We start from the raw sequence: 576,716 nt of genomic DNA, 5'->3' as shown, positions 1-576,716 counted from the left end.
CAGAGGTGAGACTGGGCATGTCTTGGTTCCCCTACAGCGTCTCCATTAATGCTTTTTTCCCCCCTTTGCAGCGCCTCTCCCATCAGTTCTCCCCTTTCCATTCTCGCCACTGTCCCTCTGGGTTAGGTCTTCATCAGTTCTTGGATGTCCTGTATGTCATTTTCCTGTTTTCCCTCTGCCCTTTTGATCGCACCCTATTTCAACCTCTCCAGTACATTCCTATCAGGTGTAGGGACCCAAACAGAATTCTAATCCTTTCCCCAACCTGCTCAGAAACATTGAGTGGCTCCCCATTGCATTCCAAATAAAAGATAAACATGTCATGTACAAGGCACCCTCACAATCAAATCCTACTTTTTATTTCCAAATTTATCTTTTTCCACTTTCCAACACATAGCTGTGCTCTAGCTGCTACCCCGTTGCTTTCTTCTTTCCTTGTTCTCGCACGTTTAGAGCAGTGTCTTAATCGTCTCTGTATTCCATGTGACACAGAGTGGAATGTCTTGCTTAAAACAGAGAGTTCAAGTAAAAATTGAGGAGTTTTGCTTTCTGTGAATTCAAAACCCATGGAGTACTGCCCTCTTTTGGTTACAGTAGCCCAGATCCAAGCCTCCAAATAGGGAATGATACTGCATGACTCATCTTTTCCTTTTGGTTAGAACCCTCATGGAAACAAACAAGGCAGGGTGAAATAATTCCATCCTCTTTTCTCATTTTATCTGGCTTCAAAGATTGTTTGTTTAAGGATATAGAAAGAAGATAAAATTCTGTATAGAAAACTTGCATCTCTACTGATTCAAATCATCTATTATATGTATACTCAGAGCTGGAGTAAAGCCAATAGTACTTTGAACATTTCCAGAACTCCAGAAATTTTCAGGCCTCAGCGTAGACTTTTAGGTAAAAGCTGGGAGATAGTCAAAGAACACGCATTCCCCAAGGGGTTTGTAAGGTGAAGGACGGAGATCTGATTTGAGGGTTGTTGGAACAAGTAGCAAGGTGGTTTATTCACACGAATCTTGGTGTTTGGTCAGGTAGGAAATAAGGTGGCCTGGCCTAGAAGATAGAGTACTTCTGTAGGACCTTACTGGGTTCCCAGTTGACTGGGACTCCACCTGAGCCCGTCTTGAAGACCCAGCAGACGTAGAAGGGAATGATGACTCGGAGTCCAGGAAGAAGGCTGGTCACGTTTTCAAGAAAGGACGGCAGGATGATAGATGTGTAGGAAAAAGACTCCAAGTGATTATGATATGAATGTCCAGGGTTGTTCATTTTAGAGCTTTTATAACCATGTTTTGGTTATGAATCCCATTGAACCTCACGAGGTATAGAGGTAATAAATCGTAGCTGTGCATGCATTATAAAGAACAGGAAATCTCAATTAAGGCGGGCCCTGAGCTCTATCTCAAATGTCAATGAAACCAAACTTCCTTGGATCTGAAAGCAAGAAGCATTCTAAAACGGAAACTCAGTGGGTGACGGGAGGCTCCACCCCTCTTGCAGGAGGACGGAAAGGTTGTGGGCTGGGGCCTGACGCAATCCTGGCACCACCTTTGATTGGGAGCTAATGTTAGCAGGAAGATCAGGTGTCAGTCATGTTGTTCTCTGCTATCTTGAGAAGGTCACCGGATTGCTGCCCCTTCTTTTTTGAAATCTGATCTGGGGACCACAAACAGCCACAATGAGTTGGGTCACTGCCATGAGCTCTAAACTGGGCTGGCAGGGCTGACTCGGTGCCAGTAGTAGACACAGGATGCTGCTTGAAATATTCAGATGGTGAGAGGGTTGGGTTTCTTTTTCATTTTCAGTAATGCTATTTGAGGAGATAGGATTGTATATGAACATCAAAGAGATTTCTCCTTCTTGGGTAGAGGAGAGACGCGAAAGTCTGTCCCTTTCTGCTGTTAAATATTAAGCTGTGGATGACTTTGCTGTTTTGGGAGGCTGCTGTCCTTTTCCAATGTGGTGGGCCTTCTCTTAAATGTCAGCATTTAAACTTTGTTCAAATATCTGTAAGAAACAATGGAAAATCCCTCTTGTGAGCAAGGATACATACCCATCTATAAATATGGGTTCTTTTATTTCTGTGTGAATTTGCAAGCAGCACCTCACTGGAGCTGAACTTCTGCTATATAAATAAAACCATCTGGTGCATCCAGAGAATTTCAGTCTCTAGAGAACAGGATCATAAACAATCGATCCTCCCCAGAGCTTTCAGTATGTTCGTTTGACTTAAGCTTTCCCACAGCACTACTTCAATTCTTTTATCTGTGTTTAATCTTCCAAGGATTTTATAATTGGTCTCTTTAATTTTTTTTTTTGTGGGTACATAAGGAAAAAGCACCCACCACTTTTGGCAAAGTAAAGAATGATGCATCCTTTAAGGTATTTTGCTGAGTGGATCACAAATAGATATTCAGACAGATTAAGAGAGAGTCTGGAAGAAGGAAGTATGTTATTCCATTTTTCTGATGGGAAAATGAGACATAGAGTGAAAAGTTCAGGGTCCCATGTACCACAACTATTAACTGCTAAACATAATTCAGATTTTGTGACTCCCAGTTGAATCATCTTTTTTTTACTCAACACTGTCTTCAACTTGATGTTTATTTTCTTTGAAGCATGGATAGCAAGCATGTTTTTTCAGTAAAACAAAGAGTAGCCAATATTTGACCAATTGACCAAACAAGACCCACCAGCTGGGAAATTGGTTAAGTCTCATAAGAATGAAATTAGCTTTCTTCTGCTTCCCTCCCTTCCTCCCGCCTTTCCTTTCTTCCTTTCCTCCCTCTCTCTCTCTCTCTCTCTTTCTTTTTCTTTTTCTGCTTTTTAGGGCTGCACCAGTGGCATATGCAAGTTTCCAAGCTAGGGGTTGAATTGGAGCTGTAGTTGCCGGTCTACGCCATAGCAACGCGGGATCTGAACTCTGTCTGCGACCTACACCATAGCTTATGGCAACGCCAGATCCTTAACCCACTGAGTGAGGCCAGGAATCAAACCCTAATGGATCCTCATGGATCCTAGTCGGGTTCGTTAACCCCTGAGCCATGAAGGGAACTCCCTGCTTTTCTTTTCTTTCTTAAAAAACCTCTCCTGCCTCCTTTAGCAGAAATTGTTCAGTGTTAATTTATTTCATGGAAGAAATGAATTTCTAGGAGACTTCTAAAACCAGAATATGTTTGCCTGTAAGACAAAAATATCACAAAAGTCAGACCGTTGAATGCGGGCCAGAGAGTCTTTGTAGCCACAGAGCTGCATTGGAATCACCTGAGGAGCTTTAACATGAAACATTAGTGCCACACATGGAAATTAGCGTCTCATTGCTTGGTTGAGGCTCTCCAAAATAATTCTAGTCTTGCAGGCTGGGTCTGAGAACTAGTATTTGATGCACCTGATTCCACAGGGATCCTAGGCCTGTGGATTCCAGTCGTTCTGCTAGGGTAGTCTTCTTTACTTTGGAAAAATTTTAGGTGAAGCTGAAAAATTAGATAGCAATACAGAAGGAGGCTTGGGAGGGATAGAAAACAGCTAAATGCACTGGGAAGACTCACCGTAAACTCGTTTATTCTTTTCCCCGAGGTTTGATTAGACCTCCGGTAAAGCTTGGGTGGTCAGAAGGACAAACACAGATGGCCAGGGCCTCGTGACCACGGCTCCTGCAAGAGGTGGCCCCAGCTCCTCCGGCACCATTTTCGTAATAGGTTGAAATACTATAGACTCTGCCTTTTAAATTTGGATTACAACAATGCTGTTGTTTTTATGATTTATTGTGGCACATAATAGCATTAATAGCAAGTTCCCTTAGCTGAAATTATATTTGGATATGATTTATTAGGCTGCTCTATGCACTCACCAATATCTGCTTAGTTATTTATTTGGGACTAGGATATGACCTGCATCTTAAGTGACCCACAAAAGAGCCTCCCAAGTCCAGTGAAATATATACTTTTACTAGCATAATTTTAAAATATCTTAATTCTTAGAAATAGTAAAAAGATAGTCAAAGAAGTGTAAAAAATAATTAAAGCCGATGTATACTTTTTCTTCTGGACAGCAAGGTGTCCCTGGCATCAAGTCAGTGTTCACAGTTTGGGAGGAATATATTCATGAGTTTGTCTTTTGCTTGAGCCATAGGCAAAGTGAACCCTCGAGCTCAGTATAAGAAATAATCCAAGTTTTGTTTAGTGTTAGTGTTCTTAGCAGCCCTTTGTTAAAAATAGTTCTTCCTTTATTTTGTAGTTCATGCTTTTCCCAGGCGGGTGCAGAGAAGCCTGGTGAGGCTGCAGCAAACAGGGAAACGACCGCCTCACTTAAGGCGGCCAGTTCTTGGGAAGGGCTTGCCGTTCACGTAAGGGACTGGGCTGGGAGGACACGGGGGCGGTGTCATCTGTGGCTCTGAGGCTACTTTGCTTTCTAGGATGGCTCTGTTCTGATCATAAGCCGCACTTGAAGTTTATTTTTATATTGTGGCTTTCAAAGTATTGGATGCTACCAGATACATACTGTTTTAGGACAAGGTAGAGAAGTCCTAAGTGAATTTTTAAAAACCGCTTAACGTGTCTTCATACATTTAAATTTACTCAAAAGAACCAAATATGGTCATAATTTATGAAGTTTTGTTCTGTTTGTTATTTCTCCTTCCAAATAAGGACACCACACCAAACAGCTGACCTGTTACTGAGATGGGACAGGAAGGATTTTTTGAAAACTGGTTCCTTAAGGCTTTGGGGTTAAATTCGTTGGTGGTGACTGTGCTGTCACAGTGTGTCACGTTGTAATATGTGCCATAGAAGGGTGAGGGCTCAAGGTCCAGCTGCTCCACCACTCACTGGCTTCGTGACCCGGAGCTCATCTTCTTGACCTTTGTTCCCAGGCAGGGAGAGGGCACGGGGACTGGGAGACCCGCGGTCAATACCATGGCACACTTCAACACCAGCTGTTTATATCTTTCTTTCTTTCATTTATTTAAGTTTTGTTGAGGTATAGTTGTATCCCAATGTGTTGATTTGTGCTGTACAACAGTGAGTCTGGATACATATGCACACATACAGTCTTTTTCAGTCTTTGCTCGTACGGATTATGACTGAGTATCGTGTAGAGCGCCTTGTGCTGTAGAACAGGTCCCTGCTGGCTGTCACTTAAACCCCATTTACATTTCAGTGAAGGAATTCGAAAATGAAATTTCGCATAGATGTACTTTCAAGAAACGCAGCTCTGTGTGTTGTTATATTAGCCCTCCCTTCGAAAAACCCCAATTTTTTATACACAAGACTGTGTAGCAGGTTTTTTGTGAAAGACGTCTCAGGCCGGATCCCCACCCAGCCCTGCCCTTGCCTTCTGTGGGAAAAATCTACGTCCGCAGCCTGTGCATCTTGGAAGTTCTGATACACTATTTTCTGTCTCTCGGATGCCCTCAGGTCATACGGTAAACTTTTTGATGAAACAAATGTGACTCGTCGGACTCCCGAGCACACCTTTCTGCGTGATGATTCTATGCGCTCTGCAGACCTCACTGTGCAGCCGGTTTTTCCCTCCAGCGGAGCAGGTGCAGTGAGTGAGGCCTCGGCCTGCGGGTCCAGCCGCGGTCGCTCTCCTGCCTGAACCGAGACGGCTGCAGCCCAGGATCAGCCGGTCACCCCCCACGACCCTCTGAGACCCTTGCTCCCAGTCCCTTCTCCTTGGCTGCACCACATGACCTGACTTTCTCACAGAACTTTATGGGAAAACAGAGACCGTGCGCTCCATTTGGCGAAAAGTGAAGTTCCATGCAGGAGACGCTGCCTGCCTAAAATAAGGTCCTGGCTGTTACGTAAAAAGGAGGTTTCTCCAAGATCCTGCAAAGCATTACTTGACTGAAGCTTTTGTCACCAAAAATAAAGATAGCACATTCTCTTAACAGGCAGGTCTTTTTGAAGGAAGATGCTGTGTGATTCTAATTGAAAAAGGATATGTATATTTTTTTCCTTTTTAGAACCACACCTCTGGCATGTGGGAGTTCCCAGGCTAGGAGTTGAATTGGAGCTACAGATGCCGGCCTACACCACAGCTGCAACAATGCCAGATCCAAGCCACATCTGTGACCTAGACCGCAGTTCAGGGCAACACCGGATCCTTAACCCACTGAGCGAGGCCAGGGATTGAACCTGCATCCTCATGGATGCTAGTTGGATTTGATTCTGCTGAGCCACAAGGGGAACTTCTTTCTTTTTTTTTTAAATTTTAAATGAGGGGTGATAGCTTTCACATTAAAAGCTTCTGATAATTGATGAAAACATGAAAATTTATAAAATCTAGTACGTGGTTGTTAGAAATTATAACAAAAAATTTTAACCATGAAACTCCTAAAAGCAAGCCCAGTGAGTACATTGTATGTATTCAAGTATTTCGTGGATAAAAAAGAAAGTTATTACTTAGCCCGTCAGTTGAAACTGGGGGAAAAAAATATCCTCCTCAGTGGTACACAGCAAGGGCTTATTCAGAATTTTAAAAATACGTATCTGTTGAATTGTAGAAAATTATCGATAGAGTCATCGCAGCAAGATGTGCAGATTGGGCATCTCCGTGGACCCTTTAACCCCCTTAATCTGGAAAATACAAAATGTCCTCTAGATGGAGCACCAGGACTTTTATTTATTAAGATAAATAAGTCTTATTTCTGTGAAAAGAACTTCAGAACTTCGTTTCAAACAAAGTAATTTAAAGAACCTATTCTTAACTTGGGCATGTATTACCCGGAACATCACTTTGATGAAGGAAAAGTTATATTTCAGACAATACCACTTAGCCCTGCATGCGCTGGAGTGAACATGTGTTTGATTTTTAGTTCTCCAGAAAGCCACTGAGTTCTGGAGTCTTGCTGTGGCATGTGCAAGAGCCGGAAAAGCTGCACATGTTCTCTGGAGACTTAGGATAAGTGAGAGGGAGGGATGGTGAAGTCTGAGAGACGCAGGGTTAGGAGAAGTCCCTTTGCCAAACGGAAGCGTTCTCCGAAGGTGGCTTCAATGTCTGCCCAAGAAGTAACTGGGAATGTGTGGGGAGTTCCCTGGTGGTCTAGCGGTTCAGGATCTGGCATTGCCACTGCTATGGCACTCGTTTGATCCTTGGCCCAGGAACTTCCACATGCCAAGGATGTAGCCAAAAATAAAATAAAATAAAATAGTAAAATAAAACCGAAAACTTTTTATTAACAAAGAAAGGAAGTTTGAAGTTATCTAATGCTTTCTTCTTATTTTACAAAAGGAGAAGCAGACACAGAGAAGCAGATGTCTTTCTTTTATACAGATGGAGTTAGTGATGGCACAGACCAAACGGAGTGGGTAGAGTGGTGAAGCTCTGTGTTTGAGGTGATGCCCAGAAGTGTATAGAATCTTGCAGTGGAAGCTGAGGTCCATTGAAATTCCTTCTGAGTACCAAAGGGTTGGGCCTGTGACCCATTCAGCTTTTGAGGGACTTTAAATCTTAAGCAGAGTTTTTGTAAAGAAGTAAGAGATAGCTGAAATTCATTTGTCTTAGGTGGTTACCTAGTATTCATTTTACCAAGCATGGTTCTTTTTCCCTTCAGGCTTTACTGGTATGTAATTGACTTCTAACATTCTCCAAGTTTAAGGTGTGCAAACTAATGACTTCGTGTATCACATGTTGCCAAATCTAGACATAATTTTCAACCTTCCTCTTAGTTCTGTGAGATCTTCAACAACCTTCTGATAATTCCCCTTTTGCTTAGGTTGGTCAGAGTTAGTTCCTGACACTTGCAGCTAAAGAACCTTAAGTGATTCCAGCAGCTGCCATCCACCTGACAATAAAGCAATATTTTCTTACTGGGATTTTTTTTTTTTTGTCTTTTGTCTTTTTAGGGCCGCATCCATGGCATATGTAAGTTCCCAGGCTAGGGGTTGAATTGGAGCTGTAGCCACAGGCCAATGCCACAGCCAGAGCAACACGGGATCTGAACTGTGTCTGTAACCTACACCACAGCTCATGGCAATGTCGGATCCTTAACCCACTGAGCAAGTCCAAGGATTGAAGCTGTGTCCTCATGGATGCTGGTCAGGTTTGTTAACCACTGAGCCACAATGGAAACTCCCTTATTACGAATTTAAATCACCAGAGTCACCTTAAGTCATCAAGAGTAAGTTAAGTTTGATTTATATTAGAAAAATAAAAACTCTCTTTTCTGATTGCCCTGACCGGAAACAAAATCAGAATACTGTGTTCTAGATCTTTTGAACTATGACAAATTTTGAATTCTAGTCAGATTAATCTGACACTATTGTAATGAATATTTGTTGCCTAAATAAGAAAGGTTTCCCTTATATAATATTATATCAGAGAATACTCAAATTATATTTAATGATAGCATTTACATTTTTTCTTTTTCTTTTTTTTTAAATTTATTTTCTCTGTTGACCCTCCTCTGCAGTTAACTTCATTTATTTATTTATTTATTTGCTCTTTAGGGCCACACCCATGGCATATGGAGGTTCCCAAACTAGGGGTCAAATCAGAGCTACAGCTGCTGGCCTACACCACAGACACAGCAACGCAGGATCTGAGCCTCATCTGTGACCTACACCATAGCTCATGGCAACGCCGGATCCTCAGCCTGCTGAGCGAGGCCAGGGATCAAACTCGCCATCTCATGGTTCCTAGTCGGATTCATTAACCACTGAGCCGTGAAGGGAACTCCTACATTTTTTTCTGATGATAAAAGTAATACTGATTTATTTTGCTGATTTTTCCCTAAACTTAAAAATTATATAAAATGAATATAAACTGTTGCTTCTTTTCCTATTAGAAATGAGAAAAAAATTCTCCAAACTGCTAAAAACAGTATAAACAATAAGCTATAGAATTATGTGAGTCAGACTAAAATAATGGTGAAGTAATATGGCTATTGAAATTTTTTTCCTCTTTCAAATTCCTTCTCAAAAACATCTGGCTTAATCCTGCTATGTCAAAAATGTGTTACAAATACCTCATTTTTCTTTTTAATGTAATTTCTTTTAATATACCCAATAAGTAAACACTCACCCCACCCCAGATATCTCAGAGTATAATTTTCAAAAAGGAGTTTGATGTTTATAAAAGTTTCTTGGGCTATTATAACTAGTCTTTGGAATAATGAAGCATGATATGATTTATAAGCTGACAAGTCTCATGTTTTAACAATGAAATCTACTAGAAACAGTTCGGCCATTCTTATCTTAATGACATTTTAAGGCAGAATTTGCTGTTGGGCTCAGCTTGCCAAGGAGAAGAAAAGAATGCTCTAAAGCCTGCGAGCAGACACACTGGCTTTCAAAAGTGAGCCAGCAGAGGGCTTTTCTGTACTTGCTGCAAAAGCCCTGTTAATGACAAATTCATAGAGCTATTGAAGAAAAATTTGTTTATAAAATATATACTCAAATTAAGGGGAAATAAATTTCCTGGATATAAGCTGGGTTATTTAATAAAGTTAGCTGGTTAGTAGATTGAAATTTATATGATTTAATTCAACCTAGTATTAGACTTGTTAGTGTAACATCCTTTTTTAAAAAATTAAATTTATTTTTAGTTGATTTACAGTGTTGAGTCAATTTCTGTTGTACACCGTAGTGGCCCAGTCATACACACACACACACACACACACACACACACACACACACACACACACACACACACACACACACTCGTTCTCATGTTATCTTCCGTCATGGTCTATCCCAAGAGACGAGATATACGTCCCTGTGCTATAGAGTAGGGAACTCATCCACTCTAAAAAATGTAGTGGTTTGCATCTACCAACCCCAAACTCCCTGTCCATCCCGCTTCATCCTCCCTCCCCCTCGGCAACCACAGGTCTGTTTTCTGTGTTAAAGAGACTGTTTCTGTTTTGAGGACAGATTCATTTGGATGTTAACACTGGACAAAACTTTCATGCAAAAAAATGATAGTGTCACATCATTTTGAAGGTCAGAACATGTATCAATCAGGTAGAAGTGTAGATAAAAAAAAAAATCTCTGGACTCTGGAGGGTCTACTTGTATTTGATATAGACAGTGCCCTGCCATGGCTCTTTAACTGGCCTGCAGTGTAGCGGGGCTGAAGCCAGCTCCTACCAGCTCATAAGAGCCAAATATTAACGTTTCAGGAGTTTTATTCACCAGTTGAAATCATCTGGGTAGCTCACAATCGGCTGTGGTGGAAGTATTTAACCACAGAAATCTGCAGATGCTCTAATTCTGGGCTCTTCCCTTCCCCCGAGCCTGATCCAGCACATCCTTGGTTGTAACAGAAAGGGGAGATTTTTCCTGAAAACTGTGCCGTCTCCCGACGTTATCATTCCTGGTCATGCCTGCTCCATCCAGCCTGGTTGAGTGCGCAGAGTCATTCTTGAAGGTTTGCTTCCAGTGTCTCACCTTGGGAGCTCAGTCTGGCTCTTCACCTGCTAACAAGTAGGTGGGATCCAGAGGTGGGATCCGGAGCCACCCCTGGGGTTTGTTGTGCCGGAGGATGTGTGTGGGCCAGACGGTGAGTGCCCACCTTGATGTGTCTGTGAGCACTGGGCTCAGCCCTCTCCCCTCCCAGTGTTTATTTTCTTTCCTCTGGTCTTTCGCAGGATGCAGTAGATGCAGTTGTCTCAGGCAAGGTTAACCCGTGTCTCAGTTCTGTCTTCTAAAATGCTGTACAGTCTTCTAGCCACGTACCTCACATAGCATCTGTTGTTGTCAATGTAATAATATTATTATTGCTAAATATGGTGGGGCCTCAGATTTACAGGCGTCACGCACAGATGCTGAAGGAACAGTTTGCTTATTTATTTTTTCTGTAGCTGACCCTGCTATGACCACCATTCACAGCTCTATTTAGATGGCTTAGGTAAAGGTCCTTCAGATTTCCAGGGCCTTCTCTGGCTGACGTCTAGATGTAGGGGTTGGGTGTGGCCGACTTGTCCTTGTCTGTCTTTGGGACACCGGCTCTGGGGTCTGTACAGAGTTCTCTGAACTAGGGCTAGTCTCTGCTAGGAGTGGCCGATCTGGACTCTTGTGGGCTGGCACCCTGTGCTGTGCAGTCGGTCTTACGCTTAGGGTTGTGCCAGTGTTCACAGCTGCTGATGGAGACTGCTGCGACTCCTGCTTTGTTCTGCTGGCTATTTCCTCTGATGGTTTGGGGCCCCACTGCCGCTCTCACTGGCTTTATGGGCCCCTTTGATGAATCCTTGGCCGTGCAATCCACCCAGCAGACTCTTGCTTCGGAGGTGGTTCTTTCTTAAGACAGTGGCCCTCACGAGCTCTGAAGTCAGACTCTTGAGGACCTTCCAGAGCATTCTTGCGGAGGCTGTGGTCTCACGTCGGAAAGCCTCTGAGGGCTGCCAGGCGGCACTCAGGTCCTCCCTCTGCTTGTGCACTCTTTGCTTCTCCCGGCAGCACGCCCATGGTGGAGCCACTTCTTTCCAGTGTTGACCCTTCCACAGTCTTTCTGGCTGTGTGTGATGGCCTCTCACTCCTTCTTCCTCTTAAATTACCGGAAGCTCTTCCGTATAATACGCTGAAGATCTAATCCCTCATGCCTGCTTCTTAATATATACGAAGGGAAAATAAGTAGCATATAAAACCTTCTTTGTTGGAAAAGCTTGGCTTTTAAATTTGCTGTCTTTTGGTAGACAGGATGTCTTATTGTGCAGGTTTGAAGCTGAACGTTGTATTGTCCCTGTTCCTCTTTCCTTCCTGATGGAAATAATCTGAATTTCCAGGGAGATGATGGCTCGTTCTAACGTGGAAGAGGGTCAGACACATCAGCTTCCAAAAGAGGACAACGTGTGACTGTATTTTTTTTTTTTTTTTTTTTTTTGGTCTTTTGTCTTTCTTTTTGTTGTTGTTATTGTTGCTATTTCTTGGGCCGCTCCCGGCGGCATATGGAGGTTCCCAGGCTAGGGGTCAAATCGGAGCTGTAGCCACCGGCCTACGCCAGAGCCACAGCAACGCGGGATCTGAGCCGCGTCTGCAACCTACACCACAGCTCACGGCAACGCCGGATCGTTAACCCACTGAGCAAGGGCAGGGACCGAACCCGCAACCTCATGGTTCCTAGTCGGATTCATCAACCACTGCGCCACGACGGGAACTCCCGTGTGACTGTATTTAAAACACGATCCCGTTAATCGGTGTAACTTCTCTGCCCTCTGGGCTGTATCCTCCTTGAGGGGAGGCTGTCCTGTGTCTCAAGAACGTTCTCTCTTGAGCAGCCTCTTAGGTCCCTGTTTTAGGAGCTCCCTCTTCATGGTGTCCCATCAGCTGTAAATCGGACCGTATCCCTTTAAGTAACAAATAAGACACCTCCCCACGGACCCCTATTGGTGCCGTCTCACCCTCTCTCTGGTGTTTCCTGTCTCGGTAAACGACGTCGCCACCCACTCAGTTAATTTGTCAGATGACAGCATCCTTCGCCCCTTCTTTTTTCTCACGCGCGCGTCTGATTAACTAGCAAATCCTGTTAACTCTACTTAAAAACACCGCTTCTTGGATTAGTTTCTTTTACAATTCCAGTAGCTTTCACCCTAGTCCTGTCCTCTCTGCACCATCTCTTAACTACAGTTTCCCGCGGCTGTTTACCTACCTTTACCTTCTTCCACCTGAATTCAGAGGGCCTTAAACAGAAAAATTTAAAATATGTCATTTACCATATATGTTTATATTTATGTACATACGTTAATATATCTGTGCATGTATGTGCCTACATATTATATGTGTGTATTTGCACATGTGCTGTGTATATAAAATTCCTGTTTATTTTTCGCCTTTGCTTCACACTCTCCCCTGGTTTCTCTTCTCCTGAAGGTAAAGTCCAAAATTCTTCTCAGCGTCCAGAGCAATTAAATGACCTGACTTTGCTGTCCCACATCCAGCCTTTTACCACTTTCTCCCTGGCTCGCTCTGCTCCAGCTGTACCTTTTATTGTCTTCAAACTCCTGCGTGCCTTCCTTCTTAAGGCGTCCACACAAGCTGTTTTGTCTGCTTGGTAAAATCTTGGTTCTCTCTGGCTGACTCCAGGTCTCAGTTTGAAAGTAACCTTTTTGGAAGTTCTTCCTGGCCCTCCCCTTTCCGACAAGACTCTCTGAAGGCATCTCGTACTGGGCTTAAGGACACATATCACAATCGCTATTAATTAATTTCATAATTGTTTTTAATGTTGTTTACCTCACTGAGGAAAATGACTATCGTATTAATTTCTCTGTTTCCTCTGCCTAGAATTATAGTGTCCATTTGCTTAATTTGAGATAATTTGTATATATTTTATCTTTATATGTTTTATCTTCATGCCACCTAACGTATGGTTTTACCTATCACTAGTATCCTAGAACTTATACCAATAATTAGTTATAATTTTATTATCTTTTATTTTTTTCTCTCTGCCTCCTTCTGGGGGTTTCTGTCTTCTCATACACTGGAAAAGGAGCATTGTGACTTGTGTGAAGACGAAAGCAGTTGATCTCAAAGCAAGAAGTAAGCCAGATACTGGATGCTGAAATGCTGAGTCCAACTTCATGTAGCATTTTGCTATTAGAGTTTTATTTTTTTTTAACAGCCACTGGAACTTCTAATGGGCCTCAGTTGTCTCCAAGAGCAAGTCCATTGTATTTATTTATTTATTTTTAAAGATGTTTATTTTTTTCCATCATAGTTGATTTGCAGTGTTCTGTCAATTTCTACTGTACAGCACAGTGACCCCGTCACACACAGGCATATACATTCTTTTTCTCACATTATCCTCCATCGTGTTCCATCGCAAGTGACTCGATATAGCTCCCTGTGCTGTGCAGCAGGATCTCATTGCTTATCCACGCCAAATGCAAGAGTTTGCATCTTTCAACCCCAAATTCTCAGTCCATCCCACTCCCTCCCCCTTGGATACTTGTGTCTCGTTGTGACTTCCTCACTAGGATACTAGTGATGGGTAAAACTCTACGTTAGGTGGTATGAAGATAAACATATAAAGATAAAAGTAACTAATGTATAAATATATGATACATTCTGCTGAGAGCAGTGGCAGTAGTATGGATAATATGTCCCATGCAAGGCTGAGCACCTTGTTTTGAAGAAAGGCTACCCGGCAGGAGTGTCGTCTAACGTTAATCTGGAAGATGAGCAAGAATTAACTTTGTCCTAGAAAAGAGTGGGTATTAGTTCCTCTCTGTCTGCAGAGATGCTCTAATCCCATGCCCTTCCTCATCTGTGTTCCCAGAAGTAGCAGGACTGAGGCACAACCTGGCAAGAAAAGTAGAACGGGACGCTTTCTTCTAGGCCTCGTGAAAGGTCACCCTGAAGAGAAAGCCCTCCCACGTGCCAGCCAGGGAAAGCCGGTGTCACCACCGCTAATGGCTCTACGGAAGCGCTGAGCTTACTGATTCTTAAAGGACCTAAGGTTGATGCCGCAATAACGTTGCGTATCACTAACAACCCGAAATCTCCATGACACACTCCATGATGATTTTTCTGGACCCCCTGAGTCTGCTCTTTGAGGCTGATTTAAGCTGGAGTCTTCTCCGCGTGTTTCCTCCTTCTCCTTGGACCTGTGGCAATCGAGGACGTGTTCTCCTTCCGAGGGACAGCAGAAGCCGAGAGAAAAATCCCAAACTCTGACGCACATGTGAAGCCTCTGCTGGAGTTTTGTCTGCTGACCTCCCATTGGCCAGAGAGTCGTATGATCAAATCCAGCGTAACGAGGAGGGAAATAGACTTCTCGTGCTCCCGTGGGAGGTATCGCAACCTCACACGGGAAAGGGACGACGTGGCCTTCGATAACGGGGAAAATGCATGAACTGGGCACAGTGACTGCACCTCTCCCAGGCAAACTGTCTGGCCTGTTGTCTAGAGGCCCCGTAATTCTCAGATGAGAGCCTCCATCTCCACGCCACTCAGTGCCAAGAACAGTCTCCCAAACTCCCAGTCTTATCACAGCTTCCCAGTCCTATTGAAGTTGCCCCAACTCCCACCAAAGGAGTGCCGTGGGAGAAGTCTGCCTGAGATGCTCTCCTGGATCTGACTGATACAGAGCAGAACAGTGGCTGTACTCAGCATAGTGCTTGGTGGTAAAGAAACTATTTCTTGGTGCTTCTTTTCTGTTTCTCTGGGGGTTCTCACAATTTGTGTCTCCCATCTTATCTAATAGCTTTCAACAAGGTTTTTCTGGGAAAATGTAGTATCTTTTTGGACACATGCATCCCAGTTCTCCAGTTTGTTCTGTGTCGAAACAGCCTTGGAATAGTAATCCCCATCTAATTTATAGTGTCTCTTACTAGAAGGTCGTTGTCCGAAGATCTGTAGTCCTCAAGCTAGAGAGCCAGGACAGCAAAAGGTATAGTTCTGAGTCTGAGTCTGAAGGCAGAAGACTCTTGTCCTGCTCGGACCGTCAGGCAGAGACAGCGAATCCTTCCTTCCTTGTGTTTTGTTCTGGGCAGTCCTTCAGTGGATTGGGTCGGGCCCACCCAAACTGGGGAGAGCAGTCGGCATTATTCCGTCCAGCAGTCCACATGTGACTCTCATGCAGAAGCACCTTTACAGGCATATTCAGAACACTGTGTAACTAAGTGTCTGCGCACCCTGTGATCCTGTCAAGTTGATGCATAAAATCAACCGTCACGGCGACTCCCCTTTTTCTTTGTTCCTCTGTTTCAGTCATGGGTCGTTGCAAGTCAAGGAATCAAATCTGAGAGGAGGACAAGAAGATGGAGTAGAAGCATTTAAGCTTCTCTCCTCTCAGAAAAACACAATAATCACATCTAACCGATGAACAACTATTGACAAAAGAGACTAGAACCTTCCAAAAAGATATTCTGTGCCCAAAGACTCAGAAGCCGCAGTGAGACGGTAGGAAGGATGCTGTGGTGATAGAATCAAATCCGTGCTTTCTGGGTGAGCCACCCACACTCAAAAATCCTTGTATTGCAGAGCTTCTCCCACAGGAGCCAGGGAGCTGAGGCCCACATCCGGCTCCCCGGCCTGGGGGTCGAGCATCAGGAAAAGGATCCCTAGAGCAGTTGGCTTTGAAGGCCAACAGGGCTTGAGTGCAGGAGCTCCACCGGACTGGGAGAAACAGAGACTCTGCTCCTAAGGACACACACAAGGTCTCACGTGCACTGAGACCCAGGGCAAAGCAGCGACCCTGCAGGTAGGTTTGCAGTCTCCTGGGGTGGTGGGGGTCAGCTTCGGCTCACTGTGGGGACAAGGACGCTGGTGGCAGAGCCGACCAGAATAATCATCCACATGTGCTCCCCGGAAGGTTGCCATTCGGCCCCAGCCAGTGGCCGGCAGCCGCTGACGCTGGTACACTTGAGGGCAAACAACCGTGTGGGAGCAGCCCACCCTCAGCAGACAAGCTGCCTGACGTCCCCCTGAACTCACAGCTGCTCCTCAACATGCCCTTGGCACAGCCTTGCCCATGAGAGGTGCAAGATCTGGTTCCACCCACCAGGGGGCAGGACCAGTCCCTCCCATTCGGAAGCCTGCAAAAGCTCCTAGACCAGAGTCTAAGCCGCCGGCGGGCAGACACCAGAAGCAAGTGAGACTGTGACCCTGCAGGGTGCAGAAAACCATAGGAAGCTAAAATGAGATGCAGAGAAGCATGTTCCAGATGAAGGAACAAGAAGACCCCAGAAGAGCCACTCAGGGAAGTGGAGAGAGGCCTTTACCCGAAAAAGAATTCAGAGTGATGAAAGCAAGGATGATCCCAAATCTCAGAAACACGATGGAGGTGCAGACCGAGAAGGCACAAGGGATGCTTAACCACCCACAGGTGATGTCATTCTCGACGGTGAAGAGCTGAGAGCGTTTCTGTCGAGATCAGGACCAAGACAGTGATATCAGCGCTCACCCCGGTGATTTGACATAGTTTCGGAAGTCCTAGCCGTGGCGGTCAGAGAGGAAAAAAAAGATGTAAAAGGAAATCAAATCGAGAAGAAGACGTGAAACTCTCACGGTTTGCAGATGGCGTGATAGAATACATGGAAAATCCTGAAGATGCTCTGAGAAAAGTGTTAGAGCGCCTCAGTGAATTCCGTTAAGTTTCAGGGTACAATATTAATATGCAGAAATCTATTGCATTTTATATGCTGGCAATGAAAGATCAGAAAAAGAAATTAAAGAAACAACCCCGATTATCATTGCATCAAAAAGAATTACCATTTTGAATAGCCTAGGAATAAACTGCATAAAGAAACAAAAGACCTGTACTATGAAAACTGTAAGACACTGATGAATGAAATCAAACATGACAGAAACAGATGGAAAGATATAATGTTCTCTTGGACTGGAAGAATCAATATTGTCAAAATGATTATACTACCTAAGGCACTCTGCAGATTCAGTGCAATCCCTATCAAGTTACCAATGGCATTCTTCACAGAACTAGAACAAAATTTTTTTTTTTTTTTTTTTTTTGTCTTTTGTCTTTTTGTTGTTGTTGTTGCTATTTCTTGGGCCGCTCCCGCGGCATATGGAGGTTCCCAGGCTAGGGGTTGAATCGGAGCTGTAGCCACCGGCCTACGCCAGAGCCACAGCAACGCGGGATCCGAGCCGCGTCTGCAACCTACACCACAGCTCACAGCAACGCCGGATCGTTAACCCACTGAGCAAGGGCAGGGACCGAACCCTCATCCTCATGGTTCCTAGTCGGATTCGTTAACCACTGCGCCACGACGGGAACTCCTAGAACAAAATATTTTAAAATTTGTGTGGAAACACAAAAGACTGAATAGCCAAAGCAGTATTGAAAAAGCAAAAGCAGAACTGTAGGAATCAGGCCCCCTGACTTCACACTGTACTGCGGAGTTACAGTCATCAAAACTGTATGGTACTGGCACAAAAGCAGAAATATAGATCAGTGGGACAGGAGAGAAAGACCACAAATGAACCCAAACGCCTATGGTCAACTAATCTATGACAAAGGAAGCAAGAACATACAGTGAAGGAAAAATCATCTCTTTAAAAAGTAGTGCTGGGAAAAGTGGAAAGCAACACATAAAAGAATGAAATTAGGAGTTCTTGCTGTGGCACAGCAGAAATGAATCCACCTAGAATGCATGAGATGCAGGTTCAATCGCTGGCCTCACTCAGTGGGTCGGGGATCTGGCGTTGCCGTGAGCTGTGCTGTAGATCACAGAAAGGGCTCAGATCTCGCATTGCTGTGGCTTGTGGTGTCGGCCAGCAGCCGTAGCTCCAATTCGATCCCTGGCTTGGGAACCTCCATATGCCACGAGTACAGCCCTAAGAAGCAATAAATAAATAAAATTAGAACATTCTCTAACACCATACACAAAAATAAACTCAAAATGGATTAAGAGCCTCATTGTAAGGCCAGACACTATGAAATCCTTAGAGGAAAACATAAGCAGAACACTCTTTTACATAAATCACAGCAATGTCTTGTTCAATCCACCTCTGAGAATAATAATAATACAAACAAAAAAAAATGGGACCTAATTAAAATTAAATGATTTTGGAAAGCAAAAGAAACCATTAGAAAAAAAATCCACCAACATAAGGACAACCCACAGAATGGGAGAAAATATTTGCAAATGAAATGACCAACAAGGGAGTAATCCCCCAAATATACAACCATCTCATGGAGCTTTATATCAAAAAAGCAAAAACATATTTAGTTTTCTGAGGTACCTCCATACTGTTTTCTGTAGTGGTTGTACCAGTTTACATTCCCACCAACAGGTTAGAAGTTCTCTTTTCTCACAGCCTCTCCAGCTATCATATGATCCAGCAATCCCACTCCAAGGCATATATCCAGACAAAACTTTCATTCAAAAAGATAATGCACCCCTGTGTTCATTGCAGCACTATTCACAATAGCCAAGACATGGAAACAACCTAAATGTCCATCAACACATGAGTGGATTAAGAAGAGGTGGTACATATACACAGTGGAATACTACTTAGCCATAAAAAAGAGAAAAATAATGCCATTTGCAGCAACATGGATGGAACTAGAGACTCTCATATTAAGTGAGGTAAGTAAGAAAGAGAAAGACCAGTACCATATGATATCACTTACATGTGGAATGTAACATATGGCACAAATGAACCTATCTACAGAAAAGAAATAAACTCATGGACATGGAGAACAGACTTGTGGTTGCCAAGGGGGATAGGGAGGAGGAGGGAGTGGGATGGACTGGGAGTTTGGGATTAGTAGATGCAAACTGTTGCATTTTGCGGGGATAAGCCTTGAGAATCTGCTGTATAGCACAGGAAACTATGATCTCTCATGATGGAACACGATGGGAGATAATATGAGAAAAAGAATGTATGTGTATGTGTGTGTGTATGTGTGTGTGTGTGTGTATGTGTGTGTGTGTATGTATAACTGGGTCACTTTGCTGTACAGCAGAAATTGACAGAACATTGTAAATGAACTATAATAAAAATTTTTTAAAAAGGAAACAAAACCAAACCAAAAAAATGCAATCAAAAAATGGGAAGATTTAAATAGACATTTCTCCAAAGAAGACAGATTGCAAAAAACACATGAAAAGATGCTCAAAATCACTAATTACTAGATAAATGAATATCAAAACAACAATGAACTATCATCTCACACCAGTCAGTGTGGCCATCATCAAAAAGTCTACAAAGAATAAATGCTGGAGAGGGTGAGGAGAAAAGGGAACCCTCCAGCACTATTGGTGGGAATGTAAATTGGTGTAGCCCCTGTGGAGGACAGTATGGAGGTTCCTTAAAATCTAAATATAGAACTATCTGGGGAAATTAAAAAAAATAACAGTAAAATTATGAATTAAAAAAAAGAACTACCATATGATTCAGCAGTCCCACTCCTGGGCATATATCTGGAGAAAACCATAATTCAAAAAGATACATGTACCCCAGCATTCATTGTAGCACTATTTACAATAGCCAAGACATGGAAGCAGCCTGAGTGTCCATCGACCGAGGAATAAAGAAGATGTGGTACATACATACAATGAAATATTTTTCAGCCATAAAATCAAATGAAATAATGCCATCTGCAGCAACATGGATGGACCTAGAGATTATCATACTGAGTGAAGTAAGTCCAACAAAGACAAATACCATACAGTATCACGTGTATGTGGAATCAAAAAAAGGATACAAATGAACTTAAATGCAGAACAGAAATAGACTCAGAGACTTTGAAAACCTTATGGTTACCAAAGGGGACAGATGGGAGGAGAGGGAGGGACCGAGGGTTTGGGATTGGCATATGCACACTGTGGTACATGTAATGACGGGCCAGTAGGGACCTGCTGTGTAGCACAGGGAATCCTACACAGTATTCTGTGAAAATCTGTATGGAAAAAGAATCTGAAAATGAATCGATGTGTGTGTATGTGTAACTGAATCACTTTGCTGTAGAGCAGTAATTATCACAACATCGTAAATCAGTTATACGTCAATGAAACTTTACACAATGAAGAAAACAACAAACTTATGGTTATCAAAGGGGAAAGCCTGGGGGGAGGGATAAATTAGGAGTTTTGTATTCATATATATGCACTACTATATGTAAATGAGTCAATAAAGATCAGCACAGGGAACTCAATATTCTGTACTAACCTTTATGGGAAAAAAATCTGAAAAAGAACAGATATAAGTGCGTGTGTGACTGGATCGCTTTGTTGTACGCTGTGTAAACAATACTGCACAACATTGTAAATCAACTATATTTCAATGAAAGATGAAAGCTAAAAAGAAAAGAATGAAACTTAACCAAGTTAACTCAAGTAAAAAGAAAGTTATTGGATACATGTAGTTATGGAATACAAAATGTCATGAAGTATCTTCTCCATCACTTATTTCTTCTTTCTGAGCATCTGTTCCATTTTCCCCCTTCTCTTCGCAGAATAGCCTTCTTTTCTTGTTTAACAACATGTGCACGACTAGAAAATAGCTTCTATCTCCAGTTCTCTGGGACCACAAAGCTTCAAGACCCAGAGCCTTATGACTGCATGTGATTTTCATTTCTGTGATGTATGGTTCAATACTTGAGAAAGGCAATCAAATCCGTGGTAGGACCACCACATATTACTTTGTTTAGTGTCAGGTGCCTATCCTCAGTGGCCAGAGAATGTAAGTGTATTAGTTTCCTATTGATGCTGTAACAAATTACTACAAACTTAATGGCTTAAAAAACCCCACAAATTCTTATGGTTCTGGAGATCAGAAGCCTGTAATGAGTTTCACTGTGTTAAAATTAAGAAGTTGACATGACTGCATTCCTTCTGGAGACTCTAGGAGAAAATCCATTCCATTGCCTGATTCTAGAACCCCCCTGAAATCCTTGGCTTGTGGCTGCTTCCTCAGTCTTTTAATCTCTCTTCTACTCCAATCCTTCTGACTCCAGTTTTCACTGAAAAGGACTCTGTGGTTACATTGGACCAACGAGAAATTAAGTTAAAGAAATCATTAACTTAATTACATCCATGAGTCTCTTTTTCCATATAAGGCAAAATTTGCACGTTCTGGGAATTATGATGTGGATGTCTTTGGGGAATGTAGTATTCCACCTATCACAGTGGGGTGATAAAGATGTGATGCCATTGGAACTCCTCCTCTGGGAGGAGTTTCTTTGCATAAGAAGTGTGGAAATAGTGGACAAATGAAACAGCTACTTCATCTTCCCAAACAAGGAACTGCTCACTAGTAGGTAGGGAGGCTAGCCCTCAACCTCCACTCAATTTTGCCAGCCTCTGCTTCTTTCTCCTCCAGTGAGTTCTTTCAGTGTTTCCATATTTGTAATTCCCTTGCATTCCTTTTTTTTTAAAAAAAAAAAAAACCAGAATGAACTTGTTTAGTGTTAGTTCACCCAAAGCTAGGTTCTCTATTACAACACAGATGCCTAATCCCTTTAGACTCATGGATCAGAAAAAGCTGGATGTGATGGAGGAGAGGTTGGGAATCTATGCTTCTAATATTCACCCAGGGAGGTGATTCTTGCACACACCATGGTTTGAGAACCACCACTGTATTCTAAAGTGAAGCTGATAAACTAATCTTGCTAGAAGAGAAGACCAAAGAAAACCTTCCATGGGAACTACTGCTTTTGAGAGACGATGAGAACAGTTTTTCACATAATTCAGTCAAACTCTAATGCAGTCTGGCAGCCAGGGAAGAGGTCATGTCAAGATAAGGAGGGAACACTTTTGGGGCTGATCTGATCTTTTTATGATTCTCAAATAACAATGAAGGGCTTCGTTTTTTCTAGGTTATGTTTTCATACTGATTTGTGCTCTGCTGAAAACCACAATGATGCCGTATCTCTAAGGGCAGTTTTTCTGTATTAACCTTGCTTGCCAACTTAAAAAAAGTGAAGAGTGATAATCTGGTGTTTGACACTCCAGCATGGTCTCAGTGGCTCTTGGCACAAATCAGGTTGTCAGGTGTCTGAGTTAGAATCTTGGTGTTATATGAATTGTACCAACTGTGACATTTAGGAATCTGAGAGGTTTTATTTTATATTTTAAATAATTTGATCCACACATGAGATGCTTTCTTTATAAATGCACAGTTTGTTTTGAATAACCTGAATAAAATTCGAAGAGTTTAATTAGGTAAATATTTATCTGTGAGTCATAGATGGCTCCATTGCACAAGTTTTTAATTCAGCTGAGAAAGTATTTTGCAAATACATAAAGTAGTAACCTAGAAAATAGGAGTATATAATTTTTTGACATTTGTTCTGTTTTTGGCATGCTGAATAAAACAGTCATCGTATAAGTTGTAAGGGAACTTGGAAGTAAGGGATATCACACGAGACCAAAAAAACAAAGCAGAAGCTAGACTGGCCTTCCCTCACTTTGAGTTTGGGATTTGAAATCATATTCTATATTCTGGGAACCCTCAAATTGAGAAATTAACGTGGAATTCCTTGGAGCAATTGGCAGAAGTAGATACCAACCGTTTTTTGGAAGGGCATATCTTTAACCCTGGCAGTAAAGAATTAACATAGAAAATAACCTATCAGATGTGGACCCAAAATTCAAAATTACAGACCCCATGAGGTAATCCACCCAAAGTGCAAGAAGCAAATACGACTTTATTTATGTCATGTATATAGTGCATTGCACATTACCCTATATATCATAAATGCACATGTAATGCACTGTAGTATGTAAGCGCCTTAGTAGTTTAGAAAACAAAGAGAACTGCAGAAAGTGTTGGGTTTATATCTTGAACTTGGTGCTAAAATGATGAAGAAACTTTAGTTGTAGAAACATTGCTTCTTTCAAGATAAAAGATACTGCAAATCAGTGGCAGTGTAGCAACTTGAAAAATGAATGTCTCTATAAAATACAACACATTAACTTCCGTGGGTGAGCTTTAAATTGAAATCATGACCGACCTAGATACCAGTAATGACACACAGTCATGTCTGTATTTAGGAAAGCTAAGATGGGTGTCATTTGTAAATTAAATTATATGAAACATTCCAGAAAGAACCAAGCAGCACACCCCGTGAAAGCGTGAAAGCGTACGTGAGAATACTGCCAAACTTTCTTATTACAAGGCGGTTAAATTCAGAGTGGTTAAAATCATATCGAAGATGCAGGATTCGTTTGCTGCTGGATGATAACAAGTTCTGGATAAAATCACTGAACCTGAACCGTGTTAGGTTTAGTAAAGCAAATGAGGAGTAATTGCATTTCACTGGTAGAATGTGATATGATGGGAATCAGATGGTATCTATTTTAGATTTGATCTAAGCGAATGAAAACTGAATGTTGTAAAAATCATCCAAGAACTTAATTCTACTTAAGGATGATGAACTTCATTAAAATAACCCGCTTCTTTATTATTGATGTGTAAACTATACGCCTAACATTTTCCCGTCCCTGCTGGTTGTTTCTAGTGTGGTGTGTTGAGGCCAGTAGGCTGTCAGGTGTCGACTTTCTCCAGATCATATTCCATGTGGGAAAATGCGCAGTGCTCCTGTAGCAGACAGGGAACAGTTTATCCCAGCATTACGTAGCCCCCTCAGCCTGCTTATGAACTTAATAGCTCTTCACAAACTGGTGGCTGACTCGCTTTTTGCCAAAGTTCCTTTGTCAGGGTAGAATGAAATATAAAAGCTGTCAACTAAATTTGACAGTAATAACTACATGTAGTAATAGTCATAAATTCCTTTTTTTGTGGTCCTGAGTCTAATCTTTCATCTAAACTCTCTGTTCTGTCGTAGCTATTCATGGAAATCTATTTTGCCTATTTTCATGCAGCCTACCATTAATGTAATGAATTCATTATGTAGTTAGTTGAAAAAGAACTTGGAGTTTCTGATATTGTTTTCTTTGCCATTATTCATGTTTCTTTACTAATCTCCCACCTGCTCTAAGCCTGGATGGAAGAAAAATACAAAGCAAGCATAGACAAAACGTCTAGTTATAAAAGAATGGTCATCCTGAGACTTCCCATATAATTTCTACTGTGTTCTTTGCTAGACAAAAATAATTTTTAGGTTTTAAATACATAGAGTTAGAAAATAGATTAACAGTAATAAAAGTGCCAAATGACATAGCCTTGGACTTTTCAACTTTAACCAGTGAAAATGGCTCTGATGCTTTTGCATTGAACATTTAAAGATACTGCATGAAATTTGAGATGAAAAGTTTGGAGTTATTACATTTGAATTAAGTACGTAAAATATCCAAATATATATTAGAAGTAAATACTTTTCACATGGTTTTATATCACTGTTTACTAACCCTTTCTAAGTTCTGGTCATTTTTGGAAAAAATAACTATGCACGTTATTAAAATGTTTCTTTTTTGAACCATGAAATTTAACCTTGGTTCCCATTTGGGGATTTTTCCATGAGTATGTCACTTGTAAAAAAATTTTAAGTGCAAAGACAAAAGTCAAGCAAGTACCAGATTGGGAAAAAATTATACTAAAATATAATTTATAGAATTTTAATATTTTAGGTTGACTTATATGGGAAACTATGAAGCCAAGAGAAACTATTGTAAATTTGGGAGGGACTTAGGAATGTACATTCATTACATTTCCATGCTTTTCAGGAAAGTCATTAAGTTTTCCATATAAACAAATATGTTGCCCTTAATGTAAAAAAATTCTTTGGAGAAAAATTACTGTTCCCTAAACAGATTTCAAGCTTATGTTTTAAATTTACTCTGTAGTCACATCTTCTTAAGTATCTAGAATGTTTTAATTTTGATTGTAGTTAAGTAGATACATATTTTTAGACCAAAATTTAGAATGCAATTATAAATAATTTGGCCTCTCTGTTTAGAATTATATTATTGTCTAATTAAAGCATAATGACCAATAACCTTTCAATAAATATTTACTAAACATATACTATCCTTAAGTTATTTAAACTTGTCCATCAAAACTTTTAAATGAGTGTACGTGTGTGTGTGTGTGTGTGTAGCACATACATACTTATATTTGGGGGGCGTTTGTATTTTCATGCCTCAAACATGAATTTATAAACAAACATCTCTTGGCTCATAGAATTAGCAATTATATAGGCAGTAGAAAAGAATTAAAATCATGTAAAGCCATAGTAAAAGGTTATTGAGTTTGAGACATGGACAAGAAACTATTTAGGTAATAGATGTTGGTCATGCAATATATCAGAATGTCAAGGCTATTTTCACAGAAAAGACCAGGCAGTTATTGCACAAAAAGTGTCTTGAGGGCAGTGAGATTTAGGAACTGCTGTGTGTTTTTGTCTAATAATGTGCTTTCTGTGTAGTTAGGTGTTCCTTACTACCGTGCCCCCCATCTGTTAAGCACATCTGGTGCAAGTGCCAGTAACTGGTGGGATCTGCCGTAGGACATGTGCACCTGTTATGTAAGCCTGGAGTTCACTCATCTGGGGGTCTCCGACCGTCTCTGTGGAGTTCATTGTGAAAGATTAGAGCTGTTCTCCGAGGCCAGTCCAGTCCGTCACTTCCAGAGAAAAGTGCACTCACTGCTGGACTAAGAAGTCCTTCTTTGTTGTCTAACAGGTGCTGGTCACAGAGGATGGAAGAGCAGGGTGTGGAGGAAGCTTTTCAGGACGAGGTGAGTTACGCTATTGTCTGGTAAAGTCAAATCTTAGAATATCATCTTTTTACGTTATTTTCTGCGTGAATATGCCAACTTACAGTAAGTACACTGTCCTAGGGACTCGAGTCGAAAATATATGCACATCCAATTAGACCCCTAGCCTGGGAGCCTCCATATGCCACGGGTGCGGCCCTAGAAAAGACAAAAAAAAGAAAGAAAAGAGAATATTTGCACGTAATTTCACTTTACTTTTAGTGCTTAAAAATTATGACAACATCTAGACATTCTAGGGATGAGTGACGGGATTTTATTTCATTTTCTGTCAAAGGACAGTCATTATTTTATGAATAAAACATGGAAAAGCTCAACAATTAGGGATAACGATCTCTTCTGACATCAAGAAATAATGGGGGTTTTGTTTGCTTGTTTGTTTTGATTCCACTGTTCCCGGAAGTCGCAAAAGGCTAATATAGGCTAAAAACGTGTGCGATGTGCAAGAGCGGGTAGGGCGTGACTAATACGGGCTCAGATCAGGTGCTGCCTTGCATTTCTAATGAGGGGCTCCGCCAAAGGGTTGCCTGCAAGTTCTAAGGCTTCAGATGCTGTACGTGATTAGAAAGCCTGGCATTCCTTTTTGAATTACTTTATTACAAAGCTGTATTTATAATAATTTGAGCTCTCTACAAATACTCATACTTCTAAGATGCCATCGTAATAAAGACCAACAATTTGGTTACGTTTCAGGGAGAAAGGCTACACTGAAATGAACATTGTGAGAAAAGTCAATTTGATGATACCTTGGAGTATATGCTGGGTTCACATACTGCTGTTTTCATTACAAGGTAAGAACTCATATTAAGTATTTACCTTTTTACTGTGTTTTAGTCTGTCTTGTAACTGGTAGGACCTGTTTCCCTTTATGTTGTAAAGCCCATAAGTCATTAGCATGGGTATATACTGAATGACACCCAGATCATTTTTTTTGGGAAATTTTTAAATAATGTATCAGAGAATTTGGCACATGTAGTGTTCATTTTCGGCATCTCTTTTTTAAATGTTAAAACCATGCTTTTATCATGACATGCAGCTGTGCTGGAAGAAGCTTTAACTCTTTCTCTTCTCAACAGTATTTTAAACTAGTTGTGTAATTTAAGCAACTGAAATTTTATAAGGAGACATTGAGTACTTAAACTTTCTTGATGCCATCAACCCGAAGAATGGTAAAAGAATGTTTTAAGAAGGACTTTAACTTGTGGGACTAATAATGGATTTTCCACTATATTATAGTGATCATATTTATAAATACATTTTTATAAAATATTTTCATGGCAGAAAGCATGTATTCACATTCAGTTGTCAGTTTTTCTTCTCTGAAAAGGGCTTGTAGAGGAAGTGGGAGAAATTACTGAAGTGTGAAAGGCTAGCGAGGTCAGAGACACTCTCCTCCAGTCCTCGGAGCGCCTGAACTTCCAGGGAGAAGGCATTTCCGAGCACTGGGAGCTGGCGCGGACTTCGAAGATCCCTTTGGCGGTGTGCTCGCCAGCTGCTGCAGCTTGGCACTTACTAAGGGCTAGGACCAGGACTAAAACTTGGAACTCTGACTCTCAGACCCGTGCTTGTTCCACTGCGACATGCCTCTGTCGGGCCCACTGGGCCCGCTCCTTCTGGATTTCCACTCGCCCTCATGACTCGCAGGGAATTTGCTGGTCAAAATCCCCTAGAAAATGCAAAGTAACTAGTAGCAAAACTCGGTCTAAATTTTAGATGTTAGGTTAAAATGATCGGTTTTATAATCAAAATGTGTGACCAAGGTATTTGGGTAATGTCTTCATTCTTACATATATATTTATCTCTGGCAGGATCTATTTGTTCATCATCCGTCTTGACAAGAACATCAAAGTGAGTAAGTCTTGTCTCTAAAGCATAAAGATAATGGGAATGAGCAAAACCAAGCCCGTCGCCATGTCTGCTTTTGAAAAGGAGGAAGGGCTTATAAAATCAGGGCATGAGATGTAGTCTTTAACACATGTCCACAAATTAAGTTATTAGGCATTCAGGAGTTCCTGTTGTGGCTCGGGGGAAGTGAATCTGACGTGTATCTGTGAGGACGCAGGTTCAATCCCTGGCCTCGCTCAGTGGGTTATGGATTCCACGTTGCCGTGATCTGTGACATGGGTCGCAGGCATGGTTCGGATCTGGCATTGCTGTGGCTGTGGTGTAGACTGACCACTCCAGCTCCGATTCAGCCCCTAGCCTGGGAACGTCCATGTGCTGCGGGTGTGGCCCTAAAAAGACAAAAGAATTAAAAAAAATTACTAGGCATTCAGCTCCTTATTTATGAAGCAAAAATATTTCCTGTCGTTTTCACTACAAGAGGAGTTTTGGGTGGTGTCCAATACTATAGATACCACAGAGAGTATTTACACTTCAATGATGCATCGGTAAAGAAGTTGTATTCAGTAATTTCCTCTTTCAATACTGTTATTATTAATGTACGCTATTAATTAGAAGTGTGCTGTATTCTTAACATAGAGTAAAACAGTTTTTAATGGTAAAGGGAAGAAAACAGTTTTAGCAGTAAGTAATGAAAATCATTTTTGGGTGAAACTGATCTGCTTAATGAAAAGCAGAATTCTGCTCACTGTTTGGTTTTGACACCCACGGTGTGACTGATGTGCTTCCTCACGTTCACATTACTTGGAGACGTGGAAAGGGGGAGAAGTGAGTATCATGTTTGAACAAAGGGAACCTGCACTTGTCAAATAGGTTTCTCACCAGTTTTCTGCAGGCCTGGGGAGAAATGGCCGTGTGTGTTGGCGCTACAATGTTGCACGATTTTGTTTATTTCTCTATCTCAAAGTTCCTTCCTAAACTACAGTTTACAGCAGAACCTGGAGCGATGTGGGGACGTTCCTGAATTTTGTAAAATGAGACCGCACCACCACCCACATCCAACCCCTCCAGAAGCGGGAGGGGGCCGTTTTCAAATGCTGCACCAAGAAAGACCTCTTTGATAACGCGATGGAAATCGGGAGGGAAACACCGGCTCCCTCTTGGGAAAGGCTTGTTCAGGTTTTGCCCAAAGGGCCTTTGACTATACAAGTTCTTTCTGTTTTCTTCCAGAAACGGCTTTCATGAAAATCCGCAGAAAAGAGCTCTTTTAGCGGCCCAGGTAGGTTGTGCCCCAGGTGGAGAGAGAGGCCGAGAAATAATCCCTTCTGCTTCGGGCCTCTGCTGTCACTTCAACAATGAGAGCTTTGTGGAGGCGAATAAAATGCTAAAAACCAGATAGGAAGGCGGAGGAAGAGGCATAGTCACCTCTCTACTGCTGTTTTTCGAAGCCTCCAGTTCTGACCTAGTTCACATTTACTCGTTTGTGGTCAAATGCTTTTTTCCTACTGATAGGCTACCAGGATTTGTGGAAGATTTAATCTCATCTACTTGCTAGAAAAATTTAATTGGTTTAAAAAATCAGCACAGCATCTGTTAGGACAGTGATAATGGGACAAATACAAGCAAACAGCGTCCGAAGAAGGAGCGCGAGGTCTGAGTTCAGAACCGCAGAAGGGCCTCAGAGATATCCCGGTGTCCTGACACGGGCTTTATGTGAGCAAATAAATTTAAATTGCAGACCCTGATGAAGAGGTGACCTTTCTTTTTCAGGAGGGTGGTTGTAGCACTGAATTTGAGAAGGTCTTTTTGCTTGGGTCCCTTTATATAAAGGATATTGGAAAATATAATTACATTATCTTAAAGCTATGGGTGGGATGTTTAAATGGGTGGGTTTAAAAAAGTATTTCTCTGCTAAAGACGGATGGTAGGCTAATGTGAACTTAATAAAGACATTTCTCTGGAAAGCAATATGATTTGAGTGTTTATGTAGCAAACAGCGTATATATTCAAGGAGGGCTTTGTCAAATACTGAATTGCATTGGATTTCCATGAGCATTTTCTGATGGTTGCCTTATTGTTTTATATTTTATGAACTTGATTAAAGAGAATTGAAGACAGATTTGATATGCTGATGTGACAATTTAGAAGTCAGAACCCATTTATTCTTATCAAGAGTAGAGATCTTTCTTTGTACTAAAATGGGCAAAAGCAGGGAACACTTTTTTCCCCTAAAAAGAGTGTTTTGTGTACTTAAGTACTTATGTGTTATGTAAAATGGTTAAAATAATTTTTCTTTGAGAAATGTCCAATATATGTTGTCGGTAGATCATATTAACTATAAAAAAAAATCAGCATGTCTCAGGAGAAAGTCCAGTTTTGGGAAAAACTGCACTTTTCTATCATTTCTATGATTTTTCCATCTAGTAGCATCCACTCGATTGAAGAACCTGTGAAATACACCCCCACAGTTGTCGTATGATGCAGCCTAGGGATGACGGGCTTTTATTACTGTTGCCGCTGGGTTGTTTTCAGCATTTGTATAATTTGCCCCCCAGGGTCGTATTAATACCTCCCTTTTGTTACCAAGTTAGAAATAAGTTACCTTGATTGCTCTTCTAGAGAGAAGAGCAGATTGCTTGCGCTTCTGTGCCCTGCAGCTAGAGAGCATGCGCCCACGTTCGTTAGCGTCTGAACAGATTCTAGGAGAGGCGATGCTAAGGAAGGGCTGTGAGGTCACGAGCATGTGTTGCCCCGTCTAGGCTTGGAATTTCCTCTGTCACAAGGCCACTCGTGTCTGCAGACTCGTTCCCCTGCTCTAGGAAGGTAGCGCACGGATGGACAGATATCTGTGCTGAGGGATGTGTTGGCAGTGAGATGCACAATGAGCAAAGAAAGAATGGGCAGAAACTTCCGTCAGTGGTGTATTTGTGCACTGCACTGCACGAGTCTCATCGAAAGACTATTTCTCGGTGCTTTGCACGCGTCTGTGGAGCTACAGTCAGCGCCGATGAAGCATGGGCTGTCTTCTTTCACCAGTGATGTGACTATACACACTCACTGCTGGAATTTTTTTGCATTTGCATCACATTTCAAAATTCTTTTCCTGAAAGCAAGGGCGGACAATGTATTTATTAGAAGGTGCTCACAATTAATGTGTGCAGGAGCAAGGGAGAAAGGAAAGGGAGACTGGGAAGGGAGAAAATCTAACAGCTCTGTTAACACAGGGCTTCTTGCTTTAGCGATTTAGGACTCAGTCTTGCTGGATCCCTATGAGGAGCTGTGTAGACTGCTTTAGAGTTGTTTTCCCAAGGGATGGGGGAGCTGGGGTACTTATCCACCGTCACCTGCCTCTCACTGGCTGAGGATGGCTTCTGGGGGAGCTTAAATACCTGAAAGGCATTTCTCTGGTCTGTCCTCCTTGAACTCCGCCCTCAGGCAGAGAAACAGGGAAGCCAGTGCTTGAGAGTCTCAATGTGCACAGAAGAGCAGATGCAGGTGAAGTGCGGGGTGGGCTGACAGCCTATGGGGAGAGGCGGCAATAGAACATTTTACAGTCATGGGTCTAAACAGCTCTGGGAGGCAGATCATGTGCCTTTGGATCCGGTTGGTGTTGGTGAAAACATGCAATGACCCATGCTGGAGACATAACCGTTAATAGTAGTGCTTGTTCTCTAGAAACTTAATGTCCGCTGGAGGCAGACCTGTAAAGAAGTCCTTTCTGTGTAATGTGTTCATTGAATCTAAGACGCCACCAATTATTTGCCATTATTTTTATGACGTAAAAAATAAAAGGGCCTATATTAGATTCCAGATATAAGTGATATCATATGGTATTTGTCTATATGGCACAAATGAACCTTTCCACAGAAAAGAAAATCATGGACTTGGAGACTAGACTTGTGGGGGCCAAGGGGAAGGGGGAGGGAGTGGGAGGGATGGGGGGGAGCGTGGGGTTAATAGATGCAGACTCTTGCCTTGGGAATGGATGAGCAATGAGACCCTGCTGTGTAGCACTGGGAACTATGTCTGGTCACTTATGATGGAGCATGATAATGGGAGAAAATAGAATGTATACATGTATATGTAACTGGGTCACCCTGCTGTACAGTTAAAAAAAATCGTTTTGGGGAAATAACAATTAAAAATAAGTAAATAATTAAACCAAATGGCAATGGTAAGATATGCCATTCTGTGTTCAGATCTGTTGTAAAAATAAAAGCTGCGTGTCACGTCTTAGCATTAGTGAAATATTGTAGTATGATGCATGGAATGCTTTGGTGAGGAGGGTGCTGGGTGACCAGGAGGCTGGTGTGCTGGGGAGTCATTGCGATTTCCATGGAGAAGGTTTAGCCTGAGTTGGGTGAGAGGATATGGAGTACAAAACAAATTATATGTTTTTAATTTGGTCTAGTGTTATCCAGTGTATTGTTTTTGCTTAATAATAAAAGTAGGTAACATGTTCGCCTATTTTATTATGTGCCTGGAGCTATTCTTGGTGCTTAACTTACCCCATTTCATTTAATCCTCACAATTCTGTGAGGCAATTATTTTTATTCCATTGTGTAGACTGGGAAGCTGAGGCTGAGCAGGTTAAGTAATTTGTTCTAGCTTATAAGCCTGTATGAGACAGAGCTGAAGTCCCGACACACTTTTAGTGAGCATCAGAGTTGCTCCGTTAGAGCCAAAGTAAGGAGAATTTGGTGCCCAGGAGTGATGGTGGTTGTGTCAGATTTAGGCAGTTGGAGACACTGTGTCTGTAGAGAGTAAGACCTGTCTTGAGGGAATCAAGGTCATAGACTGTTGTGAGTCTGACTTTGTTTGAAGAGAGATGTAAGAACAAAAGAATAGGTTGACAGAGTTCCCTGGTGGCTCAGTGAGTTAAGGCTGCTGTGGCTTGGGTTGCTGTGGCACAGGTTTGATCCCTGGCCCCAGAACTTCTGCATGTTGTAGGTGTGGCAAAAAAAAAAGAATAGATTGAACAATGAGGATAAACCCTTGGAAGAATGAGAGCAGGGAACCATGAACTTGGGGCTATGATAAGGGCCAAGGACTTTAGAAAAGCGCCTTGAAGTGGTGAGAGAGTAGATGTCCTTTTTTTCCGACATGGGGCAGATTTGCCTGTTAAAAGAAAAAGTATTCCCGTGGAAAATGCCAGAATAAACCTGCAGCCTGTGGGTAGAGAAGGGCAGCTGTTGAGAAAGTGCTTTGTGCCTGAAGTTACATCCTTGACCCCTTTCCTGTCGCCCTTCACTCTTCCCAGGGTTCCTGACATTCTCCGGTCTCACATTGACCGTCATGTGGCGTATTTCTTCCGGTGGATGTAAAATGCTATTGAAAAGGACATTGCCCTGGACTATGCACTAAGTTGGCACTGAGTTGGAATAAAAATCTGTAATTAATTAGGTTAATAATCCACAAGTTATTTGCTACTAAAACGCATTAACCTCTAAAAATCTTACAGGTTTATATGGGTTGTTTAGATTAATACAAATCTTTTACTTGCTGGTTTTCTATGTGTAAGACATTATGCTGGAATCTTTTTTTTGTCTTTTGTCTTTTGTCTTTTTAGGGCCACACCCACGGCATATGGAGGTTCCCAGACTAGGGGTCGAATTGGAGCTGTGGCCACCGACCTATGCCACAGCCACAGCCACGCCAGATCCGAACCGCATCTGTGACCTACACCGCAGCTCATGGCAACGCCGGATCCTTAACCCACTGAGCGAGGCCAGGGATCGAATCCACAACCTCGTGGTTCCTAGTCGGATCTGTTACCCACCGAGCCATAATGGGAACTCCTGGAATCTTTATATGCATTGCTTTATTTTTTGGTTATAACTACATGGTGAAGTACGCACATTATTCCGGTTTTACAAATGAGTAAAACGTGGTTAACTAAGAGGTTAAGTCATTTGCCTTAGAGTAAGTAATGGCAGAATCAAAACTCTAATCCAGATCTGTTAGAGTCTGTATTTTATGCTCTGAAAGTCTACCCCGAAGTGCCATGGGCTCTCTAAGAAGATACATTTAAATGTCCTGTGAACTTTAACAGCGTCCGCGCTGTGGAGACGGAGGGCACCTGCTCCTGCTTGAGCCGTGGAGGCTTCCGTGGTGGCATCTGTCAGGCGGGTCTCCAGGAAGATGCGCTTCACTGTCTGTTGGTCCATCGGCCACAGGCCTTTTCCCCAGACCCATCTGCTCTTGGAAACAGCAGAAAACTGCTCCTTCTGCAGGCAAAGCATTCAACTATTTTAAATGTTAGACTCCAGGCTCTGTCTGGAGAGGGAAGGAGGCAGAACCGAGGTCAGAAAGAATAAAGGACTTGTCACATACACTGAAGAAACACAACCAAACCTGGAAGTCAGATCTTCTAACTATAGCCCGTGAGGAGCCCTTTCTGCCTCTCCAGGATTTTGCTGTCATAACCCAAGAAACTACAAAATCAGCACTTGATAATTTCTGTGTTTGTAGCTATTGTCCGGGTTTTCCAATTTGCATGTTTGGCTTAAATTAAATAATACAATTCTCTTGAATTCTTATTTCTTTTGTTTAAAGATTGAAGCAACTTCTCCAAGATATTTCTTCCATGAAGCTTTTAACTGGGGTGAGAGCAAAATAAAAGGTCAGTGCTACATCTGTGATTTTGTATTTGGTTTCTCCAAAGACTCCTTTGGGGGATATGTTAAATCATCTGCCTATGACTTCCACATAATGTAAGGAACAAACTGAGTCAGGGTGGTAATGGTGCTTAGTAATATTTAAGTTCACTTTGTGTAGAAATTTGAATTAAACTTGACAATATGGACAGTTAAACAGTTTGACAAAGCTGATAACTACATTCCCCAGAAAGATGTCACTGGGTATTGCGAACTTTTTTTTTCTGAATCAATTACTTGCTCCTTGATTCTTTGGCATTGCTATTTTTGCTTACCAATTTCCCATTTCCATTAAGTAGAATACTAATGATAGTTTGAAATTTCACTTGCATTTTTTTTTGCATTTAAAATAACAAGGATTCCAGACTAGTTTTAGCTTGTTATTTTGTTTTCAGGAGAATAAGCAGGGCTGTAAATAAGTTTTTGAAAGAGATACCTTTGCTTATGTCATTACTTTGACATTTATTGATTGGAAAAATGCAAGATTGGGATCTAAGATAAAACTTAAAGGTAGATTTGCCCCTTAGGAAAAAGAAAAGTGCATTTAAGTTTATGGAAAACATCATTTTTTACCTATATGATCAAAGTTGAAAACAGCTCATTTGTCCTCAGTAAAGATGTACTTAGAGGGAGTTCCTGTTGTGGTTCGGCAGGTTACAGACCTGACTGGATTCTGACTAGTAACCATGGATACTGACGAGCATCCATGAGGATGCAGGGTCGATCCCTGGTCTGGAACAGTGGGTTAAGCATCTGGCATTGCCTGAGCTAGGGCGTACGTTGCCGATGCAGCTTGGATATGGGTTGCCACGGCTGTGGAGTAGGGTGACAGCTGCAGCTCTGATGTGACCCTGTAGCCTGGGAACTTCCATATGCCGCAGGTGAAGATATACTTAGAGAGCTGAATGTCTTTAAACAGAGTCATTTTAGAGCAATGGATCTTAAGGTGCAAGGATAATAGAGTATTGAAACTCTTGCCTTTGGCAGAACTGAGGTTTAAAGTAGCTCACTTAGCAAAGTGCCTTGCATGACCTTACCGAATTACAGAGAGGTCCAGGCTCTAATGCCCTGCCGTCCCTTGGAGACGCTCTCTGGTTCCCTTGGTGGGTTATGTAAATCCTTCCTGCTTGAGTTTTGCCAGTTGTCTCTTGTCCTGTCCTTATTAGAGGAAAAATTTTCACCGTGATTCATTTGTGTTTTTAAAACTCACTCAGGAGCTCATAGTTTCTTTCTTCTTTTTTTCATAATAATCCCTTGGGGCAGTTTTTCTTTCCGTGAAAGAATATTTTTGGTGACAACCAGCAGCGACATTGGCTTCTGCCCCATTAAAATTAACTATGGGTCAGAAAGAATGTGTCACTTGTAATTAAGCCTGAGGAGTAATACACAAACTTCAAATGCAAGGTTTAATCATTCTCTTAAAAAAGTGGGAGCTTCCTTTTGAGCTTTACACTGTGCCGGACTCCTCCAGCCAATGTTGGACGTTTTTCTTTAATCCAGCGCTTGCTCCTGCAGAAGTAGCCGATCGGACGTGCAGCCAGTGCCAGACTGTCAAGGGAATCATCTGCAGCTTGTGTATTTCTGGTTCCCATCATCTGGACAGGGATTCCTTACATGGGAACTTGACCTTTCAATTGCTTGAAGGAGGCTAACCTTTGCTCTCAGGGTAGTTTGAGATGTGAAAGCCTGTCTTTCTTGTTTCACAGCACACATAATGAAATGCGCTGGAGAGAGACTGGAGGGGCTTAAGTCTTCAGCTCATCAAGGCAATAGGCCCAGGGTTCTGTTTGAGCTAATAGAGGTTACAGTTAGTCCAGGCTCAGTCTTGACAGATTATGTTTAGAAGAACTAAGGCACACCAGAGCATAACTTTTTGTCTGCCCTCCAGGTTCTTGTCCTCATGAATGCCTTAACGGAGCTTTCTGTTCTAAGGCTGGGACATGTGACTGTCAAATATTTCAGGCGCTTGGGACACGGTGCCAGATTGGTGAGTTTCAGAGATACTTACGAGAGATTTATGAGATGCTGCGGAGAACATGATGGCATAATTTGCTGTATGAGTGTTCATCCCTTGGGAGACGGGACAGTTATAGTGTGTATTAACTAGAGTACGCACAATTTATTCCCAGCGATTTTGAAACAATGAAAAAGAAAATAGGTGTCCCCCTTTCACTTCTCACTGATCTCTGCTATTTCCACAAGTGTTTTTTCCATTGTAGATGGTACTGGCCATTCAAACCAATTTTTTTTTTTTCTTTTTAGGGCCGCACCTGCAGCGTATGGAGGTTGCCGGGCCAGGTGTTGAGTGGGGGCTGCAGCTGCCATGCCCATGCCACAGCCATAGCAACGCGGGGTCTGAGTCACTTGGTGACTCACACCACAGCGAGAGGTCAGGGATCGGACCCACATCCTCATGGGTACCAGCCAGGTTTATTACCACTAAGCCACAGTGAGAACTCCCAAACCAAGTGTTCATTCATCTCGCTCTTGCTTTATAAATTAGTCTTTATTTGGAGCCACTCATTCTTTTTGACTCTGAATGGAACAATCTGGACATAAAAAAGAAATATTATTGAGGGCTCTTCAAAGGCAGAAGATTCTTAAAAAACACTTTTATCTGCAGGGTCTAGGATGGGAGCCTATATCAATAATAACCAAACCCCCCATCTGTTTAACGAATATCATTGAGCATTTACTAGAACACAGGCTGAGCACTGCAGATACAATGGTGAATAAAACAGACATATCCTGCCCTCTTGGAGGTCACAGTCTGGAGGAGGGGACCAACACAACAGGTGCGCAGTAATTACACTCGAGACGTGTTCTAAAGGAAAGCGCAGGGTTTTATCAAAATATGCAGCAAAAGTAAGTCATGCTGCCATGAATCACTCTTTGTTTTCTCATGAAAAGGCCAAAGTTGGCCATGGTGAACACATGTGGGTAAAAATGACAAAAAGAAAGTGTGCAATGGTTGTGCCCTATCTTTATGCTCCCCCTAGAGTGTATTAACACACTGTCTTATTTTTTTTTAACTTCTTAATTTTTTTTTGCTTTTTAGGGCTGCGCCCTTGGCACATGGAGGTTCCCAGACTAGGGGTCAAATCGGAGCTGTGGCTGCTGGCCTATGCCACAGCCACAGCAATGCCAGATCCAAGCTGCATCTGTGACCTACACCACAGCTCACAGCAACAGCAGATTCTTAACCCACTGAGCGGGGCCAGGGTTCGAACCTGCGACCTCATAAATGCCGGTCAGATTCATTTCCACTGAGTCATGACGGGAACTCCAACATACTCTGTCTTCGTATGTATTACACATATTGAGTGCTTAGTAAATGTCACATATTAGTCTATTAAATGTCCGTATTAATCTAGAAGGAAGGGTCTAGAAACCAAAATAGAGTGGAGAGCTATCCACAAAAGTATAAAGGCAAATAGGCATGAAGGCCGCAGGAGATGAAGTTGTGTGATTTAAAACAAACCCTGCTTACAGTGAGACCAGTTTGAGGCCAGCGTACTGGAATACTGTGGGTGCTATTAGGTTATTTTTGAAAGAATTGCAGCGATTAGAACACTCTAGTGCTGCCAGTGTTAATTTTTAGGACCCTAAAGGGTGACCTTTCTTTCTGAGCCATTACATTCGCTCTGTCCTATCACCTGCTTTTACTACATCATTCTCCCCTCTCTTCCTCTCTTCTAGAGTCTTTCTTTGGGGGCACAAATTAAACAAGTTTGTAACATAAATCCTTTCTTCCAAACAACTTGGAGACCATATTTTTCTTTAGGGGAACTTGATAGTTTTGAGAACAATTTATAATTTTATGCTAGCCATTTTTCCCTGTGACGTTGTCCACCAAAGGAGAAAGAGTTTATTTTAATGCAAATTAGAATCACCTACCATAAAAGAGCCTTGTCAGACACAAGTATAATTTGTTTTATTCTGCTAAACATTATCCTGTTTGTTTTCAGTGCCAAACATGGGCAGTGGCAGAGATGGGGTTTGCAAAACCTGGGGACAGTACCACTTTGAAACTTTCGATGGCATCTACTATTATTTCCCAGGAAACTGCTCTTACATTTTCGCAAAGGACTGTGGTAATTTGGAGCCTCGGTACACTGTATGGGTAGGTGATTCTAGGACATGATTAGCTTAAAGATTGTTTCTGGCTAAGTCTGTATTTTTAAAGTACTGGGTACATGATGGAAAATATGTAAAAATCATAGCATGAATACATAGAGCCTTGACTGGGGAAGCAGAGGGCCTAGTTCTGAATGGAATGGATCACATTTGCACCTATTTTGAGTATAGTTCCATCAAAGTGGGGCCGAGGACTGGGAGAAGAGGGGTTTGGATCCATATAGTGGGGACATGTAGGCCTTGCAAAACTGTCCATATCATGAATGTCGTAATATCAGCTCCAGCGGACAGACTCATTCTACAGGTTTTATTTAATCGTTTCGAGGTAAGTTCAGGCACCGATCATATTACTCATTTATGTTTTCTTCTTGACACTCTCAGTGTGATGGCCATCTAGATTTTTTAAATGAACTACCTCAGTATGAACGGGGAGCTGGAATTTGTGTAATGGAGTGTTTGAATTACTTAAACACAGGCTAGAGGATAAGGAGTCAGGCAGCTAATTTCTAGGTAGATTGATACCATGTGATTGAGCCCAGGGAGTCAGTTCTTAGTAGCAGAATCCTCACTTCAAAGGAATTCATCGGAGAGATTTCAGCATGTGCTCTATGGAGTGGCTCTGGCTGAAGTAAGGAAGTCAGGGCCTCCTTCCCTGCCTGTTGTCTTGCTCTGAATTTTCTAGTATTTCAAAGCACAGCCAGCAAACAGCAGTGCTGTCCTTTCGAAAGCTAAGACCCTCCATAACCATCATTTCTTTGAATCTCTGTTGCATTATGTTGGAGTTGCCTAAATTTTCCTCCTCTCCTCGACAAGGTAAATATTAAAAAGTAGGCCCTGAACCTTTTCAAGAGCATCAAATCCATGTGAACTTGAAAGGAAATGAAGCCTATTGAAAATGAACTTGGGGAGCAAAGGGTGAAATGTTGGAAGTCTCTTAAGATAGGGTGGTTAATGGCATACATCTTCAGTTCATACAGGGCTCTAGTTCTCAATCCTTTATTTAGTTATTTTTTTTGTCTTTTCTAGGGCTGCACCCGTGGCATGTGGAGGTTTCCAGGCTAGGGGTCCCATCGGAGCTGTAGCCACCGGCCTCCGCCACAGCAACGCGGGATCCGAGCCGCGTCTGCGACCTACACCACAGCTCACGGCAACGCCCGATCCTCAACCCACTGAGCGAGGCCAGGGATCGAACCCGCAACCTCACGGTTCCTAGTCGGATTCGTTAACCACTGAGCCACGACGGTAACTCCGTCAATCCTCTCTTGTCTAGGTAGGAGTGCTGGGTTTATCACTCAAACACCTCTGACTTTCCTTGAAATGTCCTTGTCCAGTGTCTGCCCCTACTGAGGACTGTGATTGTCAGCCAGAGAACTGTGTGATAATAACACACAATGCTGAACTGTGCTTTCAGAATTCACAGATACTGTTTCTATTTGGCCCTGCTCGTTGGTGGCATATGCTCTCACATCAGCATATCCATGTATTTTAAATACCATCTGTCCCTTGATTGTAAGATTTTTTCACTTCTTTTACAGATAATTTGAAAAAATTCAAAGACATCTAGGGGTTCCCATTGTGGCTTAGCACTAATGAACCCGACTAGTATCCATGAGGACGTGGGTTTGATCCCTGTCCTCACTCAGTGGGTTAAGGATCTGGCATTGTCGTGAGCTGTGGTGTAGGTTGCAGACCTGGCTCAGATCCTGCATTGCTGTAGCTGTGGTGTAGGCCGGTAGCTGCAGCTCTGATTCAGTCCCTAGCCTGGGAACTTCCACATGCTGCAGGTGCAGCCCTTAAAAAAAAAACACCAAAAAAAAAAAAAATCAAAGTCTAAAAAATATTATTAGAATTATTGTTAAGATTTACCAGTTCTAATGGCTTTACATATTTCCTTCTAATTTTTTTCCTCTGGATTTTATACACATTTATAAAATAGATAGTTTACTATGCATGATTTTCTGCTTCCCATTTCACCTAATATTATATCAAGAACTTTTTTACATGTCAAATGTTTTTAACAAACATAAATTATATAAGATGTATTTGTTACAAATATGGAATATTGCAATTAATTATACCCTGTTTTAGAAATTTAGATTTTAAAATATTTTTAGTATTTTAAAAGATGCGTATTGATAAATATCTTTACGCATGTATCTTTTTTATACTCATGTTCTTTTCTTTTTCTTCTTTGAATTCAATTTTATTTTTATGAAATTAATGCACGTACTTAGTTTAAAGATTTCATCAGGGAGTCCCCGTCATGGCGCAGTGGTTAATGAATCTGACTAAGAACTATGAGGTTGCGAGTTCCATCCCTGGCCTTGCTCAGTGGGTTGAGGATCTGACGTTGAGCTGTGGTGAAGGTCGCAGACACGGCTCGGATCCCTCGTTGCTGTGGCTGTGGTGTAGGCCGGTGGCTACAGCTCCGATTCAACCCCTAGCCTGGGAATCTCCGTATGCCGCAGGTGCGGCCTTAGAAAAGACAAAAAGACAAAAAAAAAAAAAAAAAAAAGATTTCATGACTATGAAGCAAAAGGATATATGCAGCAAAAGATAAAGATAGCCCCTCTTTCCTTCACTCCTTGACCCCAGCTGAAGTCTGGCTCCCCAAAGCAATTACTTCACAAATTTTAGCTGTTTCTTCTAGCTTTTATCTAACATATCAAAAGGTGATATTATTTTTTTATTTTTCAAAGTTAGGACTTGTTTCTTATTATCGAAAATGGGAAGTTATCTGTTACATCATCCTTCTCACCCCTAACATGCACCCCCCCCACACATGCACCCACACACGCACCCCCCCCCACACACACACCCACACACACACACACACACACACGCACCCACCCCCACATGCATGCACACGTGCTTTCCTTTCTTTCTTCCAATAGAGTTATGTCACTGTTATTAGTTAGGTCACATGTGGTTTTTATATTGTTATTTACATCTTATATAAATATGAACAACATTTATATGAATATTGTTGAGTGCTGATCCTAATAGGTTATGATTTTATTTCTCTTTCTGTATCTTTATAGGATTAATAGTTTTCCATTTTTTTGGTTTGCTGTATTTTCTATGCTTCAATCATTGTGTTTTTCCTCCAGACTCTCTCTCTACAGCTCTTTTCAATATGGTCAGATGCATCAGACAGCCTCTCAGTTTTCCTTTCCCTCCCATGAGGTGTTCATCATTCTTCTGCTGCAGCTGAGACTGGTTGCTTTTAGCCTAGTGTACACTTAGCTCTTGGGATTTATTTTCACCATCTTCCTGGAGAATTCCATTCTTCACTCTCCTGTATTGGTTTCCCTCCTTTTTGGGTCCCATGAGATGTCAAGCAGTTCTTGAACTTTGTTTATACTTGAGAGGTAACCTCCGAAAGGCTCTTTACGTGCTTTGATCATGTGGACAGAGCTTGTTTGTAGAGCTTTCTGGAAATGGAAAATATTTTCCTGCAAAGAGTTTTACCAATCCAGGTTCACTTTGCCCACCTTGCAGCAATCCAAAACACTAAGATGCTGGGGCTTTGCAGTAAAGAGAGAGTTTATTAGCTAGGTAGCCAAGCAGGGATGCAATAAATCCCAGATGCGCCTCCCTGAAAGCAGTGGTCTTGGGGTATTTACAGGATAGAGAATAAAGACTAGCCAGAGGTTTGGGAACCTGGAGAAAGGTGATTGGAAAAAGGCATGGGAACCATTCTTCCAAGATGGAGGCACTTAGCACTATCTGAGGGTAGAATTGTCAGCCCTCTGATGTCAAAAGCTCCCAGACACTCACACATGCTCAGTCGGAGGCAGGAGTTCTCTGCAGTCTTAACTCAGGCATACGTCTTACTGCTGAGGCTATGTGCTGCTTGGAAGACATGCAAATCATTTGTAACAACAATTAAAATGACCTTGATTAGAGAAGGCATGTGAAATGGATTTGATGGCTTCAAGGCACATGGGCAGGAAAATTTTGAAATCTTGATTATAATTTGGAAACCACTTTCAGAATTTTCAAATTCAGTCTATTCTGATTTCTGATCATTTTGCATATGGTATTTTAGTTTGCCCGCTTTATGGAAATTTTTAGTTCTTTTTATCTTCAGTGTTCTGAGGTTTCATGATAGCGTAAGGGTTGTTTCATTTTTATTTTTTCCATTGATTGTGCTAGGTACTTGATGGGCCCTTTCTAGCATTTCAAACCCTTCAGTTTTAGAATAATTATTCTTTTTGATTTCCTCTCTTTTTCACTTTCAAAAATTCTTATTCATATATTGGAGCTCCTGAACTGAGTGCCTGCGTATTTTCCTCATTGATTCATTTCTCTTTTCCATCTTTTTGCCTTTTTTGTTCTACATTTGGGGAGATTTCTTTTCAACTCTTAGATATTTATCTTCCAGCAGGTCTGTTTCAGTGATGTTTCTCCTACCATATTGTTAATATTCAGTCGCTTAATTTTATGCCTTGAATTTAACTTTTTACATCATTTGATTCCTGTTTCATTAAATGGCATTCTCTTACTTTCCTTCCGGAAGATATCAGTTACGGATTTTTGGAAGTATATTTTTCTGAATTGTTTTGTATTCCTTTGATCTCCTTTATTTTGTTTATTTGGTGTCTTCTTTTCACATTGCAGGTTTTTATCAAATGATCCATGAATGTTTATTCACATTTGAGAACTAGGCTCTAAAAGCTGATGGGACCTGTGAATATATGGATGGGGCCTGCCTGCCTGGCAGGAGACTGAGCGGGCGCCTCTGGTTTCATTAAATAAGCCCCAAATATTAGTATCTGTATGTCTTTTTCTATTTTGTTTCTTCAAGGAAAACTCCTCCAGGATCCTGCCTTGACTCAGATAGCTGAATTCCTGGAGACTGAAAACAGTTTAGGTGGCTCCCTCCTTCCTACGTTAGGCTTTTGCATTTGCCCTTCCCTTTGCCGAGAGTGATCTAAATCTCCATGTGGCTTGATCTTACGTCTCCTTCATCTTTGCTAGAATTTCCCCTTCTTAGTGAGGCTTTCACTGGCCCCTCAATCTATAGTTGCCCTCCTGCCCCCATCAACCCTTGGCAGACACGCTCTCTATCCCTCTTCTCTGCTTAGTATTTCTCCTTCGTGTCATCTGGCATAGTACCTGTTTTAGTGACATGTAGTTATGGTTTTATTAGCTTTTTTCCCCCTAGAGGAGTGTAAGTTTCATGAGGGCAGGTATTTTTGTCTATTTTGTTCACTGCTACATCCCTAGAATCTAGAACAGTGGTCAGTAAATCCCTAGAATCTATTAAGTGGTCAATAAAATTTGCTGATTAATCATTAAATTAACATATATTGCATTCTTGCAGTATTAAATTTTATCTTATCATTGGTGATTTTTCTTATCACTTTTATGCTTTGAAAATTCTCTCCCATCTATATTTATCTATATTTTCTTTCAGTTATTTTCGGTGTCATTATTTGGACCTTTTGAAATTAATTTTGGTGTAGAGAAGAGAATCTCACATCCTCTGTCTCATTTTTTTCCTTTCCTCATCTTCTCTCTTTTCTTTCTTTCTTTTTTATTTTTATAGTAAATAATTTTCCCATCAATTTTTTTGAGAAATAATCTCTCTTTCCTAAAGTGTCTGGACAATTTTATTTTTAGACAATTATAGTCACTTTTGCAGCCTTTAAATATTATTTTTGTTTAGAATTCCATTTGAAACTCTATTTCACGAATATGTAAACATTAGGGACACGAAAATTACAAATCTGTTTCTTTGTGGTGCTCTCCTGTCTTCCTATCAGAACTATTTTTTTCTAGTACATACCTTGTAGTTTTAGAATATTAACATCCTACGTGTAAAGCTATGCTGAATTAACTTCTATTTTATGAGGTTAATTCTGTTGTTCAAGTTCTGAGGTAAATGTCTTTTTTTTCCTCTTGCAAATCCTAACTGTTTATAATTTTGTAAAGCCATATGTGACTGGTGGTGTTATACACGTGTAGATTCAGTGGGTTTAGTAACTCAGATGAAGGAATATGTGTGCATGTTGTCAGTTCCTGTGCTTTCTCTTGTTTTTCTTCCTTTAAGGTTCATAATAGTCCGAAGTGCCTTGGTTCGGTGTATTACTGTTATCGGTCAATCAGCTTGTTCTTTTCAGACCAAGAGGAAATTCAGATTTATGGGCATGAAATAAAAAAGAATGGAATCAGGTAAGAGATGATAAATGGTACCATGCAAATAACACCATGGATTAACAGGATTCCTCAGCCTCTCACACTGGAAGCGAGGGCAGAGAGCAGGAAGAGAGATTTCTTCTTCAGCAGCAACCTCTAGGTTACAGCAGGTAGACAGTAAGACTTCCTCAGGCTTCGGGGCCAGCCACGCGGTCAGGCATCGGGTAGTTTAGCCTCCCTCATGTTTGTGCAGGATCCAAATACATTTATGTAGAGAGAGAGAGAAGATTATTAGACCTGAAACTTTAGGGAAGTGGAAGTTTATTTATTAGCTGGGAGGTTTTGTACATTGTAAACTAGGAGTACTGTGAGATAACCTTCCAGTTTAAATATGTATAGAAATACTCAATTTTAAATTGCCCCCCATGCTTGATGCACTCTTTTTCTCCACGTAATATTTCTCTTTCAGGTCATCTAGCATAGTATGCATTTCAGTTATATTTAGTCATTTTTTTATTAATTGTTTTCCTCTAATGGAATATATTTCATGAGGGCAAGTATTTTTGTCTGTTTTGGCTAAAGTATACTAAGAAAAGTAAATTGTGTGATAGAACAGTTTTATCTGTTATTCAGAATTCGCCAGCAAGTGTTTGCGCCACGGGGATTCTTTCCAGGGCAATGGCTTTACCAACCTATGCGCTTTTTTTTTCTCAGTTTAGATTCCTCAAGAGGCAGTAGGTTATAGCAGAGAGGGCTTTAAATGAAGCACCAGGGAAGCCAGGCTTTTTAATAGTCAGAAAGCCCCAACAACTCCTCTGCTTCTCTCAGACTTATTTTCTTGATCAATTAGATTCTGTAACTTGTAATTTTCTTATGAAAGAAAGCTTAGCCATTTAGATGAGAAGGTCATATATTTGCATATATATTTCCTGGAGTTGAATTTATTTGTTTTTTAAATTGAAGTAGAGTTAATTTACAATGTTGTGTTAGTTTCAAGTGTACAGCAAAATGATAGGGGACACACGCCAATTCTTGGTTTCATATTCTTTTCCATTGTAGGTTATTATAAGATATCAAGTATATTCCCTGTGCTATGCAGTAGGTCTTTGTTGTTTACCTATTTTATATATGGTAACGTGTATATGTTAGTCTCAAACTCTTGATTTATCTCTGTCCCCCTGCCCCCTGCTATCTACTTTGGTAGCCATAAGTTTGTTTTCAAAATCTGTGAGTCTGTTTCTGTTTTGTAAATAAGCTCATTTGTATCTTTTTTTCGGTTCTACATGTAAGTGATATCATATGGTATTTGTCTTTCTCTATATGATTTACTTCACTCTATGTGATAATCTCTCCGTCTATCCATATTTCTGCAAATGGCATTATTTCATTCTTTTTCATAGCTAAGTAACATTCCATTGTGTATGTGTGTATACGCACACGCACACACACATGTATGTACAATATCTTCTTTCTTCATCTGTCAGGGGACATTTAGGTTGCTTTGATGGCTTGGCTGTTGTAAATGGTGCTATAATGAACATTGTGGTACCTGTATCTTTTTTTTTTTTTTTTTTTTTTTTTGTCTTTTTTTTTGTTGTTGTTGTTGCTATTTCTTGGGCCGCTCCCTCGGCATTATTGTTGTTGTTGTTGTTGTTGTCATTTCTTGGGTCGCTCCCGCGGCATATGGAGGTTCCCAGGCTAGGGGTCAAATCGGAGCTGTAGCCACCGGCCTACGCCAGAGCCACAGCAACGCGGGATTCGAGCCGCGTCTGCAACCTACACCACAGCTCACGGCAACGCCGGATCCTTAACCCACTGAGCAAGGGCAGGGACCGAACCCGCAACCTCATGGTTCCTAGTCGGATTCGTTAACCACTGTGCCACAACGGGAACTCCCTGTATCTTTTTGAGTTAGAGTTTTTTCGGGATATATGTCCAAGAGTCGGATTTCTGCATCATATGATAACTATTTCTAGTTTTTTAGGAAAACCTCCACACCGTTTTCCATAGAGGCTGCACCCGTTTACACTCGCACCAGCAGTGTAGGAGGGTTTTCTTTGTTCCACAGCCTCGCCAGCATTTAGTTTTTATAGACTTTTTAATCATGGCCATTCTGCCTGGTGTGAGGTAATGTCTCTTTAAAGGTTTGATTTGCATTTCTCAAGTAACAGGAGATATTGAGCATTTTTTCATGTGCCTACTGGCCATCTGTATTTCTTCTTTGGAGGAATGTCTGTTTAGGTCTTCTGCCCATGTTTTGATTGGCTTGTTGGTTTATATTAAGCTATATGAACTGTTTGTATATTTTGGAAATGAACCCCTTGTCAGTAGCATTGTTTACAAATGTTTTCTCCCAGTCTATAGTTTGTCTTTTCGTTTTGTTTATGGTTTCCTTTGAGCTGATGTTAAATAGCAGTTTAGGATTTTTTTATATGGATTTGGGGTAACAATGGGTACCTTAAAAAGTATTATGTTTTACAAAAAAAAATGCCATTTAAGTAGATTTTCAAGAATCCTAATGCTTTGGAGTTCCCTTGTGGTTCAGTGGGTTAAGGATCCAGCATTGTAACCACAGTGGCTTGGGTTGCTGCTGTGGCATGAATTCCATCCCAGGCCTGGGAACTACTGCCATGCTGCAGGCATGGCTGAAAAAAAAAAAAAATAATAACCCTTTGTTACATCTAGGACATGATATTTAAATTTTAACTCAGAGAAAATATTTCTTCAAAGGTTTCCATTTGTGTGACAGAAGAAAGATGATTTTTTTATTCTTCAGCTAAATTGCTTGTAATGATGCTGTACCTGGGCTAGGGCCTATCTCATAGCAGGTGCTGGAGAGGTATTTGCCAAAATGAAATCAATTGTGTGAGGCTCTGCATATCATACCTTGCCTTTCTGGATTTCAGTTATCTCCCCTGTGAAACGAAGATTTTGGCACATAGGAACCTATGAATAATTTTCAGTCTTAATCTGCAGTTCATTTTAGTTTCTTTTCTTAATGTTTCCTACCTAGCGGTTTTCTTAAATTTATGGGAGATTATCTAATTTTTAGTACAATCTCCCATCTCTAGTAGCAACTTTTTGCAATGTAGACATTTGGATAATCACAGTTATGAACTTTTTGTTTTAAAAAATTGTGTATTTAATCACATTTGCTGTGAAAGAGATCAAATGACCAAACCAAAGAATACCCACATCAGAAAATCCTGCTGCTATGGAATATCTTTATAAAACATGATTTTTTTTTCAAGCATAGCTTTTATAAGCTTTTACCAACTTCATACTATCATGCTTTTACTACAAATTTAAAATGTTTTCCTTGTGTTTATAATTTTTAATAAAACTAGATTATGACAGCCTTTTAAAATTTAATGTAAATTTTAGTTTTCCTATTTTTATAACTAGAGCTTATAACTAAAAAATTATCCACAAATGCACTTATGTAAATGATTTTGATATCAACATTTTGAATTATTACTTTGGGTATTATCCATTTGTTAATGAGTGTAATTTAGTTTTATAGTTTCCATTTCATGTAGCTGTATTCTTTTTTTTATTATATATATATATTTTATTACTCAAATGAATTTATCACGTCTGTAGTTGTATAATCATCATAAAAATCTGATTTCACAGGATTTCCATATTCTTCCTGGAGAGGAACTCACTAATTTGAAGTTTTTGAGAGAAATGTATGAATGTACTCCCTTACCTCTCACCTCACTCACTTACTATAGTTGATATTTTTCAGTTAGCATGGCTATTTTAGTAAAAATGATTTTTTCCCCCTCTCATTTCTTTAATTACTAATACCAACTCTTTTCTGTCATACTTTTGGATGGAAGGAGATCAGTGCCTTTTCAAAAGCATTCTAGGTGACTTCCTGTGCTTTTAAGATGCTCAATGGTTTAGTTTTCTTCAGTTCTCTTATGTCTCTCACTGCCTTTGTATGTGTACGTGCTTGTGAAAAATAGGACAACTAGACATTGGATGCGGAGTTTAACTATGGACTGTGGCCCTTGCTTAAATAGACCAAATTGTATGCAACTTAAAAATTATGAATATAATCCCTATGCAATACTGTTTGAGAAAGTGTTTTTTATTCCTAATGATATACTTTGTAGCATTAAAAATGTAAATGATAATTCATCATGCCTAAATGTTTTTCTTTGGGAAAATAATGACTTGTATCAAGGTGACATTTTGGGGATAGAGGCTCTTATATCCTTGCAGCCAAGTTTAAAACAAAATTAAATAAAATCCGCACTCAAGCAGTATGTTTACATACTTTGACCATTGTTTGTTCTTTTACCTCAAAATTGTTGAGCAGCATTTTTAGGGTATCTTGAACTCTCTAGATAAAAATATAAATCTATTTAGCTCTCTTTGTTCTAAATAGACAAGGTTATTTTCCACATTAAAAAAATCACTGATATTTATCAAAAGTGTGTTTTTGGTTGGTTGAAAGAAGCCTCCGATTATAAGTATAAAATCTTAACCAGTATGTGGAAAGAGGTATCGTTTGCTGTTTTTGAATTTCCGTATTAAAATTTCGAATATATTGAAATTTCCTGTAGGATGGTTGCTTTGGAAATCTAACTGCATAGTTCACTCAATAATTGCGAATAATAATTATCTCATGTAATTCTCAGTCACTTTGAGAAAGAAATAGATCATCTGCAATCGATGCTTCCTCATAATTCTTAGATTGCCTTTGTTCTGTTTTTCAAGTTTAACATTGCCTCAGACAATTGGACAGGTTTTCATTGAGAAACTAGCTGACTATATCCTGGTGAAAACGACCTTTGGTGTTTCACTGGCTTGGGATGGAATATCTGGCATTTACCTCAAGCTGTCTGAGGAGCATAGAGGGAAATCATGTGGCCTTTGTGCAAACTACAACGGCCTTCAATCCGATGATTTCATCGTCCAGCAAGGTGAGTACGTAGAGCAGCAGCGAGCGGGCACTACTGAGATCTTCCTTCTCTGGTAATCCCGCTCTCCGTACCCAGAGTAGTACACCTTACCCTAGGTTGGATAAAATGGTGGCTATTATTTGTCTGGTGAAGTGACTGTAAGTGAAGCTTGAATGGGTGGATATTTTTGTGTTTTTCTTGAAGCCCCGAGTTTGTTTGCATTTGCTAAATCAATAGAAGTCAAGTCTTACTCATGTAACAAATACTAATGGGACATTTACTTTGTGTCTAGCATTGTGGTAGGAGCTTGGGATATACCAGGAAACAAAACAAAAACACCTCTCTTCTTGGGGTTTGTATTTTAGTGATGCAAACCCATCTGGGGCAAATTTATCTACTTTTGGACAAAAGGTATTTTGTATCTGGTCTTGAAAGGAATAAATTAAATTACTTCCACATAATAGTTTTGTAAGTGTCATAAAATGTGTGTAGAATTTATAGAAGTTGAATAGCTTGGAAGGGTTTTCATCATGTATAATGGTATGTGTGTCATTTGTTCATCTGTTCATCCCAAGTTATAAAACTAATCTCAGTGAGCTATTAAAAATGGGTTCTGTTTCAATATGCATACTGGTGTGCAGTGGCAACAGAATAAGAGAATTACAGAATACAATGATTTAGTTCCACATATTGGAGTGCAGTAAAAAAGAATACTGTTCTTAGTACCAGCATACCTGGTTTTGGATCTTGCTCCAAAGATCCAAGGTTTATAACTTGGGGCATCTCATTTAATCTCTCTGTTACTAAGTTTCTTCAGCTATAAACTAAGGATTAAAATAATTCTGAAAAAGAAAAAAAAAAAAAAGAAAAAAAAAAGTCGTTCCCATTGTGGCGCAGCGGAAATGAATCCAACTAGGAACCATGAGGTTGAGGGTTCGATCCCTGGCCTTGCTTAGTGGGTTAAGGATCTGGCATTGCTGTGAGCTGTGGTGTAGGGTGCAGACGCGGCTCGGATCCTGAGTTGCTGTGGCTGTGGTGTAGGCCGGTGGCTACGGCTCCGATTGGACCCCTAGTCTGGGAACCTCCATATGCCGTGGGAGCGGCCCAAGAAATGGCAAAAAGACAAAAAAAAAAAAAAAATCTGAACTCGCAGCACTGTTAATAACAATAATATACTTTGATAGTTTTATGATAGTTAAGATGAGCACATGGCTGTATTATTCCCAGCTCTTATGACATCAACATCCTTTAAGGTGGGCGGTATTTGTTTAATTTTACAATGAGGACGCAAGGTGCCCAATACATAGCTGAGTTACGGATCCAATTTGCTCCCCATCCTACGCTTAGATATATGTGAAAGAAGTTAACTTGTATCTGTAAAGTGCATATATGTGTTGCTTTTTGTTTTATATTATGAAATTAATAAAGTTGCCCATATGTTATGTTTTAAAGTAATGAAAGTCCTGCTTAGAGTGTGGGCTCTGGAGTCAGATTGTGGGACTCCAATTCTGTTTTGCCACTTATCAAACTTTCTAAATTTAATGATATTCTAGTAGTATATACTTCACAGAGTTGCAAGGATTCAAAGAGGTAATCCCTGTAAAATACTTAATATGGTGCCTGGCTTGGCACAGAGTTAATACTGAATGCATTTGAGCTAATTTATAATTATATCGCGGTGCTCTCAATAAGAGTGTGATGGAGCTGACAGGAACATGTTTGATTAAAGGCAGTACTCTAAGAGGCCCTTGTCAAATGCAGACATTTTCCAAGGATGGGCAATACTTCATCAGGATTCGTTTCCTAGTAGCTGAGGAACAGGGCTATAAGGAGGCAATTTTTTTATGTGCAAAATGGAGGTAATAGTAGAAGTGACCCCGAGAGCATCCCAGCCTGTGAGGCTCTAATGAGAAAACGTAGGTCAAAATGTTCAAGAGTCTGCGAGCACAATGCACATGCTGAGTGTGGGGGTCATTGTGAAATGGTGTCTTGCATGCAGTTGGGTAGTCAGAACGAGAGAGTTGAAAAAATTGGGAATCTTAAGACTGTATGAGGGTTTTGGACTCAGGCAGAACCAGTCAGATGGTGATGATTGATTTCTTTTTCTTCGGCATCAGAGCTTCGTGAAAAAAATAACAATCAGTTCTCACTGTTAGAGTCAGAGAAGAGAGATGTGGGCAGCCTCCCTGGAGACACCTGCGGAACGTGGTGTAGAAGTTGGGATAGAAAATGGCATCGGCTCATCTTAGAGACAGAGGGACTCAGATTAGGATTTGACTCAAGAGTCAGACGGACTTTGATAACCGAGCACGTAGCATGGTTGCTCACACTGAGACAATGTAGCCGCGTGCAAAAACTATTCGATTATTTGTGGGGAAGACCAGGAGGAGGCAAATGGACTGAATTATGGCTGAACGGGCAGAAAGCAAGACTGACTCTGGAAAGTATATGGGAGCAGCCTGAAGAGAGATTTCAGCTTTCTCACAGTTTTATTTAGTGTACCATGTAAAGCAGAATACAGAAAAAAATCTAACTTAAAATAATTTATGAGGACGGGATTAGAATTTGTCCTCTGATTTTCTCCTATACCGCAATGACACACAAATACATCTGCAGAGGAGCTCTGTTACTTTAGGTTTTAGGATGCCTAGTATTTTCTTGAAGCTCAGCCTGTACTTGGTTGATCAGATAAATCTTTAGAGGCAAAGAGGTAGTTTGATTGGATGCATGGTTTCTTAACAGCGATTAAAATTGTTTTTCTCTCTGCATTCCCATGCATTCATTCTTCAGGGACGACTTCACATAGGAATGAGCCTCTTCAGAATTTCCATGGATATAGAAAGATGAGAATTTGTTGTCTAGTTGAAATTCTGTTTCCATAGTTCTTGTCTATAGCCTGCTATGCATCAGCATAGAAACCCTGATTTACTCTTGTCTTTTCCAGCATAATTATTAATACTGCCTCTCTGTCACTCTCAAAAGTGTCCCAGTGTGGACAATAAATTATTCTACTTGTATCATATTTTATAGGAAACAGTTTAATTTTAGTTTTGCAGGCTCTCAGGCCATCAACTGACGTAGATTTAAAGCCTCATAGTAACTACCACTTGTGACTCTCCTACTAAAGCAATACGGTGAAAATAGCTAAATATATGATTAGAAGCTGGAATTAAAGTAAACTCGAAGGGAATGCTCAGGTTGTTTAGTTATATTAAAATCTGTGCATAAATATGGAAATAAATGGGCCTTTAGGAAATGTTTTGGATTCTGCAAGCCTTTAAAAAAATGATGATGCTTTGAAATGAAGTATAAGTTTACTTGAAAGGGACCTCAGTTTTTCCTTTTTAAAATCACTATGTTAGACCAGACCCATGCTTGGGGGTTTAGCGTGTGACATTTCCAACAATAGCAGAGATCATAGAGTGGACCAGACAAATTTGAAAGCTCTAGGATTCCAGTAACTTATGTAATGAATATGGCCAACTCCCTTGTATTTATTCTTTCCCTTACCTAGCCAAGGTATTTGGAGCACTTATTCGCTACCAGATACTAAATTAGGGATCCAGCATTAGGCCAGCTTACACGAGCTCTATCCCTTCATGCAGTGGAAGGCAAAAGACATAAAGGGACATGCTAAAATACACTTTTTGTGAGTGACGGTAGCCATAGAAAAAGGTGGAAAAGGGAGACCCAGAGGGATAGAACAGGGTGCATTTGACAGTCTGGAAGGCTTCTCTGAGGAGGTGATATTAAACCGACGCCTACACGCAGGGAGAGAGCAGAGGGAAGACTGGGGAGAAGCCGAGCCGCATCTACGACCTACACCACAGCCCAGGGCAACGCTGGATCCTTAACCCACTGAGAGAGAGGCCAGGGATCGAACCCGAAACCTCGTGGTTCCTAGTCGGATTTGCTTCCGTTGCGCCACGGTGGGAACTCTGGTGTCAGGAGTCTCAATGTGTTCTGAGCATAATTAGGAACTCTCATCATGTTTGGACGAAAGGGGTTTACTTCTTAGTCCCCTCTTCTCCGGGTATCTTTTCCAGTCTTTAACTGTCTAGGAGACTTTCCTGCAATCTCCACACGGGCTTAAGACTTTTTTCATGTTGTGTAACCCCAAAGCAGAAGTATAATTTTAGTGGGGTGCTGACTGAGCTCAAACAGTAAAGAGCTGTCTGAAAATTTTCGTACCACACTTTGACTTGTGGTTCTTAGTTTTACGTGTATTTTTCCTTCTCTCTAGAGCACCAGCTGCAGGCCAGTTAGTGTTCTGCTGGGGTGTGTGTTGTACCGTTTACTTTCAACTCTTCCCCACGTTGCTTCAGCGAAGTTGCTCTTTCTGCCAATGGTTTTAACTTTTATTTGGTATTGACACTTTGTCCAATTTATTTTTATTATTTCAAAGCAACATTATAGTTTAATATCCTTGGTAATTATAAAATTATGGAGCTTAACTTTTTGACTCGGAAGTTTTTGTTGATGAACTGTGTGTTTTTAGAAACTGATGCTATTACACATATTTTTTGTGCGTGTGTGTTTGTGAAATAGAGGACTACACAGAAGACATTGCTATGTTTGCAAACAGTTGGTTGGTGCAAACTGCAGATGACACCAAATGTATACCCACACCCTCAGATTTTCCAAATCCGTGCTCCAGTGGAATACCTGCGTTCGAGGTAAGTGTGCTGTGAACGATGGGGCATGTTGGATGTTGCACACATACATTGTGTTTGTATATGTGACACGAAGCAGTTTTAGTGCACACACTACGTAATTACGCACTATTGAATTCAGTAAATGTAACTGCAGCAGGAATAACTTCAGGATTCTTTCAGAAGTGGTAAAGGTAAGGAGTTTCATAAAAGTAGTACTCATGAAAATATGTAGGTGAAAAAAAAAAACAATTGTTTAAAATTTATGAGGATAAATTACTTTCTCTTTCCTGGTAAGAACAGAGAGTCTTGCAAACACATCAGAGAAGTGAAAATGCACGTGTATCATCCAGTGTGTTCTAGTAACTGCTGTCTCTTTCTGCACAGGCAATCTTCTTCAAGTGTCAGATACTGTTGCAGTTCCCTTTTTTGAGCTGCCATGAATACATTGATCCATATTTATATATTGCCAGCTGTGTTAACGATCTGTGCAAGTAAGTGAAGCGATTAGTATTTGCAATAAAAGTTTCTTTCTCCAACAAGAAGAGCAAACACCACTTATATAACTTAACCATGTTAGCAGTTCACAAAATGTAATGGGAAATATGAAACATAAACTGTGCTAACTGCTCTTAAAAGCTCCATGGATAACAGGTACCGTCTGAGTGTGTGATTTAAACACAGATAGAATACAGCACTTCTTTTACATTTTTTGTGCCCCTGATTGCTTTTGGGAATCTAGAGATGTCTATACACACTTTCGAAAATAATGTTTTGAAATGCACAGAATAAAGCATATATAATTACAAAGTAAACTGTGTTGAAATAGAGTTACCAGAATCATAGAACAAATGAATTTCTGATCTGTGTCCTTTTTAATATGCACTTCCGGTCTAATAACTACTGTAGCTTGACATAGTAATGAACATGAACAATATTTTGAGATATCTACAACAGTGATAATTGGAAATGAAAATAATGAAAAAATTAGATATGAATTATTTACATCACAGAGTCACAGGTTCTGCTAGGAACATCGTGGTATGTTGTCTATGTGTATAAATGAAAGAAATGCTAAATATTAGCGGGAGATTAGTGAAAATAAACTATAGTACTTTTCTCACCCAAGGTCGCAGACTCCGCATTCATTTTGCTGGTTAAGAACCTGTAGATTAGGGTAGATACCCAGGAGACAAATCCAGTGAGATCATAATATGTATTCATCAGTTGTACAACTTATTATAAATTACCTGTTGTTGACGTGAAGCCCTTTCTATTAATATTTTTTCAAACATTTACCAGGTAGATGTGATTATCTTGAATGTTCAAGAACATCTTAAGACATTTGAGCATGTTTGCATATTTTAAGTATCCCAAGAAATTAAATGATATGTAAGAATATTGTTGTACAAGACCAGGCTAATTTTTGTTTGAGTAAAACCCCTGGATTGGTATCTTGGGTAGCTTGTTAAGAGATTTAAGTTTATCAAAGGTGAAAAGAAAGAGGAAAGCTTGAAATGAAGTTATTGATGATTACTCTGCTTTGATTAAATTAAGAGTATTATACACACACAAATGTAATAATATTTTCCAGATATTAAAATGAGCTTGTTTGGGATTCCTGCTAATGTCAGTAGGGGTGCAATTATGCCTTTACTTGCATGTATAGTCCCTGAATTTCAGGAATTTTTGGACTGCAGTAGGAGCTTTGAAAGCGTACTCCCTCTGCCTAAAACATGGAATACTGACGGAGTCTATGTCTTACAATGTCTGTACTCTAACTGATTTTATTTTTCATTTAAGTGTTATTTTGTTCCGTCACCCAGTCTCTTTTTTGGGAATCTCTGTAGATAGTCCATTGTCCTTATTTAGCTTTATGTATGGATTAAAAGTTGTTCCTATTCCATGGTGACTCTTTCTTGGCCTGCTCTCCAGTAGTCTTTTCATTTGTCTTATCGTTATCATCCTTAGCGCCCATTTCTCTAGTAGGCTGGGGTGAAGGATCACTTGGCAGATATGTGGAAGCCATTCTCTCTTTATTAGTTGCCCTGTTGCTTGGATGCTTCAGATGCCAAAGTATCAGCGGTTTCAATTAAATTGAATGCTTATGTTTCTCTCATGCAAAGTCCAGGCTGGCAAGTGGTCCTGGGTTTGCAGCACATGTCTGCTCCATGAGTTTTCCGTTGGCTCAGTGACGTGATTGCCGTTTCATCCCCCGAGGCCCATGGTATTATTCTCAATGGCACGGCCAAGACTAGATCACAACTGCCATGTCCAGAGTTCAGCTCTTAGGAAGGGAGAAAAGAAAATAGAGGGCTGGCAGCCTCTTTAAGGAAGTGACCTGTAAGTTTCAGGCACATTCTCACTTCAAATACTTTGTCTAGAGGTTAGAAACATAGGCATAGCTGAAGCAAGGACAGCTGGGAAATGTCTCTGGCTGGGCAGTCGTACTCCCAGCAAAAACTTGTGGGTTCTAATACAAAAAGAAGAAGAAGGACCTGGGCACAGAAAAATAGCCTGCTGCGCTCACTTTCTCTGAAATTTTGTCATTAAGAAGTCTTTCGAAATTTTGATGTATTTAGGCTTTGAATTTTGAGGCCTCATTGCTTTCTTTAGGGTGAATGAAAATAGCAGGATGTTTTTACTAGTTGAGATCAGCTGACAACTAAAGATGTGTGTTTGAGGTGAAGAGTCCAGGCAGAGCAGTCCTGTAATACTAAAGAAAAGGCATTATAATTGAGTAAGTGGGCTGACAAGGGGAGCGAGAAGGTACCAGACTTGCCCTCCAGTATTTCACCTGGGATGACACATACTGGCATTCTTTCCCCTAAAGTAGATTCTCTTCACTTTGTATATTAAAGGACTGTATCTCCAGGATCCTATATCATGAGAATAGACTTGTGAATTCACTGAACACAGATTAATTTCCTGCTTGGATTATAGTAATATGTTTTTATACTATCATAGTATATTTATTTGTTTATACCATATTTACTTAATTGAAGTATATGTTGATTTTTAAAGTTATGTTAGTTTCAGGTGTATGACATGGTGGCTCATTATTTTTATAGATTATACTCCGTTTAAAGTTACTAGGAAATATTGGCTCTGTCTCGTGTGTTGTACATTACATTTGTATCTCATTTTATACCTAGCAGTTTGCAAGGACGCATGCTTTCTTTGCAAAGTGCCTTGAATGTGAAGGAGAGAACTGCTCATTTTATCAGGGAGGGCCTACCAAGGCTCCATAGAGGAGGTGACATCTAGGTTAGAATTTGAAGGAAGATGGAGTAATCGTCCTTGAACTGGTGTCCTCCTGTTTCTGCTTTTGGGATGCGAAACCTAGCAGCAAAGAGATGCCACACCCAAGTCAACTGATTTAAAACAACCATTATTTAATGCTCGATTTCCTTATTAAAGTTAACACAAAGTGGAAAAATAAGCTCATTTCCCCCCTCGGTAAACTGGGATGATAATTTCCTTCTTGCCTGATTGTTGTGTTTTCATACAATGCCATATGCAATGTCCCTAGAATGTTCCTAGAGTAGCATAGACAATGCAGATTTTATTAATAAATGGTAACTATTTGAATAATAGTTACATTGGGTTGGAAAACCAATATTCAGTTACTTTGTTAATTTTCAAAGCCTCCATTAGTTGTAGGAAACAATGCACATATGTAAAGTAATCATAAATTTATGATTTTGTAGGAATTAAACAAGTTTAGCTTACCATATTTCTCAGAGACTTCTTGGAGGTTTAGAATATTTTCTGAGCTTCTGAGGGTCATACACTCAGTCCTTACTTGCTTTTAAAGCTCCGTTAATTGAACTAGATAAGCGCGCATGACTCCAATTACAGTAGCTCAGGATAAGTGCGATTTGAGACAAGCGGCTTTTACAATAGACACTGAAAAAGCCAAGGTTCACAAAATACAACATTCTTAAGGTCATTATCTTGTGAGATATTTAACTATTTAATTTTGATTTTCAGTTGGGTTGAATAACAAGGCTACTACCGTATAAACCCTGTTTATTTTGTATATGCCTTGTTAATCCGCTTTGAGAATTGGCAGAGCTTTTGTATTTGTTTGGAGGAGTTTCTAGGGTGATGATAAGAAAATACTTAGAGATTATTCAGTCTTGGCAATAAACGTAACTAGCTTTGGTAATTTAATCTTGAATTAAGAATCTTCTTCTACATCTTAAATTAAATGTGATCTAATCTTTCACAAGTGCTGCAGATGATTACTGTTGGTTTTATTCCAGTGTGTCGGCTATCAAGAGTGTGGTATCTTGGAAATAATTTTCGTATTGGATGTTTTTGTTGTGATAGAACTTTATCTGCTCTACTAGGATTTATTGAATTCTGAGAGGCTTGGGACGCTTTAGGTGGAACCAAAAAAAAAAAAAAATGTATACAAGGATTCTGGGAAGAATGTCGTAATTAAAATAGAAATCTTTTTCAGTGTCGGTATTCCCCTTGCATCCAAAGAAAAGTGGTGGAGTTCCCGTCGTGGCGCAGTGGTTAACGAATCCGACTAGGAACCATGAGGTTGCGGGTTCGGTCCCTGCCCTTGCTCAGTGGGTTAACGATCCGGCGTTGCCGTGAGCTGTGGTGTAGGTCGCAGACGCGGCTCGGATCTCGCGCTGCTGTGGCTCTGGCGTAGGCTGGTGGCTACAGCTCCGATTCGACCCCTAGCCTGGGAACCTCCATATGCCGCGGAAGCGGCCCAAGAAATAGCAACAACAACAACAACAACAACAACAAAAAAGACAAAAGACAAAGAAAAGTGGCCAAGTTACTGAAAGACTTAGATGAAAACGATTTACCTAGGCTTAAAAGCTGGGATCCCATGGTGATGTGGTTTTTTCATCATCGTACGTGATGTATTATGTATATAACGTGTTACGTATAAACGGATGTCAGGTACTATTGGAATATCCCCCACACACTCTGCGTTTCTTGGGATCAGGAGCTCAGCGGTGTGGTTTCTGTCAATACTTCCTGTGCGATTCTGGATGTGTTTTTTCCTCTCCAGAACTCATGATGATGACACCTATTGCCGAGCAGCCACCGAGTATGCCAGAGCCTGTTCCCATGCTGGCTACCCTATTCAGGACTGGCGAGATGACTTTCCCGCATGCAGTACGTTCTTATTTCCCAAGCCTTGTGTGCTTCTGTTGATTTTAGGCTTATTCTAGTACTCAAAACTTACCCTAGTACTCAAAAGTAGTGAATTGCAAGGACGTGTTGTTGATACAATAACATTGGTCAACCTGCATGCTTTCAAAACCCTGTAATCTTTTCGAGAGAGAGTGAATAAAGCTGACTTACAGCTCTCCTCTCCACCCGTTTTAGTTGATAAGTGTGATGATAGCTTTGTCCACCGGGACTGCATCAGTTGTTGCCCACCAACCTGCACATTCGAGAAACAGTGTCTTGGGAGCAATCTCCGCTGTCTTGATGGATGTTACTGCCCAGATGGTAGGTGCTTCATGAAAGAAACCATGTCTGCACTCGTAGAAGCTAGGACCTGTAATCTGAGAGTCACGGGTTAATGTCTTCTCTTAGGACGTTGGGGCTCTTGCGATTTTCTTCCGTTGCAGGATTTGATCTTGGAGGAATGGCGGCTTTTCTTTAATAAAAAGCCTTGTTTCTGGCATTCTGCTGTGGCACAGTGGGTTCATGATCCAACACTGCTGCAGCTGTGGGTGCATGGGTGCCACCTCTGGCCGGCACAGCGGGTTAAAGATCCAATGTTGCTGTAGCTGTGGCACAGGTCATGTGCCATGGGTGTGGCTGAAAAAGAAAAGTAAAAGGCTATTCCTTTGTTAAACCTGGAAGTTAGAGTTTTGAAGTTACCTATGGCAGATCCTTTGTTCTCTTAAATATTCAAAGATATTTAATTATTTATATTTTTTCGTTTTTAAAGATGAAATCAAATTTAGGAAAAAAGAAGCATTCGCATTTTGGCAGTCCTAGATTTTAGTCCTGTAGTAGTTTTGATATTTGAAATTAGAATTAACATATCAGGACTTCCCGTCGTGGCTCAGCAGAAGTGAATCTGACTAGCATCCGTGAGGATGCAGGTTCGATCCCTGGCCTCGCTCATTGGGTTAAGGATCCAGTGTTGCCATGAGCTGTGGTGTAGGTTGCAGACACGGCTTGGATCTGCCGTTGCTGTAGCTGTAGTGTAGGCCAGTGGCTACAGCTCTGATTCAACCCCTAGCCTGGGAACCTCCACATGCTGCTGGTGTGGCCCTAAAAAGACCAAAAAAAAAAAAAAAATTAACATAGCAAGTGATAGAGGTGGGATTTGAATCTGCTATTCTGATTACCGCGTATAAGAACACTGAGGGTTTACTCAAACCCTTTTATTTCTACAGATTAAAGAAACAGAATCTCAGAGATCTTAAGTGATTTTCTTCCAGTCATGTACTTAATGGAGTGAGGACTACTTGGAAGCAGATCCGTTGACCTCAGTCCATTGTTCTGGCAGTACTAGTCAAAATATTTTGGATCCGTGCCAGGCCTGAACTGTTCGTTACCAGCCAATGATGAGATGAGGAGTGTACACTGACTATGAACCCACATACCAAAATATAAGTCAGTGCTTCCTTCATCTAGAAAGTCTTGCTCTGAAAAAATCAAATAGTAGTGCCCAGTAACTGTCACTTGTTCAACCACCTTTACTCATTAGAGAGAAGCCACAAATGCAGCTCTACTGTACTAGCCCTTTGAATAGCACTGCCTGGCTCTTTATTATCTGTGTGAAAATAGTGTAAAATTTCACTTTTGAGCTAAATACAGATTATACTTTCCCTTCTGTCATCTTCCCTCAAAAGCAAAGAGACATTCGTTGCCCTACTTCTGTACTGTGAATCTTGAATTTTTGATGACAAGTTATGAGGAAGTAGAAAACCATTGAAATAGACCCTTAGAAGGTAGCTACCGACTGAGACAGGGCCAGGCGATTGGTTCCCGCCTTGAAAGTAAAGAAATTTGTGTTTCCGGCACCTAGTGTAAGCAAGTGTTCAATAACAAAAACTGGTTGAATTATTGTATTCAAGGAATATAATCTTTATTATTTCCTTTGAGAATTTGATATGTACTTTTCTTAAATAGGCCTCGTAATGGAAAATGGGACATGCATCTCCTTGGAAAATTGCCCGTGTAATTTTCATGGATTGGCTTATTCAGTTGGTTCAAAAATTGAACAAGAATGTACTGAATGGTATGTGATCAGTGTACAGCCAGTTATTTCACAACTTTACGATGGCATATGTGTAAAGAAATATACTTATTACTTATGTTTGTTCTAAAAACTTCAAGACATAGCCTTAATTTTATTTAAGGTCTGGAGAGGGACAGAGTGGTGGAGGGACCATTTATATTTTCTATTATGATGTAATTCTTCTCATCTCCCTTGGAAACCCTATCAAATCTTATATCCATGTGATGAACTATTGAATTCTCTTGCTATTGGTCATTGCTACTTGGTACATACTCTTTAGAACTTGACGGTTCTCTCGGCCTTCTTTATTCAGTCCTTTAAAAAGTAACTGTCTGTATCACCAATTTTTAGCCATGATGAAAGACTTTCAGAAATTCTTCTTAAATTAGCTCACTAAGATTATTATGGCCAAAAATTAATCCCTCCAGGGTATTCTAAAAAGAACTCTTTTCCCTTTGGTGTCAGTGTGTGTAACTGAAATGCAGTTGAAAACTAAACCTGTTCTTGACAATGATTTGAATTCCCGCCTTTCAGAGAGTGCCTCTGTCCTCCAAAATTCGTATCAGTTTGATGATGGAAGGCGGAATTTATCTTACAAAGGGGACGTCTTTTCTCTCTTTAATGTCTGATGACCCTCAAGGCCACCTTTTAAAATTTTTAGTAGATGAATTAACTTATTAATCTTAATTCTGTATATATATATTTCTCTAGTGATACAGGGAAATATTATGTGTGATCTTTTTTGGTTCAAGCACGGAGAGGACAGAAACGCAAATTCTCTGTGTAATATTTTTGTTCTTGACTAATCTGTACTCCCTTTGTATCATCTTTATTGATTTTTAAGTATGGCATGGAATAAATAATAATTTATCTGCTTATTAGTCCAAATTTATTAGTTAATTGAATTTTGGAGAAATATTTTTCAAGTCAGATCATTCTGAACCTAAAAAAACATGATACATTTTGGTACATTAACCAATATGTTATTGCCAACATTAATACAATTTACTATACATTTAAATCAATATTTTTATCATTTAATTTAGTGTCTGTGTTGGTGGAGTTTGGAACTGCACTGAGCATGACTGCCCAGGTAAATCTTTTAAAATGATTTTAAAGAAAATGTCTTGATTTTCTTGAAATCGAGAAGGAAGTCAGCACTGAATTTTATAAGGTCGTCTCAGAATAAGAGATATAAAGATCTATAAATTCAGAGAGAGGATAAGTGAAAAACTGGGTTTATGATAGCCCTGAGCAGACAACTTTGGTAAAAATTTATTAAAATAGTATGGATCTTAAGAAATAAAAAAATATGTGAAACAGCTATCATTTAATAAATTTTAAATTGAATAAGATAATTTAGTGGGTTTGTCAAACTAATACATTTTAAACACTTTTGTTATTCTCTTTGATGCATGAATATTTACCCTACGTTAACCTCCTACCTTTTAAAGAAAAAACATAATTTCTTCCTTGTTCTCCTCCTTTTTTTTTTTTTTTCTTTCTTCTTTTTTTGGGGTAGTTCAATGCTCTGTTGTGGGCGATTCTCATTTTACTACTTTTGATGGTCGGCATTATTCATTCATCGGAATGTGCCAGTACATCCTTGTAAAAGGAACTGGAAAAGACAAATTCACGATTACTTTACAGAAAGCTCACTGTGAGCAGGTAAGAACATTTCAGTACAATCAGAGGAATATTTGCTTTTTTTTAACTAACTTATCTAGGTTAAGAATGATGATAGAAATGGTATAGTTATTTTCTTCAAAAATAAGACACCAGTGGTTGTTAAGATTCATCATTATTCTATATACCAAAGAAGGAAAACATGTTGATTAATTTATGTTGTACTATTAATTATATCATGCATCCTGATTTCAGAGATATTAATTAAAATATGACGACAGGGAGTTCCCGTTGTGGCTTGGTGGTTAACGAACCTGACTAGCATCCATGAGGATTCAGGTTCAAGCCCCGGCCTCGGTCAGTGGATTAAGGATCTGGTGTTGCTGTGAGCTGTGGTGTAGGTTGTAGATGTGGCTTGGATCTGGCGTTGCTGTGGCTGTGGCGCAGGCTGGCAGCTATAGCTCTGATTTGACCCCTGGCCTGGGAACCTCCATATGCTATAGGAGCTGCCCTAAAAAAAAAAGCAAAAAAAAAAAAAATGACAACAAATATGTCATATTAAAAACTACATACTCATTGCATTTTCTTTCTTAATAATGGTATTTGTATATATAGTTTTTTGGGACATTTCATGCATGACTGCCCAATAGACGGTAAGTTTTTTATTACCGTCAAAACTGCTAACTTAAGGGTTTTTGTCAGAATTTAGCAAGTTTCACATCATTCTGGAATATTTATTTTAGATCTTCAGTCTCTCCCTCTCTTCCCTTTAATTGATAGTTTGATTTTTATGCAGAACCTTGGTTTGGTCTGCCTTCAGTCTATAACACTCATTCTGGAGGATGATTTTAACAAACAAGTGACCCTTAGCCGGGGAGGACAAATCCTCACCAGCCCTAAGCAAGGCTTCCATCTGAATGGTAAGAAGCAAGGCTAATGGTGTGTTTATCCTACGTGGTAACAGCAACAACAACGCAACCTCATGCCGTCTCTCCCGCTGGCTGACCAAGCTGACAGTCACGAGGGCCTGTGTGCTGCCAGGTCCTCGGACAGGTTTAGCGGAGACCACTGTGTTTATGAGACCCGTGTTTATCTCAGGTGGCCTAGAATTTGGAAGAAGAGGGATGCAGGCAAACAGCCAAATTGGCCAACGCAGGGAGCTCTACCGAATATTCTGTGATAATGTGTATGGGAAAAGCATCTGAAAAAGAATGATGCGTGTGTGTGTAAAACTTTGTTGTGCAGAAATTATCACAACATTGTAAATCAATACAACTTTAAAAATATGATGAACTCAAAGATACACGTTGGGACTCTGGGGGGCTAAATGATTAGGCGCAGCTCACCCGCCCTAGTGAAATGGTCAGGAGAGGTTTCTGAAGGAAGGCGTAGCTCCTTGAGCATTTACAGCCGAGGAACTGCCAGGATGAAGGAGACGGGGAGAGTGTTCCAGGCATAACAAGGACAACGGAGTAGTATGTTTAGGGGGAGCTCTAACTAGTTGGCATTGCTGCACCGTGAAGGGGGTACGTGCAGAATATGCAGAGATGAAAATAGGGAAAGAGATGGGGATGAGAAGGGGGAAGACCTTTTTATTTTTTTAAATTGAGGTATAGTTGACTTACAATATTAGTTAGTTTCAGGTGTACAACATAGTGATTCAGTGCTTTTACAGATTATAGTCCATTTAAAGATACTAGAAAACAATGGCTTTTTTCCCCTGTGCCGTGCAGTATGTCCTTGTTGCTTATCTATTTTATACACAGTCGTCTGGATCTCTTAATCCCATGGTGAAGGCTGTGTAGACCGGGCATAGCACTTTGTGGTTTTCCTGGGAGGACCTGTTCATGCCTGTGTTCCAGTATGTTTACTAATGACAGTCTCCTTCGCTTCCATAAATGTCTTGACTTGTATTATAAATTACATGCTTACAGTCAGTGTCATGACAAGGATATTGATTGAACTTGGTATGAAATTGAACGTGTAATTATTACTACTTGGCCGTGTTTGTGTGCGATGATGACAATCTCATGTGTCAGCCAAGTAAGCAATGAGTTTTAATGGGAAGACGGACCTTGTCTTTTTTTATTTTCTTGATAGACTACTGTAACAACAGCACAGGAACGGCTTTGAGACATGTTAGGCAGGAGACACGAGACTGGTTAGAATGTTAGCAGAGCAGGGCACACAGGAATGAGGAGGAACTGATCCAGGCAGTGACAGCAGGGGCGGAAAGAAGAAATAGATGGAAATTTTATTTCAAAAAAAAATGTTGTCAGCTTGGTGATGGGTTGGATTGGGGTTTGTTGGGGGAGGGCAACAAGGGAGTGCAGTGATGGATCGAAGAAAGACTCTCCGATTTCCGGGTTTGGCGACAAGATTGATCGGCAGACGTTGTGGGAGGGATACAGGAGCAACTCTTCTGGTGACGAAGGTCAAGTGGAGTCTTGAATACAAGTTTCTCTTCTGTACGATGTCTCCTAAGATGGTACTTATTTATGCTACGCTCCCCTTTCTGTTGACTCTCTCAAGGGAATGGGGAAATTTTGAAAAAGTGCTGCTTCCTTATTGAATCATGACCAATTTGGGGGAAGTACACACACACACACACACACACACACACACACACACACACACACACATACACACACGTTAAGGAAAAGAGATCCAATTTCAAATGTCTAAGGACTGTCCACCCTGCGAGATGCTTGCCAACTAAAATTACATGTGGTTCTGACAGTCTATTACAAATATCTGCTAAAGTACAACTATAAATGTAATAAATTCATTGAGTAATAAAAATAATAAGAAAGTTAAAAACTAACACAAATAAAAAAAAATCTGCTAGAGACCCAGAAAGGAGGACAGAAGGGAAGTGGAAGAAAAGAAAGCAGGCCCAAGGTTCAAAAACTGGCCCTGGAGCACGGAGGCGGGAACTGAGGAAAAGTCTCTTAGAAGAAAAATCCCGGTGTTGTTCACTAGCATTTCAGAACATTGCCTGTGAATCTCAAAGCTGATTTGTGTATATTCTTTTCCTGCAGGAATCGTTGAAATTCAAACTCTGTCATCATTATTTATTCTTCTAAAAACCACGTTTGGTTTAAAGATTCTCTTTGCTGTAGATGGGGAAAGAATTTATATTCAACTCACTAGTGCGTGGAAAAGAAGAACCTTAGGTCTGTGTGGCACTTTTAATGGGAACATAAGGGATGATTTTCTGTAAGTATAATCTCTGTAGACGAACATGATTTAATGACTGGTAATTTAGAGGGTATAAATTCTTGCATTAAAAATGTTTATTTAATAATAGCTTAGTTATCATTGTTCCAGGCGCTCTACATGAATCATCATATTTAAATTTTGTGGCAATCCCCTGGCTAGTATTTCTGTTTTATAGATAACTAACGAACTGAAGCCCCAGAGTGACAAATGAATACCTCAAAGTCACTTGGCTCAAATACAGTGGAGGTGGACTTTGATTTTAGGGTGTGAGGCTGAGGGCTACCCACAGAGTAACTTTCCGTTATTCTCTCTCTGGCATCTATCAAGCTTAACAATGTTTTATTTTAAGAAAAGTCACTGCATTAAAAACTCTTGATATCATTTGGTATGAATGATAGTAAATCATACTTTTAAAATATTGCTGTCATCTGGTATGAATACTATCTCTAAAGCAACACTTGTAGCACCTGAGTTAATTGAATGTTGTTACAGTTGGTGTTTCATTAGGAGAAAAAGCAGTAAAATGCATTTATACCCCTTGTATTGACGGAGCACTTTCACCTACATGTAAAAAGACAGAGTGTATAATTAAGTGTAAATTTTCTGTGCACCTGTTGCCGGTGCTAAGCGCTGTGGGGTAATTATAGCAATAAGATGTGGTTCCCATCCTCAAGGCGCTTGTGTTGCCGATTGGGAGGGCACAACTGTCTTTAAGAAAGACTTGGTTTTAGGCAAGTTATTAATCAGCAATATGTATAAAAATGTTGAGTTAAATTCCGAAAGCTAAGTGTTGAGCTGTGGGGTCATGGATAGAAGCACGGCTGAATTTTGAGTCGGCGAGTGTGGGCTGAGGAGGCATGGAGAAGCCATTCTCCAAATGCCATTAAAAAAAGGCTTATTCTTCCTGCCTGCAGTTCTTTCCCCTTCTTAACCTTCCGTATGAACTCCTACCATTTTCCAAACCAGCTTGGCCACTCTTTGCTTCGAAAAGTGAGTTACTATGCCACCAAAGTTAATTTTGACTCTGTTACCTGTGACAATCTGTCATTTATCTGTCCGGTTTCCACTTAAAACTGCAAGGACTTTTAGAATAAATACCATGTCCTTAATCTTTACTTTCTTAAGAACTAGTATAGAGCCTCACACGCAGCAGACGGTTGAACTGAAAGGAGGTAGGACTTTCGATGCAGCACCAAGAGGAGACTTTGAATGGACAAGACGAAAGGGCATTTAAAATGTTTAATTTCGAAAGAGAATTTCTTTAATCTTGTCTCTTGTGTGATTACTTTGTCTTTTGGTCATTTAGGTTTTTTGTTTGTTTGTTTCACTTATTACAAGGTCAGAGTATTGATATTCTTCGTCACGTTAAGTGACTGGTTAAGATGCTCAGAGAAGGCATTAAGCCTTCTTTCTCTCCCCTGTTTGTTGGAATGGGTTAGTAGGCAATGTTTGACAAATGACAGATGTGTATTCCTCTTTCTAAGGCCCTCGTCTCCTTCACGTATAAACATTGAGGCCTGATAACAGTGCAAGAGAATGTTTTAAAGTCAGAGATATCTTTCAAAGATTGTTTAGCTTTCTAGCATAAGCAGTTAAAATTCTTTGCATCACAAAATTTAATATGAATCTGCAAACATAGTGGAATGGCAAATATTAGTTACTTGAAAATTTATTTTGTGCGCCTTGTTTTACTAAGTTAACTGTGGTGAGCTGAAAGGCTATGTTATGCAATGAAATGCGGTAAATAAGTGGTTCTATATTTTGGTTCCTGTGGTTTTTGTTTATTGTTTTGAGTGAACTAAATGAAATAAGAGAGCCAAGCTCTGAATCAGCTCCTCCTGGGAATCCCGAGTCCATCCATCACCTTGACCTGTTTTATTGTGCTTTGTGGGGGTGAAGCGGGAAGGAGAGGGAAGGGGGGCGAAGAGCTGGTGCAAGTTCTGCAATTTCTTGGAGTCTTCGTGTTCTCTTCATAATAAAGTGGCATTTTTGATTAGGTGTTTTTTATAATTCGTTACAGTCCTAGAATGGTTTCATCTTGAGGAATAGGAAAAGGAAGGAAAGGGGGAAAGGTGGATTCAAGGTAGGGGCGGTGTGGAGTGGCTTGTGGGGCTCCCTTTTTTTCTCCTGCCTCCGTCACTGTGATGAGTCTCCAAAATGGGGAGAGTGGTGTTTACTTCACCCCCATCTGAAATGGTAATTGCATAAAACCACGTGTGTCTACAATTTGACACTCACTTCAAAGTCTTAATAATGGGCAGCCAATACAGTGTATATTTTAAAATATAGTAAAATATTTCAAGCTTTAGGATTCCTTTGTAAATTAAAAAAATAACATTCTCTTCTTTCCATATTGGAAGACTGAAAAGAATGGAATCAATGGGAGACTAAGAGTGTTATCTTTGCTTTCTAGTTCTCCAGCAGGCATGATAGAAGGTACCCCGCAACTTCACGCCAATGCCTGGAGAGTCTCCTCCACTTGTTTTGCACCTGTCCATGTTCCTGTGGTAGACCCCTGCAACATTAACCAACAAAACAGTAAGTCCTTCTGCACGGAAACTTGGGGAAAAGTTCTGTGTGTTATTATTATCTTGTAAGGTTAGTGGTTTTACTTTCTAATTTCCTTCATTATGAGAAAGTTAATGTAATTCCTTATGTATTTTTGTTTAATGCATATGCCCCTATGTAATCTAGGTTATTTTGAAAAAGAACTCCAGAAAATGACTTTTGTTGACAGGTCTGCATTCATTAATTTGCTTATTTTAGATTGCTCAGAAACCCCTCAGTTTTCCTGCAATGTGAGCTAGCATTTTAGATATTTCAGATTCCTTAAATGCTAAAGAAAAATCTTTGAAGGTATTCCAGTAACACTGTTAATAGGCTTGGGATATCCAACCGTAGTGTGTTGGCATGTGTGAGTTGTCCTGTTTATTACTGTGACATGACGAGTTCCTACGCGCAGAACATGTTACAGTTTTGTAAGCAGGAAGCCAGGGATCTATAGAAGCTTCGAGCCATCCAGTGTGCAACAATTTGAGATGGTCATGCTCTAGCGTTCCGATTTGTAGTGACAGCACAGCTCACAATCCAACAATTTTCAGCTGTATTTTTTTTAACTAAAGCCACAGCAGGCCAGGTGAAAGGCTATTTTACTGCTCAATAAAAGAACACATACTGTATTTTTAAATAAAATCACTTTGTGAAAAAATGAATGTGCATGCTTAAATAGATTTTTTATAATTTAGTCCCTTTAATTATATTGGCTAGTTTACTGTTTTATGTAGTTTTTAAAATTCGTTGTTAACATTGATTGAGTACCCATGAGCAGTTCCTAGAGGTTTTGGATTTTGTAATGATTGCTTGGAGGGATGCCATTGATTGTTCTATGTCATTATCACCAGCTTATGGTTTTGGTTTACTTTCCCTGGAAAAAACATGAGACAATCTTGCTTTTAGTGCTGTCTTTTTTTGATTTTTTAAAAATAGCCACACTTGCAGCCTGTGGAAGTTCCTGGGCTAGGGGTCGAATTGGAGCCACAGCTGCGGCCTATGCCACCATCACAGCAACACCAGATCTGAGATGCATCTGTGACCTACGCTGCAGCTCACTGCAGCACTGGACCCTTAACCCACTGAAGTCAGGGATCAAACCCCCATTTTCACAGAGACAACCTCAGGTCCTTAACCCACTGAGCCACAATGGGAACACCTTGTGTTGGCTTTTTATCCAAGTCCGCTTCTAAACCTGAAGAAGATTGCTAACCTCGTTGTCGTTCCTCTTCTCTGTAGTAAGACGACTAGGCTAGAGTCTTGGTCTCCATGACTCAGTGCTTTTCACCTCACTCCCATTGAACAGTCCCTGCCCCATTCTGTCCTCACCTTTTACTCATAACTCTAGTCCTTCAGTTTCCATTCTTCTTGCTCAAGTTTTTTCTAATTTTCTCATTTCCTTCCTTGATATTCCAGTAAGCTTATTTTTTATGTTTTTAATAACATGTATATGTTGGAAAGAGTCCAGTTGATAAATTCTGGGAGTTCCCATTGTGACTTAGTGGTTAACGAACCTGACTAGTATCTATGAAGACACCAGTTCAATCCCTGGTCTTGCTCAGTGGGTTAAGGATCTGCCATTGCCATGAGCTGTGGAGTAGGTTGCAAACGCAGCTCAGATCGTGTGTTGCTGTGGCTGTGTAGGCTGGCTGCAGCTGCAATTTGACCCCTAGCCTGGGAACCTCCATGTGCCCAGGGTGCAGCCCTAAAAAGACAAAAGACGAAAAAAACAAAGATAAATTCTGTTTCCCTTTGGTCATTTCTTCATGACCTCCTTGATTCTTATGCCATGTTTTGATCACTTTGGCCCCGTGTCTCATGTCTTCTATGACATATATTTTCGATATTATTCTTCTTCACCTTTGCCACAAATTATTTTTTAAAAAAATTCAAATAGGTACATTCAAAAAGATCCCCAAAGAAAGGAAAGTAAATAGATATAAATGAACTCTAATGTAGATTTTGAAGGATATTTTTAAACAAGGATTTTCTAAGTCACTTTTGACTTCGTGTTATTCGGAGTGTGTGTTTGATGTACAAGTCCTGAGGGTACACAATAAAAGCCCCTGCTTGGAGATCCTGGAAATGAGAAATACATTTGTAATGATTATGCTGTTATATAGTCCAAGTCATTTGTTTTCATATACGTGTGCCTAACAATGCAAAAATGTAATACTAAGGTAATTACCATGTGTTTCCAATAATACATGTATTTAAAATACTCAACAAAATAAGTTTAGTATAATCCCTACCCGAATAGTGAAAAATTCGGATCTCTAGTGTCTCATCTTGTGTTTTAAAGACAATGACCACCCGAAGATTAATTTTAGCTGTAAGGAAATCTGTGTAACTGAGGTTTATTGCACCAAGAAATCATAGGACTAGGATTTTTCAGAAAGGTGAAATCTAGATTGTTTTGTTAAATGTGTTTACTCCCATAAAGAATTATTATACCTGATCAGTCATTCTCAGTGGGAAAGTCAACAAATTTCAGGAAGTGATTATACAGATCTCCCTAAATGGCTTGGTAGTTACATTTCATAGCCTTTAGCATATGTTCCATTCCCAATTTCTCTTCATTATGCATTTGTTTATGCATTCATACATTCGTTTATCAAACATCATTGAGCTCCTTATGTTTACCAGACACCGCGCTGTGCCTTGTGCAGAGACTGTGTCCACTGACTGTGCGATATCTGCCTCATTACCATTCACCTGAGATTCCACTGCAGTGAGGCCGTACCCACTCCTTTCTGGATAATTATGTATTCCAAGGAGCTGCCACAACGTCCGCCATCTGACCCTAGTTTTCTTGTGTGTGGATGTCCGGAGATGACTCTGCTAATCCTCATCGATTCTTTTTAGCAGATTTGGGATGATTTCCTAAGACGATCTTCAGGCAGTGGGGTAATCGAAGCCACTTCTATCAATTAACCCTTCTATTCCTCAAACTATTCAGCTACGACACAGTATTTTTCTTAGAGAATATTAAATATGGCTTAAGTGGTGTCAGCAATATTACCATCAGTAAAAACACCCCCCCCAAGTGTAAATATTGGAAATATTGGCTTTTATTGGAAGTCATATTCAACACATATTTCTAGGAAAGCAGGATGCTTGAATGATGCTGGACTTTGATGCTTAGGGATGAGGGCTAGACGAGTGAGTGAATGCTGATGGGCTTCTCTGTCCGCCAGTTGGCTATGCGGCGCACTGCGATGCCATCCACCAAGAGCTCTTTGCTCCTTGCCACATCTACATTAGCCCCGGGCTCTACTACCAGCTGTGCCGCCATGATGCATGCAAGTGTGGGAGCCCCTGCCTGTGCAATGCCCTTGCCCACTATGCCTACCTCTGTGGCCAACGTGGTGTGCCCATCAACTTCAGAGCTCAGGTTTCATTCTGTGGTGAGTATGATGGCACTGGCCCTGCTAAAGGTGATCCGATAACGCTCCAGAGATGCTTGCGTTTGTAACTGCTGCTTTTATTTTGTAATGAAAAGTCAATATTGCTCCAGTTATTTGAAGTAGTGTTATCATGTGCAAACATGAAAAAAGATGAACTACTTTCTTAAAACTGGAGCTCTGTTGGATAAGACGAATAGATTTTGACTTTCTTTACGATAAGTAAAGTTAGAGTGTCAGTCTTATAGTTTGAAACGTGCAGCAGAAATAATTTGAAAAACCTGAGAAAATTCTTATAGAAATATCATATCTAAGTATTGAAAAGTATGGGAAAGCGTCTTCCATTGTGACACAGGTGATTTGTAGTGAAACAGGTAAATTACACAACAGGCAATTATTACCTCAATTTCTCAGTTATTATCGAATTTCTCAAGACGTCTTAGGGCTTGAATCCTCCTGATTGTGCTGTCTGTTGCTCTCATGCATGGCAGATCGTTTCCTGTCCTTATTGTTCTGTAATTTCTTTTATGGGCTCATCGTTGTTAAGGCTGCTCACCCCACCAATTAGAAGCTTTCGTAACCTGGTTTCAGGAGCATCGTTCTCTCCACCTCTTCATTCCTCAGAGGTTTCACAAAACTCTTTCCTTAATCCCCGGAGTGAAGTAATTACTGGCCAGATTTGACGATAATTTCTCATCTTGGGCTTTCTAGGACAAAAGTAATGTAAATTCATACACCAAACATGTGCAGGATGTAAATCTGGAATTTGTTTCCTCAGAGGATACTTTATTTTATCAGAGACCCCACAGAGTTAGATAAACTTCCTTGGCATCTCCCTGTGCTATAAGCAGATTTCTTCTAGTCCAGGACTTGGCAAATTACGTGCTTGGCCTTCCTGTGTTTTTGTGAATAAAGTTGACTGCCCATATATTTGCGTATTGTCTATAACTGCTTTTGAGCTACAAGGGCACGGTTGAGTGGTTGGGACAGAAACGGTGTGGCTTGCAGAGTTGAAACGATCCACCACTTATTTCTGTCCAAAAAAAGTTGGCTGACCCCTGCTGTAGTCCATCTTTTCAGCTGAGGATGGAGATATTTTTGCAGGTCCGAGTTAAGGCTCTCCTGGTTCCTTGCCTTGTGAAGGACCAGCTTTCATTGTCCATTCCCGCAAGAGTTAAATATAAAGTCTAAGATTACTGGGACTCACCTTACCTTACTCCTTAAAGTTCTGGATTTTATTTCCCTCTTTACTTCTGGCACCTGGGGAGGTGGCCCTTCACCCCCTTTTACTTCCCACAAGGTCAATTCCATGTTTAACACAGTTTAAATTATGTTTATCTGGCATTTTTGAGGTATTGGTACAAGCGTGTGTTTTTTGTTTTTTTGTTTTTTGTTTGTCTTTTTTGCTATTTCTTGGGCCGCTCCTGCGGCACATGGAGGTTCCCAGGCTAGGGGTGGAATCGGAGCTGCATCCGCGGGCCTGCGCCAGAGCCACAGCAACGCGGGATCCGAGCCCCGTCTGCGACCCACACCACAGCTCACGGCAACGCCGGATGGTTAACCCACTGAACAAAGGCAGGGACCAAACCTGCAACCTCATGGTTCCTAGTCGGATTCGCCAACCACTGCACCACGACGGGAACTCCCAAGCGTGTTTTTAGATGATTTCAGTTTGCCTACTGAATCTGTTCTGTTGGTTTTAAAAAGAACTTGGAAGGGTTTAGAAAAAGTATAAACATGATTAAAAGGGCGAAAAACAGGACCTATGAGTATGGATCAGTAAAGTCAAGCTTTGTCTTATTCGTAGAAGACCAAGCGTTTCCCTAGGAGTCCGTAAGGCCATAAAGAAGACAGTGTCAAGGGCAGCGGCAAATAGATTTAAAACGTAAGGACGGGAGGTTTATTTAGACGCGTAAAATACCTTAAATGTTTTTTGTTAAATTATGGCACCGGCTAGTTAAGAGTGTTGTGGCATGTCACACTCAAAAATACTTCACAGAGAAATTCTCCACTTCTGTTACACCTCTTTTGAGGCCAAGAATTGTTCTCTTGTTTGTTTATTTGGGTTATAGGATTCTCTAATAGTCTAGGTCTATTGCAAGACATTTTTTTTTGTTTTTTCGTGATGTATATCTGCTGTAGACTGATAACCCAGCACAGAAGGCCTCTGTGCCCTGCGGAGATCTTTCTCATCGGTGCTTCCTCATCCCCAGGGGTGGTGTGCCAGAAGGGCATGCTGTACCATCACTGCGCCTCCTTCTGCCGCCGCTCCTGCGTCTCTCTCTCTTCTCTGGAGCAGTGTCCCGAGGACTGTGCTGAAGGCTGCAGCTGTCCTGAAGGCAAATACTATGAAGACACACTTAGCTTTTGTGTGCCCATGTAAGTAACAGAAACGGGCCGACAGCATCCAGCTTTTGTCTCTTTTCTCTCTTAAAGGATAAGCGGCCTTTCATGCTTGCTGCATTTCTTTCTTTTTTTGAAAAAATCTGATTGATTCAGCCAAATTTATTGGAAATATAAATTTCCTCCATTATCAAATAGTCACTTTCCCATAAAATGACCATGCATGTATTCAAAGATCTGCTGGTAAGTTGTTTCTTTTCTCTTTCTTAATGTCTCCACCGTTGTTTATTTATTGTTTACCTGTACATGTTCACACATCGCTGCAGAAAGAGCTAAGGAATCTCATGGTCAGTCCTGAGGTTTATTCCCACCTGCACGCACCGTATCAAAAATAATAGCATGTTATGTTTCTCTGTCGTGTGGCAGATTTTAGGAGCGGGATTGTAGCATCTCTCCGTACTCAGAAATGTCTCAAATCTCACAGGAGATAAAGACTTGTCCCCTACCTCAGGCGAAGTGCTGTATTGGTTGTGTTTCTGTGAAGTGCCTTTAGGAACTTTTTTGGCGACAAAACCAACATAGTTTGTATTGTGACTAAAACAACGCAGCGTTTGAATTTTAGAAAACCAAACCTGAATCTGCACAAGACGTCACCTTTAAGCGGCTCCTGCCGTTTGCGTAACAGCATTGCCGAGTCTCAAAGAATAATGTCTTTGTTGGAGTTTGCCTTAAAATTGCTGGCACAGATGGCACCGTAAGCTCGAACTTCAAAGTTGTGTGTGTGTTTTTAACTACATCCTATTTTGTTAATTTAATCTCTTTTTCTTACAGCTCTCACTGCCGGTGTCATTACAGAGGCAGCGTTTACCAACCTGGAGAGCTCATTCCAACACCCTCAGGCTTATGGTAGATTTCGGTTATTTGGTAGATGGTGATTGCTCCTGACCAATAACGTAGACTCATAACTTCTTAACCCAAACCGTAATTGAAATATGGCTTCTGTTATTTGAAAAATATAATCTGAACGTAAACTTTTAAACCATGTACGAATGTATGTATGTATATAGCATTTATGTGGGTAAGCTCTTTTACATACATGCAAATGCACAAGTAGTGTATTGCAAGTGGAATGCCTACGTCTTGTGTTCATAACAACGGAAAAGAGCTATGAATTGAAGTGTTAGGCAGCGAAATGGAAGGATTTGATCCGTCTGGTTCTCAGATAAGAGTTCGAACTGAGATGAGCGTTCAAATACTGTAAGTTATTGAGTCTTATGGCTCATTCACTGGCTCAGAAAAAGCAAGTCCAAAATGGAATTAACTAGGTCCCACTCTGGAGTCACAGTACTGCCTCCCCACAATGGTCCTGGGGAGAAAACTCTCACTCATAGGATAACACTCATTCGAGCTGTAGCCTGTGAAAAAACGCAGGCCCGTCTGTGCAACAGCCCTCATCCATCTGTATTCACCTTAACCTCCCTCTGTTAGTTGCAGCACAGATGCCCACAGGTGGAAACATAGGTCAAGTAACATAACAGTGATCCTGACAACGTGATGTCTAACCATTGCTGCGAACCTTCTGCAATCTCGGCACTGCTCTAAGTGTTTTATGTCTATTATTAAACCACTCATCCCTGTGATGCTGAGATGTAGGTACTCTTGCTGCAGCCCCAGTTTACAGGTGAGGCAAATGAGGCACAGGCAGTGTAGCAACCTGGTCACAAAGCTGGACTCATTCTCAGACCAGCCTGGCTCCACAGCGCTTCCTCTATTGCCTGTTTGCTCAGTGCCTGATTTCATATTCAAGGCAGAATATGGCTTAGGCACAATTTATATTCATTTTTATTTTTATCTTCCTTCCTTCCACCGCTCCATCGAGATGCAAAGACCGTCTTGGATCTGTCTGTAGTAGGCTGTACTCTGAGCCACAGTTTCCCAATCCAGAAGTCTGGGAGTCATCCTTGATGCCTTCCTCCTGTTCAACACCCCGATCCAATAAACCCCCAATGGCTGTGGATTTTGTTTTCTACTTACAATTGAAATCCGTTCCCTCCTTTCCATAGCCGCTGCCTTAGAAATATCCTCCCCGTCTCGTCTCTGGGCCTTTCTACCCGGCCTTCTTTAGTCTTGTCTCCTTCCATTCTATCAAGACGTTGTCTCTCTCTTGAAGTTACCATAATTTAATCTATTTGAGTAAACCTGGCAAAAACAAGTGAATCTCCCCAGCTCATTGAGAAAAAAAATTCCTTTAGTATCGTGACTTTATTTGCCGTCCCTATCAAAGCGCCTGTGTTCCCGAAGAAGTAGGATCTGAAAGGCCTAAGTCTGTGACCTGAGACCTCACGGTCTTAGCTCCTCGCCGCCGTACACAGCGCGAGTGACTCACATTTCCGAGGGTCAGCCTAGTGTTAGAATGAGACAGAAGCATATTTTTCATGTGACAAGGCTCTTCTGTGTTAGTCAGCTTCTTCCGCTGGGCTCAAATATAGAAAACACCATCCAGTCCAGAGCCGGAGGAAATACTGTTCGTGGTGGGCTTATTGAGAACTTGTTTTTTTTTATCATGATATCCTTCTGAGGCATTTTCAAGATTCCCATTGCCTTTTTTTTTTTTTTTTTTTTTTTTTTTTTTGTTTTCGCCGTATGTGCTGACATTGGAACTCAAGTTGCAAAGTGTGACTCCACTGCATCCTTCACGCTGCTGCCAGTGTAACTTTTATAGAATTCAGACCAACCATATCACTTCTCTGGTTAATGTCTTTAGTGACTCACTTTAGTGACTCAGTCTTAGTAGGGCTTGTCCTTTGACCCTTTGCCCTCTGCATCTCCTGTCACTCCCATGTGACCCTCTATTGCAGAGAAAGCTGTCCTGCTCCTGTGTGGCTTTGTACTGTCTCTGATGAGTGAGAGCCTTCCTACTTTATCTGTATCTTAACCTCCATCCCTTCTTCAAAAATGTCCAGACTTTATCTTCTTTGTCCTGAGGACAGTTGGCCAACAGATTTTTACATATTTTCGGTGTTTTACTTCTAGATCTTACAGAGGAAAAAGCACTCCCAAACTCGTCCTTTCTGAAACATTTCCATGTTGCATGCATATCACAGTGGGTGATTACTTATTTGTGTGTCTTTATCTCCTCCTAGAAGGTAATAGGCACTTGAGCGAAGTCTATGAATTTTGGTCTTTGAATGTCTCGTGCCCACTGTAGTGTTGTACACATGGGAGTCTATGATAAAAAGGTGTTGAACTAAAGTGGCTCTCTTCAAATTGGACCTAAACCAGTAACTTATTTGTAACCAATTCTGTGGAGAAAATCATATTTGTATACGTATCAGCCTATTATTATTATTGCATGTTACATTGTTTTGGAAATACAGGAAGCAACATTATTGCATGTTACATTGCATGTTACATTGTTTTGGAAATACAGGAAGCAACAACAACAGAGGTTTGGGTTCAGGAATTAACTCTTTGTTTACTTCCACCAGCCAGTGTTCCAATGGGACTGTGAAATGTGATGAATTAGCAACGCCCTCTACTGGTAAGATCTAGATAGATGTTTTCCTTAAAGAGAATGTAGCTCTGGCACTGCCTCTGCTCTTAGGGCAGAAATTTTTAATCCATCGAAGCCCTCCTCGCCAATGTGCAGGGAAGAATAGCCTTGGGAATGTTTCTCAACATGGTGCTCAGATACTTCCTAACGTCTTTAGTGTTCAGAATTATAGTATTTGTAGGACAGTGTTGGGTGAACACGTAAGGCTGCTGAGCAGAGCCGATCAGCCCAGGGCTGCTGTTTTGATGCCGTGTGCCCCGCACCACCCCAGCTGCTCCAGGCTTTAGGGACCTGTATCCAGGCCCTTCGTGGAACTCACCTGTGCCACAGCATTTGGGAAACCCTACTGCAGACCAGCATTTCTCAGTTCTAATGTGCCCACCATCACCTGGGGATCTTTTAAAATGCTGATTCTGACTCAGTAGGTCAGCAGTGATGCCCGGGACATTGCTATTAATGGCCGAAGAGAGGCTGGGACCACTGGTTTCTGGGCTACGTTACGAGCAGCAAAGCTCTAGGAGTGACACCCTCAGTTCCGACTGGTTCGTAAAGCGACATCAGCTGCCATCTCTCCTGAGCATGCCATTTTACAGTTGCACATCAGTCCCGAAGATCCTATAAATTAGGGGGCCCTTTCTATTATTTATTTTCACCACACAAAAGAACCTCACGTTTTTGGTCACTGTGGAGAAATTCTAGGCAAATAATAATCAAAACTACCTTTTGCTGATTTTAACGGACAGGAAAAGTATAGGCTGATAAAACGAATTGTGAGCTATTGCTTTGTTATTTATTTGCACAGTTAAGTATATATTTTATAAATGAGCTTTATGCACTGGGTTTAATTTATGAGGATTCAGGCTGGCTGGGGCTTCTTTACAGCATGTGTTCATGGACCCCACGCATAGTCAGTAGCTTCTGCCTTTGCCGCATTTGGTTCAGGGTGGCTCAGAATTGGAGAAGAGGAATCCCCGGTGCCAGACTTATCATGGAGGAGTCTCCACGATGCCTTTTGCCCCCAGATAAGGGGCATTATTTAATCCCCCTGAGCCTCAAAGCCTTTTGGAGAGATATGTAGCCCCTAGTCTGCCTCGAATCATGCCCCTTTTCTGCACGTTTGCATTCCAGTGAGGACTGATGTGAGTAATGACTCAGAGGTTGGAAAGTATCCTGTGCTCATTATGAACACGTAGCTTTGCGAGAGTTTAAATGTGCTGTATTGTTAGTCCTCAAAAAAGGTAAGGTGAGTTTGGATTAATCCAAGTCTCCTGTTTCTTCATCTCAGAAAACGATGTGCTAGTTGCTTAGTTAGTGGTAGTTATGGAAGGCAGCTAAGGTTTTCAAATGCAAAATAGATTTTTGGAAATTTTGTTGATTGAAGGCGAGGGAATGTTCGTAAGATCATGAACTAAAAATCACAGAGTAAGGTCAGTTATTACTGGTAAAATGCATTGTATTTTATGGTGAATTGTTTTGATGACACATGCATGTAAATGTGTCGGTCTTTATGGGTCAAATACAAAGTTAAGGGTCTTAATCTGTGCCTTGTCCCTCAAGTTCACGTCTGCCCCGAGGGAAAACAGTATTTCGACTGCAGGTTTCCTGACCCCGAACTACCAGCTGGTGGTGTAAATTGTGAAACTACGTGTGCAAACCTGGCGATGAACTTCACGTGTGCCCCATCGTCACCGTGCATAAGTGGCTGTGTTTGTGCTCCAGGGTAAGCCTCTCTTTTTTTTTTTTTTTTTTTTTTGATAATGCAGAATATTTAGGATTTGATAGAAAACACAAGCGTGCTTAAAAACATTCTTTACAGAAATAGCTAAAAGCACTGTTCTGATTGGTAGTTAATTTTGAGTTGGTAACTAGAAGACATAATATTGTCATTATTTTTCTATGCTTATGTAACACATTCCATGTTATATGTGAGATACTACATATCACATAGAACACATGATTAAATAATGTCGGAATATGTTATATATACAGTAGAATTAAAGTAATGCAGTACCTTGAGGGGAGAACTCATTTCAGGTTGGACTGGCACTTACCTCCCTGATTCACCGCAATTTTGGGAAGGTGATGGTGAGCCACCTGCATTCAAAACTCTTGAAGTGCCTGGTTTTGGTATATTGCCCCGTTACTGCCATTGATGTTAAGTTATATGATTGATGCCAACTGCTTCATCTAATGGATGTTACAGAAAATGGTACGTCAAGACTACTTAGGGCAGTAGGTGGGTAACAGTGGGAGCTCTGGCTTCAGATACACTTATTTCAAATCCCAGCCTTGCTGATATTAGCTGAGTGATTTTTCTGCAAATTCCTTTAAAGCCTCAGTTAGGCATTGTGGGATGTGGTGTGTGAGTACATTCAATAAATGTAGGTCACCACTTTATGGCAGCATCATCTGCTCTTAGCTTTATAAGTTTCCTTTAGTAGCAGGAGTGCCTAGTATACCTAGAAGGCAAATACAGGATCTCGTGGCTGTTGGCTTCCTTGCAGGCACACATAGAATCTGGCCTCGCTGGCCTTACCTCTTCTGGTAATGAAGAGAGGCAGTGCACAGAGGGAAGGACACCCAAGGCAAACAGGTCACCCATTCTTCCTCAATAAACTTATTCACACAAAGTGATTCCTGGGCTCAGTTCACATAAACCAGGAACAAAGAAGAGAGAGGTTTTGTGGTCTGTTTCCCAGGAGAGTCACGTTTGTCTAAATGGCCCCATCTGGACTAGGCCGAGGAGCTAAGTGACTTGGGACTGGCCCAATCTCCTTAGAAAGGGAGGACAGAGAAGGGAAAGACCGAGGCCTTGTGTGGGAAGATAAGGGCAGGTAGAAATCAGGCCATAGAGCAGATGAGCACAGAAGACATTTTAGTAAAAAGTACAAGGGAAGTAAAACCTTTATTATGGTAAAATAATTGAACCCTGCAACATTGCTGGATTTATTTGATTTGATTATAACTCAGGGATGCATGGCTGATTAGATAAAACTACATCCTAATTTTGTTTCATATACTTGTGGTTGATGCTATTATTCAAAAAATATCTATTTGCTGTCACCTTTGACTTTTAGTTCAACAATGATTTATTAACTTGCTAGTCAAATTTCATTACAAAAACTTAAAGTAATTTTCTCCCACCTTCTCTTATTTTATTGAAATATAGTTGGAATTGACTAAGAGGCCTCTGACTGATTTAATTTTGTTATACAAAATTTTCTGTTATAAAGTTGTTTGTGGAGATATTATTTGAATTGCCTTCCATGTGACCTTGGCTGGCTTACTTTAGGACAAGCCAAGTGTCACTGGTTTTCCTGGGGCTTCTCATAGTGCCAGCAATCCGTTGAGTATAAATGGGCCACATATCTTAGTTTAGAAATCATTATGGATTAAAGAAATGAAAAATAACATAGTGGAAAGAATCATATGGAAATGGGTTCAAACACTGGCCCTCTTTCTTAGCTAAAGTACCTCCGGGGAAATTTAAACACTTGGAGTCTCAACATCCTCTTTTTAAAATGCGTTTAATAATTTAATAATATCTACTTCATAGATGTTTGAATATATACAGCACTCAGTCATAGGGTAGGCGCTCAGTAATGTTTATTTTATTACTTACTTACCCTGCGTCTCAAACCTACTTAAAGCAGACAGTTCACAGTGATTTATAGTTTTCTTCTTCCTTCTTCCAGTTTTAATTAGTTATTAAAATCTTATCAGTCATCAGCATAATTGTTTAAAACCACTGCTTTGGGGAGTTCCCGTCGTGGCTCAGTGGTTAATAAATCCGACTAGGAACCATGAGGTTTCAGGTTCGATCCCTGGTCTCGCTCAGTGGGTTAAGGATCTGGCGTTGCCGGGAGCTGTGGTGTAGGACACAGACGTGGCTCGGATCCCGCATTGCTGTGGCTGTGGTGTAGACCGGTGGCTACAGCTCCAATTAGACCCCTGGCCTGGGAACCTCCATATGCTGAGGGTCCAGCCTTAGAAAAGGCAAAAAAACAAAAAAACAAAAAACAAACCCACTGCTTTGGTTGGTTATATGAGAATTGTGGTTGGAGTTCCTTTCGTGGTGCTGTGGAAACAAATCTGAGTAGAATCCTCAAGGATGTGGGTTCGATCCCTGGCCTCGTTCAGTGGGTCGGGGATCCCGTGTTGCTGTGAGCCTTGGTGTAGGTTGCAGACGCAGCTGTTGCTATGACTGTGGCTATGGCTGGCAGGTGTAGCTCAGATTCCACCCCTAGCCTGGAAACTTCCATATACCGTGAGTGCGGCCCTAAAAAGCAAAAAAAAAAAGAAAAAAGAAAATTAAAAAATTGTGGTTATAAACATTTAGTAGAGTAAAATCTGTAAAAATATTAAATCACTATGCTGTACTCTTGAAGCTAATATAATGTTACAAATCAAGTACAATTAAAAAATTACAAATGTGTATAATATTTTAAAAGAAAAATGAGAATTGAAAAAAATGAATTGTGGTTCATTTAGGCGAGCCGTTGTTTATCTAAACAACGAATCATCCAGTGTTTATGAAACACCTGGTGTTTGGAACATTGGGTTAAGATACAGAGATAATGGTACTAAAATGCATGTAAACGGTAACAATAGAATCTACCTTATGGAATTGTCATTAGATGAGTCAATGATGTATTAAAGTGCATAGAACACGTCTGGCCCATTGCAAACACTCAAAAATACTCGTTTTTGTTACTGTTTTTATTTTCTCGGTAAGACATCAAATGATGTATTTGCAGTTCATTTGATGAATCATCCAAAAAAGGTTTGTACGAATTGCTCTGAATAGGGAGTATGGTACATATGAGATTGTACTGAAAAGGTTGCACTAAATTGAGTCTTAAGTGATGAGTAAAAATCTTTTAGTTTTCCAGGCAGAAGAGAGGTTGCAGTGCCCAGGGAACACTGCTAGACTGGGAAGGTTGAGAGGAGAAATTATGGACTCTAGGGCACTGGTGTCTGAAAGAAAGAAATCCGAATGAGATTATGCATCGTTTGTATAGATATGTTCGTTTCTTCAACTTTATTCAACAGTCGAGTGCCTGGCACGTGCGAGGCACTGGAACACAGCCATTAGCAAGTCATGCGTGGTCTTTTGGATGGAACTTGAAGGGGACCATGTGTGTATTGAATAAGGAATTACTGTTCTGTGTTAGATGAGCCACGCGTGAGGAAGCGGAGCACAAAAGGAATACACATGATCATTTCTACTTGAGAGAAGGGGCGGGAGTTCAGGATTCCTGACCTCTGTGTTAATTTTTTTGTTTCTGTTTTTGTCTTTTAGGGCCACACCTGTGGCATGTGGAGGTTCCCAGGCTAGGGGTCTAATAGGAACTGTAGCTGCCGGCCTACACCACAGCCACAGCATCGTCAGATTGGAGCTGCGTTTGTGACCTACACCACAGCTCACGGCAACACCGGATCCCTAACCCACTGAGCGAGGCCAGGGATCGAACCCGCCACCTCATGGTTCCTAGTCGGGTTCCTAGTCTTTTCCCCTGTACCAGGAGGGGAACTCCCTATGTTAATTTTGATGGCAATGAATTCTCACATTTTAAAGCAAATTTGGGAAAAACTTTATCTACTTCTATTAGCTAGGTTTGAATGTTACTATACTATTTTATTTATCATTTTAATTAATTATGATTGTATTATTATTTAAATTATTACATGTATTATTAGTTTTTATTATTATTTAGGAAAGCCATTTTTAAGAAAGGATTTAAAGAATATTGAAAAATATATATGTGTATATTTATATTATGGGTATTGAAATATATATTACATGTATTATGTATTTAATTTTCATATCAAAATATTTTGATAACCTGCAAAATTGATTTTCCTTGACAATATGAGTAATGCTTTTATTTTAATTTTTATATTCATAGATATTTTAAGATATTTTCTTATGGGGTAGTTTATCATGAGGAAAATAACACTTTGAAGGAAACTAACATTCAAAAGTTGATATGTCAGTAACAGTAAAATGCGAACTATTTGAAGTAACGGTGTGTTATTCATGACGCCTCCCATCTAAGCTCCCGTGATTTTCACCCTGAACACTCACACAAGAAGCTTTTGATGATGCTCTCTGTCCTGTCACAGAAAGCATTGTCCGTTGTTTTCTCAGAGTATTTTTAGACTCACAGACGCTTCTCCTAAGTAGCAATATTGAAGAAAGGGAGCCTCCCTTGCTCTTTAGTTGTTTTTCAGAATGTCTCCCTTTACCCAGAAATTTAGGCCTCTGTCTCCCTTTTATTACACAGAGGGATAACGAAAGTTTAAGCTCTTCCGTCTTGGAGTTCCCGCTGTGGTGCAGCCTGTTAATGACCCAGCACATCTCTGGTGTTGCCAGTTGATCCCCGCTGGACGCCGGGGTTAAGGCTCCAGTGTTGCCGTAGCAGTGGCATAGGTCACTGGTGCGACTTGGATTAGATCCCTGGCCTGGAAACTTCCACATGCTGCCGGTGCAGCTGAGAAAGGAAAAAACCCATCTCGTATCCAATAATTTGCCTGACCTTTATTTATTACTGCGATGTGCACGGTACTGTGTGGAAAAATAGGGAGAAAGACTGAATTCACCTCCCCCACAGGCCAGAGAGAACATGCTCAGGACAGTGTGATACACAGAGACGGCTCTGAGTTTGAAAACCCTGAAATTCGTGGTTAATATTAAACAGCATTTCCTTCTTGTTTGAAAGCATGGCGGAGCACAAAGGCAAGTGCTACGTTCCCGAGAGCTGTCCGTGTGTCTGGAAAGACTGGGAGCGCCTCGCGGGGGAAGCGGTTGCCACACCGTGTTACACGTGGTAATGAGATGCGTCTGTTTCCCCGGGAGGTTTCCTCGGCGACGCTGTGGCTTCCCTCGGCTTGTGTTGGCTTAATGGGCTTGACTTCAGCCAAAAGCAAACCGAGTCGGCGGAAAGAAGGTGTTAAAGACTTTGAGGAGTTGCCGGGAGCCCTTACCCTCCGTGGGGAGGTACCATTAGCTTTTAGGCCTGCTTGTTCAGCCCAGGAAAAGAATGAAATATGACAATTTGAAAATGTTATACCTTGGAGTTCCCGTCGTGGCGCAGTGGAAACGAACCCGACTAGGAACCATGAGGTTGCAGGTTCGATCCCTGGCCTTGCTCAGTGGGTTAGGGATCCGGTGTTGCCATGAGCTGTGGTGTAGGTCGCAGACACGACTCGGATCCTGCATTGCTATGGCTGTGGCGTAGGCCGGCAGCTACAGTTCCTATTAGACCCCTAGCCCGGGAACCTCCATAGGCCTTGGGTGTGGCCCTAAAAAGGCCAAAAAAAAAAAAAAAAAAAAAAAGTAATAGCTCAGGTTTATAAGAATGCATAAATGTTCCAAAGAAAAGTCACAGTTGGCAGAAAGTCTTCTGTTTGGAACTAAGCCAGAAGAATCCCGTAAAGTAAAACTGAATATAATTTTCTCGAATTGTGGATTCAAGTTCTGACATCATGAGTGTCATGTCTGAGTTATTTAAAGGGACTCAAGGAGAGGAGATAGCAGTGTCATCTACACCAGCAGGCCCATGTTTAGTTTTTCATTCCACTACTTTTTCCGGTGTGACCCAGGCACGATTTCTAGAATTCGCTGTGATGTCTGATGATTTAAACACAGTGGTAAATAGATAGCTGATCTATCACTGTAATAAAATGTACAGTTAGAATGAATGGGCTGTGTTTAAAAGCGCTCTTGGCTCAGTGAATGCTCTTGATTACAAACCTTCCAGTATTTATGGTGCTCGAAAAATACCAGTTGGAATGAAGTTTCTTAGAAAGGTGAGAGTGTTCGTATCGTTTTCTCACAGTGTCTGTCGACGAGGCATGTTCAATTGCACGTATTATCCGTGCCCAGCCGTGTGCACAGTGTATGGGGACCGGCATTATCATTCCTTTGATGGGCTGGAATATGATTACATCAGTGACTGCCAGGTATTTTTGATAAAGGTATGTCACAGTTACTTACTTTTATTTATAATTATGTAAAGACAGTGTAAAATACAAGTATGGTAGATCATGGCATATCAAATCCATATGTCATTAATAGAACCTATAAACGTTATAGCAGTTTTCAGGAGTTCCCATTGTGGCTCAGCAGGTTACGAACCCAACTAGTATCCACGAGGATGTGGGTTCAATCCCTTGCCTCTCTCAGTGAGTTAAGGATCTGATGTTGCCATGAGCTGTGATGTAGGTTCCTGGTGCAGCTCAGATCTGGCATGGCTGTGACTGTGGCAAAGGCTAGAAGCTGCAGCTCCAGTTTAACCCCTAGCCTAGAAACTTTAATATGCTGCAGGTGCAGCACTAAAAAAAGCAACAACAGCAACAAAAAATTATGGTAGTTTTAGGTTAATTTTCTTGACTCATTTTATTATTATTATTATTATTATTATTATTATTTTGTCTTTTTAGGGCCGCAGCTGTGGCATATGGATGTTCCCAGGCTAGGGGTCTAATAGGAGCTGTAGCTGCCAGGCCTGCACCAGAGCCACAGCATCGCCAGATTGGAGCTGCGTCTGTGACCTACACCACAGCTCACGGCAACAGCTGGATGCCTAACGCACTGAGCAAGGCCAGGGATCGAATCCGTGTCCTCATGGATACTAGTCAGGTTCGTTAACTACTGAGCCACAACGAGAACACCTCTTGATTCATTTTAAAGTTTGATGATTTGTAAGTAATAGGCTAATTCATTAACTTTCTGTGCCTTTGTTTTCTCATTTGTAAAATGGGGATAATAATTGTACCTATTTCCTGGGGTAGTTCTTAAGATTGAATGACATAAATATGTGCAAAACTCTCAGACAGTGATTTCTATTTAATAACTGCTCAGTAAATGTCAGCCATTTTTATTTTTTATTGGCTTAGTTTGGTAGCAGTCAAAAAGATATTATTCTCAATTCTAGACTTGTTATTTTGATGATATGCTTTGGTAAATCCTGAGCTTAGTATATCTGATAAAATCCTTAAAACTTCTCATATCTAGGAGTGCCCCTCGTGGCTCAGTGGTTAACAAATCCGACTAGGAACCATGAGGTTTCAGGTTCGATCCCTGGCCTCGGTCAGTGGGTTGAGGATCTGGTGTTGCTGTGGTGTAGGTCGCAGATGCGGCTTGGATGCTGCGTGGCTGTGGCTGTGGTGTCGGCCGGCGGCTATAGCTCCAATTAGACCCCTAGCCTGGGAACCTCCATATGCTGTGGGTGCAGCCATAGAAAAGACCAAAAAAAAAAAAAATTCTCATATCTATAACACATTTGGATTTTTTGTATCCCTGAATTTTATTTGGACATCATTGATCCGGTATTAAATTTCTAAATGAAAAACGTAAGCTTTAGGAAGAATCTGCATAAGAATAAGCAAAATAATGTCTTTTCCTCCAACAAGGTAACCTGTGATTCTCTTGAATGCATGTTTTTTTTTTTTTTTTTTTTTTTTTTTTTTTTTTTTTCCGTGTAAGGCTTTTACGTGATTAGAGGTTTGGGTACCATCCTGTTCTTTAAGCCTAGTCAAGAGAGTAGACATATTCCCATTTTGTATTAGTTATATTAAATAAAAATCAAATAGTAAAATTTATAGCCTGCCAAACTGAAACAAAGCTTCTGCTTATGTTTCACTAGAGAAACGACTGAATTTCCTTTCCAGTACTATTCCTAGTCCCCTTTATGAATGATTTTCAGTTTCATAAAGGATAAATCCCTGGGAATGGGTTTGGCAGACCGTTACAGGAGATGACAAGTTGCCTCTAGGGTTTTTTTTTGTGTGTGCGTGTTGATAATTTGGGGAGCACAGGAAAGGCACAGTGATACATCTGCATCCTATGAGTGTTTGTCCTCTTAGAACAAGTCTTACTGTGCAGACATTTTTGTTAGAATTTTATCATCCCCTGCGGTTTGGGTTGTAAACTGAGAGGCTTAGAAAAGTAAATAATAATTTATAGATTTGAACACATAAACGGAAGCTTTTTCTCTCAGCATGTGTCAGACTGATTTTACCAAACCCTTATTTCCCTTGCTCTTTAGGCTCCCTCTTCCTTCGATTTTCTGGATATCATGCTCTCAGAGCCCCTCGGTAGCTCTTCTGGTTGCTCGTTGGTCTCTTTGTTGCCTTTCCTTTTTGCGTCAGTCCCAGACCACAGATGACTGCGGTGACTCCTGCAGGGCGAGGACCAAACCGTAATCACCATTGTGCCACCAGCGCGCGGCCCTGTGCCGGGAACAGCTGTGTGTTCATTGAAGGTTGACGGAATTGCACGTCCGTTCCTGGCTTTCTGCTCTTCCCCGATGCCCGCTGTGTTCCCCCACCGCCCCTCCGGGCGGATGAGTTCCCAACCGGCAGGAACAGCTCCGACCTTCCATTTCTAGGCCGTCTTTCTGATGAACAGCTCATCCCTATAATAATACATCTTTTTTCGTTCTGTTACTCTTTCTAAGACTCGCATTGCTCTCATGTCATTGCTTTTTAAGAACTACGGTTGACTCCCAATTACCAGCCTCCATAAAACCAAACTTCCCGTGATTTTCTTTCAAGGGTCTCAGCTCCTCCCTCCAAGTCTTTCTCGGGGAGATTTGTGAACCTGATTTGCCTCTGCTCCCTCACAGTGACTCTCCCAGTTCAGATGTAGCTGCCCTGTTCTTCCGTCCTCTTGTATTTACTAGTCCTCACATCAAAAGTAAGCAGCTCATTGTGCCCTGAGTATTTTACATGTGCTCAGCTAGTTCGCGCATCATTTTGTGTCAGAGCTCCGTCTTACAGTTTTTGGGGTTCCTCATAAGGAACATGTGTAGTGTAAGAGCTGAAAAACTGCCCGTTCAGTTTTTCCAACAGTCTCTCTTAGAGGGTAGAAATCACAAGCTAACAATTAGTTAGTAATCTAATGTTTGTTGTAAGTGCATATTCATGCCTTCAACATGAAATTTGTCGAACAGAGCTTCTTCGGCTTTCGTATGTTTGTACATCAGCTGGAAGTTTTTTACAGATAGAGGTTCTTATTTTGTGGTTTGGAGCAGGATTTTGGATTCTGCCGTTTTTAATATGCTACCACAGTGTTTCATGTTCATAACTCTTTGAATAGCAAGGATGTAAAGCATTTTATTCTTTTAAGAACTAGTTTTAAAATAATTTCAACTATTTTTAAAATTCTCCTCTTCTTCCGAATAGTAAACTTTGAGTCATATCTAGAAAAAACGAAGTATCATGGGTGATAGTATATCAAACAAATGACATGTTCCCATTGGATATATCATTGAGGTTAGTGGTGCTTTTTATGGTTTAATTTCAAGCAAAACAAAAATTCTGCCCAACTTTAATTTTATGTATGAAAAATTATTTAGAATTATTTATTAAAACATTTTAAGAGTTTATCCATGTATTATAATCTTTGCAAACATTTTCCAGTGTGTCACAATGGCTTTCCTTCATGTATTATCATTTCATTCATTTAATAAACAATTTTTAGGTCTTCTTAAATGTAAACTGTGTTAACAAAGACGTACCGTCTCTATTTATTAGGATTGATTTCTCCAAGAATATTCTCAAGTTTTGAAAACAGAGAATACCCTACGTTTCTTTTTTCCTCCCCTAAGTCATTTTGCAAAACACTGGGCATTTGGTCAACTCTTAAGAACCACTTTTTGATCTGTATGCTCTACCTGGCTTTTTCTCAACTCCTCATTTGCCACTGTAGTAGAGAAATCATGGTGTTGACTGCTGTATTTTCAAACAAGGATTTTTTAAAAAAATTGAAGTGCAGTCAACTTGCAACATTTATGTTCGTTTTAAGTGTACAGCCATGTGATTATGCAAAAAGTAAAATATTTGGCTCAACTTTGATTCCTGGCAGAATACAAGCATCTTCTTGTGTTTGATACTGAATGATGGTAGCAGTCTTTTTTTTTTTTTTTTTTTTTGATGTTACAATGTAACAGTGACATTTTATTTAGCAGGCAAGGACCATTAAGGTTTGGCTTTTGAGCTTTGTAAGCCTGATTTCCTATCATCACTTTAATTTGCTACTATATCCTTCAGTACAAATGCATAAATCATGTTCATTCTCAAGTTTTAGCAAGACATGTCTATGTAAGTCAAGTCATGGGAAATGTTATTTAAGAATTTGGGTAAGTAATTAAATATCTGAGTTAAGATCTGTCATTAAAGTTTATGTGGTAAAAATAAGATATAAAGAATATTAAAAGTCTAAATTTTCAAGTTTTAGAACTATATATGCCTTTTTTTCTGTCAAAGTAGATTGTTCTTTTTTCTTTAATAATGCTCTTTTAAAAAGAAAGTGTTTTTGCAAAAAATAATCTTCAAAACTAAACTTTTGCAGAATTTAGGTAATTAAAAAACTTACTATTAATAATTAATTAGAATTATACTAGTGAGTTATCGATTTATTATAATAGGCATTTTTTTTTTTACTGAAATTAATAAAACCAGAACTAGGACCCAACAATTGTTAGGATAGTTTGACCAACATGTACTTGATATGACAAGAAATATTTTGACTGTGGAGCAGATAATTATTTCATGTCAAAACAAATTAGTGATTAACCAGTGCAATCTAATTGTCATGGTCTTAAAATGTTATCATGCTAGTTAGTCAATCTCTCAACCCTTGGATATTGTTTGCTGCAATATTTTTTCCAGCAATATTTTTCTTCTTGCTTACTCCATCTGCTTGCTTCTCTTTTTCCTGGCAAAGTCTTTTTTTTTCTTTCTTTTTTCTTAATGCCTCAGCATTTGCTTTGAGAATTCATTTAGCTGCTTTTTCAGAGGCAGGAATCACCTCTGTGAGTAGCATATTTAATTCTTCCTTCCTGGTCAAGTCTTTCTTTCCTCCTTTCCTTGATTACAAATTCCAGGCTCTATCTATGTAATGCATTTTTTATCTGGTAAAACGTATCATTTGGGGGGAGCGGAGAATCTAGTGATCTAACTCATAAAAAGGTCCCTTTTATTTGCCAGTTGGAATTTTACAAATTATACTTACTCAGCTTTATCTTAAAAGTATAATGATACTTGACCCTGATACTTGAAGGGATGTTAAAGTTTTTTTTTTTCAATCTCTGGATTGTGGAGGTTTTAATATGTAGGAGTTCCCACTATGATGCAACAGGATCGGCAGCATCTCTGTAGCACCAAGATGCAGGTTTGAACCCCGGCCAAGCACGCCATAATGGCAGCTTGGATCTGAACTCTGGCTGGGGAGCTCCATATGCTGAGCAGCAGCCAAAAATAAAAAAAAAAAAATGTAACCTTGTCCTAGTGAATACTTAAGTACTTCGTTGATATTATTGAACCTTGAAAATTCAAGTTTTCTGATATTTTATTCATTTTGGAAGTTGTGCTGTACTGTAAATACCACATGGAATATAGTACATTATTTTTTAAGTGTGTGGAAGCAAATCTAGGACAAAGTTCACAACTGTATTTCCTCAGGTAAGACTTTTTTAAGCATTAAAAGAGTTGAAAAACCAAACGACAGCTTGACCTGTGCTATAAATCATAGAAAGAGAGAACACTGGATGTTTTCAGCAAACATGAGAAATTTAATATTCCAGGTCTCAGATTTCAGAGCCAAACTCTCCTTCCATGGCCTCTGACAGTGCCCAGTCGGTACTAGGTTTCTTCTGTAACTTGTTCTAGATTAGGTTCTTCAATGTTCTGTTCAGTTGCTATCTTAAAAGTTTGCTGCTCTCCTTAAGTTGTGGAAAACTCTTTTAATCCAATCGCTCTCGAATTTCTATACCTTGCATCATTTTTCACGTCAGTATTTTTTGTGTGAGTTCTGTGTGTCAGGCCCTGTACCAAGACGTGAATGTGCAGGAATGTGCAAACATAGAGATCTTGCCTCCCTAATCACAAAATTCATGTAACATCGCAACTGTAAAAGTAAGTGATGACCTACGCAAAATCTAAATGAACTTTCTTAATGCTTCTCTTCCTTTCTTTGAAGTAACTCTCGCTATCTTCTCTGAGGTAATTCTATTGCTTCTGCTAGTCTTTGTCGCTGACCGCTTCTCAGTCTCTTTTTATGGCTTTTTCCTCCAGGAGTTTCTTAAAACACTGGGTCTCACAAGTTCCATATTTTCATGTATTTTTCCTCTATAAAACTCTTAGTGGCTTGTAATCGCATCATATCTTGAAGGATAGATACCGAAGGACAGATATGTATCCATCTATCCATCTATCCATCATCCATCCATCATCCATCCATCTATCCATCCATCCATCCATCCATCATCCATCCATCTATCCATCCATCTATCCATCCATCTATCCATCCATCTATCCATCCATCATCCATCCATCATCCATCCATCATCCATCCATCATCCATCCATCTATCCATCCATCATCCATCCATCTATCCATCCATCTATCCATCCATCCATCCATCATCCATCCATCTATCCATCCATCTATCCATCCATCTATCCATCCATCATCCATCCATCATCCATCCATCATCCATCCATCATCCATCCATCATCCATCCATCATCCATCCATCTATCCATCCATCATCCATCCATCTATCCATCCATCTATCCATCATCCATCCATCATCCATCCATCTATCCATCCATCATCCATCCATCATCCATCCATCCATCCGTCATCCATCCATCATCCATCCATCATCCATCCATCCATCCATCATCCATCCATCTCTCCATCCATCATCCATCCATCTATCCATCATCCATCCATCTCTCCATCCATCATCCATCCATCTATCCATCCATCATCCATTCACAGAAAATGAAAACTGAGAGCAACAGAAGTCAAGAGAAATCATTACACTATTTAGGCAAATATAAAGATCTAGATAGAACAAGATATAGCTTTCTCTATAAGAATAAAATGCAAATTAATGTCACAGTAATTATACAGTAGTGTGGCACTTTAGCAAAAGAATAAAGAACGAGCATATAAAAATTAGATGATGATTTCATGCTGAATTAAATTAACCTCCATAAAATAAAAATATTCTCCACATTATAGAAGTTATTAAGAGAATTATGGAATTAACTAAATAAAAATTTAAATGTATATGAAGAGAATATAAGTGGAAAAGGAAAAATGGTAAGATACGGAACAAGTTAAAGCCTCAAAATTAAAGAGTTGTGATATAAATATTTCTTTTAAATATAAGATATATACTATCTTTGGCTTCCCTTCCCTTCCTTTTGATTCAAATGTGAGAGAGAATCTAATTGACTAGAATTGTCTTTTTTTTTTTTTTTTTTTTTTTTGGCTTCATTAGAGTTGCTTCACCCATCAACGAATGGACTGCTTCGTGTCCATTCAGCTGTGGAACATAAACTGTGGCTGCCTGAGGCTACTGTATCAACAGGGACTTCCCATGGGATAGTTATCCTTAAAAGGAACTGGAGCTATAGTAGATTTTAGGCTGATTAATGAGTAAAATAATGTGCCATCTTGAGAGGTGCTGACATTTTATGTTTTGGAATCATTTAAGATAATATTCTCTATCAGTGTTTTCAGTCCCTGAGCATAAAGGGTTTGAGGAATCCATGTAGCGCATGGCTGTTGACCTTTATCTTCTAGTTTTGTAATCAGTACTTAGTGTTGTTGCTTAGCAACTCTGTAGCATTATCTTCAAACCTAATATTAACTTGAAATATGTTAGAAATGAAAATTGGAGAAACGTGACTCTGAGGAATTGATATTGTTTCAAGTTACTGTCAGTATAACATGATATTACCAGGCAGACCATACAATATAGAATATTTCTTGGCATTTCTGAGTTATTCTAAAGACTAAAGCTAATATTGAGGCACTTTAATTAATAGTAATAGAAATGTAATGTAATGGCAATAGAAATCTTTTCAGCCAGCTTTTCACATCCCTTAATCTCAATAATTCTTCCCAAGAGGAAGAGCAAAACAAAACCCTGAATTATATTTTCTTTCTTCTTTGAAAATTATTCATAAAAGCAGAAAACTGTGACATTATTTTTTGAGTAGTACAATGCCATAATCATCTTAATGATCCTTATTGTTCTCCTTTTCAGAATTTAGGCATTGCTTGGCAAAAATAATTGTTTAAGAAAAAGCAAAAGCTCTCCATTCCTATGAAGTAAGGAAAATTGTGTCATAGAGGGACACATTAATTACTGTCAACAGCATTCATTGAAAACCTATCCTCTAGGCTCTGTGCTGTAGTAATTACTAATAAGACAGGACAAATTTGGCCAAGCCAAGATACATATTGAGCTGGTGTTCATATTGTTGGTGATTAAAAAAAAAAACTACATTTGGAGAATTTACATCAAGATCGATCCGATTCCAAACACTTAAGGACTTTTTTCACTTTGGAAATAAACACTGATCCATATGTCTAAAATCGAAAAGGATTCAGGAAATGTATGTGAGCCTTTGAAAAATAGAATTGAAGTCTAGGGAGTTTCCATCGTGGATCAGTGGTAATGAATCCAGCTAGTATCTGTAAGGACACAGGTTCAATCCCTGGCCTTGCTCAGTGGGTTTAGGATCCAGTGTTGTTGTGATCTGCTGTGTAGGTTGCAGATGTGGCTCAGATATAATGCTGCTGCGGCTATGGTGTAGGCTGGCAGCTATAGCTTTGATTCAACCCCTAGCCTGGGAACTTCCATATGCCATGCATGTGGCCCTAAAAAGACAAAAAAAAAGAAGAAAAAAAAAAGAAAGAAAGAAAGAAAAGAAAAGAAAAATAATTTAAGTCAAAAGAGAACTGTCACTTTCCTTTTGATGAAGTGTCACCTTCCACAGGTTAGTGGAAGGACTGTTAGAGCAGTGTGGCTTTAACTTTGGAGGGATAAGGAAACTTCAAAAGTTTCATGTGAACCATGAACCTGAACTTCCATATGACCCTGCAATCCCACTCTTGGGCATCTATCCGGACAAAGCTCTACTTAAAAGAGACACATGCACCCGCATGTTCATTGCAGCCCTATTCACAATAGCCAGGACATGGAAACAACCCAAATGTCCATCGACAGATGATTGGATTCGGAAGATGTGGTATATATACACAATGGAATACTACTCAGCCATAAAAAAGGATGACATAATGCCATTTGCAGCAACATGGATGGAACTAGAGAATCTCATACTGAGTGAAATGAGCCAGAAAGACAAAGACAAATACCATATGATATCACTTATAACTGGAATCTAATATCCAGCACAAATGAACATCTCCTCAGAAAAGAAAATCATGGACTTGGAGAAGAGACTTGTGGTTGCCTGATGGGAGGGGGAGGGAGTGGGAGGGATCAGGAGCTTGGGCTTATCAGACACAACCTAGAATAGATTTATAAGGAGATCCTGCTGAATAGCATTGAGAACTATGTCTAGATACTCATGTCGCAACAGAAGAAAGGGTGGGGGAAAAAACTGTAACTGCAATGTATACATCTAAGGATAACCTGACCCCCTTGCTGTACAGTGGGAAAATAATAAAAAAAAAAAAAAAAAAGAAAACAACATAAATGAACTTCAGGGTCTGTAGCATTATTGAAACTCATCCATGAAACTGGGATACAAAATTCCTGATTCCAGGGAGCAAGGTCTTAGTGGATGGAGGGGGAATGGCTGAAGAAAGGTGAGTGTGAGGAGACAGGTGAGTGAGTTAGATTTATAGTGTGTAGGACTAAATAATACCCTTTGAAACTAAGGATTTCTTATAACCTACAATTAACTTTTCTCCTCACCCATTACTAAACCCTTCCTAATTTCTCTACAAGTGGCATGTAATGCATCACTTTAACAAAAGAAAAGTAAAAAACCATGTGATCATTTCAATAATGCAGAAAAGCATTTGACAGAATTCAACATCCATTCATGATAAAAACTCTTTGCAAAGTGGTTATAGAGGGAACATATCTCAACATAATAAAAGCCCATTTATGACAAACCCACAGCCAATATAATTCTCAACAGAGAAGAGCTAAAAGCGTTCCCACTAAAATCTGGAAAAACGCAAGGATACCCACTCTCATCACTTTTGTTCAACATAGTATTGGAAGTCCTAGCCACAGCAATCAGATAGAAAGGAAGGAAGGAAGGAAAGAAAGAAAGAAAGAAAGAAAGAAAGAAGAAAGAAAGAAAGAAAGAAGAAAGAAAGAAAGAAAAGAAAGAAAGAAAGAAAGAAAGAAAGAAAGAAAGAAAGAAAGAAAGAAAGAAAGAAAGAAAGAAAAAGAGGGAGGGAAGAGGTAAAATTGTCGCTATATGCAGATGAGATAATACTATATAGAGAAAACACTAAGGAATCCACACAAAAGCTACTAGATCTGATCAGTGAATTCAGCAAAGTAGGAGAATACCTTTTAAGATCTCACTCCAGTAATAAAATACCTAGGAATAAACCTGACCAAGGTGGTGAAAGAGTTATATGCTGAGAATTATAAAACATGAACCAAGGAAATTAAAGAGGATTCAAAGAAATGGAAAGATATCCCATGTTCCTGGATTGGAAGAATTAATATTGTTAAAATGGCCATACTACCCAAACCAAGGTATGAATTTAATGTGATCCCTATCAAATTACTCATGATATTTTTCACAGCACTAGAACAAATAATCCAAGAATTTATATGGAACCATAAAAGACCCAGAATTGCCAAAGCAATCCTGAGGAAAAAAACCCAAGCATCCCACAACTCTCCCAGACTTCAAACAATATTACAAAGCTATGGTGATCAAGATAGTATGGTACTGGTCTTGACATATGGATCAGTGGAATAGAATAGAAGGCTCAGAAGTAAACCCACATACCTATGGTCAGTTAATCTACAGAGGAGGCAAGAATATAAAATGGGAAAAAGACAGTCTTTCAGCAAGGGGTTCTGGGAAAACTGGACAGCATCTCTATGTTATAGCACGACTAGTTACAATAGCCAAGCCATGGAAACAACCTAAATGTCCATCAATAGATGCATGGATAAAGGAGATATGGTACATATATATTCAATGGAATACTACTGCAGCAACATGAAGGCAACTAGAAATTCTCATATGATGTGAAGTAAGTCTGAAGGAGAAAGCCAAGTACCACATGATATCACTTGTATGTGGAATCTAAAATGTGGTACAACTGACCTCCCTACAAAACAGAAACAGACTCACAGACATAGAGAACAGATTTGTGGTTGCTGAGTGTGTGTGTGGGGGTGGTGTGGACTGGGAGTTTGGGATTAGTTGATGCCAACCGCTACATTTAGAAAGGATAAGTAATGAGGTCCTACTATATCCAGTCTCTTAGGATAGACCGTGATGGAAGATGATAGAAGAAAAGGAATATACGTGTATGACTGGGTCACTTTTCTGTACATCATAGATTGGCACAACATTGTAAATTGGCTATACTTTAATTTTAAAAAAAAGCTGAAAAAAAAAGGTTTTATTTCTGCTCTTATTTAGCTAAGTGACTAAGTGACTTTGGATGATCATTTAATCCTTCTTAACCTCTGTTTTTTGATCTGTAAAATGGAGATAAAACATAATTCAAAAATTATCATACAAAGTAAATGAGGTAATATATGCAATGTTCAAAGGAAGCCTTCAAGTGATATGCATTATTTTATTTACTAACACAGTACCAAAATTTTACATTTATTTCAGTTTTATCTTGTAGGTGAATAACTATTGAGCTAGAAAACTCCTTAAAATAAAACAAGAGATGTTGTCTAAAATGAAAATATTTATTTTAAAATTCCCCTAAGTGACATGTCTTTTTGGGTATTTGATGACAAGAAACTGGTTGATAAATTTGAGCTGTAATAATGAAATGGAAAATCCTGGGAACAAAAAAGCTTTGTTGGAACAACTTTTTTTTTTCTTTTTTCTTTTTTTTGGTCTTTTTGCCTTTTACGGCTGTACCTGTGCCATGTGGAGATTCCCAGGCTAGGAGTTCAGTCAGAGCTGTAGCTGCCGGCCTATGCCATAGCCACAGCAGCTCAGGATCTGAGCTGCATCTGTGACCTACACCACAGCTCACAGCAATGCCGGATCCTTAACCCACTGAGTGAGGCCAGGGATTGAACCTGCGTCCTCATTGAACCTGCTGAGCCACAATGGGAACTCCTGGAACAACATTTTTAAAGGAGATTTTTAAAAAAATAAATGTTTAAAAATTGAGATATGTTTGTATATTTTTATTAAACTTTTTATTAGACCAAAATGTGTGTGTGTGTGTGTGTGTGTGTGTGTGTGTGTGTGTGTTTGTTGTTTTTTTGTTTTTTCTTTTTGGGACCACACCTTTGGCACATGGAAGTTCCTAGACTAGGGATCAAATTGGAGCTGCAGCTGCTGGCCTACATCACAGCCACAGCAATGCCAGATCTGAGCCACATCTGAGAGCTATACCACAGCTCACGGCAGTACGAGATCCTGAACCTACTGAGAGAGGCCAGGGATTGAACCTGCGTTCTCAGGGATGTTAGTCAGATTCATTACTGCTGAGCCACAACAGGAATTCCTAGGCCAAAATGATTTTTATTTTAGAGGTAGGTTGTATTTCAATTTCAGTACAATTCATTGTAAGTCTTAGACTTCTTTAGAATTTGTTAATGAAAAATAAATAAAAATTATATATAGTATACATTTGTATTAATATAACATTTTTGATATTTCAGAGTACAGATGATTCAGATATATCTGTCACTGCCCAGAACAAGAAATGCTTTGACAACGATATTGTTTGTTCTAAAAGTGTTTTGATTTCAGTTGGCGACACCGAAATTTACTTGAATGATACTCCTTATAAACAGGTTAGTTACTTATTTATTTTAAAATCATTTTAACTTGTCCTGAGATACTGAACATGAAATAGAAACAGTTTGGAGTACTTTTCTCTGAGTGGTTACTAGATGTGAATTTTTTCTTTGTCGTTTTATGTGGCTTCAGTAAATTATGCTTGGTTTATCTCTTTTGTTTATACGCCACTTCTCCATTTGCCACTTCTTTCCTCTTTTCTTCATTCCCATGGTCATCATTCTGGTCCTAGCAACTGTCGCCTGTTACCTGGACGACTTCAGATCCCCCAAGCTAGACTCCTCGTGCTCAGTCTTAGAGTTTCCCCTTCTGATCCATCCTACCACACTGCGGCCAGGGTGGTTTTTCTAAAATCAAAATATTGTCTCCTGTTGTTCTAGTTCTTCAGAACTTTCAAATGACTTGCCGCTGCCCTTAAAGGCCTCAGCAGTCTGGTCATGGACAGCTCTCCTGCCACACCTCTCATCACTTTCTGCTCCAAGCCCATGACCCAGAAGTTAGAACCGGTGTCAGTTCTTCATATGCTCTGTTTTGTTTCTCTCACCTCTGGTTCTTCGTCGGTGTCATTGCTCTCACCTGGGTCAACTTTTCCATTTCAGTTACTCTTTTGTAGGAAGTCTCATCTCCTTCAAGGAGCTCCTCCTCATGCCCTCAAGTTCACTGTCAGGACATGCATCCCATTTTAGTGAAATTCCTTGTGTGATGGTTTGTCTCCTTCATTTGTCTGTGAATTCTGTGAGAATTGAGACCACTGTCTTTGTTCATTCTTGTGTCATTGGAGCCTGCCAAGGACAGGCTCGGAATTCAGTCATTTATTCATTTAGTCAGTCGCTCATTTATTCATAATGTCCACTTTGTACCAAAATAAGTGTAAATTATCGGGACCACAACAGTGAAAAGACACCGTGCTTGCCTTTAAGGAGCTTATCCTCAAGGGAGGGGCACACTCAAGTAAATGAGGCTGCGCAAGAGCTTCCCTTGTCTGGAAGCAAGCAAATCCCTAAGAGGAAGACCTCGGCCGGCCTTGGATGTTCAGGGTAGTTGCCAAGAGCGTAGTCTTGGAGTGAGTTAATACTCACTTAGAATCCCTATTCTGTCGCCTGCTAACTGTGTCACTGGGGGAAACCTTATTTAACCTCTCCGACCTGCAGCTTTTCTCATTGGTGAATTTGGGACGATCGGGAATCTACCTAAGTTTATATGAGGATTAAATGAAGTAGCGAATTCTGAGAAATGGCTCTCCTCCTGTCCCTCACCCGCCTTAATTTGAAGGCTCAGAAGACATGCTTTCGGAGAATTGATTTGAGCTTAGTATTAAAGTGTGAGTATGTATTAGCCGGGTGAAGAGCTGAAGTAGAAATCCAGTCCATGGAGTTCCCATCGCGGCGCAGTGGTTAACAAATCCGACTAGGAACCATGAGGTTGCAGGTTCGATCCCTGGCCTCTCTCAGTGGGTTAAGGATCCGGCATTGCCATGAGCTGTGGTGTAGATCGCAGATGCGGCTTGGATACTGCGTGGCTGTGGCTGTGGTGTCGGCCGGTGGCCATAGCTCCGATTAGACCCCTAGCCTGGGAACCTCCATATGCTGCAGGTGCAGCCCTAGAAGAGGCAAAAAAACAAAAAAACAAAAAAAAAAAAAGAGAGAGAGTCTAGTACAGTCCAGTACAGAGTCAAGTTGAAAGGAACAGAGCTGCAAGATGAAATGGCGTTGGGAGACCTGCAGGCAGCTTAGCTTGGTTGAAATAGACGAGGATCGTGGAGGAAGCGTGAGGCCAAGAGATTCGGGGAGGAGTGTCCAGATTAACGCGAAAGTTCGGGTCAAGGGCAGCAGGCAAGGAGATGGTTCCAGACTGTGCAGGCTTTTGAATGATGATGTGCTTGAACATATTTTACAAGGAAGACATTTGGGAGTTAAGCCTTTAAAAACTGACCTCTTTTTAGGTTTTTAGCATAGTGTCTCAGTTTGGACTGCACAACTTCTGCATTAAAATCATTCAGAATATGTATTATAAGAGCTGGTTCCTGGGCTCCACCTCAAGAATTAGAATGCCTGAAGTTGAGGACAATCAATATTTTAACGGTACCCCGAATTCCTCTGCAAACTAAAGTTTGAGAGTCGGTACCTTAGATCATAGCTCTTGTCTCAGAAATATTGAGACCAACCAGGCAGCAACTAAGCTTTGAGCAAAACAGAGTTTGTGTAAGTCATGTTGACATCTCTTTAAACTAATCACTGCCGTTTGGTGTAGCCATCAGCTGGATATTCATTGATAGCTGAAGGCTGTCTCTAAGAAAAAGGATATATTTTTAAAAAAGACAAACTGAAGAGAAAATAGTAAATGCTCTTATAAAGACTGTTTGGCACATTTTAAAGTGGTAATTGCAGCTCTGTGTGCCTTTCCTTTTCCAATTTTCACCTGGATGCCTGTGTTGATACATTTCCTTCATATTGATTATGAAGTATGAGCTTAAGATGAAGAAAAATAATGAAAAAATTGACCCTAACAAATCCCCTGCTAGTAGTTTTTATTGAGCATCAAAAGTGAAAACAAGTACCATTTATTTTATGACAGATGGATTGCTCATTCAGGGGAAGGGGAAAAACCCTGTTGTTTTCAATAAATGTACACTTCTAATTTTATCAACTACGTAGGCTATAAACATTTTATGCATTTATTTAAGCTATACTTTTAAGGTTTTCTTTTTTTTTCTTTCTTTCTCTTTTTTTAATTTTAATTTTTTTTCTTTTTAGGGCCACACTCATGGCATATGGACATTCCCAGGCTGGGGGTCAAATCGGAGCTATAGATGCCAGCCTACCCCACAGCCACAGCACCGCCAGATCTGAGCCACGTCTTTGGCCTACACTGCAGCTCACAGCAACGTTGGATCCTTTAACCCACTGAGCGAGGTCAGGGATTGAACCTGTATCCTCATAGGTACTAGTCAGATTCTTAATCCGCTGAGCCACGGGAACTCCCTATTTTTAAAGTTTTCATTCTCTTTCATAACATTTTTCTAATATCAATAGAGTTTTGTTTAAAGTGCTATAATTGTTTTCTGAAGTGGAAAATTATTAATTTTGGGCAATTCATAATTCCTCACTCTTAGTAGGAGAAACATCTTCACTTCTTAATCTGAAAAGAAAGGAGTGCAGTGTCTCCCTTTGACCAAAGAGGATTCTTTTCCTTGTAGCCAACAGCCTGTCCAATAGAAATGAAGGATTTAGCTCTACAGGCAAATAAAGAGGATGTGCTTTCACATCAGGATAAGTGGTACAAGATCAACCTGCAGGAAGTCAACAATCTGCCTTACCCAAAGATTTATTTTATGGTCCAGTGACGTGTCAACCCGTCCGAGGGATGTTTATTAAGGAAATAGGTGAAAAAGCTTTTCATGGATTGAAAAGGAGATATAAGCCACAAATATTTCACTCACTTGCTTAGATTGTTGCTCTTCAGGCTGGAAGCTGAGACTTGTGAATAGGCCAGTGTAGGAAGGTATTAAAAATATATGAGTCATCCTTGATCTCGAAGCTGCAGATCCTGCCATAAACTTGACAAAGCACATCTTTCTAGAAACTAACATTCTTGTGTGTGGGGGGAGACAGATAATAAAGCCAAAAAGAAATCAGATATGAGAAAGGTTCTGAAAACTGTCATCAAAATGATAAAAATAGGAACTATGGTAGAGAGTGACACGGAGGCCTGGCAGGCACGCATTTTATGGACCCAGTGAAAAATGAGATGTAGAGCCCCTTGTTTCAAACAGGAAAGCTTTTTTCCTGTTCTTTTATAGTCTCTCTTACCTGCCGTGGGTTTTTTCTTTATTATGTAACACCTTGCGCACTTGGGCACAAGAATACTCCCAGACAGAGTGCAGGCCCTCCCTGGCACTGAGGCCTTGCCACACGACTCCAGCTTGGCACTTGGAAGTAGGAGGGAATGAGGTTCGGTGGAGAACGTTAGTAATATACACAGTCCTGCACCTTATACTGAGCACTCATAGATATGACCTTGATTTAGGAGCCTGAAACTCATTATTAATACGACAGAGCTTATTTATTTTCCCCATGAAATATTTATAAAAATGTACAGTCTAGAACTGTCTTTCCAAACTATGTTTTTATTATTACTTGGGGGAGAAAAATAACCATAGGATTTCATATCTCCTTCACAATTTTTATTTTGCTTCTGGTTAAATTTATTTGACTTTGACTTAACCATATATTTTTAAAGTTAATATATTAGTTAATTTCAGTGTCAGATTGAACGCACTCTTTTATAGGGTGTAGTCCTTGCTCATAAAGGAACATTGCATATTCTCACTTTAGGTTAAAGGTGCTCTGAATTTTCCCATTTGGTTCCATCTGTAGTTTCTCCCTACTAGTATCCTTTTTAGCACAAACAGTATTTTCTTTTAATATGCAAACATAGCCTGTCACTTTCATATTCAAAAGCCTTATCGAGTCTGTTTTGCACATGGAATAACCATCATTGACTGTAATGGGTAATTTGATGGCAGAGGGCCTCAGACTCTGCTTGTCATGGAATCGGTGCCCTGGCTCTTTGGTGCTGTCCTTAGTCCTGAACAGATCTTGGAACTTTCCTGCCTCTTCGAAGCCTTTACTCAACTGATTCCCTTTGCTTGGAATGACTTCCTCATTCTCATTTCCAGTCCTTTATATCTTCCTTTGAGTGGAAGTAACATATGACCCACCTCTTGCAAGAAGTCTTCCTAACTTCCAGCGGTGGAAATTCATCTCCCTGTCCTCCACACCTCTCTCTTTCTACATACTTCACACACGTGCACGCGCACACACACACACACGCACGCACACACACACGCACGCACACACACATGCACACACACACACACACGGTCCTTTCGTTTTTCAGTATGCAGTTAAAGTCATACATTTTTAGTACTCAGTCAAATTATTTATTCACCGTCAATATAGAATTGCTGACTTAGCAGGTATATATGTACTCTATGTCTATGCCTGGTTTATGCTCTTCTCTATAACTGAAAAGCCTTTTTCTCTTTGCTAATTTATCCATGTTGAGTCTATCTACCAGTTTGTGTCTTATTACCAATTTTATGTTTTTCTGATTTTATGCAGAGCCAAGCAAAAATTACGTAGGTACTTATTGATGGGTATTAACTTAATTACTATATATGTTATGGTGAGAAAAGAAGGCGTTCACTTTTTTTCTCTATTATGTTGTTTCTTTTTTTGAAGAAACGATCAGGTTTTTTTCTGGAAAATAAACCTACATACCAGCTTTGGAAGGCAGGTCTCTATATGGTAGTATACTTTCCAGAGAAAGATATCACTATTCTTTGGGATAAAAAGACAACCATCCATATCAAAGTTGGACCACAGTGGAAGGTAAGTCAACCCATTTGGTCGATCAATCCAAAAGAGATGCAAAAAGTGAAATTGTATTTACCTACCTTTTGCATTGTTTTACAGGAATAAAATGATTGAGGTTTTCCTTTATGAAATAGGTTGTATTTTCAGAATTACTAACTCATATCCCAGAGAATAACAACTTTACCAAGTGTTGTGTATAGTTCTTTTTGACTTCAACCTCACTGTATCTAGTTTTCCAAAGTTTCTTAGGTCTGCTTCTTATTTCCCACCTTCCGCATCATGGTTATGTGATATGCTTGCAATATAGTTGGATTCTTTCTTATACTTTGCATTCCATCTTTTACTCCACATTCCGGATATTTTAAAAGTTTACATATTATAAAATTCTATAAAAATATAAAATAATTTGCTTTTATGGTTTACAGTTCTATGAATTTAGACAAATGCCTTGAGTTTTGTATCCACCTCCACAGTTCTGTTCAGAACAGATCCATCAACTCCAAAATTTCTCTCATTTTGCCCCTTTATTGTCAACTCCTACTTCTAATCCCACACCCTTGGCAACTGCTGATTATTTTCCATCTGAATAGTTTTTCTTCTTCTGGATACAGTAGAAACGAAATAATGCAATGTGTAGCTTTTTGGGTCTTGCTGCTTTGACTTGTCAAAATACTTTCAAGATTCATCTGTATTGTTGAATGAATGAATTGTTTGAGTAGTATTCTTTTTATGGTTGTAATAGTTTGTTTTATTCCTTAATGGTTGAAGATTCAATCTTGCTTAATTATAATTTTTGGCATTTATATTATAAATTTTAAAATTATTATTTACTATTAAATATTGTATTAAATATTTTAATTATTTTAGCTATTTAGAATTTTATTGAATGTTTTAACTTTATATGTTAAAAGTTGTTTGTGAAATATTGATGTAGTTTTAAAAACCCAGTTTATCTGAAATTGAAGTTGAGAGATATGGATTTAATCTGTGGCAAGTTAAGGGAAAATGGGAATAGGTAATGATAAATTTTCATAATACTATGGAAAGTATGCAAGTTTAAATATTTTTTAATGTTATACATTTAAGCTATGATTGTTTATTGAGGTCATTTTCTTTCAACCCTAACCAAGATAAAGCCCAAAAATCTATTCCTAGATGCTAGCTGGCATTTCTTTTTCTTTTGTTTTTTAGGGCCACACCCACGGCATGTAGAGGTTCCCGGGCTGTAGCTGCTGGCCAATACTACAGCCACAGCAATGCCAGATCCCGAGCTGCATCTGTGACCTCCAGCACAGTTCACGGCAATGCCAGAAGGCCAGGGGTTGAACCTGGCCTCATGGATACCAGTCAGGTTCGTTTCTGCTGAGCCATAATGGGAACTCTCGCTGGCATTTCTTTGATGAAGGTGAAATAATTTTGTCATTACTATACTTCTTCAACTATGTTTTCTGCCATTTTCTATCATATATCCTCCCTTCCTTCCTTTTTGAGGACGGATTAATCATTTATGCTTCTACATCTTCCCTTACTTTTACTGCTGCCTTAAATTTGCGGGTGACCAATAGCAAAAGTGGCCACTGTCTTCGAATAGATATTGTGGCTTCTGAGAGCAGACGCTCCCTGGTAAGCAAGTGGCAATGGGAGTTACGACTCCAGGGTTGCTGTCAGCTTTGCTGGAGATCTGGGCATCCTTCTTTACTAAGTGCTGCCTACGATCCTTCAGCACATGAAGAGAAAGTTCCATTTGGTTAATTTCAAAGTTTTAAGGAGGATTTTCATCGTTTTTGGTAGATTATTCTTGCCTGTACTCCTAGTCCGTTTCCTACCCCAAGAGTAAAGGTTTTCATATTTGGAGAAAATGCAGCACATGTTGATTATTCATAATCTGTATGGCACTGAAGTAACCATTGCATAATCCACACAAACTTTATACAAATTAGATTAAATATAGATTTCCTTTATTGTGTTTCAGGACAGCATGATATATGAATACAAAGTTAACTTTTTCTTTAAAACTTTTGTTCTGAATGTTTTGGCATTTCAAAGTATCACCTAGAGAAAGAAATTTTTTAATGTTTTCGACATTTTTAGTGTTACAGACCTTAAACATATCAGGAGGTGGGTCTCTCAAAATTGAAATGAATGTATATACACACACACATATAATATATACAAATATAATATACACACACATACATACTGTAGTGTTTGTGTTATGCTTTTCCAAGTTACTTATGTTAGTAGCTGTATCAATGCTAAGATAATGTTAAGATAAAATTTGGGGGGATGGTAAAACATTTTTAAGCATCTGAAATAACTGTTAAATGTAATTAAATAGATAGAAATTCCCCATTCTTGAAAAATTTTTTAAAATATTTATTGTGGAAATTCTTAAAAATGTCTATTTAAATCCCTACAAATTTTTAATGACTATTAGTCATTAAACATTGAATTGAATATAGAATATTTCATGGTAATTTTCTTTTACTGTAGAGCAAATTATCGGGATTATGTGGAAACTTTGACAAATGTACTTCAAATGATATGACCACATCCAATAACTTAGAAGTGAGAAATGCCCAGGTGTTTGGAGATAGTTGGGCATTAGGGCAGGTAAGTGGACTATGTTATTTTAGAACTAAACAAATAGTTTTTGGTGTATTTATCCACCAAAATATTTTACTCTTACAGGAAAATTTATTTAGGTAATACTACTTTATGTAAAATTTGTGTAGTAATTCATAGTTGACAGACTGCTTTCACATTTAACTTCTCATGTAATTGTGACAATCTTGTAATGAGAACAGTGTTGTCTGCATATTACAGATGAAGAAATTGAAGCTAAACAAGGTTAAATGACTTATTTAATATATATCTGGAAAGCAGCAGGGGTGATTTCAAATTCATATCTTCTAATTCCTTTCATAGAAAAATGCTTTTTCAATGTATTTGAATTTCTTTCTTTTTTTAAAAAAATTTTATTTTATTTTCCCACTGTACAGCAAGGGGATCAAGTTATCCTTACATGTATACATTACAATTACCTTTTTTTCCCCCACCCTTTGTTCTGTTGCAACATGAGTATCTAGATAAAGTTCTCAATGCTATTCAGCAGGATCTCCTTGTAAATCTATTCTAAGTTGTGTCTGATAAGCCCAAGCTCCCGATCCCTCCCACTCCCTCCCCCTCCTATCAGGCAACCACAAGTCTCTTCTCCAAGTCCATGATTTTCTTTTCTGAGGAGATGTTCATTTGTGCTGGATATTAGATTCCAGTTATAAGTGATATCATATGGTATTTGTCTTTGTCTTTCTGGCTCATTTCCCTCAGTATGAGATTCTCTAGTTCCATCCATGTTGCTGCAAATGGCATGATGTCATCCTTTTTTTATGGCTGAGTAGTATTCCATTGTGTATATATACCACCTCTTCCGAATCCAATCCTCTGTCGATGGACATTTGGGTTGTTTCCATGTCCTGGCTATTGTGAATAGGGCTGCAATGAACATGCGGGTGCATGTGTCTCTTTTAAGTAGAGTTTTGTCCGGATAGATGCCCAAGAGTGGGATTGCAGGGTCATATGGAAGTTCTATGTATAGATTTCTAAGGTATCTCCAGACTGTTCTCCATAGTGGCTGTACCAGTTGACATTCCCACCAGCAGTGCAGGAGGGTTCCCTTTTCTCTACAACCCCTCCAACACTTGTTATTTTTGGACTTATTAATGGTGGCCATTCTGGCTGGTGTGAGGTGGTATCTCATAGTTGTTTTGATTTGCATTTCTCTTATGATCAGCGATGTTGAGCATTTTGTCATGTGTTTTGTCAACTCAAGATAAATGAATACATTAAGGCAGAATTTCTTAACATTTGTTCTCCAGACATGGTTGTGTGTGAGCTGGGAGGGGCAGGGAGTGCATTTACGGCCAACTACCTTTGGGAGCAGTTAGAATTAATTGTCAGACATATTGCTTTTTTGAAGGATTTATTAAGGCATTATAAGCCTCTAAGGGAGGGATGTGTTTGAAGGGATTCCCAAACTTACTACTGTAGAACTTATATTTTTGCATGTTAGTTCTCAGGGAAATAGTTTTCTATGGGACACAATCTGAGAAATGCTGACCTCAGAAAATATAGTCAAATTGGAAATTTGTTCTCCTCTTTTCTTCTGCAATTTTTTAACCTGTTTTTCTTTCTAACTGAAAGGAGTGTCGACAAATATAATTTCCTGGTTGGTTACTATTTGGTTAGTTGCTTTCCTGTTTTGCCTGATACTAATATATCTAAATCTCTTTAAAAGACAAAGGGGGGATGGGGTTAAACATTCACCCAATTCAGTAAAATTTTAACAGTATCTTCCACTGTGGTCTATGTTGAAGAGTATAAAGATTTTATTTCTTAAATATAAAATGAATTAAGGAATAACTAATTTATAAAAATACCTAAATGTTTGGACTAATCAAAGAATTTTAGACTCACTGTACTCATTTATACCTAATGGGCAATCCTGAAAATCAATTTTTTTTTTCATTCAGTAAGTTCTATTTAGCACTTAATGTTGTGGACTTAATGATTGAATGATTAAAACACAGTCACTGCTCTTAGGAATTTAGAGTCTAGGTTAGCAGATGAGGTAGAAAAATTAACAAGGAAAATATGAGACAGGTGCTTTGATAGAGATGTTACTGCATGGAGTTCATGCTGGTCAAAGGACGGTTCCTGGAGAAGGTGCCATGGAGCTGAGTCCTACAAGCCCAACAGGAGCTACAAAAGGGAGGATGATGAGAGAGAGTGGCAGCAGGGAGGGGGCAGCCTTTTAGAGGGTGTCAGGAAGACTGGCAAGAGGATGCTGTCCAAAGAGGAATTTCAGAACGTTTCGTATGGCTGTGGGAGAGGGTTTGAAGTAGGGAATGGCTGGAATGCAAAACAGAGAGCTGCGAGATATGACTGCTGGAATCTGGACTCTCAAGTCATAAACCAGTCAAGAGGCTCTTACAATAATCCAGCTAGAAATACTCAGACCATGAAGATTTAGAAAACAGTCCAAAGTCAAGAGACCTTGCAGATTTGAAACATCAGCTTCTGGAGAACTGAAGAAAATCTCCTGCCTTCCTGGCTTACTGAGTGGACGCCGGTGCTCTTCCAGGGGGCAGAGCAGAGAGGAGTGTGGTGGGCGGGGACAGTGGGGACAGGACAATGGCGTAAAAGTAAGCACAGGACTGTTTAAGATGGGTTTAGAGAGATGCGACAGAGATATTTATGGGGAAATGTCCAAGTTTTGAGGTTTCGGACAAGAGATCTGGGCTGGAAATATGGATTTGGCAGTTACAAGTATATTCAGGTTGCTGAAGGCGTGAGAAGTGTATAGAATGGAAAAAATAGAGATTGGGAGATTGAGCTTTGCAAAGAAGGGAGATGGAAGGGGAATGGGCAGCAGCAGCAAATGAATTGGGAGGAAACCCAGCAGAAAATGAAACACCAGAAACAAATGAGAGACCTGTAAGAGGGGCACACTATTAAACGGCATCAAAGACAGTGAAAGGTCCCGTGAGATGCAGACTGAAAACTTGTCTTTCTACTTAGTAATGAAGAGATCAGTGCTGGTCTTTCCTAGACCAGTTTTAGGGAAGTGGATTAGGTAAAGAGACAGAGAACACATCAGTGAGTATCTGGGAGGTGAGCCTGTGGACCCTGAGTATATTCGACTCCTCCGGGGAGGGCTTGTGACGGAAACGAAAGAGGTGAAACTTAAAGGAAAGAGAATCATTTGCTTAAGGCCTTTGTTGGTCTTGTAATGCTGCATCAACAATTGAAAACTTATTTACCTTCACTCTAATATTGCCATGATTTTAGTGGTAAATGTCGTTTCTTTCAAAAATCATACATGCTTTTCCGACTGAACTGGCGAAGCTCATGTGCTTTAGGTGAAGTCTGTCTAAAGGATGAGACTGCATTCGAAGCAGTTGTTATGGAGGAGGTCAGATTAGGTTACTCTGGGTTCACCTTCAGAAAACTTCCCTTTAAAAATGTCTTTTATCCCTTGCCTTTTTTCCACAGTGTGAAGCCCCAAGTGAACCACTGAAACCCTGTGAAGCACATCAAAACAAATTCCCTTATGCCAAGAGAGAATGCTCTATTTTGTACAGTGATGTTTTTGCTCCTTGTCGCAACGTGGTAAGCGAATGCTTTACTGAACTTTCCAGTTTAAACAGTTACTGCCGTGTCTATGCTATTGAGACAAACAGGACAAAAAATTTAGCTGCCTGTTAGCTGTGCAGGTGTGCTACCCGACCTTCGTTAGCAAGATGAATCTGGTAGTTGGTTTTCCCGTGGAACCGACAAATTTAGTTGATTTATAATCACCCTCACTCCGTCTTATTTAACAGCATACATTTGTACGTAATATGTGTAATGATCTATTTCAGTTTATGAAACATTTTCATTTTCAAACATCAAGATACTTGATGATGGATGTAAATTTACTTTGATCAGTAAATGACTGATCATAGCCATAAGTGTCTATTTTTCTTCAGAGGACACTGCCAAATGGGCATTCCTCTCCTTAACCCAAAGAATAAAGTATTATTAGTGAGACATTTAAAACGGTTTTAGAAGCACATACCAGGATGGAGTGTAATTTATTTAGAAATATAATTTCTTTCTTTCTGTCTGTCTGTCTTTTTATGGCTGCACCTGCGGCATAGGAGGTTCCCAGCCTAGGGGTCAGATTGGAGCTGTAGCTGCTGGCCTATGCCACAGCCACAGCAGCGCCAGATCCGAGCCATGTTTGCGACCTACACCACATCTCACCTACTAAGCAAGGCCAGGATTGAGCTGTGTCCTCATGAATCCTAGTCGGGTTCGTTTCCATTGAGCTACAATGGGAACTCCTAGAAATTTAACTTTCTTAATACCTTTTCAACATAATTATTTTAGGTCCCAACAGAAGTTTAAAAAATTGTTTAAGATATTATGGAAAACTAAATAAAAGTATATTTGGAAACAGAACATTCTTTTAATACCGTGGGAATATGCCAATAATGAAACAAACATATCAATCTGTGAAGATAATTGAAATTATATTTGTTAATCCATTACCTGTTTTGTTAGTTCTTTGATCTTCATTTGCCTAATAAATTTCTTTCTCCTTTACGGAAATAGAGGTTTGAGATGTTGAGAACTCTCTAGGTGGCAGTGTTAAGCTGATAATGGCAGGTTATGAAAATCTACGAGTTAGTTTTCTTGTATGAGGCTGAATTTTAATCAGTTGTAGTCGGTGATTTTTGAAATTAATTTATCTTTCACTTGGTTTTCAGATTGACGTTACTTCTTTTGCCAAAAATTGCCATGAAGACACGTGTAACTGCAATCTTGGTGGGGACTGTGAGTGCTTGTGCACAAGCGTGGCAGCCTATGCACACAAGTGCTGTCAGGAAGGGGTACCGGTTCGCTGGAGATCATCCTCTGTCTGCTGTGAGTGCCTCTTAGAGCATCAGCGCCACGAGGTGGGACCCTCCCAAAGACATCCATGCTGTCCTCTCTTAGAGCTGATACCAGGGAGCTTGTGGAAATAGGACCTCTTCAAGAGGAGTACATTTTACATTCTTTAGACAAAGAAGATACATCGTATCGATAAAAGATTTATCAAAGAAACTTTGACGTACCTTTTCCTGTTCTGTGTTTGACTGTTATCCCTGTAGCATTTAAACTATAAATTATTTATAGTTCCTTCCTTGGAGAAATTGTTTATGACACCATTTCTCTTGTGGTTGTGACATCCTACTGTTAAGAAACATAGTTTTAAAAACATCATTTTTGAATTTGCTTTCAGATTTGACCTCTTTAAACTTTTCATATACTTGTATAGATAGTAAGTCATGTGATGAACAGCTTATGCTTTTAACACTTTTAGTGGACATTCCTAAATTGTCAGAATATTTGTCTACCTAAAAAATAATAATAGGAAATTTAATGAATTATAATACCTCACTCTTAAAAAAATCCTCTTTGCTCAGAGAAAATTCCCAAGTAATGACCTCATTCTGTGTTATTGATAAGCCATATATTACACATATTCAGATAAGTTGTCAGATTCTTATGTAGTTTAATATTTTTTCTTTTTTTCTTTTAGCCCTTGACTGTGAATATTATAATGAAGGTATGTCACATTTAAAGAATATCATTATAGTATTCTATTAAATGTATCTTCAGATTCAAAGTTTTTGAATGACTTTGCTGGAAACAAAGTATGAGTAGTTCATAATTTGGCATACAGTTCACCACTGAACAAGGCTGGGCTTAGGGGGACCACCCCTCTGCTGGGGTTGGGGGACCAACCCATCTGGGCATGATTTATCACTCCCTTCCGTATCCACGGTTCTGCATTCTCAGATTCAGCCAGCTGTGGCTTGTGTGGTGTTGTGGTATTTACTATTAAAACAGTTCTGCTAATAAGTGGACTTGCACAGTTCAAGCCATGTTGTCCAAGTGTCAACCCTATGACTCAGTGAAAGCCGTCGCCTCCTAAAATATTCCTAAATTCCTAAGTATTTGTGTTCGTATTTATTCCCTGGAAAATGAGAGTGTGTAAATAAATTCTTGGCACCTAGGACACTGTCAGTAGCTTTTGAATAACATGAATGAATGAGTGAAATGAGCTAATTTTTTTAGGTAAAGAGAATGAAAGATACACATCAGATGTACACCTTTTAGTATTATGAACAAGTATACATATTTTTCAAACTGTAATTATGTTGTGGAAATCAAAGAAACTATAATATTGGAGTTTGTTTAGCTATCATTGTAGACAAAGTCATTATCTATATATTATCTGAATGAGGACTTATTGATTTAGTAATAATAAAAATCTCCTAGTCCCCCAGGCATGCAGATTTGCAATGGCAAGTCAGAGAGGAGGTGCTGCCTAAAACTACGGCATACATGTAAGAGGCAGAGACTAAAATCCTCAGTGAAAACGCCAGATGTTAGCAGAACTGAAGCCTGCTTTTTGTCAAACCTATTTAATGAGGAAGGCTCAGCTACTTCAACTGGATTCAGACTAATGAGATGATCTAGGGAGGCGTTCATTTTGTCAGTAACTGGAAAAACTCTGGATCCGTGATAGACAGGTTAGAGCAATGATTATAGGAAAGCAACCAATCCGAAGTATTTTTGGTGACTTGAACCAGGGAGAAATCTGTCAGCTGTAAAAGTTCAAAGCAAGCCAGAAAATTTTAGTGAAATAGAGATAACAAATTCAAAAGAAAATGGACATTTTAGTCTTTGGTTGTTTTTGTTATGGCTATGGAAGTTTGAGGAGGAAAAAATCCAATATTAAAAAAAAATTCCTTGTTAGTTAAAGAAAAAATAAACCAAACATATTTCCTCTTCAGAATTTTAAACACACACCTCCCCCTCGATGCACACCTGCAGCCACTCCACATCAATCCTTTGGATTCCCTGCTTCAAAATGAGACTGACTGACTAATATTAAGTACATAATAATAACAATAGCTTTTGTTGTATTAATTATACCTATACCCTATAATTTAAGCTTCAGAATATGCCTGAAAGATATTACTTCTTCTTCCTATCTTGCTCCTCCTTCTTCTCTTTCTCATCCTTAGGCTCTTTGTCCTTCTTCTTCCTCTCACTTTACAAAGGAGGACGTCGAGGCACAGAGGAATTAAATAACCTGGATTTATAAACAATCTAAGTTGGGAACCAATAAGCTTGACCTCCGTGCTACACCGCCTCGTTGCGGTTGGCACATCCTGGTCTAGGAAGGACCACCACACATTGTTACCCTGTGCTCTACGCAGCACACACAGAGCTCGTTGGAGAAGACGCTCCAGTAACTTCCTCACTTAGGAAGTCCCGCCTCACACAGTTCTGCTGTGAAAATCTCCATCTGTGCTGTTGTGCTTTCTGGCATTGCTTGGGCAGCCCCTTGCAAACAGAAGCAGAATTTTCTATGAATATTGAATTTCTCCTTCTTGCTGCTTGGTACGTTTTGCTTTGTGTCAGTAAGTCTGCTCCGCTGCCAGAGATGGTTCTTCTTTCTAACGCGTTGCAAGATTCTTCAAACCTGTTCTTGTGGTTTCGTTTGTAATACTGTATTGGTAGAGTCTTCAGAGGGTGAACACGAGGCATTTGGCATTCACGAGACCCATGAGCGACAAGAGAGTCTGTTTCCCAAGATCCAAGTATTAGGGAGCGTGGTCAACCCGCCCGGGAGAGGAAGAGACTGCAGAGTGATGTGGTAAAGGCAGGTAATTGAAGGGGAAGTTGTTGATGGGAATAAGAAAGTCATTTGAAATGATCACTCTAAATTTGTTTCCTCTCAATTTCACAACCGTTGCAAACTTACCCAGTCTTCTTTGGACATTCATAGCTGGCCTGCTTCTCTGGACACTGTATTATTCAGGGTCATTTTCAGTTATTTAAAGTGAATGCAGGAGAAGGATCAAGACGGCGGAGGAGTAAGACGTGGTGCTCACCGTCTCCCACAAACACGTCAAAAAAGCGTCTACATGTAGAACGATTCTCACAGAACATCTACTGAATGCTGGCAGAAGGTCTTAAACCTCCAAAAATGGCAAAAAAACACAAAAAACAAAAAAACTTCTGCATTACTGGGTGGAACAAAAGGAAAAAAGAGAGAGAGAGAGAAAAGGAATTGGGATGAAACTAGCACTCCTGAGAGGGAGCCGTGGAAGAGGGAAGGAACCCACACGCTGGGAAGCCACCTAAGGGAGGGGAGATCAGCCAAGACCGAGAGACCTCAAGGTCGTGGAGAAAGTGCAGCAGCTGGACTGAGGAGGGCAAAGCAGCATGAGAGCCACACAGACCTTGGTACCACCTCCCCTGGACACCACAGCCTGAGATGCTTGGGCGGGGGCTGGGCCCTCAGGACTCTGAGGCTCAGGCTCTGGAGGTCAGTTAAGGGGAGAGGGCTGGGGTTGGCTGTGTGTGGAGACAGCCCGAGGGACTCGGGGGCAGTGAACCACATTGGGCAGCAGAGCACCAGAGCCAAGGGAACCCGGGAGGAGGCCTGGGCCTGGAGGAGAAGCAAGGTTCCATTGCTGGGGAAGGGGGAAGAGGAGTGGCAGACCACCATAGGAATAGCTTTCCCTGCCCACGCGTGGACTCTCAGAGGGTGGGGAGCCTCTGGCACAGGCTGTGGGTAGCAAGGTGCCTCTTGCATGGGCTGTGGTTGATGGGGTGCCTCTTGGGCATGGCTGGGCACCTCTTGTGTGGGCTAATGGCAACGGGGAGCTAAGCGTGACATGGTGCCTGTTGCAAGATCTGCAGGCAGCAGGGGAAAACCACATCAGTCATCTCAGATGCCAGAGGTGGACGTGGCCTGCCACCACTAGGGGTCTGTGAACGTGCACCACCAGTGGGCCTAGTCACCTCAGAGACTGGCAAAGAAGAGGGCACTGCAACCAAGCACCACCCATTGTTGCTCTCACTCCCCTGGGAACACCCCCACCCTGCTGGTGCCAATGCCGAACACTCAGGGTGCCATCTACAACTGCCTGATCACTGTCACTTGCCAGAGAAGGCTGCTCCACCTTCCCGTGGGTCCTTGCCACTGTCAAGGGCCCAGGAAGCAGGAACAGCTACTAACCCTGCCCATTGCCTCCATCTCCCTGGAAGCACACACAGCACCCTAAAAATAAGTGGGAAGCCTTCACTAAGTACCACTTGCACATATAAAGAGCCCTTCAAGACTGCAGTAGTTGTTTTTCCTAAACTCACAGAATAAGAAAAATATAAGCAAGATGAACAAACTCAGGAACCATTCGCAGTTAAAAGAACAGAATTCACCTGAAGAAGCAAACAATGAAACAGACCTCAGCAGCCTAATAGACACTGGGCCAGTGAAAATGCTGAAGGAATTAAGAGTGAATATGAACAGTAATGAAGATTACTTTAGAAAGGGACTAGAAAATATAAGAAGGAGCCAAGAAAAATTAGAAAATTCATTTGTGGAGATGCAAGTCGAGTTAAAGGCACTGAAGAGCAGAATGAACAATGCAGAGGAACAAATAAGTGACTTGGAAGATAGAATAACGGAAATCACCCAGTCAGGACAGCAGACAGAAAGCCAAATGAAAAAACATGACAGCAATATAAGAAATATGTGGGATAATATAGAGCAGGCCAATCTATGTATAATAGGGATTCCAGAAGGAGACGAAAAAGAAAAGGGGATTGAAAGTATATTTGAAGAAACTATGGCTGCAAACTTCCCAAATCTAAAGGAAACAGTTACAAGATACAAGAAGCACAAACGGCCCCAACCAAGTTGAACCCAGACAGGCCCGCACCAAGACATATGCTTAGAAAAATGGAAGAAGTTAACAATAAAAAGATGATTCTAAAGGCAGCAAGAACAAAACAAAGAGTTAATTATAAGGACACCCCCATAAAGCTATCAGCTGATTTCTCTACAGAAACACCACAGGCCAGAAGAGAGTGGCAGAGAAAAATTAGCCGCTTTGGATACTCTACCCAGCAAGAATATCATTTAAAATAGTAGGAGAAATAAAGAATTATTCCAACAAACAAAAACAAGAAGAATACTGCAATACTAAGATCATTCTAAAAGAAACACTGAAAGGGCTTCTCTAAATAAAAAGAAGTAAGAAAAAATAAGAGGAAATCACAATTGGAAAGTAATCACTTAAAAAAGCCAGTATACAGATCTGAAAGGAAAAAAAAACTCTATTGTAAAAGTGACAATAAACACAAAGAAGAGCAAAAGATAAACATGAAGATATTAAAAAAGGACATCAGAATCATAAAATGTGGGGAAAGTAAGAAAATCTAGACTTTTGTTTGTTTTTTAGAATGTGTTTGAGCTTATGTGACTAAAGCACATGAGATGCAGGAGATACGTAAAGCAAGCAGATACAGGAAGTGGTTAACAGACTTGAGAAACAGGGCAACCACAAGTCAAAACCAAACAATACGATCACTAATTTTTAGAGAAATGCAAATCGAACTACAATGAGGTACCACTTCATACCCGTCAGAATGGCCATGATTAACAGGTGAACAGATAACAAATGCTGGAGAGAGTGTGGAGAAAAGGGTACCCTCCTACACTGTTGGTGGGAAGGTAAATTGCTACAACCACTGAGGAAAACAGTATGGAGGCACCTCAGAAAACTAGATACAGAATTTCCATATGATCTAGCAATCCCACTCTTGGGCATATACCCGGACAAAACCTTCTGAAAAATGTACATGCACCCCTGTGTTCACTGCAGCAGTATGCACAATAGCCAAGACAAAGAAACAACCTGAATGTCCATTGACAGATGAATGGATTAAGAAGATGTGGTACATTTATGCAATGGAATACTCCTCAGCCATAAAAAGAAGAAAAATAATGCCATTTGCAACAATGTGGGTGGAACTAGAGACTCTCATGCTAAGTGAAGTAAGAAAAAGCAAAAACCATGTGATATCACTTATATGTGGAATCTAATATATGGTACAAATGAACCTATCTGTAGAAAAGAAACAGACGCATGTACTTGGAGAACAGACTTATGGCTGCCAAGAGGGAGGGGGAGGGGGTGGAATGGTCTGGGGGTTGGGGTTCATAGATACAAATTATTGTATTTATAGTAGATAAGCAACGATATCCTGACTGATAGTACAGGGAACCATATCTAGTCACTTGTGATGGAACATGATGGAGGATAATGTGAGAAAAATAATATATGTATGTATATGTATATATCTCTATCTATCTATCTATCTATCTATCTATCTATCTATCTATCATCTATCTATCTATCTTTGGGTCACTTTGCTGTAGCAAAGAAATTCACAGAACATTGTAATTCAACTATAATAGAAAAATAAAAATCTTATTAAAAAAACAAAGTGAATGCAGGAGTTCCTGTTGTTTCTCAGAGGTTTGCAAACCTGACTAGTATCCATGAGGATGCGGGTTCCACTCAGTGGGTTAACTGGTATTGCCATGAGCCGTAGTGTAGGTTGCGGACGTGGCTTGGATCTGGCGTTGTTGTGGCTGTAGCTCTGATTCGTCCCCTAGCCTGAGAACTTCTGTATGTCATGGGTGTGACCCTAAAGAGAAAAAAATAAAGATAAAAAAATGAAATGAATGCAGAGAATAAATAATTGTGATTTTGTAGGAGGAAATTTTTGTTAAACTAGGAAAATTCAGGGGTTACTGCTGAGCTAAGTTCAACAATCCTTCACACAATGACTGTCTATAGTATCTTCATGTTCAGTTTGGTAGCATTTGCTACACATTTTAAGGTTTTATGCTATAGGGAGCAAGGCCTTCAAAATTCCACTCAAAATTGTTAGGAGGGTTTTAAGTTCAGAGGGATTTTATTAGATATGCTTACTTACTGTGCTTAAATAATCACGACAGGAAATGATTGCTTTTAGTAGACAGTGCAATTATACTTCTCCCTGCAGAAAATTAATGAGGAAGTCAGTGACTTTTGTCCCTTAATTGGTGGTAAAAATTCAGGAAAACGACCCAGACACAAGATATCTATCAACTGGGCGTCAATTCAGAAGCTTTAAATTTTTATACAAATGGGTTTCTTAGATGGCAGTTGTGTCTTCAGGTTGCTGTAGTGAGGCGCTTGTGCAGTGGGAAGGGAATGTTTTGCTTGGTGGTCTGCCTCCCTTCTCCTGTTCTGCTGGACCTCTGGAGGTACGCCAAGCCCCCAGACTCTAGCCCCCAAGCTCTGGTTGTATGCCTCATCTTCATTTTGATGGCATCTCGTAAGTTACATGTTGGCCTATTTGTACATGGTTTACACGGTCACACAAATCTATATGTTTATAAGTTGCTATATATATTTATTTACTTATTTATTATTATTACTTTTTAAAGGGCCACATGTGCGCCAAATGAAAGTCCCCAGGCCAGGAGTCGAATCTGAGCTATCGTGGCCGGCTTAGCCACACAGCAATGCAGGATCCACGTCGTGTCTCTGACCTACACCACAGCTCATGGCAACACCAGATACCCGACCCCCTCAGCGAGGCCGGGGATCAAACGCACATCCTCATAGATGCTAGTCGGGTTTGAAACCCACTGAGCCACAGCAGGAACTCCTATACTTTCATCTTGGAATTTTATGTTGCTCTTGTCTCTCCTGGAGAATAGCCAGTAGGTGGTGGAGGCTAATGGTATGGTTGTCTTTGGTTGTGGTACACTGTGGCTTGGAGAGAAACACTGTGCATGGCATATATTTGTAACCTATCTGTGAGTCCACTGCTGCCAGGCTGATAGAGAAATTCTCCACTGTATCTGCTCAGTCCCGTCTTGGTATGGAAGCAGTTTTTCAAATTTCCGTCTGTATTCAAGGTGTCTGAGTCCCCAGTAAAGCCCTTTCCCTCATGGCTTCAAAGTGTCCCCACCTTCTCAAGGGGGAGTCAGTGGATTGGACGGTGCTTGGAGATAACTTGTCTTATGAATCCCTGCCCCTTCTCCTGGTCTTCATGATGGAAATTTTGGTTCTCACTCTCTTTTCTGTTTGGGAGACTTGATTTTAAGCCTCTAATGCAATTTCCTTCTCCCCTTCTCTTCTCTTCATCCCGAAAGGAACAAAACCCATGTTGTAGATTTCTTTGGATTTTTTTTCTCCTTAGTCTTCAGAGAGGGCTGGGAAAGGAAGACTGTCCTTGAGATAAAAATTGGAGAATAGAAGAAAACTGACCAGAAGAGAGTGACCAGTATGGTCTTTTATGATACCGCCTGGCACACCTATATATTAGCATTTTATGTAACCTATAACAAATATCTACATATATCTGTAGGGAGTTCCCTGGTGGCTCAGTGGGTTAAGGATTCAGCATTGTCACTGCTGTGGCTCTGGTTACTGCTGTGGCACAGATTCGGTCCCTAGCCCAGGAACTTCCGCATGTGTGAGTATGGCCAAAAACAAAAAGACAAACAAAAAATACATATATTTGTAAAAAGTATGCGGCTAATAATTATGTAGTTTAATTTTGATAATTTAGAAGAAACCTAAAGTTTTATATTACCTCTCTTATTTTAAAACATTAAACGTCGTAGAGATTGGGCTGAAAAACTGACCTTGTGATCTTACATAGCACAGAAATTTTATTTTTAATATCAGTGAACTTTGAAATACTTTATGTACTTTTTTAATAAGATGAAATTTGTAAAAATATTATTTTGAGTTTCATATTTAGTTCTACATTAACTAGTGTTTTACTGTGTCATTTTCCACTTTACATGGAACCATTTAAATGCATGAAAATGATAGCGTAATAAAATGACATTTGCCCTCTCCGTTCAGCAGCATCTTCTTTTCTTTTTTAAAGTAGACATACCTCACTGATGCAATTTAGTAATTTCCAAATCGGTAAAATATTTTATCTCATACCTGTGAACTCTGTTTGAATACAGTACAACCTGTTAGGGAGAGATGATATTTAGAAGACTATCAAAACACCTGACTATTGATGGAACTAAATTTAAGTTTATTGAGAGTAGATTAGACTCTTGGAATATTAGAGAGGAAGGTTACCCAGACAAACATCTTCATGTAGGTGAGAAAATCTGAGGTCTAGAAAGCTTAAGGCAATCTATCCATCACTGCTACACATACACACACACACACACACACACACACACACACACACACATATACACACATATACATATATATAGTTGTGTACAAACATATATACATATACACACATTCATACACTCTTAATTACATATTCTAAGTCTGTATATATAGGAGATCTCTTCTGGCACAGCTGGTTAGGATCTGGTGTTGCCACTGCAGTGGCTCAGGTTGCTGCTGTGGCATGGGTTTGATCTCTGCCCTAGGAACTTCCACATGCTGCAGGTGTGACCTAAATAAATAAATAACTATGTGTGTATATATTCCAAATCAATATAATATATCTTTTGAAAAGAGTTCCCTTAGTTTGTTGGTGATAAATGTTTAAATAAATGCTCAGTAGGAGTTCCCTTTGTGGCTAAGCAGTTAACAAACCCTATTAGGATCCATGAGGACACGGGTTCTATCCCTGGCCTCCCTCAGTGGGTTAAGGATTTGGCATTGCCATTAGCTGTGGTGTAGGTTGCAGATGTGGCTCAGATCCCACATTGCTGTGGCTGTGGTGGAGGCCAGCGGCTGTAGCTCTGATTTGACCCCTAGCCAGGGAACTTCCATGTGCCACAGGTGTAGCCCTAAAAAAGCAAAAAAATAAATGCCCCCAAAATTTTAGGGTATTTTTTGTTATTAAATTTTTTAAATTTAAATGGCAGCTTGAAATGTAAAAATCCTATGCCAACTTATATAATTCTCTCATTTGTATTTAACTAGGGCTTGGAGAAGGACCATATATGCTGGCAAGTTATGGGCACAGTGGCTTTATTCTGGGGGCCAATATGACCAGTGGAAGCATTTTCTCTCTGTCAAGGAGTAGTATTCATGGCAATTTATTTTTTAATTTTATGATCACTCCAGGCCTTTTCAAAGAGAAGGCATCAAGTAAGTATAATTTCCAATTGAAAATAAGAATTAAGTTTCCCTTGTACATTTTTCCATGCAGGAGATAAATATTAATTGGGAAATCTAATATGTTTATGACATTTTTCTAGGTCCCTAAAGGACACAAAATAAGACACTGGTAAATGAACTAGCTCTGTCCTGTGTATATAAAATCATTTCTTTGTTCATCTATTGGCATATAGTTGCAGTTAGAATTGCAATCATTTGGTTGAGGTTTTGATACCAAATAAAGCACAGCTTAAATTTTCATAGTATTAATCACAGACCTTAAATTTGAAATTTTTGAAAAATAGTCTTCTGGTAATTAACATGTGAAGGGTTTTAATGTCGGATTAAAGTAAGAGAAAGAGGTGGTGATTTGACATCAAAGAAGTTACATATTAAGACTGTAAATCAAAGTCTGGATGGTCATTGAGACCGTCTGTTATCCTTATGTGGCCTCGTCTGTCTGTCTTGATACCTGGCCCCCCCATTTACTCATTTGCCCTTTTATCTATACTGCTTGGCACCTGTTCTGACTGGCGGTTGGTGTCCCCTTCTGATCCTGATGTTCAGGCTACATTGTTACCGTTCTAGCTCCACTTCAGAACCATGCACGATGTGTGCTTTAAACTCAGGAAATACTGCTTGTATGATCCAAGTTAACTTTCACTTATTCAGAGAACTCTCCCGACTTTCCAGTTAAAATAAATTGCTTCATTCTCATAAAAAAGAACTCTCTTACTTCTTTTTAATCTGTGAGAACATCTATTACAATCTGAAGTTCTAATTTATATGTTAGTTATATTTTTTCTCATAAAAATTTATTTTATTCTTCTATATCTCCCAGTGTTCAGCAGAGGGACGTAACAGTTTTTAGGATGCAATAAATGTCTTTGAAACTATTTATTGGATTTGAGAGAGCTCTTCATTGTATGATTTACAATAATTAATGTTTTTAATAAAAATCCTAAGAGATTTAAATTAAGCAATTGAGAACTAAAGAAGTTAAGGTTTAAGAAATTAAACCTAAAATCTCAATTAAGAAACTTATAATGTGAGTTTTATAAATATAAGGGAATCTTTTAAAGCAGATAACAAAAAAGGATGACACTTCTCAAAAGCTTTGTAGTTGTTCATCAGCTATTTGATCATTTCTTGGGAAACAGAAATTAATATTGAGCAAATAGGCTTTTCCTGATGTAGTAAAATCACTTGCAAGAACATGTGCTCATTAAGAATCCAGTGATATTGAAATGCAGTGACATTCTAAATTGAGCTGTTTCTCTATTCTCATTTTATCATTCAATTAGCTGTTTGTAGATTTTGTACATTTGAAAATGTTGAAGCTTTCAAGTACAAATATGTGTCCAATTAATTGTTCAATTATTGGTATAGAATTGTGCATTCTGGGTTCCTAAATGGATTTTTTTCCCAAGGACGTGATCAATTATATTAAAACATTAGAACTTATAGAAGACTGATTTTTTTGGAGCTGTCACCATTAGGCATTGCATTAAAATTCTGTTTTTTCCTTTAGAGGTTTTATCATTCGTTTCTGGTCTTTGAGATTGGCATTAACTATGTATGACAATTGTGCAGTTCTATTTTTGTCAGCATTGTAAGTGAATTTTATGCCTGTGCTAATGATCCGCCTTCTCCAGAGCACCCAGGAACGTTGTCAATTGATTGCTCTGCTTTGCAGCATTGGTACTTGTTTCCCTGGAGTCCGCGGAGAGGCCGAACTACTTTCTCTCCGTCCAAGACGATGACAGCCTTAGACTGAAACTCTGGGAGGCCAGTTCAGCCTTTCATCGGAGAGCCACATTTTTTCACCACCAGGGCCTTTGGATTCCTAGTTACAGTGCCTTTGAGTTATACAGCAAGAAAGGCTTTTTCATCATATTGACAGATTCTAGTGCCAGAGCATCAAAATATGATGATTCGGAAGAATTTAAACATTTAAGTAGCTTCAGAATAGAAGGTATGTTTCCTGAGATCTTCAAATACAGATTAAGTGGATAATTTATATACTGGCAAAATATTTATCAGGTTTTAATTTTAAAGTCATTTTAATGTGTATGTTAATTGTATGACTTTTTATGATCTTACTGAGTTTCTTAACCACTCTGTCTCTCAGTTTACACATCTTTAAAATGGAAGAAATAGTAATACCTTTATAGAGTTGTTGTATTACGTAAGTTGATGTGGTATATTGTTTATCCTTAAATATTGTTATTTTTATGATTATCTCAATTATTACTTCCAGTGTTGTCTGGACTTTGGAAATAGAGCTTACTCATGTCTCTTTGTTGTCGAGTTTTGTATCTCCTTTTTCTTTTGAAGAAGGCGACTTTTCATCAGGTCTGATTCTTATTGATAAAGACTTTTTTTTTTTTTTTTGCTATTTCTTGGGCCGCTCCCGCGGCATATGGACATTCCCAGGCTAGGGGTCGAATTGGAGCTATAGCCACCAGCCTACACCACAGCCACAGCAACGCAGGATCTGAGCTGTGTCTGCGACCTACACCACAGCTCATGGCAACACCGGATCCTTAACGCACTGAACAAGGCCAGGGACCAAACCCTCAACCTCATGGTTCCTAGTCGGATTCATTAACCACTGTGCCACGACGGGAACTCCGATAAAGACATGTTTATCCTTGAATACCACCGAGTCTGGTTCTACTGACCTCTAGAAGATTTTTCTGGCTTAGAAGAATCCTGGTCTTATTTCTAGAGATCCTTTAACTTCTGTAGATAGTGAATTTTCTAAATTTCAGAGAGGAATCCTCATTGCCTCATCCATTGTTTAAAAATCATGCTTTATTTTCAAAACCTAAGAACTCAAAAATCTGCCTTGGATCTCCTAAACTAATGGCTTTATTCTAACCAGTATTTCTAAGTCTGTCGAAGAGATAGTCATTCACCTTTTTTATGGGTAAATTTCTATAAATCTGTATGGTCTTTGGATTTTAGAAAATTCAGATTGAGTTTCAAATTTTTGCCCATTAAATGGGGTTCGTAGATGCATGAGAAAAAGTCACTGAGGTGCCTGTACAACGTTCTGTAGAGTGAATGTAATGTTTTCACTTGAATTCACCTGCAAGTTGAATTTTGCTTGCCTCTCTTTCCCTTCCAATACACACACCTGCTCCATCAGAACCAGACCCCGTGACTTTACCTGAGATTTGGACAACTGCAGCCAGTGGCATCATCAAAATCTCAAAAACTCATCTTGTGAGCTTGCCAAACCTAGGAGACTCCAGGAATCTCTTCTAGTCTTGGAACCAATTCTCTGTCAGGACTCATGATCTTAGTAACCCCGGTCTAATGATTATTTTAATATTTAGATGCATAAAGGCCTTCCAAAAGCCCTTTTTTCCTTCCCATACCTTGGAATTCAATTTTGTCTCCAAAGTCCAAGATGCATAACTTGTTTCCTGAACTTTCTTCCTTATGGAGCTCTTTCCTTCAGAGATAATTTTGGACTGCTGTAGAAAGACTGGCCTATGACGTGGGAAGGGGGAAATATTAGCAGAATTTTAAGGAGGAAAAATCTTCAATCAAGCGCGGTTTTATAACTGCATGCATTATTAAAACCGATTCATTCATTTTTGTCGTCAGATAATACGTATCATGTACAAGGAGATGAGCTGAATTCTGTGAGAAGAACAAAGACGGAGTGTTCTCCGTAGGTTTGATGTCAGGCAGTGTGCCTTTGACCTTGCCATGTTTCTCATTGTTTGAACTTGGCAAGTCATTTGGCGCCTCTGAGCCTCAATGTCTTCATTTTTAAAATGGAGACAGTATCCATTCAACAGGGTTGTTGCAAGGATAAAATAGAAAAATGGACCAAAACTATTTTGCAAAAGATGAAATTCCAAGCAAGAGTATGCCATTACCATGATACATAGATCAATGAAAACCCACTAAGCATGAAGAAAGGGAGAAGATTTAGAACTTTCCTTGGCCTCCTCCCAGCTTTTGCTTTTTAAAACCATTGGAAGATGGACTAACACTTCGATGTTCAACCTGAGCGTGAAATGCTTTGATCACCATTACCATGCTTTTCTCCCCTAACCCTGTCGTTTCCACAGCATTTTAGTAAAAAAAACAAACTCTGAAGGGTTTACTGTCGTGAATCGTTATTTTTCAAGCTGTCTGTTAAAAATATACACAATCTGTACTTCATGTTCCCCCAGAAACCCAGGCAGCAGTGCCTTACAGGAGGATGTGTGAATGGAGATATGAACCTTGCGCCACGCCCTGTTTCAAGACGTGCAGTGACCCCGAAGCACTAGCGTGTAAATTTCTTCCACCGTAAGTCATGCGTAACCATTAAGTAGATTCTAGCATTAGCAGATTCTGCTCTCGATGAGTTTTTTAGATTAAAAAATTCTCCAGAATAATTTTTGATGCTCATTCATGAATTTATTTCATTTTATCCAGGCAGTAGATACCGAGGGTCTGCTATATGCCAGCAGTTCATCCAGCTGCTAGGGATACAGCATTGAGCAAAGTTCCCACCTTTCTGTTGTTGTACATATGTTGTTACATCGAGGCAGAGAATAAGAAATAAAAATGTATGGAGTTCCCTTCGGGGCTGGAAACGAATCTGACTAGGAACCATGAGGTTGCAGGTTTGATCCCTGGCCTTGCTCAGTGGGTTAAGGATCTGGCGTTGCCGTGAGCTGTGGTGTAGGTTGCAGACACAGCTCGGATGTGGTGTTGTGGCTCTGGTGTGGGCCCATGGCTACAGCTCCATTTAGACCCCTAGCCTGGGAACCTCCATGTGCCGCGGGTGTGGCCCTCAAAAAGACAAAAAAGAAAAAAAAAAAAAAGAAAAGAAATAAAAATGTAAATCTAGGAGTTCCCATCATGGCTCAGTGATGAATGAACCCGTCTAGTATCCATTGGGATGTGGGTTCGATCCTTGGCCTTGCTCAGTGGATTGAGGATCCAGCATTGCCATGAGCTGTGGTGTGTGTTACAGATGCAGCGGTGCTGTGGCTGTGGTGTAGGCCAGTAGCTACAGCTCTGATTGGACCCCTAGCCTTGGAACCTCCATATGCTGCAGGTGCAGCCCTAAAAATGTAAATGTATAATGCAGTATATTGATAGAAGGCGATATATATTATGGAGAAAAATAAAGAAAGGTAAGGGAAACAGAGAGCCTGAAGCACGTGTGCTTTTGCTCATGACTCTGCGGGTGGTCAGGGCAGAACAGGCTGACGAGGGGCATCTCGTCAGGATGGGAAGGAGGGGAGGGACGAGCCATGCGGATGTCTGGGGAAGAGCCTTTCAAGCTGAGAAGAGTTCAAACGTCCGCGGGTGTAAATGTGGCTGGTGTATCGAGACGAGCAGAGGCCAGTTAGTTGGAGCAGAATGAGCAAAATCCGGAGGCAGGAGGAGAGACCAGAGAATCGTGGTGATGTGCGAATCGTCTAGGGCCTGGGAGCCTTGCGAGGACTTGTCTTTTTCTCTGAGTCACGTCCTGGTGTATTTGGGGCGGAGGATCCTTTGAAGCATTTACAGTGGCTATTGCTCTAACTTTTGGGGAGGAGAAGAACAGAGGCAGGGCTGGACAGTAATACAGACAAGCCACGAAGGGGATTTGACTAGGTTGGTGGCCCTGAAGGTTATGGAAAGTGAACAGATTCTGGATGTATTTTGAACTTAGGGCCTAGGGGATACTGACAGGTTTAGTCATTTACCAGAGAAAGAGGAGGCAAGGACTCCACTTTAGGTCTCAACGTTTTGTGGTTTTCAGAACCATAGGAAATTGCCATTTTTGTGGTCAAAAATGGTCAACTACCAACAAGCTCACATGACCCAATGTAATGGAACGGCTGAGTTGCCATTTTACTGAGGTAAGTGTGGTGTCAGGAGGAGTAGCTTGGAGGAAGAGTCAGGAATTTGGCTTCGAGGATTTAAAATTCCAGACTGAAAATTATTCATTGGATTTGGTAATCTGGAGAATTGGAAGAGGCAAAACGGAACTAGCCAGTGTAACAGCCTTTTTTTTTTTTTTTTTTTGAGGAATTTTGCTGTAAAGGAGAACAGAGAAATGCAAGAGCAGTAGGAAGGAAGATTTTTGAAAGAATTACTTTCCGTTAGTCGTGAGCTTCTATTATATAACAAACACTGGCATGTGAGTACATGAGATGCAGCCCTGCTTTCAGGGAGCTCATGGGCTTTGGGAAGAAGACAAACAAAAGCAGATAATTGACCATACGGTGGAAAGAGGGCTAGAGGAATAACCACTATAACAACGAGCCCACTGAAATGTTTACTGCACGACCCACTGCGCTACGTGCTGTAAAGTCGGTCATCTCATTACTCCCATTTTCAGGAGAGAAAAAGAACTGAGGCACAGAGAGGTTAAGCGCTTTGCCCGAGACCACACAGTTTGCAGGCAGCAGAGTCAGAGCCTGAGCAACTAGACCCTGCTGGGCGCCAAGCGCTGTGGGAGCAGAGAGAAGGAAGTGGTATTTCTGTTTATTTTCTTAAAAATAAGAGCAAAGAAGTATCCGAGAAGAAGTCTTGAGCTTTCCCTTGGACCCCTTCCGTTCACAAGCCTGTCTCCTGTCTCTTCGGGAGCCCTCAGGGGGAGGGTTCGCAGCAGGGGCCCCCGAGGCAGGAGAGCACATGGGAGGGGAAGGAAGGAAGAGTGAGGGCAGAGCCGGCCCTGGCCCTGGCACCCGGGAGGACATGGGGCTCTATTCGGAAGTGGCATCTGGCCCGTTTATTTCCCGTGGGGCACCCAGTCTCCAGGCTGTTGAACCGGATCCGCAGTGCTCCCACTGTGTGCTCCGTAGCTCCGCCAGAGTTTCTTTCTTGCTCTGTTTGGCCAGGAGGCAGAGAAGAGACTCAGGATGGAACCCCCCCCCCCCCCCCCCCCCCCGCCGCCACGCTGTTGCCTACCTCTGTCTGCATCACTGTGTCCTGCCTACTTCTTCCCTTTCCCCGGCTGAGGCCCTCATGCTGGCTCCTCCTGCACGTGCACTCCTCAGGGGAGACTCGACTGCTGAGCTGAGGGCTCGGCTGAGCCCTGCGGCCCTCCCCCAAGTCCTCAACAAAACCACCAGGCTTGTTCTGGATGATTTCAGATTCTGGCACCTAGCAAGTGTTGAAAATAAAAATATCTCGTGGAAATGAGAACTTTTATGAGCAGAGATGCTAACTAGCATACCATGGAGCTCATCTGTAAATAAAGTTATTCCTGTTATGTAATATAGCTATTATAGGACCTGTTCTGCATCTGAGGCATCTTTAAGCAGTCAGAAGCTGATTAGATCACCAGCTACATGACAAAATAAAGAGGACCCTGCGATGTGTAACCATGAAGACGTTTTAAAGAGACAAGTTACTGGGTTTTGGAAGAAATTTTAAGAGGATAGCTGTCGTTTTGACTTGCATAAAACAATCACAACATAATCGAGTTGCATGAAAAACGATGTTTATTTAATTTAAGGATAACTACAGGTATCTCATTAACTAGTGACTTTACTTTTTTCTTTTTTGCTTGACAGAGTTTATAGGAGGATAGGAATATCATATGCTGGTTAAAGTTTTATTAATTAAGTTCATTTTTTTTTGTCTTTTTTGTCTTTTTAGGGCCTGGGGCATATGGAAGTTCCCAGGCTAGGGGTCTAATTGGAGCTGTAGCCACTGACCTACGCCACAGCCACAGGAACGTGGGATCCAAGCTGTGTCTGCGACCTACACCACAGCTCACGGCAACGCCGGATCCTTAACCCACTGAGCAAGGCCAGGGCTCAAACCCGCAACCTCATTGTTCCTAGTCGGATTCATTTCTGCTGCGCCACGATGGGAACTCCTATTTAAGTTCATTCTTGAAATAAATACTTGATCTTATAAGCTGAGCTGTTAATTTCATTTATTCATTTGTTTTTTAATATTATGGAGGTAGCCAAGAGATGGCCAAAATGTCTCCTGTTAAAAGAGAAATTAGCTTTTCTTTGTTCTGGATTTCCTTCCTCTAACAAGTGCCTTCTGGTGGCAAGTTAATTTTATTTCCACACTGAATTGGAAGGGGGCTGTGAAAATTTTGGTCCAAATTTTTACTTTACAAACGAGGCTCCTGGAAATGTTTTAAAATATTGAAAATACTATTATTACCTGCTTGTGCATTCGAGTGGCTGACAAGCAAGCCTTTTTATAGCTGTATGTACATTAATTCTCTCCAGTATGTATGAATCTAATAATTGGTTGTACATGAAGGATACATTTATTTCCTTTAAACCAGAATAAATTGCACTCTGAGCCCCAACTGGATGAGAAGATGTGATCCTGGTCCTTGGCTTCATTCCCTTAGAGAAGAAGCATCCAGAATAGTCCTTCCTGTCTTTGGCCCACAGTTTTCAAGCCCATGGATTCTTGAAATTTGCTTTGCTTCTGTGTTGCACGCAGGAGCTGGGGATCTTTACAAAGACAAGACATCGTGGGGCTTGCAATTCAGTTCCTTAGGCTTATTTTCAGCCATCTCCTCCGAGAGCACCGCCACCGCTTTGGGCACATGTGCTGAGGCTCTTGAGCATTGCAGCCCCTGCCTCTCCCCTTCTTGGTTCTCAAAGAACAACCATGTCCCACCTCCATCTCTGCTACCCAGAGATTCCGAATATGTCTTCAGGGACTTTGGAGCTTGATAAGAGGCAGGGAAAGCCACTAAACATTCAGGTTTTGTTCTGCCGACATCCTTACGGCGAGGCTGTTCAGAGCGTTTGTCTATCTGCTTGGATATGGGGGCGTCTAGGAAAGTGCCATGAGATGAATATAGAGTAAAATTACAGTAAAGGAGTCCTCTGTGCTTCCACGGATTAGAACATGCCCTTAGAGTGTCCCAAATGTAAGAGTACACCTTGAATGTTCTGGGTTCCAATTCTGCCTTAACGGCGAATGACACTTCGTTGTCACCCATTGGCTTCCACTTCATACAGTGAAGCACGATGGAGTGGCAGCCAACAGAGCACTCCTTTAATCCTTGACAGGGAGAATAAAAGGCTTTTGGGAAAAATGTATCTCAGTTGCATATATTAACTGTAATGTAGTTTTTATATTTAAAATTGTTTTCACTTTAATTTTTTTTCGTGTGAAGGGTTGAAGGATGCTTGCCCTACTGCCCTAAAAATATGATCCTTGATGAAGTCACCCTCAAATGTGTTTATCCAGAAGACTGTAAGTGTGAACCTTACATAATTTATTCTGAAAAGTGAAATACTTGAATTTTTTTTCTATGATGGCAAGGGGTTATAAACAGAAATGTTAGGCAGACAATAAAGTAACCTTCGTAAGATTCTTCTTCGTGTCTTTTGCAAAGTGGTGTTGTTCTAAGTTACGCTCTAAGCCATGTTACTCTTCCCTCTAACATTCCTCCTGCATTTTCTCTCTCAAAACGTTTTACTAGAAGCTAAACATCCCTATATCAACTATGTGGGCCTTGCTTTAAGCAAAACAGATTAAGGAAGAGTCCTTTGTTTCTTTGCAGGCATACCTCTGATGCCCACAGAACCAGCATTAATTTCACCAGGTGAGCCATCTCTACCCGGGTTTACAGCTCTTCTTAGAATTTTAGACGCTACACTCGGCTTCGCGTAGTTGAAATCTCGGCGTTCTTGTGACGGTTGCTGGTGTTCCTACCATCCCCTTGACTAGAGGACCCAGAAGTCACTGTCATTTCACTGAAGAGGTGTTCACTGGATCAGCAAGCCACATCCTCAGATGGTTTCTGCATTTGGTCCACCTCTGTCTGCATTTCAGAGATAACGAGAACATCCCTAACATTTTTGCCTCAATTTTAGCTTTTACGAAATCCTGATTAAAATTTTGCAGTGATTAACACGAAAGAGACATTTAAGGCAAATGAAGTCACCCGTTAAGCACTTTTATGTCCATCCCTGTGTTCTCTCCCAGGCTCTGGAGGAGGCGTTCTGGGGTCAAACCCTCTCCTCTCTCTCTCCCTGTGAAACTTGCCTCAGGAAAGGATTGAATAAATCCACTCACAGTGAGGCTTGACAAACAATGTATTATTTCTCTTGGGATTATAATTTAGAGCAGTTCAGATATTTATTCTTTTAATTTATTTGACACGTTTAATTGTCACCTCTGTCAAGGCACTGTCCTCACACAGAGGCTGGGGAGGGGAGAGGAAGGGAGAATGTGAACAGGTCACAGCCCCCACCCTAAAACAGCTAGTAGTCCCTAGGCTATTGTGATAGTACTATAGAAGTTAGCACAAGCAGTGGGCAGGAGGGATCTTAGACTTATTTCAGAGGGGTGGACTCAGTAGTGTAACAGAAGACCAGGGTAGGATAACTGGAAGGAGGAATTGTGTGCCTGTGCAGAGGCCTGGAACTGAGAAGGAACGTGTCACACAGGGGCTTCAAGCAGCTCCTTGTATGTTGAGTGTGTAGTGTTAGGGGAATTTTGCCAAGAGATGAGGTAGAAGAGATTTTCAGGGGCCAGATCACAAACGGTCCATTGTAAGAAACTCTGGATTTTTTTTTTTTTTTCTGAGAGCCATGGGGAATCACTGGAGGATTTTATAAAGGCCTGTGACATCCTCCAAATAATAGTCATACTCTTCTTAATGCCTGGCATTTATGGGGTACTTACTATGTGTCAGGCATTGGACTGAAGACTCTACATATCTTCAATCTCAGTGAGGATGCTGTGAGAGAAGTCTTGTTACTTTCATTGCAGAGATGAAGAATTACTCTACTGCTGTGAAATTTTGAGCATCAGTGAATTTAGTACAGTTTAAAGCATATTTTGAGGGGTGTGCTTTCCATACATTGTTTAATTTATGGAGGGAATAAGTCTAGGATAACACTGCATGTGCTAAATCTGAGACACACACTGTTGTGGATTCTATGCACTTTGCACTCTCTAATATCTCCCCCAAATCAGTATCATTGTACATGTTAAACATCTAAAACTATGTAAACTGCCATGGTCAATATGTAAGGGAGATGCATTTTATTCCATGACCCTGAAGAGTAAGAAAAGTTCCTGTAAAATTATTTTTATTTGTAGATGATATGATCTTGTATGCAGCTTATTCTAAAGAATCCACTAAAACCTAGCAGCACTAATTAATGAGCAAATAATTATAAATCATCAGACTTGCAGAGTACGAGACCAGTGTGCTAAAATCAAATAGGTTTTGATGTACCAGCAATGAACAATCTGGAAGTAAAGAAAGCAATTCTGTTTATAGTAGCATTGAAAAATACATCAGAATACATTTAGCAAAAGGAGTATAATACTTGCACAATGAAAACTACAAAATATTGTTGAAAGAATTAAGAAGAAAATAGAAAGCCATATGATGTTTGTAGAAGACTTAATATGACTAAAATGGTAATGCTCCCAAATTTGATATACAGATTTAATGTAATCTCTATCAAAATCCAGTTACTTCTTTGCAGAAATTGACAAACTGACCCTACATTTGTGTGGAAATGCAAGGAGCCCAGTATACCCCAAATAGTCTTGAGAATGGACAAAATTAGAGCACTCACACTTTCCAATTTAAAACTTACTACAAAGCTGCAGTTATTAAGACATCTGGATTATTACAATTCTACCTCCAGACAGTGCTTATCACCCTTTGATGATTTTCAAATTTTTTTTTAGATTTCTTTTTAAATTACTCAGTGAATTTTATTACATTTACAGTTGTGCAACAAAAATCATAACAACCCAATTTTATAGCATTTCCATCCCAAAGCCCCAACGCATCCCCCTGCCTCCCAACCTGTCTCATTTGGAAACCTGTCTCATTTTTCAAAGACTGTGAGTCAGTTTCTCTTCTGCAAAGAAGTTTATTGTGTCCTTTTTTTTAGATTCCACATGTAAATGATCATATATGATGTTGGTGCCTCACTATCTGACTGACTTCACTTAGCATGGTAATTTCTAGGTCCATCCATGTTGCTGCAAATGCTATTATTTCTTTCCTTTTCATGGCTGAGTAATATTCCATTGTGTATATGTACCACATCTTCTTTATCTACTCCTCTGTCGATAGACGTTTAGGTTGTTTCCATGTCGTGGCTATTGCAAATGGTGCTACAGTGAACATTGGAGTACATGCGTCTTTTCGAGTCATGGTTTTCTCTGGATAGATGCCCAGGAGTGGGATTGCTGGATCAAATGGGAGTTCTATGTTTAGTTTTCTGAGGAATCTCCATATTGTTTTCCACAGTGATTGGACCAATTTACATTCCCACCAAGAGTGTCATAGGGTTCCCCCTTCTCCACACCCTCTCCAGCACTTACTGTTTGTAAACTTTTGGATGATGGCCATTCTGGCTGGTGTAAGGTGGTACCTCATAGTGGTTTTGATTTGCATTTCTCTAATAATGAGTGATGTTGAACATCTTTTCATGTGTTTTTTGGCCACCTATATGTCTTCTTTGGAGAATTGTCTATTTATATCTTCTGCCCATTTTTTTAATGGTTTTTTTTTTTTTTTGGTATTGAGCTTCAGAAGGTGTGTTTATAAATTTTGGAGATTAATCCCTTGTCAGTCAATTCATTTGCAAATATTTTCTCCCATTCCGTGGGTTGTCTTTTTGACTTGTTTAGGGTTTCCTTTGCTGTGCAGAAACTTTTAAGTTTAATTAAGTTCCATTTGTTTATTTTTGTTTTTACTGTCATTACTCTAAGAGATGGATCTGAGAAGATATTGTCAGAGATTGTCCTGTGTTTTCCTCTAAGGGTTTTGTAAGACCTATCCAGTCTTATATTTAGGGCTTTAATCCATTTTGAGTTGGTTGTTGTGGATGGTGTTAGGAAGTGTTCTAGTTTCATTCTTTTGCATGTAGCTGTCCAGTTTTCCCAGTACCACTTATTGAAGGGGCTATCTTTTATCCATTATATATTCCTGCCTCCTTTATCATAGATTAGTTGACTGTACATGTGTGGGTTTAATTCTGGACTTTCTATCCTGTTCCATTGATCTATATGTCTGTCTGTGTGCCAGTACCATACGGTTTTGATGTCTGTAGCTTTGTAGTATAGTCTGAGGTCAGGGAGCCTAATTCCTCTAGCTTATTTTTCTTTTTCAGGATGTCTTTGGCTATTCTGGGTCTTTTGTGCTTGCAAACACACTTTACAGTATTTTGTTTGAGTTCTGTGAAAAATGTCCTTGGTAATTCAATTGATGATTTTAGAAGACAATGGACTATTTTATACTGCTGAGACCAGTCACACTTACAGTCATCAGAGTTTTCCAGGACACTGTGCTTGCTCTGGGCCAGAACTTTTTCTCCGTCACTTTGCTTAAGCATTTATGTTGATGTAAATGTAGATATTTCAGTCTGTAAAAATATCATATTCTCTAGAATATACAACATCTAATATATCGTGAACACTGCTTATAGGACCAAAGGATGGGAATTTTTGTTCTACTTTATTCTGAAAGTTTGAAACTGTAAAAGAAGTACAAAATGAAGGCTATTTATAGAATTTATTTAACACAATTAAAAGTTTTTTCTGATGTCATCATGGCAGGCTTGATAATGGCCCTGCAAAGATGCTCATGTCTTAATCCCCAGAATTTGCGAATATGGGACCTTACAGAGAAGAGAACACATGTCAGCATCAACAGAGAGGGAGAAAGAGGGGGTGGGAAGGGGAGAGATTGAGACTTAAGGATGTTACTCTGCGGCTGTGGAGATGCAGGAAGGGACCATGATCCTTAGATCCAGGCAATACATAGGTGGAAAAGGCAAGGAAACAAATTCCTCCATAGAGCCTCCGGAAGGAGCACAGCCCTTGCTTATACCTTGATTTTAGAACTTATACTTTCTAGAACCATAAGATAATAAGTGGATGATATTTTAAGCCACTAAATTTGTAATAACTTATTTACAGTAGCCATAGGAAACTATATATTGACATTTTTAGGTGGCGTCAAAAGTGGTGGCCCTGCAAGCTAGTCTAGTTAGACAGTCCAGCAAGACAGTTTCAGCTACACAGTTTCAGCCATTCATTTTGGCTCTTCCTTAGCCCCTCAGACTTTGAATATTTTAGAGATACGTTTAGAACTAACAAAAAAACTTTGGAAGGTACTTCAAAGGTGTTTAGCAGTCACATTTTCCCTTTCCACGGATGGCTCCTTCACCACAGCCATTGCATGGGGTCTCCACGTGGTCCATAGCACCACCTACTCTGCTTGCAAAGAATGCATTCTGGAGATTCACCAAGAAAATGAATCAACCTTGCTACTGATTTTAAAAATGCAATAAAATTTGTCACTCCTCAGCCATCTTCACTGATCCCATTGCTATTTCTATCTGTTCAAACAACTGTGTTGATACCATCAAGGCAGTGAAGATGTTTATGCAGTGGTGCTTAAACTCAGGCTCTGAAATCAATCCCAAGTTAGAATTCTGCCTCTGACACTTACCAGCTCACTTCTCTGCACCTTCGTCTCCTTATCTATAAAGTGGCAGTCTTGTTGTCTACTTCACGGGGTCTCGTGAGAATTAAATGAAATGATCTGTATGAAATTTTTAGTGTGGTTCCTGTCACAAGTTAACTTCATGGATGGTCATTTCCGTTGTACTAATGGAGAGGGTGTCTTCATTTCCAGCAGGTCCAGAAATGGTAACTCCCTCAGTCTTCACTGTGTTTGACATGCTGACACCAACCACAGGTTTGGAATGTGAGGTATGACTGGTTGATCTCGTCAGTCATTCGTCATTTCCGTATCATGTTTCCGCACTGCTATCCAAATGCTGCTAAGCTTTTCATACGCTCTCTTGTCTTCCTTTGCTAAGAGGAAATAAGCATTACCTTTGACCCATTGTATTTCCTTACATGTCAGGTATTTCTTATTAATAAGATTCTGGACACCCTAAGGAAAGCAAATAAAATGCAAATGAAGTCTTAAGGATGACTCCTTAATAATAATAATTATATGATATTAGGTGTAAAAACAATTATGTGATAATTTAATACTTTTATCTATTTATTAATTAGGTAATTTATTAATTTAATAGTAGTAATTGAGTGTGATTTTTTAGTAATTACTTAGTGATAATTCTTTATAATAATGAAGAGTTCAAAGTAGGCTTTTTTGTTAGGCATTTAAAAATATTTATTAAGCAGCTACAATATGTGAGACACTGTTGGCAGATATATTAGAAAGCAAAAAAAGATAAGGCCATTGAATCCCAGAGCTAGTTATTGTCTTGACTGAGACTTGAGAAATTATCTCTTTACTCCAAATATGCTACTTGTTCTGATAAACAATTATTTATTCAACCAATATTTATTTCACACTATTTCTGGCCAGGAACTATTCAGGCACCATGGATAAAACAATATAGTAGCAGGAAAAAAACTCCTGCTCCTATGGAGTTTATGTTTTACTGGGTTCTCAAACAGCCAATAAACAAGATAATTTGTCACGGTATGTAAGATATTCGAGACTGGTGCTTGGGAGAAAAATAAAACTCTTTCCAATGAAGCGATCCTCACTGATCCTTGCTGGTAAAGTGCCTGCTACTTTAGAGTAAAAACGTCTAAAGAAGTTGAGAGCGTGAACCACGCAAAGGCATTCCAGGCAGAAGGGCCAGCAGGTGCAAAGGCCCTGAGTTGAGAATGTACCTAACGTCTCAAAACAGTGAAAGAATGGCAGGGAAGCTCTTCATAAGTATAAAATGACAGGATGCAAATTTGGTTTTGTCAGGCCTTGTGTAAAGACTGGTTTTCATTCTGAATGACGTAGGAAGAGAAGAGAGATTTTTGAGTAGAGGAATTTTATGATCTGATTTGTTTCAAGAACATTTTAGGTGCTTTGTTGAGGGTAGGTACCAAGAGAACATAGAACCAGTCAGGAGGCGACAGCAGTGGAGACGGTGAAAAGTCCCTGGATTCTTTTGATCTGTTTTGAAGATTGAGGCTCTGGAAACTGCTGAAGGATTAGAGGTGGGGTATGAATGAGAAACAGGCGTTAAAGATTCTAAGAGTTTTGCCTTGAACAAATGAAAGGTAAGGTTGGCATTCATCAAGATGGGAAGTTAGGGGACCTAAAGATCTGGCGTGGGAATAGGCCAGACTTCAGTTTTGCCACACAAAGAAAGAGTCCTCTCCGATATAGCAAAGCTGTGGATTTATAGATCTGCTGCACACACGTGGAGTTCAGGGCAGAGTTCAAGTTAGGATGAAATGTGTGTGATTCTCAGGATATAAATGGTGTGTAAAAGCATGCGCTTAGACGAGAGCACACAAGGGTTGAGGGCAGACGGGGGAGAAGGGCCGCTGCAACTTGAGCAGATTGAGAAACAATGACAAACATGCCAAGGGTGTTAACCGCGATACAGGAGAAAACGGAGGCGGTTGTGGGTGACCTGGCACCAAAGAAAGAAAATGCTGAGGAAGACGGAGGAATAGCCTATGCTGAGTGTGTTACTGGGTCAGCTGGATGACGTCTGAGAGCTGGTTGCTGAATTTGGCAATGTAGCACTCACTGGCGGCCTCATTAGATGGTTTCTCAGTGGAGTGGAAGGTACGGATTCCTTGGTGGTTTCGGTGTTTAGGGTTTTAGTTTTCTTCTAAGCGCTTGCATTTTCTTGGTTAAATGGAAAGCGAGATCAATACCTAGAACTTAATATAACTTATATACAGAAAATTTTGCAAAATTGAACTTGATTATTTGTCTACCTTTGGCTTTTAAATTGATAAGTCCTCACTTTATCCTATTTAGAAAATTATTTACCCTTTCTCATTCCCGTTTTTTTTTTTTTTTTTTTTTTTTTAGCATGTGTAACATTGGAATGATAGAAAATGACCCACAACATTTAGGAATAATTAAATGAAATAAGCTACTTTATGAGTGCATCATATAAAATAGGTATAAATAGATTTTTCTTCATCCAGTCCCTGAAATGCAGCATAGAGCAGCAGTTAAGAGCACTGGTTTCAGAGCAACAGTGTCTGAACTTAAGTTCTGATTCTATTATCTGTTAGCTTTAAAACTCTGGGCAAGTTAATATGAACTTCATTCTGATATTCTCAGCTGTGAAATAGGGAAAATATTAGTACCTACATCAGAGGGAATAAATTGAGCTAATGAGAGCAATGGAGGCATATAATAAGTGGTATGATATAATTTCTATAGTTATTACTATAATTTTTATAGAAGGTAATTTGGAAACTTAGTTTATAATGATACTATCCAGGTGCTGTAAAACTGATATCACAGTTGCTTTGTTAGTGAAACATCTGAATAGTGTTTGTTATGTTGTAATTTTTTAAAACTGACATTAACAGAAGTATTGATTATATACTAGCTTTTCTAGCTTCACCATTCCTTTATTTCATAGACACACACACACATTCTATTTTCCAACATGGTCTGTCCCAGGAGATTGGATATCATTCCCTGTGTAGGACCTTATTGTTTATCCATCCTAAATGTCATAGTTTGCATCTACTCACCCCAAACACTAGTCCCCCCCGCCGCTGGAAACCACAAGTCTGCCCTCTACATCTGTATGTTTCTCGTCAAGTACCAGCTTCATACAGTGTAACGTGAAAGGCTGACTGCCACTGTATCCATGTTTGCAAAACGCTGATCTAGGTGGTTTAGAACAAGACTTCAGTTTGCTCAGAAGTTGGGTCTGTGGGATGGTCTTACGTCCAATCAATATTAAAGTAGAGTTTAAATGAAGTTCCCACTGAACATAGATGACCTCGACAAAAATCTACAGTAAATTTTTAATTGTTCATCTTTCAAAAGCCTTTACATTTAAGAAGTGTACACTATAGGCAACATGAATGGGAAATTTAAAAATTAATTGAAAACATTAGTTGAAATGGAAAAAATGCATTCATTTTCTTTTTTTTCGTTAACAGCCTCAAAAATTTGATCCTGTTTATAACTGTAGCCAATACATATGCCTTAATACGGAATGGAAGTTGTACAACTGGTCCCTGCATTGCCCAAAGGGCTTGGAAACGCCTGACTGTGGTTTCCGGGGAAGACCGGTTCAAGTGAACAGAGACGTCTGCTGCCCTGAGTGGGAATGTCCCTGTGAGTCTGCTGCGTTTTCCATGGCAATCAGGCTGTAATCGGGGAGATCGTATTTTTTTGAACCAATCAAGCCAAAGTTATGGTTGAACTTTCTTCATTTGATATATGAATTTGCTTCCCAGTATGTACCTTTTAGAGTTGCTTTTTGCCAAACATAGTAAGACTAATCGAAAAGATGTTTTTCAAAGAGCAGTTCTGACTTGCAGTGACTAATTAGAAATAATTAGTTAACAGACGAAATCCACTCTCTACCACCTTTTAGGCCGGTGCTCCATGTTGTCAGAACTCAGCATCGTTACATTCGATGGCAACAATGCGGCATTGTACAGCATGGCTTCTTATATCTTAGTAAGAGTTCCTGGTGAAGTTCTAGTTGCTCATATTGAAAAGTGTTCCATGAATCAGGTAAGTCATAATCTAGTCTTTGTCATTCCTTCATAAATCTAGTAGCTGAAGTATGTTGCATTATTAGGTGTTCCCAGAATAAAGAGGGCTCAAGAATTCACTGAGATTTATCTTCTGGTACTTAAAGCAAAATGTGTTTCAAGTGGATGTATTTAGAAACATATAATATTAATCCAAATAATGTTTTTCAAAGTCAGATAATTTTTTCTATTAAAGCTTTTTTCTTTATACTTTTTTTTTTCCAGAATGGAAACTCATTTAAAAAGCTAGTGAGTATTTGCAAAGTGTTTATTAATTTCCTTCTGTTTAGTGCTAAAATTAGCTTCAGAGAGTTTAAAAATTTTGTTTTCAAATTAAGGCTTCCTCTGGAAGAATCTCTGGACTTTGTTTTAAGAAGTTAAATTTGACCACATCTCTGCATGAAATACTTGTCAATCGGGCAGAAAGAAAGGTAAGAACACGAAGTTAAAACATATGCTCATGTTAGTTGAAATTTAGAAATTACATAAGCAAAGTTCTTTCCAAAAAGGGAAATTTAAATATGTCAGTAGAGTTTCATTGCTATGATGTCTCATCATTCTTTTCATGGGAAGTCTAAAAATGTGTTCCATAACATTGTATGTCTCCTACCATAACATGCCAACGGCTGTAAAGATTTTTCCCCTTGTGAGACTACCTGAAATGGCCATGTTGACTACGCTGCAGCTTTATTGCGTAATGTGAGTGCGAGCTGAGCTTCTTAGTGTCGGGGTTCATGTTTGTGTTTCAAGGGAGACAAGCGATAATGAGGTGAAAAAGAGGATCCTAAGGTGGCAAAGAGGGGCAGCCAGGGGTGCCAGGACGAAGACCACTGAGAGGAGAAGAGATGGAAAAGCATGGTTTTGAAACATTGGTGCCATTGCTTTTTCAGTGAATAAATGATAACGAAGAAAAAATGAAGGGATATTCACAGTAGAACAGCAAGGCATCATACAGAAGTGGGAAAGGAGCCTTTTTATTTTACAGGAAAAACCTTTATCCTAAGAAATTGTGTTTACTAAATAGGCATGATTTCTGAGCCAGATGCTTCACTCAGACCTAAATGGGTCTCTCAAAAACATAAGAACATAATATATACGGGTTTTGCTCAGAATAGCAAAGATAGTATATGCTTTCTGGAAATAATTATGTTTGTTAGCACAGGCCATACATTCTGGACTGGAAACAGTGTTAAAGTGAGTGTGTTACTTTTTTAGACAATGGAACTTCTATGTATACCTTTTATTTTAATTCGATTGGTACATTAACAGGAAGGAGGTGGAAAAGAAACTCAAACCTGGTCAGGGGCGCTGTTGTCAGCATTTGGGTGGAAGGGCTTTTTTCGGCCTCAGCTGAACTCATGGCTGGTCACGCATTCATTTGAAAACTTAGTTACTTAAAAGTCATATAGGGAGTTCCCATCGTGGCTCAGCAGTTAACGAACCCAACTAGTATCCATAAGGACGCAGGTTTGATCCCTGGCCTTGCTCAGTGGGTTAAGGATCTGTCATTGCTGGGAGCTGTGGTGTACGTCACAGATGTGCCTGGGATCTCACGTTGCTGTGGCTGTGGTGGAGGCTGGCAGTTACAGCTCCAATTTGACCCCTAACCTGGGAACCTCCATATGCCGTGGGCGCGGCCCTAAAAAGACAAAAAAAAAAAAAAAAAAATCATGTAGTGAGTTTATGGGATAAAATAGCACAGGTCCTGCTCTCAATTAACGTGCAGTTGTATTGGGGGGGGGGGTTGCTTAAATGTAGTTATCTGCCAGTTAAAAGGCAAAGGGAAGAATATGGTAGAGTGATGGCCAAGATACGGACAGAGGTAAGGGTCATTTAAATGCAGTTTATAGGAGAGTCAAATAGACATTTTTGGAGGAGATGACACCTAAGGTAAATCTTAAAGAAAATGAGTAGAAATTAGCCAGGCAAAGAAGAATATTTCAGCTTGAGTGTGGCTGTATGAGGAAGGTATAAAGATGAGAAATTGGATGGTTTGTAAGCTGAAACTGAGAAATTTACTTACTGCTAATTATGTAACTTTGAGAAATTTACTTACTGCTTATTACAGCTTACGGTTCCATGTCATTGTTATTTAAAGCACTGAGTTAAGTCCTTGGATTGTTTATATTAGTATAACCAAGAAAATATGTTAAGATTATAAAATATAGGAGTTCCTGTTGTGGCTGAGCGGTAAGAAACCCGACTGGTATCCATGAAGATGCAGGTTTGATCCCTGGACCCCCTCAGTGGGTTAAGGATCGGGCGTTGCTGCGAGCTGCAGTGTAAGTCACAAACGTGGCTCGGATCTGGCATTACTGTGGCTGTGGTGTAGGCCACCAGCTGTAGCTCCGATTTGACCCCTAGCCTCAGAACCTCCATGTGCCGCAGGTGTGGCCCTAAAACAAAAACGATAATGAAATAATACAGTATCTAGTCCAAACATTGGAAGTAGACTATCTGGGACTTTTCATCTTTACCAGGACTCAAAATTGGTTATTATGAACATTGCAATTAAATAAACACTAATTTAGAAGATCAAAGAGAGAACCCAGATTAAAGAAAACCTCCCGAAAAAAACTTTATTATCTTAAGTTTTTATTGGGGGTAATGGTGTAATCAACATATATTGGGAAAAACAGGGAAAAAAGCATATAAAACTTAGAGGAATGTTATGTTTTAAAGAAAATAAAGGGCAATGAGTTTACAACAAATATTGAATCCAGAAAAATACAGCAAAAAGGATAAAAGAAATTAGGAGTTATGAGAACCTGGTAGCCACGGAAAAGTAAATTTTTAAGCACTTAAAATTAGTTTATATTAAATCAGAAGAAATGGCAAAATCTGAGTTCTCCTCTTTTTTAATGAATGTATGTTTAGGCATAAACATTCTTCTGGTGAGTGTAAACGCATTATGTCATTTCAGGTCCACGTGGATTCTGCTGCTGTGCCTTTACCCTTTGCAAAGCAAGACCTGTCCATAGAGGATTCTGGCTCAATGTACGTGATTGCTACTCCGGCCGGACTAATGGTGAAGTGGGCTCACCTCACGGGGATTGTAGACGTTCATTTCGGCTCTCAGTTTAACCTGTCATCCCACACAGAAGGCCTTTGTGGTGAGCACTGCTTTTCAGTCTCTCTTTCTTCCCCTGGTTTTCATTCACATTGCACTGTTTCGGCCCCTCTTGCTCCATTTCTCGGGCTGGAGAAGTGGTGTTCGCTTTCAGTTCCGCGTGTTCCCAAGTCAATACGGAAGGAAGCAGTGTCTTTCCATGAATGGGCTGAGAAGCAAGAAGGAACAGTCAGCCTGGGTATTTTGTGGAAATGTTTGCTTACCGCTATTACTACAGTACCGTTTGTATTCCTACTAGCTCATCTTTATTAAACATTAAAGAAGTATTAAACATTTTTTTTTGGTCTTTTTTGCCATTTCTTTGGGCCACTCCCGTGGCATATGGAGGTTCCCAGGCTAGGGGTGGAATTGGAGCTGCAGCCGCCGGTCTACACCAGAGCCACAGCAACGTGGGATCCGAGCCGTGTCTGCAACCTACACCACAGCTCACGGCAATGCCAGATCCTTACCCACTGAGCAAGGGCAGGGATTGAACCCACAACCTCATGGTTCCTAGTTGGATTCGTTAACCACTGAGCCACAATGGGAACTCCTGAAGTATTAAACATTTTACATATTTTAACTCATTTAATTCTAGCAGTAACCCTAATAAGTAGGCACCAGCGTTAATTTATAAGTGATAAAAATGAGGCATAGAATGATAAAGACTTAGCTTTGTTTCTTTTTTTTTTTTTTAAGTTTGCAATCAAAGAATACTTGGTGAAGTCCCATCTTGGCAGTTACATACAGGAAACAAAATGTTCTGAATATTAGTCCCAGTTTTATTATAAAGTGTTACTCCTAAATGTACCTTTACGCTTAGGTTTAATATCACAATATATTACATAGATACTTAGTTATAAGCCAAAGGAAACAAATTAGAAATATCTCTAGGTACATAAGAAAATAAAAAGAACATTACTGGCTTTGGTGTCTGTCAGAAAGTTAAACAGAGCTATCCCCTTCAGAAATATTTAACTAAACATCAGTTTTCTTAACTTTCAAATGGGAATAACCATAAACTGCCTTCAAGATTGTTGTTAGAATTGAATGTGAAAGTTAATTAAAACACTTAATGCATTGCTCAATACAGTCACTAAATTTTAGTTTAGTACAAATATGTCCATTTTAAGCTCACTAAGTATTAATTGAGTAAAAGTTTGTGCATCAGCTTCTGCATGTCTGACACTACTCATGGTGCTGGCAACTCAAAACAAATAGACCAAGTCCTTGCTCTCAACAAATTACATGAAATACCCAAATTTCTGCTTGAAAAAAGTAAACTACTTGGTTGAAATTTTGGCTAAAATGGCTTCAGTGTCCTTGCCTGTTTAGACCATGCTCAACTAAACATAGCACAGATTTCTGCGGAGGCTTAGGGTTATCAGTGTGGAACTAGGCCTTGTCATGGTATTGGGTATACGTAATAACTCAGTAGATATTAACTGAGCAGTCACCCAGAGACTTTGGGAATGTATATTTTCTCTTCTGATTTATCACCTATGATTTGTTTGACTTCCATGTTTGTTTTTTTCCTCCTTCAGTGTCAGCTCATGCTTTTACGGAGACAGTCTGCTAACTGGATTCTTACGTAATCCTTATAGTAAAGGGCTAGGTCACCTTTTTGCTAACAGGGGTCACCCCTGAACTTCATGACCTCTGCAGTGGGAGAGGGCCAGCTGTTGAAGGCAAAGCCGGCTGCTGGCCGACAGAGTCGTAGTGGACAAGAGTGTGACCTCCTCCCAGACCAGAACGGGAGCTCCTGTTCTGCGGGAGAGGTGGCTGGAGTCGCAAGGAAAACGTATTTTTACCAGCCATTGCCTTTCCCCAGAAGAGTTTAGACTGAAAACATAGCTGCTTTACAGTGTGGTCCACTTAGCGTGAGTTCTGTTGTTGTTTTGTTTTGTTTTTGCGCTGTAGCAGTCTCCTGCATAGGTCTAAGTGTAGGGCAACTACAGCAGCAGAACTTTATTGAGCTTGATGTAACTACTTGAGATTAAGATTTGATACCTAAAAATGTTTAAAAAATCTTTCATTGCTAGAAGCCTTGGGAATTAAGAAAAATTTGTCGTAAAGTAGGGTATGATTCAGATAAGGTATGGTCAGCTCTGATGTTTGTACTTTCCTTGGCTTTGCCTCTAATAGATAAAAAGCAAGCTCTCTTCTCAGTCTGACTTCCCTCAAGGAAGCCAGAGGCTATAGCAGGTCGTAACATCACAGTCATAAATAGCCCATGTCACCCCAAGGGGGAGAGATTGTTCATGCCCCAGAATTCCCAGGTCAAATTCTGAGCTTAACAGTGGTTGTCCTAACTTTGAACAAATCTCTGTGTCTCAGTGACCGCCACGAGCTGACTGGTTTCTGCCTGGATTACCTGTAATGGTTGTTACTGAAAGGGAGTAAGAAATACTTTGATGCCAGTCAGGTCCCTCTGCTGAAGTGGTTCATGTTCCAGGTAGTGGGCAGAGATAGTTTTGAAAGGAAAAGGTAATGTTTTCAGACAGGATTTTCCTGGAGGAATGGACGCCAAAGGTCCAGTCTTCCAGGGAACACCTTGACAGATTTAAGAACGAGTTCTTAAATTAGGAGACAGTGGTAATAAAAGAGTGTAGGGACAGAATCAATCTCTTCCTTCTAATTCTATGATCTTTTCAGAAAGCTTGGCGTCTCCGACCATGATTTTGTTCTTATCTGGTTAAGACCATTCCACACTATTTTATCCAAGAATCAGCTACACAATTAAAAAAAAGAAAATCCGTCAATGTTAAAGACAAGACGTCAACTTGGAACCTGATTCCATAAATTATCTATTCCTTTTAAATACATTATTAAGATGATTTTATTTCTCCTGCCTGTATTTGGTTTAAGTGAATTTTTTCCTTCCAAATGTCACACATCTCTTAAGGCATTTGCAACGAAGATCCAGATGATGACCTAAGGATGCAAAATGGCACAATCATTACGAATATGGAAGACATAGAATTATTTATTGAGAGCTGGGAAATTGAGAAATCCTTCAAAGTAACCACGAGAAGGCCCGTTAGAAATTGCACTGAGCACGACTGCAGTCACTGCATCGAGTTACTAAATAGGAAAGCTTTCATCCCATGCCATGATAAAGTAAGTTGGAAGCAACCATCGCTAAGAACTGTCATGTTAGACATGTTGAGGGGAAAAGCCAGTGTATTCTTGTTCTTGCCGTGATGTTCTCCTACTGGAAACAGTTTATCCCTAGACCTTCTGCCACTTTGCTTCGGGATTCAAAATAATGTATTGTTTATAGACTTACAGAACAGGAAAGATAATTATCTATTTTCTCTCCATGTTTGTTTTTCTGAACTATAGCTACAGTTTTCAAGAAAAATGAAATTTCATGCTATGAATAAATGCTTCTAGGAGAAAGAGATCAATGCCGCTTAACCCAGTCTAGAAACCACGACTGGGAGACTTTGATCAATTTCTGGCTGCTGTAGTATATACTTGTAATAGAACCTGTCACATATTGAATGTAATTGTTCTGTACTGGTTTCTAACTTTCTGACTTCAGGTAGCTAGTAGCTGTTTTAAATATTTGAATAAGAAGATCTGTTGTTAGAGACAAAAGACAGAAAAATATAGCATTTCAGGAATCGTTAAATGAAAAGTCCGTGAGCATCCAGTAGTAGGCACTCTGTTAAACTCGTGTTACAAAGCCAAGTTCAGATCTCTCCTTGCTCCCCAGGAGTCTGGAAGGCAGGCAAGCCGGTGAACAGATTTTTCCCAGTATATAGTACAGAAGTGCATAGGGGCCCAAGTTGGGAGAAGACTTCCCAGAGTTTCCGATACATGAATTATTTGGAAGAATGAGTTTTCCAGGAGAGATGAGGGAAGAAGGGAGCCGAGGCAAAGAAAACAAATCTTTGTGACTCTGATTTAACCCCTAGCCTGGGAACTTCTACAGGCCACAGGAGCAAACCTAAAAAGACCAGGGGAAAAAAAAAAAAAAAAAAACCTTAAAGGAAACCCTATGGTAAGAGCAAGGTTGCTAGAAAGGGCCACGTTAGGCAAAAGTTGAGGCGGCTAGTGCAACACTTTGGGAAGCAGAGTGTCTGGGAAGTAGAGCGAGGGAATTGTCAGGGCAGAGGGAGTTTGCCCTGAAGCAACGTCCATGCTGGGCCACCCGCTGTGGACTCTGCAGCTCTCGGCCGCCTGTGAGTGCTCTGAGGGAAACGGCAGAGGATACGAAGTCATGGGACCTCTCTGGCGCTTCAGTTTCAATTAGAGATTTGCAGGCACATACGTTTTAAATATTTACATTTTTAAATGCATGCATATAAAAATGAAAAAAATAGCAAATACTTTTTAACTCATTTCAGCATAACAGCGTTCAAAAGTTCCATTTCTGACTGGGAACTTCGACGTTTGATTAAATTAGGGAACGTCCAGCCTGACGATTCAAGGCCTAGCGAGGCCACACAGTGTACACCATTTAGCCTGTAACCGTCCCAGCTTTCCCATAGGATCTTGCCAGTGAGTTTGATGACGAAAGAAGGGCATGCTCGTCCTTCAGTTTCCCCACTTCTCCTCTTCATTCTCATTTGCAAATCCCCACACAGCAGACAGGTTGTCTTTTGAAAATGGAAGCAGGATTAGATTGTTTCTTTACCTAAAATCCTTCGGGGTCTTTCACTGCCTCTTAGACCATATTCTAAACTTCTATTCAGGGCTCCTCGGGTCCTCTCTGCTTTGTCCCGCCTACTTTTCCAGCTCCTTCTTGCGCTACACTCTTATTGCTGGCGAAGGGCCAGGCGTTCCAGCCTCCTTTAAACTCTTTCACGATTTCAAGGTTTTTCCTGTGAATAAGCTTTTATGCCTGCAGTGCCCCAAGCTGGAACACTTCCCTCCTCTGCTCTGTTTTAGCATGGTGACAAAGGCTTTAGCTATGAGATCCACAGGAATAGGACAGGCCTGTTTTATTTACCTTTACATTCCTCATGTATAATACAGTGACTGATATGCAGTTAGGTGCTCAGCAAATTATGGGAGGATGCATAATTGAATGGATGAATGGAGGTTACAGGAGAATCCGCTTTTGTGGGTTAAATAGAGAAGGGATATGATTTTTTTAAAACATTGAATAAGTTAAGTCATATGGAACTTCCAAGCCTAAAATACATGGAAAAAACTTGGAAACATGTTTTAGATCTCACAGAAGACCTGTCGAAACCAGGGATCAGGTTTGGGAATTTACCAGTATATGGAGTTTTTAAAATAACGGTAACTCCTGTTGCACGTGCTCGAGTCTGCTCTGTACACTCTCCATGTGTTAGCTCACAGCAATCTCAGCAGTAGTAGGTTGATTATTAACTCTGTTTAACTTATGAAGAAACGGAGGCAGAGAGGTACACGCCCAGGATGGTGGTAGAAGCTGCGGGAATGGGTGAGCTGAGGAGGAGCATTCGTAGTGAGTAGACGGGACCCCTCAGGGATGGAGTCTAGACAGACCCTCGGAATGAGAAGCAGGAGGAGATGACAGTGAACAGACGGAACGTCACCGCAGCGTGAGTCTCTCCAAGCCGGAGGAGAGGCTTTAAGAAATGGGGGGTGTGCCTGGCACCGCAGGCCTCCGAGGGGGTGAGGAGGTGAATACCAGTGGTCTCCGAATTTGGCAAACAGGAGGCTCTCGATGGTCATGGTAAATATTCCACGCGTTGTGACATGGTTGGCAACCGAGGAGATTCAACAAAGGAGACGAAGCAGAAAGTAGAATCTTGGTTTTTTGTTTTTTTTTGTCTTTTTTTGTCTTTTGTTGTTGTTGTTGTTGTTGCTATTTCTTGGGCCGCTCCCACGGCATATGGAGGTTCCCAGGCCAGGGGTTGAATCAGAGCTGTAGCCACCCGCCTACGCCAGAGCCACAGCAACGCGGGATCCGAGCCGCGTCTGCAACCTACACCACAGCTCATGGCAACGCCGGATCCTTAACCCACTGAGCAAGGGCAGGGACCGAACCCACAACCTCATGGTTCCTAGTCGGATTCGTTAACCACTGCGCCACGACGGGAACTCCAGAATCTTGGTTTTTATAGATGGAGACCTGGAAGAAGAAATGGTGGGAGATGAAAAACATTAAGTATTTTTGCCTGACACTTTGACCTGTGTTCCAGTTCCACATCTGATTCTAGAAGCTTAGTGTATTTGCTGAATAAATGAATGGAGAAAAACTCAAGTAAATGTTGTTATAAGTTAAATTATTTAGATTTCAGATATCTCTAGATAAAAATCAAACAATCTGTAGAAAAAAGTGAGTCTAACTAAATCGAGCCTTGGCAAATTATGTAAATTATTTGACAATGTTCAATATTAGTACATACTTTTTGAGAAGTATTTATAACCTCATTTAATAAGCAGTGCCATGTATCATTAAAGAAAGCTTTTGGAGCTTCCAATTTTATCCGTAGTAAATCAAAATCTTTATATATATATATATGCGAAGATTGTGATCCCAAAATGTAATATCAGAAATAGATTTTTACTAGGTCCATATACTGTCTTTCTTTTCCATCTTTAGAAGCTAGGTTTATATAGATGAATACATACGGTATTTATTTTATCTAAAACATGTGTTTAAAAATTATAAATTCAGTGATGACATCTAATATTATGAAACTTCGAAACTCTAGGGCCGAAGAGGAACTGTAATGAATAATAATTTGCTCCCTTTTGATTCTCTAAATAGTTTTAGTCTAGCTTAGGGCCTTTAGAGAATTAAAACAATGTAACTTACCTCAAGGCACGATGTATCTCCAGGTTTCACCACAGGATTTTTGTGAAAAGATGTGGATCAATTACACCTATTTTTGGAACTATGAATGTGATGCCCTTTCTGCATACGTGGCGCTATGCAACAAGTTTGACGTTTGTATTCGGTGGAGAACACCTGATTACTGCCGTAAGTAGCACTGTTCAAGTAATATTTTCTAACAATCAAATACCATTCCATTTTTTTTTTTTGGTATTTCTTCCTTTGTTGTTCATTGAAAAATCATTTTGGAGGAATAAAATGAATGTCAATGTAACCTATAGTTCAAGCTCAGTTCTCCCACTTAAACGACTTCTGTTTTCATTCTGGTCTAAATTTAAAGGGAGGTGGTCAAGGAAGCAGAGAAGGAAGGCCCTGAGCTCCCCTCCTCCAACAGATACACCAAAATCACATTTATTTACAGGGAAGCCAACTCCAAGAAAGACCTGAAGACTAGCAGAAAAGATTTTTCCTGTCCTAAAGAAGGAACAACAGCAAGATGGTTAGGAGGGTGGTGATGCTGTGTAGCTGGGACACACACTCCTTGGTCAGTGACCCACAAACGGGACACATACTCCTTGGTCAGTGACCCACAAACGGGAGGTGTATCACAATTACCGATCTTTCCTGAGGTCCATGTCGACTTCCCCAGCCTACAAGTGCTGCATGAGGAAGACGCGTCCCAGCAGTTCTCCCTTTGAAACCCAGCGGGGCTTATATTTAGGAGAGCTGGAGGGCCGTGGGAAACAGCTACTCTGCTCTTGAAGAGTGTGCACAAAGTCTCCCACGCTCCACTTGGCGGAGCAGAGGAAATAGTTTGAAGGGACCCTGGGTCAGAACCCCTTGCTGATCTCGGAGAGCCTTCTGGAGAGGCAGGAGGCAACTAGACTCTTGTTGGGTATGAAGACACTGGCCACAGGCATTTTTGGGAGCCCATTCTACTGTGATAACACCGGCACTGGCAAAACCCATTTTGGAATCCTCTCTCTAGCCTGTTAGTTCCAGGGGGCTTATCTGCCCTTTGGTGGCCCCGCACTGGCCCGTAGTCCTCCAGGCTGTGCAGAGAGCCATGCAGAATCCCTTCCCTACCCTGCAGTGGCCCCCAGCCACTGTGGCCAAGTAAACTGGGCCAAGGGCCAGCCCTGCCTAGCAGTGCACCCACAGTAGTTGTATCTGCCACAACAGAAGGGTGCACACAGCCTGCATAGGAGGTTGATCCTAGAGCATATACCTCTGGTGACTGGGGAGGGTGCGCCCTGCTGAAAAAAAAACAACAGAAAAAGACATCAAAGAAAAGAAAACTACAGGCCAGTATCGCTGATTAACATAGATATAAAAGTTATCCACAAAACATTAGCAAACTGAATTCAACAAAACATTCAAAGAATCATACACCACAGTCAAGTGGGATTTACCCCAGGGATGCCAAGGATGGTTCAGTATCTACAAACCCATCAGTGTGATAAGCCACATTACCAAACTGAAGAATAAAAAAATCATCTCAATAGGTGCAAAAACGTTTTTTACAAAATTCCACATCCACTTATTACAAAAATCTCTCAACAAAGTGAGTATAGAGGGAACATATTATACTAAAGACTGTGTGTGAGAAAGCAACAGCCAACATCATGCTCAACAGTGAAAAGCTAAAAGCATTTCCTCTAAGGTCAGGAGTAAAACAAGGACACCCACTCTTACCACTTTTATTCAGTGTAGCATCAGAAGTCCAAGACACAGCAGTTAGATAAGAAAAAGAAATTAAAGGTACCCAGATTGGAAAGGAACAAGTAAAACTGTCACTGTTCATAGATTACACAATGCTGTTCACACATCACATAATACTAAAAAGAAAATTCTAAAGACACCACCAAAATAGATTATAGCTAATAAATGAATTCAGTAAAGTTACAGGGTACAAAATTAATATACAGAAATCTGTACACAAATGACACACTAGCAAAAAGAGAAATTAAGAAAACAAGTCCATTTACATATTGCATCAAAAATAATAAATACAGAAGAATAAATCTAACCAAATGAAGTAAAAGATTTTTACTTGGAAAACTCTAAGACATTGACGAAGGAACCTGAGGATGACCAAAACAAGTGCTCATGACTGAAAAAAATTACCATTGTTAAAATTATCATTACCAAAAATTATCATTACCTGGAGAGTCAATGGTATCCCTGTCAAAATACCAAAGGAATTTTTTACAGAACTAGAACAAATAATAATAATAATTTAAATATTAAAAATTTGTTCAGTAGCTCAAAACACCCCCAAATAGCCAAAGTAATCTTGAGAAAGAAAAAAAGGAAAAGAAGTAACTTCATCATAGTTGACTTCATAGTACAGGTATCACCCTCCCTGATCTCAAACTACATTTCAAAGCTATGATAGTCAAAACGGTATGCTACTGGCACAAAAGAAGGCACAAAAAATGGAACAGAATAAAGAGCCCAGAAATAAGCCCACACTTATATGGTCAATTAATCTATGACAGAGGAAGCAAGACGTACAATAGGGAGAAAGATAGCCTCTTCAATAAATGGTTTTTGTAAAACTGGACAACTACATGCAAAAGAATAACTACTTTCTCACGCCATACACAAAAACACACTCATAATGGACAGAAGGCGTAAACGTAAGACCTGAATACATAAAACTCCTAGGAGAAAACACAGATGATGTTCCTTTTGACATGAGTCTTAGCAATAGTTTTCAAATATGCCTCCTCAGGCAAGGGGAACAAAAGCAAACATAAATAAATGGGACTGCATTAAACGAAACTGTTTCTGCACAGTAAAGGAAACTATCAACAAAATGGAAATGGGTCTTAGCGAATGGATAAGATGTTTGCAAACTCTATGTCTGCTAGGGGGTTAATGTCAAAAATATGCAAAACACTCACACAACTCAACATCAGAAAACAAAAAACCCAATTAAAAAATGTGCAGAGGATATGAATAGACATTTTTCCAAAGAAGGCATACTCGTGACCAGCAGACACGTGAAAAGGTGCCCAGTATCACTAATCATCGGTGACCTTAAATTAAAAGCACAATGAGATATCACCTCACACCTGTCAATGTCTGTCACCAAAAAGACAAAGGAGTTCCTGTTGTGGCTCAGTGGTTAGTGAACCCAACTAGCATCCATGAGGATGCGGGTTTGATCCCTGGTCTTGCTCAGTCAGTTAAGGATCCGGCATTGCAATGAGTTGTGGTGTAGGTCACGGACATGGCTTGGATCAAACGTTGCTGTGGCATAGGCCAGCAGCTGCAGCTCTAATTGGACCCCCAGCCTGGGAACCTCCATATGTTGCAGGTGCAGCCCTAAAGAGACCAAAAAAAAAAAAAAAAAGACAAAAAAGGAAAATAGTATGGAATTTTCTCAAAAAACTTAGAAATAGAAGTACCATATGGTCCATAAGTTTCACACCTGAATATTTACCTGAAGAGAACAGAAACACTAACTCAAAAGGAATACGCAACCCCGTCTTCATTGTAGAGTTATTTACATAGCCATAAAATGGAAGCAACCTAAGTGCCATCAGTAGAAGAATGGATAAAGAAGTTATGGTGCACATTATATAGCCATAAAAAATAAAATATGGCTATTTGCAACAACATGGATGAATTTAGAGGGAATTAGGCTAAGTGAAAGATGTGAGACAAAGACAGACACATGACCTCCCTTATACATGGAATCTAAACAAACAAAACAAAACCAGACTCATAGATAAGAGAGAACACATGACTGGTTGCTGGCGGAAGGGGTGAAATGGGTGATGGGAATTAAGAAGTACAAACTTCCAGTTATAAAGTAAGTAAACCTCAGTGATTCGCATTCCAGCATAAGGAATATAGTCAGTAATATTGTAATAACTTTGTATGTGGACAGTTGGTTGCTAGATTAACACCTAGGCTTTTTTCATACACATTTTATTAAACATTTCACCAATCCTGGGCACATTTTATAGAAACTATATTTTTTATTTTATGGAAATATACTGGATTTATAGTGTGTGTGGTTGTACATACTCACACATTCACATTCTTTTCCATGATTATCACAGTGTATTGGAGGTGGTTCCCCGCGCTGTGCACGTAGGGTGTTGGAGGTGGTTCCCCGCGCTGTGCATTTAGGGTGTTGGAGATGGTTCCCCGCGCTGTGCAGCAGGACCTTGTTGTTTACCCATCCTGCGTGTGCTCGTCGGCCTCTGCTGGTCCCAAAGGCCCAGTCCTGCTCCCTCCCTCTCCACCCCCTTGGCAATCGCTAGTCTCTTCTCTCTATGTAGAAAATATCGTCCAATAAATTAGAGTCATTCAGGGGATTAAATGGTAAAATAAATTCAATAGAAGAGCTACTAAAATACTCAAGCAAAAGTTTTCATCCCTCCCCAAAGAAGAATAAAATGCATAGTGAAAGAATAGTATGTCAGAAACACTAGATTGCACTTCAGAAATAAAAGCAGCTTCTGGTGCCTGTCCTATGCCTTTCTGCTCCTTGCCCCTCCAAGGGAATCACTATTTAAGAGCTGGGTTGCTTGATTCACTGGCAACAGAGGGCCTCTTCAGTTTTCCTGGAGTCCATGAAATTGCTCTCCACTGGGATTTTACCAGTTTACACTCTGTCTCCCAGCTGAGTGTTTATTTTTTAACAGTATCCCTTTTTATGATCACTGAAAATCAAGAATTTTTCTGAAACATCATTTAGAAACTGCTTAGTTTCTTTTGACAGTGAGGGATTAAGCCTAAACACACAGAATTTTTCTTTTTTATGACTTCGTTGGGTTGCATACTTAGAACATTTTCTGTTATTTATTCTCAGTAGACTGTTCTATCTCCTTCCACTGTGTAGACAAGTAACTTCCTCATAGTTGACTTCATGCTTAGGCAACTACATTCGGGCTGCCTGTTGGTCATACGTATTAGATAAAAATCCGTTGAACTTTTCCTGCTGTAGCATAGTACTAGCAGAACACCTAAAAGATGCTCAGAAATACCTGTTGATTGTTTGTGTCTGATTTATGGTTACACAGTAAATGAAAAATGGACGTCAAAGAGACTGAAAATGTGCTAAATGAATTTTAAGAAAGAAAACTGATGTCTGCCTTTTACTAGAACACAAGGGGGTCACTTTTATCATTAGCAAAAATTCCTGTATTTTTTCATAGCTCTGAGTTGCCCTGAGGGGAAAGAATATCAACCCTGTGTGCAGCCTTGTGAAGCAAGGACATGTCTGAACAGATGGTTCTATGGATACTCTTCGTGTCTGAAATTAAGGGAAGACTGTGTGTGCAAAAATGGGACGATTCTTCACAGGCCAGATTCAACTCAGTGCATTCCTGAGAAAGAATGTGGTAAGCAGAAAACACAAAGCAGCATCTTCGGGACCCAGCAAATAAGACTTTTTTAGATCTTAGCTGTGCTGAGAAATGCTGATTGGAGGTGGCCTACGTGTTGGAAAGGAAGTGAATATGTAGCTTGGTTTTAATATGATTTCAGTTGACCTCACCAAAGTTAGCAGCTCCAGTGGTGGTATGTTTTAATCTCTACTTCTGCCTATAAAAGCTGAGAAGGGATATTTCAAACTAAGCATGAAGGAAATACTATTTGGGCTGAATTGAAATTTCGGTGATTTCGTATATTAATGATTCGTCTTTATTTCTGCAAGCCTAAGGTTGCGTGTCTGTAAAGTGAAGAAAATAACAGCACTTATCCCACAAGGTTCGTGTGGGATACCTGAAATAATAGAAAGAATTTTGCAATAGTGTCTAGAGAAAAATAAGCACTCAATAAATGTCAGAAAGGGTTATTATCTGGAAGAAAACACTGAATATTTCTGCTTTCATTTTCAAATCGTTTTATTCTCACACATTGTCTCTGTGGTGGCTGCAGATGAAAAGAAGTTCAAAACTGAGAAAATTGCAGTACAGTATTTTATCAATCATAGGACTCATTGTTATAGTCAAAAGTAAAGCTAATAATTAAAGAGAAAGGCAAGTAGAAGTGAAATGCATATATAGTTCCAGAAACAAGTTTGTGTTTGCCATTGAAGAGAGTATTTATGGAAGAATTTGAGGATACACAGGCATGCTCAGATTTGTTTTTAGGGACCTTTGAGTTTGTGTTGATAGTAAATAAAATAAGTTCAGGAAAGCTGGGAATATAGTTGTCACTACATTTATCTTTATAATTTCCTAAAGAACTACTAAAGGGCCATATTTATCATTCAGTAAAACTTTCATGATAAAACTGAGTCACCAAATAATATTTTGCTTGGTTGCCTACTTTTCACGTTTAGATTTTGAAGCAAAAATGTTTTGAACTTTGATAGGACAAACCTGTTAATGTGGGGTAGAGACTGCCATATTTTAACAGTTATAAAGCAGTTTAAACTGTGTTTAAAACACAACTTTAACAGTTAATATTTTAAAAATAATTTAAATTTATGTTACTGGGTTTGTTCAAGCTAAATGAATTGTATTAACAAGACTTAAATGAATAAAACAAATAACAAATCATCTTATTTATAGAAGAGGACATGCAAATTTGCAGATAGTTGTAAAAGAGAAAGTGCTTTCCGTGAACCACATCAAAAATTTCATGAAAGGCGTTCTCTTCATGGCTCAGCGGAAACGAATCTGACCAGCATCCATGAGGACTCAGGTTCGGTCTCTGGCCTCGCTCAGTGCGTTAAGGATCCGTGTTGCCATGAGCTGTGGTGTAGGTCACAGATGCAGCTCGGATCTGGCGTGGCTGTGGCTGTGGCGTAGGCCAGTGGCCACAGCTCTGATTTGACCCTTGGCCATAGCATACCCCTCCCTGTGGTATGGGTATGGCCCTAAGAATGCATAAAAAATTACATTAAAGAAAAACATAAGCTAGTAGCTGATGAAGAAAGGAGGAAGTTGAGAAAGTGACGTGTCATCTTTGTCACTGGGCCAAGTCACGGTCTGCAAGCCAAACCTCACATCCTGGTTTATTTTAATGACCAGCGCTAAGCGATACACCGTGGTCTGTCTTTTTCAGCTTGCACGGATAGTGAAGACCGGCCTCGAACTGCTGGGGAGGTTTGGAATGGGGGCATTGACGAGTGCGCCCTGTACAGATGTTTGGAGAACGGCAGCATCATCCCCATAGAACCTGACTGTGATGAGGCGCCCTCACCAGTTTGTGAGCGAGAAGCTCAAGTCGTCCTGAGCTTTGTTGATAAGTGGACCTGCTGTTCAAAGGAAGTTTGTAGTATGTATACAGGCTGAAGCCTTACGGTTTGTTAATGCCACAAAATACCTTGATTGTGTGTGTGTGAAAAAGCAGGGTATACCTGATTCTTGGGATTAAAAAAAAGTTGCAGGTTGAAGTAGCAATGCAAGTATTGCCATAAATCACTTAACACCTTCTCAAAGCAAGTTTTGCCTCGTTATAGTTCTGTGGATTTTGCAGACAGACATGAAAAACGCTGGCTATTGTCGGTTAGTAATATTCAGAAATATGTGACAAGATAAAGAATCTGGGAATATTTGACTTATGACCATTGAGGGTCACAGACAATAATAGACAAACCTCAAGTCTGCTGACTTTTCACGTGTGACGATTCTATGAGCTGAAGGGGTTAGTGGCAGCATAAAAACATGCATATTGAGACGCCTAGTTCTGCTTTGAGTTAGAACCACAGGATTTTTGTTGTGTTCAAAAGTTTTTTAATGCTTCTGTCTATTTCCAGGTTGTGACATGACCTTGTGTGAAACTGCCATTCCAACATGTACAGATAGTCAAAAATTGATCATTGGCCACAGCCCTTTTTCTTGTTGTCCACAATATCTGTGTGGTGAGTAATTAATTGGAAAAAGTAGGAGTGAGGTTTTTCTTCCTGCAGATTAGTGGATTAGATTCTCGTTCTTTGTGTCTATAAGGAAATGGTTTATTATAAAGGATTGTTTGCTCACCTGTCTTGCTAAGGATAGGTTTTTTTTTGGCCAGGTTTTTTTAAAGTATATATTTTTCTCAGTTATTAATCTTTATAATCATGAGTATCTTGATTTGCTTGTTTTATAGATGTGTAGTTTGCTGCTCAGAGAGGTTAATAACCTTTAGTAGGATCATTAAGAGAAAAGCGGCAGAGTTTACTTAGAATCAGGGTCTGTCTTATTCCAAAGCTTCAATTCTTTTTGGCTTTTCCATCTAATATTTGTTTAATGGGGCTCTGGCTAGCTGTAGGTGTGCTTCCTCACCAGGCACTTCTTTTTCCCTGTTTAAAAGGGTTGACATCATATATGTAGAAAGTCTAGTAAGGAGAAAAATGAGTAGAAAATACATTTCAGGTTTTTTTTTTTTTAAACGGTGGAGCGACAAGAATATTTTTCTCCCAAGTTAATACATTTTAAATTAGTTTGAGAATGCTCCAGGCAACTACTGTAATAAATTGTAATTTCTTTTCAAGAGACCCATATGCAGGGGACTTCCCAAAACTTCTGTAGACAGCCTCCTCCTATCCGTTAACACAAACACACACTCACATGCTTCTTAAAGTAGGTTTGAAATGCTCACCACCTCTGATTTGTGAATTACTTAACTTTGCTAAACTCACGAGGAACAGTAATAATTCCTTCCCGACAGGGTTATTGCAAGTACTAAGTTCACGAGGATAAGACTGTAGACCAGAATCAGGACTTGGTGGTGATTTTTTTCTCAGCGCTTCAGAGGGGACCGGGGCTCTGGGTTTCCTGTAGTAGCCTCTTGGGGTTACGTGTGAAGATAGCTTTGGCAGCAGTCCATTGGCCCATCATTCTGGTGGATGTACAAGAAACCTCTTCAGATTAGTTCGTTGTCAACGAAGGAGTTGAGCCAAAATGATTCTCCCCCCATCCAACCACCTGGAAATCATCCTTAAGTGACTCTAGAACAGTTTGAAGCTGCATATTAGCATGACTAGTCTCAGGACCCACCAATCGCTGGTGAAAATAGAATGAAATGTAAATTCTGCGGGCCCTCTGAAACAATGAACATTTATCATTTAGGTGTGAAAATAAATAAAATAAATGCATAATTAATTCACTTAATAATTTAATTTTTGTGGAAATATGTATTTTAAATGTCCACATATATTTTAAATATTACCTGCCATTTACTATATATTTCTGCTAAGATTTTATAACAGAAGATAGCTATATATCTATTGCTATGTCTATATCTATATATCAGTATCTCTATGAGATTAATAGAAAGTTGTATATATTTTTAAAATATATATTTACATGTATTTTATATTTTGTATGTAATATATATAAGCAACCTGTTGTTTCCTATGTGTTTGTGCTAAGATTAAGATTTTTAAAATGCGCTAATTACCACTAAATTCAGAGAACTGCGCCACACTCTTTCATTTAGTTACATCTCACTCTGTACACATTTCCAAATATCTCTGTGTTTGGACAGAATGTGACCCATCCAAATGCCCCGTAATTTCGATACCAGAATGCAGAGAAGACCAATTCATGATTCAAGTTCAGCAGGAAGAGCCTTGCTGTTTTTCTCCCCTCTGTGGTGAGTTTCCTGTGAGATAATTTCCTCAAAGTGGAGGAAGGGACTGGGGAAATGGCTTGTTTGATGTGAATTTCATGGCACTCATGGGAACCAATATTCTGCTGAGATACTCAAAAATTCAACTGAATAATATGGTAGAAAAGAACGTACAGCATTTCAGATGATTCTTGACAGTTATTACACGCAGTGCTACTTCCTGTTGACAACGTCTATTCATATCAGTCGACATACAATCAAGATTATATAATCAATTTTTAAAAATAAGGCTGGCACCTAGTTCTTCTTATTTTCTTGTAGCCGTGGCTCTCCTTGAAAAAAACGACTAAAGGACTCCGCTAAGCAGAGTGCTTCTTTTGTGTGTGTGTGTGTGTGTGTGTTTAGGGCTGCACTCCCAGCAAAGGGAGGTTCCCAGGCCAGGGGGCGAGTCAGTGCTGCAGCTGTGACCTACGCCACAGCCACAGCCACGCCAGATCCTAGCCATGTCTGTGACCTACACCACAGCTCATGGCAACTCTGGATCCTTATCCGACTGAGCAAGGCCAGGGATCGAACCCGTGTCCTCATGGATGCTCGTCAGATTCGTTTCCACTGTGCCACGAAGGGAACCCCCAGAATACTTCTTTAAAACTTCATCTCCTGTGTCTCCTGTGTGAGTCTGATGATCTCAAAGAGAATGGTAGCCATGAAAGGTGCCTGGGAAGTGACTGGGTTTGGTGATATGTGTATTGTCTGATGAACTGGACTTTGAAAAAGAAAGAATTTTCTCTTTTCGGTTTCCTTGAAGAATGATCATATCAAAGACTGCTGATTGATGTAGGTTTCTGATGAACCTGTGAAGATCAATGGACGTCTTTTTGTCCCATTTAAGGTTCTTTGACTGCGAAGGGCACTAAGTGATTGATTCTGGCCAGCTTGGGCACAGACCAGCGGCTGGGCAGACTGAGGGGGATTAAGCTTTTCTGTGACCGAGATGAAGCAGAACAGTCAGGCTCTGGCAAAGAGAGAAACCAGCTTCTCCAGGTGGCAGTTACTAGTGATTGAGTCAGCAACCTCCATTTCCTGACTTGATGTCCTTCTGTTCATGATTCGAATGCTGTAGAACGAGATTCCGATTCATCTATAGTGGAGTTTTTCCTGCACAGAGACCTGGTGAGAAGGAGGCACCTTTGTTTAGAGTCACTCTAGGACGGCCTGGGCAGGACACTTCCTCGCGTTCTTTCACAGGCTTGCTCTCCAAGTTGGGAGAGGGATGCTGAAGCGATCAGAAGAGCAGGCGCCTGCTACGATGTTCCTCCATAAATTGGAGGAATCAAAAGTAGTGAATTAGAAAAACCTAAAGTCAATCAATGGCATTTTGATCCTAGCAAGAACAGGTTACTGCTGAACTCCTGATGTCCTGTGATTCTGGTAAGATGGTTCTTCAGTGTCCCTGCGCTTAGGAAAGTGTAAAGCAATATCCTCAGACGGTGCCGCTGCTTTTATGACCAAATAGGGAGATTTGTTAGCGCCTTGTCTTCCTTATTTTCTGTTTTGTTAAACATAATGTATTTTATTTTGACTTTATGTGCGCAGTAATCTCAACTGATAGTTTGTGTTTTGCTCAGCTGTGACTTCTGCCTTTTTGGTTTATCTTTAGTTTGCAAACCTTGCACTCAGCCTATTCCGCTATGTGCCGATGGGGAATTTCTCACTTTGGATCTTAACACTATGCACGTCTGTTGCCCTCAGTATTACTGTGGTAAGTACATGTTAACTAACGGAAAATATCTGGGTGTGTCCGAGGTTGAAGGCCAGTGCACCTTGGTGGTACTGTTCCCTCACACCTCAGTTTAGGTCTAGCCTGTTCAATAGCCTGTTAATGTTTTCAAACATCAAAGAGCACTTCCTAGAGAATGACATTACCGCTCCAAAACAGATTAGCTGTGACGTCTCCTCCTCCTGGACTTTCTAGTGATCCAGGTGATTCTAGACCTTCTGAACTCCACTCTCTTCTTGCCCCCCTGCCATTTCTCGGGGCTCTTGACCTAATGAGTGTGTCCTAGTCTACTGATGTTGTTATACCTGCTTGTAAGTCATTTGTCTGTCCTCGCTGACACAGGGCAGTCTGGGTGGTGGGAGAGAGCTCTGGGGAGAGCTGAGTCCTCTCAAGTCCGTGCACTACATCAGCAATGGCAGTCAGCTAAATGGTCGCTAGTGAAAACCAGCAATTACATGAAGTAACTTTTTACCCATGTAATTTTTCTGTTTAGTGTGTGAGCCAAACCTTTGTCCTATGCCGCTGCTCAACTGTGCAGAAGATATGAAACTTGTGAAAGAAAATGTATCGGGTCAATGTTGTCCAACATGGCATTGTGGTAACTAATTTTCGGATTTTAAAGTCTTACTGCACTGTGTTAATATGTTCTGATCAATATAAATATGTTGATTTTTGTCTTTTAGAATGCAGCTGTGAAAATCTTGTTATGCCAACTTGTAAAGTGGTAAGAACACATATTTTGATTGAATTTTAATATAATTTAAATCAGTTTATTCTTCCTTGGTCGCTTTCATTTCTGATTGCTTCTCAGTTAATGGAATTGTGCTTGTTCAGTTGTATTGAAGTAGATTAAAATAATCTGCTCTGATTGTAGGGAACAGTCAATATTTCATATTTTGCTTGAGAAGGGAAAGTGCAATACATTATTTTTTTCCACCGGTGACTGAAACTACTAGTCTTACATATAGTTAAGTTCACTGGTCTTAAAATGAATCACAATATAAAAATATATTCTCTCAATATTGAAGGGTTTCCCCAGTGATTCTTCAAGAAAGTGCACTAATAATGCAGAGTTTTAGAGGAGGAGGGTGGTATAAACATGTATCTGTCTGTACTTTTTTAGGAGTTATCTGTGAACATGGAACCATATATGAATTCCAAAGGTTTAATTTTTAGAAATAATAATTATGATCTGGTGTCACTTCTTCAATCATTAGGTGGAGCCTGTGGTGCTTTACAAGTCTTTTTTTTCTTTAACTATTTACCTTCATGATATGCCTCTTAAACTTAAGGAAGATGATATATTCCTGGCCCTGTTTATCAAGGAAGAGATGTTTTCTCTGGCAAAGATTTTCTTTTTCTTTTCCTTCTCAAATAAGGTGTATCATTAGACACTCATTCAGATGTTCCATGTCAAAGCTATCTTCTGGGGAATAAATGAGGCATTTTTACAGTAACAGAACCTCTCGTAGGATGCCACTGTTTCATTTAAAAAGCAGGGTGCCGAGTTTCAACCCTGAGGGATAAATGATGCTAGAGAATGGCTGTACTTTCTTAACAGTGCTGTCTTAGAGACTTAAAAATTTAAGACGGTAGCTCTCAGGTTAGATGGTCTTATCGCAATGTAATAATAAAGAAGAGAGTGGGAGGAAACTTTTAGAGTCAATGGATAGGTCTATGGTGGGGTGATGCTTTCATGATATGTATTTCTCTCCAAATTTGTCAAGTTATACGCATCAATTATGTACAGATTTTTTATGTCAAATAAATTAATTAAATTAACTTTAAAAAGCATTAACCTAACAGTTACTCTCATGATGAGTTACCATCTGTGATTCGCACAACCTGTTTAAACTTTACAAATAGCTTTCATAAAAATTATCTCATTGGATTATTTTGTGTATGCACCATATACATACCTACAGAAAAGAGTGGAATTATATTGTATTTTTCTGCAGTTCCTCATAACTGATATAAAAAGTTTTCTGTATTATCTCATTGCATCTTCACAAAGTAGGTGTTTTTAGCTCATTTTATAAATGAGAAAACAAAGGTCTAGAGAGAGTAAGTGATAGACTGAGATCTTCAACCCAAACCAAGGTTGGGTCGAAATACACACAAATGCTTACGCAAGACAGTTTGTTTTTAACATTCCTGCTTCTGCATGTGTTCACCTGACCCATTGTGCCCGAGTGGTTACTCTCAATGATTGCTAAATACTTATTTCAGTGTTTAAGATGATGTATTTTGCAAAATCACATTAGTTTATTCACATAGACAGTAAATGCATTTCAACCTAAACAGTCTCTGTTAGGTTTTGCAGTATTTATTAAATACCAGCTTTATGGAAATATAATCCACACACCATACAATTCAGCCATTTAAAGTGTACAGTTATTTTTATTATGTTCACGGAATTGTGCAACCATCAAAAGAATCAACTTTTGAACAATTTTATTACCCCCCCAAAAGGCTCTGAACCTTTTGGCAGCCACTTCTTATTTCCCTCCAAGCTTCCTAGCCCTAGGAAATCACAGTTATACTTCCTGTCTCTATAGATTTTCCTATTCTTAGTATTTCATACATGGAATCATGTAACATGTGGCTTTTGTGTCACCTTTCACTTAGCGTAAGGTTTTCAAGGCTCAGCTGTGTTGTGGCATGTATCAGTACTTCATCCTTTTACTGCTAACTAACATTCCATTTTATGGATATACCCAGACATTTGTCCAAATGAACGTATTCATTGGCCAATAGTACATGAAAAGTTCCTTAATATCCGAGACATAGTCCCCAGTGCTACATGGCAGGATCTCATTGCCATCACTGAAGTGAAAATCAGAGCTACAGTGAGATACCGCTCCACACCAGCTAAAATGATAGATAATAATGCATGTTGGCAAGGATGTGGAGAAATTGGAACCCTCATATGCTGCTGGTGGGAATATAAAATGGCACAGCTGCTTTGGAAGACAGCTTGGTCGTGACTCGGAAGGTTAAATACATAGTTACCATATGACCCAGGAATTCCATTCCTAGTTATATATCCACAGGAAATGAAAACATATGCCCAGGGAGTTCCCATTATGGCGCAGTGGAAACGAATCCAAATAGTGTCCATAAGCACGCAGGTTCAGTCCCTGGCCTCACTCCGTGGGTTAAGGATCCGGCATTGCCGTGGGCTGTGGTGTAAGTCACAGATGCTGCGTGGATCTGGCATTGCTGTGGCTGTGGCGTAGGCCTGCAGCTGGAGCTCTGATTCTTCCCCTAGCCTGGGAACTTCCATATGCCATGCCCAAAAAAGAAAAAAAAGAAAAGAAAAGAAAAATAAACATACATCCACATAAAAGCTTGTACATGAATGTCCATGGCAGCACTTTCGTAAAAGCTAAAAAGTGGAAACAGCTGACTTTAAAGGAGAGGGGTATTTGCTTGAGAATAAAAAATACCATCATATTTGACGTAATATTAAGTATTGTTAGAACATTCAAGGAGTTATTTCAAATTGGGTACTTATGAGAATAAGTATATCTAGAATATGAATAAGATCTCAAAGGAAACAGCTTTGGAAGGAAGAAAAATTTATACCTAAGCTTGAGAAGACACAGTGAACATTGTGGCTCTAACTTGAAAAACAGGTGAGTAAGTGACTTAAAAGAGTTAATGATATCTCTTTGCCTATATATACACAATGGAATACTATTCAGCCATAAAAAGAATAAAAGAATGCCATTTGCAGCAACATGGATGGAACTAGAGACTCTCATACTGAGTGAAGTAAGTCAGAAAGAGAAAGACAAATACCATATGCTATCACTTATATCTGGAATCTGATATATAGCACAAGTGAGTCTTTCCACAGAAAAGAAAATCATGGACTTGGAGAATAGACTTGTGGTTGCCAAGGGGGAGGGGGAGGGAGTGGATGGATTGGAAGCTTGGGGTTAATAGACGCAGACTCTTGCCTTTGGAATGGATGAGCAGTGAGATCCTGCTGTATAGCACTGGGAACTATGTCTAGTCACTTATGATGGAGCATGATAATGTGAGAAAATAGAATGTGTACATGTATGTGTAACTGGGTCACCCTGCTGTACAGTAGAAAAAAAATAATGCATTAGGGAAATTAAAAAAAAAAAGAGTAAGAGCCTAATACTTCCTTATCTAATCTTTTAGAGTAGTTTATACAGTGGGAGAATTAGATTTATTATTATCTTTAACTCTGAATTTCTAATATTTTATTTCCAATCCCATTGAAATTGTATAATGACTAAAAGCCATAAAATGTCAACACATTAATGTTTATGAAACTGCTTTACAACTTGTAAAACACCATAAAAAGTAAGATATTATTAGCTCATGGGCAAAAGTTCCTTTTTTACATTACTAGAGATTTATTTGAGTTATTTTTATATCAAGAATCAAATTAGTTTTTTATTACTGATGTCATATGAAAATTAAACACACCAGGAAAAGTTGATGTCTAAAATATTACTTTCTGTATGTCAGCTTATTTTTAGCTCTTGACATGTATTGATCCATTTATTTCTTTCAACAATTTTAAGAGGCAGGCAGTGCTATTATTCCCATTTTACAGATGGGGAAGGGAGGAGCAGACTAAGTAACCCACCCTTGATCACACAGCTAGAAAGTAGCAGAGCACGATTGGCATAAGGGCAGTCTTGTTCCTGGGTCTGTGCTCTCAGTCACTGTGCTATACTTTTTCACCTGCTATAGCAGCCTTGCTCTGATGCAGACATCCGAGATCTGGCCACCTCTGAACATTTTCCATCCAGAAATGTTTCTACGATTCACAAACACTCTCTTATCTTCAGTTGCCCAGTAGAAGTTCAGAATCAAACAATGTAATTTTAATGTTGGGACAAACCATAAAGATAAATCTTATGCACTTTCATTCATATAATGGATATGGAAATTAAACTTTAGAGAGATTGAGTGGTCTGTGATCACATTGTTTCTTGTAAATGTTTTCCATAGGCTACTAATTAAATGACCAGAAGGTTAATCAAAGCTTGTTTACTGTCGTGTATTTATTGTGCACTTGCTGTGTGGCTGTGGAGTAGGAAACAAATTGGATGTTATATTTTGTATTCTTTTTACAATGGTAACATAATGAGCCATGTGGTATGTCATATAATAATAATAATAATAATATCTTCCTAATAGGGAGAATTTGCTGCAATAGATCGTAGCTTTCAGAGTGACTGTGGATGCGTACAGTATCTCTGTGGTAACTAAATTTTTTGTAACTTTTAAATGATCATGAATTTTATTGATATTTGTGTTCACTGTAAATAAATTAAAAATAATTTTTGAGATATATTGCACATTTTAAGCTATTTGCCAGTTTTTGAGCATAAAAGTATACTTTTTCCTTTTTAGTTTCTCCTTTTGTAATATTCCTAAATATTCTGAGACACTTGATAACAAGACATTAAAATGATTCTTTTTCAGAGGCTCGCAGTATTTATAAGTTGATGCCACAGTTCTTAGTGTGTATATATATATAAAATTTAATTTAAAAATTGACAACATCTAAAAGTCAGAGATTTTTGCTCACTATTTTGTAATTATTGATGTTAATGTTGCAAAGCATAAAGTTGATTTTTCTATGAAATAAATCTTCATATTAAGTATTAGTTTGTTAGTATAAAATATGACTTTAGTTCAATAGCTTGAAACTTCAGTATTTTTATATGCGAAATGAGTTAAATTTAGTGTTGGCAAGACACAAAGACTTCCAAGCTGAATTCTTTATCCCTATTCTAGGCTACTCTAAGGCACTTTTTAAAGATGTGATTGCACATTACATCAGCTGCTTTCATTGTAAAATATGATTTATAGGACTATTTTGCAGCAAAGTAAAATTGGAAAATTTCTCTAAAAACAACAAAAATATGAACTGTTTTACAAGGCTGTCATGAAGAGACCTATGATTACTGATTTAGATTTTGCCCCGTTTATATCCACTCCCCCAAAGTGTCATGTTGTTTCCAGGAGAGGGAACAGCAAGTAGCTTGATGATCACTTTGGGCTAAAATTCTGGAATCTGCTACAAAGTATGTAGCTTTTAGAGGAAAATCAAACAGCAAATAGCAGTTGGGTTTAGAGATCAATTTCTTATTGTATATTAAGGAATGCTACATGCTGCATTCATTATTAAGTAAACTCTTAAAATATTAACAATGCATAAAGGTAAACATCTTGATTGGTTTTGAAAAAATTGCACATCACGATAAAAACTTAGATTTAAATAAAAGTTCCACTGATTGATTAATAAAAAAAATTGAGTATAGTGCTTTTTGTTGACTCTTTTCTTAGAAAAGGATGATGTGTGTGTGTTTCAAGAAGTATCAGTACTGAATCCCGGCCAATCTATGATAAAGTACTTGGAAGGGGATTTTTGTTACACGGCAGAGTGTCTGGAAGAAAAAGATAACCATACAGGCTTCCACACTTTGAACATTACAGTGGTGAATTGCTCAAAGGAATGCGATGTTGTAAGTATTCTTTATAAGTCATTCTAGTGAGAGTTAATCTTGAAATGACAGCTATAAAATTCAAACAAGTCAGTACTCCATAAGTTAAAAATATACACCTGAATAGTTCTTCAACAATCTCTTAATGTGTAATATATCTTTATAATGTGGTTTCCTTTTCCTATGTATAACCTTGAGCTTCAGGAGTCTTATTATCTATACACCTTGCTTGACCCACGCTTGTTACATCTACTTGGCGAATCTTGGCTGCTAGATGTAAAAGTTAGCTTCTAATACAGCTATGTAAAGCCAGTTCTTATTTGAAGTGCCTCAAAATCAGTCTTAGAAATGCTTACAGGTGTTCCGAGAGAGCATGCAGTTATACTGGGAAGCACTTTCGGAACTAATTCATTAATAATATCAGTATTGCTGGCTAATTAAACTTTTTTATTATTATAATGCACAGCACCAGGTATACACTCCATCTCCAAGTGATTATGATTGTTGTGGTACCTGCAAAAATGTATCCTGCAAATTTCAAATGGACAATGGAACATTGGTTGTATATGAGGTATGAATTCTTTAGTTCCCACAATGTGCTCTATGGAGGGTGGCTTTCTATGCTGTTTTCTGAAGATGTTCAAATAAATTTGACAAATTTGATCACACATACACACACACGTTCTACGTACAACAAGCACACCCATCTACAGCACACTTACAACACAAGAGACATAGTTACATTTTAAAGTATTTGATTCCTGCTGTAAAGGAACATGTTTACCTGTTTCTCAAGCTTATTTTATAATAGATCCTCACTTTCCCCCCACATGTTAGGAACGGGCTTCGATGAATGTTGGTCTCTAGTCATTAGAGCCAAGGAAAAGAACAACATTCTTTTATTCACTCATTTGAAATGAAGCCTTTTGATAAAAATCTGAAACAAGATGTTTGTACTTCATTATTTAAGGAATTGAAGGTTTTAGTGGGTAAATATAAGAAAAGATTTAGAATACTTGAAAAAATTTTAAAAAAAGATCCCAAGACTAGCGAATCCTATACCATATCTTTCCACCAAAAACAATAAAATAATTATTCTGAATTCTTCCATCATCTCATAGTAACTCTGTGGAAGTTTTCAGACTGACTTACCCTTTCCTTTTTGAGAACAGGAGAATGGAACCATATAATTTTAGTACAGGTGTTAGTGATGTCATCAGATTTAGGGAGGTCACAAATTCTCTTTATAATTTACAATATACGAAGGCAGTTCCAGTTTATTATTACCATCCTCAAGTTCTTTTCCGCTAACGGTTTGATTATATGGAGGTGTTATTTCTGGTGTTCTTAATTGCATGGGATTACCCACATACACAAAAGAAAAACAGATTTCTCCAAACCTGTCAATTTTATTAAATAAGAAAAGGAAATAATGATGTTATTGTCCCATAGAGTATTATTTTACAGTATGTAGTGTTATTGATTTAAATAATGTTGATATTATCTGTTTAATTATAGCAATATTTCTGTCTTATATATTTTTTAAGTGGGAGCCTTGAAAAAAGAAGCTTGAAAATGCTGAGGAGACATAGGTGTCAGTGAGAGAAAAGGAATCAGGCTGCTTGAAGATACACAGTAAAGAGGGGATTTTAGGAAGAGAGCAACATAAACTCATAAATGTCAATAATCCAGGAACCACTGGTGTATATAATCAGTAAGCACAGTGATAGCCTTGAAATTTAAATAAAAGACTAGATTATGTCTAAAATATTTTTGCAAACACAGCAAGTAATGCAATGTAGGTAAATATACATCAAGATTGTTAACTCTTGGCTCTTTCAAAGATAAGCTTTCTTTACCTTGAAATCTAATTTCTGTGGAACGACTAAATATTGACTTCAGATAAATGATATAGTATTATCTGAATTTAATATTGGAATTAATATTTGCATTTGAATGTTTTATCTTCTTTTAGACCTGGGCTTATAAGTCTTTTCCAATTGAGGTTCAAGAGGATCTGAAGATATTTATAAATTAAAATAGAATCTACAGAAAAAGAAGTTTGTCAGAATTCTTTGCTGGTCCATAAGGAATCTTCAAGACAGAGTTTGACTACCATTTTAAAATGAAGTTATAAAATAAAAATATAGATCAGTAATTACAGAATTATAATTATGTAATAATTATTTTTAGCTTATTTTATTTCTAAATAGGAACTCTGAAATGGAGAATGAAAACAGTTACTGTGTTTGAAAATTTGTTAAAATAATAGCGATAGGTTTTCAAATAACCAGAAGATATAGAAAAATAGAACAATAGTTGAGTAATCACTATCATCCAAAGATTTTTTAAATTTTTTTGTGATAAGGGAGTGGAAGGAAAAATAAACAAACCTCAAGAGAGGGGGTGTACTAAGTAATATGATTTGTTGTTTTATAATTAGTGAGGGAATATTAGAGCAAGACCTTTGACACTTGGCCAAATGAGTTAATTAATTTTGTAGTAGAAAAAATACCCACTTGCTTCTTGCTTCTTTATTGCTTTATTTCACATTTACATCTCAGTTCCAGTCTGAAACCACAGCCACCCACATGTTGTATCATTTTAGGTAAGTTTGGGGACATTCCCAGAAGGACATTTTATGTCACAGTAAGCTCTCTGAATGCTGACGTTGGATTCAGTAGGATAGGAAACATTTCACTTAAGAAACAGAGCAGATTGTAATAACTTTCTCTTCTGTTTTAGGAGGGGAGTACTTGGCACTATAATTGCACTACATTTGAATGTGTGAAGACTGACGAAGGGGCAATGATTCTGAACTACAGTGTGGTCTGTCCCCCTTTTAATGAAACTGAATGCAAAATGGTTTGTGTTTTGTTATAGCTAAGAAAAATTAACATTAAATCTATTTTAGAAAATACACATGCATGTGTTTTCCAAGATCATACTTACATACATTGTGGCTTATTTATTTGCGTAAATATTTTATTTTCATGTATACGTAAAAGCTCTGTGACATTCCCTCAGTTTGATCTTTTGAATGACACATGGCATTCCAAGTAATTTTGACTGTGTCTGAATGGTTTTTAATATGTAGAAGAGTGAAGTATTGAAAATCTTTTGATCAGCCGCCTTTGCCTCTCTTTCAGTATGGATTAATAAGTGAACTGATGAGAATTTGGTCAAATTTCTCCTTCTTAAACACATAGCAGATTTATGGCACCATTCACTTCTTAAAGTACACTGGCAGGAGGGAAATCTGCCATAGCTTTTCGGAGCGTGGACCCCTGTGAAACTCAGCACAGGCCAGAGCATTGCTGAGCCTTTAGCTTTGCTCTTCCAATTCCCTGTTCTCTTCGAGAAGAGCCCAATAAGAATAGATTTGGAAGTCATGCAATTTTTTGGGGGAAGATCTTTGTAGCCTTAATTATTTAGGAGCTAGTAATCCCTAATGAAAAGTAAGCTTTATTCTGTTGTGTGAGGCAACATTTTTTTAATGTAGAGAAATAGCCTAGTTTCACTGATCTTTTTTTTTCAAGATGTGCCATTTTAGTGATGATGGTTAACTAGCTGGCTGGCAAATGACATATGACATATATGCACTCAAATAATAGAATTTCAGCCCTTGAAAGAATCTTAGGCATCATCTTTTTTTTCAGATTCCTTTTTGGAGAGTGAATTACTCTTACTTGAATTACAATTAGCAAGTTACTAAAAGCAGTTAGTAACTCTAAGAATTCCAAAAGATAATCAATGATATTTTTTTAATTTAGCCTTTGGCAAGAGACATACTAAAGTGGGGAATATTTTTGAAGAATAAAATATTAAAGAAAAAGAGACATCATTTTAACATTCATTATATATTCAATAACTCAGTTTAGTCTCAAAAACTAGATTATTTCAAGAAGTTTAAAAATATAATGGCCTCTATCTAGAGTACCTATTAATACTTTGATTTGGTTAAGAATTTTTTTGTGGTATTTAAAGTATGTTCTTTTAAGTAGGTTAATCTTTTTGCATTCTTATTCATGTTACTAATGAATAAAAAAATTTCAAGCAAAATATCTGCTCTTAATTAAAAAAATTAAAATTATTAACAGTAATAGCTAAATTCCTGGAGATTCACTCGTGGCTCAGTGGTTAATGAATCCGACTAGGAACCGTGAGGTTGCAGGTTCGATCCCTGGCCTCGCTCAGTGGGTTAAGGATCCGGCATTACCATGAGCTGTGGTGTAGGTCGCAGACGCGGCTCGGATCCCGCGTTGTAGGTGTAGGCCGGCAGCTGTAGCTCCAGTTAGACCCCTAGCCTGGGAACCTCCATATGCAGCGGGTGCAGCCCTAGAAAAGACAACAGAAAGAAAGAAAGAAAGAGTTAAATTCCAATCATTTTCCTATGAAGTATTTGTGGTATTTAGTAAAAATATTGAGAAAGTTAGTTTCCTACTTCTCGTCTGAAGAAATGAACAAACATTGAGTTTTAACATTGTTCTTTCTGTCTTCCTAGAATGAAGGAGTTATAAAGCTGTACAATGAAGGCTGTTGCAAGATCTGTAAGTCAGGACAAATTACATTAGTTTGATTGATTTTAATTGTTCATGATTAGGACTTTTCTTATAAAATTCAGTTCCCATGTTGCAGTGAGGGAAACAAATTTTATAGTGTATATTATTTAAATGTTTTATGTCATGTGGTTGATTATTTTGTAATTTAATGTTTCTCTTCTGGAGTATAAGTAAGCTTTTAAATTAAATGAATTTTAATTTAAATATTAGAAATTCCTTTATTGTTGCACTTCTCAAAAGGTATGGCACGTGATTTTAATAGGTTTTACGTTTAAAAGTGCCCTGCGGTCAGACGGGTTTTGAGCAGCTGGACTACGCAGAGTGGGTTATGATGAGACCCCAATAAGGACAGGGAGTATGTTTTACAAACCTCTGTGAACAAATCTCTGGTTCTTTATAATACGTTTGGGAAATACCAATTTAGTGAATTATATTTAAATCGTATGCATGAAATTTCCCATAATTATTTTGACAAATTGTATGTGCATACAATATATATTATATTTATTTGAATGATGAGTTTTACTTCATGGTGCTTTTTAATAATTTTAAGGCCTGAAATAAAGTAGAGGGGTGTTCATGAAACCATTTTTCATTATGTGTTTATGAATTTATGTCAGGATAAAAATAGAAGTTTTAGGAGACCCGGCATAAACAGTAATTTTAATATTGTTTAGAGAAGCTTTGGCAAAAATGGCTACAACACAATTCAGGTTAATAATGCCATTGTGTGGGCTGTATTCTTAGATACAAATTATCATGCCTCTCAAGGGAGATTTCTGAACTTCTTTCATGAAGGGCTAAATCCCAGAAATATATAAGAATAGTGTTATCTATTTAAAGCTGTTAATCATATGGAAAAGAATGTTACAATGTATTAAAATTTTGATGAAACGTAATTATAATATGTACTATGAAACATAATAACAACTTATAAGTCAGTAACTCTCCTATTTTCTATACTGTTTATTTCTCACAAAATTCCAGTGGTAAGTTCTGCATTTATCCTGATGTTCAGCTTAGGGAGGTGAAGTAACTCACCGCGGTCATACATCTTCTGAGGTGTAGGAGTCCACTCCAGGCCGAAGCGCACAGCCTCCTTCGTGACCACCAGTGACATTCTAGAACATCGCCAGTACAGGTTTTAGGAGCGGGCAAAGGCTGACTAATGATGCCTGCTCATCAGTGCAGGGACAGATGACAGAGGCTTTATTTATGTGACACATGAAAAGTCACATCCAACACAAGCATACCCCCCACAGCAAACAAAAAAGTTCAACGCGACAGCCTGATATCTAGTTATTATGTTGGTTTGCTGTGGCCATTGTTAACAGAATGCCACAAACCAAGTGACAGCAGAAACTGATGGTCTCTTAGTTCTGGAGATTAGAAGTCTGAAACCAGGGTGTCAGCAGGGTGGGTGGCCTCTGGAGCCAAGAGGGAAGGGGCTGCTGCAGGCCTCTCTCCTTGGCTCGTAGTCGGCCATCTCTCGTTCCCGTGTGAGCAGGTTGTTTCCAAATTTTCAGTCATGAGGACACCAGCTGTATGGATTAGGTCTCATCCTAAGGGCCTCTTTTCACCTGGCTACCTCTGCAAAGACCCTGTCTCCCAAACTGTCAAACTCTGAGGCACAAAGGACTCTCGGAAGATACAATTCAACCTGGAACATTATATTGCCAGAAATTTTGGGGTCACAGAATGCCACTTATGCCTAATAGAATACCACCACTGCCAGTACATGGCCACCCAGTGGTTTTTAATTGCTGGGACTCCTAGTCACACCCTGCTTAAAAATGTCTGCTTATGGGAAGTAAGCAATTTTTCATTCAGTATTACATCTCTGAGTCAAATGTAAATTAATGTGTATCAAATAGTCATTGTATAAGGAACTCAAGGAGTGAAATTTAGGCTCCAGAATCAAGTGAGGTTTATATTTTTGTGCTCTCTTATCTTTTTTCCTCTGCCTCTTTAGACTCTAGACTCTTCTGTAGGTATGAGATTTGGGAATAGAATTGTACTGTATGGTTAAGACCTTGAATTATGTAAACCCATGCTAACTCTTGGGAAAGTGAGTACCTTTATGTTATCTGAGAGCAGATGGGAAGGTCTGTTTATCAGCATTGATCGCCACATGTCAGCACCATTAAACCCATTGCAGGCAGCACCGCAACGAATCTTTGCTGCAGTTCTGGGAAGTAGGTGGGGAGGCAGGTCTAGTTTCCCCCATTGATGAGGAAATGACAGTTCAGAAAAGTGGCTCACACTAATCAGTAATAGATTTAGGGCTCTCCAGTGCCTGGCCCCAGGATCTTTCAATTTTGCCAAACTCTGAAGTTGCGAAATAATGACATGCCACCTCATCTTTCATCTGGCGTGTAAGGACTTGTGAAGTAGTTTCTGCTTTGGTATCAGAGAACCCCTGTCTGTAGTCGTTGCTTTCGGGTAATCAGCCTTTACCGGAGAGACTATGGATGGTGGATAGTAATCGCAGGTGCTGTGCTAAACCAAATGTGTTGCCGTAAAGTCTCTGAGTAATAAATAGGAAGTGCCTCTTGACACAGCAAAATCACTCAACTAACAATAAATTTGTGCCATCCCAGTTTCACTCATGTACGAATTAACGTGAACAGATTTTTGAGTGCCTTCCATGTACCAGACCTCCCTTTAGGCACAATGATAGAGAGTGAAACAGTATCTGCATGCATGGTGCGCGCAGAAGGGGAATGAACAGTGACAGGGAAATACACACTGTTTTGTCGGGTAGTGATGAGAGGTTAAGAACACAACCGTGCAGAATCAGAGGGACGGAGAAGGAGGGAACTGGGTTGCTAATTTAAGTGGGTGGTTAGAGAACGCCTGTGTGACAAGGGGTCATTTGAGTGGAGACTGAATGTCCTTAGGAAGCCAGCCGGGAAGAGTGAAGCGTGTTCAAAGCAGGGGGTGGCAGAGTGCAGCCACTGCACAGGGACGGAGGTGACAGGAGATGATAAGGACCTTAAGGTCATGTTAAAGACGGCTTCTTTCCGACTCTTCTTTCTTTTTGAACTTAGGTGAGAATAGAAGGGCTAATAGAAGTGGTTGCTTCAAACCACTGGTGGAGGGATGGGAAGGGACAAAACAGCCTTGGGTCGGTCTCCCACCAACCCTGAGCCTCAGGCCCTGCCGTCGTGGGAGGGCGGGGAAAGGGTTAAGGACAAGCAAGGGAGACTGAGGATGAGCCCCACAAAGAGATGAGCGGAAAACCAGAGTGTGCTCGGGAAGCCAAGTACAGAAAGTCTGTCCAGGAGGAAGGAGTGATGAACTGGATCAAACGCTGCTGAGAAATCCTCAGACTGAGATGTGACCTTTGGCTACGGCAGTGGAAGGTCACGGATGACCTTGACGAGAACAGTTTAATTTCAGGCAGTCGCCATTGCACATCTCTGCCTCAACCAGAGTAGCTTAACTTTGTGTACTTTGCATGTGGGGATTTCATACAAGCATTTATTTTAAGCAAAGATTTTGTGACTAAATTCATTTGAAGATTGGAGCTCTAGTTCCAGTCTTTTGTAAACAAGGAAATTCGGGAGGATGATTCAGTGGTTTCCTAAAGCGACAAAGCAAGTCAGCGACAGAGCGAAGTGAGAACCTGGTTATTTTCAAGGATTACATCCACTAGCATACAGCATTAGATACATATTGCTGGATTATTGCACACAGAGGCCTACTAATATGTCATTAATTAATACAAAGTGTTTTCATTAGAAATTATGAGATCATTTCAGAGCTCTAAAATCAGGTGATAAGACTAATACATACATTTCAACAAGGTTGATAATTATTCATTTACCTTCAGGCATAATTTTATATTAATTTCCACTAAAATAATGTGATTTAAAATCTATCAGGTTATAGTCTAAAGTGGATTATATATGCATGTATGCATATGTACATGTATATTTATATATACATGCAATGGTGTATTTTTATATATATTATGTTAAAACTAATAATATATATACCACACATAGGTTGATGTTAGGGTTACTGCCTGTGCGGGATATGTTTGATTTATGATTATGATAATTATTCTAAGACAAGATAAAGAGCTAAGTATAAAGCTTAGAAAATATATGAGAAAATATGTTTGCAAGTTGAAAATAAATATTGAACATAGACTATGTAAGAGTGAAATTTTAACTCTTATTATAGAAATATATATCAGTTTTCAATTTTAAGTATATCTATATGTTTGATTGAGAAACAATTTGACATGGACTTTTTGATGAATAAATACATTCAATATTTTATCAGGCAAACGAGAAGAAAGATTATGCCAGAAAGTGATTATTAAGTCAGTCATAAGGAAACAGGACTGTGTAAGTCAAAGCTCGGTAAGTGAAAAATACAGTTTGTTACATAAAGAGTATGTCTCTTTCCAGAAGCACGTGTGTCACAGCACCAATAAGTTCTAAGCCAACAAAATGCCAACACGTAAAATATTTAACTTTGAGATTATTCCTACATTCTAATATTAAAATATTCTTTGTGAAGAAATGGGAAGTATTTTTGGCATAAATAATCAACAGTTCTGAATGAGAATTGCAGTCCAGAGAGGTGGAAATTGAGCCAAAATATATTTGACCATACATTGTCTTCGTGTGGTTTTAATCAGCGAAAATAGTCCTAGTCCTAACTTTGCCCATTTTAGCAAGACTAGTCTGATGCTCTGAACTACTTGATTATGATGTAACACAGGCTACAATAAAATCATTAGATTACGATTAATGTATTCCATAGATCTGTCTAGTTATGTGCACATTTCGCAGTTTATGTCAGATTGCCATCTTGGGCAATCCGTTTTTAAACTTTTAAGGCATTTTTCTCATTGTCTCTCCTTACAGATAAACGTTGCATCTTGTGAAGGGAAATGCCCCTCAGCTACCATATATAACATCAACGTTGAGAGCCATCTAAGATTCTGCAAGTGCTGTCGTGAAAATGGGGTGCGCAATCTGACTGTGCCACTGTACTGCTCCGGCAATGGCACCCAAGTCCTGCACACCCTCCAGGAGCCTATAGACTGCACATGCCAGTGGAGTTAACCCGTGGGTGCCAAGAACGCTCTGCAGCATCGGAGTGTCAGATGTCGTTAACTTTTATCCCTATTTTTTAAGGCACTTGGCAGATTTATAGTGTACAATAGTAATGGGATATGGCCATTTAACACTTGCTATGACATATATACAGTTTCCATGGGAAAATTAGATTTATTGACATAGTCTGTTTTAGAGAATCAAGGGATTTTAGGGTGTTCCGCTGAGATGCTGTTACATATATAAATGCAACATACGATTCCATTCTTACCTATTAAAAGGTCGTTTGCAGGATTCACTCAATAGTTTTATTTTTGGTCTGCAACGTCTGCCGTGGCTATTCAAATTAAGATACTCTTTCATCACTATTGTTTACCTGGTAAATGTAATCAGTTAGTGCTGGTATCTGGGCAGCCAAAGAGTGGCATGCTTAGAGGCAGGTCATAGAACTATAGCATTTTGTATTATTTAAGTTTGAATAGATATTAGGGATGTTATTGCAAATTCTACCCTGCTCTTTTTTGACCACACCCATGGAATATGGACGTTCTGGGCAAGGATCAAACCTATGCCACCGCAGTGACCTGAGCCAGATCTTTAACCCACTAAGCCACCAGGGAACTCTGCAAATTCTCCTTATTTTGCAAGTGTATCCAACAGCCAGAGAAGCTGTGTGACTTTCTTTGAAGTCATTTGATACAACAATGTGGTGAAGTGATATTAACAGTTGGATTAAGTCTACATCTTTTATGTTCTAGTCATTTGTTCTTTTCTTTTGAACAGTATAGTGAGGTGTGTATCATAGAACCTTTTATTCTTAAAGAGTTTGCTTTGCCTAGAATTAAGAATTTTAACATCAGTGATTTTAAAAAGAAGAAAAAAAATGCCACCCGTACATATGTATATACATTCGTATAATAGTTATCCCAATAATAAGGAATGGGGAAATGCAGCATCAGTTGCTAAATAGAGGAGGGAGATCTTGGGCTTTTATTTTTTATGTCATTCAAACTGTTTTAAAATATGTTACTATTATTTAACATTTAGTAGCTATTTACTGCCTCATGGACATCTGGTTTTTGAGATGTACTTGTGTAGCTATTGAAGTTGCATGCTATTTTGCTGTTCATGCTGCTGTTTTGCCAGTGAAAAATAAAATAAAATTATTTGAAAATATTAATAATTCTACACTGGAACACTGCACTCTTTAAATACAGTAGATTGTTGACATTATATCCTGGGAGTATATATCCTGAGGTCTTTGCGAGTCCCCCAATTCTTTGCCACTTATAGTTTGTAATGATCTGATTTTCCTCATCTGTAAAAAGTAGAGGATGCTTCACTTGTTATGGCTGTTGTGAGGATCAAATGAAGTCAAACATCCATGAGTCAAGCAGTAAAGTTGCATTGAAATGCGGATGCGAGAGCATAATGGGCTGGGCTGGGCTAAAATGATGTGCTTTCATTTCAAAATCATGCTGCTTAGAAAAATTACGACAGATTAGATATTTGGGGATCTTGAGTTACCTAGAAATGGATGAAAGAATGAGAGAACATTGCATTTGCAAAGTCCCAGGATCCACTGTATGTAACAGTTGATTTTATCTTATTTGTGCTTAATAGCACAGGTGTTCTGTCTAAATATTCACATTTTTTTCCTTTTTAAAATTTAATTTTAATTTTTTATTACTTAATGAATTTTATTACATTTATAGGTGTACAACAGTCATCACAACCAAATGGTATAGCATTTCAATATTGTTTGATTCCTATTAACATATAAATTGAATGAAATGCTTTTGGATAAAATAAATTACCATTTTGCTTAAGAGAAACTGTATGTACCTCGAATGAAGCACATAATATTGAATGCCATCTACCAATCATTTCTCTATTTTCATGCTCTGTTAAAAATGTTAATTATATTAAAAATATTAAATCATCTTTTTTTTTTTTTTTTTGTCTTTTTGCTATTTCTTGGGCCGCTCCCACGGCATATGGAGGTTCCCAGGCTAGGGGTCGAATCAGAGCCGTAGCCACCGGCCTACACCAGAGCCACAGCAACGCGGGATCCGAGCCACGTCTGCAACCTACACCACAGCTCACGGCAACGCCGGATGGTTAACCCACTGAGCAAGGGCAGGGATTGAACCCGCAACCTCATGGTTCCTAGTTGGATTCGTTAACCACTGCACCACGACGGGAACTCCTAAGTCATCTTTAAATACATTTTGGGGAAAAAGGAAAACATTTTCCTAAAACTTCATAATCATTCCCAAATACAACGGACAGGTACTGAGTGCCTCATATGTGCCAGGCACTGTTCTAAGCCCTGTGAACACAGGCAATAAAAAGCAGACAGTGCTCACTCTCATGCAACTTAGCGTCTAGTGAGAAAGTAGGCATTGGATAAATACAGACACCTTGAGAAAGTTGAGAAGCAGAACTCAAAATTTTTTGGAATGTAATTAAAAGTGACCATCAAACTAGCAGAGGGGTACAAATGACTTTCCATAAATAGTGTTGGGACAACTATATGGTAACCTGAATAAAGCGATATTTGAATTCATATATCCATTGACCTCAAAATAAATTCTAGATGAATCAGATATTTAAATGTTAAAAAAAAAATACACAAAACAAAACCCAAACAGGGTAGAAGTTCTAAAAGAAAATGCGAAATTCATTAGAGCCGTAGAGGAGGGAGAGCCATTCTAATTCAGACTCAATATCCAGAAGCCCAGAGAAAAGACTGATAAATTTAACGAGAAAACTGAAGACGAGTTCTGCAAGACAAAAACTGTCATAGGTCCAAAGAAAGATGTGAAGCCAAAGCAAAGTATTTGCAGTATTTCACCGGTAAAGGTTTGTAGTCCTACAGATAAGGAGTTCCTGGGAAAAATCACAAAAGAAAAATATTAGCAAATTTATAGAAGAATGGGCTAACAACGTGTACTGATAGTTGAAAGAAAAAGAAATAATACTAGCGGCCCCTTTAAAAATGAAAAGGTAACTAAGCATACTTTTAATAAAAGACTTTCGCATTCAGTCTACACTGAATGCAATTTCTTACCTACCAGATTGATGAAAATTCAGAAGTTTAATTACATATTTATTTTTTAAGGCTCTGGGGAAACAGGCACTTTCATATATAATTGGTGATACAAAATAGAAATCCTGAGAATTTATCAATGTCAACTAAAATTTAGAAGTGATATTTGGTTTGACCACGTTATCTAGGATATGTATACCCTGGAGAAACAACTATACAAACCCCAAAAGCACTCATATAATATTCATTACAGCGCAGCTTGTAACACAAAAAACTGGAACCAACAAGAACTGAGTATATTAATCTATATAATGTGATACCATGAAGCTGTAAAAGGAGAATGAAAAATATATAAGTATGGAATGAGTTCTAGAGTGTATTTTATTTTTCAATTTTAATTTTATTATTTACTTATTTTTTTGCTTTTTAGAGCTGCCCCTGTGACACATGGAAGTTTCCAGGCTAGGGGTCCAATCTGAGCTGCAGCTGCCAGCCTATGCCACAGCCACAGCAACACGGATCCAAGCCATGTCTGCGACCAACACCACAGCTTACTGGCAACGCCAGATCCCCAACCCACAGAGTGAGGCCAGGGATCAAACCCATATCCTCATGGGTATTACGCAGATTCATTTCTTCTGCACCACAACGGGAACTCCCTAGAATGTATTTTTAAATGAAATAAGGTGTAGAATAGCGTGCATAGAATGTTAGGTTTTGTAAGAAATGGGTAAAATAATATAGTTATATTTACTTTTATTTATGTTAGGGAGACGAAACCATAAAGTAGAAAAAATGGTGGAGATACATCAGGGTAGTTGGAGACTGGGATACGAACTTCTCAATGTATAACAATCTATTTTTTTTTATTTTTGAGCTGTGTATGTATCACATATTCCTCATACTTAAATTAGGTATGAGTATATAGTAATATAAATAAATGAGCAATTCTAAGTTCTAAATCTAAAAAGGAAATGTTAGATGCTGCTATGAGAAAGTGACACAGAAAAATCTACCTTGGGTTGGGTTTAAAGTAAGGGAAGATCCCGGAGGTAGGAATGCGTGGGTGAGACCTGAAGGGCAAGTGTGAGTTAAACAATTAAACATTCCCAAGCAGAGGGACACCGTGTACTGAGGAGTTGTGGGAGGAAAGAATCAGAACAGGTCAGGGAATGTTTTTTGTGCATTTTGAAAAATGAATGTGGGACAGGATGACACTGATGAAATGGGCTGGGGAGACAAATAATAAGCAAGGAGACTGGTTAGATGCTATTGTGGTACAATAGGTAAGACATGGTGGTTGTGTTATACAATGTATGTTGTGGGTAAAGTCAAGAAGAACTGGTATTCACTATAGTACAGAAACTGTGTTGAGAATGCCTCTGAGTTTGATGAGCAACTGGGTCAATTGATGAGCATTTTCCAGGGATGGGGAAAACTTAGAACCTCATTCTGGGCATGTTGACATGGCCAGTTAGACAACGAAGTAAATTTATTAGGATGTGGCTATTCCTATTGTTCTGGTTCCAAGAAGAGAAATCTCTGTTGGAAATATTTTTAGGATTTGGTAACATTTAAACTTTGTAATGCTGTAAGAATGAGCTAAGTTAGCAAGGGTGAGAGTATAGTGAGAAGAAAAGAGGGTCTGAGCTGAAGTCCTGCAGAGTTCTAGCATTTAGGGATGTTAGAAAAGAAAGGTCAGAAAAGAAGCTGAGAGGGAATAGTCAGAGTTTGGAGTGAAGCCCAGAGCCTTAATGGAGGGCATAGAAGTCAAGGAAATAGAAGGTTATACAAAGAATCGGAGTTATGATCTGTCAAAGGCTGATGAAGAGTCATTTGACTTATAGAAATGGAGTGCATTGGTATTTATTATTATGAACAAAAGCCATAATGAAATGATATTTAAGTTGGGCTGTTATAACCAAATAGTATAAACTGAGCCACTTATAAACAACAGACACTTATTTCTTACAGTCCTAGAGGCTAAGAAGTCCAAGATCAAGATGCCAGAAGATTTGGTGCCTGGTAAGGGTCTGCTTCCTGCTTCAAATACAGCAGACTTCTTGCTGTATCCTATCATGACAGAAGGGATGAGGGAGCTCTCTGGGGTCTCCTCTAAAAGGGCACTAATCCCATTTACAGGGACTCTAGCCCTCATGTTCTACTCACTGCCGAAAGGGCCCACCTCCTAATACCAGCATATAAAAGGTTAGGATTTCAGGATATGAATTTCGAGGGGACATAAACATTCACAACATTGCAAATGAGTTGAAAGGTAGTTAGTAGATGAAGTATTGGACTCAGTATGTACACTGCTCCTGATGTTCTCATGCCAAGATTTCTGCAGCTAAATCTGCTTCCACCTTCGTGGTAGCTTCTTCTCCCAGGCAGCCTGAAGCCGCTAGGCAGAAACAGCACATGGGCAGCAGGCCCAGACCAAACCATTGGTCTCCTTACTCTGACCACTGTCTCATCTTCTGGGGAGAAGGGCAGCATCCCTCCCCCATGCCTGCCACAGGGACTCTTGTTTCTGAAACCACTTCTCAGCCTGGAAGAAGCACCACGCCCCCGGATTACACCTGATCAACCAAGTAACGCAACCTGGAAAAAGGCAAGAATTAATAGCCTGTGAGGTGAACACTGAGCAGTGAAGGATGGGTCCAGAAACCAGCAGGTAAGTTGCTCCCTTTCATTCCTCATCCTTATTGACTATTCCAAGATGCAGTAGTTCCATTTGGCTTTTCCCAATGGAACCACCGTGTTTTGTGTTTTGTGTATTTGTGTTTTATGTAACCTGTGGCCTGCTCTCTGTCAATTTGAGTTGTATTCGTTTGGTTCCTCTCCTGCCTTACTGTCCTTAAATCAGTTCCTTGAAGCCTTCTCTACCTCAGTAAATGACAACTGTCAAGTTTAGAATTTGCGTGTGTTGGGTACACATATAATTATATACATATATATATAAATAATGTATATATATGTGTTCATATTTCCTGAAAGGGTCATAAATTTACATTAAAAATACAAGATGTGATTTTTAACTTATTAAAGCAACACAGAGTGTTAGCTGTTTACTGTCATGTTGGAAGGGAGGAGAGTAAAAAACTCTTTTAAGTATTGTTTGTAGGAGAAAAGTAATACCAAAAATATGCGTAACTAATTTCTATTCTCATTTTATTTTGTTTTCTCCCTGCCTCTCTGATCTAGTATTAAATTGAAGATAATTTTCAGTTTCTTTAAGAATTTTTAGTGAAAGAATCTTGAGAAAAAAAGGACAAAGCTGGAATTATCACCACACTCTTTTTATTTCAGACTATACTGTATAGCTACAGTAATCAAAACAGTATGAGAGTTTCTGTTGTGGCTCATTGCTAATGAATCCGATTAATAGCCATGAGGACACAGGTTCAGTCTCTGGCCTTGCTCCGTGGGTTAAGTATCCAATATAACCATGAGTTGTAGTGTAGGTTACAGATGCCACTCAGATATGGCATTGCTGTGGCTATAGCATAGGCTGGCAGCTACGGCTTCAATTTGACTCCTAACCTGAGAACTTCCATATGCCATGGGCGCAGCCCTAACCCCCCCCCCCCCCCACACACACAAAGCATGGTAGTGGCACAAAAACAGACACGTTTTATATCAATTGAATAGCATAGTGAGCCTAGAAATAAACCTGTGTACCTATGGTCAACTCATTTACAACAAAGGAGGCAAAAGTAAACAATGCAATGGGGAAAAGGTAGATTCTTTGTTAAGTGGTGCTAGGAAAACTGGACAGCCACCTGTAAAAGAAAAAAATCAGAACATTCTCTAACACCATACACAAAAATAAACTCAAAATGGATTAGAGGCATAAATGTAAGACCAGAAACTACAAAACTCCTAGAAGAGAACATAAGCAGAACACTCTTTGATATAAATTGTAGCAACATTTTTAAAAATATGTCTCCTAAGGCAAAGGAAACAAAAGCGAAAATAAACAAGTGGGACTTAAATGCTTTTTCACAGCAAAGGAAACTATCAACAAAACAAAAAGAGAGTCTACTGAATGGGAGAAAATATTTGTAAATGATATAACCAATAAGATGTCACTATCCAAAATATATAAATAGCTCATGCAGCTCAATATCAAAACAAGCAAACAACCCAATTTAAAATGGGCAGAAGACCTGAATAGATACTTTTTCCAGAGAAGATATACAGAAGGCTAATAAGAACATGGGAAAAGGCTCAACATCACCAATTAATAGAGAAATGCAAATCAGAACCCCAATTAGATACTATCTCACACCTATCAAAAAGTCTTCAAACAACAAATGTTGGCAAAGATGTGGAGGAAAGGAGTACTAGTACACTTTTGTTGGGAATGTAAATTGGTGCAATCACTATGGAAAACAATTTGGATGTTCTTCAAAAAACTAAAAATAGAATACCTTACCTACCATATGATCCAGCAATTCCACAGTTGGCTATACATCTGATGAAAATGAAAACACTAATTTGAAAAGATACATGCATCCCAGTGTTCATAGTATTATTTACAATAGCCAAGATTTGGAAACAACCTATTTCCATCAACAGATGGGTAGACAAAGAAGAAGTGGTACATACATTCAATGGAATATTATTCAGCCATTAAAAAGAATGAAATTCTGCCATTTGCAACAGTATAGGTGGACCTGGAGGGTACTATGCTTATTGAAACAAGTAAGAGAAATGCAATACTGTATGTTATCACTTATTTGAGGAATCTAAAACATAGAATGAACAAATATAACAAAACAGAGACAGACGCATACATAAAGAGAGCAAACTCATACTTACCAGTGGGGAAGGTAAAGGGGGAAGGGGCAAGATAGTGGGAAGGGATTAAGAGGTACAAACTACTATGTATGAGATAAATAAGCCACAAGGATATATTGTGTACCACAGGGAATATAGCCAATATTTTAAAATTTTTAATTAAGTATAAACTATAAAAATATTGAATCACTATGTTGTAGATCTAAAACTAATATAATATTGTAAATAAACTATACTTCAATTTAAAAAGAATTTTTATTTTCTTAAAAGTTTTTCTCTGTATATGTATAAATGAATCACTTTGTTGCACAGTAAGAATTATCACAGAAGTGTAAATCAACTACATTTCAATAAAACTTTTAAAAATGAGAAAAAGGTTTTCTGCAGTTGAAATTATATATGCTACATAGTATAGTGTCTCATTATATCAATATCATAATTTATTTAACCAGTCTGTAATTGATGTTAAATTTGTTCCTAATTTTCTTTATTATAAATCTGTTTGCATGAAGTGGAGTTGAAGGATAAAATGGCATCAACATGCTGAAGAACTTCTATATGTATTGTCTAACTTGTCTTCTGCAACTGCTGAATCAAAGTTTTCCTCCCACAAGAAGCTTAAAAGATTCTGTTTTTTAATCCTTTATCCTCATCAACACTAGATAGAAACAGAAAAATGTCCTTGTTGACACAGCGGAAAATGTCAGTTCACATTAGTATATACGTCTGAGTGTGCTGCTGTTTTAAAATCTTTTTATATTGCTATTTTATCTCTTATTCTATTTATTCTTTGTTCATTTTTTAAGTGGTATTTTCACACCGTGCCCTAATAGGGCACGTAAGTTGGTAACCTGTCCCCTACCTTTCAGGTTGTATTATAGTTAATATTCTGTGGGATTTTTGGTTCCATTTTTAAAACTTAAGTTGTTATTATTAATAAAATAAAACCTCTTATTCATGTCAGTTTTAAGAGATGAATCTGAATAGATTACTGATAAATTCCGTTCATTTAGTTCCAAAGAAGAAGCAGACCTGGTACCTTGAAGTTCTGATGCCTAAAAGTAGAACAGAGTTTCTTCATGGGAGTTGGAAGGTTTCTGAGCTTTTTCTAGGCAATTAATTACCATGCAGTGGTTCAAGATTAACCTTCACATCGTACAGAAGACAGCACTATTGAAATCCAGATGGCACAACAGTTTTAAAGTATTCATCTTCTGAAAACATATCTGGATATGACACAGAGGTTCAGAAAATTTCAAGATATAGGATAAATATGACTTTCTTATAAACCCAAGTGGATTAGGATTCACATTTGTGCTAATATTCCTGGACAGAGTCGCTGTGAGTGGTCATACATTTCAGTCCCTGTGCCAAAGTGCTCCTCTGGGGGTGAGTGAATGCCCAAATCTGACTCAGGTTCCTCAAGCCAGGTCATAAACCCTGACTAGAAGCTCTTCTACCCAGAAGATGAAGTTCCTTCTTTGCACAAAGGCAGTGGCCTCTGGCCAAGCAAACACCCAGAGGGAGGAGCCTGTGTCTAATAACTCCTGAAGCAGGAAGGGGAAGGCATTTTCTAACTCATCCATCAGATACTGTATCTTTTCCTAATATATCTGCCATGAGGAGATACTTTTTTTTTTTTTTCTGATTTGCACAAAAGTTTGCAACTATCTATTTCCAGGCTTCATTTCTTCCTAATGACCATAGTGCTTGAAATCTTGCCTTTACACTGCATCTTTGGGGGAATAAAAACCCTTTCGTTTTTCAGTTTTTTCAGAAAGCTTGACATTCTAACAAAAATTATATTTACTAAAGAGTATGGGATTTCAGTTTTCTGCCTTCTCATTTATTTTGTGTCAAAATTATCTTAAGTTATATCTATGTTTTCTATTAAGAGCTATATATGCACACTTATAAATTAATTTTGTAAGGAAATCTAACCCATTTAATATGAATTATCTATAATTCTTACTCTCATTGCTGGTGTCTCCATTATTTAATTGTTATGTTTGATTTATTTCTTGATTTAAATCTCCAAGTAATTTTTCTCTGGAAAAGTACCTGGATTTTATATTTTCTAAGGTTTTATTCACAGTGTATCATAACAGCTAAGATCTGAGGCTTTCAGACTTAAGTGGGCATGAATTCAAGTCCCAATGTCATTTTTTCTTTGTGACTCTCAGTAAATTTAATGATTTTGCACTTCATATTTTTCAAATTTTTCATTGGATTAGTGGGAGGCTAATGGAATTAATGCCTGGGAAACACTAGCGTGTGTGACATGTAAAAAGGACTTGATTATATTATCCAAGCGTGGAAATTCGGCATCATCAGTTTCTCGTGAAACTGTAGACCTTGCTTCCCTGTATTTGGACATTTAGCGCTGCAAAAGAAAAGTTTGGTTCTAGCTAATATTTGATTCCATTGTAGATATATTTATTTTCTTTTTTTTTTTTGAATGGTTGCTTATTAACATTTCCTTCAAGTTTTGAGTTTAATAACGTGATAATTTGCATGGTCCTGTTTCTTTACTCATTGATATTATTTTGGATGTTCTGAAATCCTCCAATCTTCACACAATCCTTTTCTAAGTATGCAAGAAGCACTTCTTCTGTTGTTGGTATATTTTTATATGCTATGCTTAGTTTTAGATGATCTGGTTTTATATTCAGGAATATTAATTATGTATATATTTCTCTTTTATACTTGTGACATTTCTCTCATATTTTGTCATCTCTTTGTCTTTTTGTTTGGCATAGTTGGAGAGGTTTTCAGGTTTTTCGTCCATGGAAGTTATTCATACTTGCTCTACTTCCGTCATTGTGGATTATAGTTCTGTGAATGCATGTTTAGTTTCCTTACTTCTTATCTAATTCCCTTTTTATATACCATGTTTAAAACTCAGGCTGCTTTCTATTTATGCTATTTTCCCTTCTCAATGCTTTTCTGTAGTTTTGTAAAAATCCTGTCTTTTTGCACACTTCAGAGAAAACAAAAACTTTCCTAATATTTTTTCCTGAATTTTGCAATAGGGTGATACACTAATTGATCACTTCTTCTCCTCATTTTTTATAATGATACCCTTTGCAGTATTTTCATAGGTCTCATGTCATTTTTCTGTTTATTAATGAATAGAGTATATGGATTACTCATGGTTATACTCTATTACTATTTGAGGAATGGTGAGACTTTTCTTCTCATTTCCAGCTAAAGTCAATTCCTATTTTACTTCCCATATTCTATCTGGCATTTCCTAATATTTTCAAATATACAAAGGTGACAGCTCCTTCTGACATCCTTTCATGCTTTTCTGATTATGCAAATTGTCAAAATTCATTAACATCTATGATTTCCTTCTTTCACAGCTGCTGTTTTTATTGTTGGTCATCTTCCTTTAGCTATAACGTCTGTCTTGGCTACTTAGAAAGTATCGTGGGAGACTGCTAAAACCTGCTCTTTCCTGGGAGCTGCTATGTCTGAACAGATAGGGAAAGACCCTGAAGGCAGTTGGATTGAAAGGAACCTTAGCTACCTTTGAAGTATGTAGCTTTGTAGTAATATGGCTCCTGATCAGTTTCTGGTACATACAGATCCACAAACTCCAAGTTAAGAAATTGGAAATGGGTGAGAGAGAAGTTATTTCCTTTCTCTTTTCCTGGTAGACTTTGATCTATTATAAATAACAGAATTCCCTCTGAAATCAGTTTTGTACTGTAAAGCAATTTTAGTTTGTGAATATTTAAATTTTTCTATCTCTTTAGTGTTTAAAGAAACATTATACCAGGATATATTAAAGTGCTGGTGATACATCATTTTAAACTTGAAGACCCATCTAAACATTTTTTTATAGTACCAAAAATTTGGAAACAAATTATCCATAATTCTACAGTTTGATTATTATTATATAAATTATGTGATATTTAGAACTTGGATTATTATGCATAATTCAAAACTATATTTTCAAAGATTCTTTACTGAAGCAACATGTTTTATAAAAAAGCAAGATATAAAAGAAGATCATTTCAATCTTGCTTAAATGATATATATACATTGCACAGTATCTTGGGACAAAACAGATAGATATGGTTCATGCTTACTATCTTGGGATAATGGGTTGTAGGTAAAATACGGTAAATTTTCTATATATACAAAAATGTATACACCTTTTGTATACATCTGTGTACAAAAATGTGTATAAAATGTATGTATCTTTTTAATAGTCAAGTGTTTCTTTTGGAATTTTAAAAAACAGGATTTTTTTTTTTTTTCAGGAGAGTAAAGTCTTAGAGAAACAATTTTGGCAAGTGAAATTAGAAAATTAAGATTACCCCAAAGTATGAATTTTATTACTTAAGTAATGCATAAACAATTCTATTAATTCTCTGCTTTTTTTTTTTTTTGGGTTAGCCACTTTGAATTATATCAACCTCAAACAAATATTGTAACATTTACTAGAAGGGAAAAATAGAAAACTGGCTAGTTTAAGTAAAGGAGTTTCTACTATAATTCACATGGAATTCATGGCCCATATTTTAAAAGAATGATATTTGTTTGTATTTAAAAGAGAAAATTCCACTGGCCTTTTAAAATTTACTAACATGATAATTGTTTCTCTCCACTTAAGAATTAGAAAATATTGAAAAGGAACACTGCTAATATCTATCATTGTCAAAAATGACCACATCAGCTGCTTGATTTTGCCTAAAATAATACTTATATACTGAGTGTTTATGTGGCACATATAATTGAAATAGAGCACTGTATTTTCTCATCTGTGAGAAACTTTTTTTTTTTTTTGCGTGTCTGTGCACAATTTTCTCTCCTGGATTAGAACTATTAATTTTGTAATCCATATAAGATTTTGCACCCAAATCTTATCACTGATTTTATTTTAGAACAATGCAAACTCTGAGACTCATATATCAACTTTATACAAAATGTCCATAAAATTTTGCAAAAGGAGTCAAAGAAATAAACTGACTGTATATTAGGATAATCAGTGTTTAACAAAATATATGCGAATTATTCAGTGTTGAGAACCGTGCAATGAAATCAACATGTAGACAATGATTTCTTAAGTTTAGAAAAAAATACACAGGATGTAAATATAATAGACCTTTTACTAAAAGTAGTACCTACAAACTAACTTTTGTAGTTACAGTCATCTCATGAATCCAGCTGTGGCTACTCTAAATTATATCAAATAAAACAAGATTAATTACTTAATCAATGGGGAAGGAGATTCTATAGCTCTTTATGTGATTAGTAGCTAGGAGGAGAGAGACTAGCACTAGACTGGGTTCAAATTACGATGCTGTTATTTCTAATCTGGGGGAGGACCTGCAGCATGAGTACCAGTCCAATAGATGTCCTTCAGAAAATCTGATCTACTCTAACTATGAGATGGGCAGCAGAGAATGAAATGCTGGGATTTGAACGCCCTAATCTCTGCTTCCCTTGCTCTGCCAGCTTCATGTCTTCCACTGCATCCCAGGTTGTTCCATGTACAATTTTGGTCACTGCAACTTTGCCTATGGCCTGGCAGCTTTGGTAAAACCACCTTTTAATGCTTATCAGCAAAGAGGAGAGGGCATCTATCTCAGGTCTAGTCAGGACATCCTGTTCCATGACTGGCTAGGCTTGCTTATCACCCAACCAATCACATTGACTGTGGGTCTGTATATAGCTTTCTAATGCCATGAAAAAAGTGACCACTAATTTGGTAGTGTGAAATGAAATGTTTATTATATGACAGTTTCTGTGGGTCAGGAGTCTGGACAGAGGTTAGCTGGGCTTTCTACTCAGGATCTCACCAGGGTGAAATTAAGTTGTTGGTTGGGACTGTGTTGAGGTTTGGGGACCTCTTATTCCAGGCTCATTCAGGTTGTTGGCAAAACTAAGTTCCTTGTGATGGTAGAAAACTGAGGCCTGTCTTCTTGTTGGATGCAGGCTGGGACACCCTCCGCCTCTGGGGGTAACACTTATGTTCACTTGGCCTCCCATATCATGGCAGCGGACTTCTTAAGAGCCAGCAGGAGAATGAAGCCTTACATAAGGTAACACGGCCATGCAAGTGGTGATTACTTTCACAGGTCCCGTTAACCACGGGGGCAGGGGGCTGTACAGGAGGTGAATACCTGGCGGTGAGAATACAGGTCTCCTAGGACTCTGCCTACAGTTTAGAGTAACGTGCTTGGACTAGCTAGGATCGTTGGCCATACCCACCAGCTTAGAGCGCTCCATCACCCTCCTCTCTCCTATAAAGAGGGGCAGAAACACTACCGCTCATTTGTCCAGCTTCGAAGACTTGAGAAAGAATGTTTTTATGGTGGTCATTAATTTTTTTCTCTAATTTTTTAAGGTAATGATAATGGACCTTCCCCTTTCCAAAGCCCTGCAGTTCAGTCCAGGTTTCACTCTGTCTCTCCTTTCCTTCCATCCAGGATTCTTTCTTCATCAAAGTTTCTCAGTAGAGTTTACTGAACAGAATTTATTACATGTGTTAAATGTGCTGATAATCTTACTGAGAAATAAATTCCCACCCATCCTGGCATAGTTGTCAACAAATCCAGCAAGGAAGAACTTAATGGACCAGACCTCTGAACTGCCTCACACCTACACCCATTCTGGAGCTGAAGACCCTTCTGGTTTAGTCCCAGTTCTCAACATGACATTTGCATTTGAATCCATACCAATGACTATAGATAAACCCAGATTTTAATCTTGGATTCTGAAGTGCAGCTGCCAATAACACTTTATTAAACATAACATTTCCACTCAAAGTCAATTAATTTGGGAGTTCCCATTGTGGCTCCCTGAAAACGAATCTGACTGGTACCCATGACGTTAGATCCCTGGCCTCACTCAGTGGATTAAAGACCCAGTGTTGCTGTGGCTGTGGTGTAGGTCACAGATGTGACTCAGATCTGGCGTTGCTGTGGCTGTGGTGTAGGCCAGTAGCTGCAGCTCCGATTCGACCCCTAGCCTGGGAACCTCAGAGGTGTGGTCCTAAAAAGACAAAAACAAACAAACAAACCCCCAAAACAAAAAAATCAAAACCAAACCAAACGAAAAAAATGTAAATTAATTTGGATGATTAAATATTTTCATAAAAGATCAAAGTAGCTACTTTTCATATTGTATAAACAAATCTGCTAAAAGATAATAACACGTATTTTTAAGAAGTTTTACATTGTAGAAAAGGCCAGTTCTAGTTATAAAACTAGAAAGCCAATCTTTTTGGCATCACATTTAAGAAACGGGATACAGATGAAAATATGCTGTTAATCCATCTTTAATTTCCTTTCTCTTTTAATTCATGCCAGCAAAATAAAGCTTAGGAATTCTCTCGCAGCCACGGCTTCCTATTAAATACTAACAGAAATATGGCTCCTTTGGATTGCTTGTCAGCTTATAAAAGTGCTACTTTTGTTAGAAATATTTGAGTGAACCATCTTCTTTGAAAGAGGAAATTTAAAAAGATCTATAAGAACAGAAACCATGAGACATGGAAAGACAAAAAAGAGCACTACTGATTTTTCCAGGTCAGAAGATTTAAGGAAGAATGTTTTTATGCTGGTCTTTCATTTTTCAGTACGGTTCCGTTTCATCTTAAAAGAGTATACTTTTTTACGCTTTGGAATGTGATAAATCTTGGCTCCTCTAAAGGTTAACACACAGTTTGAAAAACAAAATTCAACTGCGTAAATTTTAATAATCTTATTGGCTTTATTCCATGATGCCACAGACGGGGCAGCATCCAATCTAGGAAAGGAACTCCAAGGAGTTGCACAAAATGAAAGGCTTTTATTGGCAGGAGGGATCAGGGTTAGGGAAGTTCCACTGTACGAAAAAGCAGGTGGTTATGACACGGTCACTTTCCTTGAGGGCCTGGCGGGGGTCTCTCAGGCAGATCACCGGCCAGTGCTGATCAGCTGATTCCTGACCGACTGGTTTAAGATTCCATTTCTGGGAGAAATGAAACCGTCAGTCTCAGTTCGGTGATGTGTGGCTTAGCGTAAATGGCTCCATTTGGGCCTGTTGTCTTGTTTTTAACAACATTAAAGATTCTCGTGAATATTGCAAAGGACTCGGAAAAAGCCCCTTAGAGTTTAAGACAAACCCAGAAGTTTAGAGGAATATCGTAAATCATGCATGGGTTTTTCCAGAGTGGCATGACTCGTGTTAAAATGTTTGTTCGCTATTTCCAGAAACATTGTTGATTTTTACCATGTGGTACGTTCCAAGTGCTGCCCAGAAAAGGGAGAGAGTACAGTTTTGTAATATTCCCTCAGCGAGAATTTATTAGAAAATGTTTGTGAGTGCCGACTATATAGACAGTATCACCGCTGGTTCCATAGGTGATGCAAACATCAACGGGACAGAAGTTGTACCTTCAGGGAGGTTACGGTTGGACAGAGATACTAAGATGTCTACAGATAATTATATTAAAAACACCAGAATTCAGTGAGCCATCCATTAGAGGAACTATGTGCCACAGAAACACGGAGGAGGGGGAAATGATTTTTGGTAGGAGTAACCCAGGAAAAGTTTCATGGAACAGGGGAAATAGAAGGGAAAATTTAAGGGAAAAAACAGAGAACTGAAAATGTACACAGTGAACTGAAAATGTTTCAGGAAGATTTCAATGAGGAGAGTAAGGAATTAGGAAGGCTGAGGACGTTGTAAGAAGTTAACATCAGAACTGAATTTTAGGAAGATGAATCTACCTTTTTTTTTTTTTTTTTTTTTTTTTTTTTGCCATTTCTTGGGCCGCTCCCGTGGCATATGGAGGTTCCCAGGCTAGGGGTCTAATCGGAGCCGTAGCTGCCGGTCTACACCACAGCCACAGCAACACAGGATCCAAGCCGCGTCTGTGACCTACACCACAGTTCACGGCAACGCCGGATCCTTAACCCACTGAGCGAGGCCAGGGATCGAACCCACCACCTCATGGTTCCTAGTCGGATTCGTTTCTGCTGCACCACGACGGGAACTCCAGGAAGATAAATCTAAAGACAGTTGAAAATGAATTAGAATGGCTCCCTCCAAGAGATTATGGGCACTCCACACCCATTCCACATGCCTTACTCTGTGGGTCTTTTCAGTCTGGCTGTTCCTAAATTATTATTTTATTTTTTAATGGCCACACCCTTGGCATATGGAAGTTCCTGGGCCAGAGATCAAATCCGAGTCACAGCTGTGGCAACACTGGATCCTTTAACCCATGGCACTGTGCCAGGGATCGAACCCATGCCTCCACAGGGACCTGGGCCACTGTAGTTGGATTCTTAGCCCACTGCGTCACAGCAGGAGTTCCAAAATTATATCCTGTTATAATAAACCAGTAACCTAGTGAGTAAATGATTTTCTGGAGTTCTGTGAGCCAGTCCAGCAACTACCTAGAACCTCAGAAAGGGTTCGTGGCAACCTTCCGTCTGTAGCTGGTTGGTCAGAAGCACAGTGAACCTAGGCCAGTGACTGGTGTCTGGGGACAGGGGTCAGTCTTGTAGGACTGAACCCTTAACCTGCGGAATCTGTGGCTGTCTCTGGGGAGAACAGCGTCAGATGGAGCTGAATTGGAGGACATCTGGCTGGTGTCCCAAGCATTGCTTGGTAATGTGGGGCAACTGCCCCCCCACCCCCCAAAAAAACCATACACACCTCACATGTTAGAATTGGATTCAGGAACCCAAAAGATGAGATGACCAGGAAAGAGAGCCTGGGTTTAGACAGAAACCCTGGGAACCAGGAGGAGGAAGTTTACACACAGAGTCGGAGTACTCAGCACTCAGTACCTCCCTCCCTAGAACTGCAGCTCCATGAAGGGAGCACGAATCGCATTTGTTACTAGGTCCTCAGCACTTAGCACTGTGCTTGGCACCAGGGAGGTGGTTAATCAAGCAGGTCCACCACACTCCTGGTGAAGATACGGTTTGTTTTTTAATAACAGGTGCATATGTAAGACCCCAAACAACAGATTTCCCAGTAGGAACTTCACAAGATGTTAACGATCTCCGTTATTGCTGAAATGACTTTCGTTTATGTTTCTCCATCTAAAACGTCAATTAATTTTCTTGAGAATAAATGCCCTGAAAACTGTACTAAGGCTACGCTTTATCTTTTCTCAAAAGACCCATGTTTTTCTTGAATCTTTCAATTGGTTTCTCTATACCTACGTTCCCAGGCCAAATTCAAGGATAAGGCAGGAATAAGGCCGTACTACTTGATGGAATAACCAACCCTTCAGGAAGGAGATATTTTTAGGAAAACCCTATGGATTAACTTGCTACCAAGCTTATTGACTTGGTGGAGAGATGGATGTAAACTCCAGAGGGTTTTGATAGCTGCTTATTTAAAATGCATTTTTTACAAAGCCAATATATGACAACATAGCCACACTGAAGTATATACACTTTATTTAATTCCCTTAAAGATGTGTTAAACTTAGTGTTTAGATCAGCTTGCTGATTTTTCTCCCCCTCTTCCTTTGTAAGCTTCCTGTGTAAGTTTAAGATGTATGGCAGGTGATGTGATATATGCATGTGCTGTGAGGGGATTATTACCGCAATAAGTTTCATTAATGTCCTTGCTGGATTTTTAATTTGGTTCTATTTCTCAGAGACTAAAAGCCGATGCATTGACAGTGAAATTGTTTTGTGATATTTTGCCTTGACACTTGCGACTAAAGATATGTAGGGTCCTCAGGAATTATTACAACATAAATACAGTTTACAACGATAAGTGCTTGAATTTATAGTCTGTGCCATCATGAAATTCCTAATCTGGCTGAGAATATAAATATGTTAAAAGTAAATTTTTGGAGTTCCTTGGTGGCTCAGTAGGTTAAGGATCCAGCATTGTCACTGGCATTGAACCCTGCTGTGGCATGGGTTCAATCCTTGGCCCTGGAACTTCTGCACAATGCAGGTGCAGCCAATAACAACAACAACAAAAAAGTAAATTTGTGTGTTACAATGTAAATAGAGATCTGTATGGAAACAGGTGCAAAAGTTTACGGCCTGTTACTTCACTGAGGGTATAAGTTAGGGTGCCAAGGAGGAGAGGAGAGAGGTGAAGCCGGAAAGCGGATTTGGCCAGAGGTACACTGCCAGCAACCGGAAGTCACAATAGGCTCTTAAGTAGGCACCCAGACGTGAACATGTGTGTATATCAGAAAAAGCGTGCTAGCTAACAATGTAGGAGAGACGGGGGCTATCAGATAAAGAAACGTAGTTCAAGTCTGAGTTTATTTGCAGTAATCACAGGGAACCAATACTAGCTGTCACTCTTTGAAGTATTTTCACTTTGCTAAGCACTCTGCAAGCTTGCTTGCGAAGCTCACAATCAGCCTTTCAGATGAATGCTTGCTAGTACATGGAGCCATAGGATCTGAACTGAGGTTCCAACTCTGAAACATGGCATCTGCCTTCCAGAGAGAAAGGTCATTTGGTTTTCAATTAAGCGCATGGCTGTGGGGAGAGAGAAGAAGCCATCAGCTAAGAGATGCCTTAGGACAAACCAAAGGGTGAGGACAAAGTAGCTTTGGGTCTCGAGGAAAAGGCTCTGAGGATGTCAAATTGGTGACTTCTTTTTGCTTGGCTGGCTGACCCTTTGCTCAGGAAAGGCTGGGAGAGGGAAGAGCATACATTTAGTTTTGGAAAAATGGTTTTGAGTGCCTGCGGGGGACGTCCAGGTGGAAGTGGCCAGTACAGACCTGTCAATACTGTTCTGAAGCCCTGGAAAGAAATGACTCCAAGATGGAGTGATTGGGAGTCTTGAATAGGAGTGAAAAGCATCAAAGTGAAGGAAATAACCCAGACTCAGAGTCAGGCTGTGACCTAGGACGCCTTCCTGGAGGCTTGCACACATGCACCTCCCTCAGCTTCTCCTGGAGCAACAAAATACAAAGCAACTGTAAGGGACTAAAAATAACGGCATGAATGCACAGCTTGGGGCAATTATTAACAATGAGATCCAAAAAGGCCACAAGTCAGCTGTGTTTCTCAGGTGCTGAGAACAAAAGCAGGGTACTGCCCAGGATCTCTGCACTCGGCACCAAGGGGGTGGGCAGATCACCAAAGCCGGCCCTCTGCCCAACCCACCATCCATCCTCTTCCTGTTCAAGGAACCAATTCTCTCCCCCTCCCTTTGGGAGCAGGCACAGGCACCTGTTTCTTGTTCTCCCTCTCTCCCGCCGCAGAGTCCTTATAAAACTTGCCTGAACGCCTCATCTGGCTTCTTATCAGTCATCAAGGCACCATGGGTCAAGTCAGCTTTCAAGTTGCAAATGTCAAGGATGCTGTGGACCAAGAAGAAAGAAGAACCGGGGGTGGGGCGGAGGGGAAGGTGATGTCCCAGGAGCTGAGAGCCCAGGAAGGAGGCAGGGTTCAATCAAGACTGTCCAAGGCTGCAGAAACAAGCAAGTAAAGAAACAGACCACACCACAAGTTAACAAAAGAAAGAGGATGGCTTTATACACGGCCCCATAGACGAACGTGGCTCAACACTGGGCCTAACCAGGATTCTTTCCAGCCACACGGTCGCCTTCTGTTTTTCCTACGAGGCCACTGTTGGCTTCCTGTCCCAACCCTTCCTCCCTTTTTCCACGTAGCGTAACTCCCCTCCGCTGGTCAGTGTTTGGGGACTCGCCTCCCCCCTCCCTCCCTGCCCCTGCGGGACCGTTTCCATGGAGACCGTCCCTTAAAGAACCCGACCCGGAGGGAGGCCTCGGAGGAGGCCCGCCGTCCGCCAGAGGAGCTGCAGGAGCGCCAGAGCGAGCGCGGGCTCGCAGAGAGGGGCCCGGCGGAAAAGCAGCAGGGCGGCCGCGAGGTGGGAGTCATCGGGGCTCCAGGCCTGCGGCCCCAGCCCCGGGCGCAGCACGCGGCGCGGGCAACTTGCAGAGCTCGGTCTGTGCTGGCGGGTCACGGGCCGGGGCCGTCGGCGCGGGTCGCGGGGGCGCTGGGCAGCCCCTGCCCTTTGACCTCCGGGTCTCTGGTCTCTCTTCCTCTCTCCGCCAGCCTACCATTCTTAACCCCCCGTCCTTTCCTTTCAATTCTGTTCTTTTCTCGGTTGGTCAGACGTTTGGGACTGTTTCTAAAACCGCGCGGCGCCTCGGAACACCTGCTCTCCTTCTGCACCGCGAGAGCAGACACTGTGCCTTAGAGCTGGGCTTGAACTTGAGGAACAGGCAGCCGCCAGGGATGTTCCCACTTTGGCGTTCTTATAACTCTCAAACGTTTGAGCTTCTGCTTAACAGCTTAGATTTGGGGAGAACCATTCCTACTACAGCCCTGCGAATGGAACGCTTAACATCAGAATGTTGAGGAAAATGAACTGGGTTAAAACGTTGCGGTTTTGTGGAGAAGTCTGTGGATTGAATGACTAGGTATTTCTTTTTTAACTGGGTTGCATTTTTCTCAGGTGCACACCTGCTTGAAAAGAACTACAGAGGATTTTGTAGGAAGAACCTACTTGAGAGTAGGCTGTAGAGAGCTTTAACGTTGATACTGGGAATTTATTTGCTATTAACATGATCCTTTTCAATTCCAGAAATACACCTTTGAAAATACAAGGTTGCTTTTTTCTTTATGTCTTAAGTTGAATGTGAAAGTTCTTAAGTCTGCAGAGACTCAAGGTTCCTGGGAAAAGTTTCACAAGCTTTTTGGATCAAATGCATTTTGAAAATAAAGTGGAAACAATGTTGAATGTTTTACCATTTACGTTTCAGTTTCATCCCCAGTGTTTGAAATAGGTTTTCATAACTGCAACATCATCTTAAAATGTGAGGAATTACTTCCAACAAAGTAGCAGCGTGTAGGTGTTCTAGATTGTCATCAATTAAGATTAGTTTCACACAATGCAATGTAATTTTACATAATTGACTGATAATTCATTTTATTTCTAACGTCTCCTTTCTCTTTAATTACAGAAGCTCCTAGAAGCAAATTGTTTTGCTATTTTTTATTATTGTTTTCTTTTGAAAACTGCTGATGTTTCCAGTTTTACTGGGTGGACAATTGTGTGAAGCACCTACTTATTACTGCCTTAACATTGGTGGAATGAGCAGTTGGGATTGAAAAGACATGACATTAAAGGGAAATACACATACACAACCTAAAGAATGTCCAGTAGTTTAGTTTTGAAGCTAAGAATATATATGTTTAATGGATCTGAATATACTTTATTTTCCAGATGGAAAAATCAATTATTCTCCTGCTCTGGATGCACTATGCTGTTAAGGTAGGATGTTTTTGAATTTGCCCTTTTCAAAATAGTTAATGGACAAGATGCAATTTCATTGAACTATCCAATTTGGAAAATAAGGGGTACGTTGAAGAGAAGCAACACTAAATATCAGACCTACTTCCTAAGAAGAGTACTACACAAATTGGTGACATCTGTTTTCACTGCATGCAAACCGTTTTGGGGATAATGAGTGGAGAGAGAGATCAGAATTTGGTAAAAGGCATGGTGAAGGGCAGCATTTTAAGGTTGTTTTTGGTGGAGTTATTGATGAATGTATCATTCTCGAGAGTTGAAGTCTTTTTTGTCATCCAGGGAACAGAAAGGGTCTGATCCCTTTATGTTATGATAATGTGTTTTAGCGATTTTGCCTCAATTGCTAACATTTTCTTCAGACATTTTGCCCTCAACTTTTTTTTTCCCTTTTATTTTAAACGGTCACACCTGCAGCATAGGGAAGTTCCAAGGATTGAATCCAAGCTGCAGCTGCAACCTATGCAGCAGCTGTGGTAGCACCAGCTCCTTTAACCCACTGCTCTGGGCTGGGGATTGAATCTGTGCCTCCCCAGTAAACTGAGCTGCTGCAGTCGGATTCTTAACCGCCTGCACCACAGCGGGAACTCCCAAACTTATTTTCATTTTAAGTGTTTTGTCAAGAATCCACTGTCCTCAAGGCGGACAGTTTCGCATGCTCGGAAGGGGTGCTGGGATGGAAGTTTCTTCCTCCTCCCTGACCTCAGGACCACGGCGTTTTCCTCCTTTGAGAAACATGCATCTTAAATGGCCCTGCTCTTATTTTAACTGCCTTTCTTATTTCCCGAGTTATGCTTATAAACAGAATATCTATTGGATGTTATTTAAATTCGTGGGTGGAAATTGATATTGCTGAAATGTTTTCAATTATTATTTGGAATATTTTAGGCTTCGTTTTTGTCAATTTTCTCATAAAATAATAACCAAGAATGCTGTTTTGATTTTTTACTGTTATTTTTCTTTGCCATTTCAGATCTCAAAAAGTTTCCATTATATACCTACGAATAAACAAACAACAGTAATTTTTATTGAATGGGATGAATTTCCTCAGGGAGGAAGTCCTGAATTTTATTTTGTAAAATACCAACTTGTTAATAACTTTGCTCAAAAAGTAAGGCATCTTTTTTTCTCTTGCTCTGATTAAAAAGTGAGCATAGTGTAAATTTTTTTTGTGGCTAAATGCCACATCATAAGTAGGAATTTAATAGTTATTGCAATTTCTTTAATTGTATTAATATATAAAATGTTAGCATTTTATGAAATATCTACAGTAACTAATGGATCAAAATAATATTTGACTTCATCAGAATGATTGTGTATTTTCCTTTTTAGAATTTATGAATGAAACAGAGAGTAACTATATAAAAAGTAATATTTTATGTAAAAATAATTTGTTTGCATTCCATACTGGAAAAACTCCTTCTTATAAGGAGATATACAGAAGCCAAACTTGTAGTTGTAATGCTAATAAACGTTTCAGAGTTAATATTTCCTAAGCAAATGCACCTCTTTATTTACAGAATGTCAAAAGGATTCTTGCAGACCCACCAGAGCTTCCAAAAGCATTAATGACACTAGACGAAAATGAAGACTACCACATCAGTATACAGTCCATCAAATATGGACAAGTGTTAAGTGAAAAGTCATTTCAGACGCGTAAGTAGGATGTGTTGTTCAGCTGCCTTACCGCACTATAAGAGGGAAAAATTTTATTACCAGCTAAGCTGAATTTTATAGTGATTAACAGCTACGTAGTGATGGCCAGAAATCGCATTATGACAGGAGCATTTCGTGGGGCTTTTAAATTATAATTGAAATTTCAGGAGTGCCTGTTGTATCTCAGCAGTTAACGAACCCAACTAGTATCCATGAGGATGGGGGTTCGATCCCTGGCCTCGCTCAGTGGGTTAAAGATCTGGCGTTGCTGTGAGGCGTGGTGTAGGTTGCAGACGAAGCTCAGATCCTGTGTTGCTGCGGCTGTGGTGTAGGCCAGCGGCTGTAGCTCCAATTAGACCCCTCGCCTGAGAACCTCCCTATGCCGCAGGGGCAGCCCTAACAAGACTAAAATAAATAAGTGCATAAATAAATTTCAGAATTGAAAGGACATTGTAAACTAAGCTAAAGATAAGATTTTTAGTTTTGACATTTAATGTGTGCTAATATGAATAAATAGGTGTAGTGGAGATGGTACTTATACTCTAGATTATTCCTTAAAATTCTGTAATGTGGATTGTAATCAGATGCATTCTAAGTCGAGTGTAAGAAACTCCCATATAGTTTAGAAAAAAGTTTATAGTTAGATAAGCTTCTTCCATCTTAGTGAATCGTTTGTAATTCAACATCCTTGGTGTTACACTGTTGCATTTGAAACCATACTAATTATTCTCCCTAATCTTTTAGGTGGAATATCAGCTAGAAATATTAAGACACTAGCAACAAGTACAAGCGTTTCTTTTAACTGGAGTGTGCTGTCTTCCAATGACAGTTTAGTGTCAATATCACTTAATAATTCTTCACAAATTGTGCAAAATAATGTCATGTTTTATGAGTGGGCTGATTTGAAACCTGCCACCTTATATGTTTTTACATTTGAATTTAAACAGTTGCATTTGGATTTTATAAATATATTTCAGAGACTGGATGTTCAGATTGAAACAGGTATGTTGATAGTTGATTATTAATTTATATATTTATTATGTATTTTGTAGCTAATTTGGCAGTTGTATTGTTCTTTTAAAAAGTGTTTCAGGGAGTTCCCGTCATGGCTCAGTGGAAATGAATCTGACTAGCATCCATGAGGACACAGGTTCCATCCCTGGCCTTGCTCGGCGGTTAAGGGATCTGGCATTGCTGTGAGCTTTGGTGTAGGGCGTAGACCCGGTTGAGACCTGGTGTTGCTGTGGCTCTGGTGCAGGCCAGCAGCTGTAGCTCTGATTCAACCCTTTGCCTGGGAACCTCCATATGCCTCGAGTGTGGCCCTAAAAAGCAAAAACAAAAACATTTATGTCAATTATGTGTAGTGTGCCTTCCATTCCAAAACATAAGTGATTCAGCCACGTATTAACCACGGTGAACTACTTGTAAGTGAATAAGCATAGTCCTCTTTTTCTGACTATACTATTCTGATATTTGACTGATACATGGAACAAGCTGAATTTAGCAGAGTAAAGGTATGAACCAACTCTATTTTCTTTTTAGCTCTTTTAAGCTGAACCGAGTGGGTTCTCTTTTCTCTGGCTCTGGCAGCGGTTCATATACGTTCCATAGTTTTTTGGGTGCTTTAAAAGTATCAGTGAACATTTTCAGATATTAAAAGACCATTAAAATCTATATAAAATATAAATCTCAGCACACCCAGAATGCTATATATAGCCATGGACCCTCATATAAAATAAAAGGTGGACTTCGAGACTAACGACCAGCGCCCCTGGTCTCAAATTTATTTTACGGAAACACAGCGTCAAAGTGTTTACACTTGGAATCGAGAGACACTCTATTCCCAACAGTTGGTTGATGATATGGACTGTGGCACCAAAAAAGAAGCTTCTTTGAGGAAACTGAGTCAAATAAATCTATCTTTACCAAAGGAAAAAAAGAATATATAAATCTTTTATCCGATTTAAATCTTCTCCATTACTCATTCCTGGTCAGATCTGACCTAAATCTGGAAGCTGCAAGGGGGAGGTGAATGTGTTCCACTTTTGGGGACTTCCTGTTTCTAATTCCTTTTCCCACATGGTGGGGAAAGACATGATACGAAGGCAGACAGTCCTAGACAGCTAATGGGGGCAGCGCACTTCCTATGATGGGTGGAGTCCCATTTTCATTCCCTCTATAGGAGATCAATGAACCATGATTTTTAAAATTTTTTTATTTTTCATTTATTATTATTTTTGTGCTGCACTTGCGGCATGTGAACTTGCCCAGACCCGGGATGGAATCTGACCAGCTGCGACCTGCCTTAGAGCTGCGGCCACACTGAATCCTTAACTGGCTGCCTCAGGCCAGGAATCAAACCTGGGTCACCCCAGAGACAGTGCTGGATCCTAACCCTCTGCGCCACAGGGGGAACTCCATGAGCCATAACGTTTCTATAATAAAATATTTTTGTCATAAAAGACGTAATTAAAGCACGTCCTCTCCCCAGTTTTCTTCTTCCCCTATTTGGGGGTGGGGGAGAAGACAGCAGTTGAAAACACCCTTCCCACCTCTTCCTAGTGGGTTGGGCCCTGATGGAGCATCGACATGAGCTGAGTGGGTTAAGGATCTGGTGTTGCCGTGGCTGTGACGTAGGCCTGCGGCGGCAGCTCCGATTCAACCCTTAGCCTGAGAATTTCCATGTGCTGTAAGAGTGGCCATGTAAGGGGAAGAAGAAAAAAAAAAAAAAAAAAGAAAAAGAGCTGAAGTAGAACGTGTACTCTAAACAGGCTCTCTTCCTCAGTCTTGGGGTGGTGGGCAGTCTTGGAGAAGAAGGCTAAGTAGCCATTCAGGATTTTTCTGGAAGGCGAACCCATTTGGAACCAAGAAATAGAATTCTTAGCAAGCATGATGTCTAGCTTTCTAAAATAAGATAAAAAGAAATATTTATTCTAAAATAAAAGGAAACACAAAGTATGCTTAAAAAGTTCTCTGCTGTTACAAGGATAAGGGAAAGGAAGGGTCACCTGAAGTAATTTAGAAACAAAAGCATCTGTAGTTTTGTGTTATAATTAGACAATAATTCTGCATAATTAATTCTTACAGCTCTTTAAAAACTACTTTAATTGGTAGTAATTCATTTATTACTTGAATAATACCAGTGTTCGCATTTTACTGGCTTGAGAGAACTATGGGCAAAGTGCACAATTAATACTGTGGGGTTTTTACAATTAACTTCAGTAGCTGCTAAGAAATTTAATTATGAAACACTATATTGCTGAATGCATCTTTAACAGAGCATTTTTCTTTTGGTAGGTTCGTGTTCACAAGGATGGGTGGCATTAAAAAATAACTGTTATAGAATTAGCAAAGAGCATAAGCCATGGAATGTAGCCCAGCAACATTGTAAGTTATCCTTAAATTCTGCACACCTTGTGGATATAAAAAATGAAGAGGAGAAAAATTTCATATGTTCACATCTCAGGTCAAAGAATCAAATAATGGTATGGACTGGTCTTAGCAATTCGAAGGTCAGTAAATGAAAAGAAAGAAGATATCATGAGAAAAGTTTTATCTGTGCTCATTTATTTATTCCTTCTTCCTTCATTTGACAAATATTTATTCGGTACTGCTTATAAGCCAGACTCTCTTTCTCTTTTTATTTTTCCAGTCTCTTTTTGAGAGCAGTTACAGGTTCATGGCAAATCGAGCGAAAGGTGCAGGGATTTCCTATAAACCTCCTGCTTCAAGGCACCCTTCATCTCCCCCATTATCTTCAGTCCCTGCCAGAGTAGTAATTTGGTACAAACCAGGAAACTACACTGATGCACGATAATCCCTCAGAGTCTCAGGTTTAGGCTATGGTTTGCTCTTAGGGCTGTGCATTCTATTAAATATATAAAATGCGTAGCTGTCTCCTTTCGGTATGGTACAGAACAGTTTCACTCTCCTAAAAATCCTCTGACCTCTGCCTGTTTATCCCTTCCCACCTCCTACAATCTCTTTTGTAGGCCTTTATTTCTTTACCTAATTTTGCTTTAATTTTGGTCTTTCCCAGACCCCTCTCAAATTCATTTGCGTGAGCTCATCCATGTCTTAGTTTATCACCTAAACCAATTATCCTCAAATGTTTATCTACCCACTTTCCTCCTATGAGTGCCAGACACCTCTCGAATTTTTCTCTGCTCATCCCTTTTGGAATTTTCCAAGATGCTTCAGTAGTGCTCAGATGGACCTGTCACCTCTTTCCCATCAAGTCCATGTCCAGTAGTTGTCACCTCTGTCAACAATAAATACCATGAACCTGAAAAATGCGGAGGTCTTCCTCTCTTTATGTCTTTCCCAGGACACAGCCAGTTTTAACGAAGTTCAGTCTTGCTACAGGAGACGCACAGTAAGACCTCCAGAGTTTATTCGGTGCCAGTGAAATAAGAGTGTGTGCCCTGTTTATTCAACCCTCCTAACACTATGGAATAAATAACTCATGAAATTGCATTTCTGTCAGTGTTTTGTAAGAAAACCTGAAATCTAACACAATTATCTCTGTCGAGTCTGTTTTATTCTGGATGATCCATTTACTTTTGTTTTCCTGCTACTCAAAGATAAATCTGTTTTCCATGAGATAGCCTGATCTGTAGTGACCCAAGGAAAATTCTGTTGGATACCAATTTTTCTTTAGAACTTTGCATACGCTTGGTAGAAACCATTGACAATCTTTAATTGCATTTTCATCATTATCTTATTGAGCTTCTGTTATCTTTTAATAGGCAGTTAATGGAATTCTAGTAGATTCCTGAAAGCCCTGTTCATCTCAGACATCGTAGAAGTCCCCCTCCCAGAATGCCCGTCTCTTTTCCACGTAGGCTAGTTAGTGTATAGACAGTGTTTCCTGGTGTTAGCATGGTGGTTACAAGCTGTTGAAATTAGAATATTCTCTTCCAATAGTTATAGTTCCCAGTTTCCGCTTAAGGTCAGGTTATAAAGTCGTGATGCCAGAGTGAGGCTCTCAAGGCATCCTGTGGTTGCTATGCATTTTTCTAAGGTGTCTAAGATACAGTCTCTACTTTAAGCTACTTAAAAATAATTTGGGAGGTAAACAAAATATCAAAGTAACTATTAAAAAAGCCCTTCCTTTATAATAATGTCTGAGCCCTATAGTGTGTCCTAAATGCTAAATACAATTCTATGTGACTCACTTGTGTGACACATGAGGAAACTGGGCCACATGTGGACGTGCCTCCGAGTCTGCTCTTAACTTTGTCATCTACAACTTCTGCATTAAGCTGCTCTCTTGAGATTGACATCAGAGCTACCTGCTGCTGCTCATGAGCCTCGTGGTAGATTGAGAATGCAATCACCCCTTGAAGAACCCCCATGCCGAGTGAGTGTGAATTTGCTATTGGACTTCAGAGATAGACTGTCTTACTGATCACTGCATTCTTAGCTTCCAGTTGAGACGTGGCACTCAGCAAGAACTTGGCTGAAAGAGTAATAGTTTCTGTATTCTACTTGAGGAGGTAACATTCTCGTTTAATTCTCATTTAAGTCTCGCAACAACCTTAGGAGGCAGAGTTTATCATTACTCTCATTTTACAGATAAGGAAAACGGACTTGGAAGGCTCCTGGGTCACATAGTCAATAAATGGTCGTACCAGGCCTTGAACCCTATCTGTTTGACCAGTACTTCTGCCCTACTCACTTGAACGTACTACCTCTGAGCCTCTGTCTGTTTTCAAAATGGTAGAACAATATATGCAATAACGAAGACTCTTAGGAAACAGTATTCCTCCATTCTATTTGGGGGAATTGGAATGTGTTGTTTTAAAATCTCTTGGGAATATTTGGAGGGAGCAGGTCCTTTTCGTCCTCATCCATGAACTAGCTCGGCACCGTGCTTGACGCTTGATAGTCATGATATGGGCATACTCTCTGTTTTTCACTGCGCTCTTTATTTTCCATCAGGATTCCCTTTGCTTTTGAGGTCCTTCTCTGTGCCCATTGCTTTGCATACATACTCTGTAAACCTGTGGACAGCCATGCAGTGTCCTCTGATTAACTCTGTTGCACAGGTGAAAACATTCCCTATCTAAGAGGGTAGTAGTTGTCTGAAAATAGACGGTAAGTGGAAGGAATATTGATAGACTCCAAGTGTATCTTTATCAAAGCTTATACTTTTCCTATTCCCCCTTTCACGACTGTCTAGGGATAGAGTCGTTGCTTCTGAGAGGTGAGGTTGGTGATACTCACCAGTGACATCCCTTAGCAAAAAGGTATCAACAACCTTTTCTGATGCATATGATGTATTTGATGACTTGAAATGTAATAACTAACATGCGAGGAATAATGGGCCTGTGCTTGGCATTGTGTTGAGCCCTTTACATGCACTGCCTGGGATCATCATAAAGACTTAAGATATAGGCTCTATTATACCCATTTTACAGATGAGAAAATAGAGGCTTAGTGTGAAATTAAGCAATTCTCCTAAAGACATGACTAATGCGTGAATGAAAATGAACTCTGTCTCCAGCTCAGAATCTTTATTATGAAGGAAATCTACATAAAAATTCTGAAACTGGTTGACGATTTAAGTCTCAGAAAATGTTATAGTATAGGTATGACTAATAAAAGTCTTCAAATATATATATTTGAAGATGTGACATATTTCAAGTTGGTTTAACTTGTACATCTTATTACAGGAAGAAGGTCAACTGACGTTGACAGATGGATCATCTTTTGGCCTTAAGAAAAACGGCATCTTTTCTTTTCCACTGCTACCGAAGAATGAAACAGATTGCTACATTTTACAGCAAAATGCAACTGGATCCAACTATTTTTTTACAAGATTTTTCTGTTATATTCCCTTGCCATATATTTGTGAATATGAATGTAATTATTTTATTAGTATTCTCGTACACATGCATCTTTATTATTTTAAAGATAGAATTATCATTTCTAATGAAATCCGTCTCTTTTATATTTTTTCAGTACCTTTTCTCCAGGAAAACATTTCCTTCTATGTAAAGGAGGTTGGAACAACTCAAGTTGTATTTAGTTGGAATAATTTGAGTGGTTGGAATAAGTTGAATAAGTGGCTGAACCTGGGATATAAAATCATCATTAAATATTATTTAGATTATACAGAAGGACAACATTTTGAAAGCATCCCCCCAAATACCACAGAAAAAGCAATTACCCATCTGTCTCCCGGCCATGTTTACAGATTTTCATTGTTTGCAATAAATGAATGGGAGGCAAAAACTACTTTAAGTCCAATATTCATTGTCGAAACACGTAAGTTACGAGACATCTGAAAGTATCATTTTTCAAATGTTTAATCTCATCATGACTACATAATTTCTGAGGGTCTGCTCTTTTCTCATAACGTTCTGGGTAATCTGTGTCTTGAACCATTTTCAAGGACAGTGAGTCTGTTCATGTGTTTGACTTGTTAAATGACACACCCAGAAGGGCAGGAGCTTCGTCTTACTTGTTTGATGGTGCCAGGTGGACTGGTGCGCAGTTCGCAGCAGGTGACCAGGAAATTTGGGGGGTGCTGACTTTTTGGGAGGTACTAATAGCAGAGGATGAGTGAACGTGCATCCTGGACTGTAAGGGACTTAGAGGGGAGAGAATTAGGAATAAAATTCAATGCAAATGCAACTGTTGCGTAAAATAGAATTACCGCAATTCCCAGTCAGTGGTGCATTGAATAGCTTGTTTTCTAGAATTCGGTGGGTGGGTGACAGGGGAAGACTTGGGGAAAGGAGAGGCTTAGATTCAGACTTGAAGGAAGAAAAGCACGTGGTGAGCAAAAGCGTGGAGACAGGAACCTGCAGGAAAAGAGCAGTGCAGACGGAAGAAGGTTTGCTTGGCCGTGAGGGTAAAATCAGTTTGAGCGGTAGGTGGTGTCAGACCTGGGCAGGCTAGGAGTCCCTGTCTTGGATGGGTGGACCTGACCTTAGAAGCAGAGGACATGCATGAAGATTATCATTTCTAAGACTTTCTTTACCCTTAAAAATGCTTTGAATATATTAGTCTACAGTCTTTATCTGAACCTTGGCAGTAGCTATACAGAAATGAGAAAACTGAGCTTCAGAAAGTTTAAGTAAACTGACGAGACTAACACGCTTTGTTAAGCCAGACATGAACCCAGGAACCCAAATGGTCTGTGGTAACTCCTGAGCTGCTGCTTCTAAAGAAAGAATCAAGGAGAATGTACATATCTGTGTGTTGGAGGGCAGGGAGCGGATATGGACTTAAGGCTGATGTGTACAAGGTGCTGTTTTAAGAAAATTAGTCTGGGAGGATTAACTAGGAAAATCACTGGCACTGGAGGAAACGGTTTGGAGTTGGGGATTATTGCTGTGAGGGGATGAACGCCTGAGTGCTGGCGATGTCGGGAGTGAAGAGAAGTCATGCGAAGTCCCTGGCCTCTCCTTGGACAAGACAGAAGTGACAGGCATATACAGTGTGTGATCCCTGAATGCCGAAAGTGCTGTTTGGACGAGGCTTGTAATAAGGATGATGGAACATTAGTGTCCCGCACCCCGCCAAGTACTCTACACTCGTCGCACGTCATCTTCGGAAGTATTTTGCTGTAATTCCCATTTCACAGTAGGGAAAAAACCCCGAGGCTCAGACAAAGGAAGTTACTCAGGAAGTTGGGGATAGAAATTGGAAGGGCCCGGGCTCAAATCCGGGTTTCCTTTCTCTCCAAACTAGAGGGTCATGGAAGTGCTGAGAAGTGAGAGTTGGCTCTGCCAAACCATGTCACTAGTATCGTGTGTTTTTCTGATTTCTTTTTATCTCTAGGCCCATTATCAGCCAAAAATGTCACAGTTACGCATGTGACCCCAACAGAAATATTTTTGCACTGGGAGGCTCCAGATCCAGTGTCTTTTCACCATTATTTGGTGACTATTTTGGATGTTGAAAACAATGAAACGGAGGAGGTGTTTATTGAAAAGCTCAACACTTCAACAACAATTGGAAATCTCACATCTTTCCATCATTATCTGATAAATCTATTCACGGTAGCAGAAAGGGGAACTTTAAGCGGCTTCAAGAAACCTATTTCAGTGGTTACAGGTAAGTATGGGCACTTTTTTTGCCTTTTGATAAAAAAATACAAACTGCATATTTTGCGGTACTATTTCACTGAACCTTAATTATGTTGCTCCTTCGTCGGTACAAATAATCACAGCTGAACATTTGTTTGGGTGTTGAATCATGATTCTAAGCACGGATTTTAAATACTGAATTCATTTAGATTACACAAACTCTTTAAACAGTTGGCCTGTTCCTGCCAGAGTTACTGAAAGGCTTACTTCTTACAATAGGCTTTTCTGGAAAATCAATTATCCTGAAAGATGAAGATCAGCCCACCTAGTTCGCTTGCACAGCTCTAGAGCCAACACATAGGTCTGCGTGTTTCATGTTTTACTTGGTCCTTCTTTCTTTTGTCATGCAGTGTTATGTGTTGACCTCTAGGGGACAGTGTCATCCCAGAACTTTAAGCAAATGCATTTCTACGCTCCATTCATCTCCGCATAGCAATTTTTGAATCATTGTCTAGAATACAATCATTAAAGTAATCTACCTTTTAATTAAGCATTCTATATACCCCCTTAAGTATAAGTCAATCTTTTTTCAAAAGAGAAAACACTGTTTGTTAAAGTACATAACTAAGCACATTTGGGCAGCGTGTACCTGTGTGAGTGTAACACGTGTATGGCTTGTGCGTGTATAAACATGCCTCTAGGCAAAGTTGTTCGACTGAAACTTCGCTCATTAAAATGTAAACACAGTGGATCCGAGGCAGGAGGAACATAAAACCTGCACATGCACAGCTGTAGATGAATTAATCTTCTCATCCTTGCCAGGAATACCTGGGATTCTGTGAAAATAATGATAATAAATTGTAAAATAAATAGTGAAATATATTATTTCATGCTACTGGATGATAATGCATAAGATGTATGCATTGTGTTGCAAATCCCTATCAAAAGGATTTTTCCAATTGAATACTAGAGAGCAGATGTTTTCCCTGAGCTCGGATAAATGTCTGTCAATTGGTAAATGCTTGAGTGAGTCCCTTATACTTGAGGAAGATGCTTTAATTTTTAACTGACAGGCAGACTTGGAGGAGTTCTCACAGATTGATTAATTTTGAAGCCACCTTAAAACCTTCCCTGGTATGTATGTACCTCTTTGTTTCCTGGAGAGACAGGAGAAAAATACCTGTGAGTCAGCACATGTGATTATGTGTATGTTGACTCTAAACGCTCCCAGCAGTGCATATTTTGGATTTAGTGATCTGGTGTTCTTTTACTCTTCAAAGATTGAGGCAGCATTCATTTTTTTTTTTTTTCATTCGTTGCTTATTCAATAGATTATGTTTCAGGAATTGGGATTGGTACTAGAAATGCAAAGAGGAGTTAAGTCTAGTATCTACCTTCAGTGGGCTTATGTATTTATAGAGCAAGACAGTTTTTAAAAAGTGATGATCCTATATGATAATTGCTATTATAGAACTTATGCTCTGGAGACTGTGGGACATAAAGAGCAATCAGTAACCTAGACTCATTGTGCAAGGATAGCCATGAGAATCTTGCTTGGAGGAGTGATGCAGTGAGTCAGGAAGGAAGAGTAAGGGTGAGCCAGGTGGAAGCGGGGAGGCAGAAGGCTGTTGTGAGTTGGGGGAACGGCATGGGCATAAAGAGAACCAGAGAAGAAACGTCTGTTTGTCCATACCCGGGGAAGCCAGAGAAGGCTTTTTGAAGAATCTGATAGTTGAACATTGGGAAGTGGTGCATAGCTCGCAGGCATTGCAGGCTAGAGTACAGAGAGGTGTGTAGTGAGAGTTGAGAAAATGTAAGCCAGGCACAGAACATGAAGCTCCTTGATACATATTGAGTATACTAAAGTATACTCCATTAAAGTACTCCATTAAAATTTAACTCTTTGGGATTAAGAGAGCCTTTGAGAATGTGGAAAAAATAATGGACTTTCTCCCATAAAAATGCACAGGCATGTACCAAAAATTCTTTGAGGAATGATAGGGCTGTAACAGACTCATAGGGTTTGTAGTCATATAAGAAAACATATCCGAAGTTGTTTCACTGTGGAATCTGTGGACGGTTTCCTGATCGGATTATGCTGGCATTTTCTGAGAATTTTAGGCAAGTAGTTAATTTCAGCCCCTGAAGTCAAGCCAGTTCCAATTTTGAGAAATTAAAGTATGGAATGAACATATACTTCCCTGATAAAATAAAATGTAGTATTTAAGTTTGTTGATATGGAAGTGAACTTCAAAACGGAGAATAGAGAATTCTTTAAAGGTCATTTCAAGCAAAACTATTGAACAGTTTAAAATTGCATAATTATCCTTATAGACGTGAACTAATGATTGGTCATTGTGCCCGAGAACTCTCAAAATGTACGGGAAGCGTGTGACACAAGACAATGAGATTAACAGGAAGGCAGTCCGATTTCCAGAGAACTGTATGGCAGTAAAAATCACCGTGTTTGATGTTCATATAAATTGTGCGAGGAGATGTGCCAAAATATTTTCTTTGGTTATTGCAAGAGACTGTCAAGACAGTTTTCTTTCTTCTTTTCTTTCTTTCTTTTTCTCTTGCTTGCTTGCTTTTGAGGGCCACACCTGGAGCGAATGGAGGTTCCCAGGCTAGGGGTCAAGTCGGAGCTGTAGCTGCTGGCCTACACCACAGACACATCAACTCCGGATCTTTTACCCACTGAGAGTGGCCAGGGATCAAACCCTCATGCTCGTGGATACTCGTTGGTATTGTAACCCACTGAGTCACAACAGGAACTCCCAAGAAAGTTTTCTAATGCTTGCGTTGTGATACCAAGACATATTCCTCTGATATTGTCTATTTCAAGACATGGTGACATAAAGGTTGGTTAATTAAACATTAATTAATATTGGTTGAGGTATTTTTACTAAGTAGCATGAGTAATGCTGACCATAAACGAAAATGTGTGTATCTATTTATCTATTTCTCAAAGGTATTAATCCACCTCAAAACATTTATGTGAAACTTGAAGATGTGAGAGAGGACAGTGTAAATCTTCAGCGGGAACTCCCACAAGACAGCCATGGGGTCTACATTCAAATCACATCCATATCAGATACAAGAGGAGTCAGGAAGCTTTTTGTAAAGGATGCTAATAGAGTCAAGGTTGATAATTTAACCCCTGGGATGACATATGACATTGGACTGGCAACAGTGGTGAATGGGAACTTGAGCACGCTGGTAACTCTTCAACAAACTCTAAGTGAGAATCAAATTCTTTTCATTCTTAACAGATATTTTCTGATTGGGGGGTATGTAAAATAGTCCCTGATGCGCTCCTCTGGTAGCAGATTTTACCTTTTTAAATAGATTGTTGGTGTGCCTCAGGATCTGAATTTTTTTTTTTTTCTTTTTGCTTCCATATACCCTTGGCGTATGGAAGTTCCCAGGCTGGGGGCCAAATCAGAGCTACAGCTGCCGGCCTGTGCCACAGCCTCAGCAATGTGGGATCTGAGCCATGTCTGCGACCTACACTACCTCTCACGCTAACACCGGATTCCCGACCCACTGAGCAAGGGCAGGGATCGAACCCACATCCTCGCGGTTAATAGTTGGATTCATTTCCACTGCGCCACAATGGGAACTCAAGGATCTGAAATATTTTGCCCCTCGTATCCTGAGAGTGTCCTTTGCTTGTATAAAGGCAGCATTATTTATGATTAAGAACTTGATCCTAAAGCTATACTACCTAGGTTTGAATCTGGGTTTAACTATCTGATTAACCCTGGGCCATGTACTCAACGTATTTAAGCTTCAGTTTCCAAATTTGTAAAGTGAGAGAAGGTAATAGTATGGGTTTCATGGGTTGTCCTGAGAATAACTGATTTAATAAATATAGGGACTTAGAACAGTGCCTTAATAAAGCTCTATAAATGTTTATAATTATTTTATCCACACAGGCATGCTGTAGCACGTTGGCAAGAAATATTGACAGTGTATAAAAAGTTCAGGACCAAACTAACAGAAAATTTGTGTTTTCTTTCTCCAAATTAAATGAACTCATAGTAATTATAAAACTCGTAATAATTACAGAAAATTTAATAAGGAGGAAGAAAGAAAAGGAAAAAATGAAAAGTAAAGAAATGAAACTCTATAGCCATTTATAAATTGTGATAAAAATTAAGAGAGAAAACAGCAAAGTAACGTCGTAGGGAGTGCTAACTTGAACGAAAACTGTAAGAGCAGCGAGGTTCAGTTTTATTCCGGGGTCTGGCTGAGGACTGGAGCCTGGGACACAGCCACTCGAGACCTTTGAGAAACGACCCTAAAGAGGTCAGGGGAGAAGCCCGCATCTACATGGGTTTAGGTCGGGAGTGTGTGCAATCGAACATACATCATGGGAGAAAGTTACTGCTAGTCACAAGGAAAAGAGACTGCAGTTAATTGTAGGTTTTTTTTTTCTCTTTCAGTAGATGTTTATATTATTTATTTAATCATAGTTGATTTATAATATTGTTGCAATTTCTGCTATGTGGCCAAGGGACTCAGTCATACCTACATATACTTTCTTTTTTGTATTATTTTCCCTCATATCCTATGCTAGGAGAGTGGATACAGTTCCCTGTGCTATACAGTAGGACCTTATTGCTTATCTATTCTAAATGTAATAGTTGGCATCTATTGACCCAAAACTCCCAGTCCTTCCCAGTCCCTCCCCATGAGCAACCACAAGTCTGTTCTCTATGTCCCAGAGTCTGTTTCTGTTTTGTAGATAGGTTCAATTATGCCATATGTTGTAAGTGATATCATATGGCATTTTTCTTTCTCTTTCTTAGTAGGAGAATCTTTGGTTGCATCCACGTTGCTGCAAATGGCATTATTTCATTTTTTTTTATGCCTGAGTAGTATTCCATTGAGTATATGTACCACATCTTCTTTATCCATTCATCTGTCAATGGACATTTAGGTTGCTTCCATGTCTTGGGTATTGTGAACTATTGTGAATAGCGCTGCAGTGAACATAGGGGTACATGTGCCTTATTGAATAATAGTTTTTGTCTGGATATATGCCCAGGAGTGGGATTGCTGTGTCATATGGTGGTTCTATATTTTGTTTTCTAAGGAACCTCCGTACTGTTTTCCATGGTGATTGTACCAATTTACATTCCTACGAATGGTGTAGAAGGGTTCCCTTTTCTCCATACCCTGTCCAGCATTTTGTATTTGTGTACTTATTAATGATGGTCATTCTGACTGGTGTGAGGTGATAGATCACTGAGTTTTCCTTCTTTCTTTTTCTTTTTAGGGCTGCAACTGAGGCATGTGGAAATTCCCAGGCTAGAGGTAGAATTGGAGCTACAGCTGCCAGCCTATGCCACAGCCACGGCAATGTGGGATTTGAGCCACATCTGTGAACTACACCATAGCTCATGGCAATGCTGGATCCTGGACCCACTGAGTGAGGCCAGGGATTGAAGCCGTATCCTCATGGATACTGATCAGATTTGTATCTGCTGTGCTGCAACAAGGACTCCCAATGAACTTTTGATTTACACTTCGTTTGAACACTTTGAACATTTTTTCTCATACCTATTGGCCATTTGTATTTCTTCTTTGGAGAAATGTCTAAGTCTTCTGCCCATGTTTTGATTGGGTTGTTTGTTTTTTTGTTATCATTGAGTTGTATGAGTTGTTTGTATATTTTGGAGATTAAGCCCTTGTTCATTGCATCATTTGCAACTGTTTTCTCCCAATGCTTAGATTGTCTTTTTATTCCTTTATGGTTTCCTTTGCTGTACAAAAGCTGGTAAGTTTGATTAAGTCCCATTTGTTTATTTTTGCCTTTATTTCTGTAGCCTTGGGATACTGATCTAAGAAAACATTTGTACAGTTTATGTCAGTGAATGTTTTGCCTTTGCTATGTGGTGTCTTGTCATATGTTTAAAGTGTTCAAGTCTTTTTTAGTTTATTTTTGTGCATGGTGTGAGGATGTGTTTTAGTTTCATTGGTTTATATGCAGCTGTCCAGTGTTCCACTGTCCAGCAGCACTTACTGAAGAGACTGTCTTTTTCCCATTTTATATCCTTGCCTCCATTTTTGAAGATTAATTGTCTGTAGGTTTCTGGCTTTATCTCCAGCTCTCTATTCTGTTCCATTGGCACTTATGTCTGTTTTTGTGCTAATACCACACTGTTTTGATTACTGTTGTTTTGTAATATTGTCTGAAGTTTGGGAGAGTTAAGCCTCCTGCTTTGACTTGTTTTCCCCTCAAGGTTTCTTTGGCAATTCTGGGTCTTATATGGTTCCATATAAATCTTTGGATTATTTGTTCTAGTTCTGTAAAAAAAAGATGTCATGGGGTAATTCGATAGGGATCACTTTAAATCTGTAGATTGGTTTGGGTAGTATGGCCACTTTAACAATATTGATTCTTCCAATCCAGGAGCATGGGATATCTTCCTGTTTCTTTGAATCCTCTTTAATTTCCTTGATGAATGTTTTATAGTTCTCAGTATAGAAGTCTTTCACCTCTCTGGTCAGGTTTGTTCCTAAGTATTTTATTATTTTAGGCGGTGCAATTATAAAAGGTATTTTTTTTAACATTACCTTTTCTAATATTTCATTGGTATTATACAGAAATGCAACCTATTTCTGAATGTTAATCTTGAATCCTGTTACCTTGCTCATTTATCAGATTGAACAGTTTTTGTGTGGAGTCCTTAAGGTTTTCCTTTTATAGTATTATGTCATCTGTATATAGGGACAATTTTACCTCTTCTCTTCCAATTTAGATACCTTTTATTTCTTTTGTTTGTCAGATTGCTGTGGCTAGAACTTCCAGTACTGTGTTGGATAAAAGTGGTGGAAGTGGGCATCCTTGCCTTGTTCCCGATTTTAGTAGGAAGGCTTTCACCTTTTCTCCATTTAGTATTATACTGGCTATGGGCTTGTCATAAATGGCTTTGACTATGTTAAGGTATGTTCCTTCTATAACCACTCTGGTAATAGTTTTTACCATGAATGGATGTTAAATTTTGTCAAATGCTTTTTCTGCATCTATTAAGATGATCATGTTTTTTACTTTTGTTAATGTGATGTATTACATTGATTTGTATTTGTCGAACCATCCTTCTGAACTTGGAATGAATCCTGCTTGGTTATAGCGTATGATCATTTTTAGGTGGTGTTGGGTTTGGTTTGCTGAAATTTTGTTGAGAAGTTTTGCATCTATATTCATCAAAGATATTGGCCTATAATTTTATTTTTTGGTGATGTCTTTGTCTGGTTTTGCTATTAGGGTGATGGTGGCTTTTTAGAATGTCTTTAGGAATGTCCTATCTTCATTCTTTTGGAAGCATATAAGAAGGATGAAGTTATATTCTTCTTTGTATGTTTGGTGGAATTTACGTATGAAGACATCTGGTCCTGGACTTTTGTTCTTATGGAGTGTTTTTATTATATACTCAGTTTCATTTCTAGTGATAGTCTGTTCGAATTATCTATTTCTTCTTGGTTCAGTTTCAGTGATCCGTATGTTTCTAGAAAGTTGTCTATTGCTTCTAGGTTGTCAAAATTGTTGGCATATAATTATTCATAGTATTTACTTAAGGTTTTTCGTATCTCTGCAGTATCAGTTGAGATTTCTCCTTTTTCGTATTTTTTTAAGCTTTGAGAATTGAGTATTTGAGTATTTTATTTATTTATTTTGATTTTTATATAATGATTTTTATTTGGGTTCTCTCTCTTTTCTTCTCCATGAGACTGGCCAGAGATTTGTGAATTTTATTTACTGTTTCAAAGAACCAGCTCTTGGTTTTATTGATTCTTCTGTTGTTTTTAATATCTACTTTATTTATTTCCTCTGTGATATTTATGATTTCCTTCCATCTGCTAACTTTAGGTTTTGTTTGTCCTTTTTCTAATTCTTTAAGGTGGTAGTTTAGGTTGTAATTTAAGGTTTGTCTTATTTTTTAAGGAAGGCCTGTATCACTCTGAACTTTCCTCTAAGAACTATTTTTGTGGCATTTCATAGATTTTGTATGCTTGTGTTTTCATTGTCATTTGTCTTAAGGTATTTTTTAATTTCATTTTTGATTTCCTCATTGACTTATTAGTTTTTTAGTAGCATGTTGTTTAGTCTCCATGTAGTTAGTTTTTTCTGATTTCTTTACTTGTGGTTGATTTCTAGTTTAATGCCAGTGTAATCAGAGAAGATGCTTGAGATAATTTCTGTATTCTTAAATTGGTTGAGGTTTGTTTTGTGCCCCAATATGTGGTCAATCCTAGAGAATGTCTCATGTGCGCTTGAAAAGAATGTGTGTGTATGTATGTATGTATGTATGTATATATATATATATATAGTTTTTTTTTTTTTTGGATTCAGCATCCTGAAAATATCATTTAAGTCTAACTGTTCTATTGTGTCAATTGGGATCTCTGTTGCCTTATTGGTTTTCTGCCTAGAAGATCTGTCCACTGGTGTGAGAGTGGTGTTGAAGTTTCCTATTATTATTGTAGTCCATCAATTTCTCCTTATATGTCTTTTAGTATTTTATGTATTTGGGTGCTCTTATATTAGGGGCATATATATCGATGAGAGTAATATCCTCTTCTTGAATTGATCCTTCTATCATTAAATAATTTTCTTCTTCATCTTTATGGCCTTTGTTTAAAGTCTGTCTTGTCTCATTGCAACTCCCACTTTCCTGAAATTTCCATTTGCATGAAATACCATTTTCCATCCCTCACTTTTAATTTATATGTGTCCTTTGCCCTAAGGTGGGTCTCTTGTAGGCAGCATATTATAGACTCCTGTTTTTTAAATCCAGTCTGCCACTCTATTTTTTTGATTGGAACATTCAGTCCATAGTAATTATAACTGTGTTTTTATTGCCATTTTAAACCTTGTTTTATAGTTGATTCTGCTTCTACTTTGTTACCTTCTTTTTTGGTTGAATTATTTCCGTTTATTTTATGATTGTGTCCCTTTCTTTTTGGTTTTTGTGAATGTATTATTTGGTTTTGATTTGTGGTTGCCCTGTTTTCCAAGTATATTAACTCCTTCCTATATTTGCTTGTTTTAGACTCGTAGTCATATAGGCTCAAACACATTCTAAAAAAAAAAAATCTAGATTTTCTTACTTTCCTTCCCCACATTTTGAAGTCCTTTTTCTACATCTTCATGTTTATCCTCTTGCAGCTCCTATGTTTATTGTTGCTTTCACAAATAGTTTTTTTAATTTTGATCTATATATTACTTTTTAAGTGATTGCTTTCAAATTGTGATTTTATCATATATCTTCTTTCCTTTTTAGAGGAGACTCTTCAATATTTCTTTTAGGATAGGTTTAGTATTACTATATTGTTTTAGTTTGTACTTAAGTGGGAAATTGTTTATTTCTCCTTCTATTTTAAATGATAATCTTGCCTGGTAGAATATTCTAGGTTGCACATTTTTCCCTTTTAGAACTTTGACTATATCTGCCACCCTTTTCTGGCCTGTAGCATTTCTGTTGAAAAACAGCTGAATGCTTTATGGGGGTTCCCTTATAATTAACTCTTTGTTTGCTCTGGCTGCCATTGGAATCCTCTTCTTATCTTTAACTTTTGCCATTCTTATTATAATATATCTTGGTGTAGGTCTGTTTGGGTTCAACTTGTTTGAGCCTCTCTATGCTTCCTGTATCTGGATATCTGTTTCCTTCTTTAGACTTGGAAAATTTTCTGCCATAATTTTTTCAAATATATTTTCAATCCCCTTTTCTCTTTCTTCTCCTCCTGGGATCCCTAGTCTATATAGATTGGCATGCTTTATATTATCCCGTAGATCTCTTATATTGCTTTCATTTTTTTTTTTGGTTTGGCTTTCTGTCCATTGTCCTGATTGGGTAATTTCCATTATTCTAGTTTACAAGTCACTTACTCATTTCTTTGCATTATTCATTCTGCTGTTCAATGCCTTTAACTCAGGCAAATGAATTCTCAGCAAATGAATTTTCTAATTTTTGCTGGTTCCTCCTTAGAGTTTCTAGTTCCTTTTTAAAGTAATCTGCATTACTGTTGATCGCTGTTCTTAATTCCCTCTGTATTTTCATTACATTGTTTTTGAATTTGGTGTTGATTAGACTACAGAGGTCTGTTTCCTTGTTTGTGCCTTCAGGGAAATTTTCTTGTTCCTTTAACTGGTAATAGTTCCTGTACTTCTTAATTTTGCTTATCTTTCTTATTCTGTGAGTTTAGGGAAAACAATTATCTCCTGTAGTCTTGGAGGGCTACTTATATGCTGGAGCATCCTTGGTTAACTTATGTTGATTTATTATTATTTTTTTTTGGCATGAATGCTGCTTTTAGATTAGATGCCTACTGTCTCTTTCCTCATCATGTTAGGCTTTTATCTCCTTGATAGGAAGCACCCAGGTGCATGGCCTGCATGTGCTTCCAGGGAGGTGGGGAGCAATGGGCAGTGCTTGCAGACGGTTGGGCCCTTGGCAGCGACAGTGATCCCCAGGAAGGTGAGGGCAGCACCCAGGGCCCTTGCCAGTGATAATGGCAGGGTACGTGCATTCCCGGGCATATGGGGGCAACAAGTAGTGCTCAGTTGCATGTCCCTTCTGACTGCAACCCCAGGGGTGGCGGGTGGTGCCTGGTCATAGGACCCTCAGTTGTGGTGGGCTAGGCCCACTTCTGGAGTCCAGGATGACTACAGTGGTTGCTGTAGCCCAGGCAAGAGGTTTCCTGCCACTCGAGAACCTGCAGGCACAGAGAAAAATTTCCTATAGCAGTCCTGCTGCCCTCCTCTTAATCCCCAACGTGGTCCCTTGCCTCTCGGACAGGCCCAGACCTCCTTCCTCACTCCTGGGCTGTGGCATACCCCTCCCCAGGCCCTCAGGTCACTTGCACACGCCAGCCCTAGTCCTCTACCTGGAACTGACCTCTGAGGCCTGAGTCTCGGCGTCCAGCCCGGGCCCGAGTGTCTCAAGCTGTGGTGTCCTGGGTGGTGCAGCGATGATGTGTGCAGCTCTCTCTCTGCTTTGTCCTCCTCAGATTGGCCGATGTACGTTTCCCCAAGTGTTGAGGCTCCCCCTCTCTTCTGGCTGATCTCACCTGTTAGGTGGCCTCCTGGGGTGCAGATTCCTTTCCTCTTTCTCAGCTCCCTCGCGAGAGTGCTGGTCCCACCCCGCTTCCTTTGTTCCCTTCTCTTTCTTTTTTTGCCTTTTGTTCTACAGGGTTACCTGGAGGTTTTCTTGCCATTTCTGGAAGTTTGAAGTCTTTTGCCAGCATTCAGTAATTGTTCTGTGAGAATCATTCTACATGAAGATTTTTTTTTAAGTATTTGTGGGAGAAGGTGAGCTCCACATCCTACTCCTCTGCCATCTTGATCCTGGATCCCCAGTGCTTTTCTTCTTTTTTTAGTGAAAAAATTTGTTTGTTTGGTTGTTTATGGCAGCAGCATTCAGTGGCTTGATGTAGGATCTCAGTTCCCAGACCAGGGATTGAACCGGGCTGCAGGAGTGAAAGCACCATGTCCTAACCACTAGACCACCAGGGAACTTCCTAGCGCTTTTCTAAGTATGGGAAGATGCAAGAATATGAGTTCATAAAATTTTTTTCCTGAAATATATCTAACTGTTTAAGGGCCTGTTTTGGCTGTTTTCCCAGAGCATGGAGTGCTTTCTCCTGTTCTTTGTCCTGAATTTCTCTCAGGGTGTATTATAGTTCAGTAACTACTGTGGCTAATGACTTAATCCCCGTAGAACACTGTGGCAAGTGACATTTTTTGTTTTTTAAGAGTAACTCGGGAGGGGTTGAGGGTTCTGCTGTAGACAGGCTGTAGCAGAAGCAGTTATCCTCAGAGATAAGAAGGAGCCAGAGCAGAACAAGATGGAGGAAGGGTATCTCAGGTATGAACAGGTGGCATGAAGGCTATAGAGCAGGGAACGGCTTGGTGTGTCTGCGAACAGGAAGGCCAGAATATGTGGTGTCTAAGAAAGAGGGAGAGGGGTTGAAGGCAAGGGAGGCTATTGGAGGAGGTATTCAGGGGACAGATCACATAGAGCTCGTAGGCTGTGCTTTTAAGTTTGTTCTAACGTTTGAGAGTTGCATGCAGGAGAGTGACGAGGTGGCCTGCGTTACAAAAACGTTCCTCTTGGGTTCTGCAGAGTGGTTTGTACACGAATGAGAATGGAAGTAGGAAACTGGGTAAGAGAGTGTTGTAGAATGCCGGTAAAAGCTTATGGGGGTGTGAAGATGCAAAGTAGTAGATACATTTTATGTTACAGAAGTAGGAAGTCAGAGCTTTGCTATTGGAGTACGTGTGATGATTAAAGAAGGGAGAAATTGGGTTTTTGACTTGATTAATTTGGTTGGATAGTGGTGACTCTGAGAAAGGAAGAAGTGTCTTTGGACCTTCTAGCCCTTTTGGCTGACAATAAGGGTAGCCTGATGGAAAAAATAAATTGATCTAAAAAATTTGTATTAGCAGTGTCCACACTCAACCAGCATACAGTCTTCCAGTTCTATCTTCCAGGGACCAAACCTAAATTTATGTATGACTCTTCCATACTGAAATTTTTGAGAAAACCCATTTAAAGGTAAGTATCATAAGAAACAGTTATGAAAAAGAAAACTGAGAAAGATAATAGTGCTAAAAACAAACAAAAAACCCTATTTCATATTCACTAAACAACCCAACAAAAATTTATAGTTAAAACAGTAGTACCAAGTTCCTCTTGTGGTGCAGCGGGTTGAGAATGACTACAGTGGCTTGGGTCACTGCAGAGTTGTGAGTTCAATCCCTGGCCTGATATAGTGGGTTAAGGATCCCACTGTTGCTGCAACTGTAGCATAGGCGGCAGCAGTGGCTTGGTTTCTTCCCCTGGCCTGGGAACTTCTATATGCTGTGGGTGTGGCCATTAAAAAAATAAAAAGAATAGAAGCATTAAAATTAAAATGCATAGGTGGAAATTAAATTGTGGTCTTAGAGCTACCAGTTATTACCAGTGTGAGGGTAGATTTTTCTCATATTATCTTGGAGTCTAATTTTTTAAAGCTCCAAAAAATTTAGATTTTTAAATGATTTTCATCTTAGGTCCTATTCTTCTTTGACTCTAGGGAAGTCTAGTGTATTTCAGTCCATCTACCACCTAAAGCCAGATTTTGCTGTCCTTTCTAGTTAGTGAGCTCTTTTGAAATCTTATTCAACTCTCTGTTTTCAGGTGTATGTATAGTCTTGACTCTGCCTAGTTCAGAAACGTGTTTGTAAAACCCCTCTCCAACATGAATGCTGAAACATAGATTAACATATATAAATCCTAGGAAGAATAATAGAATTTTAGGATTTGAAGCTAGAACAGAGATCTTGCCAGTGGCTCCTGTGATACACAGCTCCTCTGATCATTTTGTAATGCACCCTGGAACTTTCCCCTGTTATGGAGCCATGTCTGTTCTCCACAGAATCACGAAGCAAATACACTCCCTGATTTATAAGAAAGGCCATCAAATGTTTGGAAACATTGATTTATTTTTCTTGGATTGTTGGGTATCTATAGTTTCTTTTCTTCTGGTGAATTTTCTCTAGTTCATTCAAGTATTCCACTATTTCTTATAATCCTATTGGTCTTTCTAGTCAACTCTTAAACTTTATAATCACTTTCAGCATCACTGATTTTTCTATTTTTCATCAGATTTACTTGTTTCAAGATGGCTAAGCAAATATTAACCTATCCCAAGGTAGAACTTAATTTGTTCCATGTATTCATTCAACAAGTATTTGTCAATAGCTGTTATTTACTATGTCCTGCTTCTCTTCCATACACTTTGAGGCAGTCACGTATAGAGATACATTTACCTTTTAATGAATCTCTGCACGTTACAGAAACGTGGGGTAATGTACATAGTCATTTATTTTGCTTTCCTCTTTGAACACCTCCCCCAGTCTCAGTTATCCTGAAAGCAGCTAACGGTTCTCCAGCTATTATTGTGCACCTGAACCATAACACGTGGTCTTTGGGAGAGGGCACTGCTTGTGACAGTGAACCTTGGAGCCAGGCACGTGGGTTAGAATTCCAGCTTCATGATGATCAGTTAGGGTCCTTTGGAAGATCATTCAACCTGTTTGGTCTTGAGTTTTCTTCTCTCTGAAATGGGAATGATACTAATCTTATCTACTTTATGGATTAAGATAATTTTAGGGCTCAGACACCAAGCAAGCCCTATGAGAGTCCTTGTGGTTGTTATTTTTATTTCTCCGTAATAGTGGAGGAATGACGCCGAGGAGCTTTGGCTGTCCAGAGCAGGAAGTAAGGCTGTTTTACCTGTTTATGTGGTCTCTCTTTGTTGGAGGAGTTAATGACTCCCAAGTGTTTTGAGAAAAGGAGAGCTGGTGTTTGAGTTTTCTTTTTTCTACTGGTGCAGAAGAATACATTTTAAGATAGACTTTATCCCTGAGACCTCACTGTAACTTACCTGTAATAAAAACCTTTCATTTGGCCCAGTTCAGTTTATCTCATATTGAAATACCTCCCATAGCCTTCTTCTTTTGAAAAGGCTTTTGTAGGAGAATAGGGAGGACAGAAGTCATGGTCATGGGTGGATACCCCCTGGAATTCACCAGCATATGGCAATACCTTTTTTTTTTTTTTTTCCCTGAGGCGGAATCTTCTCCCACTTGAGTATCCAGAGGTTCAGGGTTTAGTTTTGAAGAGAAGGAATGACTTTGTCCTCTTCTCTGCCTTCCCAGCCTCGGTGCCTGTGCTTTTTCACATGTCCTGTGTTAACACCGTTGGCGACATTTCCCCAGTCAAGTGACAGTGTCGTAAAACTTCACATCTGCCCGCTGGAGGGAATGTCACCAACTCCGTATACTTTTAGAACCTCAAGTAAACCATGCCTATTTAAAGCCTATGTTTTTGGTCTCTCCCTATAAAGTGTTTTCCGCACCCAAGACCATGGAAGTGCACTGGTTCCATGAGTACACTGGTCACTCATTTTCAACCCTCATATCTTTAATTTCTGCTCAGAGTACCTTTAGACGCTTTCACAGATGGTTGCCAGCGGATGCAGATGGATCGAGGGCTTGTGAGACGTCATGCTCGTCTTAGAAAAACCACACTTCCTGTGAAAGCTTGGTAACTAAAGAAGCTTTAAGGAGTCTAAAGCGAAAACTCACAAAAAACATTAGTGATGATAGAAAAAGAAATGTTAATACAACTGGAAAAAGAAAGCACAGTAAAAGTGCTTGAAAACCCAGTGGTGTGCTGTGTGGAGGGTGTCGTGGTTAGTAGGTTAAACACTTCCATGCACCACTGCCATGTGCTAATAACTTCCAAGAACAGAAAATGAAAGAAAGTCAGGTATTATAGCTGGATGAATTGATGGAGATAGGGCACAGATTTTATGTTCCCTAATCCTAATTGTAGATGGGTGTTTAAATCCTTTTAGAAAGTACTGGCTCTGGGTAAAGGGACAGAATCACTTTTTGAAATAGTTAACAGTGACCTAGAACAAGTTCCATTGCATCAAACCAGATGCTCCCCCCAAAAAAAAAATAAAAAGAAAAGAAAAAAAGAAAGCAAATAAAAGGCCACCTAGGTATTCTGTCTGGAGGAAAAAAAAACCAAACTTTTTCAGAATGTCTATTTTAGAAGAAGGTATCTATTGAGAAGAAAGACAGACCTAAGGATACACTGGGTGGTATCCCAATAATCCAAAATTAGACCTGAAATTATAATTGGCCTGAGGAAAAAATAACGTGAATAGAAAGAATCTAACATATAAAATCTGGTCTAATTAGCAGAACAGAGGATTGTGGTACCATAAGGCTCTTTACTAGAGGTCGGGGAGAGGATAAAATGTGAGCCAATAATCCCAGCAAGCTGTTGCCAGAACTCTGTTCCTAAAAACGAAATGAAGTATCTGCTCAGAATCCCTGTACAGACAGGATAAAGTCTGACCAAGAGAGCCGGGCACGCAAAACCTCTCCTAGACAGTGGCCAGCCTCAGAGGTGGCCCTTGCGTGCCTGGTCCCTGTTCCTCACACACGCCCCACGCTCGGACCACCCCAAGGGCCCGCCCGCCTGTGCCCGGAACTGCTCTGAGCACATTATGCATAAATTTGCTCTCTCATTTTTATTGTCGCAAACCCTGCAAAGTAGGTACCAGGGTCCTTCCCATTCTAGGGACTGAAAAGAACCAAGGGACAGAGTGACTCACTTGGCAGACTAGGAGCTAGAACTAGTCACCCAAGAACAGTGAGCAGTAACTTGTCCTGCTAGTAACGCGCGGGAAGAGCATGGTGTTGCCTGAGTAATTTTCTGAGTAATCAGTAATTTTCAATAATTTTAACCTGCTGAGCCAGTGCAGGGATCGAAGCTGCAACCTCATGGTTCCTAGTTGGATATGTTAACCACTGTGGCATGACGGGAACTCCTAGACTTGTATGTTAATCAGCGCTTTCAAATGACTTAATCCAAGAATGAGGATTGTGAGTAATTTTTAGGCACCCGATGAGAACTAGATCTTGTTTTTGGGTCTAGGGCCCTGTTAATGTCTCTCGAGACACATGATCTAGGTGTGTATTTGCTCTCATTTCTCTGGAAAGAACTAGGGCATAGTTTCTTTTGAATGTTTTAATTAATATATGTAGTATTTGTTCATATCAACATTTGCATTGTGAGATTCATATTCATATTGATTTTACCTTTTCTTGAAGTCACTCAAAAATTCTATGAATGCTAACTTTGAACATTTGGGATACTTGAAATTTATCTAAGGTATCCATCCAGTTGACAGACAGAGGAATGGCAAATAGTAATTCATGCTGTATGAAAATGACACGGAGTCCTGAAAGCGTTACATTTCTGACTTTAACTTGTCCCGATTCTTCATGATTTGTATTTCCTGACTAGACATCTTCACATATATAATTATACCACTGTGTGTCTTCTCTCCCCTAAATGGTAATCCTTCCTTACTGTTGAAACTCAATTTTTCTATAAGATGATCTCAAACTGATGTTACAAATCTCTTAATTCCCGTAGCATTTTAACACATTGTTCATCAGCTCAGTATGTTTTATTTTCGCTTTTATTTTTATGTACTTTTTATATCTGTATTCTCTGCCTCTCTGTCTTACATTATGAAGTTTTCATAATATCGGACATTTTTTCACTTTTTCCGAGATAGTTATTTTCTTTTATGGCAGATGAGATCTGTAACTTAGGAAAACCAGGAAGTTCCCTTGTAGTGCAGTGGATTCAGGATCTGCCATCACAGCAGCTGTGTTGCAGGCTGCAATTGCAGCACAGGTTCAGTTCCTGGCTGGGAACTTCCCCATGACGGGAATGAGGCCAAACAAACAAAAAACAGCAACTAGGACAACTAAACACTGAAACACATCAGATAAAATCCGTTTTTAACTTCAGCCAGTATTTGATATAAAGGGATTCTTTAACTTCTTTGTCTACATGTCATATTTCTCTGTTGTTTTTTCAGCTTAAGCTAATAGTTGCAGACAATTTTAATTTCTTTTTCCTCTTCTGGATATCGTGCATTTGCTCCTGTGAATTTGCTCTTCTGTAGCTTTTGTTGCAACATCACAACTAGCGGCGTGCAATGGTATTTACAATGATACAGAGTACTGTAATTGATTATCAGTTTATAAACGATTGTATGTGTAAACAACTAGTTTTAATTAGAATAGAAATAATTCATTAATAAGCTCTGTTCTCTTTTTTTTTTTTATAAAATTTTGCTTTTTATTCCCTTTAAAGGGATGAATAAAAGAAAAACCCAGTTAGAAAATCCATCCAAGAGGAATGTAAGTGTTTTATGTGTTTTGGGTAGGTGCGCAAGTACCGTCAAATATCCATGAAGGCAAAGTTACAGACTCTTCCATAGAAATCCTCTGGAATCGAGCTGATGGGAATTTTCACTCTTATGAAATCACATGCATAAACTGTGCTGCAGCTTTCATGGTACGTTATAAGGGGCTCTCAGAGGAATTCAGCTTTTATGCTGAAGCCAGTATTACTGCATTCTCACATCAGAATGTTATGAAACTAACCTCCAACCTTTTTTTTTGTTTGTTTGTTTGTGTTTGATTGTGGCGCATTTCTTAAATGATCACTTGGCAAATTCTTATTTTGGATTGATAGGTCCAGAAGGTTTTTCAAGAAGCAGCAATGTTCTCTAACCTGGATCCTGCCACCTTATACACCTTTTCCATTCGCACTGAAAAAGAAGGTTTTAAAGACAGTGCTCCCTACATAAAAGAAATACAGACAGGTACAGCCTGTGTAAGCACTTTGCGCATTATTCATTTTTTTAGGTTTCCAATTTTCTAAATATTTCATTGTTAATCAGGATTCCATAAATACGCATTGATTTCATATATTATTTTTGTTCTTTTAAAAAATACTTCTGTATTTATTTCTTGATGTACCATTGTTTGATAACATTACATAAATTTCAAAGTTTAAATATTCATTTGGTTCTTACGGGGAAGACTGAGCATATAGTTCTTTCTCCTAAGATTTCGTTATGGGCAGACAGTATTGCCTCTTGTCTGTTTCTATTTCCTTTTGGATGAATTAGCACAGCCTCTTTTGTGTGTGTATTTCCGGACAATAGAGTTGCTAACTGTCTGGGTTCTGGCCAGATTCTCCATTTGTGGGTTAAGTTTTCCATTGTTGAGTTAAACAGGCCATGAAGTGCCATTTCCCCAGTGTTAGCAACTTACTCCCTGTGGCAGATGGTGATTTATTGCACGGTAGTCATATGAAATAAAGGATTGGGAAGAGTGTATGCAAAATGTGTATGTTATCAAGTCTAGGTGAAGTAAAATTGTCACCTGTTCTACTGAAATAACTGTTTTACCTTTTCTTGACACTGGTGGTATGGGAATATTGATTTATGTATTTAGACACTGGTCATGTCTGGGATTCTTTTGCTGTAATAACAAAGCATGGATTTGAGGGAAACTGTCTTGGCGATTTTATTCCTTTCTTATATGTGGAAGAATTTTAAAGGGGAAACAATAAATGCGTTATACAGTAACATTTTTCTTGAGAAAATAAGGGAAGCATTTCACATTTAGAGCTCAGTTAACTTTCCTGCTGATTGGCATTGTCGCTATTGGGCATTTAATTAGAAGGAGTCCTAAAAATCATTAAATATTTCTGAAGTTGACGGTGGTACAAAACCAAGATATCACCTCTTCCTGCCTTATAGAGGCAAGGGAAATATTGATTATAACACTCCTAGTGTACACACTGGCTTCATTTCAAAGTTTAAAATGACTCTTGCTGATTTTTTTTTTCTCTTGACTTTTTCTTAACTTGTCGTATCTACCAGAAGGCTAAAGGGATGTATGTCTTGGTTACCCTCAGACTTTGCAGAAAGTTAAAAAAATCCCGAGTGTTTCAGGGATGTTTTAAAACAGGTGCTTTGTGTGGTAGAAAATGCTATTTTATGTGTATGTTTTAAATGACACAGCCCCAAGTGCAGTTGAATTTATGAACCATAGCAGAAACTCAAATGCAGTAACAGTTCGCTGGCCTTCAGCCAGAAGTCTTCTGGATGGATACATTATTTCAATATCCAGCGAAAGGGCAGTGAAAGAAGAAATCCTGCCTTCTACAGAAAGGTATGAAAATACTGAAAAGAAATATGCCAGATTCCATGGAACACAAATTTAACATTTTATAGGTGCTTTTAGAAAGCTATGTTAGTGATTTAATATAAATAGAAATTAGAAAACTTTGCAAGACAACATTTGGGACTAGTGTGATTAGAATAACTAAATCTAAATAAAAGAAATAAAAGTATTGAGTTTTTATACAAAAAGAGAGTAATGACTTAATTCAGCATATAATCTTGCTTGTATGTATGACATACACAATTTTTGCCTTACAATTTTCCAGGTAAGAAGCAGTGGTTTCTAAATAACTGTTTGTTTTTAAGCATAGCAAATTGTTTCCATAATAGCCAATAAAGAACCAGAACTATAAAATTCTTTTTGCAGGTAGAGCAAGAAGATGGAGTTTTTGAAATGTTTCTGAGCTAAATGTCGTAATATGTGACTTTTCTTTAATGTGTAGGACATTCACATTTAACTGCATTTCTCTGGGGACTGACTTTTTAATTAGCATTTTCACTACCAAGGGACTAAAGAGAAGCCATCCTACAGTTAGCACTTGTAAGTTCATTTTAGAATTAATTACCTTTTCATGGGTAAAAATAAGGTAAATAGTCGTGTTTAAAGCCAATACCTAATTAACAATGAATTAATGTAGAAGTGGTTTATGACATGCTTGAAGAAAAGGAACACATCGTTTGCGTGGAGAATGCTTGAATTATATTTCTTTCTAACATTGATTTGTTGTGTGACCTTGGGCAGAATTATGAAGTTCTCACCTAAAAGATGAGAATGATTATTCCTGCCTAGGTATAAAATCTTTTTACTAAAGTCAGATGTAAAACTCTTTGTGAAAGTGCAGAGGACTCTAAAACCCTAACTATTTATGTATCGTTATCATGAAATACTCAACATTTTTCTAATATTTTGACTACACCTGTTAACATTTTAAGAAAAAGACTTTGGAATATGAAATCGTAGAGGACCCTGTCTTTCAGTTGCATGACTTGGGTGCAGTTTGCCTCTCTTCATCTTTAGCATCCTCTCTTCATATATGCCCGCCCTGAACACATGCAGAGGTTCCAAAGAGCCCTGTCCCTGTGGGGCACAGTCATGTGAATGCGTGTATGAGTAGCAAGGCCCTATCACCGTGAGAGGAGGCTTCACCTCAGGATGAGCCGTGTGGAGGAAGGGAAAGCCCTGAGAAATGCAGCAACAGTCAAGTCAGTTCCTGGGGAATAAACTAGAAACTGGGAGCGCTTACTATCCATCAGCATGGGACGAGGTGCTTAAGTTATTGCCTTGAGTTTCCCCAGGTTACCTGAAAGGTAGGTTAAGGCTCAGAGGCATTCATAGCTCATTACTGGGGGAGATTTCACCCCGGCATAACTCTAAACTGATACGACACGCTGCTGCCCCTCGTAAAGATCATCCCGAGAAACATCAGCAATAGAGGAGAAAAGGCTTCGTTTTTTAAAAACGAGAGTCCGTTGTTTCGCATCAGCGAAAGCTTCTTAGGTTGCTTCTTGCATTTGGTGGCGTTATTGTCACTGTCGCCATCACCATCTTTATCATCCCTGTTGTTGTTACCACATTGACTGCTTGTTCTCTGTTAGGCCCTTTGCAGTTTCCTTGCTTTATGTTACTTAATTCTTAATGACGACTCTATCAGTCATAATGAGATACATATATATTTTTTTTCTTACAAATGAGGAGACTGAGGCTTAGGGAATTTCAGTAGCATATAAGATGGCAGAGATTTGAACCCGTATTTCCTTGACCTCAAATTCTGACCTTGTAACCACTCTGCTTTAGTAGAAAAGCCACTATGTTATCGGAAGGACTGATTCTATCCATTCTTGGCTCTATGGCTTTGTACAAATCATTATTCTATTTGGACCTTAAGCTCCTAATTTCTACCCTGGGTGTAGTAGTACTTTCTATATTTTAAGAAGTTGCTGCTTCAGCTGTGTTTTCCCTAACAAACCTGGCAACATTTTTTTCCTTACTCTTTCTACTTTACAGTTTGAGTTTTGTCTTCTGCTGCCTATTAATAACTTTTAGTCCTTCTGTACCTTCCTTTCTTGGAAAGCTATCTCAAATCCATTTATAAGTAGATGGAAAAATAGTAAATATACAAAATGTATCTAAAATGTATTATGGGAATATGGGGGAATAGTAAATTAGTTCCAGTTGAAATGGAATATGCATCAAAGGAAAAATAGAATAAAAAGATCTGTGAATCAGTGACCCAGGTTTAAATCTACCACTGGATTGCATTCTAATAAACAGAAATCAATATATATATAAGGACCAAAAGAAATCTCATATAAAAATTGAATTTTAGAGCTGAGATTATTGCAATAAAATTTTAATATTACATTTCTTTTAGTTAAGGAGAAATACATTTCATTTTGAAATATAAATTAGAAATAAAGACATGCTACTGATTTGAACAGTAAGTTTCTAGAATCTTAGATAAAATCTTTAAAGGGGAAAGCCATTTGAAACATAAAGAAGAGAATTAGATTTTTTTAAATTTATGCAGTACACAAAATTTAAGTTAAAATTCTACTATGAGAAAAATAAATATGAAGATACATACTTCATACTTCATATAATTTTATTGTGGAAAAAGAATTTATTCCTTTTTTCCTTCCATGGTGGAGATGAGGAGACTGAGACCCAGGGTTCGTAGAGTGCACAGGATCACGTGGGGCTAAAACTGACTAGAAAAACCTTTGTATCCTGTCTCTCTTCCATAGTGTGACAGTCTAGGTTATCAGTCCAGTATAGATAACATGATAATAGAAAAAAGGTTTAAAGATATAACTTCAGTGTCTTATTTCATTGTCCTAAATGCAGACCCACCATCAGATGTGCTGATTTTAGGACAAGAAGAAGATACAGTATATTTGTCTTGGAAACTCCCACATGGAGGCTTTGAAAAGTTTCAGGTAAAGTTGTTGCCAGGCAACCTTGATGTTTATTGAGGCCTTTATTCCACTCCTTTTTGTCCTTCATTTTATGTTAATAGTTTAAAAAATTATGGAACCATTCCTTTACTCTTAAGTATTTCCTTCAGAGTAATGTTTCTCTTTTTCTCTCTTTGTTTATCTCTCTCTTTCTTTCTTTCTTTCTTTCTTTCTTTCTTTCCTTCCTTCCTTCCTTCCTTCTTTCTTTCTTCTTTTTTCTTTTTTCTTTTTTTGCTATTTTAGAGCTGCACCCACAGCATATGGAGGTTCCCAGGTGCTAGGGGTCAAATTGGAGCTGTAGCTGCTGGCCTACGCCACAGCAAGGTGGGATCTGAGCTGTGTCTGCAACCTATGCCATAGCTCACAGCAACACTGGATCCTTAACCCACTGAGAGAGGTCAGGTATCAAACCCTCATCCCCATGGATCCTAGACAGCTTCATTAACCACTGAGCCGTGCAGGGAACTCATAATGTTTCTATTTGTTACTTTAAAGATACAAATTTGTCATGGGAAGTTGTCAGATTTGAGTAAAAGCTGGTACTTGCCTTTAAATGAGTTTGGGTTGTCAATGGAGTTAGACATGTGCATATGAAACACGTGAAAGTGAAAAAAGGAATGATGGTTTTGGAGTATAGTGCTTCCATGACAGCACTGGCCACAGCAAAGATTCCAGAAGCTAAAGCCAAGCAGTGTGCCACAGGCTACCTTTAAACTCTATCCTATTATTATTATTTTTTTTTTTTGTCTTTTGTCTTTTTGTCTTTTGTTGTTGTTGCTATTTCTTGGGCCACTCCCGCGGCATATAGAGGTTCCCAGGCTAGGGGTTGAATCGGAGCTGTAGCCACCGGCCTACGCCAGAGCCACATCAACGCGGGATCCGAGCCACGTCTGCAACCTACACCACAGCTCACGGCAACGCTGGATCGTTAACCCACTGAGCAAGGGCAGGGACCGAACCCGCAGCCTCATGGTTCCTAGTTGGATTCGTTAACCACTGCGCCACGACGGGAACTCCCTTATTATAGATGTAGCTGAGAGTGGAGACTTGCAGCCTGGAGGGGAGAAGAGAAATGTGTACAGATAAGCCACTTTTCAACTGTGTCTTTGAAGTATATGCATTTGTTTTCATTGCGTTTTGTTGATAATGCAACCTGGCATCACATGAGGACATATACACACCCCACACCCTATATTGTATGGTTTAGAGAAAGAGTAAGTTGCTGGGGATAGCAACTATAGTTTTGTAGTCTACAGGGGCAAACAAGTTTTCTGTACTTCCATAGTGGTAGGGGATGGTAATTTAAGCTGTAAACAACAGAAAACAACCTGAAATAGTTTAAGAAATAAAAATGTATTAATGAAAGGGTGTCTTGAGGAGACCAAGGCAAAGACTATAACTGGGTGTTGGGAAGAGCTGGGATTGGACATTTAAGGCTATTGAGACTCCAGGGATTATTTTCCTTCTGCTCATCAGCCTTGGTTTATTTTGATTTATTTATTTTTCCTGAAGACCACCTTTGCTAAGCAATCTATGTGGTGAGTGGAAGAGTGGCATGCACAACTTCTAAGCACAAATGCTGTATTATCAGCCCCAGAGAAAGGAAGAGACTATGATTATTCCAAATTGTAGACACCCAGTCCGATTCCAGTCAACTGTAGTTATAGGCGTATGTCATGTAAAAATGGTGTCTGCAGGTCTATGCGTGATGGAGGTTATAGAGTAATTAGAATTTGAGCATATATAAAAAAGGCGTTTCCTATAAATAAAAAATATAAAATTAATAATTTATAGAATCAGTATAGTCTAAAACAACTAGAGTAATCAAATTTGCAATGAACTGCAATTAGTTAATTAGTACATCTGGGTTTTATATTTGAGTATGAATTTCTTAATTACAGTTCATAAGAGAAATAAGTTAATAGTCATTATATGATAGACATAAAAATATTCACATTTGTTTGTAACAGCTGCTACTAAAGGCAGAGATGTCCTGGACAGAATAATGGCCTTCCAAAGATCCACAGCCTGATTCACAGAACCTGAAATATGTTATATTACATGGCAAAGGGGGATTGAGATAACAGATGGAATTAAGTTTGCTAATTAGCAGGTTTTAAAATAGGGAGATTTTTAGAGAGTCTGAATCCAGATGGTGGAGTAGGAAGATCCTGAGCTCACTTCCTCCCATAGACACAAGACTATAACCACATATAGAATAACTCTGTTTGAGAATGACCTAAATATAAGCAGAACAGATTTTCTACAACAAGGATTTAAAGAAAAGACCACACTGAGATGGGTAGGAAGCACAGAAATGCAGTCTAGTCAGAACTCACCCCCATAGTGTGGTGATCCAGAAATGGGAGGGCTTCCACAATCGGAGAGGTTCCCTCTGAGGGCTGAGAGGTCCAAGCCCCTGTGGGGCTCCCCAGCCTGAGGGACCTGCACCTGGGTAGAGAGAACATCTGGCTTTGAAAACCAACACGGCTATGTCCGGGAGAACCAGAGGACCATGGGATATCCAAAGTCTGCTCTGGAAGGGCTCACACACAGACTTCCTCACTCTGAGTCCCCTGTACAGAGGAAGCAGCTTGAAAAGCAGCAAGGTCATAAGAAAAGAAGATTCACTGACTGGTGTTAGTATTAGGGTGTGGAATGGAGGGTCAGGGATCTGGTGGAACTTTCTCTGGGGATGACCGTGCTGGCAGGTGCAGTTTTTTAAAAAACTATTCTTCCGCATAGCTGGCCAGGTGCTGGCAGGCACCATTTCTGTCACTCTCAGCCAACCTAACCACCACCACATGCCCTTCCCCAGTATTCTCTGATGGTCAACCCTGCCCAGCCGCCCACCTTGGCTAGATTCTCCAAAAGTCACTTCTAACCTGTTGCATCCAGCATGTGGACTTGGCTGGTGCCAAGGCCCCTCCAAAGCAGCTTCCACTCAGGCAGGGGGCAGTTCTGCGCACCAGTGCGCCTGCAATAGTTGCAGCTGATCCTCTCAGCCAGTCACATTGGGGGCCAGTCCTACTAACAGCGGGCCTGCAGCAATCACGTCCCAGCTACAAAAGGAGGACAGACAGATAGAGCTCACATGGGAGATGCTCCTGGGGTATCTGGCTCTGGTTACTAGGGAGGATTGTGCCACTGGGCATCACAGGACACTTTCTCAATAAGGCCATGTTTAAGACTAGGAGATGTAGCTGATACAACATACATTAAAACAATTACAGAGAGTTAGGCAAATTTAGGAGACAATGGAAAATGTTCCAAACAAGAAAACAAGACAAAATATCAGAAAAAGAGTTAAATGAAATAGAGACGAACAATTTACCAAATAAGGAATTGAAAGTAATAGTCATAAAGGTGCTGACCAAACTAAGAAGAATGGATAACTAAAGTTATAACTTCAACAAAAATATAAATACAGTAAATATAAAAAAGAACTAGTCAGAACTAAATAATGCAGTTACTCAAATTTAAAATACACTAGAGGGAATCAATAGCAGATTAGAAGATGGAGAAAAATGGATCCACAGTCTTGAAGAGAGGGTAGTGGAAATCACCTCATCAGAATGTAAAAAGAGTTTTAAAAAATGACTGTAGTTTAAGGAACCTCTTGGTTAATGTCAAGCATGCCGATATTTACATTTTAGAAGAGAGAAATTTCCAGTAGACATATCTGAAGAAATATGACTGAAAAAAAACTTTAACCCAGTGAAGTGAATAGACAACCAAATTCAGGAAGCACAGACTCCCAAAAAAGATGAGCCAAAAGAGATCCACACCAAGACACATTGTAATTAAAATATCAAAAGTTAAAGAGAAAATTTTAAAAACAGCTAGAAAAATAACTAGTCACAACGGAACCCTCGTCAGATGATATCAGCTGATTTTTTAGCAGAAGCTTTACAGGCCAAAAGGGACGGGCATGATAAAGGAAAAAAAAAGTGTAATCAAGAACACTTACCAAGTTTATCAATCAGAATTTAAGGAGAGAGAAAGTGTTTTGCAGACAAGCAAGAGCTAAAGGAATTCATCACCACTAAAAGCAGCCTTATGAGAATTGTTAAGTGCAGTTCTTTAAATGCAAAAGAAAAGGCCATAACCAGAAACAAAATTATGAAAGGGAAAATTCCATTGGTGAATGCAAACATGTAGTAGATGTAGTGGATCAGCCACATGTGAAATTACTACGAAGTTTTAAAGGCAAAAGTAGTAAAATCAGCTGTATCTAAAATAATTAGGGAAGTGATGCAGAAAAAGATGTAAAATATGACATCAAAAACATTGAATGCTCGTGGGGGCGCTAGTTAAAATGTAGTGTTTTTAGGCCATAAACTTAAGCAACTATCAACTTAAAATTGACTCTTGTATATATGTTGTTAGACATGAACTTCATGCTAACCACAAACCAAAAATATATAACAGGCACACAGAAAATAAAGAGAAAGCAATACAAACATAACACTAAAGAAAGTCAACAAGTTACAAGGGAAGGGAAGAAGAGAAGAAGAAAAGAACTAAGAAGAATTCATAAAAATAGCCAGAAAACAATTTTGCAAATGGCAGTAAATATATACCTATCAATAATTACTTTAAATGCCAATGTACTGAATGCTTCAATAAAAAGACATAGGGTAAATGGATGAAAAAACAAGATCCATGTATATGCTGCCCACAAGAGACCCACTTCAGCTCTAAAGACACACACAGACTGAAAATAAGGGGGTGGAGAAAGATATTCCATGCAAATAAAAAGAAAAGAAACCTAGGGTAGCAATGCTTATATTGGACAAAATAGACTTTATAACAAAGACTGTAATGGAATAAAGTAGGACATTATGTAATGATCAAGGAGTCAATCTAAGAGGAAGATTTAACAATAGTAAATAGCTATGCACCCCACAAAGGAGCACCTAAATATGTAAATATTATCTCAAGTGAGATAGTGATAGTAATATAAAGAATAGTAGGGGACTTTAACATGCTGCTTATATCAATGAATATAGCATCCAGATGGAAAATCAATAAGGAGACATTGGCCTTTAATTGCATATTAGACCAGATGGAATTCATGGATCACTCTACCCCCAAACAACAGAATACACGCTCTTTTTGCACACAGAAACATTTTCCAGGATGGATCACATGTGAATCCACAAAACAAGTCTCAATTAATTAAAGAAGATTGAGATCATAATCAAGCATCTTTTCTGAACGTAACATTACGGAACTAGAAATCAATTACAAGAAGAAAACTGGAAAAAACACAAATCCCTGGAGGTTAAATGAAATGTTGCTGAACAACCAATGGTTCAATGAGAAAAAGAGAAAATTAAAAAATACTTGGAGACAAATGAAAATGGAAATACAACATTGCAAAATCTATGGGACACAGCCGAAGTATTTTTTTAAGGGAAGTTTGTAGCAATATAGGCCTACATCTGGAAACAAGAAAAATCTCAAATAAAGAGTCTAACATTATACCCAAAGGAACTATAAAAAGAAAAGCAAAGCCCAAAGTTAGTAGAAGGAAAGAAATAATAAAGATCAGAGCAGAAATAAGTGAAATAGACTCAAAAACCAACAAAAAAAATCAGTGAAACTAAGAGCTCTTTCATTGAAAAGATAAATAAAATTGATAAACCTTTAGTTAGATTCATCAAGAAAAAAAGTCCAGGTAAAATACGAAGTGAAAAAAGTTACAACCAACCACACTGAAGTACAGAGGATCATGAGAGCTTATGATTCTCTGTATGAATAATTATACATCAACAAACTGAACAACCTATAAAAAATGGATAAATTTCTAGATACATACAATCTTCCAAGACTGAATCAGGAAAAAACAGAAAATATGAATGGACTGATTACAAGTAATAAAAATGAGTCAGTAATAAGAAAACTCAAAAGCCCTGGGCCAGATTTCTTCATACGTGCATTCTACCAAACATTTAAGGAAAAGTTAACACCTACTTTTATCAAACTCTTCAAAAAAAATTAAAGAGGAAGGAATGCTTCCAGACTCATTCTGGGCAGTCAGCATTACTCTGATACCAAAATCTGATAAATACACTACAAAAAAAAAAAGAAAGGCCAATATCACTGATGAACAAAGATGCAAAAATCCTCAACAGAATATTAGTGAACTAAATTCAACAATACGTGAAAAGGATCATATACCATGATCAAATGGAATATGTCCCAGAGATACAAGACTGTTGAATATCTACAAATCAATCAATATGATGCCTCACAATAACAAAATGAAGGCTCAAAATCACATCATCATCTCAATAGATGCAGAAAAAGCATTTGACAAGATTCAAAGTCCATTTCTGATACAAAGTCTGAACAGTGTGAGTGTAGAGGAAACATACCTTCACATCATAAAAGTCCCATTTGATAATCCCACAGCTAATATAACTGAACAGTGAAAAGCTAAAAACATTTCCTTTACCATCAGGAACAAGTCAAGTATGCCCACTTCCACCACTTCTAGCCAACATAGTATTGAAAGTCCTAGCCACAGTATTGGACACATAAATGAGATAAAAGGCATTCAGATTGGAAAAGAAGTAAAATTTTTACTATTTGCTGATGACATGATGTTATATATAGAAAACCCTAATGACTCCACCAAAAAGCTATTATAATTAATCAATGAATTCAGTAAAATTGCAGGATAAAAAGTTGTAATGCATGAATCTGCGGTATTCTATACACTAATACTGGACTCTCAAAAAGAGAAATTAAAACAATTTTACTTAGAATTGTATCAAAAAGAAAAAATAACCTGGGAATAAATTTAACCAAAGAAGTGGAAGACTATTACTATGAAGGCTGTATGACACTGATGAAAGAAAATGAAGATGACACAAATAAATGGAAGGGCATAGCATGTTCATGGATAGGAAGAATTTAATATTGTTAAAATGTTCATACTACCCAAAGTAATCTATAGATTCAATGCAATGCCTATCATAATACTGGTGGCATTTTTCACATAAATGGAACAAATAGTCCTAAAATTTGTATGGAACAACAAAAAACCATGAATGGCCAAGCAGTCTTAAGAAAGAAAAAATTGGAAATTGCATGCTCCCCGATTTCAAACTATACGCAAAGCTACAGTGATCAAAACTGTATGGTACTGGCACAAAAACAAACACAGATCAATGGAAAGAAATAGCCCACCATACATTTATATGGTCAATTAATTTATAGCAAAGGGTTCAAAAGTACACAGTGGGGAAAATATAATCTCTTCAATAAATGGTGCTGGGAAAATTGGACAGCTTCATGCTAAAGAATGAACCCACTTCCCCTTACACCATATACAAACTCAAAATGGATTAAAAACTTAAATGTAAAACCTGACATTATAAGACTTTGAGAAAAAAACATAGGCAGTGTACACTTTGACACTGATCTTGGCAATGTTTTTTTTTATGGATCTATCTCCTCACACAAGTAAAACAAAAACAAAACAAATGGGACAACATCAAATTTAAAAGTTTTTACATAGGCAAAGAAACCATCAATGAAATGGAAAGGCAACCTCCTAAGTGGAAGAAGATATTTGAAATAATATATCTGATAAGGGGTTGATATCTGAAATATGTTAAAAACTCAACAAACAAAAAATCAATTAGAACATGGGCAGAGGACCTGTTTAGGCATTTTTTCCAAGGAACACATACAGATGGCCAAAAGGCACCTGAAATTTGCTCAGCATCACTAATCACCAGGGAAATTCAAAACAAAACCACAATTAGGTACCATCTCACACTTGTCAGGATGACTATCAAAAAGACAACAAATAACAAGTGTTAATGAAGATGTTGAGAAAAGGGAACCCTTGTGTACTATTGGTGGGAATGTAAACTGGTGCAGCCACTAGGGAAAACAGTGTACAGATTCCTCAAAAAATTGAAAATGGAAGTACCATATAATCTGGCAATTTTCTCCTGGGTATTTACCCAAAGAAAATGAAAACACTAATTTGATGCAGCTTTGATACACAGGCCTAGGTTCAGTTTACTGAGATTGTACGTGGTATGATAGGCAGTGAGGTGGAGTAGAAGGATTAAAGCCCTGGAATTCCTTGCTTTGAATCCTAACTTCACCTCTGTCTGGAGACCATGGGCAAATTTTTATCCTCTGTGGTTCTAGTTCCTCATCTGTCAGTGACGATTACTGTTATTACATAGAATTGTTCATTTAGATCGTGTGTTTGGCAAGTGGTCTTCTGCGCAAATTCTGTGAGGGCAGGACTTATCTGCTCTGGTCACCATTTTTTATCATTATTATCTCTCTCTCTTTCTGGTTATTATGTGCAAAGCAGATGTTTGCTGTTATTGAGATTAGTATCTGACATGTAGCGGAAGTCAATAAATATTTTGAGTGAACGAATTATTAGTTTTTCTATTCTTAGTTTTCACAGTTCATATTTCACAATCGAGGAAGCTTCGTTTGATGAGAATCTCTCCTTACTCTTTCCCTTGCCACACAGCCTTCAGAGTGCTCTTTCTTAAATGTAAAATAAAAATGTCATCCTTTTTTTTTTTTTTTAAGATTTCTGTTTGTAACTATATTTTACTTTATTGGTGAGCAAATTCTCAGAATTGAGGCACACTGGAAAAGACCTTTGGTTTGCAAATTCAAAAACATGTTTTTCTCTATTATTTATTATTAAAACACAGTTGATTATACAGTATAGTGACCCAGTCACATATATGTGTGTGACTTCTTCTTTTTTTAATTACTCAAATGAATTTATCACATCTGTAGTTGTATAATGATCATTCACAGGATTTCCATCTGTATGACTTTTTCTTACACTGTCTCCTATCATGTTCGATCCCAAGAAACTGGATATAGTTTCCTGTGCTTTAAGGTAGGATCTCATTGCTTATCCATTCTAAATGTAATAGTTTTCATCAATTAACCCCAAGGTCGCTGTCCATCCCATTCCCTCCCTCTTCTCCTTTCCCCTTGGCAACCACAAGTCTCTTCTCTATGTCTCTGAGTCTGTTTTCATTTTGTAGATAGGTGCATTTGTGCCATATTTTAGATTCCACTAAAATGTCTTTCTTGTGCTTAAAGGATTCCTTACCATGGCTTACAGGGCTCTACCTATTCCTTGTGACTGTAACCCACCTCCTCCCATTTTGGGAAAGGTCACTGTTCTGAAATCATCTGCTCAGTTATCTTCAATTCTTCCCACTCCCTGAGCCCTTGATCCATCAGCTGGTTCTGCCCCCTCTACCTCTAAAATCACTCCTTACTGCATCCACTTCTTTCCACCTCCACCACACCACTCTCTCCTAGTGACTATCATTTCTTATTGAGCAGCCTAGGTAACAGATGATAGCTTCTCACATCCTAATTGGTCTGTTTCCAGTGTTTGTTTGTTTGTTTTTTCCTGCCACACCTTCCGCATGCAAAAATTTCCCAGGCCAGGGGTCGAACCTAAGCCATAGATAGTAGTGATAACACCAAATCCTAACCTCTAAGCCAGCAAGAGCTCTGTTTCCATTCTTGATCTGCTTATAATCTGCTTTGCACATAATAGCCAGAAAGAGAAAGTAGGAAGGAGAACAGGAGGAGAGGGTGAGGAAGAGCAAGAGGGAGGGAGAGAGATGCTTGCTTGTTGGTTTAACAAACTCCATTAGATTTCCATTGCCTTTCAAATCTGAACTCCTGGCCATGCTAAGAGCTCACCTGATTGCTTGTTAGGTGTCACCATTACAGTGAAACTTCCCTACAATCTGAAGCCTTTTCTCTCTTGTTTACCTTGAAATACCTAGTACCTAGAATCATGTTTTCCGTATAACAGATGTTCAATAAATACTTGGTGATAAAAAAAAAAACTTTACGTAGCAATGTTCTCATACAGGATTGGAGGGATTATGGAGGGAGGGTGTCAGTACAGAATACAGTTAGCAGCAAAGAGTGGAACTTGAGATGAACTTTGAGGAAGGGGTAGGATTCAGACTTGTGCAAAAGAGGAGAGGATATCCTACACACGCAAGGTCACAAAGTCAGGAGGGAGCCTTCTGTTCGTCATTTGTAAATGGCATTCAGTGACAGGGCATCTTGAGTAATAAATGATTCATGACATATGCTATCCTTTCTAGAATGATTTAATTCGTTCCTAGGTTTAGTGTAGGTATTCTTTAGAGAAAATTCTAGGCATTCATCATGTTAATTACTAAACATCTATTTTTTTCCCTTGTCTGTTTCTCCTAGTTTTCATATTTCAAGGCAAATGCCTTAAAAAAAAATGTTCTTTCCTTGAGGTTAACTGAGGCCATAAATTTGTTTTCAGATAAAATATATACCCCTAGAATTACTTTTTGCTGTTTTCATATGAACATCCTTTTTTCAGAGGCTGTAATTTATGTATCTCTTATTAAGTGAAACTTATTTTAAGAAATCGTATTAATCTTTAGGATTCATGTTATATTTATTAACTACGTTATATCACTAATGGTTATTCTATTCATTCTTAACCAATGAGATTATTTGTTAAATTTTAATGAGTTAAGCAACAGTAAACTGGTTGCTTAGCAAAGTGTACTTGCTAATTGGGATCATTTTCCTAATCATTTAAAATTAATCATCCCAGGTCTTCAAACCATGCTTTAAAAGCAGAAATACAGAAACTGTGTTTTTTGCAGTTGGTTTCTGTTAGTCATCTGAAGTCCACACAGTTGGGGAAACAAAGAAACCTCTATTTTACAGATTTATTTTAAAAAATGTATGTAGTTTTATCATGAGATCGCTGCCGTCAGTTTCTTTTCCTTTCCCCCTTCATTAGTGCCTTGCTATGTATGATTCATTGTATGTCTAAACTTAGCACTCCGTTAAGATGATTCTTCCTCTGCTACCTGGTGCTTTCTCCTAACATCTTTTTTCGTAGCAGAAGTTCTCAGCATTCTCTCACTATTCCTATCTTCCCATACGCAGGCAAGCAAGGTAATTTCCAGTGACACCTTATAAATCATCAATAAGCAATGATATGCTTCTAGACCTCATGCTTATCTTTCTTCAGTAACAAAACACTCTCCCACAGGACAATGATAAACACGTCTGCCCGGGAAATTTGTTTCTCTGACTCTTACCACATGACAAGGGGTTTTAAAAGCATAACGTCGTTTGAATTATTTATAAAATTAATATGATTACTTTCTTTTTCTTGTGCAACATGAGATGTGGGGTAAAGAAGAGTAAAGATTGTTACACGTGGCTCTTAATGAGTTAAAGATCCCTGTGGTGTTGTAACCATCTGATCAGCCCACGGAAGATTTCTAAAGGCATTGCCAGTTCTCAAAGTCTTAATGAATAATTGGCTATAATGAAAGATGGTTATAGTGAAGGATGAAGCAGCATAGAATGTGGTATCATTCAACAAAAAATTGAGGTGCGTCCTCTATGCCAGGTGTTTATCTTCATTGTTGTCTCTCTCGCTGTTTTTTCATTACTCCCTCGACTGATATTGACTGGCTCCCAAAGACATCTGTTTAGCAGTACCCCAGATAAACTGAGGCCCTCTCTTGGGACACATTTGTGGGGTCTCTGGAGCAGCCCGGGGTTATCCCCACTATCCACCGCCTTGACGTGACAGACCCAGCTCTAGCTCGGTCTTTTCCAGCTCCTCTCAGCTCTTCCCTCTGGCACTGCATTCTTCTCAACCTTTTTTTTTTTTTTTTTTTGCACAGACTACAGCCTTCCTGGGTAGGGTAATGGTTTATACGCTTCAAGCCTGATCATTCTCTATGGTCATCCTTGACCCATGCTAGATTTGGCATCTTTGTCAGGGCAAAGGTGGGTGTGCAGACTGTCCCACAAGTCTACCCAACTTCCTTTTTCTCTGATCAGCCAGCCACATGAGTGTGAGGTCTGCTTCCAACAGGAGTGTGTCATTCTGTCCAAGTCCCCTCCATTTATGGTAGCGATGCATGTGGAGCCTTCCTCATTTAGCTGGAGTGTGGAAGGTGGACCGAAGCATTCTCTTTCCTATCCCTTAGGCAGCCAGGAGAAAGCCGTGCCATGACGTCCACGAGGTTAGAGACTTGGGATTTCAGTGATATCTGCTTTCATGTCCTTTAGTCTTCTGCTTACATGGAATTGGAAGAGTGGACATAGATGAAATTTTCCAAAGCAGTTTTTGTTTTCAAGTGAGCAGCAGATATGATATATATGAGTCCCAATTGTATCTAATATATGCATATATGCAAATAAATCATATATGTATACCTATGTATATATATGAAATTTAGAAACACTTGAAGACTGTTGGTCTTTTTAGCATGTAAACGTCTACATCAGTCCACACTTCCTACTGTGTGAACTTCACTAGGTTATTCAGTCTGAAGTAGCTCCAAATGACTCCCTGATGACGATAGGAAGGATCACACCTCTACCTTACAATCTTCATTTGTGTTATGTGACTAGTATGGAGCTTACGACAAATAAATCCTTTTTAAAACATGAAACGCATGAATTCATTTCTGTTTCCCTCTAGATATCCTATTGTATGACATCTAGAAAGGAAAAGCTGTTTAAAGCAATTGTTTATGGCACCAAAGCCAAAGCAAAGAATTTGACTCCGGGGATGGACTACGTGTTCCACGTGAAGACAGTTAGAGACAAAGATTACAGTGTATCTGTAGTGAAAAAAGTGGCTACAAGTAAGGAAATGTCATAAATAAAATCCTTGCGTTATAGTTTTATAAGAACTGAAAGTATTTTGACTCAGCATAATTAAAGCTATTTTAAAACATAAAGCCTGTTAATCAAGGAATGATGATCATCATAAGAACATGATTAAGAGAATGTTCAAGAAATACGTGAACTTAGAAGTTTTTATATTTCTAAATATATTGGGAACTGCATAGAGTTTTTTTAAATAATCTGAAACATTTATATATATACACACACATATGTATCACGTGTGAAATATATGTATAGATATACACGTATATCTTATATATAAATATGTAATGATATAAATTCAGTTTATTTTCTGTTGAGGTAGTGATTTGATAAACAGAGAACTTCTATTTTCTATTCCCTGATGTTTGTAAATTCATTTGTAAATCACAGCTTCACAGTGTTTCAGAGTGGGGTAGAGTAATAGTATTTGTCACCAAAAATTCCTGTGAAGGTCGGTGAGGTTTTCAGGGTCCCCTCTCAGTGGAGACCACATGATAATGCAAGAAAGTACATTACTTCTTTCAATGAGTGGATTCAAAATGCAGCAATATAGGAAGGCTGAAAACTGATGTAACCAGAAGAACCACGTCTAAAAGTGCCCTCACTTCAGCCCTGACACCTTTTCTAGTTTATTTGTTCTGTTTCATCTTCATCCAACATCTAGATGAAGTGCTAAGTGGTAGCTGACGAATGTATAATTGGATCATATAAAGTTCTTCTGGTTATGAGCACTCAGAAGGCACAATTCTGAAGGAATGTCTATCAGAAGTGGTTTATAATTGATCAAGGAAAGATGCTTAGGAACTAGGGAGGATGTTAATGTACTACTTAAATTGAAACTCATGTATATAATACCCTGTTTCTCTACGTGCAGGGCTGAACATGTAGGACATCACACACAAATATATTCAAGGGTTATTACATAGATGTTTAAATTATGCTACTTAGGTTTGCTTCATTTTTATGTATGTGTGTACATATGCATATATTTGCTTACATATATTTACCTTTTCATTAGAACCATCTAGGTTATGTGGCTTAACCTTGAAAGCTGTGAATACATCTTCTGCAAATTTAATGTGGAATGCAGCAGAGACCAACTTCACTCATTACATGATTTATATATCAAACAGAACATTTGCAAAAGAATATCTTATTTGGGGAAGGATGACGGAGCACAGAGTTACAGATCTGACTCCAGGTGGAATGTATAACATCACAGTTCATCGAGTGAGAGGAGGTGTTGAAGGATCTGGCACATTTATCAGTGTCATTGCAGGTAGGCAAATTCTTCTGATATTAAAAATATTCACATTTGTATTGCATATTGTACCGTTCAGGATAAAATTTCTTTAAAAATTTTTTTAAATGATTCTTATTTTTTCCTTTATAGTTGGCTTACATCTACTGTACAGCAACTTTCTGTCAACTTTCTGCTGTACAGCAAAGTGACACAGTCACACATACACATATACATTCTTTTTCTCACGTTATCCTCCATCACGCTCCATCCCAAGGGACTAGATATAGTTCCCAGTGCTATACAGCAGGATCTCATTGCTTATCCATTCCAAAGGCAAGAGTTTGCAACTATGAACCCCAGACTCCCGGTCAATATCACTCCTCCCCCATATCTTAGATTTTGTGCCGTATCTTAGATTCCAGAGATGAGTGATATCATATGGTATTTGTCTTTCTCTTTCTGAATTACCTCACTTATCATGAGTGTCTCTAGTTCCATCCATGTTGCTGCAAATGGTATTATTTTGTTCTTTATTATGGCTGAGTAATATTCCATCATGTATATATACCAAATCTTCTTAATCCATTCATCTTTTATTGGACATTTAGGTTGTTTCCATGTCTTGGCTATTGTGAATAGTGCTGCAATGAACATACGGGTGCATGTATCTTTTTCAAGGAAATTTTTGTCCAGATTGATGCCCAAGAATGGGATTTTTGGGTCATATGGTAGTTCTATATTTAGTTTTCTGATGTACCTCCATACTGTTTTCCATAGTGGTTGTACCAGCTTACATTCCCAACAACAGTGCAGGAGGGTTCCCTTTTCTGCACACCCTCTCCAGCATTTGTTATCTGTGGACTTATTAATGATGGCCATTCTGACTGCTGTGAGGTGGTGCCTCACAGTAGTTTTGATTTGCATTTCTTTAATAATCAGAGATGTTGAGCATTTTTTCATGTGCTTATTGGCTATCAGGATAAAATTTCAATGCATTTTTTTGAATTGCAATGTCACATTCTATAAAACGTTTCAGAGGGTAAAAACACTCATTTTACTGGGTTATTCTGAGGATTTTTAAGGTAATATGTGTAAGATTTAAATTGGATATCTGGCACATAGTCAGTGCACAATAAATGTAGCTAATACTATACAAGTGAGAGGTCCAGCTAGTGAAATTAAGTGGTTTGATTTGGAGATAGTCCATTCTCCTAAAAACATGTTCTTTGTCTTTCATATTCTATTATGTGCTATACATATGAAAAGCATAGTCTTAAAGTGTATGGAGAATAGTAAAGAATACAAGCGTGGAAATACATATAAGTCAACTTAATAGGTGAAGTGATAGAATTATACTCAAATTGATTGTGGTGGAACAAAAAAAGGGAATGATTACCTTCATAAAATGAATAGCACTGTCTCTCTGGGCTGTAAGTGTCTGCCAAAGGATAGGGAGTTTTCTAATCAGACTAGACGACACGTAGGGTATGTGGCAACGAGGATTCACAGAGAGAGGGAGCAGTTTGTGCAAAATCAAGGAGGTATAAATGAATGCAGCGTATTTGTGGAACTGTAAACAGTTCAACAGTGCAAGATTTTGTTGTTTTTATATGAGGAGAGAACAAAATCCTAGTCTAAGTACTTTGAACCATCATTTTTATATCCAAATGAAGCTGTTATACCTATTGATTGCTAAAATCATTCAGGGGACAACAAGGTTGCATTAATAAGAGGTTACTCTTAGTGATTTTTTTTTAAGGCTATAGATTTGACAGACAACCCAAAGCAGATATGCGATGATAACTCAGTCTGGTTGTCCCACTGCATTAGTTTCTTATTAGTGCTGCAACAAATTGCCACAAGCTTTGTGCCTCAAAGCAATGCAGATTTATTGTCAGTGATCTACAGGTCATAACTCTGAGATAGTTCTCATTGGGCTAACATCAAGGTATTGAGAGGGCTGTGTTCCCTTTTGTATTCTCTAGGGGAAAATCCATTTCTTTGATCTTTCAGGTCATTTGCAGAATTCTGTTCCTTGTGGTTGGAGGACTGCGGTAACAATTTCCTTGCTGGCTGTCAGCTGAGAAGTGATGCCAGCTTTAGAAGATGTCTCATTCCTTGGCTTGTGATCCTTTTCCTCTGTCTTCAAAGACAACAGAGGATAATTGACTTGCACTCATGCTTCAGCTCTCTCCTTCCTTTTTTCTCCATTACTCTTCATTATACTCTTCTATCTTCCATTTTTAAGGGTCTTGCAATTAAACTGAGCCCACTTGGATAATCGAGGTTGCTCTTTCTGTTTTAAGGTTCATAGTCTTAATTCCAGCTATAAATTCGCTTTTGTCATGTAATGCAGCATATTCACAAATTCCAGGGTTTAGAATATGGACATAATGGGGGGGGGTCATTAATCTCTGTATCTTTTATACTGTTATTCTCCTAAATGCAATATGCTAGTGATAATGTAAAGCAAGCAGAGTTTAAAATTCATGCACCAACTTTACTCCTGTATTTGACCCTTGCTAGTGTACTATTGGGCAAGTTACTTAGTTAAACTTGGAGTAAATGATCTCTGAGATTCCTTACTGCTTTTAAACACCTTATTACACTTCAATTTTATATTATATAACAAAAATACATCTTTTCTTTAAAAAGCATGTGTTAAATGATGTATTGAATGTCTTTTTCTTCAGAATTTTGCAATAAGTAAACTATACAATCAAAAATATTAAAACTGGACCCACTGTAGAAGCTTTAATCTATGGTAAAACTTCTTAATCTCAGTACTATTGACATTTTGGGCTGGGTGATTCTCTTTTGTGGAGATCAGTCCTGTACATTTTCGGATGTTTATCACCGTCCCTGACCTCTGCCCACTAGATACCAATAGGTGTTCCCTTAATTGTGACAATCAAAATTATTTTCTAGAAATCCCTGTAAGTCCAGAAATTGCCAGAAATTGGCAACAGGTCTATGGGAAGTAATGGACAGAAAGCTCAAAGAGACCATTGAGCAAAGGCTGAACAAATATGCTAAATAGATAAAATGTTTCACTTATGCACAAGTCAAGGAGATAGTGTGGCTACTCTGAGTGGCAGGATTTGCTCACTTAGCATTCGGTCAGAGAAAAAGTGAGCAAGGTAATGTAATGGCACTACCAGGAAAGTTTCGTGGATAATATCGAACATTAGTGGTCATTTTGGTTAAAGGAGAGAGCACTTTGTGAAATAGCAGGAACATCATGCTCTGCTTGGATCATGTGGCTGAGTGACGGTTTCGAGAGATGATAGGCAGATAATGGAGAGCAGTGAGGTGGGAGGGGAGCTAATAAAGGAAATGGGAAATGATGGAGATCTCTGGAGAGAAAGAGGTGTTGCTGCCGTATTTTTATAAAGGAGAGAGTGATGATAATGTAGCAATGCTGAGCAGAGTGGCTAGGAGGAGGGAACTAAAGCTTGAGAAATGCAAAAGACGTAATGTCGAGGTTTTCCTAAGAGGTGGCCAGGGTTTACAGAGAAAGACAGCAGAAACAGCAATAGCTATGAATCCCAGCCTACATTTCCCAAGCTCTTGCTTTGTTCAAACCACTCTCAGCACTTTACATATATTAACTTACTTTATTTCCACAACAATGTGTGGAGTAGGAAATTATCCTCAGATTGATGAGACTAAAGAGGTACAGAAAGGATAAGAATTTTGCCTAAATTCTTAATTTATGTGGCAAAGCTAGGATTTGAATCCAGTTGTCCAGTTCTAGGTCCTGTGACCAGTACCCCTGACAAAACTGATACTTTTTAGACATTTGTGGCATCCAAAGTGATGCTGACTTATTACACGATGTTTATTTTATTTATAATGTGTACCTCACCCATTTCCAAAGTATGAGGGAGCTATAGGAACTTGATTAATATGTGTTGCTTTGACATAGGACGTATTTGGATGGAGTCCTTTAAATTTAAATTGGAGGTCACTTCAACTGATAATCTTAGACTTGAAAGAAAAATTATAAATAATTCTATTTAATGCTTGAATCCTCTCTAGAATGTTAATACATTTAGGATTTTTTTTTTGCTTTTCTAGGGCTGTACCCATGGCATATGGAGGTTCCCAGGCCAGGTGTCTAATCAGAGCTGTAGCCGCCAGCCTACACCTCAGCCACAGCAATGCCAGATCCGAGCCGCATCTGCGGTCTACAGCACAGGTCACGGTAATGCCAGATCCTTAGCCCACTGAGCAGGGCCAGGGATTGACCCCGCAACCTCATGGTTCCTAGTCAGATGTGTTTCCGCTGCACCGCAACGGGAACTCCCATCTAGGATTTTTTGATCTGCTGTTATTCATAATCCACTTTGCGAAGATCAGAGGGGTAAGACACCATGCTGAATGGACCCAGCCGTCTGCTGCTGTTGCTCCTGGATCTCAATCCTGCCTCGGCCATTTACCTATTAGCTTTGAGTCCTTGATGAACTTACTTAAATTCTTTGTTCTTCAGTTTTCTCATTTTTAAATGGCAGTAATCGTAATAGCTGCTTGTGATTTGTCACAGCTGCGACATCACACAATGAGTGAAGATGCTCTGCAAGTGCCGAGCGTGTCGTAAACTTGACACAAATTACTTCTTACGCTTGTGTCTGTCTTCCATCTTCTCAGCCAGAGCGTGTATTATGCCCAACCTATGACATGAGAGGATTTAAGGCGATACTGAAAGCTTGTACTGTACAGTGTTGGTACGTAGGCGTATAAATAAAGTTGATAATGACGATGATGGGACATAGCTGTCCATTGGAGGCATCTGTTTCCTGAGTACCATTCCAATGCGTTTGTGCAACTCTTTTGTGTGAGTGCTGAGGTCTGTAGCATTGTGGTCTCATTTTGTACACATTCTCTTCAGAATTAAAACTGATGGAGGAGCTCCCCAAAAAGCTTGCTCTTCAATATTGAATCTCTTCTTACTCTGTCTCTAAGGTTTAATCCATAGTTTGTATCAGAACTTTGTCTGTGCGGTACCTTTAACTGTTTTGAGCTGTTTTCCTATGTAGACACCAAACACAGGATCTTACTTTTGTTTGTTTTCTCAGCTTCTCAAAATGCGGTTGTGGTAAATTTACTGAAATGCCAAGGGGAAAGTTGGGAGATGCTTTAGATCTGCACTGTCCTGTGTGTAGTGATTAGTGATACATGACTCTTGAGCCTTGAAACGGGCCTGATCCAAGTTCCAACGTGCTCAAAGCATGAAAGACACGTGGAATTTCAGACTTAGTGTGAAAAGGGAGTGACTGTCTCATTAATAATTTTACATTATATGTGAAATGTTTTTGATATATTGTGTTAAATATTACCAAAGTTGATTTTACGTGTTTCTTTTTGTTTTAAAGTGGCTCACATTACATTTTTATTGAATGGTGCAGAGAACCACGGGACACATATTTCAGCATATTTAAGGTTCCGAGTGATCCTGCAGTAAAAGAAGCTGTTTAACTTAAAAAAAGCATTATTTGGCAAAGTGATTTGATAGCAGGACATATACTAAATTCTAGGAATTTAGGGTACTAAGGATTAACTTTTGGAAAATTCTATTTGAGAAAAATAACTTAGCCTAGTTATTAAGCAAAAATTCCTTTTGCTAGACCTAATAAAATTGAACACAATGTGATCTTTTTTCTTTTAGAACTCCAAATCCACCTCACAATCTGATTTTTATTGGTTGGTAACAATTAGACTGACAATAATATTTTGCTTCATATTTTCCTACCTTTTCAGAGATTAAATTCCGTGAACTACAAATCATGTACTTACTATGGGACCTATTTCAGTTAATTGAATCTCCTGGTTCACACCAGGAAGCTACACTCTTTCCAATGACTGAAGCATTACTTCATCTCAACGACCTTTTCCTGAGGTCAAGCCTCCCTTCTCTCTGCTCAGACTCCCACTGTATTCTACTAATTGGCCTCACACTGCCATTTTTGCCTCTCTCCAATTCATCTACTATAGTCCAGAGTAATTAAAAAAAAATCAGATTGCTTTTCTGCTTAAATTTTTTCAATGTTTCCCATTGCAATTAGGGGAAAAAAATTTTTAAATCTTTTTTGTTGCCCACTTGATCATCAGACTGTTCTTTCTTAAATTATCGCACAACCAGGCTTGCCTTCCTTAGTCACATCAAAGTCTGTCTCTTTCCAGGGCTTCTATCTACTTTGCTTTGAAAAGTCATTGCTAAACTGTCCTGAAGCTTCCAGGCCTTCCCTTTTTATCAGATTGGCAAATTTCCAGACAAATATGTCCTTCCTCCTCTTGGTGAGACATACTTCATCCTTGGCCAAGAGTTCTTCAGGGCGTAACTTTAAACCACAGTCCAGGAAACTACATCCTATCTCACCACCATCTCAGTAAGCAGCTTTTCACTTCTATCTTCATTTTTCTTCCAATGTCCAAGCTCTTGTTTTGTCATGAAGCTCTTGGATGCTTCATGAATGTTAGTTACTTTCTAGGACTCTTGAAGAAATAATATTAGCCTTCACATAAATCAGGAAGCGTGAGTAGTGGTTGACTTCTATAATGTTAGACTTTTGTCCATTTTAATGTGAGCTGTAAAGAGAATCAAGCTTTTTGCTCCCAAGTTTGAGGATACGTACGACACAGTTTGGTGTGCAGAATCATCCAGGAAAAATGCCAGTGGCTGTGGACAGTAAAGAAATTCTGTCCATCACAGACTGGGTATTTCTCTGATCTTTCACCTTAGGTCTACAGTATTTATAAAGAATTGTTATGAAACTGCACAGCTCACTACATGGACAACTTGGGGGTGTCCCAAAGAGAATCTTTGTGCACTTGAGGATGTCATGGTGAAAATTAACTGATCAAGGTTAGCTTTGGGCACTAGGAAGACAGTTAAATTATGACCTTCAAGCAACCAAAGAAAAACCATTTTAAAAGTATATCAACCCCACCCTCCACCAAATAAACTAAGAAACTGACCTGTTAAGCTATCTATTTTATGCAGTGTGCCTTACCAGTGTTGTTTGGAAATGTGTATTCTATTCCATTTTCAAATCATCCCTGGTAGGAGGTTTTTAAAATGTTAAATGGAGTTGAATGACTAATTCCAGACTCCTTTCTTTTGGAAATAGCGTTAGATTGGATCTGTAACAGGATGTTTTTCACTTGCTTAGCTGCATAATCTCTCATCCTCCCCCTATATTGTTTGTCGGAATCTGCACTAAAGATAACAGTGCAAACCTGACCAATCCAAAGAACTTTATGTAGAAAACTCCCTTCAAGTAGGAACAGGTAGCATACACAAAATTTTGGAAACAGTGTAGCAAAGGAGAAAAATATGGTTGAAATGGCTAGCACGATTTCTGCTTGTTTAAAAACCTTTTTTTTTCCATTTCCAATATGAAAACTTTTAAAAGAACATCTAACTAAATATTCATCAGAAATACTTAACCTTTAACAATTTTGGCAGATTTTGCTTTTTTTTTTTTCTTTTTCCCTAAGTATCTTCTATTTGATAAATGTCCAGGTAATTGTCTAAATAATTTGTACTTAACTTGTCTTTAAAATGATTCACTTTAGAAAATAATCTGGTCAACCAACAGATTTTAGTCGGTAAGGAATATCCTCAGAAACAGATTCGTGAAATGTTGTATTATTTTTGATAATTAAACTTAAGAACTAGATACTTAAAGATATACATGCCTTATACCTATGCAGGGCTTGAGATACTTTAAAGGCTCTGAGGCTTTCTGACAATGTGGTTGTTTTGAAACCTGGCCCTTAGGCAACTGATTTGTAGGTGTATTTTTTTGATGGTTTAAGAATAGCTATTTTAAACCTCTCTTTTTCAATATCAGAACCAGAAAAACGCAAGAAACATAAAGCCTTACGTATTTCTGCACCTTCCTTTTCTCTGCACTGGAGCCTTCCCTCTGGCCATGTGGATCTTGTTCCTGACAGTGGCTTTGTTACTATCACACTTCTTGGAGGTGGAGAGTATCAGGTATAGTTTTCATTATCGTGCTTGCCAAGCCTGCTTGTATTTATATTTGGTCCAAAGAGGAAAGTTCTTTATGAAACTCATCCACCATGAAAACTTACTCCTTTGCAACTTTTGAAAAGCATAAGGTGAAGACATAAACACTGATGCTGAATTGATGAGTGTACGTTTCCACAGTGGTGGACTGGGCTGTTACATTGGCAACGTCTCTGTCTCTTTTTTTTTTAAGCCTACCCTGAACCTACAGCCAGCCATCCAAGGGTTCATGAATAGTTTAACAAAGAAAGGGCAGAGCTATTGAGTAATCCAGGCTCATTAATTGTGTACTTGCCAGGAGGATCTGTCTTTAAATCATTAATGCAGGCAGCATTTCTCTCTAGAGCCATCAATGTGATTCTACTGCCTGAAAAATGTAATAATGATGGATTTTCTTATCATTTTTCTTTTACTTTTTATTGGAACTTCAGAGACACAGGTATTTTATACACACACTTAAAAACCAATGGACTGTAGATTTCTAAAGACTCTTAAAGAGTTGTTTTTTGTGGTGATGAACTAGGAGAGATAGAAATGCTGATTTAGTCTTTGATAATGTAGTATGTTTTGTAAGTTTTTATTGTTGTTATTTGATAAATAGCTATGTGCTATAAAAATTTATATTTTACAGTAATAGGGAACATATTGTGATATCTTAAATAGTGCAGAGTTAAGTTGTGAAGTGTTGCTTTTTCATTGTGATAGATTTCTTACTTCAGCCTCCTTGTGTTTCAGCATTTTAACGTAATTATCTCTTCTTGGTGTTCTAGGTTGATGTTTCCAGTGCTGTTCCTGGTACCAGGTACAACGTAGCCATCTCTTCCATTTCTGCTACAACATACAGCTCCCCGGTTAGCAGAACAGTGACAACAAATGTGACAAGTAAGCGTGTGTTTTCCATGACCTTTTTAAACAATGTGTTTGGAACCATTACAGATCTCTTGGGTAGAACTACATTGGCAGTATATGCATTGTATGCATGAAAACACTTTAGTAATTCAAGCAAAATGGAAACTTAAGAAAGTGATCTGCTTAGAGCCTGCGTTCTCCTGGTTCTTTATCTTCCTTTACTTTCAAGGAGCAAAGATAATTTTTCTATACTTGTTTATGAATGGATGAGATAGACTGTTAATGGTCGTATTTAAAGAATACAAAGCATGGAATAAGCTCACTATACTTGCTCTGGAAGAATTATTTAATTTGTAAGCCTGGTTCTTGTTTTCTTAGTTTTTGTGGTTAAGCCTTGTATCAAGCAAGTTTCTTAAAGTTGATTTGGCATTAGAAATATATTTGGCATGTAGTTAGTAGCATTCCATTTTTTACATTCTTATGAAGGAATGTTTTTGGTATTCCCCAAAGCATTAACCTTTTTTTTTTTCTCTTGATAGCAGATTTCTAGAGAGGATAAACTCATACTTATGAGACCACTAGTCTTTGGGAACATCAAAAGTCTACAATTTATAAATACTTTTCTTACATATGATTGTAAAAATATTATTGTTGTTTGACCTTTTAACAACATGAATTTTTTTAAAAAAATAGAACCAGGGCCTCCAGTCTTCCTAGCAGGGGAAAGAGTCGGCTCTGCTGGGATTCTTCTGTCTTGGAATACACCGCCAAATCCAAACGGGAGAATTATATCCTACATTGTGAAATATAAGGAAGTTTGTCCATGGATGCAAGCAGCATATACACAAGTTAGAACAAAGCCAGACAGTCTGGAAGTTCTTCTTACTAATCTTAATCCTGGAACAACATATGAAATCAAGGTAATTATTTTGTAAACAATTAGTATTAAAATATTTCTCTTCTTCTATTTGGCTGTGCCCACAGCATGAGGAAGCTCCTCAGCTGCGGTGACACGGCCAGATCCTTAACACGCTGCACCACTAAGGAACTTCCAAAATAATTCTTTCATTTTAAAAGTGAAGGAGCTTTTTCTTACCAGGTCGAGCCTTTGCAACTAAATGCTACAAGTGACTGAATAATGGTCATTTGGCCTCATTGCCCATGTGGGCTTTTAAAACCTGAACACATATTAATCTCATTTCATTGTTATGCATATTTACATAATTTATTTATTTAAAAAAAACATTAAATACTTCTAAAAAATAAAATTTAAATCTAATAATTTAGGCCTTATACATGCGTGTATTCTACTTTTTCATCAAATTTAAAGTTAGCTTTGCTATTTTTCTTTTAATCATCTTATATTTCTGTGTCTGTTACTGAAATATTGGATATTGGTTCAAAAATTTCTAAAGTACCAGTTTCTCAAAGAACAATGAATTTGATTCGCTTCCATTCAACAAATATTCCTGACTGCTTATTACATCTTTTACGTTTATAAAGACTTTTATGCCCTTGCAATGTTAAATATACAAAATCTAAGAACATCTTATTTAAATAGTAAGTAACACTAACATAAAGAGCTGTCCTAGATTAGTTAGACCATATGGAGATGTTTATAATTAGGAGATATGCATGCTATTTCCAGGGGTTTGTGAAGACGGCAAGTATCTTCTTATTCCTCCCTATTTTCAATTTACTATCAATATGTTCTTAGAGTTTTGACTGTAGAGAAAATAGTTCTGTAAATATATGGTCTATAAAGGCTGCATAAATATGTGATGACGCATAATTGAGATGGCCATCTAAGTGGAAAGAAATGATGAGATAGATACTTGCCTGTTTTTTTAAAAATATCATTGCAAGTATGCCTCTTGGCACAATCAAATAACACAATAAGAAGAGGAGAGCATATACCACGAGTGAGGACCCCCCCAAACAGTAAAGGAAAAAAACAAACTTTTACTGACGCAGTGGTCAAAACCAAATATTTGATAGCTCTTTTTCTGCAGAAACATGGGTTAGAGAGTGGGCACCCTTTTCCTGACGTCTCTAAATCGTACAGTGCAGGTATTTTCTATCAACAAGCACACATGCAGATTAATTTATCTGTTAAATGCTTTTCAGGATAATAAAAAAGATTACATTCACTGTGATATGAGAAGCTATTACGGGTAGAAAGGTGACTTAGCCAACCCAGTTCTGCTTAGATCCATGGGTATGGAGTTCAATTTTTTCCCCCCAATGTTTAACATTTTTATTTTGAACTCATTTGCCTAATTAGATTGTAAACTCTAAAGTAAGACACCATGTTCCTTGCAGAAATAATCATAGTGTCTTATAGAATGAAAATAATAGAAAGAAGTCGAACTTTAGAAATGAACGCTTTAGAAATAAATGTAATAAAAAAATTAAGAAAGTAAAAAACACAAATTCTACTGAATTCTGGCTGTGTCACTTATTCCTGCGTGATTTCGGGGGAGTTAATTGACCTCTCTCGGCTGGTTTTCTGATAAGTAAAGTGTTGACAGTAATACCTCATCTTTTGATTGTGTGTATAAAATGAGATGTGCAAAATCCCTAGTCAATTTCTAGGTACACACACGTTGCTTAATAAATTGCAGCCGAAATTGTTATTACTACTAATAGACATTAACCTTGATGAAGAATTTCTCCATTGGAAATCCAAGAAGTTTGTTGATTCAAACCGCCTTGCAAACATACCTTTGAGGGAGATGGAAATAGGGAGTAGCCTCCATTTGCCTTCCACTTTGGCAGGATGGAGGAATCAGAGGGGAAAATACCTTTGCCATTTATCTTACGGACAAATCAAAGTTTTGTTATTTGTGGCTCTGTTTATAGAATACAGAGCTTCAGCATAATTCTTTTGATCTATTCTAGGTGGCTGCTGAAAACAGTGCTGGCCTTGGAGTGTTTAGTGACCCATTTCTCTTCCAAACTGCAGAAAGCGGTAATTTTCTGAAATCACTTGTTCTAAATTAACTCAGGAGGTTTTGTCATTTAACATAAACAGGGATATAAACAAAAATCTGGCACCAAATGCGTAACATTTTCAACAGCATGGCCATTCTATTACTTTAGAGTTTTCTTGGATAGTAAACTTAGGCATTAAAATATATGTATTTTTCTGATTATAAAAACACTAAGTGTTATAAAACTTAAAAAAAAAAAAGAGTTCCCATTGTGGTGCAAAGGAATTTATGGTGTCTTTGAAGCAGCAGGGACATGGGTTTGATCCCAGCCCAGTGCAGTGGGTTAAGGATGCAGCATTGCTGCAGCTGTGGCATAGGTCAGCCTGGGGTACTCCATATGCTGAGGAGGGGGGGAAGAAAAAAAAAAGACAAAAAACAAGCCCAGAATGAACGTACCTATGGTCCTGTCAGGTAAAAAACCCTGTTACCATTTTGGTACATTTATATCTGATCTGTTTTCTCTCCTATGACTGTATGTCTTTGTGACTATGTATTTGAGAAAGTAGGCTTGTGCCATTCATGCAAGTTTATATCCTGCCTTTTACTCTTAGCATCAAATCATGAGCATCTTTATGACATTAGACTTTTGAAAATATGGATTTTAATGGTTATCCTGTGTTTCCATAACTTGCAGTCATTACCAAGCCAACCTAAGCTACGTCTCTTCTCCCAGCGGCTGAGAGGGAACATCCTCTCTTACAGTATTTCGTCTGTCATCAAATCCTGCCAGCGTTACATCAACATACATTCTGAATCTCACCCCTATTTTTAATCACTCTCTCCAATCCATGACCCTGTCCTGCCTGAACAGTTAAAAGGCTCCTTACTGGTCTTCCTGTTTTCGGCTTTCCTGCCTATAGTGTACTCTCTCCACAAGAGCCAGGTCATCTTTCAAAACAAAAGCTAGACCGTGTTACTTCTGTCTTCCTAACCTGGCTCCTGTGACAGTCAGGGTAAAATCCTAAGTCCTTCCCGTGACCCACAGCGACCCCAAGCCCTTTCTCCCCTCTGACTCCACCTCCTGCCCTTCTCCCTCCCTCCGGCTCTCTGAGAACACGGCTCTTCCAGCCTAAGGTCTTTCTCTTTGCTATTCCCTCTGCCCGGTAGACTCTTGCATCAAATATCCGTAGAATTCTATCCCCACTTGATCCAAATCGCACTTTTTTAAATTTTTTGTTTTTTAATATTTTTTGCGTTTTTAGGGCTGCAGGTACAGCGTGTGCATGTTCCTGAGCTAGGGGTCGCCACAGCCACAGCATCAGATCCAAGCCGCATCTGCGACCTACACCACAGCTCATGGCGACGCTGGCTCCTTAACCCACTGAGCAGGGCAGGGATTGAACCCAGATCCTCATGGATGCTATTCTTTTTTTTTTTTTTTCTACTGAGCCACTGCGGGAACTCCCACACTTTACCTTTCTTGAGTCTACCTTCTAAAAGAGCTCCTATTTTCTTCTGTCCATCTTTATTTCCAACAAATTTGTTTTCTCATTTGGGCCAGCCTGACATATAACACATTTACTTTCTTACTTTTTCTTGTATCTATTAGTCTCATAGAACATAGCTTTGTGATAAAAATAAGTTGTTATGGAATGGAGGTTATATTATTTATTAATTTGGCTATTTGTTTATAAATAGAAAAATGGGTAAATAACAGCATCTCCAATAGCAAATGTTTTTTGTGGAGCTTATATTCTAGTGGGATAAGATAAATAAGTGAGTTACCAAGTAATATATTAGATTGGTGAGAAGTGCTCTAAAAACAATATTTATAATCTTGTGTGACTACTAATGTTCTTATATTTAACGATAAAAATCCTCCAGTGGTCCATTGCCAACGAGCCCTGTATATCTAGAGAGGATTATGCAATTGTCGGTATTAAAAAAACATGTGATAAGCTTTCTGGACCAGTTCTTATTTGAGACCCGACCTAGGGCTCCATCTACCAGCCGTTCACATGCATTATATGAATGCATGCTCTGTGCCATAACAAGTAATCAGAGAAAATTCTAGAGTTTATTGAAAATTAGAAATGAATGATCCATGAGGTCTTTTTCTTGTTAATATGGAACCTACTGACCTTCTGATTATTAGCACACCTAAAAAATTTTATTTTAAAATTACGTATTCACTAGAATATAAAAGAAAAGTTTACTTATGTTTTTAGTTTTCAGAGACATAACTGGAATAATTTTAGAGTGACTAAGCAAATAGTTTGGTGTTTTTTAAAACTCTCATCTTGATACAGTTTCTGATAAAGCCTGGTACATGCAGATTGTGATTTCAACTTGACAGTATTTTGAACTTTAAATATTTTATACTCTGCTAACTGACATAATTTCTAGAATTATTTGCTCTCTTGGCAAATTATGATTGGAACAAATTAGAGAAGCTCTAGGATGGCATGAAAATAATCCTGGAACAGGAGATTCACTCTGTTTCTGACTTGCTGTGTTTTCTTGGGCAAATTGCAAAATCACATAATCCCTCTTGCCTTATCTTACAAAAAATGTAAAGAGGTAAAAATGTAATCTAAATTTAGTTAGCTCAGTTATCTCAAATTTTTTTGCCCACGTACTCTTTTCACTTTTTATGATAGATAGAACCCACACTTAAGGAAGATTTCTGTGGGATAAATAAACTGCATTTATTATTATTATTAAAGTAGAAGTAATTTCTTTCTCCGTGAATAAAAATATTCCTGGGAAAAATATAAAGTTAACCCAGATACTGGACTGAGCTGACATTACATCCACATGCATAAAAACTCAACTTTTTAACTTCCTACACAGCAGTATTTTAGGCAAATGTGGAATTTATTTTAGCTTTAAAATGTTAGAAATATCTCGTGTACCTCCCCTTCTAACTTGATGGATCCTTGGAACTGTAGGAAAATTGTTTTAGAAGTTTGTTTTATTTAGAAAAGGTTCTTTTTTTCTAACTCAAAAAATGTATGTTTTGTACAGTATATGCTGTGAAATGTTGTAGTTACTTTCACATACTTATATATTTATGTAAATCACTTGTCTAGATATGGCTTCAGTGTGTGTGTGGAAAACTTATCTGAAAGATTAAGTGACTTTATAAACAGAATTTTTTGGTACTTTAGTATCAATTTTTTTTTTTTTTTTGGTCTTTTTGCCATTTCTTGGGCTGCTCCCACGGCATGTGGAGGTTTCCAGGCTAGGGGTCTAATTGGAGCTGTAGACACCGGCCTACACCACAGCCACAGCAACGCAGGATCCGAGCCGTGTCTGCAACCTACACCACAGCTCATGACAACGCCGGATCCTTAGCCCACTGAGCGAGGCCAGGGATTGAACCCTCAACCTCATGGTGGATTCGTTAACCACTGCGCCACGACGGGAACTCCAGTATCAAATCTTTACTTGGATCAAGATGAATAATTTCCCTCTGTAAAAATCAAGAGATGATGGAATTTTGGTACATGAAAGTCCAGAATTAAAAACTAGAATATTTAAAATAGGGGAAGATGTGCCAACTACAGAAAAGAGCCAAATTAGTCTTTTTATACCATAAAGTCACAAAAGGAAAAGACACAGTCATTTTATTGAGGCAAAAATAATGTAAGGTTAATAAAAATAACCTGTTTTTCATTAAATGCTGTTTAACAGATTTAGTTTCTATTTAATGTATTTGGTCTACTTTAAAAATATTTTGAAATCATCCTTTGGAATTTAATAAAGTTTTAGTTACCTTATACATTCAAATTTCTCTACACCTGAGCGATTCCTAAATGACTGTTGTTAAAGCCCATTTGGACATGTGCTAGCTTGTATGCAGTGTGTTAATGATATATATATATTTCAGGCATTCTTATAAAATTTGAATCTTTAGGCAACTAAGAAATAAGAATGATTAAGATTAGTGATAAAAGTTCTTATTCTTATAATTCCATAGCATCATATAATTGCCAAACTTTTTCCTTTTGCTTTATTGCCTTATATCCACCCCAAAGAAACTTGAGTATTAAATATTTAGTTGTCAGAGAGTTATCACATTGTCATTCTTCTTAAGCCTTAGTTCTATTGATGTTTCCCTTGAAGAAAAAGATTTCTGTCCACTATTTCACCCATTATTAATGATTGATCGTCCTTTCAAATTATTTTTTTTCATTAAAATTCAGCTGTCCTCAAGTTTTTAAATTTCTACCATTTAACTCATGTCATTCACATACAGATCTCCTTCTCAGGAGAGCTTTCTTATATAATTTATACAGCTTTTATTTATAAATCATATTTTATCATTCTTCTTTACAATGCACAGCTAAACTCCAGTTATTTGCTTTCTTTATACCAGGCACTTCTACCGTCATTTATATTATTTTACTCCAAACATCATTTTGTTTTTCTTCCTTTCAATAGTGGCTTGTCATGGTTGTTCAATATTCTAAAGGACCTTGGTTATTTACTTTATCGGTTTTGCATAATTTACCTTGAATTCATAGGCATCATTTTTCTTTATTCTGGTCTCATGTTTGACTCCACCAACTAAAATAGCACAGTGATTATTATTATGCAGATTATTAATAAGTAATAACATATATGAAAATATTATGAATTCTGATGAAAGTTGATTTCGAGGGTGTATAAAAGTCAAAATATAACAAATACAACCAAGTGGGTAGTCTCTACTTTACATTAGCTCTTTAGATAGATTCCGGAAATGTGAATTTTGGTGCAAATGTTGGGTAAATATTTGAATTTGCCACTTTCTCTTATCTAAGGAATTTATATAATTTCAAAATATTTCAAGAATTAAGATATTATTCAAATTTTTATAACTGCAAACAGTTATTGGTTGAATATTTTTTCACACTTATTTGAAATAGTTTGTTGATGGATGTATTGGCCAAATAATCCTGAAATGAAGCTTGTTTAGCTCTTAAACACAACTCTGTGGCCCAATTTCCAGTGCTTTATTTTGGGCAAAAGTCAATTAAATATATTTCTAAAAGTATTACCCACATAGATTCTATCCTGTGTATTAATATATGTTTAATTTCATGTAACATGGGAAATTTAATGTCCCCAAATTATATAAATGCCATTCTAAGTTTCCTAACAACATTTTCCCTCTCTTTCAATCCCTCTCACTTCCCCAGCTCCTGGAAAAGTGGTGAATCTTACAGTCGAGGCTTTTAACGATTCAGCAGTAAACCTGATTTGGTACTTACCTCGGCAACCAAATGGCAAAATTACCAGCTTCAAGATTAGTGTCAAACACGCCAGAAGTGGGATAGTCGTGAAGGATGTTTCAATCAGAGTAGAGGACCTTTTGACTGGGAAATTGCCAGCGTGCAATGTAAGTATCACAAACACTTTGTAGGTCTCAAAACTTTCTTCAGCTTAAATCGTGAAGTTTCCAGCATCTGGATACCATATATTATACTGAGGTGATTATTAGCTGCTTGATTATGTAAGTATTAAGTTATAGTATCGTGTTATTTACAGTTGGCTATATTCAAGGTAGAGTAAGAGAAGGGTTTGAGAATTTGAAAGTGAAATATCAAAAATTGCTTATGGAGCTCCCATTGTGGCTCAGCAGTAATGAACCCGACCAATATCTGTGAGGATGCAGGTTCAATTCCTGGCCTCGCTCAGTGGGTTAAGGATCCGGTGTTGCTGTGAGCTGTGGTGTAGGTCACAGACATGGCTTGGATCTGGTGGGACTGTGGCTGTGGTGTAGGCCAGAGGCTACAGCTCTGATTCAACCCCTGGCCTGGGAACTTCCACATGCCATGGGTGCAGCCCTGAAAAAAACAAAAAAAAAAAGGACAAAAAAATCACTTAGGGAGCTCTGGCAAGATTTCATGAAAGGCATAGCATTTAGTGATAGGCCTTAGAGTAAGGAGAGGTGGCGATTACATGAGAGTGAAGGATACATGCTAAGCCCTGAAGTAGGAAAGTGTAGGACACCACCAGAAAAAAGATAAAACTCCCCTGTGACAGGAGAGGAGGGCAGGGAAATAGTCAAGGTTAAGTTTGTAGAATAGATTGTTTTTGTTACGTGTTCTTTGGTGGTTGATGGGGCAATCCTTGCAAGTACTGTAATAATGCCTTTTAAAAATTAGTTTTGGTGGTGTTTGTGATATTATTGATGAAGAAACACATGAAATTTCTTTAAATGCTTTAAATTATAGAAGTCTCAAAATATGTTTAAAATTTGGATAGATTTCTTATACACACAAATACATTTACATACACACACACCACACATTCTAGTATCTTTTGAAAACCTACAAGGCAAAAAATGATAATAACAATAAGAAGGGAAACTATTTCATCTCTTTGGACCTTGGACTTTTATGTGAATTTTAAACACTCTTACTAATAATTTTGCTGTAGTTTTACCTTTATTCAAAGCTGCATGAAATCCTACTCATAAAAAAGCTGAAGGTGAAAAGAATGCCTTAAATTGTCTTTTCTGCAACTGTGGACAATGGTATTAAAGGTATAACTACAGACAATAAATGGGTATAATTAAGATCTTACAGATTTGTCCATAGCTGTGATGGGTAACCTATCTGCTAAATTCTTACCCGGTCATACACATACAGACATAAATTAAAATTGATATTTATAATATAAAGAAAAATATGAATTATACCTACCATTTGCACCAAGTGATGTCGCATTATTTTTCCAATGGTGTTTATTTTATTCACTAGGAGAATAATGAATCTTTTTTATGGAGTACAACCAGCCCTGCTCCAATGCTTGATAGAGTTACGCCTCCACCACGTACTACTCATTCTTCCAGCGTGTTGGCGAGGAGTAAGATGAGCTCTGTGTGGAAAGAGCCTATCAGCTTTGTAGTGACACATTTGAGACCTTATACGACGTATCTTTTTGAAGTTTCAGCTGTTACAACTGAAGCAGGTTATATTGACAGTACAATTGTCAGAACACCAGAATCAGGTATGGTTTCCTTTTTTTTTTTTCAGAAAAAAAGTTAAATTATGCATAGAATAATCTTTCCTTTTTTTTGTATAGATCTCTTAGTTAAAACCTTCCCCCCTTTCAGAGTTCCTGTCGTGGCTCAGTGGTTAACAAACCCGCCTAGTAACCAAGACATTGCAGGTTCGATCCCTGGCCTCGCTTACTGGGTTAAGGATCCGGTGTTGCCATGACCTGTGGTGTAGGTTGCAGACGCGGCTCAGATCCCGTGTTGCTGTGATTGGACCCCTATCCTGGGAACCTCCATACGCCATGGGTGCGGCGCTAAAAAGACAAAAAAAAAACCAAAAAAACAAAAAAAAAACCCTTTCAATGACTTTTTTTTTCTCCCTATATGACAGTTAATAGCTTTCATATCTGGAGCATCTTCAATTTTAATGCTTATAATTTTATGATACTGATACTTTATAAGCATCTAAAAGGAGTAAGGCTGTTTGAAAGAGGAGACTCTTGAGCTAATAACCACGATCCTAAGATCAGCTTTTATCATTCTGTGACCTCAGAAATTTTTTTACTCCTCTGTGCCCTTCTACAACGTCTATAGCCACCTCTAGATGACTCCTCTCACTGATTTGACTCTGACTAGATGTGGAGATAACACCTGTAGTTGCAGAAATATCATGGAGCTACTGTTTCAGTATCAGCTAATAGCAGTTGTTAGAAATAGCTTCCTGTATCCGTCCTGTACTGAAGTTTCCTTATGTGAAACATGGAGCCAGTAATAGCATCTACTGTAAGGAGATGGTGTTGCTACTAAGTGAGTATGATTAGATATTATTACTCCTACTGATACTAAGAGGACGCATTTCTAGGTATGGTACTCATATACTTAATTATGATATTACGTCAGCATCCATGTAAATTTATACACATATATACACACGTATCCCTCACCATAACGACATAATACCATACTAAGTATATGGTATCAGAAGTTCAGTTGTAATATTTGAAGTTGCTGGAAATTATTACTGGTAGAGTAATTTTACTAAAGCATAGTTTAGTTTTCTGATTAAAACATAGGCCCTTTCATTTCACTGCATGTTTCGTTTGAAGTGTTTCTTTGAATTAAGTAAAAATCTTTGAATCAGACCATTTCTTCTTCCACACGCCTTACTTCTTCTATGAAAAAAGAAGGGAAGGAAGAATTTGATGAGGGTCACCCAGCGTGAAATTTGGTAGAAAAAAACTTTGTTCTAAAAAATATTAGGAATGTTTCATTTCAATAAGAGGTGTTTTTTTTTTAATACAGAAACATCTGTGAAAAATAGACTTTTAAAACATCATGATTATTTTTATATGTTACTAATGTTATGGTAGAGTTTAGGTTATGAAGTTCCTCTGAGGCCCAAGTACATATGTTGATAGAAGAAGTGACATCGCTGCCGATAGATTCTGAAGACTGAGGTGTTTCTCTGACTCTTCTACCTGGTGCCCCCGAGAGGTGGCGTTTATCAAGCCGGATACCAGGGCTTGTTGAGTGCCATACGTATAAATGCTCCAGGACAGTGTAACTGTGCAATGGACTATGGAGGAATGAAGTACCCTGTGCAGTCAGACACAGAATTAAGTAGAAATAGTAACTGCGCAATGGGTTTCCCTCATGATCCACCACTTACTCACATTCTTCCATTGGAGCCTATTCTTGCTTTTTTTAAAGTTGGGAAAAAAAGCCCTTTGCTGTGTGATTTTTTTTTCTTCTCTGATTTCGTGTTTTATTTTGTATTTTTAATTTGGTGCTTTTAACTTCTGAACATATGTCTATTATTTGTGCATTTTTTTCTATAACCACTTTAGTGCCTGAAGGCCCACCACAAAACTGTCTAACCGGCAACATTACAGGGAAGTCCTTTTCAATGTCATGGGACCCACCAAGTACAGTAACAGGAAAATTTAGTTACAGAGTTGAATTATATGGACCCTCAGGTAAGTTTTAGGTGGTTTTGTGTTTACCTGTGGAGCAAGGATTATATAAAATAAGTTACTATTATCAAACTTTTAAAAAAATATTGAATATTAAAAAAATTTTTTTAAAAAGACCCTATAATTGAAGCAAATAGAAAAGTAACAAGGAAATTGAGGCTCTTTCAACTTTTTGTTTAAAACCGTAAGTATGAGAACAGTAAAACATTGTCTACATTCCATATTTCATGAGAAGGAGCTGAAGGAGCAAGAGACAGCCCCTTAAGAAGGGAAGTATTAGGGACGTGTAAAGTCTTCAAATATTTGGGTAGGAGGATGTGGACCTACTCTGACTGCAAATATACAAAGAACAATAGGCTTAGTCATATTTCTGCTTAGAACAAAGAAACCATTTCTGATGATTGAAACTCTCTAAACATAATCTGGGCGACTTTACCATGGAGTGAGTTCACCATCTCTTAAAAACAAGCAAGAGCTGGACATCCACCTGCTAGATATTTTGAGGGGTTCAGAAACTATATTAGTGGGAGTTAATTAAGTAACCTCTAAAATTCTTTCATAATCTGAGATTCTATGGTTCTACGAAAGACGTTTATTTCAAATGGTAATGAAATAACATAAAGTCACATGTTATTTATTTCAAAGAATGGAAAAATAGGCAAAGATCCCAATTACTCATTTTGAAACTTCTATGAAACTGTCATGAATAATATAGACAACATTTATTTCTGATCCCTGAGTATCTTGTCCTTCTAAAATTCTGAATTATTTACAGACCTAAAAATACGGTAGCCCTTTTTTCCCTTCCCCACTCTGGAGTCTGTGGGGTAAATGCCTGCTTGGAGTAGATTGAAGAGATAACGGGAGAAGAACGTTGAAACAGTGGGTAATAGGCAACTCTTGAGTTTTGCTGCAGTGTGAAGCAGCGGTGGGAATTCCCTGTGGCTCAGTGAGTTAAGGACTCATTGTTGTCTCTGTGGAGAGGCAGCTTTGATCCCTGACCTCACTGAGTGGTTAAGGATCCAGCATTGCTGCAAGCTGTAGCATAGGTTGGAAACACGGCTTGGATCTGGTGTTGCTGTGGCTGTGATGTAGGCCAGCAGCTGCATCTCCGATTCCACCCCTAGCCCAGGAGCTTCCAAATGCCATAGGTGTGGCTGTAAAAAGAAATAAAGAAAATAGTGAAGCAGTGATAGAAGTGGGGTGTGGTGGTGGGGGGGTAAGCAGAGTTAACAGGTTTTCTTTTCATATGAAACAAAACATGTTTGTTTGCTGATGGGAATAAAGAAAATAAGGAAAAATCAGTGATAGAAGAAAGGCAAGAATTATTGGAAAGATGTCTCTCTGTAGGCAGAACATGAGATTGTTTGCTCAAATGCAGGGATTGGTTTGAGATAAAAAGCCAGATGGTTTGTCCATTGCAACAGGTTGTAAGGCAGATTTTACAGAAGCAGATGCTATAAATAGGTCATTGTGTTGGTAGGAGTATGTGGCACATCTTTTCTGAATGATAAACTTTTCCAATGTAATGAGAAGCAGGACTGTCAACTGGGAAGAAAAAGTGTGAATATTCATCTAGAAGCGCAGAGTGACTCTACTACTGAAGTTGAGTAGCATCCTGGGCCCATTTAAGACTCATGTAAAGGCTGATAATGACATTCTATCAGCTGCAGTGGATCTGTGTTTTTCTCTGGTTCCCTCCAACAAGAATGGGCATGTGTAAGGCAGTGATTGGCAGTGATTATTATTGGCAAGGTCATTGAGGCTGGATAGAGACTGGACATCAAGTGGTGAGGAACCAAGCACAATAAAATAGGTGGCAAGATCAAAGGATTGGAGGTCCTGGTAGAATTAAAGAATTGTCGGTTCTTCAGACTTGTGGTTGCTGAGGGGGTGGGAGGTTAGGAAGAGGAGGCTTTGGCATTTGGGGTTAGCAGATGCAAACTATTATTTCAAGGTTGGATAAGCAACAAGGTCCTCCTGCGTAGCACAGGGACCGCTATTCAGTATACTGTGTTAAACCACGTCGGAAAGGAACGTGAGAAAGAATCTGAATCTCTTAGGCATACAGCAGCAATAACACAACATTGTAGATCAACTACATTGCAGTAAAATAAAAGAAAAAGAATTGGAGTTGTTTCTGACTTCTAGGGTAAGTGGGCAGGAGATAGGGAGAGTGGTCAGACACAGCGGCGTGAAATTGAGAGTGGAGGATGTGCAGTTGTTGTAACGGTGATGTCTAAGGACCATCTCTGGGGCTGTTAAAACCACAGACCACGATGGTGGCAGGGAAGAGCATGACATTAAAGCGGGGCCTAAACCATCCAGAGTGGGGCGCGTGATCGTGGGGTCCGAAGATCGCTGCAGTCACGAGAGTGAGTGGACCTCGCTGATGGCAGGAGAGCTGAAGGCGTGGGCTTTTCCAAGGAGGGAGCTGGAATCGTCTAGGACAGGGCGATGAGGAGCAAGGAGGACACACACCACACCGGAATAGCCAGTCGTTCAGGGAGGCTGAGGGAAGCAGAACACTGTTCCCAGGGGAGAGCCAGAATTCAGAGCAGTAAGGCGGAAAGAACTATTCAGAGGTAAAGCTGAGGATTTTGAGGCATTTTAATGACGGCCTATTTAAGAAATTTTGCTCAGAAGGTAAACTAGAGAAATTTTTAAAATACATCTTTTTTTTTCTAGAAGAAATTGAGAAAACTTAGTATTTTAATTGAATTGGCGTATAAAACACGGTTACTGTTTTAGTATTGGTAAGACCTAATGTCTTCCTTTTAAATATGTCCAAATAACGGTGATTCAGCAGGGTTTTATGGTTATATCGAAGTAATTTTAAACCCTGGAAGACTTTTGTGTTTTTTTTTTTCATTTTAATTAAATTAATGTCAATGCAGTGCTAAGCCAAATGTTTCAAATATATTCACTTTTAAAATCATAGTGACGACTGTGTGTAGGTTAACACTTTAATTGCTCCGTACTTAAATGTGAGAATAATTACATACTTGACGAGTAAATAATCTGAAATTATCTTTTGTTTTTTGCAGGTCGGATTTTGGATAATAGCACAAAAGACCTTAAATTTGCATTCACTAATCTAACGCCATTTACGATGTATGATGTGTATGTGGCGGCGGAAACCAGTGCAGGGATTGGACCCAAGTCCAATATTTCAGTACTCACTCCACCGGAGGGTAAGGACACCTCCTGTAGTGTGTTCATGAGAAGTTTATTGCATCGGTTAAACATTATATTAGAAGCTATTTGGTTTGTCTTCGCCTAATCTGTGATATTTCCTTATCCAATTACTACCTGGTACATTCTAAACACTCGTGCCTCAGAACACCGAACCCATAGCATGCTTCCTAATAAGAGGACCGAAGATCAGGTGAGACTAGGAACCATCCTATGTGGCATCAACCTGCCTGATTCACAGTGAATACTGGAAAAATCTCAAGATGACTTAAATCAATACCTTCAACATAGTTTAGTCCACATTATCTAATGTGGATGATGTTTCTCACGGAATAATGTTCAGGGGAATCCGTATATTCCGCAGTGCCGATAAGGAAGTATGTTGACATCAAAAAGGTACTCTAAGCAAGTGAGGATGCCTAGAAGGTGTGTGATACAAATATACCAAGAGACAGTGAAATTATTTAAAAAAGTTTCTCCTGAAGAAACTGGTTATTTCTCTATATTAATCATCATAGTTGTAGGCAAACTGTAGCATTTTGAAAAATGTGACCATACCATTTCATAACCTGTTTTTGGGACCCACACCAAACTTGCTAAGTGCTTGCATTTTCTATTTAGAGACTGTAATTATTGAGAAGAAGACAGTAATTATTTTTATAATCACGTTAACACTGGAAAAAGTTTTCAGATTTTGTTTGCGTGATAGCTAACATCCAGTAACTTGTGAACTAAATATACACGTGTAGGCTCACACGTGCATACACGCAAGATTTGTCAGATAAGTCATTCAAGCATTTGACCATGAGAGGGCAGCAGCTATTAGGGAATTTTGTACTTCTCCCCATTTCAAAGCACAGTTTAACCCTTGATAATAGTTTGCTATCGAAAGAACGTAAAAATTATGTTTTATGTCGATTTCAAGTGAAAATCCTAATGTATGTATATAGTTTCCATACACAGATTAAAACGGAGATGGACACTCATAAGCAAAGCGTTCTCATTTTTTCCATATGAAAATGTTTCCATTGTGTTTCTTTCAGAAGAGTCTTAGCATTATACCTCTTCTCCAGTAAACCTTAAATTTCTCCCATCTCAACCTAAACGTGCGGTTAAGCATTTTTAGGAAATCTGGACAAATTTATGGATGGCTGTCAAACACAACAGAGCAGTCTGGCCCTCATCAAGCTAGAGCCCTTGAATTTGGTCTTTTCTCAACTCACGCAGTTGAGCAATTTCTATTTTCATGTTACACAGTTAAACAAATTCAATCTTCTTTCAAGTCAAGCCGATTTGATGATTCTAAATGGAATCCACAATTTAAGGTTACTGTTTTATTGTTTTATTGTCTTCAGTTTCAGCCTATAGCATTTGACAAAAATAGGGAAATAGATAATACATTGAAACATACAATTATGTTTTATATTGGATAGTATTTAATGTTAATTTCCCATTCTTTATGTCTGTGCTTTTTTGTGTGTGTTTTGTTTTTATTTATTTATTTTTAATTGTTTTTGTTTTTGTTTTTTTAGGACCACACTCGTGGCATATGGAAGTTCCCAGGCTAGGGGTCAAATTGGAGCTATAGCAGCTATCCTACATCACAGCTGTGGCAACGCAGGATCTGAGCTGCGTCTGCGACCTACACCACAGCTCACAGCAATGCCAGATCCTTAACCCACTGAGTAAGGCCTGGGATTGAACCCATGTCCTCATGGATACTAGTCAGGTTTGTTACCACAGAGCCATGACGGGAACTCCCATGTCTGTGTTTTTTTATTGACAAAATAAGAAATAGAATTTTAAGTACATTGTTCAATATATGGGTTATTTTTCACAAGAAGTTATTTCGAGTAGATGACCTTATTGCTCTGTATAGAAAGCAGCTTATCCTGAGTTTCACCCAATGCCTCCTAAGCTTCTCACAACATAGACCACATCCAGGTGGCTCTCAGGAGAACCCACTGGCAACAGATGGGCTTCTCTTAGGGTAGGCATGACATAGTTCTTACCTCGGCATGCCTGCCTTTTCTGTGGAGTTCAGCTGTTGGAGGAGTTTTAATGGTAAGCTGGGGCAAATGCAGTGACTGTAGACTCTAACACCACCAGTTAAACCTTTGCAGTAAAGCAACCTTTAAGCTACATGAAAACAACTAATAACTCATTAGGACTATATATTTCAATTAAAATTGGTATCTTAATTTTAGATTATTCTTTTCACTCATACATACAACAATGTTCTTTGCATTCTATTGAAAGTAACTCAGCTTCTTCTCCACATTTAAAATTAGCCTATAGTCTATTTTAAAAAATTAACTACGACTGGATTTTTAATTAAGATATTTTGAAACATTTGGGGTTCTAGCTGATCTCTAGATTGTCATAGAAAAATACTGATTTCTTATAGAAAGTAAAAGCTATCACATTATAGTGGGCTGATCCCATTAACACCGAGGCTGATAGGGTCCATAGCCTCATTAGAGTATCAAAGAAAATCAATACAGTGCTGTTAAGCAGTTACCCTATGTATTCTGTGAAGTTTCTGCATATCCCTTAATACATTTCTGAACAGATTTATACATAGGCATGAAGAAGAGATGGTTTTGGAAAAAAAGATGATTTGTGAATCTCTAGTGCTAAAAAATATTATAGTTGCTTCTTCCAAAATGAGACAATCTGCTGAATATGATGTAGGCAATGGGCTTTTCTTATTATTTGTATGGAGATTAAAAAAATCTTGGTAAATTTTGTTGCTTCAGTATCCCCATTCTATGTCACTAATGCCAAATATCTTTTAAGGAGCTTAGCATCATTTCTTTTTTGTTTGTTTGTCTTTTTGCCACTTCTTGGGCTGCTCCTGCGGCATGTGGAGGTTCACAGGCTAGGGGTTGAATCGGAGCTGTAGCCACCGGCCTACACCAGAGCCACAGCAACGCGGGATCTGAGCCGCATCTGTGACCTACACCACCGCTCACGGCAATGCCAGATCCTTAACCCATTGAGCAAGGGCAGGGACCGAACCCGCAACCTCATGGTTCCTAGTCGGATTCGTTAACCACTGCGCCACAACAGGAACTCCTAGGAGCTTAGCATCATTTCTTAAAAGCAAACAAGGTGCTGCGATCCATGTATCCATGTTTATACCCTCCCCCATCCTCCGCCCTGCAAATAGCCTATGGAGACTTTTGTTCTCAGTAGTTTCAACTTGCTACTTTGTGCAAATAGTAGTAACGTCTTTGTAGGGAGATCAGGAAGACACTGTCAACTTTATGTCTTTTCAGGATTTTCTATGACTTTTATTGTTCAATAGCTTTTTGCAAAATTCATTTCTAACGGAAGTTGAATTTGCTAGGTAATGGCCACAATTATTTTAATGTATTTTCTTTACCCTGGTGCCATTTGTCTCCATTTTATTTTTTTTTTTTTCTGAGAGTTTTTCATTTGAAATCTCCAGATCATTTGGAATTTTTTTTCCAATTGTATATGTATTCTTTCCCATTTAGAGGTAAAATTTATAGAGGTATTGACTTGAGCATGAGTCTTAGGTCTTCCCCATGGACAACACCTTCAGAGTTGATGCAGAACCACGAATAATTGCCTTGAATTTGGTGTCAATATTAAAGGAGTTTGATCTAATCCACACGTCTCTCGTTTCCTCCTGGGAATTTGTGGTCTAACATATCAGGTATCTTCTAAAGACAAGATACAATGCTGTCTACTCCGTTTCCTTGATCCCCTAAGCCTTTGCCTCTTTCATTAAAAGCGAAGAGATAAGTTTACAGTCATTCTTACACAAGTTTGGCTACATTTTAGGGTAATATAGAAGCACTTAATCTTTACTTGGATTGTAATTTTAGGCATTAACGACATCATGACATACTTATTTGGTTATTTTGAGAAATGTAAATTAGAAGATAAATAGTGTCCACTACTATTTTTAGGTTTGGGCAACAGAATAAGAGACAGTGAAATTTAAATATATATTCTGCTGTACTGGTAAGTTTTGGTATCCTACTACATTATGATATTGCATCAAATTGAACTGACCATCTCGCTTATTTTATAGTAAGTTGGGTTTAGTTACCTGATACATCCGAGCAATGCAGTCATTAAACTAGCTTCAGTTGAGATGCTACATGAGTTCAGCTTAGGTGGAGAAATGCCACATCTCTTCTATGGTTTATGTTATACGATACTAAGCCTTTGTCTACACAGAGACTCCAAAATACAATGTAAAAGAAAGGTGGGATTGGAGCTTTGCTATTTAAACGGTTGTGTTTTCATACATGGTCCATTGGAAAGTTCCTCTACTCCTGAAAAATACATATGGGTAAATAGGATAGCAACCTAAGTTTTAGGACAATGTATGTAAACAAATAAAACTTGAATAAGAGGTGACCTGTGCCAAGGAGTTTATCTGTCTTATTCCTCCCTCTAACCTTTAGTGCCTAGAACAGTAACAGTAAGGTGAGTGCTTGATCTATTGGAATGAAGGCTGAACCAATCCGTGATTGTGGGATTCTAGCCCAGAATTCCTCCACTGTCTTTCAAAGAGCAGTCTGGTTTTCCTTCAGATTAGAACAACTGTAGGGAAATCAGTCTACAGAGCTATCCTTCTATATAGAGATAGACCAAAATAGTTTTAGGAAAGGAGATCTTTGAATCTTTGAAATTATCAAATTAATTCTTTGAAATTATCAAATTACAGGTATACCCATGTTATGGTTATTACTCAGTTTTGAGCATAGGTTTTATCCATACTGAACACTGGAAACTTGACTGCAATAATCAAATAATATGCTCATAGTCCAGAATAATTTATTCATCCATCTAGCCATTAACTATTCAATAAACATTTGGAAATATTGACATTGTTACAATATCTAGGGAGATTTTTGTACAGATTATTTTATAGAGACAGAGAAAAAAACCTCAATCTATTGGATGAATTACTATATGATTATAGTAGTTTACTACATCATTACCTTAAGCATAATTAAGTTCATTAATTATAAACAGTATTTATAATGTTATAATTTATATTGTCATAATAGTAAATTATTTATATTATACATAATGTTAATTTTCATTTCCTTTCTGTTATCTTAAAGAACAGTAGAGTCATTCTTCATTTATGTTATACCCCTAATGTGCCTTTCTTATAACTGGAATTTGCTGAACTTGTATCACTGTAAAATATCTCAGCTTAGGGAAATTAATGTGTAATTTATTAATGTGCGACCATGTCCTCATCATAAAGGACAATATTCTTATGTCGCATTTTCTCTTTCTTGAACCATTCATTCCTTACAGTAATCTTGTATAGTGATAGGAAAGATTTAGTCACACTCTTTTTTTTTTTTTTTTTTTTTTTGTCTTTTTGCTATTTCTTTGGGCCGCTCCTGCGGCACATAGAGGTTCCCAGGCTAGGGGTCGAATCGGAGCTGTAGCCGCCGGCCTACGCCAGAGCCACAGCAACTCGGGATCCGAGCCGCGTCTGTGACCTACACCACAGCTCATGGCAACACCGGGTCCTTAACCCACTGAGCAAGGGCAGGGGTGGAACCCGCAACCTCATGGTTCCTAGTCGGATTTGTTAACCACTGCGCCACGACGGGAACTCCTAGTCATACTCTTTTATAAAGAAACTAATGGTGGGGAGGTGGATTGGTTATTTATAATCATAAGATGAGCTGTGATGAGCTGTAAACCAAAGTGAACGCATTCCCAGAGTAGGTTTCTTCTTGGTTCATTACTTTTGTGGCGCTGGGAGGTTTCCTAGGTGTTGCTCTTGGTGACATTCATTCATTAATTCATTTTTGACTGACGATATTATGTTAGTTTCAGATGTACAACTTAGTGATTTGATACTTTTATACATTACAAAATGGGAGTTCCCATCTTGGCGCAACAGAGATGAAACCTAATAGGAACCATGAGGCTGCGGGTTTGATCCCTGGCCTCGCTTAGTGGGTTAAGGATCCAGCATTGCCATGAGCTGTGGTGTCGGTCACAGACATGGCTCGGATCTTGCATTGCTGTGGCTGTGGTGTAGGCCGGCAGCTGTAGCTCTGATTAGACCCCTAGCCTGGGAACCTCCATATGCCTCGGGTGTGGCCCTAAAAAAGTAAAAAGCAAAAAAAAAAAAAAAAAAAAAAAAACCCAAAATGATCACCACTTGGTGACTTCTAACTAGAATTTGATTAAGTACTTGGTGCTTTATCTTAAACAAATTGTTAGTTTTTCCTCTTTTTCTTTACTACTGCAAAGAGGGCATCTGAAGTTTGAGATTCACTTAATTAGTTTATAAAATCAGATAAAATCAGTCAACTCTCCAAACAGTTTAATATAATAAATTGAAAATTGCCCAATTGAATTTACCACCTACATGTAATTGCATTCCAAGTACTCTGCATATTATCTTTTGGTATGTTATTATAATTTTTATAAAGCCTTCAAGGCATCTCCTGGGCATTTGTCAAACAACTTTCCCTGAGGAGTTATTTTTATTAATTAATTTGTTTTGAACAAATGACATTTTGTTATCCTATTTCCAATGTACATTTTTGAGAACAACGTGTAGAAATTTAACTGTAAATATCTGTGTACTTAAAACACTTTTATGCATTTGTTAATATATTAGTAAATTGTTTTGATCTGTTTTCTAATAGAATTGCTTACATATCTTATAAATCAAGAAATAAGATTTTGGGGAACTTTTAAAATTTGAGAATATATACATATACGTATATATATATATTTTTTTTTTTCCGCTTTTTGGGGCCACACCCACGACACATGGAGGTTCCCAGGCTAGGGGTCGAATCAGAGCTGTAGCTGCCAGCCTACACCACAGCCACGGCAACGCCAGATCCCAGCCACATCTGCGACCTACACCTCAGCTCATGGCAACGCCTGATCCTTAACCCACTGAGCGAGGTCAGGGATTGAACCCACAACCTCATGGCTCCTAGTCGGATTCATTTCTGCTGTGCCATGATGGGAACAGTATATTTTTAAATTTCCCTCTTCTATTCTCTTTTTTAGTTCCAGGTGCGGTATTTGATTTGCAAGTTGCAGACGTGGAAGCCACAGAAGTAAGAATCACTTGGAAGAAACCACGGCAACCAAATGGAATCATTAACCAATATCGAGTGAAAGTATTAGCTTCCGAGACGGGAGTAATTTTGGAAAACACTTTGCTCACGGGAAGAGATGAGGTATGTGTTTAAGTCGTATACTGGGGAGCCCTTTCTGCTTGGATTTGGCCCTGATAATATGGGTGATTTGCCAACATGTGAGCGTAAACTATTGGATAAGCTTCAAAGTACAAAGAAAGTAAATTTAGGCCATGCTGATAAGCTAGCTCATCATATTGCATTTTAGGACATATATTATTAGTTAAGTGCTATGACTTTTCCACAGCATATGAAAAGTGATTATTGAGCAATTAGGCAGGACTGAAGGTATTTCCGTAAGTGAATATTATTATGGTAATTCTTAATTGTTTAGAAACTTCTGTTATGATTGAAATACTCCTTCTAAGGCTGTGTTTGCAATTTGAAACCGTTGCCGAAGAAAGGCACAGTAATTTCAGTAGCCTTTGTTGACAAACCATTTGTCCTGTTTCGTCTTTGGAGGCCAGATTTCTCAAAGCTGCCTCATTTAAAAACAAATAATATATATTTGATTAAAGATGTCAAATAAATAAATAAAGGGGATGAAATCTTTTCACTGATATGAAATAAGAGGACACTGTGTTTGCTTCTGTTCACACCAGAACTCCTTTTTTCCCCTTTGTTTTGTTGAGACATACAGGCAGCATTGATTTTCCTTCACAGTCTTTATTCACCTCATCCAGTCAGCTGTTGAGTTCCCTTTAAGACTCCAGGCAGTTGTATCCAGATATTGGTGACTCCTGGGGCTCACAAAAAAATGAACTTAGGAGCAGTGAGTGTATCTGTCACCGCACCGTGGAGGTACTGCCTGATGGTTCTTCCACAGTTGGCTTCGTCCTTTGGTCCACAATCACTGCTCCCTCTAGCGCTTCTGTTCTTCTTTTCTGCATATGCTGTCCATTCTATTCATAGTCCCAGCCTTCCTCCATTCCGACACTTACCTGAAAGTTGACCTTACTGTGTGCTCCGTGCATCCTGGCCAGCCAGGATTTCTCACTCCAGGTTGTTTGATATCTCCAGCCCAGGGTCCCCTTTTAATCTAATGTTACCTTCATTCCTCTGTGCAAAAGATTTGAATTATGCGTTCTCCGATCCTTGAGTTGACAGCTCAGGCAAAGGGCAAAAGCTTAGCCCTCTGTTTCTGCTGAGAAGGCCTTCAATTAGGTACTTCCCCTTTTTAGGAGTAGGTGACAGGTCTCCCACTTCTGCTAATGTCCTCTGTTGAGTGACCAGTCACACCTGTTTTTCTCTTGAAACTGAAAGTTTCTAGAAAGACGTCTTTGTGATTCTGCCATTGTCTATATGATCTGCAGTCCCTGTGACATAGTAGGGAGAATGTGAGTTTGGTACTGCACAAATCTGGGATTATACTCTAACTCGGTTACTTACTGCACTGCACAGCAGCGAGGTTAAGTGCATGGGCCTAGAAGACAGAATGCTTGGGTTTAGACCTTGATTTTTCCCTGACTGATGGTTAAACAGTAAGCCTGACCTCTCTGAACTTCCGTTCTCTCTTCTCTAAGATAGGAACCCCGTAAGAGTTCCTATAACATAGGGTTGTTAATGAGGATTTAATGGGTTAATGTGTGTAAAGTGCTTAGAACTTTATCTGATATAAGGTGAGTTTAGTGCAAAATAATCTTGACCTGTTTAATTATTAATCATGGCCTTCGGTCTTTCCCCCTCATTAGGACTCAAGGTTAGTTTCCTTAGGTCTCACAAAAGGAGACATTATACTTCTCTTTATTTCTGTGACGGTACCTTTCTTTATTAGATCAGGCCTGTGACTGATATTTCTGCTCCCCCATGTGATTGGCGTTTGGGTTCACTTTTCAAGAGGTTGAAGGGGGAAACATATAGCAGAGGCTCTAAATCCAAGCGAACCAGGATCCTGGCCCTGGCTCTGCCCTTTTCTAGCTCTGTGACCTTGGACAAGTCAACTTTGGGAGACTTGGTGCCCTCATTTTTAAAGCAGAGTTTATATACTCCCCTTATACAGTGAGGAGTAAAAAAAGATAATGGATAAACCCTCTGGCTTATTGAATTCATTTATTATTGTTTTCTTTAACCTTGCTATAGGATAAAGACTCTTGCATTCATTCTTCAGCTTCTCAGAGTGTAGCCTCCACACCTTGTCTTAAGAATTCTTTAGGAATTCCTGTCGTGGTGCAGTGGAAACAAATCTGACTAGAAACTATGAGGTTGCAGGTTCGATCCCTGGCCTTGCTCAGTGGGTTAAGGATCCGGCATTGCTGTGAGCTATGGTGTAGGTCACAGACATGGCTTGGATCTGGCATTGCTGTGGCTCTGGTTTAGGCCAGCAGCTACAGCTCCGATTAACCCCTAGCCTGGGAACCTCCATATGCTGTGGGTTCGGCCCTAAAAGGACAAAAGACAAAAAAAAAAAAAAAAAAAATTGTAAGAAGTCACCAGTGACCTCCTCAGTGTCGTACACGGTGGGCATATTTATAACTGTCCTCCTCCTCCCTGTCTCCTCCAATATCATTCCCTCTGCCTCCTGCTCTCCAGCTTTTGACACAACCATTTTCCTCTAATACTTTGCTCTGCTTTTGCACACTGTGACTCTGCAATCATTTAGGCCTTGTGCAATGAAAAATGAAGAAAATAACAAGTTAGCTTTTTCGTAATTTTCTAACTCCTTCATTATAAAGGAATTCCAGAGCATTCTGTTTTCAGCCGTCTCATTACCCTTTCTTTTGATGGCCTCGCTGTTTCACTCACTGCTTCCTATTTGCATGACTCTTTTGCCTTATTTTCCGCAATGATTTTTTTCTCTTGGACACTCTGCATCCCTAATTACAACCATTTGTGGAGAAGTTCGGCCAGGGCTCATTACATCTAAACTCATTTACCCCCATCAAACAGAACAAAACCAAACAATCATCCTTTTGGGGGATAACAGGACTTGGTTCATGATGGGAAGGAGGTGATATTGGGATGAAGGACAGATACTAGACAGAGATTCTAGGACAGTGATGGCGACCTATAAAGTTTATAAAGGACACAAGAAGAAAGTCTGTCTAGGACATTAATAATTTCAGTGGTCAAGAACAAGACCTGGAGAGGGGCTGACTTGAAACCCAGATACCAAACAACAGGCTTAGAATTCCCTAACCCCACAGATCTGGGCACACCACAGATCTCAGATCTGAAGGTATTTGTCTTAGTATTTGGAAGGCTTTTATGTCATTTTTATATGCCTGATGTCTCTCTCTCTCTCTCTTTTTTTTTTTTTTTTGGTATCATTATCCTCTCTTGATAAGGGCTTGAAACCTTGGAGTTACCTCTCTGACTATACTTAGTGTTCGGTAGCCACTCAGGATTAAGGTCAGCTATTTCACCCCTGCAGGGTGACCTTCCAGCCTCTATAGTTCATTCCTGTGTCCCCACCCCATCTCAGGATGGCGTGGTCTCTTGCCTGGAATATTTTTGTTAGCTTATTACATTAGTTTCCCGTTACTGTATAACAATTTGCTACAATCTGAACACAACCCACATGTAACATCTCACAGTTCTGTGGGCCAGGCATCCAGACCTCTTAGATGGGTTTACCGCTAAGGGTCTTATCTAGCTGCAGTTAAGGGGCATGCTATACCGTGCTCTCAGATGGAAGCTTGACTGGGGAAGAATCCACTTCCAGGCTCATTCAGATTTTTTGCAGACTTAACTTCCTTTTGACTATGGAACTGAGGGCCCTGGATTCCTGCTGGCCCTTTGGCTTGTGACTTCCCTTAGCTCTAGCTCGTAGAGGCCTCCCATAGTTTCCTGCCTCACAACTTCCCCAGCATGGCCATTTACTTCTTCAAGCCAGTGAGGAGGAGTCTGTGTAGAGGAATGTGGCCGTGGTAATGATATTCATCACCTTTGCCTTATTCCATTGTTTAGATGCAAATCATAGTTCCCACGTGAGAGAAAGGGATTAGACAAAAACGTGAATGGCAGGAGGCAGGGACAGTGGAGGGAATCGTGAGAAAGGCTCTCCACTGTTTTGTATTTCACATGTCTGTGAGAATAATCCTTCTAGGTTTAAGTGTATTACTTACTAGAAAAGTAACTAAGGAATGAGAATGGACTGGGAATGTGAACATGCATTTATTTAGGTAATCTCACTGCTCACCAGCATAGCAGAAAATCAATAGATACCATCTAAAGTAATTGAGCCTGAGCAGAGTAGTATAGACTTATTATTTAGTGGTTTTGGAAGTAAAGCCATAAGAACTGAAAATAGAAATGGTTAAAGAGTTGTTCCCAACAACTATACAGATATTGAATCATTATGTTGTACACTTGCAAGTAATATAATGTTGTATGTCAATTGTATCTCAGTTAAAAATAAATGTATGGAGAAATGATTCCAAAATCTCAAAAAAAGTGTTGCTTCTGCAGAGTAAGACTTGCCATTAGAAAGGTACAAACAGGAAACTGTTGGTTTCACTTTAAATCCTTTTTGTATTTATAGCCATGTGCATATATCATGATGATGACACAAAGTATTAAAACATAATCATTCTGTGTTAGGCTTGATTTGATCTCATAACCTTTATTGAAATTTTTTCCAATGACTTGTCTTGATTTTTATTTGTTTCTTAATAAGCAGGGGTTATCTGAGCATGCTGAAATATGTATAAGATTTTATCCTCAATATTTAAACACATGTTTGAAAAAAATACATAGAAAATTTAACCTTGGGGTTTGAGGACTTTTATTTCAACTTCCAGGCATATATATGCATCTCATCTACGACATGCCTAATAAATGATTACAAATTCAACATCTGCTAAAATAGTTGATCAACTCTGACAGTGTCTACTACCACAAGAACAGCTCCTATCGTATAAGCTTTAAGTCCTGCTTGTGTAGAGTCTCACGGGCATGCATTTCTTAAGTATCTATAAAGTTCTAGGCACTCTAATATCCAGAATAGATATGGATAAATAAGAAACTAACCTGTTTTTTCACTGCTTTGAACTAAAATATTTGCCCTCTAATGTTTGTCAGTCTGTCCTCTCTCTCCTCTCCGGACACACATAGCAGATTATAGTGACTTTAAATTTAGGAATTGCAGCCAGGGAAATGTGTCCCAACCCTACCTCTGCTATAACTGATTTTGTGAACTTGAACAGTTGACTATGAGAAGGAGAGAATAATATCTTATTCTCTGGGCTAAAATGAAGTGATATCATTTAGCAGTGTGCTTGTACGTAGTGGCTTTAGATGTTAGAGTCTCTTCGGTAGTAATGACAATATATGACGATTTGATCTTTTATCCTTCGAAGACAATGGTCATGGTTTCCCTAAGGCTTAACATCCTCAGTTTCTCATCAGCCATGGTTTCCAGGTCCTTCATGTTATTGGTTACTCTCCTGTGTATATTTTCCAGTTTGCCAATGAATCTCTGCCTCAGCTGCAGACAGTATTCCACTTTGTAATTTGACTAGAGCCAAATTGAGCAGAAATATTTTCTCCTTTGGTGTAAATTTTCTGCTTCTGTCAATGCAAAGAGTAAAAGAGATTTCTTTGGGAGACTCATTCCACCGAGACAGAAGTTTGAAAAACCCTAAAGTCATCCCTCCGTGGATTGCTCTCTAGTTGAATTTCTGATCTCATCCTGAGCTTGTTATTCTAATTGAATCCTGGCGTAAAAAGACACCATCTTGCTATGTAGTGTTACAAATTTCTGAAATTCATGTAGGTTTTTTATTCAACACATTCCTCAAGCCTATCAGTGTTTGTCAGTGAAGAACATGAGAAGAAAACCACCTAAATTATTGGCCAATAGCTTCAGAATGAGGCTAAGGACAGAACTTGGGAGTAGTTTAAGAATGCTTGAGACAAGTATACTTTATTGAGCATTAGAAACATAAACATAAGGATTTGTCCCCAAAATATTATGCAGAATGATACAATATCCATTAGAAGGCTTCCAAACATGTGCTGATTGTAAATTTCTTTTTACCACTGGTTGATAATAGCACCAATCACGTTATAGTTTATAATAAATACATAGAAGTATTTCTTAAGAAGAAGTCAAAATTTTCGTTAATTCAGTTGAGTAGACTTCCAGTGTGTGGAAATTGACAGATATAACAGAGGGTTGTTTTATTTTTTAAATAAAGTCACATTAGCTATAATGAAGACTGTTACATGTAGAATCAGCTTGGTTTATTCAGGTGAATTAGGAACTTAATTCTGAAGACTTCTAATTCTTTCACGTAAATTCCAAAGATTCCTGAATAGCATATGAGAGGCCTCTCGTGTTGATGAATTGTGACATTCCCTAACTCAGTTGTTCTCAACCATAGGCAGGAGACATTTGGCAATCTCTGGAGACATGTTTTATTGTTAACTACTGTGAAGATGCTTCTAGTGGGTGGAACCAGGGTTGCTGCTAAACTTCCTACAATGCCCGACATGCTCCCTATAGCAAAAACTTAATCTAACACAGAATAGCAGTAGTGCTGAGGTTGAGAACACTGGGCTAACTCAGTGAGTCCAAAGATTTTGGGAGCTGTGATGGGTCTTTGTTCCCTACTGTTGCCCTCATTTCCCTTCCTGCTTCTCTCAGCCCCTTCCTGTTACTCTCTTAAGTTCTAATTCTTTCCCATCATTTTTGCTCTTAAAATTACTTACTTTTTCATCCTTCAAAAAATGTAATACCGAGTGCCTTTTTAACAAGATGCAAAGTATAGGAAATATTCACAGCATGGCACACTGAGTGATAATTAGTTACATTCTGGGATTTTACAAAACCAAGGCTCAAACCATTCGCAGTTAAGGAGAGTCTTTCCAATGTGTTTGGAAGAATTTGGGGGAAATTAATATAGTTAAAATTACTCAGGTCAACTCTTAGGCTGAAACAGCAGTTGGTCAACAGATGTGCTTAACTTAGTTAATTGATGAGATACCATGGTTAACCCTCAGTAATTTATCTGACATATATACAAAATATTGAGAGATTTAATGCAAAATAGTGGTTCAGGGGACATTCTTTGTACTACCCTGTTGTACCTCTACTGCTTTGTACACAGTAGATTCTCAAAGGAGGGCTGATTAATAGTGGAAACAGCTGTGTGGTCCAGGCATAAACTATTGACTGGAATACCAGAGCATCTCTGAATAATGCGTTTGTGATTCATGCCTTCTCTGATTTCCCTGTGGAGGCAATGCTGAGTGAGTCTTGGAAGACAGAAGGTCTTTCATTTGTCCCATGTCGGGATCCTTATCCAGAGTGCTTGATCATAATATTTTTAGAGTAAATCTTACATGTATCTCCCTATTTTTTATCACAGTACTTTTCTAGCTAAATATGTAGCAAGACTTATATAATTCCATTTTATTAATATCACTTCAAGAACTGGAGGTTTCCTTGGATCTTTTCTCCATTCTTTTATTTCTCAGAAAAGTTAATATTTAAATAATGTGTCATTGTAACTAGTTAAATAAGTAAAATGCCTTAAAATTTCTTGCCTTCTCAAGATTTTTCCTGAGCATTTATTGTTTTTTAAAAACAATAAATTCTTTATGTTAATAAAAAATTAAAACCTGTTTTTGGCTCTAGGATTGAATACAACCTCAAAACATGTAAAATAATTAAAACACAGCTGTACCAAGTTTTATAAATAAATACAACCTAATTATGAATTAATTACAAATTCCAAGGGTATAAGAACATAGAATTGAGAAAGAATAATTTTCTTTAAGGGAGGGGGGGTTGGAGGTGAGTTTTTAAGTTGAACTTGGCATTGACAAAAAAGATGGTAGTTCTTAAAACGTTTCCTTTTTTTTCAAAACTATTTCATTTTGATTATTTTTGAAGTGATATAAATGGAGGGAAAAAAGAGTATAATATGGCCCTATTAACCCATTACCTGGATTCAATCATTATCAAATGGTGCTATTCTTGCCCCAGCTCTCGTTGTTGCTGTTGATGTGGGCATTTTTAATTCCAGACTTCATATATTTCTGCTCTTACATGTTTGACTAAGTACAGATTTCTAAAAACATGGACATTTTAATTCATTCAGTAATTCATTACCAAAAATGACACAATTACTAATATTGTTTTGGTATCGTCAAACCTGTGCTATATTCAAATGCTACTGTGTTTCAATCCATTATGCAATGTGGGAGAGAAGGGAGAAAGTCCTTGTTGCCCCAACATAAAACTCTACTGTATATATCTGTAATGCACTCCTGATATTTTGTTTTCACTTCAGTATCTGGCACTTTGGTGAACTTAACACATGTGAAATAAATGATGGCATCTAGGGGCAATCATAGTTACCTAAAATATTCCTTGGATAGGTCTGCCATGAACTCTGCTTGAAAACCATTGTCATGTAATTTTGTTCATGTCTGTAACTTTCCTTCATTATAGATTAAACTATTATTATTGATATGTGTTCAGTAGGCACACAGGCTCCTCAACCTGGTATACAACTGAGGATTTATAGATGGCAAAGCAAAATATGTTTTAATAAAGCATAATGCCTAGAACACTTATCTAGTTAAACCTTTGCATGAAGCTGTCTAATTTTACTACGAAGAAACTAACTCAAGTCAGAAACAAATATCTGCTTCTTCCCACAGTACAGTGTTGGCCTTTTAAGATACAGAAATGATCACAGTGTATTACAATGAGGCAAGATTTTAGTAGCTTCAGAATGAAATCTTGGACTGTAAAGGAGACCAGTTGTTTTGGAAATAATGTTATCTTTTAAAACAAGTGTGATTCCAAAATGATTAGTTTTTGAAATTGGTACTTAAGTCATTATTAAGTGTATCTGTCACAAGTGCAAGTGGTCGTTGCAAATATCTATTTTCATTTACAGTATATCAACCACCCCATGGCTCCAGAAACTGTGACCATAGTAGAGTCAATGACAGGATTATTTGAGGGCTCCGCGGAGATGTCTTCCGACCTGTACTCGCTTGCTTCAGTTATATACAATATTCATCCACATAACTTTCCTGCAAGGAGCAGAGCGGAAGACCAGCCTTCAGTAGTTGGTAAGTCCATTTTTGTTGTTGTTGTTGTTGTTCCATGAAGTGTAAACCATCGGTACTAGCAAGCGCAGATAGGAACCTTAGCTGGGAGTTCAACCCAATTATTAATGGTCCATGGGCTGGAGTCAGATTTTTTTCTTCTTTAACTGTCAGATAACCTCGTGCAGCAAATGGAAATGCCACACAGGCAGGAGCTGGCCCCTCCTAACCCAGCTGACCTTCCTCCGAGAGAAAGTAGCACCCTAGAGTCTCTAGCCAAGCTGCATAGACAATCAGTTATTACAGTTGCCAAAGCAGGTGTGATGGGAAGGGATTAACATATCTTCAAATCATTTACAGGCCTCACACTCTCCGCAGCTTTTGACTAATAGGTTTTCAGATGTCACGGAAGGTAAATAGGTCAGAAAGTTACAACTCTAGTGCATGGGGTGATAAACAGGTGTAGGTGACCCCGATGACGTGGTGATGTCATTAGTGTGTGCACTTGCTCTTTAGGGTCAGTGGATCTTATTGTTTCTAGAAGGAGAATGTCATATATAGCAAATTAAAACTACTTGGTTAGAAGACATAGATCTAAATTGTCTCTCTGGTTTTTCTAAAATGCTGAGTGAGAAAAATTTTTTGCTTGTTGCTTTTCTCTGATTTGGTATTTGTTCCATTCCAAATTACAAGTGTTATTTTTTTATTAGTCAAAATTATCACATTGCACTCAATATATATTTATTTTATTTACTGATCTATTTTTCCTGAGCAAAGAAGCCTGGGGCAACACTAAAAATTAAGACACCTATGACTTCTGATCAGATATTTCCTCAAATACTTTGGCTTAAATGCTAATTAACATTGTTGGATGTGCAAGTTCTAAATAAGCAAAAAACAAAACAAAACATTAAACATTAAAAAAAATCCTTGTCCAGACATATTTATATGGCAGTTATATAAGCATGCTTATTTTAAATCGTTAATGGGTGTAGCAAATGTATGGTGAATTTTTCTTCCAAAAAACACTTATTTCTGTGATTTTCATATTGTAACATGGGATTGACCTAGAATATTTCACTTTGATATTATTGCCCAGTGTCTTTTCAGAAAAAAAGATTCCTAGCCTGTCTTTTTAAGATAGTTATATTTTTTCAAAACACGAATCTCATGTTCTGGGATAGTGTATGACAACTAGTAAAACTACATTTTGAGCACAGAATGTTTAGAAATATTGTCGGGTTTATCCAATGTATTTATTATTTTATATGTGCCTTTCATATAAAGGCTTACATGGAGGGTTAATGAATAATGGGAAATTGGGTTTAAAATTTCACTGTGTGAGCAAAAGCGGTCTTGATCGTGAGGCCCAAACACCTCTTTAATTCTCTGAAAAACTAATTTCAAATAGGAACTACGAGGAGTCAGTATATCGCTGACATTGCTGCTGAACAGCTGTCTTACGTTATCAGGAGACTGGTACCTTTCACTGAGCACATGATTAGTGTATCTGCTTTCACCATCATGGGAGAAGGACCACCAACGGCTCTCAGCGTGAGGACACGTGAGCAAGGTAAGAATGCCTTCCTTTGAAATAAGTACCTGTAAATACTGCTCTTGTATGTTGTAATATTTTCATTCGTATTAATTCTTCATTCTTCTTCTCAAGTGCCAAGCTCCATTCAAGTTATAAACTATAAAAATATTAGCTCTTCATCTATTTTGTTATTTTGGGATCCTCCAGAATATCCCAATGGAAAAATAACTCATTATACAATTTATGCAATGGAACTGGATACAAACAGAGCATTCCAGATGACTACTGTAGATAACAGCTTTCTCATAACAGGTAGAATAAAGTTTTAACATTCCTACTCTGATGGAAAATATGCACCTCTCTATGCCTTAAACACTCTAGGACCCTTGTTGCATCATTGCAGATTTTGTTGTGCTTTGCTCCCATGGGTAGTGTGAAAAATACTTGCAGCAATAACTTGGTTAGATGTGTTTTTCTTTAATGATCTTTATCTGCAAAGAAATAAAGTCATCAGATCACAGGTATCCTAGGAATATATTTAACCCAGGGAATTTTATGCCTGGCTCCTCAAAATAACTCAGTACTGAAGGCTTGATTGACTGTGTCAATCAGCTGAAGTAACTGAGCCGGTGGGGTATTTGTGCCAAATCAACTATATTCCTTGCAGTGTGCCAAAAATTATTTTTTCAGCCTCAGAATATTGCCTTAATATTTTGGGGAAGAACTAAAACATCATAGACATGGAAATTCTCTCATTCCAAAGAAGGTTGAGAGATTGAGATGATAAGGAGGCTGACTTTTAGAGAACCCGTCTGCCAAATCAGCTGTTTTCCCTAGGCCTATGTTAAATGGCACGACTCCAAGAATGTTATTTTAAGGACTTAAAAAAAATTACCTGTTGTCCTTACAGGGTTAAAGAAATACACAAAATATAAAATGAGAGTGGCTGCCTCAACCAATGTTGGAGAAAGTTCTCTGTCGGAAGCGAATGACATCTTTGTGAGAACTCCCGAGGATGGTAAGCATGCCACATGCCGATTTGATAAAAGAAGCAAGTGGTGGTGTGTGTTTACTGCCATCGACCTCATGCTGCCTTTAGTGTCTGAAGCAATAAGCATGAGATAAATCCATGTTTTCAAAACTTTGTTGTCTTCCCCCAGAACCAGAATCATCACCTCGAGATGTTGAAGTTATTGATGTTTCGGCTCGTGAGATAAGTTTGAAGTGGTCACCACCTGAGAAACCCAATGGGATTATTGTTGCTTATGAAGTACTCTGTAAGAATACAGATACCTTAGTTACGAAGAACACCTCAACAACGAACATAACTTTAAGAGGCTTGAAACCTTACACCCGCTATAACATTTCAGTAAGATCGTACACCAGATTTGGACATGGCAGTCAGTTGTCTTCTTTACTGTCCGTTAGCACTTCTGAGACGGGTAAGCTTTTTCTTGTTTGATACATAAGAATGAAGTAAACGTGGCTGACTTGCTCTGTAAATTTTTAAACCCCCACTTCATATGAGGGAATTCTAAAATAAAAATTGGTTTTTTTTTCACATGAAGTACCTTGAGAAATCAAAGGTGCTTTCAGTGTACCTACAAATTTGAGGTTGAATAACTGCTTGCTTTCAAATTAGGTAAAAAACAGACACACACTCATAAGCATAGTTTCCTATACTATATACACTCTATTATATTTTCTCTGCATGCAGATACATCTCTAGATACAGATGTATCTAATTCATACATATATATGCATAGATGTGCATATGTATGTGCAGGTTACGTAGAAATATATCAATAGATGGATATATGTAGGTTTATATAGCTTATATGTGTATATGTAAATTCTGTACATATGTATACATACATGTGTGTATACACACACAATATATACATCCCTGAAGATATGTATATAGGCAGAGATGCAGAGTCTGAGCACAGAAAGGGCCTGCCTGGGGCAGCCTTTTAGAGGAGGTAGCCTTTGACCTGAATCTTAAGGAGTCAGGTGGAATGGGCATTAGAGAGGTTGTTGGGTGGCCTGTGAATGTATCCTGTATAAGAGAAATAATGCAAGCAAAGGATTACTTGTGTTTCACTGATGCAAGAGCGACTAGCACATTTGCTTGATCATCTTTGCGCATTGTTTATATTACGCTTATAATCATATATTGGAGCATCACTTTTAGGCCAATTCTATAGAGCATGCCTATAATCAAAAACTAAGTGTAAAGTTACTGTTTTATCCCTACATTTAAAAAAATAACTATTTATTGATTAGCTACTGGTTGAACCATGTGGAGTTGCTGTTTATAGATATCGTAATTGGCTAAATATCAGCAATTTCTTATGGTTCAGCCAATTACTATATGTGTCCTTGACTTTCAGGAATTAGGAATCTAGTAAAGCACTTTACCTTTGGGCAAAAGTATCCTCTTGAGACTGGTCACAGAAATTAATATAATGACATGACATAGAAGTGACCATAGAGGAAGACAATAGCTGTCATTCCAGGAATAAGTAATGAAATAGCACTTTTTATCATCATAAATTATCCCATTATAGTGCAATTTAATTGATGTTATATGCATTTGCATACTTCATTGCTTTTATAAATTTTGTACTTAAAACAAGTATTTTTGAGGAAAAAACCTACCTAGTTTTATTTTACATTGTGTTAAAGAAAGAAACTAGCACATTTTAAGTACTGACAACAAGTGTGTGAGCTCTTCTATTGGCCTGCACAAAAATTACCTTCTTAATCCTAGAATAAGCAATAAGGTATTATTTTCTTCATTCCAAATGAAGAACTGAGATCTGCTAGATTCATCCTTTCAACACATATTCAACAATAAAGCAGTTTCAACAAATATTTACAAATATTACATTCCCTGAGGCTCACTATGCCTGCCTAATTTACAATGTACCAACCCTTACCGGGCTATATGAGCTTTGTAAAAGAACATGATTTTCCACTCTCCTGTAGTTAATATCAATTACAGGGATTTTAATTGCTTAAGGTCACCCAGCTGGTAAATGGTGACGCTAAACTTGGAACCCAAGTCCATCTGACTGTAAAGCCCATTTCCATCCATAAAGCTGGTAAATTAAAAAATAGGTATCTAGGATCTTTGTGTTCATTGTTGCAGTCATAGTTTACAGTTGGGCTAGGCAAGCTAAGAAGAAAGCAAGCAAGGATTTGCAGGGTCCTGTTATGATGTTAAATAGTCACCGCGTTCATGGACGCTTATGCAGCATTTTACTGTGTAGTGGTCGCAGCATCAAGAACACCTAATTTAATGATTATCCATAAACCGTCTTTTTTGCTTGCTAATTTTTATATGCATGCAATCTTTTACTCAGTTTTGAAGAATAAAATTGTCATGTCATTATCTTAATTCTAAGGCAGGCATAGTGAGCCCAAGTGAAGGTAAGAATTTACCTGAAATCTAACTTAAAAGGAGAGTTTTAGTTTTGGAAAATATCTTAGAAAACGATCTTATTCCAAGGCTCACCAGTCCACCCATCTGGGTGGATATAATTGGGTCATTTTGACATTAAACTCCTTGGAAGCACAAGAGGCCTAACGGTAGAGCATAGGATTCACTGTCCATATGCCTAACTTCTAGCTCTCCTGTGCTATGTTAACGTATTCTTAAGATCTGGACATGCCCCATCTGGATAGACATGGCAGGCGATGGGACCTGTGTTAGCGATTTTCCAAGATCATGTTTGTTCTCATTGAGCCCCCAATTTTAGTTCTTTTGGCAAAAAGGGAAGCTAGAATTTTAAGAAGGGTCTCAAGGTATCATTTGAAGCAAGATGTGCTCAAGAGCAACAATCTGTTCCCAGGGCTCAATATTCATATTAAATACGATAAAAACAGCCTCTGCTCTTATTATAAAAAAAAAAACAAGATCCCCCTTTGAATATTGTTTCATGCAAAATTGTTAGTTTCATGCTAACTCAGAAATATGTTAATGATGCTAATTACAAGTAGGAGTAAAGGATTCGTTTAGATGTTTTGTCTGGATTGGGGAATTAGAGTTGACTAATGCTTGGAATTAAAATACTCTTATGTTAAAGCAGGAAAGATCAATATGAGATTGATCTCACGTTTGTGTGTGCCTGTGTGTGTGTGTGAATTGAGTGTTTTGTGTGTTTATGCGTGTTATGTGTGTTTTGTGTGTTTGTGTGTTTTAAGCATAGAATGTGCAGGGGACAAACTTTCTTGAATGAATTTGTATTTTCTTATGCCTGGGGCACAATAATTATGCAAAGAACTTTAAGTTCCCATGCAAATTACCCTTAGATGAGATACATATATTTTTTTCTTTCCCTTTTAAGATACATCTTTTTTTACATCAAGCCATTAACCAAATGCCTTGAATAAGTCTGATTTGAGGCAAAAACCACTAATGGCTAGCAGCTTAGATGAGGGTCAAAATTTGGTGTAGGACTGTATAAATTTATTCATATTAATAAATGGCATGTCTTACTTTCTTGACGTAACATGAAAACTATGTAGGCCAAAGAATAATCTTTTGGCATACTCAAGGTAACTTCCCACTTTGTATTTCAGGATCATCATGAAGTAAATTATTTTTTACTTTTAGTTTCTAATAGGGCCAGCTTACTTCAACTGATATGACAATTACTTTTTATTCATTAGTAGTCTATTTTACATGATTCTTCTGCGATTGGAAACAACAAGCTCTTTCGTAAAACTTTAAGGGCAGCACTGCTGTCCAAAATCACCAAGCCATTAATTCTGCCTTACTTTATTCCTCCACCACTGGTTATCTCCTAAGGATAAATGAACAAAAATGGAAAGGATATCAGCCTGGGGTCAGGGGTGCATATTTATATTCTGACTACGAGTGGTAGGCAGGTAACTCCAGAGGTACAACTTGGCAAATCCCGATGAAAGTTTTTCAAAATTAGAAATTCTACTGACATAAAATTCAAGCATGGCATTATTTATTCCTTTTTTCCTTGCCATTAAAGAGCTAGTCAGTATAATCTTATTTTCCTTAGCTGTGAATTTCTTCTTTTTCAAAATGTGTATCATTTTGAACATAGTTTTCATTCACTGAACAGATTTTTGTGGCTTCCACATCACGTGCTACCAGGCTACCACTGAACTAGGCACTTCAGTGACAGAAGTAAATCAGACAAAATGTCTATCTTTCTGGAACTTAACAATCTACAAGGATCACAGAAAATAAACCAACAAGTAAATAATATGTATGGTTTGGGGTACTAGTAAGTTACTTGAAGTAAAAAGTATCAGGGAAAGAAGAGAGTGTGGCACAATAGTGCGCAGACTGTTTTAAATAGAAGACTGAGAAAAGGCCTCTTGGAGGAGGTTATTTTTGCCTGGAGATATTAATAATGTGTGAGAGCTAATTAGATGGGGATAAAGAAGCAAAGTGTTCCAAAAGGAAGAGTAGCAGTTACCAAGTTCCTGAGGTGGGAAGGCACTTTGTGTGTTTGGGGAAGAGCTGAGCATTTCTGTCGTTTGAGCAGTATGGGCTATGGGGGTAGAATTAGCCCTTGAAGAGGGAGCGAGACAGGCAGAGGGGACCATGCAGATTCTTGGGTGCCATACTAAGAAGCTTGGTGTTTAATTTTAATGTGAGGCTATTGGAGACTTATAAGACAGAAACATGATATGATTTGTAATTTTAGAAGATTGCTATTGAATATGTTGGATTTGGGAATAAAGAGGGAAAATCAAGATTAATTAAGTTTTTGGTCTGAGTATATTGATGGATGATGTGCCATTTACTGAGTTGAAGAAGTCTATAGAAGAGATCAGTTTAAAGAAAACTCAAGAATTCATGTTTTAAACATGTTTGCAATATCCAAGTGTCTGTCATGAAGGCAGTTGGGCATGTAAGTTTAAAACTCAGGGAAAAGATTCAGGGTTGGATATGCAATTTAGAGGCATCATATATCTGGTATTCAAAGTCAGGGGATGGGGTAAAGTCGAGTCAGAGTGAGTATAGACAGAATGCAAAGGAGCATACAACTGTCCTTGGGTACTGTGGCATGTACGCTTTGGGACGTCAGAGAGGAGCCAGTCAAGGTCTAAGCAGGAGTGGCTGGTGAAGTAGGAGGAAAGTCAGGAGAAGATCATGTCTTAGAAGACAAGTTAACAAATACTTTAAAGTAGAAGCAATTTGCTGCTGACAGTCAAGTAAGATGCACAATTGATTAGAGGTTTGGCTGGATGGAGGTCATTGATGACTCCTTGACGGTAGGTTTCATGTTTAATAACGCAGAAAGGGCCTCCCTGAAGTGGGACTACGCATGATAGGCAAGAAGGTGAAGCAAATGAGTAAAGGCAGATTTCGAGGACTGTTGGTATAAAGTGGAGGACAGAATGGGGTGAGAGTGGGTGTGTGTTCACCTGCACACAATGTGTACAATGATAGATATAATTTAGTGAAGAGAGAAAAAATTAAAAATACAACGTCGAGGAAAGAACCTCAAGTCTAAAATCTGACTGGGTAGGTAGAATGAAATCTAGTGCAGAAGTAGAGGCCCAAGTTTTAGGAAGGAGTAGGGGGAGAAGGTAGTTGAAGAAAGGTGGTAGGAAGATAAGTCCTCTTGTGTGTTTTTATTGTCTCAGGGGAATAAGAAGCAAGTTTACCAGCTTTGAATAAGAAGGGGGAGGGGACATTGGATATTTGTGGAGAGAGAAGATGGTGAAAACAGACATAACAGAAAAGAAAACTGAATCATCTAAAATAGGTACAGACTGCCAAGCAATGAGAAAGATTGATTTGAGATTTGAGGTTATAAACTAAAGCGAGGCTAGTCAGAATGGAGTGGCATTTCATGCAGACATTTTCAGCTGTTACACTGCAGATTTTTTTACTCAGTTTTTAACTGAAGTTGGAATTTTCCCAGAAAAGTAAGATAGAAAATGGAGTTGATGGAGATTACCAGGGAGTGACTTTAGTGATAAACTGTGAGTTCTGACCTGAGTAAGGAGGGAGATGAGGGCAAAGGGAGGTTATGGACGGTGATATTTGATGAGGATCAAAGACTCGTTGAATTGGCAGTACAAGGGTCAGTGAGCTGGAAAGAGAGGTGTTGCCGCAGAGAAGTAATACTGGCCGTGCTGGTAATGACAAGGCCTCAGGTGTGGCCATGAAAGCTAGTGGTTAAAGTAAGGTGGAAGGGAAATTACTGGCATTGCAGAGGTGAAGGAATACAGAGTCCCGATCATTTCCATCAATGCCGGCACCTCTAAGAGTGTAGGAAGGAAGGCAGTCATCCAGGTGATAAAATTCTTAAGATGCGTGAAGAAGTGGCAGAGTGCCGCTAGAGGATTATCTTAAGGAGAGGTGGCACCTAGATGTTCTCAGAAAGGAGAGAGAAGAAAAGTGGGTATGGCAAAGAAAAGCATAAAGGTAGCTGCTTGACTTCCAGGCCCTATGGCTGTAGGGATGACGAGAGAAAAACCCCAAGAGGGCTAAGTTGCCCTGTTCTCAAGTAAGTCCAAGATTTCACTCAGAGCCACTTTAAGAAAGTATTCAGAGTAGCTGTTGAGGCGCAGCTTAGAAAGACATTAGAGAAGATTTTGAGTGTTGAGGAATAGCAGAATTATATTGCTATGTCAAGCGATGTATTGAATTACAATTCTCCCCAAAGTGTTAGAAATATCTGCATTCTTATGCCATGTCTTTCTGTTAAGTCTGCCATAGACACAGTACACTCTGTAACAGATAACAATGGGGCAGAGGGACCACTGTTTCCATCTTTTTAAAGCATCTGAATTTTCTCTACTAAATTAATGGGCAGCATTTTTTATATCCTTTGTATTTAGAATACCAATAAAAAGGTTGATTCTCTCTTTTGAAAGGAAAGACCTTGTAGCAGGACTCTATAATGACAATAATACATACATGTTTAGCTTATATTATTGAGCCCCTGAATCAGCCATTATTGTTACTGTTCTATGAAGGCAATTTCAAACTACTATCTTTCTAGCTGTGGTCTTTCATCTCCAACAAATAGTTTTTTTCTAAAAGCGCATTGTTGACAGGTTCATCTGTTGAGGTTGTGCTGATGACTTTCTCTCTGTTGTTGATAGTTTGAATGTCCTTAGTTTGCTCTTGTTACTTTCGGAGGGTATAGAATTCCAGTGGTTTCTCAGTTGATGTCACTCTTCTCTGCAGGATGAACTGTTTTCTTCCTGGTGCTTCTAAGATCTTCTCTTCTTTGCTATTCTGTACTTTCACAATGATGTGTCTATAGGTGATTTTTTTTAATTGTTTGAGATTTTTTCATTCCTTGTTCTGAAGCTTGATATATTTCACCACTTTGGATCAGTCTCAGTCATTACCCCTTCAAATATTTAGGCTTCATTTTCTCTATTATCTTGGACCCTCTCAGCATATCTTTTATGTTCCAAACTGCCATTTTATACTTTCTGCATTTTCTTTCTGTGAGCTACTTTTTGATAATTTATCCAACTATCATCTTTTCCACTAAAATTTTCACTATTTCTACCTAACCTACTTTTTTATAAACCGAGAGTATTTTAATTTAAGGTTTTTTTCTTCTATTGTAGAAGTCCTTTTTGGTTGTCTTTCAAGCCTGCTTGGTTATTTATATTACAATCAGTTTTATTTATTTTTCTCTAAAGAATTTTTTGTTCATATTTTAGAATGTTCAATTTCTTGAACTAAATTATATCACATATAATTTTTATTATATATTGTATATAAACATAAAAATAATATGTATACTATAATATGTAAACCTATACATTCTTTGAAAATTTCAATATCTAAAGTCTTTTAAAGTTTGCTTTGTGTGTGTGTGTGTGTGTGTGTGTGTGTATTTTTCCTTTTCCTTTGCTGCAAGGCTTTAATTATTGGTGCCTGATTTGTTTGTGTATTTTGTGATTTTTATCAGTGAGTTCATATTTCTTAAAACTTTATCTATGGGTACTTTATGTGGCCTTAGTTGAAGTTGAGTTTCTTTAGGGAGAATGTGTGTTTGCTTCTGCTAACTAAGAACTACAGCTGGCAGCTCAGTATTACAGATTCATTTTAACTTATGTTCAGAAGTAGAGATTCTTTTCAGGCTATATGGGTACCATGGATTTAATCTTGCAGTTCCAAAAATGTATCACTTTTCCTTCTGTCCACTCTTCATCAAGAGGAATGGCAAGAAGAGAACAGTTACTTTTCAGTCCTCTTTTGCAGGGAGGGTTCTCTTCTCCTTCCTGTTGCCTAACAGTGACTGCAGTACATTGCACAAGCCTAGGAGTTAGCACTCCTTCTTGGCACTCTGCAAAAGAAGCCAAGGGGCCTCTGGAGCTGACCCATATCATGACCCTGGTTAAAACTGCATTCTTTTGGAGTTCCAACTCTTTATGCAGGGGTATCCTTTATACTTCTAGTGGCCCAAGGTTTTATCTTATTTTTCTGGTATTCCACACAACTGTTAATACAGAAAGTCAAAGTCACTAGAATTGAGCAGTACCCTCCAAGGCAGAGCTGGCTCTGGTACCAGCTTCCATCACAGGATTCCTGTTTTTACTTTGATTTTTCTATGTTTGTTCCAAAATTTTGCCAGCATTGGATTCCCACATGTAGTATTAGTATTAGAATACATTGAGGGAACCTTTTAGTGCCGTCACATTCCCTGTAATAAGAACATCAGTAGATACAGAAAGCTAGTGTTTTAGTTATTGATATCCTGTATCCTCAAGACTCTGTTTTATTGCCAGGTCATTATATGCAGCCTCATATCTAGGAGAAGATTCTTGCCTTGTCATAGACCTTGCTGTGTATAAAAATTAACCTATTAACCAGTTATATATTATTAATGAAAGACAGAATCAATTTTTTAGTGGTTTTCAGTCCTCTTTCTTATACAGTTAGCCCTTTGTGTCTGCATGGCTAACAGATCCACAGAATCAGTCAATCGTGGATTGAAAATATTCAAAAAAATTGCACAAAATTTCAAAAAGCAAAACTTTAATGTGCTTGCTGCTTGCTGGTAGACACTATTTACATAGCATTTACACTGTGTTAGGGTCATAAGTAATCTAGAGATAAGGTGTACAAGAGGATGTCCGTATGTTATATGCAAATACTATGCCATTTCATATAAGGGACTTGGGCATTGCCTGATTTTGGCATCCACGGAGGGGTGGGGGGTGGGGATCCTGGAACCAGTTCCCTGCAGATACCAAGGAACCACTGTACCTACATGTTCTGCAATGTAAGACAATTTAATATAGTCCAAGTATTTTAATAAAAAATATCATCCTATAAACATTTGATGGAGTTGCATGAATTTTCTTTGAGATGAAATTTTCTTATATAGTGATAAATGCTATAATTTACATACATTTTATTGCATTTAGGTTGTTGTTATAATCACACCCTGCTGAATGTTCATATATACATATCCTAGTCCACTGGGGTGAAAACTTCAGCTGAATACATTACTGGGGCAGAATTATTTAATGCACGTATATTTTTGTTTTTTTCAGCGCCTGATAGTGCACCAGAAAATATTACTTACAGAAATATTTCCTCTGGAGAGATTGAGCTATCATTTCTTCCCCCAAATAGTCCCAATGGAATTATTCAAAAATATACAATTTATCTCAAGAAAAGTGATGGAAATGAGGAAAGAACTATAAATACAAGCTCTTTGACCCAGAGCATTAAAGGTAAAAAGTATATAACTTTGGATATTTACGTTTACATTGACAGAGTGATTATGAAATATTAGCTTGTTATGTCATAAATAGTAACTGTGATTAGTTTTATATGGAGTATGACAGTTCCAGCTTTTTGGTTAAATAAGCTAGCAGCTTATTGCAGGTCACATGAAAGAATAAGTCATTTTTTTCCCACATTTTTCTGTAACACTTTGTGTTCATAATAGGATTTTCTCTTCCAAGAACTACATTTTCATTTACTTTTTACTTTTGGAGGATTGTTAAGAGACATGTCATAGCTTGCTTCTTGCATAAAATTAAAGAATATTTTGTAAGTCTTATCAACTTTATTCCTCTTTAGGACTGAAGAAGTATACCCAATACATGATAGAGGTGTCTGCTAGCACACTCAGTGGTGAAGGAGTTCGGAGTTTACCTATAAGTGTGCTAACTGAGGAAGATGGTAAATATAGCTGCGAATAAGTGATATATTTCGAATCCATCGTTTTTTAAAAATATACGTCTATAGACTGAATGTATGATGTAAGAATTCTCCTAGCCTTGGGTAGAACTTACATGCTGCAAGAGCATTATACAGCGATTCCACTGTCACAGTGTAAGAGGAGCTTGAAAAGTCAGATTTATGTTCAGTAAAATCAGGTATTAAATACTTTTAAAAAAATCCTGAAGTCAACTATGCTCTGTGAAAAACCAATTATATATATATATTTTGTCTTTTTGTCATTCTAGGGCTGCATCCACAGCATATGGAAGTTCCCAGGCTGGGGGTTGAATTGGAACTGCAGCTGCCGCCTATACCACAGCCACAGCAACACCAGATCCGAGCTGAGTCTGCCACCTACACCACAGCTCACAACAATGCTGGATCCTTAACACACTGAGCAAGGCCAGGGGTCAAACCCATGTCCTCATGGATGCTAGTCGGATTCGTTGCCGCTGCACCATGGCGGGAACTCCGAAAACCAGTAATGTTTTTTTGCATGAGAATTTTCACAGCTAAAATTTTGGTTTGAATAGTGTGAACATCAATCAACGTATGTTACGACTGTGTCTTTCAACTTTAACATTCATGAGAATAGACATTTACATAAGTTTTGTAGTAGATTTTATTATGTCAAACTGCAACATTTTTTATTGTTAATTAGGATTAGCTTGCTAATGAGTTCAGGCTGTTTTCCAGGTTTTCCTACATAATTTGCCAAGATGATATTCCTAAATGCGAACAACCTTCGTATTGAATGTTTAAGAACATTTTCCTAATTTGAAAAAAATCAATTTTACTACTGAGACCACTTACAATGCCACCTTACCCAGTAATAGGTGTATGTCATCCTAAGAAAATTACTTTTGAGGGATATATTTGGGCTTTGGATTTGCATTTTAGGTTTTATACATCGTATATTTTAAGAATGTTATTTTTTTTTTCTGTAAAAGAAAGCCCCATTTCCATGAGGGCTTTGGATGTATCATGTGCTTGTAGGATATCTTTTTTCACCCTCTCTTTCAAGTTTTCCCATCTTCACAGTACGCGAATCCTAGGGATGTTCTAGTAATTCACCAGGACAAAATGTATATTATGTACTTCCAGAAGAAGGAAGGCTTTTCTTTGTGTTTTTCTTACTCTACTTTTTTACTTTATTACCACAAGAAAAACCGTCTTTGGAGTCCTCTTTCCCCATTTCAGGTCCCTCTCTATTTTCCTCTCTGCTAAGTTACTTCACCAGGGCATCCTGATAGGTGTGCTGCCAGGGTCAGGAGCTGGTAGAACTTAGGTCCTACCCCAGGTTCTAGAAACGTAGAACTGATTGCCCCACTCCTAAGCCTTCTCATGGGTTAGCCCTTCCTTAGTTATTGCCTCTACTTTCTATGCTTGTTTCTTCATCAAAATTTATCTGTCCAAATCTTCATTTTCTGTAGTTAGCTTCTTCTTGCTCTCACAGTGAAAATTAACCAGATAAATAAATGTTCCCAATGGACAATGGTTAAAGGCTGTGGAAGAAGAGTAACTTTCCTTTCTATCTTAGATTATGTCTAAGAAAGACGTATAATTGTTTTAGCAACACCCTTCTAGACATAGTACCCACTTTTTTATTTCTAATCTAATGAAATTGTTCCTGTGGTAAGAATTGGACGTCTTATCTGAAGGAAATTAGACCAGTAATGAACGTATATTTTGAGCATGTGAATTTCTTTTTTACCACTCAATCAGTAGTTTCAGATTATACTATGCATCCAAATTACCTGGGTGGCCCAGGCATGGATCTAATTGTTAAGAAACAGGGTTAAGCACAAGACCCCCTTATATAAAAATACAGCAAATCTAGAATGAATAAAGGCCTAAGAAACTTTGCTTTATTAGGTATTAGGAAGTCTTTGCCTTCATGGAGCCTAAAGGTAAAAAGAAGAGATCTAAATTTGACAAATGTGTAGGACACATACTTTTTATAAATCTAATTACTGTAATAAGTATTCGCCAGGACAAAAGGGGAACTGTAGTCCTCTGAGGCCTCCAGAAAACTTCAGCTGAAGAAGTTATATCTCAGTTGTGACCTGAAGGAAGATAAATGGAAAGCTCATGCCAGGCAGCAGGAGGAAGGGCCTTATAATGTCCCTTTTCATATGTCCTCATGTGCTCTGTCATGACGATTGGATAGGTTGCAAAAGATACTGTGTTTATTCTAATTTTTCCAATTTCATTTTTAAAAATTCATACAAATTTTATTTTAGCAAATGTTAAAATGATTTAAACTTAGCATGCTATAGTAGATGTGCAGTGTTTGTTAATTTATAAATTTTATTGAAGTATAGTTGACTTACACTGTTGTATTAGTTCCAGGTGTACAGAGAAGTGAATCAGTTACACACACACACACACATACTATTCTTTTTTCCTATGTAGTTATTATAAACTATTGAGTAAATTTCCCTGTGTGGTGTTCTATTTAAAAAGGCGTGTTCAAAATAGACTTTAAAACAAAGAAAATCATAGGAAACAAAGAAGGACACTACATAATGATCAAAGGATCAATCAAAGAAGAAGATGTAGCAATTGTAAATATATATGCACCTAACATAGGAGCACTTCAATATATAAGGCAACTGCTGATAGCCGTAGAAGGAGAAATCAACAACAACACAATAATAGTGGGGGACTTTAACACCCCACTTCCATCAAGAGACAGATCATCCAGACAGAGAATCAACAAGGAAACTAAGCCTTAGGTGACACCCTAGACCAGATACTGATAATTATAGAACCTTCCATCCCAAAGCAGCAGAAGATAACATTCTTCTCAAGTGCTTGTGGAACATTCTTTAGGATTGATCACATCTTGGGTCGCAGATCAAGCTTTGGTAAATTTTAAAAAGTTGAAATCATCCCATGCATTTTTCTCTGACCACAATGCTACAAGACTAGAAATAAATTATAAGGAAAAAACCAGAAAAAAACCCAAACTCCTAGAAGGTAAACAATATGCTAACAAACAACCAATGGATCAGTGAAGAAATCAAAGAGGAAATCAAAAGATACTGAAAGAAAAATGGCAACAAAGATACAAAAACCCAAAACCTCTGGTACACAGCAAAAGCATTTCTGAGAGGGAAGTTTATAGTAATACAGAAAAGAAGAAAAATCTCACAACCTAACCTTACATTTGAAACAACTAGGAGAAGAATAGAAAAAACCCAAAATTAGCAGAAGGAAATAAATCATAAAGATCAGAGCAGAAATAAATGAAATAGAGACAAAGAAAACAATAGAGAAGATCAAAGAAACCAAAAGTTGGTTCTTTGAAAAAATCAACAAAATTGATAAACCCTTAGTGAGACTGATCAAGAAAAAAAGTGAGAAGGCTCAAATCAATAAAATTAGAAATGAAAAAGGAGAAATTACAACTGACTCCACAGAATACAAAGGACCATATATAGTCTCAAATACAAGAGACTACTATTAGCAACTATATGCCAGTAAAATGGACAACACGGAAGAAATGGACAGATTCTACCAAGACTGAACCAGGAGGAAAGTGAGAATTTTAACAGACAAATACAAGTACCAAAATTGAAAATGTTATTAAAAATCTTCCAAAAAACAAAAATCCAGAACCTGAAGGCTACACAGGTGAATTATTTCAAACATTCAGAAAAACCTAACACCTATTCTTCTGAAACTCTTTCAAAAAATAGCAGAGGAAGGAATACTCCTTAGCTCATTCTATGAGGTCACCATCACCATGATAGCAAAACCAGACAAGGATACCACCAAAAAAGAAAATTACAGAACAACATCACTGATGAACATAGATGCAAAAATCCTCAACGAAAAACTAGCTAACCAAATCCAAATGTAGATTAAAAGGATCTTACAGCATGATCAAGTGGGATTTATCCCCAGGATTCGAGGATTCTTCAATATCTGCAAATCAATCAATGTGATACACCACATCAACAAACTGAAAAATAAAAACCGTATGATCATCTCAGTAGGTGTAGAAAAGGCTTTTGACAAAATTCCACACCCATTTCTGATAAGAACTCTCTAGAGAGTGGACATAGAGGGAACCTATGTCAACATAAAAAAAAAAACCATAAATGAAAAATGGTGTTCCCATCATGGCTCAGTGGTTAACAAATCTGACTAGGAACCATGAGGTTGCAGGTTTGATCGCTGGCCTTGCTCAGTGGGTTAAGGATCCAGCATTGCTGTGAGCTGTGGTGTAGGTTGCAGATGCAGCTTGGATCCTGTGTTGCTGTGGCTCTGGATCCTGTAGGCTAGTGGCTACAGCTCCAATTAGACCCTTAGCCTGGGAACCTCCATATGCTGCAGGTGTGGCCCTAGAAAAGACAAAAAAAAAAAAAAAAGGAAAAAAAGAAAAAACACACATATCCTTCTCAATGGTGAAAAATTGAAAATATTTCTACTAAGATCAGGAACAAGACAAAGATGTCCACTTTCACCACTGTTATTCAACATAGTTTTGGAAGTCCTACTAGCAATGATAATCAGAGAAGAAAAAGAAATAAAAGGAATCCAAATTAGAAAAAGAAGAAATAAAACTATCATTGTTTGCAGATGACATGGTGCTGTTCCTAGAAAATCCTAAAGACAGCACCATAAAATTGTTAGTACTTGTCAATGAATTTGGCCAAGTTACATGCTACAAAATTAATACACAGAAATCAATTGCATTTCTATATACTAACAATGAAAGAGCAGAAAAAGAAATCACAGAAACCATCCCATTTACCATCACATCAAAAAGAATAAAATAACTAGGAATAAACCTACCTAAAGAAACAAAAGACCTATACTCTGAAAACTATAAGACATTGATGAAAGAAATCAATGATGACATGAACAGATGGAAAGATATACATGCTCTTGGATTGGAAGAATCAATATTGTCAAAATGACTATACTACCCAAGGCAATATACAGATTAACTGCAATCCTTATCAAATTACCAAGGACATTCTTCATAGAACTAGAACAGACTATTTTAAAATTTGTTTGGAAACACAAGAGACTGAATAACCAAAGAAATATTGAAAATGAAAATTGAGGGATCAAGCTTCCTGACTTCAGATAATACTACAAAGCTACAGTTATCAAAACAATATGGCACTGGCACAAAAAACAGAAATATAGATCAGTGAAAACAGGTACGAAATCCCAGAAATAAACCCAAGCATTTATGGTCAATTAATCTATGACACAGTAGGAAAGAACATAAAGTGGAAGAAAGTCACTTCAATAAATGGTACTGGGAAAACTGGAAAGCTGCATGTAACAGATTGAAAATAGAACACTATCTAACACCATACACAAAAATAAACTCAAAATGGATGAAAGACTTAAATATACATTCAGATACTATAAAACTCCTGGTGGAAAACATAGGCAGAACACTGTTTAACATAAATCAAAGCAAAATCTTGTTTGATCCACCTCCTAGAATAAAGACAATAAAGACGCAAGTAAAACAGCAGATTTAATTAAACTCAAAAGCTTTTGCACAGCAAAAGAAACCATTAAAAACAAAACAAAACAAAACAAAAAAAACCCACAAAAAAACAAAAGACAACCCACAGAATGGGAGAGAAAACTTTGCAAATGATGCAACAGACAAGGGCCTAATTTCCAATACATACAAACAACTCATACAACTCAACAACAACAACAACAAAACTCAATTGAAAAATGGGCAGAATACTTAAATAGACAATTCTCCAAAGACATATGGATGGCCGATAGGCACATGAAAGAATGCTCAAGTTCACTAATTATTAGAAAAATGCAAATCAAAACTACAATGAGATAGCACCTCACACTGGTCAGAATGGCCATCATTAACAAGTCAACAAATAACAAATGCTGGTGTGGAGAAAAGGGTACCCTCCTTTACTGCTGATGGGAATGTAAATTGGTACAATCACTATGGAGAACAGTATGGAGGTACCTCAGAAAACTAAATATAGAGCTGCCATATGATCCAGCAATCCCACTCCTGGGCGTATATCCAGAAAAAAATTTCATTGAAAAAATACATGCACCCCTCTGTTCATTGCAGCACTATTCACAGTAGCCAAAACATGGACCAACCTAAAGGTCCATTGACAGATGAATGGATTAAGAAGTTGTGGTACATATATACAATGGAATATTTTACAAAACTTTCCTTAAAAAAGACACACGCACCCGCATATTCATTGCAGCACTATTCACAATAGCCAAGACATGGAATCAACCCAGATGTCCATCGACAGATGACTGGATTACGAAGATGTGGTATATATACACAATGGAATACTACTTGGCCATAAAAAAGAACAAAATAATGCCATTTACAATAACATGAATGGAACTAGAGACTCTCATCTTGAGTGAAGTCAGTCAGAAAGAGACAAATACCATGTGATATACTTATACCTGGAATCTAACATATAGCACAAATGAACCTTTCCAAAGAAAAGAAACTCGTGGACTTGGACGATAGACTTGTGGTTGCCAAGGGGGAGGGGGAGGGAGTGGGATGGATGGGGATCTTGGGGTTAATAGATGCAGACTGTTGCCATTGGAATGGATTAGCAATGAGATCCTGCTGCGTAGCACTGGGAACTATATCTAGTCTCTTATGATGGAGCATGATAATGTGAGAAAAAACAGTGTATACATGTATGTGTAACTGGGTCACCATCCTGTACAGTAGAAAAAAAATGATGTATTGGGAAATTAAAAAAATATATATATAAACAAATGCCATTTCCAGCAACATGGATGGAAGTAGAGATTCTCATACTAAGTGAAGGAAGCCAGAAAGAATAAAACGAATACCATATGAGATCACTTATTTGTAGAATCTAAAATATGGCACAGATGATCCTATCTAAAAACAGGAATAGATCATGGCCAAGGAGAGCAGACTTGTGGTTCATGGGGGTAGGGATGGGGGAGGGAGTGGTATGGACAGCCAGGTCAGGGCTTTTGGATATAAACTGTTATATTTGGAATGGATGGGCAGTGGGGCCCTACTGTACAGCACAGGGAACTGTGTGTCATTGGGTCCATTTGCTGCACGCAGAAATTGAAGAAACATTGTAAAGCAACTATACTTAATAACAAATAAAAAGCCATGTTAACTGTATTTATTTAGCAATTAAAAGTTTTACATAAAAAGGAAATATCCAAGGATATACTGAAGATTAAATATAAAACATCAAGAACTGTCTGATATTCCACATAAATACCTTAAAGTATATAATAGAAGAGAAATGCTAAGTTACAACATATAATGTTCCATATCTGTGATAGTTTTGATTAAAATATTTTTTTCCAGGAGTTCCCGTCGTGGCCCAGTGGTTAATGAATCTGACTAGGAACCTTGAGTTTTCGGGTTTGATCCCTGGCCTTGCTCAAGTGGGTTAAGGATCTGGCATTGCTGTGAGCTGTGGTGTAGGTCGCAGACGTGGCTCCAATCCCTCATTGCTGTGCTCTGGCGTAGGCTGGCTGATTCAACCCCTAGCCTGGGAACCTCCATATGCCACGGGAGTGGCCCAAGAAACAGCAAAAAGACAAAAAAAAAAAAAAAAAAAAAAAAAAAAAAAGACAAAAAAAAAAGAAAGAAAATTTTTTTTTCCAAATTAATTTTGCAATATTCAGAAAAAATATTGTAGGTTTTTGTTTTGACAAATGAAAAAGAGTTTTCAGTTATTTTCAGTTAAGGGTAGTTCATATCTTGGGAAACAGACCTCTCCAAATGATACATGGATTCTTGTGATAATCAATATTTGATAGCATTTTTATTGTAGTGCCAGTGAAAATACCAACTGAAAATATAAATACAGCTGTCATCATTATTTGGTAGAACTCATCTCATAAAGCTTTTCTCAGTTCGATAAACTTTTCTTTTTGAAAAGTTGTCATTACCAAAGTAATGAAAACACACATATGTGTACAAATGTGCTTTAGTTGAGATTATTTCAAAAGTCAGAAAGAAAATGCAATAATTCAGGCAGCATTTTCTCCAAATTATTGATAAAAGTGATCCGCACATATACTGACCTATAAATTAACATTGTTGAAAGATCTGAGCAAAATCTCAGACTTTGTATGAGCTATGAGTTCACTTTCCACATATCACTAAAATAATGATTGAAATTTTAGTAATTTACATCTTACATGAAAAAATTGTGTATTAATATTCTAAGACATTACTATGCAGCAGCTGAGAAATGTCATTCTAAATGTTTTATCTAAGTGGAAATATAAACTTGCTGTTGAGTTTATGGTAATTTTTTTCATTCTTCTTCAGGGCTGACTGGCTGAAATATGTGCAGCCTTACACTGTTATAGCACAATTAAAAGTACACCCTGAAATGTCTTTGTGCTTTTTTATATGCTATATTGGCATTTCCTTTGTAAACCATTCAATTTTGAAGGTTCGGTGAACAGATTTTGATGTTATTTTGCAGTTTAATGACACATCTGAAATTAAAGAATGTAGTTTTCATTTGTGAGGTCAGTCATTTTAATTGCTCTCCCAGGGTTATGCTTATCACTTTCCCACTCTTGGTAGCGTGATCTTTTTCCCATCTCTTTTTATTTGTTTGGAGAGCTCTTTTATTGTGTATTTATTCACCCCAATAGTTTTATTTTTATTAGTGGATGATAATTTATCAAGATGCACTTGAGCAGTAGGTGAATCATAGAGACATGCCCCTTGTTCTTTTTTTCTCATGAAATATTTTTTTCCATTGAATCACAGAAACAGATGTTCTAACACCACCATGCAAAATCTTTTATCATCTCATTTTGAAAGTAAACAGTCTCCCAAGCCCATGGAGCAAGGCACTGTACCTGATTCATTTACCAGAAAGTTCATAATAAAATTTTGTGCATTTCTATTTTAACCTTTTCTCATGTATGTTTAATAAAATGCATTATCCTATACCCTAAATTTTCAGCTCCTGATTCTCCCCCACAAGATTTCTCTGTGAAACAGTTGTCTGGTGTCATGGTGAAGTTGTCATGGCAACCACCCCTGGAGCCAAATGGAATTATCCTCTATTACACAGTTTATGTCTGGTAAGAATTTTTTTCTTTTTTGGAAATAGTTCTGAGAACAAGTACTTATCTGTAACGTAATAGGAATGCAGTTTCTGAATTTCAGATTGTGATACTACATTAGAAATCTGATTATTAATAGGCTAGTTCCTATGCTTTTATTAAGAAACAACTTTTTCCCATATTATGTAGAGGTCTAAGCATAGTCAAATAATATGGTTTTTGTAACCAAAACAAAAAATGATGTATTATGAATAATCACACTAAATATTTTGCTCCTCAGAGTCAAGGACTAGTCAACTTATGTGAATATGAGTGTGTCATATTAAAGGCCTTCAGAGTTTTACTCATTTATTCTCTGTGCCTGTCTTTTTAAGTTTCTGTAAGTAGAAAAATTTAAAGCAAATTTAACTAAAAGATGTCTTTTCAGAAATCGGTTATCTAAATCAGTGTTCCATTGAGATATAAGCAGTGTATTTATTTTTTCAGACCACCTTTACCCTCAGTGCCTGTTTATGTGTCAATTGCGAAAGAGACAAAATCCTATAGTTTCTCATCACTTAACAATATGGTTGTATTGCTTCATGAAAACTCAGTAGATAAAAATCCTCACTTTGATCTAATATAAATCCTCTGTAATGATTCACGAGTTCTGTAATTCACCGTATTTCCTAGTGTTTGTTAAGTATTTCAACTCGGAAAATGCGATTTACACAATGTAGAACACAGGCATTTCCTGCTTTAATATTTCTGACTTGGAAGGTCCAGCATTGAGTGAGAAGGCTCCTCTTCCTTTTCCTAAAGAAAGATTTGCTCCCCATCAGCCCTCTTTCAACCCTTTGCACACTGCCCCTTAGGGCGCCCCTTCCTGTGTTCTTCCTTGCCTGACCCCTTGTCATTGTGCTTACTCTTTGGCGAAATTGGAAGTGACAGGAGGGATGTGAGTGGGAAGAGAAGCACTGAGAAGGTAACCGTTCCCCTTTATTACTCTACTCATTCCTTTCTCAGTTCATCTTTTCGTTCCTACTTTCAATGCTGTTGAGAGGACCTAGGTGCCTGTGAACAAGACACATGTAAGGAGTTCCCGTCGTGGCGCAGTGGTTAACGAATCCGACTAGGAACCGTGAGGTTTTGGGTTCGGTCCCTGCACTTGCTCAGTGGGTTAACGATCCGGCGTTGCCGTGAGCTGTGGTGTAGGTTGCAGATGCGGCTCAGATCCAGCATTGCTGTGGCTCTGGCGTAGGCCGGTGGCTGCAGCTCCGATTGGACCCCTAGCCTGGGAACCTCCATATGCCGTGGGAGCGGCCCAAGAAATAGCAAAAAGACAAAAAACAAACAAACAAACAAACAAAAAAAGACACATGTAAGACCCTGCCCTTAAGGAGTTTAAAATATAAAGAGATAAGTGGATTATGCCTATACGTAAATGACGGGAAATCATGAGGAAAGAGGGCTACATTTGATGGAATGCTTTGGCCATCCTCTTTGAAGAAGGGGTGTTGAGTTGTGATCTGAAGGATAAGAGGGAGCTTGGCAGGAGGATGGCAACATCAACTGCATAGGCTCTGTGGGACACGCACTTGTCATTCTGAAGGCCATAGAGGAGGTCGGTGTTGCTAGGGGTAGAGAGACAGAGGAGGGTTATACTGAAGGGTAGGAAGCCAACTAAGCCATCATAAGGATTCGGTTTTTATTTCAACTCTAATGGGAATTATTAGAGAATCTCAAGCACCTTGAGCACTTTATGAAGAATGAATTGCAGGAGCAAAAGTGTTAGCAAGGATACTAGGTAGGAGATTATTTTATAATCTTGGGCCATAGACAATAATGGGATGGAGGAGAGAGATGGGCAGCTTTTTATTACATTTAAGTAGAAGAGTTGATAGGACTTGGGGATGGATTGGCTGTAGGAATGAAAAAAAAAGATAAAAAAAATCAATGAGGACTTCTAGATTTTTGAATCAAGTGTGATGACTGAGATTTTTGACAGATTTTTGACACCATTTTGCTGAATTAGAAAGAAAAATTGTAAGTGAAAAAAAGTTAATGAAAACGAGCATCCAGACTTTGCTGGCTAGGGTTTCCAGCCCTCCCTTGTGAGAACAATGCCATTCCTCTTCCCCAGTGATCATGCTGTATGGATTCAACTCTCCAATAGTACTTTTTCTCTCCTCTTTTTGTCTCCCTCCCTAAGACGGGTTCTAGGTACAGGGGAAGCCCACTGAAAGTAGGATAACAAGCTTTTGATATTGTGGATCATCTCACCTGTCATTTTGGGAATCTTTCTGGAGCCCACCTGTTACCATAGCTTCTAATTTCAAGGTTTTTCTTTTCTGTTTTAGCCCTGACCTAACCTCATGTTTAGTCTAGTGCCCTGGCTCTCTTACCACGCCTTTCTCAACCCCCAGGATGCTCTCAGTTGTTTTCTCTGAATTTGTAGTGTGCAGGACTGGGAAGGTGATCTCCCCAGCTCTGGGTGCTCTACCACAAGAGTCCTCAGATCTTACTGGGTAGAGGTGGTCGCTGGGCATAATTACTTCCTAGACAAAAGTCATGCCGTGTTGAAGACAGATTTTCTAAGAGGTTCGTCATTTTCTTCGCCGTCCTGAGAAGAATGAGCGTGCCTACACTGGGATTTCCTTCACCAACCACCACTCTACCCTCAACTTAAGATTCTAGGACATTCCAGTCTGACTGCTTGTCCTTTTCCTCCTGTCACCTTTTCTTAGTAGTGCAAAACTTTCTCTTTTTCTTGACTGGTGAAAGCTTTCTTTTTGCATATATGCCTTCCTTTCTACACAAGGACTTATAAAACTTTATGGTCTAAAATCATGAAGGATTGACTCTCCATGTGGAAGGAGAATGTAGAACACACTTTTTCCTCAGTAGAACTTGGCTTTATTTTACACCCACACACACCCACACACCCACACCCCTGCACAACAAGGGAAAGGGAGACAGAGGAGAGGGAGAGAGATTGAGATCTTACCTGCTTCAAGATCTACTTTGTTCATTGCCACATCTGGAACAGAAAGCTACCTGACTCAAAGTTAGAAAACTAAGTATTTGTGGAATGGATGAATGAATGAAGAATATATTTTAAGAGTTAAAAATTTAACATTGACTTATTCTCTTTGCATTTTGGGCATAAGAGTAGTGATGCTTTCCCAGACAATGGATGCCTCTGGTTGAATAGAGTAAGGTCTTATAAATAAAGAATAAAAAAGGATAACACCTTAACATGTCCAAGAATATTATCTATAATAGACTGAAATATATATATAAATGAAATGAAGTATATACAGAAATAATTTTCAATTCCCAACATCTTCTTAAGACACCTGTTGGAAGCTTTAGCTGCTGTAGTTAAATGGCTAGTCATAATCCTGGGTTCTTTCATATCACTATCAATAACCACCAATACTTTTTAATACTCTTTAGGATCTCTCCCTATATTAATTTTTAAAAATTATTTATTAAAGTATAGTTTATTTACAATGTTGTGCCAATTTCTGCTATACAGCAAAGTGACCCAGGCATATATACATATATATTTATGCATTATTTTTTTTATTTTACCTTCTATCATGTTCTATCTCAAAAGATTGGATATAGTTCCCTGGGCTATACCATAGTACCTCTTTGTTTTATTCACTCTAAATGTAATAGTTTGCATCTACTAACCCCAAACTCCCAGTCCATCCCATTCCCTCCCCCTCCTCCTTGGCAACCACAAGTCTGTTCTCCATGTCTGTGAGTCTGTTTTATAGGCAGGTTCATTTGTGCCATATTTTAGATTCCACATATAAGTGATATCATATGGTATTTGTCTTTCTGTTTCTGATTTACTTAGCATGAGAATCTTTAGTTGCATCCTATCAATTTTATTGGGGAGGATGGGATGCATGTATCATGATATAACGTGCATGCATTTTGAGTCACAGAGTCATAGGTTTGAACCCCAGCTCTGACACTCAGTTAGCTCTTAAAATACTGTAGGGTGGCTATATTTATTAGCAGAGTTCCTGTTTCAGGGGTCCATATTTCTCTTGTAATTCTCAATTTACATTTTTTGGTTCTTTCAATAATTACCAAATCTTTTAAAAAACAACATCTTTGGATAGTTGCTATTTTCAGCATGTCTGCAGATTGCAGGTTGCCTATTATACTTGTTATACTGGGTGTCTTCTTTCTTTGTCATGAGTATTTCTTTACAAAATAGCTCATGAGTACAATTGTTTTATAATCACTACTGTGTGAGTCACACTTAATTTGTAGATGGTGTATTCAGAAATCTGCTTTAACCCATCACATTTTAAAATAATATTTCCTTCAAAATTTGCTTTGTGAGATAACTTCTGTCATCTAAGTAGCGTTTTTCCTCAGTTATGTTGGTAAAATATGTTTATGTGTTTTCAAATGAGAAATGATCCTTGCATTCCTAGGGCAACTGCCGTTAAATAATGAATTTATATTAGAGCCCTCTAGCTTATTTTTAAATTCACTTTGGATTGGGGTGTAGTATTCTACTAAAATGATTGTACAACTTATTTATTTACTTTATATTTGAATTCAGTTTGGATTTGTTTAGAAATTTTGTTTCTATAATGCCACTAAGGAGTTCCCGTCGTGGCGCAGTGGTTAACGAATCCGACTAGGAACCATGAGGTTGCAGGTTCGATCCCTGCCCTTGCTCAGTGGGTTAACGATCTGGCGTTGCTGTGAGCTGTGATGTAGGTTGCAGACGCGGCTCGGATCCTGCATTGCTGTGCCTCTGGCATAGGCTGGTGGCTACAGGTCCGATTAGACCCCTAGCCTGGGAACCTCCATATGCCGCGGGAGCGGCCCAAGAAATGCCAAAAATAAAAAATAAAAAAAATAATGCCACTAAAATTTAACAGTTTGCTTCCTTGTTTATAAAACTTCTAATTGAATGCCCCATAAGATGCAGCTAAAGACTGTGAAATTAAAATGATGCTGAAAATTCTAGATTATATACAAATTTTGGCTTTTAAACATGTCTCAGTTTTCTTGGTAGTCATTATGAGAAGTAATTTTGAATCAGTCAGTCTGACAAATGTTTATTAAACTCTGTGGGGAGATAAAAATATATATAGAACCTTAAAATGATTGTAGACTAATTAGAGATCAAATATGTCTATGTGAAATAATTTAACTATTTATATTTAAATGTAATATATTAGGAAGTCAAAACAGTTTTACTGTAGCTTTTTATTAAATGTCACTGGTCGAATAATTTCTCCTGTAAATGGCTTTGGATATGCTAAAAAGATACACTAAGTCTTGATAACAGGAAGGAGTTACTTAAAGTTACAGACCTAGAAGATGACAGAGCTAGAATCACACCCAGAGCTGTCTCACCCCAAGTCATGGTTTTCATCACTGGGAATACGTGTGTAACTGGTCTTTGTTCAAAACACTCAGTGTGCACTTAGAGGATTAGTCTTAGTTTGATGACATTTATGATAGAAACTTAGGAAGTTAAAAGTAAATTCAGCTTATTGCATCAACTCATGTGGGATGTTTCTACCAAAAAGATCACTGGCTTGATACTGGTCTGAATTAGTTGATGGCTTTTATCCACTGAGATATGATAATTATATGGTAGCATGTGTAAACCAGTTGTGTAACTGGTCCCCATAGTTTAAATGCTAGATGAACAAATCGAGCTTGTTCAGTAAGAAGTGATGATTGTGGTAGAAGTATTCCAGATCAAATAGATGAAAAACTGTTGAAGAATGGGAATAAGTATTAGTCAAGATTCTTTTGGTTTCAAGTGATTCCTCCCAGCCTAAGCTGGCTTAAGGAAAATGTTGATAGTAAGAACTCAAATAATTTAATCAAGGGTGGTGAACAGAAGAAGCATGGTGTGGGTAACAGCAAGATGGCCTTATGTCTTGAGTATAATAGCACAGGAGGAAAGTGGGAAAAGATGGAACTGACAAGGTGGGCAAGCCAAATACTTGAACTTGAGGCTTGAATAAAAATTTCTCTCTTCTCTCTCAGAGTCTTTCCTTATGGTTTTGCTATTGATGATTCCTCATAAGCAATCATTATTTAGCATAGTCTTGATAAGAAATGAGCAGGGGAATTAGTAAAGCAGAGCAAAGAAGCTGCTATTAAGCTCTAGAATTTCCTTTATGCCCTAGATGTCAAAATGTCATCTGTCTCAGAGAGAGGGAGAGAGAGAGAAAGAGAAGAATGCATAACAGTATTGTATGTGATTATTACATTTTATTTTAATCATTCACCCAAAGATTACACCCCATAGTAAACACTCAAAGGACTTTTCATGACTCTTGGAATAAAATCCAAGCTCTTTATTCTGGCCTGAGGCATTGTGTCCATTCTCAGGAAATCCTTCTCCTCCAGCTCAAGTACAGTCCCTCTGCCCACCTTCTGGACCCTAATTCCTCAAGATGATGGTTTATAAGTGTATAAGTGACCTTTAATGTCATTCTTCTTAGTAAATTTTTCCCCTAATCTTTTAAGTGTGTCTTTTCTGCTAAAGGTAAACAAGTGAAATCAAATCAAAAGAAATCAACCAGCCAACCACATAATGACAATAGGAACAAAAGCAGCAATAAATGCGTGCCCTACTTCCACTCAGATGTTCTCTGAGATTCTAGAAAAGCTTTAGGATCATAGAATGTGCAACTGGTTATGCCTTGCTAGTTTGGGAATGCGTGATAACATAATTATTAACCTACTGATAGCATCCAGCTGTGAAGGGTAAATATTCTAGAGTAAGACCAGTTTTCTGATGGTGTGAAAATTAGTGAAACTGCTGGTTCATATAAGAGAGAAAACAATTTGAAAGAGTCAAATAAATGGAATTTTAGGGGGTTGGTATTCAGTGAGTGAAGGGATTCATGTAGGGAGTTCCCGTCGTGGCTCAGTGGAAATGAATCTGACTAGGAACCATGAGGTTGCAGGTTTGATCCCTGGCCTCACTCAGTGGGTTAAGGATCTGGTGTTGCTGTGAGCTGTGGTGTATGTCTCAGATGCAGCTCAGATCTGATGGTGCTGTGGCTGTGGTGTAGGCCGGCAGCTGTAGTTCTGATTAGACCCCTAGCCTGGGAACCACCATATGCCACAGGCACGGCCCTAACAAGACAAAAAGACAAAGGAAAAGAAAAAAAGGATTCATGTAGAATATTTAGATAACAGCAAATTTTGAAACAGCAAGTTTTAAAAATAAGTTCATAGGAATGAGCAGGAATGGATGTAGCATCAGGTTGGATTGCCCACATGGAACACAGTACCCCATGCTGAAGATGAGAATTAAGATCATGACTTTTCAAAGAATCTCAAACCTTGTTTAGAAAACCATTCATCTGTTAACCCCAAGCTTCCAATCCATCCCACTCCCTCCCCCTCCCCCTGGGCAATCACAAGAAAACAAAACAATAACAACAACAAAGAAAACCACTCATGTTCACAGTAGGGGAGATGGGGAATTTTGTTTAAGTCTTTCCATGTGGCTTTGGTATCGATACGTCCTCATGAGCAATCATTGCTTAGCAGAGTCCTGATAAGAAATGAGCAGAGGAATTAGTAAACCAGAGCAAAGAAATTGCTCTTAAGCTCTAGAATTGTCTTTATACCCCAGATGTCAAAATATCATGTCTTTTGAAAAAAATTATAAATTAACTAGGAAATACCTTCGTCTTCCGGAGTCCATTGATTTTATCCCAAGACATTTTCTTTGTGTTGCCAACTAGGGTAGACACATAGGAAGACTCCATCTTATATTTATTCAAAATAATTTCAGAGTCATATGAATTCCTCTGAGGAATGTTGTCGTAAAGTACTTCTGGAATTAAATCACCAAAATGATAGCCCTGGACTCCCCTGTTTTGTTTGTTTTGTTTTCTCCCAGTTTGAAAGTTCACACACTGTTTGGGACATCTGGATGATGGGCACAGTTACTGGTTAAGTATCGTGTGACATGTATATTCCTTCAATTTCCACTTGGATTCCATGACTCTGGGTAGAGGTAGACGCACTTGGTCAGGCCTTCTTTCATCCTCTCCTTTCTTGCTCAACCCCCTGTTCTGCTCTCAAACCTCACATACTTGCTCTTCAGTGAGCCGTTGTCTGTGTCTCTGGTGACTGTGCTTTAGTCTCCTTTTCTACTCTGATCACAACTAATTTCCTCACTCATAGCTTTTCTTTTTCTTTGCTCTTAGCCATGAGCGGAAAAATTGTCGGTGAGGGGATCACACGGTTATGAATGTGTTGTTTTATAATTACTTACCTCTGCGTCTCTCTGCTTTGAAGATGGAGCCTGTCTTTTCTCATTTATGCCTAGTGTAGTTCCTGATGTAAAGTAGGTGCTCATTGAATTTTGTCGAATTTTGTTGCATATTGACTGCATGCATATCATCACTCATTCAGAAGAGATGGAGAAGGTATTTATATCGCTTCGTTTGGAGCACTATCTAAAAAAACCAGTGCTTCCCCTTAATTTCAATATATATTATTCTCTCTTTAAAAGACAAATGAGTATAGCAAAAGGATGTGTGTAAATAGTTATTCCAAAAATTGGGCTGCAAATGACCAGTAAGAAGACACTCTACTTCACTCAGGGTCAGAGATGTGCAAATTAAATAAATGTTTTGGTCAATTAAATTTGCAGTAATTAAGAAGATGAATGTCCAGACTAATAGTGAGAGTTTGGACACATTGTTGTGACTCCAATCATAATAATTTATATTTTTCAACTGTAATTATTTAGGAACAGTTATCATTAAAATACATTTTTAAAAAATATGACTTAATTACACTATAGGGAATTTAACTTGCAGAAATTAAAGTGTCATTATGAAAAGATATTTGAGTAAGATTGATTACTGCATCATGGTTAGTAATAACTAAAGAAAAAAGGGAGGGAAATAACCTAAATATTACTTTATCAAAAGAAGGTTGAGTAACAATGGTACACCCTGATTAGGCAACTACAGGAAAAAAAAAAAAAGGAACAAACCCATATAGATCATTGTTATTAACCTGATAACCCGATCAATCAAAGAAAAAATAAAATTTATACTTTTTGAATGGAAATAAAACACCATAATGAAACACATAATAACCTATTGTAATTTCTTTATGGCCACACCCATAGCATATGGAAGTTCCCAGGTCAGGAATCAAATTCAAGCTATAGCTATGACCTGTGCCACAAGTGGGGCGACACTTAACCCACTGTGCCAGGCCAGGGATCAAACCCGTGCTGCCACAGAGACAGTGCTGGATCCTTAACCACATCTGCTGCACCACAGTGGGAAATCCTGTTACAATATTTTTAAGCTAGTAAGAACAAAGTAGAGGTTTTTAAACTAAACTAGCTAGCACTAGGAGTAATAACTGATTATAGCAGTGTCGGAACTGGGTTTCTGATGCCGGGGGTGGTGGTGGTGGGGACACCTCTGTCGGATTGGTCATGAGATGGTTCATTGAAAGCAGAGCACTCAGGCATCAGCCCAGAGGTTTCTCTGTTTCCTCCAAACTGGCAGCAGCATGAGAGCAGGGAGGATGGAGTCGGGTCCTTGGAGACAGCATCACTTCTTGCTGTTTTTCCTTCTGGGTGCTCAATTTTATGGCACATAAAAGGTACATTCTGAACTTATAGCACAAGTTGAAGCCTTGACTGAAATTTATCTATACTCAGATATTTTTCTACTGTAGTTATTAAAATAGCCACAGTTCTAAACTTTGAAAGACAAACCCCAAACCCTTGTTTTTCTTTTTTAATTATTTTTTCCATTATAGTTGGTTTACAGTGTTCTGTCAATTTTTACTGTACAGCAAAGTGACCCACTCATAATATATGTGTATATATTCTTTTTCTTCATAATGCACATGTATATATTCTTTTTCTTACATTATCTTCCATTCATGTTCCATCACAAGTGACTAGAGATTGTTCCCTATGCTATACAGCAGGATCTCATTGCTTATCCACTCCAAATGCAATAGTTTGCATCTGTTAACCCCAAACTCCCAGTCCATCCCACCCCTTCCCCCTAACCCTTGGCAACCACTAGTCTGTTCTCTATGTCCATAAGTTTGTTTATGTTCTTTTCTATACAAAGCTTCATTTGTGCCATATATTAGATTCCAGAAATAAGTGATATCATAGGGTATTTGTCTTTCTTTTTCTGACTTACTTCACTTAGCATGAGAGTCTCTAGTTCCATCTGTGTTGAGGCAAATGGCATTATTTTGTTCTTTTTTATGCCTGAGTATTATTCCATCATGTATATATACTGCATCTTCTTAATCCATTCATCTGTCAGTGGACATTTAGGTTGTTCCCATGTCTTGTCTATCGTGAATAATAATGCTCCAATGAACATAGGGATGCATGTACTTTTTCAATGAAAGTTTTGTCCAGATATATGAGGAATGGAATTCCTGGGTCATATGGGAGTTCTATATTTGGTTTTCTGAGCTACCTCCGTACTGTTTTCCATAGTGGCTGTACCAGTTTACATTCCTGCCAACAGTGTAGAGGGTGCCCTTTCCTCCACACCCTCTCCAGCATTTGCTCTTTGTTGACTTATTAATGATGGCCATTCTGACCAGTGTGAGGTGCTGTTTCATAGGAGTTTTGATTTGCATTTCTTTAATAATTAGTGATGTTGAGCATTTTTTCATGTGCTTGTTGGTTATCTGTATCTTTTTTGGAGAAATGTATATTCAGGTCTTTTGCCCATTTTCCAATTGGGTTGTTGGATTTTTTTGCTGTTGAGTTGTGTAAGTTGTCTGTATATGTTAGAGATTAAGCTCTTATCAGTTGCATCATTCGAAACTATTTTCTCTCATTCCATAGATTGTCTTTTTGTTTTTTTGTGTGTGTCTGTGAAGATCAACCAGGGCAGATGTGGAAACTCTGAGGTGAACTATTGAGTTTGTTATTCAGAAAATTTATAAAGATTGTCTTCTTTTATTGAAATATATAGATATGTAAGACAAAATTTGTGTCTGACCTGCATTTTCCAGGTAATTGCTTTGATTCTGCATTATCTATGAAACATAATGGAATTTTTCTTATTGTAGTCAGATGCTTATCTGAAGTTTTTGCTGTGAAGGTCAGGGCAAAAAGGTATTTGTGCAAGGCAGCAGATGATAATAATATGCTTGAAAAGACATTTTAAAAATAAAGATAATGCAGTTAGATTGCTTTAGATAATTTCACCGCTTTAGAGATCTGAATTGAATTAGCTCTTTCGTAGTGTTCTGATGACCTGTGGCAAGTGACAGGAGTATGGGATGGGGTGAATTTCTATGGCAAGGCATCATTCTCAGACTAATAGCCTAATAGCCACAGCACTGAGAATTTTAAAAGCCCCTTTCTGTAGTCTCAGGAAAGTCAAAGAAAGTTGTCTTTACTGCTTCCAAAAAAGAATGGCTGATGAAACTGTTTCAAATTACTATGTAGCCTGACTAATCCTGCCTGTCTCCAGTTGTATACTCTGAATCCTTATTTCTCTCTATGGTAAGTTTTCCAACTATTTTTCAGATAACCATTCTTATATTTAGAGTAAGTTGATGTTTTTATGATGACAAAACTATGGCTGAAAGGCATCTCTTGATGGATATCCTTATTCACTTAAAATCTGTTATTCCCCTTAATGATTCAAGAATTCACATATTTCAGTGGTAAAGAAAAAGCATTTTATGTTCAGAGAGATTATCCATTTACCTCTTGGATGTTTGGTGTTTCTTAAGAAGAAAAACATGAGATATGCATTTTTTTCTGTGCTATTAATTGTATTTCTTCATCTAAATTCTTTAAAAATTTTATTGCTCTTAATGATCTAAATTTATTTATTAAATGCACAGCTTCCAGTACCATTATATACATATTCATTCTTTACCCGATTCTAGGGAAACTGAACTAACATGACTGAATTAATTGTAATGCTGTATTATTAGCAATGATTTGCCCTTTAGACATACCCAGCTCCCCTGGGATTTTGGCACTTTCTTGGAGAGTTTGAGTCCATATTTACTTTCTTTTCTGAAGTGACATTTTAGATAAATTTAAGATTTTAACTGAGAAAGAGATGTGAGCTCTCCTTTCTTCCCTTTTATGTTATACATAATTTTAAATCTTGTTTCTGATTAAGTAAATAAAAGGTAACCAAGACTCTTTATTTTAGGTATTACTATTCAGGTCTTTGCCATTTATTTATTTGAATTGGTCTGAAGTAAATGCTGCTTTTGTACAGTATATGGTATATAGATCTGACATTTGTGTGGTATTTATAAGATTTTGCCAGTTCTTCAAAAGAATAGATATTTGAACAGTAGTTCAAAGAACTAAAATATTGATATGAAAAGGGATGCTGTCACCACCTTGAAAAAACAGCTTTCCTAGAGATCCATTAGAATCAGCCCAAGAGAACTTGAATGGGAACATCCTGTGAATACTTGGTTGAATTGCTGAATGTTCTTGAAAACAAAAAACGTATTTATTGACTTATTCTGAAATTCACTCTTTTCAGCATTTCAGGATAAGCGGCAAGGAGTTCCCATCATGGCTCAGTGGTTAACGAATCTGACCAGGAACCATGAGGTTGCGGGTTCGACCCCTGGCCTTGCTCAGTGGGTTAAGGATCCGGCATTGCCGTGAGCTGTGGTGTAGGTTGCAGAGGCGGATCGGATCCCACGTTGCTGTGGCTGTGGCGTAGGCTGGTGGCTGCAGTTCCGACTGGACCCCTAGCCTGGGAACCTCCACATGCAGTGGGAGCGGCCCAAGAAATGGCAAAAAGACAAAAAAAAAAATAATAATAAGATAACTCTGGCAATATCTATCAAAAACCAAATAAACATACCCTTTGACCTAGCAATTAAATAAAAAAAAAGATAAGTGGCAAGTTTAGCCTATTGGTCCATATTGGTAACTCTCTGTGTATAAATATTGCTAATTTCTAATATCCTTACGCTCAAAATGTGTGTGTCATGTTTAATTCAAAGAGCAATTATACAAATAAGCTTTTATCTCTCCTAGGGATGTGTCCTCATTAAAAACTGTTAATGTCACTGAAACATCGTTAGAGTTGTCAGATTTGGACTATGATTCTGAATATAGTGCTTATGTAACAGCGAGCACCAGATTTGGTGACGGGAAAAGGAGAAGCAGTATCATTCACTTTCGAACCCCAGAGGGAGGTGAGTTCTTCGGGGTGTAGAACAAGTAAAAGAATATCCTACTCAGGAAGAAAATGGAAAGTTTATGAAAGTATGAAGAAGTCTTATTAAACTGAATACATGTCATTGGTTACATGCAAGTTGGTTTTCGGTCACTCTCTAGCTATGTGGTGTTGGGAATGTTATTTGATTTCTCTGCGCCTCAGTTTCCCATCTGTACTGTGGAAACTATATTATCCACTTCGTTGGGTCCTTATGAGGGTTAATTGAGTTTATATTTGTAAATGCACACAGCACAGAACTCAACACACAGAAAGCATTTTGTGTGGGTTTTGTTTGTACGTTTTTTGTTTTTTGGTTTTTGTGGTTTCTCTTTTGTTAGTTTGTTTTTTAGGGCTGTACCTGTGGCCTTTGGAAGTTCTCAGGCCGGGGGTCAAATTAGACTACAGCTGCCAGCCTGCACCAGAGCCACAGCAACACAGGTTCCATCCGAGCCACGCCTGAGACCTATACCACAGCTCACAGCCACAAGAGATCCTTAACCCACTGAGCGAGGCCAGGGGTCGAACCCTCGTCCTCATAGATACTAGTCGGATTCATTTCCGCTGAGCCGCGACAGGAACTCCAATGTGTGTTTTTTAAATGGAACAGAGTAAAACGCATGTTGTCAGCTCTGTGCCTTTGTCTTCCACTATTCACTTTCAGAATTCCAAGTTAAATTAGAATTTTAAATTATGCATTCTATATTGGAAACTTGCCATAGTGTTGTTTTCAAATCCAAGGAAGTAGGCGTGCCTTAGAACTGGGAATGTGTTTTATGAGGAAGAAATCCATCTGTCCTGTGCCTGGATGTCGCTAGGGTTTATTGTTAGGGGGATGGCCCAGTGAGCCTAGTGGATTTCATTTCTGACTCCTCTTTAGATACTGTTCCTAATTTCTTTCTTTTAAATACTCACCAAAATTTATCGAAGGCAGGTAAATAACATTTAGAACATTTCAGACGTTATTCGAGATGCACGTACAGTGTTTTGTTCCCTTGTTTGTTTTTAGCACCAAGTGACCCTCCCAAAGATGTTCACTATGCAAACCTCAGTTCTTCATCAATTGTTCTTTTCTGGAAACCTCCTTCGAAACCTAATGGGATTATCCAGTATTACTCTGTTCATTACAGAAATACTTCAGGGACTTTCATGCAGGTAAGATCTGCGTTTTCTCCTGGTTCTTCATTTGCATCCTTCAGCGTTGTGGACGGTGATAAAGACAGCATGGTAGAAAAAAATCCCGCTTCTCTTCCATTGAGTGTTATGCACAGACATTTTATAAAAACTTCCACTGACATAGAAAAGTGTGGTGGAAAAATACATATTAATCTTTTTATCTGTCTATGCATGCACACAGATGAACACACAAATACACACACATTTCTCTATCCGTTTCAAATGTGTTACCAAGAACGAAGCTGCCACCTTTTAAAAATTCTTTATATGAATATAATGTACAATGCTACTTCTCCAAGAGTGTTCTCTAGAGAGCCGATTGTTTCATTCATCCTCAATTATTTCTCAGCTAAAAAAATTTCCTTTGGAGTTCCCCAGTGGCCTAGAAGTTAACAATTTGAAATGATCATGGCTGTGGCTCAGGTTTTGATCCCTGGCCCAGGAATTTCTGCATGCCAGGGGCACAGCCAAATTTTATTTTTCCTTTGTATATAATATAAATAGTTTTCATGTTTGGGTGTGTTTCTGTGTTTTTCCTTAATTCTAAAAATGTTTTCAATTGTTAGCAGGAGGTATTATTATCATCATCATTATTACTGCGTAGCATCAGATGTAATGAAACTACTAAAATATACTTATTTAACCTGAGGTAGGCAGTGTTATAGGGTCACACAATTTGTAGTTGGACACTTTCTGGGATTTGAACAATTATAGTTATAAAAATAACTAGAGTGCATTTCATTTAGAAAAATACTTTCATTTCTCCAAACTAAATATTTCACAAAACTCTAGTATATGGCAAGAATCAAACCAGACTGGTTGGAATTGAATCAGGAATGGGGAGAATTGGAATATAATTTGGGAAACATTAATTTAGAGGAAACCCTGCTATTTGCAGACAATGTGCCTTACCGATAGCAACTATTGACTATGCATTGACTGTGACTCTGACCTTCATTAAGTCCTTGTCTCCTTTAAACAGAAGGCGAGAAGAGATAAGTCTTACTAATTCTAAGGTGCCTGATTCCATTTGTGACTGACAACCAAGTTAAGCCACTAGAGTTAGTTAGTGAGCAGAAATCTCCGGGAACAAAGTATGACTTGCTTTCATACAGTTTAGATAATGAACAGAGTCAGAGCAGAAGTTTGCGAATTGTCTCAGGACTTAACCCAGCAGTGGGTAAAAGAAAGTCCAGAGGTTGGTTAGATTTTTACATTCTGCTCAAGACCCTGCAAGAGTAGGATTGTGTAAGAAAGGGAAATCTGTTTGTTTGTTTTTTTTAAATTCTGTACATCAAACAATTTTTGCTCTTTTTGTTCTGCTCTCTATTTGGGGGAGAAAAATGGAAATTAGTGTGCAATTTATTTTTTAACACATTATGTTTACGAATTTAATAATATGTCATTATGTCATAGAGGCCATTCAAACTGCAGCTTTTCATCCATGTATTTAACCAACATTCTGTATTTAAAATTCAGTAGTTCTGAAACTTGGCAAAGGTTTTGCCTCTGTGCAGTTTACTTTATGGCTTGTATTTGATTCTATTTGGGTTCTTTTTGACCACGTCTAAATAATCCAGTGTAGATGTTTAACTATGATTTCAACATGATTTTATGAACGTTCTTATTCAAACCTGAATACATAATATTATCACATTTGCAATTCACCTGTATTAGAAAATGTAATCTTTTATTAATTTATCTTGCGAATGCTTATAAGTGGGATAGCTGCAAGAGGTCACAGGCTAATGATGTTAAAACATTTCTTATATTCCTTGAAGTTCAGCTGTGCTTTATTTCTAAATTTAATGTTAATATAGCATAAAATATTAAATGTTTAATTTTCTGTTTGGGATTGATAGGATAGAAGAAGCCCTCAAAATGAAAATTATGTAGCAGAAAAATGTATAGCTATTTTCTTCCTTCTCTTTTTTTTCCTTTCCTAATGCATGGCAAATCATATTCTGCTTTCTGTTTTTGGTGTCGGCCACTTGTCTTGACTTCCTCATCCATAGCAAGTAACAGGAAGGAAAGGGTTGTGTGTGGCATTGGCCTTGGCATCCCTTAAAGTCTCTGGTACTGTATCATAATGCTCAATAACTGCTTTAATCATAGAACACAAAATTATTATAACAAACCAACATTATTTTCAGTTATTCGTAGGTGTAATTTTGGGACCCTTGAGTCTGGAGTGAAGTGATGTTTCCTTACTTACTTCCTTTGTGGAACTTAATCTCTCTATCGCTCCTTGGTATTCTTCCTCCAGTTTTCATACATTGTATCTGTATAGTATATTAGCTTCTACATTTTAACCTTTACCTGCTTATGTCTCCTCAGTGTGCCTGACATACTATACTATTATATTAAAAAATGTTGGAGTTCCCTGGTGGCTCAGTGGGTTAGCAATCCAGTGCTGTCTCTGCTGTGGCTCAAGTCCCTCCAGTGGCATGGGTTCTATCCCTGGCCCATGAACTATCCAAGAATTTCCCCATGCCATGGGTGCAGCCAAAAAAAAAAAAAGTGTTAAATGAGTACTGGTTGATTAATCAAATTTGAGAAGTTTTTACTAAATGCCTTCTGACACTATTTCTATACTCAAATAGTAAGACTTCGATAATTTGAGCCACAAGACTTTTTTCCGAAAATAAACAGATGAATGGAATAATCATTTGGATAATTGCTCTAATTCTAAATTCCTTACATGTCTATGCATGTCTACTCACACTCAGCATGAATAACTTACGGGAATTTCAAAATAATTCATTACTTATTGTCCTCAAGGTCATAGGCAGTCAGAATAAATTCTATAACAAAGAAAAATCAAAAACCTACATTCATATTTTAGGAGATAATTTATATAAGCCAGTTATGCCATGTTTAAAGTAAATGCACTAGGAGATCTTCGGGTTCACAGCTTATCTTTCTCTGAGATTATTAGAATGTTTTAACTTGTCTATTCCTAAATAACTCACCACAAAATTGACGTAAATCTTTTATTTACTCTCACTCTTCACCCCCCATCCCAAACCGCAATACTAGCAAAAAAAAATTTGCTGAATTTAGTTTGTCGAACATTGCAGAACATGATAACGGTACATTTTAGTCAAATTGATTGTTCTGTAGTATTTTAAATGGACTTATTACTATTTATTGGTTTTTTATAGTGCGTCAGAGATGGTATTGTTTATATGCTTCATATCATGTGGTCCTGAAAAAAATCTCTCTGTGAAGTGGAAATCATTATTCCCATTTTACAGCTGAAAGAGGAGAAGCTTTGTGAGAGATGGTTTATCCAGGGCTACCCTGCCAGGATTGATAGCAGTTCTTTGGACTCTAGGGTTTTGTGCAGATTGGAATGATTCAGATTTCTTGGGTGTAGATAGATATTATCATATAATTATTCATGCTAATTACCTACATGAGTTTTTTAAAAGTCCGTTTCCTTTATTTCAGAATAGATTCCGACTGTGTGTTTGTGTTTAAAATTTGGTCAATGAGGAAATGATTGCATAACTTTCTTAATTATCAAAAACTGCCTTGGGACAGATATAGCTAGGAGTCAAGCAAGGGAATTTAAAATTTTCTCTTACTCAGCATTCATGAGAGTGCATCTAATTGCCTTCCCATTTTTCCACATGATGGTAGGAGAAAAAAAAAAAAGGTTTATTAAAGGTGAATAATAATCATTTGAATTCATAGAAACAGTGAACACTTTCATAATTCCTACATTGTAAAGAGAAAGAAAAAATTAAAAATTTTATAATCCTGCCAAACCTGGTTAAAAATATGTAATCATTGTTTTGAAAACTACTTGAGCGTTTCATTAGGGAAACTGGCACTGACCAGCACGGTTGTACCATTTTCAGTTTACCAGTGAACCTCGCCCAGTGCTGGCTAAGCTTGGAGATGTTTCTCTGTGCTACTCTATATGTTGATTTAGTAAAAGCTGCTATCATCTAGTCCTCTTTTATAAAAGCATATTTCCAGTTTAATTATTGCAATAAAAATGTTCTATGTTGATTTTCCTAAAAAATTACTATAATAATGAGGCAACCAATTCATGAATGACTATTATTTTGAAATGCTCATATATATTAAAAATATATTCTGAACAATTTAAAAAAATATGTTTATTTTTCAGAATTTTACACTCCATGAAGTAACCAATGACTTTGACAATATGACCGTATCTGCAATAATAGATAAACTGGCAATATTCAGCTACTATACATTTTGGGTAACAGCAAGTACTTCAGTTGGAAATGGGAATAAAAGCAGTGACATAGTTCAAGTATATACAGACCAAGACAGTATGTAAACAAAAAGCATTTATTAATTTTAATAGGACTAATTTAAAATTTTGTAATTATTTCGGAAACTTTTTCTACTTGTATGTATTTCGAGTAAAATCTTTATTTTATTTAAGCACATTAAACTAGTCATAGAGGCTTGAAAATGCATCTAATATAGCTATAAACCTATTGCCATAGTAACAGCCTTTTCTATTCCTGAAAACTGCTGCCATCCGTTTATAAAAATTCTGTCATTTTTATTGCTTCAAAAGATGCCATAGCCATTGGTTATTAGCATGAAGAATCCTGTTGCATACACGGATGGATTTTCCAATAATTAATATACATTTGTTCTGGAAAAAAAATTTTTCTAACAACTTGCTTCTTTTTCAGTCTTTGAACCCACATAGGCCTTTATGCAACATCTTTTTTCCTGTGTTTTTGACTAATATGCTCCCAAATATCTTTTTTTTTTAACCCAAAAGATTTCTCATATGTGGCTTCTGCAGAATCCTGTTCATGCTGAGTATTGAGAAAAGTATAATGATCGAAGCTATTGCTGTTTTTTAGGTTTCAGTTTCGAGAATACAACAATCATGGATCATTGCTCGTATCATCTTCTGGCTGTTTCTATTGCCCATTTATTTTTTGAAAGCCAGTCTCCTATTGAGAAATGATATTGACCCAAATTTCTGCAGAGAGTAATACTAAAAATTCCATGCTTATTATTTGAAGATGATAAATTGGTAGACACTTTAAGTCTGAGGAGTAAACGCTTTCCCTGCTGTTGGGACAATCTTTTAAATTGTTTAACTCATTGATCGACAGAGTAGATATGCTAAAATATGGGGAAACGTGTTTGGGGAGTCTTTAGCAGAAATGTTTAGTGCAATACGTGGTCAATGTCATTTCAGGCATTCTTTAAATGTAGAGCTCTCTCAAGGTTTTCACCAACCTGCAACGTTTTATCAATTACTATTATAGCAAAATGAATAATAAACACTGAGTACTGTTCTAGGTGGTAGATCCTGGATGGCTTCATATGTAGAATAAGGATAACTTTTAGAAGAAAGAAACTAAAAATAGTATTTAGATGATTTACACTATCCAAATATTTAAATATCTGTGTATACTTGTACACATACAAGTGTGTATATCCATAATCTCCACCACATACCCATAATCTCATACAGTTACTCATGATTTCCATTTCGTAGGAAAGAAGAGCCAAGACAGTATTGTATAAAACAGTGCTCACACGTATTAAAGATGATGGGGTTTATTTTGAATGACTTTTAATATCAGTTTTTATATATTTAGAGGCTATTTCCTAGTAGATGATGTTAGCACACATGGCTTTGAATCATGTAAGAGCTGCTGATATACTAGATGCCATTTCGACACTTACCCTCCAGTTTGTGAATTTACCTAAGTTTTATTGAGAGTGACTGATGATCTTTGTATTTTGCACATTACCTGTCATAGCACCTGAAGGACTTGTTGGAAACCTGACTTACGAGTCCATGTCCTCAACTGCAGTAAATGTAAGCTGGGGCCCTCCGTCTCAACCAAATGGTCTAGTCTTCTACTATGTTTCTCTGAGCTCAGAGCAGACTCCTCGCCACGTGAGACCACTTCTAGTTACATATGAGAGAAGCGTGTATTTTGATAATCTGGAAAAGTACACTGATTACATATTAGAAATCACTCCATCAACAGAAAAGGGATTCTCTGATACTTATACTGCCCAACTACACATCAAAACTGAAGAAGATGGTAGGCTGGACCCTTTTATTGCCTCTTAAGCAGATTGTTGGTGTTCTCTTGTTTATATTGCTTTCTGATAGAAAACATTATTCTGATTGTTACTTAGAGTCTGTTCTTAAGTAATTAGCCTTTCCATTGACAACATAAGCTCTAAGTTTTTAAAATTACAATAATTACCTGTTGATACAATTAAGTCCCATCATTGTTAAAGCCTCTTCTTTTTAATGCTACTTCACTTTTGGTTCATTTAATATTCTTTTTTTCTTTTATAGTCCCAGAAACGTCACCAATAATCAACACTTTTAAAAACCTTTCCTCTACCTCGGTTCTCTTATCATGGGATCCCCCAGTAAAACCAAATGGTGCAATAATAAGTTACGATTTAACTTTACAAGGACCACGTGAGAATTATTCTTTTGTTACTTCTGATAACTATCTCATCCTGGAGGAGCTGTCACCATTTACATTATATAGCTTTTTTGCTGCTGCAAGAACTGTAAAAGGACTCGGTCCTTCCAGTGTTCTTTTGTTTTACACAGATGAGTCAGGTAAGCCAGAACCCGTGTTTCTTCCAATGATTTCACTGTTGGAACACTTGCTCTCTCGTTTTAAGGAACAGCATGAAAAATGAAAGGATATTTGATCGTCTGTTTGTAACAGGGTAACAGCTATTCGTCGGCTTTGCTGAACATTTTTTTAAAATCTGAGCTTCAGAACAAAGTGTTCTGTTTAAAGCTACTTTGGAACTACTGAGTTCCAGGTACAATAGCATGATTACTTATGCTCTTTATTTCTGATATTAAAATATAATCATTTAGAAATCTTTCTTAACTAGCGTCTTCAAGAAGCTAGAATCACGATGATATTTTTCTGCTAAAAATGTTATGAATATAAGCTTTATAATATGTTTTCCTGCAGTGCCTTTAGCACCTCCTCAAAATTTGACTTTAATCAACTATACTTCAGACCTTGTATGGCTGAAATGGAGCCCGAGTCCTGTTCCAGGCGGTATTGTTAAATTATATAGTTTAAAAATTCATGAACATGAAACAGATACTATATTTTACAAGGTAGGTTCATTATAACACTATATGTTTATTTTGAAAATTTGGAAATTCAGTTAAAATCTTTTGACATGCAGGGGGGAAATGGACTTTTTTTAATGCTAGGACCATCTTCTGTTTTTAATAATTTTTATTTTTTCCATTATAGCTGGTTTGCAGGTGTTCTGTCAATTTTCTACAGTACAGCAAGGTGACCCAGTTATACATACATGTATACATTCTTCTTTCTCACATTCTCATGCTCCACCATAAGTGACTAGACATAGTTCCCAGTGCTACACAGCAGGATCTCATTGCTTATCCAGTCCAAAGGCAATAGTTTGCATCTATTAACCCCAAGCTCCCCATGCATCCCACTCCCTCCCCCTTGGCAACCACAGGTCTGTTCTCTGTAGGACCATCTTTTTAAAAAACGTTTTTGTTCCGTACAATTTAAGGATACTTATGGAAAACACAGCCAACATTTGCCAGATATAGAGGTGGAATATTTCATAGAGAAGTTTATTTAGACTTTGTAACTTCTAGAAGAAATAATTGCACCATTTTGCTAATGGGGGAAGTATCCAGTAAATTTTTTCAGACTACTTAAAACCTATTTTTATCTCAAGGGTAAAGTATTTCTAAAGTCATCCCCCTTATTTGCAGGGGATACATTCCAAAATTCCAGGGGATGCCTAAAACCATGCATGGTACTGAATCCTGTATCTACTGTTTTTCTCCCCCCACCCCCGCCCCGCCCCTTTTGGGCCATGTGGAAATTCCCAGGCCAGGAATTGAATCCAAACCTCATCTCTGACCTACACCAGAAATGTGGCAACCCTGGATCCTTAACCCACTACCAGGCTGTGGATTTAACTGGCAACACCACAGAGACAAGCAGAATCATTAACCCACTGCATCACAGCGGGAACTCCTATTTTTTCTTATACATATATACTGATGCTAAGGTTTAATTTATAAATTAGGCACAGAAGAGATTAGCAACCATAGCTAATAACAAGATAGCAAAATTATAACAATAAACTGTAGTAAGAATATTCTGAATGTGGTTTCTCTTGCTTTCTCTCTCTAAAAACATCCTATTGTACAAGCTTAATGCCTTTTCCATTTGAACTAAGCACTTACCACACACTGACCATAAATTTTGCAGTTTGAGATATGACAGTAGAAGGAGTAAAAATTTGCATCCTTCCCCATTTCACAGAAAGAAGCCTCATTCTTACCATAGATCTTAATGACCTTAACACATATATTCTTTCTTTCCTTATTAAATCAAGGAACTACCATCATTTCTCTTAAAGGAAGTACTTAATGGCTTTTTAATTGCCAGCCTCACTACTCTTGTACCGTGGGGCCATAAGTAAGTATAGAGTGACTTGAACACAAGCACTGTGATACCTAACAGCTGATCTGATCACCCAAAAGGCTACTGACCCATGGATGGGAAATGCTGGGCAAAGACATGATTCACACCCTGCAAGATGGAGCAGGATGGCCTGAGATTTCATCATGCTCTTCAGACCTGGGCACAGTTTAAAATTTTGAATTGTTTATTTCTGAAATTTTCTACTAGTAGCTTCAGACCGTGGTTGACTTCGGTAACTGAAACCATAGGAGACGAATCCATGAATGGGGGGCACTGCTGCATTTGTTATTAGAAGAAGTACCAAGTGAATGTTTCAACCTTTTTAGAAAAGTTTTTATACTTGGATTTCTGGTAACCTCCCCAGATGGCACAAACTCCTACACTAATGAAGTCTTCTAAGATCTATCAATATTCTTTTTCTTTCAGTGCTAATTAATTTTAATGTTGAATGCCCTTTTCCTCCTCCATTCTTAGGTTCAAGAATGAATGAACATCTAAAGAACGGATGTAACAAAGGATCTTAAATATACCTCTATGATTTCTAGCATTTAATTGCCAAAACATGTTGTAATTAACTGGCGTTTATTTAAGAGAGTGATCTTATTTTTTTCCTAAAGGCAAATGAAGTACTGGAATGCTCTTTAGTTACAGGAAGCAGAGGGTAAAAACTCTACAGTAAACATTGTCCCCAGTATTATACGCATTATAATTATTACTGATGGTATATCGTTATAGCGTCTGTTGCTTACAGAATGAATAATAAAAATCAAACGCACTGATCAAAGTTATGTCCATTAGAAACAATGTCTTTATTTCTGGAAATCAGGATTACTTTGGAATCTGATAGGTTGAGTAGAATTCAAATTGTGTTTCTCCATAAATGCGGGCTGTTTCCTAGCGGTGTGAAATTCCATTAATGACCCTGACCTCTAATATCTATTCCCAGTTTAATCTTAGCATTTCCTGTGTTTTAATTTGCTTTGTCTGTATCGATCGCTGGGAAATAGATACCAAAAGGGAGAAGGGAGTCATTTCCTTAGTGTAAGCATCTTAGGGTAACCGTGCATTAGATGGAGGGCGGATGTGTATTGCAATCTTTTTCTCAAAACAGAGATCTCTGCCGTCAGCACCATTAACCTGCTTGTAAATTAAGGGCTCTGGCATCAAGTATCTGGGTAGAACCCTCCCTTTGGTACTTACTGTGCTGCATTAGGGCAGTTACTTACCTTCTTATGACTCAGTTTCTTCAAGTGCAAAATGGGAGTTATAAAAATGCATACATTACGAAGTGAAGATTGTAAGGAAAAATCTGTATAAAGCATTCAGAACAATCCCCAACGTATGAGGAACAGGTTAGCTGGTGTTGTTTTTGCACATAGTTTAAAATTGAACAAATTCCATTCAAAGTTGTAACAGCAATAGAATGAAATGACAGTGCTCCTTTACCTAAATATGAGAATAGGTTATAGCCAATGATGTTGAGACAATCTATTTCCTCAATAGCAATGCTACCATTAAAATTCCACTAGTAGCAAAAATGTAAACTTTATACCACAAAGTGTTAAATATATCCTTTGTGGGGTTGGAGGGAGCAGTTTTCCTTTAAGATCCGCTTTTAGTTATTTCTTTTTACATCTATTTTGTCTTCCATCAACTTTCATAGGCTTATTTTCTTTCACGTTCCTTTAAAGCCACTTCAATGCCATCCCTTTTCCTTTCTCAGCTTCTAGTTTCCTTTATCTGCTTTCCTCCCTCTGTGTGGCTTTCTCTCCAAATGTGTTTTCCTTTCTGTGTTTCCGGCTACTTCTATATCTGACTATCTGTTTCTTCTGTATTTTCTTTTCGTTTCCTTTTTAGCCTTTCAAACTGGGTTGAGTTTGTGGAAGCAGAATAATTCCAGGACCACTCCAAATGACCCTGCTCTCCCCTCAATCCAGCGCAGTCCCCGTGGACATCAGCAAGATCCAGGCCTGCTGGTAACTCGGGTCACTGGCACATACTGAAGGAAATTATGTATTCCGTAAAAATCTGTTAAAGCTTTGTTTGGGAATATCCCTCACTTGCGTCTCCCTCTTACAACTTGCTCTCGTGTCAGTCTGTCGGCTCTCCAATACCTTTTATTACGATCTCTCGAGTTTGGTCATTCCTCTCGTATTCGCTCACCCTTCCTAACCCCGATCAAAATCCACCTGCTTGTGTTTAATTTCTTTGCAGTAAGCAGTCATTGGTAGTTTTCTCTAATAAATATAATAGTTCCTGATGGCAGGGACCATATCTTGTATATCTTTATAATCTCCTGATTATCTAACAGTGTGCTTTGTACACAGTAAATGTGAAACTACAAAGGGAAATGATATAACACAGTGAGTACATAAAGTATGTCAGTGACTTGTAAAAGATTAATTTAAAATATAGTTCTAACTCTAAGTGCCCTGAGAGTCAGTATTCTTGCTAAATGTCTACTACCGAAATGTTTAATAAATAAGTCAAAGTGGTATATACTTTGGATCAGATATAATGCAGTATTCGTAAAATTATACTGCGTAGGAGATTGTCTTCTTTCTCCTTTGTATAACTGATTAAAGTGCTCTCTCTGTTAGGACATTTATCTCTGAATGAGTATTTTGTACTTGATGGTAAAATTTTCTTTGAGAAGGTATATCGTTTTATGAACAACTGTCATCACTGTTTTGTTCTTTTTTCATTTTCCTAAGATTGTATAAAAATAGAAACTTAGTTGTCTGGGAAAACTCATTAAGCTTCCTAGGAGCAGAGGTTTTGTTTTGTTCTCTGCTGTCTTCCCAGTGTCTAGCAAACAGTAGCTGGTGAATAAATTAATTTACCCAGAGTTCTACTGAGTATTAAAAAATGAATTTAGACGAATGCAAGAAAAACAAAGTAGCACTGAAGGTTCCTAAGTTGGATTTCAGTTGAGAACATTAATTATAGCCAATTTAATGGAAGTAGTCTGTATGTAATTCCAAGTAAAAATTAGGAGACATGAAAACATAATATTCCAGCTTTAAAAACAAATGGCGGTTGCCAGATTCTTCAGGACTGAGAGGGTGTCCAGTCCATCCTGATATCATCATCAGAGCGTACCCGTGGCACACACATAAATGTTTCGTTTAAAAATTTTTAATTTTACTAAATCTTTCATTGAACGTTAAAGACGTAATTTTGATGTACTAAGATCTATTTCTTTCAGTTCTGCATTTTGGATGATGCATTGTGACTAAGACTTTTTTTCTGCTCTTCAGAATATTTCAGGCTTGCAAACTGAGGCCCAAGTTGTTGGACTGGAACCAATCAGCACCTATTCTGTCAGCATATCTGCCTTTACCAAAGTTGGAAATGGCAATCAATTCAGTAATGTAGTAAAATTCACAACCCAAGAATCAGGTTAGACACGGCTTTTTGACCCTACAATGCTTGATTTGAAATTTGTCATGTTTCCCTTTGCTTTCTCAGTCGATAAGGTAAAGTATCAGCATTTACTTGTTCAAGGGAAGTTGAAGTTCAGTGCTTTAAGGCTAGGCTGGGCCTTGTTGTGTGCCATCACATAGACACATGTTTAGGAGCTCCCTAAATATGGTGCGGTGGGCTAGGAATCCGACTGCAGAAGCTCAGGTCACTGTGGGGTGTGGGTTCAGGCCCAGATCAGTGGGTTAAAGGATCCAGTGTTGCCGCAGAAGCATCATAAGTTGTAGCCGCAGCTCAGGTTGGATCCCTGGCCCAGCATCTTCCACGTGCTGTGGGTATGGCCATTAAAAGAGAAATAAGTAGAACCACATTTATACATGATTTTTATCTTGAACTGAGGAAGTAGAGTAAACAGCTAGTTTAGGAACAAAGTGGGCTTCTAGAAATGTGTGAAAATCACCTCATTCTTAGTACCATCTGAGACAGCTGGGGAAGAAAGAAGAAACGAAGCAGTGGTCGCATTTAACAGGTTGAGTTACATTTTCACGGAAAGACATCTATGGTTTTCTTCAAGAAGCTTTGTCGTGAAGGTCACTGTTGAGTGCGTAAGCCTCTCTTTACCCCATGGTCCATTTGCAGCGTATGGAGGGGACGGTGAGGTCCATGTAATGTCATTGGTCTCATTAAACAACTTCCCTGTGTTCACGAATGTGTCCCAGCTCAACTTCGTGTATGAGTAGTTTTCACTTCTTACTGATTTAGCGGTGGCTCTGCAACGTACTTTGCTTTCTCTCACCTGGATCATATGTTTAAAGGCACCTCTTCCTCACTTTTTTAGGGGGTCAGTGATTATTGAGAAAGCCCAAGATCCTCTTCTAGTTATTTTTCCCCGGCACCTCTTGATGCATTTCCTTTTTGTTTTTATTAAATCTCTAAATGGAAATTAGAGCCCACTCACTGGTGACTTGATCATTTTGCATTAATTTATAAATACCTAATACTATTTTTTGTCGTGGCATGCCTATATGCCTAGCTAAGTACATAGTATTCGTAGTGGATAAAAGTTCATGCTCTGAATGCAGTGAGAGTGTCTGGATTTGAGTCCGAACTCTGTGACTTAGTAGTTGTGCAACCTTGGCAAAGGCATGGTTTGTACCTTGAGCTCCCCGAGCCTTTATATATTTAACTGGAAAGAAACACAAAAGTTAGCAGTAGCCACCACAAAGGCTGTTGTGAGAAATGTGTGTAACGGTTCATATACAGCTCTTACTAGAATGTCCGACACACGAGTACTCAAAAAATATTCTTTTATCCTCACTTGCCCCGTTCCCATGTTTCAGATGATGAAGCCAGGATTCAGGCAGATAAGATGAAAAGGGCTGAGAAAATTAGTGAATAAACTGAACTTGACCGTTAGGCTCTGACCTCTAGTGAAAAGTGGACACGACCATAGGAAATGCATATTATAAATATAATTACCATAGAAAAATGTTAAACCCATAAGTAAATAGTTATACATATATCAGATTAATGAATATCAAGACTAATCTTTAGACAGTGCTCTGTAAGCCAATACATATTTTTTTACCAGTAAAATAAAATAATTCCACAAAATTCTATGCCTCGATTGGTTGAATAAAAGAAAATTTTCTACTTTACATGTTTCAATACCAGCTGATTTATTAATGGTTTTTAGGTTTACTGAGTCACTGAAATAGATGTTCATAAAATTCAGGCTTATAATCTAAATTTAAGCAAATTATCAACTATCTCTTAATTTATTTTATGAAAATATTGGTATATGTTTTTGAAAATAAGGAAGCAAATTAGTAACAACATTTAACTGCCAGAACCCTGGATCAGCCAAGAAATTGTCTCTTTAATTTTAAATACCACACGCCCCCCTAAGTTATTCTCCTTTAGTTCTGATGCCTTTATTTTGCAGAAGAAGAATGGTTTGTAAAGATAGAAATTTAGGCCAGGGTTGAGAACTACAGGTAAGTTAAAGGTTACTTGAATAGTCCTTTTAATAATTATGCTTTTGGACAGATTGTCAGGTTTTTTTTTTTTTTTCCACTGTTTGCTGTCTTAATCCATAAATTGACCATATGCTAATTTTCTTTATAGCATCCTCTTTTTTTACTGTAACAAGGAAAGCCATGCTAACATTTGGGGATATTGCACAATCAGACATTTCCTGAGAAGGAACCTCTCTCTGTGTCCCTGGCAGGTTGGGGTATTTCTTGTCAACCAAATCTACCAAATATAGTGGGCCTATAAGAAACTGGATACTTCCAAGTAAATTCAGAGTTCTAGAAAAAGCTGAGACTGAATTAAAAACTGGTGCTGATTATCTTTTCTCCAATAATATTTTATTATTATTATCATTTCTGTCTTTTGGGGGCCACCCCTGCAGCATATGGAAGTTCCCAGGCTAGGTGTCAAATTAGAGCTATAGCTGCAGGCTTACACCACAGCCATAGCAGTGCCAGATCCAAGCCACATCTGTGACCTACACCACAGCTCGACCTACACCACACCAGATGCTTAACCCACTGAGGGAGGCCAGGAATTGAACCCGTATCCTCATAGATGCTAGTTGGGTTCATTACCACTGAGCCACAATGGGAACTCCTCTCCAATGATTTTTAAAAAGTACTGAGGAAGCAGGTATTCACGATTCTTTCAAAGAAGCCGTCTGGATATATAAGCAACACCTCTAATTTAGTACACATTTCCTAGTTCTGTTAGGCCCAGATGTGCCACATCAGTGAGACACCTACATCTACACTTTGCATTAAAAAGGTCTATAATAAAGTGCTCTTGGAGTTCCCTGGTAGACTAGTGGTTAAGGACTTGGCATTGTCACTGCTGTGTCTTGAGTTCAATCCCTGGCCTGGGAACTTAGGCATGCCATGAGCGTGGCCAAAAATTAAAAACAAAAACAAAAACAAAAAGTGTTGTTAAGACTGCTCTGTCCTGATTAAGAGATGAAGAGGGCAGGATTCAACCATAGGCCTGAGCTCATACGCCTGAGCTTGAGGCTCGCTACACATTTGCTTCTGAGGATTTGAAGATGTGATTGATGCTTGGGCCTAAGGGAATGTTGAGTGATGGATTTAGTATTGTAAGCACTAACATGGTAACAGAAAATGGGCCAATCGCCATTTGATTCAGCTTATGTTCACCTTTGGAGCACATATCGAAAGGTTGATATGTTAAATTTTCATTCTGTCTCTTCTGCTATATACGTAATTTTACCTAGCAGTCACATAATGAAATCATGTATTGACTTATGTATGTGGAAATTATAACTATGGGTATTTGCTTCTCTCTTAAGTTCCAGATGTTGTGCAGAACATCCAGTGTGTGGCAACTAGCTGGCAGTCAGCTTTAGTGAAGTGGGATCCACCCAAAAAGGCAAACGGAATAATTACACATTACCTGATAACAGTTGAAAAGAATGCTACAAAAGTCTTTCCTCAAGATCACATGCACACATTCATGAAACTTTTTGCCAATACCTCATATGTCTTTAAAATAAGAGCTTCAACTTCGGCTGGTGAAGGTGATGAAAGGACATGCAATGTCAGCACACTACCTGAAACAGGTAACTGCATGTGAAACAGGTAATTTACATGAAAGAGATAACTAACCTGAAACATGTAACTATCCCTGGACTGTGTCATTCGTTTGTCAGTAACATTGGTAACCTTTATAGCATGTTAAACCAAAACTATAAAAGACGTATTAAAAAATCTAACATACGTTTTTATTCTACACATTTTTACCTCAGGACCAGCTGTATGGTACAATGAACCACCTCTACATCAATGGGAGATTAAAGGTGGAAAAAAGGAAAAAATCTGCTTTATTGTGTTTTTACAAGTATATTTCTTATTATACAAACAACATATTTACTGATTTATGCTTTACCATTATTGAAAATAGGACATAAATATGTAACACACACACACACACACAAATATGTCTCTTTTTTTTTTAGGACTGTACCCTGCAGCCTTTGGAAGTTCCCATGCTAGGGGTCCAATTGGAGCTGCAGCTGCTGGCCACAGCCACAGCCACGGCACCGGCACCATGGGATCCAAGCTGCATCTGCAACCTATACCCCAGCTCCTGGCAATGCCAGATCCTTAACCCACTGAGCAAGGCCAGGGATCAAACCCACATCCTCATGGATACTAGTCAGGTTCATAACCTGTTAAGCCACAACAGGAACGCCTATATGTCTTTTATTTAAATTGCTTTTATAGCATTCTGGATACTTTCTTGAATTCCGTAGTTGCAGTGTCAGACTCACTTTCCTCTATTTCCTTCTTTTTATACCAGCCTTTATCTTTTATATTATTGGATTAAAATGCAGAAGGAAACTGTCGTGCTCCTTCATTCGTGATCTGTCCTACGTCGTAATCTCCTTCGTCTTCTGCTTTTCTCCTCGTTAATAGTAAATGAAAACCTGATTCCTTTCTGATAACACCACTTCCATGGAGGTCCTCCCTCATGGAGACTGGGGGTATTGACATGATCGTTTACCTCTAGCACATCTAGATCCTTTGTCTTAGAAATCTCTTTTAATTCTTCCATCCTTTTGAAATTAGTATCACCCAGTCTTACTCCACTTTTCTGTATTCGAGGCTGTAGGCAGAGCTTCAAGACACAGTGTACCTTCTCTCTGATTTCAGCATCCAGATCAGCATCCTTTTCTTCTCATCCTTACAATCCCTTCTTCACACTTCAGTATTTTTGCTCTTCATCTGGAATGGATGCATTTCACCTGTTATCTCAAACCATGTCTTTGTGACTCATCTTTCAGGAGAGTCCCAGTTCAGAAGGGATCCCACTTTTTTTTTTTTCCACTAGACAGGGACTGATGAATAATGCTGGTGAAAAATAGAAATTCAACTTTAAGTTTTCTAACAAATGAATGTTAGAGATTTTAACTGAGGACTTGGTTGGTATAACAACCCTAAACATATCCAGGTAGGCATTTATGTTACATGAATTTTCTTTCTCTTCCTCACTTTTCTATACCTGTTCTCTCTAATCAGTGGGAGATCAAGCCTTACATTTTTATGTGAGGGATTCTTTCTCCCATTTCACCTACATATAATTAGATTTCTCAATTCATTTCTGCCATGGCTCTGCAACTTGCCCTTTCTTCTTCTTTTTTAAAAATGATTTTCATTTTTTCCATTATAATGGGTTTGCAGTGTTCTGTCAATTTTCTACTATACAGCAAAGTGACTCAGTCACACTTACACGCATATATTCTTTTTCTCACATTATCCTCCATCATGCTCCATCACAAGTGACTAGATATAGTTTTCAGTGCTACACAGCAGGATCTCATTGCTTATCCATTCCAAATGCAATAGCTTGCATCTATTAACCCCAGATTCCCAGTCCATCCCATTCCCTCCTCCCCCTTGGCAACCACAAGCCTATTCTCCAAGTCCATGAGTTTATTTTTGGTGGAAAGTTTTAGTTTGTGCCGTTATCTTAGGTTCCAGATATAAGTGATATCACATGGTGTTTGTCTTTCTCTTTCTGACTTACTTCACTTAGTATGAGGGTCTCTAGTTCCAACCATGTTGCTGCGAATGGCATTATTTTGTTGTTTTTGATGGCTGGGTAGTAGTCCATTGTGTATATACACCACATCTTAAACCATTCATCTGTCGATGGACATTTAGGTTATTTCCATGTCTTGGCTATTGTGAGTTGTGCTTCAGTGAACACATGTTGCCCCTTCTCCTTCAACATGACTGCCCCCCTATTTTATATCAGACTTACTGCTTCCTGTAATACCACCTTAAAGTAGACTTATCATCCCTTCTCACCCATCCTGTCCATCAGTATCATCTTTTCACTCATTTACTCGGATTGAATTGATTCTAACATACAATTTAGAGTAGGTATGTGTCAGCTGGTGAATTTTTTATCTGAAGGGTAAGAATTAGATACGCAGATTTAGGTATCTGAAGCATAGAGGTGACAATGAAAGGGACTCTGTGTAGGAGATGACCCAGGGTGCCCCAAATGTGTTGCTCATTCTCATTGTGTACCAAACATACCCCAGAATATATCACCAATTAGAATCTGACTTCTATCGAGCTTTCATTCTTTTTTAATATTTATTTATTTACTTATTTTTCTTTTCTAGGGCCACACTCACAGCATTTGGAAGTTCCCAGCCTAGGGGTTGAATAGGAGCTGTAGCTACTAGCCTGTGGCACAGCCACAGCAATGAAGGATCTGAGCTGTATCTGAGACCCACACCACAGCTTATGGCAATGCTGGATCCTTAACCCACTGAGCGAGGCCAGGAATCAAACCCACATCCTCATGGATACTATTTGGATTCTTTAACCACTGAGCCATGACAGGAAGTCCTAGCTTTCATTCTTATATTCTTCCTCTACATCTCTTCATGTAGCTGATGATTGCAGCCAGACTTCATTTATTCAGCACATTTGATTTTGCATGTTCAATTCAAAAACATTTATTAAGCACCTGCTATAACAATTGATTAGATTTTCTTCTTTAAACATATCCAATACCTTATCACCATCACATTGCTTTGCTTCCAGTGGCTATACTGCCTTTCTATGTTACACAAAATTGTATTCATTCTTAAAAGTCAGCTTAAATGTGTGTGTGTGTGTGTGTGCGCGCATGTGTGTGCCTGGAAGTCTTCAAAGACATACTAAGCTGTAAAACTTCAGATTCCTGGACTTCACCCTAGACTTGCTGAACCACAACCTCAAGAGATGAAGCCTGAGAGTTGCTGTCATGGCTCAGCAGAAACTAATCTGACTAGTATCCATGAAGACTTGAGTTTGATCCCTGGCCTGGCTCAGTGGGTTAAAGTGTTGCTGTGAGCTATGGTATAGATGGCAGACCTGGCTCGGATCTGACATTGCTGTGGTTGTGGTGTAGGCCAGTGGCTACAGGTCTGATTCGACCCCTAACCTGGGAACCTCCTTATGCCATGGGTATGGCCCTAAAAAGACAAAATAAGTAAATAAAAATTAAAAAATAAAACAAGTGAAAAAAAGAAAACGATGAAGCCCAAGAATTTTTAAGAAAAATTTTATTGGAGTATAGTTGACTTATACAGTTGTGTTAGTTTTAGGTGTACAGCAAAATAATGAGTTCTACATATACATGTATCCATTCCTTTTCAGCAAGAAGCTGTAGTGTTAAGTATCTCTCCAGATGATCTGATGCTCCGTAAATTTAGGGAAATACTAGGGTAAATTATTCAGGAATTTTGATGGCAAGTGATATGTGGCAGTGAGGACAGGCAAACAGTGTCAGCGAGGTCCAGAAAGGGGTAGCAGGTGTTTCCCCAGTGGGTGGGCAGCAGATCATTGTGATGCAGAGTCTGAAAGGAGGAAATATGTGCACATCCAGGCAGGTGGTCTCCATCAGGGTGGCCTAGGACCAGGTAAAATAATGATCATTGGAGGGGAGCTGAGTCTCAGGGAAGTGGACACAAAAGACAGGACAATAATTCTGAGATAAATGAGGGCTTCAGGACTCAAGAACCAAGGCAGAGGACTCTTAGTATTGACTTCGCTGGTACTCATGGTGATTGCTTAGCTGCAGGAATGAGGCAGGGTTTCAATGAGTAGAACTGAGATATATAAAGTAGCCATGTGTATTTGATGGAAAGACACCTGAACTTAAGGATAAGTCTTTGTAAAAAAAAAAAAATTCTTTTATTAAGATTGAATTGGATTTTAACTCAGGATTAAAAGACCACATCAGGAGAGACTGAAGGGATTCTAAATCAATGAATTAAGCAGCTATTGGGCATTTTGTGTTATGTACTCTCTTACTACTGAAGAAAACTATTTCTCAGAGTTTGGACTTCTGACTCTCTGTATCAGAATATACATTCCTTCAGACCTATGGAATCTTAATTGAAAAAATAAGACTCAGGGATTTTCATTTAAACAAGATACATGGTGAGAGAGTGCTGCAATTTGAGAACTGCTCTATTCCACTGTAAATTCTTTGCTGTGGAGACTGTCATTTGTCTTTGTTTTACTCAGTTCTTAACGGAGGACCTTGGGCAATATAGACACATTTTTGTAGAAGAAAGAAATGTAATTGTTTTCTCATGAAATTGGTAATTTTTCATAAGGGTTTTACTCCCCTGAAAAAAATGTATATATTTGCCTTTTAGGGCTGCACCTGCAGCATATGGAGGTCCCAAAACTAGGGGTTGAATGGGGGCTGCAGCTGCCAGTCTACACCACAGCCACAGCAACCCATGGTCCACACCACATCTGCGACCCACATCACAGCTCACGGTCACTGAGCGAGGCCAGGGATCGAACCTACATCCTCATGGATGCTAATCAGGTTTGTTATCACTGAGCCACAACAGGAACTCCTCCTGCGATATGTTATTTTCACATTTCCATCAGACGAAGTTACAGATATTTTTTTGCCCAGGCAAATGTAAAAGTGTATTTTTTCAATTAAGGAGAGTCATTCACATGAAACATGAATATTAATTGCTGCTTCAGAAATATTCAAATGATTTTTTTTCATTTTTAAAATTAGTTTTCAGGTCTAGTATGTAATTTATTTATGATTATAATATTGGGTAAAAATTTTTCTTTATCTGAGTTCACATGAATTGTTTGTTGATGAGACATTAGTAAGAACTGGAGATTCATTGTTCAGAATGGAAGCAGTTTTATAGCTGTTGCAAACTTCTAATTTATGGGGTCTAAGATTAGTCACAGTGTAAAGTCAGCTCTGAGTCACTGACTCTGTGCTTACTTCTGACATAAAGTAAAATCAAATTTGGCTCACTCCCTCACTGCCTAGTCTCTGACCTTAACATTCCTTCCAGGGATTATTTGGTGTTTTTCTCAGTGTAAACTTGGTCATATCTGGGCACAGTTAAACATGCATCGTGATGATCAAATTTATGAGGAGATTAGTGTTCAGTGTCTAAACAGGTTCCATTGTCACAAACACATTGAAATAGGGCAAATACAGATGAAGGCCCCCAAACCTGGTAATTTTATCAACATTTTGTGTCCAAATATATTATATGCACCAATAAAAATACTATAGCAAGTTCATATGCCTGCAAGACTTAGCTTTGAAAATCTCAAATTCGAAATGCATGCACGTACCTATATTATTTTGCAATCTTAGTAAATGTGGTGATTTAATATCGAGTGTGAAAACTTGTTCTTTTTTCCGGAAGATGATTTTATAGTTTGGATTTATTTAAAGCTCTTCCAAGTTCAGTAATTTAAAATCAAAAGAGGAAAATAAGCTACATCTTTTGGAGGCCCAAAACTTAATTGAGGGAAGGTGAAATACGCAGTTATGGTTTTTAGGGGTGTCATTTTCAGCAGTGATTTCTTTTTTTTTTTTTTTTTTTTTTGTTGTTGTTGTTGTTGTTGTTGCTATTTCTTGGGCCGCTCCCGCGGCATATGGAGGTTCCCAGGCTAGGGGTTGAATCGGAGCTGTAGCCACCAGCCTACGCCAGAGCCACAGCAACGCGGGATCCGAGCCGCGTCTGCAACCTACACCACAGCTCACGGCAACGCCGGACCCTCGACACACTGAGCAAGGGCAGGGACCGAACCCGCAACCTCATGGTTCCTAGTCAGATTCGTTAACCACTGCGCCACGACGGGAACTCCCTAGCAGTGATTTCTTTATTAGCTTTTTGGCCAGTAGGAGTAAAAGGCACTTAGAGGGACTCACTGGAAGTCCACTGAGCTTGCAGATGTATCAGTGGATCAGGACTGAATGGGGGTGTGTTTATCTTCCCTGGTTTTTATCCACTTCTACTCTTGGTTCTTTCAAATATCTCTGACTGTTTAATGGCATATATGGAGACTCTCAATCCTCTTCTCCAAAGCCATGACCTCCATTCTCCTAACAATTATTTAAGAAATGCATTTGTTTGGTCCTTTATCTGGATCCCTCTTTCATGGACGTCTCTGAGCAATGTAGAGGTTACTGGGCAAACCCAGATCATGACTATATCTGACTTCCATTTACCAGCTTTTTAAAAAAATAAATATTTACATCACTTATAAGAGTTCAGATCCTTCTTAAATACCATATATAGATTGATGTAGGTGGCAAAAGTGTTTCTCCAGGTTGCAAATTGATGTACTAATTCCAAAGTCCACTTCCTGCTTTGTCTGTGTCCCACTGACACTGCTCTCCTCATGTGAGATGAAGAGCAGTCAAATGAGCAGGGAAATCATGCGATCCCATTTGTTCCTAAGCTAGTGAACTGGCACGCTCTACTTACCAGTCAGTAATTGCTGAAAGCACAAAAGCCATTATAGTTGACTGTCACAGATCGGAGAGAAAGAGCTGTAACATTCTATTTTAATTGGAGTTCAAGAGTTCTATAAAGTGTATTTCACACAGATTTAAGTATTAAATGCAATACTTTTCTTAAAAGTGAACGTCAAGTGAGAAGTATTTTTAATACTTGTGGTGTGTGGAACATTTGACCAATGTGTGTGCTTATTTCATACTTACTAGGCCAGGATCTGTTTGGGGTTCAAGTCTGGATCCCAGATGCCATGGGTGATCTCAGCTCTGCAGGTCCAAATAATTCCACCATTATTGCAAAGACATAGCAAATAAGTATAAATCAGTTAAACACAAGCCTACATCAATATGTTAGTTAATTGTGTGGACTGAAGATTCAAATAAGAATTCAAGAGGAATGCATTTTATTGAAGGCTGTACGGAAGAAGTGGGACAGGAGTTGGATGTTCCAAGCCTTTGGAATTTATAGTGAAACCATAGTGGTTTCATTCCTAAATAATTGGTTATTTGTGACTACTTTTTTTCCTTGTTGGGTTCACTAGAAGTTTGTCGACTTTATCTTTTCAAAGAACCAATTTTTTGTTTAATTGATTTAAATTGCCACAGCTCATCTAATATGAAATAGATAATCTGAATAGCCCTACAACTATTAAGGATATTAAATCTGTAATGGTTTCTTTCAAGAGAGCACCTCTACATTACTGCCATGTGTGGGCAGAAATTGAAAGACAGACATACAAACAGAAAAGAAAAGGAAAAGAAAGGAAAGGAAAGAAAAAAGGAAAAACAAAAACAATGCAGCCTAGCAAGACAGAAAACTTTTGGACCACAACAGCTCTATCCAAATACTACAGAAAAAAGCTGTGGCCCCACCCCTCCCATGACAACAAAGACCCAATGAAGAACCTCGTCTTCTGCTTTCAATAGCCAGTAATGAGGTACCCTAACCATCCTTGATAGACTGGGGTCAGCAAAGGCAAGATAGGGAGCCAGAACTTCTACCCTTTCTGGAGGTAGTAAGACTCTTCCACTGTGTCAGTGGAGAACATGTGGGGAGCTGTAATGAGGCACTCCTATCCTTCTCAGTGGAAGCCTCATGGGCAGCCCTCTTTCTCATGCTCTCCCAGCATCCTCCTCTAGGGTGTCAGCACAGGCCAAGTGCGGAACTTGGATTTCTGCAATCAAATTGCACCTTTGATAAACTGTATTTTCATTTCATATCAATTCAACAATATTATATTTTTACAAGATGTTCCTATTGAGGGAAACTAGACGAAGGGAATACAGGATTTCTCTATATTCTTATAGCTGCATGTAAATCTACAACTATCTCAAAATAAAAATTTAATTAAAAATATACCCCAGAAAATATTTTACCACATAGTTGTCCAAAAATAATTTGTGTAATATCACAAGCAATGCAATGCAACATATACCAGTGCAATCAATATGTAGAATATTTCAGCGAGAGCAGTTTCTCATGTTGCCCTTTCATAGTCACACCCAATTCCTTCCCACCTTCCTTTCACCTCCCCCGACAATCACTAGCCTCCGTTTTCTTTAATAGTGTCATTTCAAGAATGTTATATAAAATTTTTTTGCATTGATTGACATGTTCATATGATTTTATTTTTTAGCTTGTTAATATGGTAGATTACATTGATTTTCCTAATATTGAACAAGCCTTTGGTCTCTGGAATCATCCCATTTGATCATGGTATGCTTATTTTTATTTATCACTGATTTCTACTTGCTAATACTTTATTAAGGATTTTTTGCCTCTGTCCATATTGGTCTGGAGTTTTATGGGTTTTTTCACTATCTTTATCCAGTTTCAGAATCAGTATCAGGGAATACTAGCTTTCCAGCACAAGTCTCTTCTAAGTTCTGGAAAAGATTGTGTAAAATTGGTGTTAATTTTTCTTTAAATATTTGGTAGTGTTCTCTGGTGAAAATATCTAGGCATGGAGGTCTCTTTTTGGGGAGTTTGAAAAGTATGTTTAAGTTCTCTCAAGATCTTTGGTAGCTTAAGGATTATTTTGTAGAAGTTTAGACTCAGTAGAAGATGATGCTGGGTTTTGAAGCTTGGGTTTCATAGGCAGGTAGACTTGTGTTTGCTTAGATTATCTGATATAGAACAATAAAATAGCCAAGTTCTAAATTTTCTTTTTTGTTGTTCTTCAGTATGCTATGAGAAAGTATCAGTTGTGTGTATCAAAGGACATCTTCTTTTTATTTGACTTATCTTAGGTGGTGGAAGTTAGGGAGATCTGATACTATGGGTATACTAAAGCACTCATGGTAGGCTGCTGTGTGGCCCCATCCCTATTCATGAAAATAGTGAGATTTATACAGAGGAGTAAATAGGAATTCTAAGATACATCTAGGGAAGACACACATCAGGGGTCAGGCTGAGATCGAAGCATGAAAGTAGTACAGGATGTTGTATTGAGGAGTATAGGAGGTGAGGTGAGTTTCTTGGGTTTTCTTTTCCTCATATATCCCAGAAGCCAGCAATTTCCAAATGCCACCAGCTCAGACCAGAAAGACCCCAGTAAAAGTCTGCTCCCTGTACCTGAATAGTTCAAAAGCATCTATATACTTAGAACCTAAATATCCCTGCACAAATTACTGAAATTCATGTGGTGGATCTGAGAAATTGGGAACTCTGCTAAATTTCGAGTAAGAAGCGACGTAAGCAATTCTGAAATCATGAATTTTTTGGCCGTTCTCCTAAATCTCTTTAGATAGAGGACCTGAATTTGCCCACTCTATAATGAATCTATTTCTTTCTTTCCTTTTCTGTGTTTTTCCTTGGGTCCTGAGTTCTCTCTTTGCTTTGCCTTCTCCTCCTCCTTTCACGGTCTTCTTATGTTTGTTCTATGTTTGGCATCCACAGATTTAGTTATAATTAGAGGACGGAATTAGAGGAACACATCTACTCCATCTTCTTCAAAACCTGAAGTTCAATATCATGTATGTTTAATATCACGTATGGTACCCTTTTAATCCATATATTCAGGATTAAGTTATTTAATACATGTGAGGTACTCTGCCAGGGGTGACAGGGAAGACTATGATGAAACAAAATTATTTTCTTGTGCTTTTAAAATTTAAAATTATGTGATTTTAGATCTTCATTGGATTTCAGAGATAACCTCATTCAGTCATTTCATTTTGCAAACATGGGAAATGAAGCACAGAGGTTTAGTGTCTATTGAGTGTGCTTTAACTTATTTTTAGAACTCTTACTAACCCAGAACTCTTTCTACTATATTGTGATACTTTTCTTACTTTAGAAATTCAGCAGATCTTTTGTGTTGGCATTAAACGATATTTCTAGCATTATTTCACAATAGCTAAATAGATTAATTATAGAGTGGGGAAATTCAGGTCCATCATATGAATTTCATTAATTTGTGCAGAGATATTTATGTTCTAAGTATATAGAGTCTTTTGAACTAGTAAGGATTTAAAATTTACAAAAACCTACAGTTATATTCTCAAATATGTGTTTGACCTATGTGAGTTAATAAAATCCATAAAATACTGAAGCCATTTTGGGAAATTTTACAGTTTCTAGACATATATTTTTTTATCCTGGATCAGTTCCAAAGGTGTAATGTTTGCTGTTATGAAATTATCTTAGGTATCAAATTCTAAATTATAAATTTAAAGGTCCTTTTAAATATAATTCCTTTTGTAAAAAAAAAAAGTGAATTCAAGTTACTCTGTGTAATTCTGCTTGACCCCATTGATGCTCTAATACCTTTCATTAAGTAGACTCCAGGCAACCACTCTTTTTTCTTCATCCCAGCTCCAGCTAAAGCCAGCTGTTCTTCAAGCAACATTTTATTAACTTATTTAGGAACTGGGGCATATCTTGTTACCCTATTTTCCATTCCTGTCCTATGCAGCTGTAGCTGATACTTTTCATAACAGCCTTTATGTATCAACCTCCTCCCCCATTTCACCTCATTTTCTTCCTACTCTCTTTTACTTCACTTTTTAAGTAAATTATGCATGTTCATGTGTGCATGTAAAACCCTTCTTTTTTTCTTTCTTCCTGATAACCATTTAACTTGAAACTTCAGAAATGTGCTTTTTGTTTCTCTGAGATTCTGAACTTCAGGGGAAGTATGTACTAATGGTGTAAAAACTCTGAAATGTAGAATAAATGAGTGTTAATGATAGAAACTAACAATATTATATTAATGTAGCAACTTAAAAATCAGTGCAGTATGAATGTAAAGTCTTCAAACAGAGTAGGTTGTGCAAATTATTATTTATTTCAACTTAGTGAATTTCAGATATAAATTTTACGCACTATAAGACAACAACTTTTGGGGAAGAAACTATTTTATAAGACATGCAAAAGTAGCAGAAACTATGTAATGGAAAACTTCCAAAATTCAAATAAAGTAATATTTCTTATTCTATTAATGTTATTATTATAGTTTAGATATTCATAACCTATTATCACTGCATCCTTGAGTCACCAATTAGTTCTGTGAATTAATACCTTATTAGGAAGAATTATTACTTTAAAAACAATTTCCCCAGTGTTAGAAACATACTAAATATTATTCCATATGGATAAAAAGGGAAATCTATATCTATACCAATTAAAAGATATGTTAAAAATCAATAGCCCAATTTTCTGATATTAGTTACTGATTAAGTTAACCTACTTTAGATTGGATTTTTTAAAAGCCAAGATTCCATTTGTAATTTTTTAACTCAACTGAATTAAGTTAATATTTGTACATATGAGATGTACATTTTTAAAGTTTATGCTTGAAATTTAAAACTAAGTTTGTATTTAGAATGTTATTACAATGAAAGTACTGCATATGACATGCTCTCTAGAAGCTGGATAAATTGCTATTCTCACAGGTACTATTAGGAAATTTGCCTGAAGATTGAACAGTTACCAAAAGAGAATTGAAAGTAGTTTTTGACATATTTGTACTAGTCTATAAGTCTTCTTCTTTTCTAGTATGGATATAAAAGAAATACAATAAAGCTAATGATTTTTTCCATGTCTATATTTATAAAATATTAGGTAGAAAGAATTAGTGTCTATGTACTATAATATATGACTTACTTTGAATATTATTGCTACACTTTTAGGGGAAAGATTTTTTCTTTTCATTTTTTAATGCTTTTTTTAATTGTGGGAAAATATTTTATACAGTGAAATGCACAGAACATAATTGTAAAATTAAATGAGTTTCCACACATGCATATGGCCATGTAGCCACCACTCAACAACATACGAAATTTCTATCCTACACAGAAAGTTCCCTTGTTCACCCCTCCCCAAGGCAACTGCTTTCCTGATTTCAATCAACATAAATTAGTTTCAGTTGTTCTTGAGCTCCATGCTCTTTTATGTCTGGTCTGTTTCTTTCAACATAATTGTGAAACTCATGTTGTTAAGGGTATAATAATTTGTTCTTTTTACTGTAGAGTCATTTACCATTATATGCATATCCCACTGTCTCTGTGTCTCTTTTCTTTAGATGGACATGTGGATTGCTCCACACTAAGTGTTATAAATAAAACTGCTCTAGATATTTTTGTATAACACTTTTTTGTGGAATTGCTGGACCTTAGTCTAGATACATGTTTAACTGCTCAAGAAACTGATGATTTTCTAAAGTGGTTGTACTAATTTAAATACTCAACCAAGAGCATTGTATGAGAGTTCTAATTGTTTCTCAGTATCAGCAAAATTTGGTGTTATCCATCTTTTTAATTTTAGACAGTCTAATTGGTTATATAATAATTTCTCTTTAAATTTATAATTAAAATTGTAAGTTTAATTTTCATTTCAGTGATGATTAATGATGTTAAACCCTTTAACATGGTTACTGATGGTTCTTATAAAGGGAGTCTCTGCTTTACCTTACCAGATGTGGGACCATAAAAATGACTGTGAAGGTGTCTGTAAAATGTGTGCAAAGCAACCCTAGTAATTGGTAGGGAAAATGATTGTTCCATAATCTTCACCATTTTGTCACTGCATTAAAAACTCTTTTACTCTGTTATAAACATAGAAGAAATGAAAAAAAAGCAAAACTATTTATTTGTTGCACTTGTAAATTAAAACAGAACTACTGAGGATGAAAGCATTTGATTTCTTTGTTAAAAACTTATCAAGAATGGTTGCTTTCTTTTTGTCATTGTTAAGCTTATCATATAGAGAGAATATTTTTTCTATGATTTGGTAATTTTTATCAAAGTTTAACACCTGTTTTGGGCAGACAGGTGTTATTTAGTTAAACCATAGAAACAGAAATTCAAAGCATATTAGAGCATTGTTCTATTGTTTGGGGGAAGTTTCTGTCAAGTCTTTAGCCCATTTTTATTGAGTTGTTTTTCTTTTTAGTATTGAGTTATAGAAATTCTTTATGTATTTTGAATACAAGTCTTTTATCAGATGTATGTATAAGAAATATTATCCCTTTGGAGTTCCCGTCATGACTCAATGGTTACCGAATCCGACTAGGAACGATGAGGCTGCGGGTTCGATCCCTGGCCTTGCTCAGTGGGTTAAGGATCTGGCGTTGCTGTGAGTTGTGATGTAGGTTGCAGACGCGGCTCGGATCCCACATTGGACCTAGAGTTGCTGTGGCTCTGGCGTAGGCCAGTGGCTACAGCTCCAATTAGACCCCTAGCCCGGCAACTTCCATATGCCACAGGATCGGCCCAAGAAAAGGCAAAAAGACAAAACAAAAAAAAAAAAAAAAAAAGAAATATTATCCCTTAGTAAATGGCTTGACTATTTCCTTAATGATACTTTTGGGTGAACAGATTATTTTAATTAAGATGAAATCCAAACTAGCAATTTTAAATTTCACATTAGTACATATTTGGTCCTAAGAAATATTGTTCATTTCAAAATCATGAACATACTACCCTGCCTTTTACTCTAGAAATTTTATGGTTTTAGCTTTTACATTTATATCCACAATTCATCTCAAATGTTACGTATATGTATAGTCTGAGTTATGATTTAAAGTTCTTCTTAAATATATGTATTCATTTTTTCTGAAACTGTTTTTAAGCCTTTCCATTTCCCTATTGAATCACCTTGCTAGCTCTGTTAAAAGTCAGCCGACCCTGTGCCCTGGAATCTCTTTATGGAATATACTCTCTTCCATTGATTTGTATACTTTTATGGCGGTACCACACTCTCCTGATTACTGCTGTTTCTTATTAAGCTTTACAACAAATCTTCAAATCAGGTAGTAGGTTCTAAAATGTGTTCTTTTTCAATACTGTTTTAGCTATTTTGTCCTTAGCGTTTCTATGATCAGAATCATCTTTTTATTTTATTTAATTTATTTATTTTGTCTTTTTGCTATTTCTTGGGCCGCTCCCTCGGCATATGGAGGTTCCCAGGCTAGGGGTCGAATCAGAGCCGTAGCCACCAGCCTATGCCAGAGCCACAGCAACGCAGGATCTGAGCCGCGTCTGCAAACTACACCACAGCTCACAGCAATGCCAGATCGTTAACCCACTGAGCAAGGTCAGGGATTGAACCTGCAACCTCATGGTTCCTAGTCAGATTCGTAAACTTTCACCAAAAAGTTCTGTGGCATTTTAATTGAGATTGCATTGAACCTGTACATGGTTTTAGGGAGAAATGCCACCTAATATTGAGTTATCTAATCCATGAACATGGTATATGTCTCTACTTTTAGGTTCTAATTTCCTTCAGGAGTGCTTTGTAGTTTTTAGCAAACGAATTTTAACATGTCTTTTGTGAAAATTATTCCTAACTATTTGTTTTATGTCGTTTGAAATAGAAGTAAGTTTTAGTCACCAGTTGTTTGATGTAGAATCTAGAAATACAATTGATTTAGTATATTGGTACCGTATCCTACAACAGCTAAATTTGCTTTTTAGTCCCACAACGTTTTCTGCTATATATTGGTTTAGAATTTTCTACAATAAAAATGTCATTTCTTCTACAATTAAAGTCAATTTTATCTTTTTCTTTTTAAATTTGATGACTTTATTCCCTTATCTTGATGCACTGGCTAGACTGTCTGATAGTATATTAAGTAGAAGTGAGAAAAGCAGTTTGTTCCCAACTTGAAGGGGAAGCATCAGTACTTTACCATATTGTATGATGTGTGCTGTAGGATTTTGGTAGATGCCCACAGTCATATGCTTTTTTCTCTTTATTCTGTTACTGTGGCAAATTGCATGATTGATTTTTTAATATTAAATGAAATTTACATTTCTAGAAAAACCACACTTGCAGTATAACTTTATATATGTCTTGAGAAGTGTTGATGAATTTTATTAATTTTCAAAAGAACTAACTTTTGAACTTCTTAATTTTCTCTTTTATTTATCTGTTTTCTATTTCATTTAAGCCTCATCTTTACTATTTTCTTCCTTTTAAATATTTTGCTTTTAATACGCACTTCTTTTTCTGCTTCTTATGGTGAAAGTAAATATCATAATTTTTTTTGTCTTTACTTTCTCCCCCCCATTTTTATTGAGGTATGATTGACAAATAAACATTGCCTATATTTAAAGTGTATAATGCAGTGCTTTGATACATGTGTACATCATGAAATGATTCCCCCAGTCAAGCTAATTAACCTCTCCATCACCTCAGATATTTATCTTTTTTGTGTTTGTGGTGAGAATACCTAAGATCTAATCTGTTAACACATTTCAAGTATATAATACATCATTATTAACTATAGTCACCAGATTGTACATTAGCTTTTTATAATTTATTCATATAACTGAAAATTTTTACCCTTCGATCAGTATCTCATTATCCCCCCTACTCTCCTTCAGTCCCAGGAAACCACTGTTCTACTTTTTCCACAAATTTGATGTTTTTTAGAGTCCACACATTAGTAAGATCTTGCACTATTTATCTTTTTGTGTTTAGCTTATTTTACTTAGCAATGATTTTAAGCCTTTATTGTTTTCAAATATAATCATTTATAGCTATAAATCTCTTTCCAGTAATTATATATCACAAGTTTTGACTTTTCACTTTCAGATAAAAATATTCTCTATTTTCCTTTCAAATTTCTTCTTTGAACCATAGTTATTTAAAATATGTTTAATGCCTAATATTTGGGTCTCTCCTAGATATCCACATATCATCCATTTCTAATTTATTACCATTATCATTAGAGAATATGTCTGTAACACCTACTTTTTAAAAATCAGTTAGGACAGTTTCTATAGTTCAGCATTTAATTTATCTTGTTGGCTGTTCTTCCATGCTCACTTGAAAGTAACAGATATTCTTCAGTTGTTGTCTATGATGCTCTATGTATTAGTTCAATGTGATGGATAATTTTTGCAAATCTATAGCCTTACCTTCAGCAAAAATTGTTTTATCAGTTACTGATAATGTTAAAATATCCATATATATTTTGGATTTGTTCTTAAATTCTGTCAGTATTTTGTTCGTATACCTTAGAGATTTTTATTTAACGTGTACATATTTATTATTGTTGTAACTTCCTATTTAATCACAAACTGTTTCCTTTTCTGTTAAAACACTCCTTATCTCAAAGATTCTTTAGTTTGACAATAATATAGGCACATGATATTTCATTTACTCTTTGCATTGTAAGTTTTTTCCTATCCTAACTTTGAATCATTTGTATCATATTTAAACTGTGTGTCTAGTGGATAAATTATGTCTCTTATGGACAGCGTATAATTGAGACTCATTTTTTATCTTGCCCAACAATCTCTGCATTTTAAATGAGCATTTAATATATTTATATTTAAAGTCTTTATTAAGTTAGTTTAGTTCTGTTCTGTATATTTTTTCTATTTGTCCCAGCCTCTTTTTATTTCGTTGTTCTTTATTGCCTTCTTTTGGGTTAATTGAATAGTTTTAGTTTTCTCTTTTAATTTCTTTACAGGATTTTTATCTATACTTCTATGATATATTATTTTAGTTGTTGCTCAAGGGATTGCAATATGACTCCTTAGTTTATTGTTTATTCCTTTGTCTATTGTTATTTTTAAAAATTTTATTATAGTTGATTTACATTGTTCTGTCAGTTTCTGCTGTACAGCAAATTGATCCAGTCATACATCAGTACGCACTCTCTTTCATGTCCCATCACAGGTGATTGGACATAGTTCCCTGTGCTGTATAGCAGGACCTCATTGTCTATTCATTCTAAATGTAACAGTTTGCATCTACTAACCTGGAACTCCCAGTCCTACCCGTTCTCTTCCTCTCCCCCTTGGCAACCACAAGTCTGCTCTCCATATCTGGGGGTCTGTTTCTGTTCTGTAGATAGGTTCATCTGTAACATATTTTAGATTCAATGCATAAGTGACATCATGCAGTATTTGTCTTTCTCTTTCTGAATTACTTCACTTAGTATAAGAATCTGTAGTTGCATCCACGTTTCTGCAAATGACATTATTTTGTTCTTTTTTATGGCTGAGTAGTATTCCATTGTGTATATGTACCACATCTTCTTAATCCATTCATCTGTCAATGGAAATTTAGGTTATTTCCATCTTTTGGCTGCTATATAAATAGTGCTGCAATGAAGATAGTGGTGCATGTATCTTTTTCAATCAAAGTTTTGTCTGGGTAGATTGATGGTAGTTCTATATTTCGTTTTCTGAGGAACCTCCATACTATATTCCATAGTGGCTGTGCTAATACATTCCCACCAACATTGCAGGAGGGTTCCCTTTTCTCCATACACTCTCCAGCATTTGTTATTTGTAGCCTTATTAATGATAGCCATTCTTACCAGTGTGAGGTTGTACTTAATTTTAGTTTTGATTTGCATTTCTCTTTTTTTTTTCTTTTTTTTTTCTTTTTTTTTAATTTTATTTTCCCACTGTACAGCAAGGGGGTCAGGTTATCCTTACATGTATACATTACAATTACAGTTTTTCCCCCACCATTTCTTCTGTTGCAACATGAGTATCTAGACATAGTTCTCAATGCTATTCAGCGGGATCTCCTTGTAAATCTATTCTACGTTGTGACTGATAAGCCCAAGCTCCCGATCCCTCCCACTCCCTCCCCCTCCCATCAGGCAACCACAAGTCTCTTCTCCAAGTCCATGATTGATTTTCTCTTATGATTAGTGATGTTGAGCATTTTTTCTTGTGCTTGTTGGCCATCCGAATATCTTCTTCGAGAAATGTCTTTTTACGTCTTCTGGGTTGTTTGCTTTTTGAGGTTGAGCTGTATTAGTTGTTGCTATATTTTGGAGATTAAGCCCTTGTCAGTTTCAGCATTTGCAGCTGTTTTCTCCCATTCTGTAAGTTTCCTTCCCTCCCTCCTTTTCTTTCTTTCTTTCTTTCTTTCTTTCTTTCTTTCTTTCTTTCTTTCTTTCTTTCTTTCTTTCTTTCTTTCTTTCTTTTTTCCTTTGCTGTGCAAAAGCTTGTAAGTTTGATTAGGTCCCAATGGTTTTTTTTTTTGTTTTGTTTTTGTTTCTTTTGCCTTGGGTGACTAACCTAAGAAAAAATTTGTATAGTTGATGTTAGAAAATGTTTTGGTTTTGTTCTCTTCTAGGAGTTTAAGGTGTCTTGCCTTAGTTTAAGTCTTTAAGCCATTTTAAGTTTATTTTTGTGCATAGTGTGAGAGTACATTCTAATTTCATCAATTTACATGTAGTTGTCCAGTTTTGCCAGCACCACTTACTGAAGAGACTGTTGTTCTACATGCAGATGGGTTTTTTTGATTTGTTTGTGGGAGAAGGTGACCACACACGTCTTACTCCTCCACCGTCTTGACCATACCTCCAGTTGACTGTAATTCAAATTAACACTGTACAACTTCACAAAAAGTATATGAACTTTGCAAAACTATAATTCCACATATCATATATTTGACGTCTATGTATTTTAAGCAGTTTGCATCTATTTACATTGTAAACCCCACAACTTGTAGCATTATTTTAAATTACATCACTAGTAGACATTTAAATAAATAAATAGAATATCTTTCCATTTCTTTACATCTTCTTTGATTTCTTTGATTAAAGTTTTATAGTTCTCTGCATATAGGTCCTTTACCTCCTTGGTCAAGTGTATTCCGAGGTATTTGATTTTGTGAGGTACAATTTTAAAAGGTATCGTATTTTTGTATTCCTTTTCTAATGTTTCATTGCTGGTATACAGAAATGCAACTGACTTCTGAATGTTAATCTTATATCCTGCTACTTTGCTGAATTTATTAATCAGTTCAAGTAGTTTTTGGGTTGAGTCCTTAGGGTTTTCTATGTATAGTATCATGTCATCTGCATACAGTGACAGTTTTCTCTCTTCTCTTCCTATATGGATGCCTTTTATTTCTTTTGTTTGTCTAATTGCTGTGGCCACAGTGGGAAAATAAAAAAAATATATATATATATATATATATATTTTGTCTTTTTGTCTTTTCCAGGGCTACAACCGAGGCATGTTGAGGTTCTCAGACTAGGGTTCTAATCGGAGCTATAGCCACTGGCCTATGCCGGAGCCTCAGCAATGCCAGATCTGAGCCACATCTGCAACCTACACCACAGCTCATGGAAATGCTGGATTCTTAACCCACTGAACAAGGCCAGGGATCGATCCCGCAACCTCATGGTTCCTAATCAGATTTGTTTCTGCTGCACCACGATGGGAACTCCTAAATAAATATATTTGGTGATTACTGTATTTCCCATATAGTTACCATTATTGGTGTTCTCCTATTTCAGTAGTTATAAATTACACCTAGTATCATTTCTCTTTTAGGTAGAGAACTTCCAGATTTTACTTATTTGAAATTCTCACATTCTCACATTAAATTCTCTCAGATTTTACTTACTTGAAAATAGATTTTGCTTCACTTTTGAGACCTATTTTCTCTGGATATAAAATTCTAAATTGGTAGTCATCCCCCTCACCTGATATTTTTTTCTTTAACAATATAATTCCTTTGTCTTTTGGTGCACTTTGTTTCTGATGACATGTCAACTGCCGTGTATCTCATTAACTCTTGTGTAAGAATTGCTACTTTGGGGCAATTTTCAAGGTTTTTATTCTTTTAAGCAGTTTGACAATAATGTGGCTAGTGTGCTTTTTTTGTTGCACTTATTTTGCAGTGAATTCATTTACCTTTTGAATTGGCAAATCAATATTTTTACAAAATTTGAGAATGGTTTGCCATTTTCGTTCAAGTATTTTTCTACCATCTTCTATTCTTTTCTTCTAGGACTGTAAATACATACCACTAAGTGACTGAGGCTTTATTAAATTTTTTTGACTTCTTTTCCTTTGTTCTATAGATTGGAATTCTATTGATGTGACATAATGTTCATTGACTATATTCTGCCATCTTTAATCCGGTGTTAAACAAATCAAATTAATTATTCATGCCAGGTATTTACTTTTAAATTCTAGAATTTCTCTTTATTTCTGTTTATTTTCATTTCTCTGTTGAAATTCCCCATTTGCTTTCTAATTACGACTCTGTTTTCCATTAAGTCAAGAACAATATTTACAATAGCTTCTTTACATTAGTTTTCTTCTAATTCCTACACCTGTTAACTTGTAATCTTTCCCTTTTAAAATTTTTAACATAGTTTTAAAATTTTATTGAAGTTTAGTTGATTTACAATGTTATGTTAATTTATGCAGAGTGATAAAGTCATTAATATATATATTTATATTTATATATATTCATATATTCATTCTCATGTGGATTGTTATAGAATATTGAGTAGATTTCCCTGTGCTATACAGCAGGTCCCTCTAGATCATTCAATCCAAATACAAAAGTGTGCATATGCCAATCTCAAACCCTTAATCCTTCCCCTACCCTTCCTTTTTGGTAACTGTAAGTTTGTTTTTAAGGTTTGTGTGTCTGTTTCTGTTTTGCAACTAAGTTCATTTCATCATTTTAAAAAATTCCACATAAGTGATATAATATGATACTTGTTTTTGACATTTCACTTAGCATAATAATCTCTGGGTTAATCCATTATTTTGTTCTTTGTTATGGCCAAGTAATATTCCATTGTATATGTGTACCACATCCTTTTTATCCAATCCCATGTCCCAGACATAAAAATAACCTAAATGTCTGTCATTAGAGAACTATAATCTCTTTCTATTGCACATTTTTTCCTCCCAACTACAAGCCACATTTTCTCATCAGTAGTAATTTTTCTTCTTGTTTGGTAATGTTTAAGCTCATTGGACATTTTTTGGTGATATTTTGCAAAAACCCTGAATTTTGCTATCTTCTTTTGAAAAGCATTGGATTTTGGAGTTCCCATCATGGCGCAGTGGTTAACGAATCCGACTAGGAACCATGAGGTTGCGGGTTCGGTCCCTGCCCTTGCTCAGTGGGTTAACGATCCGGCATTGCCGTGAGCTGTGGTGTAGGTTGCAGACGTGGCTCGGATCCCGCGTTGCTGTGGCTCTGGCGTAGGCTGGTGGCTACAGCTCCGATTGGACCCCTAGCCTGGGAACCTCCATATGCCGCAGGAGCGGCCCAAGAAATAGCAACAACAACAACAACAAAAAGACAAAAAGACAAAAAAAAAAAAAAAAAGAAAAGCATTGGATTTTATTCTAACAGGCCATTATATTACTGAATGACAATTTTGTAAATATGTAGTTTTGGTTTCAACCTTTTTTATAGAGTCTTTCTTAATCCTGGGATGTAAAGCAGAGGAAATGTATGGCCCTTTGGGGATTTTCTTTTTTTCTTTTTTTGTCTTTTTGCCTTTTCCAGGGCCACTCCTATGGCATATGGAAATTTCCAGGCTAGGGATCTCATTGGAGCTGTTGCTTCTGACCTATACCACAGCCATAGCAATGCCAGATCCAAGCCACATCTGCCACCTACACTACAGCTCACAGCAATGCCGGATCCTTAACTCACTGAATGAGGCCAGGGATTGACCTGCAACCTCATGGTTCCTAGGCAGACTCACTTCTACTGCGCCACAACAGGAACTCCCCTTTTGGGATTTTTAAAATGAGGCTCGCTGTTTACCAATTCCTTAATTTGGTGGGTTTCAAACTCTCAGTTTTGTCTCCTACGCAATGGGGAACAACTAGAGTTTCTATTAAGTTTTTCATCTGTTGTTTTCTACTTTGCTTCCTGGCATGTCCTTCGTATTTTCACAATTAAGAGATTAGCTAAGGATTTCTGGGGAGTTTAGACCCAGAGTTTGGGTCTAACCCTTTTGTGGTTCCTCCCTTTCCCAGCTATTCTGGCATTCCTACATCCTCTTTCTGACACTACAGGGCAGAAGCTTTCCTTCCTTCTCTCACAGAGGTCATAGTTGTCATCTGCAGAAGGATTAGTGCGACACAGCTATTTTAACATCACCAGAACAGCCCCCCAAATTTATTAGGCTTTAATAATGGAATATTTTACATAAACTTTTTACTATTTCTGGAAAATTATTTTTTGCATGGTTTTGAAAATTCCAGTCACACTGTGCATTTTTATGTATACTAGCCTTACTGAACATTTTGGGCTAAGCACCTAGAGGAGGGGTTTACATTGCAATAAAGTACATGACTTTAAGCAGTATTTTTGTTCTAAAAAATATTTTGGCCGTCTGGAATTTTTCTGTTCACTAAATTATTTCACAGTGTCTCCAGTCTCACTCTTTCCTTTGATCCTTTCTCCTCTGTTGTTTCTCTTTACATCACTTCTTTTATTCTTCTCATGAAATCCTTGGGAAATCCAGATTCTTCTAACTTAGAGCTTTCCCCAAACTTTAGATCTAGAACTCCTTTTGTGTATTTTAATCAATCAAGTTTTTCTGTACAGCTGTAGTCCTTAGAAAATAATGTTTTTAATAGCATTTGATTACAGTCAGCATTGGTGACACTTGTTTATCAGTCAGTAGTGGTGGCATTGGTGATATTTTCTTCTTGAAATCTGTGCATTCATCCATGTATTCATGTATCCATCCAATAGTTTGTTCACTTACTTATTTGTTAAATAAGCATTTAATAAGTATCAATGTGTGTGTGACATTACTGGCTGACATGAGTTATTTATGATCTCTGTTTCGGGCTTCCCTTTTGGCTCACTACATAACTACACAGTATTGTTTCTGCAGTGGCTGTGGGTTGATCCCTGGCTAGGGAACTTCCATATGCCACAAGTACAGCCAAAAACAAGCAAACAAACAAAAAGAGGGAGAGAGAGTGTGAGATCTCTTTTTCCTATTCTAATTTACCCTCAATTAACTATTGACAGAGACTCAGATTTTTTATCATCTGCAGTTCTGATATGATAAATAAAATACGGATTAAAAATAGATTCTCTTTCATGATTTCAAAGCTTCTCTCATATTTATCCCAGATCATTTTTTCTTCACCTCTTACTGTAACCTAAGCTTTTCCTCTCAAGACATCTCTATGTATTCATGCTACGAAGATATGAAATTAGCGTTTTATTTACTCATATCAATTCTCAAGCAAATCGCCACTAACTGATATATCTTTCTCATTTCCTTGTCAATGTCAATGGTTCTGTTTTGTCTGCAGGTGTTATAAGAGTGGTCTTAATAGACAGTTAACACTGCTATATAATTACTCCCCTAATAACCGCTTCTGATAAACTATTTCAAATCAGAGTTGTTATTTTTAATAGATGTTCTCCTGGGATGACTTGCTATATAGAGCTGTCAACCTGTTGATTCTATAAAACAAATCAACTCCCTCTGACTCCAAATAGAACATATACAAAGTTTTTCTTTTAGTTTTCTCCAAAAAAAAAGGTTAACATTTTCCCTTAAATGTTTAACCGAGATATTTTTATACATAAGTTATGCTTCACTAATATTTGGTTTAAAAATTAATATTATTGCTGTGGTCCATTGAATTCTGAGTCCCCAGTTGTCCACCTATATAAGCATTGTGACAGAGAGAGTTTTTTAAAGGAACTTTAGTCCTGCTTATAGATACTTCCTCAGTTTTTTTTTTCATGCAATGAAATATTTTAAGATGATTTAATTTTGCATACTAAGAATGTGTCTTTCTGTATTCTTAGCTTTGTAGGATCAGCTAAAATCATGTTTACAAAGCATATTTTGGTAAATTTTGTTTCAGCTACTCCAAAATATTTATTTCTGGATTAAGCCAGACTTCCATAGAGAGACATGTACCTGAACCGAATAATTAGAAATTCTGAAGAAATAGTTTGACAAAACGAGTTTGATAATTATTCTGTCCCACCACATTGAGAGACATTGTAATAAAGGGCCAAGTTAAATACACTTAGTATTTACTGGGTAAGGATGTTGTTGAGGAGATTGTTTATTAAATTACGCGGTACTGTTCATGTGATTTTGAGGGGACAGATATAACTTTGACCTCAGTACTAGGGCTTATTTCATTGTTCTTATTCATTTTAATTTGTCTTTATTTGTGGTCACAGAGATTTAGTCTTGATTTTTCCCTTCGTATTCCTTTCTGTAACATCACAGCCTACTGCTAAGTGTACAGTGTACATCTTATCTATTAACCTAACTCCTATGTTTATTCCATTTATTTTCCCGTTTCTTCTCTGCCCAGTAAGTCATCACATTTTCTCTTGCCTTTTCTTTTAGTTCGAGTCCTCATTATTCTTTATCATTGTAATCTACATTGTACTGCCTGTATACGATCTCCAAGCAGTTTCTGCCAAGTTGACCTTTTTCTAATTACCAGCGAGGTGAAGGCTCAGAATTTTCTTTGTTTTGTACGTTGCCCGTTAATCTCCGATGGCTGTTCTCTGGTCTACAGTGGTCGTCTAAATCAGTCGCCCGAACATTCAGTGCCTTAATTAACACCACACCACACTTGATACTTCTCCCTACACATTTTCTTCTTGTGACCTCCTCAGACTTTCTTCTCTCCAAGCTGGTCTCTTTCCCAGCCCAGGGCCAGCATGTCGCTGTCACTCATGTACCTCTCCCCGCATCAGTTCTTTAAGCATTATTGCTCCCTCATCTCTACTCATCATCCCTTGCTCCTTCACATTATAGCTCCCAGACCTTCTCCCACTGAGCTTTCCTTTTGGCATCACCTATTTGTGGTCGTTTTTATAAGCTAAGTTACTTCTAAATATGCATGAAGAAGGTTTGTAAACCTTTTTATATACCCTAAAACCTATAACTTGTCCTCATTACTCAATCTGAATGTCTAGTAAGTGAAGTTGATTAAATTCCAGTTAGTGCAAAATGTGTGTTTGGTATGCTGAAATTTTCTTTGCAGTCAACTTTTCAGGAATTTCTATGTTTATATTGATCCATATTATGTTTGCGTTGGTAAACTGAACTTTTGTGTATGCCAGATCATGTATTTGTACCTCATGTTTTGTAGTTTCTTTAAAATTGGTAGAAACAGAAACATCCTTAGTAAATAAGGAAAGATTATGTTCATACTTTTGTAACTTTTATAAAGATAATTTATAACATAATTATTTCAAACATCAATTTCATCCATTTTGCTTAAAAGAGATTGTATGAAGATAAATGGATATCATGTCACGCATAAAGAATTAAGGAAACTTGGTCTTCCATGTTAGTATAACCAGGTCAGTGAGAAGTCAACACACAATACCATCAGAATCATATCATAATAGGTTGGCAACTTCTGATCGTTGATATTCAGAAGTTTAGAGAATAATTATATTTTTTACACATTTTCATTTTCTAAGTGGCGTACCCTAAGTAATCACTGAAAACTGAAATGCATTTAAACCTGTAACAAATTTTACTTGTACAGATCTATAGACTTTCAATTCAACCATGATGAAAACATTTTACCGATAAGAATAATTTATGAATAAAAATGTAATTTATGGAATATATTGGCAGAGAATGTTGATCGCTTCATCACAGTTCAGTCATGTTTAGAAAATCTAAGCAAGCTGCGTGATTGTTCCAGGAAACATGGAATGATGTGTTGAAATTAGTACCATCTGTGGATAGAAAAAGTTTGAGGTTTTTAGTCATTCTTAAAGAATGGAAATCTGATTCTCCATGCTAAAATGAGTGTAATCCTTTTTGTATCTGTAATTCAATAGGGCAGTTGCCTTGAAATAGTCTAGTACAACACACAGTTCATCAAAAGAGAAGATACTGGATATAAATGAGGCTTACTGCTAGTCATTTATGTGTGCCTCTGAGGTAGCCTTAAAAAAAAATTGTCCACAAGGTACAGTATATATTTGGCCTCAGATTAGGTTTATTTCTGGTTCCTCTTTCTAAATACATTTGAGTGTAAAATGTGACAAAATTTTATACCACATGAAAAACAAAGGGCTGTTTCATGAGCTATGATTTATTCATCTAATCAACACTTATTGAGTGCCCGTATCTGCCAGACTCTAAATATCTATGCAAAGCCCATCACAGTGCCTGTTACATGAAAGGCAACTGCAGTTATTGTTACTCTTCCTTTAGCCAGGTTAAAAATAACTCATATGGATCTTCTTTGTCAAGTTCAAGTACTATCCTATGTATACTCCATAATAATAGTGTCATTTGGAGAATAGTAGAGTTGTAGACCAATATTAATCTGCTGAAATTTTTTACTATGCAACAAACTTTGCTACTGAACTCTTCCTTCCTAAATTCTGAACATTGGAGGGGGAAAAAAAATTGGTCATAGAACCATGGACATCTTGTCATCTCCCCTACTGAGAGGTGGGAAAAAGGCAGTCTCCTCTGCCTTCTCCAGTTCATTGATGGCTAAAGCATCTTTTTTTATTCTACCTCTGGTTGCTTAGTAAATCCTAAATAAAGAAAACTGAAACATGGAAGCGATAGTTGGTTATGGACTGGAAAGAAAGGGGATGTCTGGATTGTTGTCCCTGGCTCTCACGGGGAGCAGTAGACTCTATGGTTTTAATGCAATTGAAAAGTTAATATAAAATTTATCAAATGTCCTGGCTGGACTTAGGATAAAACTACAAGTCTTCAATCCAGGTAAGAGGGCTCAGCATTATCTGATTGGGCTACCTGTCCAAATTCCTGTTTTCCTATTCGTTGCTTTGTGGACCTAGCAGACTTCTTTTCATGTTTCCAATATGCCACATTCTCTTCTCCTGCAGAGTCTTAACACATCCTGATGTTTTTCACCTGGGAAGCTATATCTTATCTATGAGATCTCTGATTACATTATGATTCATCAGGAAAGGCGTTCCTGACCATCTATCTAAATTGATTCCCTATTATACCCTCTTATTTATTTGCTCATAGTTTCAAAAAATATTTATTAAATGCTCATTTTGTTCCAAGAATTAATCTAGACCTTCAGAGGCACAAACCAATATGTAGAATGGCATTTATATATATATATATAAATGGCATATATATATATACACACACGTGTGTGTGTGTGTGTGTATAATATATAAACACATACTTTAGGATAATCACTGAATCTTTTCTTATTGATATGAATCCAGAATCAAAACCTTTCTATACCTTTGATATAAATGTTGAAGTGAAATGGAGGTGAAAATATGATTAGGCCTTTTTGAGGTGGGTTTTTAGAGTAGAACTAGGATTTTTAGGAAAGTAGCTATAAGTTCAAAAAAATGAAGGCTGTACAAACAAATAGAATTATCTGGATATAAATTTTAAAATAAAGCCCCTCGAGATTTTGAGTTTCCCTTTGTTCTATATACTTAAGCACAGGCTATGTAAGTAGAGATGAGTCATTTGATATAGGGAAATTGTGTTAGTTTTCTATTGTTATGTCACAAATTGTCACAAACTTAGTGGCTTAAAATACCCATTTATTAGAGCACAGTTGTGTAGGTAGAGTTTGACCTGTTGTGCCTGAATTTTCTACTCAGTCTCACAAGGTCAAATCAAGGTGTCCATGGGTCATATTCTCATATGGCGTGCAGGTCTTCTTCCAGGTCCATGTGGTTGTGGCAGAATTCAGTCTCAAACAGTTGTGAGGCTGAGATCTCCATTTCTTGGCTGGCTTCTGGCCAAGTGCTGTCCTCAGCTCCTAGAGATGTCCTGAATTCTGTATTACATGGCCCCTTCCTTCTTCAAAGCCAGCTGTGAAGATATGTTTGTCCATTGAATCTAATCTCCTGCTTAGAATACCTAACTTCCTCCTTTGTAACTAACCAAAGAAAATGTTCTGCTTTTAGAGGACTCAGGCCCCAAAATCAGGCCCACTGGAAAATCTTTCCTACTTTAAATTAAACTGATGTGGAATCTTAATTACAGAGGCACGTTTTTTATCTTCTTCTTCTTCTTTTTTTTTTATTTTTTGGTTGTTGCATCAGCACCTCAATCAGTGTATGGTTGAAAATCTGGAAGAAAGTGTATGTATGGAGATTCTTGGTGGATGTCTGCCTCCATAAGTTCAGATATAAAAAGACAAGTTGACCAATATCATCTCAAAGATGCCTTCAAATTCTGTGTTTCTGTGATTCTTTGCTTGTTGCATGGATTCAACCACCAATATAGATCTCAAAATTCACTTCTTTCCTATTGCTATCATCTTATTTCTTCTTTGCTGAAGAAATCAAATGATCTACAAATTTTTCCTTTTTCCCGTTGTGCAATTATCAGACTGAACTTGATAAAATTTACTTCTGAACACCTCCTTCTGACATCTTGATAGCTTTCCATTGCCTGACAAGCGATCCATAATCCCGGTAGCATAGTATGTCCCCAGACTGCTTCTCTTTTTTATTGCCAGTGTGAGGTATAAGCTATAGTAAAACTTAGATCACATCACCTCCTCTTGTAGAATCTCTGCCTTTACAGTTAAGTGAAATCTCATCTCACATACAACCTTTTCTCCTAAAACTTTTCCTGAACCCTCAAATCAGTCATACTTCTCTGCTTTGCATTAGAATATTTTGAAAATGTGGTTTATATCCAAGGGTTCTTAATTCAAACTTAACAGCTGAAGGATTTCAATAAATTATGGAAGTTCTACTTTTTAGTCAATTCTAAAATTTCCTCCTCTGTAAAGGTAAGTTTTCCTTTAAAAATATCTTTTTCTCTAATTGCTCTTATATATAACTAAAGATAAAAGAGTGTGTTGTAAGTAGCATGTCAAGTAAATTTTAAAATAAACCCCCTCAAGATTTTGAGTTTTGGAGTTCCCATCGTGGTTCAGTGATTAACAAATCGGACTAGGAGCCATGTGGTTGCAAGTTCCATTCCAGGCCTTGCTCAGTGGGTTAAGAATCTAGCATTGCCGTGAACTGTGGTGTAGGTCGCAGACGTGGCTTGGGTCCCACATTGCTGTGGCTGTGGCTGTGGCCGTCGACTCCAGCTCCGATTAGACCCCTAGCCTGGAAACTTCCATATGCCACCGGTGCAGCCCTAGAAAAGGCCACAAAAAAAAAAAAAAAAACAAAAAGGCAGAAAGACCAAAAAAAAAAAAAAAGATTTTGAGTTTCCCTTGTAGAGCTTGTAGAACTACTTTTTTTTTTTAAGGGTTAATGTTCTACTCAATACAGTAAGATTTGATGGTAAATATTAGTATTTTTATACTTTTACCTGTATCAAATCTTACAATATATATCATTCTCAAGAACCGAGAGAGGTGTGTCTTCTGTGAACTTAGTAAAGATTGTCAATCTGAAAAGCATTACCTAGGCCATTCTTGGGTGGTTCTTGGGTGGGAGTGGGTTTAGGGAGATCAGGAGGACGGAGTAGGAGGAAGTATTTGCTTCTGAGTCAGAGCTAAGCAGCCTTTGCATTGGCCCATGTTTTTGGCCCTTGACTGCCATAGGTGAGGCCACGTAAGCCTGGGGTCAAGTTCTTTAGGGCCTCTGTGTCCAGCTGACAGGTGGGGTCAAAGGATGATGTCACTTACATGGTCCTTACCGGCCAGGTCCCCCTCCATGAGCAATAGGTCTATAGGTCATTCAGGAAAAATTTAAGAGGAAGTCTAAATTTTTAACCCAAGTCCAGACCTCTCTATAGAACTCAGACTCATGGACTGGTCTATTATTTGATGTCTCCTTGTGGGTATATGATAGGCCGTTCAAAGTTAACATACTCAAAATAAATGCTTTTTTTGACATCTAATTTTGTCTCTTTTCATATAAATATTATTAGAGTAAGGTAGACTTACAAAGTTGTTTTAGTTTTGGGCATAGAGCATAATCAGTGCTTCATCTTGCTCCCCAAAGCTTATTCCTTCCATTGTCATCCCTTCCTGGTTAATGGTGACTTCATCATTCTGTTCCCTCAGTATAAAGACTTTCGAGCTTTCCTCTGCCCTTTCTCCTATGCCTCACATGTCGCACATCAGCACATCTGTCAGCTTTCCTACAAGTTATATTCAGAATCTTAACACTTCCTTTCACTTCTGAAGCTGCAGTCCTGGTGCAGGTCATCCTGATTCCTTACGTTGACATTATAGTAGCTCACTAATTGCTCCCCCTGTTTTCACTCGTCTCTCGCTTGTCTGTTGTCAACGCGGGAGCCCGAGTGATCCTGTGAAAACGCAGTGGAACCTGGAACTCCTCTGCTCAAGTCAAAGTCATAACGATGCTCCAGGATGTTGTACACAGTCAAGGCTTCAGTGTTTCTTCTCAGACCTCAGCTCCTCCTGGCTGCACGGGCCCCTTTTCCTTCTTCAGAGATACCAGGCCTGGGGGCAACACGGGGCCTTTCCTCACGCGTTTCCTTCCACATATTCACACACGGGTGGCCCCCCCACTTTCATCAGGAACTTCGTGTCTCCGAGTCAGGAATTCTTTCTCTCTGACACTCAATTTCAAATTTCAGTATCCTTGGAACTCCTTCTCCTCCTTCTCATTCTTATATTTTTCCATAATACTGACCATCATCCACAGTACTCTTACAAGACTGATTTGTGCTTGTGTTGTATATAAGCCTCAAATGCAAATCACCCAAGGGCAGGGACTTTTATCTCTCGGGTTCACTGTATCCCCAACACCTACAGTAGTACTTGGCATAAATTAGATGCTCACTAGATATTTATTGGAATTTTAATTAATATAGTGTGTTTAGAAATGAATGTTTGCCTTTTTATGCATTAATTTTTTGAATCCTTCGTTAATTTTCTTTTAATGTGAATAACGTTAAGCTATAGTTTTATTTTAGTTTTCTTCCAGGTCATTTTGTGCAATTGTCATACGAGTCGTTAATCATTCTCCCTACCTCAGACTTCATAGCAAAGGCCCTTGCATTTAGAGGGACTGGCACAGTGGAAGAAGGTGCCACATCAGCTAGTTCATTGTTCTTTATATTACTAACCATAACATGCTTGTCTTACTCATCTGATAAGTGGCTGGTTCGTGAAAACAAGACATAAGCCTGTGTATCTTGAATCCCTAATACCAGCCCCAGAGCCTGACACATGATATGCATACAGCGAACCAGTGATTAATGTGAAATCTAAGTGACGTCAAGGAGAACTGTGTGATTGTAGGTGATACACAGATACCTTATTCTGAGTATTAATGTCAGTGGGCTTTATGATGTTCTAGAAGGGGTGCAAGGTAAAATACAAATTAATTATATAAATTATTAATTCATCTAATGTTTATTTAACTTAAAATCAACAGTTCCTATATAAAAGATGTGCTGTCTCTCTCTAGTCATTTAAATTTAAGAATGTCTTGGAAAGACAGACAAATAACCTTATGATAGAGCTTATATGTGGACTCTAAAATATAACCAACATAATCTACAGAAGGAGACTCACAGATATAGAGAACAGACTGATGGTAGCCAAGGGGCAGAGCCAGTGTGAGAGGGAAAGATTGGGAGTTTGGGGCTAGCAGAGGCAAACTACTACATGTGGGATGGATACAAAAAGTCCTACTGTGTAGCACAGGGACCTATATTCAATATCCTGTGATAAAACGTAATGGAAAGGAATATGAAAAAGAATATATATACATATAACTAAATTACTTTGCTGTACAGCAGAAATTAACACAACTATAATTCAGTAAAATTTTTTAAAAGAGTGTCTTTATTAGGAACTGAATATAAAAAACATAGACCATACGTAGGAAAGTACATAGGATTATATGAGTATGTGCAATTTCCCTTTGTACCAGGGCTTATATAAAAACCAAGTTTTTATAAACAACTTGTGAGTGAATTTGGGAGTAAAATGAAGAATAAAAAAAATCATGGTTGTTTTGTCCTCTAACTCTTGGAATCATTGGTCTCTGAGGTATCACCTTAACGTTCTGCTCATTACGTGCAGGGATGTTAATCTAAGGGCAGTCGTATTAAGAGATCACCTACACGCATAGTAGAGCATACTTACAAATTCTGTTTCTTCCTTCTGTTTGTGCAGGATTCGGTAATTCCAATCCTTTTCTGTTTTTTCCCTTTAATTGTCTAGTTCCCAGTGTTCCCACAAATATTACTTTTGCTAACATTCGGTCAACTAGTGCCACGTTGACATGGATGAGACCTGACTCTATCTTTGGCTACTTTCAAAATTATAAGATTACCACTCAGCTTCGGGCACAAACGTGCAGAGAATGGGAATCTGAAGGATGTGTTGAACATCAAAAAATTCAGTACCTCTACGAAGCTGACCTAACAGAAGAGACAATATACGGATTAAAGAAATTCAGATGGTACAGATTCCAAGTGGCTGCCAGCACCAATGCCGGCTATGGCAACGCTTCAGACTGGATATCTACGCAAACCTTACCTGGCCGTAAGTATCGTCCTCTCTATGCATTCAAGAAAGAACTCCTTAAGTGTTTTTTCATAGAAGTCATTCAAAGTTTAGGTAAAGATTATTCTGATAACTTTCGTTTTAGATGTTGAAACTAATTGGTTACGCCTATTTGCTTGAATAACATCATTAACCAGAGTAACATATTTATTTTTAATTGACTTGAATCCCAGTGGGAAATTAAATTTCCGTCTATTAGGGTTTTTCTCAAACTCTCAGAGTTGTGACAAGGTCCTGGAGTCTTACATCACAGCAAAGCATACAACAGTCCTTACCTGTGGTCTCTCGTTAGGCTATAATGATTGCCATCAAGTACCCTTTGTCTGTGTCTGCATTTCCCCCTCATATCTGGAAGCTCTATTGCCTTTAAACCAGGCTTTACAACCTTTTTCGTGACTTTAGGTTTACACACAGGCACACGTGCATGCACACACACAGTTTCAGTGAGAAATGGATGCTGTTATAGACCTTTAAACCTTGATCTAGAGACTTTATTTTCTAGGTCACTAAATGTGTCTCTTATTACTAGTCCCTAGAGTACCTGGCATAACGTTTGTATAGAGAATGTTCATGAGTGTTTGTTAGTGCAATTCATCATTTGAGATAGAATCCAGACGCTTTCAACCTGCAACACAATTGTCTAACTTCTCTTTATAGCAATTGGACTTTAAGTTTCTCTAAGATCTCTCTCTCTCTTTATTTTTATTTTATTTTTTTAAATTTTATTTTCCCACTGTACAGCAAGGGGGTCAGGTTATCCTTACATGTATACATTACAATTACAGTTTTTCCCCCACCATTTCTTCTGTTGCAACATGAGTATCTAGACATAGTTCTCAATGCTATTCAGCGGGATCTCCTTGTAAATCTGTTCTACGTTGTGACTGATAAGCCCAAGCTCCCGATCCCTCCCACTCCCTCCCCCTCCCATCAGGCAACCACAAGTCTCTTCTCCAAGTCCATGATTGATTTTCTTTTCTGAGGAGATGTTCATTTGTGCTGGATATTAGATTCCAGTTATAAGTGATGTCATATGGTATTTGTCTTTGTCTTTCTGGCTCATTTCACTCAGTATGAGATTCTCTAGTTCCATCCATGTTGCTGCAAATGGCATGATGTCATCCTTTTTTATGGCTGAGTAGTATTCCATCGTGTATATATACCACATCTTCCGAATCCAATCCTCTGTCGATGGACATTTGGATTGTTTCCATGTCCTGGCTATTGTGAATAGTGCTGCAATGAACATGCGGGTGCATGTGTCTCTTTTAAGTAGAGCTTTGTCCGGATAGATGCCCAAGAGTGGGATTGCAGGGTCATATGGAAGTTCTATGTATAGATTTCTAAGGTATCTCCAAACTGTTCTCCATAGTGGCTGTACCAGTTTACATTCCCACCAACAGTGCAGGAGGGTTCCCTTTTCTCCACAGCCCCTCCAGCACTTGTTATTTGTGGATTTATTAATGATGGCCATTCTGACTGGTGTGAGGTGGTATCTCATGGTAGTTTTGATTTGCATTTCTCTTATAATCAGCGATGTTGAGCATTTTTTCATGTGTTTGTTGGCCATCTGTATATCTTCCTTGGAGAAATGTCTATTCAGGTCTTTTGCCCATTTTTCCATTGATTGATTGGTTTTTTTGCTGTTGAGTTGTATAAGTTGCTTGTATATTCTAGAGATTAAGCCCTTGTCAGTTGCATCATTTGAAACTATTTTCTCCCATTCTGTAAGTTGTCTTTTTGTTTTCTTTTGGGTTTCCTTTGCTGTGCAAAAGCTTTTCAGTTTGATGAGGTCCCATGGGTTTATTTTTGCTCTAGTTTCTATTGCTTTGGGAGACTGACCTGAGAAAATATTCATGATGTTGATGTCAGAGAGTGTTTTGCCTATGTTTTCTTCTAGGAGTTTGATGGTGTCCTGTCGTATATTTAAGTCTTTCAGCCATTTGGAGTTTATTTTTGTGCATGGTGTGAGGGTGTGTTCTAGTTTCATTGCTTTGCATACAGCTGTCCAGGTTTCCCAGCAATGCTTGCTGAATAGACTTTCCTTTTCCCATTTGATGTTCTTGCCTCCCTTGTCAAAGATTAATTGACCATAGGTGTCAGGGTTAATTTCCAGATTCTCGATTCTGTTCCATTGGTCTGTCTGTCTGTTTTGATACCAGTACCACACTGTTTTGATGACTGTGGCTTTGTAGTATTTCTTGAAGTCTGGGAGAGTTATGCCTCCTGCTTGGTTTTTGTTTCTCAGGATTGCTTTGGCGATTCTGGGTCTTTTGTGGTTCCATATAAATGTTTGGATTGTTTGTTCTAGTTCTGTGAAAAATGTCATGGGTAATTTGATAGGGATTGCATTGAATCTGTAGATTGCTTTGGGTAGGATGGCCATTTTCACAATATTGATTTTTCCAATCCAGGAACATGGAATATCTTTCCATTTTTTTACATCTTCTTTGATTTCTTTGATTAAGGTTTTATAGTTCTCGGCATATAGGTCCTTTACCTCTTTGGTTAGGTGTATTCCGAGGTATTTGATTTTGTGAGGTACAATTTTAAAAGGTATCGTATTTTTGTATTCCTTTTCTAATGCTTCATTGCTGGTATACAGAAATGCAACTGACTTCTGAATGTTAATCTTATATCCTGCCACTTTGCTGAATTTATTAATCAGTTCAAGGAGTTTTGGGGTTGAGTCCTTAGGGTTTTCTAGGTATAGAATCATGTCATCTGCATACAGTGACAGTTTGATCTCTTCTCTTCCTATATGGATGCCTTTGATTTCTTTTGTTTGTCTAATTGCTGTGGCTAAGACTTCCAAAACTATGTTGAAGAGCAGTGGTGAGAGTGGGCATCCCTGTCTTGTTCCAGATTTGAGTGAGAAGGCTTTCAGTTTTTCCCCATTGAGGATTATATTTGCTGTGGGTTTATCATAAATGGCTTTGATTATATTCAGGAATGTTCCCTCTATACCCACTTTGGCGAGGGTCTTGATCATGAATGGATGTTGAACTTTGTCAAATGCTTTTTCTGCATCTATTGAGATGATCATATGATTTTTGACTTTTTTTTTGTTAATGTGGTGTATGATGTTGATTGATTTGCATATGTTGAACCATCCTTGTGAACCTGGGATGAACCCAACCTGGTCATGGTGTATAATTTTTTTGATATGTTGTTGGATTCGGTTGGCTAAGATTTTGTTGAGAATTTTTGCATCTATATTCATCAATGATATTGGGCGATAGTTTTCTTTTTTGGTGGTATCTCTGCCTGGTTTTGGAATGAGGGTGATGGTGGCCTCATAGAATGTCTTTGGGAGTATTCCTTCTTCTTCAACCTTTTGAAAGAGTTTAAGGAGGATGGGCACCAATTCCTCTTTATATGTTTGATAGAATTCACCTGTGAAGCCATCTGGTCCTGGGCTTTTATTTGTAGGGAGTGATTTTATGACCTCTTCAATTTCATTTCTAGTGATTGGTCTGTTCAGTTGGTCTGTTTCTGCTTGATTCAGTTTTGGCAGGGTGTAAGATTCTAGAAAATTGTCCATTTCTTCCAGATTGTCAAACTTATTGCCATATAGTTGTTCATAGTATTCTCTTATGGTTTTTTGTATTTCTGCTGTATCCGTTGTGATTTCTCCTTTTTCATTTATAATTTTGGTGATTTGGGTTCTTTCTCTCCTCTTTTTAGTGAGTCTGGCCAGGGGTTTATCAATTTTGTTCACCTTTTCAAAGAACCAGCTCTTGGTTTTATTAATTTTCTCTATTGTTTTTTGAGTCTCTATTTTATTGATTTCTTCTTTGATCTTTACAATTTCCTTCCTTCTGCTGACTTTAGGACTTCTTTGTTCTTCTTTTTCTAATTCATTTAGGTGGAGGGTTAAGTTGTCAATTTGGGATCTTTCTTCTTTTTTGAGAAAGGCCTGGATTGCTATAAATTTCCCTCTGAGCACTGCTTTCGCAGCATCCCATAGATTTTGAGAGGTTGTGTCTTCATTATCATTTGTTTCAAGATAGTTTTTAATTTCCTTCTTGATTTCCTCATTGACCCATTGGTTTTTTAGTAGCATGTTGTTTAGTCTCCATGGAGTAGGTTTTTTCTCTTTCCTTTTCCCATGGTTGATTTCTAATTTCATGGCATTGTGGTCAGAGAAGATACTTGAGATAATTTCTATGCTCCTAAATTTATTGAGATTCGCTTTATGTCCCAATATGTGGTCGATTCTTGAGAATGTTCCATGAGCATTTGAGAAGAATGTGTATTCTGATTTTTTTGGATGTAGTGTCCTGAAGATATCAATTAAGTCTAACTTTTCTATTGTTTCCTTTAGGATCTCTGTTGCTTTATTGGTTTTCTGTCTAGAGGATCTGTCCATTGATGTGAGGGGGGTATTTAGGTCTCCTACTATGATTGTATTCTCATCAATATCTCCCTTTATATCTGTTAATATTTGTTGTATGTATCTGGGTGCTCCTATGTTTGGGGCATATATGTTGATGATAGTAACATCCTCTCCTTGGATGGATCCCTTAATCATTAAATAGTGTCCTTCTTTGTCTTTCTTTATGTCTTTTGTTTTAAAGTCTATTTTGTCTGATATGAGCGTTGCAACTCCTGCTTTTCTGTCATGTCTATTGGCATGAAATACTTTTCCCCAGCCTTTCACTTTCAATCTATATGTATCTTTTGTCCTAAGGTGAGTTTCTTGTAGGCAGCATATTGAAGGTTTTTGCCGTTTTATCCACTCAGCCATTCTGTGTCTTTTGATTGGGGCATTCAGTCCATTGACATTTAAGGTGATAATTGATAGATGATTATTTATTGCCATTTGATCCTCGTGTTCCAGTTGATTCTATGGTTCTCCATTCTTCTTTTTTTTTTTTTTGTTTTTTTTTTTTTTTTTTTGGTTGGATGGTCTCCTGTTATTATCTGCTTGAGTGTATTTTTTTTTTCATTTTTTGCAAATGCAATATTTGGTTTTGGCTTGTGGTTGCCCTGTTTTTTAAGTATGCTAACCCCTTCCCATAATTGTGTGTTTTAGCCTGATGGTCCTGTAAGTTCAAACACTTCATTATTATATTAAAATTAAGAAGAGAGACATACATACAAACAAAAAGGATTATTTACCTCCTAACATCCCTTGCCCACATTTTATGGTTTTGATGACTCTTTTATTTTTTTCTTTTTAATTTTATTTTGTTTGAAGCATGTTCATGATTAAATCTGTATGCTGGCTTATTTGAGTGACTGCTCTCTGATTGTATCTTCCTCAGTCCTAGTTCTTCCTCTTCTTCTTCTTCTTCTTTTTTTTTTTTTTTTTCTTTTCTTTTTTCTTCCCTTTCCTTCCTTTCTTTTTGGTTTAGAGAAGCCCTTTCAATATTTCCTTTAACCTGGGTTTTGTGTTGCTGTATTCTTTAAGTTTTTGTTTGTTGGGAAAAATTTTTATTTCCCCTTCTATTTTAAATGATATTCTTGCTGGATAAAGTATTCTAGGTTGCATATTTTTTCCTTTGAGCACTTTAAATATCTCTTGCCATTCCCTCCTGGCCTGTAGTGTTTCTGTAGAGAAATCAGCTGATATTCTTATGGGGGTTCCCTTGTAGGTAACATTCTGTTTTTCTCTTGCTGCCTTTAGGATCCTCTCTTTATCACTAACTTTTGCCATTTTTATTATGATGTGTCTTGGTGTGGGTCTGTTTGGGTTCAGTTTGTTTGGGGCCCTCTGTGCTTCTTGTATCTTGAATCCAGTATCCTTTAGATTTGGGAAGTTTCCAGCGATAATTTCTTCAAATATATTTTCCATTCCTTTATCTTTTTCTACTCCTTCTGGAATTCCTATTATGCGTAGATTGGCCCGTTTTATATTATCCCATAGGTCTCTTATATTGCTTTCCAGTTTTTTGATTCGGTTTTCTGTCTGTTGACCAGATTGAGTGATTTCCATTATTCTATCTTCCATATCACTGATTCGTTCTTCTGCATTATTCATTCTGGTTTTTACTGCCCCTAGTTCAGTTTGCATCTCTGCAAATGAATGTTCTAGTTTTTCTTGGCTCCTCCTTATATTTTCTAGCTCCTTTCTGAGGGTATCTGCATTGCTGTTCATATCTTCTCTTAATTCCTTCAGTATTTTCACTATTTCTCTTTTGAACTCCAGGTCTGTCAGACTGCAGAGATCAGTTTCATTGTTGACTGTTTTAGGTGAGTTCTCCTGTTGGTTTGACTGGGGGTGGTTTCTCAGCTTCTTCATCTTGCTTGTTGTCTTCTTTCTCCTGAGGGAGTTGTACTCTCCGTTATCGGGTAGTGTTTGCCTTGTCACTGCCCTGGAATATTTCCTGAGGGCTGTCGTTGTTGGTCAATCTTTTTTTGAGGCAGTGTGGCTTTTCTGGAGTGTTGATGGGACTAACAGTGTTTCTTTGAAGCAAAGGAGGACTTCCTGAGGGCAGACAGGACTGGGAGGTCCACCCCACGATGGTAGCAGATTTCACTTGGTTCTCAGCACCCCCTGGGGTCTTGGGCGGGTAGCAGGGCCCTTGGAGACTCAAGAGGTTCCTCCCCAGGACAGCCCGACTCAGAAAGACCGTCTGAGATCTTTTCCCAATTCGGCCAGGCTTGTTGCAGCTTTTCTGGGCTGCAGGGGGTCCTGCCTGGAGCTGGCAGTCCTATGCAGCTGGTCCACTAGGTCTCAGCACCCCTTGGGGTCTTGGGCGGGTAGCAGGGCCCTTGGAGGCTCAAGAGGCTCCTCCCCAGGACAGCCCGACTCAGAAAGACCGTCTGAGATCTTTTCCCGATTCGGCCAGGCTTGTTGCAGCTTTTCTGGGCTGCAGGGGGTCCTGCCTGGAGCTGGCAGTCCTATGCAGCTGGTCCACTAGGTCTCAGCACCCCTTGGGGTCTTGGGCGGGTAGCAGGGCCCTTGGAGGCTCAAGAGGCTCCTCCCCAGGACAGCCCGACTCAGAAAGACCGTCTGAGATCTTTTCCCGATTCGGCCAGGCTTGTTGCAGCTTTTCTGGGCTGCAGGGGGTCCTGCCTGGAGCTGGCAGTCCTATGCAGCTGGTCCACTAGGTCTCAGCACCCCTTGGGGTCTTGGGCGGGTAGCAGGGCCCTTGGAGGCTCAAGAGGCTCCTCCCCAGGACAGCCCGACTCAGAAAGACCGTCTGAGATCTTTTCCCAATTCGGCCAGGCTTGTTGCAGCTTTTCTGGGCTGCAGGGGGTCCTGCCTGGAGCTGGCAGTCCTATGCAGCTGGTCCACTAGGTCTTAGCACCGCTTGGGGTCTTGGGCGGGTAGCAGGGCCCTTGGAGACTCAAGAGGCTCCTCCCCGGGGGAGCCCGTCTCAGAAAAACCGTCGGAGAATTAGGTCGATCTATTCACGGCCTGGCTAGGCTTGTTCTAGCTTTTCTGGGCTGCAGGCCTTTTCTAGGGGGCTGGTGGTGTTTGGTGCTGCTCTGTGGAAGTGTAGCCCCTCCAAAGGGCAAGCAGGCCTGTGCAGGGAGAGCCCCTGCGGTGGTAGGCTTCAGGCAATTGTTGAGGCCAGCCCTCCTGGATGGCAGGCAGCCCCAGGTTTGGCGAGAGCGTAGGGGGTGGCGGGGGTGGGGGGAGGGAATGCACTGGGAAGCACAGCTTTCTGCTAGCTAGCGGGCCTGTAAGCTTGCTGTGGCGTGGGGGGTATTCTATGGGGACCCACCCCTTCTTCTCTCCCCTCCCCAGCACGGGCGCAGACCAGGCTCTTCTCCCAGGTTCCCTCTGAGGCGGCTTTCCACTTCCCCGCCCCTAGAGTATTGCTCCCTTCCTCTGCGACAGCTTTGTTTTCTAGTCTCCCAGGCAGTCTCTGCCCCGTCAAATGGTTTAGAGACCTCCCAAGCAGTTTCCGCTCTGCCCCGCCCCCCTAGCCCGGGGACTAACCTTCGGAGGCGAGGTCTCGGTGCCCAGCCCCCACCCAGGCGTCCCCCGGCCCTTTCTTGGGGACTAACCTTCGGAGGCGAGGTCTCGGTGCCCAGCCCCCACCCAGGCGTCCCCCGGCCCCCTCTCGGGGACCAACCTTCAGAGGCGAGGTCTCGGTGCCCAGCCCCCACCCAGGCGTCCCCCGGCCCTTTCCCGGGGACTAACCTCTGGAGCCGAGGATTCGGTGCCCAGCCCCCACCCAGGCGTCTCAATTTTTGGTGACTGTGCCCGTAGTTCAGATGGTCCGTTGGGTTCTTGATCGTTTTTCCGTACTCCGACTTACTGCTACACTCTTCTCTGCATCTGGAGATTCCTCCGGTTCGTTTGATCTTTCCCCCGGTAGGAGACTTTCCAGGGTGCGGGATCCCTTTCTCCTCCGCAGTTCCCTTTCGGGAGCGCCCGTCCCGCTCGGATTCACCTTCTCTCACTCTCCTCTTTTCTCCCGTTCTGCCCAATAATGTCACGAACTTCTTGCCATTATTGGAATTTAGGTTCCTCTGCCAGCGATTGGTTGTTGTTCTGTGCGAGTCATTTCTTCTGTAGATGTGCTTTTTTTGTTGTGTTTGTGGGAGAGGGCGAGCGTGTCCCCCTACTCCTCCGCCATCTTGTCCTCTCCTCCTCTCTCTCTCTTTAAAGTCTAAGTGTTTGAGTATTCAGAGATCTGTAGTTGGCCCTCTTCTTTTTTTTATGTTACTCAATGAATTTATCATAATTATAGTTGTAAAATGATCATCACAACCCAATTTTATAGCATTTCCATCCCAAACCCCCAGTGCATCCCCCCACCCCCCAACCTATCTCCTTTGGAAACCATAAGTTTTTCAAAGTCTGTTCTGCAAAGAAGTTCATTGTGTCCTTTTTTCAGATTCCACATGTCAGTGATAGCATTTGACGTTGGTGTCTCATTGTATAACTGACTTCACTTAGCATGGTGATTTCTAGATCCATCCATGTTGTTAAAAATGCCATCAATTCTTTCCTTTTAATGGCTGAGTAATATTCCATTGTGTGTATGTACCACATCTTCTTGATCCACTCCTCTGTCGATGGACATTTAGGTTGTTTCCATGTCTTGGCTATTGCAAATAGTGCTGCAGTGAACATTGGAGTTCACGTGTCTTTGCGAGCCCTGGTTTTCTCTGGATAGATGCCCAGGAGTGGGGTTGCTGGATCAAATGGTAGTTCTATTTTTAGTTTTCTAAGGAATCTCCATACTGCTTTCTGCAGTGGTTGCACCGATTTACAATCCCACCAACAGTGTACTAGGGTCCCTTTTTCTCCACACCCTCTCCAGCACTTATTGTTTGTAGACTTTTGGATGATGGCCATTCTGGCTGGTGTAAGGTGGTACCTCATAGTGGTTTTGATTTGCATTTCTCGAATAAAAATGAGTGATGTTGAACATCTTTTCATGTGTTTTTTGGCCACCTATATGTCTTTGGAGAATTGTCTGTTTAGATCTTCTGCCCATTTTTTGATGGGGTTGTTTGTTTTTTTGGTATTGAGCGGTAGGAGGTGTTTATAAATTTTGGAGATTAATCCCTTGTTAGTTGATTCATTTGCAAATATTTTCTCCCATTCTGTGGGTTGTCTTTTCATTTTGTTTAGGGTTTCCTTTGCTGTGCAGACACTTTTAAGTTTAATTAAGTCCCTTTTTTAAATTTTTGTTTTGACTCTCATTATTCTAAGAGGTGGATCCGAGAAGATGTTGCTGTTGTTTACGTCAGAGAGTGTTTGGCCTGTTTTCCTCTAAGAGTTTTATAGTGATGGTCTTATATCTAGGTCTTTGATCCATTTGGAGTTTATTTTTGTGTATGGTGTTAGGGAGTGTTCTAATTTCATTCTTTTACATGGCCCTTTTCTTTATAAACATATGACATCAAGGAGCTCTTACCTTAAGTGACCTTGTCCTATCTTATGGCTTTAAAGTCCACTTACGTAGTGACTATTTTCAAGTATCTATTTCCAGCTCTGACTGCTCCCTAGAACCCAACCAGTATATTTTCCAGATCAACTGACGTCACTGGGCAGGTGTGTCCAACATACCTCTTGAAGTGAACTTGGTTTAAACACTAAACCTCATCATCCACATGCAGAAAATGAAAATCTCAGCAGTGTTCTTTTCCTTGTCTACTCTGCCAATGATTTAGTTCAGTTATGCTACCTAAACACATCCCTCCATTTGTATTACTGTCATATTAGTCCTGTCTTTCATTAAGGCTCTCGCTGCATCAAACTAAATGACCTCTTCAGCTTTCAAGCTGATCTTTTAAAATGTAAATAAGATGATGTCACTTCCTTGTTTGAAACCTTTCAATGAATTTCCATTGCTCTTGGAATAAAATTCAAATTTCTTAACATGATTAACAAAGCTCCATGTCACCTGGCTCTTACCTAACACTCTGACCTCATCCATAACCACATTTCTACTTTTACCCTTCACTCACACTGGATATTTTTTGTGTGGCTTGAACACATTGAAGTCCTAGAACTTGGGCCTTTGGATTGGAATATTCTTCCACATCCATCTTTGCATGAGCCCCTTTTCATAGTGTGTACCTCTGCTTGAGTGATTCCCTCTCAACATTAGTTACCCTGACCACCCAGTCTAAAAGAGCCATGAAGTATTTTTCTAGGATATCATCTTATTGTAATGAAAACTTAAAATCACTTGATCGTTTTTTGTTTTTATATCTTTGCTCATTTTTAGAATCTAGACCATTGCTGTTTCTTTATTGCCTAGAATGGTGCCTAGCAACAGTAAGCACTCTGTAAATGTTTCCTAAATGAGTTAAACTTGATTGAATAAACTAAAATGGGTAAGGAAAAATGAACTATTTTCCAGTGAAAGATGGAGAGGCTGACAATGCTGTAAAAACAAAAAGGAAAATGTAGAAAACTCAAATTTGGGTCAGCTTTAGTTAATAAGTGTGGTTATTTTGACCCTGTTAATTTTGAGAAGGAATAGCTATTATCTAATTGACTAGAAAACAGAAAAGATAAATGTTTTAGAGATTAGAACATAGGTAATATTAGAAACTTTAGTTGCTTCATCCTATAAGAATAACTAAAATTGCAAGTGATAGAAAAATGGGACACTGACTAAATAAATACGTGTTAAAATCCCAAGGGCAACTGAAGGCATCAGATAGGTACCATAATGAATGAAATAGGCTGATGTAGGGCAATTGACGGTGGTGGAAACAATGGCAAATTACAGAGAATGTTCTGTCTGTGGGGCAAACCCTATTCACCTCTGGCTGATTGCTGGCTTGTAGAGAAGTATGCTGTTAGGACCTGTGATTTGTTCAGAGCAGTAGGAGAGTTAGAATTTTATTTAATGTGAAAATACTCCATTTCTTGCTGTAAACAGTTTTTTGTTTTTTGTTTTTTTACATTTAACGGCATTATAGAAGGTACACATGTATGTGTAACTGGGTCACCATGCTGTACAGTAGGGAAAAAAATGTATAGGGGAAATAACTATTTAAAAATAAAATAAAATAAAATAACATTTAAAGGCATTTGGTTTTTCAAACCAAACACAAATAGCCCAGATCTGGCCTGTGGGCAGCTAATTCATTACCTTTAGTTAAAATAGGCCATATGCTGCCACTGAGGGTTCCCATCCTACTCATTATGAACATCTCACTTGGATAGTAGCTTCTTTTACCTGCTACAGTGAGCCAGGAACTGGAATTTCCATATGCATCATCTCCTCAAGAACTCTAGACAGTATAAGATGTTCAGCTGGCATAAAACAACATATAACCTGATAAATTCAAAAGCTGATAAATGAAATTAGGAAGATAGATTTTTAAAGAATCTCACATTCTTTTTAAAAAAATTATTAAAGTATAATTGATTTATAATGTGTTAATTTCTGCAGTATAGCAAAATCATTCAGTTGTAACATATATTTTTCATTGTCACAGGATATTGAATATCCTGTGCTATACAGTAGGACCTTGTTGTTTATCCATCCTATGTATAATAGTTTGCATCTGCTTAACCTAAACTGCCGATCCTTCCCTCCTTCACCCCCCTCACTTGGCAGCTATAAGTCTGTTCTCTGTATCGGTGAGTCTGTGTCTGTTTCATAGGTATGTTGATTTGTGTCATATTTTAGAGTCCACATGTAAGTGTTATCATATGGTATTTGTCTTTATCTTTCTGACTTTACTTAGTACGATGATCTCTGGGTCAGTCTATGTTGCTGCATTATTCATTCTTTTTTATGGCTGAGTAGTATTCCACCGTAAACATACACTGCATCTTCTTTATCCGTTCATCTGTCAGTGGACATTTAGATGGGTTCCATGTCTTGGCTATTGTAAATAGTGCTTCTATGAACATAGGAGTGCATGTATCTTTTCAAATTAGAATTCTGTCTGGATAGGTGCCCAGGAGTTAAAAATCCCACATTCTTAATTCTGAAAATTTGGGAGTTTTTGTGCTTGCATGCCATTGCTTCCACCCTAGGCCTTCCACTCCCTACCCCCTTTTAAGGCCTATGACCCATTCATGAGAATTTGGTCATTTTCAATTCCCTACTTCTCCACTTTGCTTTTTCTGGTCTAAAAGAATAATGGTAGAGTATTTCAACTATTTCAGAATGTGGGCTTTTATTGAAAAAAGTGTTATTTTTCTAGTTTTATTAGGATGTGTTCCTTTGCCACTGGTGGTTAGTTGGTTGGTTTGTTAGTTCTTGATGCTTCTTATCACTCCAGTTTCCAGACCTTTACTTGATGACTGATAGAGTATCTTTGTATGGAGTAACAGTTTGACTTTTATATGGTATTTTCTCTTCTCTTGGTCTAGTATTTCATTGCTATGATTTAATTCTCCATCAGAGAATACTTGAGTATGAAAAATTTATCAATAGATATGTAAATTTTCTATACCACTCCTAATCCCTTTTCATTTTCTTTATCCTTAAGAACTAATTTCCTACTCTATTGTCTATCATAGAAAAGAGGATACATGCAAAGTTTCCTTTCTATGACTGTGATTGAGAGAGAAAAGTGGAAAGATTTATATATTTCACGATTTGGTATAACAGATGTATGATTTTTCTTGGCATTCTCAAACTTACAAGCTTTTCAGCTGAATATTCATATGTGGGTGGGAATAATTAATTACTTTAATTTTGAAAGTTATGAGAATGAGTTGGTCACTCTTCATTTAGTCCCAAAAATGAAAGGGACATTTTTCTAATAAGTATATTTGAAATTCATAAATTTACAATAAAAAGTTTGCTGATTATAGTAAAGCAAAGAGAGAGAAACTGAGATTTCATTTGCTGTGAAAGACAGAGACACTACATATATTATCACAAGACCTAAACTAGCATATTGTATAAAAATAAAGAGAAATTATAACAGTCAAGCAACAAAAATCTTGAAGAAGAGTAATGCTTTTAAGTTGAAAGTAAGTAAAACATATGTTGACTCTGCAAACCGAAGATGAAAGTATTATAGACATTTTGGAAACAAAAAAGCAATCTAGGAGTTCCCACTATGGTGCAGTGACGGTGTTGTCTCTGCAGTGGCACGGGTTCAATCTCCTTCCTGGCACAGTGTGTTAAAGTTCCAGTGTTGCTGCAGCTGTGGCATAGGTCACAGCTGTGGCTCATATTCAGGCCCTGGCCCAGGAACTTCCATATGCCATGGGTGCAGCTAAAAAAGAAAAAAAAAAGTAATCTAGATGAAGAAATTTAATAAATTTTTATCTATCATTGATTCAAAAAAGCTGTTAGGTTGTTTTATAATATGATGTAAGAAAATAAAATGATGAAAATGAATGATTTCTCTGAATTGTAGAAAAAAACCAAACAATATAAATTAGTATAAAATCACTCTTTCCGATTTGGACATTTTATCCTAATGGCATCAAGTTGTGCCCAAGTACTTGCTAACAGAACTTCTTATCAAAATCTGGAGCTTCTCTGATAAGGAGCCAGCAACTTATGGTGAGTTTGAGATCAAATTACTCAATATTTGAATAACTCAAATTTTAAAAAGCACACAATTGAAATAATAACTATTACAAAATGCTCTAAAATGGCTTGTAGAAGAAGAAAAGTGTTGTGTTAAATCTCTCTCAACTCGTGAAAAAGAGCATTCCTATTGAAGTTGCAGGGAGCAAAGTTGGGGAATGCAAGCTGAGAATTAAATTGGGTTGCTTTCTGAATCTGAATCTACCACTGTACCCTGGAGTGAAGCAAGGAAACGATATTCAGCCAACTCAAGTAACATTTCTTTCTCCCACATACGCTGATCTAGATAATTGAGGCCAAATTGCTTTTCTCCTTAAATCATCTGTATAATAGCCATTACGCTCTGCTTCATGCTGAGTGCGTATGGATACAAACATAAGCACAAAAAGTGCAAATGGCAGAAATATTTAACTTGAAGCATTAAAGTCTTAAAGATTATTTTACTCATCTCCTATTTTTCTGATTATCCTTAAACTCAAGAGCAATTTGAGTTGTGTGTGGGGGAGGAATGCAGAATGGAAATCTGTTAAATATCTCTGTGGTGCACAATAGGTACTTACAATGCTGAGGACATGCACAACTTGAACAGAGTGTGGGTGTGAAATTAGTATGGAACGAAATGGGATTCTCATAACAGGCATCTCCTATAGACCACCAGGCCTGGAAGACAGCAAGAAAGGAAAATTCCTGGGGTAACACTTAGGGTGTGAAAACCACAGGATACCATACTCATGAGGAATTTTAACTACCCAAACATCTGTTAGGTTAGAAAAAATTCGACAAAACATGCCTCATCAAAGAAGCTTCCAAGGAATGCAACTTTATGATCTAAAAAGAAGGAAAACCAAATAGAGGGTAAAACACTCCTTAACATTTTTACAAATGAGACATTGTGATGAGTTACTCTATATTCAATTAATCTTAATTCATTCTGTAGGTGTAATGCACTTATAATGTAGTGAATGCTGTCAAAACAGAGGTAGATACTCTCCTTTCTCTAAAGAAGCAATTGTATAATGATAAGAAGAGATGTTAGCCCTAAAGAAATAGGAAAATAGAATTCATGACATAAACAAGCCCGTTTGGTGGCAGTGGGTTTTTAGAATAGGCTGTATCCTGCTGCCGGAAGAGGAAGTGAATATAATTTATTCTAGACATGATGTCTGTACTTCTGCAAAATTAATTAGATGCTGTTGAAAATCTTCTCAGTGAGTTGCCTGAGACTCCCACGTGTGTAATTCAAGAAGACATCTCTCTCTTCTAGACCTGTAAGTTACTGGTATGACCGCTTAGGTTTCCATAGACACCTCAGACCCCAAAGTACCACTGTCCCTGTCCCACGGCAAACCTCCTCCTCCCCCTGTGATCCCTGTTTCAGTGTATGGTGCCATTATTCACGTAATGGTTCAAGCCAGCCTCTAGAGCTTACTCTTAATTCTTTGTGCACATCCTACCCCAGAGTCCAGAGCGGAGTCCTGTTGAATTTACCTTCTAAACATTTTGTGAATTTGTCTATGTTTCTCTGTTAAGGGTGTCTAAATTCAGGCCCTTAAATGTACTTCCTATGTTACTACAAAAGATACCTAAATGGAATTTTTGTTTCTATTTTCTCTACCCTCTACCTGAACCCAGTTTTTGGGTACGCTTGTGTTGTTCCTCTGCTTAAGATCCTTAGTAGTTTTCAGTGTTCCTGTTGTATGGAAATTACACTGTTTGCTCCATAAGGTCATTTATGATTTTTGCTTATATTCCCCACACATCCCTTGCTCTTTCTCCTTTGTGCTCCAGAAGCTTTGCTGTTCTTTCTTACTGTCCTTTCTGTCTTCTTTTGAAGACAACTGCCTTTTCTTTATGTTTCACACCAAATATCTCCTTTGCAAAGACTTCTATAAACTTATTTTTCCACTTCCACCTTCCAAAAATTGTTTCTAAGTATTTAACATATTATAATTGCTTATCTCTTTCTTTTGTGAAACTCTGGTGTCTTTAAAAGCAGAGATGACCATGTGATCATGTGTTAGGAATATTTCCACCCATCATGCCCACTCAGTGGCTAAGACTGGATGAATATGCCATTTGGACCCGAGGAAGGCATTTGATTTTAATGTGAAAGTATTTCAGTGTCAAAATTCTCTGCATTGCAAAATAGTTCATACTAATGTTCTTCAACTTTTTTTGGCTATAACTTGTCTTTCAAATACTTACACATTTCTTGTCAAAATTAAAATTCTCCTATTTTTTCGTGTTTGACATATTCAGCTTCTTTTACTTCACAAACCAGTCTATTTTATATTGCTGATATTTTTTCTTTTTCATTAGTTAACATAAGATGTATGAATTACTGCATATAGGAAAGAAATATGTACATAATAAATTGAGAAGGATTTCAAACAATGAAAGAAAATAAATGCCTATTTTAGAGTGGATTGAAGCTGTAGAAGCATCTGAATTATAACTGAGATAATAAACTGTTAATGAATTTATATAGTAAAGTGGGGTCATAATAAGTTGACAGTCCATGAAGAAAGCGAAGGAGAGCAATGTTTAATTGGGCTGCTAAGCATGATTAGAAAGAGAGAGTTTTTGGGTGAAATCATAATTTAAAGAATATAATAGTGAGCATATAAAGTTATTTAATAAAGTATTCAACTGTGTATAATTTAAAAGAGCTTTTGTCCAGATTGTTAAACAGTTTCCCAGAATATAAATTAAAATATTTTGAAATCCCATTGCATAAGCATATAGAATGTGTTTTTCAGCCAGATCACTAAAAATCAAAGGATAAGAGTTATCACTATGTGTTTTAAATCATCAATATTACAGAAAACCTGGTTATCAAAAGGAAAAAAGGAGAAAAGTATCTTTACCCCACTTATTGTTGGCTAAGTTTGAACTTTTGAAAATTCAAATGAATTTTCTTTCCAATCTCAAACTTCAAATCTCATGTTGAATAAATTGATTTTGACCCTTCTGAGAATCTTCTTTTTTTTGGTTGAGAAAGAACTGTGAAATAGGCTTAATTCTTCGTGATTTCTGGTCATTAACTCCACTGCAGGTCTGCCTTGGTATTAGGCCAGGGGCCAACAGGTTTTCAGCTCTGTTTTCTTCTACATTTACTAAGGAAGTGAGAAGAACTCCAATTTGACTATGGAAAACTTCCAGTTCTAAAAAAAAAAAAAAAAATGTGCAATTGCTATGCCTGGTGGTTTAGGGCACTTTTTCGTTCTGCCCAGTAACTGAACTGAGACCCCTTAGCTGGATAATTCAGAGTAATGATAATAGCAGGTACGCTTATCGAGTCTTGAGTATGTACTAGTACCCTTCCAAGAACCTTACACCCGTTGATTCATTCATAAACCTCATTCGCTTTTAGGGAAGAGCCTGTGGACTTAGATCTTGACTCAGACTGGAGTAAAGCCTCATGATGGTACCAAAGTACTAAGAGGTGGCAGGGTGCCAGGTTGGATTAACGGTAAGATAGGTGAAATCAGTTGAAAGGAAATAACAGTAGGCGTCTAAAGTTAAACTATTTAGTAAAGCATTCTACTCTATGTTTAATGTAAAAAAACCTTTGGTCAAGTTGATAAGCAAGTTTTCCAGAATATAAATAAAAGTAATTAGAAATCCCGTTTGCATAAACAAATAGAATGTCTTTTACAGCAAAAGCACTAGAAACCAAGACGTTAAGGGCGATATAAGGGATAATCAGTATGTGACATTATTAGCTTTGAAAACTGAGACTAAGAAAGACTTGGGGATATTATAACAGCTTCTAGTATATAATCCAACCATCAGTTCCCAAACAAATGGAGTGGGGCTTCACCTAACATACATAACCTTTAACTACACTTTCGGTTTCTTTTCTCTTTAGCTTTACCTTTGATAGTTATTTTATTATGATTATACCTGCATATAAAGCATGAGGGAGTGAAGCAGCAATACTTACCCCAGCCCCTAACATTGTGTTATGTCGATGGCCTTATCTGAATTATTCCGGGTTGTTCCTACACGTGGCTTCTAGGTGCCGTAGAACTGATGATGTTTTCTTATGTTCTTATGGAACAGGATGACCTGTCATTACTCTAGAAACTTTGGGAACTTTGGCAGGGAGAAACCTATTCATAGTTTATCCAGAGTAGATGTATAATCCAGGAAGGTAGGAGGAGACCAATGTGTGGAGTGGCTGTTGGCTGGATGCATGTTTCCATGTTTATCACCACCTCCCAAACCCTAACTGTATCCCTAATCTTCACAGAAGTAGAAATTCAATCCCCCTTTCCAGCCTTATTACCAGGAGTTTTTAGCATTGGGCACCTAGTCCGAAGAGCAATGCCATTGCTTTTTCAAATGGTATGTTGGTGTTATAGAGTAGTGGTTTAAACTTGTACCCCAGGCATTAGCAACACCAGGAGGGCTTGTTAAAATGCGAAGTGCTCTGCCCTACCCAGGTCTTCTGGTTCAGTAAGCAGGGACTGTGGTCTCAGAATTTGCTTCTCTAACAAATTCCCAGGTAGTATTGATGCTGCTGATATGGAGACCACATTTAGAGAATCACTATTGTAGAAAGTTGTTTTATAAATATAATGCTATTCTGGAAAAAGTTGTATTATCTGATCCTAAGAGCGATAGAACTAAAAGGGTAATATTTTCATTCTTACCTGGTATGACTAGTATTGGAAGTGAGAGTTTTTTGCTATTTTGTTTTTTTTTCCACTTGAGCCATCCTGAAATGACTCAGAAAACTACTCATTCACATCAGAGAAAATGGTCATACGATGAAGTCTAATACTGTGGACCTCCATGAAATCATTCCCTGTACTCATCGAATAGTCTAATAGGTCAGATTCTTTATGCTTACAGTATCCTCCCTTCGTGATGCCATATTGCTGTTGGGAAATACAAATATAAAACAAAATTAATGCCTCGTAAAATGCAAAGAAATATTTCATAAGCTAACAGTAGTATCTCATACGGGGCATGAAATCATTGGGCTCTAGGGAAACGTTTGATACCAGGGAAGGATGGCCAATTATTGAAGCATCGTAACCAGTGGGATGTATCCTGAGATGTTCTTCGCCTGCACAAGTATGGTCAGTCTCATTGCTGACCTTCTTCAGGGCCCTTGATACCCTGCATTATTTAAGATGTAAGGAATTCACCCAAACTCCCAGCCAGTTAGATTTCCTCTAGCCCTAAGAGGACTACAGGAAACTTAAAGCTTCTAAAACGTACAGCTAATTCTCTCAGATGTGGTGAATCTAGGCCAAATCACAGTCCTAGAGACTGAGAAAGAATGAGTCCTTTATTTAGTGACGACAATAGCTAGGAATCTGGTGGTCCAGTGTATCTGATCCTGAAACTCAAATACCCTGGAGGGAAGGACCTTTAGGTAAACTTAAAATGAACTTCGAATCAAATAGATGTGCAGTTTAAATCACACATGTGTACAGAGCTCAAGAATATTTTGTCTTGAGAGTTCCTGTCATTTATTTATGTATGTTTATTCTTTAGGAAAGTCACTGGAGCAAGGTGCTCTAAGGACCATAATGTATTTTCTACAGTGTTTTTCATCATTAACTTAAATTTACAAGGGTCTGCAGAAGGCACAGTTACTAGTAAGTCTTTGAGTGTGCTTATTCTGAAAGCGTAGTATTAGACACACCAGACTTTGATGGTTCTTAATCAAAGTGGCATTCAGACTTTTATATGTAGTGGGCAACATGATGGCCTGTCCAGACTCACCTTTCAGCTAACACACTTAGCGTGGGGACACAGATGGATGGGAAAGATGACCCTGACCCACATAAGACCCACATTCCTGTGCAAGGATAGAAGCATGATAATCAGGAAATGATGGTTGTTAGTTACAGAAAATGCATTATTGTGAAAACCAGGGGAAAAGTGCTTATGAGAGGAAGTGATTGGATTATGGGGAATGAGAGAATAAGGATAGATCATTCCTACTGAGTAAATTGCTGTGATTTATAAGAGAAAGGGTATAGTGATATCTTGGCCCATTACTGACTGGATTCATTTCACAAACAATCCTAAATCAGGAAGTGACAGTTTATGGAGAGACAAACAAAGTCTCCTAAAGATGCTTGTACATCACTAAGCTTTTAAACTGGCATATTTGCAACTCTCTGTCCCTTTTCTTCTTTAAGCTTCCTTCATTTTGGTAGTTGACATTCCTGGTTGTAACTTCGTATTCCCCCTTATGTGACTCTAATGATAGTTTATTACACACTGGGATAGGGGAGAAAAATAATACCAGATATATTTTATTATGGATTTTTGCAGTTTTGGTAAATTCCAAGAGAAAATTATCTGAGACTTGAAAATGTGATTTGCTTAAAAGTGAACTATCATATTTGGACAACATTAAAATAATTCGATGTTGTTTTATACTATACTTTGAACATTTTGTTATTCTAAATATGTCTCAAAATTTCTATGGATTAAATGATTATCTTTCATTGCTTTTTAGTTCAGATTTAGGACTTCTTTTTCCATCATATTATGATTCTTCAAGAATATAGATAAATATAATACGTTCTAAGAGAATTATTTCATAAAGGATTTAACACAAGGGACACGTATAACAAAATAGGCAATTTAATCAAGTTTATTGAAAATGCAAATATTATCTACAGTGATTGTTTCTTAAAAAAGAAATAAAGAAACTTTTGAAAAGTTCAAGAAATGGCATTAAAGCACAGTTCAGTTAGGGGCTAAATGCTTTGCCTTTTATTATGATTGATTAGTGTGTAGAACTTAAAATATTTAGTAGCTCGAGTAGTTAGTATATGCCATGAATGATCTTCGAATGTCATTTTTCTCTTAGCTCTGCTTGCGGTAGCAGACACTCCCTGATGAGGGCTTTGATTGCTGGTATTAAAGGAATGATCACATAGTTGACATTTTACCAGGAAAGACGAGGAGTTGCAGCAAGGCATCATACTGCATTCTGGGCTGCTCTACAGACATACTTGCAAGACTAGCTGAGGTTTCCCTTGGGAAATGGATTTAGGTCTGTCCTCATTTGAGACCCCAAAAATCCAAACTGCAGAGCAGAGAAACACAGACATAGACAAATACTTCCTGGAGCTATTTCTAAAAATAAGCAATCATCAGCATAGTCACAGAAAAATCACATCAATTTTCTGACCACAGCAGATTCTCCATGATTACACCATGTTATCTGGACAACAATAATGTACCATGTTGCCTGCCTGCTAGGAGGATGAGTTAGGTTTAAAATTGTAGTCCCAGCAGCCACTGGGTTGATATATGCAGTAGAGATTGAAGAATCAGATTCTGAAGATACCATGTTCTCTTGATCTAATTAATTTTGGCCAACTTTCTGATATGAGTTAACGACCAAGTATCAAATTCTATAGAGGTCCCTTCTAATTCTTTATAATAAGGTATGGCTTTTGTCTTTTTCTTTTTCTTTTTTTTTCTGTCTATAATAGCAGTTCTTACAGAGACCTTAGCAGTGGCCTTAAAGGCCCTACAAAATCTGGCCCTGTTTCCTCTCTGACTCACCGGCCTCCAGGCTCACTGCAGTCCTTGTTACTCCTACAACACACCAGGCACAGTCCTGTCTCATGCCTTGTGCCCATTCTCCTCCCTGCGACACTCTTTCCTCAAACATCCCCAACCTCCCTCACCTCCTTAAATTATTGCCTGTCACCCGTCCAGAGAAGCATAGCCTTACCACTACATTTTTAAAAAATAGTAACTCCTATTTGCACCCCTACTCTGGTTGACCTGATTCGTTTTTTGTCGTGGTGCATGTCAATTCCCAACATAGTGTATCATTTCCTTGCAAGTTATATTCTAACTTATCTACATTTTAATAATATGTGTATGTATTTTTTGTCTCCCTCCACTGAAACAGAGGCTCCATGGTCTTTATCGCTTTGGTTTTCTTATCAGAAATGTCTGCCTTGAGTAGGTGTTCTGCAAACAGCTGCTGAGAGGAGAAGAGCAGGTGCCCACTGGAAGCTCTATGTGCACAGGTCCACAACGACCTTGATCACATCTGTCGTCTTGGGGTCTTCCCAGTTCCTGGAACATGGAAGATGCTCAGTAAATATTTTTGGTTGGGTAAATGCATAAATTTCACCTAAACATCAACAGAGCATTTGGGTAGAGATAAAATTCTTCCACATTTCCAATAGTATAAGACAGGAAAATATTTTAGCCTGTTTTTCTCTTTATTTCTGCCCAAATGGTTCTCCACAATGCTTCTCACAAAGCTAGAAGGCTGGTTTTGCAAAAACGTGAATATGTGATAAATAATTAAAATCTTAATTAATGAACACCTCATAAAGTTTTACCTAGCTTCTAGCCAATCCCCTTTTACAGAGTCAAAGACAGGAAACCCACAAAACATCTTACATTCTTCAAAGCAGATTTCTCCATGGTGAAAGTATATAATGATCAGTAACAGGGTACCTGATCCCAAAGCCCATCCTCTTCTCATTTAACAGTGGGAACAGAGATTCAGAGCTTCCATTTGTTAAGCTAATACTTGCTACAGTGGCCATAACATTTCTACGAAATACCCAGCTTGGGAGGAAAGAGGGTTGCCACTCTTGGGAATGGATTGCATCATTCCATGAAGGCATGCAAAAGCTCTTAATTATGTGCTCAGCCATCTCCTCAGCCCTTAATTATGTTGGTGGTGGGAGACCTCTCCTAGCTTCCATTTGTTATGTAAAATTATCTAAATGAATTACACCACAATTTGAGGTAGTTTTCCTAAAGCTCGGGTTATAAAGTTAGAATGAGACTGACGATTTCAGAATATGCCAGGTATGTTTAAGTGCAGAGATCCCACTGTCTCTTCTTCATTAGTCACTAGAGAAATCAGTTACCTAATTCTGTCATTGTTATTAACACATATCAGCTCCACATACCATCATCTCTCTTGGAAGTGTTCTCAGTACCGAATCGTCACTACTATCAACATCCTAAATACCCGCCTGGTGTTGACGTAAATCTTTTGGCTTTCTTCGGAGCCTGTGACTCACTTGAACAAGATGTACTTGCCATATTTATTTATTTATTTTTGTCTTTTTGCCTTTTCTAGGGCCGCTCCTGTGGCATATGGAGGTTCCCAGGCCAGGAGTCTAATCGGAGCTGCAGCCGCCAGCCTACACCACAGCCACAGCCATGTGGGATCCGAGCCACCTCTGCGACCTACACCACAGCTCATGGCAATGCCAGATCCTTAGCCCACTGAGCAAGGCCAGGGATCGAACCCACAACCTCATGGTTCCTAGTCAGATTCATTAACCACTGCGCCACAATGGGAACTCCTGAAAAAAATTTAAAAACCTTTTTCCATCTTGGTCTTATCTCCGTAGTTCTAGTTCATCTTTCCACTTGCCAGGTAGACATCTCTTTTTCTGTCTTGGTCTTATCTCCCTAGTTCTAGCTCATCTTTCCACTTGCCAGGTAGACATCTCAGTCCTTTTGAGTGTCTCAGACTTCATGAGTACAGGCCCAAAGTGACCATCCCTGCCCTGTCTTTATCTCTCCCAAAACTAGAGTCTGCTCCTGCATGTGCTATTGTGAATTCTTTAAACACTCTCCCGGCATTGATACATGAATTCACTTTTCACTGCATTGTCCATCTCACATCTACTCAGCCCTTAAGTTCTTTTTATTAAATTTTTTAAAGGTCTCTGGATTCATCTCCTCCTCTCTCTACCTACTGTCATTCTCCCACTTGAGAGTCTCATCAGATCTCACCTGACTTTTTGGAAATAGCCTGTCTGGACTCAGTGCTTCAAAGCATCCACGTTTTTCATAGCCACATGAGATTTCTTCCTAAATCATTAAAAAATGTCCTTTTTCAATACCTTCAGTGGCATCCCATTGTTTCAAGCCCTTTAATATAGTAATCAAGTGCTCTCTAACTTAGTTCCCAAGTGGCCACTTGAGGCTTATTCCTTTGCCTAACCCTCCATGAACACTGGTCTTTCTGTGCTATCTCTGTTCCTCGAACTTAGGGATCCTGATTTTTTTTTTTTTTGTACCATGGATTCCTTTGACAGTCTGGTGATGTGTGTGGACCCCTTCCTAGAATAATATTTTTGAATGTACAAAATAATAAACACAAGATTACCATGGAAAGCCATTTTGCAGAAATAAAATTCTGTCTATAGACCCTATTGTTTATGTTTTTGTAGCTTTGCTTATGACCCTCTTAGCAAAGAAGTGCCCCCAAACCTGCCCTTCTGATTATTGAAATTCTTCTCATGTTTCAAAGCCTATTCAACCCTCTTCTCCTCTGTGCAACTTCTCCTTGACTCCCTGCCCATCTGTATTCACCACTTCATCCTTCACCCTTTCAGAATGGATTATTTATTTCTAATTAGTTCTTATCTTTATCCTGCCCTTTACTATAATGTTTTGTATTGATTGATGAAAACAGGCCAAGCACTAAACTCACAGGCAACTTTCACACATTTTGCATTCGTAATTTTTTTTTAAAATGCCATGAAATACACATACAAGGAGGAAACCGAGATCCAGAAATTTTGTTGTTTGACCAAGATCATATGACTTGTTGCTCTTACAAATTATTTGAGGAAAGAGGTACTTTATCTTCTTCTGTACACCTTCTGAGTATCTATGGAACAATATTGTTCAGTAACACGTGGATTTAAAAGTCATAACTACTGAGAAATACATATCTTGAATATGTAATGTCCCAGGAATTGATGAGAGGCCATCGTAGGACAGGCATGTGCAGAGCACTTCTTCTAGGTCAGCGTCTATGTCAAATTAACTGTGACTAAATCCTTCTTAGACTGAAGACTCTTCTAATTCCTCATAGTTTCTCAAACTGAAATTTCAACAAGGGTTTTCAGCAATCACGTCCATAAAATATTATCTCTTGTTTTATACTCTCGATGAAAAGACAATAGTAATAAAAGTAGGACAAAAAATTTGTTTAGAGTCATAATAAATTCATATGTAATAATAAGATCAGTTGTATAACCTACTTCCTATGCAATTTCCTCAGTGAAAACAACAAAACAAGGCCAATTTACATTTGTAAGATAATAATTTTAGCTATAACTTGAACCAGTTCCACTTTTCTGTAGCCAAATATGTTTCTGTAGGTTTTCATAAAACAACACTATTAGGCTATTTTAAAATAAAAATGTTCATTCTAAAGATTTACTTTAGCAATAGCAATGCTTTTCAAAATATTAGTTTAAAATCATGTATTTATGATCATTAATTTCTCATGTGGAAGTTCTTTGTGTATTGTAATTATTTTGAAGGGAATTACATTTTTTGATTTGCCAGTGCCTTTAGCATGCTGTGAACTATAAATTAATGTAGCCTTGATTTATTATGATTATCCTTTTTTATAGCCTTTTCTGTTATTGTACTCTGGCAAACGCTAGCTTAAATGTAGCAAGGTAATTGATTTTTTTTCTCTTTTCATAGCTCCAGATGGACCTCCTGAAAATGTCCTTGTAGTAGCAACCTCACCTTTTAGCATCAACATCAGCTGGAGTGAACCTGCTGTCATCACAGGACCAACATTCTATCTGATAGATGTCCAGTCGGTAAGGCATGTCTTACCTTCTGCAAAAGGCAGAAGAGTGCATGGTTAAGAATACAGACTTTGAATTTTAATCTCAGCTCTGTTAGACCTTGGGCGACTGACTGAACTTGTTTGTGTTTGTGTCCACATCTATAAATTAAAGCTTGACAAAGCTACGCAAGGTACAGAGACTTTGTGAGGACTAAGTATGTATGCATAAAGAGCTTAAAACATAACCTGACATATAATAAGTGTTCAAAAAATGCATCTAGTGTGTCATCACTATGGTTATTATTTTATTCTCAGGGTATAGATGAAGAATATAAACAAGTGGTTATATTGAAAATGATCTATTGGTTTAAAATACCTTGAAAAAACTCACAATATGAAAGGAGAGGGGAAAAGGCATTAGGAGAAATACCTCCAAAATAAGATAACATCAGGGCTTAATTTTGAAAATAACTGAAGCAGAACATGAAAAGGAAATGGTAGAAGAAACACGGAAGTTAGCGCCATTCAAGAAAAAGCAAGTCCTTTGGGACTCCTCCGTCAAAGCATTCAAGAAGAAAGGGCTAAGAGATGGGGCCAGAAAAAGAGGCAGACTTATGTTATGGAGTGGGTTTCACGGTCAGGGCACTGGGGTGTCAACTACAGAATAAAGCAGTGGTGGGATACAGATCTCCGTAGTGCAGGCTTAGTATGGTCTCATTGTCCAGGATAGTTTTAGAGCAGTCCTGAGGGTGCAAAAATAATTACGGAGACAAGAAACTATAAGAGTAAAGCTGAACAGGAGTTCTACTGTGGTGCAGGGGAAAACAAACTGACTAATATCTGTGAGGACATGGGTTCAGTTCCTGGCCTTGCTCAGTGGATTGAATTGTGGAGTTATCATGGTGCAGGAGAAACGAATCCATCTAGGAACCATGAGGTTGCGGCTTTGATCCCTGGCCTCAGTCAGTGGGTTAAGGATCTGGTGTTGCCGTGAGCTGTGGTGTAGGTTGCAGACATGGCTCAGATCCCATGTTGCTGTGGCTGTGGCATAGGCTGCTGGCTACCACTCCAATTGGACCCCCTTGCCTGGGCACCTCCATGTGCCGTGGGTGCAGCCCTAAAACAAGACAAAAAGACAAAAAAAAAAAAAAAAAAAAGGATCCAGAATTGTTTTGACCTGTGGTGTAGGTCGCAGATGTGGCTCAGATACCACATTGCTGTGGCTGTGGTGTTGGCCAGCGGCTGCAGCTCTGATTTGACCCCTAGCCTGGAACTTTGATATGCCATGGGTGCAGTCCTAAAAGTCCACAAAGAAAAAAAAAAAAAGAGTAAAACTGAACAAGAAAAAATAAAGACAGAGGAAATGGAGTGAGGGAACAGAATGAAAAGATAATTTAAATCTACAGGATTTGGTGGAAAAAAAATCTGTGAAGGGTGAGTGAAAAGAGTAATCAGAGATGACTTTCAAATATGTGAGCTGGAAAATTGAGAGGAGGAACAGATTTGTAGAAAAAAGGAATGAAGTCAGTCCTAGATGCCCTGAGTTTTAGATGCCTGGCCGTCCTCCAGGTGAAGAGACCCCATGAGCAGTTTCACAAATGGATCTGGGGCTCAGGAGAGGAAGCTTGTATTTCCACATTTGGGAAGTGCTAGTGTTTAGGTGATAGATGAAATAATATGAGGAGTTGAGATTAACTATGGAACGGGAGTAAGGGTAAGAAACTCTTCTGTAAGAACTAACTCAAGGAGTTTTCTGGTAGCCTAGTGGGTTAAGGCTCTGGCATTGTCGCTGCAGCAGCCTAGGGTGACATGGGTTTGATCTCTGGCCTCAGAACTTTGGCATGTCACAGGCAAGGCCAAAGAACCAACCTTAGGATATATTAGTCTTGGGAATACAAACATTTAAAGAAGAGGACACCAAAGACGCAAATTGGAGTAGCCATCCAGACCTGAGTCAAACCTTTCACCTAAAACAGGGTGCTCAGTAATGTGAATAATGCAGACTTGATAATTAGGATTAGTACTGGAAATATCTCCTTGGCACTCTGCTTGAGTTTTACTGGACCTGATGACCAGTGTCTTCTGGTGGTGAATTAGGTAATTTATGGCGAATTCACCCACTGTTCCCCCTTGCTATCTCTATTCATATCTTGTTTAACTTTTATGATTTAATTATGTCTTCATTATTATTTCTTAAAGGGAAATACTTCTATCTCAAGAGATCTGTGATGATTAAAGGAAAACTTAAGGGATTTTTGTACATTTGTTCTCCCATTCAGTTTTGAGTTTTTGCTCCTTTTTAAGAGCATATTTGTAAAGACTTTTGGTTCGTAATTAGCCAGAAGTAATCAACATGAATGACAAGTGCTCTGGGAAGATACATTAAAAACAAATTACAAAATGTTAGCTCTGTGTTTCATCAAATAAAAGACACTTTGTAAAGGAAAATTGCTCCATGTTAGAATTTGATTATATTTAAAGGAAAGAAAAGTAAAGCATTTTAAAAAGTGATTTATTACCTCATTTTCTTAGTATTCTTAGATGAAAAATGTGCCAGGAAAATAGAAGAATGAAACGATAATACGGTAATTGCTATTTTATGTCAGTTGCATGTTAGCCTCTTCATATGCATTATTTATCATATCTAATAACATTTTGATGTGAATATTACCTTCATTTGCATAAAAGGGAACTGAGGTGCAGAGATGTGCCTGAAATACTTCTCAAATACTTATCCAAAGACCTGGCTAAAACCAGCAGACAATGGTGTGCGGGAAGATAGGAAAAACCATCAAATAGTAAATGAAAATTGCCAAACGGAAATATATGCTCACCAAAATCCCTTTGGATCAAAGATAGTAAAAATTCAAGCAAATTCTAACACCTCGCAGTTTCGCTAGTTTCCTTGAAACTAAGCTGCCGTTGGTTCCTTCTTCCCACCTTCCTTCGACACACTCTTAAGCACGTGTACTTGCCAGCGTTGTGCTGGGCGCTGAGTGTGTAGAAGCGGACAAGTCTGACATGGTCATTCATGGTCTTTATAGAGTTTATCTGCAACTCATTTCTCGCTTATGTAATTATCTACCTTCAAAATCAAAGGCTGCCAGGCCAGAAAAACCCCACATCATTGAAATTAGAACTTGTGCTGCATCCTGGCCTTCACCAAATTATAGCCACCAGGGCATAAAAACTCTTTCTTTAAAAGACTCATATTAAGCAAAAATTAACACTCTTGAATAATCTATTTTTTAATTAGCAGTGACTTATTGAATAGCTTCTTTTCATCAAAGGAAAGATGGAAAAGATAAAGTGCTGCTTTCAGGTAGCTCACACTCTAGCGAAGGGCCCCGGAATATAAAAGCTACTTACAGATTATGACATATGCAGTCTTTTTAGAAGATGAAGTAAAAAAATTAACTAGGAGTTCTCATTGTGGCACAGCAGAAACAAATCCAACTAGAAACCATGAAGTTGAGGGTTCAATCCCTGGCCTCGCTCAGCAGGTTAAGGATGTGGCATTGCCGTGAGCTGTGGTGTAGGTCGCAGACACGGCTCGGATCCCATGTTGCTGTGGCTGAGCGCAGGCACAGCTCCAATTAGACCCCTAGCCTGGGAACCTCCATATGCCGCAGCTGTGGCCCTAAAAAGACAAACACACACAAAAAATGTAACTAAAGCTTCGCCTAGGGGGGGGACATAATATATAGAGAAGACTGCACAGAGAAGGTTAAATTTGTTCTGGGAGGTGGGAATAAATAGGCATGTACCAGTGGTGAAGGGTACAGTTAGTGGAGAGAAAGGAGAGGAAGAGAGAACCTGAGTCAACATTGTATGTAAAACAACCATACTTCAAAAAAGGGAGATATGTCATAATAATAATAAATGATCAAATATATGAGCACATAAATTTGGAATTGATTGAAGGGGAAGGGGATGGGTCAAAAAGGTCTGAGGTTTCAGTCCTGGAAAAGTGGATGAATAATGGTTAATAAAAGCAAAACTAGAGTAGGTTTCGTGATGAAAGAAAATGAATTTTTGTACATGCTATATTTGAGGATCCAGTAATCTTTTTGGATTTTCCTGTATATTTTTAAGATACAGTAAATAACAGACATGCTAGTTCTTAGCTCACTACTTGCTATCTTTACCCTTTTTTCTTATTGGTCTTTTTAGGCCCGCACCCACGACGTATGGACGTTCCCAGGCTAGGGATTGAATCAGAGCTGTAGCTGCTGGCCTGTGCCACAGCCACAGCAACGTGTGATCCGAGCCGCGTCTGCGACCTAAACCACAGCTCATGGCAGTGCCAATTCCTCACCTACTGAACAGACCAGGGATCACATTTGCATCCTCCTGGATACTAGTCAGATTCATTTCTGCTGAGCCACGTTAGGACTCCTACCCATTTTTAAAAATTTAATTTAATTTTAATTTTATCCTGGAGTGTAGGCGATTGACAATGTTGTGTAGTTTCAGGTGTACAGCAAAGTGATTCCGTTGCACACACACACACATCCATTCTTTTTTAGATTCTTTTCCCTTATAGGTTATTACAGAATGTTGGGTAAGGATCCCTGTGCTGTAAAGTAGGTCCCTGTTGCTTATCTATGTTATATGTAGTGATGGCGTGTGTTAAACCACACTCCTAATTTATGCCCCTTGTCCACCTCTCCCCTTTGGTAACCATATGTTTGTTTTCAGTTTGCTTCTATTTTGTAAAACTGTTCACTTGTATCATTACTCAGATTCCACCTGTAAATATCAAACGATATTTGTCTTCCTCTTACTTCACCTCGTGTGATGAGGTTGCTGCAGGTGGGCCGCTGTCATTCTTCTTGTGGTTGAGTATTATCCCACATCTTCTTCACACACTCCTCTGTTGATGGGCACTTGGTCGATTCCAAGTCTTGGCTACTGTAAATAGTGCGGCTGTGAACATTAGGGTATGTGCATCTTTCTAAGTTACGGTTTTTTCTCTGGATATGTGCCTGGAGTGGGATTGCTAGATCATATGGTAGTTCTATTTTCATTTTTTTAAGGAATGTTCATACTGTTCTCCCTAGTGGTTGTACTAATTTGCACTCCCATCAGTAGTGTAGGAAGGTTCTCTTTTCTCCACACCCTCTCCAGGATTTATTGTTTGTGGACTCTTTGGTGATAGCCATTCTGATTGGTGTGAGGTGATGCCTCCTTATTGTTTTAATTTGCATTTCTTTAATAATTAACAGTGTTGTGAATCTTTTCATGTGCTTTCTGGTCATCTGCCTAGCTTCTTTGGAGAAATGTCTATTTAGATCATCTGCCATTTTTTGACTGAGTTGTTTGGGGTTTTTTTGATATTGAGCTGCATGAGCTGTTTGTATATTTTGGAGCTTAATTCCTGTCAGCTGCTTCATTAGAAAATATTTTCTCCCATTCTATAGGTTGTCTTTTTGTTTGTTTGTGGTTTCCTTTGCTGTGCAAAAGCTTTTAAGTTTGTTTATTTTTCTTTTTATTGTCATTACTCTAGGAGGTGAATCAAAAAAAGGTATTGCTGGGAGTTCTGGTTGTGGCTCAGTGGAAATGAACCTGACTAGTATCCATGAGGATGCTGGTTTGATCCTTGGCCTTGCGTCAGTGGGTTAAAGATCTGGCATTGCTGTGAGCTGTGGGGTATGTCACAGACACAGCTTGGATCCCACATTGCTGTGGCTGTGGCATAGGCTGTCAGCTGTAGTTCCAATTCGATCCCTAGCTGGGAACTTCCATTTGCCACAGGTGCAGGCCTTAAATAAAAATAAACACATTTTTTTAAAAAAGATATTACTGCAATTTATGACAGAATATTCTGCCTAAGTTTTCCTCTAGGAGTTTTATAGTATCTCTCCTTATTTTTAGGTTTTTAATGCATTTTGAGTTTTTGTGTATGGTGTTAGAGAATATTCTAATTTCATTATTTTGCATGGAGCTGTCTAGTTTCCCCAGCACCACTTACTGAAGAGACTGCCTTTTCCCCATTGTATATTCTTGCCTCCTTTGTCATAGATTAGTTGATAATAGGTGAGCGGGTTTATTCTGGGGATTTCTATGCTGCACTGATTTATATTTCTGTTTTTGTGCCAGTGCCATACTTGATGACTATAGCTGTGAAGTGTAGTCTTATGTAAGGGAGCCTGATTCCTCTAGTTCCATTTTTCTTTCTCAAGATTGCTTTGGCTAGTCATGGGTTTTTTTTTGTGTTACCATATAGATTTAAAAATTTTTGTAATAGTTCTGTAAAAAATGCCATCATTTGGTAATTTGATAGGGATTGCATTGAATCTGTAAATTGCCTTGGGTGTATGGTCATTTTGATAATACTGATTTTTTCAATCCAAGAACATGGTGTATTTTTCAATCCGTTTGATTTCTTTCAACAGTGCCTTATAGTTTTCAGTGTACAGGATTTTGCCTCCTTAGGTTAATTTATTCCTAGGTACTTTATTTTTTTTAAAACAAATTTACTGGAGTATGGTTGCTTTACAGTGTTATGTTAGTTTCAGGTGTATAGCAAAGTGATTCAGTTATACGTATTTTATATATATATATATATATATATATATATATATATTCATTCTTTTTCAGATCCCTTTCCCATATAAGTTATTATAGAGTATTGAGTAGAGTTCTCTGTGCTCCATGATAGATCCTTGTTGGTTACGTATTTTGTATACAGTAGTGTGCACTATGTTCATCCCAAACAACTAAGTTAGGTGTTTTATTCTTTTTGATGCTATGGTAAATGGAGTGTTTCCTTAATTTCTGTTTCTAATCTTTTGTTGTTAGTGTGTAGAAATGCAACAGATTTCTATGTATTAATTTTATATCCTGAAACTTTATCCAATTCATTGACGAGCTCTATTAATTTTCTGGTAGCATGTTTAAAATTTTCTATGTATAGTGTCATGTCATCTGCAAATAGTGACACTTTTACTTCTTTTACAATTTGTGTTGCTTTTCTTTCTTTTTCTTCTCTGATTTTCATGGCTAGGACTTCCAAAACTATGCTGAATAAAATTGGCAAGAGTGGACTTGTTATAGAACTTAGCAGAAATGCTTTCAGTTTTTCACCATTAAATATGATATTAGCTGTGGGTTTGACATATACGGCCTTTATTTCATTGAGGTGGATTTCCTCAATGCCCACGTTATGGAGAGTTTTTATCATAAATGTGTGTTGAATTTTGTCAGAAGATTTTTCTGCATCTATTGAGATGCTAATGTGGTTTTTATTCTTCAATTTGTTTATGCAGTGCATCACACTTGTTGATTAGTGAATATTGAAAAATCCTTGCATCCCTGGGATAAATCTCACTCAATCATGATATATAACCCTTTTAATGTATCACTGGATTCAATTTGCTAGAATTTTCTTGAGGATTTTTGTGTCTCCTTTCATCAGTGTTACTGGCCTGTAATTTTTTTGTGTGTGGTATCTTTGTCTGGTTTTGGTATCAGGATGATGGGGTCCTCAGAATGAGTTTGGGAGTGTTCCTTCCTCTGCAGTTTTTTGGAAGAGTTTCACAAGGATAGGTGTTAACTCTTCTTTAAATATTTGATAGAATTTTCCTTCTGGTCCTAGACTTTTGATTGTTGGAAGGTTTTTTTTTTTAAATCACAGCTTCAATTTCAGTATTTGTGATTGGTCTGTTCATATTTTCTATTGCTTCCTGGTTCAGTCTTAGAAGGTTGCACCTTTCTATAAATTTTTCCTTTTCTTCTAGGTTGATCCTTTGTATTTATGTGGTGTTGGTTGTAACTTCTTTTTCATTTCTGGGCCCTCTTTCTTTTTTATCTTGATGAGTCTGGTGAAAGTTTTATCAATTTTATTGATTTTTTTTAAGAACCAGCTTTTAGTTTCATTGGTCTTTTCTATTGTTTTATTTGTCTCTATCTCATTTATTTCTGCTCTGCTTTTTATGATTATTTTCCTTCTACTAACATTGGGTTTTGTTTATTCTTCTCTAGTTGCTTTAGGTATAAGGCTAGGTTGTTCATTTGAGATTTTTCTTGTTTCCTGAGGTAAGCTTGTATAGCTATAAACTTCCCTCTTAGCACTTCATGTCCTGTATCCCATAAGTTTTGGGATTATCATATTTATGTTTTCATTTTCTCTAGGTATTTTTTTCCCTCTTTGATTTCTTCAGTGATCTGTGGTGGTTTGGTAACATATTGTTTAGCCTCCACATGGTTGTGTTTTTTTACAGATTTTTTTTTGTTTTGTTTCTTTAGGGCTGAACCCATAGCATATGGAAGTTCCCAGGCTAGAGGTTGAATTGAAGCTGTAGCCACCGGCCTATGCCACAGCCACAGCAACACAGGATCTGAGCCCCATCTATGACCTACACTGAAGTTCACAGCAATGCCAGATCCTCAACCCACCAAGTGAGGCCAGGGATCAAAGCCACATCCTCATGGATACTAACTAGTCAGGTTCATTACCATTAAGCTGTGACGGGAACTGCCTTTTACAGTTTTTTTTTAATCATTTATATGTATATATATATTTTTTCTACTGTATGGCATGGTGATCCAGTTATACATACATGTATACATTCTTTTTTCTCACGTTACATGTCCCATCATAAGTGACTAGACAGAGTTTCCAGTGATACACAGCAGGATTCTATTGCTAATTCATCCCAAAGGCAGCATTCTGCATCTGTTTACCCTAAGCTCCCACTCCCTCCCCTTCCTCCTTGGCATCCATAAGTCTGTTCTCCAAGTCCATGATTTTCTTTTCTGTGGAAAGGTCAATTTGTGCCCTATATTAGATTCCAGATATGTGATATCATATGGTATTTGTCTTTCTCTTTCTGACTTACTTCACTCAGTATGAGAGTCTCTAGTTGCATCCATGTTGCTGTTAATGGCATTATTTTGTTCTTTTTTATGGCTGAGTAGTATCTCAATGTGTATATATACCACTTCTTCCTAATCCAATCATGTGTCAGTGGACATTTGGGTTGATTCCATGTCTTGGCTATTGTGAATAGTGCTGCAATGAACATGCACATGCATGTGTCTTTTTTAAGGAGAGTTTTGTCCGGATGTATTCCCAAGAGTGGGATTGCTGGGTCATATGATAGTTCTATGTATAGTTTTCTAAGGTACCTCTATACTGTTCTCCATAGTGGTTGTACCAGCTTAAATTCCAACCAACAGTGCAGGAGGGTTCCCTTTTCTCCACACCCCCTCCAGCATTTGTTATTTGTGGACTTATGAATGATGGCCATTCTGACTGGTGTGAGGTGGTATCTCATGGTAGTTTTGATTTGCATTTCTCTAATCATTGATGCTGAGCATTGTTTCAAGTGCTTGTTGGCCATCTGTACATCTTCCTTGGAGAAATGTCCATTCAGGTCTTTTGCCCATTTTTCAATTGGGTTGTTGGCTTTTTTGCTTTGAGTTGTGTAAGTTCTTTGTATATTTTAGAGATTAGGCCCTTGTCAGTTGCATCATTTGAAACTATCTTCTCCCATTCTGTAAGTTGTATTTTTGTTTCCTTTTTGGTTTCCTTTGCTGTGCAAAAGCTTGTCAGTTTGATGAGGTCCCATTGGTTTATTTTTAACTTTATTTCTGTTGCTTTGGGAGACTGACCTGAGAAAACATTTGTAAGGTTGCTATCAGAGTATGTTTTGCCTTCCAGGAGTTTGATGGTGTCTTGTCTTATATTTAAGTCTTCCAGCCATTTTGAGTTTATTTTGGTGCATGGCGTGAGGGTGTGTTCTAGTTTCATTGATTTGCATGCAGCTGTCCAGGTTTCCCAGCAATACTTGCTGAAAAGACTGTCTTTTTCCCATTTTATATTCTTGCTTCCTTTGTCAAAGACTAATTTATCAAAGGTGTCTGGGTTTATTTATGGGTTCTCTATTCTGTTCCATTGGTCTGTATGTGTGTTTTGGTACCAGTACCACATTGTCTTGATTGCCTGAAGTCTGGGAGAGAGATGCCTCCTGCTTGGTTTTTGTTCTTCAGAATTGCTTTGGTAATTCTGGGTCTTTTATGGTTCCACATGTTTTTGGATTGTTTGTTCTAGTTCTGTGAAAAATGTCATGGGTAATTTGATAGGGGTTGCATTGAATCTGTAGATTGCTTTGGGTAGTATGGCCATTTTTACAATATTAATTTTTCCAACCCAGGAGCATGACTTCACAGATGGCTTTACAGCTTTTTTTTTTTCTACTCTCATAGAGTTGGGGTTGAAAAAGATGCTAGATTTAAAATCAATTTTCTTGAATTCTCCAAGGCTTGCTTTGTGGCCCAGATGTGATCTATCTTAGAGAATATTACATGTGCACTTGAGAGAAATGTGTATTTCTGATACTTCTGGATGGAATGTTCTAAGTAAGCTCCTTGTATTCTTTTTTTTTTCCCCCCCACTGTACAGCAAGGGGGTCAGGTTATCCTTACATGTATACATTACAATTACATTTTTTCCCCCACCCTTTGTTCTGTTGCAACATGAGTATCTAGACATAGTTCTCAATGCTATTCAGCAGGATCTCTTTGTAAATCTATTCTAAGTTGTGTCTGATAGCTCCTTGTATTCTAATTTGTCATTTAAGGCCTGCATTTCCTTATTGATTTTCTGTTGGGTGATCTGCCCATTGATGTAACTCTTCCACCAATAGTATATCACTGTTGATTTCTCCTTTTATGGCTATTAGAATTTGCCTTATATATTGAGGTAGTCCTATGTTGGGTGCATATATATTTGCAATTGTTATATCTTCTTGGATTGATCCTTTGCTCACTAGGTAATGTCCTTCTTTGTCACTTGTAACCATTTTTATTTTAAAGTCTATTTTGTCTGATAAAAGTTTTGGATATTGCAACTCCATCTTCTGCTGATTACCATGTTCATGGAGTACCATTTTCCATTCCCTCACTTTCAGTCTGTGTGTTTCCCTAGATATGAAGGTTTTTTTTTTTTTTTTGTAGGCAGATTTTATACAGATCTTGTTTTTGTATCCATTTATCCAGTCTATATCTTATGTTTGGAGTATTTAATCCATTTACATTTAAATTATTATTGATATGTATGTTATTATGCTATTTTCTTAATTGTTTGGATTTATTTTGTAGGTCTTTTTTTCTTCCGTTCTCTTTTTGTTCTAGTCTCTTGTAATTTCATGACTATCTTCAGTGTTGTGTTTATATTACTTTTTCTTTTTTATGTTTGTATCTTGTGTTTATATTACTTTTTATTTTTTATGTTTGTATCTATTTTAGAGTTTTGGTTTGCAGTTACCATGAGGTTTGGATATAGCACTCTCTCTATATACAATATACAAGAGTGTCTTGAGTTGCTAGTCTCTTAATTTCAGATGCATTTCCAATATCCTGAATTTCTACTCCCCTCTTCTCATGATTGCTGGTTTTGATATTGTATGTGTGTGTGGATGATTTCCTACATGTACTGTATGTTTGCTTTTACCACTGAGTATTCCCATTCATAATTTTCCTGTTTCTTGTTGTGGCCTTTTCTTTTCCACCTAGGGGAGTTCCTTTAGCATTTGTTGTAAAGCTGGTTGAGTTGTGCTGAATTCTCTTAGCTTCTCCTTGTCTGTAAAGCTTTCAAGTTCTTCATCAAGCTTGAATGAGAGTCTTGGTGGATAGAATATTCTTGGTTGTAGGTTCTTCCCTTTCATCACTTTAAAAATATTGTGCCATTCTCTTATGGCCTGCTGAGTTTCTGCTGATAAATCAGCCAATAGCCTTATGGAGATTCCCTTATATGTTATTTGCTGATTTTCCCTTGTTGTTTTAAATGTATTTTTGTCTTTATTTTTTGTCAGTTTGATTAATATATGTGTCAGTGTGTTCCTCCTTGGGTTTATCCTGTTTAGGACTCTCTGTGCTTCTTGGACTTGAGTGAGTGTTTCCTTTCCTGGGTTATGGAAGTTTTTGTTTATTACCTCTTCAACTGTTTCCTCAGTCCCTTTCTCTCTCTCTTCTTCTGCGACCCCTATAACACAAATTTTGGTGCATTTACTGTTGTCTCAGAGGTCTCTGAGACTGTCCTCATTTTTTTTATACTTTTTTTCCGTTTTGTGGCAGAATATTTCCTCTAGTCTCTCTTCCAGCTGACTTATTTATTCTGCTCTTGATTCCTTATAGTATTTTCATTTTAGTTATTCTGTTGTTAAACTGTTTTTTCGTTAAATCTTCCAACTCTTTGTTAAACATTTCTTGTAATTTTTTGGTGTATCCCTCCATTCCTTTTTCATTTTAGTTATTCTGTTGTTAAACTGTTTTTTCGTTAAATCTTCCAACTCTTTGTTAAACATTTCTTGTAATTTTTTGGTGTATCCCTCCATTCCTTTTTCGAGATCTTGGATCATTTATACTATCATTACTCTGAATTATTTTTCAGTTAGATTGCTTATCTCTATTTCACTTAGTTGTTCTTCTGATGTTTTATCTTGTTCCTTCATCTGGAACGTATTTCTCTGTCATATAATTTTGTCTAATTTCCTGTGTTTATGGTCTCCTTTCCACAGGCTATAGGACTGTAGTTCCTCTTGTTTCTGGTGTCTGCACTCTGGTGGATAAGGTTGGTCTAGGGGTTTCTGCAGGCTTCCTGGTGAGAGGGACTGATGCCTCCCCACCAGTGGGTGGATCTGGGTTGTGAGCAGGGGTGTGTCAAAAGAGTGTGTTTGGAGGTGGTTGTGGGCCCAGAATGACTTTAGGCAGCCTGTCTACTAATAGATGGGGCTGTGTTCCCACCTGTTGGTTGGTTGGCCTGAGACCTGAGACATCCCAGCACTGAAATCTGCAGACTCTGGGAGAGCTCACACTGATTAATATTCTCTGGAACCTCTGTCCCAGTGTCCCTGTCCCTGCAGTGAGGCACAGTCAAACTCTGCTTTCCCAGGAGACCTTCTAAGACCCAAATGTATTTCTGGCCCAGTTTTGTATGAAGTCAGTATGAAGTCAGTTTTGCTCTGGGTCCCAGTGTGTGTGAGAATGTTTCTTTTCCCTCCAAGAGTGGAGTTCTCTCCAATCCTACTGAGCTCCTGCATTCAAGCCCCAATGGCCATCAAAGCCAAATGCTCTGGGGACTCCTCCTCCCAATGCCATACCACCAGGCTAGGAATCCCAATGTGAGGCTCAGAAATCTCCTATGGACGAACCTCTATAATATAATTATTTTCCAGTTTTTTGGTTGCCCATCTGGCAGGTATGGCATTTGATTATATTGCATAAGCAGCCCTCCTATCATCTCATTGTAGAGAGTATGGGACTCTAGAAAGACCTGGAAGTATATCCTATCTCAGCTACCAAGTAGCTAGAGTATCTTGAGGAATTCATTTCAACTCTATAAAATCAGTTGAAATAGCTATAGTAGTCAAGGAAGGAACATAAAGAATAGTCAAAATGAAGCTAAGTAATAGGACAGTGATGAATTAGAGACCCCTGCCCCATTAGAGGAGTCACCTGTCACATCTCTAGATAGTTTTACTGAGCATGAATATCAGCCTAGACTTAGGGAAAATTTTAAAAGCCAGGTTTGTATTTGATATTTACATATGGACGACTAATTAAACACACAGACACTTTCTACCAGTGGCTACATGTACCTAATTGATTGGATTCCTGCAGTGATTTGTTCTCCTGCCACCTGAGAAGTCAAACATCTCCCTCCACTGCTCTGTCTTAAGATGGTTAGATCTACTTGACTTTTTGAAATACCGGTATCATTTATCTCATCAGCCTTTCACTGTGTTTCTCATAGCAACGTCTTTTATAGTTAAAAATACTCTTAGAAAAGAGCATTTGAAGAATATATTGAACATCAAACAAATCTTTCAAGGTTACGAGACTGGGTCAAGTTGAAAATGAACTTGAAAATGAAGACTGTATATCCAACATGTATTTAAGTTTTTCCAGTCAGGTACCTGAGAGAAGCATGCATAATAGGATTTCACATTTTCTCAGGAAAAGCCATTCTATTTAGTGCTAGAAACTTTAGCTGTGTTTAATCCCTACAGTGAATAAGCCAGACTCTCCATCAAAGAAAGACTATGTTTTAATAAATTATACAACTATATTTAATATACCTAAATATACTCACTTGTATACATGTAATAATTATGACATCTGCATTAATTGACTCCTTATTTAGTGCCATGAATAGTGCTAGATCAGTTTTTCAAACTTCAATTATGACCAGCAATTTTTTTTTTGGCTTTTTAGGGCCGCACTTGCAGCATATAGAAGTTCCCAGAGTAGGGGTAGAATCGGAGCTACAGCTGCCAGCCTACTCCCACAGCCACAGCAATGCAGGATCTGAGTCGCATCTGCGACCTACACCACAACTCATGGCAGTGCCAGATCCTTAACCCACCAAGCAGGGCCAGGGATCGAACCTGCCTCCTTATGGTTACTAGTCAGGTTCGTTTCCACGGAGCCACCATAGGAACTCCATTACCAGCATTTTTTAATAAACTAGAATAAAATTAAAAAGAGCAGAAAATATCAAAGTGCATTTCAAAAAGAAGTTGTATTTCTGAAAAGTGGTTCTCAGCTATAAAGAATACACATTCATGCACACACACATATTTCCTGAACTATGCTGCAAAATGTGTTCATTTTTGTTGGTCATGATAAAAAAAAAATTCAGATTTCTGTGCCAGCTATTTCAGATATGTTTTTCCTAAATCTCATCACAAATTATAGATATTATCACCCAAATCTTATATACACAGGAAATAATACACAGAGAGCAAAAAGAACTTATCAGATGCCATAGGAGTTAATTATTGACCCAACCGGGATTCGAACCGTTGAAGCTGGGATAACAAAACCAATATTCTTTTTTCTATAAAACAGTAGAGTAGAAGGTTTCATTGACTGCAGAGATGATTTTGACTCATTCTGATTAACTGTGGGTGATTGATTTTTTTTTTCTTTTACTTTCAGTTGTTGAGAATTGCTAATTAATAAACTGTTAAATTAGCAATTTAGATTTCCCAGGATAATCTGACTGTAAATAAAGGAAACTTTAAATCTTGGCTAGAAAAATGTACCATGCATAGTTTCTATTGTTATGTTTTAGTGATTTGTATCTCAGAGGCTTCTTCCTTTCATTGTAGCTTTTTTTTTTCCTATAGGTAGATAGCGATGAATTTAATATTTCCTTAATCAAATCGAATGAAGAAAATAAAACCATAGAAATTAAGGATTTGAAAATATTCACAAGATACTCTGTGGTGATCACAGCATTTACTGGAAATATTAGTGCTGCATATGGAGAAGGAAAGTCAAGTGCTAAAGTGATTGTCACTACTTTAGAATCAGGTAAGGTGCGTTTTTCATCATTGTTAAAAATTGACTGAGTTGGGTGTCTTTCTCACAGTTTCTCACACCCTACCCTATGTGTTCCAAGAAATTTTTAAGCATATAAATATAAAATTCAATGAGTCACTGTGGTTGGTGGAAGTGAAGCTTTCTATTTACATTTTTAGGCAAAGTGGAATTATGTAGGATAATCAGTACTTGTAAATACAAAGATAAATTTGTTCGTGATAAGGTAGCCCGTTGTTCCATTTTTCATTTATTTATTTTTTTCTTGTATTTTTAGGGCCGTACCCATGACACATGGAGGTTCCCAGGCTAGGGGTCCAGTCGGAGCTGTAGCCACCGGCCTATGCCAGAGCCACAGCAACATGGGATCTGAACCACAGCTGCTCACAGCTCGTGGCAACGCCAGATCCTTAACACGCTGAGCAAGGCCAGGGATCAAACCAGCGTCCTCATGGATGCTAGTCAGGTTCATTAACTGCTGAGCTATGACAGGAACTCCCATTTTTGCATTTAAACACGAAATATTTCAGAAGTTGAGTTACTTTGCCTAAGAGATGATTGTCCACCTGTCTGTAGCCAATATGCTTAACCTAAAATTCCATTTTAATTATTTCTGTCCCATGGTTTAGATAAGTTTTTTTAATAGCCCAGCCTGTGGCATATGGATATTCCCAGGCTGGGGGTTGAATTGGAGTTCTAGTTGCCAGCCTACACCACAGCCACAGCATCACCGGATCCAAGCTGCCTCTGTGACCTACGCCACAGCTCACAGCTATTCTGGATCCTTAACCAACTGAACGAGGCCAGGGATTGAACTCGCATCCTCACAGACACCATGTCGTGTTCTTAACCCACTGAACCACAACAGGAACTCCAGTCTCATGGTTTAAATGCACATTAAAATAATAATAGCTATTATTAGATAATCTGAACATCAAAATTAGAACCCAAGCTGTGTTTACCATATCTGTGTTTTTTGCATAGTTAAGCAGCATGTTTTCTTATATAATTGATTTGATAAATGTCAGAATCTATACAGATTTCCTCAAGTGCCCATGAACAGGGTCTAAACTAATAATGAGATTGTCACCATTAAGAATTTAATGTGGAAACTCAACTTCCAACTTCCAAGAACTCTCTTGCCCCATCCTCCTTCAGACTCCTGATGCTCTTTGCCACCAGATATATCTTTGGAAAGAGCACATGAAGGAGGTGTTGCTATAGTTTATTTGTTGCTGTCTGTAAGGTAAGTATAGGAGGTAGAAATATTTTTTTAGCTAGTCTTTTCGTTATGCTATTTACTTTAGTGTCTATAAACTTAAGGTTCTAAAGTGAAAGGTACATCTTATCCTCAGCACCCTGAAATTCCACTTGTTTCCATTTTGTGGCCATGTATCTTCCAGGTACCTATTTTCTTATTAGACTTTTTGTACTTTTCCCTCATCCTACCTATCTGTGAGGAGAGATACTGCTGGACTTACATTTATACCATAAAGCACTGATTGCAAATCTTAATGTGCTACCTCTTCCAAAGATATCATAGTTTTAAATTTCCACAAAACCTGGAAGAGTAGACTTTTAGATGTCAAACCAAAAATATTTGGAGGATGGGGAGTTCTTTATAGCGTTCAGATAATTCTTTCACTTATTCAACTTTAAAGCTGATTCTAGTTTTAAAGAAACATCTCATAAAAAGAAAAAATATATATTTCTTATGTATCATAAAATGTGTAACAGCAGATGTGAAAAATATGTGTTGAACCAATTTAATCTTTATTTCAGCTCTGCATTTTTTCACTTTGTGATATTTGGCACAACAAAATGTTTATCTGCTTTTCTCTTTTTTTCCCTCACTGCTACTTATTTACTTATTTTTTGCTTGCCACAGGGCACTCTATCTAGAGATGTTTGAAGAATATCTAAGTCTCTGAGCTATTGATAGCCAAATATTTACAGGCTTCTTCATGGAATTCTCTACTTAGAATGGAAGGATATATCAATTTCGTTGTGATTGAAATAGATATTTTTATTCAACCAGTCATTTATTTAAAGAACACTCTTTATGTAGTACAACATGAACTAGTTCTTATTTCATAAAATAATTTTTACTCATGTGTATCATTTTTGTAATAATTTATTGATGTTTAGCTAGTTGTATATCAGAGTAACTTTTATCAAAAATAAACTAGAATATAGAGAATACATAAAGAACTCTTAAAATTCAAAACTTAACAAAGGATCCAATTAGAAAATTGACCAAGAACATGAACAGACATTCCACCAGAGAGGAACTATGAGGGACAAATAAACTCATGATAAGATAGGTTTTCAACATCATTAGCTATTAGGGAAATGCAAATTAAAACCACAATGAGATATGACTATACATCTACCAGAACAGATAAAATAATAATTTTAAAAATTGTAATAATACCAAATGCTAGAAAAGATGCAGAAAGAGTGTATCTTTAATACACCGCTAATGGGAATAAAAAAGGGAATGGCTACAATGGAAAAAAAGTTCGGTCATCTTTTATAAAACTAAGATGCTCTCACCACATGATCCAGCAGTTATACTCTTGGGCAATTAACACAGAGAACTGAAAACTTAACATTCATGCAGAAGTCTGTATATGAATGTTAATAGCAGACTTAGGAATAATAAAAATAATAATAATAATGACAAAGTTACTGTAACAACGGAATGTTTTTTGATTAAATAAATTCTAGAATATCCATAAAATGGAACACTACTCAGCAGTACAAATAGAATGAACTGTTCATAAATACACCAACCCTGATGGACCCCAAGGTCATTGTGCTCTCATCTTTCTCAAATGACAAAACACTGGAGATGGGGAATGATTAATGTTGTGAGGGGGCATGGGATTCAAATACAAGGGGAGAGCAAGGCAAGTGTTGGGACAGTTAGGTATCCTGTTTCTGGTCATAGTTACAGGAGTCTGTACATGGGATTAAATTGCAAAGACTACACACAAACACAAGAAAACATGAAAAATGGTGAAATCTGAATAAGATCTATAGTCAAGTTAACATTATTGTAACTTGTGTGCTTCTAGGTTTGATATTAAACTGAAGTTATATAAAATGTTACCACTTGGGGAAAGCTGGGAGAAGCTAACAGGGAACCGTATTAAAATTTTTGGACCTTCCTGTTAGTCTGCATTATGTTTAAGTTCAGAGTGTCATAGAAATGCAATCTGTATAAAAGTAAATACATAAAAGGCTAAAAAAGAAGCAAATACACAGGATCACTGTTACGGTTTCTGTGACCTATAGCTTTCAACAATTCTAAAATGAATCAGTCATTTTGCTTGTTTTCATAATTTATATGGTTTAAATGATCTGTATAATACTCTATAGACAGAAATTCGAAACAGTAAGTTTTATATGGAGATCGAAATGAACACACCTTTTTAAGAAATTTTTATTGCTAAATATCTCATTTCAGTTCCTAAGGATCCACCTAACAACATGACGTTTCAGAAGATACCCGATGAAGTTACAAAGTTTCAGTTAACCTTTCTTCCTCCTTCTCAACCCAATGGAAACATCCAAGTATATCAAGCTTTGGTTTACCGAGAAGATGATCCTACTGCTGTCCAGATCCACAACCTCAGTATTATCCAGAAAACGGACACGTCTGTTGTTGCAGTGTTAGAAGGACTAAAAGGTGGATATACATACAACATCAGTGTAAGTATTCATAACTTTTAATTATTCACCTGTTTTACAAAGTCAGTGTACAAACTCAGGATTCAAAAATGCTGCGGCTTAGGTACATACTACTACATTTTTTCCCATCTTCTTGTGGGATCGCTTGAGACATGCCAACTAAAAACAGATTTAGAGAAACAAAATTGCTGATTTAATTATACAGCAAATCCTGTGAAAATACATAAATAACCAAAAAAGTGCACAATTATACTAGAAATCACCAAATAAAATATAGCAGAAAGAAAATCCATTTTAAAAGTTAAAGAGCAGTAATTTATCAAGAGAGATAAATTACTCTGTGTGATTATAAATGGAAAATGGAAAATCAGATTTTGAAGGAAAAGGGCAAAAGAAACTGTATGATTGAAGTTCACAGGTATTTCACACTACTGTTACTAAAAGCTAATGGCATTTTATATCAATCCTAAATTATGTATTTGGGAAACTAAATTTGTCCATGAGTTCATATGCATACACACAGACACAAACACACACAATTTGTGTCACCTTTCACTAGTTTTGTAGCATGTCTTGGAATTTTCAAATAGAATTATACAATTCAGGAAACCGCCTTTTTTCTTGGTTTGTTTTTGTCTTTTTAGGGCTGCACCTGTGGCATGTGGAGGTTCCCAGGCTAGGAGTTGAATCAGAGCTGCGTCTGTGGCCTGCACCACAGCTCGTGGCAACGCTGGATCCTTCACCCACTGAGCAAGGCCAGGGATCAGACCCGCCTCCTCACAGATTCATTAACTGCTGAGCCATGACGGGAACTCCAGGTTCATTAACTGCTGAGCTATGACGGGAACTCCAGGAAATCATCTTTTAAACAACATAGAATTAACCCTAAATGATCAAGTAGCTCAGTAGCTCATATTCTTACCAACTCTACAATTACATCAGAACACTGTGATTGATAATTTGTATTGTTTCTCTCACTGACTTTATATCCTGTTCTGTCATCGGACTTGCTAGGCTTCTTATCGCACATACCATTAAATGGGCCCCATGGTAAAAGATCTATTCGAGAGAAGGTAGTGGTTAAGAGAATGAAGTGACCTCGGTTCAAATCCTGGCTCTGCTAGTTTCTGTCTGGGCAGTTTTCTCAAATCTGTGCCATAGTTTCCTTGCCTAAAAAATTAATAACAGGAATAGTAACTTCTTTGTAGGATATTAATAGTTACAGGGGGTAGCAAGTGTTACAACAGTTTTGGCTATTGCAAATTAAGGAAAAAATAGGACATAAAGTATAACTCATTCATAATTTAAAGAAAAATAAATAAACCTGATTGCAAAGTGCAACTTACAGCATCCTCCACACCTGAGAGTCTATTAGAAATGTGTGACTTTTGCACCTGTCTCTACCTACTCGATAGAAACCCACAGATCTTCATTTAATAGAGTTTGCATGTGACTTCTTTGCTCACTGCAACTTGAGAAACACTGCCCAGCTTTATTATCCCAAATGCTAGTTTGTAAAGAAAAAAATAATTAAGTGCTTCATAACATCACGTTTCATCTTGAGTATTTTTGAATTTACATACACTAATAAATATTTCCTTTAGATATTTTCAAACCACATTTTATGGGCTCAGTTTATTTACTATACCTACTACATCCCATATATTTTTATCATTTTATTTCAGTCAAAATACCTCCAAACTATCAATAGGGTGGAGGGTGGGCCACGAATATATAAAACAAATCTATTCATTCCAGTAAGTATATATTCTGAATTGTGTTTATTGAGTACAATGAAACTGGCCTAGAGCATAGTCTTTATTTTATATAGCGAGATAAAGGGAATAAAGTCTGTGTCTGCAGCTTTCTCAGCACACAGTTAATTGAAAGGATTCGCATTTGTGTAAATCACCCTCTGCAGAAGAAACAGAAATGCTTTATGTGTATATGCTGCATTATGCAGGGTATAGCGTCAGCTACTTTGGGGCAGGGGTGAAGAAGGGCAGAGAGGCCAACTTTCAGGGGATGATTTAATACAGGAAAACCGGGGGGCTGAGGCATAGGGTTTCATCTCCGAGGATGAAAACAAGAGGGTCTTGAACATGGATGTGAAGAAAGCCAGGGTTACCTAGCTACAGAGAGCAGGAACAGATGTTAGCGCAGATGAAGAGAGAGTGCAGACATAGCGGCTTTTCTGCTCTGTCCTCCTACGGGTTCAGATTCAAGCCACGTCTTTTCCTGGTCCCTGATAGGCTGTTGAGGTCACTCAGCCTTTGTTCTCAGGGCTTATAATATCGGTTGTAAGAACTACTTTATTGCTAACCTTCTTCTTCCATATATTATATTCTTTTAAGTGAGTGTAAGAAAATGGAATTAACAGACTGTACGAATTGTTTTCAAAAGTGGAATTGTTTCAAGATGACATATAACCATAATCATTGATACCTACACACGTGCAGCAATTTGAAAATAGTAACACGATGCTTCTATGTTTTAGGTTTATGCGATCAATAGTGCTGGCGCAGGGCCAAAAGTTCAAATGAGAATAACCATGGATATTAAAGGTACATACATGAGCTGCCTTCCCAGGAAATGCTGCTGTATTAATCAAAGAGTAATTATAATTTGTATTCTGTGTTAGAGTAAAAATTTAATTAAGCTTTTAAATGATGCGTATGCATGGAATGAGCACAGGGTAAGTAACAAGTGATGTGTATGCTTATGAAAGCTGCAATTAAAAATGTCTAAATCACGAGGCACATCACCGAGTTAATTACAGAGAAGGCCCACTGCTATTTGTATTTCTTTTCTGAGGCAAAGTTTATAATCGTATTTTATGTTTTTTTAATTTTATTGAAAAGAAAGCTCACTCTTTCAAGTACCCATGACTAGATGTTGACTAGTTCTAATTAGATTTCTTGACTGATCTTTATCTTGAAATTCAGATCCTTTAAAGTTAATCAAATAGTATTTACTGAACTAGTATACATTCAACTTTATGATTCTACCTATAAAATAGATCAATTTATTATTAACAGGGATTTTTTTCATAGAAAATATACAAAAATTTGGAGACGCCCTCCCCTACCACAGTCCACAAACAACCACAAAAGCTTATCCAGAGGACTTTAGGGCCATTCGGTGTGCCTTCTCTTCTTGAAGCTAAAACATACGCAAGTTGTGATTCTTCTCTAAGAACCCACGTAAAACCTGCAGAGAGATGAAAACAAAAGCGAAACAAGCCTGTTGACCATGAGTAGGCTTCCACCTCATGCTCCTCTCGCTAAAGCCAAAAATAATTTTTCTCAGTCTTTGGTGAGGACAGCATAGCACAGGATGAGTCTAGGGTCAAACCGCTGAGGTTGAATCCTGGATTTGTCACTTGATACCCGTTTGACTTTGGACAAATTTATTAACACGTATAAGTCTGCATAATGCAGGTAGTACTAGTTTGTACCTCATAGGTTGTTGTGAGGATTGAAAGACATCATCTTTGAAAAACCCTTGGGACAGTGCCTGGAAACTAGCACTGATAAGAAAGAGAAGTAGTCACTGTGAGAAGCTGATAAATTGTACTTCTTCATCAATGGGTAGTTTATATAACTGTAATGCTAGTTGCATGTATTAATTATTTGCTTTTGCTTTTAATTGATTACGTGGAATGTACAAATACATAACTTCAAAAATACTTGCTATTTTAGAAAATGACTTCATTTTTAAGAAAAGCTTAAATCATACCATCCTAATTTCTCTTGGTTCTTCAGTGGCAAGCATATTCATATATTCAGTATTCAGGTAGCAATAGATGCATTATATTCATTCTTTAGTAAAACTTCCTATTTCAGATGCTTTGCTCATCCTCAGGTAAAGATGATTAATTCTGACTTTCCACACTTTACGCAGATGCATGACCAATTATCTAGAGAAGATACATGGGTACCAGTGGTGGTGGTGGGGGGGGCCTAGAGAAATTAATTTTTCTCTAGCAATATGTATGACTTTAATAGTGAAATGGAGGGACGTAGTTGTCTCATTAAATTTGCATTTGACAGATGATGGCAAGTTGAATAGCCCTGCCCAATGCCAGCTACCTCTCAGTGGAGACCTTTTCTTGGGGACTCTCCAGTAGCCTCGTCAAAGTTTCTCAGAACTCCTGAAATCCTAGGCTCTTCTTGCTGAATCCTCTCTTGCTTCCTTCTCCCCATTCACAAGTGTCGGACCTGTGATCTGTAATGTTGCCACCCACTCCTGCTCCCTGCCCCTTTATTTTTCACAGATATTTTCTCCAATAAAGTTCCTACACGTCTAATATCATCATAACCTTTATGTCTCAGAGGCGTGAGCTAAAGGATCAAGTCAAAAAGAGTTTGTTCAAATCTTGATATGTCCCTTTTAGAGCTACACGGCAGAAAGCCGTTTTCCTCATCTTTAAAATGGAAATGATATTGCCAATTTTATGGCATTGATGTGGAGCTTTTTAAAAAAGATTTTATGAATATGAAAATTAAAGTCTGATTAAGCAACTTTCTGATGCTCAAACAGCTAATGCATATAGGTATAAGATGAAATGAAACAAATGGAGCTTCTATAGATACTGGCTTTGGAGATATTTGTGTGCATTGACGGTAATATGTGAATTATCATTGAACTTTTAGAAATTATTCTTGGAATCTCTGTTAAAGTTAAAAGTACATCTGTCTTTTGCTCCAGAAATTCTGCCCTTTGGGATACACTCTATAGAAATAAAAGGATCAGTAAATAAGGCTGAATGTGTAAGACTGATTAGTGAAGCAAATGGTCAAAGCCTGAAGGCAAAGTGAATCCCTATCACCGGATAAATGATTGAATAAATATGATACAGCATGGCCATTACGAAGAATGTTAACCCAGTGCTTGGTGTCTTGGAAAGATTTAGACACGTCATTTTAAGTGAGAAAAGCAGTATGTGGAGTAATTATAATGCTTAATATAGCTCCATTAAAATGAAGCAAACAGTGAGAAGAATCCATTATGTATGATTTTATGTATTTTTATATGAGTATGTGAACATGGAGAAAAATACGAGGGGATGCCATCCAGATTCTTGGCATAGATAACAGTGGGGTTGGCAGGCAGGGGGCCTGGTGTGACTAGAATAAAAACTAGTGACCCAGCTAACGGATGTACAATTATTAGTATGATTTAATGTATTTGTGAAAATTATATAAGTGACTGCATATATAGATTTGAATTTTTCTTGAATGTGTGATGAGTCAGATGTTTGAAAATCACACCTGGGCCCCATTATCTCAGGCGAGTCTTGAGTATATAATTATACTATTAGGTAATAATTGCTAAATATCTGCTGTAGCCAAACAAAAACCTGTTTCATTTGTTATTTATGTTTGTCATCACTTAATTGTCAATTACCTGCATGAAATGGGAATTTAAAATGATTTTTTCTTCTCTGCAGAAACAAAAAAAATCAATTGTAGTGATATTTCTTCTTTGTCTGTAGCTCCAGCACGGCCCAAAACCAAACCAACCCCTATTTATGATGCCACAGGAAAACTGCTCGTGACTTCAACAACAATTACAATCAGAATGCCAATATGTTTCTACAGTGATGATCACGGACCCATCAAAAACGTACAAGTGCTTGTAGCAGAAGCAGGAGGTATCGTCAAATGCCAGCGTATCTTGTTTAATTGTTGAGTGTGAATTACTGAATGCTAAAGACATTCCAGTTCTAAGTTAGTAATAGAAGGTTGACTCCTGATTATTACACAGCTCTTGAGCTTAATAGATTGGCAATATCATTAACTTATTCATTATACTAATCATTAATTTATGCCTAAGATATTTTACCAAACTAAGAAAAGGTATAGTTAAAACATGTGGTTTATCTGTTCCATATACTGGTAGGACTGTGTTGATTGTGGCAAGATGGAGTTGTGAATGAGAGCGTTACCCTTGATGAGGAATGTTTTTTTTTCTGAGAAGTCATTCTCCAGAATGTTCATGGATTCCTGTGTGATAAGGAGATAGGGTTCCCTGCTTATCCAGGCAGATAAGCTGAATCATTCCTGGTGGTTCATAGATGGGAAGATGTTGCATCCAGATGTAAGTCATGCAGGTACAGAAACACCCTTTATAAATGAGAAAATACTCCTGTATTACTTGTAATCGCTCACTCTTTTTTCTGAAAATAGCTCAGCATGATGGAAATGTAACAAAGTGGTATGATGCATATTTTAATAAACCAAGGCCATACTTTACAAATGAAGGCTTTCCTAACCCGCCGTGTACAGAAGGAAAGACAAAGTTTAGTGGCAATGAAGAAATTTACATCATAGGTGCTGATAATGCATGTATGATCCCTGGCAATGAAGACAAAATCTGCAATGGACCTTTGAAACCAAAAAAGCAGTACTTGTAAGTATAGTTTGTGCTTACTGTGCATCATGTTAGCAAGGTAGTTGGCATCTTTTATTCATTCACCTACCCATCCTTTCATCTTCCCAATAAGCCCTGAGCATCCATAATGTGTCATGACCTCATACATGAGAAGAGTCAACAAGGCATTGTGCTTACATTCTGGAAAACAGTTCTAGGGAAAGGAGGCAAGCTTAAAAGTTATCATGCTTTGCCGTGACAGGTGACTAAGGGCAATATGAAAAATGTGCAAACTGGAGAACATAGGTACAAGAATTCAATTGTTTCTATAAAGGATGATATGACCAATGTGTAATATGTCATGTTTTATTCTGCCATGAATGCTAATTATAGCTTTTTAGAAGCACTATCCTAGTCTTTTGGTTAATGATGGCTTCAGTTTACCTCAGTTATAGCAATCCTTTTTGACTCTCTATATCATAAACATCTGGAACAGTTGAAATTTTTACACTTCACTTTAATACTTGGTATTTTGTAATTATAATAATCTAATATAAAAACACATGCTGATGTTTTAGCTTTATTAAATGGTTTGCAAAATTGGTTAGGCATTTGAAAAAGAATGCTCTAGCATATGTTCTTAAGTACTGTTGCTTTGGTTACTAAGTTATGGCCTTAAATTAATCATTGCACAATGACAGTTATAAAAATTACATGCCACCAAGTTTCATATTTTTTCAAGAATATTTATTTTGCATATTTTTCTCCAAAATACTCTTCATATAATCTGTGGAATCATAAGAGTTTTAGAATAGTAAGGATTAAATTATGTACTGTAATTTATTAATGTAGATTGGTTTTATATTTCAAAATTCCTGTATGTCTATGGTTTTTAAATAAGGTCAACTTTGGTTGTTTCTGTGGTGGTGGAATCATCCAGTGATTTTTAAGATCGATTTTCCTCTGCATCCATTTTCGATTTCATGTGTCATGAAACCTAACCAGTGAAAATATAGCTGTGCACACACAGAATTAAGAAGCATTGTTCTTCGTCTGTTTCCCTGTGAACAAGATAAGTTTCATATGATTGTTCTAAGTCTGGCTTACCAGCATTTTCAAAGGTGGCTGAGGTGTAACAGTTATTATGGTCTGCGAAGGGCGCTTGTGCAGACCCTGAGTGGTTTCCTCCACACGAATCCGTGAGGAGGTGGCCAACTTCATCTCGTTAACCTGACGACTGCTCCTGAGTCGGGCACCCTCTTAGTCACTCTCTCGTGAAGCTCTAGAGGCCCGTGCCCAAGATAATTATTCATCTTACGTAAAGATGTCATCTATTTGTCCCGAGAGTAGACTGATTTCTAAGTTTATACTTTGAAAATTCATTTTCTTTTGAACAAAAATCTTTTTCATAGCTACTTATTAAATTATTCCTAGAAAAACAGTCATATGGTATGTAAATTATTGTGTTTTTTTATTTCGTAGATTTAAATTTAGAGCCACAAACATCATGGGACAATTTACTGACTCTGATTATTCTGATCCCGTTAAGACTTTAGGTAAGACGTATTTTGTAGTTTAATTTCATTTATAATCGCAACACGCAAATCAACAGCTGTAACATTCATTAGTAAAAGTATTAATCCATGGCTAATGTTCTCAAGTATAAATCCATTTCAAGGTTAATTATCCTAACTGAAGAAAAACAGTGTTTGTAATATTCTTTTAAGTAATGGATCTTCCATCTCTTAAAGTCCGGACATAGATTTCAATACAGTATTTTTTCTAGGATAATGTGAATGAACATTATACTAAGTGAATATTTATTTGGCTGTTTAATACGTAATCTTGTATGTAAAACATTACATATAAGAGCCATTTGGGGTTGTCACAATTGAGGGGGCTGAGCTAGTGGCATCTAGCAAGCAGATAGGACAGGGATGCTGCTGAATGTCCTACAGCTCATAGGCTAGTCCCTCTAGTAAGACTTATCTGGCCCATAATCAATATTACTGCAGTTCAGAAGCCCTCTTAGATGCTAATATTAATTCCATTTTATAGATAAGGAAACCAAGGCACAGATTAAGTAAGTTAAGTGGCTCTGCCAGCACAGATTTTATAACCATTACATAACAAATACAGGATTTAGACCTGGATTCAAATCTTGGCTCTACTACTTGAGAAAATAATTTAATTTCTATAAACCTGATTTTCCTTATTTGAAAAATGATGATGGTATCTGCCTTGAAAGACTTAAGTAAACCAATACAGGAAAGGAATAAAGTATAGTTAATAAAATTTCAAATGTTTCGTAAGTTTATTTTTTTAAGGGCCACATCTATGGCATATGGAGGTTCCCAGGCTAGGGTTCGAATCGGAGCCGTAGCCACCAGCCTGCACCACAGCCACAGCAATGCCAGATCCAAGCTGCGTCTGTGACCTACACCACAGCTCATGGCAACACCAGAGCCTTAGCCCACTGAGTAAGGCCAGGGATTGAACCTGCGTCCTCATGGTTACCAGTCAGACTCATTTCCACTGAGCCATGATGAGAACTCCACATAGCTTCCTTTTGGATGGCTTATAATCAAAGATTTTTAAAATATACTACCTTAGGAGAGATTATTTCCCTATGATTTCTCTGAGGAAATCACAACTTTCTACTACCTCTGAATCAATTCTGAGTGTGTGGACCTTTGTGTGTGGTTCAGATCCGTAGTATATCATGAATGCAGTAGATTTCAGCGAGAGTTAGGGCTGGAAGAAGATAAATTCTTCCACCATTTTTAGTCAGAAAGTCTCATCTGGTTGTGGAACACTAATTGTATAAAAGCCAGATTCTTCAGCCTCCACTTAGTGAAGGAAATTTTGGATCGTGAAGAAATGAAGGGGTGCATGGCCTGCTACATTGCTGTTTCTAGAGCAATAACAAACAAATTTCTTCGGCTATGCTGTCTGCTTAATTCCATAAAATGACTGGTTTGATGAATTTTTACCCACTAATTCCATCGTGTTTAAATTGGCTGACCAGACTTGTGGCTCTGAAATTGTGTCACACATTTCTTCATTTGATAGGTGAGTTTATCACACCCAGACACCACCACAGCAAAGCACATGTTTTGACGGCATCAGCGTGATTTCCTGTAGGTTACCGTGTTGAGAACCTATGTACTACCACAGTTAAATGGTAGTGCCGGTGTGTTTGTTGATGGTAGGTAAGAGACGTAGTACAGATGGATAGCTCAGAGGTCTTAGGGAGATGACATTTTGAAAATGCAACGCTGAAAAGAGGTTCCTGGTTGGTCGTTGTGTGTGTTCATTTCACAGCTTGCCTGCTTTTATATTGTCGTTGATACGAGGACCACCTAGTCAATCAGTTATCTGAAATGCCAAGTTGAGACGTCTAGGTTATCAGGAACGACAGAAGAGGGACAGCCACGCATCAAAACCATGATTCCTCTGGTTTTGCCCAAGGGCTGTCCTTTGGCCAAGGACAGCCCTCACCTAGCTCTTGGCCGCAGGGAGTCCCAAGGTCTTCCTCAGTCGTGGTCTCTTCCTTCCTTCCCCACAGCCAAGGCTGCGGGTACAATGAGCAATTCTAGAAGGTGGAAGAGGTGGTTCCTCTTTTGGAATCACTGCCACCGCCCAGTCATCCAGGTGCCAGTGTTTGCGTGCCCTGGTAAAGCAGGCGTCTAAAGGGGAAGCCAGGTGTGGAATGAAGGGAAAAACACTGGATCCTGCCGAGGGCCGAATATGAGGGACTGGAGAAACAGACTGGACACAGTAGGTAGGATGCCGCCAGGTTGATAAGGGGGTCGTGACAAGGAAGGGTCGCCTGTATCTACGATCAGGTTTTCACAGTTTATATGTTATCCGTATACCAGTGGCCATAAGGATAGCGTTTTAGCCTCCTCCTTAGAGGGGTCTTCCGTGGGCTCTCCCCTGACAGCAGCTTTTAATAGGCTTTTGCTCTGTAATGCTTACTCTGGATTGACCCTACGGAATTCTGCTATCTAGACAGTACCAAGCAGCAGTGGAGTGCAACCCGCAGTTGTGGTGAAGTGAGGTGTTCAGATTGGGAGAATGGCCTGTGGAGCAGAATTCCTCAATGACCAGCAAAATAGCCCAGTCATTGTTTTGGTTAATGGATATCACACCATCAGTTTCTCTCCTCATATCAGGTTTTTTATCTGGAGGTTGGATATTGTGGTTCTGCAGACATCAGATTCACTCTGATGAGTCAGGCGCCAAAGAGCAGCCCCTAGAAAAAGGCGCTGGTCTATGACTGACATTAATAAAAGGCCATGGAGTCATATGAATTTTTAGCAAAAGAATATTGCTGGGGAGAATATAAGAGGACTCAAAGAGGAAATAAGGCTGACCATTTCTACAATGGCCAGTGGCCAGAATGGTTTCAAGGCTATGAGAATGGGGGCAAGCAAACAGTAAAATGCATTGATTTAATATTGCTGGTGTCATTATAAGATTGTAAAGGACGTTTGAGTCCTTTTTTCTCTCAAATATGTCATATATTGAGGTATATGATAGTGTTTGCAGCAGGCTGGTGGCTTCCAGCATTCCTAACAAGCCCGCCTAACCCGTAGGTGTGTATCTCTGACTTCAGCGGAAGACGTCTAGGTCCCAGCCAGTCATCCAACCACCACTGGATGTACCCTGAGTTACACCACAGGCAGTGAGTTTCAAGCTGAGTTACCTATCAAAACAAGCTTCTGGACTGGAGCCCCTTTGCAAGGCTTTGTTTCTAAGTTAGTACAAGGCATGCACTTATAAGACAGACCATTTTGATAGGGGATGTGCCTGTCAGAGAAATTATTATTCAGACATTAAAATTGGGGCCAAAATCATCACCATAGACTGAGGAACTAAAAGGTTAAAGTTTGGTGAAAAGGCTAAAGTACTACATGTGAGAAGGGGCCAGACAGGACTCTCCTGAATAGGGACTGATAAGGTGGGAGAGGTGTTTGCACTTAGGGATGTCATTATGGCCTGAAGGAATAAGGAGAAATGACATCTGCCATCACTTTAATCCTAAAGAAATACTTACACCTAACGTGATTTTATTTTAACTCAGGATTGAGCATTAGGGTTTTTATCAACAAAATTCACAAGAATCCTTCTTAAATTCTCTTTTTTTGTTGAATCCTCCGTAGGCACATCAGTTTATAGAAACTTCTTGTAGGCAGTGTTTTCATTACAAGGTTTAATTATAGAGGATTCCTGTGATTTGAAAACCAGACACTTCTTTCTGCACCTCACAGGGCTTCATTAAAGCTGAACAAGACGAAACCTTAAACCCCAAGGCAAAGGCGCTCTGTGATTGTTTTCTTTTGTCATAACACTTCTCATTTAATTACTGTGCTAACAATGAAAAGTTTCAATATGTTCACTTGGGAACAGAAACAGGGAGTCACTGTGTATTTTTTGCAGCAAAAGGATCACTCGTCCCCAAGACCCAGAGGATCAGTGGAGAGCTTTAGGATGTTAAGGAGGCAGTGGGAATGTGATGGTGAACTCATAAACTTTGCGGCCAGACAAGCATAGTTCAGGCAGTTTGGGCATATATGGAATTTATGTGACCTTGGGTTAGTTATTTAACACATTAACTTCTGCAATCTTCTTTCCAAAATGAGAATAATAATACCTACTTCATAAGCTAACTGGGAGGTTAAGTCAGATGAATGGATGGACTGATGAATATAAAATGTTACTAAGACATGAAGCATTATTTATGTGCCAAGCCTTTTATGGATATTTTTCACATAACCCCATGTATTTTTCACCACAACCCGAAAACTTGATTTCCCGAGTATCCCCAATTTATTGGTAAGAAATCTGAAGCTGGGTCTTTAAGCGACTTGCCAAAGGTTACAGAGCAAGGAAGTGGCAGCAAGAGCTTTCAGCTGCAGGCAACCTGATGCTAGGCAGTGCTGTGCTTGTAACCCCGTCCTTTGTTGCTGGAAATCAGTAAAGGCCGAAATAGCTTTCAATTCCATTACTTTCGCTGATTTGTCTGTTCCCACATACCTTCTATCATTGCTGTACCATTTGCTCTTTTCAACATTTAAAATTATCTCTAGATGGTCTCTTTTCACCTTCTCAGCTTTTCGAGGTTAACATTTACACATAAGTATGCTTTGTTTTTATAGATGAAGATGCAATAATTCTTTTTTAAAAAAACAATGAAGGCGTATAACTTCTCTCTACACCCTGGAAACCACTGCTTATTATCTACTTCTAACATTTTGCCACTTTGATGTATGAAAATAGCACTTATTTAGGGTAATTTAATTTTTATTTCTTGAATTATGAAATTGCATCACTTTTAGTAAGTTCTTTTGGAGTGTTTGAATATGCCAGATGGCTAGTACTAGGCTAAATGAAGAACTTATTATACTTAGGTTCTGTTATGAGAACTTGTTTTAAGATTAATAAGAATATTAAGAATATCTTTCATGTAATATGTGCTTATATCAAGAGCTAGACGTAGTTTATAACTCATTTAATTCACTCTTCTTAGAGATATGACTGGCATAAAAAATACATCCTTAAACTGAATTTAAATAATGATAATTTTAATCAAAAGATAATACCTATGAAAAATTAGTGTTTTTTAATTGTGACTTGCTTAACTACACTAGTACATTCTATTATGCAAATAAAGTAATTTAATTGGGCCTTTCATAGGATTTTAAGTCTAGTCAGGAAATGACTTCTACTTATTACAAAAATAACCATGTTCATATTTTCAAGAGAAAAAGTTCCATTTTCCGTGAAAGGATTTAGAGAGTGACTTCATTCTGTGCCGGTAACGCTCCGTGGGTACATGCGCAGCAGGGACTCAGAATTTGCACTTGACGATCATGGTACATTTTGTCTTTTCCTCATAGTGCCTTTGTAACTCATGTGCCCAAAGGATTACCCGTTGTTTATTAATATATTATATGTCATTTCCTCATTTCTCTTAGTTAGTGCTTTGAAATGGTGATCTAATCTGAAGATTCTTTTGTGGTTTATGAAATCATTTTTTTGCCCCACTGGGTCCAAGGTCCAGTGACTCAGTCCTACCTGATAAAGATGATTCTTTATTCATCCTCATGGTTCCAGTTAGGCGGCAGTTGTGAAAATTCATAAAAGAAACCATTAATGTTTTAATGGATGAAAAAGGCATATTTACAATACTTCATGAGCTACATTCTCTAGAGTTTTCTAAATTTAGCTGAAGATTCTAGATGACCATTAAACTTTGGTAACTGTTAAGATTCAGCACTCATTCAAATACACCATGCAGAATAGCCATAGGAACTCTTTCATATTGTTAACCTTTCATAAACATCAATCCAGGGGAAAAAGATGACACATTAATCTCTGCATAGTTTAACAGTTAACCTATTTTGTCACTTGACTTTAGTAGTCTCTACAGTAAAAATTATAAATTATATATCATACAACTTAAAATTGGTTACAATTATCATATCAAAAATAAATGATTAGTTACTTGCATATTCATGTTTGATTTAATGCCTGATCTTCAACCTGAAAATTTTTTAACATCTATTGCAAAATCAATATGTGTATTTATTAGTAAATTTAGAAAATATTTACTATATGCCTGATACTAGTCTGAGGACTTGGAATACAGTTTTGAATAAAACAAAGACTCCTGTTTTCAGGAAGCTTACATTCTGAATAGGTAATAAAAAATAATACAATAAATAAATGAATTATAAGCTATGTTAAAAGATGATAAGGGCAACGGAAAGAAAAAGTAGAACAGAGAACAGAGGATGTTGCAGGGGGAAAAAGCTAGCCATAGCTTTCAATCTTAAACAGGATCTCAGTCTGCCTGGGCTGCCATAACAAAATACCATAGACTGAGTAGCTTAAACAATTTATTTTCTCACAGTTCTGGAGGTGAGAAGTCCAAGATCAGGTTCCAGTCAACTCTAGAGATGCTGAGGGCTCTCTTCCTGGCTTGTGAAGGCCTCCTTCTCACTGTACCTTCTCATGGCCTTTCCTCAGTATGTGCACATGCAAGGAGAGGACTAGCTTTCTGGCGTCTCTTCCTAAAAGGACCCTAGTTCTATCAGATTTGGCCCAATCCTTATGACCTCATGTAACATTAATTTCTTCCTTGCTCCAGATACTGTCATGTTGTATTTGTGTTAGGGCTTCAACATACGAATTTGGGAGGGACACACACATTCAGTCTGTAAGAGGTAGTCCGTGTAGGCTTCAACTGAGTACGTGATGTTTGAGCAAATTCTTGAAGGTAATGAAATAGCTACCCAGGCAGATCTACAAGAGAAATGCCTTGACAGGCACAGGAAGAAGCTGGCCATACGCCCTATGTCAAGCGTGACTCTGATGTGTCTCAGGAATAACAAAGAGACCAGTCTGGCTTCAGAGCAAGTTGGAGATTAAAAGGAAAGTCAAAGAGATAGCAGGGAACCAGAGAACAAAGGAGGAACCAGAGACCATTACAATGGCCATAGACCATTGGAAGGACTTTGGTTTTCTCTGTCAGAGATGAGAAGAATTTTAGTGAGGTAATGTTTTGAAAGCATTACTCTTGGAGTTCCCATTGTGGCTCAGTGGTTAATGAGCCCGACTAACATCCACGAGGATGCAGGTTCCAACCCTGGCCTCGCTCAGTGAGTTAAGGGTCTGGCATCACCATGAACTGTGGTGTAGGTCACAGACGCGGCTCAGATCCTAAGTTGCTGTGGCTGTGGTGTAGGCCAGCAGCTACAGCTCCAATTTGACCCTTAGCCTGGGAACCTCCATATGCCATAGGTGTAGCCCTAAAAGACAAAAAGACAAAAATAAAATAAAAAATAGAAGCATTACTCTTGCTGCCATCTTGAAAATAGATGAAACAAGGATAAAGGTAGATACAGGACAACTTGTTGGGTGTCCATACAATGACTCATGCAAAACAGGATGGTGGCCTTGACCAGGATGCTTGCAGCAGAGATGGTGAAAAGCGAATCGAGCATAAACTAAAGTTTTGAATAGTGTAATGAACCCTCAAATACCTGTTAAATATAATAATTTTTAAGTTTGCCAAATCTATTTTGTTTATTCATTTCTTTTATTTATGAAGTATTTTAAAGCAAATCATAAAAAGCACTGGATATTCTATACTGAAATACTTTACCATATTTATGTAGTAACTGCAAGTTTATTATATTGTTAAACAAAATTAATGCCAGATCCTTAATATTATGTAAAACTATGTATTTTTAAAATCATACTGATTTTTTAATAGTTTGTTTGAAACAGGATCAAACAGGATGTCCACTCATTATTTTTGATTGCTGTGTCTCTTAATCTTTCTAATCTAAAGAGACTTCTTCCTTTCCCCCACCCCCATGACGTGGACTTACTGAGGCAGCCAGATGAGCTCTTCTGCAGGGGGTCTCATATTCTGAATTTGTCTGATTGCTTTTTATTGATGTCGTTTTTTTTACTCCATCCTTGACTGCCTTATAAATTCCTCTACTTTCTCGTAAATAGATGAGATCTAAGAGTGTAAGTATTTATAATCAACACTTTTGGCAGGGATACTTTACAAGTGTTGCTCCCTAGATCAAAATGCCTCCCACCAGGAGGTGGATAATATCTGGTTGTTACAATCTCAGTGATTTAAAAATTGATCAGTAAGCTTAGTGGTAGTGACTACATGATCCTTCACTGGAAAACTTTTTCCATTGTTATAACCAGCAAATAACCTGTGGGGTGTGAGTTTGACATTCCCGAAATATTCAAGTCCCTATCAACCTTCCTCCTAGTCATTTAAAGATGTATTTGTGATTGTTACCCCAATCTGTTATTTTATTAGGAACGAAAAATTAATTTCTAAATGTATTATTCTACATTTATTAAAAAGAGTTCTCCTCTAACAAGGAGCTCCATCTCCTTAACTAGAGAAATTCTTTTAATTCATAAAAAATAATTCATATGAGAAAGCCAGGGGAAAATGCTTAACATTCTCCCTTTAATTACAGATTTTTAGAGTGAAAAAAACTAGTTTGTCTAAAACTGGAGTTTACAAACTAGTGTTTTTTAACTCTCATTTCTTTCATTGAATAATATTAGAACTCATAGACTTTTACATACTGAACTGATTTCAGCCAATTTCAGTTTTCGTTCCGTATAAAGCTTAAATGGTTCTCTCTTTGACCAGTAGGAACCTCTTCAACGTGATCTTTTGTTCTTTCCGTACTATTAGCCTTTGATGGTTTCTTAGCCTTCTTGCTCCATTAGATGTCCCAATTTCCTTTTGTTCGTTAGTCATACTGTAGAATTACTATCTTTTCACGTTTCCCTAGTTTCTTTTAGTGAAAATTATACCTGCTTTTAAGAGAGAGCCAACAGAATTTCTTCAGAGATTTTGGATGTGTTCTATGAAAGGAAGGGAACGTCAAATACGACTTCACAGGTTTTGGTCCGAGCAACTAGAACAGCGAAGTTGCCATCAACTAAAAGGTAGAAAGATGCAGTTGAAAGGAGGGAAGACTAGACGTTCAGCTTTGCACATTTTTATTTAAAAATTCTCAGTAGACTTCTAAATAATGACGTATAACAGGCAATCGAATATACAAGTCAGGAATTCCAAAGATTACAGTTAAGTATTAATCATCATATAAATGAAAATTAAAACCATGAGCCTGCATGGGCTTACCAAGGATGTGATTTAGATAGAAAAAAAAGGGGACCAAGGACTGAGCCCCAAAGTTAGAAGATGTAGGAAAAGAAGAGAAACCTTTGTACATTTTATTAGCATTCTTGAGAAATATACCAAGAAAATAACTTCTGTGTTTTGAGACCCAACGTAGTGTTGCATGTAATAATAATTAATGATAATGTTATATTTTTTCCTCTTCAGGTGAAGGGCTTTCAGAAAGAACTGTAGAGATTATACTTTCAGTCACGCTGTGCATCCTTTCCATCATTCTTCTTGGAACAGCTATTTTTGCGTTTGCAAGGTAAGATTTGTTTCTACTTAGATTCCTAAGATGGTTTATGGACATCATTCAGTAATGGTCCAATCAGGAGACAGAAGCCATGGTGGTTACTTGAATGGAAGACATTTAATATAAAGAAGTAGAAACTGGCACAGTTAACAACTAAGGTGGGTGGGTGGGGGCTGGGGGAAACACTAAGGCATTCAGAAGCAGCAAGTGCAACAAAACGGCTGCTTTCCTTAGGCTTTGTGAGAGGGACCATAAAGGAACAAAGAACTGGAAGAACTCAGACTCCCAAGTCTGACATGGAGTGGCCCCCACGGGCGCAGGCAAAGAAACATGACAGAGGAAGGGGCTGAAACTGACCTGTAGAAGCTCCCCGTCATTATCGGAGGGCAGGCAGGCTGGAACCAGGCAGTGGAAACAGCCCACCCTTGCCTGATTGTGTGGGTGGGCTGGTGCCAGCTGGAATCATTCACTGACGGAATGGACAGAGCATGAGCTCATCCACGTGGACTGTTGGGCTTCCATGATAAGTAATAATTACGCAGCACAGTCAAAGGAAGTATCTCCCTGTCCTCTTGCCTTGCAGGATCACTGTTGATAGGCTATTTTTAAAAAAGTCCAACTTGTTTATTTGATGGGCCCCATTCTCACATTTCCTTTACCAAAACGTCTCTACCACATTTTCCACGTGCCCTTTCAAATTCTCAGTATCAGGGCCTCTTAATGCCCCTGTTGTGACAGGACCTTGGGGAAATCTTAGTCATGATCCTGAAATCTCGTTTCATAAGATAGACTTCTGAGTTAAAGGAATCTTACATTCGCGAAAATAACCATTCTACTAGTTTCCCAAGTAGTCTAATAGGCGCTATTTTTATCGGAATAATGCTCTCTTGTATTTTGTATGCCAAGCGTCCTCTGTTTCATCTTGAATCTTAAATTATCGTTTGATGGATAATTTGAAGGATTTTTGAAAGACGTTTTCCTTATGCCAGAGAGTATTCTCAGATTAAGCCAGAAGACTGCTGTTTCAGGCACTCTTAGAGATACAGTGTGTAAGATACGGTCCTCCTCCCTGAGGACGTGCATTCACCGTATTCATGTTCTTCCTCTCGGAATCACTTCTCGAAGGAAGTAACTCCTCTGTGGGCAGGAAATGGCCTTTCTTATTCCTACAACTTTCTTACATATGTGTCTTTAGCCAATAGCGTCTTTTCTCACCTGAATATTCCTTAGATGATCACACAGCGCTGCTTTTGTTTAGTCAACTGGAAATGTGCTTCCTCCGAATGCCTCCTCATCCTGGGATACTCACGTCAAATCCTACTTTTTACTTTCTCTAAATACTAACAGTTACAGTCACTTAAATACCATTTTATAACTAATCAACTACTGTTATGACTTGTAATTTGAATCTTATTCCCCTTTTTTATGCTTTTCTACTTTAGATCTGGTTTCCCAACTAAAGCCAGAGAGGTTCCGTGAATGGAAAACATTTAATATAAATTCAAGTAACATTCAAGTAAATGTTCTCAACTAAAGCCTTGAGAGGTTCCATTCAAGTAACCTTGAGGATAAGGGCCGCACTTTATAATTTCTGTATCATCTCCAGAAAAATAACTCATAATAAATATTGTGTTAAAAGTGCAAAAAATAAATAGCTAAATATACTTTGTAATATACTGTATTATGTCACATAAAAATAAGCATGTAAAGGGCTCAAAATGAAGAGTCTTTGATTCTCAGATTCATGTGATTCATTCATTTTTGAATTTGAATTTTTGATTTTCTTAGATTATAAATAGAATGTATAATTATATAGGTTACATAAAGAATAATTATACTTAGATATTATATACTTGACAATATTTTTGTTAAAAGGCAGTGAGATAGTTCAAAACACATTATTATGTATTTTCCTGGGTGTAACTGTGTTTCATGTATGTAAAAACAGTGGAGTCCTGCCTTTGATCTCTGGTGCTGATGGCAATGAGCTATTTCCACATTGGCATATTACCTTTTTATGACAATTCTATGGGACAGCTTAAGGGAGGAGAAACAAGCTCACCGCGTGAGTCTCATTTGCTCTATATTTTAAATGTGCCAGTGGCTCAGGCCTTGATGAGCTAATTCTCATTGCAATTTGAAACGTCAACATAACAGCATGTTAAAAACATCATAGTAGAGTATGTTCTATGGAATTAAAACAGGGAAAAGTAGTTGGATAGCTTTAAATTTGCAATATTCAGAGACGTGTTCTCAATAAAGAAACTGACTAATGTCTTTGCTTAAAAAGGAAACTAAACCTAATTTCATATGCTTTCTAAGCTATTCCCTTCATGGACTTTATTCCACTTACTTTAGAATACGACAGAAGCAGAAAGAAGGTGGGACATACTCTCCTCGCGATGCAGAAATTATTGACACTAAATTCAAGCTGGATCAGCTCATCACAGTGGCAGACCTGGAACTGAAGGACGAGAGGCTAACGCGGTGAGCACCCTGCTCTGGGCAGACAGTGGTCCAGAGGGCCTGGCGCCATGACCCTATCCTGACCTGTGCTTGTTGGAAGTGTTTGTGGGCCTCCTGTTTACCCAGGTCACAGAGATCCTCTTTCAAAGGGTGACCTCCATCTTCCACACCCTTCTCACTGGTGTTCAGAGAATCACTCAATCTTCCTAATACTTTGAGTTCAAGATGAACCTTGGACAAAGCTTTTTCTTTTTGAGACAAATATTTGTACACATTAAACCTTTAAAATGATGTTTAATAATTTACTTCAGGTGAGAGGTTTTTTTTAACATTGGATTTTCTGGAGGTGTCCACAATTTAAACCAGAAATTTAAGTTGTAACTGCTTGATATTGTTTATGTCATTTTTGTAAAAGCCTTTCTTGCAGCTTATTTTAGTATAAAATCACATTCGAAGTCTAAATTGTGTTATTTACACTTCATTTTTTAAATTGCTTAAGAATTAAATGCAAAGGAAAAATTGAAAGGAAGGGTAAAAGCATGTACAACATATGTGTCATCATATGTCCTGGAAATAGCAGAGGGTTTCATTATAAAGAAAAAATCATTTTAAATTCTTTTAAAATCATTACAAATTATTCAAAATATTGGCATATTTGAAAAACCTCTATTAAGATAATTCGTCAAACTCTTAATAAAAACTATCAGGTTCTGGTAACGAGTTTAGATTCTTAGAAGATCCAATATTTTGTGATGCTTACAGGCATATGACAATTTTGACAAAGTACTTGCACAGCTGTGTTGAACTTTTAGCAGTTATTACTAACTCTGAAAATATGGCATCAAAGGTCTTAAACCTAAAAAGTAATTAATCATTTATAGTTGTCATTTGCCTAAGTTGGCCTTTACCTAACGCATTGGCTTTGAAAAAATATTTCCAGCATGTCTAAAAATAGCTAATATGTTCTGTACAGGGAAGTGTCATCTGATAAGCATGGGTCCTTCCAAATGCTACAAAATGAAAGTTATTCAGTGTTATCGGTATATTACAAAGAAATCTGGGTTGTTGCAGAGGAAAACTTACCTCTTTCTATTTAGATATTCACAGTAGTTTCTTGTTCAGATTGTTCCTATCCAAAATGGACAGTGCTTCAAGAATTATGTGTAAGATGGCTTTATGTTAACCAGTTTTATGTGGACATAGTTTTCTACATAAAAGATCAATAAGATTTGTAGGATAACCTGCCAAAGTTAAATCATATCATAGCAATAATGGAGCATTACTAGTATTAGGCTGTGCCTCCGTCCTAAAAGGGTCATCCTGCATAGTAAAAGTTTCTCCTTTACCGCTGTGGGCGCACTGAATTTCAGTAGCATTCTCTCGGCTCCCTCTCCACACTCCTTTCTCAGGTCTTTGTGATGCTTCCACAGGCTTGGATCTCTGTCTCTGTCTTCTACACGTGTCAGTACACAAGATAATCTTTAGTAAGTAGACCTTTAGTAGATGTGACATAAAGCGAAAAAAGCCCATCAGTGTTGGAGAAAGTGTTCTTTTTTTCAGTTTTTTAAAGGTTTATTGAAGTACAGCTGATTTACAATGTTGTGATAATTTCCACAGTGTTGGAGAAAGTATTCTTTATCAAGGAGGTTACTCTTCTAGAGAAGCTATGATGAGGGCAGATCCCCAAAGTTCTGTGTGTTTTCCACAGCTTGCCCCCGACTCCACTTCTGAACACAGCCATTCTCAAAAAGGAGTAAGATATGCATTTTTTTAAAACAATGACTATCACGACAGCTAATGGAAAAGGTAGGTGAAGACTGCCTAGCTTATTGTTGGGTATTTATAATTCAGGGACAGCCCTATTTAATCTTGACTCATTATTTATTTTCCTGCTTCCATTTTTATTTACATATGCCACTTTATTTGTAGAGGCTATAGACATGTCCTTCAAGTATACTTCAAATAATTTTATTTTTATAAATAGAAAATTAGTACATAATAACCCCAGTCATAAAAAGTTAGAAATTTATTTTCAATGCTTTTTGCTTTATCATTTGTGAGCTATGAGTCCAGTGATCATGGCTGTAAAAGTTTTATTTGTAATTCCAGTGGCACAAGGTAATATGCTTTTCTTGATTTATTACAGGAATGTATTAAAAATAACTATCAAGTGGTTTGGATATATTTTTTTTTCATTATAGAACTTTATCTCCACCTTATTATTTGCTGATGGTTTTTCATGTTAATAAAGTCAGTATACATTAGGCAGTAAGACTAGAGAAAATAGTAACAGATTCATAAGTAGCCATGTACACATATGCATGGGGTCATTCTTCGGTGCAGCTCTAAAGCTCTTCATCTGCATTTCAGGTTCAGGAACATCTATTCAAAGCCATGCAAGTGTGATGAGGGTAGAGCCATAGGGACTGACGGTAGATTCTGTGAATGAAGAATCAAGAAGTTTGAGTTAGCTTCCAAATTGTTGAGTCACTTATGCCATATATCTTTGTTATTTACAAGAAGGAACTTATATAATGCCTTTAAATCTACCCAGTTAACATATGTCTTTCTACTTAAGGCTTAGACATGTCATTTTCCCTTCCAATCTCCCCACTTTCTTTAAGCTAATTGGACTTGCAATTTTTCTCACTGTTATAGGGTGTCATGTGTCCATAACAGAAATGATAAAATAATAAATAGTTAAAATACTAATTTTAGGGAGTTATCTATTTGACCCAAAGTGGTCATTACAATGCTTGGTACTAAATCCTCTTTAAGATTAGGGTTTTATAATTAAGAAATTATTTACATCTTCCTGTATATTTATTCACATTTTAAGATTTCCCTCAATTTTACACACATAAATTCTCATCATTTGATTATATTCTACCTTGTTTCACAAAGGAGCTGAAGAATTCTCTTGTACTTTTTCGTCCTGAAGAAGAAAAATCCAAAAATTTAGTACTCTATAATTCCATGAGAACATTCAGGGATATGCCAGGATATGTTTTAAATCCTTATTTGGAGTGATAATGACATTTTTATTTTATTTTATTTTTTTGTCTTTTTGCCTTTTCTAGGGCAGCTTCCCACGCATATGGAGGTTTCCAGGCTAGGGGGTCTAATAAGAGCCATAGCCGCTGGCCTATGCCACAGCCACAGTAACGTGGGATCTGAGCCACATCTGCAACCTATACCACAGCTCACGGCAACGCCGGATCCTTAACCCACTGAGCAAGGCCAGGGATCGATCCTGCAACCTCATGGTTCCTAGTCGGATTCGTTAACCACCGCGCCACGATGGGAACGCCTACATTATTTTATTATGCACATTTTCTATGTAAGTTTATACAACACAAGCTATATTTCTTAGGAAGATTATTTAATATTGGGGCTCATTTATTCCATATTCGCCAGATTAGAAAATAAGCCTTCAGAGTTCCCGTCATGGCTCAGTGGTTAACAAATCTGACTAGGAACCACAAGGCTGTGGGTTCGATCCCTGGCCTCAGTGGGTTAAGAATCTGGTGTTGCCATGAGCTGTGGTGTAGGTCACAGACGTGGCTCGGATCCAGCATTGCTGTAGCTCTGGCGTAGGCTGGCAGCTGCAACTCCGATTAGACCCCTACCCTGGGAATCTCCATATGCTGTGGTGTGGCCCTAGAAAAGACAGAAAGACCAAAAAAAAGAAAAAGAAAAAGAAAAAGAAAGAAAAAGAAAAGGAAAAGAAGCCTTGGCTTTTTTTATTTGATAAACAAATGAATAAAGCAACATTTTGTGATGGCTCCTTCAAAACACAGCCATTAACACATAGAAGTGAGAAAGGTTTCTGGGAGGAAATATTAGCAAGATGAGCATAAACAGGCAGATAAAATGTAGACTTGTCTCTTTAAAATTGCTGAGCCTAGATCATTGAAAAATAAATTAAAAAAAAAATACCTAAAGACAAATGAAAATGAAAACACAATGGCTCAAAAGCTATGGGATATAGCACAAGCAGCTCTAAGAAGGAAGATTATAGCAATCTAAGTTTACATCAGGAAAAAAGAAAAATTTCAAATAAACAACATAACCATATACCTGAAGCAACTAGAGAAAGAAGAAGAGAAAAAAACCAAAGTTGGTACAAAGAAAGAAATCATAAAGATCAGAGCAGGAACAAATGAGATAGAGATGAAGAAAACAACAGCAAAGAGCAGTGAAATTAAAAGCTGGTTCACTGAAAAGATCAACAAAACTGATAAGACTTTAGCCAGACCCCTCAAGAAAAAAAGGAAGAGGGCTCAAATTAATATTAGAAATGAAAAATTAGTTACAACTGACACCACTGAAATATAAAGCACCGTAAAAGACTACTATAAGCAACTATATGTCAATAAAATGGAAGTAGAAGAAACAGGCAAATTCTTAGAAAGGTGCCATCTCCCAATACTGAACCAGGAAAAAAAGAGGACATATGAACAGACCAATCATAAGTACTCAAATCAAAACTGTGATTTAAAACTTCTACAGAGAAGAGGGAGAAGATGGCGGAGGAATAGAACATGAAGCTCACCTACTCCCACAAATACATCAAAAATATATCTACATGTGGAATGATTCACACAGAAAATTTGCTGAATGTTGGCAAAAGACCTCAGGATTCTGACAGAGCAAGAAAATTTTCATGTAACTGGGTAGGATAAAAGAAAGAAGAAAAAACGTAAAGAGAGAAGATGAAAAAGGAAGCAGGATCAGATCTGTGTCCCTAGGATGGAGCTGGGAAAGAATAAAAGTTCCTGCTCCCTGGGAAGTACCCCCACCAGTGGGGAGAGCAGCTGGGGTGGAGGAGGAGCTTTAGAGTCTCAGAGGAGAGCACGGCAATCTGTTTCAAGCAATTAAAATGGAAACATCCTGCACAAACAGTTAGTGCTACTGCCCTGCACTTCCCAGCCAGAGATGACTGCTGCTGCAGACAGGGGTTGGGAACTAAAGCTTGGGTTTTGGGGATCAGATTCAGGGAGAGATCTGGGGCCTGCTATGTGGGAAAAAACGGGTTGGCCATGTGGAAACAGGCTGGAGCGACTAGAGTCTAGGACGATCCCATTTGAGGGCCCACGCTGAGGAAGCCTGGATGAGCCTGGAGAACTGGCACCGCTGTTTGGGGGTGCTGGAGGGAACTGGCAGGATCAACCACTACCGTCTTGTTCCCCAGCAGGATACCAGCTGCTCCAGCTCCAGGAGCCATAGTGTTAGCAGCTGCTGCCTGGCAAGGGGAGGAGTAGCTGCCACTTCCATTGCAGCTGCAGAGAGTGGCCCCAGTGAACCACCTGGCAAAGGGAACTGCTGTGCAGATGGTACCCATCCTAATGGCTACAAAGAGTGGTCCTGCGAGAGACCTGGCAAAGGGAGAGACCACAGGAGCAGCTGCTGACATCACCAGCTACCGGGAGTGGTCCTGAGAGCCACCTGATAACAGGAGTTTCAGAAGCCACTGCCACCACCACCCCCCACTCCAGGAGCAGTCCTATGAACTCTGGACCACCTCTCTCGCAGCTACCTGGCTCCAGGAGAGGCAGTGTGACAGTGCTGCTCCGATCACATGCTCTGGGTACAGGTAAGCCGCCACAACCCCCAAGAACTCCAGAACTGGGTACCAGCCACCTTATCTACAGACCTACTATCAAAAGGACCACAAACATAGAAAGTTAGACAATATGAGATGACAAAGAAATATGTTTCAGAAAAAGGAGCAAGATAAAAGCCCACAAAAACAACCAAATGAAGAGATAGGTAATCTGCCTGAAAAAGAATTCAGAGTGATGACAGTAAAGATAATCCAAGATCTCAGAAAAAGGATGGAGCCACAGAACAAGAAGTTACAAGAAATGTTTAATCAAGAGCTAGAAGATTTAAAGAATAAGCAAACTAAGATTAATACCAGAATATCTAAAAGGAAAAAAATAAACTAGAAGGAATCAAAAGCATGATAACAGGCATAAGAATGAATAAGTGAGTGTAATACAGAGTGGTGGAAATCACTGCCACATAAGAGAATAAAGAAACAATACTGAAAAGAATTGAGGACTGTCTAAGAGACCTCTGGGACAACGTTAACCACACCAACATTCACATCATAGGGGTACCAAAAGAAGGAGAGAGAGAGGAAAAGGGCCAGAGAAAATATGTGAAGAGATTATAGCCCCAAACTTTCATAATCTGGAAAGGGAAACACTCATTCAAGTTGTGGAAGCACAGAGAATCCCATACAGGATAAACCCAAGAATAAACACAGAGCGACACATACTAATCAAACTGACAAAAATTAAATACAAAGAAAAAAATATTAAAGCAGCAAGGGAAAAGCAACAGATAAAATGTAAGGGAACCTCCATAAGTCTAAGAGCTGATTTTTCAACAGTAACTCTGAAAGATAGAAGCAGCAAGATATATTTAATGTGATGAAGGAGAGAAACCTAGAACTAAGAATATTCTACCCAGCAAGGCTCTCATCCGTATATGCTGGAGAACTCGAAAGGTTTGCACACAAGCAAAAGCTAAAATAATTCAGCACCACCAAATTAGTTTTACAAACTAATTTTGGAAGGGCATTTGAAATTAAGAGACCAGCATCTTAAAACAATTTTGCATATATACAGAATGCTATATCAAAACCTTGTGAGAAACACTAACCAGAAAAAGGACACACACATTTAAAAAAAATAAGAGAAAAGAAAAAGAAATCCAAATAAAAGACCAAAGATATACATCAAATCACAAGAGGATAAAAGAGGAAGGGAAGAAAAAAGTTCAACATCAGCAAATTCAAACCAATCCAGGAAGTGACAATAAGTACATACATATCAATAGTTACTTTGAATGTAAATGGATTAAATGGTCCAACCAAAAGACATAGGCTGGTACAAGGCCCATATATATGCTGTCTACAAGAAACCCACTTCAGATCTAGGGATACATACAGACTGAAGATGAGAGGATGTAAGAAGATATTCCATGCAAAAGAGTCATAAAAAGAAAGCTGGAATAGCAATATTCACATCAGACAAAATAAAGAACGTTATAAGAGACAAAGAAGGACCATACCTAATGATCAATGGATCATTTCAAGAAGATACAACAATTACAAATTTATATGTACCGAATATAAGAGCATCACATTATATAAGGATACTGATAAATGCCATACAAGAGGAAATCAACAATAATACAATAATAGTTGGGGACTTCAACACCCCACTTACATCTATGGACAGATCATTCAAACAGAAAAATCATTAAGAAACACAGGGCTTAAATGACACATTGGACCAAATAGATTAGTTAAGCAGCAGAATATACATTCTTCTCAACTATATATGGAACATTCTCCAGGATAGATCACACAAATCAACCCTCAGTAAATTTAAGAAAACATGAATCATATCAACCATTTTTTTCTGACCACAATACTAGAAGCCAATCACAAGGAAAAAACTGCAAAAACCAGAAACATGTGGAGGCTAAACAATATGCAACTAAACAACCAGCGGACCATGAAGAAATCAAAGAGGAAATAAAAATACACCTAGAGACAAATGATGAAGATACAATGATCCAAAGCCAATGGGACACAGCAAAAGCTATTCTCAGAGAGAAGATTAGAGCAATACAGTCTCACCTCAGGAAATAAGAAAATCCCAAATAAATAACTTCATACTTCAAGCAACTAAAGAAAGAAGTACAAACAAAACCAAAAGTTATTAGAAGGAAAGAAATCATAAAGATCTGAGCAGAAATAAATGAGACAGCGATAAGAAAAACAATAGAAAAGATCAATGAAACTAGAAGCTGGTTCTTTGCAAAGATAATAAGATTGATAAACCTTTAGCCAGACTTAAGAAGGAAAAAAAGAGAGAGGGCTCAAATCAATAAAATTAGAAATGAAAAAGGAGAGATTACAACTGATACCACAGAAATACAAAGGCTCAAGCTAGAAGAAATGGACAAATTCTTAGAAAGGTACAACCTTCCAAGACTGAACCAGGAAGAGACAAAATAAAAAGTAGCCAGTCGTAAGTATCGAAATTGAAAATGTGATTTAAAAACTTCCAAAAACAAAAATCCAGGACCTGATGGCCTCACTGGTGTATTCTAACAAACATTTAGACAAGAGTTAACACCTACCCTTCTGAAACTTTTCCAAAAAAATTGCATAGGAAGGAACATACTCAAACACATTCTATGAGATCACCCATCTCCCTGATATCCAAACCAAAGACACCACAAAGATTATAGGTCAATATCACTGATGAACACAGAAACAAAAATCCTCAGCAAGATATTATCAAACTGAATCCAACAGTACGTAAAAGGATCATATACCATGACTAAGTAGGATTTATCTGAGGGATGCAGGGATTTTGCAATATATGCAAACCAGTCAATGTTATACACCACATCAACAAACTGAAGAACAAAAACCATATGGTCATCTCTATAGCTGCTGAAAAAGCTTTTGGCAAAATTCAACATCCATTTATGATTAAAAAACTCTCCAGGGAGTTCCCGTCGTGGCGCAGTGGTTAACGAATCCGACTAGGAGCCATGAGGTTGCGGGTTCGGTCCCTGCCCTTGCTCAGTGGGTTAACGATCCGGCGTTGCCGTGAGCTGTGGTGTAGGTTGCAGACGCGGCTCGGATCCCGCGTTGCTGTGGCTCTGGCGTAGGCCGGTGGCTACAGCTCCGATTCAACCCCTAGCCTGGGAACCTCCATATGCCGTGGGAGCGGCCCAAGAAATAGCAACAACAACAACAACAAAAGACAAAAAAAAAAAAAAACTCTCCAAAAAGTGGGTATAGAGGGGACCTACCTCAACATAATAAAGGCCATATATAACAAACTCAGAGCCACATCATCCTCTGTGGTAAAAAGCTGAAAGCATTCCCACTAAGATCAGGAATAAGACAAGGAAGTCCACTCTCGCCACTTTTATTTAACATAGTTTTGGAAGTCCTAGCTACAGCATTCATAGAAGAAAAATAAATAAAAGGAATCAAAATTGGAAAAGACGTAAAACTATCACTGTTTGCAGATGACATGATACTATACATGGAAATTCCTAAAGATGCTACCAGAAAACTACTAGAGCTCATCAATGAATGTGGGAAAGTTGCAGGATACAAAATTAATACACAGAAATCTGTTGCACTTCTATACACTAACAATGAAAGATCAGAAAGAGAAATTAATGAAACAATCTCTTTTACAACGGCATCAAAAAGAAAAGAAGTACTAGCAGTAAACCTACCTAAGGAGGCAAAAGACCTGTACTCTGAAAACTGTAAGACATGGATGAAAAATCAAAGATGACACAGACAGATGTAAAGGTGTTCTATAATTTTGGATTGAAAGAGTCAATATTGTCAAAATGATTATACTATCCAAGGCAATCTACAGGTTCAATGCAGTCGCTATCAAATTACCAAAGGCATTTCTCACAGAACTAGAACAAAAAATTTTTAAATAGGTATGGAAATACAAAAGACACCCAAATAGCCAAAGTAATCTTGCGAAAGAAAAACGAAGCTGGAGGAATCAGGCTCCGTAACTTCAGACTATACTACAAAGCGACAGTAACCAAGAGAGTATGGTACTGGCACACAGAGACATACAGATCAATGGAACAAGATAACCCAGAAATAAATCCACATACCTATGGTCAATTAATTTACAATAAAGGAGGCAAGAATATACAATTAATAAATGATAGTCTCTTCAGTAACTGGTATTGGGAAAACAAGGAAAGTTACATGGAAGAATGAAATTCGAATGTTCTCTAACACCACGTAAAAAATAAACTCAAAATGGATTAAAGATCTGTCTAAATGTAAGACCAGATACCATAAAACCCTTAGAGGAAAACATAGGTAGAATACTCTTTGACAAAAACTGCAGTAATATCTTTTTGGATTCATTCCCTAGAGTAATGGAAACACAAACAAAAATAAACAAATGGGGACTAATTAAAAGCTTTGCACAGCAAAGGAAACCATAAACAAAAAGACAGCCTATAGAATGAGAGGAAATATTTGCAAATAATGTGACCAACAGGTTAATTTACTAAATATACAAACTCATACAGTTCAATATCAAAAAAGCAAAACAATCCAACTGAAAAATGGGCAGAAGACCTAAACAGACACCTCTCCAAAGACATACAGATGGCCAACAGATACATGAAAAGATACTCAACATTGCTAGTTAGTAGAGTAATAGAAGTCAAAACTACAACGAAGAAACATCTCAAACTGGTCAGAATGGCTATCTAACCATTTATTATCAAATAATAAAAGCTGGAGAGAGTGTGGAATAAAAGGAACCTTCCTACACTATTGGTGGGAATGTAAATTGGTACGTCTACTATGGCGAACAGCATAGAAGCTCCTTAAAAAATTAAAAATTGAGTTACCATGTGATCCAGCAATCCTACTCAGAGGCATACATCCTGAGAAAACTGTAATTTGAAAAGTTACACACACCCCAATGCTCACTGCAGCACGATTTACAGTAGCCAAAACATGGAAGCAACCTAAGTGTCCATCAGCAGATGAAGGGATAAAGATGAATGGAATATTATTCAGCTGTAAGAAAGAATAAAATAATGCCATTTTTAGCAACATGGATGGACCCAGAGATTATCAAGCTAAGTGAAGTAAGTGTCTGAATTATCAAAGACAAATTTAATACACTATCACTTATTTATGAATCTAAAAAGTAAAGATACAAATCATCTTATTTATGAAGCACAAATAGACACACAGACAAGGAAAACAAACTTACTGTTACCAAAGCTGAAAGGGAAGGGGAAAGGATAAATTAGGAGTTTGGGATTAACATATACACACTACTATATATAAAATAGATAACCAGTAAGGACCTATGACATAGCACAGGGAATGATACTCAATATTTTGTAATAACCTATAAGGGAAAAGACTCTGAAAAAGTGTGTGTGTGTGAGAAAAAGTGTTCAGAGTCACTGCTGTACATATAAAACTAATACAACATGCTAAGTCAACTACACTTCAATGAAGAAAATCTCCAATGAGCTGAAAAAAATACAATATTTAAATTGTATAGGCTGTCTATATTTCTAAAAAAAGATCTTACGTTAGGTCTAAGATTAAACTCTTAGGGAAGTTTAAAAGAAAAAAATATAATTTTAAAGGGCAAAAAAATGCTGAACTAATTGACTGGTTATGTGAATGGCTGTTAACTAATTTAACTAACACAGATTGCCTTCCTAAGAGAGTTATAGCAGTTAAAATTAAATGACCTTACAGAATTTACACAAAATAAAGATTCTATTGGCTGAAAAATGTTTGTCAGTGTCTCTTTTCTACAGTTAATTTAGAAGTTTTGTTTATTTTGGTGACTAGATAAATAGTAAGATAATATTAATCAATGTTACTAATATTCTTACTTGACATTCGGTTTTTTCCAGGCCTTTATTTTTCCCTCAAATTATAGCATTATTCCACATTAGTTATCTTGCTTATTTTCGCTGAATGCACGTAATGACCCATTATTTCGAGACTCAAGACCCAATCCAGTAATCACGAATAAAATTAAAATTCTCACTGTGGTATATGGAGTGACTAGCCAGCGAGGACCTGCTGTATAGCACAGGGAATTCTACCCAATATTCTGCTATAATCTAAGTGGGAAAAGAACCTGAAGAAGGGATGTGTGTATAACTGAATCACTCTATTGTACAGCAGAAATTATCACAACATTATAAATAAACTATACTTAATAAAACTTTTAAAAAAGAAAAAAGGAAAGATAAAAATTACTAAGGGGAGACAAAAAATTAAAATTCACAACAAAATAAAGCAAACAATTGAATGGCTATTTTAAGAGTGTCTTTCTTCAACTTTAGAAGTTTGTAAGTTGAATTCATATTAAATATATATGTCTTTAGGAAGCTTACTATTTAAAAGAATGCTATGAATGTGTTTGTAAGCTAAATCAGAATACACTTGGTGTTATTATTTATAATATTTGTAAAATTTTAAATGACCCTAATATGCTTTTATATATAAGGTTTGATAACGTAGTAATTGCTACTGTTTATGGGCAAGTACTATTTGTTAAGTTTTGCATGTAATGATCTCACTCAATGCAGTCAATCTTTTTTGGTAGGTACTCTTCTCCCCATGTTACAGATGAAAAACAAAAGATGCTTAGGGAATTTAGCTGACTGTCCAAGGTCATACATCTGGTAAATAGGGCAACCAAGATGACAGCCTAAGTTGCTCTGATTCTTAAGTATCAAGATCCACATGTAATTGTGTGTGTGTTTAACTCGGAAGCATACTAGATGAGATCAATAGAAACCCTCTTAAAAAGGCAAGGGCCCATGATTATCCTTCTTCAAGTAGCATGTTCTACACAGAAAGTGATTCTAGGGGAGAACTGCTGCTTTTGAATTATCTCCCATGATGTGGGGCAAAGGAATGAGGGCATTTTGTGTAGGTTCAATCTTACAGAAACCGGAAAATCTTTAGTAGTGCAATCCTTGTGAGTTCTGTGAGAATAAATAATACTGGACTGATATATGAGATTTCTTTGTAAAATTGTTAGCATTTTAATTGCCATCAGTTCTTTGACAAATTCTGGTCATTAATTTTACTTCTGCCTCATTTTGCAATCAATGGTAAAAATATGTGAATCCAGACAAGAAATGTCCTACCAAAATGTGAATTGAGGACAAGAAATATCCTACCGTCGAATGAAACTTAAGTTATTTAAATACTTGCGTTCTTATAGCAGCAAATCGAAAATAATGCAGTATGTTTTTATACTAAATAAATAATGACTCTTTACTTCCAGATATTCTTCATTTTTCTTTAGACGAAAGGAGATTTTTGTCATCCAGTAAGTTGCTGTGGTGATGCAGAGCTCTGCTGTGACTATTTTAATCTTTTCAGGTGGTGTGCTCTATAGTTTAAAAACAGTGTTTTGCTGTTTAATATGCTTTTTTTCCAAAGCCAAAAAAAAAACCCCAAATACTCTAAACTCTACTTACTAAGTGGCTCTGTAATATTGCATGCTATTGATACAGTAAAATTAACCGTATCAAAATGCACATTGACTCACAATGTGCATGTCTTAAGAATTTGCTGTGTTATTATGTTAACTTTGATAGTAAAATAAGTTTTTTTCCTAGATTTCTTCAGGTGCTTCTTGTCCTATTATTATGATGACAGAGGAGCTGCGTTCTCTGTCTGATGGGTGCAGTCTGGGTTGGCACTTCACACAAATTCACTTCAACTGCTATAGATGGTAACCTGTAAGGAACGAAACAGTGGTATTTCCTGTTTGCTGACTCTGGGGCATACATGGAGGGGGACATTCCGTAGGATCTTTCCTTCTGCCCGGACCAGTGGATAGCCAACAGTTCATGCCTTCAGGCACCTGCCCTAATGGCCAGAAATGCCATCTAGCATAAAAATTGCTGGGTACATTGAAGGTAGCATAGCCAAATGTAGCATGAGCAGGAAACCAGGAATTGATTGAGCACCCAAGAGATAATCAATTTCTTCATGTAAAGGACACGAATGGAGGCAGAGAATGATAATGTACTTGATTTCAAAGTCCCAAATCTACTACAGAGGAGTCAGTCCACATGAGCCACAAGGCTGGAGAGGACCAAGACTCCTGACATTCTCACTGACAGTGCATAGTACTCAGCATCATTAATCACATGCAGCATTTCAGACTCATAGACGACTTTGTTATTAACTAATTGCCAAGTCCCCACTGACAGAATTAAACTAGTTTCAGGAAGATGTGTTTTCCTCGAAGGACCTGCTTGATCAGATTCAGACAAAAGATACTACTGAGCCAAAGATTTCGGTGATGGCATCACACAGAATATGCCCATTTCCAACCAGTACTCAAAGCTGACCTCTCAGCATTCCAGACTCACAAGTGCTCTGGCTGAGCAGCTCTGCCCAATGTCTTTCCTCATCATTGTTAAACAAAATCCTTTTCCTTTTTTTCCCTGTACTCCAGGAGGACCTCAAAGAAAAGTTTTAATCAAACCCTTACTGTCTCTCTTCAGTCAGCACATTTTCTTCTGCTAGAATCAGTGAACACTGTCCTGCTCAGTCAGAGCTCTTACTCTGATAGAGCCCAACCTAATAGTTTGGGTTAATCAGAATCTTTATAGAACACTTCTGCATAAATATCATGTTAAAACAGATGCCGTCTTTTTTCAAATTTAGTTTTCTCAGGTTGCCTTCTAACCTCTGATAGAGGAGCTTCTGCAGTTATCCTGCCTTGCAAGCTAATAGCTCAGGCTGTAAGGACTTCTTTTGACAAAATAATCTGTCAAGAATTTGTTTTCAAGTGTGCTAATGTGAAGAGGCTTAGTAATAAGGAAAATTCAACTCCTGCCACCCTGGGAATCTTAGCTCAGCTCTTCCAGCTCAGCAAGAATGTTGCTTTCCTGTATGTATCTAAAAGTCAGTTTCGCCTTATTTGAGTAAAAGAATTATCAGTTGGGCACCCACAAGTACCAGGTACTGTTCTAGATGCTGGAAATAACCATGATGAAAAAAGGAAGGGACATTGCCTTTAAAGAGCTGCCCTTCAAAGAACTAAGCTACTTTAAACCTGTTCGTCCTTACGGATACAAGGAGACATGTGGAGAAAGTACTTAGGTGTCACTTACTAACTGATTATTTTTCTAATTAAATAAGAAAAATACTACATTGCTCACTTATTCAGGTGGCATGTTTACTTTATAAATGAAGTTTTAGGGTCAGCTATGTAGTACTAGCCATTGGTTAGGATAATATTTTTCATTTGTATTGAGGACCCCAGAAAAGTTATTGGTGATTTGATAAAGAAGGATCTGAAAGGATACTATTTTAAAGCCTATGACAAAAATGACAGGAAAAGAACAAAAATTAAAACCCCTTTGAAAATATCACAGTAAATGCTATGGGTAAGTAATAGAGTATCATTGTAGAAACAGATGTAAATGTTGGAATAATTAATAACTTGAAATATATAAACTAAAAAACACACACTCAGTATTTTACAAAAATGGAAAGATTAATATGCACCAGAAAATATGCTACCTATATTTATATTAAAGCAATAAAATTTGACATTCTTTTTGACCTAACTTGACTGGTTAAGTAGAAAGCAGTTTCTCAGTTTATCCTATGCCACTGGTAATGCTGATTTAAGCTGCTCATCTATAGGCTATCATCTATGGCTCCCCATTGGGACTATATTTTAATTCCCTACAGACTTCAACTACTTGACCTTGAGGGAAAGCTGAGTCTCTGTGACAATATGGTCTTCAGTCACCACTGCCAACATAAATAAATGGTTCTTCGCCAGATATATCAAGAGTAATCTGAGTGGAATTTAAGTTTTTGATAGACTTTTTAAAAACGAGCCCAGACATGAAATAATACTCTTTTCAACAAAAGGGCATAGGATTTAAGCTAAGATTCATGTAATAAAAAGTGTTTAGCCTTTAAATTAGAAAGTGGTAAGTTATCTTACTGAAATCTGGACAATTTCTAAATTGATTTATATACTAATGAACTAAATAGGATCTGACACTATCCTTCACTATTGTAACTGAATAGTACCATACCAGTCTAAAATGATTTCCATGTAACAATTAAGTTTTTTTAATGTTAATAAGTTTTCTATTTGAGTCTCTTTGAGTGTCTCCACAGATCATTTGATTTGAAAACAGCACTCCTTCTGAAATAACATCATTGATTTTTGTGTCCATTAATTTCTTTAAGTTTTTTAATGCTTACCTATTTTTCTTAAATGAATTTAATTTCTTCATTTTTAAAATGCATTTAATTTCATCAGTAAAAGTCAAGGAATTTTCTCATACTATATCCCACCTTCTTTTATAATTCCATGCATAAACTGTCCAAATTTTTATTTTTTTCTATTTGCAAATAAAACTTTACAACTTCAAAGAAAAATATAACTTAGAATACAGCTAATGCTTAAGATAAAGATACACTCATACACCCTGAGGCTAAGAATCAAGGCAATGATGTGATGACTCAAGACAACAAGAAAAAATTTTTATTTGAAACAGATAATTTATGCCAAAATACCTCAATTTAAGGTATCCAGATAGGTGTTTTGATTTCAGTTCACACATAATTGTGAGATAGACACAGAAGAGGAAATTACATAAAAATAGACTATTAGAAGCCTTGTTTCTCACATCATGTAAACGCAAATGTGAAGAACAGACTATATATAGTGATTAGGTTTAGATAAAGATCGATACCAAAAAATTAATAAAGCCAAAACAGATTTTTTAAACCTCTCTTCTTTCTTGTGTAGATAAGAGTGACTTTATTGTTTATACATCTAATTTCTTGAGTATCTAGCACCTGTTAACTTCTTCTATGAAAGGATCTGATATGGCTTTTTAGTCTTGTGTACTGTTTACTGATAAATCTATTGATCATACTTATTTAAACCTTTGAGGAGGATCTCCTGAGAATTCCCAATGACTTAATATTTTTGTGGAAAATTCATTCAGTTCAGAGATTCTCTCATAATTATCAGAGTACTTACATTTAGCTTACTATGTATCTTAGTCTGGATTTGTCCACAGTTGTGTATTTCATAATGATTTATTCACTGTCTGCTATGAGTAAGTTTATGAGGGACTTGGAGCAAACCAAGTGTCAATCCTGTCCCTGCTTTCAAGTCAACAGGAACCTCAATGCATGTGTGTGTGTATATATATATATATATATATAGAGAGAGAGAGAGAGAGAGAGAGAGAAAGCATGCTATAATACAAGGTGGAGGGTGCTTTGTCCATAGAAATTTAGTTTCATAGAAAGAAGTTAGTTTCTCTGTAATAGAACAGAGTAAGGTTCATGGAAGGATTAATATTTGAATTAGCTATTAAGGAATTAGTAGAATCTGTTTGTGGGAAAACACCTGGAATGGTAGAAACTGATAGTAAGAAAATAGCTGGAGTGCAAACAGGGTCATGTGAAGGGTAGTTATAAGGACTAACGTACAGAAAATGCAGGTATGATTAGAAACGCCTTCACATGATAATATGAAAAAATAATTATTATAGCCTATTATTAGGGATTTATTTAGGATTGGAATTGAGAACTAAAAAGCAAAATTTGCTTTGAAGCATTTATAATCACTCTTTATTCTGGGACTCAGATTAGGGAGAACAAAATAGGAAATCTTGCTGCTAAATTTAGCACAATCTATTCTTCCCAGTTTTGAGTAAAATATTCGTTTAGAAACAAACAAAAATCCTTCTTTATATAAGTATCAACTGTGGAGGAGATTGTTAGGAGGAGCTTGAGTTTTACAAAATGAACTGGAAATAGAAATTATAATACTGATGATAGTAACTAACATTTCTGTACTGTTCCAAAGCTAGGGTGGGCATTTTTTAGCATTTCACATATATGAGCTTGATTTACATATAGTCTCTAAATTGGGAACTGAAAAAGATTAAGTAACTTGTTCAAGATAAGATAGCTGCATTGCTGGAGAAAGTGTTTTAGGCCAATAAGGGCACTGCATTTTATAATAAGAAAATGATTCAAAAATATTCATCCACGTCCAATAGGTAGCCAGTTAGAGTTTTAAAGTTAGCACTTCCAGAGAAATGTCTCAGATGTAAAATAAAAATAATAAAAGCAACCTTCTATAGAGTTCTTCACTCAAAAGAAATTGCCAAAAAAGAAAAATATTAAATTAATTGTAATTTCTAAATGAGAATAGAGATCATTAATAAAAATAGAATAAGGATGCGAATAGTAATCTGATGCTTTTAGCTATTTCTTGCTCATTTATATTTTAATGATTACTCATGTTTAATGTTTCTTGAGGATTTCATAAATGTCATAATTCTTCCAATACTCTTGATGGCTGCCTAGAAACTAGCTCTATTTCAGGTTTCAGATAGGCCAGTAAAAATATTTTTGCCAGTACTGCCTCAAATTATCTTGGATCGTCTGGGTAAAGAGACAAAACTCTCCCCACTATAGGGTGGCTGTCTGCCGTCCTTAAATTAGGTGGACCATGAGCCTGTCAATGAAAGTGGATGTAATATCTGAATTTCACCAGTCACAAACTGAACAATATTCCATATTACAAAAGTGATCACCCAACTCAAGACATTTCCCTTTCTGTGTGGTGGTAGGGAATTTGATCTTGCTAATTCAAGTATCTCATTCATTTCTATCTTAAGCGCAGCTAATTAAGATTTGCCCAACCTAACCTACTTCTGAGGAATATAATTGCATAGGAACACTGGGACACCAGGCCTTTGAAGGGGCTTGGGTATTGGGTCTAGCTCATGGCTGTCTTCTCTTCTTGCTGGTCTTTGCTGAGGGGTAATTATTTCCAACAGGGATTGACTGTTGCCTCAGTAGCCACTGCATGCATTGCTATGTCAGAAGTCTCTGCAGGGTCTCCAATTCATACAACTCTGTCTTCCTGTCCCCAGGGTTCTTCTGAGTCAATACCCAATTCAGCCATCTCTATATCCGCCTAATTAGAGTCAGGATCTCTCTTTTGCCTGCTTAGATGCACTCAGGGGTGTGGATGGAAGACCACAAGTTCATCCACCACGACTTTGCTCTAACAGTGCTGTTTAACCCTGTGATGCCAGGTCTGATGACGGGCTCTTCTGCTAGGTTATACCCTGAGAAGCTGAGAGATACTTCCTTCTGCTTGGGGAGCACCTAATAGCATCAACCAAATTCTGTCATTCTTCCTGATAATACTTGTTCTAGCACCTCTATATTCTTCACCAATTCCTGTATTGTAACAAAATACACTCTTCTGACTCATATTTTCTTCATTGAACATACCTATTTGTAACCATTTTCGTAGTATTTATTATGCCGCATTTTCAATCTATTTTTTATTTGTCCTTTATCTCAAAAGTCACATCCTCTTATAAATATTCTTCGCTTAATATAGTGACATCATCCCTCATAATGTTTAAAATTTAAAACTTTAATAAAGGCATATGCTCCTCATTTTATTTCATTATACTTTGTGCCTTTTGTGTTTTTTTGCGGTGTTAATTTGTTGTGCATGACAATGTGTTATTAAAGATGTGCTCATCTCTGAATTTGTGTGTTGCATCGTCTTGTTTAGCTGTTAAAAATGATTTCAGTTTTTTTTTTCAGAGTATAAGTACCTTGGCAATGTCACAAAAGGTTCTATATCTAAAGTAACTGAAATTATTGTGATTTCTTATGGTTTTATATATACATGAAAATTCATGAAACCAGACTTAGGCAATATGATGTCATTTTTTCAGACTCCCCTCCTGATTCAGCATTCTTTATGGACAAAACAATTTTAATCTGCATTAACTCTTTTATACCAATAAGTACTATGTACTATATTAAAAAGTAACCTGTTTTTAATGTAATGCCCAAATGCCTAACAGTATAAAAGAGCACCTTCTTAGCTTGAGAGAGATGCTAAATTATTAATTGGCCATATCTGGGTCCAAATAATATAATTTCAGATTTAAAATAATGATCACATATTCATTAAAGGCATGTCATACCTTACTGATTTATCATGTTTTTCTGATTTTAATTTAGAACTCTTTCAGAAAAAGCTGTACCCTCAACTCACAGTGCATTTAACACAATCTCTGTTGCAGGTTACTTAGTTATAGAAAATCCATCAAGTAAGTTTGTTAAATATCCTTTCTTCTTTTTGAATATCAACTCTAGATTCACTGATTCAATGAATCTTAATGTGTGATTCCTTTTTTGTATGTTTGTTAGAAAAACCTCCGAGCGGGATATAAATCATAAAAGCATGACTAATTGCATGGTAACTGGAGAAATGCTTTTTCTCTCTCTGGGGTGAAGCCTGCATGTCTGTATTTTCGCTTGGGAAGTAATACGGGGATATTTAAACTCCTTAGGGTCTAAAAACCATGTCGTTATGAGAATGAGGTCACTGCAATATTTTATATCTTCTAAAACCTTGTAATGTATAAAATGTTCTCTGTATGACAAAGAGGTATTATGTGCTTTAGGATTCAATGATAACTTTATGCCCTTACATTTGCTTGAAAACTTTGCTTCATTCAAATGTTAAATCATTCATTGAAAGTACTTAAAACTTGAAGGCTTTCTGTACCATGAAATACAAAGAAAGTGAACTTAAAGGGGAAAACCTAATTTTGAAATTGGACAGAGTGGCTTTAAAGGGCCGTGGGGTTTTTGAAAAGTCCCTTGTTTGGTAATTCATCGGGTGGAAAGGCAGTGCCCAGGTTAAAGGGAGAGAACTCAACCTAACTTGACTCCATTTCATACCTTTCTTTGCTTGGAGGCCAATAAGCAAGAAATCCTTCCTGCAACACGTTGAAGAGCTTTGCACAAACAACAACCTAAAGTTTCAAGAAGAATTTTCGGTATGTTACTAGCAGTTGTCACAACACTGCCAGACCTCCAGTCATCTCCTGTGTCACATTTCATGTCCATTTTAAGCTCGCAAGGCCGTGAAGGACGCTGGCCTTGATAATCAATACCCAATTACCAGGCCGACTGTTTGGACAGTAACGTTACACTGGGCTGCCTCTGGTGCAACCTGAACAGAATTTTTCACCTGCTGTGTCAGGAAAAGGTGCTTCTCCTCAGACCTCCCAGCAACGGCAGCCAGGCCCCATCCCTTTCCGTGTTCTCGCCCAGACACAGATGTGTCTAGATGCTGGACTCACCAGTTTCTGTGTGTGTGCCAGATGTAGGGGATACTATAAATGTGCTTTCCTAGTCAAATAAGTATTTTAGATTTAGAAACTAAATGATTCCATTTTCTGTTTGTCTGCTGAGTTTACGTTAGTGGTACAGACGAACCTGAGAATAGAACTTGATGTCTCCAGAAACTAGTAAATTAGTTATTAAATTATTTCTGGAACTGTTCCCAAATAAAAAAACAGGTAAGTCATACCTGTGTTTGATAGTCTTACTTTTCAGTGATCATAGAATATATGCTATATCCCATTATGGAGAATTGATAAAGTTAAGAACATGTTATTTTAACGCTATTTAAAAGTTAAGATTAATTTTATTGCCTTTAGCCTTATATATATATATATATATATATATATATATATAATTGAAACTACATTAAAACATAAGGCATGCATTACATCTCCAAGTTATTTTAAGACTTGTAAGTCTCATTCCTTAGATTACTTTGTATTATAAAAACAAAACAGATTTCTAAATGTTACCAAAAGCTTTATTTCTCTTTTCTTTGGAACTTTTTAGTGTGTGAACAAAGAATAAAACAAGTGGCTGGAATAATTCAGGATTGTAATATTTCAGTCTCTCAGAGAATAATAACAAAAATGTGAGATTAATGGTATTTCCTATAGCTTTTTGGTTATGCCTCTTAAGTAATATTGGTCTGGACTTAAAATCAATGGTACCATAAAACTCTTCTTAGCATTTATACAGCATGCTAAGAACTCTCAATTTTTCAGGAACAAAAGGGGAGTTTCCCTAGAATAGGAGCAAATACAGTTACACATGACTGAGTAGATGAAAGGTTTTATTAGCAAAAGCATTTCCACATACATTATGTTGAGAAAGTTTCTAGTTTAACGTCTTTGACAATTACAATTTTAAGTACTTGGGTTTTTAAATATAGGTTTTGTGTATAGTATTATGTAAATGTATATATTATGTAAATGTATATACGTATATAGGGAACATTTTTAATTGCTCTTAATCCTAGTGCTGTATTAATTTTTAAAGCAAAACTTTTAGTAAACAAATGCATGCTTAATGCATCTATTTGATAAACCTGGTAACTCAGGTCATATTCACTTATACCTTAAACATCAATTAGCTCCTACTATGTGACGGGCATTGACCTCTATCAATGCAACACTTAATAGCTAAGTGACATTGGGCGAATCCCTTAAACTCTGTCCGTCAATGTCCTCATTTGTAAAATGCTTTATGTGTCTTATGGAGCTGAGAATACTGAACTGATTGAATGTGTATAACACTAAGAATAGTGGCTTGCATAAGTATTTGCTATTAGAATGATGATTTCTACCATAAAGAAGTTCATATGGTGACAGGAACTCCAGATCTGTATAAAAAGTCATGAATACACTCCATCGTAGTAGAGACAGGCAGAGGGAAGGGAGGATCGACCCTGTCTAACAATCAGAAAAGACTTTGCAAAAAGGTGACCTGCCAGATGAACTTTAGGACAGAGCAGAAGTCTAACGAGTAGAGAAAGGGGAAAAAGCAGTCTGCAAAGAATGACGACAAAAGCAAAAGGATGCAGAACAGTCTCACTCATCTGTAATCCCACTGAAAAGAGGAATCAGTCGGAGAAAGAGCTAACTAGGAAGGGCGGTTGAGGCCCTGTGGGCTCTGGTAACTGAGCACACTCAGGCCACGGAGTGTAACATTACTGTCCAAACAATCAACCTAGTAATTGGGTATTATTGATTATCAAGGCCAGAGTCATTTAAATCTATAAATGGAAACTACCATTTCCTGGGAAATAACTACAGACTACAAGTACCACTTTTCAGTTGATTTCCATTCCACCTTTCTTTTCCCCTCTATTTGTCTCTTACCAATACACTGACATAATACTTTCAAAACTTGACTCAAGGAAGCTGTTCCAGAATTCCTCATTTGGTTAAAAAAATTTTTAAGGCTTTGTGCCAACCCAGCAGAACTCAAATGCTTACACTGTCCTTCCAACACATCCACATACATGCCAAAGACTGTCCAGATTTTCTCTTTGAAGAAATTTAGGGAGAAGGGGAAATTATCTAATTAAAAGAAATAATTTATAATAATGTTGAAAATTGTAAAAAAAACCCCACAATTTTAACACTTTTTAAGGAATTTGGTAAACTGAGACTTTTCCAATATGATAAATTTCATAAGTGTAAACCGTTCAGTTCAACAAAATAATGAAAATATTTTCTTGCACTGGCTTTCTTAATGATGAATGGATAATACGATTTTTCACCAAAATGCCAATAACAGAGCTCCTTGACCTTTCATCTGTGTCTGATAATTCTTAATCACACCTCTGCATTCCACTATCGATTTAACAATGCCCACTGAGAACGGGAACTGACCTTTGGCATCTTCTCAAACTGACCAATGTTATACCAATTAATAGGCATGAAATCATACTACCCGAGGAGAAAAAACAAAAAATAAATCACCGACTCCTTCCCGTACTAGGTAGACATTAAAATATGAAATAATGACAGTGGGTTTGATGAAACCATTAGAAAAGTATGAAAAGGATGGTTGTCACCCCTCGGGCTTGCCAAAGGACAAAGAAATTATCCCAGAGAAGGCAGGAGCCCAGTGGACCAGTTCTATTCAAGATAGTTTCTGTGAAAGTTCATGTAAGTTCGTCACTGTTCATTTGAACTTACTCCACAGTTACGAGAAATATTTTCATTTTAAAAGTAAAAAAGATTTAGAATAAAGAATAAATTTCTTTTACTAAGTGAAACTTCTTGTTTACCTTTGAAATAAATTTAAACTTTGCTATGATTTCAACCCACAGGAATTACCGAAATTCCTTCAGGATCTTTCTTCAACTGATGCCGATCTGCCTTGGAACAGAGCAAAAAATCGCTTTCCCAACATAAAACCATGTATGTGCATTTACTGTTTCTGGTTTTAGCTGTGAAACAGTTTCAAATGAGTGCAAAATGCATTTTAGCCTTCTTTTCTTAAATATAAATTTTACATATTAATTGAATTTTGATAATGCATTTTATTGGCAGCAACTTTGAAATTATATCTATTTTGCTTTAATATTTACTAAAGCGAATGTGCATGGTTTTCAGCTTCTCCACAAACGTTTCATTCCTGCAGGTGTAGGAAACTGTAGACCTAATAGTTTCCTAGCTTTGTAATTTAACCCAAGTCATGAACCTCTCTAACATCTTCCCCTAGACCTGGTTCTCAAATGAAAAGGTTCACATGTAACTTTGTGCAATGGTTTCCCTGAAGAGCATGGCAGTGCTTTCTTACGGAATATAAAAAACGCATGGCAGAATATTCATTGATGATCACAGGAAATGCGTGATTGCCAGGATTGGTGTTACAAAAGAGGCAGGGCTGGCTCATGCTACAGTAAACACGACTTCAATAAGAAACCTTATTACATGCTACAAGGTTATTACATTCTTGCATGTTATTAAAAACACTGATGTGAAAAAAGGAAAACATATTAGTGCTGTAAGAATTCGCAGTGTGGTGAAAAAAATCTAACGTTCCTCTGCTAATAATAGATAAACTGTAGTCTGATTCAATGTTTTTATATTATGAAATTAAAGTCATATTTGTTATGCTCCAGAATATTGTCAATATTGTTTCAAAATCTAGTTTTAAAACACTAATTTCAGAGTATGTATATATGTGTGTGTGTATATGTATATATGTGTGTGTGTGTATGTGTGTGTGTGCGTGTGTGTGCCTTTTCACAATGAAACTGTACTTGGGGGGTATTCTATATACATAAAAATTGAACCCTTCTGGCTAGAAAGATATGGACTTAGAGAAGGATAAAATTGCAGGATGTAAAAACTGTAAGGCTATGGATAGGAAGAAATGGACCTTATTCTGTTATTCTAGAACTATAGGATAACTGAGGCATGAAGTGAACAAATTTAGGGAAACATGATCTAGGAGGTAGTAATCTAATAGAATCTGTTAATTCCCAAGAATTAGAAAAGCATGAAAATTCAAATAGTTTTAATCACCTAAACTCCTTTCTGGGACAAATCATAGGGAAATGACTTTAAAAGTTGACAAATAAGACTTGGAAGTGTAGGAAATAAGGAATGTTGCTATTGCATCGCCACGTCTCTGCGGCAGGACCTTTCTTAAGTCATTTTGTTTTCCCTTTCAGTGGGTTAACCTGGGTCAGATGATTGTACCCAAGTGTAAGAGATAAGGAAGTTCTCATGTTGTTATATTAATCTATACCTACATTCCCTTCAGACTGTCTGCTTCATGCTTACTTTACTTCACATTCTATGAAAACAAATATTATAGTCTAACTATGGAAAAGTTAATATTTATTTACAGCTGTACATTTGGCTAAAGTAATGTATATTATACACTGGATATTAAATCAAATCTATCTAACTCATTTCCAAAGAACAAAAAGCATCTGACTTAAAATATATAAAACTTTAGTATGTTAGACATTTTTTAAATGTGACATTTTGATCTTTTATCATTGAGATCTCTGCATTATTATCTGGGTTCACATAACAGCCCTAAGAAAAGTCACACAATGCTAGAAGCTTCCTAGCACTTATAGCATAAGAACAGAGTAAGAATGGTCAAGAGAATTAAATAAACATCCTTAAAACAACTAGGAAAACTGAGGGGGTAAGATTACCCTGATTTCTGAGGCTAAGACAAAAAATGAGTGATGGAATTACATCGTAAATCAAGGATGTTTTGGAATATTGTAAGCACTGGGTGCATTTTTTCACCTTTCTCAGAGTCAAATAGATAACATCCCATTGTTTTCTGCCCCTCTTCTTCATTTTAGCACAGAAAACTTCAGAGTAATTTTTCAAATAACATGCTACATCCACACCCAATATCTTTTAGTGGATTTTTACGGAAAGCTTTTTCTTAACAGTCCTCTTAAAGAGTCGGAGGTCTTATAATAAATAATTTTGTTAGGAAGAATTTTGTTTTTCAAGAACTTCTTGATTCAACTCATACATACTGCCGGCAATATAGTAAAATGACGCAGAACGCGCGGGCTCTATCCAAACTTCCCCGGCTGCAATTCTGTTTCCCTACTAACTACCTTAGCGATTGGTGATTATTATTTAATGCCGTCTGCCCCATCAGGTTAAGGGTTAGATGAAACAATCATGTAAATCACTTTGCCCAGTACCAGCATGGGAAGCTCTCAATAAATATTAGCTCTTAGGGTTGTTATTAATTGACCGCTTATTTTTAAAAGCTTCTAATTTTCTGGGTGAATAAAATTGAGTAACAGGCACTTAGAGTCTGTGATCTGGCGATGACAAGCCCACTTCCTTAGCCTCAGTTCAAAGACTAGCTGTAAACTCACATCCACCTCTCTGGGCAAATAGACCCTTCTCCTCGCACCCCCCATCCCCCACACACAGAATAAGCAAATGAAATGTTTACACCAAATATATTCTCCCATTGTGCTTACAGAGAAGCTACAAAGCTGAAGAAATGGTTTTTTCTCCCACAGAGAATGAATTCATTTTAATGGAGTCTAAATTTTAGCTTGAGCCAGATCTGTGAAATTCACTGTGTCCTCTGAGTAATGTAGAAAGTAGGATTTCAGATATCACAGGGCTTTTTAGAAGATATTAGCTTACAGAGCTTTCAGATTCTAGAATTCACAGCAGATGCATGCAGAAGAGATTTCTAAATCTCTGACAGGTCACAATGATCTTCAGAAGTGTTCTAACACCATGAAGAAAACTTTAGTTTGCTGTTGACTTAAGACAGTTATAATCGGGCATATTAAACTTAAATGAGATGAGTTTAAATCTTCCCAAAGAGCCAAGTAAGTATGTTATATTCAAACAATGAAATACTATATGGCTTTTTAAAGTAATGAGATAGCTACCATTGTTTATGTGAATATGCAAAGACATAGGTAAATCGAAAAATTTGCAGTATAGAGTATATATCACCCCATTAGCAGTTAATTTTATATGAATACATGTAGAAAATTCTGGAAATAAATTCAAGAACATATTAATAGTCATTGTCTCGGGGTAGTGGACATATGGAATAAGAGGAAATTTCTACTTTTAAATTTTATAACCATCTGTAATTTTTGAGATTATATCATGAATATCTTTACATTCCTTTTTTTTTTTTTTTTTTTTTTTTTTTTTTTTTTTTTTTTTTTTTGCTTTTTAAGGCTACACCTGCAGCATATGGAAGTTCCAACACTAGGGATCCAATCAGAGCTACAGCTGCCAGCCTACACCACAGCCACAGCAATGCGGGATCTGAGCCACACTGGTGATCTACACCACAGCTCACGGCAATGCTGGATCCTTAACCCACTGAGCGGGGCCAGGGATCGAACCCACATCTTCATGGGTACTAGTCAGATTCATTTTCACTGAGCCACGACAGGAACTCCCTGAATTACTTTTAAGGTAAGAAAGTAGTAGCAACTTAAAAAGTTGATTAGCACTAATTTCTTGTATTTTCTTCTAGACAATAATAACAGAGTGAAGCTGATAGCTGATGCTAGTATTCCAGGATCAGATTATATTAATGCCAGCTATGTTTCTGTAAGTTTCTATTTTTTATACATTTCATATTTCTATAAAACATCAAGGCTGCAATTATATTACTCTTCCAACTATTTCAAACAAGAAATTCATTACAACCTTTATGGATTTAATGGGCTAATTCCTTACAACAATGTGTACCCCATTTTATAGATGGGGAAATGGAGGCTTCTAACAGAGACTGCAATTTACCCAACAATCATTGCACTATTACGTGGCAGATGTGCAACTTCAAGCTACACGTCCCCTGGTCTTTCCACTGTTTCCTCTTTGTCTGTATATTCTCTGTCCCCAATGAGGTTGGCCAAGCTCTCTTTCAAAAAAAAAAAAAAAAATTAGTCGAACCAACAATCATGTGAATATAATTAAAAAAAAAAAACCCTATTATGCCCTTCTTCCCTTCTAGATTTTCAGCCCTTTGAGGTGGCTATGATGCTGTATTCTTTCTATTCTCAGCTGCTTAATAGAATATGCACTCCATTGTAGCTACTCAATAAACATACCTTTAATGAACCAACATGGGGTGAACTGTGACATTCCTAGTATACTATGTTGCACATCACAGATAATAAATGCTTGATGCATTGGACTGAAAACTGAATAAAACCCAAGTGTTTCAAGGATCTCTCTTCTCCCTCTCCGTCTCTATGGCTCTTTTGTTCTCTGAGTGCTCACCACTATTGTTAAGTACACAGACCTCTGCTTGGGTTGACACAATCATGAAATCTCAGGATAGAAATTGCTATTGTGGTTATTTAACCCAACCATCCACCTAGGAATTCTTTATTTAAAATGACTGATAATTAGATAGTAGCCTCTTGCGGCACTGATTCACCCATTTCCTCCTAAGGCAGATGATTCTATCTCTGAACAATATACAGTTACTTTTTAAAAACAAGTATGTTCCTTTGTATTTTCACCCACTGACTTCAATTCTGACATACAGCAAGGTTAACCATGCTTATGATAGTGACCCCTACAAATTCTTGAAGCTCTCCTTTTCTGCCTACACTCCTATAGGTTTTGTATTTTTCTTATTCATCAGTCTTCTCACCCTTCTCAGGCCTTCTATTTCATTTGGTCCCATTGGAGCTCTGTTTATGTGATGCTCCATCCTTTCCTCAAAAGCAAACACAACCTGTCCTGTGTCCCATTCTCCCTAAGCCTCTGTTAAGGGAGAAGGAAGAATTCATTCTAAATTTTATATTGGTTGAAAATTACTCCAAAATTACAATGATATTTTGAGTCTTACTATGAAAGGAATGAATAAGGAGAGAATTTAAGATTTCTTAATTGGGAGGGGGGACTTACAAGGGGTTTGTAGGAGTTAGGACAGCCTTTGAATTTCACCCTATTTTTGTGTTGAAACTTTATATCTGTAGTGAAGAAAACCACATAAATTTACTATCGTGATAACACATTTTATTATTCATCAAATAACAATTTCCCTGAAAATGTACTTCTAAACATTTTAGTGAAAGCTTATGTTTACCAATTTCCATTATAGCCTAAACTCTATAGCATGTAGAAGTTTTACTTTGATTTGTAGAATGATGCAAATAGACATTTAGATATTTAAGTTTAATCAATGCTCTATAAATTGATCAGTTACAATTATCTGTCCCCACCTTTGAAATAGTCCCTTCGTTTGGCTTCCAGGACACCATTCTCTCAATTTTCTGTTTACAACTTTGACTATTTTATCTCAGTGTCAATGGGTTTCTCTTATCTCCTTGGCCACCAGGAGCACTGAAATTATCTAGAGCCCAATCCTTGAATTTACTGTTTCTTTCCAAATTCGTTTCCCTGATCATCTCAACCATACTTGTGATTTTTACATAAGTTCTAACTGCTGACTACTTTCAAATTATGTCTGTAGTTTGGACTTATTTCCAAAGTCCAAACTCATACACCCAGCTGCCTTCATGATATTCCCATCTGAATATCCAATAGGGATTTCAAGTTCAAAATATCCACTACGAAGTTTTGATTCTCCTTCTAAATGGGCTCATCCTGAAGTCTTCCTCATGTTCATCAGGAATCATTACTGACTCTTCTATTTGTCATCCAATCCATCAGCAAATTCTCTTGGCTCCGCCCTCAGAATAAATCCAGATCTTAGCACTGCTCACACTCCCCATCGCTATCACCCAAAGTAACACCCTTAGCTGATTATTGCAATAACCTAACTCCTTCAGACTCTCTTTTCTCCTTTAAACCCCTAGAGGCTGGTTTTACAGAAACCAGGGTGAAACTCTTAAATCCTACACTCTCTATAAGGGCTTTCCATATCATTCAGAACGAAACCCAAATTCCTATAACTACCTATTCTTGGATCTCAAGCACCATTGTCCTCTGTCCCTTGTTCTTTCCGATGCCATCTTTTATTACTCTCTCACCCCACCCCAGACACTTGCTGTTCTTAGAACATTCCAGACACACCTCTCCTTTAATGCTGTTACACTTGACTTCTTTCTACCTGGAACACTTTTCATCCAAACTTGAAGGGCTTACTCCCTTCTTTAAGTCTTTCCTGAGATTTCACCAGTGTCTTTTCTGAATACTCTATTTTCTGAAAACTCCCTCTCATAGCACTTTTTACTTATAAAACTCTATGTAAATTGTTTATTTAACAGACTTACTAATAGACAACATATATTTCCCCTAATTAGAATATAAGATAAATGAGTATAGGAATTTTAGTGGTTTTTTTGGTCAGTGATGAATCCTCAGATGGTAGAACAGTGCCTGGTACTCAATAGTGCTTCATTCTGGAAATGACATTACAGACTAATTCCACATTCTCTTATATAATTTTCTGAATTTTTCAAATAATCTACATTGACTATATATTACTTTTTAACCTAAAAAAAACCTTAACAAATGTAAGATAATTACATCCTCAAGTATTTCAACTAAGACTGGAAACAAAGAAATGCTTTGGCATATAGTCTAAGAAATTAGATTTAATCCCAGAAACTGTCACTGGCTAGCACTGTGATTTGGCAAAATCACCTAAAGTGGCTCAGTATTCTTTAAAGTAAAACAAACTGGTTGGATTTGGTTTTAGAGCCCGTTGAACTTTCAAATGTGTATTATTTTTGTGTAACACTATATTCTCTGGCTACTGAGACAATTCCAAATTAAAAATAAAATTCACCTTTAATCCCCATTCCCTAAAATATTTTGATGCTTAGAATAATTTTAATTCTATAACTATTTTTTTTATTTTTACAGTAACTTTAAGAAAAATCCACAGATACCACTCAAGTGGCATGCTTACATTCTAGGTGAATGGACCAAGTTTTAGGACAATTTGATAAAATATGTAGAACTGTCAGGAGTTCCCGTTGTGGCGCAGTGGAGATGAATCCAACTAGTATCCATGAGGTTGTGGGTTCAATTCCTGACCTTTGCCCAGTGGGTTAAGGATCCAGTGTTGCTGGAGCTGTGGTATAGGTCACAGTCGCAGCTCGGTTCCGGCATGGCTGTGGCTGTGGCGTAGGCCAGTGGCTACAGCTCTGATTCAACCCCTAGCCTGGGAATCTCCATATGCCGCGATTGTGGCCCTAAAAAGCAAGCAAACAAACAAAAAACAAAACAACAACCAAAAAACCTGTCATAGTAGGGTTGAGACAATCTCAGGCCCTATGTTAGTTAAATGAACCTTCTTACTATCTCCAGATTACTCTTGGTTTGGAGATCTGGAGAATACATACCAATGCCGTAGTTTACACAGATAACTCATTTCTTAGAGGAAGAGCAGGAAACATCTGCACAATCCATAGACAGGTGACAGTAACTTAGTGGAGTGGGTAAGAGCTGGCTCTGGACTCAGACTATCTTTCCAACTATGAGACCCTCAGCAAATTTCTTCATATTTTTCAGCTTCAGTATCTTCATTTGTATTATAAGGATAATAATGGTATTAGTTCACAAAGTTTTTATAAGAAACTAATTAAATGAAATATTAACTATAAGAGGCTTCGCATATTTGTCTGCCGTAAAGTGGTATTATTATTATCTAGTCTTTATTGTTTTTTCCAAAATCAGAAATAAATTTTAGAAACTTAGTTGTACAGTATATCACACTGCTAAAATTGTTGGAAAATTTAAGTATCTAATACTATTTAGTATTCAAAAATACACAATATTTTAAAAGAAGCGGTCATCCTACCACTAGTATATCTTCTGTGTGTTGCTCAAAAACTAAAAAAATACTATATGTATGTGTATGTGTGTAAATACTGATGTGATGTTATAATCATATCATTCCAGGGCTACTTATGTCCAAATGAATTTATTGCTACTCAAGGTCCATTACCAGGAACAGTTGGGGATTTTTGGAGAATGGTGTGGGAAACTAGAGCAAAAACATTAGTTATGCTAACACAGTGTTTTGAAAAAGGACGGGTAAGTTATCTGAAAATCTTTTCACAGAATGTTATTTTATAATTGTGTTAATATATGTGTGGCAATTCCAGCTAATACTTGAGTCACCAATGACTTGGACATCTATAGGGCAGTTTAAACTTAGTAGTGGCCACAGTGAGATATATATTTATTATATCTATCTACATCTGTGTATCTATTATATATCTCAGTATAACATTGCTTATGACTGGTGATTTTCTCTGAATACAGATCAGATGCCATCAGTATTGGCCAGAGGACAATAAACCAGTTACTGTCTTTGGTGATATAGTGATTACAAAGCTAATGGAGGATGTTCAGATAGACTGGACCATCAGAGATCTGAAAATTGAACGGGTAAAAAAAAATAGAAATCAAACATGATAGAAAATATGAATGTTCTAAATGTCTAAACTGAAACTAATTTCTAGAGGTATTCCTTGATTACTCCATATTTAGTACTGCTTTTTTTTTTTTTTTTTTTTGTCTTTTTGTTGTTGTTATTGCTATTTCTTGGGCCGCTCCCACGGCATATGGAGGTTCCCAGGCTAGGGGTTGAATTGGAGCTGTGGCCGCCAGCCTACGCCAGAGCCACAGCAGCGCGGGATCCGAGCCGCATCTGCAACCTACACCACAGCTCACGGCAATGCCGGATCGTTAACCCACTGAGCAAGGGCAGGGACCGAACCCGCAACCTCATGGTTCCTAGTCGGATTCGTTAACCACTGTGCCACCACGGGAACTCCAGTACTGCTCTTCTATTATCTTCTAAATAGAAGTTTTGAATCGGCATCTGTCTTCAATGTCTGTCACTGTGTTTAATTCCAAATTAGATAAAGTTTTTATTAACCATTTATTAACTAAGAACTAAATTCTTAGTGGGCAAAGGAAACAACTAGATCACTGTTTATCTTATTTTTTGAAGAAACTGTAATGTCTGACTTAAAACAGGAATTTCCCAAATCTCGTGTCTCTATCTACAGCCTAACTGTCTTTTCTATTTAATCCAGAACGGGTACATAAGAAGTAGGATAGGCTCCCGCTTATATAATAAAAATGCCTATACACGCAGAAAATGATACAAGGACCTTTATACTTTCTGATATTATCAGATACTCAGTGCCTGTGTTTTGAATAATTAGTGCATCTGTTTAAGCGGTTAGGTCAAAATTGTTCAAAATCTAGTCTTCTGGCACTGGCGTTACGTTACATCTGAATGTACATCCCTGCGTCAGCATCTGTCGGCAAGCCTTCTCACAGGTGCATTCACACTGAGGGCAACGTTTTAACGGTAGCAGTAGATGCCCTCCCTCATAGGAAATCGTGAAAACACAGTTTCTTCTGTTCCCCAAGAGGCATTTTAAAAGACCACCTCGAAACGCTGGGAAGTCAGCTATCCTCAAACTTCATTTCGATACTTAGATCATCTCTCATTTGTCCAGCATGGGGACTGCATGGCCATTCGACAGTGTAATTTTACAGCTTGGCCTGAACATGGGGTTCCTGAAAGCAGTGCTGCTCTAGTTCACTTCGTGAAGCTGGTTCGAGCGAGCAGAGCACATGACACCACCCCTATGGTTGTTCACTGCAGGTAAGAGACCTTTTTAGAACTTTTTATGAAACACTGGAAATGGTATTTAAACTCAACGTGACCTTTTTATTATCATGATACCATTGATTATTATCTGACAGAATGTTAATATAGATTCAGTCTAGCGTTTAGTTTGCAGATATTTTACGGGTTATTACAGATCAAGATGTAGCTACATAAAAGTTAGGTGGCAAAGATAAAATGAATGACTGGGTCTGAAATTTTCCTGAACTCTTGACTGGATTTTACCTCTTGAAGGCCTTAAAATTACAAACAACAACAACAACAACAAAAACGTGCAAATCATTATTGATGTGAATGAGTGTGGGTGTATATAATTTTATGAATAAACACCTGATCCTTCATTATTTCACCTGTTATTTGTTTGCTATACTAATTTAAACTTTTTTGGTAAAAGCAAATTTCTAGATTTGAGTTGCAAATAATAAACAAAATAAAATAAACTTTAAAGTTATGAAATTAACTGACCCAAGCATGATTCCAAATTTTTGCAAACTTACTCAATGTTTTTCTTTCACCTAGCTCTTTGAACATAATAAATAGAATTATGACTATACATTAAGACTTTATTTTCACTGGTATTTTATTCCACTGAAATATTGATACATGCCCCCTTCCTCAAAGAAATAAAACTCACAGTTACTTATTCAGAATGCAGACTTCTGGGCATGCTGATATAATTTATAATTTGTAACATAATATATCTAAATCATACTCAACTTGAGTCTCTTCAACTGCTGTAGTTTGTAAATTAGAGAAAAAGTGGGTGAGGACATACTGTTTTATGATACCACCTATATAAGGTACCTAAAAGAGGTAAATTTATAGAGGCAGAAAGCAGAATTGTGGTTGCTGGGGCTTGGGAGAAAGAGAAACTGACAGTTACTATTTAAGGACTATAGCGTTTCTATTTGGGATCATGAAAATGTTCTGGAAACAGAAGTGGTGATGGTTACACAGGACTGTGAATGAGCCTAATGCTACCGAATTGTGCACCTAAATAAGGTTAAATTGCTAAATTTTGTGTTATGTGTCTTTTGCTACAATAACAAATTTAAGTAACAATATACTTTAACCACAGTAACCATAACTATTATAATTCCAACAGCTGATGGATAATTTTCCCTACAGGAGTATACTATAATTAATGTGGTTAAATATGTAAGAAAATATTTATCCATCCACATTTAAAATTTTATTTAGAGGAAAAAAACTCAACATGTAATTTAAATGAGGCTACATTTTCCAGGAATATTTATTTTATATGTTTAAAATGTAAGAGTAATACATAAATGCTTACTCATTATGAGATATCTTTTTACATTTAAAAAGCTTATAGAATAAAAAGTAAAAGGCTCATTCTTCTCTTCCCAGCTCCACTTTCCCTCTATACACATAAAAATTTTAACATACTAGTATCTAGTATAGAGTAGCAGTTTGCTTCTCAAGTCAGGGATTGATTTTTGAGCTGGCATCACTGATGATTGAAACCTTTAATGGACATTGCCTTCAGCTTCTCCACATTTTGCATACACACTGACACAGGATTAAAACAGTGGATTTTAAAATCCATTAAAAAAGAAAAGTAGCTTCTCTCATGTAGCTTCAAAAAGAGTAGTCTCCTTCTTTGTGATTGACTTAGATAAGAGATCCGAAAAAAGTATACTTATATTAACACTCATCTTTAAATATCATTTTAAAACTGTCTACTAAATGATTACCTCCGATTCCAACTTCTTACCTTGACTTTAGACTTATACATCTAATTCCAATTCTACATGACAACCTAAATGGTCACAAAATTCTGAAAATCTTATGTGTCCACAACGGAACACCTGAGCCCATCTCCAAACTCATTCCTTTCTTCTCATCGCCATCCTGGTAGACAGCAAGTCCACTCTCTAGGTCCAGAAACTGACTCTCTGCTTCCTCTCACCTTTCACATCCAATGGAACAGCAAATACTCTGTCCCCTGCCCCCCATCATCGCTCCACGCACTCTCCCCACCCTGGTCTCCTTGCTTTTCTCTGAACACCCTGCCGCTCTGATCTGTCCTCTTCTGGCCTCCCCTGGCAGCAGGACTCCTCTCCCAGATATCCACAAGGGGCTCTCCCTAACCCTGTTCAAGTTTCTTTTCAAACATCACGTTGTCAGAGAAGCTTTCTCTGATGACCCTATCATCCTACCCTAGCAACCTTTTGTCTCCATAATTTACCTTTCCTCATGGTACCTTATTGCCACTGGGCATATTCTGTGCCTTTACTTTTTGTGTGTACTGCCATTCTCCCTCCTCTAGAATATAAGCTCCATAAGTTTAGGGACGTCGTATTGTTTTACCCCAGATGCCTAGGACAGTGTCTGACACCTAAAATGTATTGAATAATGTAATGACTGATTACTCTATTGGGGTTTATGTGTTATCGTAATTGGATTTATGATGCAATGCTATCTCTTAGGTTGAGTCATAGGAATTGGAGATAGCTGACAATTTTTTAACCTACAAATGGCAGTTTTGTGTTGTTCACAGTGACATTCATAAGACTAGGTGGCCTTTCAAATGTCTCTTTTTTTCAGGTTTACTTCCTATATTAAACATTTAAGTACCTAGGAGTCTTGGTTTTTTTAACTGAAATTTCTGAATAAATTGTGTCACATTTATCAAATAATGGTTTCTACATAGTACATACCTGTCCTTTAGTATAAAACTAATTTCTTAAAAAAAAAATTAGCTCCCAATTTTATTGTCTATAGGCAGCAAAAGCAAAAAAAAAAAATTCTAGGGAAAGTGAGAAGAACACAGAAGAGTCATTATCAATATGACATGGAGGATATGCTATATGAGCTAAAGAGCTGGCATTATTCATGTTTAGCATTCCTACTGGTAACCAAAAATGTATTCAATACAAAGTTTCTGGTGTTAAGAATTTTCAACGATTTTTAAAAATCTCTATACTTCTCCAATTACACCTCTTAAAATAATACGACAGGAGAGGAAAAGTTCAACTGGTTAAAAAAACTCAACTATTTGATAGAGTATTTTTTTTTTTTAATTTTTTGTCTTTTGTCTGTTGTTGTTGCTATTTCTTGGGCCGCTCCTGCGGCATATGGAGGTTCCCAGGCTAGGGGTCGAATCGGAGCTATAGCCACTGGCCTACGCCAGAGCCACAGCAAGAGCCACAGCAACGCGGGATCCGAGCCGCGTCTGCAACCTACACCACAGCTCACGGCAACGCTGGATCCTTAACCCACTGAGCGAGGCCAGGGATTGAACCCGCAACCTCATGGTTCCTAGTCGGATTCGTTAACCACTGCGCCACGACGGGAACTCCCTGATAGAGTATTAATGATACTCATCTTGCTCTGTCTAAACAGTCTTGGGAACAACATAAATCCAAAGAAACTCCAACGAAAATCTACCTCCAAATAAGAAAAGACACTATTTAGAAATGACTGCTATCATAGTTTATTCTCTTTATAACCATCAACATGGGCCACCTTTTGCTGAATAATTTACATGTGCTTGCATTTTCCTGCAGTGCTGGAGTTGGAAGAACTGGAGTGTTTATTGCTCTGGACCACTTAACACAACATATAAATGATCACGATTTTGTGGATATATATGGATTAGTAGCCGAACTGAGAAGTGAAAGAATGTGCATGGTGCAAAACCTGGTAAGCTACCTAACAGTGCAAGCAGTGTCGGCTCCGAAATTTCTGCAGAGGAGGGTCTTAGTGGCGGTGATCTGGGTAGGCGTGGGTGTGTACTCAGTCTGCAAAGCAGACCCTCTCCTTTCCCACATTATCATCCAGGGGCGCAGGCGGGGCCTCGGGGAGGGCACTGAGCCCACACGCCCCAGGCATCCTTCAGCACGAGACTGAGAGGCACACAGAAGATAATTCACAAGGTAGACTTGTCTTTAGCCTTTGGGACGTTTTGAAAGCTTAGGAAATGAATCAACTCCATTTACTCTGTAAACGTGCTCCAAGGTGGGAGTGGGGAAAGTTTACAGTATTAACTGCTACGAAGCTCTATGTATTTCACTTGTCCCTATTTATCCGCTTTGCATATTAGTCATAATAGTGTTTGTTATAGTGTATATCATCAACCAACTGGGAGGTTTCTGTTCTGTTGTCTGGGTGTGAAAGTAAAAATATTTATAAAACATATAGATTTTTTGTCATTAAAAAACTGCATAGTATAATGGCATTAAAACTAAAAACCACCTTCTGTTGAGTGTCTAGCAGGTTTCAAGTACTCTCCTACATCCTTTACATGTAGTATCTTATTTAATTCTTTATTTGTGAGGCAGGGAAGCAGATGTTCTAAGAATCTAAGTGATATTCAAAGATTATACTATTAATAAGCATCAGAGCCAGATTTCAAACCCAGGTCTAACTATAATACGCAAGACGATCCTATAATAGTTTTGAACTGATATTTTTATACTACATGATACATTTTTCTCACAGTAAGTAAAGATCTGCTGTAATTATATTTTCTAGGGTGCCTACTAGAAAGGACAAGTGGCTTACAGTGGTTAAAGCTGTGAGGAAACAGGTTCCTTGCTAAAATGTGCAGACAATTAAAAATGCAGGGCTCTTAGACAGTTTTACCCAAACTTACATGACTGTGAAATCCTTGAACTTTTTTTGACCCCAGAACCTACAATGCTGTATCATGGCACATGAACGTCCTTAGCAAGATGCTGCTCTAGACCAGAGACATCTAAGCTTTTCAGAATGCACATCCCTTTCACGAAAAATGTTTGAGCATTCAAGTCCAATACATATATATATTTTTTTTTAAAATGTAGATTGTACGATTTTGTAAATCATAAGACATTCATAAAATAAGAAATTAAAAAATGATATAAAGGTCAAATGAGCAATTTCGATAACCTTACTAATAGTGATGGCCTCACATTATCATCAGGTATTTTCAAAAAATAAAATTTATACTTAACAGAAGATAATTCTGTTTAAACAGTGTCTTCAATACATAATTTAAATTATTTATAAGTTGTAAAAAACTGGTCTTATTGTCAGGCCTGATTACATGGTTGATTTCACCTCACAGTATGGCTGTGAGATGATTATTCTAGGAGTATGAAAAATGTCAGCCCTGTACTCTTCTTGTCATTCATTTGTGCTTGCATGATACGTATCTTCCTTCCACAGTCTCTTTGTAGGAATCTTTTTAAACCACTTCACTTATGGTTAGGTAAAACAGGACCATATGCATCCCTTTATATGCTGAAAGGGGATGCATGAGTGAAGCATCACTCTTCCCTTAGGAAACTTCAGAAATGGACTATGACTTGTAGCCAGGTTTGGCTTCATGGCTGGGCAGCCTATACAGCCTCACAAATCCCCATGCTCAAAAGGGCCCTGCACTTGTTTGCTGTCCCTGTTTTGAAAATCTTTAATAACTTTTGAGGACAGGAACTCACTGTGTAGTGGGCCTGGCAAATTTTGTAGGTGGTTCTTACCCAGGAGTGTTATAAAGGCGATGTCGGTACAACCATTAGCGATTATTGAGTCAAATTCTTTTCTTTTTTGTTGAGAATAAGGATAAATAGCTAACGATTTCCTCCCCTGTCACTGGGTGTACATACATGCACTAGTGATCAATGCTCTTGGCATTGATCAAAACTGGTTGGTGCTCTTGGATAGGTTAAAGGGTGGATATGGTTGGGATATTATTTCTTTCTAGAATCTTTTCAAATAATAACAGTTGAAAAAAGTTGAAAACATTTTGTCATGCTCTACATCTTTATGGAATCAAACCTAGTGAAGAGTGTGTTCAAGAGTGCTGTGAAGAGGAGTTCCCGTCGTGGCGCAGTGGTTAACGAATTTGACTAGGATCCATGAGGTTGCGGGTTCAATCCCTGTCCTCACTCAGTGGGTTAAGGATCCGGTGTTGCCGGGAGCTGTGGTGTAGGTTGCAGACATGGCTCGGATCCCGCGTTGCTGTGGCTGTGATGTGGTGTAGGCTACAGCTCCGATTAGACCCCAAGCTTGGGAACCTCCACATGCCGCAGGTGCAGCCCTAGAAAAGACCAAAAAAAAAAAAAAAAAAAAGTGCTGTGAATAACTTCACATGATTTAGCACTCAGCATATGCTCTAAACTTCATACATTATACCTGATCAACCAGCCAGAGGAAAATGCTGTAGGTTGGCTAGAGGAATGGAAAGCATGTGAATTTTGGAGTCAGAAAAGTGAGTTCAGATTCCAGCCCTGCTAACTGCTGGCTTCGTAACTTTGTTAATTAACCTCTTTAAAAGAGCTGTTTCTCTTTTGGAAAATAGCTGTGTTATACATTTCACAAGCTTATCGTCAGTTTTAAATCAGAGAAAATATCTAAAGTTTCAAGTCTGCAGTAACTGTCTAGCATGCACTAAACGTCTGACAAGAGCGGGCTGGATTCCATCCTTGCTTAAAACCTGCTTCTCCCGAGCTGTCTTTCACCTGGCTTCATAACCAGCAGCTATGCTCTTCACTGCCTTTTCACCGTGATGGAAAAAAAGGAAAATGACCACACCTTGGCTCCAGGCCTTGCAAATCAGAATTGCCTTGCACAAGAGTGGTTTCTTATTTTCTTCTATTGCATTTGAGACCGATTCCAGTTTCTGTGAAGGATGCTGTCTCAGCACAGACGCCAGCGGCCAGGGGCAGGGGCAGGGAGTAGGAACCTCAGCGATATATCACCACTCAGAGACACCAAGGGGCATGGCCCAGACCCTAGAGAGAACTCAGAGCTTTTTTCCTACCTACACAAACACATTCATAGCATCCCCCAGAGAGCTGAGAGAACTCTGAAAGAATACTCTGCAGTGAGATGATACCCTGAGATACGACGGCTGCCTCAAACAAAGGCTAACCTGGATGAATCGCTTTCCTGCTCTGGTTCCTGAAAATTGACTGATAGAAACTCAAGGTAGAAGCAAAAAGAATAATATATTTTTGGTGCCTAGTTCTTTTACCAGCCATGTGTATATGATGGGCTTTAAATCTCACAGCATAGCTTTTCTGATCCCCCGCGTGAAGAAACTGAACATCAGAAATGTTTAATTCTTAAGGTAACCTGACTATCTAGGGTAGAAGCTGGAATTGAACTCTTTGCTGCCTTTTTGGCAATAACACACCATGGCAGAGGGACCTTGGAAAATGCAGTGCTGCCCCGTGGAGCTCAGCCTGCCCTGCTGGCGGCGTTTACACCCATCATTCTTTCCAGTGGAGAAGATGAGATTGGGACAGTCAGAGGTTTCACATATCAAATGTGACTTCAGATTCAAGTGCCTGCCTGCGTGCATGTGTGTGTGTGTGAGTGTGTGTGTGAGAGAGTTTTAATACCAGAACTCAAGTTTACATGATTGTGGTTTTCAAATAAATCATATTTTGTCCATATATTTCTGCCAGTAATGTTCACTGTGTGATGGGTATTTTAAAATACTCTTCTGGAATTCGCTTGAGAAGAAATTCACTAGCAGCTTCAACAGAATTGCTATTACTTATAACAACCCTTAGTTTCTTACCAAACTGACTCATGCAGCTTGATCCCTAATGACTTCTGGACGTTGTCCAGGGCAAGCCTGTCCTTAAATAGTAAAGATCAGCTAACTGTGAGAATTACATGAGGCTAAGTCAACAAACATTTATTACGCAACTACGACATTCCAGGCACTGTTACAGGCAATGGGAATATAGCCGTGAATGAGACAGGGCTCTGTCCTCATAGAAGTGACATTCCGGTGAGGAGATGCTTGTGGAAACAGTTTGTAACCCATGAAGAAATAGGTATTCCCGATAATGACCAACAATTTCTGAGGACAGTTTCAATAGAGAAGTTTCAGAAACGTTTTGAGGTACAGGAGCAATAGATATGAATAGAATCTCTTAGGATGGTCTTAGGACATTCTATTTAAAGCAGTCATCAATCTGTGTGTGTGTGCGTGTGTGTCTATCTTAAAAACTTGGTTGTAGTCCTTTAACTTCAGATACTTTCTCTATGTAAACATGAGGGTGCTCTTCTTTGCTGTAAACTTAACTGCCTCTGGGAAAGTCCAAACCCAGAAATGCGAACAGGTGACTGAATGATACTGAATAAACGTCAAGAACCCAGACGGCAAAAAATTTAATCCAAACCTCAGATGAAATGTTAGGGGTCCTTGGCTATGTCAGTGGTCACTGCCATGTATTACGAATAGAAACCAGATCTTTGATATTCAGTAGGCCAAATATTGGGTGATTAACAGAACCATTGAACATATTTCAAACATGCTGATGTGTGTAGACATGCTCACTTACAGCTTTTGAAAGGAAATGTATCCTCTGCATTCCAATAGCCATTCTAGCGAGAAAAGTATTTATAGGAAAAATTATTCACTTATGCCTAACAAGAAAAAGGAAACTCATAAAAAATTTAAATACTGTGATTTGCCACTTTTTATAATCACAGCAAGAAAGAACATATGCACACTTGGAATTTAATGACGAGTATTTAAAAAAAAAAAAAAACCTGGAAGCTACAGAAAGCCACAGGATTTAGCAAACCTTGTATTTGATATGACAGAAACTCACTTATGCACCTGGTCAATTCTGTGCCTCTGTTTAGCTATTAAATACTTGCTGAATTCAGTACCACTTTGCAGTGTAGCTGTAGAGCTCCCCCAAGAAAAGGCTCCACCCCCACCATTTCTAACCACGCTTTCTCTGGTGTCCAGGCCCAGTACATCTTTTTACATCAGTGTGTTCTGGATCTCTTATCAAGTAAAGGAGGGAATCCGCCCGTCTGCTTTGTGAACTACGCAGCACTTCAGAAGATGGACTCTCTGGACGCCATGGAAGGTAAACAGAGGCCGAGTCCGTCAGGCCACTAGCTGACCACCTAGAGCAGGAGCACTGCTTCACTAATAACTGCCTGCTGAAAATGCTTCGGAAGCTTGGTTGGCACACATATAAAGTCTTTCATTTCTCTCTAATCCAAATCCATGTACACTTATATTTTTGCCGGGAGATATTTAAAGCTTTTGAGCTGTTGACTTCAGTTCCCTCCTGTGACATGTGACTTTATGTTACAGGTGACGTTGAGCTCGAATGGGAAGAAACCACCATGTAAGCATTCGGCCAGAGCTGCCGCTGGAGGCACCTTTGAGTCCCAGGGCCCAATCACCCTTCGCGCTTCTGAATGGAATTGTGCAACCTAAAATAAATCGCTGTGCTTCCCTCACTGTGCCTTACTAAATGGGTTGACATGTTATGAAGAGTTCTAGGAAATAGCTCATTCAGGATGTTATCCCCTTATACAGAACACATTTAAAATGTTTAAGAGAAGACACCCCAGAGACTTTTGGAGCCTTGTGTATTTTGGGAATGAGCCAAATATGAAGTTAGGGTTATATTTACATGAATGTTTCCATGTGCGTTGTCCCTACACTTCGGGTTCAGTCTTGACCAAAAGTTGTCAATGTTGGCTCAGTCGTGTCATTTTGGGCTCCAGGGTGTGGGTATTCCTTTCGGATCACTTCCAAGACTGTCATAATGATCCGCACTTCCACGTATGCGCCTGTGTTTTGAATCCTCAGTTTTATGAGTGCTGAGATAGCATCTCATGATCTCCAACAGCTGAACAGTAACCCCCTGACACTGCAGGGATTACTTAGCCTTGATACAACACACAGTAGCTCTTTGGGAATACTTAGGGCTATTTAGATTGCATTGTAATCTCTAGTTTGGAAAAAAACAAAAGGAAAAGTTAAACAGTGCAGTTGCTTATATGAAGTTGCACTTTTCTAGCCTGTCCTCATTTGTACATTTTCAGGAACAAGCTGTACCCACTACCTTGTATATTTAAATACACAGTTAAATGTATCAGTATTTGTCCATTTGATATATATTCAGCCTACTAACAGTCTGAAGATTTTCTTCAGCAGAAATGTATGAAAACATTAATAAAAATGTTGTGTTGCAAGTTTGTAAACTAATGATGTGCTCTTGTGGTGCCAACAGAGACTTCTGAATAGATTACATAAAATAGTCTTTATGTCATTTCCCAAGATTGATTTTTAAGGGGTGTATTTGGTGGAACTGAGAACAAAGAAATTAACCAGATTGTAGCAATTTAGTGATTTTTTTAAAAGAAAATAAATTCACTCTCCTTTTTGTTAGATACTAAGAATGTACTAAGTTTTGAACTGCAATGAAATTATTTTGGCATAGATTTCAATTAAGCGTTATAAGATAGTATTAATCTATTTCTTTTATGCTGAATTTAGCTTCTGCTTATTTTTGCTGGAATATATAAAAAATATGATGGCCAATAAAATTGAATTTTAAGGAATTGAGTTACTTTGCAGCATGATTTCAGAGGTCCTTATAAACTTGATTTTTTTTTTCTTTTTTGACCTAACCCATGGCCTGTGGAGGTTCCTGGGTCAGGGATCAAACCCAAACTACAGCAGCAACCAAAGCCACTGCAGTGACAATGCTGTATCCTTTACCACCTGAGTCACAAGAGAACTTCCATAAACTTGATTTTGTATAATTGATAATTTTCTTAATATAACTTAATGAAATATATTTATAAATCATAATATAATATAGTACAAATAATTAAAATGTAATAATTTCCCAAGGCACCCATAAATAATTTTAAAATCAAATGTATTATCCAAGAAATTAAATCCTTTCATCTTATAAGCAATCTTGCTTAATAATTTTTATGGCGAGGGTGTGCAAATAAATACAATTCGTTAATGTTCCATCCCAAGAGCTTACTCTACAGAAAGTTATAGAAACAGTAAGAAATGATGAGAACCCTAAAGGATTCAAGTTGGAGTTAGAGGTTCTTCAGTTTGTTTCATGTATCAGTCATTAAAATGTTTGCTAAGCTAGGACTTTTTGTTTGTTTTTGTTTTTGTTTTTGCCTTTTTGCCTTTTCTAGGGCTGCTCCTGCAGCATATGGAGGTTCCCAGGCCAGGGGTCGAATCGGAGCTGTAGCCGCCAGCCTACACCACAGCCACAGCAACACCGGATCCTTAACCCACTGAGCAAGGCCAGGGATAGAACCCGCAACCTCATGGTTCCTAGTTGGATTCGTTAACCACTGCACCACGACGGGAACTCCTGAATGTTGGTTTTTATATTCATGAAAGACAGCTAACAACCTATGGAAAGTATTGGGGAGTGTTAAGTGTATTAAATAAGAAAATAAATAGTTCTCTCCACAGGCCAGTCTATTTTCTAAAATATCAATATAAAACAGTACAGCGTAGAGTTGACTGTAATCACTAATATGCACGTGTATGCATATAAAACAAAGGTTTAATATAAGGCCTCCCCTAAAAGAGTGCTTTTCAAACTTTAATGTGTATACAGATCACCTGGAAAATGTATTAAAATGCAGATTCTGCTCAAGTCAGGTTCTTCGTTTCTAAAAAGCACTCAAGTTGTAATACTGCTGCCTTATCGCAGGCCATACATTCAATAGCAAATCTCTAAAAGAGAGGATCAGAATAACTTTATTTCCACTTGCAATTATTTGAAACACATTAAAAGAGATTGGTCTTCATTATCAGAAAAAAAATTGTAACTGAGCACCTGTTAAAAGTGTATAGCTCACTAGCATATATCCCAACATTATAACTGAAACGGAATTGAAACACGTAGTAATGATAGCTACATTTTCTCTTAATTATATTGTGAAAAGGCTAGTTTACAGCCAAGTTTTATAGGTAGCTACTACGTGCAAATTAAAGTAGTCAGGAACATCTGTAACTTTTTTAGATCAGATTTGTCAAAATACATGGAAGCACATGTACAATAAATGAGCAACATGTGTTTCATCTGAACCAAATGAAACTGGAGCCTCTCAGAATGGTTTGCCAGAGACCAGAGCAGCTGTGCGTATCCCCTCTACTTTCATCCTGCTTTAAAACGTGTAATTTTCTTCTTTTACTTTATAGGTGAAATGTATAATAAGTCTTTTGAAAAAGCTAATTAAACTTTGCCCTCTTCTTAAAATTAAACTTTTCACTCTTCACTTCTGGTACCAAACACAAGATTTAAAAATGAAATTTCAATTCAGCAAAATACTCTATATGTCCCTGACATTATTGCTATAGGTCCATTTCTATAGGCCAACTTTTAGAAAAAAAAAAAAAATCAGTGAATTTTTTTTTTTTTTTTGCCTATAACACAAAATAAAATTCTCAATTGAATGATATTCAAAAGTGAAAAATGTGGGTAAAAAGTTTATAAAGCATAATCTTGGCAAAACAGCTTGCCTTCTTAGGACAAGTGATATTTCATGGCAAATGACATTATAAATATGCATAGAGTTTCCATTTGGAATCGGGACTTATGTGCCCATCAGTTCATGAAGATGTTCAGAGAAATAGATTTTGAAACACTTTCCCACATGTGATCTAAACTTCAATGAACTCTACAAAGTTAATTTTTTATCCGTGATGAACAGTGTATAAGCATTGATCAGGAAGATAATACATCCTATTTTAAGACTGTATTGTGGAGTTCCCGTCGTGGCGCAATGGTTAACGAATCCGACTAGGAACCATGAGGTTGCGGGTTCGGTCCCTGCCCTTGCTCAGTGGGTTAACGATCCGGCGTTGCCATGAGCTGCGGTGTAGGTTGCAGACGTGGCTCGGATCCTGCGTTGCTGTGGCTCTGGCGTAGGCTGGTGGCTACAGCTTCGATTCGACCTCTAGCCTAGGAACCTCCATATGCCGCGGGAGCGGCCCAAGAAATAGCAAAAAGACAAAAAAAAAAAAAAAAAGAGTGTATTGACATTAGTGTTGTGTCTGTATGTCAGTTTCACACATTGAAGAGAAAATTATGGCGCATATACTGACTTCTGCTAAATAAGACCACTGATACTTTTTTCTTCATGAATGATTAGGAGCATTCTCAAGGAAAGTTTGGACTAAAATGAATAGATATGTGTACACAAATAAAAAAATGTGATTTGGAAAACAAATCAAGAAAATTTCCATATCAGGTGTTTCAAAGCACCATACTAAATCAGTGTCTGCAATATAGTCATTTGAAAAAATAAAACTATAATTTAATATAAGCTAATGAAGAGCATTATTCTCCCTTGTTAAGATTCTACTTTTAGAATCACATGTTATTTTAATTTTTACTGAAAATATTAGATTGAGAAGTAACTTAAGTAAATTACATACCTTTTAGAATACTTTTATACATCATCCCGATTAATCCTTACAAAACCCTCTAAGACCTGCAGTGTGCCGTATTAGAAAAAAATACAGTGAAAGCTCAACAGATATGCCCAAGACCACATGTAGTAAATATGGAAGCTGCATATTATAATCAAGTTACTGAAAGCCAATGATAAAAATAATTTTTAAAAGCAATAGAGAAAATAGAGATCTATTGAGGGGTTCGAAGGTAAGAAAATATGCTGGTTTCTATTCAGACACAATGCAAGCCAACTGACAGCGTCACGACACATTCAAAGTGCTCAAAGTACCTCCTAAACTTGATTTAGGGCAAATACAACAAAAGGTATAGCTACTGTCATGGTGAAATATTAAAGACCTTCACCCTAAGATCAAGAAAAAAGGCAACAATATCACTTTTGCAACGTCAATTCAAAATTGCACTGGTATTTCTAGCCATTACAATAAGGCAAGAAAAAGAAAAAGGTTTGTAAAAGAAGAAACATAATTGTGTATGAGGAAATTCCTGAGAAATCTACACAAAAGAGAAAAAGAGCTGCTAGATATAATAAGTAGCTTTAAAAAGGTTATAGGCTATAAGATCGAGATACAAAAATCAACTTTATCTCTGCGTACTAATCATCGGAAAATTGGAATTAAAAATACCATTAACAAGAGCATCCACAAACATGACATGCTTGAATTTTAACAAAATATCTTCAATATCTATACACTAAAAACAATAAATAAGATTTAAAGGTGGAAAAATTTTTAAAATGCATGTCCATGAACTCGAAAATACAGTAATATTGAGAAGCCAATTCTCCTCATATTTATCTATGGAATAATTGGAATATCTACCTTAACCCTATAAAGCTTTTTTTCCTACAACTCAATAAACTGGTTTTACAGATTATATAGAAATGATGCCAAAGATCATTAGGCAAAACAGTTTTTAAATAGAACAGAGTTTAATGATTTATATACCACACATCTAGAGTAATTCTCATTGGAAGAAAAAATATAAAGTCAAAACACAAATTCTCACAAAGCTGGTCAATTCAATTTTAACAAAGGTGACAAGGTAATTCAACAGGAAAAAGAGAGTCTTTCCAATGAATGGTTTTAGAACAACTGAATGTCCAGTTTGAAAAACTGGAACCTCATTTCTAGTCCATCTAACACAAATAAAAATTAATCTGAAATGCAACACAGATCTAAATGTAAAAGCTAAAGCTATAGAGCTTGCAGAAAAAAAACTATCTTTACTTTGAACAGGAAGAGATTCCTTAGAGTAAAAAGAAATGAAACATAAAAGAAAAAATGGATATATTGTGCTTCATCAAAATGATAACATTCTGCTCTTCAAAAGAGATGATGAGGAAAAAAATGAAAAGCCAGACCACAGGATGGGAGAATGGAGAAAGTATTCACGATAAGTGTTTCTGGGACTGGTATCCAGCTTTCATGTATATTTACAGAATCACACACACACACACACACACACACACACAGCCGATACTTGAAAAGTTCCACTAGTCATCAAGGAAATGCAAGTGAAAAGCAGGACGGAATAACCATACTACTAGATTGAATAAAGTCAAAGTGACTGGTAATCTCAATAATATCAAGTCCTCCCACCTCGGATTTAGAGCAGCTGGAACTGCTATGGTATATGGTACAATCTCTTAACAATTTGGTAGATTCTTATAAAGTTAATAATATCATAGACTTGGAGATAGATGTGGTTGCCAAGGAGGAGGAAGTGGGATGGACTGGGAGCTTGGGGTTAATAGATGCAGACTATTGCCTTTGGAATGGATAAGCAATGAGATCCCGCTATGTAGCACTGGGAACTCTGTCTAGTCAGTTATGATGGAGCATAATAATCAGAGAACAAAGAATGTATACGTGTATGTGTGACTGGGTCACCATGCTGTACAGTAGAAAAATGACAGAACACTGTACACTAGCTATTACAGAAAAAATCATTATATAAAAAGTTTAAAAAAAGATAATATCCTATTGCAATATTACCCAGCATTACCACTCCTCATCATTCATCCAAGAGAAATTAAAATAAATGTTCAGGAGTTCCCGTCGTGGCACAGTGGTTAATGAATCCGACTAGGAACCATGAGGTTGTGGGTTCTATTCCTGGCCTCGCTCAGTGGGTTATGGATCTGGTGTTGCCCTGAGCTGTGGTGTAGGTCGCAGACGTGGCTCAGATCCTGCGTTGCTGTGGCTCTGGCGTAGGCCAGCGGCTACAGCTCCGATTAGACCCCTAGCCTGGGAACCTCCATATGCCGCGGGAGCGGCCCAAGAAAAGGCAAAAAGACCAAAATAAAATGAATAAAATAAAATTTCAGAAAAGGACTTGTGTGCTTTTAGCAGTTTTATTCATAATGGCCAAAGAAATGGAAAGAGTCCCAATATCCGTCAACAGAAATGACTAAAGAAGCTGTATTCTTTGACTATAAAATACAACTTGGCAATAAAACAGAACTAGAAATAGAATACATTTCAGGTAGTTCTGGGACAGGCCACTCTAGAATGCAGTGATGAAGACCAGGTCAGTACTGCCTGGAGTGTGGCGCATGTGCAAACTGACTCAAGGGCACTTCCGCTGGGTGAGGAAAGCGTTCTGCATCTTGAGTGGAGCGGTACTTACACAGGTGTATTCACTTGTCAAAATGCTTTCAACTGCATACATACACTTTAAGTGAAAATTTCGTTTTAATTCAATAAAGTTGATTTAAAATAATGAAAAATAGTTACAATATGTACGATATGCTATTCATCTAATGTTTTTAAAATAAAGCAAGTGGTACATATTTTTACAGATTCATTCATTATAGTAAACATTTAATATCATGAATGGGAATGTCAGCCTTGCCATCAAAATCATGGTTTCCTCTGACATGCGAGGAATGCAGGGAAGAAGATGGATTGCCATGAAATCAGGGGAATCCACAAGAGTTTCAAATGCATTTGTAAAATTTGTTTTAAATTTTTAAGCATATATGGCAACACAGATTTGTTAAAATAAAGGATGTGTAAAAATATTCATTATATTATTCCTCAAAGTTGTCTTTGTGTTTGAAATTTTCATAATTTTAAAAGCATGACTATAATTTATCTTTAATAATTTATTACAATCAGTATCTTAAACATTAAAAATAAAACTTGACATGCATCAAGTGCTTTCCACAGAATTCACTAAGCTGTTATTCATTCAGTATTTATAACCAGCTGAACTGCCATGGAAGATATGACGAATTCACATGCTGGACTCGTACAGTGGAAAAGAGAGCTTCATCAATCTGAAGGCACCACATTCATACGGTTGATGCATGCCAACAGGACCAACACATCAACATCTACTCCCTGGGCTGCTACATCGGAGTTTTCGCTCATTTGTGTTTTAAAGAACACACTTACAGTTGTGATATGAATAACTTTCATGAAGGACACTCATAATTTTATTTATTGTAATTGACAATGCTTTCTTTAATGAATTATTTCTATGTGACATGCCCTCTTCTGAGGATTTTACAAATACTAATCTCCCGACAATTCTTGGAATTAGGTGCTACGATCTGCCTTTTATAGAGGAGGAAACAAAAACAGTTCAATAACCTGCCCAAGGTTACTCATCAAGTAGGTAAAAGAGCCTATTACTGAAGCCGGAAATGTGATTTGAGGATCCGCAGTATTAGCTACCACACACCTCTGTATTACCTAGAGACCATTAGATATATAAGGTTTTTGATCTTGCCTGCTTGGAATGGAACAAACCCGTGAATTCTTATTACTCCCATTCTCAAAAACAAGTTTCCTGACTTCATCTAAAATAGGCCCTTTTATGCAAATTATTCATGTTGCATAGCCAGTGGTAAAGCTAGCCTTTGAATTCAAGTACCTGGTTGGATATTTTATCCGTAATTTGCTGCTTCCTCCAATACATATTTGATCCAAACCAAACTGTATTATTTGTTTTTCCAATTCTTTTAGAACTTGTTGCCAGATTTATCTCCCGAGCTCTCAGCTTTGATCACTTTACTGATCTGTCTGTTAGCCCTTCATTGACTATCAAATCAAACGCAGGACAAAGCCTTCCACATAGCCTTACTCTAATTTTCAAGACCCAGGCCAAACTGGAGCACTTGCTGTTGCAGCCTATTGAAACCAACCCCATCCACTCCCAACACCGCGCTTTGGCGCCTACATTCTCCGTAATAGTTCTTATCCTTTGCTGGAGTTCCCCACTTCCTAAATCGTCAGCTGCTTGTGAATCAGAACTAAAATTTTCTCCTGATTTTAACCTGGATCCATTCAGCGAAACATCTTCTACAGAGATAAACTTGAACTAACACAATAAGATTGCCTATATGACAGTATATTTCCTCACCAATCCACACTTGCTAAGATATTTTTTCAATCAAGGAGCAAACAAACATTGGATCAGAGATGAAAGAATGTGGGGGATCAGGGGGCATACTGATATTTGTCATTTGTTCAGGATGAGTTATTCAGAATGAAACTAAGATCTTGAGTATATGTGAAAAAACTTACAAGTGCAAGTGACAAAGAAGAATTCAATACAATGGGCCAACTTTTACTAAAAAATGGCACATTGACAGTCTTCTTTGTCTTACGTTATAGACACACCAACAAATGTGATTTTCCAGTTCACAGCAGATTGTAAACAGCAAAACTAATGGCTTATATCCTTATATTGTGTGTACATTGTGTGTACAAGTGTACATGAAAACACACACACACCCCTGCTTATGGTACAAAGGCCTGCAAAACAAAGTTCTAAAACCAGTTATAGAAATCCAACAATAGCCTTTGGAATATTATAACTAATGTCCTCTTTAAGAAAACATAGTTTTCTAATGCTATCTTTTAAAATTACATCATCTTTACCCCTTTAAGAGACAGGGATGAGTTTAATACTTTTCAAAAACCTAATTGACTGAAAAAGCAGGGAGCGTCCGTTTCAGAAGAAACTTGGAACACATTCCACGAGGTGAGACAGTTGCTAGAGATGCAGAGGCAGGTCTAGATTCAGCTGCCAATGTGTACACTCACAGAGGCAGACACCAGGGCCAGAGAGGACAGTAACGAGCAACAGGTGGCAAACCAGGCTAGCAGGACACACCAGGGTGGACTAGTAAGAGGCAGCATATCATAACAGGCAGGTGGAGCAAGGCTAAACAGAATCCAGCCACTGGCGCTGGGCAGATCCAAGAAAAGCCAGAGGGAGGAAGTGGGCCATCAGGGAGCAGGGTCCTACTGGCTGGCTGGATTCAGAGGCATCTCACTTCCTCAGGGACAGACACCAAGTAGGAAAACTCAGGCAAAGTTAAATGACCCCTCATTTCCTGATATATAAATGGTAACTGCATTAAAACTAAACACATGCATATGTAAATACATGCTTTAAGTAACTATGGTGGTAGAGAGATTTTTAGAGCTAAAGGTTTCATCAAAAGTAGGTACCAAAAACATTTACTACTAATCTAACCAAGGCCATATTAAGGAAAACAAAAGTAACAGAAGTCAAAATTGCCATTATTCAGTAACAAAAATATTGTATACCTAGAAGATACGAGTAAGCAGATGGAAAAACTTTATATGTAATCACATATTCTCTAATGTAAATGACCATAAAATAAATATTCAAAAATGATCAACAACAAATCAACGAGTAAGAAGACATGGTAAAAACTAGTGCACTGACAATGTCCGAAATATAAGACGCCAAGAGGCTAAACGTATAGGTCATTTCTGAAGCAATCTTTAAAACAGGGAAATCTAAAATATGATTAAATTTTAGGTAAGGGAAACCCGTTGTAAAGAGCATAGTTGTTCTCAATCACTTCATAAGTTTAATACGCCAATTTAAAGTCTTAAATAGAATTAGATTTCATATTTATGAAAACATCATAAGTTCATCTGGAAGAATAAATAACTGAGAAATAGGCTAAACTTGTTCCGGTAGTAAGAGTGATGAAGAGAGAAACTTCCCTTCCACATATTAAAGTACATTGTCATCTAAATAAAGTCAGTGTATAACTGACATGAGAAGAAGCAAAACCCAATGAAGCCAACAAGTTTTCAAGCATAAGCCACAGTGGAGGATTTAGTACCTCAGTAAGGAAACACCACCACCCAAGGACAAAGTAATATGCTGTTTTTCAGTAAATAATGTAGAGAAATTGGCTGCAAGGGAAAAAAATGAAATCATGTTAAATTTAACCCCCTACTAGAAACCATCATTAATTTTGGAGCGAATAAATTTTAGTATGTTCCATGGTCTTATTTCCCTTTAAAGATCATAAATAATTTTACCTTCTCAGGAAAATCACTCACACAACTTCTAAAGGCCCATGGATCACAGCACCCCAATGTGAGACATTTACATTTTCTCCAAATTTATTATAAGAATTCAAAGTTATGTCCCAGAAACAAAACCTGAGATTTAAAGAAATAAAATGCATCCAAATTGGAAGGGAAGAGGCCAAATTGTCACTATACGCAGTTTACATGATACTATATATAGAAAACCCTGAAGTTTCTCCACACCAAAACTACTAGAATAAATGAATTCAGCAAAGTGGCAAGATAAAAGATTAATATACAGAAATCAGTTTTATTTACACTAACAATAAAATATCAGAAAAGGAAGTTAAAAAAAAAATCCCTTTTAAAATTGCATCAAAAAATACTTAGAGAGTTCCCATCGTGGCGCAGTGGTTAACGAGTCCGACTAGGAACCATGAGGTTGCGGGTTCGGTCCCTGCCCTTGCTCAGTGGGTTAACGATCCGGCGTTGCCGTGAGCTGTGGTGTAGGTTGCAGACGCGGCTCGGATCCCGCGTTGCTGTGGCTGTGGCGTAGGCCGGTGGCTACAGCTCCGTTCAACCCCTAGCTTGGGAACCTCCATATGCTGCGGGAGCGGCCCAAGAAATAGCAACAACAACAACAACAAAAGACAAAAGACAAAAAAAAAAAAAAAAAAAAAAATACTTAGGAATAAATCTGACCAAGGAGGTAAAAGATTTACAAGCCGAGAATTATAAAACATTAGATAAAGGAAATTGAAGATTATTCAAAGACAGGGAAAAATATGCTACAAGCTTGAGCTAAAAGAATTTATTTAATTTAATTAATTTATTTATTTGGCTTTTTGTCTTTTCTAGGGCTGCACCCGCGGCATATGGAGGTTTCCAGCCTAGGGGTCTAATTGGAGCTGAAGCCGCTGGCCTACACTGTAGCCACAGCAATGCAGGGTCTGAGCCACGTCTGTGACCTACACCACAGCTCACGGCAACACCGGATCCTTAACCCAATGAGCGAGGCCAGGGATCGAACCCGCCACCTCAAGGTTCCTGGTCGGATCCGTTAACCACTGAGCCAAGACGGGAAGTCCCCAGCTGAAAGAATTTATAATGTTAAGACGGCCACACTACCAAAAGCAATCCACAGATCCTAATGTGAGCTCTCTCAAATGACCCATGACATTTTTTCACAGAACTAGAATAATCCTAAACTCTATGTGAGACCACAAAAGACCCATCATTGCCAAAGCAATCCTGAAAAAAAAACAAAGCTGAAAGCATAACCCTCTCAGATTTCAGACAATACTACAAAGCTATAGTAACCAAAAGAGTGGTATTGGCACAAAAACAGATATATGGATCAATGGAATAAAATACAGAGCCCAGAAATAAACACACATGCCCCTACGGTCAATTAATTTACAACAAAGGAGGCAGGAATCTACCGTGGAGAAGAGAGTCTACTCAGCAAGTGGTGTTGGGGCAGCTGGGCCGCCGCGTGTAAAGCAGTGAAGTTCAACACTCCTCACACTATGAAGAAACAAGAACAGTCAAAACTCAAAACGAACAAACAGTCAAAACTCAAAACGGCTTAGAGACGACCATGGTCATTTCCAAGTCCTCTTACACACTCCGTACATTTAAGATCCCACTTGTTAAAATGAGTCTTCACTGGACTAAAAATGGGTAAAAATTAACTTATCTTAAGGTAAATCAAAATATCTGTCACTATAAAGCCAAGACTTTATGCAGAAGAGAGCTGAAGGATACCAAGAGGAGAGTCTAGGATGACCCAGTTCCAGTGCTGGGATCCAAACTAATCCGGCTACCTTCAGGTTCCCAAGAAACCCTAAACCAGCAGGATTCAGGAAGCGAAAAAGTAGCAACACAGAGCAGCTTCTGGAGAGTGTCCAAAAGAGTGACGAAGGGTAAGATAATATGTCCCAAGGCTTTCACTCTGAGGTCCAGCTCTGTGAAATGCTCTCACTGACCGGGAGGCCAGGGGCAACAAGGATGACCAGGTATTCAGGGGCCACCTGACCAGGAACAAGTTACTCACCAATACTTTCAAAATGAGCAGCCAATAAACTATCAGACTCTCTTTTAATAGATAGAGCATGAGGGCCTGAACTCAAATGGATGTACTCTAATTTGGTTGGGACAGCCAGACTTAGCAATTCATTACTTAGACTTAATATCTAAGGCTTAGCAAGCATAGCTTCAAAGATAAATCTTGCTATAAAATGGTTTTTTTTTTTTTTTTTTTGAGTAGAGAGCCTCTTGTCCCATAAACTTTCCAGAAACTTCTACAAAAATAAAATGAGCATTATATCTTGCACTGATTTGGATACACAATGTTTTGGGGAAAGCACTAAAAAATTTAAACAAATCCCAAATAGAAATAGAAATAATAGAAATAAAATGCTGCCTTATCTCTGAGACAATGAATGAGGGTTTTGACAATTATCACTCAGTAAAGATCACCTGGCACCTGTTTTCCACTAGGTAGTTTTTAAGCACGGACGATTACATAGTTCCTGCCCTAGAGAGTGGATGATGTGGCCCAATAAGCATGAGAGGGCAATGGGATAAGCACTCAGGTATGAATAATCACAGAAGCAAGTATTATAATCAATAGGGGACATGTGAAAAGAGACAGTTGTGAAAAATAGGAATCGTCTGATTACCCACACGCCACAGTCTCCTGTGAGTATTCTCTTCCAGTCTTAACCTTTGAGACAGGAACACGCAAGACACTATTAAGTGCTTCCAAGCTTCCTGTGACTCTGTGCTTCCTCACCAAATAACCAAAGCAGCATACTATTAAAAAAATGTGCTTTATCCCACGGCCTTTGTGTCAATCCAGTAATGCTAAGCATTTTGAGTAATTCCAAATTATGCTTTGATTTTCAAAATATTTGTGATGTTTTAAAAGAGTGGATTTTGCTAGAAGTCTAGTGGTCATTTCTGATCTCCCAATGAGGTCACAGCCCTAGTTTTTCTTGTCCCTCTCTCCTTTATCTCTTTTCCTCCCTGCCTCTCCCCCTCTCCTTCCTCCTCTGTCTCCATTATTTGCCTTTATTCTAGATAGGCTATTAAAAGCCCCAGAGCCCCCAGAAAAGTCTTTCTGCCCACTTCTGAAGGTAGAGCTAAATTACTGCACCCTCAGGAAATCTCACACTAATCTTATGAAATCTTATAAGATCATGCTTCATTTTTTCCTGTGGCTGAAGTTATTGCTAAGATAATGTATTTATAAAACTATTTAAGTAACACACCACTGCCAAAAATAGTATTATAGTATTATCATATGTCCAAAAGCTGATTTTAATCATCACTTTAATCTTCAAAAGATAACTTATTCCATAGAGAAGACTGGGATTTTCTTCAAAGTCAGAAAAAAATAAGCTTTTTGGTAAATTGAAATGGGTAAGATTAAAGAAAAAAAATTCTACTATGGGAGTTTTAGAAAGCTATATAAAATACCAAACACTCAAGGAAGTAAAAATAAAGTTTGAAACATAAGAAGTCTAGCTGTCTTCGAATCAGATCAGGAACATGAAAGGGTAACTTGAAATTACTCAAAAAAGCAGCATATGTTCTCAGTGCTATTACATCATAAGATGAAACAAAATCTAAAAGGCTAAATCGTGTTCACTGATTTGAATAAAATGATACAATAATATAAAACAATCTAATATCGCTTATCACACATATTATTTTTAAGCATAGCAACCACTCACAAAAAAAAAAAATGTGCTACCTTTTGGCAAACTTCAAATACAAAAATTTCCAGGAAGAGCATAACAGACTGGTACAGTGTAAAGCGAAGCAACCCTTGATTCTTGCCTTCTTCCTTCACGATAGGATGTTTCTCACTGCCCCAACACAAAGTGTGACACACAAGAAAAAACTTGTGCCACGGAAAAGTCATACATTCCCATTTCACTTTATTACAAAACAAACACTATACTCTTCTACAGTCATTCCTTTTATTATACACATGTATGCTCCTTCATCCTCAAAATGCTGGGGTTTCCCCATCGAATAAAAATCAGCAAGGTTGTTCCTATTTCCCAAAGAGATAAAACAATCCTTCTCTGTTTCCTCGGATCTGTCAGTGCTTCCAGACATGGCTGTGGAATGACCCTCCTCACACTGCTTGTGTACACACACCCCCCAATCAGAAAAATTTTTTTTTTTTTTTCTGTAAGACGTTTATAACCAGAGGTCGACTGGATCCCGTCAGGTCAGGTGTGTGGAGCAGCGCAGGCTAGGAAAGGAAGCACTGGCCCGGGTCCACTGCTATCAAGACCATTGCGTCTTGCTGGGGAGAACTAATTGATTTTGCTCTTTTCCCTTGGCAAGGGGTCAAGCTAAAGCCCCGCTCTGGGGGAGTGGGTAACGGAACGAGCGGCCAACTGCACTAACGAATGTGTGACATACCTTCATGGTCTGGAGTCACACAGCCTTCTGAACACAGAAAGACTGTTCAACGAAGAGCCTACCAGAGGTTTGTAAAACCTTAAATTGCTACAACAGCTGAGAGAAGAGAACAGTTCTACTGAAAGGAAATTAATGAACAAGTGTCAAAATGGACAGTTGGTGTCAATTCCTAGAGGATTTGGAAGTGAGAAGTGGACCTGAGGAAACCATGTTAGTAGAGCCTGGGTTTGTATGAAAAGAAAATCATACTTCACCAAATATCCATCACAGGAGTCATGCTTGTCACAACCCGCATTAGTCTGTGTTTAGTAGAAAAGAATGCTTTATTATGGACTCTGTAAGCATCTTAGTTTGGTGATCTCCAAAAATATATGACTGTTTTCTTGGAAACAAATTTAGAAAGAAATTCTATACTCAGCTAATGTGGTAATTCGTGGAATGAAATGTATTCAACACTTTGAGACAGAAAAGATGCTTTTAAGCCCAAACTATCTTTTTTTTTTTTTTTTGCAACTTTAAGAACAAAGGATAGGCAGTAGCAAACAGAAATTAGATATTTTTAAACTTTTATAAGGATAGATTGATGTTAAATAATCAAACACAGTAGATGAAAAACTAGAAAAATATCACACAATAGTAGTTCTTTTTGAAAACATGCAAAGAGCTACTCTGAAAGCAGATATGATACACCTTTTACTGTTATATAAGAGTATTCAATTCTACCACAGAGTACAAGAGAAGAGAACAAGACGAGTGGATGAAGCTAAATATAAAAGCAAATGGCTGGAAAAACAGTTTAGAAATAGATAAAGTACAGCCTATGCTTGTCAACATTGAAAAGGACAGAAGGCCAATTAAGCATCAAATAACCAAATACTCCTGAGATATCCAATACACAAGAAGTTTTCAACTGACCACTCACTGGTGAAATCCAGTTTGCTCCACCTACATTAAAGCCATCCCCAGCAGACTGTAGGTGAGCTACACCTAGTTCCGAGTAGGTGTATAGAGCATCTGTATATTGGTCCAGCCACCTTACATGTGCTGGAATCCTTGCTCACCCTCAATTCTAGTCCTTGTAACTACTGGAAGTTGGGCAGATTGAAGGCGGGAGGGAGAAAGATAGGACTTCCCACGCGCTGCTTAACTAAAGACTTGGATAGCATGGTCTCCGCATCCCACTTCAACCTTATCTTATGTGTGCTAAACTGCTCCGTTTTGCTCTTTCCTTCCTACTGCATAGTCTGAAACAATCAAAGAGAGCATGGGTTTCAAGCATTTGAACCTGATCATCAATTGCGTGACCTCTGGGACAGGCTGCCTGTACATGGCACTGCACACGGAAAATACCATTGCATCATTCGTTCCCCAGGGGACAACACATGTCCAAATCTCTGCGAACAGCTATTATCACCAGTGCCTCTTTTGGTGGCTCTGCTAGAAAAATGGACCTTACCCTACAGGTTGCCAAATGAATACTCAAAGGTCCTCTGAGCTAGTTTGCCCCTAGACTTTTTTTCCCACTGAAAACTTCACTTCCAGTGGTCACTGCAAGAAGGTTCAGAATAAGAACTTTTTGATGATATAAATCATGGCACTAATAGCCAGAATTCAGTTGATAAGCATGTGATCTTGGGCAAGTAGATTAATTTCTCCTTGCTTTTGCTTTATTCCCTCTTTAAAATGGTGACATATCGTACTTGGTTAAGACACGTGAAGATGTCATGCAATCCGTTTATTTAAAGTGCTTCGGCACAGTGCCTGCCACCCCCCCCCCCCCAGAATTGAATAGTGGCTATGTTACAAAATACATATAACAACTTTTTATTCTATATTCTAGAATTTTATTCAATTCTAGAATATTATAGTGTCAGATAGCTTTAAGTCTCATGAGAGTTTATAGTTAAACACAAGAAAATAAAAAAATAACTTAAACGACTTAATAAAAAGATTATACTTATGCGGTGAAATTACATAGCATGGCTTTTCCAATCACAATATCTAGCTCGGACCTCAAAATGAAGGAAGATAAAACTTAACATGATTGATTTTTATGTGACTAACAATACCCCGAAATCATAATTCTTGTGCTTAAAAAGCACCGGGTGAATACAATTTGAACTTTTTATAACTTTTGGTGTGTTTTTATCCTGACTATCCTAAAAGCTAACATATATTATCTTAAGACAGAATGTCTGGGCTGCTGAAAAAGTGTGAAACGTATGTGTACATCTGATTAAACAACTTTTTTCCTAAACCGGTGGAAACACTTTATGGAATAAATGTGTTTGTACAGTGGTGGCTATTTGTCACAGGAGGCTCTGACATAGGCATTAAGGCACCAACTATTTTGGACAATATGTCATAACCAGCCAGTTGGAGAGCAGTAACAAAATACTTGGCTAACCATTCTATACTAGAGACATCTGTTTAGCTTAGCAAGCTAGTAACACCAGATCCTACTGTAATTTGGATCATCTGAATATCACGATCCACTTGGTTTCTGAAAGAGGTAAACAACACTGAAACATCATTCTACGTATCTTAGACGTTTTAAAATTAGTTTCATGGACTATCACGGAAAAATGTTTATGTAATATTTTAAACGAAAAAGGCAATAGATACATATTGCTTTATATTTATGCTCTTAAAATAATACGAAATTTATATTAGGTGATATTATATAAAAATTTTAGCCATATAAAAAACAAAATAGCAAAGTATGATTTATTCAGACGGCATGTAGATGGATGATTTTTTCCTTTTCTTCAATCAAAAGTTAAGTAATACAATGCCAACTTGTATTGCGGGTTTATTATGTGCTAGACACTGTATATTAAGTGGGCATTAACATTGTTTTCATCATTAAAACCACCTTATAAGCTAATACTAATTCCATTTTATGGACTGGCTAAGACTTAGAGAAGTTAAGTAACTTGCCCAAGGTCAAATATTAGCAAGTGGCAGAGCTGAGATCTAACAGTAAACCCCGTATTTGTAACAACTATAATTATCTTTAAAGAAAAAAGGCTACTTGACATACCCTGCAGTCTGTTCATTGTTCTTATCTGTGAATAGAGACTAAGCATCTACCCTATTTTTCTGGGAAGGAGGGTGACCAAACTGATCTGATTTGCCTGGGAATTTCCCAGTTTTAGTTCTGAAAACTGGAACCTCCTGAGTATTTGTCATAAGCAAACCTTTGCCAGTTGGTGACCCACAGGGAAGGAATACGTAACCTGGAAACGTTCCAATAGTTCACTAATTTTGCTCTCAAACTGATAAATCAGAATGAAAATAGGGAAAGTGCAGAATTACAAGGAGAAATTTTTTAAGCACCAAGGAAAGCGGGTTTCTCAGGTAGCTTTTGGTGTCTCTTTCCCTGGAAACTGTGCCTAAAAAATAAATGAGCAGCAGCTTCTTTCAGAAGCATTTTGTATCTAGCATGTGAACTGAACCCAGGTTTTCGTGGAAGTTGTGTTCTCTTCCCAAATGGGAGAGACCGAAGGGCAAAAGCAAAGAGTGAAAAAATATATTTCTTGAAAAATCGGAAGAGCGGCCTCTCTGGTTCCTCCTTTGCTTGGCTCAGACACAGTTCTTCAAAGCTGTATGAAAAAAGGCAGCTGCACAGCAGCCTCGGGGGTCCAGATCCAGCCCCATGTCTCTGCACAACTTCTCATGGCCACCTCTGGAAGGTGCAGAGGATCCGCCTTTAAAATCTCTCCTCCTCCTCGGCTTGGTGTGTGCCCCTCCCCCTGTCCTCTGAAGGAACTCGAATGTTCTGTCCGTTTAAGTGCAAACTATTTTTACCCCAGTGTTCGGGAATCTCTGGGCACAAACTGTCTGCAGATTAGGTAAATTACAGGTGCAGGGATTCATGTTACTCGCTGAGCGGGCGTGAGTTTAAAGCATTAAGCTGCCTCTTCTGCATCTTCCCTTTCGGTCAGCGGACCCCCCTTCCCCTTCTGTTCCGGCAGGGCCACTGACGGCCTTGCTGGCTGATCCTTCCCCTGAAGGCTGGACTTCCCTGCTGCTGTTTCTTTCTCTCCCTCCCCTCCTCCTCCACCCCCTCTTTCTTTTACCCCCTCTTCTCCTCTTTTCTTTTCACTGCAAACCAAGTATAATTATTTCAGGTCTGGCCCTCAGTTCTCCTTTCTCAGTCATAACCCCACTATCCAACAATATAGCCAAATTCCTTAGACACAATCCTCAAAAATCTCTTCCCCAGTTTCTGACTAACCCTGTGTCTGCTTCTTCCCTGAGCTTCCTCCCACTGTCAACACCACCCCATCCACAGGTTTGCTTAAAAGCTTCACATCTGCTCCTTGGAAACACCAACCCACTATCTCAGGAACTTCTGTCCCCAGACCATCCTTGTTCAAGCTCCCTGGTCATGAGAGACGGCTCACTGTTATACTTTCATGAAGAACCCCATTCTTTTCCTCCCAAGTTCCTAGTTCAGGGGGTCGTTTGTGTGATTTTTAAACTAGTGTCTGCCCTAACAAAGTGGAAATTTGTTGAGTACATAAATACATGAAACACTGTTATGGAGTCACTGGTTTTAATGCTTCTACTTCCATTACACCGTTAACAAATACACATCCCTAAACTTGTCCTAAACATCCGTATTAACAAATCTGGGTATTTCAATTAATTCTCTTCAATTTAGAGGCCTTATGAATTCAGTAGGGGAAGGAAGGAAATTAAAATTTGTTGAGTGCATATGCCATAACCATGGATTCAACATACATTTTTCTCTTTTGGACTAACAAAAAAACCTGTGATATATGTATGATTATGCCATTTGATATCTTAGAAAAGTGAGGCTTGAATGTATAATTAAGAATGGCTAGAACTTAGATTGTAGCTTAATCCAAAACTGTTTTTCTACCACCTTCAGCACGTTCCCAAAGGCTCAGAGATAAAATCCACCATTGGCTGAGCTGGCTATAATCCTTTTCCTCCCACTCCTTCTCACAGAGAAGAAGAGCTGGACATGTTCAAGCTTTTGCGGAGAGGATAGGCAGAAAATGTGTTTACAAGTAACTGAGCAGGAACTACGAATAATGAGTGGTGAACTATTTGAAAACTAGCAATTCTACCAATAACTTATTTTCACATGTTGTTATGAATGAACTCCAGGCCCCTGAAGTGATTATTGCTACTTAATATTACTCTTCTCTTATTATGATTTACTTTTTCCATACTTAAAAAATGTATTTTGAACTGTTTAAAGCTTGGAAGATAAACCTATTTTGAGCACTTGTCAAGATCTGTGTCTCCCAAGTTGTACTGAGAAATAATGTAATTGCAATTACAGGCATCTCATATTTTGTAAACAGTTCTGAGTTCCAAGAGTTCACTAGTTAGTTGTTTGGAATCATTGTGTATTTTCCCATTACCTAATCTAATTTAAAAAATGGTTATTTCCCAAGCTGGCATTTCCTTTTTTCTTTCTTCCCATCCCTTTCCCAACCCCCAAAACAACAAAAGAGGGGAAAAACTCTATTCGAACAAGAGTCATGACAACACTAATTTTATTGGGCTGAGTTCTAAAGAATGTTGTGTAAGGGGCTTTGTAATTTAATAAGAAGTGACCATTCACTAGTGATGCCGAATTCACACAAGAAACACCACCCCTGTCTGAGAGGCTGCTCTTGATCGGCACCCCAAAGCTCATTCTACCTCTTTCTAGAATCTTCCCTCTCTACATTTTCAACTGGCAACACTTAAATAAGGGAAAAATAAAGGAGAAAGAGCACACTTTGATATTCCTCAGCAGGTTCGTGATGTGCAGATTCTCATATCTTACCGATGCCTCTTAAAATCACTGGGGAGTCTAAGAATGGTATCACCTTAACGATTACATTTCTCACCCAAGAAACAACATTCCTGAGAAGTGCTGTTTTTGGGATTTCATTTTTTCCTATACCTAATTGCAGTAATAAAAATACTTTTATGGAGTATGTGATCTTTTTGAAGTGATTTCACATTAAAAAAAATTATCATGACCTTGGAGAACGTGATGTCTTTGCTACTACATACTTTACGGGTGGAAATCTGAGCTATGAAGGTTGGCGAAATGCCCACAGACCCCAGGTGGTTGTGATCTAGGCCTTCCACACCCCGATCCCAGGGCTCCTTCTCCCACTTTTCACTGTTTAGTTAATTCTGCTCACCCTTCTAGGCTCACACTCCGTAAGAAAAGAGATCATTTTTTACCACTTTATTCTTAGCACCCTGGACACTGTCTGGCTCTTAGTAGGTACCCAAAAATACTGAATAAATGAATTTCAGGAACTGTTATCTTAATCTCAGCGACAGTGCTGTATAATTTTACTTGTTAAAAATGACGTTTCTAATTGCGTTCACATCATAAGAGAGAGTGAGATTAAGAGCACAGGGCAATTTTCCATAACAGACATTAGACTATTCCCTACATTCTTGGAGCCTCCAACCTGCAATCTTAACTGCTGATATTAGCAACAAAGGGACTGGCAGCAATAGGAGAAAAATGTCACAAAAGCATTGGCTTCCTATGATTCCCTGTGCCTCCTACTTTTCCAAAAACCTCAAAACAGTTCTCACATGTGATAAGAAATTATTCAGCTGCACAATAACAAAAACATAAAAACGGCATAAAATGTCAAAACTTAACATCCGAGGTGGTGGTTTAACAGAAAGAGATTATGATGCCTTCGCTTCTGGAATATGTGACTTTAAAATGTAACTAGTTCCTACATTGTCTAACTAGTGAGTCAAGGATGTTGTCTTCAGTCTATTCATTTAAAAAATTAAATCATATTACATACAGCCGATAATTATCACTGCTTAGAGTAGAAGAAGACTATCTTACGTAGAGTGTTTCAGGCACTGACTGTGAAGGCCAAAGTCAAAGTTGACTGATCCCCAAAGGCAGTTATAGTTTGGAAGGACTCCTTCTAGAGCGCTGGGAGAGGAAGGGAAGGGAAGGGAAATAAAATAATACAATTTTTTAAAGAGAAAAAATAAATCTGCCACAGCTGTGCTTTATTTCCTTCATAAGAAATGGTCTTAGCCTTGACGTAACTTCATGAATGAAACGATGACTAATGTTCATCAAGCAGCTACTCTAAGGTTATATGCTTCAGATGGATGGTGCCATGTGATCAAATTCTCGCCACAATTCTATAAGGCAACCACTGTTAGCTTGAAGAATTCCAGACCTAAAATTGCCCATGCGCACAGAGACAGACATTAACTCAGCTGGAACTCCAAGGGCCATCCTTGGAATTCGGGGGTCCCGCGCCTCATCCTCATCTGGACTGTCTCCCCAGCCATCAGACTTGTGTGTAACGGGCAAGCTTGCAGCTAAACAGTCTATGCCTTGGTTGCCGCTTTTCCCAGCTGAATCCTATGCAGCCCCTTATTTAGAGTCCGTGGATAGTGAGAACGCAGGTGAAAAAATCCCTGAGCCCACAGCGTGCAGAGGCACCGTGGCGTGATGCACTGAATCTTGGATCATCAAATAGCTACAGTGTGAGTCTTGTTTCCACTAAAACTATGTTTAAAGAGGCGCTATTACCCGTCTTACATCCCCATTTTCAGTCCCACCCCTTACCTTCTGGGCACTATGGCTCCACCAAGGTGGGTACACAACTCAGATCTTCGTTGCCACCCTCCCAAAAAAGATAGCCAAGGAAGGAATCTGAGCACCCTCCAGCCACCCCTTCCAGCTCAGCTCTGAAAGCACCACACAGCCTTAGTTAAAGAGAGGAAACAGATTTACCTGCTGCTATTGAGGCTGAGGCCTGAAAGTCATGTATAACCTTTGAAGGACTGTAATGGTTTTAATCACAGGAATAGCATCTTTGTGACAGGCAGGAGAGAGAAAAGAGCTGAGCCACTCTGCAAATACGAACCAAGCTATTTTGGAGCAATGGCTACTGCCTTTGAAATCTTTCATCATGGGTCTATACTTAGAATTCAGATGAGCCTTGGGGAGGGGAAGGGGGCAGTGTTAATCCCCGGTTGTTTTGAAGTTGTCCATGTAAGCAGGTTAGCATCTAAACGGTCCCAAACCGAAGCATTCGATGCTGTGTGGAAATCATAGGATTCTGCGTATTTTGTTTTAACCTGTTCTGCACAGAGGCTGTCACATCATTCTGGGGGTGACACTTCTCAGTTTCCTTTCAAACTAGACGTTCTAGAGAGCACTGGCTGTAATCACACTGAGAGACTGATGGTCCATGACAGCTAAAAGTTGGATTGAGTTTCAGGAGCTACTATATATAAAGCTGGGGCGACTTATGTCACCGCACTAATTAAATGCCATCTGGGTGGCTCCTCTGGGTTTTTGAGCCCATCACCCAGTTCAGACCGAGTCAGAGGCCAAGGAGGAGAACATGATGATGGACCTTTTTGAAACTGGCTCCTATTTCTTCTATTTGGACGGGGAAAATGTTACCCTGCAGCCCCTAGAAGTGGCAGAAGGCTCTCCTTTGTATCCAGGGAGTGATGGTACCCTGTCCCCCTGCCAGGACCAAATGCCCCCGGAAGCTGGGAGCGACAGCAGTGGAGAGGAACATGTCCTGGCGCCCCCAGGCCTGCAGCCTCCCCACTGCCCCGGCCAATGTCTGATCTGGGCTTGCAAGACCTGCAAGAGAAAATCTGCCCCAACCGACCGCAGGAAGGCGGCCACTCTGCGCGAGAGGAGGCGGCTGAAGAAAATCAACGAGGCCTTCGAGGCACTGAAGCGGCGGACTGTGGCCAACCCCAACCAAAGGCTGCCCAAGGTGGAGATCCTGCGGAGCGCCATCAACTACATCGAGAGGTTGCAGGACCTGCTGCACCGGCTGGATCAGCAGGACAAAATGCAGGAGCTAGGCGTGGACCCCTTCAGCTACAGACCCAAGCAAGAGAATGTAAGCCCAGACGCCGCCGGGGCAGGGGAATGCAAAAGCTGATTAGACGCCTTCCTTGGGGCCTTTACTTCCAGCTGCTCGTCTTGGTTCCCGTCCCCCTTCCTCGACCCCGCCCTCTCCCACCCCGCTCCCCCTCTAATGAACCCCCACTGACCCGTGAACACGGGGTGCCTGCAACAGGCAGGAAATCTGTACTTGGCCCGAGGAACCAGGGGAGACACCCCCCAGCCCCCGGAACGTTGCTTTTGCCTAATCTGCTGCCTCTCTCTTCCTCCAGCTTGAGGGTGCGGATTTCCTGCGCACCTGCAGCTCCCAGTGGCCAAGTGTTTCGGATCATTCCAGGGGGCTCGTGATGACTGCCAAGGAAGGTAAAGCAAAAGGGCACTGGGCCCCGCAGGAGACCATCCCGGGAGGGGGCTGGGTGCTCGCTGGGGGCAGAACGCCCCGGGCGCCTGCGGGAGCCGGTCCCGCCCCGCGCGAGCCGAGAGCGGAGGCGCCCTCGAGCCGGGCGCTCCCGCCGCGCGCACCGGCGCCCGCGCCCAGCGGCACCGCGGGCGGCTCCCTTCCGTGGGGTTATGTTTGTGTGCGTGTGTGTGTGTTTTTCTGCGCCCAGGAGGGACAAACATTGATTCGTCAGCCTCGAGCAGCCTTCGGTGCCTTTCTTCCATCGTGGACAGCATTTCCTCGGAGGAACACACGCTCCCCTGCGTCGAGGAAGTGGGGGAGAAATAACTCGCGGCCGGAGACGGTCTCCACGCAGCAGCAAAAGCCCACCCTCCTCCTCCTCCTCCTCCTCCGCCTAATCCTGTAGATGAGGTCACGTTACGTGAATATTTAGGAACCCTGACTCAGGAGCTCACGAAAGGGAAGGGGACATCTTCGCAAAGAAACTTCTCGGAAGCTGTTGCGCACGCTCGGAGGAGAAGCCTCGCAGCCTTGGGCTTTTCTTCGGCGAACTGCGAGTGGCTCAGATCTACAGCAGCCTTGGTTTTTGCTGGGTGGGCTCTGTAACATATTTACGTTTCCTATGGTGATCCTTTTGTGCCCTGTGCAAAAGAAGTTCATTCCTGTCTAAAGCAAAGTGGGAACGTCGCAACTGTTAGTGGGATTGAATGTATTTTTGTAAATAATCTTAGTACTTTCATTTTTTTATGTCAACCTAAGAAATATATTTTAAACGTGGAGTGACGTATTGTATACATAGCGTGCAAGGATCCTGGTATTGTTATATTAAAAAGATAAGTTTCTATATGAACAAAGGTGGTCCTAATTTAATTCGGCTGAAAAAAAAACAAAACGTGTTTGAGGGCATAAACAAAGGTGAGCCACACGTTAATTTAGACACCGACCAAGCCCACTTAGTCTGGGTGTTTACTTAGGGGCTAATTTAAAGGGAGGAAAAACGGTTCTTCTGTGTCTGAATTACATTGTTCATTTTCTGTCTCACGTAGACCTCAGACTTGTGGTTAGAAGGGAGGACTCTCCAGAAGGAATCTGTCCATTTTCCTTTCATCAGCATCCCTTTCCCTTCTGTTCTAACTGTCCTGTACCTGACCATCTGGGCAAGGTTTACATTCCCAAAGTCAACACCGGAATGCGCAATCCAGGAAAATCTCACTGCTGCGCCAGATCACCACCCAAAATTCTGTGTACTTGCCTTGAAAAGTGTCAACTAATTTAGCCCGAATTACTGTCCCTCTCTGACCTTACAGGCCCAGCCCTTCCTGAAGAAGCTGTCACATGGAGCACCAGGGGCCACAGGGGCCTCTGAGCCTCGTCTGCGGTCCTCCCCTGGTTTTCTTGAAGGAGACTGGTGGCTGGAAGACGAATAGTGTCAAGGCCCCTTGTGGTTCGGGCTTGTTTTCCAAATAGCAAGATAAAAGAAAGCCACGGTTGGTCTGGGGAGGTGGGGTGGGGACGCTGGAGGAAGGGAGAGGTGAGGGTTAAATGGCTGAGGGCAAAAGACAACACCACACATGAAACCTCTTAGCTGGACCAAAGAGCGAGGCCCCAGAGGGCCTTGAAGCCTCAGGAGCGCCTTGCGGTGAGGATTTTACAACGTGTGCCAGGTTTGTTTATCCTGTCGCGTCAGAAAGAAACGACCACCAAGAGTCACAGTGGGAAGGGAAGGAGAGGAGAGGGACACATCATTTCTTCACAACTGCTGCTTCTCTCTGACATTCTGGCACTGGCACTGCCCCTGCCCTTAACTGCTTACTTCACTCTTTCTCCCCACAGCGAGTCCTCAGTTCAGAAACGTGAACATCAAACCTACTCAGCATCTCCTGGCCCAACTTTGCTTCCAAACGCTCAGGTCTGGGCCTTGTTGCCACCACAGAAATTCCAGATGCGGCCGTAGACGGCGCCCCCTGCAGGCGTGGTGCAGGGCGTTGCCCTGGAGCCTTTCAGGAGGCCTCTTCCAGGGGACAGTAGGGCGTGTGGATAACGACAGTCTCCTAAAATGACTTTAACAAGAGAAGGCGTCAGAGAGCAAACAGATAGTGGCATACATTGCCTCTCAAGAGTGTGAGAGAAGCAGCCGGGGAGCATCAGTGGGGGGAGTGTTCCTGGAAGCCAACCTGCCGAAGTTCTGTGCCTCTGGCTGGACTGAATCTTGGCTGCTCCCGCCTAAACCTGGGGCTACCACCTTCCCCTCTGTGTCCCGTGTCCTAACTTATAAAATAATGGGATGACAAAGATGGTGCCTAATTCCTGAGGTGAAGAAGATTCACGGAGATGAAGTGCTTACCCAAGACGGGACACGAAATAAACATTACATGTTAGCTGTTTTATTTTTCATTAGTAAATTTAAACTGACCATCAGGAGATTTTTTCCTTCCACCAAAAGCCACAGATCCTTCAGATGTAGTTTTTTAGCTTTTTTCTGTGGGCTCTGGCTGGGAAAGTGTTAATAACAGTGCGATAAGCAGCAATACAGACAAGCCATTCTTAACGCTTTACCTATTAATTCCTGTAATCCTACAAAGACCTGTGAGAGAAGTACGGTTCTTGGGAGAAAAGTATATTTTGGAACAGAGAGGTTCTTGCATTTCTAAGTATACACCCAGGATTGGAAGCCAGTCAGCATCAATGCCTTCAAGCTTGCTCTCTGAATGGCTTACGCCTCCTGAAAGAGAAGCCTTGGGAAAGAGAAAGTCTGTAGAATAATTTGACTCTCTCCGACAACTGTTTTCTAAAAGATCTTTTTCAAGCGTGATTAGCCAGTAAACTCCAAATTAGAGCAGTCATTTAAGTAATAAGAGATATGTGGTCAAGCATTTCAAATTATCCAATCACAACACGTGTGAATAAAGAGGTCTCAGTGATGTGTATACCTACTCATCATGCTTATTACATATCTATATTTTTTCCTTAAAAACAAGGATTTTCCCTAAAATGTACAGACACACACACACACACACACACCCTACCTTAAAAAATCACATTCATGCCACAACTGAAATCAGACAGCATAACTGACAAAGTGACCTCATTTACTTTATAACTCGTGTATACTTATAATAAGATTTGTGTTATAAATTGCTCAGCAGCAGAATGCTTTTATCAATTCATGGACTTTACTTGCTGATAGATTTTATTCAGTCTTTGCAATCCAAATCCTCCCTATCTCTCTTAGCTGAGTAACTTGAGAAATTGTTTGGAATAAGTTTGCCTATAGACGTCTCTTCACTAAATAGAGCAAATATTTCCCAAAGACTTCATGTGACCTCCACTGCTGGAGCTGACATGTCCGGCTTTCCAATGAAATCCTTGGTGTGTTTGCAATTAAAATGTTTTTATTTGATATTAACGATGATAATCTTGTCTAAGGCCAAAGCCAAAACAAACAGGGCTGTGGAAACAGAAAATCAAGATGCTAATGACTCGGTAAAAATAAGCAATTTTTTGGGTTTTTTTTTTTTTTTTGAGATTTAAACGGCCTCTTTCCAGAGACAGGCATAATGCAGAAAATACTGAGTGATTTTCTCTTTTATGTTATTATAGAACTAATTTGTAGAATGTCAAAGGCAGCTTTCTCTAATCAGCACACCTGGATCATGGAGTTTCAAACCTGTATGTAGTAGAAATCCACTCATGTCAGACTCTTTCTTATGTTTGGTTGGGATGGGGGCGGAAGTGTGGTGCTAAAGGCAGTGTTCCCAGCTACGCTTGGGAAAGAAGAAGAGAAACAAGTCTTGGCTTTTGCCAAAGTGGCCTCTGTCCCTGTTAAGACACTTTTAAAATTCCAAGTTCGAATTTACCCATCTATGCTTTTCTTTTAGTAATATTTTATCCCTTTTATTCATCTCAAAACCTTACAATACTATATCTGGAAGAATACTTTTTTTTAAAAAAAATTAGTTTAAACTTTGAAGCTCTCATTTCCTAATCTAATGCATTTCTACATCAGCAATAACATGGGATTTCCTCAAAGGGCCCAGCCACAAGACATTGCTCCAAAAGACTCCTCTCCTCGCCCCTTGAAGCCAAAAGAAGTGTTACAAAAGACCACCCTCCTTCCTAGAGGGGTCATGTGGACACAGCAATTTTTTCACAGGCCTAGTTCAGAGTCAGCCTGTGAGATGGAATGCCTACACCATGTGCTGGAACAAAGATAATGCTGCAAGGACTGGCTACTTTCTCTACTCTCAAGGCTGCTAAACATCCTAACTTAGGCCTTTGATCTCTCCCGGGAGTCTTCGAATTCAGGCAGAGGCCAATGTCTTCCTCAGCTGTCTTCTCCACACATTCTTCCAGCAGCTTTGGCAGGTACTGATGTGTTTACTTAGGTGTGCCTGGTTTCCAGAGCTCACAGCAGTTTGAAATTGTGTGGCACCTTATTAAGTCAAATATAATAAGCTAAAGGTTTAAGAACAACTCCCTTCGTCCAGGAGTTAATATGAGCCTCAGGTAGAGGAAGAAGTGAACTGAAATGAATTTATCTTCCTAGGTATATTTGGTTTCTCTTGCTAAGAGAGGCATGAAGAATTTTCAGTAGTGCAGAGTTCCTAGGGTGGGCAAACTTTACTAGAAAAGGAAGCTCTGAGCATCATTTTGCGGGTGTGGTCTCTCCATCAACACTAGGATAGTTGCCAAAATGCTTAAACTAAAATACGTTCTACTTAAAAAAAAAAAAAAAGGTTGATGATTGCTTAGAAGAGCTTAAAAGATCTTTGCAATTACAACCTGCTTCTAAATCTAAATTGTAAGAATATTAAGCATGTGTTTAGTTTTCCTCAGAATGTAAACTGCCCCAAAGAAATTTCCTTTAGAATGCTATCTACTTCACCAGAACCTTGGGGTGCAGGCACTTATAACACCCAGCTGGGCTGAGTCTTCTTCTCATCAGCCTGCTGCCACACTTCCCTGGTAGTCAATGTTGGGGCAGCATTTCTAACAACGTGTTTACATGTTAAACAGGTGTGAGTTTTCTCTGCATGGAAGAAATCAACTTCTCCAGAGAAATAGTGGAAAACACTGTATTTGCATCCTTTTCCATGAGGGCTAAAAGCCATTCTAGTCTGATTCTGAGTAAAAGAGGCCTTGATTGTAAAAGACCTTTTCTGAAAAAGTGATTTTTCACTTTTTTTCACATTTCTCTGTTCATGCTTCTCGCTCGGGGGAAAAAAAAAAAGTTTTTTCTCTATCTCACTCATTCAGTTTCCCCTTTTTCCTTCCCCCCTCTCACCTGAGAAAAGAGCAGGGACTCTGCTGAATTGGGGCAGCCCAGCTGTGAGTCGCGGGCTTCCTTCTTTGTGTTCCACCTCCCAGTGTTTTTATGTCTTTCTCCTCTCGCCTCTGACAGAGGCTTAAAAGTTTTGTCTTGTTTTTAAACTTTGGGGCTCTGAGATCCCATTTGCAGCACTGGGGTCCCCAGGGTCCTCCACGCGGGACCCTGTGGCCCCCTGGCAAGTCCCATTAAGCCGCCGGGTGCTGGTGTTTTCTCGGCTTCGTTAGTTCCACTCCTCCTCGGCACTTGAGTAAATTTGTTTGGAGATCACCTTACCAAAGACAGCCCTACCCTCTGAGAACCACCGTTCCGGACGGAGCCTCCTGAGTGACAGCGTCTTCCCAGCCTGGGAGCGGAGCAGAGGGACCGCTGTCGCTGTCGGGGAACCGGAGCTGCTGCTCCGGAGCGCGGAGGACCGTGCACTGAGCCCAAACTGACTGAAGAAGAAAACAAAGGAAATTCACCTCCAGGAGCACAAGCTCTCCAGAGGGGGATGCCTAGTTTCCAATTCTGTGTGGCGTGGGGCAAAGACTTACTCCTTGGCCTTAGTTACCTTCTTTTGATGATGGGTCCAGTTGCCATAGAATTGGTGGAAGTCATGCACGAGGGAATATATGGAAAGGGCTGAGCACAGGGCTTGGCAAATAGAAAACTCCCGATTGTTTGCCAGAAATATCCCATGCGGAGCAGTCTGGGGACAAAGCACATTAGGTGCCTGGTGGAAAGAATTAGCTGAAAGGCAAGCAGAAGCAAGACTTGCATCTTCCACTGCAACGTGAAAAAGCACGGTTATTTGGGCCCGAGTCTTAAATCTGCACAGGACTCTGTTTTAGCTTCAGCCAGCGTGTGAAACGTCTGGACTCCACAGCCAAAGGAAAGAGTACTATGGCTGCTGACCAGAACCTGTGGGACTTGGGCTGAGAGTTCCTGGATGTGAACACCTACCCTCTACTGTGTTTCAGAGGGAGCAGTGAGCAGGCTTTGGAATGCTGCCACCTGTCTGGATGGGTCCGACAGGAACTTAACGCTTTTATCTGGCGTAGCCCTGGGTACATGCATCCACTTGGTAATAGTCTTTGTTAAAAAGCTGCAGATGAATTTCCCACTGGCCAATTACGTAGCCCATTGATTTGAAAGAGAAACAGATTTGTGACAGGTGGGTGGTGGGTGGTGGTGGTGGTAGTGTCTTTGTCTCAGGGGTGACAGAACTTGGGAGAAGGGACAGTGCGCTTGTTTGCAGCAAACCTCTGTGACACACCCTCCCACCTCTGGTTTCTGGGGCCTTCACTTTGGACCGATTTCACCCTGATAATGTGAATACTTCCCTGGTCTCTGTAGACTGGAAATCTGCCTGCCAGGGTTGTTTTCAGAGAATAAGTTTAGGAAAAAGTAATAAAAAAGCCATCTCCCCCAGCCTCCAGTAGGTTCAGAGTCACAACAGATACTGGACTCTGATGACCAAAGATCAAGGTGAGAACCCCCCTCCTCTTTTAATGAGGACGCGAGCCCCGGTTCAAAACCTCGGAATACTTAGGTCTATTTGTGCAGATGTGAAGTAATAGTGTTTTTTTCCACAAATAAAGAGCACCTCCCCACTCCGAGATTCGGTAGTGAGTTAAGTAAGGCTGGAGGAAGACTGACAAAAGCGGATTAATAGGTTCATTGTCACTTAAATGCAGCCCTCCCCGCTCGCCTTCCAACCAGCAAAGTTTCAAAGACCCTGCTGTGAAGGCTTTTGTCGCCAAAGTGTGTGAAGTTACGCGGTTTGGACAAGTAGGAAATTTTACACGAGTCAAGAAGGATTGCTGCGCCGGCAGCTGGGACGCATCTGTAACGGTGTTAGTTTGCCTGAAAGCAGAAAATTAGCGACCCCAAAGCCCAGCTCGGCTGTTTAGTCTGTGGAAATGACAGGGCGGAGCAGAGAGGGAGAAAGGAGACGCGCCCCCGAAAAGGGAGCTCGCCTTCCAAAACGGGGTTTCTTAGAACACACAGCTTAGAGGTGCAGTCAGTGGGGCTCGTCCGCCCGATCCGGGGCCATCCAAGGCCTGGCGCACGTGCAGAGCGGGAACGCGAGGGGCCGGCGTGTTCGCGGTCGCCCGGCCCGCCCGTGCCCAGGCCCCTCGGAGGAGCAGAGGGAGAAGTCGGAGCTTCGGAGCGAGCCCGGCCTTGGGGGAAAGAGCCTCTCCGCTCCCCCCAATAACACAGAGCCTACAAAACGGCAGGCTGATGAGAACAGAAGAGACTTAAAAAAAAAAAATCTAGATCCACTCCATTACTGAAAGTGCCATTTCACAATTTTAGTGGGCCGTTATTAGGCCCACTGGGTGAAAAAACAAATTCTTCCCACAACTGAAGTGCATGAAAAAGATAAACATCTAAAAGTAAAGCCATCTCTCCTGTCCCGGATTGAGAAGGCAGGTCAGCTTGTGTCAGCTGAAAGTAGGGAGTTCTATTTACTACTTTTTTTTTTTTTTTTTAATGTGGGAGCAATGGCAAAACGTTGGATTTCCTTCGTTCCTTTGGCCTGTGACACCCTTTAAGCGTCCCTTGATTTGCTCTAGACAGCGCAAGTAAGCGGGGTGGGGGAGCCGTCACCCCGCCCCAGCAGAAAGGCAGTAAAACCATTAGCGTCGAAGGGCCGGTAAACAGCCCACTGTCTCTAGAGGAAAGGCGGAGGTTTGCCCAGACAGCCCCGGCGGGGGTTGCGGTGGGATATGCTAATAGTGCCGGGCCACTGGGGCCGGCCTCCCTCCCCCAAGAACATATAAAGGGCCCCAACCCCAGCGCGGCCGACCCAGGCCGCCAGGCGTCTGCCCCTGTTAATTAGCAGAGCAACCGAGCAGGGAGTTCCGCCCGCGACGTGCCCGCCCGCGGAGGCGCCAGGCCCCGGGCTTCTCCCCGATCTGATCTATCTCGCAGCTGCCCAGGTGCACCGCCCGCCTGTCCGCAGAAGATGGACCTGATGGACGGCTGCCAGTTCTCGCCTTCTGAGTACTTCTACGATGGCTCCTGCATCCCATCCCCCGAGGGCGAGTTCGGGGACGAGTTTGAGCCACGAGTGGCTGCTTTCGGGGCGCACAAAGCAGACCTGCCCGGCTCAGACGAGGAAGAGCACGTGCGAGCACCTACGGGCCACCACCAGGCCGGCCACTGCCTCATGTGGGCCTGCAAAGCGTGCAAGAGGAAATCCACCACCATGGATCGGCGGAAGGCGGCCACCATGCGCGAGCGGAGACGCCTGAAGAAGGTCAACCAGGCGTTTGAGACGCTCAAGAGGTGCACCACGACTAACCCCAACCAGAGGCTGCCCAAGGTGGAGATCCTCAGGAATGCCATCCGCTACATTGAGAGCCTGCAGGAGCTGCTGAGGGAGCAGGTGGAAAACTACTACAGCCTGCCCAGGCAGAGCTGCTCTGAGCCCACCAGCCCCACCTCCAGCTGCTCCGACGGCATGGTAAGAGAAAGCTCGGGACCTCCTAGGCCCTTCTAATCTTTTCCAAAAAACTTTACCTCTCGTTTAAGCCAGGTGTAGCAACCGAATATTCTGATAGTTGGCTGTGGGGGTGAGGAGGCAGTTGCCCTAAGAGAGATGCCCCATTTAGACAGACGCCAGGAAACCGCTGCTGAAGAGCATAATACTTTGCCTCCCAAGTTCTAGGTGAACGTTGCCGGGGGAGGTTCTCATGTGAGACGGGTGGCTGTGAATGATCAGAGGTTTTCTCCATTACTCACTTTACTTCCGATATATACCCCCCGTGGACCCCACCGTACACTAACGTTTAAAGGCAACTGACGGAGGCTCCCCATAGCGCATGGTTTCTAACTCTAGGCAGAAATGGGATGAAACACCCGCATGGCCCCGGTTGCTGCTCTGCTGAGGCCTGGCTGGAAGATGTTGATGCATTCTTTTCAGAGGGTGTCTGCTCTAACGCTGCCAGGTTTTAATGTGTTTTTGCCCTGGGAAAGTGTTCTCTCTCCGAATTAGTGTGGCTTCCTTCCACCCCAATCCATTTTGCATGGTTAACCCAGTGCACGTTGCTGCCGAATTCCACCCCGCCCCTCTCCTTTTCTCCCAGTACAGTGACTGACCTCAGCGCCCTTGCCATTTGGGGAGGCGAGCCCTTCCTAAATCAAGGCAGTGAAGGTGACTGAGAGTGGTCAACTTTCGAAGCTGGAGGGCAAGCACTGCCTCACCCTCCATCAGAGCACCTTTCGCCAAGACCTGAAAACAAATGCCTTCTTTTGTGTCTTTTATTATAGCCTGAATGCAACAGCCCTGTCTGGTCCAGAAAGAGCAGCAGTTTTGACAGTATCTACTGTCCGGATGTACCAAATGGTAAGAACGAACGCCTTTAGAGGAGGTTAAAGACCAGTTCAGCTTCACAGTTCAGCCCATCAAATCAGTCTGTCCTTCCAGGCAGTTATCTGGAGGAAAAGAGAATGGTTTTTACAGGGACTTTTTGGCAGAGCAAAATAAACATCTGCTCAAAATTCCCCTCAGAGATACTCCCATGCACACATACAGGCACATGAGCTTTTGCTTAAAACATTACCGAGGGTGCTTCTCCACTCCCCACCTGCACCCCCATGAACTGCTAGATATATATGTTGCAAATTTCTACACTGGGGTTTCTGTGACCACCTGACCTCTGGGTTTCAAAGGAGCTGACCTGCAGTTCAAAGGGCAACATAAGCAAGTCTACCTATTGGGTTTTTTTTTTTTTTTAAATGTTTTTTTTTTTTTTTTTCCTTGTATCTTTAGTATATGCCACGGATAAAAGCTCCTTATCCAGCCTGGATTGCTTATCCAGCATAGTGGATCGGATCAGCAACTCCGAGCAACCTGGACTGCCTCTCCAGGACCCAGCCTCTCTCTCTCCAGTTGCCAGCACTGATTCTCAGCCTGCAACTCCAGGGGCCTCTAGTTCCAGGCTCATCTACCATGTGCTATGAACTAAAAATCTAGTCTAGACCATTTCTGCCAGGAGTGCCTATTACACAGGAGGAAGGAGGCCCAAAAGGCCCAAAAGCAAGACAACCTGTATATAAACATTTTTTTTTTCAGTTGTAAATTTGTAAATACTATCTTGCCACTTTATAAGAAAGTGTATTTAACTAAAAAGTCACTATTGCAATTAATTCTTTATTTCTTCTTCTTTTCCTTTGTCTTGGCATTAAATATATAGTTCCAATGGTATTATTTCTTATAGGGGCAATTCATCCAAGGTAGCTCGTTGCAATGCTTAACTTATACTTTTTATAAATATTGCTTATCAAAATATTACCTCTGATGTTTAGAGCTTTATTTTTTTCCCCTTTAAAATATTAGAACAAATACTAGAACTGGAAATCAGTTATAGGGAGTTTTAAATATATTTAACTTTTTTGCTTCTCTTTAATCCTTTGGTTATATTGTGTTAAGTAAAAATATAACATACTGCCTAATGGTATATATTTTGATCTTATAAGAAATGCATCTTTTTAATGTAAGCACAAAATAGTACTTTGTGGATGATTTCAAGATGTAAGAGATTTTGGAAATTCCACCATAAATAAAATTGTTTAAATGAAGAATCATTTTGATTTATGATTTTGTTAAAAGAACCTCTAATAGCATTGGCAGTGATTGATACGTTATCTTTGAGCTGGGGCTAACAATACTGAAAGAGTTGGTTTGGTAGATAAAACTGAATATTTATCATCTTATAGACTCAGATTAGCTCTCGTTGGTACCACAGATAAATACACCATATTTCTATGTTAAGCATATTTCAAGGGTGCTTGCTAACTAAGAGTTTTTCCTTTAGCTTAATGTTGTATCATATAAAGTCAAGTTGTGTGCATATGTAAAGGAAACATAATTATTCAGGGCAATAAAATATTTTTAAACAAAAAGAATGTACATTCCATCACCTTAATACCTACAGTACATTAGAAATCATGAGTTAGGTCATATTTATCTACGTGCCTGAAAACATCATGATATATTAAATCATGACCATTGTCAATCAAATACTTCAAGATATTGAGCTGATTTTTTTGTGTTACTAAAGTGCTGGCATAAGGAAATTTACACAAACTAGTAAAGTGAAGCGGACTGCAATTGCCTGCCTCCTTTTCACAGTCTTTTTGATTTTATTAATCATATTTTAATGTGTGTGTACTGTATGACAAACATGTGTATCTTTTCTCATTCATCATTTAAATCTCCTTTAAAGTGACTTGAGATGAAAACAGAACAATGAGGTGGAAAATTAGGTAGTCCATCCTTGGGGTAATTCTCACAGGGATGCCACTGAAAGAGATAAAAAGGAAATATCCTTGAAGCACCTAAATTAGCTCTTCATAGAGAGCAAATAAAGATAATTGTCTTATCCTACAATTTGTACATTAGCTCGAAATTTCTAAATTTCTAATATACAATCACGTATATTTAGCGAAGCATATGGACTCTTAACTAGAGCTTGGCAATCTGCTGTTCTCAGGAAAGTCTGCCCTTCTTTTTGATGTGATTTTTCTTTTGCATGTCCAATCATCAGGCTTAAAGAATAGAAATTATTCCATAAAGGAAAGGGAGAAGAGGGGCAGTATTCCAAAAATATCCTAGCCACTATCACCCTGTTAGCACCATTCCCTGAAATGGGATGCTGACTTGCAGCACACAGATGAGTCTTTCTTTATCCAGGATTTGACACTGTGAGGATTTGAAATGAAAAAAAAAATTTAAGAGGGCATTATAGGAGTTCCCGTCGTGGCGCAGTGGTTAACGAACCCAACTAGGAACCATGAGGTTGCGGGTTCGATCCCTGCCCTCGCTCAGTGGGTGAAGGATCCGGCGTTGCCGTGAGTTGTGGCGTAGGTCACAGACGTGGCTCTGATTCCGTGTTGCTGTGGCTCTGGCATAGGCCAGTGGCTACAGCTCCAGTTAGACACCTAGCCTGGGAACCTCCATATGCTGCAGAAGCGACCCTAGAAAAGGCAAAACACCAAAAAAAAAAAAAAAAAAAAAAAAAGGGCATTATAAAGATTCATATTTAATTTCGACTTCAGTTTGAGTGGTTCACATTTGTTGGACAATGTCTCCTCCTTCTACGTCTACGAAGAAGTTCGAAATGTGTTGTAGTTCTCAGTAGAATTAGAATAAAAGGACCTATGCAAAGACTGTTTTTTAAAGTTCAGTTTTAAAACTGAACAATACTTTGTTCCATTTAACAAAAGTAAGCAGAGAATGTAATGTAATTTTTAAGTCGAGAGAATGAAAATAAATTCTATACCTGCAAATGTGTTTTAAATTCCCAGTTAATATTCTAATGCCTCAAAACATTCGAGTTTTTCAGTGCTCTGGATTCAGTACAGATGGTGATCAAGGTATGATTAAAGACAATATTCTCCATGAGCGCTTGCTCCATTCATCCCATTTCCCACAGACTAGCATTCAAGCCTGGTGTCTCAGGAGTTCCCATTGCGGAGTAGCAGAAATGGAAACAACTAGGAACCATGAGGTTGAGGGTTCAATTCCTGGCCTTGCTCAGTGGATTGAGGATCCGGTGTTGCCGTGAGCTCTGTGGTGCAGGTTGCAGATGCGGATTGCACTGCATTCCGTGTTGCTGCGGCTACATCTCTGATTGGACCCCTAGCCTGGGAACCTCCATGTGCTGTGGGTGTGGCCCTAAAAAGACAAAAGACAAAAGTAAATAAATAAATACATAATGCCTGGTGTCTCTACTCAGTAAACAGCTCAGCACAACACCTCACATGCAGTCATATATACTTTTTTGATAAGGGCCTGTAGGAATTGTTTACAATTGTTCAGATCCAAAAAAATCTCCAGGAAAGCAGGGGAGAGGAGGAAGAGAGACATGATACTGGCAAAATACTCAAGAAAGCTGCTGTATAGCACAAGGAACTATATCTAGTCACTTATGATGAGTGACTAAAAAGAGAAAAAAATGTACATATATGTGAGAAAAATTGTACATATACGTGTGACTGGGTCATTTTGCTGGACAGTAGAAATTGACAGACACTGTAAACCAACCATAATGGAAAAAATAAAAATCATTAAAAATGTTAAAAAAAAGAAATATTCAAACAAGGACAGGATTCTGCCATCTATAAATCCCCTGGAGTGAACAACTGGGCTGACACTAGGCTTATATCACATTCACTTTAGCTGGTGAAAAATATGCCATCAACAGTCAAATTAACAGGAAAAACAAGGAAAATATTCCCTTTCCCACCTGCAACCTAGTGGGGAGGAGGTTCTCAGGAAATGAGTCGAAAGAGACTCCTTTCTCCTCTTTGCTTGAAAAATGCAAGATCACTGGATTACATAGGAAAACTGCATCCAGTAAGGTTATGGGAATTGGGAAGGAGTGTTTGGAAGCAAGCTGCTATATAAATCACAGTCTCTTGATTGCCCCTATTTTTCTCTCTCATTTGAAAAATGCAACTCAAATAAAACTATTGGCTGTATTATAGCCCTAAATTCTTCTTTGAGATGGCATTCCTACAAATGCTTAATCTGAGCGTAGCATTTCCTGAAATTCTCTCTTTGAGGTTACAACAGTTATTTGATTAAAGAAGTAATTTAATTCTCTGACTTTGAGAGGTGGTATTTCTGGGGCTGATATTACAGTACAGATATTTGTAAGTTCAGAAAGTCCCCACTGGGACTTCCCAAATGCCTCATTGGGTTAAGTATCTGGTGTTGTCACTGCAGTGGCTCAGGTTGCTGCTGAGTCAGGGGTTTGATCCCTGGATCAAACTTTGGATCTTCAAAGTGCCAAAAACTTTAAAAAAAAGGAAAGAAAGAAAAGAAAAAAAAAATAGCCCCTATTTATATGGCAAAGTACCCCTGAAAGTGTCACCACTGAATGTTCCCACATTGCCACACAAAAACACAGAACATCAAATTTATTTAAGAATTCTGAAGTGATTTTAGTTGACTTATGATGTTTAACATGGTACACTTGCTAAGCAAAGAATCTAGAATTTAATCCAAAGTCTAAATGGGGTCTAATTTATTAATGTATTGCTCTCTTTTCAATTTTACTTGCCTCACTACAAAATGGGATACATGACAGCTTATAACAAAATGATAGTTACCACTAAAATTATGCTAAAATTTTAAGAAAATAATCCTTTGTAAAGGGAAAAACTAACCAAATCTTATCTCCTTTTATGCTGCTTCATTCACGTCATCACAGATTAAGTGAACACTAATGTTAAACGAACAACTACAGATTATTGAGTGTGCATTATTGTGCAAATAAGCAAACAGAGAATTAAGGAGGTTAATACTTTTCCCAAGAGTACGCTATGTGGGCTAGCTCTTTGGGTCTCTTCACAGCACAGCCGCCAGGAAGCTCAGGATGAGATCACAAGGTTCCCTAAGACTTAGCATGAAAAGCCCCAAAACATTATGTCTATGGCAGTCTTCTAGTCAAGCAAGTTACATAAGTCAGCCTGGAATGAGAGAATTAAGTGAAATTCCACTTTTCAGTGGTAAAAACGGTAAAGAATTTGAAGCCATATTTAATCATTTGATCTGCCGTAATGACTAGTACATTCTTGTAGTCTCCATTTCTTTACCTTTCACCCCTTTCGCTAACTGTAACTGTACCCTGGCCCTGCCTCTATCACTATCCATGGTCACTACAAGCTTCAGCACAGGACTGTTCCAGCCCTGGGCAAGCTGAGACCTCTACCCGGATATCTGTCCCGATCCTTAGACTTGTATATCACACTATACACCCCAAGGACCCCTAGGTTCTTAACATCTCTTGAAGGTCTCAACAGTACCTCCAAGCAAACATGTTCCAAAGTAAGCTCATAATGTTCTGCCTCCCCCGGCCCTGGCACCGCCTCGATCTTGACTCGCTCGGTGAAGGCTTTCGCCAGTTATGTAACCATGACATTTAGGACATACTCCTGACACTTCGGTCTCCCTTACCTCTTGTCTAATGCATTTCAAAACTCTAAAAATGTATCCACCTTAAATTCCTCTCATATCTCTGCCCAAACCATGGTTATCTCTATCCAAGAACACCCTAAAACCTTCTTAACTCACCCCTGCCCCACCACCAATAACTTCTTGGTGTCTCCCATTTCTGGAGACAGCATCCAAGTTTTTCTTTGGGGACTGTCCCTCTTCTTTTCTCAGGTCGCAGGGTTCAGTTGGGACTGCCTGTACCTCCAGAAATGAGCCAGTGTGTCCCTTCCTTGGCCATGTGATTGGGTCCCGGATGTACATGTGACACGTTGTTCAACGGGTGTCAGTCCTGAGGTATTTGGAACTATAGGAAACAAGAAATTCTCTTTCTTCTGGGGCAATAATAAAAGAGGTTTTTTTAACTCTAGGCTGCCAGCTGCCATGTCATTCCAAGAGAAGAGATCCTGCCTAAAAATACAGCCAACACAGTAGAAATCAGATCCATGACACAGCGTGATGTAGTCCTTTGAAGATCACTAAATGTCTGGATCCCCAAACGCCTGGGTATCTGTTCTTGGCCATGCCATAAACGTTTGGTGCCAATAAAGATCTTTTTTTCTTAAACCAGTATGAGTGGGGACGTCGCTAAATGAAACAGGAAGAATCTCGCACAGCTCCGTTCTTTGATCTTTTCTACACAATGCAGTCAGAACCATCATCGCGGAACAGTCATCTGATCATGTCAATCACCCCAGTTCCCTCCCAGCTCACTGCACGCAGGGTATCCGCAGAACAAGCTCATTAAAGACCCCCTGGCTGCTGCTGCTTCATCTCTTACCTACCACTCTCACATCACCGCTTTCTGGTCAAGTCCTTGCTCACCCCACTCCTGCCACGTGAGGGAACTTATCAGTCACCACATTCCCTCTTGGCAAAGGAGCTTTACACACTCTCTCCGTCTGCACACTCTTCCCTCCTCCATTTCTAGGCCATTCCCACTCCTTTTAGGTCTCTGCTCAGGCATCCGTTCTAAGACAAGATTTTCTCGAACTCTTTCATGGTATCAAGCCCTCTCACTCTAAGATCTCAAAATACCACTTAACGTCTTAACTGCAACGGCACATTAATTTCTGTGATCATTTTGACCATAAATCAGTTTATAAAGTCTTAGTCAAGGGTCTAAATTATAAAACAATTTCCTTGCATTTTATATGGAGAAGTAAAACAGCAGCAGATAAAAATGACCAATATTTCTAGAATTAAAAACCCTAACACAACATAAAGAATTCATTATCTGTCTTCTCCCTGGGATATGCCCATTTTATGCTGGGTTGGGGGAGGTTGTGAGGCGTGGTGGGCAGGCTCACGCTACCTCCTGTAGGACTGCTTAATACCATCACAGAGTAATCATTTCTCCTTCTACAGAACATCAAAACAATCACCAAACCCAAATGATTAATCTGGTCATTCTTGTACTCAGCTGCCATCTTTTTAAAAAAATTAATTTATACATATACATACTCTTTAAATTGTATTGGAGTATACTGTATCTACAATGTTGCATTAGCTTTAGGTTTACAGAAAAGTGAATCAGTTATATATATACATCTATCTATGCTTTTTTCCCATACAGGTTATTATGAAACATTGAGTAGACTTCCTTGTGCTCCATAGTAGGTCCCTGTTAGTTACCTACTCTAAATATAGTGTGTGCATCTGCCAACCCCATCCTCCAAGCTTATCCCTCCCCCTGACAGCTTCCCCCTTGGTAATCCTAAATTTGACCTTGACATCTTTGAATCTATTTCTGTCCTACAAACAGGTTATTTTTTATCATTTTGTATCAGATTCTATATGCAAGTAATATCATATATTTGTCTTTCTTTGCCTGGCTTACTTCACTTAATTGATCATCTCTAGTATCCATGCTGCTGCTAATGGCATTATTTCATTCTTTTTATGGCTGAGTAAATATTCCGTTGTATATATATATACCACATCTTTATCCAATCATCTGTCAATGGACATTAGGTTATTTCCATGTCTTGGCTATCGATCAGTGGCCCAAGATACAGAGCCCAGATAAACAGATAAACCTATGCACCTATGGTCAACTAATCTATGACAATGGAAGCAAGAATATACAATGAAAAAAGTCTCTTCAATAAGCGTTGCTGGGAAAACTGGATAACTACATGTAAAAAATGAAATTAGGACATTCTCTAACACCATACACAAAAATAAACTCAAAATGGATTAAAGACCTAAATATAAGGCCTGATACTATAAAACTCCTAGAGGAAAACACAGGCAGAACACCCTTTGAAATAAATATCAGCAGCATCTTTTTTCATCCACCACCCAGAGTAATGAAAATAAAAACAAAAATAAACAAATGTGACCTAATTAAACCTAAAGCTTTTGCATAGCAAAGGAAACCATTTTTTAAAAATGAAAAATCCCACAGAATGAGAAAAAATCTTTGCAAATGAATTGATCAGCTGCCATCCTGACAAGAAGCCTTTTTTTTTTTCCTCCTGAAAGATTTTTTTGGGGGGAGGAAGTCTATTGTTGCTCAGTCTGCGTGATTATTAATATTTGTTTCCTCTACCTTGAGAGCAAGGACATGCTCTTGCTCAAACCCTGGGCTGCATGGGAATTGATATTGCTGAAACTTTGGTTGCTGTGGAATGTACCCTAAATTTTCAAACTCTTATTCATAGAATTCCTTGACATTATTTTCTGCTTTTCTACTGCTCTCTTAATTTTCTGTTCTCTGTTAATTTCTTGTACTGATCTCTCTTATTCTGGACAATTTTTACATGTTCATTTTTAGGGTTCTGTTATGTATCTACTGTGGCCCTTTCCCACCTCCACAGCTTCCACTTCTGCCCATGTCCTATGGTAGAGACGTTTCTCCCATTGTTTGAGTCCTATCTCTCCTAAGGTAAGCTACCCTACATGTACCCTCTGATTGGCCTGGTTGGCCTTTTTTAGTAACTGTAAATCAGTTAGGGATGAGTGTCTGATGTGAGGGCAACCAATCAACTGACCAAAATTTATGAATTCCATAGTTTGATTTCAATATTGCATTGAGATACACTGATTCTTATTATCATGAGTTCAGATGAAGAAACAGAAGAACTAAGTTGAAAGGTCAGGGGGTTGATGGGACTAGAGAGTTTATGATAAGCCATCCGCAGGCTGAAATCACGGGAGGACATGAGTTGAGTAAGCCAAATGAGCCACTTGGTAGTGCGACAGAGTGGATTCAGACACAGAAAGGAGCACACCACTCTCTGTGTCCCTGCTCTGTGCATAGTAAGCATGGGGTTTGGACAAGAGTTGAAGTTAGGCCCCACCAAATTACCACTAAGTAGCTAAGCCTACCTGGATAAGTTACTTAGATCCTCGAAAGCTACTTTCTCTCTTATAAATTTGGATACTAATAGAATAAATCACAAGACTTTTATGAGAACTGCATGACAAAAGGCATATAAAATGCTTAGCTCAGTGCCTGGTACGAAACAAATACTCAAAATACCATAATAAAAGAAATCACCATGTTTGAGTCTTAGGATGACTTTTAAACGCTTGACGTGGGACTCTTTGGAATTATTTTTGTTCCAGAAATATCTTCCTGCTTTAGTGACCACTGGCTCAAGTGATTCTCTTATTACTTTTCATAAGTCCTATGTATGTGCTAACCTGAGGGAATATGTAACTAAAAGAATCCCATTAAAACATTCTCCTTTCCACAGAAAAGACAAGCATGGACTTGGAGAGGAGACTTGTGGTTGCCCAGGGGGAGGGAGAGGGGGTGGGGTGGACTGGGAGCTTGGGGTTCATAGATGCAGACTATTGCCTTTGGAATGAATGAGCAATGAGACCCTGCTGTGCAGCACTGGGAACTATGTCTGGTCACTTATGATGGTGCATGAGAATGTGAGAAAATAGAATGTGTACATGTGTGTGTAACTGGGTCACCATGCTGTACATTAAAAAACTGACAGAACACTGTAAACCAGCTATAATGGAAAAAATAAATAAAACTCATTATACAAAAAACATTCTCCAAATATGAATTTGCAGATTTTTCTTCAGAAGGCCATTCATATATTCAGTGACCCACGGACTCCTTCCACCTTGATGGCAATCTCAACATGGGCACAGCCTAACTTACCCTTTACTGCTATATATTCTATTTCATTTTGTGGCACTAGATGCATAAGCAAGCATGCCAAAGTATTCAGAATCGTTTTCGAGATTTTAGGGTAAAGAAAAGGTTGACCCTAGATGAACTTCTTAATCACTTCTTTTACTCTGGAAACTGAGTTTATATGTATTACTGATGACCTTCATGAAGAGATAAATGCAACGACCTCCATTCATGGAATGGCTACTATGTTCCTGAAAGAGTTCAAAGTCTGATATGTGCAAAATACAGCTAAGCACAAAAATAGATCAAGGAGTTGAGTATTACCTACTCTACGTTACAGACGAGAAAGAGCTTCCAGAGAGGGAAATAACCTGATCAAATTATACGTGGAGTTTTTGTAGACTCTTCTATTACAGACCTGTGAAGCAGCGAAAAAGTTTAGTGAAAACCCAAGGCAAGGCAAGGTTCCTAAGCAAGTAACTGAGATCTTGAAAAGGGTGTCCTCGTATTCCGGTTATTTGGAACGGAGAGAGGGTACAGTTGAGAGACCTAATTAAGAGGATATTATAATGGCTCACGCATGAGGTGACCCTTCCTTCAGCCCTTGCTGAATTGGCCAGCACAAGAGGGCTTCCCAATGAAAGTGGCTGACTGACTGAACCACTGAGGTTGTGTCTACATGATGCCAGACATGTGGATGTAAAGACTAAACCCAGGTGGTTCCATGACACACCACCAAGCATTTACAACTTTCAACTGATCCTCTGCCTTTTTCACTTTTCACCCGGACAGAACAGCACTGAGTTAACTCAGCTTGAGTATTTTCCAATCGTTATTTCCTGCTTTTTGGATGGAATGATTAATCAGGTTGCCAATGCTAATGAACCACTAAACTAGGAACAGGGGTAGAGCAGATAGGTAAACACTGAAATAAATGACAACTAGTAAATAAGTAAGAAAGTAAAAGCTTTAAATTACCAGAGATGCCTTTTTAAACACTGTCTGCTGTGGCTTCCCTCTTTTTATTCAGAGAATTTTCATTGGGTTGAGTGTCTCAACCTTACAGCATTACAGTCCTCTGAGTAACTATTATTTTTTTGACATCAAAGCTAACTCCTTGAAAATATTTCACAGACAATTAAATGTTAACACTTTCCTTCTGCGCACAGTTAAAATGTAATATAAACATAAAGCACTGTAATACCATATTCAGTTCACTAAAAGTAAATTTGATCCTCCTAAATAACTATATCTATATGAATAATGCATTTTTAAAACGCAATTTTGATAAAATAATACTGCTCCAATTAAGTGATGATGGTAATACAAACATACTTTTGTTCTTGGAAAAAACTGTCTCCAAAGTAAATATAGCTTGAAAGTCAGGGTATTAATTTATCACTGAAGATAATGCCTCCTAATCATATTTATTCTATGTCCAAATGCTAGTCTGACTGTTGATAAGGGAAGGTTTGAGCGAAACAACTGGTTAACCGGGGGTTTTGTGTGAATGACGACAAAGAGACTGACTGTTATGAGGTTGACCCTGTTTTCTTTCTTAAAGAAATTACTGATTTTTAAAGTTTGGTTTTTTTTTTTCCCCCCCGGATCACCTGGTCGGCTTTACATTTTGTGAATAAAGATAATACTATCATAGAATATAAGCTTTCTACACAGGAAAGTGACAATAAGAAATGAGAATTTCCTGAATAACTAAACCCACAACTCCACTGATTTAAGCTGTCAGTACTTTTTGGAAGGAATGTGAGTTTGTGGTTAAAGAATACTAAAAGTATATGGGTTCTGTGGGGGTTTTGCTGCTAGATCATGAGTTCCCTCCAAGTAGAACTAGTCTGTGTATCTCTAGCACCTGGACTTGCTTCAGGCAGATCAAGGGTCTGACTGCTCATTAAAATTCTATATTCGCACATCTCTCTGTATACTTGCGCAGAACCTCTATCAGAGGAATTCAAACTTTTTTCCATATCTAATTGTAGATCAGAACATCCATCCAGCTTTGAGTGCTATAATCTCTTTCAGAAAGACAGGATACGTGATATGAATAGTCGCATACAAATTTAGAATCAATTCAACATGAAGAAATGAGTATCCGCTACAAAAACATCTCTTTACAATCACAGGCTTAATAACAGCTAGAAATAACTGCATAAGGACAGTCCGCCAACATGTGAATGGAAGAAAGAAATTTTTGTAAAATTACATGAAGAACTTTGGAAGTCTTTTGGACTTGCCATGCTGACATTCTGCCAACTCAAAGCATCTAAAAGCCCTTTCAGAATTACACATAAACACGAATCCTTTCACCCACCTCTGGGCTGGAATGTGACAGCTGGCTAAAGCACGCATAGCAACACCACACAACAATGTCAAACAGGATGGATGGCTTAACCAATCAAAAATAGAGCATCAAAGTAAAACTGCTCAAATGAGACTTCTGGCCAGGACAAAAAGGATAAAGGCTCTGCACTGGCACAAAGTCCCTGGTATCCCTGAGGACCTCAAAAATCTCATGTTCGTGTAATCAACTGAGTTCAAGATGGGATTCGACAGCTCAAGAGTTCTTCGGTACTATCACATGGGGACTTTGTGATTTTTCTGATCAAACATAAAGAATGCAGAAATCGGGAGCCCCTCTTGCGGCTCAGTGGTAACAAGCCCGACTAGTATCCATGAGGATGCGTGTTTAATCCCTGGCCTCACTCAGTGGGGTAAGGAATTGGTGTTGCCATGAGCTGTGGTGTAGGTTGCAGATAGGGCTTGGATCCTGCGTGGCTATGGCTGTGCAACAGGCTGGAAGATGCAGCTCCAACTGGACCCTAGGCTGGGAACTTTCATATGCCACACGTGCAACATTAAAAAGCAAAAAAAAAAAAGAATGTAGATGCCCATGTATACATGGTAGTTAAAGGAATGACTTGTGAAGTAAGAGTAACCTTGGTCAGGTCACAAGTTCCCAGCTTATAAATGGATCAAACTACTTTCCCTTTCTGTGCTTTATTTCCTTAAGTCATAGCAGAGTTCTCAGCACACACCTCCACAAGCTATTTTTAGGTGTGTGTGTGTGTGTGAGGCTCTGAAATCAATTCCTAGTACACAGAACACATACCATACACGGAGAAAATTATTTACCTATTAATGGTCAGCAAAATTCATACAAAATGCCATAGAGAGGATAATTTCCTAATATACTAAATTTTTCTTAACCTAGGGATCTAACAAGTTTTTGACCTAAGAGGTAGTTTGGTTTAACTTAAGACATTACAGCAATAGATTAAATATTATAGCCAGAAGTTACATTTATGTGGAACTAGAGAAAACATAGATAGCCATACTATTTTTTTTCCTTTTATGTTTCTACCTAGTAATAAATAATCGAAATTCCAAGATGAATTGGTTCATGGTTAGTTTGAAAAACTCTAGATTTTTCAAGCAGATATGAATGTTTGAATATAAAGTTATATAATGCTATAATATTAAAGTTATTTAAATAAATTACCTAAAATCACTGTCCCTTTTATTTTGGTTAATTTACAAATGCTAATAAAATCTTACTTTCAACTCCAGAGGATATGCCTTCTCAATTCCAACTTCTTTCAAAACTTTTGTCTTTAAGACAAAAAAAAAAAAAAAAAAAAAAAAGTAGGAGTTCCCATCGTGGCTCAGCGGGAACAAATCCAACTAGGAACGTGGGTTCAATTCCTGGCCTCACTCAATGGGTTAAGGATCCGGCTTTGTTGTGAGCTGTGGCGCAGGTCACAGACGTGGCTCGGATCTAGTGTTGCTGTGGCTGTGGTGTAGGCTGGCGGCTACAGCCCGGACTGGACTCCTAGCCTGCAAACCTCCATGTGCTGCTCGTGCGGCCCTGAAAGACAAAACAAACAAACCAACAAACAAACGAAAACTTCTGTCTTCATTCTTTGAATGAATAACTGAAGATACAACTTTAAAATGTTGTCACAATATAAATTAAATTCTGAAATATGAACAAATTGTATGTGAGCATGAAATACAAAATTGCTACAAAAACTATTTCCTAATAACCCTTAAAGAAAAGTATCTGAGTTTATACACTGAACTCATATACCAGTTATGGGCATGAGTGACCTACGATTATAATCACTGTGCTCTTCAGCCTGTCTAGGTCAGCAGGGCTATTTCAGCCTATGTGAGAAGACCATGTTTCATTCTTACTTGAGTGTGGCGGGCAAAATCATCCCCTTTAAAATCAACGTGTAACAAAACAGGCAGCAAGACGTATAGCTCACTAAAATTAAAATAGACAGGATTCTAATTATTAGTCCAATCCTCTCCGGAGGTTAATTCTTGAGACCACGGCTATTGAGTTTCATGTGTTATATTTACTGGGGCACTTGGGAGCACCGAAAAGCATTGAGTGTCTCTGGGATGTCCATTTGAGCTTTACTCACTGAGCCATATCACTTGCTGGTAAATAATATAAAAGGCTTCTATATTTATGGGTGGTATTTTTTTCAATAATTTTTTTTTTTTTTTTTTTTTTTTTTTTTTTTTTTTTTTGCTTTTTAGGGCTGCACCTGTGGCTAAAGTTTCCAGGCTAGGGGCAGAATTGGAGCTATAGCTGCCAGCCTATGCCACAGCCACAGTAACATGGAATCCAAGCCGTGTCTGCGACCTCCACCACAATCCATGGCAATGCCGGATCCCCAATCCACTGAGCAAAGCCAGGGATCCACCCCACATTCTCATGGATACTAGTCAGGTTCTTTACCGCTGAGCCACAAGGGGCGCTCCAACAGTAACTTTACATACTAGCTCGTAGTAAATGTTCCGTCAAAAGTAATGACATTTAATAAAATGTTACAAACTTTTCCACACAGTATTTGTGCGACATATTCCCATGTATTAATGTGCAAAGAATGACAGTGTGCTTGGATGAGGGATATATAAATTTAATTACTTCATTACTTTTTCCTTTTCAGTTTTTTCCAGGTTTTCTAAATGGACGCACTAATAAAAGAAACAAAACAGTGTGCAACAACTTACATAAACTCTTCTTAAATCAATATTACCCAGTTTGTAATTTCCTTTTTAGAAAGGGACTCGACTTTGGAAAGCAGACCTAATGTTTCATTGTGCTGTCTGCACATGGCTGCATCCACTACCATAAGAAGATACATTTGACCATAAGAAGGAAGGATGGTTGGGAGAGAAGGAAGGTATACATGAAAGGTACTTACCAGTAAACCCATTAAGCTCACACCCAACCCTGAGAAAGGTTTTGTGAAATGTACGTCTTTTCCTACTTCCTCAGCCATCGTTCAGACCACCCTGTACAGAACTGTATCTCCCCACGTATTACTTATAGACATCTTTGAGAAAGACCCTAAGAATTTAAACATGCAGAAAAATAGATTTCAATCCAAGAGCTCATCCCAACTCTAGATCAAGGGCAAGAACTGGTGCTAATAAATGCAGCTCCCGTATATCTGCTTCTTACTAATTAGCCTTTAAGTGCAATTATTAGTTTTAGCTTACTGTAGCAGCATTGTTTAGGATAATTCTTGTGCATGATTTTTATTGATTTTTACAAGGGACTTGTAATTCTTTAATAAAATCCACAAAATGACACAAAAATACACATTTTATGTTACTTTTCCTAATAGATTTACAGGAAATTTTCTAATAAAAATGATAGGCTCTAAGTTAGTGATAAAGAAGAGAAGCTGACAGAAGAAAAATGCTTCCATGGGAATGCACTGAAGTAGAATTTCAGGGATGAAATCGCATGGCTTCCACAGATAACCTGACCAGAGGAGAGCAGAGCCAGATGCACCTGGCACACATTTCTTCACTGTTCATCTCGTCCCCTCCAAATCCCTTTCTAGGTTTTTGCTCTTGATTTTCTACAGTGGCATATACCTTCATAACTCAAATATTCTCTCACTGAGTTATGACCCCCAAACAGCTGTGAGTAACATCTGTAAGGCTTGCCTTCTAAAGGACTTAAGCTGGGCTGCTGATAAACTGGGAGTCAATCTTTCACTGCCATGATGTATTCACTGCACTAAGAACTATTTCCATTGTAAATTAATTCCTGAGATGTTGGACCTTAAATGTCATCAGCATCATTACCCAACCTGCTCCCAGAAGCAGTGACTCTGTCAGTCTGCTGCAGGTGCTAGCTTCTAAAAGTAAGATGCTCCAAACCAAATACATTAAACCATGACTCCATCCATGCTTTCAAAGGCCTCTTTATTTTATGCTGCTTGGCAAAGAGATTAATGCATGCCATTTCAGATATGCAACTGGCTTCTGGGTTTTTCTTTTGCCCTTTTAGGAGGAGGTACATTTCAGTGCTTCTTAACAAAAATATATTTCCCAAACATTCCTTCTTTAGAAGGCTATAAGGTCCAGTCAGAATTTATCCTCTTTTACATCTGTTTGGAATATATGGACTTAATAACCAGTTGTCAGGCCCTTATTGAGTCATCAGTATGCAGAGAATTTATGTGGAGGCCTAAAAGAATCAGGCAGTACAGGGTTCCCCTTGAGGAGTTTAGGTTTCTGTAGAATGAGAAGCAACCCTACCATGATGAATCAGGCAACAGATAACATGTGAAGCTAATTTCAGGCATTAGCCACCTCGGGCCCTCATTATACATTTTGCAGTGAAAAAATGTTCTCAGGGAAACCAGAGTAAATTAAGGTTTAAATGTTGGGAAGACATCTTGTTGAATAGCACATCACTTGGAATATTAAATTGATTCCACAATTGATATGCAGAGGAGAGAGAATTTTAAAGGTAGTTTTCTTGTTTGTCTTTGGAAGATGTCCTTTCTTTCCCAACTGTTCAGATTAATTCAGTGGAGTGTACATAAATCTGAAGCTCAGGATGTAAAATCTGATGACAAAACTTAGGTGCTGTCAAAGAAAAGTATTATCTCTTTAATCTATCTTCGGATTTTGTACGCCGGGTAAGCACTAAAGAAGTTGGTATGGAAATGTTAAAAGCCACTTACCTGAAGGTGAAAGTATGATGGAATAATTCTAAATTCATGTCCAATTAGTTTAAATAATGAGAGGCTGATTGGAGTCCCTCAATGCCTACATCCAAAGGGACTTTAATGCACTGCCTTGTTTTAATAACAAGTATTTATTGAGAATTTACCTAAGGATAGTCACTGCAATCATTCATTTACATAGTTTTATAGATTATGAAACCATGAGAGGTTATATTAAGAAATTAATTCAAATGTAAGACTAGCATTCAAGCCCAAGACAGAATCAGTTCCTTTTTTCCTATAGCTAGAGTGTTCACATTTAAAAGAAAGCAGAAGGAGCGTCAAGACGGTGGAGGAGTAGGACGTCACACTCACCTTGTCCCACAAACACCTCAAAAAGCACATCTACATGGAGAACAATTCACACAGAACATCTACTGAACGCTGGCAGAAAAACGCAAACCTCCAAAAGGGCAAGAAGCCCTTCTTCTTGGTAGAACGAAAGTAAAAAAAGGAGGAGAGAGAGGAAAGATATCAGGACGGGACTAGCATTCCTGAGAGGGAGCTGTGAAAGAGAAAAGGAACCCACACCCTGGGAAGCCACCTAACTGACGAGGTCAGCCGAGACGAGGGACCTCGAGGTCACCAAGAAAAGCGCAGCAGCTGGACTGAGGAGGGCAAAGCAGAGCGAGAGTCACAGAGATCATCTCCACCACACAGCCTGACATGCAGAGGCGAGCGCTGGGCACTGAGATTCAGGGTCTGGAGGTCAGTTCTGGGCAGAGGACTAGGGGTGGCTGTGTGGAGACAGCCTGAGGGGCTAGGGAGTGGTGTGCCATGGGATGGGGAGCAGAACACAACAGCCAAGGGAACCTGGGAGGAGATCTGGGCCCACAGGAGAAGCGAGTCACCACTGCTGGGGAGGGCAAGGGGAGGAGGGGCGGACTGCCATAGGAATCTCCTTCCCTGCACATGCGCAGGCTCTGAGAGGAGGGGGCACCTCTGGTGCAGGCTACGGGTGGTGGGTGGCTAGAGGCAACTTGCTTGGGCTATGGGAGACCGGTGCCTCTTGTGCGGGATAAGGGAAGTGGGGGGCTAAGTGTGACACAGTGCCTCTTGGGTGATCTGCAGGTGGTAGGAACAAACCACAGCAGTCATCTCAGAAACCAGATGGGGCGTGGCCCACCACCACTAGGGATCCGTGAACAGGCACCACTTGGGGCTCCAATCAACTCAGAGGATACCACACAGGAGGGCACAGCCACCCAACACCACCCGTTGTTGCTCTCACTCCCCTGGGAACTCACATACCCTGCCAATGACACTCCCAAATAGTCTAGGCATCGCCTAAATCTGCCTGATGCTCATGACCACTTCCCAGGACTCTGCAACTAGGAGCAGCCTGCGTGACCTTCTGGCAGGTCCTTGCTACTATCAAGAGTTCAACAACCGGTCACTACTAGCCCTACCCATTGCCTCCTCCTCCCAGGAAACACATTCAGCACCCTGGGGATAAGAGCTCACACCGAAGAAGGAGACAGCAAATATCCAAACTCCCACACCAAAAATAAATAGTAACAACTCCTGCACAAAATATAAAGAGGTGCTGTTGCATAGAAAGAGCCCTCCAAGAATACAGTAGTTGGTTTCTCTAAATTCACGGGAAAAGAAATATAAACAAAATGAAGAAGCTCAGGAACAATTCCCAGTTAAAAGAATAGAAGAATTCACCTGAAGCAGCAAACAATAAAACAGACCTCTTCAGTCTAATAGACCCTGAGTTCAAAAGGGAGATAGTGAAAATACTGAAGGAATTAATGGTGGATATGAAGGAATTAAGAACGAATAGAGACAGTAATATGGTTTATTTTAGAAAAGTACTAGAAAATATAAGGAGGAACAAAGAAAAATTAGAAAATTCACTTGCAGAGACACAAACTGAGTTAAAGGCACTAAAGAACAGAATGGATAATGCAGAGGAACAAATTAATGACTTGGAAGACAGATTAATGAAAATCACCCAATCAGGACAGCAGAGAGAAAACCAAATGAAAAAACATGAAAGCAATATGAGAGATTTATGGGATACCATAAAGCAGGCCAATCTACACATAATAGGGATTCCAGAAGGAGAAGAAAAAGAAAAGGGGGTTGAAAATATATGTGAAGAAATTATGCCTGAAAACTTCTCAAATCTAAAGGAAACAGTTACCAAAATACAGGAGTCACAGAGAGCTCCAAATAAGTTGAACCCAAACAGGCCCACAGCAAGACAAGGTATAATAAAAATAGCAAAAGTAAAAGAGAAGATTCAAAAGGTAACAAGAGAAAAGCAAAGCATTAATTATAAGGGAACCCCCATAAGGCTATCATCTGATTTCTCTAAAGAAACACTACAGGCCAGAAGAGAGTGGCAAGATATATTCAAATTCTAAAAGGGAAAAGTTTGCAGCCTAGGATACTCCACCCTGCAAGAATATCATTTAAAACAGAAAGAGAAATAAAGAATTTCTCCAACAAACAAAAACTAAAAGAGTACAGCAATACTAACACCATTCTAGAGAAATACAGAAAGGGCTTCTCTAAATAAAAAAGAAGTAAAAAGAAATAGGATGGAGGAAATCACAATTGGAAAGCAATCACTTAAATAAGCCAGTATACAGATCTAAAAGGGAGAAAAAAAAAAACTAGTGTAAAGTGACAGTAAACACAAGGAACAGCAAAAGTACAAACATGAAGATGTTAAAAAAAGGCTACAAAATCATAGAAAGTGAGGAAGGAGAATAAAGACATCTAGACTCTTTTTTAAATCATGTGTTTGAGCCTATGACTATCAGGCTAAAGAAACCAGATATAGGAATGGGTTAACATACTTGAAAAACAGGGCAACCACAAATAAGAGCCAAACATTACATTCACAAAAACTAAAAAGAAAAGCAAAGAGGCATAAAATAAAAGGAAATCATCAAACCAAAGAAAGAAAGGAACGAAGGAGAAACAGAATCAACTGGAAACCAAGATTTAAAATGGCAATAAATACATATTTATCAGTAATTATCTTAAATGTCAGTGGACTGAATGCTCCAATCGAAAGACACAGAGTGGCAGACTGGATAAAAAGGATCTATGATCTGCTGTCTACAAGAGACTCACCTTAGGGCAAAAGACACATATAGATTGAAAGTGAGGGGATGGGAAAAGATATTTCATGCCAATGGACAAGACAGTAAAACAGGAGTTGCAATACTAATATCGGACAAAACAGACTTTAAAATGAAGGCCATAAAGAAAGACAAAGAAGGACACTATTTAATGATAAAAGGATCCATTCAAGAAGAGGATATTATACTCTTCAATATACATGCCCCTAATATAGGAGAACCCAGATACATACAACAAATACTAGCAGACATAAAAGGAGAAATTGATGGGAATACAATAATACCAGGAGACTTAAAACCCCACTCACATCAATGGACAGATCTTCTAGACAGAAAATCAATAAGGCAACAGAGATCCTAAATGATACAAAAGAAAAGTTACTTAATTGACATTTTTAGGACATAACATCCAAAAGAATCAGAATACACATTCTTTTCAAGAGCACATGGAGCATTCTCAAGGATTGATCACATACTGGGGCACAAAACTAACCTCAAAAAATTTACGACTATAGAGATTATTTCAAGTATATTCTCTGACCACAATAGCATGAAACTAGAAAACAACCACAGGAAAAGAAATGAGAAAAAAAATGACTACATGGAGACTAAACAACATGTACTAAAAAACAAATTGGTCAATGAGTAAATCAAAAAGGAAATTAAAAAATACCATGAGACAAATGATAATAAAGACACAACTGTTCAAAAATCTATGGGATGCTGCAAAAGCAGTGCTTAGAAGGAAGTTCATAGCGATACAGGCTTTCCTCAAAAAAGTAGAAAAATCTCAAATCGATAACTTAACCCAACACCTAAACCAATGAGAAAAAGAACAAACAAAATCTAACATCAGCAGAAGGAAGGAAATCATGAAGATCAGAGAGGAAATCAATAAAATCGAGATATAAAAAACAATAGAAAAAAATCAACAAAACCAAGAGCTGGTTCTTTGAAAAGGTAAACAAAATTGACAAAGCTCTGGCCAGACTCACCACGAAGAAGAGAGAAAGAACTCAAATAAACAAAATGTGAAATAAAAAAGGAGAAATCTCAACAGATACTGCAGAAATACAAAGAAAACATAAGCAAATACTATGAACAATTATATGCCAACAAATTTTACAATCTAGAAGAAATGGAGAACTTTCTGGAGACTTACAGCCTGCCTAAACTGAATCAAGAAGAAAGAGATCAATTGAACAGACTGATCACTAGAAATGAAACTGAACGTGTAATAAAAACACTCCCTACAAACAAAAGTCCAGGACCAGATGGCTTCACAGGTGAATTCTACCAAACAATACAAAGAGGAACATATACCCAATCCTTTTTAAATTTTTCCAAAATGTTGAAGAAGGAACACTCCCAAAGACATTCTATGAAGCCACCATCACCCTAATACCAAAACCAGAAAAAGATACTACCAAAAAAGAAAATTGTAGGCCACTACCTTTAATGAATATAGATGCAGAAATTCTCAACAAAATTTTAGCTAACTGAATCCAACAACATATAAAAAAGATCATACACCACGACCAAGTAGGATTCATCCCAGGTTCACAAGGATGGGTCAACATACACAAATCAATCAACATCGCATAACATGTTAACAAAAGTCAAAAACTACATGATCATCTAAATAGATGCAGAAAAGTCATCTGACAAAGTCCAGCATCCACTCATGATAAAAACTCTTACCAAAGTGGGTATAGAGGGAACATACCTTAGCATAATAAAAGCCATTTATGACAAACCCATAATAAAAGCCATTTATGACAAATACTCAATGGAGAAAAGGTGAAAGCCTTCCTGCTAAAATCTGGAACAAGACAAGCATGCTCACTCTCACCACTTTTATTCAACATAGTATTGGAAGTCCTAGCCTCAGCAATCAGAGAAACGAAAGAAACAAAACATATCCAAATAGGAAAAGAGGTAAAAGTGACACTCTATGCAGATGACATGATACTATATATAAAAAACCCTAAGGACTCCACACAAAAACTACTCAAAGTGATCAACGAATTCAGCAATGTAGCAGGATTCAAGACTGAGGTTCATCAATAGGCTGCACTTCTTTATACTAAAAATGAAATGTGAGAAAAGGAATATAAAAATACAATACCTGTCAAAATTGCACCCCCCAAAATTACATACCTAGGAATAAACCTGACCAAGGAGCCAAAAAGACATACAGGCTGAAAACTATAAAACATAATCAAAGAAATTAAAGAGGATTCAAAGAAATGGAAATATATTCCATGCTCCTGGGTTGGAAGAATTAATATCATAAAAATGCCCAAAGCAGTCTACAGATTCAATACAATCGCTATCAAATTACCCATGACAGTTTTCACAGAACTAGAACAAACAATCCAAAAATTTATGTGGAGCCACAAAAGACCCAGAATTGCCAAAGCAATCCTGAGAAACAAAAACCAAGCAGGAGGCATAACTCTCCCAGACTTAAGGCAATATTACAAAGCCACTGTAATCAAGACAGTGTGGTAAACCAAAACAGACCTACAGACCAAGGAACAGAATAGAGAACCCAGAAATAAACCCGGATGCCTACAGTCAATTAATCTTCGAGAAAGGAGGCAAGAATATAAAATAAGAAAAAGACAGTCTTTTTAGCAAATGGTGCTGGGAAAATGGACAGCAGCATGTAAATCAATGAAACTGGAAACATGCTTATACCACGCAGAAAAATAAACTCAAAATGACTTAAAGGCTTAAACGTAAGGTAAGACACCATAAAACTCCTAGAAGAGAACATAGGCAAAACATTTTCTGACATCAACAGTGCAAATATTTTCTTAGGTCAGTCTCCCAAGGTAACAGAAATAAAAGAAAAATAAACCAATGGGACCTAATCAAACTGACAAGCTTTCACACAACAAAGGAAACCATAAAAACAAACAAACAAACAAACAAAACCCAAAAAGACAACTTATATTCCAATGGGAGAAAATAGTTTCAAAAGATGCAACTAACAAGGGCTTAATCTCTAAAATATACAAAGAACTTACACAATTCAACACTAAAAAACCCCCAAAACCCAACTGAAAAATGAGCAAGAGGCCTGAATAGAAATTTCTCCAAAGAAGATTTAGAGATGGCCAACAAGCACGTGAAAAAATGCTCAACATCACTAATTATTAGAGAAATGCAAATCAAAACTACTATGAGGTATCACCTCACACCAGTCAGAATGGCCATCATTAAGAAGTCCACAAATAACAAATGCTAGAGAGAGTGTGGAAAAAACGGTACCCTCCTACACTGTTGGTGGGAATGTAAACTGTTACAGCCACTATGGAAAGCAACATGGAGATACCTCAGAAAACTAAATATAAACTACCATATGACCAAGAAATCCAACTCTTGGACATATATCCAGACAAAACTTTCCTTGAAAAAGACACATGCACCCATATGTTCATTTCAGCACTATTCACAATAGCCAAGACATGGAAACAACCTAAATGTCCACCGACAGATGACTGGATTAAGAACATATACACAATGGAAGTTTCCATCGTGGCTCAGCAGTTAACGAACCTGACTAGCATCCATGAGGACAAAAGTTCAGTCCCTGGCCTTGTTCAGTGGACTGAGGATCCGGCATTGCTGTGAGCTGTGGTATAGATCACAGACACAGCTCATATCCTGAATTGCTGTGGCTGTGGTATAGGCTGGCAGCTATAGCTCCGACTCGACCCCTAGCCTAGGAACCTCCATATGCTGTGGGTGCAGCCCTAAAAAAAAAAAAAAAAAAAAAAAAGAAAACACACACACACACACAATGGAATACTACTCAGTCATAAAAAAGAACAAAATAATGCCATTTGCAGCAACATGGATAGAACTAACTTGAGGTTCTCATACTAAGTGAAGTAAGTCAGAAAGAGAAAAAGACAAATACCATGTGATATCATTTACATCTGGAATCTAATATATAGCACAAATTAACCTTTCCACAGAAAGGAAAACCATGGACTTGGAGAATAGACTTGTGGTTGCTAAGGGGGAGGGGGAGGGAGTGGAATGGACTGGGAATCTGGGGTTAATAGATGCAAACTTTTGCCTTTGGAATGGATAAGCAATGAGATCCTCCTGTATAGCACAGGGAATTATATCTAGTCACTGTGAAGGAACATGATGGAGGATAATGTAAAGAAAAGAATATATATATATACACACATACACATATATATACACACATGTATGTATATATACATGTACGTATGACTGGGTCACCTTGCTGTACAGTAGAAATTGACAGAATATGGTAAATCAACTATAATGGAAGAAATAAAAATCATAAAATAAAATTCCAGTCAATACTGTCAAAAGTATGAATCAGACCACTAGAAGGATACCTAAGAGAAAGGGCGTAACTCCATCAGAACAAGCATAAGTGCTCAATTTACCATGATAAAATAAAACAGTTTCATGCAGAGGGCTGAGTTAAGACAAGGCAAAATGAAGAAGAAAAGGAGACGTTTTATGTCAATGCACCTAGCTAGATTCTGACTGAGCAACAGACATTTGCTGAGGACCTGCTAGACAGCAGACACTGTGCTGCTGGTTTCCTTGCTTCTGGAATGCTTTGCTAATTCGACACACGGCTTACAGAGCAGCACTGTTTGCATCTTTTGGGAACTCAGGATAAATGAATCTTTTTTGTTGTTGTTGTCTTTTTGCCTTTTCTAGGGCTGCTTCCTGTAGCATATGAAGGTTCCCAGGCTAGGGGTCGAATCGGAGCTGTAGCCACTGGCCTACGCCACAGTCACAGCAATGCTGGATCCAAGCCACGTCTGCGACCTACACCACAGCTCACGGCAATGCTGGATCCTTAACTCACTGAGTGAGGCCAGGGATCGAACCCGCAACCTCATGGTTCCTAGTCAGATTCATTAACCACTGTGCCACAACAGAAACTCCAGGATAAATGAACTTTAATCTGCATTTTAAAAAAATAAAAGAAATAAAAGAAATGAGAGAAACCTAATTATGTCTTTTTTTAACTTATGTAAATTTATTTTTTTATTTTTAATTACTCGAATTTATCACATCTGTAGTTGTATAATGATCATAACAATCTGATTATGTCTTAACTAAAGAATCTATATTTTGGCCTTTTTTTCCTTCTTACTCTTTTGACTTCTGGGTTTCTCTTCATTATTTCCATTCCATCTCACCAATTCTTAATTATATGTCAACATAAATGCTATGTCAGCACTACTCAAGTTGTGCACATCATCAAAAAAAAAACCATGTAAAATAAATGCAAAGGAAAAATTAGCTCTTCCAGGCACTTTTTTGGCTAACAGATTAACACTATTCACATGTTAAAAACATATTTCATGATGCCTTCCAGAATGAACAAATTGTGGTACCTATTTTCAAGAGGTTTACACTCACATGTGGAGGGAACAAACAGATATTTTTTTGCCTTGGCGTTTCAACCTGATTCTGACAATGATCTTCAAGCCCTAGTTACTGAGCTCACTGACTAATAACACTGTAGAAGAAGGAGGCACATAAGATCCTTTGATCATTCCGCCCATCAAAAGAAATGTTCTGAGATGTTTTTTAAAAACTCAAATGTACATGATGAAAGGCAATTGGAAATCTATGCTTGAAACTTTTTTAAAAAAAGGACTGGGATGGAAGCAAAATTTTGAGCTTTTCAATTAGCTAAATAGTCACTGAAGTGATGAGCATCTAGAACGAAGTGCAGAAGAAAGATGATTAAGAAGCACCCTTTCAGGACCCTGTGTGTCTTTGTTGGAGACATCTGTTTAGATCTTCTGACCACTTCTTAACTGGGTTGTTTCTGTGATATAAAGCTTTTAAGATGTTTTTATAATTTGGAGATCAATCCCTTGTCCATCACTCTGTTGCAAAGACTTTCTCCCATTCTGTGCGTTGTCTTTTTGTTTCTCTTTATGGTTTCCTTTGCTGTGCAAAAGCTTTTAAGTATAATTAGGTCCCATTTGTTTATTTTTGTTTTCATTTTCATTAGTCTGGGAGGTAGATTCAAAAAGATAGGCTGCAGTTTATGTCAGAGTGTTCTGCCTGTTTTCCACGAAGAGTTTTACAGTATCTAGCCTTATTTTCAGGTCTTTAATTTATTTTGAGTTTATTTTTGTACATGGTGTTAGAAAGGGTTCAAATTTCATTCTTTTACATGGAGCTGTCCAGTGTGCCCAGCAACACTTACTGAAAAGATGCTCAACATCATGAATTACTAGAGAAAGGCAAATCAAAACTACAATGAGGCATCACCTCATACCAGTCAGAAAGGCCATCATGGAAAAGTCTACGAAAGGGGTTCCTGCTGTGGCACAGTGGGTTAATGACCTGGCTTGTCTCTGTGGTGTTGCTGGTTTCATCCCTGGCCCAGTGCAGTGGGTTAAGGATCTAGCAGTTGCTGCAGTGGTGGCATAAGTTGCAAATGCAGCTCATATTTGATCCCTCCCTTGGGAACTCCACATGCAGCAGGTGTGACCAAAAAAAAAAAAATCTACAAACAATAAACGCTAGAGAGGCTTGAGAGTAAAGGAAACTCTGCTAAACTGCTGCTGGGAATAAACACTGAAGCAACCACTACGGAAAACAGTATGGAAGTTCCTTAAAGAACTAAATATCGAACTACCATGTGACTAGCAATCCCGCTCCTGGGCATCTATCCAGATAAGTCATAATTGTACAATAGAAAAAAAATCGTATTGGGGAAATAACGATTAAAAAAAGATACATGCACCCCAATGTGGCTTTATTTAAAATAGCCAAGACATGGCAGCAACCTAAACACACATCAACAGAGGATTGGATAAAGATACATGCACCCCAATGTGGCTTTATTTAAAATAGCCAAGACATGGAAGCAACCTAAACACACATCAACAGAGGATTGGAGAAAGAAGATGTGGTAAATATACACAGTGGAATACTAGCCTTAAAAAGCATGAAATACAGCCATTTGCAGCAACATGGTTGAACCTAGAAATTATCATTCAAAGTAAAGTTAGAGAAATACAAATATCATCTGAGGTCACTAATATGTGGAATCTAATAAAAATGATACAGAAGAACTTACAGAGGAGAAACAGACTCAAAGATTTTGAAAACGAACTTGTGGCTACCAAAGGGGAAATGTGGAAGGGGTGAGAGATAACTTAGGAGATTGGGATTGACACATGCACACTACTATATGCAGAATAGACAGGTAACTGAATAGTGCAGGGAAATCTACTCAATACTGTGTAATAAATTTCATGGGAAAATAATCTGAAAAGGAATAGATATATGGACATGTACAACTGATTTACTCTGCTGTATACGTGAAACTAATACGACTTTACAGATCAACTATATTCCAATAAAAACTTTAAAAAAATAGAACTGCCATATGATCCTACAATCCCACTCCTGGGCATATATTTGGAGAAAGCCATATTTCAAAAAGATACACACACCTTCAATTTTCATTGTAGCCCTATTTACAATAGCCAAGACATGAAAGCAACATGAATGGCCATCAACAAAGGAATGGATAAAGAAAATGCTATGCATATGTATAACAGAATATTATTCAGACATATAAAAGAATGAAATAATGTCATTTGCAGCAACATGAATGGACCTGAGATTATCATACTAAGTGGAGTTTGTTAGACAGTGAAAGAAAAATATCATATGATATCACTTACATGTAGAATCTTAAAAAATGATATAAATGAACTTATTTACAAAAGAGAAACAGACTCACAGACTTCAAAAACAGAACTTATGGTTACCACATGGGAAAGGTGGGAGGGAGAGGGCTAAATTAGGAGTTTGCTGTTAACATCTACACACTACTCTATATAAAATAATCGGAGTTCCCATTTTGGAGCAGTGGAAATGAATCCAACTAGGAACTATGAGGTTTTGGGTTTGATCCCTGGCCTTGGTCAGTGGGTTAAGGATTTGGCGTTGCCCTAAGCTGTGATATAGGTCACAGACTCGGCTTGGATCTGGCATTACTGTGGCTGTGGTGTAGGCCAACAGCTGTAGCTCCCTTTAGACCCCTAGCTTGGGAACCTCCACATGTGGTGGGTGTGGCCCTAAAAAGACAAACAATAATAATAATAAATAAGTAAATAAAATAATAAACAAGAACTTACTGTTTAACTCTACGCAATATTCTGTAAGAACTTACATGGGAAAATAATCTGAAAAGTAATGGATATGTGTATATGTATAAGTGAACCATTTTTCTGTTACACCTCAAACTATCACAACCTTGTAAATCATCTGTACATCAACATAAAACTTAAATTAAAAACATAAACAAAACAGGAGTTCCCGTAGTGGCTCAGTGGTTAACGAACCCGACTCAGAGCCATGAGGTTGCAGATCCTGTGTTGCTGTGGCTGTGGTGTAGGCCAGCAGCTGTAGTTCCAATTAGACCCCTAGCCTGGGAACCTACATATGTCGAGGGTGCAGCCCTAAAAAAACAAAAGACAAAAAATGAATGAATTAATTTAAAAAAGCATAAACAAAACAAACACAGAAGAAGGATATTTGAAGACTGCCAATATTCAATAATCGGGAAAAGAAAGAAAAATTGGTACAGGAGGAGGAAAGAGGAGTCTGAGAAAATTAGGAAAGTTCTGTTTAGAAGCCAAGGGTCCAATTACGATGCATGAGGTTTCTATTCATTGTTGGGTTTTGTGGCAAGTAACAGTATCAGTTGATCTTGATTTGATGGGGGAGTGAATTTGGGGTTATTTATTGCCAAACCATGTGCTCCATAACGCCTCTAGATAGATAGTATTCAGGAACTGATTCCTATTATAAGATGATTAGCAGGGGAGTGAGCAGCATAGAAGTTCTAAGAAAAAGAGTTGGACTTCTGGTTTAAACCCTGACATGAAAAAACCCAGAAGTCATCCAGCTGTCTTGTTTGCATATAGTGGCTATATATAAAACTTAAATATTACACAAATTACTAGAGTACAAGCAGGTGGCTGATCAATACCTGAAAATTTTTTACTTCTTGGGAGAGACTTACAAAACCTTACTGAAAGACATTCCAGAGTATCTGAATAAAAATAAAGTTATACCATATCTATAAATTGAGGGATGTGCTATTTTAATGACATCAATTTTATCAAATTTAATCTCTAAATTCAGTACAATTTCATTGGGAATACGATGAGCTAACACTAGTATTTAAATTGAATAACCAGGATACAACTGAAGAAGCCAAAGGTAGGGTTCCTTGATCCACCTGATATCAATATTTACTATGAAAGCTACAGGAAGCAGACAGTTATGTCTGACAGCGGTGGTATTGGAAATTCACTGGTAAAATTACGGCTCTTAACAAATTGCACCAGAACATTTTATTATTCTAAGAAAAAAGGGAGAGGGAAGAAGGAAGGGAGAGAGGGAGGGAGAAAAGGATGGAGAAAGGAAAGAGGAAGACTTGTAGGTAGTATGTAAATGTGGAAAGACAAACTTTCAGAAGAAGATGTAGAATATCTTTGTGATGTTTGTTTATTTATTATTTGTCTTTTTGTCTTTTCTAGGGCTGCTCTGGAGGTTCCCAGGCTAGGGGTCTTATTGGAGCTGTAGCCACTGGCCACACCACAGCCACAGCAACACGGGATCCGAGCCGCGTCTGCGACCTACACCACAGGTCACGGCAACACCAGATCCTTAACCCACTGAGCAAGGCCAGGGATCGAACCCGCAACCTCATGGTTCCTAGTTGGATTCGTTAACCACTGGGCCACGACGGGAGCTCCTCTTTGTGATGTTTAGATCGTGATGGATTTCTTACATAAGACATATAGCGCAAAGTACAAATAGCGATAAATTCTTCTACATTAAAATTTTAAGTGATGTTCATCAAAAAAGTAAAAAAAGTGAAAGAGAAAGGTTTTATAACGCATCAACCAACAGAATATTGTATCTAGTATATATGTGTGTGTACATATGTATATTAAGATGTTTCAAGTAAATAATGAAAAATACCATTGAAAACGTTGCAAAATATATAACCCAGAAAATCATAAAAACGGAAATTGGAAACCTGAATGGCTAAGAAACATAGAAGGTTGCAAATTTAACTGGTAATCGAGGGAATACAAGATGAAGCTATACCTGGCTCTCATTTTGGGCATACTGGATTGGCAAATGCCAAAAACTCTGACAATCCCAGGTTTTGTTAAAGATGGGGATTAATGGAAGATCTTACACACTGCCGGTGGGAGTGTAAGTTAGAACAACTATTTGAGAATCACTTGTCCCTTAACTAATACTTTTGATTATGCACAGAGCTATGACAAAACAATTTCATTCCTAAATATATAAACCCTAGGGCAGAAGACTTCAGACTGCATCACTCATATATTTCTTTTTTTATTTTTTATTTATTTTTTATTGTTATTTCCCCTAACACTTTTTTTCCCACTGTACAGCATGGGGACCCAGTTACACATGCAGGTATACATACTTTTCTCTCCCATTGTCGTGCTCCGTTGTAAGTATCTAGACATAGTTCTCAGTGCCGCCCAGCAGGATCTCATTGCTAATCCATTCCAAAAGCAATAGTTTGCATCCGTTAACCCCAAGCTCCCCATCCCTCCCACTCTCTCCCCCTCCCCCTGGGCAACCACGAGTCTCTTCTCCAAGTCCATGATTTTCTTTTCTATGGAAAGGTTCGTTTGTGCTGTACGTTAGACACCAGATATGAGTGATAATACCATATGATATCACTCATATATTTCAAAGTGTACAAAGACTTCCCAAGATAACTTCAAAGGAATAGATTTTCAGATGCGCAGTTCCATACTTGCTTAAAACTAGTGTGCATGAGACCACACCCTGGCAAATTTCTTATGTGTTCTTCTCCATCTCCCCTCTCACGATAATCTTTCTTCCATTTTACGAGCCAAAGAACCTTACTAGGTACATTAACCCCAGGAGTAAAAGTCACCAGGATGCCAAGAAGTGAAACAAATAAAAATATTGGTTTATGTATTAAGAAAGTAAATAACCATAATGAGTGACTATCAGCCTCATGATGGGTGGTTTCTAATCATCCCTTTGCACTTACTTAACGGAGGACCCAATCAAGGCACTGACTAATAGGTCATTAAAAATAATGTTTTACTCTAATCATTGTGCGATTTTAACATGTAACTCCAAAGCAATTCAATGAACTATATGACACGAGTTATTATCTTTTTTCCATTCATACTTACTTATGTGAATAAGATTTCTTAGTGCTTGTTTTTATGTAAAAAATGTATCTGAACCTGTTTTACTTTAGCAGTAAGTTATAGACAGATGTTTTTTTAAGGCCGTACTTGCAGCACAGGCAAGTTCCCAGGCTAGGGAATAAATCTGAGCTGCATCTGCAGCCTATGCCACAGCTTGGCAACATCAGATCCTTAACCCACTGAGCCAGGCCAGAGATTAAACTCATATCCTCACGGAGACAATGCTGGGTCCTTAATCCACTGAACCACAACAGGAACTCCCTTTAGCATTATTTATTTATTTATTTATTTAGTCTTTTTGCCTTTTCTAGGGCCGCTCCCACGGCATATGGAGGTTCCCAGGCTAGGGGTCGAGTCGGAGCTGTAGCCGCCGGCCCACACCACAGCCGCAGCAACACGGAATCCAAGCCGAGTCTGTGACCTGCACCACAGCTCACGGCAATGCCGGATCCTTAACCCACTGAGAGAGGCCTGGGATTGAACCCGCAACCTCATGGTTCCTAGTCGGATTCGTTAACCACTGCGCCACGACAGGAACTCCTATTTATTTCATTTATTTTTTTAGCGCCACACTTGCAGAATATGGAAGTTCCTAGGCTAGGGGTTGAATCAGAGGCTCAGCTGCCAGCCTACGCCACAGCCATAGCAATGCAAGATCTGAGCCTGCAAACTACATTGCAGCTTGCAACAACACTGGATCCTCACTTAACCCACTGAGGGAGGCCAGGGATCAAACCGGCATTCTCGTGGTTACTAGTCAGTTTTGTTACCACTGAGCCGCAGTGGGAATTCCAATATTTTTAAAATTTAAATTGCATATGCACCTTTGTTGCAGGAAATTTTAATAGTGAGATCAATAAAAGACACTGAGTCATAAAAATGATAATGCATTAAGATGACATGTATAATGATTGGCATGAATAGAAGCCCGAGTTTGAGAAAAAGGGATATATTTTAATGTTAATGTATCTTAAGTGGAATCAAAATATAAAGTAGAATGCCAACTATCAGATCACATAATAAGAGTACTATTTCTTAAAGATGTTATTTCAGTTATATAGGTGCATATATACTTGTGTGTAGGAATGTGCAACTATCTACGTGCATAATGAATTGATGTAAAAATAATTTTCATGAGCATAACAGCAAAAATTTCTCTGATCCAGGTCATCGTGAGGTAGCAATCCACATAATCAGAAATAATAACTTAGGAGCAGTAAGGGTGAAAGAGAAAAGGCTTAAGATTTTTGTCTTGCCAAACAGATATTTCAATGTTTATGCATTTGTATGTGTATGTACACATAAAATTATTTAAGATCTCTAAACACATAATAGGGAATCAGACCTGAACTCTTGAGAAAGAATTCATAGCAAAGAATATAGTTTGCAGAAGCTGTATTGTAATCAGGCCATATACAGTAGCCAAAAGAACCCTGAACCTGAGAGAGAAATTTCAAGAAAAAGAAACAAACATAAAATACTGTGGTAGTATGAATTAGGTTGGTGGGGAGAAAAAAAACTTACTGAAGCAAACAGATCTAGCCCACACAAAATAGAGACACATGGGTGTGAGCTGAGTCTGAGGAGACTTACACTATCAACAAACCGATAAAGACCTATTTCTTCATGTCTTAGGTTAGGAAGCTGGCATCCCTAGGAGTTGACCTCAAAATGGGGATTCAGGTGCAAGCAGTTTACTAAAGAAGTATTCCAGAAAAATCTGGTAAGCGAGGAAGTGAATCAGAACAGGGAAAGGGAAGAAGCCAAGAGAGGATGTGATTTGACACAAAGCTGCAGCACTAGCCTGATCCCATCAAGATCTCTGGAATGTAAATTCTAGGTCAGAATTTGTCCTCACTATAGGCAAAGGATCTGGGCTTGCATATTTGAGTATCACATCAGTCGCCATATAAGGGTCCCTCTGCTGACCTCCTAGGAACTTCCCACTCTCTGCACTTGCAGGCCAAGTGTCTGTAGCCTCAGTCGGCACTTTGTGTAGAAGGAAGGCACACAGAACCTGGAGATGGATACACAGACTGGACCAAAGGGGTGAAAAGGAGCCTGGTCAGAGCAATGGTAATTGTGTCCACTACCCTTTGAAATGGTTTTCTCTCAGCAGGAGACAATGCCAGAGAAAGGGCCAGCTAGGGTCTATCAGAAGGACAAAGTGGGCCATAGAAAGAAGGTTCTAGGGACTCCCAGGACATTTGAAAACAGAATCAACCCCTTGCCTGTCCTCCCGAGAGAATAATTTTTAAAGCTATAAGAACTGTACTTGGGCTAGAGTGTTTATGGATATATTATTCTATTCTCTATATTTTCTTTAATGTTGTAGGAATGAAATAACCTTGGCATCCCAATCATGATTGTAAATATGATTTAATTACAATGCACTTTATAAGCTTTACGAAAGAACCAACGGGCATAATTCAGAGCACAAGAGGAGGTTATGGGGGAGAATATATTTTATGAATCCAGCCTGAGCTCATATGCTATGTTGCGTCTGCCAGTTCACTGACTGCATTTCCAGCTACAAGAAAAGAAGACGTCTAGGGAAGGTATACAGGTACACGTGCGGGATTTTGGGGGGTTTACTGAGGTAAAATTGACAACAGAAATTGGTTGTTTTTAGAGCACACTGCTTGATGTTTTGATACATGTATACATCGAGAAGTGATCACATAATCAAGTGCCATGTGTGTTATTTCATCACCTCACACAGTTACCATTTTCATTTTTCTGTGGTGAAAATCTGCCTCTTAGATTTCAAGGTCACAGTATCTCTTGGCTGCTTTTAGCACCAGGCAAGAGACATGCCGGTGGAATTGATATTTTTAAATGGATGCAGATATAACAATAAAATACCAATGGGAGTTATAATCCAAAAAAGAGGAAGATGGTAATAATGGCCCATATTAGAGCAAACAGCAGTTTGGTGAAACATTTAAAAACTCATTTTCTTTGGAATAATCCACAATAATTTTAGGCCCTTCCAATCATTTATCAGCTAGATATGCTTTGGGCTGAATGTAACAAAAGACTCGACTTAACGTGGTTTAATAAGGAGGACAATATAGTGGCCAAAGAATACATTCTAGAGATGAATGTTATAGATTCATAAAGCAAATCACCTAATTTGTGCTTCATCAGCCTTATCTAAAAATGGGAAAATTACAGTGTTTACTTTATATTTAGTTATGACAACTAAAGCCTATGCATGTAAAGTATCTGAAGTGTGTACATAAAAGGCACCCGAAATATGGTAACATATAAATAAATAACAAATTTGCCTTGAGGTTACATAAGTAAAACAATGGAGACTGTTTCATTGTTACGTATTTTTATTAATCCCTAGAATAAGTTACCAAAGGAGGCAGAGACTGTGTCCCCTCTCCCCCTGCAGCAACCAAGGCTTTCTTAATAGGAATGCGATAATAAATTCTGTGCCTGTTCTTTTTTTTTTTTTTTTTTTTTTGCAAGTGGGACACCACCTAATTTTTTTTTTTTTTATGTTTTACACCTTGCATCCAACAAACTTCAAACATTTTTCCACACAAGCACACATAGGTCTCCCGCATACTCTCCAAAATGGGTAAAGGATTCCATTATATGACCTCCATCCTTTCCGAACCGAGGCGCTTCTGGCTTGTTGACAAACAACACTGCAATGTATCCTTGCATACGTATCTTTGGTTACTTATAGGAGTATATTTGGATGGTAATATTAAGAGAGAAAGCATTCGATGTGACCTACTCTGTGTAGACTGTTATTCTAAGGATTAAAAGGAATTCGGGAAGAGGAGAAAAATGATATAACACGTTAAAACTAGAAATTTAAATATATCCATCGTGATTCAGAGCATTCTGTAGTTAAATCCAAGTAAATGTGTGCTAAAATCTGGGACTAAATATTTTAAGTTCTATCTGACTAATCTTATAAGGAAATCCACTGTCAACAAGTTCTTCTTGTGTATACAGAGCTTCTGATGAGCTTTTCAGAGCTGAGCTTTTGTCAGCAGACATCTATGAATAAGCAGCTGTACAATGAAAGAAGCCAAAATAAATAGAAAATAAAATTTTGGAGGAAACAGATGCTACGCAGAGAGGAAAATGAAACCTCCCCAAGCCTATAAAAATACCCCCCACAGAGAATCATTAAAGAAACATTTAAAGGCCTACTGTGTGCCAGGCTCTAGGGATTCAATAGTAAGTCGAACAGACGAAAGGCTCAACAATTTTGATGCTTAAAAATTATCATAGCATAAAGAAGAATCTTACAAAATGGAAATATTTGGAGGGCAGAAGAAACCGTGGAAACATAAAACATAACAATGAAATATTCAAGAGAAGGACTGAACAATAAAGTTATAGGACCTCCCAGAAATTAGAAAAGAGAAAGCAAAGAGAGAAGTGATTAGACTTCTTATTGGATGATGCCAAGCAGTTTAACATGCAAAGAGGAAGAATTATAATTAAAAAAAAAAGAATGAAGACTGCAGTGGAATGGAATAATGAAAAAAAAAATTCTCCAGAAATAAAGAACAGGGTCTGTCAGGTTCAGTGAGTCCACTGGTGCACAAATGAGTGAATATTGGCCCCAATCAAACAGTATCAGTATGCAATTTCAGAAAATCAAGGACAAAGATTCTAAAATCTTCCAAGAGAACAGAGACTGATACACATGATCAAGATTCGAAAGGCAACAAATCTCTCAGGAGCAATACTGACAGACAGGAGACAGCAGAACAATACCTTTACAACTCTGCACAAAAAATAGTTTTGCTCTACATTTTTTTTTCAGTTAAGTATGAATGTACAAGAAGGGCATTTTCAGTGGACATGCATGGTTTCAAAAATTTTACTTTCTTTCAGAAAGGTTCTAAAGGATGTACTTCATTAACAGGAGAGAATTTACAAAGAACAAAGGAGACAGAAAATCCATGAAGCAGGAAAGTAAACACAGGAATGGCTTAATGAGAGATTTCAAGGGGACAGCTGTTCACCCAGCCAATCATACTGGAGCAAGACAGAATTCACCAGAATATCTTCGGGAAGAAAACTGAAGAATACTTTCTGTTTTTACATGTATCAGGAAGTGATAACATGGGAGAGAAGGAGTACACTTAATATAAAGGTACTAAAAACTCACACAACAACAAAAGAAAGCAAAAGTGAATTCCTTGGAAAAAGAAAAAGTTGTGCATGAGGGGAAGAATAACCCATAAAATACATGGCCCCTCTGTGCACAGCATTTAGGAGTGATCTGGAATGAGCATGATGTCATAGGCTGGCAGGTGGATTTGAATTCAAATACTTGAGAGGTCAGTTCTCAATTGATTTTGACCACAAGATGCCAAAGGCCTTGTAGTTGACTGGGTGGGCTGAAAAAAATATGGCCACAATATTTTGCTGCCTATCAACCATGAGCTGATCTTGTGGCTTGCTGTGGCAGATACAATACTGTGTAAGTGATATGGTACAGGTTCTTGAACCTAGGATGCATGAAGCCTTGTAGCTGTCGCCTTCCCACTCTTGGAACTCTGAGACTCTGTAAAGAAAATCAGTCAAGCCTTCTTGAGATAAAAGAGTGCACAGAGGAGTTCCTGCTGTGGCATGGTGGATTAAGAATCTGACTGCAGTGGCTCCAGGTTGCTATGGCAGCATGGGTTCAATTCCCAGCCCTGTGCAGTGGGTTAAGGATCCAACGTTACTGCAGCTGTGGTGCAGTTTGCAACTGTAGCAAGGATTGGATCCTGGCTCAGGAACTTCCATATTCTGCAGGTGTGACCACTGAATAAAAAGAAAGGAAAATAAAAGTCTATAGAGAGAAAGACCCTGTCATTCCAGCTGCCCAGCTGAGTGGAATCCTCAAGCAACATACCAACTGAACATAGTCCCACAAGGAAGCCTAAGTGAGACAAGCAGAAGAGATACTCAACCAACTCACAGAATCATGGAAGTAATAAACTTTTGTGGTTTTAAGTTACTAAATTTTGGACACATTGCTCTGAAGCAATAGACAAAAGGTATAGTATACTGTATTTTCTTGCTACTTCCAGTAGTCCCTCTTCCCTCTTCAGCTCAGTTTTATCAACCTTACCAGGAATATTGCTAGCTGCTGCTTTTCCTAAGATAACTCCTAATGATGGAAATATTTCCATCTATACACTTGGTTTAAAAAATTGTTTATTGTTTAGTTTCTAACAAACACTCAGTGCCCACTGTGGATCAGGCTCCTTTTCTTCTCCTTCTCTTTTTCCTCCTCCTCCTTCTTTTTCTCTTTTAATGTGAGATATAGCCTCTGACTTCATTTCTGGCCATTACCTCATCCCATCATTTGACACAGTTGCAAATCTCTAATCTTGACACTAAATCTCATCGAATGCCTCTTCAACTTTAAGACACCATTCTCTCTCTCTGGAATTATCTTTCTTCCTAATCAGCCTGGTAAATGCTTACCTAGACACATGGTAATACTAATATTTCTTGCAAAGTTTAAAAATTTGCAATGTGGGATCCCTAGTGGCCAGGTCTAATTTGTTTTCACTCAACATATTTAAAACTTATTTATTTTCATCTCCCACTAGAATCTGTGCCTCTATGTTGTGATTCTACAGAAAACGACGAAGCCTTCACTTTCTCCTGGGCGTAAGCATAGTAGCTGTTCCCACTTCATTTATTATTTTGCAGGCTTTCGAAGCCAGCATGCTTGGGAAGGTTTTCACATGATCTCCACATTTGTTCAGCTGACTCCCAAATTGATGCTGCTGTTGAAATTTTGAAGGTTGTGTTCCAGGGTCCAATAAAGACCAATACCTCTGCCATATGCTCCCTAAGATATTGTCTTCCTGAAGCTTTTGAATGTTCCACATCTTTCTCGTTTGTTTGTGGGTTTTGCTTTTTGTTTTTATTGTTTTTTTTTTTTTTTTTTTTTGTATTTTTACAGAGCTGTTATATCTTATTTCCCCTTAATATTCTCCTAGTCCTCTTAGGAGAGTTCAGTCCAGCTTTTACAGTTTACCTGATTCTTAAATCGCTTCCTTTCCCAGTTTAGATAGGTAGAACCAGCACTGTTGGCCAAATTTTAATATCTTGTTCTTTTTTCCTTTCGTTTTCTGACTCAGTCTTTGTTTGTCTTATGTATTCCTCTAGATTTTGTCTCATTGGTATCTGCCATAGACAGAAATATGAAGTTTAGGGGGCTGCTAAAAGCTTCTGTAATTTAAACAAATTGTTTCTACCTTTATTTTCTCCAGGTCAAGTAATTTCACCTGGGAGATAGTCTTCGGACAAACATTCCAATGAGGCTTAAACTCTGCTGTCGTTCTCCCCAGTCTCCTTTAGCACCTCTCGTCTCGTCTGTACCTTCTCTTGGATTCACGATATGTCAGAACTTTCTGGAGCACAGCCCTTCAAGGCATAGATAAGATATACCCTCCTGTTGATGACACCTGTCGCCTTCCTTGAAAGTGTACCAATCAATTCTTGAGCTTCTACATCAATGTCCCCAGGTTCTTTTCTCCATAGGCCCAAATCCTCTATATTAAAACTGCTTGATACAGCTATTCAAGAGGGTTTCCAGGTGTGCTCACTCTGTGTAGCTTTACTTGAACTAACTCTGTGGTTCAAGGTCAGTAATTTCCTGAATCTTACTCTCTCTCTCTCTCTCTCTCTTTTTTTTTTTTTTTTTTTTTTTTTGGCTTTTTAGGGCCTCACCCACAGCATGTGGAAGTTCCCAGGCTAGGGGTCGAATTGGAGTTGCAGCTGCTGGTCTATACCACAGCCACAGCAATGTGGGATCTGAGCAACTTCTGCTACCTACACCACAGCTCATGGCAACAGCCAGATGATCAAGGATCGAACCCGCATCCTCATGGACACTAGTCAAATTTGTTTCCACTGTGCCACATGGGAACTCCCTGAATCCCACTCTGTGCAGCACTTCAACCTGCTCTCTAAGATCTTGCTTCTCTTCCTCTTTTAGTTCCTCTATAACTTCTCTACGAAATTACTGGATCCTAGTTTGTCGCTGTGAATAACAGAAATAATTTCTCTATTTTACATGTTCTCTTTAAAAGAAACGAAATCTAGAGCATTTTCTTTATTAAGAAAATCTCTTTATTGTAGCCTTGATGATATAATGCTTTTTTCTTCTTCACATCTGCCTAGAATATCACCTACAATCTGAAACAATGCTTTACCTTCATCACGTGTACTTAAGTGCTTTCCTTCATTTTTATTCTTCTCTCGTTCCTTTTGGAGTGTATGGCTGCAACCTATTTTCCCAAACCACTTCTTGATTTCTCTGGAAATGGGATTCCAAGAAATATGTTGTTCCAGGTACAGGCCTCCTCAGCTACTGTCATAACCTTTAGTCTTGCAGTCTCTTTGGGTTGTTTTCTAGTTCCGACCAAGAAGAAGGACTATTCCCTTTACGGTAAGGAAATACATGATTTTAATTTTTCATAATTACCAAAACTGACCAAACTAATACAAATAAAATCCGAGTCTGGGCCTCTGGAATTTAAAACTAAGGTTAGGCAGAGCCTCCTTGCCTGCCCACCTGCATCTCTCATAAGCATCCTGTCTTGACAAATCTATTTCCTGCCGTAAAAAAAAAAACAAAAAACAAAAAACAAAAAAACAACTAAGGCTAGAACGTCTGTAATGAACAAAGCCACAGCCACGTTAAGACCCTGTGGTGACAACAGTGGAAGGTGCACCTGCGAGATCATGTGGGTAAGGAGCGCTCATCAAAGATACTAGTTCTTACTTTGCCACGAATGCGGCTTTAGAAGCAACAGAAAAAGGATGGCATTTCAGGCAGCTGATCTAGCACTGTCTGTTCAGGCCGGGCATAAATACATTAAAGTTTGAAATTCACTAGTGTAGTTCACTTGGAACTCAACAGCTTCCGCTGTTCCAAGTCCCAATGTGGGAGTTCCCGTTGTGGTGCAGGGGAAGTGAATCCGACGAGGATCCATGAGGACGTGGGTTCGATCCCTGCCCTTGGTGTAGGTCACAGACATGGCTCAGATCCCAAGTTGCTGTGGTCGTGGCGTAAGCTGGCAGCTGCCACTCCAATTCAACCCCTGGGAATTTCCATATGCCATGCGTGCAGTCCTAAAAAGCAAAAAAAAAAAAAAAAAGTCCCAATCTGAAGACCTGCCTGAAAAAAACAGAGCATAAGCAGCAAGCATTTTTCTCCCTATCAATGTGCAAAATAATAAATCCACTTTTTTGTCCCTTTTGCAGTGCCACGACAGAATACAGTTTAGAGTCAAGCTACAGCAGTTTGCATTCTAGAGCCCAAGCAGCCAACATCTGCCAAGGCCATTGTGGCCCATTTTTGCTGAGACACAGTCAATTGCCTGAGGATAAAGCTACTTGAAGCAGTGATGACCTGTCAAGGTCAAAATAACTAGCTTGCACTCACAAAATCCCAAGTCTTAAAGCCACTCACCTAAATCATGCCAGTTTAAAGTCAATTATGCAACTTTTAAAGCAAGCCACAAGAGCACAAATCCGATGATTAGCTAGGTTGTTTTTTTAAAAACAAATGAACACTTGATTAAGCAGACCACTACCATGACTTAAGCCCCCAGCCGTATTCCCAGACACCTCGGCGCAGACCATGATATGTTCTCGGGAGGCAAACAGATCCCAAAGGGAATCAGAACGTGCCAGACCATGCACGCCTAGTTTCTTCTCTCAAAGTCTGCAAACAGCAGTCACTCCTCCCTCATAAAGGCCTGGAATTTACTGTAGGACAGTGACACGGTATCTTCAGCTCTCAACTGAGGGCAATTTTGCCCCCGCAGCAATATCTGGAGAAACCTTTGGTTGTACAAATTGGAGGGGTGTTACTGGCATCTAGTGGGCAAAGGCCATGGCTGCTACTAAGGTTCCTACAAAGCTCAGGACGGCTCCTACAACAAAGAATGTCAGTGGTGCTGAGGCTGAGAAAGACTGCTCCTTACAGAAATAGAACAGTTGGGAAATAATATTTCTAACATCGAATCTAACACTATACACAAGGGAGGTAGACTTGATACTCCACAGATAGCAGACGGCTGGTAAGAAGCGGAAAGTCAGTAGAGGATAAAACGACAAATATCCTTTTCAAAATTATGTGTGCATGTTTGTACTTGGAGTTATTAAACGTGTCTACATGGCAATACTTTTGGTGATTTTAATGCTAACTTTTCTAAATTTACAAACCTATAAACTCTTACCTATATTAAAATTCTTTTACAATGGTTCATTGACATTTCTATACTGGTACATTTTAAGAAGGAAGTCATTTCCTCTACTTGAGACATCCAGGCTGAGGCCAAGTCAGGGGAAATAGAATAAATCCAGATATGATTCTGAGCCTCGCAACGACACCAGGGAGCCTGCATCCCCCGTTGCAAGATTGCAAAAAAGTACTCTTCAGATTCTTATAGTCCTGCTGGGACTAAAGAAGAACTTATTATGATTATTATTATTTATCTTTCAAGTGGCAACAGAATTCTCTCTGCTCTGCGTAATACAAAGGAACACATGACTCGGCAAACTCTTCCTCATGCCTCCTCTGGTGACTATATTTCCCCCTTTTGTGTGGCACAACTGGGAACACAGAGTTGCGTGATTCCTACCATATCATTAACTCTAAATCCCATCTGAAACAAGCGCGCTGCAAGGATGATTTGGATAACGGCACATCAAAGAATAAATGCAGTCTAAAAATATTTGGTTTAAAATCTCATTCACAATGTGCCATGCATTATTTTCCTTGACATGCTCTTTTGCCTGCCTTTGCAAAACTATAATCAGAATAATTTCCCACTCATATTCAATGGGGAAAGGGGTGGAGATTTCATGACCCAGCTGGCCAATTTATAGAAACTGAGGAACGTCCACATCAAAGGACTCCAGAATCATAAAATTCTAAAGGGAAGGGAAAGTTACCGTCATCCAAACGGACTGGTTTATTTTTAAACATACAGAAGCTGAGACCTCCGGATGGAGGTGTGTTTTGCTGATGATCACAGAGCACCTGAACGGAAAAGCCAAGTGTCCTAACCCGTCCTTCCCTACCCTGGGACGCTGCCTCACCTACCGAATGATCTTTTCATCAGCGAGTCATCAAACACTGTTACAGGCCCTTTGTAAATCCAAAAATGAAGTGGAGACCTCTTACAGAGCCAACCGCTGAGTAAGAACGGGTACAAGAGCAGACACTCAGTGCTATGTGCCCTACGAGAGATACAGGCACCAAAAGAGGAGATCAAGGAAATGAAACTCAAACTCCTATAGAAACCAGACAGATAAGGTACCTGTGTGAAAGAATCTGTGTGTCATCAGAGGGTCTAGTGAAGACTGGGTCAAACAGAGAAGGGAAGGAGTTTACATCGTCAGCTCTAATTATCACCAAAAAGGAATGCAGGAACACTTTATTCTTTCTCAAGAGAAACTAAGAATCTCAATTTTTGTATAAAAGTCATATTTTTAGAAGGTGTCGACGAAACAACATTGTGTTAAAGTCTCTGATGATGTCTGCACAGTGTGAGGGAGGGAGGGATGATGAGGAAAAGAGAGAAAAGGGATCAACTGGAGGTGATGAACAGCTGTGGGGTTGAGATGGCCATTAGGTAGGATGCTAGATGCTAAGGTTTACAGCTGACCTGGCCCAGCAATCCTTCTCCTTAGGATCCTGTTATATGCCACACGACTTTCGTGATTTTGTTTTAGAGTGACGTAATTATTGAACTATCCATTTTACAGGTCTGTTTATCATCTCAGTAATACCTGGCACATTTGACTCTAACAGGCTTCCTCGGTACCTTAGGTGCTAGCATTTGCATTTTTTATACACATTGAGATGGGAAACATCTCTGCAGCTTTCATGCTACTCCTTCGAACCTGAGGTGGGCAATGAATCTCTTTTGTGACAAGTTCCTACTGAGACTACAAAACAGATGGGAGTTGGCTAGAAATCATAAGGAACAGAGAGAAACCAGAGAGAAATCCTCCAAAGTTATTCTGCATTAACTAGCATGGAATATACTGAAGACCCGGAATACTGAAAAAATAACCGAGTTTTTTGTTTTTGCTGAAGAGTCGTGAAAGCTTTTGGGTAGACTTTAAGCACCTGCTCCCTTTCTCCTAAGACCAAGGTGGATGGTGATTTCCTTTTAGACATGGAGTAGTTAGGGTACAAGATGGGTCTTTCTTAGCACCCACACGAGGAGGTGCTGTTCCACTAAACATGAAGTGTGGTGCAGCAATGGCACCACACGGAGGACACAGATTCTGCCCTTTAAGACCCTTAAAATAGGAGTTCCCATCGTGGCGCAGCGGAAATGAATCTGACTAGGAACCATGAGGTTGCGGGTTCAACCGCTGTCCTCGCTCAGTGGGTTCACGATCTGGCGTTGCTGTGAACTGTGGTGTAGGTCGCAGATGCGGCTTGGATCTGGTGTGGCTGTGCCGTAGCAGCAACTATAGCTCTGATTAGACCCCTAGCCTGGGAACCTCCATTTGCTGCAGGTGCGGCAAAAGACATTCATAACAGAATATGTGTAGAAATGAATGCCATTTCAGCCATGAGCTGATGTAGTGGAAGAAAGAAATTATGCTGATCTTAAATCAATGTGAGGAAAGCACAGAGAAACTTGTTATAGATGATTTTTTAGTTTCAGCAGTTATTCTGTTTTCAATGAAGAAAACATATAATCTCCGGGGTAAATATTCATTGAGTACCTACTACACACAGGGTATTGTCTCTTTGCTGGGGTGTGTCAGATCGACTAGGTAGTTCTCAACATATGCCATGCTCTATTTTAGCCTCTCAGCCTTGGAGATGCTGTTTCTTCTCTCTGAAATGTGATTCCCTTCTACTCACTCTCAGCTTAAAGGATCCTTTCTCTCAATAGTCTTTCCTCCCCCTGCAAGGCTGGATTGACAGCTCTTTCCCATGAACTCTCATAAAAGCCTATACACATCTCTATTTCAGCCCTGGACTTCCTGTCTCCTCTCTAGACTGTAAGTACAGGCAGTTTTAGTCAACAGCATAGCCTTAATATTTCCCAGAGTGCTTAGTTTACCCCCCACACTCAGTGAATGATTGCTGCATGAATGAACAAATGAGTGAATGGAGAAATGAACAAACGTATGAATGGATGGATGGATGGATATACTCCAAAATATCAGAAGGAATGACTTCATCTAAAAGAGTCAGGAAAGACTATACAGAGAAGATAGAAATATTTGTTGTGACTTTAAGCATTCTTTAATTCATTTAGCAAAGTTTTATTGAGAGTCTACTCAGTGATATATGCTTTTCTAGGTACTGGGAATACAGCCCACAAAATCATCAAGGTCCCCACTGTCAGAGCTACAGAGTAGGGCTAAAGACACTATACACAACAAACTAATAAAAAAGATAAATAAGTAAGTAAACAAGAACGATTTAGGTAATGATAAATGCTATGATGAAAATAAAACAGAATTATGTGAAAGGACATGAATAAGGGCAAAAATGAGTACAGCTTTTCCAGAGTTTAGTTTAATCACAACTCCTGATAATTTTGTTACAGATTCTGGGCAACTTTCAAGCTTGCAGCTTACTCGAGGTGTCAAAGCTGTCTTCTGGAAGGATAAGATCTCGCTGGGTAAGATCTTCAACCCAAGACCTCTTTGCTGCTCTTTCCTCTCCCTACTTCAAACTTTCTGCCCTTTTCTTCTCCACACTTACCAAGTCCCTTCCTCCTACCTTTTAAGCCTAAAATCAAACTCCAAAGCTCTTAGCATATAAGCTATAACCCTTTTTGTCTCCCTAACCAAATGATCCAAGGAGAAGGCATGGAAATGAAGGAAGAAATGCATTATATTTGGGCTTAAAGTTAAAAAAAATGGGTGGTGGGGGTAAGTAGTCAGCAGGCACTAGCACAAAGCATCTTCCTCTTACATGGGAAAAAAGACACTGTTGATTTCCTTGCTGATTTATAATAAATCTTTGGATGACATGAGATGGGTGGAATCCAAAATTCTTCTGAAAACCTATTTAACAATAATCAAGGAATTTGGATGCCGGTCAACCCAAAATACTTATTATAATTTAAAAATATCTAGTAGAAGCACTGAAGTGTCAACAGAGTTGTCAAAATTCCCTCTTTGATTGAATGTGAACATATTTGAGACATTTTATGATTCATACCCACAGGCATTGTGACTATGTTCTATAAAAATCCCCAGATTCATGGTAAGAACTATGGATGAGTCAAATCCCACTCACATTGATTTCTCGGTAAGCTGTGCTCTTCCAAAAAGTAATACATAGATTTTAGATTCTCAGACCAACAACAGGTCATATTTGTTGTCTGAAACATCACTGAGCATGAATTATAATATCTATTATTCTAGCTTCTGCACCACTAAGGCAAAAAATTCAGTTTCATGGTAAATTTAAGATGCCCATATTCCACACAGAATTTTTCAATATAACGTGCTGCTTCCAACTTGGATTTTAAGTGAAAAAATAAGCACTTTAAAAAGGCTGTGCTAAGAGATTAGATCTGAAGAGTTCTCACTACTAGAAAAGAAAGTGTAACCATGTCTGGAGACAGATGTTAGACTTACTGTGGTGATGATTTTGCAATGTACACAAACACTGAATCATTATGTTGCACCCCTGAAACTAATATAATGTTACATATCACTTATACCTCAATGAAAAAGGAAGAAAAGAAAAAATGCAAGAGGGAGAGGAGATGAAAGCTGTGCTATTCCGCTCACAATGACAAGTACTGTCTACCTACTTACCCACTGGACAGATAATCATAAAAACATACCATGTAACCTGGTGTTGTGCTAATTGCTGGAATGCAATGGAACATGCTTGCTAATTAGGAAAATACTAACCAAACAGTTACTCAGATAAAAGTTAAAGTGCACAGGATATGGCAGTCACAAAGGTAAGACATATGGTGCCTTAAGAGCAAGTGACAGGAACCCCGACATAGTTTGGAGAGTCAGGGAAAGCTTCCCTGAGAAAGAAAGAAATAATGCGAGACTTAAGGGAGTTAACTGGGTGAATGAGAGGGAGCTAGGGAGTGGAGTTAGGGAAGAGAGTTCCAAGCAGAAGGAACTGCACACAAAGTCTCTGCGCCAAACAGGGGTTCCGTGAAAAGGGCCAGGGTAGATGAAAAGGACCATTTTAAGACGAAACTAGAGAAGTTACGTTGAAGCCAGACCTTGTAGGATCCTGGTAGACACTTTATGTGGTTTGTTGTTGTTGTTATTGGTTTATTTTTTTATTTTTTTATTTTTTTTGCTTTTTAGGGCTGCACCCACCAGATATATGGAAGTTCCCAGGTTAGGGGTCAAATCAGAGCTGTAGCCGCCAGCCTAAACCACAGCCACAGCAACACCAGATCCGAGCTTCATCTGCAACCTATGCCACAGCTCATGGCAACGCCAGATCCTTAACCCACTGAGTGATGCCAGGTATCAAACCTGCATCCTCATGGATACGAGTCAGATTCGTTAACTGCTGAGCCAGCAAGGGACCTCCCACTTGAGGTGTTTTGGTCTTTGTCTTAAGAAAAACAGGCAGCTCTTGAAGAATCTGAAGAATACTGATAATATGGTCAGTGATGGGTCATGTCTGAGATAATTTTCTGTTAAATAAGCCTCATTCTACATTTTAGCAGAATGAATAAAAACCTGTTTTGTGGTGCTTGAACTTTCCCACCAAAAGCATTCTTTTTGCTTGTAAACATGTTTTTCTCACTAGTCTTTAATGCTATAAAAATGTTTGCTCCATTCTGGATAAGGACAGAGCACCTCAGTCAAAGGATTTAAATACCTGCTGTGCCGCAAAGACGTAAACACATTTTGAAAAGTAAAAAAAGTTCTGGAATATATTGCAAAATGTCATATAATCAATGATGTGATGGCTTATGTAACTTTGGGTCTAACCAATCAAAATGAGGTTGGATACTACTGCAAACACATAAAATGTGAGGCCCTTCCAGAGTGCCCAGATTCCTCAATTAGCATATAGGACTCCTGGCCCAACTATGAGGCACACTGACTCCCGAGAGTCCTCGAGAGTGTGCACAGCTGCCTGCCAACTGCCACACGAGGACCACTGGTGAGCCTTGCAAGGGAGACCAAGAGACACACCTGTTGGTAGTGAGCAATGGCTGAGCTAATGAAAAAGACTGCCAATCATGGGACATGAAGTGTGTGCCCTCTATCCCCGTTCCATTCTGCTTGCTTGCAGATGTCTCTAAGCTTCTTTACAAAACAAAAAGAGAGTGAAAGCTTTCTGAGCTAAGTGCTGTTGATCTGCAGTTTCTCCTGGTTTTGTCCACTCATCAAGTCCTGAAAGCTAGGTCCTTGTTTTGACCTGAGGTGTGACCACAGGTTGAAAAGGGCATGCTCCTAGAAATCTGTTTTAGACCAGAGGAACTGCCTCCCTGGACATCATTTGCTTTTTTTTTTTTTTTTTGCTAGTTTTTCATCATCTCCCTGATCTAGTTTTGTTGTTTTTGCCTTTTAGGGCCCCACCCGAGGCACATGGAAGTCTCCAGGCTAGGGGTCAAATCGGAGCTACAGTTGCTGGCCTACACCACAGCCACAGCAAAGCCAGATCCGAGCCATGTCTGCGACCTACACCATAGTTCACAGCAACGCCAGATCCTTAACCTGGTGAGTGAGGCCAGAGATTAAAACTGCAACCTCATGGTCCCTAGTCAGATTTGTTTCTGCTCCCCATCTCCCTGATCTAAAAATGTTAATGTACTATGAACAACTAAATGCCAACGAATTTGACAATCTGGAAGAAATGGACAATTTTCTAGAATCTTACACCCTGCCAAAACTGAATCAAGAAGAAACAGACCAAATGAACAGACCGATCACTAGAAATGAAATTGAAGAGGTCATAAAATCACTCCCTACAAATAAAAGTCCAGGACCAGATGGCTTCACAGGTGAATTCTATCAAACATATAAAGAGGAACTGGTGCCCATTCCCCTTAAACTCTTTCAAAAGGCTGAAGAAGGAATACTCCCAAAGACATTCTATGATGCCACCATCACCCTCATTCCAAAACCAGACAGAGATACCACCAAAAAAGAAAACTATCGCCCAATATCATTGATGAATATAGATGCAAAAATTCTCAACAAAATCTTAGTCAACTGAATCCAACAACATATCAAAAAAATCATACACCATGACCAGGTAGGGTTCATCCCAGGTTCACAAGGATGGTTCAACATACGCAAATCAATCAATGTCATACACCACATTAACAAAAGAAAAGTAAATAATCATGTGATCATCTCAATAGACGCAGAAAAAGCATTTGACAAAGTTCAACATCCATTCATGATCAAGACCCTCGCCAAAGTGGGTATAGAGGGAACATTCCTGAATATAATCAAAGCCATTTATGATAAACCCACAGCAAATATAATCCTCAATGGGGAAAAACTGAAAGCCTTCTCACTCAAATCTGGAACAAGACAGGGATGCCCACTCTCACCACTGCTCTTTGACATAGTTTTGGAAGTCCTAGCCACAGCAATTAGACAAACAAAAGAAATCAAAGGCATCCATACAGGAGGAGAAGAGATAAAACTGTCACTGTATGCAGATGACATGATACTATATATAGAAAACCCTAAGGACTCAACCCAAAACTACTTGAACTGATTAATAAATTCAGCAAAGTAGCAGGATATAAGATTAACACTCAGAAGTCAGTTGCATTTCTGTACTCCAGCAATGAAATATTAGAAAAGGAATACAAAAATATGATACCTTTTAAAATTGCACCTCACAAAAATCAAATACCTCGGAATACACCTGACCAAAGAGGTAAAGGACTTATATACTGAGAACTATAAAACTTTAATCAAAGAAATCAAAGAAGATGTAAAGAAATGGAAAGATATTCCATGTTCCTGGATTGGAAAAATCAATATTGTAAAAACAGCCATACTACCCAAATCAATCTACAGATTCAATGCAATCCCTATCCAATTACCCATGACATTTTTCACAGAACTAGAACAAACAATCCAAACATTTATATGGAACCACAAAAGACCCAGAATCGCCAAAGCAATCCTGAGAAACAAAAACCAAGCAGGAGGCATAACTCTCCCAGACTTCAAGAAATACTACAAAGCCACAGTCATCAAAACAGTGTGGTACTGGTACCAAAACAGACAGACAGACCAATGGAACAGGATAGAGAACCCGGAAATCAACCCTGATACCTATGGTCAATTAATCTTTGACAAGGGAGGCAAGAACATAAAATGGGAAAAGGAAAGTCTATTCAGCAAGCATTGCTGGGAAACCTGGACAGCTGCATGCAAAGCAATGAGACTAGAACACACCCTCACACCATGCACAAAAATAAACTCCAAATGGCTGAAAGACTTAAATAGAAGACAGGACACCATCAAACTCCTAGAAGAAAACATAGGCAAAACACTCTCTGACATCAACATCATGAATATTTTCTCAGGTCAGTCTCCCAAAGCAATAGAAATTAGAGCAAAAATAAACCCATGGGACCTCATCAAACTGAAAAGCTTTTGCACAGCAAAGGAAACCCAAAAGAAAACAAAAAGACAACTTCCAGAATGGGAGAAAATAGTTTCAGATGATGCAACCGACAAGGGCTTAATCTCTAGAATATACAAGCAACTTATACAACTCAACAGCAAAAAAGCCAATCAATCAATGGAAAAATGGGCAAAAGACCTGAAGAGACATTTCTCCAAGGAAGATATACAGATGGCCAGCAAACACATGAAAAAATGCTCAACATCGCTGATTATAAGAGAAATGCAAATCAAAACTACCATGAGATACCACCTCACACCAGTCAGAATGGCCGTCATTAATAAGTCCACAAATGACAAGTGTTGGAGGGAGTGTGGAGAAAAGGGAACCCTCCTGCACTGCTGGTGGGAATGTAAACTGGTACAGCCACTATGGAGAACAGTTTGGAGATACCTTAGAAATCTATACAAAACTCTACTTAAAAGAGACACGTGCACCCGCATGTTCATTGCAGCACTATTCACAATAGCCAGGACATGGAAACAACCCAAATGTCCATCGACAGATGATTGGATTAGGAAGAGGTGGTATATATACACAATGGAATACTACTCAGCCATAAAAAAGAATGACATAATGCCATTTGCAGCAACATGGATGGAACTAGAGAATCTCATACTGAGTGAAATGAGCCAGAAAGACAAAGACAAATACCATATGATATCACTTATAACTGGAATTTAATATCCAGCACAAATGAACATCTCCACAGAAAAGAAAATCATGGACTTGGAAAACAGACTTGTGGCTGCCTGATAAGAGAGGGAGGGAGTGGGAGGGATCAGGAGCTTGGGCTCATCAGACACAACTTAGAATAGATTTACAAGGAGATTCTGCTGAGTAGCATTGAGAACTATGTCTAGATACTCATGTCGCAACAGAAGAAAGGGTGGGGGAAAAATGTATACATGTAAGAATAACTTGATCCCCTTGCTGTACAGTGGGAAAAAATAAATAAAAGTAAATAAAAAATTGAAATAAATAAGTAAATAAAAATGTTAATGTGACTTAGGCATCAGTGTCTTATCTTGCTACACGTGTTTCCTTAGTGAAATCATTCAATCTCATGGCTTTACATATTATTAAACGGTGAAGACTCCGAAATTTATATTTCTAGTCTAGCTTTTCCCCTCTGAACTATAAAGTCATAAATCTAACTGATCAACCACCCACTCAGATGTTTAGAGGGCATCTCAAACTATTCATGACAAAACTGAATCTTTTAATCTTCTCCATGCAATAAATGACAATTCATTATTTCCGTTACTCAGGCAAAACAAACAAAAAACTCTTGGTATTATATCTCTCTTTATTTAATGCACTATAATTATGTATCAAAATATTCTGTTGGCTCCACATTCTAAATATACCAAAAACCAAAGAACTTCTTACTACCTCTATTGCTATTCTATTGGTTTAAATTACCATTTTCTCACATAAGATTATTTCATGATTCACTCTCTGCTCCTGCCTTGCCCTTTTCAGTCTATTCTCAACATGGTAATCAGAAAGTTCCTGATGAAACATACATCTAATCAGGTTATTCCTGTGCTCAAATTCTTCAGTGGTTTCTCATATAATTCAGCACAAAAGCTAAGTGCCTTAAAGTGAGCTACAAAGTCCTTATAGAGGTGTTTCCACCTCTTTCTTCTCTAACCTCACCTGGACTTTTCCTTCCCATCCTTGCTGTTGATTGCACACAGTCATTTGCTGCTAATGTCAGACTTGAACTTACTCTCTCTGTACCTGGAATGCGCTTCCTCCAACACCCACGTGGCTCACACCCTCCCTTCCTTTTGGTCTTCACTCAAACGGCACCTTCTCCAAACACACAAGGGTTCCCTGACATCTCCAATCCTCGCACAGGCCTTACATCTCCTTTCCTGCTTTCATCGTTCTCCTTTAGTTATTACCATCCAACACAGTCTATACTTATGTACTATCTGTTTCCACCACTGGAATACAAGCTCCTGAGGACATGTTTTGTTTTTTGTTTGTTTGTTTTTGTTTTTGTTTTTCCGTCCATTGTATTTCCTCTTATTCTCTCCAATGGCCTAGCAAATTGTCTGACTCTTAATTGCCGCTCAGTAAATCCACATGGAACAAAAGAATTCAGGCTCATAGTATGATGAGTAAAATTGTAGTGAATGCATCCAATCAAGTACTAGGAAGCAGGCAAAGGTATTTAATTAGATACACAAATCATATCATGGAAGAATCTTAAGAGCATAGTGTGGAATGAAGAAAAAAATAAGACTGAGAGTTGAATCTTCTGCATAGGGACATTTATAGTTTTCAAACCCATATGCTGAAATAATATCACATTTATTAACAAGTATATCTACCTACATGAAAAAGCAGAATGGCAGGAGAAAAGAATGGTAGTGGGAAGTATGGGGGAAAATGATACAATAAAAATAATAGAAGAACACTGCATGGACTGACAGTGCACCACGAGCTGAAAAATATGAGTCACTCAACTCTCCACACCTGGGGTCATAAATAGCCAACCATACAAACATGAGTCACTCTTACCATAGAAGGGAGGCGGAAAGAGTAGGGGGCAAGAGCTGGTGTGAAATATACAGATCTGAGTCCACTGAGACTGTCCAAGTGAAAGATATGGTGGTCGGTAGAGTGGTCTAGGGTACCGGTGGAGCTGGACGGATGTGGGTTCCTTTAAAAGATGCTGGAGATGTAACTATCTTTAGGATCTGATGATGGATTGGCCGCTGGATGAGGAAAGATAGAGAGATTTCAAAGATAATCCTTAGGTTTCTGATTCTGAAATTATCATTCACCGAAAACCCCCAAATACTAGCATAGGAATGCCCACATCATTTTTGATTTGGTTATATATTTATTATTTTGATCATCTACAGAAAATATGTTCAGATAGTAGTGTTCATGAAGTCAACACCACAGTGTCACCGTTTTCTTGATTTTCGTTAACGTTTTATGGAATTCATACTTGATACTTTCTTTTGTCTTTTTTTTTTTTTTTTTTTTTTTTTTTTTTTTAGGGCCATACCTGAGGCACATAGAGATTCCGAGGCTAGGGGTTGAATCAGAGCTGTAGCCGCCAGCCTGCGCCACAACAATGCCAGATGCAAGCCTTGTCTGTGACCTACACCATTGCTCATGGCAATGCTGGATCCTTAACCCACTGAGTGAGGCCAGGGATCGAACATTCGTCCTCATAGATGCTAGCCAGATTCGTTTCTGCTGAGACACGATGGGAATTCCTGTACTTCATACTTTGTGATTCATTTCAACTTCAGATAAAATGATGAATTGAGTCCAGTAAGCACTTTAGATTATGGGAAGTTAGTAGATTTTAAAAATAATACTTAAAGCTCCAGGACTCAGGGCTTTGCACTTTGCAAAGCATTAGTCAAATTGAGGTAGTGACAAATGAAGAGCATAGAGTCTGATAAAACAAAACCCAGAGCAATTATTTGCAGTTGGCTGAGGTCAATTTAGTTGAAGCATCTCGTGAGAGATAAACACACATACAAATTTAAACTCAAATTTAAAAGTGACTATCTCTAAGTGCTGGAATTACTCATTCCTATTCCTATCTTTCTATTGTGCTCTGTACCTTTGTGATAGCACTTATCACACTCCGCAGTTTATTATAATTATTGGTGTTACACGTCTTGTGACTCCTACCCAATTATAACCTCTTACTGGAAAAAGACAAGGCCTCATTTCTTTTGTACCCTACACGCCACTCACACATTGCTTAGTGCGTAATAATCTGCAGGAAGCAGTCAAAACAGCTGTGTAGAGGACAGTCTTCTGGGCAGAGAGAACAGGTAGCTCAAAGGCCTGAGGTGGACAGCCTGGTATTTCTGAGGAACGGCAATGAGGCCAATGTGCCCGGAGGGGAGTAAGCTAATGGTAGGACTTGAGGCAGAGAAGTGACAGCTGGGTAACAGGAAGCCTTGAAGAACACTGTAAGAACCTTGGCTTCTACTCTAAATAAAGAGCCATTACAGAATTCTAAGCAGAGGCGGGACACAATCTCACTTGTATTTTTAAGGGATCTGGCTGCTGTAGGGGTGGAGATGTGGAGGCAGGAGACCAGTTATGAAGTTATGACAATAATTCAAGTGCGAGATGATGGCTGGGACCAGGATGATGGCAGTGGAATTAGCAAAAAGTGTTGAGCTTATGGATCTATTCTGAAGGTTGACAGAATTATCTGACAAACTGGATGTAGGATGTGGGAGAAATAGTGGAATTGGAGGTCACTCCAATGCATATATGGCTTAAAAACTAGGCAGATTGGAGATACCGTAAGTTAAGAGGGGAAGGTGCTGAATGGGGCGGGGAGGGTGTCAGGTGGTCAGAAGGTGAGTTTGGGAGGTACTGGATTTGAGGTGCCTACTAGTCATCGGAGATGTGATCTTTGAACTTCTTAATTGAAAAAGAGCTTTGAGCCTACAGTAAATACAACCTTTGTGTGTCTAATCAATAACATGTCTGTATGAATTAAGAGGCTCCTCTGTGGAAGGGACAGGATGGTGTGCACAGTGCTATGCAGCCTGACAATTGTCATGAACAGTTGCTCTTTCCCATTGTAATCTAGGCATTAAATCACAGCCATGCTCAGAACCCTCTGGCCTATTTAAAGGGAAACCTGTCAGGGTAATGATTCCAGTCACCCGAGAAGGGGCTTATAAAGAACCTCCCTTGTCGTGAAGACATACAACCACCACTCATTAAACGTCTGCACCATGCCAGACACACTGTGCCAGGGTCTCACGTAAGGCTCAGAGCAGCCCCATGAGCCAGGTGCTCTAACGGTTTGCCCCACCTTACATAAAAGGAAAAGAAATCACGCAGAGGTGAAGCAATTTGCAATTAGCAAGGGGGCAGAGCTGAGATTTAAACCCAGGATTCTGCCTTCTGAGCCTAAAGTCCTGTACCCTCTTCCTTCTCCCTTCGGCTGAAGTATTCAAGCTCTATAAAGACATAGTCAGTGCTACAAAGGGTAGCTTTCAAAGCTGGTCACCACGTCTTTTATGGCGAATGAGGTTGTGACAACAGGCACTGAGAGAGGGAGGGAGGAGCAACCTCATGGGTAACGGGCACTCGGGGAATTTGGAGGAGAGGGGACAGAACGTCTAAGAGTTAAAGACTCAGTTGGGGTAAGATTAGCACCCCCAGATTTCAAAGAAAGTTTTCCAGCTTAATTCTACTAAGCCTAAATAGCCTTTGGAGAAGCCATGTTTAAATAAAACGCAGCGCAGGGTTTTCTAACATGATTGTAGGCATACTTTGGAGATACTGCAGGTTCAGTTCCAGACCGTTGCAATAAAGCGCATCAGCATTTTCTTGATTTTCCAGTGCACATAAAAGTTATGTTTACACCATACAAAATCCCCTGAGTGTGCAATAGCGTTGTCTAAAAAATGTACATACCTTAATCCAAAAACACTTCATTGCTAAAAACTACTAACCATCATCTCCGCCTTTAGCGAGTCATAAGCTTTTTGCAATAGTAACTCAAAGATCACTGATCACAGATCATCACAAGTAAAATAATAATGGAAAAGCTTGAAATTGTGAGAACTACCAAAATGCGACACAGAGACACAAAGTGAGCAAATGTTGTTGGAACAATCATGCCAAGAGACTTGCTCCTCTCCAGGTTGTCTCAAACTTTCGATTTGTAAAGAAAGCAGTATCTGCAAAGCACAATAAAACAAACGCAATCAAAGGAGGTATTCCTGTACTTTAAATGAAAAGACGGGCACATCATGAGGCTCTTGTACACTGAACAACAGTTTGTTTAAAGTCGCCTACAGGAGTTCCCGCCGTGGTTCAACAGTTAGAGAACCCAACTAGCATTCATGAGGATATGGGTTTAATCCCTGACCCCACTCAGCGGGTTAAGGAGCCAGCGTTGCCGTGCGCTGTGGCGTAGGTTGCAGACGCGGCTCGGATCTGGCATTGCTGTGGCTCTGGCATAGGCCAGCAGCTGTAGCTCCGATTAGACCCCTAGTCTGGGAACCTCCATGTGGTGCGGGTGTGGCCCTAAAAAGACCCCCCCCAAAAAAAAGTTGCCCACAGACAAGCATTTTGTACTGCGATTTTATTGATTCTATAGTTGATATTGGAGTTTAATTTAAAATGTGCCAATGACTAGACTAAACTCTTTACACGCTAGGGTGACATCTTGATTTTTCTCTTTTTGCAGCTAGCTTTGCTAGGACTAAAGAGAACTTCCAGGGAAGTCCCTGCCAGTAGATTAACTATGTTCCTCTTCTTTACGTGTGTCAGATAATTCCAGGAAGCAAGCAGGGTACACGTGGACAACTTTCCCAGTATTAGTACTTGCTCACCTCCAGGGAGATAAGACCCTGCCTCTTGGATCCAAACCCACTAAGTAACTGACAGTTGATAAACCCTTTCAGTGTATTGCAATGGAAAATGGCTGAGATTTTTCGTTTTAGCTTATGCCTTCTGACATCCTCTATTTTTAAATGGAAGAACCATTGTATTTATCAATCACTTTATTTCTTTGGCTTTATTTACCTTCCTTTCGTGGTTACATTTTGACGTTTTCATGTTCAAGTGATTGAAGAGCCTTTCTTACAAGGCATTTGTCTGCTACCTGGTGGTCAGCTAGAAAACTGCACTTTTTTTTTTTTTTTTTTTTTTTTTTTTTAAGTGAAGAGATTCTTTTTTTTTTTTTTTTTTTTTTTTTTTTTGTCTTTTGTCTTTGTTGTTGTTGTTGTTGTTATTGTTGCTATTTCTTGGGCCGCTCCCACGGCATATGGAGGTTCCCAGGCTAGGGGTTGAATCAGAGCTGTAGCCACCGGCCTACGCCAGAGCCACAGCAACGCTGGATCCGAGCCGCGTCTGCAACCCACACCACAGCTCACGGCAACGCCGGATCGTCAACCCACTGAGCAAGGGCAGGGATCGAACCCGCAACCTCATGGTTCCTAGTCGGATTCGTCAACCACTGCGCCACGACGGGAACTCCGAAAACTGCACTTTTAAGCACTGACAAACCATATGTGTATTTCTGAACCATATTAAAGGATAATAATGTTTCACATTGGCATTCACAAGCCTATTGTCTCTTATTTTATCAGCAGGTGAGTCCTGCATTAAGTTAAACTACTGTTTTCTTAAGTTCACTGGGGCTTCAACTATCCCTTTTATATTTACAATATCCTAACACAAACAGAGACATTTTTATTTGCTTAATTTTGAGTATACAGAGCTATAGTCTGAGACATCAGTTATTGGGGGGGCGGGCGGAAAGGAAAAAGCAAGACTAAAAGTCATTGCTGGAGCCGAGAGGGAGACTGGTATCGCACAAGATGCTTCCCAACTGTTGGAATGATAGGTGAAGACCTAGGCATTCCTCTGGTTGTCTTAACAACACATACACACGCGAAGAGGATGGGCTTTTCTTGGCAGTGATTACTCACTTTCTGTAATTTTCCAGTTTGATATCCAGGCCCAAAGCAGTGTGGCAACTGTTCAGTCTAAGCCAGTATTCCTAGAAGACAACTGCTTCAGCTTCTGCTCTCTAGGTTTTCTCTCCTATAAGTTAAGTCTCCAAATCCCCTGAAACCCAGGCAAGCCCAACAGGAGGTAGGTTTATCCTACGCTTCTGCAAGGAACTCCGAAAACCGTGAGCAGAGCAGGATGACTGTGAAACTCACGAGGCTTAAGCTTTGGGCTCCTTACCAGCGGCAGCCAGCCCTGTGAGAAGCCCTAGGGAATGTTTTCACATCATCATATGTCTCTATACGATTTTCAAAAGATAAAGCATTTTAATTAATCTTTCAACATCATTTTTCACTATGACTGGCCCCTCCTTCTATTTCCTCTGCGTGGCCTGGGGCAATTTGGCTTTAGGGCGGGGCACACTAAGTTGCAGATACTCCATTTGGATTGTAATTTGTAGAGACGTTTGCAGTGTTTCAAGGAAACAAGTGAGAAATTAAACTCTTGATATGGATATATACGGATATTATTTTGCCATTGACAAATGCATTTAATAATGAACTGAGAGAACATTCAAATTCTTATGAATGTGAAACATGAAAAGGTCACAAAAATGAGTGATATGCTCAATAAAACAAATCTGATATTGAAGAGTAAATTATAACAACAAAAATCAGATCCTATCCAAAGGAATAATTCATTCAAAGGAAAAGATAAGCCTGAATGGAAGTAAAGAGCAGGCTCTTGGCTTAAAAGATAATCCAGTCAAAAAGAAGGATTCCAGGTGAACAGAGTGGGAAAAGATATAAATTTCTGGCCGATTTGATAAGAAAGACTGACAGAAGAAGAAAACGTTAAAAACTCATCAGGTGCTACCACACCGTGACGACATCACTACCAAAGCGTCAAGAACAAAGTGGTAGGACAGTGTTGAGTTAAAGGAAACAGACTGCCAGGTAGGTAGGTCTCTCTCAAGGACAGGTTTATTTGAGATTCGCCGAGAACGGCAATTCGAGGTCCAGGGCCATGGAAAGCCATGTGCAAGTCCCTCCACGGCCAGGGAAGGAGAATACTCCTGGGGGGAAAGGAAGCTGGGGGACTGTGGTCAAGAGAGTCCCTGGTGGACACTCACTCCATTGGCTGCATTCTTGCCAGGAACAAAGAGGGGTGTGTCATCTCTCCCTTTGTACTCTGCTACCTCCTCGGGAAGCATGAGACCTCTCAGTGCTGGTCTCCAGACTATTTAACTGAGATATCTTTCTATTAATTTTTTAAAAGACTACTCTCATTTCAAATGGAATATTAAGATTCACTGAGAAAAAAACATTATAACAATTTATGACTTATTAATGATGGAAGGTTTTCTAAATGTAACCATGCTCCTAAAAAATTAATTTGGTGTTCCAAATATCAAGTTATGAAATTGTAAGAAACTCTCCTAAATGACTAAGAATTAAAAGAAAAGTTTAATCAATCAACCAGTTTGGAGGAAACTGCTGAGTTATCGTTCTGTTCTTCTCATGGAAAATATTTTAAAATCAATGTTGCATCAAGAGGCAATTCAAAGACTCGAGCGCAAAAAGAAAAAAGAGAGAGAAGAAAAAGGACAGAGAAAGTTATAAATAATAGGACATTTTCAGGGCATTAATAAATTTACATAACATCTGGATTTTGTAGTATTTGTCAAGTTGTGAAAATTTATAATTTCTTGTGATTTTTATACTTATTCTAAATAAATATTCAGTTTTTAACCTATTTTTCTTTGTATTTTTTTAAAGCTTCATTTTGCATCTCCCCTCAGTACAAGCTTCAAGCTCCTCAAAAGCAGAATTTACCCCTATATACAACTTCACTGTAACTGTTACTAATTGTGGATCCTTTCTCAATTCTTATAAAGCAAGGCTTCTCTCTCTCTCACACACACACGCTCACACACACACACACACAGTCAACTATGATTCAATTTCTTTTAAGCATAAAGACCTGGGGGCTTCCATCACCAATTATGAGAAAAATGCAAATCCAAACCACAATGAGGTACCACCTTCTATCATCCAGAATGGCCATCATCAAAAAGTCTACAAACAATAAATGCTGGAGAGGGTGCGGAGAAAAGGGAACCCTCCTACACTGTCAGTGGAAATGGAAATTTGTGCAGCCACTATGGAGAATAATATGGGGTTCTTCAGAAACCTAAAAAGTAGAGTTACCGTCTGATCCAGCAATCCCACTCTTGGGAATATATCCAGAAAAGATGAAAACTCTAATTAAAAAAGATACATGCACACACTGTTCACAGCATACCATTTACAACAGCTAAGACATGGAAGCAACCTGAATATCCATCGACAGGTGAGTGGATGAAGAAGATGGGGGGGGTGATGGAATATTACCCAGCCATGAAAAAGGATGAAAGAATGCCATTTGAAGCGACATGAATGGGCCTAGAGACTATCACACCAAGTGAAGTAAGTCAGAAAAGACAAATATCATGTGATATCACTTATATCTGGAATCTAAAAAAGACACAGATAAACTCGTTTACAAAACAGAAACAGACCATGAACATAGAAACCAAAGGGGAAAGTGCAGGGAGGGATAAACCGGGAATCTGGTATTAATACACTCCACTATATATAAAATAAACGACAAGGACAATATCTCGTAATAACCTACAATGGAAAAGAAATATAGGAAATCAACTATATACCTCAATTAAACAAAAAGTTAAAAAAAGACCTGGAGACTTCCCAAAAGTCATTTCATTAACAAAACTAAGGGCACTTTTATTGTTCTCATCATAGAAATTCCAAGAGTTTTAGGATCTTTGTGCCAGGAAAGGGGTGAAAAACCAAAGACAGTCTTTCCTTTATGCCAGGACGCCCAGGGATACCAAAACCCAAGGATGCTCAAGTATCATATACAGTGGTATAGTATTTGCATATAATCTATGCAGCACGTCCTTCTAAATACTTTAAATCATCTATAGACTACTTTTAATACCCATTACAATTTAAATATTATGTAAATAGTTGCAGGCATGCGGCAAACTTATGTTTTGCCTTTTGGAACTTTATGAAATTCCTCCCCCCTCAATATTTTCTATCGAAATATTGACTACCTGGATGCCGAACCAGAGGATACGGAGAGCTTCCTGTATTTTTTGTTATAAACAACGATATGATCCAGGGCTGTATCACTGGACCCAGCAGTAAGCCTAGGTAAGAATCACGAGATTGGAGATACACAAAGAGCAGCGAATATTCAATTCACGAATCCCTCCCTTTAGGGCACACCCCACAGGATAGGTCCGTCACGCAAAGGAGGAGGAGAAAAGGAGGTAACGTACCCTTTGATGAGAGCTCTGGAAGGAGGCGTCTTAGCATGAGACGTGGTCTGCAGTCCAGCAACGGGTCTTAGGCTCCTCTTATCCTGGCAGAGCCTTCGGCAGCATCCCTCTGGCCACACTCTCGACGGCTTAGAGTCTGGCCCAGTCACTCCAAGTCTCCTTCGAAGGAGTCTTCGGGCGGGGGTAACAGGGATGCCCCAGCGGGGCTTGTCTCCACGGGATTTCCTTCCGTTCAGAGACGTCTTTCCATGGCCCTTTGCAATTCTTTAGCTCACGAAACCTGTATCGGACGTTTCAAGATAACTCAGTTGGCTTCGGCCGCTGTGACTCCATTTTGACCTAGTTCGCTTAAATCCGATGCGTTTCACCCACGGCGAGCAGAACTCTCGGCGCAAAAGAAATTGCATCACAGCTGGCAGGTGTAACTGCAGAACCAGCACCAGACGGGCCCTGCCCTGTTTCTGACACGGTACGGACAGGTGTTTCAGCAAGAACGGAACAAACCTGCCAGTCACGCGGCCCGAGGTTGAGCAGAGGAAAACACACGGACTTCACACCGGACCCGAACCGACGCTTGCGGGAGCTCGAAGCCAGGCGGTGGCCTGAACTTGAAGGCAGGAACCCTCGGAAGACCACGCCCCGTTCTCAAGTCCGCCAATTGAAACGTGCCTCCAGCGCTTCCTCTGCTCACGCACAACACGCTCGGCCGCATCCCTGAGCCTGAAGACAGGTTAGAGCCGCACCTGTTGCCTTCTGACAGGTTGACCTCGTCAAGCAGCAATGCCATAGTATTGGGGTCTGTGAGCTTCTGCGCAGGGAGCCCCTTGTTCGGTCACATTGTTCCCTGATTGATTCAGCTTTCAAACCAGTCTTTTGTCAGGCTTGGACTTGATTCAAATGGAAGCACTCACAAAAGAAATGTTTAAAATTAGGATGGAACGGGACTATGGTAGGTTAATTGGTTTATTGAACATCTCTACACCTCGAGGGGGTTTTTGTTTGGAATCTTCCCCACCCCCGCCCCAGCCGCGTTAGGCTGAATACCCACCCCTCTTGCAATCCTTTGTGGCAACATCATGGACAGATTCCACAACTTTGTGGTAGCTCGTTTTATTGAAATTCAATCTGATTCTATTGAAAACATCCATCTTTTTGTTTGATCCAGTTCTTCTCCAGAGCGTATGTACATAAGCTGTGTTGCCGTAAGTGTGGTAGATGCTTTCTGGCCCATGACGTTTGCTATGGGTCAGAGGCAAACTCAGTGAGAAGAAGCATTTAGAAGCTTGTAAGGTAACTGGACATTGATGTAACATTCAAGCCATCCAAGCCCCTTCCTCGAAGTTCTCTGTGTCATCACGTGGACACGGTGCCCTTGCGAGGCCCCCATCTGGGAACCCTGAGGGCCACAGGGAACTGGAAGGAGGTGGAGATCGCCCGTCTTCGTCCCAAGCGTCATGTTCTCTTGTTCCCTTCAAGCCCCAATGGCACAAACCTTGCTGGGGGGCCTCCTTTTTTCAGTCTCTCTGTTCATGTCTGTTCCCGCAGCTCAAGGGACACACTCAAAGTTCTCCTGAGAACCCTCTCACGGCACTCAGCTCCAGAAGCAATGGCAACATGGGGGAAAACAAGATTTCTGCAGAAATCTTTCAGCTGGGGAGTGAGTTTCTAGTGATTTTTTTTTCTTAACGTCACCTCTACACCTTTATGAGAGATTGTCTTGAAGCTCCCCTCGCTCACATGGCTTGGCCTGGGTGGGAGTGGACGTGGAGATGAAAAGCTTTTTCTCCAAAAACTGCATCCCCCGCACTACCCGCTCCTCTTCTGTTGTGATGTTTGGTAGCACCACAGGGCTTGAAGTAAGTGGGCTAATTATTCTACCTCTTAGAAAGGCCAAGGCTTTCTTTAGATTATGGGAATATATGGTAAATTCTGGTTTCAGCTTTGGGCCTTAGCCATAATTCCAGCCAATAGAAAAACAAATTCTCTCACCATCCTGTTATAACTGCCTCAGTAGATGGCATCCTGTTGAGAGGAAAAGGTTGAAACCCCTGTGAGGGCTAATTTTATGTGTCAACTCGCCTGTGCTAAGAAATGCCCAGAGACCTGTGTGTCTGTGAGCGTGTTTCTGGAAGGGATTAGCATTTGAATCAGAAGACTGAGTAAAAATCACCCTCACCTGTGCAAGTGGGCATTCCTCCAATGCTTTAAGGACCATAGTAGAACACGGAGGCAGAGGAAGGGTGAATTTCTCACTGCTTGAGTTGGGACATCCATCTCCTGCCCGTCTGACGTAGGCACTCCTGGTTCTCCAGCTTGCAGATGGTGATCACGGGACTTCTCAGACACCATAGTCACAGGAGGCAATTCCTATAATAAAGCTCCTCTTACTTATATCTCTATATATACGGTTGATTCTGTTTCTCTGGAGAACTCTGTAGCTAGTACATCATCCTATTAGCTGTCACATTCTACACAGGCCCCTGGGAAGCCAAGCAGCAACTACGCAGAGTAGTCTGGCTTCTGATGAGGGACAGCAACCCAGATTTCAGGGAATGCCTGACTTTGGACTCAGATCTTTCCTTTTCTAATAATCACCCACCTCTAGACTTCCATATGCAGGCAGTATATTTCTCTGAAATGAAAGCTGTTGCAGGGATTAAAATGTGGGGACACGTGTGGCGCTCTTAGAACAATGCTTGGAACATGGGGAGTGCTCACCTAAGATGCTTTCCCAATCACCTTATTTCAGTAAAAGAACTTTTGTGGATTGACTGCAAAAATGCGTCATTTTTCTTTCCCTCTGTGTATACATGCCCTGTGCAATGAACTTGTCCTTTCAAAAGATAGAAACTTTACTCCCAATCCTTGAACTTGGGCTGGCCTTGTGACTTGCTTTAGTCAATAGAACGTGGTGGAGGTGACGCTGTGTCATTTCGAATCTAACTCAAAAGGCTATGTGGACTTTCGCTCTCTCTTGAATTCCTTACCTTTGCATGGGAACAAGCCCAGACTATCCTGCTGGAGGAAAAGACACCATGACACCTCAGCTGGGAGTCAGCCAACCTAGAAGCTATGCTGCTGAGTGGCCCTGCAAGGGATCATGAAGACACAGGGAAGCCCAGCCAGCCAAACCCACAAGAATTGCCTGTCTGAACCCAGCCTAAATTGGTGGGCTCCAGACTTAAGGACTAACACATGATTTTTGTCTTAAGCCAAGATTTGGGGTAGTGCTGCTGCAGTCAATGTCTGTCTCAAAGCTACTCCAGGCTCCTTCCAGACCTATCAAATCCCACTCACATTATTCCATCCATTTGAACTGGTGTCTCTTTGAAGAAGATTTTTCTAATTTCTTTGTGTACTGTGTTATCTCACCTGAAATTGAACCTCCTTTTGATATCTGTGCCCATTTTGTGGTTCTTTTCCTAGCTTGCCTTGTAGTAGAACGGTCAGTGACGACTCTTCCTGGATTCCCTGGAGCCAACAAATGGCACTCAGTAGGCATGAGGGTATGACCCAGGCCAGCCAGCTATGCCATCTTTTCCCATAGTGATTTGCATCAGGAGGTGAGCACCAGAGCCAAACAGGGCCATTCAGAGTCTGCCTGCATGCTATAGACTATAAGAATCTAGTTTTCTTTTGAGATTAAAAGGCTATAAGGATA

At 38.6% G+C, this 576,716-nt stretch overlaps 5 protein-coding genes and 1 long non-coding RNA gene across 21 annotated transcripts in view; 5 read left to right on the top strand and 1 right to left on the bottom strand.

Moving 5' to 3' along the window:
* Positions 1–179,100, top strand: part of OTOGL (otogelin like) — a 204,301-nt gene extending 25,201 nt beyond the window's left edge. The window contains exons 2-60 of one of the 9 annotated variants that reach the window (XM_084957766.1): positions 25,994–26,048; positions 26,778–26,875; positions 27,893–27,932; positions 29,157–29,205; positions 34,482–34,548; positions 36,471–36,569; positions 38,551–38,705; positions 44,778–44,899; positions 49,595–49,800; positions 54,328–54,455; positions 54,819–54,925; positions 59,473–59,579; positions 59,793–59,918; positions 61,560–61,668; positions 62,715–62,761; positions 63,191–63,336; positions 64,091–64,214; positions 66,336–66,513; positions 68,930–69,054; positions 72,264–72,473; positions 74,684–74,849; positions 75,645–75,719; positions 78,302–78,354; positions 79,924–80,086; positions 85,089–85,196; positions 86,208–86,346; positions 99,040–99,174; positions 104,422–104,571; positions 107,050–107,169; positions 110,611–110,727; positions 111,870–112,026; positions 112,685–112,711; positions 121,926–122,093; positions 123,799–124,077; positions 126,299–126,416; positions 131,215–131,294; positions 131,605–131,646; positions 136,720–136,796; positions 139,989–140,166; positions 140,429–140,571; positions 140,817–140,840; positions 140,930–141,022; positions 143,515–143,704; positions 146,606–146,820; positions 150,487–150,628; positions 155,659–155,844; positions 157,517–157,729; positions 158,211–158,315; positions 159,923–160,030; positions 161,667–161,768; positions 162,280–162,384; positions 162,470–162,510; positions 166,974–167,037; positions 168,129–168,307; positions 168,753–168,857; positions 171,032–171,151; positions 172,791–172,836; positions 177,142–177,221; positions 177,732–179,100. In XM_084957766.1, coding sequence (XP_084813892.1) covers positions 26,797–26,875; positions 27,893–27,932; positions 29,157–29,205; positions 34,482–34,548; positions 36,471–36,569; positions 38,551–38,705; positions 44,778–44,899; positions 49,595–49,800; positions 54,328–54,455; positions 54,819–54,925; positions 59,473–59,579; positions 59,793–59,918; positions 61,560–61,668; positions 62,715–62,761; positions 63,191–63,336; positions 64,091–64,214; positions 66,336–66,513; positions 68,930–69,054; positions 72,264–72,473; positions 74,684–74,849; positions 75,645–75,719; positions 78,302–78,354; positions 79,924–80,086; positions 85,089–85,196; positions 86,208–86,346; positions 99,040–99,174; positions 104,422–104,571; positions 107,050–107,169; positions 110,611–110,727; positions 111,870–112,026; positions 112,685–112,711; positions 121,926–122,093; positions 123,799–124,077; positions 126,299–126,416; positions 131,215–131,294; positions 131,605–131,646; positions 136,720–136,796; positions 139,989–140,166; positions 140,429–140,571; positions 140,817–140,840; positions 140,930–141,022; positions 143,515–143,704; positions 146,606–146,820; positions 150,487–150,628; positions 155,659–155,844; positions 157,517–157,729; positions 158,211–158,315; positions 159,923–160,030; positions 161,667–161,768; positions 162,280–162,384; positions 162,470–162,510; positions 166,974–167,037; positions 168,129–168,307; positions 168,753–168,857; positions 171,032–171,151; positions 172,791–172,836; positions 177,142–177,221; positions 177,732–177,932 — 7,038 coding nt within the window. In that variant the 5' untranslated portion in view covers positions 25,994–26,048; positions 26,778–26,796 and the 3' untranslated portion in view covers positions 177,933–179,100. Of the gene's footprint in view, positions 1–25,923; positions 26,049–26,173; positions 26,268–26,308; positions 26,638–26,777; positions 26,876–27,892; positions 27,933–29,156; positions 29,206–29,534; positions 29,679–34,481; positions 34,549–36,470; positions 36,570–38,550; positions 38,706–44,777; positions 44,900–49,594; positions 49,801–54,327; positions 54,456–54,818; positions 54,926–59,472; positions 59,580–59,792; positions 59,919–61,559; positions 61,669–62,714; positions 62,762–63,190; positions 63,337–64,090; positions 64,215–66,335; positions 66,514–68,929; positions 69,055–72,263; positions 72,474–74,612; positions 74,850–75,644; positions 75,720–78,301; positions 78,355–79,923; positions 80,087–85,088; positions 85,197–86,207; positions 86,347–99,039; positions 99,175–104,421; positions 104,572–107,049; positions 107,170–110,610; positions 110,728–111,869; positions 112,027–112,684; positions 112,712–121,925; positions 122,094–123,798; positions 124,078–126,298; positions 126,417–131,214; positions 131,295–131,604; positions 131,647–136,719; positions 136,797–139,988; positions 140,167–140,428; positions 140,572–140,816; positions 140,841–140,929; positions 141,023–143,514; positions 143,705–146,605; positions 146,821–150,486; positions 150,629–155,658; positions 155,845–157,516; positions 157,730–158,210; positions 158,316–159,922; positions 160,031–161,666; positions 161,769–162,279; positions 162,385–162,469; positions 162,511–166,973; positions 167,038–168,128; positions 168,308–168,752; positions 168,858–171,031; positions 171,152–172,790; positions 172,837–177,141; positions 177,222–177,731 lie in introns of those variants that run through there. The other 8 variants (XM_013998114.3, XM_084957767.1, XM_021092804.2 and 5 more) reach the window with 8 other exon arrangements.
* Positions 179,101–198,509: 19,409 nt separating this feature from the next.
* LOC146403611 (fibronectin-like) lies at positions 198,510–230,573 on the top strand. 3 transcript variants are annotated; one of them, XM_084957735.1, is made up of 13 exons: positions 198,510–198,609; positions 199,972–200,019; positions 201,029–201,166; positions 201,576–201,711; positions 202,456–202,713; positions 205,009–205,223; positions 208,389–208,578; positions 208,678–208,983; positions 210,505–210,780; positions 213,724–213,993; positions 228,573–228,703; positions 228,884–229,013; positions 230,223–230,573. In XM_084957735.1, exons 2-13 carry the CDS (start codon positions 199,972–199,974, stop codon positions 230,423–230,425), a joined length of 2,301 nt encoding a protein of 766 aa, XP_084813861.1. In that variant the 5' UTR covers positions 198,510–198,609; the 3' UTR covers positions 230,426–230,573. The 3 variants fall into 3 exon arrangements, 1 of the variants encoding a protein (XP_084813861.1); XR_014804595.1 differs by lacking the exon at positions 230,223–230,573 and having other exon boundaries at positions 228,500–228,703; positions 228,884–229,708; XR_014804596.1 differs by lacking the exon at positions 230,223–230,573 and having other exon boundaries at positions 198,510–198,686; positions 228,500–228,703; positions 228,884–229,004.
* Positions 230,574–255,523: 24,950 nt separating this feature from the next.
* Positions 255,524–479,759, top strand: PTPRQ (protein tyrosine phosphatase receptor type Q). 4 transcript variants are annotated; one of them, XM_084957733.1, is made up of 46 exons: positions 255,524–255,782; positions 256,114–256,225; positions 256,886–257,112; positions 259,094–259,163; positions 264,312–264,511; positions 265,878–266,127; positions 267,964–268,092; positions 271,137–271,283; positions 278,332–278,504; positions 287,315–287,492; positions 288,880–289,041; positions 289,138–289,317; positions 289,916–290,023; positions 290,166–290,447; positions 299,536–299,718; positions 300,071–300,172; positions 309,196–309,316; positions 322,338–322,498; positions 323,528–323,673; positions 327,836–328,004; positions 329,472–329,762; positions 330,026–330,301; positions 330,672–330,823; positions 335,444–335,585; positions 338,947–339,216; positions 371,301–371,624; positions 397,058–397,179; positions 412,286–412,472; positions 415,951–416,195; positions 418,672–418,738; positions 421,672–421,830; positions 422,366–422,588; positions 424,032–424,105; positions 433,456–433,555; positions 435,902–436,030; positions 448,882–448,926; positions 455,723–455,749; positions 456,403–456,484; positions 459,634–459,724; positions 463,317–463,393; positions 467,672–467,806; positions 468,038–468,163; positions 469,249–469,397; positions 472,955–473,090; positions 478,144–478,267; positions 478,501–479,759. In XM_084957733.1, the coding sequence occupies exons 1-46, from the start codon at positions 255,726–255,728 to the stop codon at positions 478,536–478,538; spliced, it is 6,948 nt and encodes a 2,315-aa protein (XP_084813859.1). In that variant the 5' UTR covers positions 255,524–255,725; the 3' UTR covers positions 478,539–479,759. The 4 variants fall into 4 exon arrangements, 3 of the variants coding, with proteins under 3 accessions (XP_084813859.1, XP_020948728.2, XP_084813860.1); XM_021093069.2 differs by lacking the exon at positions 448,882–448,926; XM_084957734.1 differs by lacking the exons at positions 329,472–329,762; positions 448,882–448,926; positions 455,723–455,749.
* LOC110260827 (uncharacterized) lies at positions 438,017–501,325 on the bottom strand. 3 transcript variants are annotated; one of them, XR_014804597.1, is made up of 4 exons: positions 501,182–501,325; positions 490,413–490,497; positions 438,900–438,944; positions 438,017–438,448 (listed from the first exon to the last, which is right to left on the bottom strand). It is a non-coding gene; the product is annotated as an uncharacterized LOC110260827 (long non-coding RNA). The 3 variants fall into 3 exon arrangements; XR_002344357.2 differs by lacking the exon at positions 490,413–490,497; XR_014804598.1 differs by lacking the exons at positions 438,900–438,944; positions 490,413–490,497.
* A 386-nt stretch (positions 501,326–501,711) lies between these two features.
* Positions 501,712–503,571, top strand: MYF6 (myogenic factor 6). The gene is given in 3 exon segments (NM_001244672.2): positions 501,712–502,316; positions 502,594–502,684; positions 502,930–503,571. Coding segments are annotated over 3 exon segments (729 nt in total). The 5' UTR covers positions 501,712–501,797; the 3' UTR covers positions 503,049–503,571.
* A 7,365-nt stretch (positions 503,572–510,936) lies between these two features.
* MYF5 (myogenic factor 5) lies at positions 510,937–513,061 on the top strand. Its single transcript, NM_001278775.1, is given in 3 exon segments — positions 510,937–511,501; positions 512,308–512,383; positions 512,810–513,061. Coding segments are annotated over 3 exon segments (768 nt in total). The 5' UTR covers positions 510,937–511,000; the 3' UTR covers positions 513,001–513,061.
* Positions 513,062–576,716: the final 63,655 nt, after the last annotated feature.

Source organism: Sus scrofa, chromosome 5 (assembly GCF_054392235.1).
Source record: "Sus scrofa isolate SSC_HxYL_T2T_F1_AM1 chromosome 5, Sscrofa_HxYL_maternal_Yorkshire_Landrace_v2.0, whole genome shotgun sequence".
In the NCBI taxonomy this organism is placed as follows: domain Eukaryota; kingdom Metazoa; phylum Chordata; class Mammalia; order Artiodactyla; family Suidae; genus Sus; species Sus scrofa.
The sequence above is the reverse complement of the archived record's forward strand: the minus strand, read 5'-3'. Positions and strand labels throughout refer to the sequence as shown.

What these genes read in the sequence shown, in the direction of transcription:
- LOC146403611 (XM_084957735.1), top strand. Translation starts at nt 199,972, where the DNA reads ATGGAAAAATCAATTATTCTCCTGCTCTGGATGCACTATGCTGTTAAG. An exon ending in ATATATTTGTGAATATGAAT is followed by an intron (nt 208,579 to 208,677) that starts GTAATTATTTTA and finishes ATATTTTTTCAG; the next exon opens with TACCTTTTCTCCAGGAAAAC. An exon ending in CATAAAAGAAATACAGACAG is followed by an intron (nt 229,014 to 230,222) that starts GTACAGCCTGTG and finishes TAAATGACACAG; the next exon opens with CCCCAAGTGCAGTTGAATTT.
- PTPRQ (XM_084957733.1), top strand. Translation starts at nt 255,726, where the DNA reads ATGATGGATTTTCTTATCATTTTTCTTTTACTTTTTATTGGAACTTCA. An exon ending in AGTGACAACAAATGTGACAA is followed by an intron (nt 256,226 to 256,885) that starts GTAAGCGTGTGT and finishes TTAAAAAAATAG; the next exon opens with AACCAGGGCCTCCAGTCTTC. An exon ending in AGACCAGCCTTCAGTAGTTG is followed by an intron (nt 287,493 to 288,879) that starts GTAAGTCCATTT and finishes AATTTCAAATAG; the next exon opens with GAACTACGAGGAGTCAGTAT.